This window comes from Lynx canadensis, chromosome D2 (assembly GCF_007474595.2).
Source record: "Lynx canadensis isolate LIC74 chromosome D2, mLynCan4.pri.v2, whole genome shotgun sequence".
Lineage (NCBI taxonomy): Eukaryota > Metazoa > Chordata > Mammalia > Carnivora > Felidae > Lynx > Lynx canadensis.
The window spans coordinates 71569455-72146170 of record NC_044313.2 but is presented as its reverse complement, the minus strand read 5'-3'; the positions used below and the strand labels follow the sequence as shown (position 1 = coordinate 72146170).

At 43.5% G+C, this 576716-nt stretch overlaps 3 protein-coding genes across 5 annotated transcripts; 1 reads left to right on the top strand and 2 right to left on the bottom strand.

The window, feature by feature from the left end:
- Positions 1-142158: 142158 nt before the first annotated feature.
- MAP3K21 (mitogen-activated protein kinase kinase kinase 21) lies at positions 142159-205813 on the bottom strand. 2 transcript variants are annotated; one of them, XM_030334896.1, is made up of 10 exons: positions 204988-205813; positions 187253-187433; positions 181126-181274; positions 180101-180276; positions 170446-170686; positions 161443-161565; positions 148681-148831; positions 148217-148314; positions 144031-144816; positions 142159-142725 (listed from the first exon to the last, which is right to left on the bottom strand). In XM_030334896.1, exons 1-10 carry the CDS (start codon positions 205811-205813, stop codon positions 142325-142327), a joined length of 3132 nt encoding a protein of 1043 aa, XP_030190756.1. In that variant the 3' UTR covers positions 142159-142324. The 2 variants fall into 2 exon arrangements, with proteins under 2 accessions (XP_030190756.1, XP_030190757.1); XM_030334897.1 differs by having other exon boundaries at positions 142159-142722.
- A 26513-nt stretch (positions 205814-232326) lies between these two features.
- On the top strand, positions 232327-534172 carry PCNX2 (pecanex 2). Of its 2 annotated transcripts, XM_030334389.1 has the most exons (34): positions 232327-232479; positions 259828-260033; positions 260865-260985; positions 261971-262007; positions 270869-272158; positions 276424-276571; positions 276709-276854; positions 279129-279222; positions 292718-292853; positions 305969-306114; positions 314225-314378; positions 314465-314497; positions 322594-322765; positions 331233-331343; positions 332127-332218; positions 366930-367039; positions 368389-368485; positions 382243-382335; positions 383149-383299; positions 405346-405487; positions 409904-410081; positions 441256-441364; positions 446860-446989; positions 470869-470927; positions 475376-475591; positions 496781-497034; positions 503661-503894; positions 505331-505443; positions 520184-520328; positions 520836-521066; positions 521597-521871; positions 522733-522917; positions 532093-532541; positions 533999-534172. In XM_030334389.1, the coding sequence occupies exons 1-34, from the start codon at positions 232327-232329 to the stop codon at positions 534170-534172; spliced, it is 6384 nt and encodes a 2127-aa protein (XP_030190249.1). The 2 variants fall into 2 exon arrangements, with proteins under 2 accessions (XP_030190249.1, XP_032451022.1); XM_032595131.1 differs by lacking the exon at positions 232327-232479 and having other exon boundaries at positions 259833-260033; positions 409904-409985.
- Positions 534173-539471: 5299 nt separating this feature from the next.
- Positions 539472-571085, bottom strand: NTPCR (nucleoside-triphosphatase, cancer-related). The gene is given in 7 exon segments (XM_030334390.1): positions 539472-540103; positions 548558-548767; positions 565926-565993; positions 565996-566027; positions 566591-566656; positions 566658-566751; positions 570955-571085. Coding segments are annotated over 7 exon segments (573 nt in total). The 5' UTR covers positions 570989-571085; the 3' UTR covers positions 539472-540034.
- Positions 571086-576716: the final 5631 nt, after the last annotated feature.

Genomic DNA, 576716 nt, shown 5'->3' with positions numbered 1-576716 from the left:
TAAATCAGATAGAGAAAGACAAATGCCTTATAATTTCACTTCTGTGTGGAATCTAAAAGCCAAATGTAGAAACAAAAAACAAAAACCACAAACAGACCTATAAATACAGAGAACAAACTGGTTGCCAGAGGGGAGGGGGGGGCCGGACAAAATAGGTAAAGAAGAGTGGGAGGCACGGCTTTCCAATTATGGAATGAATATGTCATGGGGATGGAAGCTACAACACAGGGAATACCGTTAATGATGACTTTTTTTTAAAGTTTATTTTTGAGAGAGAGAGAGACAGAGCACAAGCAGGGGAGGGACAGAGCGAGAGGGGTACACAGAATCTGAAGCAGGCTCCAGGCTCCAAGCTGTCATCATGTAGCCCGACGTGGGGCTCAAACCCACAACCTGCAAGCCAAAGTGAGACGCTCAACCGACTGAACCACCCAGGCAGCCCCAATTAGTGATACTGTAATACAGAGAACAAACGGGTGGTTGCTAGTGGGGAGGTGGGTGGAGGGATGGGCAAAATAGGTGACAGGGATTAAAAGGTATGAACTTACAGTTGTAAAATAAGTCACAGAGGTGAAAAGTACAGCATAGAGATTATAGTCAGTAATACTGTAAAAACATATGGTGACAGACGGTGACTACATTTACCATGAGTAGAATTGTCGAATCACTGTTTTGTACACCTGAAAGTATATATATGTCAACTATATTTTAATAATAACAATTTGAAATACGATAAAATATCACGGAAGACTAAGATGACTGAGAGCAGGTAGAAATATTTGCGTGTATAAAGCGTGTCAGCTGGGCAAAATTGCAATAATGAAGTTGAGCGGTGGCTAGAGGGATAATCATGGGAGGGGAAAAGAAAGAACTACTACGTTTTATAGACAGAAGTCTCGGATTTAAACACCAGCGTTACCCACTTGTAATTTGTACTACCTTGGATGAGTTTGCGAAATGTTTTGCATCTCTGGATTCCTCTCTTTTAAAAAAATGCATCGTTATTAACTGATATCAATATCATAAAATTTGCATTCTACCTTTCGTAATCTGGTAACAATTAAAAAAATTTTTTTTAATGTTGATTTATTTTTGAGAGAGACAAAGACAGAATGCGAGTGGGTTAGGGGCAGAGAAAGGGGGAGACGCAGAATCCAAAGCAGGCTCCAGGCTCTGAGCTCCGAGCTGTCAGTGCAGAGCCCAAGGCGGGGCTTGAACTCAGGAGCCGCGAGATCATGACCTGAGCCGAAGTCGGACGCTTAACGGACTGAGCCACCCAGGCGCCCCAAATATTTAAATCCTAGGACTGCTTTGAGGATTACACGGAGTAACCCTTAGCTTTCAAGTCACCCAACAGTCCCTGGCACAGACATAGAGCCATGATTACCTGGGTGTCCTTTGCTCTTCATAATGTAATTGTTTCCTTAGTTGACCACGAGGGGATCCTCTTTCACATAAATTAAAACATGCAGATGTGCAGATTGGTGAGGTCTGTCAATTATATATGACTCTGTAACCACTGTGTAAAACAAAATAATACTTCTATCACCCCCAACAAGCTCCCTGTGTCCCTCTTGGTATGTTTCCCACTCTCAGAACTGAACTGTTAGCATCAGTTACTCTCACCTGCCTTTTGAGTTGTATCAATGAGATTATATGACATCTGCTTCCTCTCCTTTCCATTTGCCTTCTTTCACTCAATGTGATGTTTTTGCAATATATTGTTGCCTATTTAGGAGATTGGTAGATTGTTTGATCGCTGAGTGTGAATAAAGTACAATATGTTTAGCTATTTTCTTATGGCCAAACATTGGGTTATTTCCAGTTTGAGGCTACCTTTCTTGCACAAGCTGTTTTGTGGCTATGTGTTTTCACTTATTTGAGGCAAATACCTAAGCATGGAATTTCTGTGTCATAGGGTAGATGTATGCTTAACTTTATCAATGCCAAACAGTTCTCTGGGGTGGTGGTATTATTTTGCACCCACAGCAACAGTGTGTGAGAGTTCGTTTGCTCTACACCTTTGCGGACATTTGATGTTACCAGTCTGTTTCTGTTTTTAGCCATCCTGGTGTATGCAAATAGGAGTTCGTTACAGTTTCATTTGAATCCCCCTGACAACTAATAATTTTCAGCACCTTCCTTGTGCTTATTGGCCATTGATCTAGCTTCTTTTATGTATGGTCTTTTAGAGACTTGACCTACTATTTTAAGAACTGGGCCTTGGGGCGCCTGGGTGGCTCAGTCCGTTAAGCGGCCGACTTCGGCTCAGGTGAGTTCGAGCCCCACGTCGGGCTCTGTGCTGACAGCTCAGAGCCTGGAGCCTGTTTCGGATTCTGTGTCTCCCTCTCTCTGACCCTCCCCTGTTCATGCTCTGTCTCTCCCTGTCTCAGAAATAAATAAAAAAACGTTTAAAAAAATTTTTTTAAGAACTGGGCCGTTTGTTCTTTTAATTACTGGTTTCGAGGGTTTTAACAACTATATTTTGAATAAAAGTGCTTTGCCAGATATATGTATTGTGAATAGTTTTGGAGTTGGTGGTTTGCCTTTTTACTGTCTTGATCATATCTTTTTGAGAGCAAAGAAATTAATTTTGTATAATCCAATTTCTAACTTTTTCTTTTACGATCAGGGCTTCTTGTTTTATAAGTCCTTGCCTAAACCACGTGTGCAAAGATATTTCTCTATGCTTCCTGATAGAAGCTTTGTTATTCAAGCTTTTACATGTATGGCTGTGATCCACCTTGAATGAATTTTTGATCGACTTAACGAGAGCTTTAATTTGGGCTCTTTATTTTTTATAGTTCTTAAGGAAAATATATTAAATGCTTAATATAACCCTTAGGTTTCACACAGGATCGGAGTACAGAACTACACACTGGGAATTGTGAATCACTTTCCGTATATTTCTATTTACATTTTGTTAGTTACTAGTCCAGGAACGTGGACAATATCAACAGGGGCATCTAGCAGGCTGAGAATTGATCTTCCTGGCCCTGAGAATGAATTAGTCTGTCTCTTGACAACCCATTTTCTCTCATCAGGGAGGAATTGTCATCCCAAGGACTTTCTCTTCCAAATGTTATCACAAGGACTTTGACAAAGTCATTTATAAGTGCAAAAAATAAACACCACACCCTCGATCCCTGATGGGTGGGAGGTCTCCATGTTTACAGGGGTTAGACTCCGTGACCATCTCATCTTTGCATAGATGTAAAAGAAAATTCTAATGATTTCTTGCTCCTCAATTCCATTTTACCATGATTTCTTTTTTGTGCTGAACCAAGGAATTACTTGCAATGAAATGTCTTCATCATTGTAGCAGAGATGTTTTCAGAGCAAAAGTTCTAAATTTTGATGGAGTCAAATGCATCAGATTTTCCTTTTTGGATCATATTTTGGGTGTCAATCTTTTGCCTGAACTCTTTGCCTGCCTTACGTCTCACAGATACTCTCCTCTTTTTCCCCTAAAAGTTATACAGTTTTGCATTTTACGTTTAAGTCCTTAACTCATCTTTGTAAAAAGATGTGAGACTTTAGGTTTTTATTTGTTTGCCTTTTGCCTGTAGATATCCAGTTACCGTGCAATCATTTGTTGGAAAGGTGATCTTTCCTTTATTCAGTTGCTTTTGAGTTGAGTCTATCCACTGAATTTTTATTTCGGTTGTCGTACTTTTCACTTCTCAAGTTTCCACTCAGCTCTTCTTATCTTCTGTTTCTTTGCTGAGACTTGCTTTGTTTTCATTTGTTTTTAAGCATGTCTGTAATGGCTTGTGAAACATTGGATGCTTTAAAATCTTTGTCAGATAATTCTAACAACTCTGGCATCTAGGTGTCTATTGATTATCTCCTTAATTCAGTTTAAGATCTTCCTGGTTTCTGCTATGACAGGTGATTTTTCAGCTGAAACCTGGACATTTTGGATATTATGCTCTATGACTGCATCTTATTTATGCCTTCTGACTCAGCTGGTTTTCTCACACACCTCTCTGGCAAGGGAAGGGGGTGGGGTACAGCCTCATTACTTTGAGATTGCAGTGAAAGTCCAGATTCCCAATCTTCTATTCTACCGCTACTTGAGAGGGTGGAGAAGGGGTGCTCCTTCTCCCTGTTGGGTCCAGGTTGGAGCCCAGGTTTCTCATATGGTCTTTACTAATGCTGCTGGGGTAGCCACTTCCTTCCCACTCGGTGGGGATGAAAATGTCCTCCTTTTCTGGCACTAGTCCTATGGAAACTTGCAGTGGTTTGTCATATGCTCTTGGGAGGGTGGAGGTCTAGACACCTCACTCAGCTTTTGCTGGCATATGTGGGATGAAGCCACAGATTTATGTGCGCAGTGTGTGCTTGGGGGTGGGGGTCAGTTGCAATGGAGCCATTACTTCTGAGAGTTTCGTCTTGGGACAGACTAGGCAGCATTTTAAAGGGCTTTTTTCTTTTCTTTTCTTTAAAAAAAAAAAAACAAACCAAAACCCTGTGCCTGTTGATGTTTGTATGTTGTTGGCTTCTTCAGCACTGACTTAGATTTGAAACAAAAACAAAACCCAGGGAACTCATCACCATGTTGCTCTTCAGCTGTTAGCCTGTCTTCCTCACTCCACCTTTCAAAGTCAACTTCTGCTTATTTATATAGAATATCCAAGGATTTTCATTGTAATTATTGGAAGGCATCTGGAAAAGTATGTCTACTCCATCTTCTTGGAAGCAGAACCTTGTTTTTGTTTTTAACGATCTTTCTCTTTCTAGTACTTTTTTTTTTTTTTGTTCCCGTCAAAATGTACTGATATAATGGCATGCCAAAATGTTCAATCCACCGAAAAGATTTTAACATACCTGGAGCCTACTTTTACTTTCATTGGTTGGAGCAGATGGGGGATGGGTGTTCACAAAATTGCATTGGGATCTCTAGAGTTGTTAAAATCAATTTGAGGTTGAAAGGAGGAGAAAGGAGAAGGAAATGAATCATGCCCCCTCCCCAATAATACTGGCATCCCATGTGGTACCGCAGCAGTTCTAAGCGCCCCAAATAGAAGTAGGGTGGGAGGTCTCCACCAGGCAGCCATCAAAAATAGCCATGTAGAAACTTCCCTGCATTATCATTCTTGTCTCCGGTGTGTCTTTTACTAAGTGGATTATACATAAACAAGACATTATTATTATTTTCTCCTTCTCTTAGGCATATCGCTCTGGAGATCTAGGCACCTGTAGTTGGAGTCACAGCCTTTCTGTCTCCTGTCTTGTAACTCTACCCTGGAAGAACCAGCCCTACACTAACCATGGATGCCTGCCCAGGCATTCTTTAAAAAAAAGAAAGAAAGAAAGAAAAAAAAAGCTTTTCTTGGCTTTCCCTTTTTTTTAAAGAAACATTTTTTAATATTTATTTTTGAGAGAGACACAGACCATGAGCGGGAGAGAGGGAGACACAGAATCCAAAGCAGTCTCCAGGCTCTGAGCTGTCAGCACAGAGCCAGATGCAGGGCTCAAACCCATAGACTGAGAGATCAAGTTTAGCCAAACTTGGCCACTTAACCAACTAAGCCACCCAGGTGCCCCTCTTGGTTTTCCCTCTTTAAAAAGACGCCATCCTTTACTTTTTCTTCTCTAATTCCTTTTGCATGGATTGTTCATCCTGCGGTTAGCATGTTGTTAACCCCTCCTTTTCGTTCTCATTGTGCAGTAGTGTGGTAACAGCAAAGGGTGCAGACTCAGGTTCCAGGCCATCAAGGTTAACGTTCCACCTGTGCCATTCTCAGGCTGGATCACTTTAGCCTGTTTACTCAACTTCTGTGTTTTGTCATCTGTGAAATGGGGATGAGAGTAGTAATCTCCTCAAGGGGTCATTGTGAAAATTAACTGAATTCACACCCACCAGCCAAAGACCACCGGGAACACATCTGTGGTCAGAACTGGTTTATTATTTGCCATCAGTGGTAATAATGGAGGCAATAAATGAATAATAAAGAATAATAGCTGAAGAGAGATACACCCTGGGGGGAACTCTGAGGCACCATGGCGGCATCTCAGGAAGAGGGTGGTACCATCTCAGGAGGGAGAGGATTTCAGTTTGTATAGAGTGGTTTTGGAGAGGGTTTGAGAAAGCAGGCAGTTGCTTTCGACTGGATGCTGTCAGAAAGCTGGGACAATTTCATGACTGGGTAGCTTGCATTTTTTTTTCTTTATCTAGAGGGTGGAGGACTGCAGCAGCAGTCACCCCCGTTGGTGGGAGAGAGAAAAGCTCAGTCATTTTAGTGATTTGCATCGTGTTCTTGTTTTTGTCTTTCCTCAAGCATGATTATGGAGGAGTCTTGGACACAGCGACCTCGTCTGACGTTAGTGGTCTGTGAAATTGTTTATGATTAGCAGGAGAACACTCTGGTCTAGCCTCGAGTGTCAGACCAGCTACCAGCTACTAGCTATCCGCCCCCCAGAGCTGCTATCCGCCCCCCAATTTTTTTAAAGTTTATTTATTTATTTATTTTGAGAGAGAGAGAGAGAGAGAGAGAGAGAGCGCATGCACACATGCACACGCACAAGTTAGGAAGGGACAGAGAGAGAGAGAGAGATGGAGAGAGAAAGAGAAAATCCCAAACAGGCTCCACACCACCGACACAGGGCTTGAACTCATGAACGGGCAGATCATGACCTGAGCTGAAACCAGGAGTTGGATGCTTAACCAACTGAGCCACTATTGTTTTCCTTCTTAAAGTGTAAGTTTTTAGGAGAAAAATGTGACACAGTATGGCTCGTCCTCTATCTCTCCGTATCGTTCGGGATGTATATGCTTGGTCTCCCCAGACACAACTTACGTGCCTGGTAGACGGTGACCCATCTCACACGCTCCAGCTCTGCCATTGCACTTGGCCTCATGAGCAGCACTTCATAGAAGCTCTTGTCCCTTCCGCAGGGTGCTGCACGATTCTCTGCTGCGGTCTATCCTCCACCTTCCGCATTACCATTTGAACGGACAATCCTTCCTGAAGTATCAAATGACACAGAATATAAGGTAGGCCTTGTGCAAAGATTACCAGACACCCCTCATCTTTGCACATCATGGCAAAAATGGGTGAGATATTTTCTACCTTAATAGAATATATCAATCTCTGTATTGCCCCTACTATATACACAGTATGTGGCACGTTGCTGTGTATAGGACAGAATAAAACATGTAAATAAAGGTGTTAACCTAAGTCTGTAAAAGCACAGGGTTTCCAAACAGCCTGGAAATCTCTGGCTAAGCTGCTCTCTTCTCCCACATTTTGTCTTTATGAAGGCATCAGCTGGCGGTGCTAGCATTCCCCTGCCGCCATTTTCCTTTGAAGGCCATTACTCTCTACCCTTAGAAGAAGTTCCCTCCTCAGAAGCTTATATCATGCAGCTAATTCAATTTAAGATTCAAGTTGAATCCTAAAGGAATATTTCAGTCACAGCTACACATTAGACTGCGTCTGGCATAAATTGTTACTAGGGAACAAACACATCTAGTTAGACTCTTGGGTTACTTTAAATGCGTTTTCCATCGAACTTCCAATGTCCATTTGTAAAAATGTGTGTGTTAACGCTCACGGGGAAAAAACAGAGTGTAAAATTGTACTTGCCCCTAATCATAACTTGCAAAAATGATATAACTACACAGATAAATTCCATGAAAGAACATGGAGAAATGGGAAATATTCACTGTGACGATACCTATCTATGCACAAAATAAGAGAAAAACATGCATAAGTGTAAACCTGTGGGACAGGCAGGTATCTAAATATTCTGTTACAATGAAATTTTCCCTGATGCCCACTCCTCTCAAATCGTCTCCTATGTTCCCACAACTCCTTATGCACACCATGTAAAAATAGCAGACATCTTGTGTATAATGTCTTATTTGTTTCATGCCAACCTGTGTACTCTTTGTCCTCAGGCCCCATCTCTTATTTATATTGAGGTCTGTAAGGTGCCCACATAGAACATAGCAGTTACTCAAGAATATTTCTGTGTGGGGGGTTGGTTAGTTATTTATTTTTGAGAGAGAAAGAAAGTGTGTGCACAAGTGGGGGAGGGGCAGAGAAACAGGGAGAGAGAGAGAATCCCAAGCAGGCTCCACAATGTCAACACAGAGCCCAACTCAGGACTTGATCTCACGATCCTGAGATGGAGACCTGATCTGAGATCAGGAGTCAGAGCCACTCAAGTCAAGAACAAGAACACTTGTTATTCAGTGATTTAACTAGTTACATTCCACCGGGTGGCTTTAGCCTTCAATTTCAGGAGCTTCTTTTAAGAGCCCCATAATACGGGATGCCTGGGTGGCTCAGTTAGTTAAGCATCTGACTCTTGATCTCAGCTCAGGTCTCGATCTCGGAGTTGTGAGTTCAAGCTCCATGTGGGGCATGGAGCCCACTCAAATAAAAAAGAGTCACATAACTTCACTTACCCAGATATACTCGAAAACATAGTCACACAGTGACAGCTTTGTGACAGTAGATCTGAGACAGGAAAAGCACCCATGACACTACCAATTGTCCTTATAATCCTCAAATATTTTTGCCCACATACCTCCTAAAAGAATTTCAAAAAACAATAGTTTTTTAAGTTGACATAGAAATTTTTTCATCTTAGGGCACTTGGGTGGCTCAGTTGGTTGAGCATTTGACTTTAGCTCAAGTCATGATCTCATGGTTTGTGGGTTTGAACCCCATGTTGGGCTCTGTGCTGACAGCTGGGTGCCTGGAGCCTGCTTCAGGCAGGCTCTCTCTCTGCTCCTCCCCTGCTTGTGCTTTCTCTCTCTCTCTCTCAAAAATTAATACATAAACATTAAAAATTTTTTTCATCTTAAATTTGAGTTGTTGCAAAGTATGCTAGCTTAGAGTTTTAAATATGTTTTGAAAATATATAAATAACAACTTTATTATGATATATTTGTATAGTGTTATTTTGGATTTATAGAAATTAAAATTGATAAAATAAAACAATTATTTTCATTATACTCAATGGAATATGGATATCATTTACTCATTGAATTCTAAATACCAGAGCAATTTGATATCCTCCAACATACATAAATATGTATCTACATGTTTTTTTTAAAAAGGTGGTGACCCCAGGGTTCACTGTTAAAAATATTTTCTTCCTGGGGGCGCCAACTCTCGATTTCAGCTTGGGTCGTGATCTCACAGTTTATGAGTTCGTGGGTTCTGTGTTGACAGTGTAGAGGCTGCTGGGAGTCTTTCTCTCCCTCTCTCTATGCCCCTCCCCCTGTCATGTGTGCATGCTCTGCCTCTCAAAATAAATAAATAAACATTAAAAACATTTTTCTTCTAGATTCAATTATACTTATAAATATCAATAGGATAATATCAATGAAAATAAAACAATTATTTATGTACTTTGATAACTGCTGTGGAAAATATAAACTTTTATTAGAAAGGTCTTTTTAATGAGTTGGGTAGGGCTTTTTTGGGATTAGTTCATGTTTCCGTGGGTGAATATTATATACTGCTAGCATGAAACAGTGTTCACCATCAGTTTCATTCCTATCTTTCATGTTTTATACGCAAACACTACGAAGCACACATATCAGTAAATGGGAATAGAAAGAATTTGTTAAACAGTGTCACTGTTTAAAAAATGTTCTTCTTTTGAGTTTGAATGCCAAAAGTAGCAAAGTGATCAATGTATTTATTCCCTTGCAATTGAAAGGGTCAGTTTTATTTTTTTAATTACAAAAATTTTTAATCTTTATTTATTTTTGAGAGAGAGCGAGAGACAGAGTGCAAGCAGAAGGGCAGAGAGAGAGGGAGACACAGCGTCCGAAGCAGGCTCCAGGCTCTGAGCCTGAGCACAGAGCCAGATGCTGGGCTTGAACCCACGAACCGTGAGATCATGACCCGAGACAAAGTCAGATGCCCCACCAACTGAGCCACCCAGGTGGCTCCCCAGGAAAAGATCAGTTTTAAAAGTCAGGGGTGGTTAGAGACAACTGGGACTGGTCTGATGCCTTGACCCCAGATGCTTGTTTCAGCAGCTCACTCTTAGAACAGACTGTGTACATGGAGGTTGAAAAACTGGAAAATGATCTCTGTGGCTTCCTTGGAAAGCCTTCATGTGCTCCCGCAATTACGCCTACCCGTGATTGGATAGTTTTGACCTCAGTATCCATTCTTCTCTTCATGGTCACTTGCAGAATCTTAATTATCTTCAGGGTGGCATTGTACACGGCGAAAATATTCACCTTGCCAGACCCGGTTCTTGCCAATGAAATCTAAGCTGAGTTGCTGGGGCTGGGGGCTGTCCTTGGAGCATTTGTTTTTCTGAGAAGATGGGACCAAGTCAGTGGGCACAACCGCTGCCCTTTCACTCTCCCTGCTTTCTTTTCTTGGAATGGCAGCAGAACGTCAGGAGGTGTGGCAGCCATCTTGCAAACAGCAGCCACATGTTCAGAACGGAAGGACCAGTTCATTGAAGAAGACTGGGTCTATGTGGACAAAGCTTGTGGGGGCTGCACCTGTCCTATCTGCCTACATCTAGATTGTCACTGCATGAGAAAAATAAACCCCAATTGTTTAAGCCTTTGTTGTCAGGTTTTCTTTCTTTATTTCTTCTTCTTCTTCATTTATTATTTTATTTTATTTTATTTTATTTTATTTTATTTTATTTTATTTATTTTATTGTGTTTCTTGGCTCCAAGTGCTAATGGCAACAAAAGATTATTCTTTTATTCACACCTTGGGGAATACATGAGTTATTTTTCTGGCCTCAAAGATCTTGCCAAATGCCGTAGGGAATGCTAATGAACTGTTATACAATCACATTTACATTTTATTACAGGCATTAGTTTTTCTGACCTAAATAAGATAAATTTATAAAATAAATGTTTTGAACACCAGCCAAAATATTAAAAGGTTTTTTACACAATCACATCTTTTAATTTTTGCTCTTAGAAATAGTAGGCAGTCAGTAAATATTTCTCCAGTAGAGGACCATGAAGAGTAAAAAGGCCAATTCTAACATTATTTTTTAACTTAATAAAAGGTATTGTAATAAATATTTGAGAGTGACTTATGAAGAACTATAAATTCAATTCCAGCTGTTTATGAAGTGGTTATAAATCACAATATCTGGGACATTGGAAATAAGATACAATGTCATATGGTATTTGAGTAACTAGGGAAACATCACCTGAAATGAGAATGGTGATTTGTGACTTGGGGATTTAATATATTTATGAAAATTTATCGGTGAATTTCATCTAGTGCTATCCTAGATGACAAATTGCCTGAAAATTTCAAATGAATCATAATAATTACTCACTGAGGAAATGACTAAATGTGTTGGTAGAATTCTCAGAAATGGCACAAAAATAACACTCTAAGATATAAAACAATAATAGTAATATTTCCGAGCACTTTAGATGTATTATATGCATCTATCCTTTCTGCAACTCTAGGCATGAACATGGATAACACTATTTTTCCATTGTACAAAGAAACTAAGATACTGGTAAATTTTAAAACGTGCCTAAGTTCACACAAGTAGTAAGTGACACGGTGGGAGTTAAACCAAAGGAGTCAGTTGCACTGATGGTGTGGCTGAGTCACCTTCTATTCCCAGTGATGAACGTTATCACCAACGGATGCAACGTAGAACAACTCCCCAGTGCTCTGGGGAGGAAACAAGAGCAGGCAGGGCCTGGAGGGAAGCCAACACCCAGAAGGAAGAAATCTCAGGGAGTTAGTCTCCCACGTTTTATGGCTTTTAGGCTGATAGACATCTTACATACCGGAAGTGAGAAGAAAATCCCAGAAAGCAAGGGGCACAGAGTGGGAGTGTCAAATGTATACAATGTGTGTACGTCTCTGTTTGACCTCAGGATATATATATGCAGAGGGCAGACCTCAAGTCCCTCAATGAGGGGACAAAAGAACCGAACTTGAGAGAGGGCCGCCGCTTAACTTCTGGCTGCAAGTCCAGCCAAATTAATTCCCTATTCAAATAACAACAACGGTCACTGGGGGAATATAACGGAACACAGCACCTGCAGGACATAACATTCATAACGTCAAGAATACAATTCAAAAGCACTCCACTTTTGAAGAATCAGGAGAATGTGTCCCACATTCAAAAGAAAAGACCTAACTCAAATTTGGGATATACTCCTGCATAATTATGTGACCCTGCCAAGTTATCCACCCGCTTACAAGACAAGACCCAGAAACTAGTGCACACCAAGAAAAGTTTCCCTCCGTGGCTGATAGCTCTATGGTCTTCCAGTTTCCATTCTTATTTTGCCCACGCTCTAGGTTCTGGTGTCCAGGTCAGCTGTTTCATGTGGAACATTGACTCTGCCCTTATATGATATATTTGAATATAATCCAGTATCAAGGACTTCCCAAACACTTTCTCTATTTGCCCGATAGTATCTCTTCTCCCTATTCCACTATTCACTTCATTGGGTTCCTTTTAAATGTTCATCAGTAGGTCTTCCCCAAAGAGACTGCTACTGATATATAGGTAACAAAGTGACCCATTTTATGGAGGTCAGTGTCACTTCCCCAGCCAGCCCCAAGCTTGAGCAATGGTCTCATGGAGAAAAAGGCAATGGTAGTAGACACTGAGGGCCTGCCTGGCCTCAGAAACAGGAATTTACCAGTAACGAATGGTCAATAGCTATCACTATTTCTGAATGTCTGCTTTGCCAGCAAGAACCTTAATCTGACTTCCTGACATAGCTTCAGGGACCAGGCAGTTTTCTGTTGGAAAGGAAGATAATTAGTCTGGAAACCTTCTATCGTTAAGGGGGCAAAGACAAATGTTGAATCTGCTATCTTGCCTTCAAAAACAGAGGAAAACAAGGGAATGAGGGAATTTTTAGAGCTGATGAAAATGTTCTATATTTGGATCATGGTGGTGATCACATGACATGATATACAGTTGATGCCTTAACAACATGGGTTTGAACTGCATGGGTCCACTTATACATGGATTTTTCCCAACAAATAACATATAATACTATAAGTGCATTTTGTCTTCCTTATGATTTTCTTTTCCTTTTTTCTAAAATTTTTAAAATGTTTATTTATTTTTGAGAGAGAGAGTGAGCGAGTGCAAGTGGGGCAGGGGCAGAGAGAGAGGGAGACACAGAATCCGAAGCAGGCTCTGGCTCTGAGCTATCAGCATAGAGCCCAACGTGGGGCTTGAACCCACGAACCATGAGATCATGACCTGAGCTGAAGTTGGCCACCTAACACACTGAGCCACTCAGGTGTCCCTTTTTTTTCCTTTCTTTTTTTTTTAAGGGAGTTTTCATATGTAATTAAGGTAATTTACTTAGAGAGAGCATGCAAGCAGGGGAGAGGGGTAGAGAGAGAGGAAGAGAATCTTAAATGCCCAGTGTGGAGCCTGAAATGGTGCTTGATTTCACAACCATGATATCATGACCTGAGATGAAATCAAGAGTCCGATGCTTAAATGACTGAGCCACCCAGATGCGCCCCACCCCCCCCCCCCATGATGATTTTCTTAATAACATTGTCTTTCCCCTGGCTTACTTTGTTGTAAGAATCTAGTATAGAATACATAGAACATACAAAATATGTGTGAATGACTCTTTGTTATTAGTAAGGCTCTGGTCAAGAGTGGGCTATTAGTACTTCGGGTTTTGAGGAACCAAAAGTTACACACGGATTTTTTGACTGTGCAGGGGTTCAGCGCCCCTAATCCCTGTGTTGTTCAACGGCCAGTGCAAATTGAGAAACAATGCCACAGTATGTTGTGTTACCTTTTACAAGATATGCTCTATGCTCTAGTCAGCCAGAAATACATGCTGCCATCTTACTAACTAACTGCTAGAAAATACAGATCTCAAGAACAAAAGACAGAGATGGAAATGGAGTCTATCACCATTTTGCCTGATGACTCACTCTCAAAGTTTTTGTTCTAAATTCCCATGTGACTGACTTATCCCGATCTGGAGATATTAGTACTAAAGAAGGAATACTCATGCCATGGGTCACAATAAAGGCTTTGCTGAGCCGAAAGCTTAGACTTATATCTCATCATTAACAGTGACTAATATGACTAAGGAAATTAAAGAAAAATAATAGTACCTGGGGAGGTTGGATGATGGCTTTTAGCCACCAGTCATTATAGTCAGTGTTGGTGATGCTGCTATGTCAAGGAAAGATAGTTGAAAAAACTGGAAGAAATCCTTGTATTTCCATGTCAGGTAATGGAAAACCACTTTACACTCACAGGCTGGATCATCAAAGCCTCAGGTCTCTCAGAAATCAAGGTGTATGTTAATTCAATGAGCAAAGAAAGCTGATGGGTGAGGTGTTGACTAAAGTCAAGATAGACTACGGCTAGAACTGTTTACAGAAAGCCCTGCCATGGACATTAGTGGAAAAACCCAGGCCTGTCCTCTGGAACAGATAAGGGGAGACAGTCCTCATGTTGTGCCCCTATATCACATAATGCATCATTTAATGTCAAACTAAAAGTCACTTCTGGTTGCTGATATATAACCATGAATATAAAGGAAGTTTATCATGTGATGCGGCCAACTCTCCTAGATTCAAAGTCTAGATTGCCAAATTTCAAGTATTCCTCCATGAGAAAATTAATGAGGTAAAGGAGAGCCTCGATTTTTTATGTGATTGCTTATTTCACATGTATCCTAGCTTTGCGCTGGTAGTAAGCCCAGAGAAAAGCAACTGTGAACCCTGTCTTGGTTACCGTTCTTGTCAACCTTGACTCTGGGTGAGGGGTAATGGCAACCTGGGCTGAACGAGAGAGGAGGGAAATCATCAACGCCTTCTATGACCTCTTGGCCAATTCAAGAAATGAATACTTGTGGCTCCCACCACTGTTCCTTTGCTTGCTAGTGAAGTCTCTGAGGAATGAATGATTGGTACCTCCTTTTCGTGGAATAGATGATGATTTTTTTTCTTTCCCATTTTCGTCTTTCTTCCCGTTCGTTACCATTATGTGGTAGTGGTTAAATGTACCCACGGTTTCTGGGGTTATAGCGATCTGACACAGAAGCGCAATGGAACTAGCAGAGGAGTTTATACCAAACTGATATGCTGGCCCCGGGAACACAGGATCTCAATGACATTATTGAATCTTGAGGCAATAGCTGAATGTGACTCTGAGTTGTCTCTGGTTGGGGAACTAATATGAAAACTTGTGATTGTATGTGTGATAGTTAGATTGTTAGGCAGAGACGTCTTTCCATATGTGTGAGTAAACACGTATGGGGGTGGGCAGCCAACACGTATAATTCAAGAGAAAAATCCTGGGATGACTCCCTGGCTTATAGGAATTCTCCCTGTTGGAATTTGCCCCTGACACCCATGGGCAGACCTGTAGCAGCATTGTCTTCTTAGGTTAACTTTGGGTCTCTGGCCCTAACTGAACAGAGTCAATCAGGTTCTATCTCCTAGAAATTTGGAGACCTATGGGAGGTGCACACAGATTGTGGTCTCCGGAGCTGAGTCATGCTCCAAGCAGTGCTAAAGAAGAAAAAGTCCACGAACTGACTGAGCTACTTGGAACATCTCTTACTGTTGCTTTTCTCATCAAGGCTCAGTTTTTCACTTCTTCCCTTGATTCGGGGATGCACACCGCTACCCTCGCCGAGATAGTTACTTTTGCCTCCGGAACTACTTAGAGTCAGTTTTCGTTATTTGTAGTCAAATGAACACCCTGGAGAACAGAATTATAAATCTATACAGGTGACAATGATGTTATTTTACAAAGGATTTTAAAGTCCTGGAAGTTCTCCTGAGCAGTTTATGTAGAGGTGACAGTAACTAAACTTCACTTCCGTCTCAAGCTCTGTGCTGGGGCCTTTCCCTGCGGTAACTCGGATCCGCGCAATGGCCCTCTGAGGAGAGTATTACCCGTTGTAAAAAAAGTTGAAGTATGCCCGACACACAGTGTTCCTTAGTCTCAAGTGTACAACACGGTGATCTGACAACTCTATACATTATGTTGTGCTCACCACAGGTGCGGCTACCATCTGTCACCTTACAGTGCTGTTACAATACCATTGACTGCACTCCCTACGCTGTGCTTTTTATTCCCAGGGCTCATTCATCCTGTAACTGGGAGTCTATACCTCCGACTCCCCTTCGCCCGTTTTGCCCTCTCCTCCGCCCCCTCCCTTCTGGCAACCACCACTCTGTTCTTTGTATTTACAGGTCTGTTGCTGCTTTTTGTTTGTTGTTTGTTTATTCATCCGCCAGGAGAGTATTGCTCTTACCCTATCTTACAGGTAATTGTGGCTCAGAGAAGTCAACTGATTTACCTGATACCACACCTCTCTATAAAAGGGAGAAAGGGGATTAAAAATCAGGAACTCACTTACATAGTGAGCCAGTGAGCCAAGATCCATTCCAGGACTGACTCTAAAACACATATGTTTAGCTATTAGTGTATTAATTCAATAAAGATCTACTGAGTTCCTAATACAAAAGGAGGCAGAATGATGTAGACATTAATAGTGTAGGTTCTAGGGCCAAAGTTTCTGTATTGGAATCCCAGCTTTGCCAATTTCAAGATGTGTAACCTTGTAGAAGTTACTCACCTTTCTGTGCCTCAGTTTTCTCATCGTAAGGTAGGAAAGTAACATAACTACTTAATTGAATTGTTACGAGAAATAACTCAGTTAATACATTTAAAGTTCTTTAGGCTGTGTTTGGCACATCAACAAGAGCTATTTCTATGCTATGAGCAATGGGTAAGTCAGGAAATGTCTCTGCTTTCTGTGGTGCTGTGGGTGAAGATAGCGGGGTGGTTTCCTATTTAGACAGGCTGGCCAGGGGGAGGTTCCTCTGAAGAGGTAGCAATGCACAAAGTCCTGACTCTCGTGAAGAAATAAGCCACGCAAAGATCCTGGAGATGAGTGCTTTGGGAAGAAGGAACAGCAAGTGCAGGTCTTGAGGTGGGGGGAATTTGGCATGTTCAAGGAGTGGCCAGAGTAGCTGCAGGAGAGTGAGCATGCGGGGTTGTAGTAGGACAGGAAGTCAGAGAAGGATCAGGGGCCAGATCCTGAAAGGCCTTGAGGACCTGGGCAAAGGGTCTGGATCTTTTCAAAGCATAAGGCGGGGCGGGGTGGGGGGGCGGTGATCAGAGGATTGAGAACAGAAGAGTGACATCATCTGCTTAAAGTTTTGAAGAGATCAGTCCGGCTGAAGTGAGACGTGCAGGGTCTGATACATAGTGGGTAAGGGTAGATTCACAAAATCAGCTGGGGCTAACAGTAATTCAGGCAAAAAATTATAGCATCTTAGATGAAGGTACTATAAATAGAGGTGATGAGAAGTGGTCAATTCAGGATATGTTTGAAGATACATCGTGAAGGATTCGCTAATGGATTTGCTTTGTAGTATGAGGGAGAGAGAAACCAATGACTTCTGGTATTTGGCCTCAGCCAACAGGTGGGTGTGATTCCTTTAAGCAAGACAGGAAGTATTTCAGTCATGATCCAGTTAGGAGGAAGAAATCAGACTGGTTATTTTAACAGAGATGATGCGAACATTTTGGTATTGTGAAAACCCTAGGTATTAAAGAACTCAAAAGGCAAAATGAGCACTAAAGTACCGCTGAGGTCATGCTCATGGGGAGACAGCTCCACTTGCCCAAGTTTGGGAGGACAAAGGGAAGAGTTGGGAATGATGATACTTAGCACCCTGGAAAGGGGGTCCCATAGAGCTGACACAAAGTGAGAACAGGGAACTGCATTTTGCTATCATCTCTCAGCTTATAGGAAGAACCCTGAAGAGTGAGGACCCAGACGTTTGAGAAGGGGGTGCCAGATAGATGGCACCCTTGGTTCCTCAACAGAGGTATGATGAGATCTGGAAAACCTCCAGGCTGGAGTCATTGCTAGTGTAGGAATGAACCGCAGCCAGGTGAAAGAGCATTGTCAGGGTCACACTGACAGAAACAGGAAGCCAGAACACGAAGAGAAAGCAAACAGGGAGAGTCCCCTTTTCCTCCTGCAGGGTTGAACTCTTCCATTAGCAACCCTTACAGGGCCTAGCAGGGAGTGGCTAGCAAAGCAGGAAGGGGGTGGGTTGAGTCCCAGCCTAAGCATCCCAAAAAGGAGCTAGAAGGGTAGGGTCCAAGCCGAGAGATATCTTCACAACAGACAGAGAAGACTTGATTTTGGGGGGCACATTCAGGTAGGAAGAATTAAGAATTCTCTTTGACGGATCTATTATGATAACAAATGTAGCTGCTGAGGAAACAACACCTTGTACAACCAGGACATCAAAGGAAGGTTGAAGCCAGACATAGAAATTTTAGAGTCAACAGCTACCTGCTTGAGTTGTATTCATAAACAAAGGAGACAAAAGTAAGGCCTTAGAAACTGATCCTCAACCTCTAATGCTTTCTTTACTGAGCTCTACAAAAGCACGCTATAATTGTATTTCCATAGGTTAATTCAGATCTTTTTTTTTTTTTTTTGCTTAAATTTTTGATAATGTAGGATTTAGAATATATGGAACAATCTAGATGCAAGTTTTCAATCTGGCAAGATAAGTTTAGGGCTTTGTGGAATGGCAGAACAATCTCTAAATGGCCTCTATTCCATGATGCTTCTTTTGGTAAGAGTTATATATAAATGATCCCATAAATCGAACTGTCTTGATTTAGAGAATGAAAGTTTCTGTCCGTGGCATTTTTGTAAAATATAGCATTACACAAAAAATGGAAAACACTCATAAATTTCTTTAACTGAACCAAAATCATATGGTGTGTATTAATTAGATGTTTTCTACTTACATCATTATCATTTGAAAAGACCTTAAGACACTTTCCAGAAGTTCCAAGTAATTAATCACTACAAGAACCCTAGGCGTTGATAGAAGCAGATACTGTAATTCCCCCTATAATTATGGAAAAGGCAAGATAATACCCATCTTCCAGAGTCCCAGGGATTACTCATTTTAGGATTTAAACACACTGCGTATGCTTGTAGGTCTGATGTTGGCATGGTCCGCCGTGAGTTTATGGCATGGAAGATCAAAGAGTCTGCTATGAAAGAACTCATCCAGGAAAAGAGGGTTGGCACACACGTATGCCCAGTACTAGAGCCCTCCCTGATCATGGTAGGAGATGGGAAGGTGAGGAGTATGTCTGCCCCTAAGCTGTTGCTCTGACCCACCTCCAGTAGATTCATCTCTGAGTTCTAGGTAGAAATATGTGGCCAAAAAATTTTAAGATTTTCTCAACAGAACTTTGTAAGACAATTATTTTTCAACCAAGCATTTTCTGCTTTTTTTTCTGCCCAGCATTCCTCACTCCCTTCTTCTGACAGCAGTGTTTTCCCTTCTTTGTGGAATTGCCTCACCTTATCTTTTATAAAGATTTAATGATGCTTTCAGTCCCACTATCTTATCCCCTCAGTGCGGTGATTGATTGGAGGATGAGTCCTGACTCAATGTGGGACAGATTTTGTCTTTGGTGAGATTTGTGTGTGGCTGTTGAAAAAGAGAAATGGTTTTTCTCCTCTGAGGTGGTGAAGTTGGAATGGTATAAACCTGGGTCAATCAGAGGCAATTTCTCATCAACTCATTGCCTCAAAGGCAATGTCTTTATAGTAAAAGGGAATGAGAGAGAGAGAGAGGGGGGGAGAGAGAGAGAGAGAGAGATGCAGGGCTTTGAAATGGTCAGAGATAAATAAGAACCAAGAGGGGGTGGTGGAGAGAATAAAGGGGGGGGGTGAAAGAGGGAGAGAGGGCATGGGGAGAGATTGATTCTAATACTATAGAGTCTCTGAAGACTCTACAACCATCTTGTAGATTTCCTGGCCACATGTGATCTACTATATTCCCATTGTCTAAAGTTCAGATAATTAACAGAGATTAGCATAAAAGTGGAGAAAAAGGATTTTGCTATGATACCAGAAGTATTTGGCCCAATCGGGCCTCTATAGAATGTTACCAAGCTCTAGTACCTCAAGTGCCCTGGCACGTTACCAGCACTCTCAGAGGGACACATCCAGAAGCACTCTAAAGGCAGAGACCAGTGCCTTCAGAATTGGCAACTGTAGAGCAAAAAGGTTTAGCAGCATCAAGATGTAACAGAAGTGGTTAGAAAGAACAAAGGAATCCTTGGTAGAAGTGAAGGAGAGATACAGTGCCTTTGGCATGCACGGCAGTACCCTTGACATTGACCAGACATGGCCATCATCACAAAGTTTATCATCACTGATGCGCCCAGCCGGTGGTAGGTATATTGCCAGAAGGAGGGTGAACAGAGTTCAGAAGAAGAGAGAAAAAATTAGCAGACCCCATGCGAAAGCCTAAGTGAGAACACTCTGAGGCCTCATAGAAACAGATGGAAAAGGGGAAGGTCTTTGAAGTGCAAGCAATATTGGTAGTGGTTATAACTGTAAGTGCAACCCTGCTTTCCCACAGACAGCAGAGATCTGAGAAAAAAATGGGTTACACAAAGCTTCGCTTCCTCAGCTGGCAAAAACACACAAAAAATAATGATGGCCACGCTAAACGTGAGAACAGCGTGCTCATCTCGGGTCATGTAGGGAGACAAGACTCACTGAGCTGCTGGAATTGACACGGGAACAATAAAGCCACAAACAGGCACTAGGACTGTATCCTTGGGAAGATTTGCAAAGGCTGAGCTGGCGCCAAGGTCAGGAACAGAGCCACACCTAGAGAGGCAGGGAAAACAGCCTGTGAGGAATGATCCAAGGACGGAGCTCACCGGGGTGGGCAGAAGAAGCCAAATCTCCACTGTCCAGACAAATTTACTGCGGCAGGGTTGCTTGCTTTAGATTCCTTGTCTGGGAGGCCGAATTCATGTGGTACAAGGGCAAGAGTCTCAGCCCAGAGTCTGGGAAACACGTTTTCCTTCAAGCTATGCATAGAGGAAAAACGTGTCCAACCAGAGAATTAGAAGACCACTTTGGAATCTCATCTTTCTCATTCTCTGCTGAAGCTATCAAGTCAGAGTGTTTGTTATTTTTAATTATGAAGATAAAATAAGATAGGGTCAGGCACCTTGAAAAGCTGAAAGCTTTTAAAAACTAAACGATATTTTAAAAATGTGTAAGTCACTGTAATCAGCGTGGTACACAGCACCCTGGAGCCTGTACAGCTCTACCCGTGGGTCAACACTATGTCTCTTACTTTTGTCCATCCCTTTCCCTTCTCCTCTTGGCCTCTGCTGCACTTTCATTGCTTTCTCACATTACAACACCAGCAACACACGTATAGTTGGCACATTCACACACACACACATATGTGTACATGTGTGCACACACATGTAGTGGTTGACGTTCATCCAATCTACAGAGGTCTGGGAGTGGCTGCTTGTTTGTGGCTGATTTCTGTTCTGATCGACAGTTTCTTTGAAGTATCACTGGTCGAAGACTTAACAATACCATCCAATTTATATGCATTGTGATTTCTTTATATGTACACACACAGACACACAGACACATACACACAAAGAGTTTGTTATAAACTCGGAAAAGGGATGGACTATTACCAAATTTAACACTATCCCCAACATATCTCCCACTGTCACCCTGAGACCTTCTGGTTTGGAGTTGAGGAGTAGTTTTCTGCTTAATTTGTTCTACAACATCCTAAACAGAACAAGTATTTAAATAAATCACGGAACCGCATATAGAAATGGTGTCATTGGCATTATTTTAGTTGCTAGTTGTTGACAGACACTTAGGCCATTGACAGGAGACCATTAAGAGAATCTTAATGTGGTTGGTGGGCAATATCCTCTCTTCTGGCTGCCCTTATCTCAAGTGGAAGTTGAAGATCCTTCCAAAATTTTATTATTTACTACTTACAGGAAATTTCTCTCTTTGCATTTCTATGAATTTTTGTGAGATATATGGATGAGAATATTGTATCTTTGCCCACATATAATGCTGATAAAGGATTTAATTTAAGGAATTTAGCTAATGAACTCATTAACTGATGTGGGAAAACTCTTAATGAGTCAAATATTTTGGATCAGGGAGTTCAACAACATTTTATGATGGTTTTAATTACAGCAGACACTGGGAAACATGTTTCAATTTACAACTACCACCATAGATAATACAATAAAATACATCCTGGTGGTTAGAGCGAGTATGCCCTTGTTGTCATGAAGAAGATAGTGGGGCCAAACAGCCAATTAGTTGTAGCAGTGCTCTTTAAATAACTACTGGTTGTTATTTTCCTTCTGAAAACTCATTGTTCTGAAATGTAAATGAGTAATGGATGACTCAGTGAAGGAGAGAGAGTCCTACCATTACAAGAATTCTGGGTATACATGAGTTGAGCTCCAGCTGCTAAAACCTACTGACAGGGAAAGCATTAACATTTCAACAAAAATGTAGAGAATTTCATTTTACCCTGAGGAGAAACTGAATGAATTCTGAATGCATGTTGACTTTGAAAAAATGATAATAATAGAAGAAATATATAATACATGATTACATTCTATCTGCCTAAAAGAAGAAAAGGATCTAATCATACAAATTATGTAAACTGACTCAATAAAAAATAGAAAATCTCTACAAAACTATACCAAGTACAGAGAGCTGATCAGTAATAAAACCTCCCAACAAAGAAAAAAACTAGAAACAGATGGCTTCGCTGGTGAATTCCACCAAACATTTGAAAAAGAATTAATGGCATAGCAATTCCTCTAAACTTTCAAAAAAATAGAAGAGGAGGCATCATTTCCTAACTCATTCAATGAGGCCAGAATTACTATAATACCAATACTAGATAAAGACATTGTAAGAAGAGAACATTACAGATGAATACAGGTGCAAAAATCCTCAACAAAATACTAGAAAACTGAATTCAATAGCATATTAAAAGGATTATGCACTATGACCAAGTTGGATTTCTCCCATGAATGCAATAATGGTTCAAAACAGAAAAGTCAATGTAATATACCACATTGATAACAAAGTAAGAAACCACATAATCATCTCAATTAGCACAGTAAAGGCATTTGAAAAAATCTAACACGCTCATGATAAAAACTCTCAGAAAACTAGGAACACAAGGGGAGTTCCATAACATGATAAAGAGCACATATGGTGAAACATCATAAGTAAACATCATACTGAATGATGAAAAACTGAAAGCTTTCCCCATAAAATTGAGAATGAGACAAGGATGCCTACACTGATCATTGCTATTTAACATTGCACTGGAAGTTCTAGCTAGAGCAATTAGACAAGAAAAAGAAATACCAAGCACCCAATTGGAAAGGGAGATAGAAAACTATCTCTATTCACAGATGATATGATCCTACATACAGAAAATCCCAAATAACCCACAAGGAAGCTACTAGAGCTAATAAATGAATTCAGTACAGTTGCAAAGTACAATATTAACATAGGAAAATCAGTTAAGTGTCTATATACCTATAATGAACAATCTACAAAGAAAATTAAGAAAATAATTCCAGTGGTAACATCTAAAGGAATAATATATCCAGGAATACATTTTAGAAAGAGGAGAAAGGCTTGTATACTGAAAACTCCAAAACATTGTTAAATGTAATTAAATAGAATGGAAAGACATCCCATGTTCATGAGTAAGAGGACATACTATTGTTAAAATGTCAATACTACCCAAAATGATGTACAGTTTCAATTCAGTCCCTATCAAAATTCCAACAGCCTTTTTAGAAGAAATAGAAAAGTCAATCCTCAAATTAGTGTGAAATTTCAATAGGCCCTGAATAGCCAAAAATATCTTGAAGAAGAGTAAAGATGGAGGACTTAGACTTTTTGATTTCAAAAGTTAAAACAAAGCTAGAGTAATCAAAGCAATGTGGCACTGGTGTAAGAATTGACATAGACCAGTGGAATAGAATGGAGAGTCCAGAAATAAACCCATACATCAGTGGCCAATTTTGGCAGCATGTTAAGTCCATTCAATGAGGAAAGAATAGTCTTTTCAACAAATGGTATTGGAACAACTTGATTTCCACATATAAAAGCATAAAGCCATACCCTTACCTCACACTATATATATACAAAAAATTAACTCCAAATGGATCAATGATCTAAATATAAAGGCTAAACTCACAAACCTCTTAGAAGAAAATATAAAGTCAATTCTTTGTACTTAAAAAATTTTTTTTAACGTTTATTTATTTTTGAGAGACAGAAAGAGACAGAGAAAGAATGGGGGAGGGGCAGAGAGAGAAGGAGACACAGACTCTAAAGCAGGCACCAGGTTCTGAGCAAGCTGTCAGCACAGAGCCCAACACAGGGCTTGAACCCACGAACAGTGAAATCATGACCTGAGCCGAAGTTGGATGCTTAACTGACTGAGCCACCCAAATGCCCACCCCCCTTTTTTAGAGAGAGACAGAGAGAGAGAGAGAGAGAGAGAATGCACGTGAGCTGGGGAGAGGACAGAGGGAGAGAGACGGAATCTTAAGCAGGCTCCACACTCAGTGGGAAGCCCAATGTAGGGCTCCATCCCATGACTCTGGGATCATGACCTGAGCCAAAATCAAGACTTGGATGCTCAACTGACTGAGCCACCCAGCACCCCAATTCTTTGTGCTTTTGGATTGGATTCTTAGATATGACAGCAAAACTATGGTCAACCAAAGAAAAAATAAAGTGGACTTCATCAGAATTAAAAACTTGTGCATTTAAAGACTTTATCAAGCAAATGAAAAGATTCTATAGAATGGGAGAAAAATTTGCAAATCATATATCTGATCAAAGGTTAATATCCAGAATATAAAGAATTATAATTCAACAACACAAAGATAAACAACCCAGTTTTAAAAAGGGCAAAGGGCTTGAATAGACATTTTTCCAGAGAATATATACAAATGGCCAATAAGTACATGAAAAGATTCTGACCATCTTTAGTCATTAAGGAAATGCAAATAAAAATCATGAGATGCCATTTCATACCTATCATTAACTATGATAATCAGTCTTTAAAAGTAGAAAATAACAAGAGTGAGTGAGAATTTGGAGAAATTGTAATTGTTGTATATCACTAGTAGAAATAAAAAAAGTTGTAGCCATTATGGAAAACAGTGTGGTGGTTCCATTAAACAGTATTACCACATGACCTGGCAATCTCACTTGAAGGTATGGACCCCAAAGCATTGAAAACGGGGGTTCAAATAGATACTTGTACACCAATGTGTACAATATTCATAAGAGGACAAATGTGGAATCAAATCAAGTGTCCATCAACAGATGAATACATGAAAAAAATGTGATATATACATACAAAGGATATCATTCCATAAAGAAGAATGAAGTTTTGATACATGCCAGAACTTGTCTGACCTTGCAAATATTATGCTATGTTAGATAAGCCACACAAAACACAAATATTGCATGATTCTACTTATATGAAATATCTAGAACAGGCAAATTCACGAAGACAGAAAGTAGATCAATGATTACCATGGGGTGGGGAGGGGGAATGAGGAGTTTTAGTTTAATGGTTAAAGGGTTTCTGTTTGGGGCGATGAAAGAATCTTGGAAATTGTAGTGTTGGTTGCAAGACATTTTAAATGCAATTAATGCCACTGAATTGTACACTTAAAAATGCTTAAAATGTAATATTTTATATTATACATATTTTACCACAATAAAAAATGTCTAAAGGATTGTGTACAAAACGGATCCTATCCCTAATGTAAAAACAGAAAGTCTGAAACTTCTAGAGGAAAACATAGGAGAAAAATCTCAACCACAAACATGTCTGGAATAGTTCACAAAGCATTAAAAAGAAAACAATGCTAAAATGGATGTCATTAAAATTTAAAACATCTGTTCTTCTAAAAACACCATTAAGAAAAAAGCAAGCCAGGGCGGGAGCCAAGATGGCGGAACAGCATGGAAGTTTCTTGTGTCTTGCATCCATGAAATACAGCCAGACCAACACTAAACCATCCTACACACCTAGAAAACTGATTGGAGGATTAACACAACAATCTGCACAACCTGAACCACAGAATTCAGCAGGTAAGTGGCACAGAGAGGTGAACTTGGGGAGAGAAGCCGGCGGCAGGCAGGGAGCCACTTTCACTCGTGGAGAGAGGATAGAGACTGGGGGGGGGGAAGAATACAGGAAAAGCACCCCTCCCCAAAAGCAGCTGGAAAGAAAGTGGAAAACTGGAAAACAGCCACAGGGATTAAACTAAAAAGGGAGAAAGGAGAAAGGAGAGGGTTTAAATTCCATTAAGACTGTAAACAAGGGGAGTGCAGAGGCTGCAACTCCGGAGCTGAATACCTGGTGGTGCTCTGGTGGGAGGGAAGAATCCCCAGAAACAGAGTGGGGTCCGGGAGGTTCTTGGGCCACACAGGGAAAAGCGGTTCCACTGCTGGAAGGACATTTGGTAGAGACTGTTGAAGCCACCTGGTCCCAGCAGACCCCAGAAAACGGCCACATTCGCTGGTCCTGGAACAAGGTCCTTAAGGCTGAAGCCTGGTGCCAGATGTGTGTTGTGATTTTCCATAATCCCTGAAAAGCTGCAGCTACACCATCTCACGAACTTTTTCTGGGGCGGGTGGCACCTGGCTGCAGTCTTGGGGCACCGGCAGCAGCAGGGTCCAGCAAGCATTCCTGGGTGCAGCCGACACTCGGCCATTGCTCATTTGGCTATTGCCCAGTGAGACCCTCCCACAGAGGGGCAGAACGGGTCAAAGCTGTGGTCCTTGAGAAGTAAGGGGCCAGGGAAAACAGCCGCATCTGAGACAAAACTCGGGAGAGAGGTACCGCCTGGGGCTTGGTCACAGAGAGTGAAAAAGCGGGGAGTGGACAAAAGCTGAAGACAGAAGATAAGTGTGCGACTGACGATCGGAGAGAACAGTTCCCATACTAGAGACTGCGTAGCTAGGTGACACCATTTTCACCGCTCCCCTGCATGTGCATATGCACCTATGAGCGCCGCAACAATCCACCCCAGTAGGCTAGCAGCGCCATCTAGTGGAGAGCGGAGCTGTTACACTGAGCCCCGCCCAACGGGGCCTATCTCGCTCTTTAGGAACACAAGTCTCACCGCCGGCTTGGTTTATGCACTATAAAGTGCTACATAGTCTCACTGCTAGGGGAAAACGAAGTAATTTCAGTCCTATTTCAATCTGTTAGCAGATCCATAAATTCAATTTTCTTTCTTTTTTTTTCTTTTCCCTTTACACTACTTTTCTTTTTCTTGAACACAGAAAGAGAAAAAATTCATTTTTATTTTCAATTTTTATTAAAAACATTTTTCTTTAAATTTTTCACTATATTTTTTACTTTTGTGTAATTTTTTTCCAATTCTATTTTACTTCCATCATTTTATTTTAGTCTACTTCAGTGTATTCACCTTTCAAACTTTCAAACGATTTCCTTTTTCTTTTTTTCTGTATCTGTTTTCTCTTTTTCATTTCTTTTCATTATCTTGAACGCAGAAAGAGAAAAACTTCATTTTTACTTTCAATTTCTATTAAAAATATTTTCTTTAATTTTTTACTATATTTTTTGCTTTTTTGTAAATGTTTTCAAATTTATTTTACTTCCATCATTTTATTTTACTCTACTACAGTGTATTCACTTTTCAAATTTTCAACCAATTTCTTTTTTTGTTCTCTTTTTTCAATACTTCATTTCTTTTCTTTTTCTTCAATACAGAAAGAGAAAAAAATCATTTTTATTTTTAATTCTTATTAAAAATATTTTTCTTTAATTTTTTCTACTATAGTCTTTACTATTGTGTAAATTTTTCAAATTCTATTTTACTCCCATCTTCTGATTTTAGTCTACTTCAGTGTATTCATTTTTTCAGATTCTCAAACGATTTCCTCCCCCCCTTTTTTTCTTCTAATCTATCAAACCACTTTCAACACCCAGACCAAAACACACCTAGGATCTAGCATCATTTATTCGATTTTGTGTGTGTGTGTTGATTTTTAAATTTGAATTTTTATGTTTTTAAATTTTAATATTTTTAATGTTAATTTTTTTCACCTCATTAATTCCTTTTCTCACTTCAAAATGACAAAAGGAAGGAATTCACCCCAAAAGAAAGAGCAGGAAGAAACAACAGCCGGGAATTAACCAACACAGATACAAGCAAGATGTCTGAACCAGAATTTAGAATCATGATAATAAGATTACCAGCTGGAGTCAAAAATAGATTAGAATCCCTTGCTGTGGAGATGAAAGAAGTAAAAGCTAGTCAGGATGAAATAAAAATTATGGAGAATAATGAAGCAGGAAAAAAAAAGAGGGAGATTAAGGCAAAAGAGCACAATTTAAGAATTAGAGAAATCAGTGACTCATTAAAAAGGAACAACATCAGAATCATAGGGGTCCCAGAAGAGAAAGAGAGAGAAATAGGGGTAGAAGGGTTATGTGAGCAAATCATAGCAGAAAACTTTCCTAACCTGGGGAAAGACACAGACATCAAAATCCAGGAAGCACAGGGGACTCCCATTAGATTCAACAAAAACCGACCATCAACAAGGCATATCATAGTCAAATTCACAAAATACTCAGGCCAGGAGAGAATCATGAAAGCACAAGGGAAAACAAAGTCCTTAACCTACAAGGGAAGACAGATCAGGTTTGCAGCAGACCTGTCCACAGAAACGTGGCAGGCCTGAAAGGAGTGGCAGGATATATTCAGTGTGATGACTCAGAAAAATATGCAGCCAAGAATTCTTTATCCAGTAAGGCTGTCATTCAAAATAGAAGGAGAGCTAAAAAGTTTCCCAGACAAACAAAAATTAAAGGAGTTTGTGACCACTAAACCAGCCCTGCAAGAAATTTAAAGGGGAACTCTCTGAGGGGAGAAAAGATGAAAAAAACCCAAAAACTAATAATAAAGACCAAAAGCAACAAAGACTAGAAAGGACCACAGAACACCAACAGAAACTCCACCTCTACAAACATCATAATGGCAATAAATTCATAGCTTTCAGTACTCACTCTAAAGGGCAATGGACTCAATGCTCCAATCAAAAGACACAGGGTAACAGAATGGATAAGAAAACAAGATCCATCTATATGCTGTTTACAAGAGACCCACTTTAGACCTAAAGACACCTTCAGATTAAAACTAAGGGGATGGAGAACCATCTAGCATGCTAATGGTCAACAAAAGAAAGCCAATGTAGCCATTCTTATATCAGACAATCTAGACTTTAAAATAAACATTGTATCAAGATGCAGAAGGGCATTATATCATAATCAAGGGGTCTATAGACCAAGAAGACCTGACAATTGTAAACATTTATGTGCCAAATGTGAGAGCACCCAAATATATAAATCAATCACAAACATAAAGAAACTCATTGATAGTAATACCATAATAGTAGGAGACTTCAGCACCCCACTCAGCTATGGACAGATCATCTAATCAAGAAATCAACAAGGAGACAATGGCTTTGAATGACACACTGGACCGGATGGACTGAACAGATATATTCAGAACACTTCATCCTAAGGCAGCAGAATATACATTCTTTTCCAGTGCACATGGAACGTTCTCCAGAATAGACCATATACTGGGACACAAATCAGCCCTCAGCAAGTACAAAAAGATCAAGATCATACCGTGCATATTTTCAGACCACAATGCTATGAACCTCGAAATCAACCACAAGAAAAAATCTGGAAAGGTAACAAATACTTGGAGACTGAAGAACATCCTACCAAAGGATGAATGGGCTAACCAAGAAGTGAAAGAGGAAATTAAAAAGTATATGGAAGTCAATGACAATGATAACACCACAACCCCAAACCTCAGGACGCAGCAAAGGTGGTCATAAGAGGAAAGTATATAGCAATCCAGGCCTTCCTAAACAAGGAAGAAAGATCTCAGATGCACAACCTAACCTTACGCCTTCAGGAGCTGGAAAAAGAACAGCACATAAAACCCAAAACCAGAAGAAGACAGGAAATAATAACAATTAGAGCAGAAATGAATGCTATCAAAAGTAAAACAAAACAAAACAAAAAACCACCACAACAAAAAAAAAAACATAGAACAGGTCAATGAAACCAGAAGCTGGTTCTTTGAAAGAATTAACAAATTGAGACACCACTAGCCAGTTGGATCAAAACGAAAAAGGAAAGGACCCAAACAAATAAAATCAAGAATGAAGGAGGAGAGATCACAACCAACACAGCAGAAATAAAAACAATAATAAGAGAATATTATGAGCAATTATGTGCCAATAAAATGGGCAATTGGGAAGAAGTGGACAAATTCCTAGAAACATATAACTAGTGAAACTGAAACAGGAAGAAATAGAAAATTTGAACAGACCCACAACCAGTAAGGAAATCGAATTAGTAATCAAAAATCTGCCAAAAAACAAGAGTCCAGGGCCAGATGGCTTTCCAGGGGAATTCTACCAAACATTTAAGGAAGAGTTAACACCTATTCTCTTGAAACTGTTCCAAAAAGTAGAAATGGAAGGACAACTTCCAAACTCTTTCTATGAAGCCAGCATTACCTTGATTCCAAAACCAGACAGAGACCCCACTAAAAAGGAGAACTATAGACCAATTTCCCTGATGAACATGGATGCAAAAATCCTCAACAAGATATTAGCCAACCGGATCCAACAATACATTAAACAAATTATTCACCACGACCAAGTGGGATTTATACCTGGTATGCAGGGCTGGTTCACTATCTGCAAAACAATTAAGGTGATTCATCACATCAATAAAAGAAAGGACAAGAACCATATGATCCTCTCAACTGATGCAGAGAAAGCATTTGACAAAATACAGCATCCTTTCTTGATAAAAACCCTCAAGAAGGTAGGGATAGAAGGAGCATACCTCGAGATCATAAAAGCCATATATGAAGGACCCAACACTAATATCATCCTCAATGGGGAAAAACTGAGAGCTTTCCCCCTAAGGTCAGGAACAAGACAGGGATGTCCACTCTTGCCACTGTTAGTCAGCATAGTATTGGAAGTCTTAGCCTCTGCAATCCCACAACACAAAGAAATAAAAGTCATCCAAATCGGCCAGGAGGAGGTCAAACTTTCACTCTTTGCAGATGACATGATACTCTATATGGAAAACCCAAAAGATTCCACCAAAAAACTGCTAGAATTGATTCATGAATTCAGCAAAGCGGCAGGATATAAAATCAACACATGCACAGAAATCGGTTGCATTCCTAAACACCAACAATGAAGTGACAGAAAGAGAAATCAAGGAATTGATCCATTTACAATTGTACCAAAACCCATAAAATACCTAGGAATAAATCTAACCAAAGAGGTGAAAAATCTATACGCTCAAAACTACAGAAAGCTTATGAAAGAAATTGGTGAAGACACAAAAAAAAAAAATGGAAAAAGATTGCATGCTCCTGGATAGGAAGAACAAATATTGTTAAAATGTCAATGTACCCAAAGAAATCTACATATTCAACGTAATCCCTATCAAAATAACGCCAGCATTCTTCACAGAGCTAGAGCAAATAATCCTAAGATTTGTATGGAATCAGAAAAGACCCTAAATGACAAGGCAATCTTGAAAAAGAAAACCAAGGCAGGAAGCATCACAATCCCAGACTTCAAGCTATACTACAAAGCTGTAATCTTCAAGACGTATGGTACTGGCATAAGAACAGACACTCAGGTTAATGGAATAAAATAGAGAACCCAGAAATGGACCCACAAACGTATGGCCAACTAATCTTTGACAAAGCAGGAAAGAATATCCAATGGAAAAAAGGCAGTCTCTTCAGCAAATGGTGCTAGGAAAACTGGACAGCGACATGCAGAAGAATGAACCTGGACCACTTTCTTACACCATACACAAAAATAAACTCAAAATGGATGAAAGACCTAAACATAAGACAGGAAACCACCAAAATCCTCGAGGAGAAAGCAGGCAAAACCTCTTTGATCTTGGCCGCAGCAACTTCTTACTCAACATGTCTCCAGAGGCAAGGGAAACAAAAGAAAAAATGAACTACTGGGACCTCATCAAAATAAAAGCTTCTGCACAGCAAAGGAAACAATCAATGAAACTAAAAGGCAACCAACAGAATGGGAGAAGATATTTGAAACGACATATCAGATAAAGGGTTAGTATCCAAAATCTATGAAGAACTTACCAAACTCAACACCAAAAAACAAATAATCCAGTGAAGGAATGAGCAAAAGACATGAATAGACACTTCTCTAAAGAAGACATCCAGATGGCCAACCAACACATGAAACAACATCACTCATCATCAGGGAAATACAAATCAAAACCACAATGAGATACCACCTGACCCCTGCCAGAATGACTAACATTAACAACTCAGGCAACAACAGATGTTGGTGAGGATGCGGAGAAAGAGGATCTCTTTTGCATTGTTGGTGAGAATGCAAGCTGGTGAAGCCACTCTGGAAAACAGTATGGAGGTTTCTCAAAAAACTAAAAATATAACTACCCTATGACCCAGAAATTGCACTACTAGGCATTTATCCAAGGGATACAGGTATGCTGTTTTGAAGGGTCACATGCACCCCCATGTTTATAGTAGCACTATCAACAATAGCCAAAGTATGGCAAGAGCCCAGATGTCCATCAATGGATGAATGGATAAAGAAGGTGTGGTATATATATACAATGGAGTATTACTCGGCAATCAAGACAAATGAAATCTTGCCATTTGTAACTACGTGGTTGGAACTGGAACTACGTGAATTTCACTTAGTGAAATTAGTCAGAGATAGACAAAAATCCTTTGACTTGACTCATATGAGGACTTTAAGAAACAAAACAGATGAACATAAGGGAAGGGAAACAAAAATAATATAAAAACAGGGAGGGGTCAAAACGGAAGAGACTCATAAATCTGGAGAACAAACTGAGGGTTACAGGAGGGGTTGTGGGAGGGGAGATGGGCTAAATGGGTAAGGGGCACTAAGGAATCTACTTCTGAAATCATTGTTGCACTATGTGCTAACTAATTTGGATGTAAATTTAAAAAAAATAAAAAATAAAACAAGTTAAAAAAAACAAAAAAAAACAAAAAATACCCAAAAACAAAATAAAAAGAATGATATGTAAAAAAAAGAAAAGAAAAGAAAAGAACAAAGGAAGCCGCATACTGGGAGAAATTGTTTTTGGAAAAGAATGATATGTAAAAAAAAAAAAAAGAAAGAAAGAAAAAAGCAAGCCACATACTGGGACAAATTGTTTTTAATGCATGTACTAACCAAAAATTTGGTTCCAGAAGATATAAAGACATGACACAACTCAATAATAAAGGGACAAACAATCCAGTTAACAATAGGCAAAATATTTAAAGACACTTCCCAGAAAGTTAAGCAATAAATACATGAAAATATGTTCAACAGCATTGGTCATCAGGGAAATACAAATAAAATCACAAGGATGGATATATATACATATATATACATATATATACATATATATATATATATACACACACACACATATATATACACATATGTATACACACACACACACACACACACACACACATATATAACATAACTGTTAGAATGATTACAATTTTGTTGGGGTGGGAGTTAAACTCCAGGATCTACCCTTTGAGATCATGAGACAGTAGTAGTCTTCTGTTTTAAGTTTATTTATTAATTTTGAGAGAGAGAGACAGAGACAGAGAATGAGCAGGGAAGGGGCAGAGAGAAGGAGCGAGAGAACCTTAAGTAGGCTCTGCGCTGTCAGCATGTAGCCCGACAGGGGGAATCAAACCCACGAACTGTGAGATCATGACCTGAACAGAAATCATGAGCCAAATGCTTAACCAACTGAGCCACCCAGGAACCCTGGAATGATTACAATTTAAAGCTTGAGAGGATCAATTGTTGGCATGGATGTGGCCTCTGGAAATCTCATAACCACAGCTGGGAATCCCTGCTGTAACATGTACAACCCCTTGGGAAAGCAATTTGGCAATTCCTTCAATGCACACTTACCATAAAGCCCAGAAATACCCTTTTTGGCCAAGTTTCACCCAGGAAAGATGAAAATGCATCCTCACAAAGAGCTGTGTACAATTGTTCACAGAAATTTCATTCCTCATAACCCCAAATAGGAAAATAACCCAAATGTCCACCAATAGGTGAATAAATACACAGTTGTGGAAGCTCTCATATATCTACATAATGGAACAATACATGGTAGTGAAAGGAACAAATTCTTGGTATCCCAACAATAACTTAATGTGGTGGGGGGGAAAAGTCAGGCATAGAAGAGTATACATACTGTATGATTTCATTTAATGGAAGTTCTAGAAAAGATAGTGAGAAGATCAGCGGTTGCATGGGGTTGGGAGTGGAGGTGGGGAGTTGACTGGAAATTATCACAGGAGAACATCTTTGGGTGATAGAAATATTCTGTATCTGGATTCTGGTAGTGGTTGTGTACGTGTATACATTTGTCGAAACTCACCACAACGTACACTTCAATTGAGTTATGCATAACATATAAATTAATAAAGATGATTAAAAAACGATGTCCTGAAACAGATGAAGACTCAGGAACATTCTAGATTTAAGGAGGCTGAGAGAGTTATTAAACAAATGTAACGCTTGAAACTTATTTTTAAATCCAGGTTAACAAAAAAGCCATAAATAATATCTTCAGACAAAAAGATTTTTAGAAACATGTTAAACATCTTTGACCTGAGACTGAGGGTAAATGGGCAACCCTTACACAATGCCATCAAGTTTTCTGTATTTTGAAAACTTTCATAATAAAACATTTGGAAAATAAATATGGTTTACAATAACGTGAAAAAAATCCCCAGCAAAAGGCCTGAAGCTTCCCCTAGTTGTAAACTTTTGTCATACTTTTGGGTAGTGGCACCAAAGACAATTTTTAATCTTTTGAAACTTCTCTAGATTTTCCAAATGTTATATATGACTTTCACGAAAGAAATGGTTTTCATTTGAAAACTTGAAAGTTTAAGTAGCCATTTTGTTTCATGATTGCAAACCAAGACCCAAAGCAAATTTAAAGTACATGTGTGCTTCTGGGTTCATATCAAACCAGGTATCTATCATGTTCTAGACAGTATTGTAGGCACTGAGAATTCACTGATCAAAAAGATATATGACCCTTCTCACACCATACACAAAAATGAGCTTGAAATGATTCATAGCCTAAATGTAAGAGCTACAACCATAAAACTCTTAGATGAAAATATAGGAAAAAATCTTCATGACCCTGGACTAAGCAAAGCCTTCTTATGTACAACACCAAAAGCACAAGTGACACAATAAAAAAATAGATAAATGTGACTTCATCAAAAGTAAAAACTTTTGCACTTCAAAGAACATCATCAGGAAAATGAAAAGACAGTTCACAGAATGGGAGAAAATATTTGTGAATCAAAAATATGATAAGGGACATATATCTACAATATATAAAGAGCTCATACAACTCAATAATAAATAGAAAAATAGCCCAATGTGCAAAGGATCTGAAAGACAGTTCTCCAAAGGAGATCTACAAATGGCCAATAATGACACAAATCATGGTTAACATCATTAACCATCAGACAAATGCAAGTCAAAACCACAGACCCACCGATCTCGCGGTCTGTGAGTTCGAGCCCCGCGTCGGGCTCTGGGCTGATGGCTCAGAGCCTGGAGCCTGTTTCCGATTCTGTGTCTCCCTCTCTCTCTGCCCCTCCCCGGTTCGTGCTCTGTCTCTCTCTGTCCCAAAAATAAATAAACGTTGAAAAAAAAAAAAAAAACCACAGACCCACTAGGATGGCTATAATCAAAACAGTCAATAACAACTGTTGGTGGGAGGAAAATTATAAGCCCCACACACTGATGGTATAGAGATGTATAGCTGCTTTCAAAGAAAGTTTCTCAAATGCTGACACATCGTAGAGTTAACCATATGACCCGGCAGTTCCACTCTTGGGTATATAGTAAAGAGAAACGCAAACATATGTCCATACAAAAACTAGTACGTGAAAGTTCATAGCAGCATTGTCCGTAATAGCCCCAAAGTAGAAACATCCCAAATATCCATCATCTGGTGAATAAATAAATTAAATATACATCCATACAGTGGAAGTTCCAACACGGATGAATCTTGAAAAAACTATACACTAAGTCACAAAAAAACCACAGTAGATGATTCCACTTGTGTGACATGTCCAGAAGAGGCCAATTTTAGAAGACAGAAAGTAGATGAATGGTCAGCAAAGAATGCCAGGAGTTAGGGGTGAAGGTGGGTGCGGAGCGGTTGGGCAGAAATGGAGAGTGACTGCTAATAGGTATGCATTTTCTTTAGCGATGATAAAAATGTCCTAACATTGTGGTGATGGTTGCACAGCTCTGTGAATACACGAAAAAACATTGAATTATCTACGGGTAAGTGGGTGAATTATATGATATGTGAATTGTATCTTAATAAAGTTGTTATCTTTTGAAAAGGGTACAGGAAGACTCTGTCTTCATAATAGAAATTCATAACTAAGATGTCTGAATGTCATGGTAGGGAAACAGCAAATAACAAACAAGCGAATAAATACACCATGTAATTTTTTATTTTGGTAAATACCAGGGAGATAACAGAACAGGGCAGTGGGAGAGGGCTAATTTAAAGTGGATGGCCAGGAAGAGCCTCTAAAAGGCGGGTGTGGGAGCCACAATAATTGGAAAGGTAAAACCTACAAATATATAGGCCAAGTAAGTACAGATTCTTAAACCCTGTTTCATTGCAACTCTTAGGAGAAATATGGCTTTCATTCTGATACAGTGAACACAACTGAAACTCTGTGGAAAACAGAAATAAAGATCTAAGACTTTCATTATTAATTCAGTTAATGGTTAATTCAGTACATATTCAGTTAATGGATGGGAGACGGTATAACTAATTCAAAATAGCAAATGATTTAACGGCTTTGGAAAGCAGTTAAAGTCCACACGTACAGAGCACCTGCCATTCTCACACCCAGGCACCTTCCCTTTGGCTCGGTCTCTGTGGGAAGCTGCCAAAGCCCCAGATGAACAGTGCTGGCAACGGGGATGTTATGAATATTGCACAAAATAAAATTTATCCAATGGTCGCCAGAGCGGTGCAAAATCTGGAGAGCCTGACAGTATGCTTAGTCACACGGCAGCTTTGCCAGTTGGGAGAGTAGGGTACCGACAGACATTCGTGATGTGAATATCAGGGTGATGAAATTCGTTCGGACATGCTTGGTCAAAATGTAATTAGGGAGAATTGATCCATTTCAGCAAAGACTAGTTCCCAATGGTACGTGCCCCCACTTGGACTCTGGGCACCGCGTACTGTTGAAACAGCCCTGATCTGAGGCGGCACCGAGTGTAGATTGCTCCAGAATGCAGATGCCAGGAAAGTCAGAGAAACAGCTCTAGGAAGCCCCAACCTGCAGGTAGAAAACTGGGTTTCCATAGCGGTGTCTTGCCCTGCCTCCACGGACCAGGACACCACGCTGCTGGGAACAGGACAATGTTTTGTGCTTTCTTTGGAGCTCAAATTATATATATATTTTTTAATATTTATTTTTGAGAGAGCGCAAGCAGGGGAGGGGCAGAGAGAGGGGGACAGAGGATCCAAAGCGGGCTGTGCACTGAGAGCCGCGAGCCCGATGCGGGGCTTGAACTCATGACCCTCAAGATCATGACCTGAGCTGAAATCGGATGGTCAACCAACTGAGCCACCTAGGTGTCCCTGGAGTTCAGTTTCTCTTTAAGGTGAATAAAATAGGGGCACCTGGGTGGCTCGGTCGATTAAGCATCTCACTTTCTCACTTTGGCTCAGGCCATGATCTCACGGTTTGTGAGTTCGAGCCCCGCGTCAGGCTCTGTGCTGACAGCTCGGAGCCTGGAGCCTGCTTCAGATTTTGTGTCTCCCTCTCCCTCTGCCCTCCCCCGCTCGTGCTCTGTCTCCCTCTCAGAAAATAAATAAACGTTAAAAAAACATTTAAAATGGGTAAAACAATGTATCCACTGACATTCTTTGGAGAAATTAGAAAGGAATCATTTACAAACAAAATTAAAAAAACTGAGGTTGTGTTAGAACAGAGAACAGTATTTTATGCTTAGTTCTGTAGGTTCCTCTGAGGAAAGGTATTTCATATGCTTTGCTTCCTTACCTTCAAATTACCCCTTGTCACAGGCGTGGAAAGCAATTCACACGCATGCCCCACTCCAGTCATGCAGGTAACAAAGTGCTGTCTAAAGAAATGTTTCCTTTTTTTTTTTTTTTTTTTTTTTTTAAATAGGCTCCATGCTCAGTATGGAGCCCAACACGGGGCTTGAACTCACCACCTGGAGATCAAGACCTGAGCTGAGATCGAATCGGACACTTAACTGACTGAGCTACCAGGTGCCCCTCAAAGAAATATTTAAAATGAGGACCTGCGTATACTATTTTTATTAAATGAAACGCTGCTTTCCACAGAATCCAATATAAATTTAAATTTTCAAAACATGTGACTTTAACCATAGGAGAGGGGAGGGGCCTACCGGGAGAGCAGAATTGAAGGTCTGCATATTGTATGCCAGAATAGTGGAAAGTTAGAAATGAAATTATTAAGCAACTAAGTAAAACGTGTTCTACCTTGGCATGTATGCCTTCACAGTGACCTGGTAGGCCAGGCTCAAATTCGGAATTCTTGGACTTGTGGAGCTTTGTTCTAGAATGTGGTGGCACAAGCAGAGCTGGCCCCTGGCTCTGCTCACCTCCCTTCTGAAGAGAAGGGAGCCATTCTGTCCAGAACCGGATGGGCCTTGTACCCCTGTGTCATTGCCCAGCTCTGACCTCACAAGGAGCGGCATTTCAGCTACCCTCAAGAGCTTGGACAGATGGCTTCAGAAGAGTCCCAGGCAGGTGTGAAAGTGGCTGGGGTCGTTGATCCAGGGAATTCTAGGGTCCTGGGACCTCAGAGTGTCCCAGGGGGACAGCAGGCTTGGAGCAGGTCCCCCTGACTTCACTGATTCCTTGACCCTAGGTGAGAGGTTTGGCTGGAGGAGAGCCAGAATGGCTTTTAAGCAGGTAGGCTGGGGTGAGAACCTCTCTTGGGTCTGAGAGCAGTCCTGTTCACTGACAAACAGTTTTTTAAGTAAATTTAACCAATATTTTCCTAAAATAAGATTTTCATTGAATTAACAAAAGAGAAAAAGGGCAGGTAAGCTGTGTCATCAATTCGCGCATTACATAAAGGCAAGTTCGTCTACTGTAGACACCAGTATCGGTGAGGCCCGCATTTGGACAATTTAGTCTAGAGCACTACTGTAGGTGCTCTGCAGGTGTTTGTTGAGCGTGACCCCAGATATCTAAAAGAGAAGTTGTTTCTGACTGTTATTCAGAAATATGCGCTGCCTGTGAGCTCAGTGATGTATGGTAGAGTCTTGTCCTCCTTAGTCCTGGAGAGGATGACAAGCATTTCCCAAGAAAGAATTCTTCATTGAAGTCATTCACTGACCTCCTTTAGGCTCTGAACTCTAGCGAACTCCCAAAACCTTATTCTTTTTTTATTAAAAAAGTTTGTTTTAACATGTATTTATTTTTGAGAGACAGCACGAGCGGGGAGGGACAGAGAGAGAGGGAGACACAGCGTCCGAAGCAGGCTCCAGGTTCTGAGCTGTCAGCACAGAGCCCGATGCGGGGCTCGAACTCACAAACCGTGAGATCATGACCTGAGCCGAAGTTGGGTGCCCAACTGACTGAGCCACCCAGGCGCCCCCCAAAAACCCTATTCTTAATTAAAGTGGTTCATTAAAATCACGGACCTTGATTTCTCAGACATCTAGCACCGAGCAGGGATGATTGCTAAGTGTTTTTATCACAGATTTTGCTTTAAGAATGCTGTGGCTTTCTCATGCGTTTGTACCTCTTCCAATCTAGATCAGTTTTGTCACAGAAGAGGACGGTCTATACAAAGAAGAACACTGTTTACAGTTGGCAAAAATGACTTACCCTCCAGCAAATTTACCGAGCTTGAAAATGTTGTATTGCACTTCACTTCACATCTGTTTCCTCTGGAGCCTCTGTACCTTCAGCTGGGAATTTGGCCTTGGGTGACGAGAACATGGTTATCCTGTGTGGCAGATATTCTGGTTAGATACTTGGTTTCGACTCCCCTTTCTCACTTTCTAAGAGAAAAGAGAAGCTAGTTTTATTTGGGGTGTCAATGTACTGAAATAAAAGCGTATTTTTAATTTTATTTACTTTTCAAAAAGTAATTATTGTCTTTTACTTTTTTTTTTTAATTTTTTTTCAACGTTTTTTTTTTGTTTTTTTTTGTTTTTTTTTTTTGGGGACAGAGAGAGACAGAGCATGAACGGGGGAGGGGCAGAGAGAGAGGGAGACACAGAATCGGAAACAGGCTCCAGGCTCCGAGCCATCAGCCCAGAGCCCGACGCGGGGCTCGAACTCACGGACCGCGAGATCGTGACCTGGCTGATGTCGGACGCTTAACCGACTGCGCCACCCAGGCGCCCCTATTGTCTTTTACTTTAAATGAAATATTTGTTTTTAATTTTGTTTACATTTATTTATTTTTGATAGAGAGAGACAGAGCACAAGTGGGGGAGGGGCAGAGAGAGAAGGAGACACAGAATCTGAAGCAGGCTCCAGGCTCCGAGCTCCGAGCTGTCAGTACAGAGCCCGACATGGGGCTCGAACTCACAAACCGCGAGATCATGACCTGACCTGAAGTCGGATGCTCAACCGACTGAGCCACCCAGGTACCCCTTAAATGAAATACTTAAAAAATACTTAAAAATTTTAACTTTAATATTTTGAATAATTTAAAAATTAAATAAAATAATTTTAAAATATTTATTTATTTATTTTGAGAGAAAGGAAGAGGGAGAGCACATGAGTGAGGGGGAGAGAGAGAGAGGAGAGAGAGAATCCCAAGCAGGTTCCACACTATCACTATCAGCACAGAGCCTGATGCAGGGCTTGAACTCATACACCGTGAGATCATGACCTGAGCCGAAACCAAGAGTTGGAGGCTTAATTGACTTAGCCACCCAGGCACCCTGATTTGATTTACTTATTATTTTTTTTATTAATTTTTTTTAAATTTAATGTCTTTTATTTTTGAGAGAGAGAGAGACAGAGTGCGAGCAGGGGAGGGGCTGACAGCAAGGGAGACAGAAACCTAAGCAGGCTCCAGGCTCTGAGCTGTAAGGACAGAGCCCTATGTGGGCTCAAACCCATGAGGCTTAACCGACTGAGCCACCCAGGCGCCCCTTGCTTTACTTTTTAAAAAGTAAAATTTACTTAAAATTTTGTAATTTCTATTTTTATGTAAAATATAAATGAAACATTCTATTTACATTTTATTAAAATATATTTATTAATGTCTGGTTGGGAGAAAGCACACTGACCTTGGACTTTCACATTTTTTTCTGCCTGGGCGCTGGACTGCCAGAGCCTGAACTTCCTGCTTCCCGACTTCTAACAGGAAATAAGCTAACCTGTTAGATTTTCTGTTAATCACTGCCAAAGGCATTCCTCATTTATACATTCTGTGAACCAAATGCCTGTTTGGCTTCAAATAAAACCACCGTGCTGCCAAATAAAATAAGACAGAAAACTCCGCAATAGATCTGGTGAATATTCAAGACTTCAATATTGAAGTCTAGTAAGTGTGGTTTTCATGGTCACTACATTTTAGTTTTTCTAAGGTTTTGAATGGCAACTCTTAGTTCAACATAATGCAGCCAGAACACGTCCCTCTTGTGCTATACAATGGAATTTATACGGAAGAGGAAGAGAATGTTTGGGGTAATAGGTACGTCTCTAAAAGAATTGTAGAAAGCATTTGGGCTTTTTCAAGGGATACAGGAGTGCTGATTCATAGGCACACACGTACCCCAATGTTTATAGCAGTGCTTGCAACAATAGCCAAATTATGGAAAGAGTCTAAATGTCCATCAACTGATGAATGGATAAAGAAGATGTGGTTTATATATACAATGGAATACTACTTGGCAGTGAGAAAGAATGAAATCATGCCATTTGCAGCAACGTGGATGGAACTGGAAGTTATTATGCTGAATGAAATAAGTCAGTCAGAGGACAGATATCATATGTTTTCACATATGTTTATGTGGATCTTGAGAAACATAACAGAAGACCATGGGGGAAGGGAAGGGGAAAAAAATAGTTACAAACAGAGGGAGGGAGGCAAACCATAAGAGACTCTTAAATACAGAGAACAAACTTAGGTTGGATGGGGGGTGGGCGAGAGGGGAAAATGGGTGATGGGCATTGAGGAAGGGCACTTGTTGGGATGAGCACTGGGTGTTGTATGTAAGCCAATTTGACAATAAAGTTTATATAAAAAAAAGAATTTGGGCTTTTAGAAGTGGACTGCTTTGTAATTTGATAGAATTTGGAAATTTTTAGCAAACTGCTTGGCTTATCAGGTTGTTTGCTCACCGTAATATGAGTATTTATATATAAAAACTTTATAGTTTATTAAAATATATTTAATAAGTATTATTAAATGGTAATAAAATATTATAAATAGAAATATAAATTATTGTAAAATAAAATTAAAATATTATTTTAAATATATTTATTATTTACTTATTAATTATAAAATCAATAAAATATTAAATATAAAAGATTGTTTTATAAAATGAAAAATTAATAAAATATTATTGATAAACATGTTTTTAATTTACTTCTTAGAATGGCCCTCCAATGCTAGGTGCAGACAATGGAGAAAAGCTGTAGAACAGCAGATGGCTGGAGTTCCTTCCACATACACAAGGCCAGAGAGAGGTAGTAGAGGGGGGTGTGGGGGCTCCAAGCTTCAGGGACTGAACAGCCTTCCATCCTCCCGCTCTGGACTTCTTAGCTGTCTTCCATTCTCACCATCCTTCTCGAAACTCAGGAGGGTGCTGGAGTTGCTGTCATGATGTCAGTATTCCATGTAGGAGGTAAGACGGTGTGGGGGCAGCACAAAAAATGGCTCAACTCACAGTCTGTCGCTCTTTTAAAGGTTTCACTTCAAAAAAGTTCCACCCAACAATTTTTATTTATATCTCTGGCCAGTCCTGGGCCCCATGCACATTCATTATAAAGGAGGTTGAAAATATAGCCCTTTGGCAGGATACCATTGCCACGAATACATTAGGGTTCCCTAAGGAAGAAGGAAAGGAGGCATATTGGATACGCTGGTAGTGGTGTCCTCACGGTCCTCTCCTTGGCCTCCACTTCCTTGGCCATTGCTCTCTGAGGCTTCCAGTTTGCCCTCTGTGGGGTCCTTCCTCAACCCAAACCCTCTTCTACCTTTCTTCCATGTCTGTAACCAAGGTGGGCCCCAGAGGCTACTCCTTCCCTGAGCTGCACAGTTTTGTAGCTCACTTCCTGCAGGTGCAGATTTGGGCTGGGAGTTCTTGGGGTTGATCATTAACAGGCTGTGAATGGATGAGCTTGGGTTTCTTTGGGCATCCAGTTCCCTCAAAAACATAATCAGCTTCCAGTCGTTTTCCTTCCAATTCACCTTTTGGCACCAGTAATCATATCAAAAGTCCTTGCCCAGACATGTTTTTAATGATGGATTTATTTTAATAAATATCAAGCTAACGAGATTTTCTATTTATTTTTCTTTTAGCTTTGCAAGGCTTGTCTTCCAAGCATTAGTCTACCCAGTGAAACATAATGATTTGTACCTCAGACTCCAAGCAGAATTTAAACTGCCTGCCAAAAAAAGGTTAAGTGATCCTCACCAAAGTAAGTAGGGAAGAGTGGCAGGGAGTAGACAGAGGGAAAAAAATCTGAAAGTACCCAGAAAAGAAATACATTTAGGTAAAAGTATTACAGACCACAGAAATATAAGCCTGGTTTCTTGAGAGCACGTTGGAAATTTGCAACACCTTCTAAAATTTTTTTTAATGTTTATTCATTTTCGAGAGACAGAGCATGAGTTGGGGAGGGGCAGAGAGTGGGAGACACAGAATCTGAAGGAAGCTCCAGGCTCCAAGCTGTCAGTCCAATGCGGGGCTCAAACCCATGAACCACAAGATAATGACCTGAGCCGAAGTCAGATGCTTAACCAACTGAGCCACCCAGTCACCCCAGAAGTATGCAAAACCTTCTAAAGAAATTGATGGTGGTAAACAGAATAATGCTCACACCCCCAAAGATGGCCAATGTTCGAATCCCGGAACCTGTGGATATGTCAAGTTACACCACAAGGGGCAATTAAAGAAGGTTGTAGATGGAATTAAGTTTGCTAATCAGCTTTTCTTGACATGGGGAGATAATCTTGTGTCATCCTGCTGGACCCAATGTATGCAGGGTCCTCAAATGGGGAAGGAGGCAGAAGGGCCAAAAAGGGAAAGATGACATTATAAGAAAGACCTGCCTGGCCATCTCTGGCTTTAAGAGAGAAGGGGGCATGAGCCAAGGAATGCAGACAGCTTCTAGAAACTGGAAAAGGCAAGAGAGTTGATTCTGCCCTGGTACCTCCAGGAGGCACCTCAGAGATCCCATACCTTATTTTAGCCCAGTGAGACCCATTTTGAACTTCTGACTTCCAGAGTCATAAGGTAGTAAATTTCTGTTGCTTTAAAGCCACTAAGTTTGTGGTAACTTGATACAGCAGCAAATGGAAACCAATACGTTGCTCTATACAAACTAAAATATTAGAACCATCTTTGAATGTTGGAAGATGCAAGGCAAGAAACAGACTTCCCAGCAGAGACAAAGTGGACTGAGGGCAGTGTAGGATGCATGGATGGGGCTAAGTATGAGACCAGAGCAGAGGCGAGCCTCACACGTGAGGGGTCGTTACTAGTTTCTTCGAGAAGATGGCTGGGTGACTTGTCTCAGTCAAGGTGTGCTACATGCATGCATGATGCTGATGGTTCTTTTCATTTAAATTTTACAGTTAATAAGGGTGCCCGGGTGGCTCAGTCGGTTGAGCATCCGACTTTGGCCCGGGTCATGATCTCGCAGTTCGTGAGTTTGAGCCCGGCGTCGGGCTCTGTGCTGACAGCTCAGAGCCTGGAACCTGCTTTGGATTCCGTGTCTCCCTCTCTCTCTGCCCCTCCCCTGCTCATGCTCTGTCTCTTTCTCCAAAAATAAATAAATATTACAAAATTTTGTTTCAATTTTATAATTAATAAGCCAATATTGATGTATTATATGAACTAAAGTCCATACTTTTTTCATATTTCCTTAGTATTTACCTAATGTCCTTTTTCTGTTCCAGGATCCTATCCAGGATACCACATTACATTTATCTGTCATGTCTCTTCAAGCTCCTCTTAGCTATGACAGTTTCTCAGACTTTCCTTGTATTTGGTGACCTTGACAGTGTTAAGGAGTACTATTCAGGTATATTACAGGATGCCCTTTTATTGGTATTTATCTGATGTTTTGGTCACGGTTAGACTGGGGTTATGGGCTTTGTGGGAGGAAGACCCCAGAGATAGAGGGCCATTTTCCTCACATCCCATCAGAAGTATATACTCCCAACATGACTCATCGCTGTGATGTTGCCTTGAATATCTACGAGCTGAGGGAGTATTTGTCAGTTTCCCCTCCTATAAAGTTACCCTTTACCCCCATTCCATGCTGTTCCCCTTAGAAAGATATCACTATGCACAGCTCCCTCTGAAGGGCTAGGAGTCATGTTCTACCCCCTTGAAGGCTGAATACATTATTAAAAAGTTTTCTGTACAAGAAATTTGTTCATTCTTCCCTATTTATGAATTTATTCAGTCATTGATTTATATTAGGATGGACTAATGGATATTTAACTTATATGTTGGGTTATAACCCAATACTCCTGTACTTATTTTTGTCACTCAGATTATCCCAGCTTTGGCTACTAGAAGCTCCTTCAGGTGGCTTCTGTGTCCCTTGACATTATCCCATCTTTATAGGTTTTTTTTTTTTATTTTTTAGCATAATACTGAGAGTTTTAATTACAGAGTATAGGTTCACTCATTAATAAATTCTTACATATAGGTGCTACTGTATGGGTCATGTCTAGGTTTTATAGTCAACATTGCAACGTTGAGAATGGATGAAATCAAGAACCAATAGCGTCCACCTTTGAGAATAACAAATAAAGTGCATTCTTCCAGAATTCTACACATTATCCTTGTATTCCACCAAGGTATAAGATAAAATAAATTGAAAGCCAATGTAAGTATTTTTGTGCAAGGAATAATATGATAAAGATCATATTTATGGTATTTAGGGACATGAAAAATATGGGTAGATGGTATGGGAACAGAACTACTTGAATATCCTTTTTGAATAGGGGGAGAAAATTAAAGTTGCAATTGTGCCTCAATTTAGGCAGGGAAGAAGCTTTAAGTAAAGAGAAATGGCGAAGCAAGCCCTTTGAACTGAAAAGTACCTACTTTTATTTATTTTCAGCTCTACGTTGTGAATCGATTTCTCTTTACCTACAAGAGAAGCCAAGGACACTGAATGTTTATGACCCGGAAAATGAAACAAAGAGCAAGGTTGAATTGAACAAGTAACTGAATTGAAACAGATTTCCAATAGGGCAAAAATTTGACTGTGTTTGATCATAAGAGGAAATTTTCTGGCTTTCTGGATTTTTGCTTTCAATGCAAAAAAAGGATCAGATCACTGTTACTATCAAATTGTTTTATTGTTCATTCAAAACATGAAAATGTTTAGATTACTGTAAGAGGTTGTAAAGTATGGCAGGGACAGAAGATAATGATAGTTCTTACTGTTCATTATTTTCAATGTAACTGAGCTTTGAATAAGCCTATTGGGATTTTAAGATTTTATTTTTAAGTCATCTCTACACCCAACATGGGGCTCGAACTTACAACCCAGAGATCGAGAGTTGCATGCTTTACTGGAGGAGCCAGCCAGGTGCCCCAACCTATTGGGAATTTTTAATTTTTTTAAATTATTTTTTTATTTGAGAGAGAGAAAGAGAGAGAGAGAGAGAGAGAGAGAGAGAGAGAATGGGCAGGGGAGAGGGGCAGAGGGAGAGAGAGAGAATCCTAAGCAGGCTCTACACTCAGCACAAAGCCCGACCTGAGACTCCATCTCATGACTTGAGCTGAAATCAAGAGTTGGACACTCAATCGACTGAGCCACCCAGGCGCCCCAACCTATTGGGATTTAAAAAAATTCTTTTCCACCCAAAATCTTACTTCATTACCTACCCCCTGCAGGGCACTATAAAAATCTCAGCGTGACTTTTAATACTCCATGCAGTGATTTGATACTTGTCTCCCCGGAGCAAAAATTAAAAGCACGCTTAAAGAAAGCTATTTTTCTGGCACAGTTACAACCAAAATTAATGCACGGTTTTGCTTATACAAACCAAGTTTATGGCAAATTCCATGCAAGATAATGAAAAAAAAGAACGATGATAAAGATAGTGCAAAAAAGGAAAAGAGATAGCTGTGAGAAAACCTTAAAAGCATCTGACAGACAAATGTAATTTTCTAAATGCTGAGGATGGCTAGATTAAGGAAGTTTTAGGCTTACATTAATCTTGAGGAAAATTTTAGAGTAAAATTTTAAATACACAGATTGTGACCCATTAGAAAAGAAGTGTTTTGGGGCGCCTGGGTGGCGCAGTCGGTTAAGCGTCCGACTTCAGCCAGGTCACAATCTCGCGGTCCGTGAGTTCGAGCCCCGCGTCAGGCTCTGGGCTGATGGCTCAGAGCCTGGAGCCTGCTTCCGATTCTGTGTCTCCCTCGCTCTCTGCCCCTCCCCCGTTCATGCTCTGTCTCTCTCTGTCCCAAAAATAAATAAACGTTGAAAAAAAAATTGTAGAAAAGAAGTGTTTTCCTGGACTCTGTTCTGGGTCCAGTGAACAAGATGTTCTAAAATAACTGTATCTAAAAAAAAATAATAAAATAGAATAATTGTATTTCATTTTTTTAAGATTTATTTCTTTATTTTGAGAGAGAGAGTGAGAGATCAGGGAAGGGGCAGAGAGAGAGGGAGAGAAAAGAATCCCAAGCACAGTTAGCACAGAGCCTGATACGGAGCTCAATCTCACAAACTATGAGATCACGACCTGAGCCACCCAGACGCCCCAACTGTATTTCTTTGCCATTAGGGTCAGGATAAATTAGAGGTGTATCAAGGCTATCATGACTCGATTTCAATAAACTATTTGACAAAAAGCCTTGGGTTATCCCTCTGGGTAAGAAGTTGATAGGCACATGGAGGTCCCTTAGGTAGGGACACAGGCAGCTGTGTCCCTTAGGTAAACCACAAGTTAAAGAAACCTACCATCAGAGATGTTGTTTCATGGCTCCTTATTAGCCTGTCAGAAGTCTCCAGCAAAGCTTCTCTAGACTCCTTTCTAGGTCCTGTGCTTTTTACTATTTTTTTTTTTGACCGAAGGCAAAGCAAAGTTAATAAATTTTCACATACATCAGTGTTTGATTGGGTATCTCCTAGGTTAAGTGCTACATTCAAAAGCCAAAATCAGGGCGCCTGGGTGGCTCAGTCGGTTAAGCATCTGACTTCAGCTCAGGTCATGAGCTCACCCCTTGTGGGATTGAGCCCTGCATTGGTCTCTGTGCTGACAGCTCGGAGCCTGGAGCCTGCTTTGGATTCTGTGTCTCCCTCTCTCTCTTCCCCTCCACTGCTCATGCTATGTCTTGCTCTGACTCTCAAAAATGAATAAATGTTAAAAAAATTTTTTTAAAGCCAAAATCATCACAAGAAGAAGACTGAGGCCAATAATGTATTGTATAGAGAAGGTGAATCACTATGTTGTATGTATATACGTATGTCACCTATACTCTGAAATACATACATACATACAGAAAATTAATACTTCGTACAAGGAGGTAAAGAACAAAATGAAAGCAATCAGTGTAGTCTACCATATCAAGAAACTGTGAATAAAAATTACATGATCAGATTAAAAAAAGAAGAAGACATATCCAAGGGACAGAAATTGAGACTATAGATCAATATCCTGGGCTCATAAACCCTAGCTATAGTATTTTCCATTTTAAAGCTGGGTTGTTTTTTTTTTTAAGAATTTATTTTTTTCCTTTCTTAAAATTAAATGTAGTTAGTTAACATACAGTGCAATATTGGTTTTAGAAGTAGAATTCAGTGATTGATCACTTACATACAAGACCCAGTACTCATCACAAGTACCCTCCTTATTACCCATCACCCATCTAGCCCATCCCCCACCCACCTTCCTCCACCAACCCTCAGTTTGTTCTCTATCCCTACGAGTTTCTTGTGGTTTGTTTCCCTTTCTTTTCTTCCACCCCCAACTCCCTATATGTTCATATGTTTTGTTTCTTCAATTCCACATATGAGTGAAATCATATGGTATTTGTCTTTCTCTGACTTATTTCACTTAGCATAATACATCCTATCTCCATTCATTTCATTGCAAATGGCAATATAAATATATTTCTTCTTCTTCTTTTTTTTTTTTTTTTTACTGTCATTGTGTCCTTAGAATTTCCAGAATTTCACTATGAGATGCTCTAATGCCGTTTACAGAGCATTATTTATAATGGCTGCTCTATCTCAGTCAATAAGATTTTGGTAAATCCACAATAAAATGCACTTAAAAGCTTGATTGCTAATGTAATCATATTTTAAAAACCCAAGAACTATGTAAGAGAGGGGTGAAAGGATAATTTGTATGAGAAGCCAAGATTAAGCATATTTTGCTTCATTCATTTTCTCTAGGTTTCTTAACAACTGTGGCAAGGGGAAAATCCATGGATTATATAGATGTTAATATCAATTTTTATGGGCACATTTATTTTTCAGGATAAGACAAACATTGTTATTTTTGGCACCAAACTCAGAGAGCAGCAATATATTGTATTAATTTCGTTTAAAAGTTTTTAAGCAATATAACAGACCATGTGCATTCTTCTATTGAGATAAAATTGACATATGACATATTAGTTTTAGGTGTACAACACAGTGATCCAATATTTGCCTATATTGCAAAGTGATCACCACAAGAAGTCTGGTTAGCATGCATCACCACACATAGTTACAAAATTTTTCTCTTGTTATGAGAACTTTTTTTTTTTTGTATCGTTTCTTTATTTTTGAGAGAGAGAGACAGACAGACAGAGCATGAGCAGGGGAGGGGCAGAGAGAGAGGAAGACATAGAATCCAAAGCAGGCTCCAGGCTCCGAGCTGTCAGCACAGACACCAATGTGCAGCTCCAACCCACAAACTATGAGATCATGACCTGAGCTGAAGTCAGACGCTTGACCGACTGAGCCACCCAGGTGCCCCTGTTATGAGAACTTTTAAGATCTACTCTCTTACAACCTTGAGATATACAACACAGTATTATAAACTATACTCACAATGCTGTCCATTACATCCCCAGGACTTATTTATTTTATAACTAGAAGTTTGTATGCTTGACCCCCTTCACCCATTTTGCCCCCTGACCCCTAGCCTCTGGCAACCAGCCACCCATCTGTTCGACGTATCTATTAGTTTGTTTTTTTTGTTTTTTTAGATTCCATCTATAAGTGAGATCAAACAGTACTTGCCTTTCTCTGACCTAGTTCCCCTAGCATAATACTCTTAAAGTCATCCATATTGGCACAAATGGCAAGGTCTCTTTCAAAGGGACTTGGTTCTCTGTAATCAGCCTGTGCTATGTAGAGTGGCTATCTAAATTTCGCTATGATAAATTCTGGATACACATTCTTTTCTCCCCTGTTCTTTTCTTCCCAAAGACCATTTATCTTCTTTACTGTTATTTTGATTCTTTTTTTTTTTTAATGTTTACTTATTTTGAGAGAGAGAGAGAGAGAGAGAGAGAGAGAGAGAGGACATGAGCGGGGAGGGGCAGAGAGAAAGAGAGAGAATCCCAAGCAGACTCCATGCTGTCTGTGCAGAGCCCAATGCCGAGCTAGAACCCACGAACCTGGAGATCATGACCCAAGCGAGATGGAGAGCTGGACCCCTCCTCCCTGCCCATTATTTTTATTCTTAACAATACACTTCAATTATGGCATCTTTTTGGGAATCATATTTTAAAAGGCCGAAGAGGTACTTTATTTAAAAGAGTTATTGTTTTTGTTGTGTGCAGGAAGCATGAGAACTTTATATCTGAAAAAGAAACCTCTCTTTTTTTGTTGTTCCCTTGCCTCTGGGCACTTTGGGGTTTACCGTGCACAGTGAGAGGGGCTTTGACTTTCCTGCCATGCCAATCGTCAGGTTAATGTTCAGTTCAGCGTTTCCCTCTCTGTCCAGAAAGGTATGTAGCCCGGGTATAAGAGCTTAATCTTTTTGGTTTTACTCTAAAGCCTTCTCTTTTTCATCCAAATTTATTTTCCTAACCAGCTGGGAAAAGCCGCAGGCTCTGTCCTTGAGAAGCGCATGGCCATATGCTGCTCATCTGCTCGTTGGAAGGGGGAGCGAGCTGCCACCATTGGGGGCTGGGATTCTGGCATCCTGCACGGGCTGAGAGAAAGCCACCTGGTATGAGCAGGAAAGGCCCTGTCCCCATGAGGGTTCACAGAAGGATCCCGGTCACTGCCTACTTGGGAGTCGTCCTTAGAACGGAGAACTTCTGAAATTCTTTTACTGACATCTGAACCTGATCCCCTTACTGTCTCTGCAGTGGCACTTCCCACTGTCAAATGAGGCCACTGTTCATGCACGCCCCTGATTTCTGAAACGACATCACCACTGATGTGTAAGCGATGCCTTTGTGACCACGAAAAGGAACGAAGAGATACACAGATGACGGCTTATTCGTTTCATATTCTTTTCTCACCCGAAATGTTGAAATCATGTTTATTGAATGCTTAGCATAGACTAGTTTCCTGCTAAATAGTTGTTTCCAGGGACACTTTATCCCCACAGCTGACACAACATGCCATGAACCTGAGGCGGGTCGACCATCTTTTCTCATTTCCCTCTCTGGAATAACAGAATCCTGGCTTTGGGAAGCAGCAGAAAGAAACTGAGCAGTTTTGAATACAAAATGCCTCCCAGGGATGTCTTTATTTCAATTTTCCCCTAATGAAGCCACTGGTAATGTTATAATATGTCACCCTTGAAAGAATCAATGAAGTTTCCTTTTCCTTCTGGAGCCTTAGGAATATGGAGATTTTTCAAAAGTCAGAGCACACTGTGGGATCTTAAAAGTAAGTCATTAGGCTTGCACCGGCTCACTTAATCAGACTGCCCCCTCCTGAATTATAGTCTGCGATTGACTAGAAAATGAAACTGGGCACTTTGAACAAGAAGGGCAGGATCAATACACTCATTTGTGTACCAAGCACTGAAATCAATATTTGCTTGCTCGAGTCTTTCAGTCCTGAAAATTATACCTATTTACCCTCTGCTTTCTTATTTCTCCTTCAATTGGATCTAGGCTTTACTAAGACTTGGACCCTACCATGTCGTCACTGAAGAGAAGTTGGACCATATGCCCACAGCAGAACCACGAGATGCACAATCCAAATGACATCTCGGTCTTCAGTCCCTGATAATGCAGTGTGCACTTGCTTTGGCTATAATATCATGTTTTTTCATTTACCGTTTGGGGACAGTTTTAATTAAGCAGTGGAAGAGTTATCTAGAATATCTACCGAACTGCCCAACATTTCAAGGGGATTGCTTGAAAATAAGAAAAGTAAGTCTTTGTCTCTTTAAACTGCCCACCTCCCAATTCCAAACATACAGTAATCTGAAAAGAAATATTTGTGCTTCTGCACACGTGCACTCACAAGCACATGTGCATGCGTGTTTCAAGGCATTATGGCTGTCTGGTTGCATGATCGACTCCCCTAGCATAAACAACCCACCCTGCTAAGCACCACATCTGTGGCATCTACTTTTGTTTGCAAGGGGAAAGAAGGAAGAGTTAGTGATGGGGACTCTCTGGGACAAGGAACAGGGACAATGGAGGAGATAAGACTCATGGCATCTGTTCCCTTCTGCCCTTGGACTAGTTTCAGTGACTACAATTAGAAGGCTTGAGCCCCTGGGGCACCAGGGTGGCTCAGTTGGGTAAGCATCTGACTCTTGATTTTGGCTCAGATCATGATCTCATGGTTCATGAGTTCGAGCCCCACATTGGTCTCTGGGCAGACAGCGTGGAACCTGCTTGGGATTTTCTCTCTCCCTCTCTCTCTGCCCCTCCCCTGCTTGTGCTCTTTGTGTGTGTGTCTCTCTCTCTCTCTCTGCCTGTCTCTCTCTCTCAAAATAAATAAATAAACATTAGGGGAAAAAAGAAGGCATGAGTCACTATGGTGAGCCAGCTGTTTTCATGGGAGATTCTTAGAAATTCTAGGGGCACCTGCGTGGCTCCAATTAAGGAGCTCTGGTTAAGCATCCGACTTTGGCATGGGTCACGATCTCATAGTTTGTGGGTTCAAGCCCCATGTCAGGCTCTGTGCTGACAGCTCAGAGCCTGGAGCCAACTTCAGATTCTGTGTCTCCCTCTCTGCTTTTCCCCCACTCATACTCTCTTTCTCTCTCTCAAAAATAAATAAGCATTAAAAACTTAAAAAAAAAAAAAGAAATTCTGGGCAAGTCAGAGACTGAAGGAGCCACTTTCTCATGTAGTGTATTTAAGACCAGGCATAAGCAGAGGTGGTTTGGGGCCTGTATGACATCAAGTATGGACATCAAGTATGGCAGGGAGATGGGAAGAGGGCGAACCTGGAAGTGGTCCAGCATCCCAAGGGGTGGCTGTTAGCAAGCCTCGTGATATCATTCTCTTGGACTCTCTTAATTGGAACTGTGAAAAAACAAAACTGAGTAAATGTGAAGATCTACTTGGCTTTATGAAATGACTCATGAATCCCATCCGCGAGTAGAGAGGGAGAGCTCCAATGAACTAAAGAACAGGTTTTTAAAGGCAAAGAGAGGGTGTTAAAATAAAGAGGAAAGGAATTTATTAGCGAGGAGTGCATTGTTTAGGCAAGGTTGCTCTCCTAAGGGGAACAAAAGGAGTCTATGAGTAAATTTTCTAGTATCCACCATGGAGAAAATTCCATGTTGCCTGGGGCAAGGGTACATTCCTGGGGGGTTGCAACTGCGGTTAGGTTAGGTGTTAAGTCTTGATTTGCTGGCACCATTTGGGGCCCATTGTTTTCTTTTTAACATCACCATGCACAGGAGCCCTGATGAGAAATTGTTAAGTGCATTCGTGGCCACTGACAGAGAAGAGAATCAACTTGCATACTTTATGTAGAGGCTGTAGGAGACCATCTAGTTTCCAGAACATATCCAATGTAACCCTGACATCCTGGAAACAGTTAACTAGGAGTCACTGTAAAAAATTTTTCATGTGTATTTATTTATTTTGAGAGAGAGACAGAGTGTGCACAGGGAAGGGCAGAGAGAGAGAGAGGATCCCAAGCAGACCCCACACTGTCAGCGCCGAGCCCAACCCAGGGCTCAGTCCCACGAACTGTGAGATCATGACCTGAGCCAAGATCAGCCTGACTGTCTCAGCCACCCAGGTGCCCCAGGAGTCTTATTTATTTATTTATTTATTTAAATTTTATTTTAAAAATCTATATCCAAATTAGTTAGCATATACTGCAACAATTATTTCAGGAGTAGATTTCTTACTGCCCCTTACACATTTAGCCCATCCCCCACCCACAATTCCTCCAGTAACCCTGTTTGTTCTCCATATTTAAGAGACTCTATGTTTTGTCCCCCTCCCTGTTTTTGTATTATTTTTACTTCCCTTCCTTTATGTTCATCTGTTCTGTGTCTTAAAGTCCTCATATGAATGAAGTCATATGATATTTGTCTTTCTCTGACTAATTTTGCTTAGCATAATACCTGATAGTTCTATCCACGTAGTTGCAAATGGCAAGATTTCATTCTTTTTGATAGCTGAGTAGTACTCCACTGTATATATAAATATACCACATTTCTCTTTATCTATTCATCCATCAATGGACATTTGGGCTCTTTCCATACTTTGGCTATTGTTGATAGTGCTGCTATAAACATGGGGGTGCATGGGCCCCTAGAAACAGCATACCTGTATCCCTTGGATACTTAGTAATGCAATTGCTGGGTTGTAGGGTAGTTCTGTTTTTAATTTTTTGAGGAAACTCCATACTGTTTTCCAGAGTGGCTGCACCAGTTTGCATTCCCACCAGCAAGCAAAAGAGATCCTCTTTCTCTGCATCCTTGTCAAAATCTGTTGTTGCCTGAGTTGTTAATGTTAGCCATTCTGACAGGTGTAAGGTGGTAACTCATTGTGGTTATGACTTGTATTTCCCGGATTATGAGTGATGTTGTTTCATGTGTCGGTTGGCCATCTGGATGTCTTCTTTGGAGAAGTGTCTATTCATGTCTTTTGCTCATTTCTTCACTGGATTATTTGTTTTTTGGGTGTTGAGTTTGATAAGTTCTTCATAGATTTTGGATACTAACCCTTTATCTGATATGCTGTTTGCAAATATCTTCTCCCATTCTGTTGGTTGCCTTTTAGTTTTGCTGATTGTTTCCTTTGCTGTGCAGAAGCTTTTTATTTTGATGAGGTCCCAGTAGTTCATTTTTTCTTTTGTTTTCCTTGCCTCTGGAGACATGTTGAATAAGAAGTTGCTGTGGCCAAAATCAAAGAGATTTTTGCCTGCTTTCTCCTCGAGGATTTTGATGGCTTCCTGTCTTACGTTTAGGTCTTTCATCCATTTTGAGTTTATTTTTGTGTATGGTATAAGAAAGTGGTCCAGGTTCATTCTTCTGCATGTCGCTGTCCAGTTTTCCCAGCACCATTTGCTGAAGAGAGTGTCTTTATTTCATTGGAGATTCTTTCCTGCTTTGTCAAAGATTAGCAGGTCCATTTCTGGGTTCTCTATTTTGTTCCATTAATCTGAGTGTCTGTTCTTATGCCAGTACCATACTGTCTTAATGATTACAGCTTTGTAGTATAGCTTGAAGTCTGGGATTGTGATGCTTCCTGCCTTGGTTTTCTTTTTCAACACTGTCTTGTCTATTTAGGGTCTTTTCTGGTTCCATACAAATCTTAGGATTATTTGTTCTAGCTCTGTGAAGAATGCTGGTGTTATTTTGATAGGGATTGCACTGAATATGTAGATTGCTTTGGGTAGTATCGACATTTTAACAATATTTGTTCTTCCTATCCAGGAGCATGCAATCTTTTTCCATTATTTTTGGGTCTTCACCAATTTCTTTCATAAGCTTTCTGTAGTTTTCAGCGTATAGATTTTTCACCTCTTTGGTTATATTTATTCCTAGGTATTTTATGGGTTTTGGTACAATTGTAAATGGATCAATTCCTTGATTTCTCCTTCTGTCCCTTCATTGTTGGTGTATAGGAATGCAATCGATTTCTGTGCATGCGTTGATTTTATATCCTGCCGCTTTGCTGAATTCATGAATCAATTCTAGCAGTTTTTTGGTGGAATCTTTTGGGTTTTCCATATAGAGTATCATGTCATCTGCGAAGAGTGAAAGTTTGACCTCCTCCTGGCCGATTTGGATGACTTTTATTTCTTTGTGTTGTGGGACTGCAGAGGCTAAGACTTCCAATACTATGCTGACTAACAGTGGCAAGAGTGGACATCCCTGTCTTGTTCCTGACCTTAGGGGGAAAGCTCTGAGTTTTTCCCCATTGAGGATGATATTAGTGTTGGGTCCTTCATATATGGCTTTTATGATCTCGAGGTATGCTCCTTCTATCCCTACCTTCTTGAGGGTTTTTATCAAGAAAGGATGCTGTATTTTGTCAAATGCTTTCTCTGCATCAGTTGAGAGGATCATATGGTTCTTGTCCTTTCTTTTATTGATGTGATGAATCACCTTAATTGTTTTGCAGATATTGAACCAGCTCTGCATCCCAGGTATAAATCCCACTTGGTCGTGGTGAATAATTCGTTTAATGTATTGTTGGATCCGGTTGGCTAATATCTTGTTGAGGATTTTTGCATCCATGTTCATCAGGGAAATTGGTCTATAGTTCTCCTTTTTAGTGGGGTCTCTGTCTGGTTTTGGAATCAAGGTAATGCTGGCTTCATAGAAAGAGTTTGGAAGTTGTCCTTCCATTTCTACTTTTTGGAACAGTTTCAAGAGAATAGGTGTTAACTCTTCCTTAAATGTTTGGTAGAATTCCCCTGGAAAGCCATCTGGCCCTGGACTCTTGTTTTTTGGCAGATTTTTGATTACTAATTCGATTTCCTTACTGGTTGTGGGTCTGTTCAAATTTTCTATTTCTTCCTGTTTCAGTTTCACTAGTTATATGTTTCTAGGAATTTGTCCACTTCTTCCCAATTGCCCATTTTATTGGCACATAATTGCTCATAATATTCTCTTATTATTGTTTTTATTTCTGCTGTGTTGGTTGTGATCTCTCCTCCTTCATTCTTGATTTTATTTGTTTGGGTCCTTTCCTTTTTCGTTTTGATCCAACTGGCTAGTGGTTTCTCAATTTTGTTAATTCTTTCAAAGAACCAGCTTCTGGTTTCATTGATCTGTTCTATGTTTTTTTTTGGTGTGGTGGTTTTTTGTTTTGTTTTGTTTTACTTTTGATAGCATTAATTTCTGCTCTAATTGTTATTATTTCCTGTCTTCTTCTGGTTTTGGGTTTTATGTGCTGTTCTTTTTCCAGCTCCTGAAGGCGTAAGGTTAGGTTGTGTATCTGAGATCTTTCTTCCTTGTTTAGGAAGGCCTGGATTGCTATATACTTTCCTCTTATGACCGCCTTTGCTGCGTCCCAGAGGTTTGGGGTTGTGGTGTTATCATTGTCATTGACTTCCATATACTTTTTAATTTCCTCTTTCACTTCTTGGTTAGCCCATTCATCCTTTGGTAGGATGTTCTTCAGTCTCCAAGTATTTGTTACCTTTCCAAATTTTTTCTTGTGGTTGATTTCGAGGTTCATAGAATTGTGGTCTGAAAATATGCACGGTATGATCTTGATCTTTTTGTACTTGCTGAGGGCTGATTTGTGTCCCAGTATATGGTCTATTCTGGAGAACGTTCCATGTGCCCTGGAGAAGAATGTATATTCTGCTGCTTTAGGATGAAATGTTCTGAATATATCTGTTCAGTCCATCCGGTCCAGTGTGTCATTCAAAGCCATTGTCTCCTTGTTGATTTCTTGATTAGATGATCTGTCCATAACTGAGTGGGGTGTTGAAGTCTCCTATTATTATGGTATTACTATCGATGAGTTTCTTTATGTTTGTGATTGATTTATATATTTGGGTGCTCTCACATTTGGCACATAAATGTTTACAATTGTTAGGTCTTCTTGGTGTATAGACCCCTTGATTATGATATAATGCCCTTCTGCATCTTGATACAATGTTTATTTTAAAGTCTAGATTGTCTGATATAAGAATGGCTACATTGGCTTTCTTTTGTTGACCATTAGCATGCTCGATGGTTCTCCATCCCCTTAGTTTCAATCTGAAGGTGTCTTTAGGTCTAAAGTGGGTCTCTTGTAAACAGCATATAGATGGATCTTGTTTTCTTATCCATTCTGTTACCCTGTGTCTTTTGATTGGAGCATTAAGTCCATTGCCCTTTAGAGTGAGTACTGAAAGCTATGAATTTATTGCCATTATGATGTTTGTAGAGGTGGAGTTTCTGTTGGTGTTCTGTGGTCCTTTCTAGTCTTTGTTGCTTTTGGTCTTTATTATTAGGTTTGTTTTTTTTTTTCATCTTTTCTCCCCTCAGAGAGTTCCCCTTTAAAATTTCTTGCAGGGCTGGTTTAGTGGTCACAAACTCCTTTAATTTTTGTTTGTCGGGAAACTTTTTAGCTCTCCTTCTATTTTGAATGACAGCCTTACTGGATAAAGAATTCTTGGCTGCATATTTTTCTGATTCATCACATTGAATATATCCTGCCACTCCTTTCTAGCCTGCCACGTTTCCATGGACAGGTCTGCTGCAAACTTGATCTGTCTTCCCTTGTAGGTTAAGGACTTTGTTTTCCCTTGTGCTTTCATGATTCTCTCCTTTCCTGTGTATTTTGTGAATTTGACTGTGATATGCCTTGTTGATGGTTGGTTTTTGTTGAATCTAATGGGAGTCCCCTGTGCTTCCTGGATCTTGATGTCTGGGTCTTTCCCCAGGTTAGGAAAGTTTTCTTCTATGATTTGCTCACATAACCCTTCTACCCCTATTTCTCTCTCTTTCTCTTCTGGGACCCCTATGATTCTGATGTTGTTCCTTTTTAATGAGTCACTGATTTCTCTAATTCTTAAATTGTGCTCTTTTGCCTTAATCTCCCTATTTTTTTTTCCTGCTTCATTATTCTCCATAAGTTTGTGTTCTATATCACTGATTCTCTGTTCTGCCTCACCCATCCTTGCTGCCGCAGAATGCATTTGAGATTGCAACTCTGTTATAGCAATTTTTATTTCATCCTGACTATCTTTGACTTCTTTTATCTCCACAGAAAGGGATTCTAATCTATTTATGACTCCAGCTAGTATTCTTATTATCATGATTCTAAATTCTGGTTCAGACATCTTGCTTGTATCTGTGTTGGTTAATTCCCGGCTATTGTTTCTTCCTGCTCTTTCTTTTGGGGTGAATTCCTTCCTTTCGTCATTTTGAAGTGAGAAAAGGAATTAATGAGGTGAAAAAACTAACATTAAAAATATTAAAATTTAAAAACATAAAAATTAAAATTTAAAAATCAACACACACACACAAAATCGAATAAATGATGCTAGATCCTAGGTGTGTTTTGGTCTGGGTTGATAGATTAGCGAAAAAAGGGGAAAGATAAAAAAGGAAATTGTTGGAAAATTTGAAAAAATGAATACACTGAAGTAGACCAAAATGAAATGATGGAAGTAAAACAGAGTTTGGAAAAATTTACCCAAAAGTAAAAAATATAGTAGAAAACAATTAAAGAAAAATATTTTTGAGAAAAATTGAAAATAAAGATGAATTTTTTCTTTCTGTATTCAAGAAAAAGAAAAGAAACAAAAAAGAGAAAAAGAAAAAAGAAAATTGAATAGATGGACCAGGGAACAGACTGAAAGGCGATTGAAATTACTTCTTTTTTTCTCCTAGACGTCAAACTATGAAGCGCTTTATCGTCCATAAACTAAGCAGGCGGTGAGATTTGTGTCCCTGAAGAGCAAGGTTGGCCCCGTTGGGCGGGGCTCAGTGTAAGGGCTCCGTTCTCCACTAGATGGCGTTGCTTAGCCTACTGGGGTGGGTGGTTGTGGTGCTTGTAGGCGCGCATGCGCCCCAGCGCCGAAAATGGCGTCACCCGGCGACCCAGCGTCCAGTGTCAGAGTTTGTTCTCCCCGATCAGCAATCGCGCACCTGTCCTTTGTCTTGTGCTTCCGTCCACTCCCCGTCTTTACGCTGTCCGTGACCAAGCCCCAGGCAGCACCTCCCTCCTGAGTTTTATCTCAGATGCGGCTCCTTTGCCCGACCTCTTACCTCTGAGGGACTGCGGCTTTGACCCGTTCTGCCCCTCTGCGGGAGGGTCTCCCCGAGCAATGGCCAGGTGCCGGCCACACCCAGGAACGTTTGCGGGTCCCTGCTGCCACCGACACCCAGAGACTGTGGCCGGGTGCCAGCCCGCCCCAGAAAAAGCTCGCGACTTAGTGTAGCAGCAGCATTTCAGGGATTATGGAAAATCACAACACACATCTGGCACCAGGCTTCACCCTCAGGGACCTTGTTCCAGCACCAGCGAATGTGCCTGTTCTCCCAGGTCCACTGGGGCCTTGCCTTCGGGGGACCCCCACAACCTCGACCAGGAGTCCTCCCAGCAGGGGAACCGCCTCTCCCCGTGTGGCCCGAAGACGCCAGGACTTCACTCGGCTCCTGGGGATTCGCCCTTCCCACCAGAGCACCGCCAGGTATGGAGCTGCGGAGTTTCTGACTCTGCGCTCCCCCCCTTTAGAGTCTTAATGGAATTTAAACCCTCTCTTTCTCCCTTTTTAGCTCAGTCCCTGTGGCTGTTTCCACTTTTCCACTTTCTCTCCAGCTGCTTTTGGAGAGGGGTGCTTTTCCCGTATTTCCCCCCCCCATCTCCGTCCTCTCTCCGCCCGCAAAAGCCCTGCCCTCAGCAGCTTCTCTCCCCCCCCCCCCAGTTCACCTCTCCGCGCCGCGTACCTGCTGAGTTCTGTGGTTCAGGTTGTGCAGATTGTTGCGTTCATCCTCAGATCGGTTTTCTAGGTGTGTAGGATGGTTTAGCGTCGGTCTGGCCGTCTTTCACGGACGCGAGACACACAAGAAACTTCCATGCTGTTCCGCCATCTTGGCTCCTCCTTCCCCTCGGAGTCACTTTAAAAATGAGTGCGTCAGGGGCACGCGGGTGGCTTAGTCGGTGGAGTGCGTGACGCTTGATGTCAGGGTTGCAAGTTCGAGCCCCGTGCTGGGGCAGAGATTATTGTTACAAAATTAAAAACCTTAAAGAAAAGAAGGGAAATGAGTGAGTTGCCTAAACAGAAGAAAGTTTGCAGTCATTGTGATTTTCCCATACATATGCATGGCCCGGGGAGACCAGGCAATACCTTCACGCAAACGTACATGCCCACTCACAGTTAAACACACAAAAATGCACGCATACCTGTGGGAATAGATTCCTTTTTTTCATGTCTGCATTCATGGGCAAGTTTATTCTGAGTGGTTATTTTTATGTACATCGTTGCACTAGGAATTTCAGAGAATATGTGGAAAGTTGAAAATTGACTTCTGGTTCAATATGGCAAACGGACCACAGATGTTTATCTCCTTTCTCTACCAAAGCCCTGCTAACATGAAGGGAGCCAAACTTCCCAGGGTTGTTATCCCAAAAGAGTACCAATAACAGGAGGGGTAACAAAAGCCGAGGAAAGACTTGAACTTGGCTTTGGAATCCAGAGGAAGCACGGATGACTGGAGGTAGAGGAGGTTATATGGCAGTCCTTTTGGAGGGTGGCCCACTGGGGGAGAGGAGGTGAGCCCCCCACAGTGCTCATCAACTGGAGGGTCGTGCAGGGAGCTTGGACTTACAGGGAGCTGTTGACTCTCACCAGGCCCTCACTGTAAGGAATCCTCTTTCCTCCCTGCACAGGATGAGTGCTGAATTTCTAGGAAAATTGCATTAGAGACACCAGGGACTCTGATGCCACGCAGAGAGGGATGCAGGTGAGACTACAGGCAGAACACAGAGGGGTCCAGTGAGAGTCTCCATGTGACTCTATAAGAGTCTCGCCGTCCTGCAAGAACCTCATGCCTTCCTCTCACTCTGCTCCCTAATGAGCAGCAGGCCAGAATATGCTGAGCGGCTCCTTGTGGGGAGAAAGTCTCCAGCCACTGTGACTTAACAGTCCCCCATGTGAGCTCCAGATCACCACCTGTCCTCCCCTAGGAAGCCCACCAGTCGAGAAGCGCCCCCAAACACCTGGGGCTCCCAGTCAGTTTTTCGGGTCTCGCGCTTGAATGGGAGTGCAAACTTAAGGACCACGAACATTTGGGGGGAAAAAAAGCCTCAAAGATAAAGGACAAAAAGCAAACCACCAGCATAAACAAAGAAACTTGGAGAAGGCAGAGGCAGGATTGGCACAAAGAAAACGGAAACAAATTCTTCTGAGCACCCAGAGAAAATCATCAAAAGATGTGGTACCCTAGAAGATAAAAACAGTCTGCTAGGAAAACTCAGAGAACAATGAAGGAGAAAGCCTGTAGAAATGAAAGTTCTAATGTCAAAAATGTCCTGCCAGCATGAGCCCGCAGGCCCCACAACTCCACATTAACTTGTTCTTGGTTACTGTCTCAGTTCCAAGTTTGACCTCTGGACCAAACACCATGCCACTGGGTGGGGGGCGGGGAGCCCACGCTGGGGCAGGGGAGCTTGGAAGGGGGTGCTTAATCTGGGGCCACTAGGGTTTCCGATTGGAGACTGATACTGCTGTACCTCTTCTTTTGCTGGTAATTCCAAAACACAGACATTCCAGATGCTTTATATAAGCTCCTGGGCCACTGTTTGAAAGTGTTAGATCTCTATAATGCTACCCCAGCTGAAATTAAAGCCACTCGTCAAAAAATCAATCAATCAATCAATCAATCAATAAAACTTTGATCTCAAACCCTTACTTGTATTATTTACCTATTGCCACAATAATGCAGCCTAACAAATTCCTCAAAATGTAGTGGCTTCAGGGTCACCTGGGTGGCTCAGTCGGTTAAGCATCTGACTTCGGCTCAGGTCATGATCTCACGGTCCGTGAGTTCAAGCCCCACGTCAGCTCTGTGCTGACAGCTCAGAGCCTGGAGCCTGCTTCAGATTCTGTTTCTCCCTCTCTCTCTGACCCTCCCCCATTCATGCTCTGTTTCTCTCTGTCTCAAAAATAAACAAACATTAAAAAAATTTTTTTTTTTTAGTGTAGTGGCTTCAAACAGCCATCGTTTGTTCTTGTGTTCAGCGGGCGGTGGTTGGGCTGGGCTGGGCTGGCTCGGGGCTCCAGGTTCCAAGCTCTTCTGGGCTCAGGTCTGTTCCCTTGGCGTCTGAAACTCCTTTGAGCAGCCGACATCCGGGACAGAGGATCTGCTCCCCACCCTGCATTCTTGGCCCCAGGCTGAGGACACGGCTGAAGAATCCACTTTGGGAGCACTCTTTATTGGAGCACCAGAGTGGAAATCCAATGGAGCAGGTACATTTCATGTGTCTGCTCACATCTTTCCAACTAACTAACCCCTCACTGGAAAAGCAAGTGACAGGGCAACATCCAAACGCAGAGCAAATCCACTCACCTAGAGGCCATGGCAATGGCAAACATGTGGATTTCAACGCTACTGCCACAAAGAATTGGGATCAAGGGTTTAATTTACTGCCATCGGCTCTATTGGCCCCAATTATTCACATACACCCCCCATGTGGAAAATACCCTCACCTGCGTCACGGAGACCCACAAACGTCTCATCCAATCTCAGCATCTGATGCCACATCATGGAGTCCACGTACATACATGGGTCCCTCACACATGCCATATACCAACCATGATAGGACAGAAAGACCCCTGCAGTCAACACATCCTTCTGAGGCAGGGGAGGGTGGGTGGGAGTGGGAAAAGCAGAGCAGTAACCAGCTTGCAGCCATTTAAATATCCGACGAGGGGGACACCGCCAGCGTCCGCAGCAGGGACTGCGCCTCCTTTGACCAGCTTCTGTCCTTCGGGAGCGGCCCTTCAGGCCACTGCTCCCCACGGCTCTTGGTTCTGTCTCTGAGCCTCCATTCGTTTCCACCGAGCACTTCGACCGCTGGAAAGACAGCTGGAGACTTTGCCTTTGTTTCTCCGTCTCAGTCACTTTCTGCCTGTGTGGAAGCTCTCCCGAGAAGCCGAATCAATGGTGCATATACATTATACTGCACGTAGTATAGTGTAGCATAAGATAGAGAGTATCTATATATACTAGAGTATACATAATAGTATATTATATATATTATATGCTACATGTGTGTGTGTAAGTATACATATATAGATGGAGATAGGTTTTGTATAAGGGATTGGCTCACATGATCATGGAGGCTGATAAGTCCTAAGATCTGCAGTCAGCAAGCCAGAGACCCAGCACAGTCCATGGTGCAGCTCCATTTCAAATGTTGGCAGGCTTGAGACCCAGGAAAAGCCAATGTTTCAGTTCCAATCTGAAGGCAGAAAAAGCCCCCATGTCTTGGAGGTCCCAGATTGAAGGCAGTGAGGCAGGAAGAATTTCCTTTTATTCATGGAGGACCAGTCGTTGGGTCCATTCAAGCCTTCAACTGATTGGATGAGGCCCACCCACATGGGGGTACGGGGTGGGAGGAGCAATCTGCTTTAGCGAGTCTACTCATTCAAATGTTGATCTCATCCAGAAAAAGATCACAGACATGCCCAGAATAATGTGTTCGACCAAATGTGTGAACACCTCTTGACCCAGTCAAATTGACGCATAAATTTAATCATCACACTGCCTAGGAAAGTTAGGGGTCATGAGGTTTTTTTGTATCTTTCCCAGTCTCAGTCTCTTTTTGTCCAGGCTGGCAGGATTTTTGCCAATGTGGCTCTTTCAAAATGTGGGTTTTCTGTGAAAGGGATTCCGGTCAACTGCGTGTGGCAAAAGGCACAACCATAATGCTTTTCAAGATATGCCTCTTTCCAGCCTTAATTACAGGTACTTTCAAGAAATCAGACTTCTGTGGAACCTTGTCTATAATCTTCCCACTCTTTCTAATCTTTCCTTTTGTCCAGTTGAAGGGACCTACTGGTGGCCATTTTATTTTTATTTTTATTTATTTTTTTTAATGTTTATTTATTTCGGAGACAGAGCATAATTGGGGGAGGGGCAGAGAGAGAGAGGGAGACACAGTATCAGAAGCAGGCTCCAGGCTCTGAGCTGTCAGCACAGAGCCCGACACGGGGCTCGAACTCACGGACCATGAGATCATGACCTGAGCTGAAGTTGGTCGCTCAACCGACTGAGCCACCCAGACGCCCCTACTAGTGGCCATTTTAAACCTCTCAGATGTCTTACCAAAGAGTCCCTCAGGCTGACTTTGAGTCACTCCAAAGCTGTGTCACATTAGTAGCACCCTAGATTTGGTCTTTGCCTTAAGGCTCTGTTATGATGGCCCCAGCCTTGACTTTGTGAGAAATTGTTTCATTTCATAACTCTGCCGCACGATTCTAGACTCCCTAACATGCCTTTCACTTCTATTTGCAACTGAGAAGCTATTTTCCAAACATGTCTTCTCTTTCCTGTAGCGCCTTCCCATGTGCGTCCAATAGCAACCAATTCCTGCTTCCAATTTTACTTCCTGCAAACTTTCTCACCCAAGACTAAAAGTTCTGTAGGGACATTTTCTACTTTCCAAATTAACCACAAAGTAGTTTTATCGAATGCTTTCCCACTACATAATGTGAGTTACTATTTGGTCAGCCTCCTGTATAGTTGTCTTGGTTTTTACCATTCATTACCATTTTAATTCCACAAATTTTAGGTTCTTGTCAGGGCAACACCCCCTTTTTGGTATTGGTCAGAAATTACTGCAATAGCAAAATGTGAAAAGATCTCAAAAGTCACTGCAAAAGCAGTAATTTGCTTTTCTGGTGTCAGCTCTGTGGATTGGCTGGACCCCGGGCTCTGAGGCGTTCAAGTCCACGCCACACGTGTCTTGCAGTGACTTGCAGCCACCAGACGTGTGGTCTGCTTCCTGTGTCACATTCTCAGATGCAGGCTGAGGGCAGGTGGGTACTTGAGGTGCAGTCTGCCCATGGCGGGCCACCCAAGTGCATGAATGCAAGTCCAAAGACACAAGCATATTTTATGCCTGTTTGAGCCACGTTCACTAGCATCTCCTTGGCCAAAGCAAGTCATGTGGCAAAATTCAGAGTTAGGGGCAGGGAAGTACACTCTGCCAACCTTGAAATGAGGGTGGATGTGACTGGATAATATTAACACGGGTGCCTGGAAAGGTGGGGCTAATAACTCAATCTACCTCAGTGCTGGAGAGATTTACTCTCTCTGTCTCTGTCTGTGTGTCTCTCTCTGACTCTTTCTCTTTGGTAAGATTGTGAACTTAGGAGGTCCCGGACCACTGAATTTCAGCCCCCGGGGTTCCTGAGACAACCTTGCTGTTTTGTTTTGTTTGAAGTGTGATTATGCCAGACCAACTGAAGTTTCATCCTCCTATCACCACGGCTTCTCTTCCACCACAAATGGACCTTCAGGGCATGTGAACAAAAAACCAAGGAGTTTAATTCTATAATATTAAAAAATAACTTTCTAATTGATGACATCCACCTGGTAAGCCCCTACTTTTCTTACATCAGCCAAGATTCTAAATAACTACTTATAAGTCACATTTTTAACCCTATTGATTGTTTCCAGGTGGTTCTGCCCTCATTCATGTTCATTCCATTGCATTCCACAGGCTTCTCTGATGGACCCACAAGTGTCCCTCCTAGAGCCTCGGGCCATCCCAGCTTCTGAGTCATCTGTGTCTCATCCCGTGGGATGTGCGAGTTTGGCATTCTCTCAGACTGGGAACACTGTGGTTCCAATCCATCTGCTAGGTTCCTGAAAACCAGGAATCTTGTGTCCACAGGAGTTGATGCTGGACAGTCATGTTGCCCCAAGTCACAGCTATCTGTTCTGCTTCTGTCTGTCCACAAAACAACCCAGGCTAGATAGAAGAGTGCTCACCTATCACATTCTACTCAGTTCCGTGCAGGTGCCCCTCGAGGCCAGCTGCTCTTCTTTGGTTGTTTTTGTGCCTCGCCTTTGATAGACAATTGTTCTGCTGGACGCCTGATGGCTAGGCCCGTCTCCCACCACTACCTGTAGTGGAGCCTTGATGTTGTCTCTGGATCCCAGGCCAGCTGCCTGGAATATTACTGTACACAGACAGATCTTAAAAAATCAAAACGGCTATCTAACTGAACCTCTAATATTTGACGCAACATATTTCGCAACTGTTCCTGAAATTCACCACACCCACTTTACCCCTGCCCTCTGGGTGGCCCACCTTCCAGCCCTGTCAGTTTCCCAATAAGCCACACCTAGATCTCATTTTTCAAGTCCAATAGGTCCACAGTTGTTGACTCACTGCTTAAGGAAAGTCACTATTTACCTAGTGAAGGTCATGGTTTGCTTTCAACACTTCATGTCAGTTTTCAGAAATTTATTGAATTTCTTCAGTTGTTCTAGCTAAGGATTTTGGATTTTCTAAAGAGAAAGAGTTTGAAGACCCCCTTTTCCTGGAAACTAGCTAATTATGGCCCTAGAGCATTCAAGAACAAGCTTATAAACACAGTGTGTGGATTGAGGCAAACAGTGATAAGATCGTTACAGGAATGAAGACAGGCAGCCATCTGTACATCCCCAGTGGGAATGGAATGGTGACCTGAGTGGAGAAGAACAGATATTGCTTAGATGGTATTCAAATATTGTTTTGTGTCCAGAAGGCAAGCGTAGCTGGTGTCAGGTTAATTAAGCTCTGGGCTTTCCTGATTAGTAGGATGAGAATCAACGCATCAGCCCATTCTATTTTCCCCATTGAGTTCAGCATAGCAATTGACTTAGGTATCGTGGAACCAGAAGCTAATGCCATTTGGGCCATCTTGTTAAGAAAACAATTACAAAATTAAGTACAAAAGTGAATTTTTTTTAAATGCACAAAATTCGTAACAAATTACTGAGCCTAGAAAATTCAGGCCTTTTTCTTCTGAGCTCTCTTTATGAGAAACTTTTATAGAGAAATGCTTTCTCATTGCAACCTGGCTTTTCCTTCCCACCTAGAACATTCTGGGGCTCCCATCAGCTCCCATGAGTCATCAGCCTGGGCAAGGACAATCTCTGAAGCTTAAGATTCGTAAATTTCACAGTAAATCTGCTTTTCGTCCAGAGCACAAACATGATCAAGATACATCCACCAGGGTCCATGCCTTAACATCAGGGCTGGCATTATGGGTGTACAACCTGCACAGCAACCCAGGGCTGGTGTTCAGAAGGATCCATGCTTTGGTTTAATGCTCTGCTGTCCGTTACCATCAAGAAACTCTTAATTTTTTTCTTTCCATCAGTATTTGTAGGAGAAGTCGATGGGACAATGGAGCCTGCATGTAAGCAGGAGATAGATGTGTCCACCTGCCTCATGATGCCCCATGAGCACATAATTCCAGTGGACCTGTGCTCCTTGGGGGTTTAATGAGTCCCAAAATGAGTACAAGGGAAGGATGTTATGTTTATACCCAATAGAGCAAGTAAGGACTCTGCCAGCCACAGAAGGCCATGTTTTCTGTTCAAATCAGAACCTCCTTTGAACATGGAGAAAATGCAATGGCGTTCTAAGAAACACAAGTGATCAAGAAACATAATCCTTCTTAACGGTGTCATAGCTCCCCTGTATTAGCCAACCACTCATGCCAAAAAATGACAGAGAAGGAAAGGGAGAGATGGGGTAGATATAGTCCTTTTTCCTTTCTGTCTTAACTTACTCATCCATAAGCAATGTAGCAAGTGTTGGTAGAAAGTATGCTTACCAAGAAGTGAAAGAGAAAGAGTTGGGTGAATTTTCTGCATTGTTTCCACTGTTCTGGTAAGAAAAAAATACATATGTATATATGAGCTACAAAATATAAACTGTGTAATTTTGGTGATCTGCATTTAAAGTTGGCATTGCACAATGGACAGATGAAGGGTAAAATTCATGCTAATAACTCAAACTGAATTTTTATTACCTAGAATACCCTTAAATAGCAAATAAAAAAATACTTTGAGAAAGACTAGAGGAGGAAGGAAAAAGCTTTATAATCTTACTACCTCTAGTGGCACTTTTTCCCTTTGGTTTTTGAACACAGGATCCCACATTTTTATTTTGCCCTACACCTTATAAATTTTATAGCCAGCCTGTTTCAAGTGGATGGGTACTGTTCATACAAAGACTTGTGAGTAAGATTCTGCATTTTTCCTTTTCAAATGCTTTGTCTATAGCAGTCAATAGGACAGCAGAAAGATTGCGATTTGCGATGAATTGGAAGAAATTGCCTTTTACTTTTAGATCAAAGATAGTAAGAAAAATATGAAGACATGTTGGCATGTAATGTAGGGCTAATATTTATTGACTGCCAAGCTGGTTTATTTCTACCTCAATTTTCTAATGTTTTTTTAAAGAGTTTATTTATTTATTTTGAGAGAGAGAGAGAGAGAGAGAGAGAGAGAGAGCAAGCAGGAGAGGGGCAGAGAAGGAGGGAGAGAACCCTAAGGAGGCTCCATGCTGTCAGCGCAGAACCTGACGTGGGGCTTGAACACATGAAGCGTGAGGTCATGACCTGAGCTGAAATCAAGAACTGGATGCTTAACCAACTGAGCCACCCAGGCGGCCCATTTTTACCTCAGTTTTCTAACTCCTACTTTCCACGGAGTATTAGAACATAAATCCCTAAATTCGAATTTAAGTAGGTTTTATTTCTTTTACTAAGCTCATGCTTACTAAATAAATTACAGTGCATCTATATGATGCATAATTATCTAGAAATTAAACTGACATTTCCAAAAATAGCTAATGACATGGAGGGCAAATTAGGATGGAAATTTCTAAATATAATGGGGGCAACTGGCTTGCTCAGTCAGAAGAGCATGTGACTCTTGATCTCAGGGTTGTAAGAGCCCCATGTTAGGTATAGAGATTAAATTAAAAAAAGAAATTTCTAAGTACAATGTCATCCTACCAAGAGAAAAATGTGTTTGCATAAAAAATATTGGAAGAAAAATATCAGAGTATTTTTCCTTCTGTAGCTTTCTATTTTTTTTTTTCTCAACGTTTTTATTTATTTTTGGGACAGAGAGAGACAGAGCATGAACGGGGGAGGGGCAGAGAGAGAGGGAGACACAGAATCGGAAACAGGCTCCAGGCTCCGAGCCATCAGCCCAGAGCCCGACGCGGGGCTCGAACTCACGGACCGCGAGATCGTGACCTGGCTGAAGTCGGACGCTTAACCGACTGCGCCACCCAGGCGCCCCTGTAGCTTTCTATTTTTTAATGTACTCGCTAACGATCACCCATTCATTTTAAAATCAGAAAGTATTTCAGCAGCTTCTTACACATTTCTGTGTTCTTGGTACTCAGCATACTACCTAAAACAAAGTGAGCATTCGATAATTAGCTGATGCACTTGAATCACCCTTAATTCACGAGTGAGAAGGCTCGAGCTCACCAAACTCTCGTAGATACTGGTAAAGTAGTGTCTTAATAGTGAGTCTTTATGTAAATATTCAAATACTCTCCCCATCTTTATAGAGTCTTTTGGTGGAAAATCTTGCCTTGATTTACATCTGAAAAAATGGATCCTATCAACTTTCCACTCTGTACCCCTAGAAAAAATTTCTGTCTATTGACCATCCCTCCTTCTTGCCCCTCTATCGCCAGCCTGCAGCCAGCTGGATTCATCTGGGATGTTATTCTATCAGGTGACCCCCTCTTTCCTGCACCGACTTCTCCACCATCTCCTCCTCAGGATATCCAACTTCTAGCACCTTTGCAAAATGGTACCTCTTCCCAGCCACTCCCTCACATTACTCCTTCCCACTAGGGGGAAACGTTCAGAAAGGAAGCATAGTCCGTATTTGGTGTCTCTACTTGCTCACCTCACTTTTCGCTCCTCGACTCGCTGCAATGTGACTTATGCTCCAACTTTCCATGGAAACAATTCTTGAAAAAGTCACAGCCCATGGCTGCCCAAACTGAGAACTATGGGGAGAACCACATATCTTCTCCTGTCTTGCTCTTAGCACCTGCTGGGATGTTCTTCAAGTTCTCTGTCAGCATTGCCTGCTCTTCAGCTATCTCTGGTCTCATCCCTCTCAGTCTCCTTCACAAGCTGCCTTTTCTCTACCCACATGTTACATTACCAACTACATTTAAATTATACCACTAATACAGGCTTATAAACATACATGTTAAACAATTCCGATCAAGCTGATGTTCCTTCTAACAGACCACTTCAGTATCCCAGCCCGAGCCACCATCACTTTCTATGCCTCCCAGCTAGGGGAGGGAAGAGAGTCCATGGTTTTGAGGGACTCCCCTAGAGCTATTTCCAGAAATGAAACAACTATGAAAACATAAAATTAAGGGGTTAATAAGCATTTTCTCTTGTCTGGTCCTTCATCTCAAAATCTAACTCATCACTCTCTTGATTGCTGGATCGAGCCACAGACGTATGGGTTATGGTTCCCACTCCATTTATGTCGCCTGGTTTTCAACAAGATGACTCTGTTCCTTTACAGTGGGTTTAAACACATCCATGCTAAGCCAAAAGATCTGTACCGGGTCTTTGGTGTTCAGGTTCTCTGTGAATTCATCATTCCTCTTAAAGCATTGTCCATTATCCATCCCTGGCCAACAGACAAATAACTACAATAATCAAAAAGGAAACAGGGAACAGGTTTCTCCCATAATTGGAAGAATGCTGTGAGCAAGATGAATGATCTGGAGGGCCCGCTGCTGAGATTTATAGGAGGGAGACTGCAATTATTTAGAGAGAGAAATTGCATGTTTATAAAATCTGGGCAGACAGAGGTACAGAAGGTAGATGGCCCCCGCCTTTCACCCTGCATGCCCCGTGCACCCCTGCACTTTCCCTGGGGGCCCTCCTGCTTCTAATTACCACTGTGATGCTCAGCCTGCAATGACAGAGAACCACACAGTGACCTGTGTGACCGTTAATACCATGGTCACAGTGCCTCTTCTTTAGTAGTCGATTGCCTGGGTGGCTCAGTCGGTTAAGGTTCCGACAGCGGCTTAGGTCATGATCTCACAATTCGTGGGTTCAAGCCCCGTGTTGGGCTCTGTGCTGACAGCTCAGAGCCTGGAGCCTGCTTCAGATTCTGTGTTTCTCTGCTCCCCACTCACGTTCTGTCTCTCTCTCTCTCTCTTTCTCAAAAAATGAATAAACATTAAAAAAAGGAAAAGATTGTTACAGTTCCCAAGAGGGGGGGCAGGCCATGCCATGGGGGGAGGAGTCACACAGGGAAGCACCAGAATCCCTCAGGAGGCAGAAGGCAAGGGAGGCCTGTGGGCAAGAGTCTTTACTCTGGTTCCCATGGGAAGGAACAGGTGCAGCAGGGGGTGGGCGGGCTGGTTTGCATACTTTCAGGGCTCTGGGGCACAGGGGGTGTCCCCACGTGTCTGGTACCTGGTCCTGGGTGATGGGGGCAGGGGGATAGCGGTCCCACCTGTAGTGTGAAAGCCCAAAAGGGAGGTAGTTGGTGGCGTGGGGTCCAGATTGGTTACTTTGTATTTGAAAGACACATTCTCCCTGATTTATTTACTATCTTTAGGAACTGGCTAATGCTGGGAGGGATGGTCTTTCCAGCATCGGCAAGTCCCCAGATGCCAAAGCATCAGAAAACAGAAAATTAAAGACATGGTTAATATACATCTCTTTCCTCAGGATGGTTTTACATCCGGCACCTTATTTTACTTCCCTGTCACTGGACATAGTTCAGGACTTTCCTGTACACTGTCCCCCTGACTCTGAAACTCAAAAATGAGCTTGAGCTCATCCCCACTCACAAAGGCCCCAGATTCCTTAATTTCTTAAAGGACCAGCTCTCATACCAAAGGGTGAGCTAGCTTTTTTTTTTTTTAATCTTTATTTATTTTTTTTTTTTTTGAGAGAGAGAGGGAGACAAAGTGCAGGCAGAGGAGGAACAGAGAGAGAAAGGGGGACACAGAATCCGAAGCAGGCTCCAGGCTCTGAGCTGTCAGCACAGAGCCTGACACGGGGCTCGAACTCATGAACCATGAGTTCATTACCTGAGCCAAAGTTGGACCCTCAACCGACTGAGCCACCCAAGTGCCCCATAGCTAACTTTTGCTAATACGCTCAAGAAATAAAATTCCTGGATATACCTTTACTATCGTCCAAATCAAGAAAAGATTTAATTCTTTGAGCTACTGTTTTGTTTTGTTTTGTTTTGAGCACCTACCAAGCTCTGCCCCAGGATATTTGTTTCTCTTTATAATACTGGACCAGATACAGATCTGAACTCTTTTGTTCCTTTTGTGCAGCTAAGCCAGGCAAACACTTAAAAGAAACTCTGCTAAATACGGAGGGAAAATATTTAGACACAGCTTAATCTTCCTTACACTTTAAAAAGCATCATTGTACACATTGTCTAATTTTATCTATCCTCACAAAACTTGGTGAAATAAACAGTTTCGTTATCTAAGCTTTACAGAAAAGGAAACCGCCCTTTAAGAGGTAAAGCGACTTGCCAAAGATCACCCTCCTTAGCTGGTCAATATCACGATATGGGCACAAACCCAAGTGTTCATGAAATCCAGCCTTCTTTTGCAAAGAGGGCAAAAACAGTTGTTTTGGAGAATATTTCTGATTGACTCTTGTGTATCTCTAAGGAGAAAAGAGCATAAGAATTGGAAAAAGGGTTTTGAATCCAGAGAGACAAGGGTTCCAGTCCCAACCCCACCACTTGCTAAATGGGTGACTTTGACTGAGTTGCTTGTTCTGAGCCTCAGTTTCTTCATCTATAAAATGGAGATGCTGATGTCGTATTATCTAGTAGCATTGCTTTGAAAGTAATGCGCCTACAAAGATGTCTGGTACAAAATGAACGTGTGGTGAGGCTATCAAGGAATATTATTATTATTATTATACACAGAGAGGGTATAATTTCACAGATGTTCATTTCAGTCTTCAACAGATATTTATTGAACTCCAACTATATGTGAGGAACAGAGAAAGGTTAAAAACAGACCATCTAGTAGATGGAGACTGACATTGAAACAAGCAAATACAATAAAGTGTCCTGGGTGTCCATGCCAGAGTGGTGATGGCCGTGGAGAGCCCACGGGACCTCAAGAGTGTCAGGAAAGCTTCTATAGAGGATGCGTACAGCTTTCAACCAGAGGACAAGGGCAATAACTACTTTATAAATTTCCTTCCCTTAGTTTGATACATCATTGCTTAAAAGATAATAAAGTTGAGGGGCGCTTGGGTGACTTAGTTGGTTGAGCGCCTGACTCTTGATCTCAGAGTCATGAGTTCAAGCCCTGCATTGGGCTCTGTGCTGAGCATGAAGCCTACTTAAAAAAAAAAAAAAAAAAAGATAAAGTTGAGGGCTGAAATGAATTTTTGAAAAGCAAAATTAATTTGAAAAGAGACAAATTCACTGAGTTGTCACAGAATTGCCAAGGGCCCACATGAGTTATCAGTGCTGGAACTAGTGGTTGGAAACATGCATTTTTCAACCAATTTATTTTTGTTCCAAAGATAAAAATTCATGAAGATTTTGCCAGAGGCACATCGAGGAACATCTGAAAGCAAAACAATGCCAAAGTGAAGAAAGCCGCTCTGTGGTGAATCTTCCCCAAATTAGCAACATCCCTTAGAAAATTCCAGAATTTGGACAAAAGCTACAAAAGCATAAGTTACTTGAGGAAAACTGCATAAAAGTTAGCAAGGAATAAAAAAAAATGAATGCCTGAAGATATTTATTTTACTGATTAATCCGTTTAGCCAATGGGTTTTTATTACTTATTGTTTTTTTTTTTTTTTAACTAAATTCTGTTCTCTGTCCGTTGTGTACTGAGGAGAAAGGCAAGAAATGGCAAAGGCAGGGCAGAGGGATGGGAGAGCCAGAGATTGAGGAGAAGGGGGAGGAGAGCAAGAAATTAGAAGAGGAACAGGAAAAAGCAGAAGGATGTATGCGATCCAGACAGTGAAGCAAAACTTAGGGGAAATCCCACGTGCACACACCAACATACACACACTGACTAGTTGTACAATAGAAGCCAGGTGTCCTGTGGCCTGCAGATGTATCTCTCTTTGCACGTTTCACCTGGCATCTAAGTGGACACAGCTGTCCTCCCTGCTGCCTGGGCCTCCTGGCAGCTCTCACATAAAGTCCTGGGCACCTGTTGTCCTCACATAGTGTGGCCTAAGGCAGTGGGAGGACCATGGGGGGGGGGCAGTGGGGGGGCAGCATGCTGTGTCCCTGGGCAGTAGGGGGCCATGGGGCCAATGGGGGGCAGTGTGCTGTGGCCTGGGGCAGTAGGAGGCCATGGGGGGCAGTGGGAGGCACTGAAGGGCAGTGGGGGACAGTGGAGGGCATCATGCTGACTCCCGCAGGCCAGGCCTCAGAACCAAATAACGAGCAGCTCACTACTGACTCAAGAGTGCCCCAAGGACTTAGTCTCAAAAATATCTTCTTGCCCCATTTTACACACAGCAATTCCTGCTGTCAGAAAAAGTATGCTAACAGAGCAAGCAAAACGCAGCAGGGTCGTATTTCTGCTTCCTTGCCTTTTGTGAACGGATGACAATCTGCAAACAAGGCCTCTGGCAAACGCGGGCATGGCTGTCCGGATCCCTCATAGCATGGCAGGCCCGGTGGTGAGAGCCAAGCTTAGCTTGTGCATGTGGCCATCAGGTCTGTGTTGAGCCCTCCCACAAGCCAGTCGCCAGAGCAAGCGCCGGAAGACTGGCCTCTTCGGCAAAAGTCAACGGGCCCATGGGGTGGACGTGCGCTGAGGGTCAGCGGGTACAGGCGGGGCGGTGAGGGGAGGCTTCTCCCAGGACTGGGGAGCGGGGAGGCTGGTTTGGAGCTGGAAGGTGTGTTGTGAGTGCTCCTTGTGGGAGACCACAAGGGACTCAGCCATGGCGGTGCCCCGGGGGAGAGACTGGAAACGCATTAACGGTGGGGAAAGGAGCAGAGCTGTGACCACAAACCGAAAAGAAAGTTCAGATACTTAGGGTATCAGGTACCTCTTGCTGCGTAACAAGCCACCCCAGAATTGAGCGGCTGAGAACAGCGGGCCCTGACGTGCTCCTGGTTTGAGCTGGGCCCCTGTGTTCACTTGGGCGCTCAGCTAGGATGGGTTTGCGTCTGCGCACTGTTTCTCTTCCCCGAGGAGGCCAGGCTGGTCTCGTTCCATTGGCGACGGCTTTGCAAGCACGGGGAGGGGAAGACCATCTTGGCGTCACTTCTGCTGTGTCCTAGCAGTTACAGTGAGTCACCGGGCCACCCAGACTGGACAGGTAGGCCAAGAGATTCATCAGTTCATGGTGGGAATGGCAAAGAATTTGGGATCGTTTCTAATCTACCACCAGGAGAAGGCTCACTTTCTCCCCTTGGGAGCAGCCTTCTTTCCTCAGGACGCAGCCTCACCCTTTTGAGAAGAGGAGAGGGGTCATGTCACATGCGAGGGGGGTTGCTGACCAGCCAGGACAGGCTCGACCACTGACCTTGGAGCCGCCAGCGTGCTCGAGAGCAGACACCCTGGCCAGAGACTCTTCTGTGCTCCCTGGACCTGTAGGTCCTAAGCCAACCACTCTGTGAGCTGTTCAGCCCTCAAGGCTCTGGTCTGCTCTGACCCTTACTGGACTAGGTTGCCTGACTTCCTCATTGCTGAGCCCAGCTCAAAACTCCCCCAGGCCTCAAAGTGACTGATCTCCAGCCACAGGTGACTCCAGCCCCATCCCTGGCAAGCTGACCAGGAGAACAGAACCTTGGCTTCTGTCTGTCTGCCCATCCAAGGCCCAACCTGCTTGATTTGCTTGTGGCCTCTTATCTATTCATGGATCCCCTCTGCTCCACACCAGTGTCCCCTACCCACACTCCTCCGCTATTTCCCGTGCCTGCTGGGAACCCCAACTTCCAGCCCCCCATGTACACCTAACTCTCGTCTGTGGATTCCTCTCAGTCTGTGAACACTTGTGATGCTTTTTGCCATAACAGAGAAGAGCTTGAAGATGAAGGGAATTTCTTGTACAGGTGCTATAAAGAGAGCCCGTTTTAAAACACCCCCCAGAGTAGAGGATGATCCATTTTCTAGAGCCAGAGTCCTTACATCATGCAAGATTTGATTGCCATTACTGATTTAAAAAAAAAAAAAAAAATTATTCAACTCTTTCTTCTGTGAGGATGAAGTTTAAAGGTGCATGGGGAGATTTTGAAAATTCTATTAAACTTAAAAGAGAAAACAAAAGAAAATTCAAAGTAGGATGAGTTCAAAGAGACATTTAGAGTCAAGGGATAAGGAGGGAGTTTTCTTCTGCTTTTTTTCAGCAACTCAGAAATAAGCTGTGTAATTTAAATGAATTTGGCAGTGAATGGAAATATAATCCTTTAAGTACTTATTTAAAACATTTCTAATCACTGGAGGCAAGTTAGTTTTTGAACCCAGCCTTTGAATAGGGAGATGAGGTGTAGTAATCATAGTGAATGTGTATTCTTCCTGAGTCAGGATCACGAGTGTGAGTGTCAACTCACACTTGTGGCTGTGATGTAATCTATGTGCCCCCAAACTAGTTCATGAAATTTCATTAAACATGTGTATTCAGTAAATGGGCAAAATCAGGACTCATTTCAGGGAGAACATGGAGCCTCTTCTGTTGAATCAAGTGCGTGGGTCCTTTCTCCCCCTTCTTGGGGATTGTTTTATTGCTCAAATGTCTCCCCTACCTCTTTCCTTTTATTTATGTATTTTGGTGTTTCTCCTGGGACTCAAAGAGGACAGGTTGGTGAAGACCGAGGCCTGGACATTACTCTATGTGGTGCCTCTCTAGCCTCTCTCTGAAATTAAATTACAAGTGTAAGCCAGTCCTCTTGTACCCTGCACTCTTGAGCCACAAGAAGGCACCAAATTATGCGTGTGTCTCATCCAGAGGTGGAGAGAATAAGGCATCACCATGGGTGTGGGTTTGCCACGAACGTGGGCCGACAAAAACAGGAACAGAATTCTGTCGTGTATTTGAAACATTTGCAAAAGAAGCTTATAGAAACAATGTCTCCCCCCCATCCCCGCAGCTATATCCCCTTGAGGCCAGCAATCGGGGTTTATATTCACTTTGGATCCCCAGATGAACAGGGCCTAAGTCACTGATTCCATTGGGTACAAGTCCGGTCTCCTGCAGGGGGCGCTGCTCAGAGGTGTTTTGGTCCCATCAGCGGCTGCTCCCAGCAGGAGGCCGATGCTCAGGCTGGCTCAGCGGGATGCCACGGGATCCTGGATTCATCAGAGCCCATCACCCTGACCTCACCCACCTCGTATCAGCCATCTCATCTTGAGACATCTCCACACTCAATGCTTGGAAAATTCACTGGTCATATAAATGGGGGGTGCGGCAGCTTCTTAATTATAATTTCTCAAATGAATTAATTGGCTTTCAGGTTTTCGATATCAGTTTTTTGGGCTTAGTCGGTACGTGTCTGCGTCTAGAAAGAAGAGTGGCAAAATGAACTTTCTAAGCCTGCAGGCTGAAGGCAGGGTTTGGCAAGATTGCCAAGGAATGGAGGGCCACCGTGTGGAGCGTCTGGGGAAAGGCCAGGCAGTCTTTCTTCTCCAGTGACAAGGCTCACCAACGACCCAGGCAGAAGGGCAGAGTACATTTTTCTCCATGCTTCTGCCTCCCGTTCACGCGTGTGTGTGTTTTCCTATCCACTGTGCAGATTCCCCAAAGGCTTCAGTCACTCCTGACGGACCTTGTTAAATCTTGCACAATGCTGAGTGCAAAACGTGGGCTTCCGTCCTCACGGAGGGAGAGCTCTTTTTCACCGGAAGCTAAATTTTTTATTTCTAGCTGTACTGATTTGAGAAATAAGGGGCGCCTGGGTGGCGCAGTCGGTTAAGCGTCCGACTTCAGCCAGGTCACGATCTCGCGGTCCGTGAGTTCGAGCCCCGCGTCAGGCTCTGGGCTGATGGCTCAGAGCCTGGAGCCTGTTTCCGATTCTGTGTCTCCCTCTCTCTCTGCCCCTCCCCCATTCATGCTCTGTCTCTCTCTGTCCCCCAAAAAATAAATAAACGTTGAGAAATAAAATGTTCATACGCCTGGTAAATACAGTTAACAACAAACAGGAGCTGCGGTCTGTTGACAGCCCCCACTTAGAGTGCACTTCCTGGGCGCACAGCTCAGAGTTAGGCACCAGCGGAGGCTAGGGGATGGGGTGCTGATGGTAGGCTCCTTGGTGGGAACTGGCTAGCAAGGTGGTACCCACTGCCCAGCTCCGCAGCAGCCAGACAGCCATCACACGGGTCAAGTGTGATACTGGAAGCAACACCCTCAGGGCCTTTTTTTCCCCTCTCAATTTGGGGAACTCCATGTATGTATGTATTTTTCATTTAAAAAGTTAAGTAATATGTGATTATTATGAACACATTAGTAATAGGAAACATCTTCGGGCACCTGGGTGGCTCAGCCAATTGATTGAGCCTCCGACTTCAGCTCAGGTCATGATCTCATGGTTCGTGGGTTTGAGCCCGGCGTCGGGCTCTGTGCTGACAGCTCAGAGTCTGGGGTCTGCGTTGGATTCTGTGTCTCCCTCTCTCGGTCCCTCCCCTGCTTGTGCTGTGTCTGTCTGTCTCTCAAAATAAATACACACCAAAAAAATTTTTTTAAAATAAAAAATAATAGGAAACATCTAAACAAGATGAACATGGTCACCTGTCTCTCATCAAGAAACTTCCAGGTTAGGACAGAGAGACCTGCTTGTTCTTTTTGACAGCTGCATGGCACTCCCCGGGGGATCCTTGTTGTCAGGCACTGTGGAATCTTCTATCCAGAGCTCTGTTCCCTTCCCTTCATCACTGATCATGCCCCGCCCACCGTGGGAAGATGTCAGGGTACAGACCCACATGTGTGGATGGGACTGTGTGGCTTTGCCTGCAGGTTATGGGTTCACAGAACCCCTGCTCAGGGGTTCCTGCTGCTTCTGGCTGAAGTGGCCAAAGTCCTGCCCACAGTGACAGCTGAATTCATGGTTGGGGGCCCCTAATTTTCCCCTTATCCTTCCCATTTTCCTTTCTTTCATTTTCACCTGTTTTTGTTTTGGCTTCTTATTCCTGCTTCCCACCGGCCCCATGGATCCTTACCAAGTCCTGAGGCCTCGAAGGCCGATGAAGGAGAGTCTTGTTTTTATCTCTACTGCCCTTTTAGGGGTCAGGTCTAGCCTCTGCCCAAAACTAATTTTGAAATCTTCCTAGGGTTGGGGTATGAGTAATTTAAACACAAAGGGAGACAAAAGATTTTATCTTGATCTGTTTTCAGTAAATGCATATAAAACACTCAGAATTTAGACATTTGGACACAGAGGAGGGCATAGCTTGGGCAAGTACAACGATAAGCAATTTTCAGATGTTAATTATAATTAAGTTTCCTCTTTACTGAAACCTTTACAAGCAACTTCTGTGAGATGAGATCAAATTTTCAGTAGACTTTTCAGGCCAAGTTTTTTTCATGTAAAAACATAATATTTTTCAGCTTACGTTATAGCTCCAGGGAAATAATTACCTTCAGCCAACAAGGTTAATGGACATCTCAAGATCTATTCATTTAATTCGAAGAAGATTTCAGCTGCTAATGCTGAGCTCTGTAGCCAATTATAACAAAGGGATATCGTTTATAATGGAAGTTCAGGTTTCTTTCAGTGTGATTAAATCTCCACTGCCATGACCTCCCTCCTTACCCCAACTGTTGAACTCGTCTCGTAGCCTAGAGGCAAATGACAGTTGGAAGAAGTTGTTTGTCACATTGCATTATCTTTGATGTTGGAGGAAAAGGAAGGCTCCTCAGATGGTGCCACTGTGGACTTGACCTTGCTCAGTGCAGGTGTTCAGACCTGCATCCAGAGAGCTGATTAGGCAGTGGAAGAAGCAGGCATGTCAGAGGCCACTAGGACCCTGCCCTTGCAGACTGAGGAAGTCACTTTCTCTGCACCCACCCTGACTGACTGGGGACGAGAAACAGGTTGTGATAATCTCTCAGGAGTGAATATAACATTCACTCCTTCTTTGGCTCAGGGGAGCTTTCGGAGGCCACAAACATGGGGGAAGATGCCAGAATATGGGGTCAGAATATGTGACGTGGAGTCCCAACTTGTCACTCACTGTCTGTGTGATTTGGGGGTGAAATATCTTTGAGTCTCATCTTCCTCATTCTTGAAACTGATGAAAATGTGTGTTGTTTTGAAAGGATCAAGAGAGATGAGCAAAATGAAAGTACTTGCTGCATTTTAAAAACACTTTGCAAATGTCAAATTTGTATAATTATTGCTAATGAAAACCTCCTCTGCCAGCCATTCAAAGGCTGCTGACAACCTAGTGATATTTTTGTTTTTAATCGGGGATCTTTCTGGCTGGAAGGCTGATTCCAAAGGGAAGCTAGTTTTCTCCCAGGAACAGGAGGTAGAAAATTAAGCTCATTGAATCTGTTGTGTCATGGGGAGTCAGATGCCATCCAGCTAGCACCTGTCTCATGAGGTACCCATCTCAAGGTTTCTTGTGGTGAATTTGATCTCAAGTATGTGTCTACCCATCAGGGTTAGGGATAAGGAGGCTTGACTTAAAAAAAGTTTCTAGCTGTTCCTAGAATGTTTACTTGAAACATTCAGACAGACACACACACACACACACACACACACACACACATGCCCTAAATGTAAGAGAAATATACACATCAGGGAGAAAGAAATGAGCAATCAGATTTGTGCCAAAAGGCAGGGGCTCAGGTGACTGATTTAACCATCTCTTTCTTATATCCATTACCCCCCCCCCCCGCAGGGGAGTTTTCTATTTCTCTCACACATTTTATTTTTGGTGGAAAGATACTGCGTTGCCTCGGTGGGTGGTGGGCACGTTACCATTCTCGAACTTGGGGCTCTCGGTAGCCTATTATTTAGCAGAGGGAAGTTTTATTATGAGCGAAAGATGCAAAGCATGGGGAAAAACAAACACACGACCTAAATGGCAGCTTCTGGCAAGTTGTAGCTACACCTCTGTGTCTCGTGGCCCCCCAGGACTTAGGTATTTGTTTAAGGAAACTTGGGCTTCAGTGAGAAAGAAGGAGCATTCTTGGATGCACTAGAGGGGGTAAGACCTCTGGGCACCCTCTGTCCCTCTGGGCACCCTCTGTCCCCCCACAGCACCCGGCAAGGGATCACGGTGTGGGGAGAAGTCATAAGTAAGATGGCCAGAAGATTCCAGAGTGGAAACAGGCAGAGAGATGGAGAACTTGGACGTGAGATCTGAACATCTTGAACGCCACAGTCTACCATATTTACAATTTATGATGATGGTAATAAATGGGTGGTTCACATTTGCATGAACACGATTGAACTTAGTTCCAGTTCCTGTGTGTGATATTTGTGAAAAGGGTAATTTATTTGAAAGACTAAACCTATTTATTCTATCTCTGAAAATCCTAGTGAAGGCTTAAAATAAGAGGAAGATAGGAAGTATGATATCCCAAACTGTATAAACCGGCAATTAAAAATTGTCACCCAAATGGATAACTATACAAAAGGAACGATGAGTATTGAAAATATCAAAATAGCATCCATTGGCTCCTTCAACGCATATTTCCCAAGCCCCCATTATGTGTCAAGGTCCACGTATTTAAAGATGCTTACAAACTAGTTGGGGAAGACAGACAATTACGAGAGAATTCACAGGGTGTTCTGAGACGGGCAGGTCAGGGTTGGGAGACGAGGTGGGCTTGCAGGAGCAGTAGAAGCTTTCCAGAGGGGGAGGTTATCAATCCCATACTAAGGCAGATCTATTCAAGAGCCAGATTGTGATGGAGAAAGGAGCTCGTGTCAGAAGGTAAGTCAACAACCATCCCCCTTCGGCAAGGAAGGCTTGCTAAGAAAGAGAAAGAACTGTGTGCTCAGTGAGTCAGCCAATTTACTTTCTGACTCAAGCTCCTATCTTGTCCCAAAGCCATAACAGACTGTCCTAGACCAGCAGCTGCTCTGTGGGGCGTACTTTGAGCACCAGGCTAAAGGACAATTAAGAGTTATTCAGGGAGAAGGGAAGGAGGGATGTCTTGGCAGAATGCAGCTCAGCAAGCGCCAAGCTCATTTTAAGGGAAGGAGGCATCAACAGAAAGAAATCTCATTCCCGCCTCCATTGCCAACTCACACCAACCTCCTGTGAAAATCTTCCCCGAGAAACATTGTGCAGAACTCTGAGAGAAAAGAAGGCTTCTTCCTTAGCCTCTGAGGCCAAAAGGCTCAGTTCCTTCCAGGGAAACCTTGAGATAAGGAAGCACAGGACACCTTGCGTTGGAAGAGAAACTTGACAAACCGAGCCCAACAGCGACACCTATGGGCGGCTCCCGGGTTTTGCACTTGGGAAAACTAGGTTCCTCTTATGTGTCCTCTGTTGAAGGAACAGAGAGGCAAGAAAGGTTTAGCTACTTTACAAAGAAAGAGTAAGAAAAGAGGAGGATTGGAGTCGCCTTTGTCCATAGCCTTTATCTCTGAGACTGGACAGCTGCCGGGGGTGGGGGGTGGGGGAGGGGTGGGGGTGAAGGAGGGGATTCCTGGAGGGGCTGCCCCACACCATCCTCACTGTGGCCGGAAATGCCCCCTGAGTGCTTTCCTTTGAATTAAGCAGGTTCTCTCTAATAATCACCTTTTAAAATCCAAATCTCCCTGCAAAAGGATAAAGCTAAGCTTGACTTAGTTTTCAATCAAAAGACTGAATGCACTCACTTTTGAGCTGTTTTCCTTGAGGAATAAAGAGATTTGCTCAAGGTGGGTTCACAGGCTCACTGAGACAAAAAGGGAAAGTCAGGAAGAAAAAACACAGCTAAAACAAACTTCACACACCCTGCATTGTGCCCAGAGCCAGTCCCAAGACTGTTGCCTGTGAACCCATCCTTATGAAGACTTAGCTATTTGCTTGTTTTTGCCTCTATAGAACCTGGGCATCCTTGGGATTCACAGAATACTTCTTCTCCAGATTTCAGTAGGACTCACTTATGCCTTTTCCAAGAACATGTAGCTTCCAGTAATCTTTCTATTGTTTAGAGTTGTAAGAAACAGGACAAGTTACTTCCCTTTTCACTCCCCTGTTGGGATCATGCTCAGGAGGGAAAGGCTGGGCTCTGTGATGTTTTTGGGGCATGTGAGTGGTTGGAAAAAGCTTCTGTCTCCCTGGGCGATGGGCACTTCCCACTTAGGTTTGGCAAGCAGTGGATGGAATAATCAACCATTTTAAAAAAGAAATGTCGGGGCGCCTGGGTGGCTCGGTCGGTTAAGCGGCCGACTTCGGCTCAGGTCATGATTTTGCGGTCCGTGAGTTCAAGCCCCGCGTCGGGCTCTGTGCTGACATCTCAGAGCCTGGAGCCTGTTTCAGATTCTGTGTCTCCCTCTCTCTGACCCTCCCCGGTTCATGCTTTGTGTCTCTCTCTCTCAAAAATAAATGAACGTTAAAAAAAATTAAAAAAAAAAAAAGAAAGGTCAACTAGAGTAGAATGAACTGAGCTTTAAAGATAGCCCTGCTTCCCAGCCAGGAGGGTGCTTGGAAAATGCAGATACAGATACAGAAATGCCAGAATTCCACAAGGGAGTGAGACCTTCTTATCCCAGTGGGGTGAAGGAGGGCTCCTGGCAGATCAGGTGTTTGTACACATTAAGCTCTACCCAGGCGATAAAGAGACTTGCCTGGATGGTCCAACTAAGGAGCTGGATTTGTCCTCCAGGCCACAGAAATGAATGGCAGAGTTTTGTGGAAGAAGAAACATGCAGCATTTGTCGTTGTCCTTGGGTCTCCTGCTCTGTGCTCAGCACTGGCTGAACAATCTAAATATAGGAGGTCAGAGCGTCCAAGACCCCTTCCTCTGCCTTCAGTCAGGCATGGTTCTGACAGTTAGTAGCTGCTGCATGGAGCTTGGCTTCACTGAGTTGATCTTTCCCTAGAAATTTCTATGCATATGGAATATTTTACAGCTAAGGGTTTTCAATAATTTATCCTCCCTAAGTGCTAGGGGCTGTGGCAAACGCCTCATATACATTAACAAGTTAGGAAATGAAAGCTTTTGAAAATTTTCCATGTTGCCCAAGATAAATGAAGAAGTGATGGAGCTAGAATTCAGACGCCAGTCTTTCCTTCCAGAAACCCCACTGCTTAATCACCCTGCTCTGCCTCCAAAAGGCATAATTTTGGACATGCTGCCTCCTCTGCCTTTGGCCTAGCTCTCCCCTACAGAGGCTTCTCCTGACCCTTTGAGGACCATTTCCCTTTCCTACCTGTAAATGAGGCTCTGTGCTCTCCTACAATTCTTGCACCTCTGACCCTCTTGTGGATCCGCAAAGAAAAGTAATGATTCTAGGGTCCCAGCAGACACCCAGCACGTCAGAACCTTCTGGAGTTAGGGCTTCAGTATCTCTAACTGTAAATACTGTAGTCTGTAAACACATGAGGAATTATAAAATTCAACATAGGTTGATCATACAGCTATCTTCTTCCTCAACTTTCCCTCACTGGAGAACTTTTTTTTCCTTTAATTTAGAAATAATGGCTTTTCTGGGGAAAAAAATCTCTAGATGAGAATCACGTACAGATGATAAGTTGGAAGTTCTAATATTTTTCTTCTAATGGATACAAGTTATTATTAGGCCAATCTGCTATAATGGAAAAGGCTCCAGATAAGGAGATGGGAGGGGTTCTGAATCTCACCCTCTGCCCAGCTACCAACACACCTTTGGGCTCATGGCCAACTGCTTAAATCTTGTGAGGCTCCATTTTCTCAGCTGTATAATTTGCGGGACGCGTAGATGATGTCTCAGGGTCTCTACCATTCTATTATCATAAACATCACAAATCAATAAGCATTTCAAAGCTTGGATAAGCACATTTCTATTAGGTACAGATTGTCCTATTTGCTCAATGGTAGCCATATTTCTTCTGAGAGTCTGTGGTATGCTAATAAGGGGGGAGTATTTTTTCTCCACCTGGACACCTCAGTGTGTTTTTTAAAGCCAACAAGAAGAAAAAGGCACACATCGTGAGTAGCTAATGGATACCAGGCACTGTGTTAGGCACATAGCATTGTGTTCTCACTTCTAAGGAGAGGGGTGGAGAGACCCATCTCTAATATAGTTGTTTACTGGGGGAGTAATTCCTGAGAGCCTGCAACATTATTTATGTTATTCGAGGTGCTAGAGATACAACAGTAAATGAGAGACACAAAACCATGACATTTTATAAATACTGAGTGACTCCACAAATATTTATTGAATACCTCTCATATTCCAAACACTGCACTAGTTGTTATAGATACCAGAGTGAACAGATTTCTTTTTTTTTTTAATGTTTATTTATTTTTGAGAGAGAGACAGAGCACGAGTGGGGGAGGGGCAGAGAGAGAGGGAGACACAGAATCTGAAGCAGGCTCCAGGCTCCGAGCTGCCAGCACTGAGCCGACAACATGGGGCTCGAACTCACGAATCACGAGACCATGACCTGAGCCGAAGTCAGACACCCAACCAACTGAGCCACGCAGGCATCCCCAGAATGAACAAATTTTTGACCTCATCACTTGCTTAGCTCAGCCAACTAAAACAATGAATGGGCACTGTTTATAACATAAAAGTGCTCTGGAAATATCAAAGGCATCTATACTAGAGGGACCTTTACCCTCACCTGGTAAAATGTGAGTTAACCAAGATGCTCAAATCTGAAGTGATAGCTTTGCTTATTTATGTACAGGATTCTGCTATTGACCTGGCTACTCTTTAAACATAAATTTAGGTAAGTAATAATATCTATAGCGTCCCTATCTGTATATCCTCATTTTCTCCCTCTTCTTCTGTTATACATGAATTTCTTTTTTAGATATCAATACACTTTGTCTTTTTTTGGTGAGAGATCACTGATACACTCAAGCCTAATTCTTTGAGATATAGGATTCCAAATAACTTTGGGTCATCACTAGCAAAGTGTATTATGAGTTACCTGTAGGTAGACAGGTCGAGAGAAGGCCATCATCCTACTTGATTCAGCTCAATTTGAAACTGTTGGAGAGTGATCGCACTTTATATTCTCCTCAATCTTTGCAAGAGTCTGGAAATGGACACAGTCCAGTCAGATGGTTGATACGCCTGGAAACTTCCCAACTCAGACAGGTCTAGATATAAGCAATTAATGTTAAAAAAAAGAATGTCTTAGTCAGTTGTGAGAAAGCCATAGGTTCAGAGTGTTTCAGTAAATCACAGGAGTCTTAGAATCCTGACTTTCCCCAATCAACAAAAGAAAACAGTTAAAGGGGTTTGGTGTGGAAAATTCAAATAAGTACTGAAAACATAACATTAAGTTATATTTATTTCATTGCTTTTTTTTTAAAGTTTATTTATTTTGAGAGAGAGGGAGAGGCAGAGAGAGGGAGAGAAAGAATCCCAAGCAGGCTCTGAACTGTCAGCACAGAGCCCAATGAGGGACTTGGTCTCACAAACTGCAAGATCATGACCTGAGCCTAAATCAGGAGTTCGATGGTCAACCAACTTAGCCACCCAGGCGTCCCTATTTATCTCATTACTTTTTATTGGAGGTTCTAAATTATAATTCATATTAAAATAACCAGTTATGAGAATTCTAAATTCAGGAGTAAGAGAGTTTGTACAGTTATCCTAATTAATCGGGTTGTGTCTCTTTTTACATTTGTCCAACAAACATTTACTGAGTGTCTGCTAAGAGACAGCCTCTCAGTCCCAGCTACAATGATGGATCAGATATGGGAAGAGAGTTAAAGCTTCACAGAGAAATGAATCCTTAAGCTGGATCTTAAGGGATGTGTAGGAGTTCATCAGAAGGGCAAGGTGTATTTGGGCAGCCGGAGAGTGGGGAGACAGAGGCAGGGGATGAAGGAGAGGTAGGGAAGGAGTCCAGGCAGAGGTAAGAGCCTGAACAGTGGCAACAACAATGAAACCACATTATGTATCAAGGGAGCCACAAATCCCAGAGTTCAGGAGGGAGAAACCAGCAGGAGGCAAGGCTCAAAACTCCTGGTGCCACCGGTAATGAAGGAGCCCCCACCAAATTCTGTACCTGAAGGGAGCCACTGACAAGTTTTAAACCAAAGGGATACAAGATAAGGTTATGTTTTAGGAAGGCTAATTGTATTACACTATCACTATGAGCACTTCATTGTACCTGTGTATTAGCAGTTCACCGTATTAGCATTTCAGACCTCTCGTATCTCATGTTGAGTAATTTTCCCGTGGCAATAACTTCTCTAACTCCCAACACCTGTGAGTGTAGGGCCTTATGCATTCCTTTCAAGTGGTTCACATCTTTAAGGTGCCCCAGAAAAAAACAAAACAAAACTGAACTTCACTATTTTAAACAACTCTGAGGCTAGGGGCACCTGGGTGGCTCAGTCGGTTGAGTGACTTCGACTCGGGTCATGATCTCACTTGTGGTGAGTTAGAGCCCTGCATCGGGCTCTGTGCTGACAGCTCAGAGCCTGGAGCCTGTTTTGGATTCTGTGTCTTCCTCTCTCTGCCCCTCTCCTGTTCGTGTGCTCTCTCTCTTCATATATATATATATATAATATATATGTATATAATATATACATAGTATAATAGTATAACATATAATATTATATATAGTATAGTATAATATATAATATATATAATATAATATATAATATAAATAATATATAATATATATTATAATATAATATATTATGTATATTATAATATATATAAATATATAATATAATATATATAGTATATATTGTATATATACTATATATATTATATATAGTATATATATAATATAAAACATTTTAAAAATGTAAATAACTCTGAGACTTAATGTTTTTTGTGAAGGCAGAAGAGTCACCCACTTGATTTTTATCCACCTTATGAATATTGATTTGTTGAATGTGAATTAAAAAACAGTGGAGTCATGTTTTCTGGTTTGAAAAGTTAATTACACACGTAAAATCTGTGCTAAACCATTGAGCAGACTTTACTCTAGCATGTGCTTTTAGCAAGTGAATTGATCTTTATTGTAAGTGGCATGGCCTGAGCTTGAAAAGTTTCTTTGGGGTAAGGGAATTAATTAGTCCAGACTGATAAATGAAATTGTTTAGGTCTGTCTCACTCTGGTGGATTTCGCTTCTGAGACACTGAAACTTGGGTTGGACCATGGCCATTTACTACATTTGTTTTTTGCTTTCAAAAGCCCAGTGATTCCCAAACGAGTGGATCTTGGCAACTAGTAAATGCCTTATCTATCTAGGGAAAATGCTGATAGCAAATTTCAGGCAATTTAAAATGATCTAATAAAAGGTTTTTCAGATGATCTGGCAAGGTGGTGCTCAGCATTGACAAACAAGGGCTTTCTTGTTCCACCAGGAGCCCGTGGGAACCTGGCCAACAAGAGATGCTCACTGGTGCCTGTTGGGTGAGCACAGATTGTCAGGAATCTGTATTTGGGCTCTGACAGTCTTTTGCTAACAGTGAAAGAATGTAGTATAATTCGGTAATTAAAGAAAGGAAATACTGTGAAATGAGACAAGAAAATACCGTGTTATCTTGGTTCTCAGCTAAAATTTGGGTTTTGATATTCTGTCAAACATGAGAACATTCCTGCTCTCAAATATTACTGGACAATGAAATTCCATGGATGGCCTTGATAACAAAAGATCTAACACTCGTGTCACTGGCATTTGGAAGACAAGAAAGAGGGGGAGGCTGAACAAGTACTCAAAGAAATAATGTCTGCAAACTTCCCAAATTTTGCAATAGATGTGAGCCTCTGGATGCAAGAAGCCGAGCAGACACCAACAGGATAAACCCAGAGAAATGTGAGTCCAGACGCATCATAAGAAAACTTCGAGAACAAAGATACAACATCTTGAAAGTGGTCAGAGAAAAAGCACACCTTCTCTAAAGAAGAAAACAATTCAAAAAGCCAATTTCTCACCAAATACCTGGAGGGCAGGAGGAAGTGATCCAGTCTTTGGCAAGTTCCAGAATCCTATATCCAGTGAAAACATCCTTTAGTAAGGAAGGGAAAATCAAGACATCCTCAAATGAAAGAATACTCAGAGAATGTGCCCAGTTGACCTCCCCTAGGAGAGGAGCTTCCCTAAGTAGAAAGGAAATGATAAAAGAAGGAAAGAAGGAGGCCAGCTAGCCACGGCATTTTAACCAATAACCAGACAAGCACAACACATAATACTGTGCCCCACATCAGGCACATCAAGAAGGAAGAAAGAACATGGTAAGCCAAAATATAGATAAGTACAGTACACCTTCCTTCTCCTCTTTAGTTTTCCAGATTATGTTCGATGGTGTAAGGAAAAATTATAACACTATCTGATGTGGTTCTAAATGTATATAGGGGCAATGTTTATAGCAATTATATCTAGGGGCACATAAGGAGATATAAATGGTGGTGAGATTTCTATACCATGCTGAAATTGGTAAAATGACCATGCCAGTAGACTGTGATATATTATACCTGGAGGAAAAACTTAAAAAGTTATGCAAAGAGATATACTCAAAACACCATAAATATATTAAAAAATGGAGTTATAAAAATATTTGATTAATACTCAAGAAGGCAGGAAAAAGAAAACTAGGGATACAAAAAACAGAGTACTGGGGTGCCTGGGTGGCTCAGTTGATTAAACGTTCGGCTCTTGATTTTGGCTCAGGTCATGATCTCAGGGTTCATGAGTTCAAGTCCTGCATTGGACTCTTTGCTGGCAGTGTGGAGCCTGCTTGGGATTCTCCTTATCTCTCCCTCTCTCTGCGCCTCTCCCACTCATGCTATCTCTTTCTCCCAAAATAAATAAACTTAAAAAAAAATAACAGCATACAAAGATAATTATTATCAAAAAATAGACAATAACAAGTGTTGGTGAGCATGAGGAAAAAAACTGGAACACTTTTGCTTTGCTGGTTGGAATATAAAATGGTGCAGCCACTGTGCCAATGGTATGGCAGTTCCTCAGAAAATTAAACATAGAATTCTCTTACTTCTTGGTACATACCCCAAATTATTGAAAATTATTGAAATCAGGGGCTTGAGCAGATACTCATACACCCAAGCATTAGTCACAGCAGTCAAGAGGAGGAAGCAACCCAAGTGTCCATTGATGGATGGCTGAACAGATAAACAACACGGGATCCACACATACAATGGGATATTAGCCCTAAGAAGGAAGGGAATTCTGACACAGGCTACAACATCAATGAGCCTTGAGGACATTACATGAAAAGAAATAAGTCAACCATGAAAAGAAAAATACTGTATGATTCCACTTATAAGAGCTATCTAGAGTAATCGAATTCATACAGATAGAGAGTAGAATAATGGTTTCCAGGGGCTAGAAGGAGAGGAGAAAGGGGGAGTTAGTCTTTAATGGATACAGAGTTTCAGTTGGGAAAGGTGAAGAATTTCTGGAGACAGATGGGGATGATGGTTGCACAATAATGTGAATGTACTTAAAGCCACAGAACTGTACGCTTAAACATACAACATTTGAAGACAGATTGGCAGTGTGGATGAAAAACCATGACCAACTGTGTGCTGAAGTGAAGAAACGCACTTCAAATACAGTGATATAGGCAGGTTGAAAGCAAAAGGATGCAAATATAAATCAAAAGAAAGCAGGAATGGCTACATAAATGTCAGATAAAGTAGACTTCCAAGCAAAGAAATTTATCGGAGACAGAGAGGGACATTTTATAATGATACAAGGATCGATGCACCAAGAAGACATAGCAGCCTTAAATGTATATGCACCAAATAACAGAACTATAAAATATGTGAAGCTAATGCTGGTAGAAATGAAAGGAGGGGCACTTGGGTGGCTCAGCTCAGGTCATGATCTCACGGTCCAGTCTGTTGGTTCAAGTCCTGCCTCAGGCTCTGTGCTGACAGCTCAGAGCCTGGAGGTGCTTCAAGTTCTGTCTCCCTCTCTGTCCTTTCCTCTTCACACTCTTTCTCTCTCAAAGATAAATAAACATTAAAAAAAATTTTTTTAAAGAAATGAAAGGAGAAATAGCCACATTTACAATCATAGTTACACACTTCAATGCCTTTCTCTCTACAATTTATAGGAGGACAACACAGTAGGTCAGCAGTAATGTAGCAGAGCTCAACAAAACCATCAGCAAACAGGAGCTATTTGGCATTTATAGAGCATTCCAATCAATAACAACAGAATACAAATTCTTTATAAGTGGCCATGACATGTATACCAGTATATATCAATCGCATCTGGGGCCATAAGACAGACTTCAAAAAATTTAAAAGAGTTTGAAATTTTACAGACTATATTGCCTGACCACAATGGAATCAAATTAGATATCTATTGACTTGTTTTTGATCAGCACATCAATTGATGTATTGATGTATTATTATACAGAAAGATGATGGGAAATTCCCAAAACTTGGCAACTAAATTTCATGCTTATATATAATTCATGGGTGATGAATTATTGGAAGTTTCAAAGGAAATTAAAAAAAAGCAAAAAGCAGTTGAGGGGCCCTGGGTGACTCAGTCAGTTAAGTGTCGGACTTTGGCTCAGGTCATGATCTCATGGTTCATGAGTTTGAGCCCTATATCAGGCTCTGTGCTGACAGCTCAGAGCCTGGAGCCTGCTTCAGATTCTGTGTCTCCCTCTCTCTGCCCCTCCTGTGCTCATGCTCTGTCTCTCTCTCTTTCTCTCTCTCTATCAAAAAGAAATAGGGGCGCCTGGGTGGCGCAGTCGGTTAAGCGTCCGACTTCAGCCAGGTCACGATCTCGCGGTCCGTGAGTTCGAGCCCCGCGTCGGGCTCTGGGCTGATGGCTCAGAGCCTGGAGCCTGTTTCCGATTCTGTGTCTCCCTCTCTCTGACCCTCCCCTGTTCATGCTCTGTCTCTCTCTGTCCCAAAAATAAATAAACGTTGAAAAAAAAATTAAAAAAAAAAAGAAATAAACATTAAAAAAAAAAAAGAAGTGGGAGAGTAGCCACAGACTACTCACCTGAGACACAGAGTGAAATAAATAAATAAAGATGATTGCTAGAGGCACCATCATGATCAAATAAAGTGATAAATTTATTTTATTTCTCTAAGAGGCAGGAAGTTTCACTCAAACATTTTTCTTTTATTTTTTCCCCTTAAGATAATGAAGGACCCTGTATAAGCATTCTTCAAAGAAACAGAACCAATATGATATATAGATATAAGTATAGATACAGATCTATAGAGAGAAATAGAGGAAGAGATTTATTATAGGGCATTTGAGGACACGATTATAGAAGCTGACAAGTCCCGAAGTCTGCAGCTGGTACATGAGAGACCCAGGAGGGCAGGTGTATAATTGCAGGTTGGGGCAGAAGGCCTGAGACCCAGCCGAGCTGATGTTACAAGCTTCAGGGCAAAGCAGGCTGGCCAGAGACCTAGGAAGAGCCCATGTTGCTGTTTGAATCCAAAGGCAGGAAAAACAATCTGTTCCAGCCTAAGGCAGGCGGGCAGGCAGGTGCGCCCTGTTACTTGGCATGAGGGTGAGCCTTTTTGTTCTATTCAGGCCTTAAGGGATTGGATGGGGACCACGCCCGTTAGTAGGGAGTTCACTTTACTCAGTTCACTGATTCCAATGGATTACATATAAAAACAGCCTCACAGCAACACTCAGGCAAATATCCTGGCATTCCGAGGTCCTGCCAGGGTGAGAAAAGTGAACCATCATAGACCTGATAGACGGAAACTGAATATGGAAAGAGGGCTTGGCTGATGGAGCAAAGTTCTGAGAGAGGGGAGTCACGGTTGGGGGGGGTCAGTCTGTGAGGAGCAGGGCTGGTATGTCACATGGGTGTGGGATGTGTGTAACATAGGGGTGGTGAGCCTAGCTTGAAGGACAATTAAAATCTCTTCATGTTTCAAAATGAGTAATGTTACTACTTTTTGGGACGAAAACTCACTACGTTCATTCCTTTCTAGTGAAAAAGAAATGAAACTTTTTACCACTCACTTGCAAAATGACTACCACAATCACAAGTGAACTGTTAAATTTCGTAATTTTGTTCAGTCTCTGACAACTAAAGAAGAATCAGCAAATTATCAGTCTCCCTGAGGCTGTGTCTTATATGCAGTCCTTTTCATTCAATGTGATTTAATTAAATTAAATGTATTTATTTAATGAAATATTAAAAAAAATTTTTAACGTTTATTTATTTTTGAGACAGAGAGAGACAGAGCATGAACAGGGGAGGGGCAGAGAGAGAGGGAGACACAGAATCTGAAACACGCTCCAGGCTCTGAGCTGTCAGCACAGAGCCCGCCGCGGGGCTCGAACTCACAGACTGTGAGATCATGACCTGAGCCAAAGTCGGACGCTTAACCGACCAAGCCACCCAGGTGCCCCTGTTTAATGAAATATTTAAAACTGAAGCCTGAGTGTTCTACTGAAATTCATCCCTGAAGCAGACCCAGAGTTCATTGCTACCTTGGAGAAAGTTACTCCCAAGAATTTGCAAAGTTCTTTACTTTTAAGTTTTTTTTTAAGTTTATTTATTTATTTTGAGAGAGAGCAAGAGAAAGTGGGGGAGGGGCAGATAGGGAGAGGGAGAGAGAGAATTCCAAGCAGGCTTTGCACTGTCAGCACAGAGCCTGACGTGGGGCTCAAACTCATGAACTCACTGAGCTGAGTCGGTCGCCGAACCAACTGAGCCACCCAGGTGCCCCAAAAGTTCTTTATTTTAAAGAAGCAACTCTGAAGCCTGCCTGTACAGGAGAGAAAGTTCATAAGAAAGATGACTTTATAAAATCCTCTCCAGGTATCCACATGGAATATGGCAGAACATTTTACTTTAAAATGGAGGACTCTTGGGGCGCCTGGGTGGCGCAGTCGGTTAAGCGTCCGACTTCAGCCAGGTCACGATCTCGCGGTCCGTGAGTTCGAGCCCCGCGTCAGGCTCTGGGCTGATGGCTCAGAGCCTGGAGCCTGTTTCCGATTCTGTGTCTCCCTCTCTCTCTGCCCCTCCCCCGTTCATGCTCTGTCTCTCTCTGTCCCAAAAATAAATAAAAGTTGAAAAAAAAAATTAAAATGGAGGACTGTTTCTAGCAATTAATCTTATGCTCTACTATCCTTTAAATATCTAGACTCACTTTTGAGCTCTATGCTGCAGTTAAGGGCATAATTATTCTGAGCATATTTTTTCTGAAGAGAATAATTTTAAGTTTGTCACATTTGAACACTTGACCTAGGTCATAAACATAAGCATCCAACACTCCTGTGTGTCTATTTGTTCTGTGTGGTTTGGTCTCCACTCATCCTATTTCATCAGATGCAGCAAGGGAATTTATTTGCAGGTGTCGGAATAACACACACTTGCTGGGTTAAGTGAAAGGGGAATGTATTGGATCACACAAACTGAAAATTCTGGAAGTAGTGCTACTTTTGGACATGGTTAGATTCAGAGCACCGATGATACACAATCAGGTCTCTGTTATGTTCATACCATGGCTCTGCCTTCCACTTTGGGCTTCAGTTTGCACACAGGAGTAGCAGATGGCTCAGAAGTTCCAGCCCTGACATTGACTTTATTTTCAAGGCCAACAGGAAAAGGAAGCATCTCTCTCCCTGGGACTTTAGCAAGTCTCATGTCCCTTGGCCAGATTAGGTCACATGGCCATCTAGAGGTCATCACTGTGCCAGGAAAACGTGATGACCTCAGCCTGGGGGCAGTTTTACAGAGTCATGCGGACAGAAATGCCAAAGGGATCAAGTACAGAAGGCAGCTAAGTGGAAGGTGGGAAATAAAAACAACAGATAAGTGCTTTGCCTGTGAACATCCCCATCCCCCACCCCACCCCCACCCCCACTCCCTGTGAGGCTGGACCAGTTCACTGAAACTAACTCATGGTATCATTTCCTTTTAGCCTTATTATTCCAGGATAGTAGAAATTGAGAAACACTTCTTAAATTCAAAATGATTTCATTTGTAAAGGGTGGTAGGTATGAGCCAGTGTCACCAAATCTTTAGTGGGGAATTTCAGAGAGCCTCCTTCCTTCCTCCTCTCACGGCCACCCTTCTGACTCAATGCCGGTGTCGCTGTGCCTTTGCCCTATTTTTTAAATAATATTATTTCATACCAGGGCACCTGGGTGGCTCAGTTGGTTAAGTGTCTGACTCTAGGTTTCAGCTCAGGTCATGATCTCGTGGTCAAGCCCTGTGTGGAGCTCTGCACAGGCAGTGAAAAGCCTGCTTGGGATTCTTTCTCTCTCTCCCCCTCTCTCTGCCCCTTCCCCACTCTCACTGTCTCTCTCAAAATAAATAAACTTAAAAAAAATTCACACCTTGCCTCTTTTATTCTGATCTTCTATTGTACTAGTTTTTCCTAAACTTGTTATTGTATGTGTTTGTATGTGAAACTTTCTGCCCTTTTCCTGGATTATATATCGCCCCTCCCTAGATCTGCTGAACCCTTCTCGAGGTCTGAATGGACAGTCAGGAGAAAATAAATCATTGTTCACCTATCTTAAGTCCTTCCAGCTTATCAAACAATAGCTCATCTGAGGGTTTTTGGTAAATGTCTACTAAAAGGTCTTACAGCACCTCGTGATGTAGGTAACATTCATGCCTGAAAGTCTGCCATGAAGCCATTATCCTGATTTTTACTTCCCTTCTCTATCTAGCTGTTCGGTATAAACAACAGTAACAAAGAGGTAATGAAGATCATTCAGGTCAATTTAGTAAATTAAAAACCTACAAGATTTGATTTTTTTAAAAAAATGTTTATTTGAGAGAGAGGGAGAGAGAGAGAGGAGAGGGGGACAGAGGATCTGAAGTGGGCTCTGCACTGATAGCAGAGAGCCCGATGTGAAGCTCGAACTCACATACTGCGAGATCATGATCAGAGCCAAAGTTGGACATTTAACAGACTGAGCCACCCAGGCACCTCAAGATTAAAATTAAAAAAAAAAAAAAAAAAAGGTAGTCAGGGTTTAGCTACTAATGCCCTAATGAAGAAATTTTAATTATTCTAAAAATCCTGAAATTGTCAGGATTTGTTCAGTCTTTCGACATCTCCCCACTCTCCACCACCCTTCCAAAATATGCCAAGGGATTTATTTACTTAATGCACTTAAAAATTTTTTAATTATCTTCTTCACATTCTTGTGGATTCTTACAATCCTTGAAATGAATGAGAATGTGTCAAGTTTTAAAAAAAAAACAAACAAGGACAGAAGGAATGCTAGATCAAACCTCCTTTTTATTCTTTTTTAGCATGTTGTTTTTTACCAATCCATTGTCCATTGTTTATCAAAGAAATTTTGAGTCATCAAATTTATTAAAGGTACGAATAGCTATGGACACAGTAGATAGCCATAACTGTAAGAGTGTGCCCATCAATATAATAGCAATAAGTAGACAATTTGAGAGAATCTTCTCATGAGTGTGTACTATTTACTTATTAGTTTCATTATTTATTACACCAGCTCTCTTTATATAGGAAGGCACAATGGAAATGTCCCCTTTTCTCTTAAAATTCCACTTGAGGGATAGAGGCAAGCCTTGCTCATGTTCTTCTGTCAGCAACACTTTTCAAAGACTTTTCATTTCATATGCTCTTCTTCTGTGCTTAATAGTTTTCCCTTTTCCACAACAACATTTTGAGTAGGGAAAAAATAGAGACAACCTCAACCTTAGAATCTAGCTTTGTTTTTCTAGAAGTGGTCAAAGAGCTGGAGGAAAATAGAGGGAATTGGTGTTTTAAAAACTAACCCCAAAGCTTGGTAATCACACTTTGCAGTGTGATGGAGATAGCCCCAGGGCTCATTTTTTTCCATTATCATTGCTTCTGGAAGGGACTTCTGTATCCTAAGTGTCTTCGGCCGCTGGGGACTCTCTGAAGCTTTGATAAAGGGAATACTTTGCATACTAATTTGCTCAAGAGGGAAATTTTTGCTGGAAGCTAAGAAGTCAGGACTGAAGTTTCAGGGATACAGGTTTGGTGTGGTTTTGTTTTCAATGGTGGCAAATTTCACATAACATAACATTTACCATCTTAACCATTCCAAAGTGTAGAATTCCGTGGTCTAAGTATACTGACAGCACTGTGCAATGATCGCCGTCATCCATTTTCAAAACTCATCACCCCAAACAGAAACTCTATACTCATTAAAAACTAACCCCCACTCCCTCACTCCCCCCAGCCCCTGCAGTCACCATTCTACTTTCTGTCTCTATGAGTTTGACTGTTCTAGGGACCTCATATAAGTGGAATTGTACAATCTTTGTCCTTCTGTGATGGGCTTATTTCCCTTAGCATCATGTCCTCCATGTTAATCCATGGTGTAGAATATATCAGAATTTCATTCCTTTTCAAAGCAAAATAATATTCCATCGTATGGATACACACATTTTGCTTATCCATTCACCTGTCAGTGCGTATTCAGGTTGCTTCTACCCATTGGCTATTGTGAATTATGTTGCTGTGAACATGAGTGTACAAATACCTCTTTCAGCCCCTGCTTTCATTCTTTTTCAATTCTTTTGGGCATCTGCCCAGAAGTGGGATTAACTGATGGATCATATCACAATTCCATTTGTAATTTTTGAGGCACCACCATACTGTTTTCTGTAACGGTTGCATCACATGCCCACTAGCAGTGCACAAGTGTGTCAATTTCTCCACATCAGTGCTCTTCTCATCAATGTTTATTATCTTCTGGGTTTGTTTGGTGGTGGTAGCTTTTTGTTGTTTTGTTTGTTTTTTTTAAGTTTATTTATTTATTTGGGGGGGAGGGGAGCACACACGTGTGTGCGCATGTGAGGGGAGGGACAGAGAAAGAGAGAGAGAGAGAGAGTCCCAAGCAGGGGATGTGGGGCTCAAACTCACATGAGATCATGACCCGAGCTGAAGTCTGGCTCTTAACCGACTGAGCCACCCAGGTGCCCTGTATTCTATACTATAAGTAGTAATCCTAATGGGTATGAGATGTCAGCATCACAGATTGTACTATCAAATTTTGTATTGGGATTTTATGTATCACTTTTGTTTAAATATCCTATATTGTGATTATGATAGTAAAAGCTTAAAAGTCCAAATATTCTTTATGAAGTCAAAAGTATTCTGGAATGGCTATCACATAAAGAATAGGATCTCCAGGGGCACCTGGGTGGCGCAGTCGGTTGGGCGTCCGACTTCAGCCAGGTCACGATCTCGCGGTCCGTGAGTTCGAGCCCCGCGTCAGGCTCTGGGCTGATGGCTCAGAGCCTGGAGCCTGTTTCCGATTCTGTGTCTCCCTCTCTCTCTGCCCCTCCCCCGTTCATGCTCTGTCCCCAAAATAAATAAACGTTAAAAAAAATTAAAAAAAAAAAGAATAGGGTCTCATAATCCATGCAAATTTGAATTATTCCATCACTGTCTGCATTGGGCCACATTTGAGTAAAAATTTCTCTTAAATAGCCTTACTTTTGAAAATTTCCTTAGAAATACAATAATCTATTTTTGTAACAAGTTCCAATTTTTAACAAGTATTTCCACCGGGAAAATTTGCAAAATGGCCATGTTAAATTTCAGTTCACTTGAAAATTATGCTCATCTAAAAATAAGATTATTAGTAATACCAGTATAAATTTATTTAATATTACCTATTTTTTCAAAGCACCCTCACAAATATTATCAGAGTAAACCTCACAGCATCTTGTGAGTAAATTAGTGAAAGAATCATAATTTCCTTTTGTGATAAGGAATTCAAGACCCTAGAATGGAAAGAGATTCATACAGATGGCCCTGCTAGTCAAGGTCAAAGCCTAAATTAGACCTAGAACTTACTTCTGTAATTATTTCATTCTTGGTTTTGTAATTTGTGAAATACAGTAAAACTGGTATATATGTCCAGTGGACTCAGCATAATGAGAAAATTTATATGAAGTTTTTAGAATGTGCATATTACTTGTGCTGTGTGCCTCACAAACAACGACTTAATAAATATAATTACAGTAATAATAATTATTATTACTTCAGCCTTATTTATACTACGTGTATAATGCTATCACACGTAATTCTCTATACTAGTGTTGAAAAACATTATTTGATAAACACCTCTAGAAGAAACGTATTTTACTTTATGATGCAATACACAATAAATTTACATACCCCCGAAACATCTACATGAGAAAATACTAACTTTACTACGTGAAATCACTCTGATACATTCTAGTCTATTCCATTCTTTTAAGGGCCAATGTAGACCCATAATGTAGGGGTTGCTGGAAAGCATTCTATACAGTGTCACACCATATGTTTTGGATTGGTAGTCTTCTAACAAATATCAGGTGTTATAGAGTGCTCCCTCCCAAAGGTCCCAACTCAGTACCTTTTTTGGTTCTTCTTGAAATCGTTTCCAATGTCTCAAGTTCCGACTGAGTCCGGCGCCTTTTCCTGGGATGGTTTACCAATGGTGATTTCAAATGGTAAAGAACAGAGCAGAAAAACTCCAGAGGCCCCTTCCAGATGTGATGCCATGTTAAGTTCCCACTTTTTCACAGTGAGGGAAAGCAGGAGGCTAAGTTTAGATTCAGACAAGGAAGGCTGGCTGGCATGCCTCGTGGTCTCGATTGAAATTTAGCCTGTGTCTGGGTTGCTGTATAGGGAAAATGAAATGCTACTTGGAATACATTCCATCTAAAAACCGTTAAAGCAAGGGGCGCCTGGGTGGCTCAGTTGGTTAAGTATCTGACTCTTGATATCAGCTCAGGTCATGATCTCATGGTTTGTGGGTTTGAGCCCCACAGTGAGCCCCACTCGGACTCCATGCTGGCAATGTGGAGACTGTTTGGGATTCTCCCTCTCTCACTCTCTCTCTGCCCCTCCCCTGATCGATCTCTCTCTCTCTCTCTCAAAATAAATAAACCTAAAAAACTTTTTTAAAAGTTATTAAATCAAGAGAACCTGAAAGAGCTCCTCCCTCAGTGATAAGTATTTTTTGGTTTTCTTTTTCTTACTTAGCCCCTACTCAACCTCCTAATGTTAGGATAGTACTTGTTCTTTGAGAAGTAACTGAGGGGCCAAGATGTCTATTTCAGATATAGGAAAGCTGATGTCTGAGAATCTGCAAGTCTCCAGTGGGGCAGGAAGTAAAACTCTTTGAATTTGCACACAATTGGATGAATTTTGCAGTATGTCCTATGCTAAGGCAACATGGTACTACCTGATATCACCAAAAATAGATTTTTTAATTAAAACATTTTTTAAGTTTATTTATTTTGAGATAGAGTGAGTGGGGGAGGGGCAGAAAGAGAGAGAGAGAGAGAGAGAGAGAGAGAGAGAGAGAGAGGGAGAGAGAGAATCTTAAGCAGGCACTGCGCCATCATCACAGAGCCCAATGCGGAGCTCAAACTCACTAACTGTGAGATCATGACCTGAGCCAAAACCAAGAGTCAGACGCTTAACTGACTGAGCCACCCAGGTAACCCCATCAAAAATAGATTTTTAGACCTTTTGGAATACTGACAATGTTGGTTTTGATGGGATTGTCTGAGAACCTAAAATAAACCCAAGTCCCGTTCTCTAACACCTGTGCCCCTCCCCTATATTTGCTCCTCTCATCTTGTGAGAAGAGAAGACATATTTTGTAAGAAAATAAATACTAAGCAACCACTAAGATAATTTCATACACTTAGATAAAATTGGGGCCCAAATGGTTGTATGCTATGTAGAATTTAAAAATGTTTTAAATCTACTACTTCTAACTTGACGCCGTCCAACAGGACATGGCTATGTGGTGATTTTATCTTCCAAAAACCATCTGGCATTTGTCCAAACTGTTTGTGTTCACAAGCAGAGTCTAACACTGAAAATTATGGCCAATTCTTTCTAGGAGATAGCTGTGATGCCAGTGGGCTTTTGAAGGAGAAAACATGATGCCTGATCTTAAGTGTCTGTGTTCAGAGAAGCAGTTAGGAATGATAGGGAAAAGAGGGAGCTTTGTTTCATTAGTGAAAATATAAATGGAATCCATATTTGCATGAATTCTCCCAAGTATAGATTGGGTGTGTGTGTGGTGTGTGTGTGTGTATGTGTGTGTGTGTGTGTGTGTGTGTGTGTGTGTGTGTGTAGCATTTACTGCCACCTAATTAGTATTGAAGGTTCAAAGCATGCTCCCTGAAGTCCACTTAAGTCTTTCCAGGACAAAATTTACCTGTGTGGGTTCACAAACAGGTTGCACGGGAATCACCAGGGGATGTGGTATTTACTTAAAAATGCAGATTCCCCATTGTACCTGTAATCTTACTGAATTAGACTCTTGTGGGTAAAGTTACTGAATTTGCTTTTTTCCTCAAGGTCCTAAATAATTCTTATGAACCTTGAACTTGGAAAAATCCTGCTCTGGACACAATGACAATAGTTTGGCCATCTGCCATCAGATACTGCTCTCATGAAGGTACCATAAGCTCATTTTCCACTACCTGGAGACACAACTCCCAGGTGTCTCACAACATGTAACACATACAGACACATTTGTACTTTTCCTAAAAATATATAACAGTTAAGGTGATAATATAAAAATGAGTTATTTTCTGAGATGGATACACTCAAGAGTTTTTACAACTTGTGATCCAGAAAGTCTAAGTTTTTCAGACTGAACCTTAACTTTTTTGAATTTATGTGCTTAAACAGACTTTTTTTTTTTTCAACGTTTATTTATTTTTGGGACAGAGAGAGACAGAGCATGAACGGGGGAGGGGCAGAGAGAGAGGGAGACACAGAATCGGAAACAGGCTCCAGGCTCTGAGCCATCAGCCCAGAGCCTGACGCGGGGCTCGAACTCACGGACCGCGAGATCGTGACCTGGCTGAAGTCGGACGCTTAACCGACTGCGCCACCCAGGCGCCCCTAAACAGACTTTCAAAAATATTTTAAACTGTTGGAGCTCAGTTGGTTGAGTGTTGGACTCTGGATTTTGACTTAGATCATGATCTCATGGTTGTGGAGCCTGCTAAAGATTCTCTCTTTCCCTTTATAAAAAGAAGGAGGAAGAGGAGGAGGAGGAGGAGGAGGAGGAGGAGGAGGAGGAGGAGGAGAAGAAAGAAAGGAAGGAAGGAAGGAAGGAAGGAAGGAAGGAAGGAAGGAAGGAAGAAAGAAAGAAAGAAAGAAAGAAAGAAAGAAAGAAAGAAAGAAAAAGAATCTTTCTTTCCCTTTCCCTCTGCCCCTCCCCTTTTCATGTGCATGCTGGCGTGCTCTCTCGCTCTCTCTCTCAAAAAATAAATAAATAAACAAGATCATTGTTATCCAGTACCGCTGTGATTTCTCCCTGTTGTGTAAAGATACATAAAGGCGTGTACGGCAGAGAAAGCTTTGTACATGGTGGCATTCAAAAGTTTTTAGTGCCTTCATTGCTGGTGACTAAGAAATACAGAGCGGTGGCTGCTTTGTATGAGCAAAATATTGTTGGTGCATAGTGTACTGAATGATTTTAGAGCAATAAGAAACTCTGTTCCACTTTTTCTAATGCATTAATAAGGAAGGCATATTAATAAATTATTTTGTGAGAAGCAGACAAAACAAAAAAGTCTGTCCTACCTCCCATTTTCCCCTTATGCATTAAAATGGCACATGAAGGAAATAAAACTCCAACCTTCTTCATTCTTCTAATTGGGAAAAGGGCCAAGAACAGTTTACATGGCCCTTGGTACTTTGGGTAAAGAGTTTTTAGGAAGCTAAATTTAAAAATAAAATTGGAAGCATTTTTTTCAAAAGAATACCTCTTTTTTTAATTTAAATCCGAGTTAGGGGTGCCTGGGTGGCTCAGTTGGTTAAGCATCCGACTTTGGATCAGGTCACTATCTCACAACTGGTGAGTTGGAGCTCTGCACTGGGCTCTGTGCTGACAGCTCAGAGCCTGGAGCCTGCTTCGAGTTCTATGTCTCCCTCTCTCTGCCCCTCCCCCACTCACACTCTGTCTCTCTCTCTCTCTCTCTCTCAAAAATAAATCAACATTAAAAAAAATTTTTTTTTAAATCCAAGTTAGTTAACATATAGTGTAATAATGACTTCAGGAATAGAATTTAGTGATTCATCACTTACATATAACACCCAGTGCTCATCCCAACAAGTGCCCTCCTTAATGCCCATCACCCACTTAGCCCATCCCCCAACACAACACCCACCAGCACCCCTCAGTTTGTTCTCGGTATTTAAGCGTCTCTTATGGTTTGTCTCCTCTGTTTTTATCTTATTTTTGCTTCACTTCCCCTATGTTCATCTATTTTGTTTCTTATTTAGAAAAAATTTTTTTTAATGTTTACTTATTTTTGAGACAGAGACAGATCGTGAGCAGGATAGGGGCAGAGACAGAGGGAGACACAGAATCTGAAACAAGCTCCAGGCTCCAAGCCGTCAGCACAGAGCCCGACTTGGGGCTCAGACTCACAAACCATGAGATTGTAACCTGAGCCGAAGCTGGACTCTTAACCAACTGAGCCACCCAGGCGCCCTTATTTTGTTTCTTAAATTTCACAGATGAGTGAAATCATATGATATTTGTCTTTCTCTGGCTGACTTATTTTGCTTAGCATAATACACTCTAGTTTCATCTATGTTGTTGCAAATGGCAAGATTTCATTCTTTTTGATCACCGAGTAATACTCCATTATATATATATATATATATATACATATATATATATATATATATATGCACACTACATCTTCTTTACCCATTCATTATTCAATGGACATTCGGGCTCTTTCCATACTGTGGCTATTATTGATAGTGCTGCTATAAACATCAGGGTGCATGTGCCCCTTTCAATGAGCATTCCTGTATCCTTTGGGTAAATATCTTGTAGTGCAATTGCTGGGTCATAGGGTAGTTCTATTTTTAATTTTTTGAGGGACCTCAATACTGTTTTCCAGAATGGCTGCCTCAGTTTGCATTCCCACCAGGAGTGCAAAAGAGATCCTGTTTCTCTGCATCCTTGCCAACATCTGTTGTTGCCTGAGTTGTTGATTTTAGCCATTCTGACAGGTGTGAGGTGGTATCGCATTGTTGTTTTGGTTTGTATTTCCCTGATGATGAGTGATGTTGAGTACCTTTTCACGTGTCAGTTAGCCATCTGGATGTCTTTGGAAAAGTGTCTATTCATGACTTTTGCCCTATTCATCCCTGGATTACTTGTTTTTTTTGGGGTGTTGAGTATGATAAGTTCTTTATAGATTTTGGATACTAACACTTTATCTGATATGTTATTTGCAAATATCCTCTCCCATTCTGTCAGTTGCCTTTTAGTTTTGATGATTGATTCCTTCACTGTGCAGAAGCTTTTTATCTTGATGAGGTCCCAATAGTTCATTTTTGCCTTTGTTTCCCTTGCCTCTGGAGATGTCAAGTAGGAAGTTGCTGTGGCTGAGGTCGAAGAGATTGTTGCCTATTTTCTCCTCTAGGATTTTGATGGCTTCCTGTCTTCTGTTTAAGTCTTTCATCCATTTTGAGTTTATTTTTGTGTAGGATGTAAGAAAGTGGTCCAGGTTCATTCTTCTGCAGGTGGCAGTCCAGTTTTCCCAACACTATTTGCTGAAGAGACTGTCTTTTTTCCATTGGATATTCTTTCCTTTTTTGTGAAAGATAGGGGTGCCTGAGTGGCTCAGTCAGTTAAGCATCCAACTTCAGCTCAGGTCATGATCTTGTGGTTCATGGGTTTGAGCCCCACATCAGGCTCTGTGCTGACAACTCAGAGCCTGGAGCCTGCTTCAAATTGGTGTGTCTCTCCCTCTGTCCCTCCCCTGTTCACACTCTGTCTCTCTCAGAAATAAATAAACATTAAAAAAATATTTAAAAAAAAGATAGTTGGCCATATGTTTGTGGGTCCATTTCTGGGTCCTCTATTCTGTTCCATTGATCTCTGTGTCTGTTTTTCTGCCAGTACCATATTGTCATGATGAGCACAGCTTTGCAATACAGCCTGGAAGTCTGGAAATATGATGCCTCTAGCTTTGGTTTTCTTTTTCAGGATTTCTTTGGCTATTCAGGGTCTTTTCTGGTTCCATACAAATTTTAGGATTGTTTGTTCTAGCTTTGTGAAGAATGCTGGTGTTATTTTAACAGGGATTGCGTTGAATATGTAGATTGCTTTGGGTAGTATCAATATTTTAATGATACTTGTTCTTCTAATCCACGAGCATGGAATATTTTTCCATTTTTTGGTATTTTCTTCTATTTCTTTCATAAGTTTTCTAAAATCTTCAGTATATATATTTTTCACTTCCTGGGTTAGGTTTATTCCTAGGTATTTTGTGTGTTTTGGTGCAATTATAAATGGGATCGATTCCTTGATTTCTCTTTCTGCTGCTTCATTATTGGTGTATAGAAATGCAACCGATTTCTGTACATTTATTTTATATCCTGGGACTTTGCTGAATTCATGGATCAGTTCTAGAAGGTTTTTTGTAGAGTCTTTTGGGTTTTCCATAAAGAGTATCATATCGTCTGTGAAGAGTGAAAGTTTGACTTCCTCCTTGTTGATTTGGATGACTTTTATTTCTTTGTGTTGTCTGATTGCTGAGGCTAGGACTTCCAACACTATGTTGAATAACAATGGTGAGAGTGGGAATCCCTGTCTTGTTCCTGAACTTAGGGGGAAAGCTCTCAGTTTTTCCCCACTGAGGATGACATTAGCAGTGGGACTTTCATTTATGGCCTTTATGATCTTGAGGTATGATCCTTCTATCTCTACTTTCTTGAGGGTTTTTATCAAGAAAGGATGCTGTATTTTGTCAAATGCTTTCTCTGCATCTCTTGAGAGGATGATGTGGTTCTTATTCTATCTTTTATTAATGTGATGTATCACATTGATTGATTAGTGGATATTGAACCAGACCTGCATCCCAGGAATAAATCCCACTTGATCATGGTGAATAATTTTTTAATGTATTGTTGGATCTGATTTGCTAGTATCTTGTTTAGAATTTTTGTATCCATGTTTATCAGGGAAATTGGTCTGTCATTCGCCTTTTTAGTCGGGTCTTTGTCTGGTTTTGGAATCAAGGTAATTCTGGCCTCGTAGAATGAGTTTGGAAGTTTTCCTTCCATTTCTATTTTTTGAAACAGCTTCAAAAGAATAGGTGTTAATTCTTCTTTAAATGTTTGGTAGAATTCCCCTGGAAAGTCATCTGGCCCTAGACTCTTGTTTGTTGGGAGATTTTTATTACTAATAATTTCTTTACTGGTTATGGGTCTGTTCAAATTTTCAATTTCTTCCTGTTTCAGTTTTGGCACTTTATATGTTTCTAGGAATATGTCCATTTCTTCCAGACTGTGCAATTTGTTGGCATATAATTGCTTATAATATTCTCTTACTGTTTGTGTTTCTGTGGTGTTGGTTGTGATCTTTCCTCTTTCATTCATGATTTTATCTATTTGGGCCCTTTCCTTTTCTTTTTGATCAATCTGGCAGGGGGTTATCAATTTTGTTAATTCTTTCAAAGAACCAGCTCCTGGTGTCATTAATCTGTTCTACTGTTTGTTTTTATTTTATTTTAATATCATTGATTTCTTCCCTAATCTTTATTATTTCCCATATTCTTCTGGCTTGGGGCTTTATTTGCTGTTCTTTTTCCAGCTCTTTTAGTTGTAAAGTTAGGTTGTGTAATTGAGACCTTTATTCCTTCTTTAGGAAGGCATGGATTGCTATTTACTTCCCTCTTATGACTGCCTTTGTTGCATCTCAGAGGTTTTTGGCTGTCGTGTTTTCATTTTCATTGGCTTTCATGTACTTTTATATTTCCTCTTTAATTTCTTGGGTAACCCATTAATTCTTCAGTAGGATGTTCTTGAATCTCCAAGTATTCATGGTCTTTCCAAATTTTTTCTTGTGGTTGATTTTGAGTTTCATAGCGTTGTGGTCTGGAAATATGCAAGGCATTATCTTGATCTTTTTGTATTTGTTGAGGGTTGATTTGTGTCTCAGTATGTGATCTATTCTGGATAACGTTCTATATGCACTAAGAGGAATGTGTATTTTGCTGCTTTAGGATGAAATTTTTGGAATATATCTGTTAAGTCCATCCAGTCCAGTGTGTCATTTAAAGTCATTGTTTCCTTGTTGATTTTCTGCTTACATGATCTGTCCATTGCTGTAAGGGGGTGTTCAAATCCCCTACTACTGTGGTATTATTATCGATGAGTTTCTTTCTGTTTGTGATTAATTGATTTATATATTGGATATTTCACATTGGAGGCATAAATATTTATAATTGTTAGATCTTCATGGTGGATAGACTCCTTAATTATGATATAATGTCTTTCATCTCTTCTTACAGTCTTTATTTTAAAATCTAGTTTATCTGATGTAAGTATGGCTATTCCTGCTCTCTTGAAGACCATTAACATGATAGATGGTTCTTTATCCTTTTACTTTCAGTCTGCAGTTGTCTTTAGGTCTAAAATGCATCTCTTGTAAGTAGTACATAGATGGGTCTTGTTTTCTTATCCATTCTAATACCCTATGTCTTATGATTGGAGCATTTAGTCCATTTACATTTACAGCGAGCACTGAAAGATAGGAATTTAATACCACTGGGTTGCCTGTAGAGTTGGGGTTTCTGGTGATGTTCTCTGGTCCTTTCTAGTCTTTGTTGCTTTTGCTCTGTTTTGTCTTTTCTCCACTAAAAGTGTCCCCCTTAAGATTTCTTGCAGGGCTGGTTTAGTTTTTGTTTGTCTAGGAAACTCTTTATCTTTCCTTCTTTTTTGAATAACAGTCTCTCTGATAAAGAATTCTTGGCTGCATATTTTTCCAATTCAGCATGTTGAATATATCCTGAAACTCCTTTCCAGCCTGCCATGTTTCTGTGGATTGGCCTGTTGCAAACCTGATCTGTCTTTCTTTATAGGTTAAGTGTTTTTTTCCCCTTGCTGCTTTCATAATTCTTTCCTTGTCTGTGTATTTTGTGAACTTGGCTATGATATGCCTTGGTGATGGTCAGTTTTTGTTGAATCTAATGGGAATTCTCTGTGCTTCTTGAATTTTGATGTCTGTGTCCTTCCCCAGATTAGGAAAGTTTTCTGCTATAATTTGCTCACATAAAACTTCTGCCCCTTTTTCTCTCTCTTCATCTTCTGGTACTCCTATGATTCAGATGTTATTCCTTTTTAATAAGTCACTGAGTTGTGTAAGTCTTATATCATGCTCTTTTGCCTTTGTTTCCCTTTTTTTCTCTGCTTCATTATTCTCCATAATTTTATCTTCTATATCGCTGGTGCACTGCTTCATCCATCCTTGCCATTGTGGCAACCATTTGAGATTGCATCTGTGTCATAGCATTTTAAATTTTGGCTTGACTACAGGCCACAGAAAGGGATTATCTCCACAGAAAGGGATTCTCTGGTGTCTTCTATGTTTTGTTCAACCTCAGTTAGTTATTTTTATTATCATGGTTCTAAATTCTAGTTCAGACATCTTATTTATATCTGTGTTGATTAAATCCCTGGTGTTATTTCTTTCCGTTCTTTCTTCTGGGGTGAATTCCTTCATTTTGTCATTTTGGAGGAAGAAAAGAAATTAATAAAATAAAAAATTAAAATTAAAAAATTATAAACCAAACAAAAAATCAAATAAAGAAAGTTAGATCCTCAGTGTGTTTCGGTCTGCTGGTTGAAAGAAGCTTGATAGACAAGAGAAAAAAGGGAAAGGAAAGAAAAAAAGGTAAGAAAAATTAAAATTAAAAAAATATATAGAATAGAATAAAGAAAATGAAATATAACAAAAATTTAAAAAAATAAAAAATAAACTAAGAAAAATAAAATTTTCTCTTTCTGTATCCAAGAGAAAGATAAGAAAGAAAGAGAAAATAATTTAAGCAAAAACAGAAGAAAAGAAAACAAATAAATGGACCAGAAAAGAGAATGAAACCCAAATGAAGTTACACCCAGTTTACCCTAGAAGTGAAACTATGAAAGCTTGTCTAGTCCGGACACTAAGCAGGTGGAGTGGTTCGTGCTGGTATTCTGGGAGATGTGCCTGGAGGGAGCGGTTGCGTGGAACTTGGTATAACAGCTCTACTCTCCACTAGGTGGCGCTGCTTAGCTTATCGGGGTGGTGCGCATGCTCATGTGGCGCACATGTGGGAGAGGTGAAAATGGCTTCACACTAGTCTCTGGCGCAGGAACTACCTTCTCCCATAGACCCGTGATCAAGCACACCTCCTTTGTCTGAAGCCTCCATCCACTCCCCACCTCTTCCCTGTCCATGTCCAAGCTGTCTGCCTGTCAGGTGTCACCTCCCTTCAGTTTTATCTCAGATGGGGTTATGTTTCAAAACCCCACACTTCAGAGACCCCCATGTCTTGGACCTGTGCCAACTCTCTGGTGGAGGCTCCTGCTGAGCGATGGCCCGGTGCTGGCTTGCCCCAGAAAATACTCATTTGATCACGCAGTGGCAGTGGTTTGAGATTATGGCAAATCACAACACACAGCCAGCACCATGTTTCATTGCACTCTGACACCTTTGTCCCAATACCAGCAAACATGGCTGCTCTCCAGGGTCCACTGGAACCTCTGCTTGTGGGGAGGATTATGGTCTCTACCAAATGCACTCCCAGCAGAGGAACTGCTTCTCCCCATGTGGCACATGGACCCCTCAGACCCTGCTGCCTGCTCCTGGGGATTCTCCCTATATCCTCACTGGAGCACCACCAGGCACTGAGCTCCAGAACTTCAAACTGTACTCCACTGTTTATAGAGTCCTGGTGGTATTGGAACCCTCTTCTTTCTCCCCATCAATAGTTTGGGGTAACAGATATTTTGTTCAGTCCCCTGCGAGTGTTTTCACTCTTGCTCTTTCTGTCCGCTACTTTCAGGGGGAATGCTTTTCTTGCATGATCCCAATGTGCCACAGTCTCCCCCCACCCCATCCTCTCTCTGCAAAAATGGCTCCCTACCCTCCGCATCTTTTCTCTCCCCCAGTCCACCTCTCTGCACCATGTACCTGCTGAGTTCTGTGGCTCAAGTTATGCAGATTGTTGTGTTAATCCTCAGATCAATTTCCTAGGTGTTCAAAATGGTTTGGTACTGATATAGCTGGATTTCAGGGATGAGACAAACTCAGGGTCTCTATGCGGCTCCACTATCTTAACTCCTCCCAATATTGACTCACTTTTGGGTTTTTAATTGCCTGATAAATCCCCCAAGAGTTTTAAACAAGCAGTAGTTGATAGTATGAAAAATACTAGAAAGGAAACACCCAGGAGTGAATTTTTCTTGGTAACTTTTCATTATAATACACACACACACCTGCACACACACGTTTTTATATGAGGGAAATGCCATTTAGAGCAGTTGTTGTGAATGGGTCTGTTCTAATCACTAGTTTCTCTCAAGCATTATTTCAGAATGGCTACATACTATCTGATAAAAACATGTGCTGTGTGCTTCTATATAGGAATATTATTATTAAAGGGTAAATAAGTGAGATTAAGTAGAAACTTTTTTAGTGAAAAGTCCTTTTGATTAGGTTAAGGATCCAAGCAGTATGTCATAGTAGTTAGAATGAAGTGTCTTCAACAAAGCAATTTGCTTTCACTTCAAATTAAATAACACAGTTAAACCTTGAACAATGTGTGGGTTAGGAATGCTGAACTGACCCCCTCCATACAGTGGAAAATCCATGTGTAACTTTTGGTCTCCCCAAAACTTAACTACTAATAGCCTACTGTTGACTGGAAGTCTTCCTGATAACCTAAACAGTTGCTTAACACATATTTTGTCTGTGGTATGTATTACATGCTGTATTCTTACAATAAAGTGAGCTAGAAAAAAGAAAATGTTATTAAGAAAACCATAAGGAAGAGAAAATACACTTACAGTATAGTACTGTATTCATATAAAAAAAATCCACGTGTAACTGAATCCAGTACAGTTCAAAACCGTCTTGTTCAAGGGTCAGCTGTATTTGTTTGGGATGCTATTGTTTGAAGATCCTTGTGGATCTTTTATTTCATTGACATTCATATGTACAATGAGTAATGACTGGGAAGATATTATTATTCTGTCCTCAATAATGTGTGTTGCTCAATAAATATTTGTTCAGTGAGTAAATAAAAAATACGTTGTTGGTACAACATGGGACGTATAGTGGATAAAGTTGGGAACTGGTAGTGAGCTAAATCGCTGAGACAGATTCTGAAATAATATTTTGTAAGTAAATTTAAAAATTAAAAACTTCTTGTATCTTGAGTTTTATTTCCTCCAAACCTCACCATATTAACAGGGTGGAAAATGGGACTTTCACTCTTTGGGTAAGTTTCTTATATATTTAAAGAGTAATTTCATAGGCAATTAGAGAATGACCCAGATCTTGTTACTCACAGTCTCGTTCCCAGAACAGCAGCATTGGCTTCACCTGGGAGCTAGTTAACATGCAGAATCCCAGAATCCACCACAGACCTACTGAATTGAAATTTGCATTTTAATAAGATCTCCGGTGATTTATCTGCCCATTAAAGCTGCATATAAAGAACGGCTAGCCTTAAAGTTTGGCAATGAAGAAGAAAGGAGATTAAAAACGGGGAGACCAATAATGAATATGTGAAAATAATACAGGTGCTATACATGTAGATTCAGAAGGCATAAGCCTAAAATGTCTTTGATTCAGCTTTTATTAAAATGAAGTTGAAGTCAAAGGCAGCAAGCTTCAAAAACAGGAATCTCAAAAGAATGAGATGCTTTGAAATATTAGAAAGTATTGTGAGACCACAAAAGAATGAGAAGACCTTTAATATCTAAAATATTTGGAAAATACAGTTATGTAGAAAAAAAATTACACACACACACACACACACACACACACACACTCACATTGCTGTGCTTCCAACCATGATGGGACAACAGGAACCTAATTTACCCTCCCGCCATGCACTTGAAATTTCCTCAAATATGAAACTCCTGTTTGTAGACATTGACCAATAAGTGGTATTGGTCTGTGATCCCTGACAGAAGGGAAACAAATTAAGGAAGCCTGTGATCCCTTGGGATTTTGTCTGGAGGTACACCCAAGACTGTAGAGCAGAAAGGTAGATCCCTATCATGACATAGTAATCTTGTTGAGTTTCAGAGGTGAAGAAAGGAGTTCATGGAGGCTGAGGTGGCAGGAAGTTGGAGGGCATGAAGCTAAAGAGGACGGGGCTGTGCAAAAAAATAATAAAAGAGCTCCCAAATCACTTGAATCTTTGCTGAATACTAAGATATGCATGTTTGGGATGAAAATTCACCAAATCAGGCCAAGAGCGACCAGAGAAATGTGAAGCAGACTGACTGGTGAGGAGTAGAAGAGATACAGAAATCAAGATGCTCCTCTCATGCCTCGTTCCCCAAGTTTCTTAAATGGGGCACTAGAGGGGTATGAGAGAATGACCAGATCTGCTCATCTCTAGGGTCTCAAACTACCTTGACTTCAAAATACATTCCTGAAAGTTAAATGGACTTTTCTTCTTGTCTCAGGCTCGGCTGGGGCCCAAAGGCAAATTACTGGCAGATTATTGGTCCATCAATTGCCAAAAGATGACCCCCTAAAAGAGCCTGTGAGTGGTGACCCCATTCCATACTTTAAGGGTATATAAGGAGAAGCCTGGAGATGGTTGAGGTGAAGAGTTTATAGGGTGAGGCTTCCTTGGAAAGAGTTGAGGGTATTCTCTTCATCTTTTTTGCCTGTCTTCTGTTGAGATCGGGATGGGGATGCTCCCCATTTTAAATGAGGGGGCGTTCAAAGATGTATGCAGCTTGACATGCATCCTTGAAGTTTGGGGACTGTGGGAAATAGTACTTATCTAAACACCAAATAATGGGAACCTGGCTGGAGCACTGCGCCTGGCTACAGGAGACAAAGTTTCATGTTCCATGAACCAGATATGAAACCTATAAATGAAACCTTCTGGAGCCATCTTGAAAGAGACTCTCCAAATGGATTCTTGGAGAGTTGGGAGTCCATAGCTGGAAGCCAGGGATAGGCAGCGGTGGTCAGTCAAAGGAAGCTTCTCTGGTGCCAGCTAAATGCCATCAAAGGTCCAGCAGGGCCATCTCAGAGGAAGCCACAAGAGACTCCTATGATGAGAAGGTCAGCTTTAAATACTGCTATTCTAACCAGACAACCAGCGCTACTTACAAATGTGCCTATGGAGGAAACTGTCTCCTCCCTCCCCACTTGCCAGTCCTGTGGGGCCAGCAGGGGAATAGAGTGGGAGAAGTAAGCAAGGTTGGGGCAAGAGGAGGAAGCCATGCAAATCTCCCGCCTGGCGCGGTGCTGATCCGGGGGAAGGGCAAAACAGGTAATTGGTGAGAAATTTCAGAAAGACATTTTAATACTTAAAAAATAACGCAACAAGCATATGATGGGCATGAGATCCCATTGAGGGCTTGAAAAATGAGTTGACAGAGGAGGCTGAAATGGTAAACTCTAAGAAAGAATGAAGTTGCTTCCTACTTACACTCCGGTTACTAATACACTAGAATTATCTTTATTTGAGTTTCAAGTGAGGAATATGCTAAGAATAAGGATATTCATAAGATTTCAACAAAAGTAATGGAAAGCATCCAAAAATGCATGATCTGTTGAAAATAACTTGCACACACACATACATATGTATGTGTGCATATATATACACATACATATATATATGTGTGTATATATATATATATCTATATATATCTATATCTATCTATATATATATACATACATTTTTTTCGCTGCATAAAGGTGATTTTATTAAAGCACAGGGACAGAACCCATGGGCAGAAAGAGCTGCCCCACATAGCTTATATTTTCCACTACATTGTGTATTATCAAATTCTGTCCCCTCGAAGAAATTTATCTTTTGCTTCTAAACAATTGAAAGAAACATTTTTAAGACAAAAGTTCACATATTATTTACTAAACTCTCTGAAACTACAGATTAGACATGATAATAAAAATTATTTTCGTATCAGCTTTGAAATGGAAATTGATACAGACTTTCAAATAAATTTTTTTCCTGAAACCTATTACCAATTACCATGTTTTCCCCCAGGGAAATGAACAAAATGTTCAAGACCCTGACTTCAATATAAAAAAATGTGGACAAGACTCTATCCATACATGACAATGGGAGGATTTTAAATATTTCATCTAAAGAATGAGAATTCTAGCAATTAGCCAAAATCAAAGTATTCGGAACCCAGTGTAGTGAAATTTCAAAGAACAACATCCCAGATATCTGCAGGCGCTTATATACACATTTAGCTATTCAGCAGGAAACTTATGGTTGCATGAACTCTCAAAGATTCCTTCTGTAAAAAGAATATAAATTGCATGCCAGATAACAATATTTTCCCTTACGGGTCTGAGAAATGAAATTAAATACATTTTTGGCCTTCAAAAACTTCCAGGAGTTATGTTACAGGCAAAAACTAGACAAAGGATGAATTACCCACAGTGTGTGCACAGTTATTATTATTATTTTTAATTTTTTAATGTTTATTTACTTTTGACAGAGAGAGAGAGAGAGAGACAGAGACAGAGCATGAGCGGGGGAGGGGCAGAGAGAGAGGGAGACACAGAATCTGAAGCAGGTTCCAGGTGTCGAGCTGTCGAACTCATAGACCGCGAGATCATGACCTGAGCTAAAGTCGGACGCTCAACCGACTGAGCCACCCAGGTGCCCCAATTTTATTATTTTAATGTTTATTTATTTTTGAGAGAGAGAGAGAGAGAGAAAGAGCACGAGTGGGGGAGAGACAGAGACTGAGAGGGAGACACAGAATCTGAAGCAGGCTCCAGCCTCTGAGCTGTCAGTACAGAGCCCGAAGCAGGGCTGGAACTCACCAGCTGTGAGATCATGACCTGAGCCGAAGTCAGACGCTCAACCTACTGAGCCACCAAGGTGCCCCTGTGTGTGTTTATGAAAGAAAAATACTCATCATAGCCAAGCAGTTTCAACCTGATAGTTGCTAAGTAGCATCAGGAACTCAGACTCCAATGTTAGAAATGATAATTGTGTGAGTCTGCACAGTGTATATAACCCAGTCAATAAAACAAGTGACAGAGGCTTAGCACATGGCTTCAGGTTGTAGTCTGAGGAAGCTTTGAGGGCTCTGCGTATTTTAGAGGGAGGAACCCCCGCTCCCGCCACCATCACCACCAACATGGGCCTGCCTGGTCCTCTGGCTCTGGTCTAGGACGTGTTGTCAGCTGGCTCACGCTCTAGGCTCCGTCTTGGTTAAACATGGACAACTTCCCAGAACAGCAACATCAGACAAGGCCAATCTGTGACCATGATGGATTGTGACTTAAAGAAGACTATTCCATAACCACACACAAACAGGCACATTGTTCAAGCCACAGAAATAGAACTCCTCCCGTGGCCTGTCAGCATGCACTCCAGAACAAAGCTCTGCTTCCTCAAACCCTCCCCATCACCAGGCCAGATGCCATCAAACCTTTCTAACCCCCCACAGTTCCTCCTGGGAGGCCTTCTCTCTCCCAGCCATGAGTCACAACCCCAGCTTGGTCAACTACAGGTGTGATCCTGGTCTTTGGCTGGAGGGCGGATCTGGACAGAGATGTCATTTACACTCGGTAAAACATGCCCACCTCAAGTACACCCACTTTCCATGAATTTGGCCAAATGGACACATCCATGTATCCACAACCAAAATAAAGATGCAGAACATTTTCTGTCACTTTGTGCTGCTTCTCAGTCCAACCCCATGCCAGCTTGAGGAACAGGGAACCTGACTTGCCACCTCTGGTCTAGAGTTTGGAGTCTATACCTTTCTCTGCCTGTTTTCTTCCTTTCAACATATGTTATTGCTAAAAAAAAGACATGTTATCTCTTCCTTTCCAGCAGGTAAGGTTCTTACCTTCTTTCTTTGTCATACTGCACAAACTGAGATCTCTTAGGTAATACCAAATAGAAGTGTCCAGAGTGAACGTATTTGCATTTTTGCTGATCTCAGGCTGTCACCATTAACTGCAATGTTAGCTGTGGATTTTGCATAGACAGCCACCATCAGGTGGAGGCATTCTCTTCCTCCTTTGCTTAGAGCTTTCACTATGAACAAGTGATGAACTTTGTCAAATGCTTTTTATATATCTATTGAGATGATCATATGGGATGTACAGACTGTAATTCTATTAATATGGTAAATTACAGTCGTCAATGTTTGAACGTTAAACCAACGTTTGAATTGGTTATTCAAAATAACCAATGTTTGCAATTCTAGGATAAATCCCTATTTGACATATTATCTTATTGTTATTTTGCTGCATTTGATTTGCTAATACAGTAAAAGCTTGGTTTGTGAGCATAATTCATTCTGGAAATTGTACATCAAATATTTCCCCATAAGAAATAGCAGAAATTCAGATGATTCATTCCACAACCCAAAAGTATTCCTATAAAAATGATTATAATACTGTAATATAATACAAAATAATAAAGAAAATATAAAATATAAAGAGAAATAAAGAAATTAACCTACACTTACCTTTGAAAACCTTTGTGGCTGGTGCGAGGGAGACAAAACAGAGGGGGGTTATTGTGTAGGATGATTTTCACTATCACTAACGGAATCACTGCTATCTATTGGCTCAATGGAATCTTTTTCTTTTTGCGCAGTTTTTTTTTTTTTTTTTCAACGTTTATTTATCTTTGGGACAGAGAGAGACAGAGCATGAACGGGGGAGGGGCAGAGAGAGAGAGAGACACAGAATCGGAAACAGGCTCCAGGCTCCGAGCCATCAGCCCAGAGCCTGACGCGGGGCTCGAACTCACAGACCGCGAGATCGTGACCCGGCTGAAGTCGGACGCTTAACCGACTGCGCCACCCAGGCGCCCCATCTTTTTGCGCAGTTTTAACAAGGAACCTCTCCAATGACACTTGCTTTTGCTTCCTTTTGAGGATTTTGTGAAAATATGACATTGCATTGTCATTAAATAGATTCATCGCTCACACTGCTACAGCCTTATTTGATGGTGTTTTTCTATAAAATTTTGCACTATTTCCCACATTGTCTACATCTCCCTAATCTCATTTGAAGTGAAGGATTCCTCTACCTTTTTCTCCTCCTCCTCTGTAGATGAGATGTAGATGTAGATGTAGACTTCTTACAAAATCGTGCAGTTTCAGTCATTTGTTCATACTTCTCAACGATTCCTTCTTAACTTCCACCGTAATCATCTCCTTCTTACCGCCTTTCTTTTCAACCTTTTTCCTGCACTGGGGCCATTGTATACTCACACGGATATTGACTACAGTACAGAATTAATAAACTCTTTTCATATACTGTATTTCACGTAACTGTCAATAAGGCAGCAGAGGAAAGGGTCTCTATCTGCAGGCAGCCTGACCTAGAAGGAAGCAAAGCATTCCTAAGCTTACTCTTGTCTGGAAAAGCAAAGGACTGTCCATAGGTGCTTTGAAGTGACAAAAAGTACACTAGTCTCAGTTGTGGGCACCTTCCAATGTTCTGAAAAGTCACTGATTTCTGCCAAATACCATGGCCTGAGACCAAGCATTCGAGCATGGGAGGTGATTACCCACAATCCTGCATTGAGAGAGAGACAGAGTTGGTTCTGTCTCTCAGAGCTGTTGTATTGGTTCAGTTGTGATCATGTGACATTCAGCATCATGTACTATTCGTATTACAAGACATTGCTTGTGTATCAAGTTAAAATTTATTAGGAATGTTTTCTTGTCTTGTGGAACACTTGTAGAACAAGTTACTCGCAATCCAAGGTTTTACTGTACTTTGTTAAAGATTTTTGTGCTGCTTTTAATGAGGAATATCACTGTGCAATTTTCTTGTAAAGTCTTTGATTTTTGAATGACAGAATGCACATCTTTTCTGTAAAATGAATTGAAAAATATTCTCTACTGCTCAGTGTTTTTAAAAAATATTTCCTAAAATATTTGATAAACTCACCAATAAAGACATCTGAATCTAGAGGTTATGTATGGGAAGATTTTAATCACGAATTAGATTTATTTAACTGATATAGGTCAGGTTTTCTATTTCTTCTTGAGTCAGTTTTGGTAATTGTGACTTTAAAAGAATTTGTCCATTTCATTTAGCCTGTTGAATTTATTCCCATACAGTAATTCATAATATTTTCCTATAATTGTTTTAATATCTCACATCTATAATCTCCTAGGTCACTCATGATATCGGTAATTTTCTTATCTCACTTTTTAAAAGATTCATTAATTTTATTTATTTTTTGTTTTCAAAAATTGGCTTTGGTTTTATCGATTTTCCATATGTTATCCTTTTCTATTTCATTGATTTCCACCCTTTAACTATTGTGAATAATGCTGTCATGAGTATGGATGTGCAATATCTGTTCCAGTCCCTGTCCACAATTCTTTTTTTTTAATTCTTATGTTTATTTATTTTTGAGAGAGAGAAAGACAGAGACAGAGCATGAGTGGGGGAGGGGCAGAGGGAGAGGGAAACAGAATCTGAAGCAGGCTCCAGGCTCTGAGCTGTCAGCATAGAGCCTGACACGGGGCTTGAACTCACAAGCTGTGAGATCATGACCTGATCTGAAGTCAGATGCTTAACCACCTGAGCCACCCCGGCGCCCCAGCTGCTCTCAGTTCTTTTGGATAATACCCAGAGGTGGAATTGGTGGATCATATGGTAATTCCACTTGTTATTTTTTTAGGAACCACCATATAGTTTTCCATAACAACTGCACCACATTACATTCCTCCCAGTCGTATGCAAGGCTTCCAGTTTCTTCACATTTGCACAAACGCTTCTTTTCTTCTTTTCTAGCCTCCCCCTCCTCCTCTTCTCCCTCCTTCTCCTTCTTCTCCTGCTGTTCCTCCCTCTCCTCCTCCTCCCTCCTGCTTCTTCTTCATACTAGTTATCCTAATTGATATAAAGTGAAATCTCACTCTGGTTTGGATTTATATTTCCCTAATGACATCTTTTCATGAACTTATTGGTCATTTGTTTATCTCCTTTGGAGAAACATCTCTTCAAGATTTGTATCCTTTTTTTAAACTTTTTTTCCTTTTTTTTTTTTTTTTTTTTTTTTTTTTTGCTGCTGTTGTGTTGTAGGAGTTCTTTATATATTCTGGATATTAACCCCTTATCAGATACATGATTTGCAAATATTTTCCCCTATTATATGGGTTGCTTTTTCACTCTGTTGATAGTGTCTATTATGTATTTTTTAAGTTTATTTATTTATTTTGAGAGAGAGAGAGAGCGAGAGAGCATGAGCAGTGGAGGGGTAGAGAGAGAGGGAGAGAGAAAATCCCAAGCAGGCTTCGTGCTCTCAGTGCAGAGCCTGATGTGAGATTATGACCTGAGCTGAAACCAAGAGTCAGATGCTTAACCGACTGAGCCACCCAGTCACCCCCATTATGTATTTTTTATACCTTTTATTTATAGTTTTATAATGCCCATGTTTTCCTTTAAGTCACTGAGCACATTTATATTTATAAAATCTTTTTAACATCCATATCTGCTAACTCAATCATCTCTGTCATTTATGCATCTGTTTCTATTGATTATTTTTTCTCCTGGTGATGGGCTGTGTTTTCCTGTTTCTTAGCATGTGTGTTAATTTGTTTCCTTTTGTTGGATTGTGGACATTGTGGATTTTATATTGCTAAACCCTGAATTTTGTTGTATTTCTAGAGTTTGGAGCTTTGTCCTGGCAGGTCTTCATGTGCAGATCACTTTGGTCCTTTGGAGACTTGTTTTTAAACATGGTTAGGGTGGCTCTACAGTAGCCTTTACCTTTAGCTAGTTCAGCTCCTTAATTAAAGGATGGCCCTTCCTCCATCTCTACTGAATGTCTTTGTTTTCTATAAGGTCTCTCCATTGTAGATGGTGGGAAAATAATTGATTCCTAGCCTTAGTTCTCTGTGTGCCCTGGGGATGATTAGGCTTACAGCTCCCCAGCAATTGCTGTTTTCCCAGAAGTTGTTTTTAGTCTGACCTCATAGAGCTTTATTCTATGAGTGTGCAAACTTTGAAATTTAACCAAAAACTCAAGAGGAGTTTGGAGTCTACATGTAAATTAGCTTATTTTGTGCTTGGGAATAAACTGCTGACATCAGTGCAACTATACTTGAATTTCTCTTAATTGTTATACTATTTGGGAGGATTATGATCATGTACTATATATTTTTAAAGTCAATTTTGGCATACCTTCTGATATAAAATTGCACAAGCGGGTTATTATTATGGCACATGTGCTTTATGCTTAAACCGTTGCTTGAGAAAAGTGAGTATCTACACAGCTCTTGTTCTCATTAAAGTGAAAAGTCAGCTGATCAATGTGAAAGTATATCCAAAGTATATCCAAAGTATAGCTTCAGCACTTCCTGTAAGTTTTGGAGTTTCTTTTCGGCCTATCTTTTTTATTTATCATATGAAATATGTGCAATTATTAGATATTAGTAAGCCAATTTAAAGTAAAATAATTTCTATTATTCCTTTCTTAGGTGGCTAGGTTAATTAAAATGTATTCTGAGGGGCACCTGGGTGGCTCAGTCGGTTAAGCGCCGACGTCAGCTTAGGTCATGATCTCATGGTTCGTGGGTTCAAGCCCCACATTGGGCTCTGTGCTGATAGCTCAGAGCCTGGAGCCTGCTTCTGATTCTGTGTCTCCCTCTCTCTTTGCCCCTTCCCTGCTTGCACTGTCTGTCTCTCTCAAAAATAAATAAATGTTGAAAAATTAAAAAGAATTAAAATAAAAAATGTATTCTGAGATTGCAAGGCTTACTTTTGGCGAAAAATTTCCATTTGCTGCCACCTATGTGTGAATGAAGATTTCTCAATTTCTGTTCAACCAAAATAAACTATTGAGATAAATTATATACTATTACTAATAAAAATAGTGACTGACATTAAAACTCTAGCTTAAAATTTTGTGTTCTTTAACGAGGAGTTACAGTTCTTGTCCATTGGTTTTATAACAAATAAATGTTTTAATTTTACCTATCTAATATTTTTACTGATAAAAAAATTTTTAATCTGTATTATCAAAGTTCTAAATAAGATTTCAATTAATAAAAGGTCTCATTGCTGAAACAAAAAAGTTACAAAATATGGAAACTTGGGACACCTGGGTGGCTCAGTCAGTTGAGTGCCCAACTCTTGATTTTAGCTCAGGGCATGATCCCAGGGTTGTGGGATCGAGCCCCACATCAGATTCTCTCTTAAGCATAGAGCCTGCTTAAGATTCTCTCTCTCTCTCTCTCTCTCTCTCTCTCTGTCCATCTCCCCTGTTGGCACATTTTCCCTCTTTCTAAAATAAAAGAAAGAAAGAAAAAAAAGAAAATATGGAACCTCAGTTTATTTTCTTAGAAATCTCTAATTTCAGAAATCTGCATTTAACTTTTGACTAGCTAAAAACTTAACTACTAATAGCCTACTGTTGACCAAAAGCCTTATCGATAACAGAGTCAATTGACACATATTGTGTATATTATAGGTACTGTATGCTGTATTCTTACAATAAATTAAGCCAGAGAAAAGGAAATATTAAGAAAACCATAAATGAGAGAAAATACATTTACAGTACTGTACTGTTAAAAATCTGCATCTAAGTGGACGCACGCAGTTCACATCCATGTTGCTCAATGATCAACTGTAATGTAACTCTACGGATCTCATATTTTGTTATCACAAAATGCTCAGCTGAAATTAGGAGAAAAATAGCATCGATGGTTCAGAGTTACTAAAAGCAACTGTGCTGATGTCACGTAAATGCCTTCAGACAATAAAGATAGATAATTCCATAGAAATATATTACAGGGGCGCTTGGATGGCTCAGTCAGTTAAGTGTCTGACTTCAGCTCAGGTCCTGATCTCATGGTTCATGAGTTGGAACCCCACGTAGCTCAATTGGTTAAACTTCCTACTTCGCCTCAGGTCATCATCTTGTGGTTTGTGAGTTCAAGCCCCATGTCGAGCTCTGTGCTGACCACTCAAAGCCTGGGGCCTGCTTCAGAATCTGTGTCTCCCTCTCTCTCTGCCCCTACCCTTCTAATGTTCTGTCTCTCTTTGTCTCTCAAAAAATAAATAAACATTAAAAATCTTTAAAAAATGAAATATGTTACAGATCAGAAAAGATACACTGATTATACATTATAATCAATATATCCTTATATGAGATCTAAGAAATAGCTGATGATCCATAAATGGACATCGGAGTTTCCCCAATTTTATCAAAATACTGTGTATATGTATACTTTTTCTGGGGGAAAGGGCCCATGGATTCCATCAGATACTCAGAGAAGGCAGTGCCCCTGAATGTTAGGTGTCATTCACTTTTTAACATTAAAGAGAAAGCTTTCAAATAGGTATCGAGAATTATAAACTGTGCATACCTATGACCCAGTAATTCCCATCCCTACCAATCTATCCAAAGGCAAGCATTCCATGTATGCAAAAGGATGTTTAATAATAATAACGGTTAACATTTATCGACAGTTCACTCTGTGCCAGCAACTGTGATACACGTTTGCATACGTTATCTCATTTAATCCTCACTGAACTGTATAAGCTAGGTACAGCTATTGTTAGATATCATTTTACAGACTAGGAAGACAAGGTTTTGGAGTTCATGAAACTCACCCAAGGGCACCCATTTAGTTAGTGTGTAGTATTATGAAGATGTGAAGCCAGGCAATTTGATTTTACAACTGGACTTTAAACAATCACACGATGCTAAAAAAGGATGCTCATCAGATTGTCTTATGTAATGATGATAATTGGCAAATTATGATACAGCCATAGTAGAGAATACTATACAGCTATTAAAACTCATGTGGGGGGCGCCTGGGTGGCTCAGTCGTTTGAGCCTCCAGCTCTTGATTTCGGTTCAGGTCATGATCTCACGACTCATGAGACTCTGCACTGACAGTGCGGAGCCTGCTTGGGATTCTCTCTCTCTCTCTCTCTCTCTCTCTCTCTCTCTCTCTCCTGCTCTTCCCCTGCTTGTACTCTCTCTTTCTCTCAAAATTAATGAGTTAAAAAAAATGAAACTCATGTTGTAGGAAACCATTTATTGACAATGGAAATGTTCTGTTGGAAGGCTGCCTGAAAAAGCAATTATAGTATGTTTTGTATTTATATACCTGTTTGTGTACCTATACATAAGTGGAAAGAAAACTGGAAAATTCAGACTTACTGGTAGATTATCTCTGGGTGACATGACTGTGAATTATTTTCTTTCTGTTTTACCATGAGTTCCATGTTTTCTCGGTTAAACATGTATTTCTTTTGTAATTATGAAGAGCTTATTAAGCACTTGGGCTTTAGATCGCCAGTCAAGTCATAGAACACACCAACAGTGTTACCTCACAAATTCCTCCATCTCGGTGGACAGTTGGGAGGAGTGTGCACAAAATGGCACATTTAAAGTGTGGTTTATGCAACTCTGCCACTACCCAAAACTTCTGGGTTTAGAGAAAGGGTATGGGCATAGACCTTTAATAAGTGATGTCCAACACAGGAAAGTATGATTAACACATATAAGCCAATATTTATCTTTAAAAGAAGAAATGTATTTGGGGTGCTTGGGTGACTCAGTTGGTTGAGTGTCCGACTTTGGCTCAGGTCATGATCTCACGGTTTGTGAGTTCGAGCCCCACATCAGGCTCTGTGCTGAAAGCTCAGCGCCTGGAGCCTGCTTTGGATGCTATGTCTCCTTCTCTCTCTCTCTCTCTACCCTTCCTCTGCTCACTCACTCTCTATCTCTCAAGAATAACTAAACATTACAACAAAAAAGAAATGTATTTGTTGACTTTACATTTAATAGTGATAAAATTCTGCAGAACACATAATGGGATTAAAAGAGTTTATATAAGGTCAGATTCAGATCCATAGGACATGAGATGTTGGCCTAAGAAAATGGTGATGCCACCAATTAAAACACCCTTGGACACCAACTCTAATAGGCTTTAACCCTGGACATGCTTCTAAAAAATTTAACTTCCACAGAGAAAGGAACTACCTCTGCCCAGAACGTTTCAGGATCATTTGCAATAATTTAATGCATTGAAGAGTATTTTTTTAAATTTTTTTTCAACGTTTATTTATTTTTGGGACAGAGAGAGACAGAGCATGAACGGGGGAGGGGCAGAGAGAGAGGGAGACACAGAATCGGAAACAGGCTCCAGGCTCTGAGCCATCAGCCCAGAGCCCGACGCAGGGCTCGAACCCACGGACCGTGAGATCGTGACCTGGCTGAAGTCGGACGCTTAACCGACTGCGCCACCCAGGCGCCCCTAAGAGTATTATAAACACAGTGCCATGACTGAAGCCAACTGAGAGAGATTTCTACCATGATCTCCTTTATATTTTTATGATGCTTAAAAGGGATTAGAGTCTTTAAACTGTATGAAGTATTAGGGTATTCTTTATTTTTACTATTACTCTGTTAGTGAGAAAAATGTTAAAATTAAAGGTTTTTCAAATCACCCTTTCTGTTTCATATAAGCACGAGACAATGAGCAGAGTCCAAGGCAAGTTGTTGTCTAGGGGGTCCCCTCTGTACCCTTCTTTTGTTTTGGGTGCTACCTTCCTTTGAAGGTGAATCATTTTGCTAAGCTAAATGACTGTGGTGTTGGGTGTATCAGTTTATGTGTGTGTGTGTGTGTATGTGTGTATTAGTGTATGTGTTTTGTGTGTGTGTGTGTGTATGTGTTGTGAGTGTGTCTATGAATGTGTGTTCTGTAAGTATAAGTGTGTGTTGTATTTATGTGTGAGCATGCATTATGTATTTAAGTGTGCGTTGTGTGTATATGTTGTATGAGTTTTGTATTTGTGTGTTGAGTTTGTATTTAAGTGTTATAAGTGTGTGTTGTGAATGCCAAGTGTGTTATATGTAGTATGTATTGTGTGTATGTTGTATGTTGTGTGTCCCAGGTGTGTAAGTGTGTACATGTTGTGTGTATAAGTATATTGTGTGTTGTATATACTTAAATGTGAGTGTGCGTGTGTGTGTGTGTGTGTGTGTTGTGTGCTCCTACAGTGCCCATTACAGAGGACACAGTATGTGGTTAGTTTGTATTAATTAAATGAGTATTAGGGTATTTTTTAATAATTGAAATATAATTAACATACAGTGTTATATTAGTTTCAGGTATCCAATAGGGAACATTTCTTAAATAGATATTTTTAGATGGGTTTTAAGAAGGTATTTTTGATGAGTTTTAGATGGGTTTGAGCAGAGGGGAATTCTGTTTTTAGCCAGTGTCTAATGATGGTGGGACACCTACTTGAGACATTTTGGTTCAATTCTGCCTGGGCCCCTTTAAAATTTGGAGATTTGATGTACTCTGCAGCTGTAAAACTTCCTTGTCTCCTTACATGGAAGAGACATATTTAAAAAGATCACTTTATGGGGCGCCTGGGTGGCTCAGTTGGTTAAGTGTCCGACTTTGGCTCAGGTCATGATCTCGTGGTCTGTGAGTTCAAGCCCCACGTTGGGCTCTGTGCTGACAGCTCAGAGCCTGGAACCTACTTTGGATTCTGTGTCGCCCTCTCTCTCTGCCCATCCCCATTCATGCTCTGTCTCTGTCTCAAAAATAAATAAACATTAAAAATTTTTTTTTAAAGATCACTTTATAAAGATCATCTTCTTGTTCTTGCTCAACCATCACTAAAAAATCAATTTCCTTAGATCCCTTAATCTTGCCAGTACTTTCCCAAATCACATCCGTTATTTTTCCTTTTTCTTCTCAGTGTATAAATTTGGTTACAATTTTTCAAAGAATCAAGCTATGTTGATTTTCCTTGTCTGTGAAATATTATGAATATAGTGCCATCTAGTGTGCAGAAAGCAGAAAATCCAATGCAAATAATTCAAACAGGATTCTTTAATTTTTGAAACAGGCTCTTTGACTTTGGGTGATACAGAGTTTGCAGGAAAAATTACCAAATTTGTTTGAATTTTGATTCATTTGAGTCACATCTCTTATAAACAACTACCTGTTTCAGAGAAAAAGACTTGGCTTATTGAAGATGTCAGTAAAGACAAACCATAAGACGTAGAGACTTTTCCAGTTTTTAGTTAGAGCTTACACTCAACCATGGGTCACTATAACTCACATAATCAAACACATTTAAAAAATATCTTTTGCTCTTGTAGCAGAATCTTTTTTTGAATAAATATTTTCCTATAGACTTATGAAATAAAATTAGATACTTATTTCCTGCAGAAACCATTCCTTAATAGACTTAAGATTTTTTAGAGAGATACAAGAATGTATTCTGACTTTTCAAAATTCAGAGTGAGAAAATTGTACCTCCTGGATCCTTGTCAGTAGCGTATTTTCGGCAATCTCTACAGATGTGTCCTAGTGGTATCTCCTGCTACTAAACAAACAATGCTAGGCTGGACCATCACCAGGAGGAAGACCACAATCCACAGAGATCCATCGGCTCTTTGTAGGGAGTGGCAAGAGGCAGGATGGCCATCGAGTAAAAATAGTATTAGTTTCCTATTCTACAGTTATCGGGAAAAAGAACTTTTATATGTAGTTTGTGCCATTATGCCATATCTTTGCATTCTAGGAAAGAACAGAAAGGAGAAAAGGTAATAGATGGCAGTAGGCTTTGGGTCATGGTACTGTATTTCTCTGTTGGAGCCCCTTTGGGATTTTGTACGTAGACAGAACCCAACAGGGCTGTTTCTTCCAGTACAATGGATGAGCGTCCTCTTCCAGTTAGGAGTGCTAACCGTGCTGATGGCTCCCAGGAATGGGCCTATTCTCAGATAATACTAACCTAGAAAGTTTTCTTATGGGTCAGGGAAGATATTTGAGAAGCTGTGATATGACCTTCCTCTGCTTTCTACTGTCCAGGTCTTTTTAACACATGAGTTGTTTGGCCTCTTTGCTCTCTTTCCAGAAAGCTTTCTCCAGCTTGCTTCTCTTCACATGCTTCATCAGAGCCACTTAGCACCTTCCACTATCACTAAAATTCAGATGACTCTGGAATTTCTCTCCATCTCCAGCCTCTGTGTCAAATTCCAGCTCCAGCTCCAGCTCCCATTTGGATGTCTCTAGAGTTTTCTGCCACTCAGAACCGCAAACTGTGCATGTCCAAAAATCACTGTCAATGTTTCTAAGTGCCAATTCTCCTCTCTGTGCCTCAGTTCTGTGGATGTCCTGCAACCTCCCATGTGGCTAACTGCTCTGCCTCACCTGACCGCTTGCTCTTTGTTGACCTCTGCAAATGGTAGTCTCCAATTTGGAGATTGGAAACTTGCTCTCACATGCTCCTTTTACTCTTTGCTCTTGCTGGTATATCTGATAAAATCTTCTCTGTGACTCTAGCTATGCCCTCTATTTTACACACAACTGTCTTATTCAATATTTCAAAATGTGTTCCAGTCCATTACAGAATGAATTGTGTCTGCACAAATTCTTATGTTGAAACCTTAACACCCAGTATCTCTGAATGTGACTGTATTCAGAGATAGGGTCTTTGCAGAGATTATCAGATCAAAAGGAGTCATTAGAGTGGGCCCTAATCCAATATGATTGGTCCTTACTAAAAGAGGAAATTGAGTCACACACATCTACAAAGGGAAGACCATATGAAGACACAGGAAGATCTACAAACCAAGTGGAAGCCTCAGAAGAAACCAACACTGCCGACAACTTGATCTCAGAATTCTGCCTCCATATAGACTTTATACTCAAGCTACAGCATCAACTCTTCCCTGGGTCTCTAGCCTGACAGCCTGTCTTGCAGAATTCAAACTCCCCAGCCCCAAATCATGTGAGTTAATTCCTTAAAATAAATCTCATGTGTGTGTTGTGTGTGTGTGTGTGTGTGTGTGTGTGTGTGTGTGTGTGTATTAGTTCTGGTTGTCTGGAGAACCCTAATACACATTCCAAATAAAAACTTATCATTGTGGTGATGATCAAGATGGTGGAGCAGCATGGGGACCCTCAGCTTGTCTTGTCCCCGAAATGCAGCTAGATCAGCACAAATCATGTTGCACACCTAGGAAATTGACCTGAGGATTAATACAGCATTCTGCATAACTTGATCCACAGAACTTGGATGTAATTTTTTCTTCCTCAAAAATGACAAAACAAAGGAATTCACTACAAAAGAAAGAGCAGGAAGAAATGACAGCCAGGGCCTTAATCAACACAGATATAAATAAAATGTCTGAACTAGAATTTAGAACTAGTAACAATAAGAATACTATTTGGGGTTGGAAAAAGCATGCAGCCCTTTTCTGTGGACATATAAAAGAAGTAAAATCTAGTTATGAAATTATGAAATTAAAAATAACAGAGATGCAATCTCAAATGGATGCCGCGCCAGCAAAATGGACAAAGCAGAGCAGTGAATCAGTGATATAGAAGACAAAATTGTGGAGAATAGTGAAGTAGGAAAAAAAAGAGGGAAACAAAGGCAAAAGAGCATGATACAAGGCTTAGAGAACTCAGTGACTTATTCAAAAGGAGTAATATCTGAATCATAGGCATCCCAGAAGATGAAAAGAGAGAAAAAGGGGTAGAAAGTTTATGTGAGCAAATTATAGCAGAAAGCTTTCCTAATCTGGGGAAGGACACAGATATCAAAATCCAAGAAGCATAGAGAACTCCCATTAGATTCAACAAAAACTGACCAACACCAAGGCGTATCATAGTCAAGTTCACAAAATACACAGACAAGGAAAGAATTATGAAAGCAGGCAGGGAAAAAAGTCCTTAACCTATAAGGAAAGACAGGTCAGGTTTACAGCAGACCTATCCCCAGAAACTTGTCAGGCCAGAAAGGAATGGCAGGTTATATTCAACATACTGAATTAGAAAAATATGCAGCCAAGAATTCTTTTTTTTTTTTTAATTTTTTTTTTCAACGTTTATTTATTTTTGGGACAGAGAGAGACAGAGCATGAACGGGGGAGGGGCAGAGAGAGAGGGAGACACAGAATCGGAAACAGGCTCCAGGCTCTGAGCCATCAGCCCAGAGCCCGACGTGGGGCTCGAACTCACGGACCGCGAGATCGTGACCTGGCTGAAGTCGGACGCTTAACCGACTGCGCCACCCAGGTGCCCCAAGAATTCTTTATCCAGCAAGGCTGTCATTCAAAACATGAGAGATAAAGACCTTCCTAGACAAACAAAAACTAAAGGAGTTTGTGACCATTAAATCAGCCCTGCAAGAAATCTTAAGGGGGTTCTTTGAATGGAGAAATGAGGAAACAAAACAAAAAATACCAAAAGTAACAAAGACTAGAAAGGACCAGAGAACAATACCAACTCTACAGGCAACACAATGGCACTAAATTCATATCTTATGGTACTCACTCTAAATGTAAATGGACTAAACTCTCCAATCAAAAGACATAGGGTATCAGGAATGGATGAGAAAACAAGATCCATCGAATATGCTGCTTATAAGAGACCCATTTTAGACCCAAAGATGTCTTCAGATTGAAACTAAGGGAATGGAGAACCATCTAGCATGCTAATGGTCCTCAAAAGAAAGCTGGAGTAGCCATACTTCTATCAGACGATCTAGATTTTAAAATAAAGACTGTAACAAGAGATGAAGAAGGACTTTATATCATAATTATGGGAACTATCCACCAGGAAGATCTAACAATTATAAATATTTATGTCTCCAATGTGGAACAACCAAATATATAAATCGATTAATCATAAATGTAAAGAAACTCATTGATAATAATACGACAATAGTAGGGGATTTCAAAACCACATTTACAACAATAGACAGAACATCTAAGCATAAAATCAAGAAGGAAACAATGGCTTTGAGTAATTCGCTGGACTGGATGGACTTAACAGATATATTCAGAAAATTTCACTCTAAAGCAGCAAAATACACATTCTTCTCGAATGCACATGTATATTCTCCAGAATAGATCACATACTGGGACACAAATCAACCCTCAACAAGTACAAAAAAATCGAGATCATACCATGAATATTTTCAGACCACAACGCTATGAAACTCGAAATCAACCACAAGAAAGAATTTGGAAAGACCATGAATATTTGGAGATTCAAGAACATCCTACTGAAGAATAAATGGGTTAGTCAAGAAATTAAAGAGGAAATTTAAAAGTACATGGAAGCCAATGAAAAGGAAAACACGACAGCCCCAAACCTTTGGGATGCAGCAAAGGAGGTCATAAGAGGGAAGTAAATAGCAATCCATGCCTTCCCAAAGAAGGAAGAAAGGTCTCAAATACACAACCTAACCTTAAACCTAAAAGAGCTGGAAAAAGAACAGCAAATAAAGCCCAAAACCAACAGAGAAGGGAAATAATAAAGATTAGAGCAGAAATTGATGGGATCGGGGAAAAAAAACCCAAAAAACAGTAGAACAGATTAATGAAACCAGGAGCTGGTTCTTTGGAAGAATTAACAAAACTGATAAACCCCTAGCCAGATTGAAAGAGGAGAGATCATAACCAACACCACAGAAACACAAACAATAATAGGAGAATATTGTGAGGAATTTTGTGCCAACAAATTGTGCAATCTGGAAGAAATGGACAAATTCCCAGAAACATATAACTAGCAAAACTGAAACAGGAGGAAATAGAAAATTTGAACAGACACATAACCAGGAAAGAAATTGAATTAATAATTAAAAATCTCCCAACAAATAAGAGTCCAGGGCTGGATAGCTTTCCAGGAGAATTCTGCCAAACATTTAAAGAAGAGTTAACACTATTCTTTTGAAGCTGTTTCAAAAAACAGAAATGGAAGGAAAACTTCCAAACTCATTCTATGAGGCCAGCATTACCTTGATTCCAAAACCAGAGAAAGACCCCACTAAAAAGAAGAACTACAGACCAATTTCCCTGATGCACAGGGATGCAAAAATTCTCAACAAGATACTAGCAAACCATATACAACAATACATTAAAAGAATTATTCACCATGATCAAGTGGGATTTGTTCCTGGGATGCAGGGTTGATTCAATATCCACAAATCAATTAAAGTGATACATCACATTAACAAAAGAAATGATAAGAACCACATGATCCTCTCAATAGATGCAGAGAAAGCATTTGACAAAATACAGCATCCTTTCTTGATAAAAACCCTCAAGAAAGTTGGATAGAAGGATCATACTTCAAGATCATAAAAGCCAAATATGAAAGACCTACCACTAATGTCATCCTCAATGGGGAAAAACTGAGAGCTTTTCCCCTAAGGTCAGGAACATGAAAACAATGTCCACTCTCACCATTGTTATTCAACATAGTGTTGGAAGTCTTAGCCTCAGCAATCAGACAACACAGAGAAATAAAAAGCATCCAAATTGGCAAGGAGGAAGTCAAATTTCATTCTTTGAAGATAACATGATGCTCTATGTGGAAAGCCCAAAAGACCCCACCAAAAAACTGCTAGAACTGATACATGAATTCAACAAAGTTGCAGGATATAAAGTCAATGTACAGAAATCAGTTGCATTTCTGTACACCAATAATTAAGGAGCAGAAAGAAAAATCAAGGAATTGCTCTCATTTACAATTTCACCAAAAAACACAAAATACCGAGGAATAAATATAACCAAAGAGGTGAAAAATCTATACACACCAAAAAATAGAAAAATATTCCATGCTCATGAATTGGAAGAACAAATATCATTAAAATGTTGATACAGTGGATGGAACTGGAGAGTGTGATGCTAAGTGAAATAAGCCATACAGAGAAAGACAGATACCATATGTTTTCACTCTTATGTGGATCCTGAGAAACTTAACAGAAACCCATGGGGGAGGGGAAGGAAAAAAAAAAAAAAAGAGGTTAGAGTGGGAGAGAGCCAAAGCATAAGAGACTGCTAAAAACTGAGAACAAACTGAGGGTTGATGGGGGGTGGGAGGGAGGGGAGGGTGGGTGTTGGGTATTGAGGAGGGCACCTTTTGGGATGAGCACTGGGTGTTGTATGGAAACCAATTTGACAATAAATTTCATATATTGAAAAAAATAAAAATAAAATGTTGATACTACCCAAAGAAATCTACATATTCAATGCAATCACAATCAAAATAACACCAGCATTCTTCACAGAGTTAGAAATCCTAACATTTTTTTTTTTTAAACGTTTTTTATTTATTTTTGGGACAGAGCGAGACAGAGCATGAACGGGGGAGGGGCAGAGAGAGAGGGAGACACAGAATCGGAAACAGGCTCCAGGCTCTGGGCCATCAGCCCAGAGCCCGACGCGGGGCTCGAACCCACGGACCGTGAGATCGTGACCTGGCTGAAGTCGGACGCTTAACCGACTGCACCACCCAGGCGCCCCAGAAATCCTAACATTTGTATGGAACCAGAAAAGATCCTGAATAGCCAAAGCAATCCTGAAAAAGAAAACCAAAGCTGGGGGAATCACAATTCTGAACTTCAAGCTGTATTACAAAGCTGTGATCAAGACAGTATGGTACTGACAGAAAAACAGACACAGAGCTCAATGGAACAGAATAGAGAACCTAGAAATGGATCCACAAACTATGTGGCCAACTAATCTTTGACAAAGCAGGAAAGAATATTCAGTGGGAAAATGACAGTCTCTTCAGTAAATGGTATTGGGAAAACTGGACAGTGACATATGGAAGAATGAACCTGGACCACTTTCTTGCAACATACACAAAAATAAACTCAAAATGTATGGAAGACCTAAACATAAGACAGGAAGCCATCAAAATCCTCGAGGAGAAAACAGGCAGCAGCCTCTTGGACCTTGGCCCCAGCAACTTGGCATGTCTCCGGAAGCAAGGGAAACAAAAGCAAAAATGAACTATTAGGACTTCATCAAGACAAAAACTTCTTCACAGTGAAGGAAACAATCAGCAAAACTAAAAGGCAACAGATGGAATGGGAGAAGATATTTGAAAATGACAGATAAAGTGTTAGTGTCCAAAATCTATCAAGAACTTATCAAACTTAACACCCAAGAAACAAATAATCCAGTGAAGAAAATGGGCAAAAGACATGAATGGTCACTTTTCAAAAGAAGACATACAGATGGCTAACAGACACATAAGATGCTCAACATCACTCATAATCAGGAAAATACATATCAAAACCACAATGAGATACCACTTCACACCTGTCAGAATGGCTAAACTTAACAAATCAGGCAACAACAGATGTTGGCAAGGATGTGTAGAAAGAGGGAATCTTTGCATTGCTGGTGGGAAGGCAAAGTGGCGCAACCACTCTGGAAAACAGTATGGAGGTTCCTCAAAAAGTTAAAAATAGAACTATCCTACGATCCAGCAATTGCACTACTAGGTATTTACCTAAAGGATACAAGAATACAGATTCAAAGGGGTACACGTATCCCAATGTCTATAACAGCATTATCAACAATAGCCAAACTATGGAGAGAGTCCAAATGTCTATCAACTCTTAAATGGTTAAAGATGTGGTATATGTATATACATTGTGTGTGTTTGTGTGTATGTATGTATATGTATATATATATATATATATATACACATATATATATATATGTATACACAATGGTAAACACAATCACCATTGTTATTCAACATGGTGTTGGAAGTGTGTGTGTGTGTACACACATATACATACAATGGAATATTACTCAGCTATCAAAAGAATGAAATCTTGCCATTTGCAATGACATGGATGGAGCTAGAATGTATTATGCCCAATGAAATAAGTCAGTTGGAAAAAGACAAATATCATATGACTTCACTTATATGTGGAAATTAAGATACAAAACAGATGCACATAAGGGAAGGGAAGCAAAAATAACATAAAAAAGGAGGGGGACAAACATAAGAGGCTCTTAAATATAGAGAACAAATTGAGGGTTGGTGGAGAGAGGTGGGGGGGATGAGCTAAATGAACAAGGGGTATTAAGGTAGACACTTGTTGGGATGAGCCCTGGCTGTTATAAGTAAGTGATGCATCACCAAATTCTATTCCTGAAATCATTATTACAGCATATGTTAACTTAGATTTAAATTAAGAAAAATAAATAAAACCTATCATTGTGCCTTTATAACGCAGAATACACTGCCAAATCCTTAGACTAGTAGTCAAAGTCCTCCACAATAATGCCCCAAAGTTGCATTCCAACTATAGTTTATACTACTTTCTTTCAACTATCCTTTCATCAACATGTTAACCATAACATTTATTGAAAACCAACTATTTAACAGATAACAAGCTTTTTTTCCTGTGGTTTAAGAGCACAGACTAGACTCAGACTGGATTCAAATCCAGCAATTTCCTTGATCTCCCTAAGCTTCAGTTTCTTCATCTATAAAATGGGAATCATACATCCAATTATTCTACAAAGAGTTATTGAACAACTGTAGGTGACATAGGTACATTCATGACATTACTATTGTAGAATGGCTGTTAAGGCGAGTTCTCTAACTCCTAGGTGCTGGTGCTGTTTACTGAGAAGAAGGTTGAGGGAAAAGCAGATTTAGGAAAGGCAGTAGATCAAGAATGTTATTTGGGCCACGTCCCGGTTGAGATGCCCCTGAGACATCCGAGAGGAGATGAGAAGTAAGCAGCAGAATATATATTAAATGGAGCTCTAAGATTAGGACAAGGCTGGAGACAGAAAATGGAGCGTGAAGTGCCTTGAAATGCATTTAGGGCCATAGGATAAAAAAACATAGCTTTAGATGTGTGGTGTTACATGAGCCAACAGGAGAAAATGCTTCCAGAAGAGTTAGTGACCTGCTTTGTGAAATATAACCAGAGGTTCCACTTATAGGATGGCTGTATACGGAGCATACTGGTGACAACTACCTTAAAAAAGACTTAAAGTCTCTGGAAATTGTCTTAAGGGCATACAACAAATAAAGAAGTATTTATTCAAGAAGAATATACTAAATCTTGGTAAGAACAGTGAGAGTCTGTGACATCTGCGCTATGGCCTACAACCTCTGCCTCACCTCACCCCCACCCAGCTCAGCTTGGCAGAAGCTCCATTCCCATCAGATTTGGCCCAAGAGACAGGACTCCCTCCCAGTCAGCTCCCGATCAAAGCAGCGTATATTTCAATCAGCAGCACAGGACATCAGCATTGCACATCTTCTCCAACTCTGCGTTTAAGAGGCTAAATTCCTACTGAGTGTAAGTGAGAGGTGAAGGCTTCCCTTCTTCCACCCAGTTCCCACTCACAGGATGAGGCTCTACCCCAGTGAAAACACTGGATTCCAAAATGCTTTCACCCCACAAGTTCACTCGGAGAGCAGTCATTCTCTCTGGGAGAACCAAGCAAAGAAGATTGCAAGTTACTACTCCACCCAGCGCCCAGAATATGGCTCAGATATTTTGCTCAGGTCGGGAGGTGTGACACAAGAACAGAACTGCAAATCTTTCACCAAAGGGACTAATTTTATTTAAAAGAGTGTGGGGGAAGTTCAAACATAAGAGCATTTTCAAAAACCATGGCTCCTCTTAATTAAGAGCAACAAGCTAAATCATAGGCCAGCTGTTTTACCAGAGAGAATCAGGCAAAAAGGCATCTAATAAGATCCCGCCTGGGATCAGAACACACTTTAAAGACTGGCCCACAAATTATCCCTGTCTGAAATTAATTGGAATAGACGGTGGAGAAATTTATGCCCCAGGCATAATAAAAAAATAATTGAGCAACCAGTCAGCAATCACTGGAGACTAACATCTGGGTGTAATACCAAATGAAGCACACAGCTTAACAGAGACCAGTGGAAGCGATGGTCAAAGGGAAGCATGCTAAAACTGTGTTATTGCAGGGTAGCTGTGTGCGCACTAAAGCTACACCTTCTGAGGAGTGACACCAAAGGCTTTGCACTGTAGGGGAAAAGAGACATTATTAAAATAGTCTATCCAAATCCTTAAACAAACACACAAACAAAAACAACAAAAAGACCTGGATAGGGGGTGAGGGAAATCATTTTCCACGTTTGCTACAATGTATTCCCTAAAATGTCATTTTTAACATAAACAACAACAACAACAACAACAACAAATATGAGACATACAAAGACACAGGAACGTGTGATCTATCTACTGGGGAGAAAGGAAGCAACAGAAATGGCCTCTGAAAGGTCCCAGATTTCAGACTGAACAAAGACTTCACAGCTGTCCTTTTAAATATGTACAATGGACTAAGGGGAAGCACGTTTTAAAATAAAGGAAGGTATGATGATTCTTATCAAAAAGAGTATCAATAAAGACATACGATTATAAAAAAAGGAATCAGATGGAAACTATGGAGTTGAAAATGCAGTAACTAAAACGAAAAATCACCAGAGGAGCTTGGTAGTAGATATGAACAGAAGAATGAGAAAATTTGAAGAGAGATCTATATAGATTATGTAATCTGGAAAAAAAGAGAGATAGAGAATAAAGATGGAATGGAAAACCTCAGAGAAATGTGGGACACCATTATGTATACCAACATGTGTGTAACGGGAGTACCAGAAGGAGAGAGGAAAAGGAGCCCCAAAATTACTTGAAGCAATTATAGCTGAAAACCCCAAATTTGCTGAACGCATTAACCTACACATCCAAGTAATTAAACAGACTCCTAGTTGGATACACGGTCTAGGAAAAGATCTACATGATGATAAAAATGCTGAAAGCCAATAACAAGGAGAAATCTGGAAAGCAGCAAGAGAAAAATGACTCATTGGCCTCCCATAAGCTAATGACTGTGGGGAGGCTTCCTTCCTCCTTCCCTGAATCCCTCAGATTGGCTCTTCCAGTGCTAACAAAGCACCAACTACTTCACCTTTTACAACTCATTTCACTTGTACTCAGGGTTGGCCACATAGTCTGTGGAGCCCAGTGCAAACATGAGGGATCCCTGTTTTAAACTTGTTAAGGAATTCAAGATGGTAACAGGGCATTACCGTGAAGCTCAGGAACTTCTGGGCACTGAGCCCTGAGTGGCACAATTCGCTCGCCCATGAAGCTGGTCCTAGTTAGTTTCTCATTGAACGTCTTTCTTGCTAGATCTGAAGAACCATGAAGGCAAGGTCCACACGTGGTGTCTCTCTTGTTCACCACTAAATCCTTTTAGTCTTTCCCAGAGCCTACCTCAGTAGCCGCTCAACGAGGCTGTCAGCCTAAGGAAGCTCAATTCATCTTAACCTGCTTTGTTTGGATGTAAAAACATAGCTAATGTTTCCTCTACTGTATGGTAACTATTAATTTTTTTTTCATTTATAAAAGCTTCATCTTTCACTGTTGTTTAGCATGTTGGCCTTTTCAAAAGAGTATAGACAGCTTATGCCTAATTACTATACATTTATATTGCAGTTAAGTAATTCTATATTTATAGGCCCACTGAACAGAATATGCCATTTTTTTCTGAGTTGACCTATTAGGTATGCATGTTTTGATACTTATGGTTCCCTTTTATATTTACTTAAAAAGTTTCCCATTGCATTAACCGTTGGCTTTTTAAAAAAATTTATTTAAATTCAAGTTAGTTAACATACAGTGTAGTATTGGTTTCAGTAAAACCCAGTAATTCATCTCTTACCTCTGACACCCAGTGTTCATCCCAGCAAGTGCCCTTCTTAATGCCCATCCCCCATTTAGTCCATCCCTCCACCCACTTTCCTTCCAGCAACCCTCAGTTTGTTCTTTGCATTTAAGAGTCTCTTATGGTTTGTCTCTTTGTTTTGATCTTACTTTGATTTTAGGTACACATACATTTCTAGGCTTCTGAACTTTTTGACGAAACATTACTATAGCTCTGGATTCCATTTACAAAGCTCACACTTCAGATGTCTACTCTGCACTATACGTATGGTTACAATAGGCGTGAACAGGGACTAGATACAGGTTGGGTCTTTGGAAATCTACTAAACTTCTCTGGGTCTATTTTTTTCCTAATAGGGATACTACAACTTGCCTTACCAATTGTATTAAAGGTAATTACAGGAGGTGTCTCACATAGGCACTTAGGAGGGTCCTCACCACTTACATAGGCCACGGATGCCAAGTTTCTGTCCCTCTGGTGTGGCAGGGCAATGCTTGGATCTATATGAGATGTTATCTGCTTCATACTCCACCCAAGCTCTCATTGCTTAGTGAGAATTACCAGATGCTTCATGGTTCTTCAAATTTTTCTGATTTAAGCATGTTAGTAATGAATATGCTTTATTAACCACAATCCTGCAGCATCAATGGAGATTCAGTTCATACACTAATTCCACATTGCAAAGGCATGCCTTCTGAAAAGCTGGAGTTGCAAGTTCTCACAATGAAACGCAACTCTTCAATGCATGTGTAAACCTAACATTTTAAGTAGAATATTTCATTATACTTTTTTTTTTTTTTTTTAATTTTTTTTTCAACATTTATTTATTTTTGGGACAGAGAGAGACAGAGCATGAACGGGGGAGGGGCAGAGAGAGAGGGAGACACAGAATCGGAAACAGGCTCCAGGCTCTGAGCCATCAGCCCAGAGCCCGACGCGGGGCTCGAACTCACGGACCGCGAGATCGTGACCTGGCTGAAGTCGGACGCTTAACCGACTGCGCCACCCAGGCGCCCCTCATTATACTTTTTAAAAAGTATTTAATCCCATGACTCAGTGATCTTCAGATCAGTGAATTTAGCAGGTTAATATCTGGCTTTATTAAACATTGATGAGCCTTATTAATGTACTTTTCCTTATTAAATACAAAATAAGCCATTACAAACTATAGTCAAAATTATCAGATCAAAGCCACTGAGCAAGTAGACTAGCTATAAAAAAAAAAGTTTATTAAAAAAATAGACAACATATGTAAACATCTTTTTCAGTCACAAGGCTTCATAATACAGCATTTCAGGCTCAGGCCTTAAATTTCTGCAGTGGGAGCACCTTAAATGTTGACTAATAGTAATCAGCTTAATTTCTCTTTCAATGAGCTATTAAGTCTATATGAAAATAAATAACCAGATTCTGCTAAGTATAACAAAGACACATATAGAAAATCGTAAATATACAACAGATCTCAGCAAAAACCAACTCTTTGCAGTAACGTGACATTAAATCCTCGTATCGCAATTATCTCTTTAACGTATCTTCACTTCTAAATTCATCGTGATGTAAAGTTGACTGCAATGAAGCTAGATGGGAGCAGGAACAGAGTAGAAGGAAAAGACAGGACACCTGCCACTGCCCTCCACCCCTTACTCACACACACACACACACACACACAAACGTGTGCACACACATAATGTTTTGGCAGAAGCAAAACTGAGAACAGAGTTTCTATGCTTTTTTTCATGTACTATTTCAGGCATGTATTTCCTTTACTTTTAGCTGGAAATTACATGCCCCCAAATGACTGACTACGAAGCAGCCAACCACAGTTTCAAATGTGATAAAGTCTTGAGGAAACCCGATTTTGATTACGTATTTCAACCACCTCCCAAAAGTGAAGCCAAATCATAGAATGGACCATAATACAACAAAATGTGGATAAACACCTGAGATTTTGCTGCAAGAATTTTAAACACAAGAATGTTTTCCTTGGGGTTAAATGCACTTAGATTATTATAATCCTTTCATGCTCTGTTGACCGTCTGCTGGGGCATACCTGCCAAGTGACTATGATGTTCCCAAATGGCCAAATACCATTTTCTTTTTTTCTGCTCTAGGTGGCTATTTTATCACAGCTGATTTAAACTGCTGTCATTACAGTTACCGGGTAAACCCTGACCCAGGTAAAATTTTAAATGAAATGTCAAGTGATGTTTGCAATTTAGTGTTTCATTGTATGCAAAATTTTAAGTATTTATTGTCATCCCAAATAGTCACATTCTAGTGATGGAAGGGAAGCATAATGAATGCACTAAAAGAAACCCAGACAAATATACAAGCTCCTGGATAGTCTTTTCTGTAGTTTAATAACTCAACAGTCTATTTGTATCACAGATGTAGTATTTTATAAAAGTGACTCCATTTAAAATCATTTAAAATCCTGATCTGCTACCCCAAATCCATTAAAAAACCCCTATCTGAAAATAATCTGTATTTGTCATTTGTACCATTATCAGCTTATCTTTTGATGTCTATCTACCATTTATCCACAACTACTGAAACGTGAGATAACTATGCAATACTTAAATTCTAACAATGCTGCTTGCTGCTTCTTGATTTGGTGGTTCTTCTGACTATACTGGGGGTTATCAGAATAATCACATATTTAAACAGAAAAATAAAATTAAGTGACATGACTGTTTCTGACACGTGATATACAAGTCACCACTTAATTTTTAAAAATCCTACTACAAAATGGAAAAGCTTTACACTCTGGACACCAACTACTTGGTGACTGATGGACGAAGAAACTTTTCTACCGTAAGAGCTACAGCTTGGCCTCGCTCAGGTGCACATCATGTGGTCCTAGCCAAATGCCAATGACTGACCTTTTAAAAATCTGTCTTGGGGTTCTAATGGATAAGACATTTTTTAAAGTTACATTCTGTACAACGTTTGCAAGTTACATTCAGTTAAGTTTCCTCAAAGAGAGAAATACTGCATAATTTATGTGAGATCTGGGCAGGTCTATACATTACAAGCCTATGTTGAGTTCAGGGGATTTCATTGGGACCCTCTGTCTATTCCAGTCTTCAATAGATCTCTTTAAATAGATACCTTTACTTACTAATATCACATTATCCCTGTTGTTTTGTTGCACAAATAACAAGAAAGAGATGAAAAAGAGCAAAAAGAGAAGGCAAACAGGAAGAAAATGAAGGAGAAGGGACAAAAAGGGTACACTTCATTACAATTTGGGTGTTATAGACAAGGATATACATGAGGACAGAGAAAGCATTAAAATTATGCTCAAGGTAACTCTGCCCAGCATAGTTTTACATTGTTGCACATTTCTTGTTTTATTTGTGTGTGTGTGTGTGTGTGTGTGTGTGTGTGTGTGTGTGTGTTTCAGGTTACTAGGTAAGAATCCAGTGGGGAAAAAATGATACAGGCCGCTAAGAGCAATCACATATATTTTTCTGCAAAGATTGACATCCATTACTACTTTTAGTAACATGGCCACAGCTTTTGAAAACACAGCAGCATGAAACAGTTCAAAGGTAGACACATTGTTTTAATTTGTTCACCTTAAAAAAAAAAAGGCTCAAACAAAGTAAGGCACTTAAGACAGAAATTCTTTCTCCAGTTGATATATGGATGGTCGGCTAGTTCTGCTCTTCATCCTGCACAAAGGCACCGTGCAGTCCCTGCTTTGGCCTTCGGCATCTGCGTCCAGTAGGGAAGGCACATGGGGTTTAGTTCTCTCCTGGGCAACGAGGGAACAGTTAGCAGTGGGTCCCGGACCACGCATGGCAGAGTCGGCCCCTGTGGGCTGAGACTCTGTTCGGCTCCTGGAGGAGGGAGGGCGAGGCAGAGGCATGATGCTGACCGCTCTTTGTTTTTCGGGCGGGGCCTCCTTTGGCAGGTTACCGTGAGGCCCATGTGAGAGGTGGGGGATCCCCAGAACCCACTCAGGTGGCAGGTAAGAGGCTCCGGGGGCTGGTAGGAGAGTTGTCCCAGCTGCTTGAGAAAGCAGAGACAGTGCACAATTAGAGGGACAGTGACTTCTGAAACAAGCAACATCCAGCCCAATAACCAGGAGGGCACATGGATTCGGTAATCACTTTCAAGTGAGCAGTAACAAAAAACCCTGGACGTAAACCTTTTAGAAGGACTGGGATACAATGCCGGTTTGTTTATGAAAAAGCCCTGCCAGATTGTAAAGAGTGTTTCTACCAAGGAAACTCGACCCATAAACACAGCCACATCACTGTCACAGCACTGTGGTCAATCATTGCAACTGTTTCATAAACAGGAGAGGCTTCAAGATGGATAAGACTAGAATAGAGGTTTGTTTTTGTGTGTGTGTGTTTTTTAAATTATGGTTAATATGATGAACTTTCACTTTCAGATTATGATCTGAAAAAATGGATGACAACTGGGAGGCAGTTAGGTCCTACATGCTGGCCCTTCTCTTTCTTGCTCTGCACAACTGACTCATTACCACTCCAGCAAATAATTATTGGCTTAGAATTAAAAGAAAAAGAATGCTTTCTCATGGGATTATTGTCCTAGGATTTCTCCTTGTGCAATTACAAACTGCTAATACTCTACTGCATTACAGAAGGTCAATAAATGTATCTAAAGACAATGGACAATAAGCTGAAAAAAAAATCATGTCGGGGGTATAGTCCTTAAAAGAGCAGAGGAAAAGAAAAAGAATGAAAACCATTTCAGTTTTAATATACTTTATAACTAACCATACCATAACTTTTTACAACCTAAAGGGCATTTTTCATACACACAACCTCGCTTAGTACTCAAGACATATGTTTGCAATTATCTTTACATACAAAAGAAGTAACAGCTACACAGCATGCTGTGCACCGTTTGACTCTTACCCTTGCTAAATTCAACCTGGTCGTCAACTGAGCAGTGAAGCCGGGGGACGCAGAAGAACACGTATCACAGGGGAGGCTGGGTGATCAGTTATGGGGTTCCAGCTCTCCCACTAATTACTGGTTCAGATCTGAGCAAATGACCTGTCCTCTATACTGTGAGGAGCTGGGGCAGTTATTCTCTACATGTTTGCTTGGTTTTAATTTGCTATTATATATATACGTTGCTGAAATCCAATCATGCTTTTCCTAGAATTCAAATGATAAAGTCAAACAAAAGAGGAGGGTAAAATTTAAAGATCTGTATTCACTGTGCAAACAAACTTGTAAGTGTAGCCACTTGGAAGATATACAATCAGATATCCAAGCGATTTGACATTCTAATCTCAACAGTGGTGTTCTGTACTTTGACCCAGCTAATGCAACCTACCTGGGGTCTGAGAAGCGTTTCCATCAGACAGGGTGCGTCTGTGATGCAATGCTTGTTCTTTCGAAGAAGGGTAATAAGGCACATTCCCACATGTCAGCTCTAAGAAAGGAGGAGGCAGGTTTTTCCACATCCTCTGATCAGTCTTGAGTCTTGGCATGGAGGGCGGTCTGTGACTCCCTCCCCCGACGGCAGGGCAGAAATCTGGAGCGGGCATCTCAGGGTCACAGGTGACGTGGGTGCTGCCCTCAGACGCATCTTCACCGTCGGTCTGGAGCAAGCACTTCGTGGAGAGAGAGGGCATGGACAGAAGGCTCAGGGCACTTGTTGGAGGGAAGACGGGTGGGTTGCCGGCCCCCTCGCCTGTAGACGGTGGCCTTGTAGGAGGACTTGCGCTGCCTCGGGACTTGGGAGCCCGCTGGAAGATTCCCTCGCGTTTCTTCCTTTCTTCTTTGGGCAACGGTTCCTCAGCAGCCTGTGTTTTACTGAGCTCTCTGATATCCAGCCCCAGAGCCACGGACGCCAGCAGCATGGTGCAGCCATACAGGGCAGACTCTGTCTTCTTTCTCTGGGGGGATCTGCTCAGGCTATTCGTAGGGGTCACCTGAGGAGTGACAGCAGCAGGGTTCGTGGAGAATCCCTCCTCCCAGCTTCCAGCTTCCACTGGATTCTCTCTCTGGCCATCTTTCCAAAGAGGTAGATCCACATAGGCTTGACTAGGTGATGTTATTTGCTTTGGTTTTCTGTGTTCTGATCCGTCCAGGGAAAGTTTTGGCTCTTCAGAAACACCTAAGTAAAGATACAAATAAATATACAGGGTAAGTACAATTTACAGTAAAAATTATTTAAACGATACTATAAAATAAAGCTAAAATCTAATAAATATTCTAAGTCCAAGCACATGGAGTCTTTTCCATTGAGCAAACAGTTCATCCAGAAGGACCCTAAGGAAAGGGAGCCGGGGACACAGAACTCAAGGTTCCCCAGCAAGCACATCACCTGCTGTTCCTTATCCTTCAGGAAATGGCTCTTTGTTGGCACGGAAAATAAAATTAGTATAGAAAAAAGTCATCAAGATACAGAAATGCACACACATATACGTGGGCACTGTAATGTATCAGACACAGCGTGCCCTTTGCCTCCTCTGAACGTGTCCGGCCCCGTCATCCATGGCTCGCCTGTGTGGACAAGAACCACTAGGCCACAGATCAGTGTGGAAACCGGAAACCTGCAGAAATGTGAACTCTGACCCACTCCAGACTCGGGAACCAGAAATTCTAAGGCTGACACCCAGGGGTCTGTGTTTTAACACGACTTTACTCAAGTTTGGGAGCCACTGGAACAGAGGAAGATTCTCCGAAGAGGTCCCACAGGGTAACAAATTGTTATCAGCTGAAGAGGAAGTGGTAATTGTTATTACTTGGGTGCTTAACAACGAATCAGCCAAGCGACAAACTCCTTAATCTCCTTAATCCACATTCAGAGCAATCCACAAAGAGGCTCCAGTGACTTTTCCAATATTATGTCCTATTATTCGTGCAACGTGCTCTATATAGTCCAGACAAGTCAAGAGGCTAGCTTCTCCCAGTGATCCGGTGGTGCTCTATCACTGCCTTGCCTTCAGACAGCCCTCTTCTTCCTCCGTCTGGCTTCCTTCCACATTCTACCACTGGCCCCAAGTTCCCACTCACCTCAGAAAGCCCTCTCTCAAAGTACCACCTGATGCTAATGCAGCCTGACACAGCCCATGCCCCCCCAACGTTCAGTCTCGGCTCCCTCCAAAGCTCCCCCACCCCACATCTTTCAGTTTCTGTACTTTTAGATCACAATCTGATGTGCATGCAAGCTGGTAAGCTTCTGACCACCTGTCTTTTTAAATTTGGAGGAGTCTTCCCTGAATAGTACCTTCATCAAGTAGGCACGAAATGCATTTGGGCGAAACGAATATGTATTACATATACGCACAGTACATGTAACGGATAGCAAATGATCAACCCACAGTTTACAAAACAAGAGTGGGGGATGATACTGACAAGTGAAATTCATTGATTTAAAACTATACTGAGCGGGGCGCCTGGGTGGCTCAGTTGGTTAAGCGTCTGCCTTCAGCTCAGGTCATGATCTTGCAGTTCATGGGTTCGAGAACCACATCGGGCTCTGTGCTGACAGCTCGGAGCCTGGAGCCTGCTTCAGATTCTGTGTCTTCCTCTCTCTCTGCCCCTCCTCTGCTCACACTCTGTCTGTCTGTCTCTCTCAAAATTAAATAAACATTAAAATTTTTTTAAAAAAAGGGGGCACCTGGGTGACCCGCTCAGGTCATGATCTCATAGCTTGTGGGTTCGAGCCCAGCATCAGGCTCCGTGCTGATGGCTCAGAGCCTGGAGCCTGCTTCAGATTCTGTGTCTCCCTCTCTCTCTGCCCCTCCCCCACTCACGCTTTGTCTCTTTCAAAAATAAATAAACATTGAAAAAATTTTTTAAAAAGTTTCAGAGGTAGGAAAATTGTTAGAGAGCCTTCAGGGATTGTTATCACTAAAGAAAAGAAAATTGGTCTTTCTACCTGACAATCTAAGGCAGCCCTTTGATGCTATAACCAAGTTAAAGCTGTTTCAGGAGAACACGGTGGTAAATTTCTTGAATTTATTATCCGTGCTGTGCTTAATTTTATAAGCAACTTATCACTCACCGCCCATGTTCAATCTTCCTCTTTTGCACTGTCATGAGGATGTGGTTTCAGCATAAATATCTGCACAAGTATATTTGGGTATATGCAGGACAGATGTTCTGTTATTCCTGCATAAATGTTTCCTAGTCAGGTTCATGATTGTATTCTGACTCTTGCTGTAAAGGCAACAGGTTCTCCTCTTATTACACATTATGACTTAATTGTCAAATACAGTTTGAGGACCAAGGAAGAACAATTAATTGTAATAAAACTATTATTCCTATAGTATATTTTTCATTATTTGTGACTAAATAGATTAGAGAAGTCTTCCCTTTTTTTCTTGATTCTTTTATTTACCTACTTACTTATTTATTTATTTATTTATTTATTTATTTATTTATGGAATGTTTTGGCCCTCTTTTTTTTTTTATTTAAAAAATTTTTTTTTTCAACGTTTATTTATTTTTGGGACAGAGAGAGACAGAGCATGAACGGACGAGGGGCAGAGAGAGAGGGAGACACAGAATCGGAAACAGGCTCCAGGCTCTGAGCCATCAGCCCAGAGCCTGACGCGGGGCTCGAACCCACGGACCGCGAGATCGTGACCTGGCTGAAGTCGGACGCTTAACCGACTGCGCCACCCAGGCGCCCCTGTTTTGACCCTCTTAATAAGTCCTCCAAAGGACTGGTGGAGAAAATACAAGGATATATTTGGCTGACTCCATTCAGTCTCTGTTAAGCTACCTCTTGAAGTTCACGTGAAGGGTTATTTTTTTTTTATTTAAAAAAAAAATTTTTTTACATTTATTTATTTTTGAGAGACAGAGCACAAATGGGGGAGGGGCAGAGAGAGAAGGAGACACAGAATCTGAAGCAGGCTCCAGGACCCGAGCTGTCAGCACAGAGCCTGATGTGGGGGCTCAAACCCATGAACCGCGAGATCATGCCCTGAGTCCAAGTCGGCACTTAACCAACTGAGCCACCCAGGCGCCCCTCTCTTAAACTTTTTAATATCTGAATTTTGAATAGGCATACTAAATACTGAAAATAATCATGATTCACTTCAGTTAAATAGAGATTGCAATGCAATTCTCTCTAAGCAGTACTTTTCCACAGATAACCTGCTTGGTAAGATTTCATCATGTCAAGAGGTGGAGATACAGGCAGGAGATCACCCCTTAATCTCAGCAGAATTTCAGGATATCTATATTTTCATATTTACCATATCCTATACGAAATTAATCTGAGTCTACAGAATTAATTAGGATACCACTTTTTTCTGGTAAACAGCAGGAGTTACAAATTCCCAATAAACAATGTGGAGCCTCATTACTTTTCACCAAAAAGACTTCCAGGACAGAAAATAAGTTATGAGTTTAAGTAAAGGTATACATAAGCAATGCTACTACTTGCTAACTTTCCCTATGCTACTTGAACGACCACATGAACTATTAAAGCAGAGCTTCTAGAACATTCAGATGGGAAGTCTACCTCAAACAAATTCCATTTCCTGAAGCACATTTACCTGGCTGGTCCACAAATAACGAAGCCAACGGCATGGTTTTCTGATTCTTTAGTAAGAGAGTTGACCAAGGACTGTTGCCGTCTGAGAGAGGTCTTATTCTAAAGGAGAATGTAACAGAAACAAAATTAGGTTTTGACAGATATATGCTGACAAAATTTTTAAGTAGGAAACAGCACATTTGTAGTGTTTTGCAGGGCTAACAACGTACGAATAAAACCTTGAAATGGGACACAAAGTACATCGGAAATTTTTTTTTAACTGCATAACTAAATAGTAACTAATTTAGTAGGATAAACTCATCCAGGAAATTAAATTAGTATTGGGTAGCTCTGTATTCTTCCAACTGCTTTTTGAAAGTGAAGTCTGGCCAAAGTGGTGTTACAAAAGGCACTGTATATCTGTCACGGTATATATACGCTGAAGTACTCCCTCCCCCCGCCCCCACCACGATATCACACACATACCTTTCTTTGCACTCAGTTCTTTCTTTCATTTGAATTGAATTTGGTCCCCAGGTACAACCTTTTTTCTTGAAACTCCTTTTCACATCTTCAAACTCTTCTTGTCGACAGACAGTGTTCCTTCCCCAAGTTTTGTTGCTTTCATCTGAAGTCACTAGGCAGAGAGCATCACTCGTTTACCAATTAAAAAAAATTAAGGCAATCAAACCAGTTGTACAGCTACCTTATGCAAAGCATGTTGGCAGTGGAGAAACATGAAAATGATAAAAATTATTTCTTTCAGCCCACTGACAGCAAACTTCCTTCTCTTAGCATAAAATTAGGGGGAAAAAAAAGTGAAATGAGTTAAAGAAAAGACAGGCTGAACTTAAGGAAAGAAAGTATATATTTTTAAATTGCAATTTAATCCCATTTTCATAAGTCATTGCTGCTTTACTCTGGCCATCACGACAGCTTGGCTACAGTTGCCTTTTAAACCTCAGACTGGTTTTTAAATTAAAAAAAAATTTTTTTTAATGTTTATTCATTTTTGAGGGAGAGACAGAGCATGAGCAGGGGAGGGGCAGAGAGAGGGAGAGAGAGAATTTGAAACAGGCTACAGGCTCTGAGCTGTCAGCACGGAGCCTGATGTGGGGCTGGAACTCCCGAACCACGAGATCATGACCTGAGCCGAAGTTGGACGCTTAACCGACTGAACCACACAGGCACCCCAAAATCTCAGATTGTTTAACAGTTGCCCCGTCTTGCTTTTTTTCATGGCCTCACAGGGAGGTTTGTAGCCACATTTAATATCCACATTTTGCTGACACACTTCCATGCTGTCCCTCTAGCCTTGAAGTGCACTTGCAACTGACTTGGAAACCACTGGGGGAAATGGTTGCTGTGACTGCACACTTGGGAAAACAATTCTGTAAGTAGATGTTTGAAAGCACAAAAGATGTTTTAAAGCATTATGACCTGTCTACAGAGTGGAATACTCTACGACCATAAAAAAAAAAATGAGGTTCAGGGGCACCTGGGTAGCTCAGTTGGTTGAGCTTTGAACTCTTGATTCTGGCTCAGGTCATGATCCCAGGTTCGTGGGGTCAAACCCCATGTTGGGCTCTGGGATGAGCTTGAAGCCTGCTTAAGATTCTCTCTCTCTCCTCTTCTGCTCCTCTCCCTTACTTGCACTCTCTCTGTGTAAAAAAATGAGGTTCAGATAAAATTAATTATAATGTCTGTATTAAATATATAGAACCTATTTTATTGTTTTATTGTTTTATTTTTTAAATTTTTTTTACATTTATTTATTTGTGAGAGACAGAGAGAGACAGCATGAGCAGGGGAGGGGCAGAGAGAGAGGGAGAGACAGAATCAGAAGCAGGGTCCAGGCTCCAAGCTGTCAGCACAGAGCCTGACGCATGGCTCGAACTCATGAACCATGAGATTGTGACCTGAGCCGAAGTCGGACGCTTAACTGACTGAGCCACCCAGGTGCCCCAGAACCGGTTTTATTAAAAAGTATTTATGCATATGTGCATATAAACACACATTATACAGAGAAGTTAATAAACATAGGTATCAAACTTTCATTTTATGCTCTCTATAAATATCTAGGTATATAAATATACAAATATATAGGTGTGTGTGTGTGTGTGTATATATATATATATATATATATATATATATATATATGATTTTTTTAAGTAGGCTTCATGGGCAGCATGGAACCCAACATGGGGCTTGAACTCACAACCCTGAGATGAAGACCTGAGCTGAGATCAAGAATCAGGCGCTTAACTGACTAAGTGCCTCTAGATATCAAACTTTTATTGAAGTGTTTACCTTTGAGGGAGATGACTGCTTATGGAAAGAGGGAAATTTAAGTTTTTGAGAATCATTTTTTTTAAATTGGAAGCATTATGGGAGATGTTTGATTTATTTTGTGTGTTTCAATATTTTCCACATTTAAAAATTTACGTATCTATGCGTACAGAGGTGTTTGTGTGTATGTGTGTATGTGACAATGTTGAACAAGTTGTTCACTCTTCTCATGAAGGGTCTTCCAGCAAAGTCTGAGGAGTGGGGGGGGCGCTCCGCCGGCAGTGGAGCAGGACTGTGGTTACCAGACTGCTACACAGGACTCGGTCTCACCTGTACAGTTCCCCAGCCTGTGGCCCCAGCATTAGCAACAACCTTAAGGCTTAAGTTCCCTCATCTTCCTCCTCCTTGTCTCGATTTGCTCTTCTGTTATCTCTTCTGTTTCGACATTAACTGAACATTTACTGTCCTAAGAGGCTGGAAAGGGTATGGTGAAGAGTCCATGCTCTTGGAGATTGAATTCAGTGGCACAGCTTCGTGGCCATTGAGTTAGGTCAAGTTTCATAAGCTCCCTGTGCCTCACTGGGGGAATCACAATAGTGTCTACTTAACGAGGCTGCTTTGAGAATTCAATGGGTTTACACACAGAAACAGCTCAGAATGGTGCTGGGCACAGCAAGTGCCCAGTGGAGGTTAACTGTTAATACAGTCGTGCTAGGTGCTGGGTCCCAGGGTCTCTGCCCGTACGGAGTTTATGGTATGCTATTTCTGCCTCAATAACCCCTCATAGACTAGCCAATCCTAGATTCAGCTAGCAGAACTTTCTTGGTTTTTGTTAAGCGGATTGGTAAGTAGGACATGGTGGAATGAGGGAGGGTTACTGACATTTTCCACTTGTATCAACCATCTCTTTGGAAAAATAGTGCACTAATCTTACTATCTATTATTATATTCAGTTACTAAAAAACATGCCAAGGATGTACAATGGCAGCAGATTACTGGGACACAGGAAGCTATGTGGTGGACTGTTCCACCATTTGATTCTATTTGACAACACGGAAAAGATGTGTTTTACTCTTGCTTTAAGATATACCCCGAAACTTACATTTGCAGAAGATTAGTGAATTTTCTTCCTTATTCCCAGAGAGAAGTGTGCCTGACATACTGGTATCGTAACAATACCAGTCGTTAGAGTAAGCCAGAGGAAGTTATAGTAAGAAAATATTTTCTGCAAATATTAGATGGTGTTCTCTTTAGCAGAAAGTGATTCAGTGCATGATGGTGACATACTCATGGTTTTATACAAAGTCAAATTTACATAGTATATTTTTATTTGGGTATTTACTTTGGTAGTCTTTAAACAATTTGGGGGTAATCTCTTTTATGTTCAGTTTCACTGAAATGATTCTCATCTCCCTCAATACCTATAATTACTCTTCCCTTCAGTTTCAGAAGTTTTGGGCTTTTCTTCTTACAATGCTTTCACAACACATTTTTCTCAGGTTTACTCACATTTCCCCATCTCTGGTCCAGAGGAAACGTGCCAGATGACATCTCTAACTCACAGTGAAAGGAAGCCCATTCCTCTGAATCAGGTGGGCAGATCGACATACTTGATCCACCCAAAGGGAAAATCCTCGCAATGAATAATTGCTAATGCTATAAAAGGCAGACCCCAGTGAGAGGCTCGAAGGCCACAAAGAGCTTCAGAGTAAGAATAATAATAAAAATAATGATCAAAACAACTGCCAGTACACACAGAGCTCTTACCACATGTATACACTTGACCCTTTTAAACAACTATCGTCCCCAGTCTACAGAAACAGAATCTGAAGCACAATGAGGTTAAGAAACTTGTCCAAAACCACAGTGGAGTAGAGCCAGAGTTGGGATTCAGTCCCAGGCTGTGTGGCTCCAGAATCCATGCTCTTAACTGCCATGCTCTGCTAAGCTGGAAAGACAGGACATCCACACAAGCTAGTGACCAGAGAGGACACACAAACGAAGATAAGAGAAACAGCTTGGGAACATCTGGGGTCAGAAACAAGAAGACGATGATTCAGGTCAAAGAATGTGAACAGAACACTTCTGCACATGGAGCTGGTCCTGTTTGGAATATCTTCACTCAAATGCTTTCATCTGTTACTTTAGAGAATGGATGTTGAGGACCTCGGTGTTTGGGGGAAAGTGGGGATGCTCCCTGAGCTGGCTGTACTGCAACCCCATAGGGTTAGAACTTATTTGAAATCCCAAAAGTATTCAGTTTAACCAGTACAAGTCTTGGGCCTTGCCAGGCTTATCCAGGTATGACTTCCCCTCTTCCACGAGGCTCGTAATCACAACCAAGGAGTGTGAAGACGGGGACTCTGATTTGCCCTGGGTGGGGATGTGAAATGGCACTGCCACTCAGGAAGGCGGTTTGGTGGGGTCTTCTGGAACTATGCACAGGCACCATGTGAACCAGCAATCACACTCAGTGGTATTTATCTGAAGCAGTTGAAAACATGTCCATGTAAAATCCTGCACATGACTTTACAGAACCAACTAAAACTTGGAAGCAACAGAGATGGCTTTCGGCAGATGAGTAGGTAAAAATAAACTGTGGTCTGACCAGATAATGGAACACCACTCTCTGAGCAGCACTAGGTGGAAATGAGCTGCTAAGCCAGGAAAAGCCAAGGGAGAAACTTGAATGCGCATTGCTAAATGAAAGAAGGCAATCTGGAAAGGCCACATACTGAAGGATTGCAACAGTAGGACATTCTGAGAAAGGCAAAGCTATGGAGACAGTAAAAGGACACTGCCAGGGATTGAGGGTGGAAGGGTGAATGGGTAGAGCACAGAGGACTTTTAAGGCAGTGAAAATACTATGATATCATAATGGTGGATACGTGTCATTGTGCATTTGTGCACACCCAGAACGCATAACACCAAGAGTGAACTCCAACGTACACTACAGGCTCTGGGTGATGATGGTGATGTGTCAGTTCAGGTTCACGGAGTAGAACAAAGGCTTCACTGTAGTCATAGTGGGGGAGGCTGTGCGTGTGTGTGTGTGTGTGTGAGGTGGGGGTTTAGAGGAAATCTCTGTACCTTCCTCGCAATTTGGCTGTGAACCTAAAATTGCTAAATGTAAGTCTAAAAAAAAAAAAAAACCAATATGAAAACATGGAAGAAGGCAGAGAAACAGCTGGGCAAAAACAGGGGTCATGACTTCTTGTTCCCTTGCCCTTTCAACATGGCTATGAGGTCAGCCTTGCTATCCTTTTATGTTCCTTTAATTAAGCCCTTACTCTGGGCAAAAGCAAGGTACAAATTATGGCTTTATGAAAAATGCTTTCTCAGAAAAATGGGTTAGTTATGACAAAATGATGGCACTTTAAACTCTAAGATTATGCATTTATTCAGATTACTATACATTTATTTAGATCATTTCTCTTTAACTGTGAAGAGGCTAGTATCCTGGGTTCCTGGGAGCTTTAACAGAAAACTCTTGTTGGTGCCAGGGTTTTCATTACAAAAAAACCAACCAATCAACCAACCAAACAAACAAAAAACACCAAAACAAAACAAAACAAAAACCCTAAAACAAAAAGAAATAAATTGATTGCAGACCTGATTAGGGAAAATATTCTTTCAGAATGTTTCTTCTCCAAAGAAGTATAGTAAGTAGCAAAGAATTAAGTTTGTTGGAGACAGCAGAAGATGCAAGTCAATTATTAAATAGGGTAACGTAGGCTGATTACCAGATTCCTCACATGTATACATATAAAACACATTCTTGTTTTGCTTAGTTTACTACTTGGACTCACTTTTGAAAAGAGTCAGTAGTTTTATTTAATTCCGCTAAACTTTGATTTAGGGTCTAACTGAAAGCCCTATTTGTGCAAAGGTGCCAGGCAAATTAGCTATATGTCTTCCCCCCACACCCCCAGGCTGAACCTTCTTTCTAAAACCAAAACACTACATGATATTTTGAAGCACTTGGTTTGGCTAACACAGACCAAATGAAAGTTAAATCTCAAAAAGCAAAAATTTTTTTCTTCACAAAACAAGGAAAGAAATGGAAGTAATCTTGAATTCCTGAATTTATTTTTCAAAATATCCATAAATATGCTACTGATATAATTAGGTTATGCAAATTTTACATACAGACATGTTTAGCAAAATGTCTCAAGGTATGGTATTCTACTCGGTGGCATGGGCAGATCACCAATTGCATAGAATCTAAAAACCTTTATTGTGAAAAGAAGAAAATAATTCTGCACAGCAAAGGAAACCATCAACAAAATGAAAAAGCAATCTATGGAATAGAAGAAAATATTTGCAAATCACATATCTGATAAAGGCTATTAATATCCACAATGTATAAATAACTCATTTACCTCGATAACAAGAAACCAAATAATCCAATTGAAAAATGGGCAGATCTGAATACACATTTTCCCAAAGAAGGCATACAGACAACAGACAAATGAGAAACTGTTCAACATCACTCATCATCAGGAAAATGCAAATCAAAACCACAGTGAGATGTCACCTCACACCCATTAGAATGGCTAGTATCAATAAGACAAGAAATAATAAGTGTTGACAAGGTGTAGAGTGAATGAACCCTGTGCACTGTCAGGTGGGCATGTCAATTCGTGCAGCCACTGTGGAAAACAGTATGGAAGTGCCTCAAAAAATTAAAAATAGAAACACCAGAGTGTGACCAAGATGGCGACACAGGGTATACCTGACTTTGTTCCCCCTCATAGGAAGATCAAACAGCTACAGTATGTGAGAATAAGACACCACCGAAAGAATACTAGAATACAGGGGTGAGGCTGAAGCACCTCAGAAACTAAGACAGACTGCATCATAAGGGTAAGGGAAGCAGCTACACATTGAGCACACTGCCCCTGCCCCCCAGGCCAGCGCGGCACCTCAAAGAGAGGTCTCCTCTGACCTTCCAGTTCTCCTGGCGGACAAGAAACCAGAGGGGATAACAGCACCCTCCCATCATTGTGGGTCACTTTTGCAGGTCATTTAATCTTATCTTGCACCAGGGGGATTAGTAGGGAATCTGTAGGGCTCAACCACTAGGAATCTGTGGAGATGGGGTGGGGGAGGGGCTTGCAACAACCAGCATATGATCTTGGCAGACTGAGTTCATACTAGCAGGGCCCAAATAGTCCCAACCGCCGGCTTCATTTATCTGCAGGACCGAGTTCTGTTGTGTGCACATGTGCCTGATTCACATTCTCGTTTCGTCAGCCCTAGGGCCCAGTTTGCCCCTGCCCAGGGAGGGAGCTGAATCATAGCTGCATTCACTGTAAAGAGGATCTTCCAAGCCCCTCTGACCAGAAGGACTGGAGACAACTCCTGGAAGCTGTGTGGCTGGCAGAACTTGAGCCAAGAGGCAGGTAGGTGGAACTGATACTTTGCGGAACAAAGCCAATGGCCTTGTTCAGTCAGGCAACTTGGGGTGTCTGTCCGCTTGAGTTAAGACAAAAAAGAGCTTTACCACTCTTAGGGCTACTTCTGTTGTACTCAGGCAGTGAATCTAATTCATTTACCTGCGCATCACTGAATACATCCTTCAGCCAGTCCAACCAGACCATGGGAAGCTTCATAGCCCATTCAACAGGCCTATGCATAGTGACCATATGTTAGGCCAGAAAACAAGTCTTAGCAATACAAGAAAATCCTACCAAGTATCTTCTCTGACCACAGGGCAGAACAGAATCAGTAACAAAAGAAAAACTAGAAAATTCATCAACACATGAAAATTAAACAACACTCTCCTGAACAACCAACAGATCAAAGAATAAATTAAAGAGGGGAAAAAAAATTTCTTGAGGCAAACAAAGATGAAATACAACACACCTGAACTTATGAGATACAGCTAAAGCAGTTCTAAGAGGGAAATTCATAGCAATAAATGCATACATTAAGAAGAAAGATCATAAATGGGGTGCCTGGGTGGCTCAGTCAGTTAAGCATCTGACTTTGTTAAGCTCAGGTCATGATCTCACGATTCGTGGGTTCGAGTCCCATGTTGGGCTCTGTGCTGACAGCTCAGAGCCTGGAGCCTGCTTCAGATTCTGTGTCTTCCTCTCTCTGTCCCCTACCCACTCACACTCTGTCTCACTCAAAAATAAATAAACATTAAAAAAAATTATGTGTGTATATATATATACATATATATATATATATGTGTGTATATATATGTGTGTGTGTGTGTGTGTGTGTGTGTATATATATATATATATATATATATATATATATAAAGAAGATCCTAAATAAACAACCTAACTCTACACCCTAAGGAACTAGAAAAACAAAACAAAACAAACAAAAAAACCAGTGAGCCAAAAGTTAGCAGAAGAAAGGAAATAATGAAGATTAGAGCAGAAATAAATGAAATAGAGAACAACAACAACAAAAACACAATGGAAAAGATGAACCACACTAAGAGTTGGTTCTTTGAAAAGATAAACAAAATGAACACAACCTTAGCTAAACTAACCAAGAGAAAAAGAGAAAGAACGCAAACCAACAAAGTTATAAGTGAAAAAGGAGACCTTAAAACTGATACCACAGTAATTCTAAGGATCATAAGAGGTACCAGGAACAACTATGTGTCAACAAAGTGGACAACCTAGAAGAAATGGAAAAATTCTTTAAAAATTTTTTTTTAATATATTTTTTTGTGTGTGTGAGAAAGAGACAGAGCATGAGCAGGGGAGGGGCAGAGAGTGAGGGAGACACAGAATCCAAAGCAGGTTCCAGGTTCTGAGCTGTCAGCACAGAGCCCGACGTGGGGCTCGAACTCACAGACTGCAAGATCATGACCTGAGCTGAAGTCGAACACTTAACCGACTGAGCCACCCAGGCGCCCAAGAGATGTAAAAATTCTTAAACTTACAACTTGCCAAGACTGAATCAGGAAGAAATAAAAAATCTGAATAGACCAATTATTAGTAAAAAGATTGAATTAGTCATCAAAAATATCCCAAAGAAGAAAAGTCCAGGACCAGATGGCTTCACTTGTGAATTTTACCAAACCATTAAGGAAAATTAACACCAGTCTTTCTCAAATTCTTCCAAAAAATCAAAGAGAATGGATCACTTCCAAACTCATTTTATTAGGCAATCTTTACTCTGATACCAAAACCAGAAAAGGACATTTCTAGAAAAGAAAATTATGTGCCAATATCCCTGATCAATATAGACACATAAGTTCTTAATAAAATACCAGCAAACAAAATTCAGCAGCACTTTAAAAGGGTCATTCACCACGATCAAGTGGGATTTATCCCTGGGATGCAAGGATAGTTCAACATACGCAAATCAATCAATGTGATACATCACATTAATAGAATGAAAGAAAAGAATCATATAATCATCTCAACAGACACTGAAAAAGCATTTGACAAAATTCAATATCCATTCATGCCAAAAAGTCTTAACAAATTAGGAACAGAAAGAATGTACCTCAACACAACAAAGACCATGTATGATGAGCCCACCCTTAACATTATACTATATGATGAAAGGTTTAAAGCTTTTCCTCTAAGATCAGGAACAAGGTGCCCACTATCACCACTCCTATTCAACATAGTGGTGGAGTCCTAGCTAGAGTAATAGGCAAGAAAAAGAAATAAAAGGTATAAAAATTCGAAAGGAAGAAGTAAAATTCTTTCTATTTGCAGATGAGATGAAATTATATATAGAAAACCCTACAGATTGAAAGAAAAAACCTGTTAGACCTGATTAATGGATTCAGTAAAGTTTCAAGATACAAAATTAACATACAAAAACCAGTAGAGTTTCTATACACTAACAACACGTTTTCTGAAAAGGAAATATAGAAATCCCATTTACAATGGCATCAAAAACTATAAAATACTTATGAATAAAACTAACAAAGGAGGTGAAAGATCTCTATTCTGAAAACTATAAGATATTGATGAAAGAAATCAGAGAAGACACAAATGAATGGAAATATCCTGTGTTCATGGATTTTAAGAACTAATATTGTTAAAATAGCAATACTACCAAAAGCCACCTATGGATTCAATGCAATCCTATCAAGATTCCGATGGCCTTTTTTACAGAAGTAGAAAAACCTCTCCTAAAATGTGTATGGAATCACAAAAGACCCTAAATAGCCAAAGAAATCCTGAGAAAGCAGGAGGTACCACACTCCCTGATTTCACGCTATGCTATTAAGTTATAGTCATGAAAACAATACGGTACTGGCATAAAAACAGACAAATAGACCAACAGAATAGAGCCCAGAAATAAACCAAACTACATATGGTCAACTAATACTTGAGAAGGGAGCCAAGAATACTCAATGGAGAAAAGACTCTTCAATAGATGGTTCTGGGATAATTGGATATTCACCTGCAAAAAAATAAAGCTGAAACCATATCTTATACCATTCATAAAAATTAACTCAAAGTAGATTAAAGAGCTAAATATGAGACCTGAAACCATGCAACCCCTAGAAGAAAATATAAGAATAAAGCTTCTTGACATGGGTCTTGGTAATGATTTTTCGGCTATGACACCATAGGCACAAGCAACAAAACATAATCAAATTAAAAAATGTCTGCACAGCAAAAGAAACCATAAACAACCTAGTGGAAAGACAACTTACGGAATGGGAAAACAAATTTGCACACCATACATCTGAGAAGGGGCTAGTCATCAAAGTATATTAACAAACCCATAAAACTCAATAGCAAAAAATCAAGTAACCAGATTTAAAACATTGGCAAATGTCTTAAACAGACATTTTCCAAAGAAGACATATGAATAGCCAACAGGCACATGAAATGATGCTCAATGTTACCAATCATTAGGGAAATGCAAATCAAAACCACAATGAGATATCGCCTCACACCTTTTAGAATGGCCACCCTTAAAAAGACATGAGAGAACAAAGACTGGCAGGGATGTGGACTGCTGGTAGGACTGCAAATTGGTGCAGCCACTGTGGAAAACAGTATGGAGGTTCCTCAAAATATTAAAAATAGAATCGCCATTTTATCCAGTAATTCCACTTATGGGAATTTACCCAAAGGAAATGAAAACACTGAAAAGATACCTGCACCCCGATGTTCATAGCAGCATTATTTACAACAACCTAAACATGGAAACAACCCAAGGGACCATCGACAGATGAATGGATAAAGAAGAGGCGGTATGTATATACAATGGAAGGTTACTCAGCCATAGAAAAGAAGGAGATCTTGCCATTTACAACAACACGGATGGACCTAGAAATACTATCTGATCTCACTTATATGTGGAATCTAAAAAAAGAAAAAACAAAAAAACATAGAAAAAGAGATCAGACTTGTAACCAGAGGTGGAGGGTGGAGGAAGGGGGAATTGGAGGCAGGTGGTCAAAAGGCATAAACTTTGAATTAAAAGATAAGTAAGTACTAAGGAGGTAATGTGCATGATGACTATAGCTACCATTGCCATATGATGTAAAGAAAAGCTGTTAGGAGAGTCAATCCTAATAGTTCTCATCACGAGGAGAAAAATTTTTTACCTTTTTTTGTCTTTCTTTTCTGTTTATTGTTACCTATTGGAGAAGAAAGATGTGCAATAAACCTATTGAGGTAATCAGTTCACAATATATGGAAGTCAAACCACCATGCTGTTTGCCTTAAACTTATACAGTGATGTGTGTCAATTATTCCTCAATAAAACTGGAAAAAAAATAGAACTATCATATGATCCAGCAATTGCACTTCTGAGTATTTAGCTGAAGAAAACAAAAATACTAACTTGAAAATACACATGTGCCCCTATGTTCATGGCAGCATTATTTACAATAGCCAGGACGTGAAAACAACCTAAGTGTCCATCAACAGACAAATGGATAAGGAAGACGAGGTATATCTATCCAGTGGGATATTATTCAGCCAGAAAAAAGAATGAAATCTTGCCATTTGCAATAACATGGATGGGTCATGAGGGCGTTGTGCTAAGGGAGATAAGTTAGACAGATAAATACTGTATGATCTTATTTATATGTGGAATCAAATTAAAAAAAGAAAAAAGAACTCATAAATACAAAGAACAGATTGGTGGTTGCCAGAGGCAGGGGGTGGATGAAATGGGTAAAGGGGGTCACAAGGCACAAACTTGCAGGTACAAAATAAGTAAGTCCCAAGGGTGTCACGTAAAGCATGGGGACTATAGTTAATAATAAGGTATCGCATATTTGAAAGTTGCCAAGAGAGTCGATCTTAAGAGTTCTCATCATACGAAAAATAAAAATAAATTTTGTAACTATGTATGGTGACCAATGTTAGCCAGACTTATCGTGGTGATCATTTTGCAAAACATGTGACCCTTCAACAACATGGGTTTGAAATGTGTAGGTCTACTCACATGCTGATTTTTTTTTTTTTAATAAATACAGTACAGTCTGGTATATGTATGATTTTCTTAATAATATTTTTCTCTAGCTTACTTTATTATAAGAATACCATATATGATACATGTAACATGCAAAATATTTGTTGATTGACTCTTGACGTGATCAGTAAGACTTGTAGTCAACAGTAGGCTATTATCCGTTAAGTTTCTGGGGAGCCAAAAGTTCTATGTGGATTTTCAACTGCACTGCGTGGTGGGTGGGTGTTCAGTGGCCCTAAACCTCATGTTGTTTAAGGATCAACTGTATATACAAATATTGAATACTTACGTCGTATACCTGGAACTAATATAATGTTACGTATCAGTCACATCTCAATTCAAAAAAGAAAAAGAAAATTAGACTAAGAAATGTCAGACCAAATTTCGTTTTCTGAATGGTTGTGACATCTATGAATGTCACGTGTTCGTTACAAGGACCTTTAATAATACACCTCAGGCTGGATGGAATCCAAGTCGGTTCACGACGGAAATCCCCCCCCAGGAGCCCCTGGGCTGGGGGAGAAAGCTTACGCTGTATCGCTCGAAGCCGAGGAATCACCGTGGGGCTACTAGGCGGACTGGAACCATTGCTGTTCAAGCTCCTCCGTTTGTCCAAGTTGGGAGAGGCCTGCACGGTGATTTTATGCTGGAAATCTGTGGGACATGGAAACAAGGAAGAATTAAGGTTTCGTGGTTTTTAAGTTCCATTCATGGCCACTTTCATCAGCACAAAGCAACAAAAGCAAAAACTGCCCAAGGGTAAGAAGGCAGGTATCTCTGGCTCTGTTGCTTGGTTTCCTTCTTCTCTTCCATTCAGGGTTCAAGTCAATAAATAATGACTCAGAGCCTACGATAGGTTAGGTACGGTCAGATACATACAGAACAATGAGACACTGAGTACTTGCAGAATCAAACCATCTTCTGGGAAGAAGAGTTACCTTTGTGTAGCCTGATATGGTTATAAACAAAATTAGAAGAGGAGACGCCTTGGACTTAAATGAGCCTTGGTTCTGTCACTAGCAAACTCTGGACCTCAGACGAGTCTGGACCTCAGACCTCTCTGAACTGGTCTCCTCAACTGTTAGACAGAAACAACCAACATTGCACAGATTGCTGTGGTGATTAAAACAGAAAATGCAGTTAACGCTAAAGTGGGGGGGGGTTCAGGACAAAACACTCCCCCCAATACTCCCCCTTAACCTATCACATTTCTTCACGACTGTCCACTCTTCATCAAATCTAGCATAAAAATACTCTACTCTGTTTTTACGGGGTCTTCATTTCCTTAGGGAGGCTCCCCTGTTGTATAAAATGCACGTTAAATAATTGCTTTGCTTTTTTTCCCCCTGTTAATCTGTCCTTGACAGTCTGATTTTCAGACCCAGACAGGGACCCTAAGAGGGTCAAGGAAAACTCCCCAACCCTGTCTCAGTTAAAAGCATTTTGTGGTCAACATACCCTACAAATCATAGTTAATCTGACCCAACCTTAATATGGGCAGCTGCCACGGAAGAGTATGTGGACAATATGGGAATATACAGAAGGGGTAATGTGACCAGAGGGAAGTGGAGGGTGTCTGGGAAAACTCTGTCAACTGTAAGAAAGTTATCAAAACCTTAGACCCAGGTAAAGGAAATTATTGGGTGTTCTTTCAGAGTGCACGGCTGAGCTTAACCTTTGACTTTCTCTTGACAGGGCTAATTTTTACAACTCCGTCGGGGCAGAGGTTAACTTGTAGATTCTATCTGGTGGCAATACCAACAATTTCTGTCTGGTGTGAAAGACAATCCCCAAGGTTCCGGTTACTGCCATCCTGGGCACTAACCAGATTTGTATTTAACCTAGCAATCTAACCCTAACGTCCCCTTATTAAATTGTCCGTACATACTTAGCTCTTCAAATTCTCAATGAAACCAATTGTAACTGGTTCTCTGGTTATTAACGAGTTGAATAAAAATCTTGGACACGTGTCCATTTCACATTTGAAAGAGAGCTATAATTTTCCTTTCTGAAAACTATACTTTATGCTTTATTTAAAAAAAAATTTTAATGTTTATTTTTGAGAGAGAGAGAGAGAGAGAGAGAGCAGGGGAGGGACAGAGAGAAAGGGAGATACAGAATCCAAAGTGGGCTCCAGGCTCTGAGCTGTCAGCACAGAGACGCATGCGGGGCTCGAACTCACGAGCCGTGAGATCATGACCCGAGCCCAAGTCGGATGCTTAACCAACTGAGCCATCCAGGCGCCCCTATACTTTATGCTTTAAAGAACTTTAAAGAACCACCCAGTGTTTGGAATGAGGGGAAGCTGGAATTTGGTAGCCCAGACATCTATCCAATCATTCATGTTAGACGCCTGCAAATTTTTAATACTGTCTCCTCCCCCACCCTCCATATCCAATTAAACACAAAATAGCTTGTAAATTTGGGGTTACAGATTCATGTCAGAGCTATCGTTGAGAAATTTATATTCTGGCTTCTGGAAGCAGCCAATTCCACATCAGAATCCCAGCTTACCACTTCCCAGCCACGTGGATTTTCGAGAGGTGACTTAACCTCCTGGGGTCTCGATGTCTCCATATACAAAACTGGATAATAAATAATGATTCCTACTTTGTAGGACAGCTATGAAAAATTAAATACAAAGAAGTACAGAAAATATTTAGCTCGGGGCTCCTGGCATAATACATGTTCAGTAGATACAGGTTAGTCATTCTTTTTGTTCTCTCCTTCTCTACGGCATCCATCATTCCACGCCGAACCTGCCACATTTTCTCTTGATCTTCCTGCACCTCTCCCCTGGGCCCCTCTCGTCTAGCTCACAGCAGTCAGATGCATTTTAAAAACGTATGCCAGACCATGCCATTCCTCTGCTGAAAACCCTTCAAAGGCTTTGCTTTTTTTTTTTTTTTTTTTTTTTTTGAGAGAGAGAGAGAGAGCATGAGCAGGAAGAAGGGCAGAGAGAGAGAGGGAGTCACAGAATCCAAAGCAGGCCCTGCACTGTCAGCACAGAGCCTGACGCCAGGTTCGAACTCATCAGCCATGAGATCATGACCTGAGATGGAGTCAGCGCTTAAGGGGCTGAGGCGCCCAGGCACCCTTAAGTTATTTAAGTTCTTAAGTTACAGAGATCAAAATGCTAACACACTCGGGGTTCTTCGTGCCTCTAGCCTCATCCTGCCCTGTTCTCCTGTCATTTGCTATGGTTTGAACCAGGGGTCGGCAAACTTTTTCTGTCAAGTGCCACATAGGACATGCATGGCCTCTGTCACAATTACTCACATCTGTTGATTTAGCAAGAAATCAATCATACAATAGACACAAATGTGTTCCAATACAACTTGCTTATGGAAATGGCAATTTAAATTTCATGTAATGTTCACGTACCCATGAAATATTGTTCTTCTTATTCAAGTATCTAAAAGTGCGTGAGCCACTCTTAGCTTGTGGGCTGCACAGAACAGGTGTGGTAGGGTAGATCTGGCCCACAGTGTGCAGTCTGCTGAGCCCAGGACAAACCACACGGGTCTTTCTCAGTTCCTGGCAGGAACCAAGCCTTCTTTGCATGTGCTCTCTTCCTTCTCCCTCTGTATTCAGTCAAGTCTTATTTCAAGTCTCGATTTAAAATTTTTGCCGGGGCGCCTGCGTGGCTCAGTCGGTTAAGCGTCTGACTTCAGCTCAGGTCATGATCTCGTGGTTGGTGAGTTCGAGCCCTGTGTCGGGCTCTGTGCTGACAGCTCAGAGCCTGGAGCCTGCTTCAGATTCTGCGTCTCCCTCTCTCTCTGCGCCTCCCCCACTCACGAAAGTGGAGAAGGAGAGCTGTCAGACACGCTCTGTCTCTCTTTCTCAAAAATAAACATTAGGGGCGCCTGGGTGGCGCAGTCGGTTAAGCGTCCGACTTCAGCCAGGTCACGATCTCGCGGTCCGTGAGTTCGAGCCCCGCGTCGGGCTCTGGGCTGACGGCTCGGAGCCCGGAGCCTGTTTCCGATTCTGTGTCTCCCTCTCTCTCTGCCCCTCCCCGTTCATGCTCTGTCTCTCAGAAAATAAACAAACATTAAAAATTAAAAAAAATAGGGGCGCCTGGGTGGCGCAGTCGGTTAAGCGTCCGACTTCAGCCAGGTCACGATCTCGCGGTCCGAGAGTTCGAGCCCCGCGTCGGGCTCTGGGCTGACGGCTCGGAGCCTGGAGCCTGTTTCCGATTCTGTGTCTCCCTCTCTCTCTGCCCCTCCCCCGTTCATGCTCTGTTTCTCTCTGTCCCAAAAATAAATAAACGTTGAAAAAAAAAAAAAAGTTTAAAAAAAAAATAAACATTAAAAAAAATAAAAATTTTTGTGAATCCTTTTATTTTATTTTCATTTTTTTTTAGAGAGAGAGAGAGAGAGAGAGAACACCTGGAGCAGAAGAGGGCCAGAGAGAGAGGAAGAGAGAGAACCTCAAGCAGGCTCCATACGAGGGGCCTGATCTCACAACCCTGAGATCGTGACCTGAGGCGAAGTCAAGAGCTGGACACTTAACCAACTAACCCACCCAGGTGCCCCCAAATCTCAACTTAAATGTTGCTTCTTTAGGACAACTCTCTTGATCTTCGTAAAGCAGGTGACATCTTTCCACTACTCACTGTCATATGACTTTTCCCTCATAGCAGTTAATAATTTTATCAAGTAAATAAGTATTTAATTATTAGCTTAAGGTTCGCTCCCCTCCCAATACAGTGTCAGCTCTACGCTGGCAGGGGCCATATAGACTCCATCACAGTACGACCCCAGCGCAGGCTGGCGAAATGCCTCGCCCATGAAAGATACTCAGTAAATCTCTGCTGAATCAATATTTTATCTGTTTACGTTTATAAGTAATGTAAGGGCAGAGATCATGTTTATTTTTTCGCAATCCCTATTACTTGATCACGGTAAATCCTCAAGTATTTGTTGAAGGCGAAAATGGTGTAAGGTTTTACCACAGAATCCGACTGGTGCTCACTTACAGTCAATTGCTGAAAAATACACAGCTGGGTGTAGGGTGGTTTTGAAGACAAAACAAGTGGAAACGAAGTAGCAGATGGGAGGCTTCCTCCATCTACCAAGTTCTGACCGGGCAGAGAGCAGTCTGAATAGAGCAGTCTGAATAAAGATCGGATGTGAGAGAACAGTTCAGCAGGTGATTGGACTGATTGGCGGGTGGGGGAAGGTTAAGAGAAACAGACTTACCCGTAGGTATGAAAGAGTTTATTTTAGATTGAAGTGCTTTATAAAGGTTCAGCTAGCCCCATGATACGTCAGAACACTGGAAGCAAATTCCCCATGAGTTTTGCAGAAGGAGGAGCCACCAGCCCAGAGCAGAACAGAAGGCGGCTGTGTTCCTGTAAGCCCTCAGAACTAGAACCCAGAACCAGACCACAGCATGGGAACGATAAACCACGTGGAACAAGGGATGGCCAGGTGACCAGCAGAGAACATCTGTAAGGCCAAGGAGGAGTAGCACAAGTACCAAACTGGATTTTAACAATACCTAAGATTCAGAGTGCTTCTGATCTCCTGGAAAAGTCTAAATAATTTCTCTCTCACAAAAAAAGAAGTCTAAGTTAAAAAAATTTTTTTTTAATGTTTATTCATTTTTGAAAGAGAGAGAGAGAGAGAGAGAGAGAGAGAGAGAGAGAAAGCAAGCGGGGAGGGGCAGAGAGAGAGGGAGACACAGAAGGCAAAGCAGGCTCCAGGCTCTGAGCTGTCAGCACAGCGCCTGACGCAGGGCTCGAACCCACGAACCAGGAGATCATGACCTGAGCCAAAGCCAGACACTTAACTGACTGAGCCACCCAGGCACCCCTGGACTCTTTATGTCTTAAACATAAAGAAAATATTCTTTTTGTTTGTTTGTTTGAGAGAGAGGAGTGGAGAGAGGAGAGAGAATGAGAGAGAGAGAGAGAGACCGCACGCATGGGGGAGGGGCAGAGGGTGGGAGAGAACCCAAGCAGGCTCCACATTCAGCATGGAGCCCCACTCTGGGCTCGATCTCACTACGGTGAGATCACGACCTGAGCCAAAATCAAAAGTCGGACATTCAACTGACTCAGCTACTCAGGGGCCCCCCAAATATTATTATAAATACCCTTGTCCCTGTGAGTTGGGGAAAGGTTGACTTTGTCCCAGTTCTACATTTAGGAAAACTGGCTGATGTTCAGTTTTTCATCCTACTTGAAAGAATAATTGTCTCATGGCAGGTTCTCATGAGGTCCCCAGACTTTTAGGTAAAACTATACTTGTGTTTTTATTGGCAATATTGATGTTTCATGACAGTATCCGTGGGAATAATCATTTGACCCTGCAAATAGTAGCATTTGCGCGCGCACACACACACACACACACACACACACACTCTCACATGTGCACACGTGAAGGAAGATGACTGTGGCCGGCTTTTGGCATTTCCGAAGTGGTTAAAATTAGGATCCCACTGCTTTTGAAAGATACCAAATTTGAAGGCTTCAAACCTTCTTTGCCTTATTTTATAGGTTCTAAACATACAACTTTGGCCTGAGATAAACATAAGGCAGAGCACGTGGTACAAAGTGGTCACCATAGAAATACATCTACCGTGATCACTCTAAGATTCCAACAAGTTCCAAGGATTCACAAAGTACAATTTATACTTTATGTAGATGATATCGTCTACACTTTTGTAGATTATATCGTCTCATTTTATAAGCATCCACCCTTGTTTGGGGAGTGCCCATAAAGGACTGCCAGTGGAAGGATTACGTTGGAGTTTTCTAGTGGTTAAGTCATCACAGCTATAAATAGTCATAAGATTAAAAGTTATCCTCAGTGATTCTGAAGGACAAAATTATGATGAGCTAATTTTTCACATTTAATAACAAGTTTTTGGAAGACGGAGAGGCACAAATATTAAAGGTCAGTTTGTAGGAGTCTCCAATATGCTTCTGAGAAAATTTTTAAGCTAGTTACACATAGGGAAAATTTCCTGCAAAAGGGGTTCAAGCAATTTGTACGCTGAAAAGAAACTACCACCGCCATTCGAGCTGCTGTCTAGCAGATGTTTCTTCCTTAATAGTGTACCGCTAAACAGTACTAACATTTGGTAACTCAAAGAATTTTCTAGAAGACAATAAGTTCCTTGGAGGTGCAAATAATTGCTTTCTCTTCTATACTAAGCAAAATTCCTGGAGGAAATAAGTAACTATCGTTACAGTTATCATTTTTCTGTTTGGATCTTTGGATATGTATCCTACTTTGGGACACTATGCAAGTAAATTGTGTGTGTGTGTGTGTGTATGTGTACGTGTGTGTATGTGTATATATGTACCTGTGTATATGTGTGTGTGGGGGGGGGGTGGTGTGTGAAAAGTTGGGGAAATCTAAAGGGAATCAGAGTTTCCAGAGCAGTAACAATCTGACAACAATGTAGCAACACCTTGTGGCCAGAAGAGGTAAACCCCATGCTAAATTAAAGAAACAATTTCATTCTTTGAAAATGGATTAGGACTATAGCAGATTTTGGGGGTATGTTTTAATGGGAAATCTTTTATTGAATGCCATAAGGCAAATAAATGTAGAACAAATTCTCAGAAAGAGAGAATGTAATCCAGGAACAATATAAATCTAGCAAAAATAGTCAAACATACTTGGTCTGCTACAAGTGAAGACAAGATATTGCGGAAACACGATTTGAGATGAAAAGCAGGAATGAAAGTGACCTCAGGAATCCTGAGACGTTTGCTTTAATCACCTTACCACTGAAGAGTAAAGAATCACGGGAATGATTTAATTTTTTTCTTCCAAGTTTATTTTCCATCAGTTTCTCATTAGCCATGCCCCTCCCAAGTCTCCCAGGGAATCGATGAATATTAATTAGCATAACCTAGTCGCAACACAGATAGAAGGCTGATAGAGCCAAGACCTGGAGAAATTCTGAATTTTTCTATCATCTACACTTGAAAGCAGAAGCCTCATCATAAATAAAACAGTTTCTTTTAAATTATGTGGGACCCACAAGACAGCACAGTCAGTGGTCCCCCAAGTTACACTTTGGCTAAAAAGCAAACATCCGAAGAGATCCTGAAAAAAGATCTTTTTTTCCTCCAGAGAGGTCAAAGGTACACTACATCAAACCAAATAATCAATAACGTATACTGTGTACTCACCATGGCCACACATCAGCGATTTTCTGACTAACTGAGGGCATTGGCAATAATCCAAAAAGTCACATTATGTTGGGAGGTTTCCAGTAGTTTGTGATAAGTAATTTTATGAGACAATGTATGCATAGTTTATATAAAAGAAAAGTGTTGTTGGGGTACCCGGTGGCGCAGTCGGTAAAGCGTCCGGCTTCAGCTCAGGTCACGATCTCGCGGCCCGTGAGTTCGAGCCCCGCGTCGGGCTCCGTGCCGACAGCTCAGAGCCTGGAGCCCGCTTCGGATTCTGTGTGTGTGTGTCTCTCTCTCTCTCTCTCTCTGCCCCTCCCCCGTTCATGCTCTGTCTCTCAGAAAATAAACAAACATTAAAAATTAAAAAAAATAGGGGCGCCTGGGTGGCGCAGTCGGTTAAGCGTCCGACTTCAGCCAGGTCGCGATCTCGCGGTCCGTGGGTTCGAGCCCCGCGTCGGGCTCTGGGCTGACGGCTCGGAGCCTGGAGCCTGCTTCCGATTCTGTGTCTCCCTCTCTCTCTGCCCCTCCCCCGTTCATGCTCTGTCTCTCTCTGTCCCAAAAATAAATAAAAACGTTGAAAAAAAAATTAAAAAAAAAAAAAAAAAGGAAATGAGGGGCGCCTGGGTGGCGCAGTCGGTTAAGCGTCCGACTTCGGCCAGGTCACGATCTCGCGGCCCGTGAGTTCGAGCCCCGCGTCGGGCTCCGTGCCGACAGCTCAGAGCCTGGAGCTGCTTCGGATTGTGTCTCCCTCTCTCTCTGCCCCTCCCCCGTTCATGCTCTGTCTCTCAGAAAATAAACAAACATTAAAAATTAAAAAAAATAGGGGCGCCTGGGTGGCGCAGTCGGTTAAGCGTCCGACTTCAGCCAGGTCGCGATCTCGCGGTCCGTGGGTTCGAGCCCCGCGTCGGGCTCTGGGCTGACGGCTCGGAGCCTGGAGCCTGCTTCCGATTCTGTGTCTCCCTCTCTCTCTGCCCCTCCCCCGTTCATGCTCTGTCTCTCTCTGTCCCAAAAATAAATAAAAACGTTGAAAAAAAAATTAAAAAAAAAAAAAAAAGGAAATGAGGGGCGCCTGGGTGGCGCAGTCGGTTAAGCGTCCGACTTCGGCCAGGTCACGATCTCGCGGCCCGTGAGTTCGAGCCCCGCGTCGGGCTCCGTGCCGACAGCTCAGAGCCTGGAGCTGCTTCGGACTGTGTCTCCCTCTCTCTCTGCCCCTCCCCCGTTCATGCTCTGTCTCTCCCTGTCTCAAAAATAAATAAACGTTGAAAAAAAAAAAAAAAAAAATCTCATCCTGCCGTCTCTTCCCGGGCTGGAGGCAACAAGGCAGCCCATCACACAGATGACATTCAAAACTCTTGCGACACACGCAGACGAGCGCATACCTGAAGGTAAGCTGATGCGATGTCCGTCTTTGAGCTTTAACCGGCTCCGCCTGAACTTTCCCTTCCTCTTCTTGACGTTGGGCTTCTCCTGGTTTAACTGGAAGATCAAAATGTTGAGCTCCCGCTCCAGCACGTCGATCTCCCGCTCGGCCAGCTGCTGCTCCCGCCGCTTGAGCAGCGCCTCCTGGGACTTCTGCTGGAGGGCGGCCCGGGTCAGCTCCTCCTCGCGGGACCGCAGCTCCTGGGGCACAGAGCACGCGTGTAAGCAAGAAGCGGGGGTGGCTCCTCTCCAGCTCAGCCCCCCCCCCCGCCGCCCCGGTCCTCCCGGGGCAGCAGCCTTGGCGATCAGGACAGCGGGAGCTAAGACCTCCCCGGCCCAGCACCGACTCAGACTACAAGCAATGCGCCTGCGCTCTGCGCCCTGAGTCTCATGGTCCCCAAAAGGCGTCACCAATTTTTCGAACCCGATTTCAACACTTCTCCCTCCTCATCGCCGGCCCTCGCGATCACCTGACACGGAAAGTGTTCAGTAACACAGAGCAACAGAGGACGGAGGTGATCAACCCATTTCCCAAATAAAGCCAAACGGTAAGACTTGACTGATTAAAGGAGAAATCATTCTGCTCATGAAAGACCACAGTTCAGATTTCTCTACCTGGGAAGAACTTCGTTGGGTTATTTAAGGATGTGCTTAGGGGTTAAAACATCGCGGTGGAGAGATTCCAGGAACAACAAAGCTAATGGGTCAGAAGGCAGCGGAAGGCCCGAGAGAAATGAAAATGAGCTTCCCTAAAATTGTAAGCCCCTGGAAAATGAATTTTTCAGGACCCCATGGATGAATGAGAAGTATCACTTCTGACACAGATCGCATGAATTAGCTCATGAAGGCCGCTCTGTCACAATTAAAGTCTAACTTCCAAAACTTGGCTTTGGTTTCAGAATTATTTAGCTTCATAGAAAGCCCATGGATTAAAGAATACGGTTAATCCTTGAAGAACACTGAGTTGGGAGCATTGACCCTCCCCACCCCCACCTTGCCATGGAAAATCCATATATAACTTTTGAGCCTCCAAAACATAACCACTAATAATAGCCTACTGTTGCTGAGAAGTCTTGCCAACCACACAGTCAATTAACACGTATTTTGTATGTTACATGTATTACAGAGTGTATTCTTACAATAAACGAAGCTATAGAAAAGAAAACGTTTAATAATAATGGAGAGAAGATATATTTACAGTCCTGTACTGTGTTTATTGAAAAAAGCCACATATAAGTGGACCCACATAGTTTAAACCTGTGTTGTTCAAAGACTGACTGTTCCTATTAGGAAAAAAGTACTCAATAGTAAAACCAAGAACTCTACCAAGTTTTAAAATCACACTTCCACTCTTATTTCATTTCTTTTTTTTTTTTTTTTTTTTTATTTTTAATTTTTTTTTTTTTTTTCAACGTTTATTTATTTTTGGGACAGAGAGAGACAGAGCATGAACGGGGGAGGGGCAGAGAGAGAGGGAGACACAGAATCGGAAACAGGCTCCAGGCTCTGAGCCATCAGCCCAGAGCCCGACGCGGGGCTCGAACTCACGGACCGCGAGATCGTGACCTGGCTGAAGTCGGACGCTTAACCGACTGCGCCACCCAGGCGCCCCGACTCTTATTTCATTTCTATAAAATGGTATGTGTGTCCTTTTTTTTTTTTTTTTAATGTTTACTTATTTTTGAGAGACAGAGCGTGAGCGGGAGAGGAGCAGAGAGAGAGGGAGACACAGAATCGGAAGCAGGCTCCAGGCTCTGAGCTGTCAGCACAGAGCCCGACGCGGGGCTCGAACTCACGAGCGATGAGATCACGACCGGAGCCGAAGTCGGATGCCTACCCATCGAGCCACCCAGGCGCCCCTAAAATGTTCTCTTCTTTACCAGAGACATAAATGTTCCTTTTAGTGCTGAACTTCTTTGTCTTCTTGATTGCCCTGCTACTCAATCAAGCAGTCATACTGAAATCAAGGCACTTGCAAACTTTTATTTACACTGCTCCAGAAAATTTAATCTTAGACTGTCCTAACACCAGAAGCTTTGTTAGAAACTATAGATGCCATCTCAGATGTAGCTTTGAGCTAGGAGCTGTGAGAGCTCCGAGGACTGGGCAAACATATCACACTTTATATAAGCAGCCACACTTGATACAGCCCATGTCAAGAATACTGATACAGAGAAAAACAAAACAAAACAAAAAAAACAAAACACTCTAAAATAGAGGTTCATGGAAGAAACCAGAGCTGAGGCATGGGATTAAAATGTCAACTCAAGTCTGCTAATCCCTTGGACTTTTTATAGAAGGGCTCAATGAATACATGGAGGCTGTCAGTACAATTATCACAGAGGAAAAACAGAAGACCCTCATTCCGTAAATAAATATAATAATATCAAGAAGAGACTGAGGAGTTCTAAAAAAAACCAAAAAAAAATTATTTATTCAGATCAAACGAATTCTGAATTTATTGTTAATTTACAAAGTGGGCTGAAATTCACCTTTGAAACATTCTTAAAATTTGCTTTTTCTAAACAAAGCTCACAAAATTGCAAAAGATTTACTTAACACCGCTTGATATTCAAGTCACTTCTGCTAATATGTACCAGCTGATTCTTACTTATAAGCAGATCAGTATTTCTTCGTTACATTACGCCGGTCGTAAATTACTATATACTACATGAAAGGAAAAGAAAATGAATAAAATGCTACATACTAGAAAAAATTCTGAAATCTGTTATATAACTGATGGCTTTTTTCCAACCAGTTTATCCAAACTGGAGATCTTACCGTCGTGTATTTGGGGACAGAAGATACTTTCCAGTCAACTTTCAATGTCTAACTCATTACTGTCTGCCCTTTTGTTAAGATCTTACTTTTCAGTGGTGTTGATATCAATCCAATTAGCTATTATGGAATGAAATGGCATAAGGTACAGATAAGGCCAGCAAATTCAATTAGGCTTTTTGTGTGTTACTACTACAATAATTGAAGAAGAAACCATTTTTAATTCCGGGTCCCGGGCGAAAACGTGGATCCCCTGGCCATGACTTTATAAATTAAAAACAAACAAACACTTGCCCGAGACTTAAGAGAAAAAAAATAAGATCAAAGAGAAAACAGCCAAAGTACTCTTCTTTCTGAATGCATTTTAAAACATTCAAAAGTAAAAGAAAAAAAAAAAGGCTGGAGTATTAGAACCCCTTCGAATACTTTGAAATTATGAAGCATACACAAAAATTCTTTCGGTTGCTGAGATTTCTAAGCAGTAATATCTGTTTAGTTGCTTGGCACAGGCCAGTCTAGTAATGGCAAATCCAGATTCCTGGCAGATGTTAATCATTAATGGCGGTATGTCTTCCAATAGTGGTTCAAAAACAGGTGCATGGACCCAGTGCACAAAGACAGACACACAAAGATAAGAAGCCAGGAATTTAGGGAGGAACCGATATCCGTGGAGGCTACAGTTTACTGAGTAACACAGAGCACAGCCAAGTTACTGACCATTAATTCCAAGTCTGACGCCTCCTACCTTAAGCAATCAGTGAACGAGAAAGGGAGATAGTGCACGTACACCCTGCTCTCGACTCTGTCGAGAAAGACGCAAGTAGAAGAAACCTTTGAGCAAAATCCAAGAACAAAAAACCCCCAAAAAGCATTATAGATTCTCTTCAATTTTGAGTCAAAGGCTCATACGATACCATAAATGTGGTATTTCAAGGAGCACTGCACAAATATCACATAAACAGAGAAAGTAAGGACGCCATGAGAGGACAGCTCAAAAATGATTCCAAAGAATAATAAAGAAACTACTGTAAACCCCCACATGGAGAAAGGGAAGACACGCATTCTTGAAGGATGCTTTTTGACTTTTATACAATGTAAAGTAAGAATTCATTCACTGGATATCCTTCTATCTGGCAGTGTCATGAATAATTATCAATAATTTAAAATAAGTAAATTAGATAAAAATCATCGTTATTAATAACATCACCTCTAAATTTTAAATCCTGTGACTTATTTTTCCTCTAAGTTCACTCCCATTCCCCAAAATCTTTTTTTTTTTTTTAATTTTTGCTATTAAACATCTAAGAATTCCTGAAAACAATTTGGGGAAGTGTGAAAACAAAACAAAACAAATCAGTATTTTTCTCTACCATGTTAAGTCAACGAAATGTATTAAAGTTTCCAAGAAACTATTAATAATATCGCGGAAAGTAATCCTTCGATGAAACACAAGATTTAAAAGCTAATCTGGCCGGTCATTTTCAAGCATTTTCCTGCTCAGAGGAGCCCAGTTTCCCGAACGACTGGGCCAGGGATTGGCAGCGGCTGTTAGAAGCTGCTCTGGTTCCAATCAAAGCCACCGCTTTCTTTGGCACTTGCCAAGTAATGGGCACTGCTCTGAGCCCTGTGCACACACCACCGGGTTAAGCCCCACACCACCCCAGGGAGCCGGCAGCGTGACTGTGACCTTTAATGGGGAGGGGGCGAGCAGGGAGGGAAGAGCCCCGGGTCCAGCCAGCTGTCTGGCTCCAGTCGTAACCGCTTCGCTAGACTGCTATGGATTTTGGCACTCTGCTAAAAACTTATATTAAAAAAAGGGAGGGGGAAGGAGTCTATCGTTGTTTTTAGAATCCCGTTTCGATATCCCCTTTCGTCTGTGTGGCTCCCTCGAGGGAAGGAAGCTGAATGCAGTCTACTGAGCCACCGTCTGCTCTAAGCGCCAGAAAGTTGTTGATTCCCAGACCACATTTTTTTATATTAAATATAATTTATTGTCAAATTGGTTTCCTTGTAAAACCCAGTGCTTATCCCAACAGGTGCCCTCTTCAGTGCCCATCACCCACTTTCTCCTCTCCCCCACCCCCCATCAACCCTCAGTTTGTTCTCAGTATCTAAGAGTCTCTTATGGTTTGCCTCTCTCCCTCTCTGTAATTTTTCCCCTTCCCCTCCCCCATGGTCTTCTGTTAAGTTTCTCAAGATCCACATATGAGTGAAAACATATAGTATCTGTCTTTCTCTGCCTGACTTATTTCACTTAGCATAATACCCTCCAGTTCCATCCACATTGCTGCAAATGGCCAGATTCCATTCTTTCAAATTTTCAATTTTCTCATTGCCAAGTAGTATTCCATTGTATATAGAAACCACATCTTCTTTATCCATTCATCAGTTGATGGACATTTAGGCTCTTTCCATAATTTGTCTATTATTGAAGGTACTGCTATAAACATTGGGGTACAAGTAAGTGCCCCTATACATTAGCATTCCTGTATCCCTTGGGTAAATTCCTAGTAGTGCTATTGCTGGGTCATAGGGTAGATGTATTTTTAATTTTTTGAGGAACCTCCACACTGTTTTCCAGAGCGGCTGCACCAGTTTGCATTCCCACCAACAGCGCAAGAGGGTTCCTGTTTCTCCAGACCACATTTTATTATTAAAAAAAATTCTTTTTAACATTTATTTATTATTGAGAGAGAGAGAAACACACACACAGAGCATGAGCAGGGGAGGGGCAGACAGAAGGGGAGATACAGAATCCAAAGCAGACTCCAGGGTCTGAGCTGTCAGCACAGAGCCTGATGCAGGGCTTGAACTCACAAACTGCGAGATCATGACCTGAGCCGAAGTTGGTCACTCAACCAACTGAGCCACCCAGGCGCCCCACCAGACCACATTTTAATCCCTGGAGCTTTGACCCAAGAGGCCCTACTTCCAAACTCTGCAACATGAACCCTCTGAGTTCTTCCAGTATTCCAGGGTAGCCCCTGCAATTACCATTCCCTTCTGTGCCCCTTCTGTTCTTTGTCCAGACTTGATTTCCAGGTCCTCCTTCTGCCTTCCAGGCCATCTTCCTTGGGAGGCTCTTTAAAACCTGATGCCAACAGTCAAACCCACTGTCTAAGGCTGCATCTGCCGGTTTTGTATTTTCCAACTTACAAAATACTGAAAAATCTAAGAAGGGGCTGAATTACCTATGTCTACTACTTGAAAAAAAAAAATGACTTCAGGAAAAAATAAGTGACTTCAGCAGTTTACATATTTCTCTCTAACCTTTATTTTAATCACTTAAAATTAGGAAATATTTAAAATATACTACAATCAGAGAGAACAGCAAATACCCATACACTCACTGTCAACATTTGACAGATGCTAAGGTTTTACCTCATCCGTTTCAGATCTGCTAAAGTCTCATGTGCAGCACGCTCTAAATTCTCTCCTCTCCCTCTTCTTGTCTGCGGTTCCTTGGTTGCCCCGTAACCCTCCCTCATCCAGACCTTCAGACTTTTGGTACATCTGAATGGCACTGGTTTATGTGTTTTACCAATTTCCATAAATGGTACCTAGCGTAACTATCCTTCTGCAACTCACTTTTTCCACTCAATTTTACATTTGAGATTTATCCTTGTTGCAACATGTAGCTAGAATTCATTCATTTTGACTGGTTTGAAGATTTCCAGTCCGAATCAATACTGAATATACTGAATCAATACACAGTAGTTTGGGCATCTGTTCCCTGTTCATGGATACTGAGGCCAATCCCAGGTTTTCACTATCACAAACCACGCTTCAGTGAACAACCAAAACTTCCCCGGGCACACATGTGGGCGTCCCTCAAGAATATGTAAGTAGAAGTTAAACAGCTGAGTTGTAAACCTCTTCGACGGCATAAGATTCAGAACAGATTTCCAATACATACATCTAAGTTCCCTGTTTCCCTTGAGTAATAATGGTGGTAATGACAATCGCTAGTATCACTCACCTACTAGAATACATTGCAGGTTAGAATACATTCAGGATATTAAGAAACTTTGCGTAGGTTAATATAACGTATTTATTTACTATCTACCATGTGCTGAGTACTCTGTTCAATGCCGTGGATGAAAATGACCAAGAATAAGATAGTGTAGCTGACTAATATATTATCTAGCAGAAATGGCAAACCAAGAAGTCAGACTCAGCGCCAGCTGAGTGTGGGATGCTGTGACACACAGCTTATCTGGTGCATCTGGGTGAGGGGAGGGAGCTACAAAGGACTCACAGCCAAGGAGCCAGCAACTGTGAGGTGGGGCGAGAAGCTAAGGAGGGGACAGTATTCTGGACCCACAAGAGCATGTATCTGGAGACCGAAGGTCAAGAGTGTGGTGGCATCAGAGGAACTGAATGGAATTCAGGACGGTTGGGACACAGTGAGGCTACATATGGAAGGACAAAGGAAATTAATAAGGCAAAGAAATTGGCCGCTGAAGAAGGATGCTCAGATTTGCATTGTAAAAGGGCCACTGGAGGTGAGGGGACCAACTGGGGGAGCAAGACTGGACGAAGGGCAACCAGGTGGGATGCTGTTGCAGTGACGCAGGTGGTAAAGCAAGGACAACAGGGATTAGGGGAGGGATTCCCACTGATGGTCTCTGTCACACAGGAGACCACCAGAAACATCTTCAAAGCCCTTGGAGGCCGGGTACCAATGAGAACAGTAATCTGTCCGTCACAGAAAGAAGAAAGCAGAATGAAAGAAGATCGGGTGGGGGTGAGGGGTGGGTTCTGACTTCGGTGTTTGGCTGGAAAATGGTGCCAAGATCCACGTCTAGCCCCTTTTAAAAACTTGTCCGCAAGATCCCAGACCCCTAGCCTGCCGTTCTAAGAAAAGAGACTGTCGTAATTATCTTTGTATCCCAGGACTCTAATACTGCTCCCAGCACACAGTACATAGTCAGTACATGTTTGCTGGGAAAACACAAAACAGAACATAACCTTGAAACTCACAACAGTTTCCCCATGGACACGGTTTTAAGTTGTATGTACTTTTTAGAAAACAATTTGCACGTTGGGGAGACCCTGTGACATGCCTGGGAGTGATTCCCAATTCAGTAAGACAACAGTAGACCTAAGCTTCTCAAAGACAGAATCTGGGCATGCGATGTCTTGGTGTCACGCACAGTATTATAAAAACCAGGTCAAGAAATGTTTATGCATGGGGCGCCTGGGTGGCTCAGTCGGTCAAGCGTCCGACTTCAGCTCAGGTCACGATCTCGCGGTCTGTGAGTTCGAGCCCCGCGTCGGGCTCTGCACTGACAGCTCAGAGCCTGGAGCCTGTTTCAGATTCTGTGTTTCCCTCTCTCTCTGCCCCTCCCCCGTTCATGCTCTGTCTCTCTCTGTCTCAAAAATAAATAAACGTTAAAAAAAAAAAAAAAAAAGAAATGTTTATGCACATATATTCAAACCACAGCTTGTTATTCCCTCTTTGCACTTGGGTTGACCATAGGCCTTTAGTATTACAGTCAATATAAAAGTCTAGACATGTAATACAGAGCCTCTCTGCCTAAGTCCAAGTTACTCTAGCATGAGGGAATGATTCTCAGCCATGTTTTAATGTTGTAAATTTGAATCAGCAAGTGGGCTCTTTATTTAGCAAAGCATTACTGCCCTCTTAAAAAAGAATTCTACTATTTTAGAATCACAAATGTATGAGGTATAAAAATTCCTTCCTGGACAACTGCATGGCTTTGTAAAGGTTATCAAAAACCTGCGATGTTGTACTTTAGCCCAGACATTTCTTGCACATACAAACAGAACTTAACCTCTCGGATAATTATACACTTTGGACGGGCAGAATAAGGCTTGATTCATCAAAATGCTCAAGTACTACAAAAGGGTCTTCAAAAAATTAGTGCTGAACCTATAGCACAGAACCGTGCTGTAAAGTTGGGGTTCTTAGGGGCCATGAAGTCACTGTGTCACCAAAGGAGACCATGCTAATTGCATTCACTTCCCAACCAGTCTGCCTTCCAATAGGGTATACCTTTACTTCTCCTAGTTCACTGTGTATGTGGTGGCATAAATGCAGCCTCAGGTATGTTTCACTTAGATGTTTATTTAGTGCTTCTTAAAATAAACAAACCAACCAGAACTTAACTCCTCATACTAAAATGTTCAAAAATTACACTTTCCCAGTTTCTCCAGGAAAGCACTGCTTTGGAGATAAAAGGGTGTGTGTGTGTGTGTGTGTGTGTGTGTGTGTGTGTGTATGTATGGGGGGGGTGTCTAGCCTAAGAAAGGCTTTAAAACATATAGTCAATAACTTTAAAAAGACACCTTTGTGGCAAACTGTGACATTTATAGAGTACTACATGCCATCAAGGAATTACTGTTACTTTTTGAGATAATAATGGCAAGAAAGTTATTTCTAAAATTCTTACCAGTTAGAGATGCCTGTTTTAAGATTTAAGGGTAAAAGGACATGAATTGAGGATTTAATTTGTTCCATTTTTTTTAAAAAAAGATGATAATGGGACTAAGAGATGTACAAAATGACAAAATACTGACAGTTACTAAAGCTGGTTAATTTATACCAAGGACTCAGTATGCTGTTCTCTCTTCTTTTAATTTTTTTTTTTTTTTTTTTTTACTTTTGAAAATTTCCCTAACAAAAGATTGTTTCTTTTCCAAAGATACATTTTGAGGACACTTCTGTTTTGCTTCGTTTTAGCCGGAAGGTAAGAATCAATAACTATTCACGTCTGAAAATCTTTTACAATAGTGCTAACCGTGTTCTTGACTCATGTTTTCCATAATCCTCGCAAATGCGGGTATCTTCTGCAATGACTGTATCTCTCTCACCTTTTCCTTTGTTCTCAGTTCATCAAACATTTGCTGAATTTCTAGCTTCCAATCATCTTGCATGGAATGAAAAGATTCCTGAGGCAGGTCAGTCATAACTGCCTTTTCAATAGCAGTCAGTTGTTCAAGGATTAAGGGAAATGATGGACGAATGTGAGGGTCTTGTTGCCAGCACTCTAAAATAAACAAGAACCACATTAATTCCGTTTCTTAGCACAGCCCAGATTTTCAGCCCATGCTGATGGTGTCTACTGAAGATCTGAAAAATCAACTGATGACGATTTTGAAAATTTTATTTTACACAGCATCCAGGTCAGTGGCACGTATATAATATTCGCTGTTAGGTAAGGCTCTTGTGGTTTCTCTTATACGACATGAATACTGGATGTGTGCGCTCCATGCTTCACCATGAACTGTGTGTATCAGGGGCCTAAGCTGCCCGGCCGGTGATTTACAGGTACGGAGTTCTAGAACTTGGCCGAAGAAACCCGAAATCTCTAAAATGTTATAATCACGTGAGAGGTTCTAAGAAATGGCCTCGTAATGAAGGAAGGTAACTAGCTGCCTACAAAAGGAGTCAGTTAATTTTTAAAAGCTAAACATCAAATAGATAAGGTCATGGCAAAACCACGCCGGTTAAGATCGTAAAACATTTTTGATCATTAGGTGGAATTTAAAATAGCAGAATGGAGCCAACTAAATTCTGTCTTTGAACTTTAGTGCTGTACTTGGTGAAAACTTTATTACCATTCGGTTGGATTTTGTACATAAATGAGTCACTGATAAAACCGGATTGTTTTTTAAAAAGTGACTTAATCCATCAATGCTTTACCTGATGTCTCAGATTGAAGACAAGGTTTCGGATTCATAAAATGGTACAGCTGCTTAAAAGCATCTGAAAATTAGAATCACTGCTGTACCCAAAGTATCCAAAAGTACCCTTTTGGATACAAAATGCACAGATGTTCTCCTGAGCGGTTCCCCTTGCCTCCACAGACCCACAGAAACAGGGGGGGCACAGATACCTTTCATGAGCTTGGCAAACGGCTCAGGGCAGGTGGAAGGAATGGGCAAAGTGAGCTTATTGACGGCTACTCCGTAAGCCACGGCAAGCCCATCGATGCCACGGTAGGGGACTTCTCCCGTGAGCAGCTCCCACAGCAGGACTCCATAGCTGGAAAGCAAAATTGCCATGGAGTTAAATGGGTCAAAGGGTGTCTTTTTCTTCCAAACACAAGGGGTGGGATAAATGCATCTGAGCCCTCATTCAGCCCCGACTAAAAATCTTCCCTTCTGGGACGCCTGGGTGGCTCAGTCAGTAGAGCGTTGGACTCCCTTAATTTTATTTATTTATTTTTTAACAACTGATCTCGCATTTTATTTAAGTTGTTATTTATTTTGAGAGAGAGAGAGAGAGAGAGAGAATCCCAAGCAGGCTCTGACCGTCAGCACACAGCTCAATGTGGGGCTCGAACCCACGAACTGTGAGTTTATGACCTGAGTGAAAATCAAGACTCAGATGCTTAACGGACTGAGCCACCCAGGTACCCCTAGCGTCAGACTCTTGATTTTGGTTCAGGTCATGATCTCATGGTTTGTGGGTTCGAGCCCCATGTGGAGCTCCATGCTGGCTATGGATCCTGCTTGAGATTCTCTCTCTCTGCCCCCACCCTCCCTCATGCACTCTCTCTCTAAAAAAAAAAAAAAAAAAAAAGAGACCCTTCTCTTCCAACAAACCCTTTAGTGGCACGTATTCCAAGGTGCGAGGTGGGGTCTTCCAGTGAACCCCCTGTTTAAACACACACAGGTACACACCTTCCCAGAAATCAGTTATGCATTAATTACAAGAATTAAAACTATATAATGAATAGGAAGCATAGAAGCAATACATAACTGAACTAAACGGATCCAGAACCAGGCCACACTTTGATGTGGCGTTTTGACGTTTCTCCTTCTATCTCATTTTTCCACATCGGGATTAAACCTCTTGAGGACTGTCAGGTCACTGAAGACATTAGCCCCACAGAAATCTCACGTTATGCACCATAGGACTTAGAACCATGTTGACTATTTTTAAATGGTTGTTTTGAAATTGTTCATCTTTCTGCCTCTCCCTTTATATCTTAAGAGTTGTGTTCCTAATATTTCTACCATATTGCTTAAAAGTAATGGACAAAAAAACAAAAAAAATCAGCATGGGCCTCCCTGTGCCCACTAGTGGGACAAAACATCTCTTTTTTGTAACTCTGTATCCATTGGTACCTTAGTTTCCCTTTATAGTCTGCAAAACATGAAGTACAAATTAGCTTTTGTTAATACATGAAATATCAGCCACTCCAGACATCCCATTTGATTTTAAATCGAAACACACAGGCAGGTAAGGGATGGTCATGTTTTTTTTGTTTTTTTTTTTTTTTAATTCTACTCACATAACAAGTACGGTCCTATTTACTTTTCTAATCTTTGAAAAAATCATTACCTTTACGTTTTAAAAAAACCATTTGAAATTTAGAGTGGTAACTTGATTCTCATTTCTTATGTTTGTTGCTTATATATAATGTGTAGACATAGTTTTAAAGACAGCAGACAGAAGGTAGAAAAATATGCCTAAAGAAAAGACCACACAGCTCAGAACAGCACCAAAAAAGCATTTAACTTTGGCTTTAGACTTGCTTTCTGAGTCTCATTAGATTATTTTCTGATCTAAAGAGATGCGGGGGACTCAGAGCATCACAAATATAATAGAAGAAGCCTTTCATGAAGGTGTGGTCTGCAAAAAGCTGGAAACTCTCTGGACTCCAGGCTCAGATCATCCCGGATACAATAACCTCTCATTTACAGACTTCTCCGTTAGTGTCTATTGGACTCTAGACACTATACCGAAAACGTTCAGAATAAGAATGTAGCCATGGCGGAACGTGCCCAATCAATGAGGCCTTAGGCATCCTCCAGCTGACGTTCTACCAGCTCTAAGTAAAGATGTTTGAGTCCCGAGGCCCCTGAGTCCAGGGCTCCCTGAGGCCGAGGAACAGGGCACCAGTGAAAGACAATTGGATCCTGACTCAGCAGACTGGAGTCTGAGTTTTGGGAGTATCACTGCTTACTAGCTGTGTCTCCACTCACAAAGCCCTTAACAGCTGATTGTGAATTAGCTGATCTATAAAATAATAGCGATATCTGTTCTGCCACCCCAAAGCTGTTTTATATATTGTATATATATACTGTTTTACATATATATATATATATATATACTGTATACATAAACTGTTTTATATTGAAAAAAGGGGAATATATAATGCAGTGCTTGTAAATTATATAATGCTGTAACTATTAGCAATTAAGTGGAAACCAGTATTTTCCAAAGGTAATGACCTGTTTGGTGCCTTAAAAATTATCTGCATTATGGTGCATTAGCAGAGATACTTTAATTCCAAGAAGAAGTAAATTTAATTTATAGACCAATCAACAAAAATCAAGTCAGAGCAGGAGACAAAAACAAAAACCTTAAAATAACTGGAAACTGTCTAAATTCAAAGCCACGTCTTGCTATTCTCATTAGCACATAAGAAAACTAAAACAAACAAGAACAACAATATAACTTTGCTTCTTGGGAGTTTCCGCAAAGGAGTAATTCAAGACAGGTCCTTTTTCTGGAGAGCAGAGGGCTTATGTTAAGAACTGATGTCAAGAAATGGAACTATTTCAATGGGACTATCTTTAGAATGTAATGCATATGCTTCTGTCCGCTGCAAATGGGTAGGATACAGTATAAATAAGGCTGTCTCCTGAGAGTTCAATGGCCTGATGAGCCAGAGTGATGGTAGCAGGAGTCTGGCTCCCAGGCCTGGGATGTGAGTATACTACTACTTACCAGCTTTACAACCTTGAGGAGATTTCTTAACATCTCAGTGTCCTGGTTACCTATTCTGTGGAAGTGCAGTGATCGCAGAAGATATTGTGAAAATTCAATGACAACGTCTGTCTAAGTTACTTTCCAGTGTAATAGCCAGTAAGGGGGAAGGACAGTGAGAGATGATCAATCCACTCACTAGTTAACGTACTCGTCAATATGCTAGAATGCTAGTCTACTGCACAGACTTAAGTCATGTCTCTTGAATAAAATCATTTAAAAAAATTTTTTTTAGTATTTATTTATTATTTTTTTTTTTAAATTTTTTTTTTTCAACGTTTTTATTTATTTTTGGGACAGAGAGAGACAGAGCATGAACGGGGGAGGGGCAGAGAGAGAGGGAGACACAGAATCGGAAACAGGCTCCAGGCTCTGAGCCATCAGCCCAGAGCCCGACGCAGGGCTCGAACTCACAGACCGCGAGATCGTGACCTGGCTGAAGTCGGACGCTCAACCGACTGCGCCACCCAGGCGCCCCAGTATTTATTTATTTTTGAGAGACAGAGAGAGAGACAAAGTACGAGTGGGGGAGGTGCAGAGAGAGAGAGGGAGACACAGAGTCTGAAGCAGGCTCCAGGCTCCGGGCCGTCAGCACAGAGCCGGACGTGGGGCTCAAACTCATGGACCGGACCATGAGATCATGACCTGAGCCGAAGTTGGACGCCTAACCGACAGAGCCACCCAGGCACCCCTGAATGAAATTATTTTTACGGGAATATTATAAAAGGAGATTCTAAGGCAAAGGAATGCGAAATTCAGAGAGGGGCCTTCCCACCCCTCTGCATCCTGACATCCAAGGACTCAGAGTATGCTTGATGTATTAATGCATTCTGCAGGTGTGTGGGGATGTTTGGTTCCACAACTAGGTGGCTCTAGAGGTCAGCAGTTTCTAGTCCTTTCCATAGCACTTCATGTTTTTCTTCTTATCACCCACTTTGTTTTCAGCTGCCAACTTTTACCAGCTTAGCATCCCTCTCCCCCTTCTAGCTAGCTGCTTTTATTGAAAATCAGATCATTGAACATGTAAAACAGAGTTAGAAATAAGCAGATTTTGAGAGAAGATGTGTCCAAGAAGTATATGGACTCAAGGAGCCCTATTTTGGCTAGCTTTAGATTTTTTTCCTTTTCTTTTTGCTTATCTCTTGATTGTTCTCTGTTTACAATAGGTGAAAAGTTGCCATAAAGCATTTATACAGAGAGTCCAGCATTTATACAGCTTGTAATCACACAGTTTGTAAAAGAAGCAAAGAAAATGGAAGGGTTATAGTCTTAAGTAATGTTACTTTGAATATAAAATTGGTCCTTGATGTATGTATCAGTTTCTAGAGTCTTGAAGTACAATCTCCCACAAGAATCACCTGTTTCTCTGAAGTATTTTGGTATTATCGTATGGCCAAAAAACTACCGTGGGTCAATCAAGAAAAGCACATTTAATGTTTTGTAGGGAAACGTCTGCTCAGACTCCACCAGCAGAGAGTCTAATTTATTAAGTAAGGGATGAGACTCAAACACTTGTGTTTTCCAAAAATGGTCCTAAGACACTCTGGAACCCCAATGCAGTTGATAAATTTCTGAAAGGCCAGAAGTAGAACAGTTAGGTCATACTGAAAATGCAGAGGATAAGCTTTAAAGAAATTTTCTTGGAACTTCTGCCAACAGACGCTCTGCCACTAACGGGATGTGTGAATCGGAGAGAGGAATTTCTGCAGCACCCAGTAATGATAGGGGGAAAACAATTTTTGTTGATCCCCAATTTGGAAGTCGGATCTGAGTTCTACTCGCGGTCTTGCTACCAAACAGATACAAACTCTTAGCAAGTGACCCTTGTCTCGGCCTGAGTTTTTTCTTGCGTAAAAAAACTGGAGTTTTAGTCACTTTGCAAACTACGAGGATGGCTGGAGTCAAAAAGTCCGAGAACAACAAGTGTTGGTGAGGATGTGGGGCCGTCGAGAGCCGGATACACTGATCGTGGGTGCAAATAGGTGGTTTGGGAAGTTGTCTGGGAGCTCCTCGAACGATGACCACACACGGAATCACCACATGGTGCAGCGGCTTCCTGCCTAGGTACAGACCCGAGAGAACTGAAAACCTACATCCTCACAACAACTTGTCCATGAATGTTCACAGCAGCCTTATTTGGAATCGCCAAAGAGCGGAAACAACTCAAGCCCATCAACTGATTAACGGACAAACGAAATGTGGCAATCTGCCCAATGGAATATTACTTGGCAATAAAGAAGGATATCCTGACTCATTCTCCAACTTGAACCTTGAAAACATGAGGTTAACCAAAAAAGCCAGTCACAAAGGACCACGGGTCGTATGACTGCACCTATAGGAAATGCCCAGAATACGCAAATCTGAAGCTACAAAATGTAGATTAGCAGTTGCCTGGGGCTGGGAGGGATGGGTGTGGGGAGTGATGGTTGAGCTGCGTAGGATTTCTTTTTTGGATTATGCAAATGTTCTCAAAATTGACTGTGGTGATAGATATACAATTCTATTAATATACTAAAAGCCACTGAACTGTACAGTTTAAATGGGCAGACTGTGTGACATGCAAATTATATCTAAAACAACTGCTACAAAACAGTAAAAAATCTAGAATTTTAATGCTAGCTACAGAAGATGCCCTTTAAATAAAGGCAAGTTAGCTCTTGGGCATCGTAGCTATTAAACATACTGATTTTTCTTTGTTGTTCTATTACTGATAGTGTCTTCATGCCCCAATGAGACATAGCTGAATGGAGAATCTAACTAACCTGGGATCCTATCTGGTCCAGCCCTCCATTCTCAAACTGGAAGCTTTAATCTTTAGATGATGCAATCTATAAAATGAAGGAGCAGATCTCGATTATTTTCTCAAACTCCTTCCATGCTACTCTTGTCTGTAAATCATGAGAAATCAAAATTTTACTTAAAAAAAAAAGTAACAATGTACTATTCTTTACTGACAAGCCTTACAAAATCTAGGCATTACTATTAGCTCAAGTTATAATCAGTTTTAATCAAACCTCGGATTTAACGAGAAGGTTCTCCTACCAAGTTATGAAGTCATGACGATAAAAAACCTCAAGTTACCTGTTCTGTTGTGATTACATCTTGACCCAAACCATGAAATCTTCAAAAAAGGCTTGTGTTCTCTGTTATGCTCAGGTGCTGAATACTTTGGGACTCATTTAAAGGAAGCATACCAACCAGTTTCTGCAGACGTCTGCGATCGCGCAAGACCTGGTGCTCACCTCCAGATGTCACTTCCCTTAGAAAACAAGGAGGACTTGATGACTTCCGGGGCCATCCAAGCGTAAGTGCCCGCGGCGCTCATTTTGGTAGTCCTGTACCATTCTCTCGCTAACCCAAAGTCTGTGATCTTCAACGTTTTATTGCAGATGTTGTCATGCTCTATCTTCTCGAGCAGCAAAACTTAAAAAAAAAAAGAAAAAAAAAAGAATCAAAGGAATTAAAGGTGTAGTATTTTCACATTCTTCTAATTTTCTGATCCCAATGTTTCTTTGGTATTGAAGATACAACCTTCACCGCAGTCGGAAGGTAAGTGAGAAATGGGCTTGTATTTTACCACCTTGCCTCACTTCCATCACCTATGTCATAGTTGCCTGCAGTGACAAGTTGTTTATTTTTTTAATCCACAGGCACAACACAGCTTAGCACTCTTTATGAATGTTTCCTTTTATGAGAAAGTAAATGATTTCTAGGGGCAAGAAACGTTTACTGAGGTATCACAGATAGGATCAGAAGTTTGTGAGAGTTCCGCCCCCCCAACCCCCCCCCTTAAGAAAAGAATACACTGTTTTCTTCCTAGAAGGTAGGTCCTGATCTAAAGGCAGAGCCTCTACTGAATGTTTTAAAAATTTTTTTAATGTTTTTATTTATTTTTGACACAGAGCATGGGGGGGGGGGGATGACAGAGAGAGAGGGAGACACAGAATTTGAAGCAGGCTCCAGGCTCCGAGCTGTCAGCACAGAGCCTGACCCGGGTCTCGAACTCACGGACCGCGAGATCATGACCTGAGCCGAAGTCGGACGCTCAACCGACTGAGCCACCCAGGTGCCCCATCTACTGAATGTATTAAAGAACACAGCAAACAGATGGACTGTCACCCTAAATCGTTACTAGCAAACACTATCTTATAGTAAATTTGCAAAATGCTTACAGGTTTTTAACTCCTAAAGATACTTGATGAACTGCGTTGCTTTACTAAAGCTCAAAATAGAGCAAAAAGTAAAAGCTTGAAATAAATATCATGCAGATGCTGCTTTTCCTAGCCCTCAGCCTCCTGTCAACATACAGAATGTACAGAGCAACTTCCAGGAGCTGAGGTCACTGCCAGAGTCGGCCCCTGGGCTCTCGTGTAACAGTAGCTAAAACAAACATGCTTCTCAGTCTCTCCCCACCTGCACCCCGAACACCCTGCCCTTTCAAGAACCTGGGGTTCTTCGCTCCCCCTGCTTGATTTCCCTCTGCCTATACCCATGCAGAAACGTTCCTGAGGTTTTCCATGTGACACTAATGTAGCTACTTACCCGGTTCCTCCTTCCCATCTGCTACAAGGGGAAGAGTTTAAACCTACTGTTTTTGCTAACTTATCTCATTCCTTAAAAACCTGCAATCTGCCTTGTAGCCCCAATGGTCTTTTTCCAAAGCACCCCCTCCACCACCCCCCCCCCTTCTCCAATTCCCCTGCCACCGAATTACAATCGTCCTAACTGGCCAGGATCATGCATCTACCAGCAGATTCCCCTTCCTAAAGTGTCACAGCATTCCTTTATTTTTAAACCTTCCACACACAAACTCCCAATATAGGCAACAACGTGGATGAATCTCAAAGCCATCACGCCAAGTGAAAGCAGTAGGACATGAAAGGTGGCATACTATGATTCCATTTGTATTCTGGAAAAGGGACAGAAATCAGATCCGTGCCTGCGGAGGCTGATGGCATAGGCTTCACTGCTAAGCTCCACGAGAGAACTTTTTGGGGTCATGCCAATTCTCTATCTTGGTGGTGGGGGTGGTCGTTGTTACGGGATGATACGTATTTGTCAACTCCTTCAGAGGGTGAGTTTTACTGTATGTAAGTTACAGGGTAGTAAACCTGCATTAAACAAAAAGCAAAAACCAAAAACCAACTCCCATGATTCCCAATGACTCAGAGGCAATGTCCACACTCCAACACATGGGCCCCCAGAGCTCTACCTCTGCACAGCAACCTACCTTTCAAACGACATCATCTTCCTCGGTATGTGTTTCCTCCACTTAAACTCCTCATCCAGCCCCCACAGGGTCCTCTTGGTGGAACCTTCCAAATACCTCTAAGCAAAGGAAAATTACTCCCCCACCCTTACTCACACGAACCTTGTGTTTCTATTACGGCCCTTATAAAACATAGGGTACTAGAAATATTTGTTTTCACCTCTGACTTCTCCACTTAGACTACTAGCTCTGAGAGAGCGAGTGTGTGAGTTAGAGAGTGAAAGAAAAGAGAGGGAGTGAGAGACAGAGAAAGTTGGTAGGGAGAAGAGGAAGAGGGGGACAGACACGCTCAATTCACATTCATGCTGTTATCTACACCGCGTCTGGTCTTCTTCAAGGCAGGTGCTTCACCGTTTACAGATGAACAAAACACGCACATTGTTACAGTTGCCCTTTGCAGGTGCCCTTCCTGCCGAACAGAAGTAACAACAAATAAGAGAGTCCCTAACAAGGGCTGAGTTTTCCCATACAGCTTGCACACATCCATTACTTCATTCAAGCCTCACAAAAATCCCAAGAGATGGGCCTTCATTATCAGAGGATAATTAGTGTTGAAAAAAAACCAAAGCAACAGAACGAATCCATTTAAACAGTAATCCAAATTTCAGAATAAACAGGGCATGGTGGGGGGGGGGACTGTTACTCAGGTTTTACCTTGAAAACCAAAATGAAAATAAGTCCATTTCATCTTTTTTTTAAAAAAAGGACATTTGTGTAACATTGTTGCAACCATGTGCTAGCTCTTAAAGGGATAAAAGTAAACAAGTATGTATGGAGGTCTTTTAGAATCAACTATCCAAACAACACTGGAGACCAGCATAAGACATTCTTCTTTTTTGATTTGTAGAACATGATCATAAAGAGGACCATTTTCCCAAACAGTTACAAGAACAATGAACGTCTGCCAAGTACCTTCTATTCGTCAGATTCATTTACGGGTATTTTAATCATAAAATCCACACCCGCAGTGCAATGGGTAGAATCTATTTATTATCCGTACTTTATAGATAAGGAGGCTGAGACACAGGTGTTGGGTAATCTGTCAGGTGGCTAAAGGAGCAGCAAAGCTCCAGCAGTCTGACCCAGAGAAACACACTCCTAACTACTAACCACATTGCTCAGATGACAGCTTTTATCAATTTTTCACAAGAGCTTCCTTTATCCTTTAGAATCTCTCTCCATTCAGGTGACCATTCTTTTCTTTCTGATTTCCTATCAGTGGCTAATGATCAACTGATCTCGGTGGAGGCGGTCTGGCGCAGTGAGGAAGAACGTGCACACTCCAGGACCAGACTGCTTGCTTTGGATTCTGCACTTTTGTTTCTTTGCCTGTCATGGGAATGGGGGCAGTAGGTACACCATAAGGTCGCAATAAGCAAGAGATGAGAACGTCAGATGCTAAGAACACTGGAACATAGCATTTTGTAAAGATCTCACACACACACACACACACATACACTTATCAATGGGTTTGAAAGTGTTTTTAGTAAGTTTTTCACAATCACCTTCATGGACTTCAGGGAACCTCGACTCTTTTTCAAGACTTGAAATTTCACTTTGCAGTGGATTTGCATTTTATCTGCATATCATCAAATGTTTACAAAATTAAACAGTCCTAAAAGTCAAAGAGTTCATGCAAATGGAGAGAGCCAACACTAGATTTATTTTTTTTTAAGGGCTTTTATTTTTGAGAGAGAGGAGGGGGGAGAGAGAGAGAGAGAGCAGGTGTGGGGGGGAGGGGTGGGGCGGGGCGAGGTTGGGGGCGGGGTAGACAGAGGATCCCAAGTGGGCTCCGCGCTGACAGCAGAGAGCCCGATGCGGGGCTCTAACTCATGAATCATGAGATCATGACCTGAAGGTGAGCAGCAAGACCAAAATTCTACCATTTTCCCTACTTTTAAATTCGATGTTGTACTATATAGTGAAGGATGGAAGGGTGGGGGAGAGACTCACTTCTGTTTGGAACGGCCTCTTATTCCTTCTGTCCATCTACACTGTACCTATTCTCAAGGTCCAGCTTCCAGAGGAAAATCTTCTAGAGCATCCTACAAGATAATGACCATTTCATCCTTCCAATCATCCATTATCCACATATCATGTTCTTCTGTCCATTATCTTTTCATCTGAGACTTATGGCCCTAACTTATGTGCAAAGCTACTGAATCCTAGGAAATGAATTTTATAGATTTCCCTTGTATCCCCCAATGTCACCTAACAAAGTACCCTCTACATTGAATGCTCAATGGACTAGCTGATATTAATGATAATTATCACCAGTGCTAATGCGAAGACAATTGCCTACCATTTACAGAGCCTCTCCTATGTAGAGTCAGTTCATCTCTACACTACTCTAGGGAGTGGGAATCATTATCCCGAGTGTACAGTCTAGAAATGTTATCCAAGAGCACGCGCCTACAACACAGAGCCAGATCTCAGGTTCTGTCTGTGGGCTACTTCCCCAGTGTTCTGTGAAAGCTTCTACTGAGAAAGCTACCGGTTGTAAGAAGGGGGAAAAACAACCAGAAATTTCATTTTGTAGACTGCTTAAGAGATGAGTTTTTTAATTTTCCTTCCTCCCACATCAGCTTAGGGTATATTTACTTCTCAGTCCTTATTCCCCACGAATATCAAGAAAAATAAATATCGGATCTCTTAAAACCCTAAATACTTCAACCACAGAAACAAACCAAAAACCAAGTTAGTCAGTTACTTTATCAGCAGTATTTCATTTTTCCGCTTCTAATACTACTAATTTCACTTTTAAACAATGGTTATTCTTAGCACCAAAAAGACCCCAAATTAATAATCAAAATGGCTTGCAGTTCTATAAAACATTGGCTTCTAAGACATTTTCACACATGTCTTCACTTTTACAAACATCCACATTGGAAGGCACAAGGGAGCACTGATGAAAACAGGCATAAAGATGATTGTACCTTCCCAGACCCCAGGAAGGCTTGGCAACCCTTGAGGATAACTGGAAACAGAAGAGTGAGAACCAAAACCAAAATATTTAGGGGCCACCGGGTGGCTCAGTCAGTTAAGCGTATGACTTCCACTCAGGTCAAGATCTCATAGTTTGTGGGTTCGAGCCCCCTATCGGGCTCTGTGCTGACAGCTCGGAGCCTGGAGCCTGCTTCGGATTCTCTGTCTCCCTTTCTCTCTGCCCCTCCCCAACTTGTTCTCTCTCTCTCTCTCTCTCTCTCTCAAAATTAAATAAAATGTCAAAAAAATTAAGTATTTAAAACTGATTGCGTTCTAAGTAAATCTCAGGGCTGAATGTGCCCTGAGCAGCCTCTGTAGTGAAGGTTTGAGGGCACCTCCCCCCACCCGGCCTCCAGTCCAAAATCTCCACGGGAGCTAAGTGCCTCCACACTTTGAACAGAAAACAAGTTAAAATAACATTCTGAATGTCAAACGTTTAGACTTCCATGAAAGGCCCATTGTTCTGGATTCTGTTTCAGAGGTGTGCAGCAGAATTCCTGAAATTCCTTATCTTTTGGGCAAAGTGACCGAAACCAAAAATAGCCAGTGTCCCGACAGGTGGACTCGGGCACCTGGCCAGGTTTCAGCCTAAGGCCTCAAGGTCGGCGGCCAGCTTCCGCTTCCTGCCATGCCCCGGGAAGGGTCTGGAGCACACCAGCCAGCCACCAGAAGAATGTACGGACCAGGCGGATAAATTTTGGCCCCAGAAATGGCAAATTCTTGTTAGTAACCTAGCGACGAGCGTTTGAGCCCCCTTTTGTGAGACTTGAGTGAAGATTTTTGACCCTTGTTAGCCCTGTTCGTGAACAATCAGCCTTTACAGCCTTGTACTTAGTCTACTTACTCGACCATGAGGCACTTGATTTTTTCCGGCTCCTTTGAAGTTTCACATTGCTATTTTCGGAATTATCGCATATAATGTATATTTTTTTAAAAGCAATTACACTGTATCCATTCCATTCTCTCACCACTTATGGGATTGCTGTGTCCAAATTCCATTTGAGCCAAATGGGGTAGTCTCAATTAATCTTTAACTAGAAATGCAGAATCAAAACAAAAGTCCTAAGAAAGAGAACAGGTTGACAAAAGCAAAGCGTGAAAGAATAGAGCATTAACACACATTGCTTCTGTCAGCCTAGGGAAGGGGACTGAGAATTTCAAGTCTGAAACCGACCATCTATGAGGGATTAAGTGATGACTTTCTAAGCTTACCACGTAGGACCACATCTGCACACATTTATTTCCATCTATTCCCCCACTGGCACCTTGTGGCCTCCCCCAACACACACACCACTCAGCCACTCCTAGATCTGCGGAGGCAAATCTAAAATTTCCCCCTGGCCTTCAAGCCCCCTCTGGACCTCATCTGAAATGACCTTTCCAGTTCTTCTGGTGCCCTCTAAAATGAACCCCGCATCCTAACAATTCTGGGCACTGGTGCCCACCTCTGGAAAACACAGCACAGCACCCTAGCACCTGCTGTACGGAATGCCCTCCCCTCCTCCCCTCCTCCCCTCCATAAAAACCACATGGGGCAGGCACCCCACTTTTTGCATAAGCATCAGGGCACCAGCACTGCCTTCCACTGGGAGACCACTTCCAAGTCTATAACCCTTTTGGAATCTCCAATTCCCTTCTCTAAAAAAAAAGAAAGAAAAAAAAAAGCACAACTCCCTCACTCTCCTCCTGCTCAGATCGCACAGGAGTCAGTAAGTAACCGCCTTTGGGTTCTTCCTGCAAGACCTCAGCTAGAAGTTTCTACTTTCTAGTGCCGCTCTCGTTACACTTAAGGTCTTCTCGTACTTGTCCCTCTCCTCTCTCTGATGATATTATAAGTGACTGGAGGGTAGAATTTACACCTGGTTTGCCTTATTTATTTATTTATTTACTTATGCTGCACAGCAACTGGCATTTTTATATGCTCAGTAGGTATTTGTTAAATGAACGGCTACCTAGTGTAAGGGGGGGGGGGAATGAATGTGAGGGAGATGAACTATTACAAGTTTTCTCACGTGAGGTCAGCTGCTACTGCAGAAAACCAAGTCAACCTCCACACTCCCAGAACAGTATTAGGAAAGGAAGACTGTTCTACAGAGAGTTACAACAGGACGGTTATTTGAATTCCTATCCGTCTGCAGCATTTGACACGGTTGATCGTCCTCCTCTGAAACGTGTTCTTCGCTGACCTCCGGCGCATCCCCCGCTCCCTGGGGCTCCCTTTCTTTGCCAGCCGCTCCTTTTTCTGGTTCCTGCTCATCTCCTCCCCGATCTCTAACTACTGCAGACCTCCAGGACTAGGGTCTTGGATCTGTGGTCCTTCTATCTACTCACTCCCCAGATAATTTCAGCCCACCTCAGGGCTTTAAATACCATTTCCATGCGGATGACTCCCAAGTATTTACCTCTGCCCTGGTTTCCCTTCGATCTGTTCTCAAAGCTGCAGCCAGTGAGGTCCTGTTACAAGGCGAGTCAGATCCCAGTTCTCAGTTGGAAACCCTCCAGGGTCATAGTAAAGTCGAAGGTCTTGGGAGACCTACACGACCCTGTCTCCACCCCCTCACGACCTACTGTTCTGCTCCAGTCCTCTCCTGCCACACTGGCCTCCTGCTTTAGGGATTTTGCAGGCTCTGTTCCCTCTGTGAGAGCATTCTTTTCCAGATGGCCCGTTTCCTCACTTTTTCAGGTTTTCCCGATAACCCACCTTTTCTGGAAGGCCTTCCCTACCCATCCAACCTAAAACTTCAACCTCTCACCTCAACAGATTCACCCTCTTCACACTGAGGTTTACCAACTCTCCAGCATGCTACATCCTTTATGATTTATTATTTAACATCGGCATTGTTTTACTGGAATGGAAGTTCCAGGAGTGGAGGAATGCGTTCCTGCTTTGCTCACTACTGAACACCAAGAGCCTCTCGGAGAGTTCCTGGCATAGAGTCCACAATCAATAAATAACTGCTGCATAAATGAGTGCGTTAGCTTACTGAATACAAGATGGACTTCTATGAAGAAGATGCAGATGTGGTCAGCAAAAATAGAGTTTCTCATTGCTCTGGTGCCCAATCCAAAAGCCACCGTACAACCCTTTTCCTGGACACATACGATACTCAGTTTGAATGAGAAAACTTCCTACATTTCATCGTGTGAAAATCTAGCTCAGTGTTTGTGTCACCGTGGTCTTTTCGCAAAGTAGGTGACAAAGCAAACGGAGGGAGGAATTCTTCCACCATATGCTACACTGACATATTAGTGAACAGAAAGTCACATATCTCATACTATTGGATGCAACATTTGCAGAAAAGCAGAAACCCAATGCGCTCCTTCAAATCACCTTACGCCAGGAAGAACTCAAACATTCCTACGTGCGGTCAAGACTCTCCCCCAGATGGCACGTGATTTGGTCTTTGGCCAATAGCTTAGAGAACTGGACTAGTGGTGAAACGGTTACAATAGCAACACAGTTCTTCGTGCCTCCTCCTTGACCCTCAACTTATCAACCCAAGTTACAAGCAGACCTGCCACAGCACGCAGATGGCAGCACCTGTACAGAGAACAAAGCTCCAGACTGTGTCCTCCTACTGCTGGCTCGTCCCAATCAAGCAAATTAGCCAAATCAAAAAGACCCTCCCCCCAACCAAGATGAATAAATACATGACTACACGATACTATATATCGCAGAATGACTAATAATGATGTTAAGGTTGTAGAAAACTTTTAGGCATCAAGGAGTTCACGCACAACAACTTTGGGAAGTATTTAAAGCACTCAAAGTGCTTCTAAGTAACATACAAAAACGAGTCTCCTCGCCAGCTTACACTTAGACTGTGTCTTACAGCTTACTTCCTCAATGCTTTGACATATGCCAGGAGTCAGCAAACTACACCCCATGGGCCAAGTCCAGCCCATGTAGACAGCCCAATGTCTACTTTGTAAATAAAGTTTTATTGGAACACAGCCACACTCATTTGTTTACATACTGTCTGTGGATGCTTTCAGCTACAACAGCAGAGTTGACCAACTACAACAGAGACCTTAAATATTTACTGTCTGGGGCTTCACAGGAAAAGTGTGCCGACCCCAGGAGTACACTATCTCGCTTTATCCTCACATCACCCTATTCAGGAAGTCAGTGCCCGTGAGCCCACAGTTGGTGAGCTGTGGAGTCAGGGTGCAGACCTCTGACACCACAGGGACACTATTTGTCACCCAACGTCAAAAGGCCAAATGCTTAAAGATATTCCTTTCCCCAGAGACACAAGCCCAGAAGAAGCCACCCAGACTCTCACCCGGTGTCCTCGATGACCAACCATCCAATTTCATCAGACAGTGAACTGGATTTCAGATGCAGTGTGTATTCATGGAAGAATTTATAGATCAACCCAGAAAACCACCAAGAAGGAACCCACAAATCTGGCCCTTTGAACAATTTCTGAACTTGGTGCCTCATTGAAATCATCCGGAAGCCTTTTAAAAAACATATTGCTGCATCAAAGGCCCAGATTGATTAATGAATGGACAGAGTTAAATTTGTGTTAAAGCAAGTTAGTAAAACATTAATGGCAGGAGAGTGTATGTGCTCGCTTAAAGTTCCTTCAATTGCGTATTTCAAGATGTTTGAAATAAAATGGTAGAAGAAAATTCATTGCTTGTTCCCGACTACGGTCAACTAAATCAGAACATCCAAACACGAGACAAGGGATTTTACTTTTTAAAAGCTCACGAGGAGCTTCTGATACCACATTTGGCGTACGAACAGCTGCTCCAGAGTGCCATTCGTTACCAACAGAACTGATCGTCTGGCCTAGAGGGTCTCAAAGTATGGTCCAGGGGCCCCTGGGCATCCTCACGGTGGCAAGAGATTGCAGAAGCCACAAAGTGGCTTCAAAAGCGTGAAACAATGCCGCTCTCCTTTCTCAATTTGTCTTGGAAAATAAGAGGTCCCTCCCCCGCATTAAAAATGCTTTATTAAAATGTAATGGGTCTGCTATTCTTCTATTATTAAATATTTTTTTAAAATTTAATGTTTATTTTTATTTTTTTTTTTTAATTTTTTTTTTCAACGTTTATTTATTTTTGGGACAGAGAGAGACAGAGCATGAACGGGGGAGGGGCAGAGAGAGAGGGAGACACAGAATCGGAAACAGGCTCCAGGCTCTGAGCCATCAGCCCAGAGCCTGACGCGGGGCTCGAACTCACAGACCGCGAGATCGTGACCTGGCTGAAGTCGGACGCTTAACCGACTGCGCCACCCAGGCGCCCCTAAAATTTAATGTTTATTTTTGAGAGACAGAGAGACAGAACACAAGCAGGGGAGAGGCAGAGGCAGAGGGAGACACAGAATCCAAAGCAGGCTGCAGGCTCCGAGCTGTCAGCACAGAACCCAACACGGGACCCGAACTTGCGAGTCATGAGATCATGACCTGAGCCGGAGTTGGACACCTAACCGACTGAGCCACCCAAGCGCCCCTATTATTAAATATTTTTAAGTTTATCATTTCAGGTTTCTAACTTGGTAAATATCAGTAGCTATAACCCACGTAAACAACAGCTCTTTGGGGTCCTGATGATAAACATTTGAGAACTGTTCATCCAGGCAGTAGATGGAGAAGATAAATGCTCAAGTTCTGGGATCAGAGGCTCTGGATTCAACAAGGGACCTTGACAAAGGCAAGTAAACCCTGGCTTCAGTTTCTTCACCTGTAAAATGGGGACAGTCAAAAGGTTGCTGTGAGGCATAAATGAGAAGCAGGTTTGGGCAGTGCCAGTACTTTGGATGCATTAGACAAATGTGAGCCATCGTTCCTATTACGGCCATTGCTTAGTTGGTTTTTTTGTTTTGTTTTTTAACGTTTATTCATTTTTGACAGAGAGAGAGAGAGAGAGAGAGAGAGAGAGAGAGAATGGAGAATGAGCGGGGGAGGGGCAGAGAGACAGGAAGACACAGAATCTGAAGCAGGCTCCAGGCTCTGAGCTGTCAGCACAGAGCCCGACGCAGGGCTCAAACTCACGAACTCTGAGATCACGACTTGAGCCGAAGTCGGACGCCTAACCAACTGAGCCACTGAGATGCCCCAGGGCCATTGCTTAGTTAAAGCACTTGAGACGAAGCAGCATTTGAGATGATTTTAAAATTTTTTAACATTTATTCATTTTTGAGAGACAGAGCATAAGTGGAGAAGGGCAGAGAGGAAGGAAGACACAGAATCTGAAGCAGGCTCCAGGCTGCAGCACAGAGCCTGATGTGGGGCTCGAACCCACGGATCAGGAGATCATGACCTAAGCTGAAGTCAGATGCTTAACTGACTAAGCCACCCAGGCGCCCCAAGAGAGATGAATTTAAAAAAAAATTTTTTTTTAACATTTATTCATTTTTGAGAGACAGAGAGAGACAGAGCACGAGTGGGGGAGGAGCAGAGAGACAGAGGGAGACACAGAATCCGAAGCAGGCTCCAGGCTCTGAGCTGTTAGCACAGTCTCACTGACCGCGAGATCATGACTTCAGCTGAAGTCAGACACCCAAATGACTGAGCCACCCAGGCACCCCGAGATGAATTTTTAAAAATAACTAAATTCATACTGATTGGAGGTCAACTGTAAAAATCTGCTTCAGGCTCCCAAATAAAACCAGCACAGTTCTGCCAGCCTGTGTAGGAACCCTTGCTCTGCCCCCTGACATTCCTTACTGAGGTGTTTCACCTTTTGGGAGCTCCTCAGGGCTGGGGAGGGTTTGGGGACAGTCACTGATACTTGGAATGAAAATCATCAGCCTGGCATGGTAAATCTGGTCACTATTTCCTAACTCTAGTGAATCAGAGAGACAAAATGCTCTCAACTAACTCACCAAATAAACAGCGATTATAAAAACTAGGCTCCGGTCATAAATGATAAACAATTTACGTCAAACCAGTGTCTAAGTATTTTAATTTTTACTGCCCTGCTGATAAGCTAGGATAGGACAGTCATAAAGCAAATTATCCCAGGCTCGTGTTTCTTTTTTCCGTACAAATGTTAACCTTTCAGCCGACCAGACCACGTTCTTCCTGAAAACCTTTAATGGCTGCCTCTTGTTAGTCTATACATGTTAGTATGGCATTCAAGGCCCTCACTCACTGCTGGCCACGTGCTGAATGCCTGTTTCCTTCCCACGAAACTCCTTGACTGCCCTTCATTCTAGCTGCACCTGACTACCCTTGGTTACCTAAAAATGTCCTTTGTTTTCATGCCAGTTTTTCCACAAACGCCTTTGATGAGTAAAAGAAACATCAAACAGATTTCCTCCCCAGGACTCTGTCTGCATCCAAGAGAGGAATTCAGCAGACCATATCAGAAATCTAGAAATTCAGCCTCAATGAGGTTGTACAACTTGCCCAAGGTCACACGGCTCCTAAATGACAACACTGATAATCGAACCCAGGTCTGACGGAGGTGGAAGGCAATGCTCCCGCCAGTAGCTACGCTGTCCTGGAGAAGTTCAACCCTTGCGTGCAAACAGGGCTTTCAGACACCTTCTGAAATGGATGGAGTGGTCTTCCCTTCTCTTCTTTCCTTCACTAGGCTTTGATCCACTTGACAACAACTACAAGCATGATCGGATCAGATGCGTAGAGTGGAGTCAGCCTGCATGATCCAGAACCAAATAACTGACACCCCCCCCCCAACCCTAACAGCTATAAAAAAATGAGTGCTGGCCTAGTTGTTTTTTTTTATTAAAAAAAATTTTTTTTTAACGTTTATTCATTTTTGAGAGACAAAGAAAGACAGCATGAGCGGGGAAGGGGCAGAGAGAGGGAGACACAGAATCCAAAAGCAGGCTCCAGGCTCGTTGCTGACAGCACAGAGCCCGACATGGGGCTTGAACTCACGAATTGTGAGATCATGATGTGAGCCGGAGTCGGATGCTCAACCGACTGAGCCACCCAGGCACCCCATGGCCTAGTTATTTTTAATATGCAAGTCTGAAAATGGTAGGGGAAGATGTGGGGACCCTTCATCATTGCTATTCTTCTAAAAATATATCCTTTACCTGTTTTTTTTTTGTTTGTTTCAGAATGAGATTAGCCCTTGCCACCATTGGGGTATCTGTACTCATCTTCCTGCGCCCCTTGGAGTAGAAGGAGGCTGTGGCATGAAGCTACACGTCTGGAATAAAAGAACAGACGAGAGAAGGAAGAAGATGTGTGTCTTTTAACTGATAATAGCGTAATTAATAGCTCCTCCAAATCACTCTGATGAGCTATTTAGGCACCTTATCTGGAGATGACAGTTCCTATAATTTTCTCAAATAGTTCCTTTATTTACACCGTACTACTAATAAGAAAAACTAAAAAAAAAAAAAAAGAAAGAAAAGAAAAAAATTCCTTTTGTAGTTCGTTTTAGGGAGAGCTCTAAATTGCATTTGGTAATAAATCTAAGTATGTCCACTTATTGATTGTAAATGCCACTGTAGATAATATATGTAATAATGACTCCCCAGAAGGCTAAAAAAAAAAAAATCAGGATAAAAAAAATCGCTGAAAAGTATAAAAGCAAGTAGCTACCAAAATTTGTGGCTCAGTTTCTCACGAGATATTTGTTTTCTGCTAAGAGCACCACCACCACAACTCGGTAAGCAGCATTAAAAAACGAACCGACAGACATAAATTATGCCACATAATCTTGTCTTCAATCCTGAATCACGCCAGAATAAACAAAACACAGACTCAATCCTAATAATTCAAACAATCCTCAGTAATTCGCATACTGTACTAGTTTGTCTCCACTCCTCCTTGGTAACTTCCCTGAAAACGACTTCCATTGGGTGAAACCAATGCCTTCTTTGGCAGAAGCAACCTCAACAGCCTCTGCGTAGGCCAATTTCAAGTCCATTCTCCACAGCAGCGAGAGTCATCCTGCAAACACACCATCGGATCCCACCACTCCTCGGCACAGAATGCTTCCAGGCTCCAGACAGTCAGCACTCAGAGCGGAACCCCCCGCAATGGGTCACGGCCACAAGCCCCACCATGCCTACCCCTGCTCCACCCTCGGCCTCAGCCTCCCGGTCTTCCCTCCTCTCCCTGGGAAGGGAGGCTCAGGGCTGCTTCAATCTCCCTTTGCCCGGATCTTTGCTTGACTCATGCTTCCTCCTCACCCACGTCTCTGTGTCACTCCTCAGAGTGGCTTCCCTGGACCACCTGTCTGACTGACACCCTCCCCCTCGGCCCCATCACTGTCTGCTATCACCATGCTTAATTCTCGTGACCGTACTCACTCACATTTGCCACTGCATGGCTACCGTCTTTCTTTCTTGCTAGGCTGCGTCCTATGCCAGCAGGGATATTGTCATCGGGTTTGCCACTGTGTCCCTAGGGCCCAGTAGTGACTGGGGAAGGGGAGGGGGAGGGCTCAAGGTTTATTGAATAAACGCTCAATGATTTTTCTCCCTTCTCTGCATGGGTGGAAAACTGGCCAAGTTCATAGAAACCCCATGTTGCCTCATACTGTTCTCTAGTTGTTGCATACAGACTTGGCAAGGCATTTTCTACACGCTTTGCACCCCAGGAGTGACAGGGCCTAGCATGTTTTAACAACATAAATGATGCTTAAAACGTGCTAAATTTGGCTCAACTTTAAATCTTTGGCTGTTAGAAAAGGAACAAAGCAGTTGATTCCAACACAACACAGCTATGATTTCAACATAAACTCCACCTCAAATATATGATAAAACTTAAAAAGACCAATGAGAAAAGAGGAAAGAAAAAATACCAAACAAAAGCCATATCTTCCTATGACAAATTTAAACATTTGTTTTAAACAATAATTTCAACTAACTTGGTTCCAGGTAGTTTTACACTGGCTCTTTGTAGGCTCCAGAATGAAGATAAAATTCAATATTGATTTTTAAAACCTTGTTTACATTATCATTAACTCACTACCACCATTAGCAAATAACCAATAAATTCAAACAAAACACACTGTAATAGAATTTCACGTTTGAGAACACTCAAACGTCTGGACAAGAAGTTATGGCTTCAGGGGTGCCTGGGTGGCTCAGTCAGTTAAACTCTTGGTTTTGGCTCAAGTCATGATCTCGTAATTTGTGAGTTCGAGCCCCGCACTGGGCTCCATGCTGATAGTACAGAACCTGCTTGGGATTCTCTCTCTCTCTCTCTCTCTCTCTCTCTCTCTCTCTCTCTCTCTCCCCCCCCCCCCTACCCTGCTTGTGCTCATGCTCTTTCTCTTTCAAAGTAAATAAACTTAAAAAAAAAAAAAAGTTATGGCTTCACAGATCACAAGAGAATTCCCAAAGTATCTGCATTTATTCATTGAATAAATAAGACCAGAAAGTGAGGATAAGGCAATGTGCTAGGCACTGTGATTTGCACATTTTGGGACCTATTAAAAATATCCACATTATAGTAATTTAAAAACTATAGCAATGGTCCTACTGTAACAAGTACTTGGCTAGGCTAACGACCAAGCCAATCACATCTTTTTCAAAGTACAACAATTTAAAGCAAAGACAGCCTTGCCTGACAGTTACAGAAATTAAAATGCTCCAGGAAGTTCGGCAATTTATTCTGAGAGTGAAAATGCTTTCAAAAACTAAGTTGCAGCATATAACCACGTCCAAATGATACATCCACTCCTGTGCGGGAGTCTAAGTGCCGCTGTCCAAGTTTCCTGCTGTCATTAAAAACCACTTAACCATGTTATTATTCCAGGGTCATGTTATTTCTTTTTACTACTTAATAGTATTAGCTCTATGAAAGATTTTAATTCATATAAAAAGGTTGGTGATTGGAACATGGATTATTCTCCCCATCTATGCTTTGACAAATACTAGCAAATGTACTCTACCTTTATGAACAGATTCATGAAGTCCTCAAGCATCATCACCATCCAACAAGACAAGACAAAGTAAGCATAATGCAAAGTAATAGTTACAGGCCCTTTACTTTTTTGATCTAAGGATCAACCTAACCCAAACTGTTTGCCTGCGTTGGTAACTGATGCCCTGCAACAGGGTACGTAAGCCTGTAGAATGGCAGGTTCCACGTGTATCACAGAACTGCAGCAAATGCCCAGGCAGAGCAAGCAATGATGTTCTTTTTTGCTGTCCTTAAAACACCAGGTTTTGCAGAAAATAACCAGCAGATAAGGACTTGCAGGACATCACCGAGGAGAGAACTTATGGAACCCACAGACTGTGCACACACACCTTGTTCTGTGGCAGCAGGTTAGACCTATCTATCCTTCAAGGAAAGCATATTCCAGGAAATAAGCACCAACTGGTAGTGAACGCTGTCAGGTTTGAAGCATTTACAAAAGTAAGTACATTGAAAATTGTGCTGTCTTTACTGTAACATGTAGTCCAAAAGTAAATAATCCTAGGTCCTCCATGTGACCTCTGTCCAAACTCAGAACACAAGACCACTGCCATTTTTCTATGCCATATCTTGTTTGAATTTGCTTCTGACACTTGAGTAGTTGCAAACTAGATTATAAGAGTATAATTTGTATCAGGGGTTGGCAGGAGTTCTAAAGAAAAAAAAAACAAAACAACTAAAACAAACTATCCAATGCTTGCCTGCAGGTACCAACACTTTAAATAGTCTGATTCCCATAATGAAAGTCGGATATTCGTCATTTTCAAGTAACTTTCAGTGCGGAAGAATTCTGAATAGGAAAAAGAATCCACACACACATGAAACAAATACATCATTTCTTCCTGTCACTCTTTTTTCTGCAGACTTGGGGAAGGACAATGTTTCCGTTGGGGTGAGCGCCTGTCCCAGCAGGTTTTACCAGGTTGAAAGGCAGGCGGCTGCGGTAGGCCAATGCCAGTTCTGGCTGTATCTTTAATCTTTCACAGGATTTCATCCCATCCTAAGAATACGAAAGGATCTTCAATGCTGAAGAACCAAGTTTCAACAGCGACCCCATTCCCAGCTTTATAAGGTGAAATTTCACAGGATTCGGGTGTAGCCCATTTGTCAGTTCTCTATGGACAGCTAGAAAAATCCATCTTGATTTATAAACAAAGTAAAGGACACAGGCCAGGTCTTCAAGATTTCAAGTACGTGTGCAAGGACAACGCGCTTGCTGGTAGCCTAAACGTGCATGATGGCACAAACCGGTGTTTATTTTCTGGAGACCTGTCATCAACACTCAAGCTACCAAACCAATGATAAAATCCCACTTCCTGTGCAGAGACGTCTGAACGAAAATCTTTGGAAATTGTCAAAGGACACGAAGCCATATTCAAAGTGGTACAGAGCAACTTCAATTCAGCACTCGTAAAGCGGAAGGAAAGGAGGAGTTTGATGAAGCCGACAAGGAGGGCCATGGGTTCCCCAGGTTATGAGGCCCCGGTTTGCAGTTCCATAAAATGAGCCACTTATTGTACCTCAAGGCCAAACGGCACCGTGGGGTTTCCAGGAGATCCAGCTATTTAACAACTGTTTAGTCATCAAGCAAGACAGAGCTGCCTTTTTAAAAAAGGCACCCAAAAGCAACAGAAGGAAGTCAAGGTGAGTGCGTCACCTGCCCCAAAGCAAGTAACCAAGGTCTAGCGGGATCTCTGGGCCCAGAAAGGCCTGCTCAGGAGGCGCTGCTGGAGCCTCCTTCCACCTGGTTCTACGCCCGGGGGCCCGCCCAGGGCTGGCACGCGCGGTGGGCTCCGCCGAGCAAGGCTGCGTCTCCCGCCCCCCTCCCCGCCCACCACCTCCCCGGCCCACTTACTGTTGCTGGACTTGAGGTCCCGGTGCAGGATGGACACGACGGCCTCCTCGTGCAGGTAGAGCATGCCCCGCGCGATCTGCACAGCCCAGTTGACCAGCACGTGCGGGGGGATGCGGCGCGCGCGGCGCGCACCGGGCGCGCGCGGGTCCGGGGCGGCGTTGGCTGCGGCCAGCGCGCGGTTGAGCGCTCCGCCGCGGGCGAACTCGAGCACCAGGCAGAGGTGCGGCTGCTGCAGGCACACGCCGCGCAGCTCGATGATGTTGGGGTGCCGCAGCATGGCGAAGAGCCTCGCCTCCCGCCGCACGCTCTCGGCCGCCGCCGCCGCGTCCTGCTCCGGGTCGCGCCGCGCCGCCTTCACCGCCACCTCCTGGCCCTGCCAGGTGGCGCGGTACACCTGCCCGAAGCCGCCGGCGCCGATGAGCTCCTTGAGCTCCAGCCGCTCGAAGTCGATGTGCACCGGCGAGCCGGGCCGCGGCGGCGGCGGCGGCGGCGGCGCGGGGCTGGCGGCCGGGCGGCACGGCGCCACGTAGTTGGCGGGGAAGATGCCCAGGCGCCGCTGCACCTGGCCGGCCCACCAGCCCTCGTCGCCCGACACGGAGGCGTCCTGGGACAGCACCTCCACCAGCTGGCCGCGCCGCAGGCTCAGCTCGTCCTCGCCGCGCGCCTCGTAGTCGTACAGAGCGGCCCACAGCCCCGCTCCCGCCGCGGCCGGGGCGGAGGCCGAGCCGCCGGAGGAGGCGGACGACGACGACGCGGAGCCGGCGGGGGCGCCCCAGGCCGGGGACACCGGCCTGTCAGCCGCGCCCTCGGAGCCCGGCAAGGCCATGGGGGGCGGCCGGGAGGGCGACGGCGGAGCGGGGCGACGGGCTCAGCCTCCGGGGCGGCTGGGGGCGCGCATGGTCCGGCAAGGAGGGGGGGTCGGGACGCGGGGGTTCACGGGCCCACCACCCGTAGGCCCCGGCGTCGGTCCCCGTCCCGCCTGGGTCGCCCGTGCTGCTGCAGCGGTCCCCGCGGTGGCGGGCGCTGTAGCACCATGGTGGCGCGCTGGGCCTGCGGCGGGCCTGTGGCAGGCTGGGCCTAGCCGCGGCCTGGGCCCGCCCCTCCGGGCCCGCCCCGCCCCGCCCCGCCCCGCCGGGCCCCGCCCACCGCGCTGGCCCGCCACGCCCCCTCGCGGCCCGCCCAGACCCCGGGTCCGGGGCCGCCCCCGCCGCTGACGCTCGGGGGCTTGGGTGCGCCGCGCCCACTTGGCCCGGGAGGCGGAGCCGGCAGTGGGTGCACGAGGTTTTCCAGAAAAGTCAAGCCAAGGGTAAGGCTTCGGGGAGGCCACAATTCTCCAAAAAGCAGTGCAGCGGCTGAGGAGGATCCGGGGCGCTGGGGCGTGACGCGAGGGACTAGGTCGCAGTTCTGGGAGAGTCACGGTGCATCTCAGAACAGGTCGCAGAACAAATCCGTATCAGCCTTGCCGTATCAGTTCCCGGGCTGCGAGCGTTGGAAATCCACCGCCCAGCCCAGAACTAACCAGATTACGGATCCCCCGCGCAGTGAGCTGCAGGTCGTAGAGGCCCCGAAGCTCGTTCTTCTTGACAGATAATCCCGCGTTTGCCTTTCTTTACTGGTCCCTCGAGTGGGAAAGAACCCCCTGTCCCCTGTGAACCCACAGGTTCGGGTTTAGGAAGCGTTGGCCAGACATATTCCCAGAAAAGGCGAATAGAGCGAGGGAGTCTGTGCCCAGAGCTCCAGCCTTCACTGCTGTGCTGACTGTTCATTCACAGGTGTTTACTGGCGCTTCGCTCGGGACGAACTCTGTACAGAAACGTTCTGGGAAGCAGGGCCTCTCCACCCTTACCCGTTCCCTCTGTGCAGGAAAGGGTAAGCTCATAAGAGATGGAAAGTGAAGCTTTTATGTCTGAGGGCAGGGAGCATGTCAAGGCTAGCGATAAGGAGGAACTTTGAGATTTTCCTGTATGAACATACTTTTTTCTCTGTCATTTTTTCATTATTTAAGAAAATCATCTTCGAGAGTTTACTGGGTCAGAAGGGCTGTGGAAAGGAATAAAATGACGAGTTCTCATGAAATGGTCTGCCACTGTGAGACATAGCCTGCCTTCTCTCCCTGCCCAGGCTCACAGAGACTCCCTTCTCTGCCCCATTACCCTTGCACCCCACCCCACCCCTGTTCTACCCCCCTTTTACAGTTTCTGTCCTGATGGTGACAGGCCTAGACAGATGTGGGTCTCCTGTCTCTATTGATGGAGATGTGGGAAGAAGTCTTCCAGGTGTCAATATTTATCATTTAATGATTAACGAGCACTTACTCTGTCTAAGGCCCTATGCTAAAGACTGGAAGTTACAAAGCCCCTTCGCTAGAGAATGATAAGGGAATAAAGAAAGTTCCACAAGAGAAGAATAAACCAGTTGTCCTGGGCTCAAGGTGAAGAAGCACTTCCTGTTGCCTGGAGTCACTGGGGAATGCCTTGTGGTGTGTTATTTGAGCTGACTATGGCTGGGATTAACAGCAAAGAGGAACAAGGACATCTCAGGCCATGTGCACATAAACAAGAGAGAACAAATAAATACTGCGCTCAGGGCGCTGCTAGAGGTCAAGAGGTTACTATGGCAAGCGACGAGACTAGAAAGAAGAAAGCCCAATTATAAAAATTCTAAAGGAACGAGAGGGTCCTGTAGTAGGCCAGCCTGAAGTCTGCGTCCTTTACCACCAGCAAATGAAGAGACGATTTGGGTTTTAGGAGGATAAGGCATAATAATATTGCTATATATATAATGAGAAAGTCATGGTCTTTTCAATTATACTGTTACTGGCTGTGTGACCTTGAACACAGTCACTTTACTTCTCTGCAGCTCAGTTTCCTTATCTGTAAAATGAGAATAATAACAAATAGTTCCTACCTCATAGGATGGTTGGGGAGACTGAAGGAGATAATGGATGTAAAGGTGTGGAAGGTGCTTAGCACATAGTAAGTGCCCAATAATAGTAATAGTCCTCTTATTATTAATATCCCTTTTTAAAAAAGAGAGCCAGCCAGTCTCTGGTCCCTTTGACAAACATAGTTTCTAATCGTTTTGGTTTTTGAGTACTTACATTTATGGTTGTCTTCTATGTACGACTAGCATCATGGGTTTTCCATTTGCAGCACTGAAATTAAGATTCTCACCCAAAAAAATTAAGCAAAAAAAAAAAAAAAGTCAACTCAAAAGGAAACATAATTAAAATAGTACAGTTGGCACATGGATATAGCAGATATCAAGAAAGTTATACTGGAATGACCGAGGTTGGGATACATGGCTGGGGGTGCTGGGGAGCCCTGATGTTTCAGGACAGAGCTGTGATGCAATTATATTGAAACTATGTAAAGATGAGATTAGCAAACATGGAAGCAATAGGTGTGACTAGGGCGAGGTGAGAAGCAAGAGAACAAAGAGAGAGACCACTGACACAGGAAAAGGGAGAATTGGCCGGGGGGGGGGGGGGGGGCTGGAACCCACGGCCCTGGCATCAGGAAAGAAACAGCCCAGTGCCAGACACAATATGCAGAGAAGAATCAAAAGTGCTTCATCACCAATTACAGGCCCCCAGGACCTCATCCCAAACTCAGGAGTCCAGATAAGTGCCAGGATTTAGAATTTGGGGATTTAGAATTTTAGTGCCAGGGTTTAGAATCTTAACAATATAGTACATATTTGAATACTAACTCTTTCAATTAGGGATGGGACAGCACTGCAAAATCAAACACATGGATATTTCTGCCCCAAAATGTAAAAAAAAACAAAAAACAAAAAACTCACCAAGTGAGATAAATAAAGCCCAAAAGAGCCTCATGTCATTTCATGTCAAGTTTTGTTGCCAAATGACTTCTAATGCCTCCTGACAAAGTTGGGTTTGGTTTTTCGGAGCTTCTCAGATTTTAGAATTGTGGATGAGGGCTTGTGGGAAGTGTTCAAGATAACTCCACCCAGGTTTCTAACTTAAGGAAGTAGGTGAAAGGTAATGATGTCAAATGACCTAGGAAATGGTTTTAGGGAGATGGTTATTCTTTGACGTGTTAAATTTGGGATGGTTTGGGGGTACTGAGTTTTACAGCTGGAATGTCAGAGAATGAGAAACTCAGAAAGGAGACCAGAGATGCAGGGAATTGAATTTTGGAAGTAATTCTCTAAGGTGATGTCTCACACTGTAGGGAACTATTCTAGGCCATGTAGGGAGCAGGGGGACCCCGTGTGTGCCTGTCTGAGCAGTGTGACAGTTTCATTTACCCTGGCAGGCTCCTCGTAAGCTTCAGGGACTCTGCTACCTGCCAGGACTCCCCCCTCCTCTCCAGTTCCAGACGGATCAGTCTGTGAAGCCTTCTAACTTGGCTAAACTGGAGATCTCTCTTGACTCACACACCTGATACTAACAGGAGTACTGAGTGATTATAAGTCTCAATACCACAATCCAAAGAGTCTCCCTGTAGACCTCCTTGAACCACCAGCTGTGTGATCCCCTGGGACCTTTTCCCCATCTCGGACCTCTGAGCAGCAAACTGTCCTGATGGTGTCTGCCTGGATTGGATGATCCTAAAATTCATCACTTGTTACTTTTGTGTCTTTTTTCTTACCGCCCCACCCCCCCACCAAATCTTTAGTTGGGGAAATAGCACTACCTAGAGATGTGTGCTATAACCATGCCCCCTCTGTCTAGCCCAGCACATTCTACCAGGAAGACCGTCATAACTCAAGAGCAGAGTGCTAAGACAGAACTTTGGTGACAAATACATGTAAATGAAAGCTGGTAAAAAGAAGAACCAAGGGAAAAAATTAAAAGGAATCAGACAAAGAGGGCAACACATTAGTGTTAGGGAAACCAGAGAATGGCTTTATGGAATTGTTCTCTTGAAAAGTTGTATCAGTCTGTGGTTGATTCGGGAAGGAGAATCAACCCTCAAGAATCATCTTCTCTTTGGAGAATCTTCCTCTAATTAATTATCACTACCCCTTTTACCTTAGGTCAGCTGTTCTCAAAGTGTGGTCTGTGGGCCCCAAGAGATCCCTGAGACTGTTTCAGGGGATCCACAAGGTCAAAATTATTTTCATAATTATACCAAAATATTTGCCTTTTTCGCTGCGTTGACATTTGCACTGATGGTTAGTGCAGCGAATCGAGGCAGTGACACCAAATTGCACAAGCAGTGACTGTGTTCTTCAATGTCACACACTTGCAGTAAAAGAAAAAAATGCCAGGTTCACTTTGAAATGCCCTTGATAAAACAGTAAAAACTAGTAATTGTATTAAATCTTCACTTTTGAGTATAGGTCTTTAACATTCTCTGTGACATAATGGGAAATATATATAAATAATTCTGCTGCATACCCAAATATGATGGCCGTTTAAGAAAAAGCACTTCAGTGATCCTTTGATCACGTTTTTTCATCGATACCGTTTTTATTTGAAAGAATGAGTGATAAACAAATTGTAGTTATTCAGATTTGAATATTTGGAAGACATTTTCTAGAAAAGGAACACAGCAGGACTATTATCTCATGGAAAAACCACTGAAGGGATGTGTTGCCAATGATAAAATTGGAGCTTGCAAGAAAAATCAGGATTTTGCAAAACTTGTAGCTGTTTTCCTTAGCTCCATAACTTCCCAGACACTTAAAGCGTTTTCTGATAGGGTTGGTAGTAACATTAAGAAATGTGATTTCTTGGTATTGTACAATGAAATAAGCCATCATTTGAAAGACCTGCTTAGCTCAGTGAGCCAGTATTTTCCCAAAGACCAATATCTTTTTGATATCACAAAACCATAAATGGAAAAAAGAGCATTCCATAATGATTTCAGATTCCACATTGTAACTTGTCTTTAAAAGACCACCACTTGTCCTGTTTGGGGATAGTATTAGAGAATGTCCATGATTTCCTTGTAAAGGCTATGAAAAATACTTCTGTCTCAGGAAAGATTAGCAGTGTTTAGGAGTTAGGGAGATGGAGAGAGAGATTAGTGTGGGAGACTTGTGTGATGGAACTATTCCGTACCTGAACTGGGATGCTGGTCACACAATTGTGCACATGTGAAAAAATGGCACAGAACTAAACACACACACACACACACACACACACACACACACACACAGATGAATGCATGTAAAACCTGAGACCCAAATAAGTTCGCTGGATTGTATCAATGTTGATGTCCTTGTTGTGATATAGTATAGTTATGCTAGGGAAATTGGGAGAGAGGCACACAGGCTTTCTCCATATTATTTCTTACAATTGTGTGCAAATCTATAATTATCTCAAAATCAAAAGTTAAAAAAATACTTCTGTTTCTTCCAATCACTCATCTGTATGAGACTGGAATTTCTCCGTATGTTTCAACCAGCACAATATTTTGCAACAAGCTGAATGAAGAAGCACATAAGAGAATTTGGCGATCTCCTATTTAGCCAGGTAGAAAAAAGATCTACAAAAATCTGAAACAATGCCAGTCAACCTATTTATACATTTTAGTTTGGGGAAAAACATTAATATTTTTTTTCATAAAAATATGTTACATGTTACCCTGTGATGGGTTTCATGTTGTTATTTTAAAACAAAGCTATAAATGCATATTTTACAATTTTCTTAGTTTTAATTCCACTATAGACATTACTGACAGAACACAAATACACCAAATATATACAGAAAGATACACAGAACCTCTTTGAGGTCTTCATAACTTGTAAGCATGTAAAGGGGTCCTGAGATTTGAAAAGTTTAGAACTGTCCTAGATTAATGGGAGGATTTTTTAAAAAAATCCGTTCTGCTGATTAGGCTTTTATTCAAATAGGGGCATAAGACCCTTTGCTCGATATCCTGGTATATTGCTGGCTGGTACAGACGAAGCTAGGACATTTCAGCAACATGGCAGTAAAGTCAATAAGTCTACAAAACGGAACAAACAAACAGAAAACCCTCACATTAAACCAGAAAATCTGACTTTTTCTCATGGGCTTTGACTTAGACTTGAAGACAAAAAGCAGAGAGAGTAATGTTGACTCTCCTACCTGCTTTGACTTCCAGTTTCCCATTTGAAGGAACTTCAGTAGCAAATAGCGGAAAATATCATCCCTTTCTTGGGAGGGGGGTGCCTAATCTACCCACTGGGTAGCCATGACCCAAGAGGAATCGATGTAGAGAAGGTTGCTGACATTTAAAATTCAGCTTCAGTAGATCTGAGATGTAGTCTGTGGTGAAAACCTTGAAGGCTGAAGAAGGATGGTGGTGAAAGTACATTTAGAGGCCCTTTTGCCATCGAGGATCTTAGAGTCAAGGCTAACAGATATGGGGAAACAGCCATATTGAGAGAGGGCCAAATCTGTGGAATGTATGGTGTGGCAGAACAGTTGAAAGATGGTGGGGATCAGTGAGAGGTGAGGTTGTTTGCAAGGTGACCAGCTCTCCCAGGTTTCCAGACACAGGAAAGGGTGTTTTCTTGGGAAGAGCGGAGAAAGGAAGACAGAAAAAACGTTAAAGATGGGCCATGGTGTCTGCACATGACCAGAGGTGAGACACCCTGGAGAGGTGGGAAGGAGGGGTTAGGAAAATATGTTCCCTCAAGAACTATGTGTGTGAATTCTTTTAAAAATGGAAAAGTATTTGGGATTAAAAAAAAAGTCTCCCAGCATTTTTGGTTCTCTTTTCTCAGAACTTTATACTTCTAGATGTGAAATAAACATTAGGAAGACGATTAACAGTGCAATTTAATTGCTCGTATCTGGTAGTGCGCCAGTCTTGTTAAGACAGAAAGCGTTTTGATTGATATCCTGGAATTTTGCCAATGCCAGCTGTTGTGACTTACTTGGATTACATTTCGGAGATCTTTTGTGTGGTGTTTCACCAGTGTGCATCTGGTTTATTTTCCTATGCCAAAAATCAATTTCATCTGCCAACAAAAGATAAACGTTTTGCACAAGGTGGTCGGAGTTAAAATTTGGAATGGTCATTGCCAAGGCTCTTGGGCCTGTCACATCTCAAAACATAGGGCTTTTTGAGCAAACCAAATTATGCATGTATGTGACAAATTATTGTAATTTTATTCTGGTATCGTCAGATTTCTTATTCATCTATGATGAATTATGCTACAGTTAAACCAAGTAACGGTACAAATAAGTTGCAGTTAAGACAGGAGAGAATACAGAGAGTGAATAGCCTCATCGTTCAATATCTGTTTTTGTTTTTGTTTTTGTTTTTTTGAGTGTCAGGAAGTAATCAAGGTACTTGGGATATAAAAATGAACAGGACAAAGTTCTCTGTCATGATGAAGCTTATATTTTAGCATCAGTAGATGGGAAATAGAATAAATAAATTACATAGTCTATCAGGATTTGATAACTCCAGTATAACATAAAAAAAGAACACAGGAAAATATGGATCGGGAATGGGGCAAAGCCACAATGAGTAGGTGCATGATGTATTCAGTAGGGAGGTCAGGGTGGCCTTGTTGTTGAGAAGGTGAGATCGAACAAAACTTGGAAGGGATCAAGGAATTGGACACCAATTATCTGAAGACAGATCAGTTGAGCATATACTACAAGGGAGTTCACAGTACACTTTGACTTTCACGCTCTCATGAAGGCCCAGTTCATGGCTTCAAAATTGTCGTTGAGCAACCACGAATGAATGTGGTGTGAGTGAAAAGGAGCATGAAGTACTTTGTGAATGTGCTGAGATGGTAAATTAGCATTTTTCTCTCGCATCTGGCTCTCTGGCTTCCTGTCCATGAGTTTAAAGATGCGGGGTTAAATGAGTAATAATAGCAATATGGTGATGATAATGACACAGCAAACCATAACGAGGTAACATTTATTGGCCTGTATGGTCAGTGTTGCAGCTTTGGACTGAAGCTTTCAGTCTGTGTGTCAGGTTCCTAAACATTCTCAGAGTTTCAGCAGGCTTTCAGCTTTAGAGTAATCGTAATGTCTTAGAATTTCTGGCACTTTAATCACTGGACAAGACTGGAGCCTTGCCTGTCCGTGCTTAAAGTTACAGATTACAGTCGGGGCTGCTCAAATGGACAATGAACGACTTCACTGAATAACACAACAATGTAAAAATCCGAGTCGTTTCACACAGCCAAGGTCTTTTTTAAACCCTCAAAGATATCTCTTCTGAGGTAAAGCTACAAAGCTCGTGACCTTGGGCCTGAGATAGGAAGGTTTCCATTCCAGCCTGAGTAACCATTTTTGTACATTTCATCCCACCAAAATTCGTTTTATTTGTGATTTACTGGACTCTTTTCAAATATAATGGCTGATTCTTCATAACTTGTTAGAAATATTAAACAGGGGACACAAAGAACAGAGATGATTTTTTTAAAAAAAGATCTTTCGCTAAGATCATAGTGAAAAATATTTGCTGTTTACTTTTTATTATGTGCCAGCAGTTTGTTATGTACATTACAAAACATACAGTTAAGTTCATGTTCTTGATCAGAATGTCTGATTCTTGGACTCATGGGTCTGCTTTTGTGAGTTGACTTTTCTACTCTGAACAAACTTAGCCTCTTTTATCTTACTCATTTTGAAGATGATGGTTTCCTGCTTATCAGATCTACTTTTGGTGTGTAAGCTTCCTAAACCAGCCTGGGATACACAACAAAAGCCTACAGACACTACTGATCCTGGTAGTGACCTTGAACTGCTTTTGCACTCGCCAATTTTTAAAATCTATATATAAAGTTAGAAGACTGTTAAGAGTTTGATGAATATAGGGGCGCCTGGGTGGGTCAGTCGGTTAAGCCTCCGACCCCGGCTCAGGTCATGATCTCACCCTTTGTGACTTCAAGCCCCACATGGGGCTCTGTGCTGACGGCTCAGAGCTTGGAGCCTGCTTTGGATTCTTTGTCTCCCCCTCTCTCTGCCACCCCAGCCGCCTCTCAAAAATAAATAAGCGTTAAAAAATTAGGAAAAAAAAAAAAAAAGACTTTGATGAATACCATGAGAATTAGTGGAGTAACTAAACTAAGCAACTCTTTTGAAATTCTTCGAAGAAAAACACTAAATAAATCCAAGCGTTTCTTTCTAATTAATGCTTAAGCATAGGCTAATTCAGTACTGAACTATGTAGTTTAGATTCCTCTCATGAAGTGAAGACTTACTCTCAGTCTTTTAAAACCTCTGCAGGGGCGCCTGGGTGGCTTAGTCGGTTAAGCGTCGGACTGCAGCTCAGGTCATGGTCTCAACGGTTCTTGAGTTCGAGCCCCGTGTCGGGCTCTGTGCTGACAGCTCAGAGCCTGGAGCCTGCTTCGGATTCTGTGTCTCCCTCTCTCTCTGCCCCTCCCTTGCTCATGCTCTGGCTCTCTCCGTCTCAAAAATAAATAAAAACATTAAAAAAAATCTCTGCAGAATTTCTTCAGAACTCTTAAATTAACCCAGCTGACCTTCCCTTGCTGTAAACACAAGTGTGGAACCTACCAGTTGTAACTACTCCAGTTTAATCCCTTCTTGTTGCTGCTCTTTCTCATGCCTCAATGTTAGTTTTATTGTCTGCAAAAATTTCCAGGGCCTAAAGCAACAGCATCTGCGTCATGATGTGGACTTCCTGATTTTAAGGGCGTTAGTGTTACCTTACTGGGTTGGTGCTGTTAGCCTGAAGGACCTGATGAATATAAAAGACTTTGAAGCCGGTCTTGTGCCAGATCAATGTAAAGTATTGTTTTGTGGTTGCTACTTAATCACAGGATTATTTGAAGTCTTTCTAATCTCTTCTAGTTGAGGGTTCAGTGAGGGAATACTTCCAGTAAGTATCTCTTTTAAGGGTGTTTTCTTATCTGATAATGCTCTTGGGCAAACTGGTTTTCTAGAATAACAGTAAGAATGCCCTTAAAAAAAAAAAAGAAAAGAAAAGAAAAGAAAAAAAAAGAAAAGAAACCTCAGCCTTTCAAACATTTGAAATTAAGCGTTTGAAAAAATACTGACAACTTACGTTATTATTCAACAGGTCAAATCTGAGTCTCAGCTTCTACTTGTCCTGGATACTGGTTCTCCCTAATATTAACCTTTGTATGAGAAACCTTGTTTTTTTGTTTTTTTCCCCTTCTTAGATGGATTCCAAGCCTGGTTTTTCAAGTGACATTAATATTCTTTTAGCAGTTTATTGTTCTTTTGATTAGACGCCTCTATCTTTTCACATTTTCCATATTTAGGATCCTAGAAATGTTCTGTGTGTGTTCTAATTATTTTTTGCATACATATTTTTTTATGTTTAATTTTTAAAAGTTTTTTAATGTTTACTTATTTTTGAGAGAGAGGGACATAACGTGAGCAGGGAGGGGCAGAGAGAGAGGGAGACACAGAATCCAAAGGAGGCTCCAAGCTGTCACCACAGAGCCCTAGGGGGCCTCAAACTCATGAACCCTGAGATCATGACCTGAGCTGATGTTGGACGCTTAACCAACTGAACCACCCAGGTGCTCTGCATATGTATTTTTTAAAAATCATGTACACGAAAGGATACTTTGAAAAGTAGAATTTCTCTCCTACGTGCCCTCCAACCCCTAGCCATCCATTTCTTTGCCTAAGGGTTAAATTTGTACCTCTCCAGGGATAGATTCATACACACATACATTTATTTATACACTATTTTATACCTATTTTCACTTAATATATCTTAAAAATTTTTTAATGTTTATTTATTTTTGAGAGAGAGAGAGAAGAGACAGCGTGAATGGGGGAGAGGCAGAGAGAGAGGGAGACACAGAATCTGAAACAGGCTCCAGGTTCTGAGCTGTCAACACAGAGCCAGATATGGAGCTTGAACTCACAAACCAGGAGATCGTGACCTGAGCCCAAGTCGGATGCTAAACTGGCTGAGACACCCAAGCACCCCTGCACTTAATATATCTTAGAGATCATGTCGTAGCAGAACTTTGAAAGTTGCTTCATTCTCCCTAACGGCTACATAGTCCTCTCTGTATACTGTACCTTAATGATGTCCTTTGATGGAAATTTAGGTTGCTTCCAATTTTCTATTGTCACGAAAAGTGCTGCAGGGACTATCCTTGTACATTTGCCATTCGCAGGAGTGCCAGCCTACAAATAAGATAAGTTTTTAGGAGTGGCTCACTGAACAAAAGGGTGTTCACTAGCTGTTTTGATAGATTTGGCTAAATGGTCCTTCCTAGAGATTGTACCCCTTTGCATTGCCACCAGCAATGGGGTTCCCCACACCCTCCTCAATGCAGTGCAAAATGGAACTTTGCTCTTTGCAAAAAGCAAGGGAAGCTGATGGGGACCATTTGTTTTCCATAGTTTTTAACTGTATTTCTTATTGTGATCGAGACTGAACATCTTTTCAGATGTTTGAGTCATTTGAATTACCCTTTCTGTGAACCAGCAGTTCTTTTTTCTTTACCCATTTCTGGTTGGCCTTTTGGTGTTGATTTTTAGGGGGTCTGTGTATGTTAAATGACTTATCTTTGTGTCTTAAATATGAAGTGAGAATTATAAATTAATTCAGTAAGAATTAATCTATGTGTAACATTGACTGTTTCAGAAGGAGGACAGTAGCCATTGATCATAGGCTACCAGTGGGGCTCCTGTAAACATTTTTAGTAGCATAATTATCTGGAGATGTAAAATTTTCTTTGAATAGTACTTTTTTTATTTTTTACTTTTTGAGAGAGGGAGAGAGAGAGTGCACATGCACGCGAGAGGGAGAGGGGGCAGAGGAAGAGACAGAGAATCTTAAGCAGGCTCTGTGCTCAGCACAGAGCCCGATGCGGGGCTCGATCCCACGACCCGGGGATCATGAGCTGAGCCAAAATCAAGAGTCAGACACTCAACTGACTGAGCCACCCAGGCGCCCCCAACCCTACCTGTTTTTGTAACTGTTGGTCCTCATAGGCCATGTTTTTAATATTTTCTAGGTATTCTATTGTGGTGACCTTTACTTCTTTTTTCGAACCAACAGAATTTTAAGAAATCACTTTTGGAATTTCTAGATGACAGGGGTTGTGTGTTTTGTTTTTTTTTTTTTGTTTTTGTTTTTTCTAGATGGGTTGTTAGTTTCTACTTTTATTAAATTCTGATCAGAAAATATTATTTGTATTGTTCCTCTTCTTATTGATATTTTCTTTTCTGAGTATATGACCAGATTTTGTAAATGCCCTGTGAATGTCTGAAATGATGATATATTCTATATAAATGGGGTACATGGTTGATAAGTATCAGTTATGCTATTTATGCTTATTTTCTCATTTATAAATTTTTTTTTTGAGACAGAGAGAGACAGAGCATGAGCAGGGGAGGGGCAGGGAGAGAGGGAGACACAGAATCTGAAACAGGCTCCAGGCTCCGACCTGTCAGCACAGAGCCTGACACGGGGCTTGAACTCACGGACTGTGAGATCATGACCTGAGCTGAAGTCGAATGCTTAACCTACTGAGCCACCCAGATGCCCCTATTTTCTCATTTATAAAAGGGGGCATAATTGTAGCTTCTACCTTGAAGAGTTGTTTTGTAGACTAAATGAGGTAATGCGTATAAAATGCTAATAATAGTGCCTGGCTCAAGGAGACTATTGGGTGGAAACCATTACTATCTGTTATAAAATTCTGAGCTCTACCATAATAGTAGCAAAAACTTACACTGATCTTTTCCAAAGAATTTTGTAACCATGATGTCATCAACTTTTCACATTATATGATTCTGAAGAAAATTCTGAGGCTAATCTAATATTTTCCCTTAATAGGTGACTTTTTTTGGGGGGGGGGGTTGGGTTTTTTTTGTTTTTGTTTTTGGCTAGGTTACCCAAAGATTCCTCGTCTTTGAAGTTTGATAACTTTACTAGAACCTATCTCTTTTTAAAGATTACTATTTTAAGATAGAGCACTCAGAGAGAGCAATTCATAAAACATATATACACAGCCTAATGAATTACTGTAAAGCAAACACCCTTGCAGTCATGACCCAGTTCAAGATACAGAACATTTCGACATCCCAGAAGCCCTCTGGGTGCCCTTTACCATCACAGCGTCCTCAGTGCAAGTTACGTTTGCCAGCATTGGTAAACACCCCAAAGGAAAATGAATCCTCAGAATCTAAACTAACCCTTCACTATAGTGTAAAGGTGGCATATATTTTGGTTTGGTTTTATGTGTTTCTTTTTATTCTGCTTTATTGAGTATAGGGGCACTTGGGTGGCTCAGTTGGTTAAGCGTCTGACTTCGGCCCAGGTCATCATCTCATGGTTTGTGGGTTCAAGCCCTGCGTCAGGCTCTATGCTGACTGCTCAGAGCCTGGAGCCTGCTTTGGATTCTGTGTCTTCCTCTCTCTCTGGCCCTCCCCTGCTCGTGTTCTCTCTGTCTCTCAAAAATAAATAAAAACATTAAAAAAATAAAAAATAAATAATCTGCTTGTTGAGTGTAACTCACATACCATACTGTTCACCCATTGAAAGTGCACAGTTCAGAGGTGTTTACTATGTTCACAAGTTGTGCAGCCAACACCACTATCTAATTTTAGAACATTTAGTCTCCCTGAAAAGAAACCCTGTACCTATTAACGTTCAGTTCCCATTACCTGATCTCATACCCACAGCCCCCAGCAACCACTAATTCACTGTCTCTATATAGATTTGCTCATTCAGCACATTTCGTATCATTGGATCTGTGCTCGTACAACATGCAGTGATCGGCTTCTTTCGCTTTGTATAGCAACACTGTGTCAAAGTTCATCAATGTTGTGACATGTGTCAGTACTTCATTCTTTTTTATTGCCAAATAATATTGTATGGACATATCACATTGAGTCTATCCATTCATCTGTTAGTCAGCATTTGGTTTGTTTCCATTTTGTTGGTTATTAGGAATAATCCTGCTATGAACATTCATGTACAAGTTTTTACGTGGATATATGTTTTCATTCATCTCCAGTATAAGCCTAGGAGTGGAAGAGATGGGTTGTATAGTATTTAATGTTTAATACTGAGGAATTGCTGTTTTCCAAAGCAGCTGCACCATTTTGAATTCCCGCCAGGAGTGTATGAGTGTTACAATTCCTCCACATCCTCACCAGCAGTTGTTACTGACTGCTCACAGCCTTTGGGCTTTACCTTCACTGTCTCTTTTTCCTACATTCGGGTAATCTGTAAAGAAAGGCTAGGCATCTTTTCTTTGGAACCAGTAGGAGATTCAAACCATACAATCCTGTGCCTATATGTGGGGCCTCTCACCCTGGTCCCACTCCTTCCTCACAAAAAACCCAAAAGCATTCTCCTTTCTCCAATCTCTCTTTTTAATTTATTTACTTAGAGAGAGAGAGAGAGAGAGAGAGAGAGAGCAAGCAGGGGAGGGGCAGAGAGAGAGAGAGAGAGAGAGAGAGAGAGAGAATCCCAAGTAGGCACCACACTGCCAGGGCAGAGCTTGATGTGGAGCTCGAACTTACAAACTGTGAGGTCATGACCGGAGCTGAAATCTAGAGTTGGACACTTAACCAACTTAGTCACCTAGGCACCCTTCCTTTCTCCACTCTCTTGAGCCCTTTACAGATTTGCTTGGGGAGACCTAAGGTTTTCTGCAGAAAACCTAATTAGAGAAGTAATAAAATTTTCATACCCTCTTGGTGTTTGTGAGGTATCATGAATCTGGACATCCAAGCAAATTATGGATGGAAGTCGCCACTGCCTAGACAGGATATCCACAACATATCCAGAAGTCAAGACTTATGTTTACTTGTTGATCTTCTGTGTAGTTACTCTTTCCATTACTGAAAGTACATTACTTAAGTCTCCAACTCATTGAATTGCCTATTTCTCTCTTTAATTCTGTCAGTCTTTATTTCCTATGTTATGCGGCTCTCTTGTTAGGTGCATATATGTTCATATTTGTTAAATCTTAATAAATTAATCCTTTATCATTATAAATGTTCTTTTTCTTAGTAACAGCTGTTGTCTCAAAGTCTATTTCATTTGATATTAGTATGGTCACTCAGACTCTCTTTGTTTGCATTTGTGTCTTTTTCAGTTCTTATTTTACACCTATTTGTACCTTAAAATATTTTTTTTTATGTTTATTTTTGAGAAAGAGAGACAGACAGACAGAGCGTGAGTGGGGGAGGGGTAAAGAGAGAGAGAGGCAGACACAGAATCTGAAGCAGGCTTCAGGCTCTGAGCTGTCAGTACAGAGCTCGATGCAGGGCTCAAACTCATGAACTGTGGGATCATGACCTGAGCTGAACTCAGATGCTTAACCAACTGAGCCACCCTGGTGCCCCTGTACCTTTTTTTAAAAGTTTATTTATTTGTTTTGAGAGAGAGAGAGAAAGAGAGAGTGCAAGCATGATGGGGAAGAGGCAGATAGAGAGGGACAGAGAAAATCCCAAGCAGGCTCTGCACTGTTAATGGGTCTCCATATCACGGGCTGTGAGATGATGACCTGAGCTGAAACCAAGAGTTGGACAATTAACCAACTGAGTCACTCAGGCGCCCCACCACCTATTTGTATCTTTGAATCAGGGTGTGTTCGGTAGCAACTTATCATTTGATTAATTCTTTTTAATCCATTCTGCCAATCTGCCTTTTGATTTCAGGCTTAATCGATTTGTGTTTAGTGTAATCACTGAGAAGGACTTATATCTGCCATTTTGTTATTTGTTTTTATGTGTCCTGTCTTTTTTGTGTCTCTATTCCTCCATTACTGCCTCCTTTATTGCTAAGAGGATATTTTCTAGTATGCCGTTTTAATTCCCTTATACTTTCTTTTACTGTAACTTTAAATTTTAGTTTGTTAGTGGTTATAGTAGAGATTAAAATCACCACTTAAAACAATTTAAGTCCGATGAATATTAATTTAATTACAGTATTATTTAAGACCTTGGCTCCCATATAACTCTGTTCCCTCCCACTTCTTTTATGCTGTTCTTTTCATACACATTTCATCTTTATAGTATCATAAGCTCTACATCACAGTTTTGTAATTCTTGCTTTATATAGTTGCCTTTGAAAATAGATGTGAGCGTGAAGAAATTATAAACAAAAGCATGTTTATAATGTTTTTATATTTACCTGTGTAGTTAGTTTTGCTGGTGTCCTTTATTTTTCTGTGTGTATTCGAGTTATTGTCTGGTGTCCTCTCACGTCAGCCTAAAAGACACTCTTGTCTATACCTGCAGGTCACTGGGCCTGGGATGCAGGAAGGATGGCAAGGGCCTCTGTTAAAATGTCACAGACCCCACTGTCTTACCTAAGTTAAATAGTTTCTCGTGGACAGAGGATTTGCTGTTCAGCCCATGGCTTTGGTTAATTTCCAGGGTTCTGAAATGATTGATGTTGCTTGTGCCTCTGTTGTCATCAGTTTTGTGGGAGAGTGAGTTGACCAAAGCCCTTACTCTGGGAATGCAGATGTTGACTGCCTTAGGATCCCTGTTAATGTCAGGTTTTTTGTTCTTGGTCATTTTGGGGTAGGGGCCTGATGTGTCATTTTAATGTCCAAGAAAAATCCTCCTTTATCTCTGAAAATGTCTTTAAGTTATTTAGAATACATCTTGAGTTTCAGTGTTTCTCTTCTGTTTGTCGGGGCCACTAATTTGCACAGAAGTTAAAGAGAAAATAATTTAATAAATATGTCATATTCACTCACAAAACACACGCACAGTACGCACTGACTTTCACAAGACATGAACAAACTAAACAGGTTGAAAAGTAGAACTGTCATTTTGGTGGATTTCTGGAGTATTGAATCCACGTTTTGTTTGAAGTCTTTGCCTCTTTAGGGGTGCCTGGGTGGCTCAGACGGTTAAGCATCTGACTTCAGCTCAGGTCATGATCCCATGGTTCCTGAGTTCAAGCCCCACCTTGGGCTCCGTGCTAATAGCATGGAGCCTGCTGGGGATTCTCTGTTTCCCTCTCTGTCTTCCCCTCCCAAGCTCATTCTCTCTCTCTCTCTCTCTCTCTCTCTCTCAAAATTAAAAAAAAAAAAAAAAAAAAAAAAAAAAGTCTTTGCCTCTTTAGAATAATGGCAGTGTACTGTATTTTACTGTATTGGCAGCAGTGTTCTAGCGCCACCTAGTGCTACAAAGAAGTAAGAGCTGCTCTGCTTTTTCTTTTCTTTTTTTTCCTTCTTATCCTTCTTTCCCCCAACTCCTTTTCCTCAACTTTCTTCACAATAGAATAAAACCTACTCCATGATTATCAGATTTAATCACTGGACATTTATAGAACACCGAATCTTAAATGTGCATATCAATCAATTATTTATTTATTTATTTATTTATTTATTTATTATTATTATTTTTTAACATTTATTTATTTTTGAGAGACAGAGAGAGGGACAGAGAGCAAGCAGGGGAGGGGGTCAGAGAGAGGAGACACAGAACCCGAAGCAGGCTCCAGGCTCTGAGCTGTCAGCACGGAGCCGGTCGCGGGGCTTGAACCCGTGAACCATGAGATCATGACCTGAGCCGACGCTGGACACTCAACAGACTGAGCCACCTAGGCACCCCTATAAATCATTCTTTTAAAGCACACACAATGATTTACCAAACTGACCATATACTTTGTCATAAATCGAGTCTCAACAAATAATTGAAATCATTTAGAGTATGTTCTCTGGAATTAAATGGGAAATCATGAATTATTATAAAATTTCTCATATATATGTATACCAACATATCTCTAAAGCAATATATTTCTAAATAACCCATGGGTTATGGGAGTCCCAATGGAAACTAGAAAATATTTTGAACTGAACAATAATATGTATATACAATATATATGTCCATATATATGCCCAAGAAAATATATATAACAAATATATATATATAACGAATATATATACAAAATATATATATTATATATACCACACACACACACTATATATATATAAAATTTGTAGAGTGCAACTAATACAATGGTTAGGGAAAAATTTATAGGTTTAACTGTATAGGTTTAGCTGTATGTAACTACATAGTTTCAACAATATATTAGGAACTGTGGCAAAAAAACAAATGAGCCAAGCATCTACCTCAAGACATTAGAAAAAGAACAAATTACGCTCAAATACAATAAAAGCCAGGAAAACAAATTGAGAACGTAAAATAACAAAATAGCAAAAATTTGATAGAGAAGATGAACACAGTCAAATGTTTGTTCTGGTTAATTTGATCAATCCCTGATGAGTGACCATGAAGGAGACAAGAGGTACAAATAATGGATTTTGGGAATGAAAAGGCACACATCATTGTGTATTTATGCCAGCTCTTAAAAATCACAAGAGCATGGTATTAACAACTTTACGCTGACAAAGTAGAAAATTTAGACGAGATGGACAAACTTTTTCAAAATTTGATTTACCAAAAAGTCAAAAGAAGTGAAATACTCAAATAGACCTAAAATTGTCACCGGCATTGTATTCAAAATACATCTTAATTCTTCGTCCGGATGGGTTATTCTCTAGGCATGCTGTTTTGTGAGCTTGTAGACAGTAATTCTTTTTTATTTTCCTTTTCTTTTTTCCATAGTTTGTTCCCATGTTCCATAACTTTCTCTGCCCTAGTATAGTCACTCATTTTAGTGAAGCACATTTTCTGGTAGCTCTGAGAATGCGTACCCAAGAGTGTGGTAGACATTTGTGGTGCCCTGCAACACACAGATTAAGGTCACCCTCAAATGCTTGATTTTGGGATGTTAAACCATCCTTGAATTCCTGGGAAGAATCCTACAGAATTATGGTATCTAATATTTTTTTAATATGTTACTGGATTTAGAATGCCAATATTTTGTTGAGGATTTTGTTTTTGTTATAGAGGAATAATGAATATTCTGAGGTTTTCTTTTCTTGTCATGTCTTCATCTGTTTTGGAATCAGGGAAATACTTGCCCCATAGAATGAGTTCATAAGCATTCTTCCTTCTCTCTTTTCTGAAAATGTTTTTATATGATAATCACAAGCTCTGTTAATAGCCAAAATTCTCTTCTCCTTTCCAATTTTTCCTCTTTCATAATGTCTTGTTATTTTGTTTTTAATCGATGCAATATTCCCTCGAATCTCATGGAGAATATGAATTCTAATGTTTAAGGACCTCTTATTATTTTCTTCAGGTGCCCTATTTTCATGGGGGCCATTTTCTTAGAGTGGTTAGCTTTTGAATCTTTAATTATTTTGGTAATTAAAAATTTTTTACTTTTTGCTCATAGTTATAAATGAGGCTCTTTAAATTAATGAGGATTAATCTCATAGGACTATGACAAATGCTATTAATCACTATTCCATTTCTCCGGCAGATACAACCTCTTCCCACTTGCCCACACTCAGAGCCTTCTCGGAGTCCAAAGAGTGTTCCATCCATAATAGTTAGTGAGTAAGAATGAGCCTCAACGGGGCGCATGAGCTGAAGGCAGACTGGCAGATGAAGAGCATGGACCGTTGAGCAGCATAAGGACCCCTTCACTAGGGTCAGTGGGCGGGCACACCAAGGTACAGGCTGCGTGGATGCCTCCATCAGCCTTTCTTTGCCCGGGGCTCTAGACTGCTCATGTTTGTTCACTGCTCTTTGGCGTAGCCATATTGTCATCCTCTCCTGGAGCAAATCCTCAGGGTGCTGATATCCATTTAGAGTTGCACTTGACAGGGGAAGCAGTGGGAAAGAGCCTCAGGAAGCCAAGGACGTTAGGAATTTTACTGCTCTGCAAAGCCATCTTGCTGCACCTAACTCCACTGTGTATGTTGTGGTGACTCAAACACAGCTGAGTCACTGCCCTCTCTCCAGCTCTATTGCCTACATTAGGGGCTAGACAAACACACTTCACTTCGAAGGCCATTCCTACACGATGAGGAGCCTGGATATGCCTCTGGCCACGGAAAAGTGGTGTTCCAGCTCCCATATAAACTTTAGTATTTCAATTCCAATTAATCTCAGTTCCCTAATATTTCAGTTTTTACATTGCTTCCCTCAGCCCTAGTCAATTGGATCGTGGCCCACACTGGGTGCCAATAAATAACGTACAAGAGTTCTACATGGAAAACTATAAAATATTAGTGAAAGGTCTTAATAAATGAAGGGCTACATCTTGTTCATCATCGGAAAAGTTGAATATTAAGAAGACGTCAAGGGGCACTGGGGTGGCTCAGTCAGTTAAGTGTCTGAATTTGGCTCAGTTATGATCTCACAGTTTGTGGGTTCGAGTCCCCGAGTTCTGTGCTGACAGCTCAGAGCCTGGAGCCTGCTTCGGATTCTGTGTCTCCTTCTCTCTGCCTCTCCCCAGCTTGTGCTTGCTCTCTCTTGCTCTCTCTCTCAAAAATAAATAATAAAAAAAAAAAATTAAGAAGATGTCAATTCTCTAGAAATTGACTAGTAGATTCAGTTATAATCCCAATAAAAATCCCATGCACAGGTGTGTGTGTGTGTGTGTGTGTGATAGGTATGTTGACATATGTTGACTTGCTGAGGAAACAGTATCAGCAAAAGCAGAAAGGCATGACGCAGCATGGTGTGTGCAAAGATATATAAGTAGTTTGGGTTTCCAGAGATGAGGTCGTGGGGATTTGGTGAGGACAAGGCTCGGGGGACCCTTAACTGCTTTTTGTTTGTTTGTTTGTTTTTGCGTGTGATGGAAAAACATTTAAGAAGGGGTAGAGAGGTTGGATTTACGTTTTATGTAAATCACTTTGGCTTCCCCTTCACCTGCTCTACTCTTTATGCAGGTAACCACGTTCCCCGGGCTTCCATGCACCATGAGTTCCAGGTAGGTTTGGTCAATGGAAGGCAGAGGTAGAGATTGGAAGTCTGGAGAAGAGAAGTCAGGGCATTCATGTATCCCTACCCCCACTGTTGCCTGTTGTGGGATTTGTTGAGGCAGCTGTACATCCTCCAGGCTCCAACTCTCTCCAACCTGCACTGCCACGGCTCTGTCTCCTGCTGCCAATCCTTGGCTTCTCAGTTCGGACAGTACCACCTCCGGTCCTAGGAGCCCTGCTTCTGCCTTTGCTCATCTCCAGGTTCTTCATCATCCATCATTTCCTGTCTCAGCTTTTCCCTTTGCCCTGTCAGATCATCTCTGCTTAAAAGCCAAGAGCTGGTCTTTTCTTTTCTTCCTGGATGGACATTAATTGACCTAGGGGGTTAAGTTGGAGAAACGAAAACCCATCAGGAAGCCACTGAGATAGTTCAAGTGAGAAATCCTCAGGACCTCACCCGAAGCAGTGGTTGTAGGGACAGAGCGAAACGTATCTAGTAATAGTCTCTTGGAGATAAAATTGATAAGACTTGATGATTGACTGGATGAGTTGCTAAGAGAAAGAGGGATGGGAGAGAAGGGGGATCTAGGGTAGATTCCTGGTTCTTTTTAAAAATTATGTATTTATTGGGGCGCCTGGGTGGCGAAGTCGGTTAAGCGTCCGACTTCAGCCAGGTCACGATCTCGCGGTCCGTGAGTTCGAGCCCCGCGTCGGGCTCTGGGCTGATGGCTCAGAGCCTGGAGCCTGTTTCCGATTCTGTGTCTCCCTCTCTCTCTGCCCCTCCCCCGTTCATGCTCTGTCTCTCTCTGTCCCAAAAAAAAAAAAAAAAAAAAAAAAAAAAAAAAAAACAACAAAAAAAAAAAAAAAAAAAAAAAATTATGTATTTATTTTGGCAGAGAGAGAGAGAGAGGGGCAGAGAGAGAGAGAGAGAGAGAGAATCCCAAGCAGGCTCCACAGCGTCAGCACAGAGCCTGATGCAAGGCTCCATCCCACAAACTGTGAGATCATGACCCGAGCCGAAATCAAGCGTCGGACACTCAACAGACTGAGCCACCCAGGTGCCTCCAAATCCCCACTTCTAAGTGATTACGATCCAAAATACAGAAGGCACACTTTTCTCTGCCATCATGGTATGTGCGGTTGATTGTTCCCAGTCGTGTCTTCTCACAGGACTTTCAGGATCAAGCAATTCCTGGCCAAGAAACAAAAGCAGAATGGTCCCATTTCCCAGGGGATTTGGATGAAAAGTGGTAATGAAATCAGGTGCAACTCCAGGAGGAAGCCCTGGATGGAGAAGAACCAAGCTGGGTCTGTGAGGGATCACACAGGAGATGGCACATATATTCATGCCGCAGGAGGGTCACATGCTCGTACCCTGTCACACTGTAAACAGCGCCACCACCTGAACAATAGACATGTTTTATTGGGGAAATGATTTTCCTCAATTGCTATGCTTCTGGACAAGTAGGTTGGTTCAGTAATAAATATGTAAGATCTTCTGTTTTTGTTTTGTTTTGTTTTGTTTTTAAAAAACAAACCAAAATACAGAAGGTGCAACAGGAGAATTGCCAATAAGGGAGAAGCCGGTGAGTGACACATGCTGAGTGTGAACAATGAGTGTGAACATGCTGAGGTTGGGGGGCCTCCAAGGGGATATAAATCTGAAGTTCAGGAAAGAAGTCACGGCTGAATATAAAGACTTCAGGTCTTTAACACATGCATAATAGTTAAAGCCAGGAGAGTAGATTTAGGCTACCCAAGAAAATCAGAGTGGTGGAGAAGAGACATGCTTATTTTTTTCCCCTGTGTTTTTTGTTTTTTTAATTTTTTAACTGTTTATATTTATTTTTGAGACAGAGGGAGACAGAGCATGAGCAGGGGAGGGGCAGAGAGAGAGAGGGAGACACCAAATCCGAAGCAGGCTCCAGGCTCTGAGCTGTCAGCACAGAGCCCAATGCAGGGCTCGAACCCATGAACCATGAGATCATGACCTGAGCCCGAGGTGGACGCTTAACTGACCGAGCCACCCAGACGCCCATTCCCCTGTATTAAAAGCCAATTCGTTAAAAGGAGCACTTTGCTGACACCTACCCCCAGGTCCTCTAGAGAGTTGCTTATTTTGGTCGCTTCTTCTTCAGAACATGCTCACTCTTATGAAAGAGAATGAGTCAGGTATCTGCCCATGTCACTACCTTCGATCCTGGAGCTGAAGAAAGCATGGATTACTCCTAACGACAATGTTCACTCTGTATTTGGCCTCTTCTGTGGCACTTGACACGATTAACCATTTCCTTCTGGAGTTGCTCTTTCCCTCTGTAGTTACTTGGTGATAACAGGCCCTCCTTGGTCTCCTCTTCTCTTTCCTTCTTTCCGCCTGCTTTAACCCTTGTGATCCACAGCCCCCACGCTTCCTACTCCACACTCTTTTCCAGGAGTCTGTCACTCCCTTTCCTGGAATTCCCCAAGTCTGTGTCCCCACTTGAGACACCTCTGCTAAGCCCCGAAGACCATCCTCACACTACCCCCCCCCCCCCCCCGCTAAGTCCCCAGGAAAATTCAGAGCCGTTGTTTTTTGCTTTTTGTTTTTCCCTGCTACACAGCCTAACATTCCCTAACTTGATTAATTTCACTGCATCATCACCCCACCCCCAAACAGAAAATTACTTTCTTTTAAAATAATTTTTAAAGGTTTATTTTATTTGGGAGACAGAGAAGGAGAGAGAGAGAGAGAGAGAGAGAGAGAGAATGGGGGAGGGGCAGACAGAGAATCCTCAACAGGCTCTGTGCCACCAGTGCAGAACCTGATGTGGGGCTCAAACTCATAAAATCATGAGATCATAACCTGAACCAAAGCCAAGAGTCAGATGCTGAACCGACTGAGTGTCCCAGGTGCCCCGGAAGTTACTTTATTCTTTTATCTCTACATTGAATTGGTTGCCAAGTCCTCAGTCACATTTAATCCCTCAATATCACATTCATTCTTGCTGTTCCAGGTATTCAACATTTCCCCCTGCACTGTTGTTTATGTCACATCCAGGCTTAAAGCTTTTCAATGCCTGTCTATTGCCAAGGATAAATTTTTTAATGTTTATTTATTTTTGAGAGAGAGAGAGAGAGAGAGAGACAGAGACAGGGCATGAGTGGGGGAGGATCAGAGAGAGAGGGAGACACAGAATCTGAAGCAAGCTCCAGGCTCTGAGCTGTCAGCACAGAGCCTGATGTGGGGCTTGAACCCTTGAATTGTGAGATCATGAGCTGAGCCAAAGTTGGACATTTAACCGACTGAGCCACCCAGGCGCCCCACCAAAGATAAATTCTGAAGAACTTCAAATGATCCATGAAACTGACCTTGCACCCTTGGGGGTTCTAGGGGGAAATCTGAAACTGGCCCCCATACACGGAGGGCAAGGAGAGACCAAAGAAAGAGGCAGACCGCTCTAGATTGGCAGGTGGCAATTTTAATAAGCAAGGGAACTTATACACATGGCTTGTCTTGGGTGGCTGCGAGATGGGTAGCTATCTGCACCTGCCCGCCAGAATCTTAAGTTTATCCACAGGCCTTAACCTGGTTCAGTTGTGTAAACGGTCCAGATGGTCTCAATAACACATTGCTCTCTCAAGTCTGCATTCTTGATGTGGGTCCTAGTGGGAAAATGGTGAATGAAACATATATTCCAAGTATGCGGGTGGGGTTGGGGTATGTGTGGGAGGGGTTAAGAGCCTCGGATAGCCCTGGCCCAGCCCTCAGGTCAATCAGGGATCATGTCCTTTTGGTGACCTCCCACAACAGGATACATGTATACAATTGTATATATTATAGCACACAGAACATTTTGTTGCAAGTCTGTGTTGGTTTGCCTGAGTCCTCTTGTAGTCTGTGAACTCCTTCATGGTAAGAATTATATTTTATTGATGTTCCCTTTCTCAGTCTTCTGCAAAATGCCTGGCACATAGAATGTGCTCAATAAATATTTGATGAACCAGGCAGACACAAATGAATAAGGGCACTCCCTTAGTGCAGGAACGGACCTGTTGCACTCCTCCCAGAGCCATGCACATGAAAGTGATCCTTTAGTGTGGGTCTTCCTGTGGAGTTGGTTGATTGATTCATTCATGAACTATTTATGGAGCACCTGGTAGGTGCCAAGCATTGAGCCATATAACAGGCATCCTCTTGGCTTTGAGAAAATTATCATTCCAATACAAAAAGCAGAATTATTACATTTTGGCTAGTCATTCCTGCAGATGGATGCAGAGTCGATTAAAAAGTGGTTAAGGCTGACGGCATACACACTAGTGAGACTTTGGCTGTAACCCCGTGGGCTTTCATGTTCCAGACTTGCTCCTTAGGACAGACCTCATATTATCTCATTTCAGCATAGGAAGGCTGGGATGCCTTTACTGGACCTGGCTAAGGCAGCCACGAGCAAATGCTGCCGCACACCAGAACATGGCCAGGGCGCACACAGGTGCCCATATCAGAGATGAAATGTGATGTGTTTGGGGCAGATGACACAGGAAAGGCATATCTGAGGACCATGGAACCTTCCAATCCCTGCTCTTTCCCAAAGGCCCTAACTAACACAGGGCTTCCTCTGCTTATTCCTAAGCAAGGCGAGTTCCCTTTTCTCTGTCTCTTGTCCAAAGCTTGCTTTCAGAAGACAATTTGAAATTTATCTACTATAAATTATAAAACAGTATAAAACCTTAAAGATCACTAGTTCACTTGAACCTTCTAGTGGGCCTTCCTGTCTAAACAGTATGGAAAGACTTAGACTAACGTTCTGAATAGTCGATTGATGACTGGGATTCTATTCTAGGCATAATACAAAAAGACAAGTCTAACCGAGGCTCCTGAAATGATTCCAGGAAGATGGTCATCTTCTTGATGCGCCAAGTTGGACAACAGAGGGGAGGAAGGGAAAAGGTCAGGGAGGGGAAAAGGTCAGTGCCAAAGGCACAGGCGGGGCTTAGGCTGACTACTAGAACGTCCGGGGGCCAGCAGTTAATTCAGGAGGATGAAACTGTGCCAGTGCTGGGGCGGGGCGGGGTGGGGGGCGGATTACAAGGAGTGATGTGTGACAGGATCTTGTGTTACATAAACCTTTTGGTGCAGGCAGCAAAAGGGGAAAAGGCAAAAGCGCGTGTTTTGGATGGTCTCTTCTACACGAGAACATCTTTGATTTTTCAGCCCTTCTCACCCGTGGTGAGACGATGGGGAGGAAAAGGAAGGGGCAGAGAGCAGAGCCAAGGCAGAGCGGCTGGAGGGGCTCAGGAATCCTTCCCCCCCCCGCAGGCGGGCCTGTGGAGGGACTCTGGGCGGGCGCTGGGCGGAGCCTCTGGAGCATCCTCTGAGCGGCCGCCTCTGAGCACCATGGGAAAATCCTTCCTCCCTCGGACATGGCGCCCACCTGCCCCGCGGCAGCAGCCGGCTCCGGCGCCGCGGTTCGCGGGTCCGGGCAGGAGAGCAGCTCGAGCTTCAGTCGCGGGGCGGAAGGGGGGGGAGGGGGCGGCGGCAGCGGTGGCGGCGGTGGCGCCGCCCGCGGGCCTGGGTGTTAGAGCCGAGGGCGCCCGGGGACCGGCGGGCGGAGCGCAGCGGGGCGCCGCCGGCCCCGGGGCGCAGCAGGCATGGTGTCCCAGGCGCTGCAGCTGCTCCGGCAGGGCGTGTGGGCCGCGCTCACCGGCGGCTGGTACCACGACCCGGAGCAGAGCAAGTTCACCAACAGCTGCCACCTCTACCTGTGGCTGTTCCTGCTGCTGCTGCCCCTGGCCTTGCACCTGGTGAGTGGGGAGGTTCGAGCCGGGGAGACGTGAGGGTGGAGGCAAGAGGGGAGAAAGCCACCCCAACCTGCGTGTCTGCCTCGTGATGGCAAGGGCTGGCAGCGATTCTTAAGGGATGGGATGAAGAAGTATAAACGTACCGTTAGAAGATAAATGAGTCACGGGGTGCAATGTACGGCGTGGGGAACACAGTCGGTAATATTGTATTAACTTTGTGAGGTGACAGACGGTAACTGGACTTGCCGCGGTGACGGTTTCGCAGTGTATACAGATGTCGAATCGCTCTGTTATACACCACGAACTAATATAGCATTGTACGTCAGTTATACCTCAATTGAAAAGAGAAAAGGTGGAATGAGGACGGCCCTCGGGATTTGGGGACAGAGGAAGTACAGGGAAAGGGGGACAGGGACTCGTTGGCAGGAAAAGAAGTCGAAAGGACTTTGGGGGCTCTGGGACTCATTAAGAATTGATGCTGACTGTCAGGATGAGTCAGACTCTGCTTGTGGCCGGGGGATGTTGAACCTGTTTTGTAGGTGGAAAACCCTAGGCCTTCTGGCTGGTTAGCTGGGCATGATGGCCAAAATGCAAAATGAAATGTTAAAAACAAACCTATTTCAGTTGTTGATCTTCTAATCCCCCTCCCCTCCTTTCCCGTTTTGCTTTGAGAAGGCAGGTTCAATGATCAAGTACTCAACTTTCGATTTCCACACCATTATGTAAAGAAATCTATAGGAAGATATATTACTGGGTAAATCTAATGTAGTTTACGCTAAGCATTACAGTACCTAGTTGGGGCTTGCCACTTTAATAGGTTACCGTAATTGAGCGCTTGCAGAATAACTACATCATGACCTTCTTGGGTAAATTAAATATACCTAATTGAAACAATGTTTCAATCTGAAGAGAAACTGTACAGATAAAGAGTTCCATGTCTTATTCAATGTTCTGTGCCAAGGATCTAATTTTGATAGCTCTGTTGAAAGACTTTATTCCTAAAATGAAATTTAATCATCTTCTCCCCTGCAAAAATTTTCAGTGAGTTTGCACAGCTGATGAATTCCAAGTTCAACATTAGAGGCTGTCCATGATCTGGTTCCTGTTTTCCTCTTTCTGGCGGTTTATCCAGAGGGTCAGAATTCTAACTCTGAAATCAGGCTCCCTGAGTTAAATTTTGGGTCCACCTCTTACCAGTACTATGACCTTGGGGAAGTCGCTTACATTATCTTATTTTTCATTTTCTTAGCTGTAAAATGAGAAAAACAATACTACCAGATGGACGGTGTTGTTCAGGGGCTTAAATGAGACACTGCACATACAGCCACCCATCTGTCTGGCTTGACCCAGGAATGGACACAGGCCTGTTTTAAATTTCTGTTTTGCTGCAGAGTAGCTGCTTGGCGTGATGTTTAACCTATCTAAACCTTAGTTTTCTCAGCCTTAAAACGGATGTGATAATGATCATGTCTCAGGAAAAGCAAGTAAATTTTTGTATAAAAGGCATTGAGATGCACGAGGCTGATCCATGGATGCCCTTCAGCAGGTTAAGGTTCCTTCTTCTTCTGTGACCTTGTTCATCGTTTTTCCCTGGCCCGTAGGTCTTGATGTTTTCTCTTTGCCTGGAGGGGCAGCGTAGCTGGGTGATGAGGAGCACAAACTTGGGTTCAATCTGGGTTCTTGTGCTTACCAGCTCTGTGAGCTTGAGCAAGCTCGAGCTTTCTGGTGTGTAAAGCAAGGATAATAGCACCCCCCTTATAGGGCAAATATGAGGGTTGATTGAATGAATGAATGAAAGTGCTTCTCAGTACCTGGCACATAGTGACTGTTCAATATGAGCTGGGCTTCCTCCCCCTCCCCCTGCCCTTTTCTCATCATTTACTTTCCATAATCTCTCCATCCTTCTCTGTCTCAGTTTCCCTGATTTCCATTCAGCTAGAATTAACTTCTCTTCTCTCTTGCCTTTACCCCATTCTGTATTTACTGTTGGTACAATAGCACAGTTTGAATTCTGCTTTGCACTTAGTTGCTGGAACATGTACCTCTGCTTCTAGATCATGGGTTTTGATTTTGTCGATTCATCTTGCTTTTTCACAGTGCATCTAGCAAAGTGTCCTGCATTTGGTTAACCGTGATCTCATGTATAATAAACTTGTGGCAATAAAATCAACCTGTATCTTTCTGTTCCATCCAACATTATATTGTCTACCTCACTGTATATTTTCAGTATTTCTGAAAATTAAAGCAATATATATTTCACCTCTAATCCCACTCCTCAGCAACAACCACATTTACATGTAATGCATATTTCTATAGATTTTTTTTTAGGTATGTGGGCTCATTTTTACATAACTCCTTATAAGATTTGATGTGTGCCTGTGATCAGAATCTTTAATTTCTATCTAATTATGCTTTCTTGAGTAGCTTGATTCTAACTGGTATTTGTAAATAGGAAATTGCCCTTAATTAAGTTCCTCTTTAATGCTATTTTAAAATAATTTTTTTTTGGCTAGATCTCAAGAGTTTAGGAAGTAAAAAACTGATACCTTAAATCATTTTACTCTTATATTGGATTTTTTGGATCAGACCAGTTATACCAAAATTTTTGTATCTTTTTGCCAGTGTGCTTTGACCTATTATAGAATAATTTTATGTGAATGCATTTGTTGTCCTGCTACTTTTTAAATGTATCCTATCTTTTAAAAAAATGCAGGTTATCCCTTTGTTTCTCTGGTCTTCTGGTCTCTGAATGTGACCTTAGCAATAAAAGACCCTCCTTCCTCAGCAGAGGGTTCTGTGCTACTAAGTCTTGAGGTTTAAATATATTCTTCTGAGCTTCAGGGCTGCCTGGGGTTGCTAACATCTTTTTCAGTTTTTTCCGCTTACGGGAACTTAGTCCAAAAAAACTACCTGACTGCTCACTGATAGCAGCGGCTTATTTGAAGTTCTGTTATTTAAGGGGCCCTGAACTTTCCTGATTTTTGCAGTTTGAGTTTAAACATGTTTAACCAAGATAGTTCTACCGTAGGGAGAATCCATACCTTTCAATTTGATAGGGGCTTTGAGTATGTAAATTAAAACTTTATTATTAATTATTGAGGCAAACTTATCTCTGAGCCCTAGAGTTTCCCAAGGCCTGGTTGATAATGTGGAAAGTAGATTATTTATTAGCATTTATAAGTTATTCACATCTTTTTGGGAAATGCTAAAAACTGCACAACTATAAACACGAAGCCACTTTGGATAATTTGGAAAGAGCTTTACTTTGATTTATTACCGATCTGATTTTCTTTCGGACCAACTGAAAGATGCATTTGTCATTAGAGATATTTAAACTGTCATTTACTACACGGGGGCTTGTGCTTATTCTTGTGAGGTAACAGACGGACATTCATGTGAAGCGTTAGAACAGGAATACCCTGGGCGTGATGCTGACCCTGTTCTGGCGACACTAGGCTAGTGTCCAAAGGCATCCCTGCTCTACCCCCTACGAATTGTGTGTGTGCAAGTCACTTCGCTTCTCCAAGCCTCAGTTTCAGCCTCTGTAATAGGGGGAGTATGGGTTTCATTTGATAGATTCAGCAACTGAAATCCAGAGGGGACTAGGTTACCTGCCTAAGGCCATATAGACTATAGGTGGTAAAATTCAGAATTTTCGCTGAGGTCCTGTTGTATCCCAGTCCTTGGCCTTTCCACAACACTGTGCGGCCACATCGGCTACACAGGAGAGCATCTGAACTCCCTGAAGCAGTAGGCCCTCAAAAAGTGGCCTTCTGATTATCCTGGTGGTGATAGGACCAACGTGAGTAGAACAAGAGTTGAAGAGTGGAAAAAATGGGTTGGAAACTTGATATTCTTTAAGATCCGTTGGAGGGCAACATTGTGTATGATTTTCACACCGAAAGCCTGTCTTTTATTTTAGGACTATAGCTTTATGTTCCCTTTCCTTTTCTTTTTGCCAGACTTGCTGTTTCCAGTTCTGCTTTTTAATTTAGTGTTAGAGACTTTCTTTGGTAGGAACCACTTCATTTCTAATTGCTATGATTATCCAGTGGGATTACTTACCTGGGAATGCAAGCTGGTGCAGCCACTCTGGAAAGCAGTATGGAGGTTCCTCAAAAAACTAAAAATAGAACGACCCTACGACCCAGCAATTGCACGACTAGGCATTTATCCACGTGATACAGGTGTGCTGTTTCGAAGGGACACATGCACCCCCATGTTTCTAGCAGCACTATCAACAATAGTCAAAGTATGGAAAGAGCCCAAATGTCCATCGATGGATGAATGGATAAAGAAGATGTGATGTATATATATATATACACACACACACACACACACACACACACACACACACACACACACACACAGTGGAGTATTACTCGGCAGTCAAAAAGAATGAAATCATGCCATTTGCAACCACGTGGATGGAACTGGAGGGTGTTAAGCTAAGTGAAATTAGTCAGAGAAAGACAAAAATCACATGACTTCACTCATATGAGGACTTTAAGAGACAAAACGGATGACCATAAGGGAAGGGAAACAAAAATAATATAAAAACAAGGAGGGGGACAAAACATAAGAGACTTATAAATATGGAGACCAAACAGAGGGTTACTGGAGGGGGTGTGGGAGGGGGGATGGGCTAAATGGGTAAGGGGCACTAATCTACTCCTGAAATCATTGTTGCCCTAGAGGCTAACTAATTTGGATGTAAATTTTAAAAAATAAAATTAAAATAAAAAAAATAATAAAATGATTTACCCAAGACCTCTAGGCTCATAGGTGGTAGAACTCCAAGTCTGATATTCTCCCTACCACCCACTTCCGTGGCTTCCTCTCAATAAGTAGCTATAGTCGAGATTCTTCTGTGACTGTGCTGCTCACTCATGGGAATCTGACCCAATGCAACCAGGAAAGGCAGAAGGAAAGACCTCTGCAAAGGTCAGACCATGCATTGCCTGAGGCTATTGTTCTCCATTCCAGCCCCAAGAACTCTTAAGAGATCAATGAAAACATACATTGGGAAATAAAAGAGGCAGGAGAAAAATTAAAAACAAAACAAAACGAAACAAATGGGATTACCTATCATGTGCTAGGATCGCACTAGGTAGCAAGTCAGCAAACCATGCCTGCTAGGGGGTCTTGTTACACCTGGTGGGGGACTCTCCTATTGTAGTCTGTAGCCACTTGCCCATTTGGATACATAATTAGTTTTCCCTGGGTTTTCTATTTCTTTGTATCCCTCCTTCCACTCCCACTTCTAGCGTATCAAACGCCTTTGCATGAATTATGGGAAGATGGTGTGTTCAAAAAGCCACCTCTTCCTGGCTCAGGACTTGGGGACTAGACTCCGGCCGCCATTGGATCCTGTCAGCTGGAGACCTTTGTGCAAGATGCAGCTTGCCCAGCCTGACACAGCAGGCCTGGCCGCGTTGGCTTGGTTGTTGTTACTTTGCTGGGCTACTTCACTGGCTGCTGTTCTCAAAGGTTCCCTCTCATGGTCAGTCCTAGCGTTCATATTAGATGTCTCTGAAAGAAAGGCTTTCTTTGCTGTTGGATCACATGGACCATACTTTCTGTTTTGGTGCTTTTACCTCCGGGGGCGTATTCATTCACACATTGAGATGCATGAACCTCTGTGCGTTCCCATAACTTACTGGCATGTCTGAACTTCCTTCCTTCTGCCCTCACCTGCCTCCTGCCCTCACCTGCTTCCTGCCCTCACCTGCCTGAAACAGATTGGGGTTCAAGGTGAGGCAGCCAAATCTTGCGGATGGATGCTTAAAGGCATTCTTTCCTGGCCCTGGGCCTCCACAGAAGTGCAGACCCAAGCCTTCTGGATTTGGGCTCAACGCCATCCCATGCAGTTGTCTTTAAAATCGTGCTGTTCCCAACGGCTGTTTGGACTATGTGTGCAAAGGTCTTGGCTTCCTGGCTCCATGAGGGCTTTGTTTTCCTGGCGTAAGCCCTTGGACTAGGGATGCCCCTCCATCCCTGGGGTAGCTCAGGGCAGTCATCTTCAGTCTCTCCTGAGTGATGATTGACACCTTCTGCAAAATTCCTCCTACTCATCCTGGCCTTCTGCCACTCAGACACATGGATGTTGTGGGCGGGTTGTGTTTTGTCTCTGTGGCAAAAGGACCAGCATCTGCCTGGTCCTGGGATGTCGGCCTCTGGAGCAGCCTCCAAAAATAGTGCTTTCCCCCCCTTTCTTTCTGTTCTAGTATTTCAAGTTCATGACTAATTTTCTGGTGGTTAAATTTATGTCTCCCAGCCCACCTCCACTTCCCTGAGAGCTTTTTGAGATTTCTCCCAATTAGTACCTAGTTATATTTGGATGCCACTGTCCTCAGATATTTTTTTTCCAATTGTAATGTCTAATACTTTAATGCCCTTGGTGTTATTTATTTATTTATGTGTAGGGAAGTTTATGCTTGTCAAGTGACTGCTGTTCTCCTGATTTTAACCTCTTGGTTCCTCAGATGGTTACTTTTAAGTATTGCCCAACCATATTCCCATTTGTCTTTCCCACATCTTATAGAAGAAAAAAAATGGGCTAGTTCTTAATGGTACTCAGATTTTCCCCTTATTTTCTTTTTTTTTTTGTTTTTTTAATGTTTATTTATTTATTTTTGAGAGAGAGAGAGAGAGAGAGAGAGAGAGAGAACACAAGCAGGGAAGGGGCAGGGAAAGAGGGAGACACAGAATCTGAAACAGGCTCCAGGCTCTGAGCTGTCAGCACAGAGCCTGATGCAGGGCTTGAATCTGCAAACCACAAGATCATGACCTGAGCCGAAGTCAGGTGCTTAACTGACTGAACCCCCCCTGTCTCCTCTCCCTTGTTTTCTTTTGAATCTTTCCCCTGTAACATTTATTATATTATTATTATATACTATCGGAATAGGCAGTAGCAACAGCCAACGCTCACCAACCACATCTAAGGTGGGCCCTCTTGTGAGAGCTTTGCCTGCCCTCCGCCATCTTGTCCTCACAACCCAGAGAGGTGCTGCCATGATTCCCCTGTTACAGTTGATGGCATTGGCACAGAGAAGGTGGTTAACATGCATGAGGATGTGTGGCCAGTTGTGACCTAACCAGAGTGAGAGTCCCAACAGTCTGTACTCTTACCTCCCAGCCGTTGTTTCACAACATGGACATGTATGTCCTGCACGTTGGCATGAAGAGACACAAACACTGAAAATGTGCAAAAGACCATCTCATGAAAAGTTAATTTCCCTGGACTCTTGTCTCTACTACGTCATTCGAGAGGCTACCATCACACACAGTCTCTCGTGTGTTGTTCGGAGGATATTTTATATGCAGGCGGGTGGAGATTTGGTGTGAGGGATACTGGTCTGAATCATAAAGCAGCCTTCTTTGTCCTCTGTTGCCCATTTGGTTTGTTCTCTAGAGAGTTTGTTCTCTACTCCTAGATAAAAGCAGTTGCAATCCCTGGGATTTCAGCTCGCAAGTAATAAAAGTCCAACAAATAAAAAATAAAAGTTTGGGGCACCTGGGTGGCGCAGTCAGTTAAGCGTCCGACTTCAGCCAGGTCACGATCTCGCGGTCCGTGAGTTCGAGCCCCACGTCAGGCTCTGGGCTGACGGCTCAGAGCCTGGAGCCTGTTTCCGATTCTGTGTCTCCCTCTCTCTCTGCCCCTCCCCCGTTCATGCTCTGTCTCTCTCTGTCCCAAAAATAAATAAACGTTGGAAAAAAAAATAAATAAATAAAAGTTTGACACAGACTTGACTGAGATTTCAGAATGTCCAGTTCTGTATGATAATCAAAGCTTCAACCACTCAGTCATTTCTACGGGCAGGAATGGGTACAAGGAAGGAGGGCTGTTTCCTACTACTCCTCCCTAACATGTTGGTCGATGTTTCTGATGTCTTTAGTCTCGATGAGCAGGAAAGCTCTTTGTTGACTGGCACAGTGGTAGGCCGGCTCTGGGACAAGGATGCACGTGTCCCCAGCTGAACCTCTCTGGCGAGGCCCTTCCCCATGTCCTTCACAGACCCTGTTCTCCGTGCCGGTATTTTGTCCCTTGCAGTTCCACGAGGAGAGCTGCCTCATCTCTGTCCCGCCTCCACAGTTTCTCAGAATGGGAAGTCCACCCCAGCGACTTCTGCAGGGCCTTTCTACGCTGGCAGCCCTTTTGGACGTTATCTAAAGCAAACTCTTGCAGGCTCGAAATCATAGCCTCCTATGATTTCTCCTAGGCCCTCTCCCAACAGACTCCGGGAGGGAAGGCCAACCTCAAGCGTAGGAACATCCCCCTCGTCCCTGATCAGAGCAGTGAGCCAACTGGTCTCTCATCTTTTAACTCTTCTGGGAAGGAGTCAGACACCAGTCTACTGTGCTTCCCACTCCCCCACCCAGATTGTGGGGGACCCTCACTAAGTCTCTGAGTGGTCCCACTGAAGCCTTTCTGTCTTGATTATGGCAGGCAGAGATACAGGACTCACGGAATACCAATGTTCCCTCCAAATATCTTCACAAATCCTCTCATTCCAGATTGTATTGCACCCTCATTTTGAGGGAGAGATTTTGGAGTCCTCTCATTCATTTTCACGACCCATTTAGAAGTTTCTAGATTGACCCAGAAATTGGTTGGAATCTAATTTCTCTTCTATCTTGGCTTTTTGGTCAACACTTCCAAATGAATATTTTGTTGTATACATAATGCAGTCATTTGTGTGTACGTATTCTTGTTTTCCCACTTCATGGAACATCTTGGAGATTGGTACATAAAAAGCTGCATCATTATTTTTAATGTTTACATAGTTTGAGTAAAGGGTAATTTGTTCAACCTGTCCCTTATGAAGAATACTTAGGTTTTCATATGATCTTTAACCTAATGCAAGTATTTGGCTATTTGTATTAAGTTTCATTGAGTATTTGAACACATGTGCACTCATCAGGATGTGCTAGTTTGTGCCGATGTAATAAATAACCTTAAAATCTCTTTGGCTTTATCGAGTTTGCTTTTTATTCACATTATATGTCCAACATGATCAGTAGGGGGTGGGGGACATGGTTAGCTGGGGGTCCTGCTCGTTGGAAGCATGTAGGCACCTAGGCTAATAGAACCTCCATTTTGGGTTGGCTGGGGGTCTGCTCACCCTGGCTGATCATTGCCAGTCACCGTGATGGAGGGAGAGAGAGTGAGGGTCAGGCGGTAGCTTTTGAAGCTCCTTCCTGGAAATGGCAAATACTTGCGCACTCAGATTTCTTGGTCAGGGCAAGTTGCATGGCCACACCCAACTCCAGAGGGAGAGGAAAGAGCAGTTGTATCATGTGTCCAGGAAGGAATTGGACATACTTGTTGGGCAGCACTTATGTCTATGATGGCAAACTAAGTGCCAGGGTTCTGATGGATTTGGGGAAAACAACAGGCAGAAGATAGATTGGTATTTCTCCTCATGAAGTTAGCAGATAAATGTTAATAGACTTAAATAGAACAATGACAATTGTTATTATATGGCAAGTACAAGATGTTATATATAGTAAAGATGGGAGACCCTATCCTGACTTTGGTATTTAGGGAGGGCTTCCCCGAGGAAATGACTTCTGATCTGAGATTTGACAAATGCCTAAAGAGTTAGCCAAGCAAAAATGGGTAGACCATGAGGAGTTTGAGTGTATAATTTTCAGTACAGTGAGACACATGGATGCTGGGTTTTTTGTTTTGTTTGTTTGGTTTGGGGTGTGTGGTGTGTGTGTGTGTGTGTGTGTGTGTGTGTGTGTGTGTGTGTTTTGGGTCAAATGGATATGATTTTTTTATTACCCAATTTTTATTTTTGAAAAATTTCTTGTGCATAAAAAAGTTGCAGAAATAGTGAATGAAAATATTTACCCTTCACTTAGATTCACCAGTTCTGAATATTTTCCGACATTGGCTTCATCGCTCTCTTTATATGTTTATATAGTTTTGATTCTGCTGTATCATTTCAGAATAAGTTGCAGGCATCGAGACCTTTTCTTCCTAAAAACATCAGCTGGTATGTCTTAAGGAAAAGGACATTCTCCCACACAGTTATCGCATGCAAAAGAAGTTTTATTGCTGTAATGCTGTTATCTAACGTATAATTCCGATCCAGTCTCCTGTGTTCCCAGTGGTGCCCTACATAACTAGGGATTTCTGTTTTGTTTTTCTGGAACCAAAATTTAATCAAGGATCATACATTGCTTCTAGTTTTCACGTCTCATAATTGCACTTTGTTCCAGAAGGAGTTCTTCCAGCCCTTTTGTTTTCTTTGGTGGCATTGAAAGTTGTTTTGCAGAATGTTCCTTAATTTAGATATTTTGGATCATTTCTCGAGATTAGATGTGTGATTATGCTTACTTTGGCATGAAATCTGCATAAGTAACGTATCCTTGTCCTGAATAACATTGTAGGCTCGCTTGTGATATCATCCCCCCCACTGTCGGGGCTGTTAAGTGTGGTCACTGGTTAGGGTGGTATCGCCTACATTTCTCTATTATAAAGGTACCTATTTTCCCCTTTGTATTTAGTAAGTTACCTGTGAGGGGAAACCTAGAGGCTGTATATGGTACTGTATTCCCCCAAAACTGTCACTTAATGATAGTAACATAAATTAATTCTTGCCTAAAACAATTATTGCAATGGTGGATGCAAAATAGTGATTTTCTATTTATTGGTATTCTTCTGTAAAGAAAACCTTTCCCTTTTTCCCCTGCCTCTGTAGTTTTGTGGTGCTGGTTAGTGCGCCTAGATTCATGTTTTTTAATTCAATGGGTTAGAATCTATTCCTATGATCATTCTTATTGATATTCAAACTACACAAAATTTGGCAAGTAAGACCCTCTTTGAGCAGTTCTTTAATCCTTTGGCTATGTCCCCAGCAGGTTTTGAGTACTTTCTTGCTCTCTGGACCACCACGGTAGTCAGGCTTAGCTTATACTTTCCCAACCCAGCCCTGAAAAAAGCAGCCATTTTTCTCAGGAGACTGGATCCTTTTAGTAGGGAATGGCTTCGGGAAGCAAGATTTAAGGCAACAGTAGTTGTGCTCATTACTCCTGGATTGTCTTTGCTCTGGGTCCTTCCAGTAGACAGAGCTGGGAGAGCTTAGTTATCTGTCTGTCTATCCATCCATCCATCCACCCATCTATTGAGAGTTTATTCTGAAAGTTTTAATCTGGTCCAAATCAAAGGATTCTAACTCTCCTTTACTCCTTCCATATTTGTATCTACTTTTTCCCACAAGGAGAGTTCTGGTTGCCAAACTATCATTTTTTCAGCCTTGAAATATACACAGGAAGTACTACTCCTATACCACCACCAAACAAAATCTTTTAGTAAAGTTCAAGATTGCTTTTAGTTATTATTATTTTTTTATTTTTTTAATTTATTATTATTTTTTTACATTTATTTATTTTTGAGAGACAGAGCACAAGCGGGGGAGGGGCAGAGAGAGAGGGAGACGCAGGATCCGAAGCAGGCTCCAGGCTCTGAGCTGTCAGCACAGAGCCCCACATGGGGCTCGAACTCACAAACCGTGAGATCATGACCTGAGCCGAAGTCGGACGCTTAACCTACTGAACCACCCAGGTGCCCCTATTATTATTATTTTTTAAAGAATACACCAATAATGTGCTGTGAGTGTATTGTGTTCTAAAGTTACTTGGATTAATTCTTTGAAAAGAATTTTTTTAATTGAGGTTTAAAATTATATTAGTTTTAGGTGTACAACATAATGATTCAATATTTATACAGGATTCCTTCTTTGTTTTTATTTTCTGATTTGTTTTTGTGGTTATTCCGTGAGTTCCATATACATTTCGGTCCATCTGTGGGTACGTAATTCTGTTTTTTTCCCCCTTCGTCCTTGTTGATTTAATAATTTTTGGAAGTACAAAACATTGACATGGTTCAGAAAACACATGTAAAAGATACATTGTTTTTCTTTATTAAAAATTTTCCCTGGCTATTGAGTGGGAAGTGGATTAGAGAAAGAGCAGGAACAGAGGGGAGGTTCAGAGGCTGTTTTAGTAGTCCAGCCAAGAGATGGTGGCAGCATTAAGATGGAGAAATGTGAATGTATTTTGATAAGATTTAGTGGTAAGTTGGCTTGGGGGGTGGAGGAGTGAGGATGAGGGACGAATCAAATGTGGCACCTGGTTATCTAGTTTGAGCCCAGGTGCATGAGGTACCATTGCCTAAGATGGGAAAGGTAGGAGAGTACAGGTGGTGGAAAGGGTTGGGAAACCACACATCTAGGTTTAGATGTGTTAATTTGGAGTTTCCTTTCAGATGTAAAAGTGGAGATGTTCAATTGATAGTTGGATATAGGTGTGGGGAGCTTAAGGGATCAAGAGTAGTTAGAGATAAGGATTTGAAAATCCTCCATGTAGAGATTATATTTACTGTCAAGGGACTGAGTGAGAACTCCAAGAGAGAATGTGTAGAAGGAGCAAAGATTTGATCTCCAACTCTTTACCTGACTATGCAGGCAATAAAAACATTTGCCCTGTTGTTTTTTGCTTCTTCTCAAAATACCATATCTGAATTTACTATTCCGCGGTATTGATGAATGATGCATAGAGGATGCTGATGGTGATGACAAGTGAAACTAACATTTGGGTGCTTATTACATATCGGAAGGTGAAGTCTAAGGAGCTCTACACACAGACATAGGGCAAAGAGGTAGTATGAGTGAGGCAAGGAAAAGGCTGGAGAGCGTCTTGCATTAAATGTTTACTTTTTGAGACACTGACGAGATCATTTTCAGTGGAGTGCTGGAGCGTCGAAGCCAGGTTGCTGTGGGTTTAAGAGGCAATGGGAGGTGAAAGAATGAAGACAGCTGGTAAAGATGGCTCTTCCATTCAGGAAGCAGAGAAATGGCACAGTATCTGGAGAGAGGTTTGGATTCAGGGAAAGCTTATCCTTCCACCAACTTTGCAAGAATCTTGAGGGTGGGGATGCGATTTGAATTCCCCTTGGTCCCTGGTGTGGTGCTTCGTGCACAGGGGATGATCAGACTGCTCTTTCCCCCGTTGCCATCTAACTTGGTAAGAAAAGACACAGTTGTGGTTGTGCTGATACAGTTTGAGGCCAGGCCCAGTTCAATGGACTCACCGCAATGTTGGGGCCAGGATCCAGGTCATTAAAAATGGAGTTTGAAAACTGAGGTGTTACTCTCTATATTGGATTTCCTTAAAGTTCGAATTGCTGTTGTTTCTAAGATGACATTTCTTTTATTATTTATGTGGCAATTATGTATTTTCGTGGCATTTGTGGAATAATTACAAACTTTTTTCTGCATCATGGGATACTTGCACTTTAAAAATACCATTGGATCAAATAAAGTGATTTTACCTCATTTATTGATACTGAGTGATCTTACATATAGAGAGCAAATATAGAAGTTTTGGATTGTGAGTGACCTTGTACTTTTTTATATTGGCTCATGTGTGTGTTTTAATTCCTTCCTCCGAATCTTTGCCATTTCAAAAGGAAATCAAGAGAACCGATGCTCATTTGCCACTGGCCTTCCTCACTCTTGAGAACATCTTCTTCCTTTCAAGACTACAACTAGATACTAAATAATTAGGGAAGAATAAAAATCCCTGAATATGAGAATTATCCCTGAGCCATCCCTGACACAAATAGTTTTCCAAGAAAACAACTGCCTTGGCTTATATCATAATTATTTTTTCCTTATTATGTATTATGATGAACACTCCTGATGCTCGATGCAGGCAATAAAAACATCTGCTCTGTTGCCGTTAGCTCCATCTCAAAACACCAAACCTGAAGTTTTTATTTCGTGGTAAAATATGAAATGATGTGTAGATGAGGTTGATGATAATAAGTGACACTAACATTTGAGTGCTTATTACATTTCAGAAAATGTACTAAATAAAACAATTAACAATCCTGTTAGGAACTATTATACCCATTTCACAGAAAAAACTGAGATTTACACAGGCTACATAACTTCCCCAAGTTGCAAATTGTGAAATTGAGAAAAATTTAAAGCATGTAAACATACATTACTATCCTAAGTATTCATTTATTCGCTGATAGTTTTGAGTGTTGGCTGGATAGCAGGCTGGGTGTTGGGAATATAATGGAGAACAAGTCAAGAGCTCAGACCTGGCTCCTGTCCTCATGGGACTTATCATCTTCACATGGCTCTTATGAATAAGTAAGAATAAATAAAAAAATATAAACACCTTGAAAAGTGACATAAATAGAAAGCTGACACAAAGAAATATACATCCATCCATACATATATCCAATAAACATGTGAATGGTTATTTTATTAAGAATCCAAGAAGTGCATATTAAAATAATGTGACTTTGGCATATCTAGGTAGCAGAGATGTAAAAGGTAACACCTAATGTACTTTAAATAAATAGCCCTTCTTAAAAATTTGGAGGCATGTATGGACTCCATACATGTGTCACTGAAGCACTGTTTGTTACAGCAAAAGACTAGAAACAGATCTTCATTGATAGGGAGCTGGTTGATGGAACTATGGGCATCCACATAGCAGAGTTCCATGGACTTATAAAAAAAGTGGATGAGGAAGTAGGCTACTATAAGAATAATCTTGAGGACCTACTATTGTCGAAAAAAAGCAGAATCTATGTATAGACTAAAAGGGAGGAAGGAAAAATAAAGCATATATCCAGTTGCTAATGTTTCAAGAAGACACAATGAAAGGATACATTTTTAAAAAGTAATATATGGGGAAAGAATGGTAAAGAATGGGGTAATATATAGGTAAAGAATGGGGTGAAGGCAACAGAGCTGGAAATAAGAAATGAACTTGTTTCATAGTTTGGTGGCATACTAAAAAAATATTTCAAATGACTTTAAACACAGAGCTTCTAGGCCTACTGGGGTATAGCCTAGAGATAAAGGAACCACAAAGAAATCTTAAATTGAATTCAGTTATCTTAATGCCCTCAATAAAATGTTATATTATTATTTTGAAATTTTATATTTATATGGGTAAATAAAATAAGAGATCCTGTTAATATTTTTAGGACTCAAGATTTTGACAATAAGAGAAAACATATAAATCAAATCACAAAAGTTACATAGAACCTTGTAATCTTTCATATGAATTGTAAATACCCATCTGAAGTCATGATTTATTTTTTTCTTAAAAAAATACATTTTTTTTTAGCTCTATTAAAACACCTAGAAGCAATGATAACCCAAGAAGAATGTGCGAATCTCATGTTCACATTCTGGTCTCTAAATGCCATTTCCTTCTAAAAGGAACAAGCACTCTTTGGAGAAATGACACATCCCCGGTCTGGGCCAGAAAATGTAGAAGAGGATTCTAAAGTCAAAGAAGCTATTGAGGAATACTAGAGTTATGTTAAAAGGATGTGGGGGCAAACTTGTAGGTGCTGGTCAAAGATGGGCCAATTTGAGCACCCATGAGATAGATCACAATATATTGATGTGCATTTAGGAGTGGGATGCATCCTATAGGAGGACCAGACATTAATGTCAGAATATGGGATCTATCCTGGATGCCGAAAGGGCTAGTCTCTATTCCCTGGAGCAGCTGTTGTGTTAGCAAGACTTGCTCCCAGACCTGTGAGTGGACTGTGGTTGGCTCCAGAATGGAAGAGAGTAGAGGGCGTCCACGTGCCCAAACTGCAAAGGATTGGAGAAGGAGAGCTGACTCTGAAAAAGAGATGAATGTCTACTCATATCTCTTGGTTGTCAGAAAACCTTCACTTCTTAGAAATCTCCACTTCCTCTTGCAGAAGTCACCCTGTATTCCCACCATCAGGCACAATTCTTGAAGACCTTTCCTCACTGACTCATGAGATTGGGGACCATGTCCCCCTTCCCATCATGATAGCAAACTGCCTGTCGAGGTGCTGGTTTCCTTGATGTGCCGTCTCTGCCATGGTATCCTTTCTCCCTCCACACCTCCCATACTTGTCATCTCAGGAATACCTTGTCAAGCAGCCCAGGGTGGAAACCCCAACCTTGCCATGAGTCAGCTACTTCTTGCGACTTCTCCCTGCACTTGGCTTTGTCAGCTCCTGAGGAAAGCACAGTTTGTCCTTGCCATTGTTTGGGAGCCTTGAAAATGAGGGAGACCAGGGTCTGACATAACTGCTGAAGCCAAGAAAGCGCACAGTGCTGACTGTGGGTCAGGCACTGCAGGATGTGCAAAGAGTGGACTCAGCCCTTGCATTCAAGGAGTTTACAATTACCGGAAAGGAGAGTCCATAAAAGTGAGATAACCTTCTATGAGTGGCACAAATAATAAGCTGATTTGGAAATCAGAGTGCTTAACACACGGTGTACCCTAAACCATTTACTCAGCAACTGATCAATAAAGAACGGTAAACATAACCAGTGATGTTGCAGAGAAAGGTGTATTCTGGCTTTCCTCATCCTGCATTTGTCATTCACTGCTTCTCAGTGTTCTGTGCTTGGCTTCATTTCCCCCTTTCTTCTGCAATGTGGGCCTTCTCAACAGTCTATCTCTGCATTTCATTGTCTTCTCTTTCCCTTGAGAGTCAAGCTACTCTGATGGCTTTGCCTGTTGTGTCTGTGCTAATGGCACATGCCCGGCACCCGCCATTCCCTAGATTCTCTAGATTCCTAGATTCCCTAGATTCTCTAGATTCCCTAGATTCCTAGATTCCCTAGATTCCCTAGATTCCCTAGATTCCCACTCCGGGTCCCATGTGATCTTTCTGGCATCATGCTCGAAGCCCAACTTCCCTGTGAGGCCTCCTAATGACAGCTCCCATTCTCTGTGATTTCTCCACCTTCTCTAACTGGACAACCTCATGCTCAGGTAGGACAGTTTATCTGAGTGAGACCTTCAGTTGTGCGCCATTCTGTATTATTTGTACACCACCCTGGTGTGATCATCTCATCTTACTGCCTTGACAGTTTACTCTTTGAGGCCAGGTTGGTTTGGGGTTTTGCCTTCAGTGGAGGGCCCCACAGCATACCCTTGTTATGCAATGATCAAGAAGCTGCAGGCTCAAGAGGGCCCCGATGTGAAAAGGTTCGGAACGAATCCACCAAGTGCTGGAGAGAGCTGCATAGGGCAGTGATGTGGTAAAAATGGGGCTTGGGAAAGGAAGCTGGGGAGTAGAGAGGGGAGATGAGCAAGCCAGCCCCCAGGGGCCTCCCAGCAGGGATGCGGCAGGTCTGAAAGGGCCCTGCAGCAGGCAGTGTCCTCCCGCTCTTTCTGTATTTCCATGTTCATCTCAATCCTTTCTCCACCAGCCCCTCCCCAGGGCAGCCAGCTGCACTGGCTTCTTCACATCTCTGAGGCCGCTTTATAGCTTTTGCACCTGTTCCCATGGCCTCACATCTCCCCGCTCGCCTCTCCAAGTTACCTCTAGTTCATTCTTCAGTGCTCAACTGAAATGCCAGTTTCATGCAGGATTATTCCCTGGCACTCCAGACTACGTTAGGTCCCCTTGTTGGGCAAAAATAAATAAGTTAATTAATTTTGTAACTAGTTGTCATTAGGCTGTGCTAGAACAAAAGCTCCTTGAAGACAGACAGACGTGTGCGTGTTTGGTTCTCGGCTCCCTCCCCGGTGCCAAGCACAGCACTGGCACCGTGTGTCTCCAGCACGTCCTTGTGAGGAGCTAAGTGAATAAGAGGTGGCAGCATGGTCGCTCTTCTGGCCCAGCTAACTCTGCGGGGCTTCGAGCTGTCGCTTACTCTGGGCAACAGACACTTGAGTGGATGTAATTTGACCTTGAGGAAATCTGGGAGAATCGGCGAGCGTTCTGAGGGACTGGTCCTGCTGAGCCTCTATTTTCAGGCAGAGGGACCTATGTGTTCATATTTCCCAGGTGGAAAATGCTGTGCTTAATCTCAAGTGCTATAAAATAATAATTACTTTTAAAAGTTGCGGTGAAACGCACATAACTTAAAACCTTTACCACCTTAATCATTTTTGAGAGTCGGGTTTCAGTAGTGTTGAGTATATTCATGTGGTTGTGCAACGAATCTCCAGAGCAGTTTTCGTCTTGCAAACCTGGAACTCTGTATTCGTTGAACAAAGTCTCCCCGGATCCCTCCTCTCCTGAGTGCCTGGTAAGCGCCATGTTACTTTCCCTTTCTGTGAATTTGATTCCTGTGTCATGTAAGCATAATCACACAGTACTTGTGTGTGTGTGTGTGTGTGTGTGTGTGTGTGTGTGTGTGATTGCTTATTTCCCTTAGCATAATGTCCCCTAGATTCATCTGGGTTGCAGCGTGTATCAAAATTTCCTACCATTTTAAAGGCCGAATACTATTTCACTGTATAAATGGGCCACATTTTGTTTATTCATCTTTCCACAGGCACTTGGGTTCCTTCCACGTCTCGTTATTGTGAATAATGCTGCTGCGAACATGGATGAGCAAATATCTCTTTGAGACCTTGCTTTCATTTTTTTCTTTTTTGGGTGGAAATAGAATTGCTGGATCATGTGGTTATTCTATTTTTAACTTTTGGAGGAACTGCCATACTGTTTTCTATAAATAATAACCTTTTAAGATAAAAAAAAATGTAGCAACTTACCATATGGTAGCTCCTTCGCAGTAGTCGTCCCCTTGCAGGATTATTCATTTATTCTGAGAATCCTGCCATCGATGCTGGTCGTCTCAGATGTTTCTTCGAGAGGCGTCTTTGGAGTTTCTCATGCTGACATAGGAGAGCAGGGGCCATAAGTTGTACTTTATGTCATACTTTACAGGTTTTTGAGGTGATTTTGTGGAAAAAATCACAGTTTATGCGGGACAGCAGGCATCCACATGGATGGTTTCATTAAGCTCCACAACAGCCCTGAAGTAGGTCAGCCCCTTTCCGGTCTCCTCACCGCTCCGTCCAGACTCCCGTGCACACTGGTGACCTTGTGGAGTGCAGACACCAGCTTTTCCCTTCCACACTTACACAGCCTTCTTCGCCCTTTCTTCATGGTGAAGATCGAATCCCTAAGCCTGTGGCGTGTGAGACCCTTCCTGTGGTACCGCTGTGCCCCCCCTGGAGTGTGCCATGTGTCTCTTCCTGGAAGGCTCTGTGGTTTCACGTGGGCTGCCTTGTACCTGTCCTTCCTCAGTATCCTTCCCAGTTCTCATAGAGAGCAGCTTGCCCTGGAATGTTCTCCCCAGCTTCTCACCCCCGCCTCTTGGGCCAGGTGCACTGCAGTGGGCCAGAGTTACAGCACTGGGCGCTCCACCTTGTACCTGTCTCCTCCTCTATCTCGACTTTGAACTCTGTGAGCATAGGGACTAGGTTTCTATCTCTGTGTTTGGTGCAAGGTAATCACATATATATTTATGGGGCTAAGTAGTGGTTTTCAGTGAGCAGACCAAGTCTGCAACCCCTCCTGGGACATTTGGCAATGTCTGGAGACAATTTTGGTTTTCACACTGGAGGATTTGCTACTGGAACCGGGGCCAGGGATGCCTCTACCTTCTGCGGTGCACAGGACAACTCCCACAACAGAGAAGTACTCAGCCCAAGATGTCAATAGCACTGGGGTTGAGAAACTCTAGGCTAAAAGAAGGAGGTTGATCATTATATAATATCAGTGGGTGATGTCCGTGACTCTAGTGGCCTTCACTGCAGTGTGATATTATCTACTCCTTATATTATTGTTAAGTAGGTCCACTTCTTCTAGACTGGGAGAGATAACTGCCACCAAGAAGCATTGGCAGTTTTTGTAAGGAGCATTTTGAGGTCCATCTCAATGACATTATCACAGTGGCATTTCAATTAAATGTCACAGTAGCATTTAAGGAGTGGGGGCCAGACATGCTGAACATATTGTGCAATGACTGATTGTAATCTTTTCATATAGTTGATTTTGAAGAATATTGCTTAAGAATGAAGAAATTTAGTGTTTTGATTCATTGCATTTAAATATTAACTGAAACACACTTGAAATTTCATGACACTAAACATTTTTCCTATCATTTGGGTCTTGAGGGTACTTAAAATTCCTTATGAACAATGAAGGTACAAGTTTAGATTTATGTATCAAATATAGAATTGATCAGTTATAGTTTACATTTTGTAAACTTTCACATTATTAAATTCTTATTTTAATTTTAAGTGTTTATTTATTTTGAGAGAGAGAGTGCATCTATCTATCTCTAGATAGAAGGAGGAGAAGAGAGGAAGGGAGAGAGAATCCCAGTCCACGGTGACATCACAGAGCCTGGGGTGGTGCCCAATCCCACAAACTGTGAGATCCGGACCTGAACCCAAATCAAGAGTCAGACGCTTAACGGACTGAGCCAGATGCCCCTAAATTCTCATTTTAAATTCAAAATCACACATTTCTTTCTGTTAGGAAACAATGACATTGATATTCAATGAGATCCACACTCAATATCGGTACGGATTCCCGGTTGAGATTATCATTGCGTCGAGATTGACATCACTTTGCCTTCAATGAGTTTACTGATTGGTTCATCCTGTTGAGGTCAGTGAACATTAAACATGTAAATGAAATGTTACTTCTTACTGTGACCATCTGAAATGGAAAAGACAACATGTATCTAGATTTCTTGACTGTACTAGGCATTCATTGATTAAGCGGTCCACCACGAATATTCTTTTTTTTAACGTTTATTTATTTTTGAGACAGAGACAGAGCATGAACGGGGGAGGGTCAGAGAGAGAGGGAGACACAGAATCTGGAGCAGGCTCCAGGCTCTGAGCTGTCAACACAGAGCCCGACGCGGGGCTCGAACTCACGGACTGTGAGATCATGACCTGAGCCGAAGTTGGACGCTTAATCAACTGAGCCAGCCAGGTGCCCCCACCATGAATATTCTTTATGAGAAGAGGAGAGAGAGAGAGACCGAGGATTAGGTAATTGCAGATACCAGCTTTCTAAGTGGTTTTCAGAGCATTCCAGCCTACACAGATTCCCATTTTCATGCCCCTGCCTCAAATCTACCTCTGCAACCTTTGGCTGTTTTTCCATCTTATCATTGCCTGTAGCACGGCCTTGACCATCCATACTTTTGCCACTTCTCTATCCAGTGTTTCCCCCAGGAAAGCCACACACAAAGGAAGAGGCCCAGGAGCTCAAAGAGCAGATCTGATAGACCGACAGCAGACCCCAAAGCAGTCAAGTCGTAGGCCTAAGAGAACATGTTCCATTCGTCTTCCTCCAAAGGATAGAGATAGGAGTAAGGCTGTCTTTGGAGAACCGGTCAGATTTCTCGATTCCACGCACCTCATCATTTAAAAATATTGGCAAGGCTGGCCTACTTCTGAGGGGACCGCAGGGAGGGCTCCCTCCATGTTCTGTCAGGAGTTTGACATGCTCGCTTGCCTTCTCACACGTCTCTGCCTCTGGCCTTCTCGACCGCATGCCCGGTACCCACAGGACTGCTGAGCTCATTCCCGTTTCTGTACAAAATCCGCAGTTCCAGGTTTTCTGAGAAAGTTTTAAATGGAGTTTTTGTTGTTTTCTCATAATGGAAATTCACGAAATAGGTAAAGGACTGTGATTCAGGAGGTGAAAACCTGTCAACTCCTTCGCGTATTTAAATGCAGAGAAATGATTGTACTTCTCCATCTTGTGGCCTGATTTTCCCCTCCAAGGGAGTTATAGTTTCCTTAGATAGGACCCAAAATCCTACCCAAACGAAGTCATTGGAACTAATGCCTCGGCCCAACACTCTGCATTTGTGTATCAAATGAATGAATGAATGAATGAATGAGGAATGGGCGGCCGGATGGACAAAGCTCTTCTGATTTGACAAAATGGATGAACAAGACGGGATCTCTCTTATCTCTGAAGCAGATAAGACACCTCAGTCTGCACCCTGTCTTTTGGGAATAACCTAAGGTCTTCTAATAGTCGAGCCCTGGTTAGGCTTCCGGAAACATGAAGTAGGAGCTTCTGAAGCCTGTGTCTGCCCCAGATGGCATGAATACCCACACTGGGCAGTTCCTTGCAGCCAGAGGGAATATACTGGCATACAACAGGACTGTCAAGCACTCCTTGATGGTATATAAATGGCAAAAACCAGTGCGAATGCTACGGTTGGGAGATTAATGCCTTATTTGTTAGGCCACAGATTCTGTGTAAAAACATTTTCTAAATTACTTGAAGCTTAACCTTAAAGCGGGAAAACTCAATTTACTTTAACTACATTCATAGTTTTACATTCCCCTGCCTTCTCTGATAGTATATTGAGTATCGTTGAACATTTTCTTTGTACTTCTGGATATCTTATTATGTTTTTGTAGTGATGTCCCCAGAGATGACTGAGTCGTGTTTGTGTCTCAAAAAATGACCATACAAGTGACATGCCTTTTCATAGTTTTTTTTTTTATACTTTTCCAACACTATGCTGTCATTTATTATGTTTTGCTACGTTATTGTGGTTACTTCTATTCCCTCCTCCTCCCCCTCCACTTCCTCTGTCCTCCCGCCTCCCCCCTCCCACTTCTCTTCCTTCTCCTTCTTTCTCTCCTTCTCCTTCTTCTTTCCTATCCTGCCTTCTAATTTCTGTTATGGGCCGGGATACCAAATTTGTTAGACTTATTAGATGCCACGCAAATATGCCTAGAGTAAGAGTACAAAGCTTCCAACCCATTCTCTGAGTGAGTTGCCTTCCAGTCAAGGTCATAACCTTTATGCGTAGACTTGATGGCCCAATAAATAGCACCTCCTTTTTTCTGAGCCACTGGAGGGAGACAGGGAGTCAAGCAGATGGAGTTCAGGGATCACCTTTATTACAAAGGAAGCTATTATTTGAACATGTGTTGTATCTGCAGGTAGGTAGACTTCCTAATTGTGAGCTGCGGCGTTATGGAGCCTCACCTAGCTGTCAGGAGTGGTTGGAAAGCATTGGGCCTCTCTGACTTGGGACTGATGCTGGAGACCTTGCAGTATGGAGAGAAGCCACCCCAACCCACACCTGCTTGGTCAGGGCTGGCCCCTGGGACAGAAGGGAAGGCATGTCCATTTCCCGTTCCCCCAAATACTGATCAGAAATCGCTGAGGAAGGAGTTAGAAGCACAGAGAGGTCAGCTGTGTTTCCTCTCCTGGAAACCATAGGAGTGGAGAGGAGTTTCTCTCTAACAGTTATGTGTTTTGACTGCCCAGAAGACATTTACACTTTTTGTTTTCCTTCTAAGTCCTTGGTTCTCTGTCAGGTCATGGAAGTAGCTAGGTAAGTACCGTTCAGATGACAGGAGATATATGTACTTGTCACCTTGGAAGTATAACCCACTCTATGCTTCAGCTTCTTCATTTTTAAGGTGAAAAAAAATTATTTCCAGAAACCTTCTTCAAAATTAGTTTGTGAAAGTACATCAATGAGGAATCTTTATAAGATATACATTAAAAAAGGCTGAACCCCCAAGAGTGCCCTTCTTTATGTCTGTACACTGAAACCCTCAAGAGTGGTTTGTTCTCACTGGACACCGGCATGATTTATAGGTAGTCCTCACTCAGCAGATTATTGATCTCTCCAGGCTACTCAAGAAATGGAAAACAATAACCCATTATCTTGAAGTTAAAAACCAGAGTGGTATAAAATGGCACAGCTACTATAAAAACAGCACGGAGTTTCCTCCAAAAATGAAACAGAGAATTGCTGTATAATCCAGCAATTTCACTTCTGGATATATGTCCAAAGGGATTGCAAGCAGGGTCTTGAAGAAATATTTGCACACTCACGTTTAGAGCAGCACTATTCACAACTGAAGGGTAAACAACCCAAGTGTCCGTCTACAGATGAATGGATAAACAAAATGTGTAATAAGAGATAATGCGATATTATTCAGCCTTATAAGGGAAAGAAATTCTGACCCATGGTACAACATGGCTGAACTGAGGACATTATGCTAGGGGAAATAATCCAGTCACAAAAGGATAAATACCGTATGATTCCAATGATGAGGTATCTAAAAGAGTCAAATTCATAGAGACAAAAATAGAAAGTTGGTTGCCAGGACTGGGGGAGGGAGAAATGGGGAATTACTATTTAATGGGTATAAACTTTCAGTTTGGGAAGACGAAGAAGTTCCAGAGATGGTGGTGATGGTTGTACAACAACGTAAATGTACTTAATGTCACTGAACTGTACGCTTAAAAATGGTTAAGATGGTAAATTTTATATTACACATATTTTACCACAATAAAAGAAAAGTGGGTACACCCTGTGAGAGAGGCTGAGCTATGAACCTGAAGGAACAGCAGTGGCTTCCATCTGGGGGAACTGCGAGTGGTCTGGGTGTTCACTCAGACACATCTAGATGGCACCAAATTCCAAGAAATCCAGTTTTGTGAGCCGTGCGAATGACTACACTTGTAATTGCTTAGCTGGTAACAGCATGTTGTTTTTCATGAAATTTTGTCAGAAAAAGTTTGGCCAAATGAGTTCTTATACTTCTAGTTATCTTAATAATGTGTCAGAGAACCACATACAGCTTTTCTTTGGCCAAGGATATAATTTTGAAAGAGCATTGCCTCCTATTGGTAATTAGAATGTGTTAAAATGATAAGTTCATGGAAACAAGGAAAAAATTATTCAAAATCTGAATATACCTAATATGGAGGGAGGTGGGGGAAGTCTGATATAAATTAAAAGCCAATTAAAACTGATCATCCATGACACATCTCTTCCTAAGCCCTCCTTCTCTCCTTGCGTTCTTACTTGTAAGGACAGAAAATCCTACCTAGGAGCTGGGGATCTTTTGTTGATTGAGCATAATGATGTCATCAGTAAAATGGCCTAGGAAGTGATTTTCAGTGACGTCCCTGGAAATGTAGAATTGGAGGAGCCCCCACAGAGCTTGATTATATGGCATTAAAAAGGGGATATTTGGGAGGATTCTAGGTTCTGTTTGCAGGGTCTACTGAAGGAAGAGATTTTAAAGGAGAGCAGGGTATTTTGGGAGGAAGAATGTGCCATCTGTAGCATATTGTAAAACCTTTTCTCTCTCCCTGGAAATTTTCAGTAAAATATCTGTCTTTCACTATGGCCTGGTGACGTCTATGGGCTTTTTGGGTTTGTGACTAAGTGTCAGTGGTCCTTCATAGAGGATGAGACAAGGGCCTTTTCTCACCTGGGATGCAAACTACATGCTAAACCTCATTGTAATTTCTTGCCTTCTCTTAACTTCAACACTGCCAAGCCAATGCTATAGTCCATATTTACGAAGGTAAACTAAAAAGTAATACCTCTTCTTATTGTGGCAAGTCACTTTTTTCCAAATGAATTTTCCCCAATATCCATATGTAGTCTTTTCTCTCTCACCTTTGCTAAGCATTCTCTTCTCAATGCCTGATGTTCCACCTCCCCCCATTTGTTTCTAATATAATTTGAATGGAAGCTTTCTCATGGAAATGGAACCCCCAGTATTAGGTTCCTAGTGTTAGCTGCCACAGCAGGCAGAACCCGTAATCTCAGTGGTCTAATGAATCACAGGGTTATTTCTCACTTCTAGTACATGTCTGTCTCGGGTCTGTTAGGGCCTTGTTCCAGAGTCACCCAGGTATCCAAGCAGAAGGAAGATCTGCCATCTTGCACATGGATCATCTGGAAAACACGGTCTCTGAGATTGCCTGCTAAAGAGAAGAGGGAGATGAGGAGGCACCTAGCTCAAAATTGTCTAGGCTTAGAAGTGACACCTGCCACTTCTCTTCATAGTCCAGTGGTCAAAAGTAGTCACATGGCTCTAGCCTGACTGCAAGGGAGGCTGGGAAATGCAGGAGACCACATGGGGTACTTGGTGAGCACGAATTCTTTCTGTGGCCCCTTACTAATCAGAGTGCTATGAAGCCCAAGTTACATTATAATTTAAACCACTTTTGAATATAATTTGTGTATGATAGTATGCTAATCTATTCTCAGGACATTTGTTGGGTTTTATTCTTCCTTTATCAGTTTCTTTAAACTCACTGTCTAGCTTCAGCCTAAATTTTTTAGGCCTGAAATACAGAGACATGTTACAAAAAAGTGCTGGGGACCATTAGTGGCCCCTTTCACTCTTTCTCTGTTTTTAAACTTCTATGTTGCTTGAGGTTCATACAGCTTCTCATCAGGAGGTATATGTGTAAATGTGAAACCTATCTGCTTCCAGGTGGGGAACCTGACTTTCCCTGTCTCCCTTATCTATCTATCTATCTATCTATCTATCTATCTATCTATCTATCATCTATATTTGTTTTACTTAATCTTTAATTCACTTATTTATTAATTTATATTTATTTACGGACTTTTTTTCCCACGGAGTAAAAGCAAGTCAGTGATGGTGAAAATTCTTCACTTTAGCTTTCCTTGTTGGTGATAGTTTTCCTCTTCCTTTATTCTTTTTGTTGGCTATGCTGTTTTGAAATGGCCTTACCTAGATGATGGACTATCATGGGACCATGGGGGGGTTATTCAGGGGCTACTTGGGAGCAGACTTGGGATGGGCCATGTTGTCTACAGGCTCAGCCAGTTCCAGGTCAAAGGAGAGACTATACTCATCACTGGATTTCTTGAGATCCTTCAGCAAGGTGCATTGATGAAAGGGTCTTGCTGTTTCTTGAGGCTGTCCTTGGTAGCATCTTGAGACACTCTAGGATCTATTTCAACCTCCAAAGATAAGAACGTAGTTTGGGAAGGACTAGAGAACCTGCAATTGTCCATGGTCCTGGGAGAGAACTAGAAAGGTATGTGGGGGATCCTCCAGGGTGGGACAATTGCATGGATCCCAGTGATTCCTTATGTTTCTTGAGGGGATTGGACAGAATTGAACTGACCTTCACCATGAACTCCATGCCCAGATCCTTTCACACTGATGTAAATACCCCTCTTACCCTTTTGTAGCTCCTTGCCTGCATCACACCGGCCTGATGGTGTTAACCCAACAAGAGAGCAGGGAAGGAAGGAAGGGGCCATGACGTTAATCTTTCTCCTTCTTTCTTTCTTCTGTTCTCAACAAGGCTTTCTGTGTTTTGCTGAAGGAAACAGCATCTCAAAGGCCTTTCTCTGGCCTTTGCTACAAGCAGATGCGTAGGAAGGTCAGTCAGATCGGGCTATGGAAAACAACTAGCTAGTAGAGCATGGAAAGTCTCACTGTAACACACCTTCTGTTCTGTGGGATTCCTGCCTGCAGATGAAATGTTGGTCATTAGTGCCACTAGTATAAGTACCTGAGAAACAAGAAAAACAAAATTTTTTAAGATAAAGAGATAGCAGCTCTTTTTCCTCACGTATTACAACCAGGAACAGTTGTAAAACTAATAAAATTTGAAATCTTGCCCAGTGTATGTTTCATAAGTAGTCCCACAGTGCTTTCAGATTTAAAACAAAAGATAACCCTCCAAACGGATACATTTTCTCTTTCTCTTCTCTTCTTTAGGCTTTTCCTCCAAATGCCATCACTGTATTTTTTTACTGCAGTTCAGTGACTATATTCTTCACCATAATCAAATTGGTCAGCTATCGCCTACACCTCATGTTTGATAAAGGAGAAGTAATTCAGCAGAGGCCCTCCAAAAAGAAAGAAAAGCCAAGTAAAGACAAAGAGGCCAACAAGGAACACATGACTAATCACAAAAATCAAAGGTAACATTTCTGTTGATGTGACAGTTCATAATTTAAATGTTTCAGCATTGGTGAAAATGTTTTCCATTTATTAGCTGTTCGTGAAAATACACCAGTATAGGCAGACACAAATCTGAACATTTTTCTTCTATTGAACCATACACTTAAGCCTAAAATTGATACTGATAATCAAGACGGTTTAACTATTAACATGACCTTATACAATGCTCCACAGTTCATTTGCATTAGGCGTAACAGAGCAAAGTATTTTACTTCAGCATTTTTATCTCGCCATTTAAATGCTTAGTGCATGACAGAGTATTTTCAAAAAGAACACTGGTGTTTATTAATATAGAAGTCATACGTTGCATGAAACTGAAATATTAAAAATGATTCTTGAGGGTCATTGTCACTTTTCTCGCCCTTATTTCTGATAGTTCCTTAGGAGAGCATGTCTTATTTTTTTCTAAATATTTTTTAATGTTTATTTATTTTTGAGAGACAGAGAGAGACAGAACATGAGCAGGGGAGGGGCAGAGAGAGGGGGAGACCCAGAATCCGAAGCGGGCTCCAGGCTCCGAGCTGTCAGCACAGAGCCTGACGTGGGGCTCGAACCCACAAACCTTGAGATCATGACCTGAGCCGAGTCGGACGCTTAACCGACTGAGCCACCCAGGCGCCCCGAGCATGTCTTATTTTAAAGTAATATTTATTATTCTCCCTTAAAAACAAAATTTGTACACAATGACGATTACACAATGGGATCTAGGAAAGGGAATTGTTTGGGGACTGCTACCCAGTCATAGTTCTGTTTGATAACATCACTGCTCTTGTGTTTCTCACATGGGTTAGCAGCACCAGGCAGATTAACAATGGCAAAAAGGAAGAGCCTCACCGGAACCTCTCCACGCCTCCCCTCCGCTGCAGCTCCAGAGGGCAGAGCATAAACTCTCAGCACTCATCTGGGCCACTGGTCAGTGTGTGTTTTTCTGTTTCACACTGTTCTTGTTGTGTAGTGTTGATCCTGCCTGGACGGGAACGTGCAGGGGTATTGCACGTTCAATACAGTTCAATACAATGCAGTCAGTACTGCCCCCGTGCTGTGGCCGACCGCATCTCAGGGTGTGGAGATGACCCCTGGGGAGCCCTTGGACCGCGAGATAAACATCCAGTCTCATGCTGGAAGCACAGCATTGGCCTCCTCTGCCGGCCGCCCCACCTGCCGGGCCTGCCACTCTGGCCAGAAGAACCTGTCAGCAGACCTTGACCTCCTTCTCCTCTGCTCCTGTCTGTCATTCACCTGAATCACCATATTTGCAGTGTCCTCCCCTGGAATCAACTGCACTACCCCACATGTCCACATTGAATCACGCCTGTCTCTTGGGCAGTCACTAAATCCCCTTCGCTCCAGACTAACTTTATTGGGCTCTACTCGCGGGTAGCATACCGTAGCCCCTTTCTCTCTCTCCTTTTCACTTTCTTAACTATCAAATGCCCTTTTATCACAGTACAGTGGTATTGCTTGGGCGTCTACACTTACCTAGATTTTGTATTCGTTTCTGCTCTCCATTTTATCAGACGCTTAAGCAGAGCAGACACTGTATAGTCTCGTCCCCACGTGCCATTTGCTTTTTTTTTTAATTTTTTTTAACGTTTATTTATTTTTAAGACAGAGAGACAGAGCATGAATGGGGAGGGTCAGAGAGAGGGAGACACAGAATCTGAAACAGGCTCCAGGCTCTGAGCGGTCAGCACAGAGCCCGACGCGGGGTTCGAACTCACGGACCGCGAGATCATGACCTGAGCCAAAGTCGGACGCTTAACCGACTGAGCCACCCAGGCGCCCCGCCACATGCCATTTGGGAAGACAGTAACGGCTGCTTCAGGGGTCCGCTGACTGCCCAGAGATGGGCACCAAGCTGAGTCATGGATTGATTTTTGTTCTTCTGTTTGTCTAGGAGTTGCCGGCACAGGAAACAGTGGAAGATCTCAAAGGTAGAGTGTTCATTACCGCCATTTAATATTTCATCACAGCATTAGCTTCAGGGAAGTGAAAAAGAATTCTTGTAAAACAGAATGCCAGTGAATTAATTCAAAGTAAGAACTGTACCTAAGAAGGCATAGTTCTAGTTCAACTTCATTTCTCTCACTCTTACTTTTCATTATTTCTCATCAGAATTTGTGCATCATTTCTACATCTAAATTGTAGTATGTCATCGATCGTATGTCATTGTGCTTTTTCCAGTCTGCATTTATTTCATGTGGCTCAGAACAGCAGATAGAAAACCGGATCAATTCCTCATTGATTTTCAAGCTTTTTATTGTAGTACTTCCATTGAAAAATGACAGAGGAAATTATAGAGTGTTCCATGGACTGCATTTCCTTCAAGTTATGAATTTTGTTTCTGGGAATTTTCTTTTAAGCCCCCAGATCTTTGTTTCACTTTTTTACAAAGATTTCATTTTCTTATCTTTTGATTGTTTTCAGAAAACTCAGAAAAGAGCTTTTGGAGGCCCGAATTAACTACTTCCTTTCTCTGCAATTCTATTTTTTTGTAGTACTACTACAAAGAGAAATTTATGCCCTATTTAAGTTTCGGAAGTAGCATAAAATTTTATCTTCGGTAAAACAGCTGAAATTAGCACTTGGGTCTGAAAACCTGAAATGAAGTTTATTTTTTCACCACTCAGCTAAATTCCATGAGAATATGTAAGGGATTTTTCGAATTCTTTTTACTATGTTACTACTACCGAAAAGAAGTGAGTGTTAACTTAGGTTTCAAATATTTTAGTTACAAAGTTTCATTTGTATAATAATAACAGTGTTATTTTTGTTATTTTATGTTATACCATATTTATATATTATGTTATATATATATTATATATATATAACATTATATATATAACATTATATATGTATATAACGTTATATATATATGTTATGTTATGTTATAACAATATGTTATACAAATATTTATTATTTGTATAATAATAACAGTGTTATTTTTGTTATTTTATGTCCATTTACACACACTCACACACACACACACACACACACACACACACACACTTTTTTGTCATTTTAGGCTACTTATTCCAGATCGAGCTTACTGTTGCTATTAATTCCATTACTTTATATTTTCAGTATTTGTTCTGGCCCTTTTTAACCTCACCATTCTAACTGAAACAATTACTTCCTTCCTTCCTTCCTTCCTGGTAGTAGGAATTGCAGTAGAGACTTTGCATGTATGATGAATGAAATTCTGAGTCATAACAAGTAAAACGTACAGGTTATGTGTTTTTTTTTTTAATTTTTTTTAATCTTTATTTTTGAGAGACAGAGAGACAGAGCACGAGCAGGGGAGGGGCAGAGAGAGAGGGAGACACAGAATCCGAAGCAGGCTCCAGGCTCTGAGCTGTCAGCACAGAGCCTGACACGAGGCTCGAACTCACAGACTGTGAGATCATGACCTGAGCTGAAGTCGGACACTCAACCTACTGAGCCACCCAGGCGCCCCCATACAGGTTATGTTTAGATCCACACCTGACTGCTAAATCCAATGTGTTTTCAACAAAACTGCACTAAAGCAATTTTTTTTTTTTCCTAGACCAATCTCATAATACACTATCCTAGTATTCAATTCTTTTTGTTGTTAAAAGGCACAGTAGTGTTGTTTATTTTTTTAACAGGTCTATTGAGATATAATTCAGATGCCGTGCAATCCACTCATTCTAAGTATATAATTTAATGGCTTTTAGTATATTCACAGAGTTGCATATCTGTCATCATAATCAATTTTAGAATATTTTCCTTACCTTGAAGTGAAACCACGCTTAGCCACACTCCTCAATCACCCCACGTTCTCCAGGCTCAGGCCACCACTAATCTTTCTGTCTCCATGAATTTGCCCATTCTGGACATTTCATACAGCGTGGTCTCTTGTGACTGGCTCCTTTCACTTAGCATAACGTTTCCAAGGTTTATCTATGTTGTAGCTTTGTATCATTGCTTCATTTCTTTTCATGGCCAAGTAATATTCCATTCAGTGGCTATACCACATTTTGTTTATCATTCATCAGTTGATGGACTTTGTGTTCTTTCCCCTTTTGGGCTGTTATAAATAATGCTTCAGTGAACATTCATTGGGCCAGTTTTTGTGTGGACATGTGTTTTCATTTTCTTGGATATGTACCTAAGAACAGCATTGCCGGGTCACGTAGTTACTCTGTTTCATCATTTGAGGATCTACCAGATTGTTTTAGAAACGAGGTGTATCAGTTTACATTCCCACCATCAATACATGAAGGTCACAATTTCTCCATGTCTTTCCTGACACTTGTGATTGTCTGTATGTTTGATTATAGCCATTCTAGTGAGTATGAATGGTGTCTCACTTTGGCTTTGATTTACATGAAATTAGTTATTTTTCTAATGCCTAATGATATTGATGTTGTCACCATCATTATCCTTAGAGAAATGTCTATTCAAGTCCTTTGCCCAGTTTTTAAAAACTTTTAAAATGTTTATTCATTTATTTTTGAGAAAGAGAGAGAGAGAGGGAGAGAGAGAGAGAGGGAGAGAGGGAAAATCCCAAGCAGGCTCCATGCTGTCAGCACAGAGCCTGATGCGGGGCTCAAACTCACAAACCGTGAGATCATGACCTGAGCCGAAACCAAGAGTCGGATGCTTAACTGACTGAGCCACCCAGGTGTCCCCTATTTGCCCAGTTTTTATTCAGATTGTCTTTCTATGGTAAGTTGTAAGAATTTTTTATATATTTTATTTTATTTTTTAACTTTTTTAACATTTATTTATTATTGAGAGACAGAGAGAGATAGAGTATGAGCATAGGAGGGGCAGAGAGAGGAGAAGACACAGAATCTGCAGGAGGCTCCAGGCTCCGAGCTGTCAGCACAGAGCCTGACATGGGGCTCGAACTCACAAACTGCGAGATCATGACCTGAGCTGAAGTCGGACGCTTAACCGACTAAGCCACCCAGACGCCCCCTTTTTTTAGATACGAGTCCCTGATCAGATATAGTTGCAAATATTTTCTCCCAGTCTGTCGGTTGTCTTGTCACTTTGTTACTGGGGTCCTTTAAAATGCTGAAGTTTTTAATTTTTATGAAGTCTACTTTATTGTTTTGTTGTTATTATTGTTGTTGCTTGGGCTTTTTGTGTCACATATAAGAAACCGTTGCTGAATCCAAGTTCATGAAGATTTATTCCTGTTTTATTCCAAGAGTTTTACGGTTTTAGCTCTTATAATCAGGTCTGTGATCTGTTTTGAATCAGTTTTTGTGTATGATGTGAGGTAGGGGTCCAACTTAATTCTTTTGCACATGTTTTTTGTTGTCCTAGGATCATTTATTGAACAGACTGTTTGCTCCCCATTAACTTGTGTTGGCACCGTGCTGAAAATCAGTTGACCATACATGTAAAAGTTTATGTGGACTTTCAGTTCTATTCTTTTGGTCTATATATCTATCATTATGCCATTATCAGACCATCTTGATTGTAGTAGCTGTGTAACAAGTTTTGAAACTGGGAACTGTGAGTCCTCTAACTTATTTTGGCTATCCTGGGTCTTCTACATTGCCATGTGAACCATCAATTTCTGCAAACAATACATCTGGGATATTGATAAGGATTTTATTAAATCTGTGGATAAATTGGAGAAGAATTGCCATCTTAACAACATTGCATTTTCCAGTCCATGAACTTGGGATGTCTTTCCATTTATTTAGTTCTTCTTTGAATTCTTTTGACAATGTTTTGTAGGTCTTCAGTGTATAAGTCTGGTACTCTTGTTAAATTTATTCCTAAGTATTTTATTTTTTAAATACTCTTATAACTGGGATTGTATTCTTAATTTAATTTTACCTTGTTTATTGGTAGTGTATGGAAATAGAATTGATTTTTGCACATTGATTTCATATTGTACAAACTTCCTAAATGTTTATTAGTTCTAATAGTTATTTAGTGGATTCCTTAGGATCTTCTATAAATAGAATGATATCATCTGTGAATAGAGATCCTTTGCTTTTCCTTTTCCAATCTGGTTGCCTTTTTTTTTTTTTTTTTATTGACTAATTGCTCTGTCTGCAATTTCCAGTACAATGTTTATTGGATGTTATGAGAGTAGATATCATTGCCTTGTTTCTGATCATATGGGGAAAGCATTCAGTCTTTCACCTTTTTATATGATGTTAGATTTGGGTGTTTCATAAATAGCCTGTGTCAGGTTGAGGAAATTCTCTTCTAATCTCAGTTTGTTGAATATTTTTTATCATGAGAGGGTACTGGATTTTTGTCAAATGCTTTTTCTGTATGTCTTGACATGATCATATAGCTTTGCCATAGTATCTTTCTTGATGAGTGTGTGTGTGTGTGTGTGTGTGTGTATTTAGTAATATAGTATGTTTTTTATAGTTAAAGTGTCAAGGATAGAAAACAAATGACTGTACTGGGTTAGATTTCATTGCTCAGCAATATCTTGGTAGAGTCATTTTAGGCCAACTATTTTTCTTAGTTTTCCAGGTAGGAAATTTATTATTGTCATTTTTACTCAGGATTAAGCAGGCACTGAGGTATGACGTGCTGATGTGTTCCCAAAGACCCATTTATAGGCCATGGTATGGCTTTATTTATTTATGTACAATAAGTTGTAGTTACCAACTTTCTTCCCTTGGCTTTCATAATAGCACACTTTCCTGACTGACTTCCTTCTCAATGTCCTTTGATTTATCCTCCTCTGTTGTTTGACATGTAAAGGTTGGAGTACCCTTGGTCTTGGGCCCCTTTCTCTTCTCTAGATACCAGGTCTTCCTTGGCGATCTCACATCTAGCTTTAAATACCATCTGTGAAATGATGGTGAGTAAATCTGTTTCTCCAATTTTGACCTCAATCTGGACTTCTGTCCCAGGCATCCAGTTGCCTACACCTATTTTCCTCCCGGATCAGGTGTCTAATAGTCATATTAAATGGATCACCACCAGATCTCTCAGTTGATGTCTCTAAATCTGTATCTCCTCTGGTTTTGTCCTTATCAGTAAACAGTCCCACCACCAGTCCTGTTACCAAAGCTTTAAAGTCAAGGAGTTTTCCCTTCCCGCACTGCCTTTAGCTTCAGTCCATCAGCAAGTCCTGTCAGTTCGACTCCAAAACATATTTCAAATTTATCTCTTTCTCTCCATGTCCACCACTACCGCCCTAGTCCAAAACACTGTCATTCATCAACTACAGCAGCCTCTTCCCTGGTCTCTCTTCCAATTTTATCGTACCTCACCACAGTCTATCCCTCATGCAGCAGGCAGGGTTATTTTTAAAATCCTCATTCAGATCATGTGCCCCTTGAAAAACTTCTGCTGGATTCACATTATTCTCAGCATAAAATCTACGTGCCACACTTTGGCTTATATTTTGGACCCTGCCAGCCTTGTGGATCTCTCTTCTTCTCATGTTCCCTTTGCTTTTCTACTCCAGCTTCATGGAGTTTCTTTCTCTTCCTCAAACATGCCAAGCAAGTTCCCATCACAGGGTCTTTGCACTAAATCCTTATTTGCTTTAAAACCTAGGGTGCTCTTTCCTCTCGTCTGGTACATCAGGAAATGGTCCTGTGGGCATACAAATCTGTGCAGTCACAATTGTGTGGTGTGGGAAGTAATGAAACAAAAATGCATTATGAATGTTTTTTATAGACCCAACCCAAGACCCCGTTCCTCAGGCCCTGCCTGGTGGTTTGGATTCCTCCTGCAATATTTTTATTCATTTTCAACAGTGCACTTGATATTGTGCAGTCATGGAAAGCGTCTCTGATGAGACCACATTCAAGTTTAGATCTGAATGGCAAAGTAAAGGAGCCATACATACAGATAGAGAGGCCATGTGAGGGAGTAGAAAAGCATCAGGTCAGGACTCAGGGGATCTGGGCTCTCGTCGTAGATCTGTCAGTAGTGTGGCAAACTTGGACATGTCTCTAGACACTTCCGTTCTTCTATTTCCATGACAAGGCATCTACTCTGTAGAATAGGATAACCTGCATAGCGTTGCTACAAAGTCAAATAATTTTCACTATCATCATCAACCAACATTCATGAGTGTGGATAAGATAATAGGTTGGTTTCTTTGGAGGACTCAGTGAGCATAAATTGTGGTTGTTTTTCTAGAACACCATGCAGCCCAGTTAGGAAGGTAATTTAAATGTACATTTAAAAAGAGCTACAGGGGCGCCTGGGTGGCGCAGTCGGTTAAGCGTCCGACTTCAGCCAGGTCACGATCTCGCGGTCCGTGAGTTCGAGCCCCGCGTCAGGCTCTGGGCTGATGGCTCAGAGCCTGGAGCCTGTTTCCGATTCTGTGTCTCCCTCTCTCTCTGCCCCTCCCCCGTTCATGCTCTGTCTCTCTCTGTCCCAAAAATAAATAAACGTTGAAAAAAAAAAAAAAAATTTAAAAAAAAAAAAAAAAAAAAAAAAAAAAAAAGAGCTACAGTTTAAAAAGCGTATGGTAAATAAAGTTTAGTCCTACAGACATTAATTGCTTAAGGATTTCAGAAGAGAGCTTATTTCTGGTTCAGCTGATCATGGAAAGTTACATGTTGGAGGAGGTTATGAAAAAAGCCTTGAATGGGGTCTCCAGTGGGAGAGGAGAAAGAACAGTCCAGATGGGAGAGATAGGCCCAGAGTTTGTACTAGAGTCAAAGAAAGTCTTCGACTACAACAGTGTAGTGACTCAATTCTTTCTACCAGAGTGTCCTTGGAGGGAGGGGAGGGGGTGTATATTCCACCTGCTCCAGAGGGTCATAGGCTGAATCAGCCTATGGCAAGGATTAAAAAAATACATGTTATGTCTTAAAATGTTTCATTCTTTTTCATCATATGCTCATTTGTTTACATAATAAGGTAATATTTTATATTACTTTAAGAGTTGTATTTATTTTTTTTTCCTCTAATATTTGAGTAAATGACAAGTTGCTTATCCTGGCTTTCCTGTGGCTTTGCAGACCTTCGCAATAGACCCCTTGAGCCCCTAGAGAACACTCTTCATGATAGAAGTGAAGGAAAACTGAGGTATTGATTGATTGAATGACCATAAGGCTGGGCAAGAAAGAGAAACCAAAGTATTACCCGAGGGTTTCAAGCTTAAGAGGCTTAGGGAATGGTAGGGTCGTTAACAGATATAGGAAGCTGGGAGGATAGAGCTCACTCAGTCACCATCATAAGTATTGCAGATACAATTTAGAAATGTTTTGGGGCACCTGGGTGGCTCAGTCGATTGGGCGTCTGGCTTCGGCTCAGGTCATGATCTCACGGTCTGTGAGTTCGAACTCCACGTCGGGCTCTGGCTGACAGCTCAGAGCCTGGAGCCTGTTTTGGATTCTTTGTCTCCCTCTCTCTCTGACCCTCCCCTGCTCATCCTCTGTCTCTCTCTGTCTCAAAAATAAACAAATGTTTAAAAAAAAATTAAAAAAAAAAAAGAAATGTTTTGAAAATTTATGAATCACATCAGAAGTGTGAGGTTATCATTGTCCTCAGAACAAGGCGCTAACAAGCCCAGTGCTAAGCCCTTGGCCTACTATTTTCTGCATCTATCCTTCTAGATCCTCATGGCAGCCTTAAGAGTTTGGTATAATTATTCCCATTTTACAGGTAAGAGGTTGAAGACAAGAGCAGTGTTTCTCCACTGGGGGGCTGTCCTCCCCAGGGAATGTTTGACAGTGTCTGGGGGCATTTTCCATTGTCATGATTGAGGTCACAGTTGCTCCTGACATCAAGTAGGCACAGGCCAGGGATGTTGCTAAACATCTCACAATGCAGAGGACAGCCCCCACCACAAAGATTTATCTGGTCCCAAGTGAGAACAGCGCCACAGTTGAGGATCTGGGTTTAAAAAAATGTTTTTTGATGTTTGTTTGTTTATTTTTGAGAGTGTGGGGGAGGGACACAGAGAGAGGGAGACACAGAATCCAAAGCAGGCTGCAGGCTCTGAGCTGTCAGCACAGAGCCTGACTCGGGGCCCGAACCCACAAACCGGGAGATCGTGACCTGAGTTGAAATCGGATGCTCAACCTTATTTTTAAACACCGAGATTTTAAAAACAATTTCAGAGTGGAAGTGATATTTTAAAAATAAGCATCCAGCAATAGCACTATTAGGAATTTATCCAAAGGATACAGGAATGCTGATTCATAGGGGCACACGGTCCCCTATGTTTATAGCAGCGCTTTCAACAATAGCCAAATTATGGAAAGAGCTTAAGTGTCCATTAACTGATGAATAGATAAAGAAGATGTGGTTTATATACGTAATGGAATACTACTTGGCAATGAGAAAGAATGAAATCTGGCCATTTGCAGCAACGTGGATGGAACTGGAGGGTATTATGCTAAGTGAAGTAAGTCAGCGCAAGACAGATATGTTTTCACTCATATGTGGAAGTTGAGAAACTTAACAGAAGACCATGGGAGAAGAGAAGGGGAAAAAATAGTTTCAAACAGAGAGAGAGACAGACCATGAGACTCTTAAACACAGAGAACAAACGGAGGTTGTTTGGGGGGGGAACAAGGGAGAGGGGAAAATGGGTGTTGGGCATTGAGGAGGGCACTTGTTGGGATGACGCTGGGTGTTGTACATAAGCGATGAATCATGGGAATCTACTCCCAAAGCCAAGAGTGCACTGTATACACTGTATGTGAGCTAACTTGACAATAAATTATATTACAAAAATAAAAGAACAAAAATAAGCATCCAACCGCATCGGTTGCTAGGGCTGCTTTTCTCGCTTTGCATTACGAGGTCTCGCCCCGGGACGGCTCTCACCTGTTTCGGGAGCTAAGAAAGTGCCTGTGGTTTATTTCAGGTGTCATTCTCTCAGAAGACCAACCTGTAGCACCTGTGTTATCTACCTCACCTGGTGTCAGAACAGGAAGTAAAGTGTGCGCGCCGGAAACCACGACCACGCCAGCGATCCCCAGGAAACCAGCTGCGGCAGGAAGTCCAGCCAGCGACGAAGGGAAAGAGAGGGGAGGCAGGCGGCAGCCCCCGCTCCGCCACAGGTCCGAGGGCGGCTTAGTGGAGAAAGAAGCCTCGAAGAAGTTGCCACACCTGTCTCTGTCTCAGTACGACTTACTAGAAACCGATGTCTCTTTCCAGCCTTGGGGGAGTGAGAACTCAGTCCTGAGTCCCGAACCGGCGAATTACGCCTCGGGCTCCTTAAGGGACCGGTGGCAAAGGGAGTCCCCTCCAGACAGCCTGAGCAGTAGCTGCCCTCAGTGCAACACTGTAATCGCCAGACCTGCACGTGCGTCACCGGGTGCCTCCCGGCAGGCGGACCCGCCCTTGAAGCAGGAAGTGGACTACTTGGACAGCGAGGTAGCTGTCACTCTCATTGATACTTCTCAACCTGGAGACCCACTGAGTCTGCATGAACCCATTAAAATTGTCATCACCATGAGCAGTACTCCGAACTCCATGACAGACTTGGAAAGTTCGCTCCACCTAAAGGTGATTGGCACTGAGAGAGCTGGCTTCACGTCTGACGCTGAGCCGGCTGCCCCCGGGGTGGCCAGTCCTCCCAACACGGAGCAGATAAGAATTCCTGTCATCACACTGGAGCTCTCTGAGGATGGGGCAGGAGGCGCCGTGTGTCCCGAAGGCAGTGGAGGTGACAGGAGTCCCGAGAGATTGATGGTGGAGGCATCATCCAATCAGTGTTCTGGCTACGAATCTGGGGAAGGAGGAAATGCCACAAAGGATGGCAGTCCTTCCCCCACAGGAGACCGCTGTGAAGCAACCCCCCCATTCACACCTCACGCGGCCCCTGAGACGGAGGGGGGAAAGGAAGGCCAGGCTAACCTTGACCCATCATCTTGTAAAACCAGCCATGAAAAGAGACACGCCCGGGTTCTCAGCGTGGACAGTGGTACAGATGTCTTCTTGAGCAAAAGTTCCGCAGAAATTATAAGCGATAAAGAAAAAACAATACCAACTTCCAAATCTGACCTGGAGGCTAAGGAAGGACAAATACCAAATGAATCCAACTTCCTCGAATTTGTCTCCCTATTAGAGTCAATCAACACTTCCAAGCTGGCAGCGTCCAACCAAAGGAACGGCTCAGTGGAGCAGAACAAAGACAGTGGGCTTCTCGGAGGTACGATTCCACATCATTTCTGTCGTGCTGATGCAAAGAAGGCAATACATGTGTGAATTACCTTCTGTGATTTGGTTTTGCGAATGGCAGGATATCGGACCATTGCTGCTTGGTGTTATTGATAATTGCCGAGTGTGCCAATACTAGTGTGCTGAGCACCTATCAACAAGGGCTTACTCCAGCAGGAAATTTAAGGTCTAGGAATGAATGTTCGGCTTCCCTAGAAGGCCGCGATGTTTATTTCCGAGGAAATAAGCAATTATATTTTATCACAGTGGCCAGAACTCAGTAGATTTCTGTCTCTTTAAGAATAGATGCATTCTGGGAAAGCTGATTGTAAACTACATTTCTGTGAAATGAATCCACTTTTCTGTTGAGTTCCATTATAAAATCCTACGTGCAGGGCTCCTTAATTATCCCAATTTGTAAACATAATTATAACAAACACACAGCTCTTAATTTATGTCAAGTACTGTCCTAAGCCCTTTACATGTATTAACAGGCATGACCGTACATTGTCATCTGCCCCAGACGGTCCTCGTTTATACTTTTTTTGCCACCATAATTAGTAATAGAACCGCTTTTCACTCTCAAAAGTGTTCCCAGTTTGAATAATAAATTATACAGTTACTCTCATCTTAACTCATTTACTCCTCATGTAACCTTATTTAAATAGCCACATATGGCTGGCTACTGTATCAGATAGCGTAGATCTGTACATGTGTGTCTTCCCAGGAAGCTGTGTGTATGGTGGACAGAGCCCTGGCTTTGGGACCTCAGAACCCAGGGGCAAATTTTGGTTTTGCAGTGCCAGCTGGGTGAGATTGGACAGTTTACTAAATCCATCGGAGTCACAGTTTCTTCAATAAAGCAGGAGTAACAATATGTTGCAGATTTACTGTGAGGATTCAATTAGGAAAATGGGTGAAAAGTCTTGCTGCGTGATCAATTTCAGCCTTTTATTCTGATTCCCCCCTCAGGCCACGTGTAAGGTTTATTTGATTTGTCTACTTAAGTTTCTGTTCTTAAATTTGTCAGCTAACCACATTCAATCTGAACCAATCTGAACAGTATTAAATTGGAAATCTAGGGGTGTGCAAAGAAATATGGATTCTACTTGGTTTTCTACGGAAAGGAAGGGGCTTGGTTTCAGGAATCTGCATGTGTGGCAGGGAGGGAGGAGTGGATTATTTACCTCTTTCAGGAAAGGACAGGGTTTATTTATTTATTTTTTTTAATGTATATTTATGTGTGTGAGAGAGAGGGAGAGACAGAGCATGAACAGGGGAGGGTCAGAGAGAGAGGGAGACACAGAATCTGAAACAGGCTCCAGGCTCTGAGCTGTCAGCACAGAGCCCAACGTGGGGCTCGAACTCAGGAACAGCGAGATCATGACTGGAGCTGAAGCTTGATGCTCAACTGACTGAGCCACCCAAGTGCCCGACAGAGGTTTTCAATTGAAGGATGAAAGAGCAGGACGTAAGTCTTTTAGTTCTTGGAAGGTGAGAACTCAAGGTGGCAAATTAGATGCTGTTTCACTTCTATCTTGGAGATCAGTGATATCTTCTTGCTCCTCTATCAATAATAATTTGTTATGTGCTGTTATCTAAAAACAGAAATAGAGTATATTTCTTACACAACATGACAGTGTTTAATGATACCAGCAGCCTAGGCAACGCGCCCTCATCTTTCTCCTGCTTGATAGCAAAACAGTGCTTGAGCTTTACGTGATTGTCAAAAGATACAAGATTTCCCAGTTCTCTCTATGATACTCTTCTTTCCAACCCAGGCCCTTTCTGCAAAGGGCTTTATGATTATCTTCAGGGCTTGGGGGTGTCCTAAGGTTCAAGGCTACGGAAAACCGCACATGTATCAAAAGCCTTTTAAAACCATGGTTTGGTTTTGTTTTGGGGCAGCTTAATTTAACTTTGTGGAAGTAAACAAAGACCACTCAAATGAGAAGAAGCAAAGGCTATTATTCAGAGCTTGCTACAGCAAGGGAGTCGGCCACCATCACCTGTGTTTTGGTAGAGACTCAAAGGCAGGCGGAGGAGTGGGAAAGCTTTGTAGTGGGGAAAAGGGAAGGCTTCAGGTGTGCTCCGACTGGAGGCTGGGGATACTGGAGGCAGGCTACTTAGAGCATCCTGTGTGATTGGTTAGGGGGGCATGTTTGGCTCTCTCTGGCTGGAAGCAGGGACAAAAATTAGGGAAGCTGTCAGTTATTAGTCGAGTCCTGGCCATTTGGGGCCGATTCTTACAGAGGTTATCGTTTGGCTTCCTGGACTGTTTGCTAGAAATAATCATCTGACTTCCTACAAGTCATAGGACTTGTCCATAGCATGTTGGCTTTCTGGACTGGTTGCTGTAGATTGTGGGTCAGAGTTCTATTTCTATATGTATCTTGTGCGGCCACCACCTGTGTCGTATTCAATCACTTCTAGGATTTCTAACAAGATAATTATGAATGTATGTAGAGATGCTTTTTGAAGAATGATCCAAAGTATGGAAAAATGGAAACAACCTAAATTTACAACAATAGGGCTCTAGTTCAATAAGTTATGCTGTATCGATGTAATATTATATAACTACCATTTCTAGATGGTCAAGAAGAATATCTGATGTCATTAAATATTTATAATACTTTAACGTAAATATAACAGTTATAAAATCATATCTGTATTACAACTTAATTTTTGTGAAAAAAAAAAGTGTATATGCCTAGAAGAAAAGACAGGTATGGTACGTATGTATCAAACTGACTCCTGTGGCAGCGTGGTAGGGTTAAGAGTGATTTAAAATTTTTTTTCTCTGGTTTTAATTATACACAATTATGTGCACTGTTTTTACAGACAGAAAATTCCTGTCAATATGTTATTTTAAAGGGAAAAAGGAAAACAGATAGTCTGTATGTTGACATATGTAATGTACCCATTTAAGAGAAGGAGAGACTAAACTATGAGAAAGAGACACGAATAAATAGAAGATACGTGCAGCATGAGGGGTAGAGCTGTCTACATTCGCCTTTCTGCAATTTTGTATGCGATATGATCACTGGCTAACGCTACTTGTTATGATAGCACTTTCTCACAAGCGTGTCTCTTGAAAACTGAAAGCTTCTATCTTGACGAGCTGTCAAATGAAAGGCAAACATTTTTGGATCCAAGAAATTCTAATGGCAGTTTCACAAATGTGCTGGGAATGTTTATCTTCAGGACTCACATAGAAGCCAGCAGTGTTTCTCTAATTGCTTGAAGTCCAGGGATGAAAATCTTTGTTGTATACATAATCGTGTGATTTATACTCCAAGGAAGCTAACATAATTTTACTTTTTGAGGGCCCAGGCAGATCTTAGTGGGCTTTTCAAATGGCATGTCTTGAAAGGACCTGTAGGTTCAAACCACTCACTTGTGTTCTTCTCTTAGACAACAGTTTACTCAGAAGAACATAACTCTTGACATCTTTGGTCTTGGGAATACAGTGGTTTTTATAACCCTAAAACTGGCCATTGGGGTATATCCTCAGAAAAGGAGGGGCTGACCCTTAGGGGTGGATTCCATTGTGCATCATGGTATAAGCTAAGGCCCTTATTTTGGTCAATTATTTAAAGAGGATTGCAAAAACTCACAGAATCTTTTCGTACCTATTGATTTCAGCATTCTTATTCACCTGAAATTATTCTCAGGGCAAGGAGCAGGTGTAGTATATCTCACTGTGTCTTCCACGGTGCCAAGTACAGAGTGCAAAGTCGACTATTTAATGAATATCCACTTTATGAAGGGACTAAGTCTACCTTTACCTTGAAAATCTAGAGGTGGAGAATGAATGAGAAGGAATGACTGATAAGATTTTAAAGCGGTAAATGGGACGTTGCTCCAAAGTAGTCAGGTTTGTTTACGTAATTATTTTTCCATCTGATGCTGTCCATTTATGAGTTATGAACCTTTCAGGCCCGAGTAATCGAAATGGGTGATTTTCAATCAGCTGAGCCAGTGGTCACTGGGGTTATTTCAAGGGATTCCCTGAACCTAGAGTAGGTGATGTCCATAGATAGCTCAGTAACCTGCCTCTAACATATAAACTGTTTTTCAAATATACCTAGGTACTGTCATAATTGGTAAAAATAAAATTGATCAAAACACATTCTGAATTCATAGGAGCTGTGTAGATTTTCTGTCTATTCTTGTTTCAGTTTTGGTAACTTATTTCCAAGGGCTTTCACATTAATTTCTTATTTAACATTATGTTAACACATCGATGTTTTTCAGATACCTGCTCCCAGGAGAAAAGGGAGGAAATCCAGGAACGTGAAAAGCCTAATGGACACAGTTCCAAACAAGGAAAACCAGACGTGCAAAGTCAAGACCACACTAGCACCAGCCCTGTGTTCACCGAGCCTGCCAAGATCACGACCCTGTGAGTCTAACTTACTTACTTAGCTTCATGTTGGGGCAAAGTGTGAAGAAGCCTCAGTTAGTGGCTGCTTCTTTTAATGGTTTGTTAAGGATAAGGAGGAGTTCCTAATAGTTCTTGAAACTTTTATATATGTTAAGTTTCCAGGGCAATAGACAAAGACAGATAATCTACAGGGTAACTTCCCAGCAAGACAGCTCCGTCTTGCAAGTTATCAGTGGGCCTGAAACATCTGTGCAAGATGAGATGTCTGTGGACGCTATGCATGTCTTCATCGATGAACACGGTAAGTCCTTAGAGCTTTTTAGTAACGAGGAAGAAGGGATAAGGCTAGTGGCTTTCTCATGCCCGTGTGGTCTCTTAGCCTCAGTACTAGACTTTGGAACAGGAAGACTTACTTAGTCCTGCGATTTTCTCACATAGAATGTTCTTGACTTAGTCCTACGATTTGCTCACATAGAATGTTCTTAGAGCAGAGTGTGCTCCTTCCTGCCTCAGGGCCTTTGCACATAGCATGTCCCTGTACATAGCCCACAATGTGCTATTTATCCTTCATATCTTAATTCTAAAGAAAGTTCTTCAGGGAAACCTTTTCTAGGCTCCCCAGACTTAGTCAGATTCCTCTGCTTTTTGCTCTTAACCCCCTGTCCTTTTCCTTCTTTGATACTATTATAACTTCTAATTATTTATTGACCTATAATAATTTGATTAATGGTATTTTCCCCCTCACAACTGTGAACTTTAGGAAAGCAGTGCCTAGTACCTAGTAAATATTTATTGGATGTATGTTGAAAATCTGACCTTGATATATATTTTTAGTGCCTTGTCATAAAAAGGATTTAAAATAGCAAAAGAAAGAAAAAAACAAAGAGAAGGAAGGAAGGAAGGAGGAGAGGAAGAGAGGGAAGAAAGAAAGGGAAGGAAAGGGAAGGAGGAAGGAAGTAATGTTAAGTGGCAAGTTCAAAGTTCTATAGATAAGTGATATAGGCCCTTGTTTTTTGAGGATGGGTATTTGGCTTAAGACATCAATTAATGTTTTTTACACATCAATTAATGTTTGTTATTTTACTCTCAAAAGAATCCTGGTTTGGATAATGAATAATATGGTTACCCTATCTACAGATCAATCCTTTGTGGTCTGAAGTGCTTTTGCATCAACAGACAAAGAAGTCTTTTACACTTTAAAGAACAACATTAACACTTATATCAAAGCCTCCAGGGGGGCTGCGGTCTTCCTTATAAATGTATCTCTTGGTGGGAGGAACCTTCAAGTTGAGGTCCTGTCCTTCAGTCTACCTTCCAGCTGCTTATAACACAGTTAATTATGCTCCCGTGTTACCTGAAGAAGGTACACCTCAAACCTGTTCTGCGGAGAGACCATTTCCATTTACAAAGTGAACTGATTTTCACACCTCAATACCCGGAACCTCTTTAGCAGACTAATTTAACTCTGCAAATTAATTCCATCTCTTGCCATCTCATTACTAGGCTGACACACTAGGCAGTGCTCTGTGCCCCTGCTCATCTGCGAATTCTGAGGTGGGGATGGTCTCATGACCTCCATGAAACAAAACCACATGCTTGATAAGCCTCTTTTAGCACATGATACAAAGACACATGGGCCTGGTATGTTTCATCATACTGACACATGATGAAAATAGACAAAACGATGAACTGAAAACAGTTGACCCTTGCCCAACAGAGTTTTGAACTGCACAGGTCTCCTTATACATGGTTTTGTTTGACTGTTTCTTTTGGTTTTTTGGGATGAATACGGTGCAGTACCGGAAATGTATTTTCTCTTCCTTTTGACTTTCTTAATAGCATTTTCTTTTCTCAGGCTTACTTTATTATATGAATACAGTATATAAAACATATCACATTCAAAATGTGTGTTAGTTGACTTTGTGTTATGGGTAAGGCTTTCCCCGTTAATTAGTGGTTGAGGTTTTTTTTTTGTTTTTTTTTTTTCAACGTTTATTTATTTTTGGGACAGAGAGAGACAGAGCATGAACGGGGAAGGGGCAGAGAGAGAGGGAGACACAGAATCGGAAACAGGCTCCAGGCTCTGAGCCATCAGCCCAGAGCCTGACATGGGGCTCGAACTCCCGGACCGCGAGATCGTGGCCTGGCTGAAGTCGGACGCTTAACCGACTGCGCCACCCAGGCGCCCCAGTGGTTGAGTTTTTAAGTAGGGAGTTAGAGTCATATGTGGATGTCCAACTGTGTGGGTGGTCGGTGCCCCGAACACCTAAGTTGTCCAAGGGTCAAATGTATATAAAAGTGAATTAAAAGATGGTGCAAATTAATTGATCAAAAGCAATTAAGTAATAGGTAACCGAGGCAAACTTGTCTCAGCATATTATTAGAGAGGTATGTCAAGAAGATTTTTTTAGTTACACATTCTGTGGGAAAATATAAAGAATGGACCTAGATTACCAACAATTATTATTAAAACAGTCCAAAATGAGTTCCTTCTGACTTGAAAAATGTATAAGCTGGAATGATCATATACGAATACTTGTCTAATATTCTTTGCTGAAATTTCATGATTTTCTAGGGGAAATTAGATCCTGTTATTTAAAGTCTGGAAATCAGAAAGAAGGCCCTTTACAGCATCAGCCATCAAATTATGACAGTTTCTCTCGTGCTCGGTAAGTGGAGGTCTGGTTTCTGGTTTGGGAGCTGTCGTGTTGCTGGGGGACATGTAAATTAGCCTGACTGCAAATGAAGTGAGGATCCTGGTGTAGAATGAATGTGTTAATCCGTTTGTAGGTGTCAAAGCATGTGGGTTTTGTGTGCGAGAAAAAGAAAATCTGATATCGCAGAAAAATAAAAAATAAACTGAGCCATTTTTGCAGTAGCCACGTCCAAAAATGAATGTAACATGTAAATATCAATAGAGAGGAATCGTGTGCAAACAATAGTGCTGCCTTCTGGTAGGATGACGGTGCAACACAAGAACTTGTTCTTAAATTTGTCCCGAGGAATGGACCAGAAATGTAGTTAGTTCTCACCTGCAGTAATAATGGAAGCAAGCTCTTTTGTAGATTGATAATCTAAACATCTTCCTTATTTTCCTCCCTTCAGTATGTATTGAATAACTTCCTAAATTATATTCTAAATGATGTTAATTAAGTTCAATATTGAATTAGCTTGTGCATCTGGAACATACCCAGATTCATGGGCAAGCCGTAAATCTTACTAATGGCAGACGGAATTCATTGTTCATTCTGGACTTCAAGATTCTTTGAGGATAATTCACGTGGACACACCTCAGTTGTCTGCTCTTAGTGGGGAAGTACATTTATCATGTACGTTCCTTTAGAATTGCATGTATATAAGATTTATGGGAGTCCTTTGTGGTGTGATTAGAATGCCTTAGGCGTCACGCCTGGAGAGTTCAAAGGGAGTTACAGGAACCTTAATTCCAGATCCTGCGGTTCAGTGCTCCTTCCCAGGGTCAAAGTTTCCTGCACAGGTGTGCATGGGAAATCCAAGGAGGAACCCCACGTGGGCCTAGAAGGAAGACTGTCTGTGTCCTTGCGGTCTGGTCTCCAGGTGGAATTTTGTTGTGTACCAGCCTTTTAGGCTATTTCCTCATTGCTGCCACTGCTGCTTAAGAATGCTGGTGTTGGGGTGCCTGGGTGGCGCAGTCGGTTAAGCGTCCGACTTCAGCCAGGTCACGATCTCGCGGTCCGTGGGTTCGAGCCCCGCGTCGGGCTCTGGGCTGATGGCTCAGAGCCCGGAGCCTGTTTCCGATTCTGTGTCTCCCTCTCTCTCTGCCCCTCCCCCGTTCATGCTCTGTCTCTCTCTGTCCCAAAAATAAATAAACGTTGAAAAAAAAAAAAATTAAAAAAAAAAAAAAAGATTGCTGGTGTCAGCCATTCCGGCAGAGTTGATGGGTACTGTAGGTGGTGACTCTCCCAGGCCACGACCCTGAAGCAGCCTGCTGTATCCAGAGTCACTCCTGCAGGGAAACACGCATATTCTCCATCGCTGGCAGGCCTTCCACTCTTCCTCTGTCTCCCTCAGGTGCCCACGTTCTGGTCAAAATAGACAGAAGGGTGCCTGGGTGGCTCAACCGGTTGGACTTGATTTCGGCTCAGGTCATGATCTCAGAGTCTTGGATCGAGCCCCACATCAGGCTCTGCACTAAGTGTGGAGTCTGCTGAAGATTCTCTCTCCCTCTCCCTCTCTCCCCCCAGTTTGTGTGCTCTCTCTTTTTCTCTCTAAAATACAAAACAACAACAACAACAACAACAACAAAAAACCAAAAAGCCTGGAAAACAAAATTCTTCTCTAGCCAAAAGACACACAAAGTCCCGTGCAAATGGAGGCCCAGGAGAAGAGGGAGGTTTGATGCACTCACCTCAGCCCTCGCCTCCAGGACATTCGTTACAGTGGCTTGATGGACCTAGGCATCTAAGATGGCAGGTCCCTCAGACCAAATACTCAATTCTGCGAGCACACAGCGTGGAAAGCTGTCACATTATTCTGCAGTCCTCCGTTGCAAGCTGTAGTGTTTTTAAACTAAATTTAAAACAATTACAAGCCCCTTATTTTATCCCAAAATAAAGCTACCAGACTTTCTTATTTTTCTTTTCCTGGGCAAATGTGCTTTACTTTCCCGCTCCGTAAAGGCTTTGATTGCCTTTGCCGTTAATGCCCGTTAGAATAAGGTCGCGTATCCAGAGCCTGAAAAAGTTAAAAATGTACAGTGTGCAAATAAGAACCAGAGAGAATGCCTGCAAGGGTTCCAGTAGGCTCCTCCTCCGTAGGTTTTGCCTCATGCAGAGCCACCCGCGAACTCGAGTTTTCCCCATTCATTGCCCTCTCTTTATTAAATTTCCCACAAGTCTTGCTTTCTTTCATCTCCCCTGCGTTTCCCCTCCAGACTAGAGCTCTTTATTGTATAACCTGCCCTCTATTTCCAGAGCTGTCAAGGCTTCGGTGTGCCACAGGGCACTGACTCGGAGCGAGAGAGCTTCCGGCCAGGTGTGGTTGCTAGGGCTGTTGAATGTGTGTGTGCTGAGCGCCCCCGAGAAGCCCTTGGACAGTCTCAGGTCAGTCCTTCCCGAGCACTGCCGTTTTGGCTACATACAACAGTTAGACCCCCTTCCTACTACACCTGAGAGAATCCGAGTCAAAAGGCCTCCTCACCGTGGGAATTTGGGGTCATGTAACTGAGACATCTTGCAGACGTCTTCAGGGGTGTGGTTTCTCCTTCTCCATCTCTCTCCTGTTCCTGCGTTTTGACACCCCTCTCAAATACTGAACTCTGATGGTCAGAAGATGCCTGTAGTAGCCCCGGGCCTTATGTCTTCTCTCAATCGAGTCCAGCAAGGACAACATGCTTCTCTCCCATAAACCCCAATATAAGAGTCTCATTGAGTCGGATTTGGTCCTGACTGGGCCACGTTCCCTGAGCCCAGTCACCAAGGCAAGTACTTGGCTTAGCTCTACGATCATGTATAGAGGTGCAGTCATAGGTTCCCTCTGAGAAAGGTTGGGGGTGGCTCTTTAGAGGTAAATTTGGAGCAGGGTGGATGGAGGCGGGGCAACAAAAATCAACAGATGACCCCCGAGGATTCTCTGTTTCTGGTAAAAGTCATTCGATTAAACTAATTACTGAGCTTCTCTAAGGAGAATAATGATCAAGTTTTGTAAAAAAAAGCGTTCCCCTTCAAGAAAAGCTTTATATTATTTCCCTGGTCATCACTAACATTTCTTGTGTGCAAACATGCCAATGGAGAGCTCTTGGCTCACCACCTCCCATGTTAAGTTCTAAGTCTTTGACCACCTGCCCTATCCCCAAGGTAATTTGGCAGCGAATTGGTTTTAAGAGCTGTACGAAAGAATGGCACATAGCCATGCATATCTTCTTGTGCTTCACAGATAAAATGGAATAGGATACATGTTTGCTCTCACATGTACAGACCATTGCTTGAGAATATCCATGTTCTCTACACTGCCTGTGCTTTGAAGTAAGTTAGTTGTTCAGAAGGGACTTTGTTATGGGGTGTTATGGCAATTCAATGGCCCGTTTGGGCATAAGGGATGTACAGTGCTTCCTGTTTAATGCATGAGAACAAAACTCAAGTCGCTTCACTTAGCAAAATTATAGCGTTGAAGCGGCTCCCTCGGCTGTTCTAGAAAAGTGGAGAAGGGGCTGCCATCTGTTCAACTCATGCTCAGGAAAAACGGCTGAGTGCTATGCAGTGTCCCGTGATCTTCTGGACTTAAACTGCTCTCTGACGGGCTTATGCTGGATATTCAAACAGTCTCACAGTCCTCCCCAGACTTGGGGACAGTGGAAGCTATGCCATCCATCACGGGAGACTCATTTCTTTGGGTTCGTAATAAGCCTTGGCTTTCGTGGACGTTCGTGATGTAGTGATGACGTTCGTGATGTAGTGATGATTCGGGTATCTTTGAATTGATGGTATGAAGGGAAAACTTCTGTAAATAGGATAAAAGCAAGCAGGTTCAACTGAAATATTTTAGTCCCTACGTTAACGGACTACTGTGTGTTGGGGTGTGCACGAGGGCGAGTGTCCTCTGTCTCTAATGTAAAGAATGATACCAGAGCAGGGGCGCCTGGGTGGCTCAGTCGGTTGAGCATCCAACTTTGGCTCAGGTCGTGATCTTACAGATGGTTTGTGGGGTTGAGCCCCACATCAGGCTTCGTGCTGACAGCTCAGAGCCTGGAGCCTGCTTCGGATTCTGTGTCCTCTCTTTCTCTGTCCCTCCCCTGCTCTCACCACCTCCCCCCCCCCCGCCGTCTGTCTCAAAAATAAGTTACAAAAACATTAAAAAAAAAAATTAAAAAAAAAAAAAAAGAATGATACCAGAGCAAAGGCAGCTGATCAAGTACAAGCCCAGCAGGTCAGGATTTTGCAAACTTGGAAGGGCCGGTAATGCCTTGCACCTGTGTTCCAACACACCTGCAGGCTTTCTGTGGGAAGCAACATGATGGCAGTTCCAGGCCCCAAAGGGATCACTTCCCTGTAATAATTCTGGTCATGGCTGCCACCACTTGTTAAATATGTATTGTGTGCGAAGCACTCTGCTAAGTCATCAGTTGTCCAGTTGTCAACATGACATGTGAGATTTGCTCCATTTCACAGAAAAGGAAATAAGACTGAGAAACATGCTCAACCTTCAGTGGCTAGCAAGCGGGCTCAGGACACTTGGGTCTTCGTCCCTGGTCCTCTGCCTCAACAGGGGCCACAGACTCCGAGCCCCGTGGCTCCCAGGCAGGTAGTGTAGATGGGAGAAGCAGGCCAGTGTCATATGTTAGGAGTGGCGGCTCCCACAGGCCACTGGAGGGCATTTATCTACTTAGGCCGACTCAGGAAGCCCGGCCCGACTGGATTTTCCAGTACTTTCCACAAGGAGCTAAAAATCCACATTTATTTGTAAAGTTCTCTTTTGTCTAATGTCGCCAGTTTGAATTGGTTTGAAATACCACAGGCTACAGATGACACGTGCGTGGTTACTGTGGCATGTGGACTACTGGTTGTCCAGTCCTGCTCTGAAGCCCGGGCCTTCACCCCACGCCCCGAGACCTCCTGTGGACCAGCCCTGCCTGCAAACACACGCCTTACAGAGATGCCCTTACGTGGTCCCCACCGCCCGGGGCAGGTGTGCACTGAGCCTGCCTCTCTGCACCCCTGCGCAGCCCTGCCCGTCATCCCTCCTCTCTGCGAAGCCCACGTTGGCCAACCTTCAGCCCTTCCTCTCTAAGTGTCTGTCCTTCTTTACCTCAGTTGCCCTCCTCCATTCAGTCCTACCCTTTGGAATAATCACCTCTCAAAGCACAAATTGCGATCTGCCTCTCTGTACTTCTCTATCTTATCAATCCCTTCTGTGCAAACGCATCTGCTGCCCCATGTCAGAGGGGGGCTTATCACATTCTCCCTGGTACCTCATTTACTTGTGTAGGACTCCTGTCCCCCCTAGACTGTACTTGTCTAGAGAAAAGTGCCTCCGACCAGTGCCTTTAGAGCCCTCACTTAGCCCTCTGTAGATAGATGTTAAGTAAATTCTGAATTGAATCAAGTCGGATCATTGGAAGTGACACAGAGAGCCCAGCTGGAGTTCGGACAGTGCTCAGACCAGCTGGGCATTCAGCGAGAGGAGGTGACAAGCTGAATAGGAGAAGCGGAGTCAGGTCACGGGGGCCGTGAAGCCTCGTTGAGGAGTTCGTGCTGTGTTCTACCTGTAGCAGCAGGAGCCATTCGACCTATTTGTAGACAGAAGCAATCCGGTGAACATGGGATCATCAAGACAACATCAGCACAAACTCCCTCACCCTGTGGCGCTTGGAGTGAAAGAGCTGGAAACCCTAGCAGTTTGCCTGGTCATTTGATTACAGACTTGATTACCTTTTCCTTCTCGTAAGTGGGGAAATGGACCCAAAAAAGCCCCCAAACTGAAACTAAAAATAAACAAACAAACAAACAAATAAATAAATAAAATGCAACCCTGCAGAATGACTATTCAAACCGCTGGACACAGAAATCAGAGATTGCAGCTGACATTAGATTTTCCTGTCTTGTGTTCTACTCATTCACGACTACATAGTTCTCTGTGTCCGCATGGATGGGGCCGTAATGGGGCATCGGGTTTCGTACTGAGTAGCCTGCGCACGAGCTTCAGTCTTAGGCTGATCCAGGCTTCAGTTCCAACACTCACATGGACTTTTTGGTTGACATTGAACAACTTGCTTAACCATCTTAAGTGTCCATTTACTAATTCATAAATAGAAACGATATGGTAATTAATTCACCAGGTGGCTTTAAAAGTTCAACATAACAGGCATATATAGCACTTAGGACAGTACCTGCCACAAGGGTATTGTTATTATCTGCAGACAGAAGCAGTGGGGCCAGGGGCTAAACTTCGCTGTGGCCTGATAGGGCAAAGCATCCTGACTTTACCTGGGTGGAGGCCTTCCCTCCAGTGCTTTTATGAGTTACTTTATGAGATTTTTAAGGCGGCTAAGTACTTTGTATGCTCTCTGTCAACCTGTTGAGTTCCAACATTTTGGCCTCTGTGGTAATTTTAGAATAGGTAGTTTAATATTGTATCCTTGGCTTTTAATGCCGTTAAATGTTGAGTTCTCACTACAGTAAGTATAAACTTTGGTTTTGAACTTGGAAGGATTCCTAGTTAGGACTGTTGCTAAGCCATTCAGCCATGGAAGAGATTGGAAAAGCAGCTTTTTCCCTGTAAGGCAACTTCAGTGGCTGGGATTGCCTCCAACTAGGCCATTAAACCATGGATCCTTATTATTCGCAAGAAGGCCTTTCGTCTCTGCCATTGTTAAGTCCAGTTGCCACGTGACAGTTTTATATCCCGACTCCCAAGCATGAATAGGGAATTGTTTGGGGTGTAATTTCCATGTCTCTTTGGGGGATTCCTGGAGGAAACCAGGAGAGGAAACAAATTTCCCTCCGTGGCCCCACTGTCATTGTGGGAACCAGCGCATTTCTCATTAACTGCCAAAGGAAATGTAAGCAGCATTTTCCGGTTGTACAATAGCTGTCCGTAAAGCAGGTACCTTTGGTAACACTCTCTAACATAGCCCTGCTCTCCCCAGACACTAGGATGAGGGAACTCTGGCTTGAATTGCAGCATTTAGAATTGCTATTTAAAAAACTTTCAGAGGACAAACTCATTACCCAGCACCTAGGATTGATTCAGTAGCTCAGAGCCTAACATGAGCTGATCTACCTAGAAAGATGCAGTCACGAGTCTGCCCAGACAATCAAAGTTGATGTAGGCTCTCTGCTTAGGAAGTTGAAGTGTGTCTTGTGTCTAAAAGGTTCATTGCAAACTGAACTTTTTAAATTTCCTCTGTAGATCTTGCAAGTAAAGCTTGATAGGTTCTTTTCTTTGTTCAGCAAAGATTTACATTTCTTTTGTCTATAAATTCTTCCAAGTAACATAGCAGAGCTTTCTTCTGTGAAAGATCTACCACCGTGTTTCAGTATTAATCTAGCTTTTCCAGTGTCAGAAGCAGTCGGATGAAAATGCATGCAAAATGCGTATTGTCCGGTGTCCAGTGAAATCTGACGGAAAGACATTTTGAGTCTTTCATTTTGAGTCTCTGTTACTCAAAAAGTAGGCATAGTAGTCCACTGAATGGAAGACTCATTCTACAGCATACTAGTTTATAGGATTATTATTGGGGGATTTTTTTTTTATTTAAGAAAAATTTTTTTTAATGTTTATTTTTGAGACAGACTGAGCATGAGTGGGGGAGGGGCAGAGAGAGAGGGAGACACAGAATCCGAAACAGGCTCCAGGCCCAGGGCTGGAGCACAGAGCCCGACGCGGGGCTCGAACTCACAAACCATGAGATCATGACCTAAGCCGAAGTCAGACACTTAACGCACTGAGCCACCCAGGTGTCCCCGGGGGCCTTTTTGTACTTCAACTTGTTTTTAATTGAAAGAGTAGAGTAGTTTGGGTAATAGTGTGCTGATTTATCTGGATTCACTTATATCTGGCTTTTATTTGCTTATGAATCATTGTAGTGCATATCAAAGCAGATATTGTTCTGTTTATAAACTAGGTGTATTTTTGGATGCTGCTGAATCTCTAAACCCAGTGAGTACTTTGCTTCAAACGTGGATCAAAGCCCTGTGCTTAGTCTTTCTTGCTTCTTCAGAACTCTTTTCTGTTGATATTACCAGCCCTTCTGACCCTTACCTCAGTAAAACTTCCCTTACTCATTGGGATCAGTTCTGAGGAAAGCCCTTTCAAGCCACAAGGAATGTACCTGGTTCCCAAAGAAGGCAAGGAGCAGAAAGTTGCACAAAAGAATTATCTCTTTTAGAACCCTCTGTTTTACGTTAGTCAGAAGAAATATTGATCCCTGGTTTGGAAAAGCTGAGCTGGAGTATTAGGCATTGAAGTTAGTCAGTTAGGTCTTCAAAACGTGGAGAAAAATGTGAATTCCCCCAATGTTGGATATGCTCAGTGCTATGTTCCATTCAAGCACAAGTTGAAAATGTCAATTCTAACTATAAATCTTTGAGAGTTTGCATATAGCTGCATTACTATGTTGACTTGTATAGTGGAGAGTTATGTGTGTACTGCTTTATTTTTAAATTTTAAAAAAAAATTTTTTTATTCAACATTTATTTATTTTTGGGACAGAGAGAAACAGAGCATGAACGGGGGAGGGGCAGAGAGAGAGGGAGACACAGAATCGGAAACAGGCTCCAGGCTCCGAGCCATCAGCCCAGAGCCCGACGCGGGGCTCGAACTCACGGACCGCGAGATCGTGACCTGGCTGAAGTCGGACGCTTAACCGACTGCGCCACCCAGGCGCCCCTGTACTGCTTTAAATAAAACAAACAAACTTTGGGGGATCTAGGTGCCTTTGATCACATTGAGGTGGAAGTGATCTGGAGGAAACACAGAAGCATCCAGAGTTTCAAACTCTTTGAAAAGTTTCTGCCATTTCCAAATTTCTGTCCCTCCGTCTTTTGTTTTTTTTAGTTCTTATCTCTGATCCTTCCACTCTGGTCCTTGTTTCGCTTTTCTGGACACTCGAGAGAGAGAAGAAGTTTTCATCCAGGCACAGAGTCATAAAGATGGAAGGGTTAGGAGGTTGATTCTAGAGACTTCTGTTCCGAGGCACCTTCTCTGACTCCTTGGGAAGGCCTGCCACACTGTTTTGGTGGCCATAGCCCCAACTGCCACACGGTGGCAGTAGACGCCGTGCCTGAGGCCCTGTCTCCCTCCTTTTGCTCACGTGCACAGATGGATTTTACTGTCCTGTGAGAGCTGTTTGCAGACTCTCAATCTAGAATCCCCATCAAAGTTCCAAATAAAGGTTATCGTTTTTAAAACAAGGCTGCTTTATTTAATTATCCTACATACCAAGCACGTTGCTTGGCTGTGAGTTCCATTTTCAGGCTGCCCCTCTGGGTGACTTGTTCCCATGTGTCCCCCGGGGGGGGAGGTCTGAAGAACAAGAAGGACCGGCAGAGAGAAGGGTCCTCTTTCTCTAGATGGTGGGCCATAATTTTGAGATCCCGGGAAGACGAAGAATTTCAGGAATTCTTTTTTTCCACGGTGATGGGAAAATGTAGAAGAAGCACATGTATTTTCATTATTTGTTGCTTGCAGAGTCTAAATGAATGAAAGCCGGGGAGTACAATATGGTGGAATGTTGTCCCCATCAATCTGAGACTCAGCTCTGCCCATACAAGAGTCACCATTCTGGCCCAGACTAGCACCTAGCCCCTGGTCCACCTTTATATCCTCCTAGAGGCTGCTTCTTTGGTAGTTTCTGTCACCAGCCACTCTTTCTGTTATTGTCCTGAGCCCAATCTAAGTCAATTCAGCGACTCCATCACCCTGAACCAAACTAATGTGCCAGCGATTAACCAGAGAGAAGGTGATCAAGACCAGACCTGCAGGTATTGTCCTCTGATAGTTCAGAGTGTAGTTTTATTACAGGTTTTGAATATTCCTGTTTCAGGGAAGGAAATATCTCTTAAAACTCAGCCTTTTTTTTTTCACATTATGTTTATTCACGTGAGGGGAAATTTCCGGCCTTCAGTTAGGAAAACAGAGACGTTTTAGATGATTGCAGAGCCCACAGTGCACAGTTAAACAAGGACCAAAAAGCAGTGGATTGTCTGAGAAGAGTAGAAGAATAAGTCTGAGAAGAAGCAGAAGGTAAGCAGGCGTTCTTTAAAGACTGGTAGGAAGACTTCTGTCCACTCCGTGATTTTTGTGACATCACAGCCTCTTTGGTTCTTGATTGGGAAGCTGGTGCACATCCATCATGACTACAACATCAGGACCCCAGAGAACAACATTTAAGCAAGGGGAGAAATCTCTTCCAGTTGAACAGTGCCGACTGTAACATTTAATCATCTCTTCCTGGCCAGATCGGAAGCCCATATACACGTGTGATACAGGTTTTCTGGTGAGGCCACACTGGTCATAAAGCTAGGACAAGGATCTTTTTTAATATCATCATGCTTTGTTTAGAACACTCAACTTTTATGAAAGAAGTTAATGAAGAGGGAACTTAATAAGCTGTTGGAGTCTGTTTTTTTTTTTTATAAAATAAAGAGGATTGAGTGTGAGTTGAGAGCAAGACACTCTTCCCCCATTCATGCTAACAGAAACAATTGGAGGTAATGTTATTTGTATGAAATGCATTGGGGTCATGTTGCTGTTTCATATGAGAATAAACAAAGTCGGGTCCCATATCCAGAAGGAAATAAATAAGGTATGGTTAAGTGTCTAATACGTGGGAGATACCATTTAGTGGTTTACATATCTAGTCTGATTTGATTCTCACAACCCCTGTGCAGGAGATATCTTCCCTATTTTCTAGGTGAGGATTGGAGATAGGACGACAAAGGCTTGTAGTCACAGATAGTAATTAGTAGAGCAATAATCCAAGCCTCGTTCCGCTTAATTCTAGAACTTATCCAAAAGATTTTTGAAAAGAAAACCAAACCCTAGATTTTAACATGAGATTTTCAAATGGCTTCAATAAAAAAAAAATAATGTTATTTGTTGTTATTATTACTTTACTGCCGGAAACATGCTAAGTAATCTGCAGATATGAAGCTGAGGTGTGTTGACCCTTCCTTTGTATCATGTTTCCTGGCACGAAGCAGCAGCAACGGGAGGCTGGCTCTAACAGCCAGTCCTTAGTTCATTTCAGTTGGCAACAGAGGGCGCTATTCACTTTCTAAGATTTTCTCAAAGAAGCACACGTGTCCATCTGGCTCCTGCCTGTTTACAGTCATCACTTACATTATTGACAGCGCAATCAGATGAATCTTTTGATTTTTGTGAAGTTCTGGCACTTGCCAGAGTCTGCTGGCGTTTGCTGAGATTTAGATTTCCCCAAATTTGTACGAGCGAGGCACTCTCGATCCTGTTGTGTTCGGCGATGCAACAACACGATTACAGGACGCGGTGGTTTCTGTACGAAGCAAGAAAGTCTGAGTGCACGTTGCCTTTATAAATCTAACTGCTTTTTTTCTTTTTTCTGTTAGTTAAAAGATGTTACACCTCTACCCCAGACAGGAAGCACAAGCACAGTGTGTGCAACAGACATCCAAATAACGGAAGGATAGGATTTTTAAGTTTGAAGCTCCATGTACTTCGCGCTTTGCTCCTTCACTCCTGACTTTAACATACGGCGTTTCCTGAATGGTTCTTTATCAGAGTGCTTCTACTGAATGCACCATCAAGTAGTCATAAATGATGTCTGAAAATGTAGAGAGATGTGCGTGTATGTAGGTACAGTGGAACTATTTTATTTATTTTTAAAATATGTTTAAGGTTCTTTATTCTGAGAGAGAGAGAGAGCACGAACAGGAGAGAAGCAGAGAGAGAGGGAGAGAATCCCAAGCAGGCTCCACACTGTCAGCTGTCTCGAACTCACGAACCATGAGATCATGACCTGAGCTGAAATCAAGAGTCAGACACTTAACCGACTGAGCCACCCAGGCGCCCTTGGTGGAACTCTTTTAAATGCTGTTCCAATAGAATAAGTATTTTTGTGTTTATGAATGCAGTAGTAGGGACTACTAAGGGAAAAGAAGGGCCCACAAACTCGCCAGAGAGTTTATAATGAAATGTGAGGCTAGAAATCTGAAAGGCATCACGTTAGTGCAGCGTCTGCGCTCTTGAGGCAGTTTGGACTGCAAGTTCCATAAGACCCCAAATCACAGCGGATTAGACAGGAAGTCCAAAGTCCTGATCAGTGCAGGTTTGGTCAGTGCAGTGATTCGAGGTCATCATCGAGAAACGAGTTTCTTTCCGTCTCTCAGCTTTGCTGTCCTCAGGCTCATCCCCCGTGATGACGCTTTGGCTGCTGCAGCCCCGAAGTTTTCTTGTTACCTTTTAAGAAGTAGAGAAACTTGTGCCGAGTTCCCTGATACCCTCAGCAGTGTCCCTTTTGCTCCACGGTAGCCTCTGAGAATATGTTCTTGGGGCGCCTGGGTGGCCCAGTCGGTTAAGCGTCTGTCTTGTGATTTCGGCTCAGGTCACAATCTCACAGTTTATGAGTTTGCCCCACATCGCCCCCCTGTCAGGGCAGAGCCTACTTGGGGATTCTCTCTCTCTCTCTCCCTGTCTCTGCCCTTCCTGTGTACTTTCACCTTATCTCTCTCTCAAAATAATTAATAAATTTAAAAACTTAAAAAGTATATGTATAAAAATAGAATGTGTTCTTCCTTCTTCCTTCCCAAAACAAGGCACTGACTGGGGTGAATGGGGTTTCAGTGATCGGCGTATTACCCCTGGGGCTAGGGAGGGACCCGGTCTCTCTTCTGAAGCCATGGTCTTGGATGAGTGAATAAATGGAGCTCTGTTAGCAGGAATTCCGTCAGAAATGACTGTGGGGTGGGCAGTCAGCATTGTCCTCTCAGTTTTCGGCACCCTGCTAGAAAAGCAGATGGAAAAATACGTCCCAGTTTGTGCTTTCTGAGCCAAAGGAAAGATGCCAGGCTTGAGATTTACGAAAGACTTCTTTAAATTTATGTCTTGTCAACCCATACGTGATTAAAGACGCTAAGACTCTTTAATGTAGATTATAGCTATTCTAGTAGTGTCCTCTTTTCCAATTATGGAGGCATTTCTTGCACCTGACGCACACTTTCTTTGCTCTGGGTGGGGGTGGGAGGCGAGGGGATGCAGAGCGTGTTAGGGGTTGGAGGAGGTAGCAGAGACGGCAGGTTGTCCGTGTTCCTTCCTGATTGCTGTCTTTGGAATTATCCAGACCGCCACTTACTGTTTTCACAAAATATGAAGGCAGAAACTATTGCTACCCCCTGCCCATCCATCGGATACGTAGAAAATTAAGGTTGGCATCTCTTAGAACACCAGGCATCCACCTACCTACCCCATGGCATGCGGCAGATCTGGACAGCCTGAGTAATTTGCATGTGTGCAAGATGATTGCCCTTCTGCCCAAAGAGAGCATTGCATATACAAAATCCCAGCCCTGAACTGCGTATGCAAATCTGTAAAGGTTGTAAAGGCTTATCGGCTACCTGCCCTGGGGACCCCTGGTGTCCTCGTGTTCGGGTATAATAACAGATGACTTCCACACTTCCAGGTGACCAGAGCTTTTCTTTTGCCCCTCCTCAGAGACATACAGATCAGCTCCTCCAGTACCACGACTTCTGAGAGTCAGGATCCTTCTTCTGGGGACCCTGCGGTCAGTGCGCTTCAACAACAGCTGTTGCTAATGGTGGCTCGGAGGACCCAATCGGAAACCCCTCGGGTACGTTCCAGCCTCCCTGTTTGCGAATGTTCCAGAAGCAGGGATCTTGAAACCTGTTTCGTGGTCAGATTACCTAATGGAATTAGTCGGGTCTTGTCCTGAATTTTACATTGCTAGGTTGTGGGTATATCGCTGCATGGTAGTCTCTTGAGTGAACGTGGAAAAAAAGCCATTTAAATAACAGGTATCCTTCGCTGACACTAACAGAATTGCCATTGCCTTAATGCTCTTCCAAGTACATTAGAAATTCATGTGCCTTGATCTTTGGCTGCCAGGATGCACAGACCCCACAAGGGCTTACTTGGTTAGGATGCCTTTTTCTCACCATAGTTGGAAAATACCTGGATTTTTATTAATTTATGACGGCCTCTTATTAAACATTCAGACATCCTTAAAGAGAAACTTGACTTGAAGAGAGACTTTATTCTTAGAGCAAATGGCATTATCATCCAGGGGCTGAAAAGATGAAGCCTTCAGTTATCTTACCAAGGGACAACTTACTAATGTTCATTCGCTTATCTGGTGCACCTTGAGTATGACTCTGGGAGAGGCAGAGCAAAGACTTCACAGCAAAAATCACATGGGAGGTAAGACGTACCACTGGACGTAAACTGAGAGCTACAGATTCAAGCAGGGCATTTCAGACAGAGAGGTTGGCGAAGGCTCCTCAGGAAGAAGGGACACCCGGGCCAGACCTTGAAGGAGAGTGACTTTCCATTGGTACAGGCTGCTGGCAAGTTAGTGGGCCTTCCTGGCAATGTTTTGATGTCTCGTAGACAACCTCACCCATGAAAAATAATACCATTTTATATTTGTTTTCCTGATTGCTTAACTAAAGTTTTCCAAAAAGATGCTTGATAACACAGCGGGTTGAAATCGGTCAGGCGTGTGGGGAACAAAAGGTCACGTTATGTTGTCACTGACCGCATACTGCTCTGGAGTCCTTATTCCTGCTGCCTGGGTAGGGAGGACTGAGAGGTGCCAAGCAAGCAGAATGAGCCCTTGCAGGCGCCGGGGTGGCTGAATCAGTTAAACACCGACTCTCGATTTTGGCTCAGGTTGTGATCGCACGGTTCGGGAGTTCAAGCCCCACATCAGGCTCTGTGCTGACAGCAAGGATACTGCTTGGGATTCTCTCTCTCTCCCTCTCTCTTTGCCCATCCCCTGTTCACTCTCTCCCTCTCTCTCAAAATAAGTAAATAAAATTAAAAAAAAAAAAAAAAAAGAATCAGCCCTTCCAGGCTTGAAGGAGTTTCTGTGGGAACAAGCATTCAGCTAATTCAAAACCTCAGTCTTCAGGGATTTCTTCCCTTCTGTGTATTCAGTCTCACCTCCATCTCCTCGTTTCCATGGCTTCTGGGTACAGGAAGGAGTTTTCCTGGCCCCCAGGAGGCCGGTGGAGGTGAGAGTCACGTCTGGTCATGGCTCAGATGCCTGGCCCCGTCCTGGTCACCGGGTGTGCTGGTGGTACCTATGGGGAATGGCGGCTCCTGCCCAGTTAGGGTGAGGTACTGGGGTCTGCGGACCCTGCCGTGAGCCCCCAGCTCTGGGCCCGGGCTTCAGTTGCATTCTCTCTGCTCTGTGCTCAGCCCCCACAGTTACCAGTACTAGTTTCCATCACAAGCTAAAGTACGTCGGGGGGCCCCGCAGAATGTGTGTTTTCTCTGAGAAACTTCCGCTTTCCCTGACACAGACCTGGGGACGCTCCAGCGCCCTGCCTCTAGAATGACAGTGTTGTATCTCCTAGGAGAGGGAGTTATAGTTATATGAAAACATCCACATGGGGGCGCCTGGGTGGCTCAATTGGTTAAGCATCTGACTCTTGGTTTCAGCGCAGGTCACGATCTCAGGGTTCATAGGTTTGAGCCCCACATCGAGCTCCACACTGGCAGTGCGGAGCCTGCTTGGGATTCTCTCTCTCCCTCTCTCTCTGCCTGTCCCCCACCCAGTGATCTTGCTCTCAAAGTAAATAAACTTAAAAAAAAATCCACATAGTTTGGGAGAAGTGAATGTCATTTGTTGCATGGATAGTGGAGCCCCAGGGAAACTAGGAACTTTGGATTATCAGAAATGCAAACCCACTGATTTGATATCTCAAAAACAGCGCAGGAAGAGCAGAAACTGGGAAATAACTATTACATAGATAAATCAGAAAGAGTCACACTGTTCTTTACATTTAAAATTCTCTAAGTGGCATGATTATGTATATGAGTGTATAAAAAGCTGAATTATATTTAGTGTTCCATTGTTAATTACTTAACCAAATTCAGTGGCAAACTTCAGTCATTTTAACTTTTAACATTTTAAGTAAAATGTAAAAACTTTAAAGTTTTACTATATGGAGGTAGAGAAGTGGAAAAATGGAGATTGCTATCCAGGCTCATATTTAGATGCGGAGGAAATATTTACAAAGGTCTCCTATCAGAAACGATTTTTCACTTCTACTGCTTAGTTTTCTAAATTTAATTGATGTCACCAATTAGGTTTTGGCCACAAATGAAAAATTAAGTCCGTTCCCTGCTCATTCTCCCAAACACATGTAGTGAAGGGTTACGCTCTATCAGCTGTGTGCCAGGGGCAGGTGCACAGGGTCGAAAAGACTCAGCCCCTGCCTTCGAGGAGTTTAGACACCGGTCAACCGGTTCAGCTATGCATGGTAGAGGTTATGGTCAGGACGGGCTCAGGGGCTGCGGACACAGGTCGGGACGCAGGAGACTAGGGAGGCTTCCTTGGTGAGGTCACAGCTCAGCTGCGATGCAGAGGAAAAGCTGAAGCGGGGCAGACACGGCCGGGACAAAGGCTCGGCTGGAAAGCAGGTGTGCTCGTGGTCCTGGCTCAGAGGCATCGGGGCAACGACATGAGGAGTTGTGCTTAGACAAGTGCGGCAAGAATAAGCAGGAAACAGGGCTCTGAAGACGAGACTATTTAGTGACTTCCCCTGCCCCATCTGCCCTCCCTCTGTCCTTCTCGCTTGGCTGCTCGGTGCTCAAGAGCAACTTGTGTACTGGGAGCCCCCTCCCCCGCAACCTTATGCAAATTCCTCTCATTCCAATAAGGGACCTTTTCTACAGGCTCCAGGGGTGGCCAGGAGCTGGGCCCACACCAGAGAAAAGACTCGGGAGTTCTTCCCTGGCACAAATAGAATGAATGAGGTAGCCCTGCAAGGGGAGTTCTCAGGACTGGCCAGCTTCTTTCTGTATGAGGCAGGCCAGGGGAACGGGTTCTGTTCCATCACTCTGGCTGCAGGGCTTAGCTCCTGAGCACAAAGAGAAGGACCAAGCTTGGGGCACGTGGGGAGCTGGTGAAGTCTCCTCTGTGCTCTAGACTAGCACTGAGGGGCTGTGAGTGTTCTCAGTCACAGCCTCTCAAGCATCCACGGTGTAAATTGGTACTTCTCTGTGCTTCAGTTTATCCATCATGTATTTCTAAGCACATCGGGAACAGTCTATAGATGCGTTACCATGACTTGAAAAGTTTGCATTGTTCCGTAACGTTATATAAGTATTTGAGGCATCAGCGTGTAAACATCTTTATTACACTGCTGGTTGAGAGCAAGCCCAGGCCACTGGTAGACAGTGTTAGATCCTTGGGAGTATAGCATTTTCTGCTTCTTTTTATCTTTACTTGGATCTGGCTTCAAACCCGTTCACCCTGCCCCATGTTAATAAAGGAGCTAGTATCGGGGCGCCTGGGTGGCTCAGTCGGTTGAGCGTCCGACTTCGGCTCAGGTCATGATCTCACGGTCCGTGAGTTTGAGCCCCGCGTCGGGCTCTGTGCTGACAGCTCAGAGCCTGGAGCCCATTTCAGATTCTGTGTCTCCCTCTCTCTCTGACCCTCCCCCGTTCATGCTCTCTCTCTCTCTGTCTCAAAAGTGAATAAAACGTTAAAAAAAATTTTAAAAAAATGAGCTAGTATTGTATATGAGAGTACTCTGTAAACTGAGGCTTTGTGGAAGTCTATAGGATTGGCATCATCATCATTATTATTACTAGCGGTAGCATGAGAGCCGTATTTCATTGGTCCTAAACTGATCAGTGAGCATTGCAAAGATGCTTGCAACACTGGATCTGGGGGACGGGCGCTCGAGGTTAACATAAGTGTAGCATTGCCATCACAGTTTGCTATCATTAAAGGATTAATGAAAATGGAATCTTTCACCTTTTACCCTATATACCACTTGTATTTTTTCCCCACAATGATGTGCTCTTGAATTGCTATTTTTTAAAATTTAAAACATCTCCAAAAGGTAAAAACATATTCCTAGATGTCTAATTTGCATGAAGTGCTATATATAATATTTTATAAACAATCCTGTCTACAAGAATATTGACATTTCCTAGCAGATGAGACGGATGAGACACCAATTATAATACCTTAACATAGTCACCGATCAGCTTACATATTCATTTATTTGAAAGTGTATTTTGACTTAAGAGATGAATATTTGCATACTCCTCATGTATCATGTTCAGAAGTTTATTTTTTTTTTTCAAATGTAAGAATATACATGATTCGTTACGATTCCTGGAATTTTGGCTGCTAAATAGAGCCACTGTTATAATAGTATCCCGTGTGTGTTTTATACTTTTTTGTCCCTCGAAGTGTTGTTCATATCTAGATTTAACCAGCATTCCATCAGCAGATTAGGAACACTAGGTATGTGCAGGGCACACGTTTGGTACCTCAGTACATCTCACATTTGGGATCACATTATCTTTGTAGGACACCTTGGAGGTTAGGTAATATTTAACCTTGGATTTGCCATAGGTGGAAACCAGTGCAGAAGGTCCTGGTATTTGGGGGTTGGCTGCACCCCTCCCAGACCAGCACTCCTTTCCCTTGTCCCTTGGTCACTACTGGAATTTCGAGTTCTGCCCACCCCCTCCCCAGCAGCCTCTGCCATGATTTCTGGTAAGCCCACCTGTGCCACCAGAGTCCCTTTCCGATTCCCAGCGCTGGGTGTGACGGCTCTTAGGAAGGGCACTTGGTGTCGCACAGGACTAACTTCCTGTAGATCTTCTTCGTTCCTCCACCACCTTCAGGAGCTGTCACGACACTTCCGCCCTTCAGAGGAGGCCTCCGGTTTAAATCCACCCGTGTCTGTTCTGACGTCGACATGTAGACCCGGTCATTTACTCTCCTCCACATAACACGCCCTCATTTTATATTTTAGCCTTTATTAAGCACAGTTCATGCTCGAGGTCATAAATCTGACTCTAAAAGTCCTTTAAATAACAAATTATTTGACATCCGTTATTACCCATCTGAATTATTTTTGTCAGTGTCCCTTTTCCGATGGCTTCCTCTTCAAATTGGTGTTTTTAATTCATTTCTTCACGATTGGACTCAGACGTGTCGTCTCTTGAAGTGTTTTGCTGTGCAGATGGCTTTCACCTTACCAAGTGAGCTCTGCCTGAGCTATGGATTCACCTGGGTTCCCCTAAGTGAGATTGCAGAAAGAAACAAGGCTTTCGCCTCTCACGGTCCTCTTCCTAGAGTACGATGTTGGGGGAAGTGATCTGATCTCTCAGAGCCTTGGTTTCTCACATTTTAAATAGGGATAATAACACCTATGTGGAGAATTTCTTATAAGGTTTTGACGATTAGAGATAATATATGGCAAAATTATGCCATATAATCAGTGGCAATGATTAACATCATCAAAATTCTTTATTTATTTATTTATTTATTTATTTATTTTAAAAAAAAAATTTTTTTTTCAACGTTTATTTATTTTTGGGACAGAGAGAGACAGAGCATGAATGGGGGAGGGGCAGAGAGAGAGGGAGACACAGAATCGGAAACAGGCTCCAGGCTCTGAGCCATCAGCCCAGAGCCCGACGCGGGGCTCGAACTCCCGGACCGCGAGATCGTGACCTGGCTGAAGTCGGACGCTTAACCGACTGCGCCACCCAGGCGCCCCAACATCATCAAAATTCTTAATAATTATATGGAACTCTTGAAGGTGCCATTATTTTAAGTTATTTATTTATTTATTTTGAGAAAGAGAGAGAGAGAGAGAGACTGGGAGAGGGGCAGAGAGAAGGGGAGAGAGAGAATCCCAAGCAGGTTCTGTATTGTTGGCACAGGGCCCAAGGTGGGGCCCAGTCCCACAAACCATGAAATCATGACCTGAGCTGAAATTAAGTGTCAGATGCTTAACCAAGCTGAGCCACTCAGGTGCCCCAGAAGATGAAATTATTTGAACGGTAGAACTTTTCAGGTGTCTTGGGGGAGAGGGGTAGACCTTTACATTCTTAAATATTTTAATATTACCAAAAATTATTTCTGGAATGTATCATATACATACTTGCCTACCTTCTTAAGCTGAATATGCTAATCATCACTTAAGTTGCTCTTGATAATTCAGACTCATGAAGGGAGCCTTGACTTAAATACAGACCCATATGGGGAGGGTGAGCAGTGCACTTACCTTGCTTCTTCAAAAGGGCTTGTGTTCAACTTACGCCCCGCCCTCCCTATTTTTGATAATTTCTTTTTTGAAATAGTAGAATAAATCTTGCTTGCCTGATCTCCCGGGAAATGTGACATGGTGGTTCTTTGGCAAGGCTTAATTAATGAATCAGAGCCAGAAATAGCGTTTTGGCCAGTGCGTCTGTGCCTTCACATAAATCAGAGACATGGAACGCCTTCTCCATCTCCATTGTGAGTCCTACCCCAGCCAGTCCCGTCATTGCTGATGCTGTCCGGGAGCTCTGCCCTAGACCCCCTCACTCCATACTCTCTCCAGCGTTATCCATCTTACACCCTCCCATGCCTCACTTGTCGCTCTTTTTCTAAATATCTAGACATAGAGACGTTTCTACTTGCGTGTGTCACCATGTTCTCATGGCTGGTTTGCTTGTCTGCTCCCTGGGGAGTTGTTTAACCCCTTTAAGCTAGCCACTCTGTCTTGTTATCCTTTGAATTCTCAGCATGTATTACATATAGGATCCAGCCTCTGTAATCCGTACAATAAGTATTTGTTGGATGAGAGAATTAATGAATGATTGAAATGATGAGAGAAATTTGAATTTGAAATTTGTACCAGAAAACAGGCTGAGAATAATTGCTATAATCCACTGAAGTGTTTAGCTCTGAGGTTCCTTGGTATCTAAGGCAAAAAATGAAATTCCACGAAGCTTAGTTTCTCATAAAGGAAGTTGTTATGGGCTGATTTGTACCTCAGAACATGACTGTTTGGGGAGATAGGCTATTTAAAGAAGTAATTAAGTTAAAAAGAGGTCATTAGGGTCAAGCCCTAATCCAATATGGCTGGTATCCATTTTTTTTTTTAAGTTTATTTATTTATTTTGAGAGAGAGAGAGCACACAAGTTGACGAGGGAGGGGGTGCAGAGAGAGAGCGAGAGAATCCCAAGCAGGCTGCGTACTGCCAGCCCAGAGTCCAACGTGGGACTCAAACCCACGAACCCTGAGATCATGACCTGAGGCACAGTCAAGAGCCAGCCGCTTAACTGCCTGAGCCACCCAGGTGCCCCAGGCAGTATCCTTCTAAGCAGAGAGGATCAGGATGCAGCTACACTTGGAGGAAAGACCATGTAAAGACACAGAGAGAAGACGGCCATTACTAAGCAAAGGAGAAAGGCCTCAGGAGAAACCAACCCTCGATCACAGACTTCCAGCCTTCAGAACGTCTCCGTTGTTTCAGCCACCCAGTCTGTGGCACTTTGTTATAACCACCCTAGCGAACTGACATAGAAGCCAAACCATTTTTTCTTTGCATTAAATTCTGAGATTCTTGGGGCGCCTGGGTGGCGCAGTCGGTGAGGCGTCCGACTTCAGCCAGGTCACGATCTCGCGGTCCGCGAGTTCGAGCCCCGCGTCGGGCTCTGGGCTGATGGCTCGGAGCCTGGAGCCTGTTTCCGGTTCTGTGTCTCCCTCTCTCTCTGCCCCTCCCCCGTTCATGCTCTGTCTCTCTCTGTCCCAAAAATAAAATAAACGTTGAAAAAAAAAAAAATTCTGAGATTCTTTTAAACAAGGATTTTTATTTAAGCAATGAATAGCACAATATGCCAGAATCTTTAATAACTTCTGCAAAAGGTAGACATAATCGTCATGGGATTTCTTTTATACTCACCTTCCCTAACAGCAAAGCGTATATAATATTAAACCCCAACTTAAGGACAGTATTTTTCTTATAATTCAGAAAAATGCTATCCTCTGTGCTGCTGCTTGCCCTTGACCTGTTTCCCCATTGTATGTGAATTCCCAGACCACAAAACAGTAAACTGTGGTAACCCTGTGCACATATTTCTTACTGGAATTTTTTGTCCATGGAGCATAAAGGAAAAGGATGCCCTTTGTTGGGGGAGGTTTACTGTAAAGCACAAATCCATTGTCATCAACAGAAGAAGCTCTTTCTGCTGACATGACACCAGGCAATTTCCACTAAGCTCTCTCTCATGTTGGAATAGAATCCCAGACACAAGCAGCACCTACAGTCTCCACTTTCCTGTAATAGTACAGCCAGTCCGTCTTGTATGCGGCCACCCTGTATACTGCCTTCATGATGGACCAGCTGTCCCTGGCAGGGCCTTTTGAATTAATATTTTATGATCTGAATAACTTGATGTTCCATAGCTGAGTCAGTGAATTAGCATCTGGGAACAAAGAGGTGGTAAAATTGGCCTCCTCGGAGAGCTCTGCTGTGGGCTCCAGTGAAGCAGGTGCACTGCCCATATGCGTGCCAGGCACTTTGACACCAGTGACTTTCACTGAATTAGGAAAAAAAATCGGCCCAAGTATAACCTTCTGCTTTATAACTCAAGGAGAAATGTGTGCGACCTTTCAATAGCAGCTCCCCCTCCAAGGCTGTCTTCTTGACTGTCCTCATCCCTTTCCTGGTCTCGGCCCTTCTTACCAGTCTCCTGTGTCTTATGGGAGTCAGCCTACAGGAAATTACAGCCTATCTTAAATCCTGTTTGGAAGAATACAGAGCCAAAGCAAACAAATAAAAGTACAGATTAGAATGAGCTAGCACTTTCACTTCTGGGTATATATCCAAAAGAATTAAAGCAGGGACTCAAACAGATATTTCCACGCCCATGCTCATAGCAGCATTCTTACCAATAGCCAGGGGGTGGAAGCGACCCAAGTGTCCATCGACAGATGAACGCATAAACAAAATGTGGTACATCGTTACAATGGAATATTCAACCTTAAAGAGGGAGGAAGTCTGACACAGGCTACAACATAGATGAACCTTGAGGACATTATACTAAATGAAATAAGCCAGTCACAAAAGGACAAATACTGTATGATTCCACTTACTGGCAGTACCTACAGTAGTCAAAAACATAGACAGAAAGCAGGAAGGTGGTTATCGGGCTGGGCACAGAATGGGGAGTCAGTATTTAATGGAGATGGAGTTTCAGTTTGGGAAGATGGAAGAGTTCTAGAGATCTGTTGTATAACAATATGGATATCGTTAATAGTACTGAATGGTACGCTTACAAATGGTTAAGATGGTAAATTCTGTGTTGTTGCTTTTTTTTTTTTTTTAAGCACAATTGCAAAAAAACAAAAACAAAAACAGGCTAGAAATAGAAGATCTACAGGGAACTGGGGCGTCCAGAAAAGGCTTCCTGAAAAGCAATGGCCAACAGCAAAGGAGATCGATGGGGGCTTTGTCTTTAATGGCCTCTGCACAGAGAATGGCAAACAGCACGATGTGGCAAGTCTAACAGGAGCCTCTCCACTTAATCTGGGACTCCCAGAAGCCACATCCTACTCTTAGGACTAACTAAACACACTCTGTCAACACCATCCCCACTAAGGGGACTGCCTAGAAAACTGCCTGCCTCAAACTTTGGTGTGGGTTTGCAGCCCTTATTCATCCTGGATCACATGGCTGATCCAAACACCTCACACAAAGAGTTTATGTTAAGATGGTGCCAGCTTGGTATTGCATTCTCGTGCCTAGCAGAAACAAAGGCGAATTTTAATCCTGAAGAACACAGCTTTAATATTGCTGTCAAGGAATTCATTCAAATAAAGATCCAAGGAAAATACGATTAAGTGAAAAGTTATAAAATATATTAGAAAACACGAGACCATGAATAAGAGCCAGCAAAGTCAACAGAAAGCAGAAACAGACTCTCAGTGGATTTAGAAGTTGTAATGATCAGATTCAGAATATGGATTAAGAATGTTTCACGTGTATAAAAGAAATAAAAGAAGGGATTGCAAATGTCAGAAGCAAAAGGCCACATAATGACCAAACAGATCTGAAAAAGCACCAGATACTAGAAATGACCCATATATAATAAAAATAAAACTTTAAGGGATTTAATGGGAGATTTGACATGTAAGATTTGAAACAATTATATACTTGTAGCACCGAGAGATGAAGAGGTAAATAGGAAAGAAGGTTAAGAAGCGTGGAGGTCAGGGGCATCTGGGTGTCTCAGTTGGTTAAGCATCTGACTCTTGATTTCAACTCAGGTCACGATCTTACCATTCGTGGGTTCGAGCTCCATGTCTGGCTCTGCACTGACTGTGCAGAGCCTGCTTGGGATTCCTTCCCTCTCTCCCTTTCTCTCTGCCTCTCCCCTGTTCTCTCCTTCTCTCTCTCTCTCTCTCTCTAAATAAATAAACATTAAAAAAAAAGAAATTTATTAAAAAAAAAAAAAAAGGAAAGAAGCATGAAGGTCAGGACAAGAAGGTTTACTGTTCTCCTTGTCAGAGTTCCAGAGGAGATGAAGGGAAGAGCAACAAAGCAAATATAATTTAAAATTTAAAGTTTAAGATAACCCACAGATACAGGCATTAGTGCCTTGGCAAACTGGTGAGGAAGGGGCAAACATTTTAGTAAATGGCGCTGTGACAATAGTGTTCTTTATGGGAAAGAAAACAGACCCTTATCTCATATTATGTACAGAAACCCCTGGTAGATGCATAACTTAAATGTGAAAGGCAAAAGTATATAATTTTAAGTACAATTATATAATCAAATACCCTTACGACTCTGGGTAGAAAGGGATTTGATAAACAAGGTACCAAAAGTGCAAAACTTTTGTACTTTACAGGAAAAAAATGGATAAATGAGATTTCACTTAAATTAAGAACACCTGTTTATCAGTAACACCATAAGGAAAGTGAAAAGACAAGCCATAAACTGGGAAAATATCTGTAACACGCATGATTAATAAAGGTCTTGACCGTATGGGTACATATATACACACACATGCACACATAGACACATATAAGCTACTGAAAGACAAACAAGCAGCCAAAAACTAAAAGTGGACAAAGATGCTCAACTTCATTAATAATGAGGGAAATGCAAATTAGAATAAATTTGAAATATTTTATATGCCATATTAGCAACAACTAAAAAGTACCTGATGCTATCAAAATGTTGGTGCGGATGGGGAGCGACACGATGTTTGTCTGCTGTTAGTGGGAGTACAGACTGATAGAATCACTTTAGAAATCTTATTTTTCCAAGGTGTTTTCTAGTAAATTGAACATTTCCATATCCAGTAATTGCATTTGTGCGCTTTCTGGAAGAGTCCATTTGCTTCCTAGTAAAGCTGAACGTGTGGTACAGCTGAACATTTGCATTTTTAGCAATTCCATTCCTAAGTGTAGGTTAGGTGTCTGTTCTAAAGAAATCCTTGCACATATGTACCAGGAGACATTTCCAAAAATGTTCATAGCAGTGTAATAGTAAAAAAAAATTTTTTTTGAAAAAAAAAAAGACCCTAAATATCCAACAGTAAAGCAGATAAGTAAATTATGGCATGTCCGTATAATGCAATATTATTCAACTGTGAAAATAGATGCCACAGCTGTAAAACGGCATGGGTCAGGCTCAGGAACATAATGTGGAACGGAGGGGAACAAAGGCAAGTTGCAGAAGCATACATAGGCTGTGGTTTCATATCCACGAGGTTCAAAAACATAAACAGTATAGAAGTTGTGGATGTAATAAGCAGAGTAAAACAGAAGAAAACAAAAGGAATGATAAACACAAAACTCAGGACAGTGATGATCCCTGAAGGAATAGGGAAGGAGAGATGTCCGCGGTGTGGCCCCCAGGGAACTTCTATGCTAGCGGTAATGCCCTTTTTGTTATACTGGGTGATAGCCACACAGCTATTCACTGAATTGGGGTTCGTGGGTTTTTTTAATACTCTACATACATTTAAAAGATATGTATTTGCATTGATTCAATATTGAATGAAACTATTCATTTTTAAAAAGCATGGTACCCTAGGGGCCCCTGGGTGGCTCAGCTGGTTAAGCATCTGACTCTTGATTTTGTGTCAGGTCATGATCTCACGGTTTCTGGGATTTAGTCCCATGTCGGGCCCTGGCATGCATTCAGCATCTGGTTTTGAGTCTGTGAGACAGTTGAATGTCTAAGAGGTGTTTTCTTACAGGCAATAGGATGCCACAGACTGAGTCCACCATATTCTTTTTTATTTTCCTATTCCCAACCTTGTGCCGGGCTCAGAAGAGTTACTCATTAAGTATGTCAGACGAATCAATGAAGAGGAATTTTCTTTTCAAAATTAAATTCTTCTCCACAAGATTAGAGCCAACCAGAAATGAATCTGGGCTTAAAACGTTTTGAATCTGGAATTAAATTTTTCTCTGTTTCTATTTTATTGGTTTAGATTTTTTCTATAGATATTTCCGTTTTTTCTTATATCAGGCCTCACCAATGACCTACAAAATCGGCAATGAAAATTTTTTTACTCTTAGCAAAATTTAAATATTTATTCCGATGTTGCATTAAATAACATATCTTTAAAAAATTAAGCCATTTAAGATCTTTAGTTGAATTCTGATCTTTTATGAGAACTATTTTCATGGCAGTTTCTTCTCCTTAATTAACATCAGTGTTTTGATGGGAGTAGCATCAATTTAATGGTACGTTATAATGGAATGGAAGTGTGTCGGTAAGAAAGACCCTTTTTGTTGATCATTATCTTTCTCTTAGAGTACCCTTTTTAATGAAATATGTTGGTTTACATTTCAGAATTTGAACATCTGCTTTCTATACTGTTTTATTATGAGGTACGTTTATGACAATAACATGTCAGTATGAAACCCTTTCTCTGTTGTTTCTTTTGGTATGTAAAAGCATCTGAGTCAGGATCTGGAAGACTCGTCATGTTCTTCAACACAAGGAAAATTTAACCGAGAGCAGTTTTACAAGTTTATCATTTTCCCTGGCAAGTGGATTAAAGTCTGGTATGATCGACTTACCTTGTTGGCGTTACTTGATCGGTAAGCCACCGAGCATGCAAACGTACGGAGAAAAGACACAATGGGGGCATAACAGGGCACTCACATGCTTATAAAAAAGAAATTGCCACTTGCTAAGGTTCTCTGGAACATTTTCAAGATGGATGCCTTTTGTGCTGCAAACCCAAAGGCGAAGCCGTGAGATCTTGACCACTGGAGAAATTGTAATTTAGCAATTACAGTAGGAGATTAGAGAATTGGGGGAACACGGTCTAGATTTAAGGTTGGCTCTGGGGACAGTATTATGTGTTGGTCTATTCACAGTTTGCCACATTTTTGTAGGAGGGCTTGGGGTTCACGGGTAGTATGGGGCCTGGCTGAGTGGATGCGGGCAGGGGGAGAGGATGGCAGATGGAGCCCTGTGATTTCTAGCTTTTCTCCTCAACAGCTGAGGCTACTTCTCACTCTTGTCTGAGATACACTAATTGGAACATTAATCTCTCCTTTAAACCCTTTACTCTTTCTCGTCTCTTCTTTCTGTTGTTTGTCAAGATGAAACACAGGGTTGGAGATGCAGTCGCTGGGCGGGGAGGGAGAAGAGGGAGGGAGAAGGTCCAGTTAGTTAAAGCACGGTGGAGACGGGGCCAGGTTGGGAACTTCCCATGTCCATCCCTGCCCCCGACCTCACGATATACAAAGGACGGGATTTTCATCTTCAGGGGCTGTGCAGTTCTGATGGGAGTGTTGGTTTGAAAATTGAAGATGGCTTGAGGAACCTGGGAGGCTCAGTCAGTTAAGCGTCTGACTTTGGCTCAGGTCACCATCTCACGGTTTGTGAGTTCGAGCCCTGCATCGGGCTCTCTGCTGTCAGTGCAGAACCTGCCTCGGATCCTCTGTCCCCTTCTCTCTGCTGCTCCTTTACTCTCTCTTTCTCTCTCAAAAATAAATAAACATTTAAAAAAGAAAAGAAGATTCAAGATGCCTTTACTGACACTGTCATCAGCAAATGTGGAGTTTCACAGTTAAATGCCAGCCAGTGGGGGCAGCGGGAAAGCTGATTGCCTGCCATCCTATGGTTGGTCCCTCAGTGACTGATTGTTATAGTAATGTCTTACTAAAAAACTATAGTCATGCAAAATTACAACAGTAAATTTCAGGACCCACAAGTCAGGGAATGGAGTTATAATGGTTTTTCTAACAACACTACGTCACCCCAGAGGCACACACTTAAGATGAACGTTTCAAACGTAACTGGAATCATCCAAAATAACACATCCTGTTAGATGAGTTAGTTTTAGGGTTTTTTTTTGAAATGTTAATTTTTTTTTCTGTTTAAAAGGAATTGCTGAAAGTTGGACTACCTCGTGTTAGCCCTTCATATTAAAAACAAATGTTTCTGTACATTTCTAGGTGTACATTATTTAAATGCACTCAGTGGCAACAGATTAACTGAAAATCTAATTAAGGTCTAGAAAAGGATGATGAGGATTATTACAGTTTTAAAAAGTTTACAATTTTATAGTTTTAATCGCTTCTGTTGCAGTGGGTTTGAATTCAGTGTTAAGGGATTTGTAGAGACAGCATTACGTCCTTAGGCATGGGTCGCTCAGCTGGTACAGGGAGCCCCTGGGGATCAGGCCCCGTGCCACCACTTACTAGTGCTGTGATCTAAGGATGACTGTGAAACCTCCCTGTTGCTCAGCTTCCTGTCTGCTAAATGGGGATCATCTATATACAGGGAGATTATGAGGTTTAAATAAAATTAGCTATGGAAAGTGTCCTTTAAATATTAGCTGCTGTTGCTGTTATTATGACCTGAAATGTGGCCCAGAACCCAGAAAGAAGAAAAATAAATAAAAATAAAATAAAATTAGGGTAGCCAAAGTAGATGCTGTCAAGTCCAGACACATTTAGGCCCTTAATTCGTAGGGGAAATCGTCCTGTTTTCAGAGCCCGTATCAGCCTATTTTCAGGCATCTCCCAGCACACGTGGGGATCTGGTTTTCCAGTTCACGGTCAATTAAGAGGGGAGATCAGACGACGTGAGGCCTGAACTGACAGCAAGGACAGAGGAAGAAAAGCCCAAACACTAACCTAGAAAAACCAAGCAGCTTGGGACCTTTGCAGGGAGAGTGTATTCCCCAAACAGGACCGTGGACCAGAATCACCTGGGAGCTTTGTGACAATACAGATTCTAGGAGTGAGAAGTCACCACTTCAGCATGGCCTTGAGTACAGTGTAGGGCTGCATTATGGCATCCCTCGCCAGCTCACCTTCTTTGTGAGGACAGTTGTGATCTGAAAGGCCTGTTTAAGAAAGCAGCAACTTACACAATACATTTTTTATGATGATTGTAAAGTTCCAAAAGGCACCAATAAATTACCTTTTGACATTCATTGGGGGACATTATATTTAAAATCCCCCATGGATTAATGAACTTGAGTTGCCAAATTAAAGTTTATAAGGAAGTTATGCATAATAAAAAACAAACCGTAAGGGTTGAGCAGGAAGTCGAAGAAATTGGTGAATTAAAAGCACTGAAATTGAGCTAATCATTGCTATAAACTCTCATAGCTTAAGGCTTTCTGCTTCATAATTTTCAACTTTACTCTGGAACTCAGGCTGATTTTCCTTGAAAATACTTCCTTATTCTCTGATTGTACCTTCACAGTTCCTGTGATTGCAACATCTCCTATTTGCTTTTGGTTTGGCATTCATTCTACTCAGGTGTTTTTGGACTTGTCCTTAATCTCCTTTATTTTCTCTTATACATTTTTTATTCTGCTATTACCCCATCTTGCAAAACACATAGGTTTTATTTTCATTTCTCTAGTTACGATCTAAAATAAAATAAAAAGCTAAAATAAAAAGCTGCCCATCTGGGCATCGTTTTATTCATTTTTTCATTAATTCAACAAATTTAGTAAAAGGAAAAACCACCCAAACCCCAGGCACCTGCTCCATGCGAGGCTCTGCACTGGGCACTGGGAACAGAACAGTGAGTGGAACAGGTGTGGTCCCTACCCTCACGGGGCTTGTATTCTGCATGAGACAGGCTGAAATAGCAGAGTGGAATAGGGGCCTTGAAGGACACACAGAAAAGCCTGGGGTAGAGGAAAGTGGGGGACAAGGGACACCATGTCAGAACAGGTGGTTGCAGAAGTGTTTCCTGAGGGGGAAACATGCAAACTGAGATAGATATAAGGCAAGGAGGCAGCCCCGTAACAAGTAGGGGGAGAATCGTTCATGCTCTTCAAACAATCTCATTGTCAGTGTTGCCATCTTGAGAACACGCTCTCATCTCTCCCATCCTTGAAAGTCCTTTTGGCCCACTTTCCCGCCAACCACTGTCCGGTATCTCTGTGCTCTTTTGCAGCAAAACTCCGTGAAGAGCTGCCTGTGCTTGTTTGTCTTCTCTCTTCTCTCATTTTCTTATAAACCCATATGTTTGCTCCCCGACTCCAACACTGCACTTGTCAAGGTCACTGTTGACTTCACTGGTCAGTCATCATTTTACTAGACCCATTTACCACCTTTGACAGTCGATCCTCCTCCTTGGTATGCTTCCTCTCTTGGCTTCCAGGATCCAGCCCTCTCTTGGTTTTCCTTCTGCCTAGCTGGTTACTGCTTCACAGGACAGTCACCCGTGCAGGTAGCCTCTGCCTCCTGACCCCCTTGATGTTGGGTGCTTCACGGCCCTTGGTCTCGGTCTCCTTTCTTTCTCTGTCTACCCTCTTTTCTTTAGTGATTGCATTTAGTCTCATGGCTTTAAATACCGCCGAGGTGCCAACAACTAAGATTTGGACCTACCTCCTGAATTGCAGACTTGTCTCTCCATCTACCAGCCTGACATCTCATGACCACAGTCCAAAACTGAGTTCTTTACCACTGCCTCGTCTCCCATCTGCTCCACCAGCTGTCTTTCCCACCTCAGCTGACGACAACCCCATCCTTCTAATTTCTCAGGTTAAACATCTTGGAGTCGACCTTGTATCTTCTTTTCGGTCAGCCTCTCATAGGGAATCGTGTTCACTGTTTCTCCAGATGTATCTGCTACATCTTCCCTCCTTTCATGTGACCACCCTTGTCTGAGCTACCTTCGTCTCTCATCAGGGCCATTGCAATAGCATCTCCTGCCTCTACCTGTTCTCCCTGTGCACTGGTTTTTTTTTAAGTTTATTTATTTATTTGGAGAGAGATGGGGCGGGGAGGGGCAGAGAGGGAGAGAGAGAATCCCAAGCAGGCTCTGCACTGTCAGCACAGAGCCTGATGTGGGGCTCGATCCCACGAACCATGAGATCACGACCTGAGTAGAAATCAAGAGTCAGACGCTTAACCAATGGAGCCACCTAGGTGCCCCCCTCCCTGTACAATATTGTAACATGCTGTTCTGCTGACCACCCTGCAGTGCCCCCCATTTCACCCATGAATGAAAGCCAAAGTGCTCAGAATGCCTCAGAGTCCCCATGATCTAGCCACTGCTTTGCTCTCTGACCTCACTTCCTGCTACCGCCATGGACTCCTTCCCACCCACACTGGCCTTCCTGCCATTCTTCACCAAGCCAGGCATTCCTCCAGCCTTGAGGCCTTTGCATTGTCTGTTCCCTCTCCTCTCCTCTCCTCTCCTCTCCTCTCCTCTCAGATATCTGCGTGGCCAACCCCCTCGCCTTTCAAGTAGCACTTCTCTGTGGGGCTTAGCCTGACCTTCCTGCTTAAAATTACAGCAGTTCCCCACCCCCACCCCACAGTTCTTCTCACCTTGTTCTGATCATTTTTTGATTGCGTGAATCATCCTCAAATGCTGTATAATATCCTTATGCTGTGTGCGTATTACTTATTTCATGCCATGGCCCTCTGGAAGGAAAGCTCCAGAAGTTCTGCTCACTGATGTATTCCAAGCCTCTGGAGCAGTGCTGAGCCCTCTTGAGTGACCAAACAAATCAACCTCCCTTCGCAAACCAGCTCCCCTTCCCAACTTCTGCCGTTGATGTTGCCATGATCCTTTCTTCCCCACATTGAAATCTTGAGACCTTCTTTGTTCTTTCAGCCAACCTTCACTGTGCACAATCCATTCCTTTCTGCCCTGCTCTGTGCTGTGTCTTGACATCACATTGCCTCTCCAGTTTTCCACTGCCCTCTCAGGCCCTCGTTCCTTCTCCCCTGGAGTGTTGTTTATCCCACTCTGCTCTATTTCCTCTCCAGTGCATCTTGTCAGCCTCTGCCAGATAAATCTTTCTGACTTATCTGTACTGCCTCAATCACAGAACTCCTTGCCCAGTGAGTAAACTTTTTAACCCAATATTGAAATATAGATGCATAAGGAGCTGTGAGAGTGGAGTCATGGGGTGCTGGGGCAGAGGAATGGAGTCGTGCTGGGGGAGAAACCGGTGGTGGGGGGGAATATTTTTCAGGAACGTTATTTTCCCCCCCTAAATAGGAAAAATGTCTGTTCATTTAACTGAAATTTTTTATTTAAAAAAATTTTCCTAAGCTTTAGATATCTTTAAGTATACATTGAAATGTTATGAGCACACTAAAAAATACATAACGGATTTTATGGACCTGAACTAACAAAATATATTCAGCTCTATAAAAAGCACATAGTGGAAAACAAAACAAAAAAAAATCCCATAAATTTTCCTTTCCACCAAAGGAGGAATCTTGGTCCCCCCAGGAGTTGTTGTTTTTCTTTTAACTTTCAACTTGAGCATGATAATATCTGAGTTCTTCACATTTCTATGCGTCTTGATTCTATACATCTCAAGTGCCTGATTAAAAAATAAGCAAAAGGTGTGAACAGACACCTCACCAAAGGAGATATACAGGTAGCAAATAAACATATGCAGTGACATTCCACATCGTATCATTGGGGAATTGCAAAGGTAAACAATAGTGATATGCACTGCACCCCTATTAGCATGGCCAAATCCAAAGCACCAACCACACCAAGTGTAGCCGAGGATGTGGAACAGTAGGAACTCCCTTCATAGTTAGAGGGAATCCAAGATGGCAAGTCCATTTTGGAAGATAGCTTGGTGGCTTCTTGCAAAACTGAACATGTTCTTACCATGGGACCCAGCAGTCATGCTCCTTGGTGCAAATGAGTTGAAAGCTTAGGCTAACACAAAAACCAACATATGGATGTTTATAGAAGCTTTATTCATAGTTGCCAAAACTTAGAAACAACCAAGATGTTCTTCAATAGGTGAATGGGTAAACCATGGTACATCCATACACCATATGGATGCATTCCATATACTAAAATAGTATTCAGTGATAAAAAGAAATGAGCTATCAAGCCATATAAAGATATGAAGGAAGCTTGAATGCATCTTACTAAGTGAGAGAAACTGACCTGAAAAGGCTACCTGCTGTATGATTCCAACTATATGACGTTCTGGAAAGGAAAATCTGTGGAGACATAAAAAGATCAGTGGTTGCCAGAGGTTGGGGGAAAGCAGGGTAAGTAGGCAGAAAAGGATTTTTAGGGCAGTAAAAATAGTCTACATGATACTGTAATGGTGGATACATTTCACTACACATTTGTCCAAACCCATAGAATGTACAACACCAAGAATGAACCATAGTGTAGACTCCTGACTTTGGTTGATAACAATGTGTCGACGTTGGTTGGTCAATAGTAACAAATGTACCACTCTGGTGGGGGATGTCGATGGGGGGGGGGGGGGGGGGGGTGTGTGTGTGTGTGTGTGTGTGTGTGTGTGTGTGTGCGCGTGTTTGCGGGGTGGGCTATGTGAGAACTCTTTGTACTTTCCCTCACTTTTGCTGTGAATCTGAAACTGCTCTTACAAAATAAAGTATATTAATTTGGAAAAACACAGGAGTGCCTGCTTGCCAGGAGTACAGTAGATGCCTGTCCCGTTCTGAAAATCATTTAATGGGACAGATCGGTATGTTCCTGAGCGACAGTTGGCGAGGTAAAAAAATATGCGTATCATTCTTGGGCTTCCTGGATGACTCGGCTGAGCATCCGACTCTTGATTTCGGTTTAGGTCATGATCTCACGGTTCATGAGTTCAAGCCCCGTGTTGGGCTCTGTGCTGAGCGTGGAGCCTGCCTCTCTCTCTCTCTCTCTCTCTCTCTCTCTCTCTCTCTCTCTCTCTTTCCATCTGCCCCTCTCCCCCACTCATGCTCTCTCTCTCTTTCAAAATAAATAAATAAATAAACATTAAAAAAACCAATATGCTCAGCTTTCTTGGGAATGACCCATCTGAACTCCTGACGTTGTGGCCACACCATTCTCCCTTGCTCCATTTCAGCCTCTTCCACCCATCGCTATGCCCTCCCATGTAAAGCCTCCTCCCATAGAAGGCTTTTACCTCTAAAGTCATAGTCCCAGCCACTGACCATCCTCAAACGTTGCTAGTGCCAAGCTATACCAAGCACTTGGGCCCGTCCGCTTTCTCCTGTCTAGCAGCCTCCTCTGCCCTTGTTGCCTCCCCCATTCTACTTAGCCTCCAAGATCCAGCCTTCATCCCCTTGTCTCGGCACCTTAAAGCTCCCTTACCCTGTCCACCTTCACACCCAGAGACAGCATGCCCACCTCCGGATGAGCCCATCTCTGCATCTCGCACCTCTTATGCAAAGGTCCCTCACGGTCCCAGTGAGACTGTGGTCACAACACACCTCAGTCAGACCCTCTTACACGTCAGCTCTCCAGCTCCTGAAACTGGGAAGCGGATTCTGGCTGAGGAGATTGTATCTAGGAGGGATTTCCTGCTTCAGCCAGGTGATAATGCACCTCCTCTGCCTCCCCCACCTCCCGCCTGCCACACTTAAAGGAACCAGCACAGCTCTTTGTCTGAAAGACATTTCACTATCATAGGTGGAATAGTTAATTGTTCTCCCCCCAGGAAACCCAGTTTAGTGATCAAAGAGACTCATGGAGTTATATTTCATTTCTTCCAATAACAGAAGTTTGGGATTAAAATAGAGATTTCGCTTATAAAATACAAGAATAATGAAAGAAAGAAAGAAGCCTTAAAATGCTGTTACCACATATAAAGGCATGCTTCAAAAGCTTAAAAAGCCAAACTATTCTGTTGATGTCGGTCTTTTTAGAAGCATTCAGGTATTATCTTTAGGAGCAGACTCACTTTTTACTTCCTTGGTTCTTATTTATTTTCCCCAGAACTGAAGATGTCAAGGAAAATGTGCTGGCAGTTTTACTCATTGTCCTGGTTTCCCTACTCGGATTTCTGACCTTGAACCAAGGCTTTTGCAAAGACATGTGGGTGCTCCTCTTCTGCCTTGTCATGGCCAGCTGCCAGTATTCCCTGTTAAAGGCAAGACCACATCTAATTCTTACCATCACTAATGTATCCTTGAAATCATGAGATGATGACACAGACACTTCTGATTTGTGTTCTAGAGCGTTCAGCCTGACCCCGCCTCGCCAATACACGTAAGTTTCGAATAACAGGCAAGTAGCTTGTCTCGTCTGCTTGTGTTGAAGAGAGGGGAACAAAATCTGTCCAAGAGGCAAACTATATATCAATGTGCATCTATTGAATATATACATAGAAATATGAATGCATGGTTGCCGATTTCAGGCTAGACCTGAGAGCGTGGTGTGAGTGGCAGTGGTGGGAGGGTGTACAGGGTGGCGAGGGTCTTTTCTATCCCGCTGGACTCATGTCAGAGTAGACCATGCAGCCCAGTGTGGGAAGGCCGGGCTCTGCAGTCAGACTGCCTGCTTTTGTTTCCTGGTTCCTCCGCTTGAACGTTGAACTCGGAAGAAGATACATGTACTTGCCATGTCTCTGTTTCTGTTTCTCTGCATGCAAATAAGGATGATAAAAATGCCTGTCGGGATTAAATAATCTATTTAAATTCCTTAAAACGGTGCCTGGAACATAGACATTGCTTAGTAAGTGGGAGCTATCGTTATTGGTAATATCAGTTGTGTAAGCATGAACCATTATTCTCTTTACATGAAGCTGATCTCCTCCTAGTCCACATTTTCGAGAGTATTGTTACTTTTCTCCCACGTGATTTTGGGCTCATTTAGAACTGAGACGCTGGGTTCACCGATACTGACCTGTTGGTGCTCCGGCATCCTTCCGTGAGCTCTGAATCACACATAGCTTCCTCTGACCCAGCTGCCCTTCCCTTGCAGGATGCTAAGTGACAGGGTCCGGCACTGTCCCTGCAGGTACCCTGGCTACCACATGCCTTTGGTCTAATCCCCTGCCCGGTGGACCTCTCAGCTCTTAGAGGGCTTTCTCTTCTTTGTTAGGGTGAGCTGTGGGCCCCCAAGAAAACCGGAGAAAGGAAGCTTGATCTTAGCTCCATTGTGCTTTTAAAAAATTCATATCCAGGATTTAGGACTGCTTTTAAATCTGTGATAGCTCATGTTTAGCTCATAGTAATTAAGAAAAGCTTATAATTGGACGATCACATGGCATACGTTGCTATCTTGTTAAATTCCTCTGTTCCCCGTAATTGGTTTACATATAATACATCTTCTTTTTATTCCAGAGTCTGAATGTCAAGATGAGTAGAAGCAGCATAATTAGGGTATTAAGATGTATTGTTGTGATTATCGTCAGAAATCTGGGTTAGCTGGAGTGAGCAGAGATGTGGAACTCTGAAATTTTTTGTTCGAGCCCACCCTAGATGCCACGTCCTCCCCTTCTGCTTCAGTAAATAAACCCTCCTTTCGAGTGATGACACCTCAGTGTCACCGTTTTTCTGGGTGACTTGGGGGAGGGGTGTTACGTGCTGTTAAACATTCATTTCCCGCATGTACCTTCAGCAATAATGCAGAACATGCTAGTAAAGGTGGATGGTGAATACAGCTGCATAATCCCTGTGGATTTGTCGAGTCTGTTAGCAACAACCCTATGTCATCGCTCCAAGTTGGAGTTATATTGTCTATGTTGGTCTAGCTCCTCGAGGACTCAGTCAAGTAGCTATTCCTTTCCCCAAGCAAGCGTGTCATAGTGAGGGAGTTAAGAAATGACTTCTCTTGCTGTCATAGTAAGACATAGCCAGACACCTGTTTATTCATTCTTGTACACCGATTTCTAAGTAGATTAGTCCCTGATTTGATTTGGCTTTTTTTTTTTTTTTTAACAGTTCTGGTGGGGAGAGAAAATACGGTAGCTGCAAAATGTTTCCTCTTGCAATCTGACTGAACCATGTGGGCATTTAGAAGCCAAATTTATTGTCTCCAGTTTATAAATGTGGAGACCTCAGAAAGGAGATGGTCAGGGGAGCTGACCAAGGCTGGGCGCAGAGATGGCTCTCAAGCCTGCTGCCGACGCCAGCCCTGGTCATCAGATGGACCAAAGGGCTTTCCAGAAATGACATTGTTTTGTACATTGTAGGGGGAGGGGTCATTAATACATTCAGACACATCTTGCTCTGAGAGTGATTGACCGACTTTTCTTTTTTTTTTGTTTCCTTCTGGAGAACACAGGTGGCAGATTTTGAGCAAGTTGTTAAAACCAGAAGATAGCAAAGTAGAAGTCACAGTTTTGCATAACACTGTATATTTCAGATGTAAATGCAGAATTAATGACGTGCTAATAGATACGGTACAGTAGACCCTGGGCCTGAAAGAGATGTGTCTGGTTATAAAAGAAAACAGGTCTAGCAGAGCTTAAAAAGTGATGGTTCAGGTGGATACTGGCAGCATCTGAGGATCAGACTGTCAATAAAGCAGTGGATGGACGAGGAAGCTTTTAACTGGCGTACCCAGATCTGTGCACAGGTCTAACCAACAGTAACCACTGATGATCACCCGGGAAGCAAAATTCAGTAGGATATGTTAAGGGACAGCAGAAAACTGGCATCTCCTGCACAGAGCCAGACTCAGGTGTCTTTCCCAGCAGCAGCAGGGATTCTGAGTTGGGGTGGCTGAGGCAGCGCCTGGGAATCTGCATTCACCGCCCTCCCTCCCCCCGACGGGGGATGACAGTGGTGGTGATCTCACATGATACATGACAAACGCTGGGGTGGCATGCAGATTTAGGGATTTGAATCCAGCCTGACCATGTACAAAGTATGAGATCTTGGGCAAGTTAGTTCTCTGCATCTCAGGTTTTTCGTCTGTGAGAGAGGAAATCATGACAGAGGAGCCTAAGGGGATTGGACAAGATAAGGTGCTCAGGTGCTCAGCACAGTATCTGGTAGTACGGTGGAAGCACTTGACGAATCTTAGCAACTTTTTTACGGCTAAACTGTGAACGAGAGCAGCCTCAGTTGGATTTGGTGAAGAGCGGATTGGACAATACGTGTAATGAGCCCGGCTCAGGGCCTCGAGTGACTCAGTCCTCTTTAAACGTTTCTTTCCTTGTCTCCTTCCACTCGGCGTAGTTATCGTGTCATTGCTTACAGTACCAACTCCAAAGAGCAAGGGCTGTATCTTGTTATGTGTTCTCCTCGGTGAACTACGGCAACTATACAGTGAGAACATTTGGTACCACTTCCTGTTATATACAAAATCATCGGGAATGATTTTTGTGAATACGTTTCCGATCTTGGAACAGCTTTAGAGGTACAGAGCGCTTGGGAAGATAGTACAGAGAGTTCCCACATACCCCACACCCAGTTCCCCTACTTGTTATTTACCTCTTCCATCAAATTGTGACATTTCTCACAATTAGTGAGCCAATATTGATACATTGTTAGTAACCAAAGTCCATATTTTACTCAGAGTTCCTTAGTTTTAACCTGATGTGCCTTTTCTGTTTGAGGACCTCATCGAGAATAGCACATTATGTTTAGTTATCATGACAGCTTCTCAGACTTTCCTTATTTTTTGATGAGCTGGACAGTTTTGAGGAGTATTGGTCAGGGATTTTGTAGACTGCCCCTCAGTCGGGATTTATCTGATGTCTATTTTATGATTAGACCGGGGTTATAGAATTTTGGGAGCAAGACCATTGAGGGAAAAAGCCATTTTCATCACATCACGTTGAGGCTATGTACCGTCTACGTGACTTAACCGCTGTTGGTGTTGACCTTGATCACCTAGGTGGGGGTAGTGTCTGTCAGAGGAATGATATTAAATGACCTATGAAAATTTTTCTCAGTCCTCAATCTTAGAAATAAGAAGGTCAACTGAGTCTTAGTGGTTCTCGACTGAAAATTAAATTAGGTTTATCTCTTCAGTTGTGTATTTCCTTTGCTCAAAAAAATAGTATTCTTTAAAGCATGAGCCACTCCAAGTTGCCTTCTCTGAATTCTTTTATGCTTAATTTCTGCCATGAAATCAGGGCAGAACTTAAGTGATCACCTTTCCCTCTGTCGGTCACTGTCATTGAGGGAAATGCTGAGGTAGTGAGAAACCGTAAAATAGAAGGGTGGCAGAGTGGATGGCACGTTGGGCACCATTTGATGTCCATTTCACTGCCTCCTTGGTTGGACAACTGCATTGACCCATTTGTCAAGATTCACAGACGGGAAAGCTTAGAAGTTGGCCCCGAAATATATCATTCTGTGAAATTAAGTTATAAACTAAATTAAATTATAAACTAAGCTTACAGAAACTCTTTTGCCTAGGTCTTTTTAATTTTTAAAGTAACTTGTCAAATTTCTACCATATTTAGACTCCAGTAGCATTTTATTATTTGTTTCATTTTTAGAGAGAGAGAGAAGGAGCAGGGGAGGGGCAGAGTGACAGAGAGATTCCTAAGCAGGCCCCACGCTCAGCATGGACTTTGAAGCTGGGGTCGATCCTACGACCCTGGGATCATGACCTTAGCTGAAGCCAAGAGTTGGACACTCAACCGACTGAGGCACCCAGGGGCCCCTGAAGTAGCATTTTAATAGTCATCTGTTAGGAATTATTTGACCTTTTGGTTGCTGCTTATCGCCTCTACCGCCTTCTCTAAAATGTTTTGGATCCTTATATATACCCCAGTATGAGTCACGGAATACTTACTGGCTCTGGTTTTACTGGGGCTCTTCTCTCTGTAGGGCAGTGGCTGCCTGGTCCCCAGCTTTCCCCCTTTTGCTCCACATCCAATGGGGACTGAAGTGTATAGTTAAAAATGCTCAGGCATTTGCTAATGCTGATTTGCTAATGCTAAAGTGAGAAAAAACCCATCACCAGGCACAAACAGATATCTGAGTAAACAGATTGGTACCATCGTAATGAACTATGAAACAGCCAACTCCTATTTTAACGATGGGGGTTCACGTCAGTGAACAGTGCCCCAGAGCAGTGGACAGAGTATGCCGTTAACGTTCTATACCCTCTCCACCGTCTAGAGTTCAAAGTCTTTTTTTTTTTTTTTTGATACAATTTGTTGTCAAGTTGACTAACATAGAGTGTGTGCAGTGTGCTCTTGGCTTCGGGAGTAGATTCCTGTGATTCATCACTACATAGAACACCCAGTGCTCATCCCAACAAGTGCCCTCCTCGATGCACATCACCCATTTTCCCCTCTTCTCCATCAACCTCAGTTTGTTCTCAGTGTTTATGGTTTGCCTCCCTCTCTGTTTGTAACTATTTTTTCCCCTTCCCTTCCCCCATGGTCTTCTGTTAAGTTTCTCAAGATCCACGTATAAGTGAAAACCTGTGACATCTGTCTTTCTCCGACTGACTTATTTCACTTAGCATAATACCCTCCAGTTCCATCCACATTGTTGCAAATGGCACGATTTCATTCTTTCTCATTGCCAAGTAGTGTTCCATTGTGTATATAAACCACATCTTCTTTATCCATTCCTCAGCTGATGGACATTTGGGCTGAACACCCCAAAACTATTACTAATGCTTCTCCTCATGCTCTCTGTATATCTGCTTCACACGAGTGACGTTCACATTATGTGTTTCAAGAATGACGATTATGAATGAACGTTAGTGAAGTCAGGCTGAGTCCTGGGGCCTGGACCCAGTGCCCAATGGGCTCCTCTGCCCGGTTGTTGTCGGGAGTCAGCGCGCAGTGGCCAGGCGGCCGGGAGGCCAGTGCCCACCCAGCCTCCGAATCCTTGCTCCGCCACACCGCTTTCTGTGTGGGAAGCCGGGGGTAAATTTCGTAATTTCGCAAAAAATTATTATTAAAACTTATGCCGCAGATTACCCTTGGCAAAATGAGAATAGTAAGTACTTCTTGGTGCGTTCCGGGGACTGGCCACGTGGGTAGAATGGTGCCTGGGGCACAGGAAAGGCGGGACAAATTGTTAGCTCTTGGTGCCCTGGCCATTCACACCGGCCCAAAATAATACCAGGTCCTGAATGTGGCCAGACGGGAATGTGTGCAGACTCTGCAGGTATGAGGTGCTCTCTCTCCTGCCCTGCGGACTGAGGGCACACAGAGCCCAGGGCTGGCACCTGCGGCCAGCTGAGATGGGGGGGTTGCAGCGTGACCTGGTTAACAGGGTTAACAGCCCAGATTTACTCACCACCGAGGCCCAGCTGCACCCCAGGTTCTCTGACACCCCGTCTTCCCTTATAATAAACACCTTTTATATTTGTCTTAATAACTTTGAAGCCTTTGACTAGCCCCCTGTCTTGCTATGGGGATGATTCGAATGGCCTTGTCCCCTTAGCCACGTGCACCACGACTCTCCAGAGGTGGGGTCCCCGGAGGTGTTGATTCTCTGGCTTCGCCCTTCCAGAAGCTGCCCTGGCCCAGACCTCGTACATGTGGGTGGGGCTGGTGGGAAATCAGAGGCATGCGCAGACAGCCTCCAGGATGCCCCACAGCTGATGTCAGGGGAGCTTCCCCAGGGCATTTTCAAGTTGAAACCACATGGCTGGGGTGGGGTGGGGGGAGGGCGGGGAGGGATAGTTGGAGAAGTTGCAAAAAAGACTGATCAGACTTGACCTGGTGGAACTAGTGGGATTTTTTTCTCTTGAAAAAAAGAAAAAGCAATCCTTGGGGGGTCTGATGATTGACTTGCATGGGAAAGAAGGAATTGGAGAGCAAAGGAATTTTATTAGGGGACTTTCTTAGGAATGAAGGAAAATAAAAGTCATGTCTGTGCCACCTGTTAGGGTCACGCTTAGAACGGTTTGGGGACCCAGAACATGCAGTGAGGTGAGGCATTGGTGGATGATGAGGGCAGGCTGTTTGTGAGGGAGCCAGCCTTACGTTTTGTTTCATAAATTACCATTACAAGGAAGCATTCCCCTGCCCATTAACAAAGTTTGACTTGCCAGATTTAAGATGGGATCACAGACTTGTTCCAGGCCAGACTTTCCATTCCTAGAAAATGTATTTTTAAACCTTTTAGGAAAAGGAAGAATCGGGACAAGTGGGAGGTCGCTCTTTAATTATATCTCCTGTATGGTGTCACTTTGAGGAAGGTCTTGTGTGTTTGTATACCAAGTATCTATCTGTAGCAACCAGAGTTATTTTGCTTTTCACTTGATAAGAAATGCATTACAATCTCACTTAGGCTTTAGTTTTGACTTTTTTTTTTTTTTAATGCAGAAAAAGTATTTCCATACCCATTAATCTATGACCCAGTTGGATTCAAAAGGAAATTTCATAAGAGTGCAAATGTTCCTTCAAGACTGAGGCTGGATTCAGGGCCAAACATAGCCAGCCCCCACGGACAGCCTGTGTTTTCTTTCCTATTAAAAGATGGTCTCAGAATAGGACCATCTCTAGTATAGAAGCAGTGGCAATTTAAATTGCATTTCTAAATATAACACGTTCAAGGCAGTGACTTTAAAAATTCACATCCAAAGCCGTATCACTTTCGTCTTTACTTTTTCCTCCAAAAGTAGTTCATGAATTGCAAAGAATATTCTCCCCCTAATTCATTTTTGGTGGTGTTTTGAGCCTTATGAATTGTGCACTGATTTGTGACATGTAAATTCTTCATTGGCTTTGCCCTGGAAAGTTTGGTGTTCTATCTTTCCCATAATTTTTCTATCCATTCAAGGAGAAGAATAAACATGTTTCTACTTCTCCTCATAACAACATTTTGAGGGCCAAGATGAGATCTGTTAAGCTTTTGGTCCTCCTCAAAGGAAAATGTATATAAATGGTGAGTTTTTAAAAATTGGATTATTCCCCTGCTCTACACTAAGACATTTTCTGCAATCTCTGTGGGTATAACTTTGTATCTGTATTGCCTTGCTTTTTAAGACAGAGAAATCAAAGCCCACAACTTATAATTCTATTTCTTAATAGTAGTGGGGCTCAAGTTAGACCACATAGGGCAAATAATGGCTTATATTAGTTTTGCATTTGAAATGAACAATACAAATGGAAGTTTCACTGTTAGGGGATCACTGATTAGATCTAGATTGTATCTAAGGATGGTAATTAAATTTTCAGCTAAATCTTGTTGAGTCTGAGAGGCATAACATTCTTTTTGATATTCTTCTCCTTAATTGTCAGAACAAGCATCAGAGTTTTTTTTTTTTTTTTTCTCTTTTCCTGGTGATTTGTGTATATGAATTATGCTGGGAGCGGGGGGAGAATGTTGTATGGTATAAGTTGTATGATATGATATAAATTTCTGACTATGAGATTTTTGTCATTTAATCCAAATAATAGGTACCATTCAGATATTGTGTTTGTTTTCTAGGGACACAACCAAATCATAACATATAGCAGACCAATCTATTTTTGTGTGCTGTGTGGCCTTATTTTGCTTCTTGACACAGGGGCCAAAGCCTGGCACCCTCCCACTTACGTTGTCTATGGCCTGAAGCTCTTCTCTCCAAGGTCCCTCCAATCAGCTAGGGACCTGTTAATAGGTGAGTGAATTTGGGGGTTGTGGGGAAGGATATAGAGGTGGGAGGATATGTCTCCCCTTTGTATTCTGAATCGCTAGTTGGAGAAACCTCCGTATTTGATTACTGGATGAAGAGAGATGCATCTCTCTTTTGGCTTGTATACCTTTAGAAGCTGGAGCCCCAGAGCATTCAATGGCAGAATCATTCTAAAGCATTGTGGTATCAATGACACAGAAGTTGTAACACTGTAATACCTTTTTTTTTTTTTAATGTCTATTTTTGAGAGAGAGAGAGAGAGAGAGAGAGAGAGACAGAGAGACAGAGTGTGAGCTGGAGAGAGGCAAAGAGAGAGGGAGACACAGAATCTGAAGCAGGCTCCAAGGCTCTGAGCTGTCAGCAGAGTTGGATGCGGGGTTTGAACTCATGAACCGTGAGCTCATGAGCTGAGCAAAAGTCGGACCCTTAAGGGACTGAGCCGCCCTGGCGCCCTGCAACACTGTAATATCTGAAGGCTGGTTGCTGTGGTGCCTGGTGTGAGGCATCGGTGGGGCTCCCCAGGGTGAGGGGGTTTTGCCACCTGGGTGGCCGTCCCAGGTGGGACAGACATTGTCACATGGCACATGGCACAGACATTCTAGTAACGCTTGAGTGTGTATGGTTCTCCGTCGAGGTAGAGTCCTGGGCATGCTGGTCACCCAGTCTGTCCCTGGTACTCTGTGCACACCTTTAGGTCCAGACGGAGTTTCGCGTGATGTGCCCTATTTACACGGGAAGCCTGCACAGTGTGATGGTTTCGAGCCCAACCTCTGGAGCTGGGTGCCTGGCCGTTTGAATTCTAGCTCTGCCACGTTACTAGTTATGTGACCTGGAGAAAAATTCTTTTGTGCTGTGGGGACAAAAATGGTAGTCACCTCAGGGGTTGGTTCAAGTTTGAAATGTGTCCGTGTATTTAAACATACAGAACAGGGCCGGGCACCGGGTATTAGCGATTATCATCATCCTTCTGTGAAGAGGCTGCCCCAGTGTCGCCTGCAGCTCTGAGGGCTTGCCTCGTAATGCCCTGAGAATTCTTGCGATGACCTCCAGGGGTTGACACACACACCAGCCTGTGACTGGCTGTGATCACGTTGCCCAAATGGATTGGTAAAGGGCAACTATCGGAGATATCAGCCCCTGGATCTATTGCTTTCCAGTTGGATATCTTACTCAGGAGGAGCTTTTCAAAGCCATAGGTCCCATATCATTCTTTCTCTGGCCCCCATGACAGCTTCCTGAGTCTCTCTAGTGGACTGGAAAGGGCCCTCCACTATGGCATATCTTCGTGTTCCTTGTAGGTGACACCGAGGTAGACATTGCACCCTCTGACTCACCTTCTCAGTCACCATCTCCCCACTCCTCTTCCTGCCGTGTTGGTAGCAAACTATTCACTCCCCCATACCCAGCCCCAGATAAGCCCACCTTTGTGCCCACAACATCTCTCTTCCTGTTACATACACACACGCATGCATACACTCTGAAAAAGACTTCAGTTACTTTTATCTTCTTATAAATGTGCTCTCCCATCTCCCTCCTGAGATTAGCTGCAATGGAAAGTGCAGCGTTTGAGTGGATGCAGATGCCCAGTCACGGTTGTGCATGCTGGAGACCGTCCTTTCCTGTTTCCTCTTAGCCAATGGCAGCGCTGGGGTCCAGAGCTCAACGGCACAGGAGGGCCTGGGGATTAGAGGTGGAGAGGGCATGACAGCATTTTGGAAGATGTTCAAGAAACAGGTGTCTGTGTCAAAATGTTGCCTTCCCTCTCTGCACCGCACACTCAATCTTGGGCACCTCATGACCATCTTTTCCTAGGGTCTCGAGCACGGGTTAGTGCTGATAGAGTTCCACCTCTTACAAATCCTTGTGACCTGATCTGGAACCCTAACTACCCTGGCACACCCCTTCATCTCATGCTCATGTCTTGTGTTCCTCTTCTGTGGCGCCCCAACCCCCTTGACCATGCTAGTTGATGGTCCATTCCCCTAAGCATGGTCCTGTCTTCTGTCCCCTCAAACCGTACTTTTCAGAGCACCAAACCCATTGTGTGGTCATCAGCTGCACTTGTGATATTTGACTAATGTCTGCTCCCTCACTAGCTTGTATGCTGCTGGAGTCAATCCGGGCATGGCCGAGGCCACGCCTCCTTTCTCACCCTGAATCCCTGGCACCCTGCCCTGTGTCTGGTAAATACAGGCACTAAAGAAATGTTTGTTGAGTGGATGAACGAATGAACACAGGGAAAGCTTATATAGTCCTTTTTGGCCTGTTCAGCTCAGCCTTTCAGTAAGTAGGGACTTCATAAGCACCCCCTGAAGACGATCTGTAGAAAGAGGAAGAAAAGCATGGCATACATTCCATTTAGAAATTGTTTTTCTGTACATGGGCGTCTCCACCATTTCTCTCTATTTAATTTGCTACTATAAACAAGCCAATGGCATTGCAATAAATGTGGTTGTCCTGGCATAGCAAATTTGCCCTGGCATCAGAATGTGAAACGTTATCAGGGCCCCAAAAGTAAGACCTTAATGTACTTGGTGAGATTTTACTTTTAGCAGAAACCCTTGTTCTCAAATAAGCTACTGGCTATGTATATTCTCATGTTATTTTTCTTCAGACCAATTCCATTGAGGAGTGGAGATGGGGCAGGGAATGTGGCATTTCGCATCTTTCTATCTGGAATTCCCTTTCCCTCATTAGAGCTTTTCCTTAATACATGTTTTTTTGTCTGCTTGTCAACAGTGACAGGTAAAAATAGCGATAAATAATCCAGCAAGCCAACTAAATGACTTCTGGGATAAAGAAAAAGGGAAAACTAGAACAATAGCAATCCCTACGGAGTGAATGTGTTAAACACACTAATTTGCACCGAGCAGGAAAAGATTGTGGAACAGATTTAGAACAACTGGGAATGAGAGGAAGGGGATAGAGGTATATACTGTTTTTCTGACTCGATGGGGGAAAGCGAGGGCAATTCTTCTTTATGGAACCTCTCCACCTTCTGTCCCTCATTAGCAAGGGATCTGAGTGGATAATAACTGCTGCCATTGTTAAGTTCAGAAACCAACAGGGAGAGAAGAAAAAATCAGGAGGAAACAAAAGGTTATTGGGAGAAAAAGGAGTGTGTGTTTTCCGATAGCTGCCATTACAAAGTACCACTAATGGGTCCCTGAGAACATCAGGGATATCTTGTCTCATAGTTCTGGAGGCCAGGAGTCTAAAATCTCTGAAGGCACGAGGGAAGGGCCTGTCCCAGGCCTCCCTCCTTGGCTCATAGATGGCCTTGTCCCTGTGTCTGTCCACTTCATCTTCCCTCTGTGTGTGTCTGTCTCGGTGTCCAAATGTCCAAATTCCCCTTTTTTATAAGAATGTCAAGGTTTGGGGCGCCTGGGTGGCGCAGTCGGTTAAGCGTCCGACTTCAGCCAGGTCACGATCTCCCGGTCCGTGAGTTCGAGCCCCGCGTCAGGCTCTGGGCTGTTGGCTCGGAGCCTGGAGCCTGTTTCCGATTCTGTGTCTCCCTCTCTCTCTGCCCCTCCCCCGTTATGCTCTGTCTCTCTCTGTCCCAAAAAAAAATAAATAAAAAACGTTGGAAAAAAAAAATTAAAAAAAAAAAAAAAAAAAGAATGTCAAGGTTATTAGATCAGGGCCACCCAGATGCCCCTCACGGCTCATGGGATTGAGCCCCACATCGGGCTCTGCGCTGACAGCATAGCACGGATTCTGCTTGGGATTCTCTCTCTCTCCCTCTCTCTCTCTCTGCCCCTCCCTTGCCCCCTCTATCAAATTAAATAAATGCATTTAAAAAGAAAAAGGACAGGAAATAGGAACTTAGCCCACGTGACCTTGTTTTCCATCAGGTGGTCTAAAGGTGCTGTCTGCTTCTCGTGCTGTGATGCTCCTCTGGCTGGTGCTGGGAAAGGTGACATGGTTCTTAGAATCATGCCTTCTTGCTGATATTTCTGTTACCTGCTGCCACTCCTGCTTTCTGCTCAACACCATGAACCCATCAGAGGGAGGAGAGGCGGCCAGGGGAGGGGAGCTGGAAAGGGGCGGGGAGCTGACCCTGCCTCCTCTGCCTCCCAGGGCAGAAAGGGTTGAATGTGAGCCAGTGGTGGGAGACGAGTCAGGTGGAAATTGGGTGGGTAGGGAAGATGGAGAGGCTGCTTATCTTATTTAATGCAAAGAGAGGAGCATCTCAAAGGCAAGCCTCTCAATTACTTAATAGAACAATGCAAGAAGGTGGGATGTACGTTGCCAGGAGGCAGGGAACTTGGGGACATAAGAAAGACAGAGTCGGTGGCAGGGACTTGTTGCTTTTATAGGCTGGGGCTGGGGTTGGGGGATGGTGAGTTAAAGACATAGAAACACTGAGGGTAATATTCTTAGATAATTTTGCCCTCTAAGACCCCTCATAGATATTCAGCATATCCCTGTGGGCACTTCTCTTTCATTATAAGGGACAATTCTTTCTTTTTATTTTCGGGAGGGAGGTGAAGGGACCTCTGAGTATCCCTTGCCTGTGCTCAGTCAGACATGGAGACCTCTGGGCTGGAATTTTTAATACTTTCCATTTGGGTGACTTCAGCAAAAGCCGGCGAGGGAGGCTGTCTTTGTAATTATCCCCCTGATGAGGAAGCCAAAAGGTCTTCAGTGTCTTAGTATCGTACTTCAAAAGGAGCAGGAGCAAAGCTAGAGTGTGCCCTGAGATGGGGTGGGGGGGCAGGAGAACGAGAAGAAATGCTTGGGTGCTGGAGGTACAGGCGATGGTGATTCACCGTTGTTGTAGCTGTAATTAGTAGTCATGGCCAGGAATACGGCTCCCTGCAAGAAACACCTGTAAGATGGTTTGGCCTAGAGGGGTGCAGTGGTACTGCGGGGTTACCTGGTGAAGCGAGGAGTTCCGGACGCGGAAAGGGCTCAGGCAAGATGAGGTGGTTGTCGTTTGCAGCACGACCCCATGCACTGCGTGGATGCCTTTCAGATCTGAGTTTTCTGTTTTCCGTTAGTCCTTCCGACCACAACCCCCAGCCTACAACAATGCATCTCCAGTAATGCCACCCTTGGAAGTAGATGGAGGTTTTGTGACGAGTTACTGGAATGTACCCCTCTCCTCTGCCCGGTGACACCTCACGTTTGTCTTCTCTGTGTGTCTTCTATAAAGGCTGTTTTGGGGGCTCAGAGTATAGTCCATCCCCAGGACAATCAGTTAACACACAGATAAGGCATCTTGAAGACACGCAACCTATACATTCACATCAACTGTGTAGGTTTCAGGTTTATTTCCATGTTATTTTCATTCTGTGTGTTCTCTCTCTCAAAGTAAACCTAATAGTAGTAGGATAGAATAGTAACGAGTATCATTAGTCACATTAAAAAAAAAAAGAAGCTACAATGTTTTTATTTATAAATGTTGCTTGGCAAGAAATGGGACTGTACCAGAAGTTTCTGCATTTATGGTAATTATTAGGGAAAATGAGGAGTAGGGAAGAAGTGAGAGAAAATTATAGACCCTCTCAGTGGTATGCTAAGAAAAAAACATGTTCACAGGGAAAATTGCCAGTAGCCACAGGGACTTTTTCTTTTACTTTTGGAAAAAGGACAAAATAACCTCAGCAACTTCAGGCGTATTTTTTTTAATTGTTCTAATGCAAAAACCATTTAGCTCCTTTTTAAATATATATACATTTTTTATTTTAGAGAGAGAGAGTGAGTGGGAAAGGAGGCAGAGGGAGAGAGAGAGAGAGAGAGAGAGAGAGAGAGAGAGAGAATCCCAAGCAGGTTCCTCACTGACGTGGGGCTCAATCCCACAACCCTGGGATCATGACCTGAGTTGAAATCAAGGCGTCCTGGCTGCTTCTTTATTCTTTATTTCTAGGACATCGGGACACCTAGATGACGTTATTGGGTGCAATACTAGCTAAGTTAAAGCTAGGAACCTACACTGTCACTTTACTGAGATTTCCGAGTATACTTTTCATATTGCCTTAATGTAGCAGTAATGTGTTTATGCATTTGTTTCTTTGCACAGGCATTTTGTCAAATATTAAAACTCTACTTTTTTATGGCACATATTAGCATATAAGCCTTTATTCCAAGAGGTATTTATTTTTTCACTTGTAAAAAAAAATAATGTTTCCACATAAAGAACTCTGTTATATCCTCAAGGACAAGGTCTTTTGTATTCAGGATAATAAAGACTTTAAAGCAAACATGAAAAAAAAAAAAAGGCCATCTCATGTGGCCTGACACATGAGATATGTGGGCTCCCCACCTTGCTCTCCTTCCACCTTCCTGGCTTTGATCGTAAAGAGTAATGATTTCCTTCTCTCATACATCCTGGGAAGGATCTAGACGCTGGGCTCCATGTGGACTGCTGTCCTTCCACTGTGGCCAGGAAACTCGGGTTCTGCACGCACGGCCACAGCATCTCTGGCCAAGGCTCCCCCGTGTCTCCCACCATCGTAGCGCCCTCAGACCATGATTCACTGGCTCCAGTCCTTTTTGCTTCCATAGTTGTGGTTTCATTGCCTCATGTATTTCTAATAGAGAATACTTCTTTTTGAGAGAGAGAGTGTGAGCAGGGGAAGTGCAGAGAGAGGAGGGAAGACGGAGAGAATCCCAAGTAGGCTCCATGCTGTCAGCACAGAGCCTGACATGGGGATTGAACCCACAGACCCTGACATCTGACCTGAGCCAAAGTCAGATGCTTGACTGACTGAACCACTCAGGCACCCTACATGCTTTTTGAACATTTTCCAATATTCAGCTTCCTTAAATATTGTTTCACACCCGTACTTTTCCCTGGAAGTTCTTCATTCTTGGTGTGGTTTTTGCCACATGCACAGCGCTTGAGAAGGTGAACTAATGCAATCTCATCACACCTTCCCTCTGCCCCTATCCTGGCCATGGGGAGTGCAGCTTAGTGTGCAATCTTCAGTGGTGGGTTTGAGTCTCAGAGTTCAGAAAAATGGTAGTTCACTTGAAATTATGTGGATTTAAATTTTGATGCCTATAACTATGCTCTATAATTAAATTTCTCTTTATTTCTTATGTCTCCCCCATATCTTTGAGTTCCGTTCACAAGTGAAAAAAATGGTGTCTTATACAATTATGTTTAGTAGGTCACTATTTGTGTCTTATTGCATACTTTGGTTGAGAAGTGCATTACTCGCAGATGCTCTAGGTTTTTACAATATCGTTGAAATCTTGCCACAGAAAACATTACAGCAAAATCACCACATGTAGCAAAACATGGTTCCAACCGCAAAGAGTTGAAACAGTTCCCCGGTATTATTGTAGAGGGGATTGTCCCATACTTACTTTTAAGCCACTACTAGCAAGAGCATGGGACCGTACAGATACTCTCGTTTCTACAATTTCACAATGGAAAGTTTACATTTCTGATTTTTCAGAAATAGCTGAACCCCCCCCCCCCCCACCATCCCCACTCCCACTGTTGACTGTGGTTTATGCACGATGTTAGCACATAGTTCCAACGTTTGGGCATATGGGATTTCAAATCAAATTTCCTTAGTTTTATTAAGGCTTACCAGTATCGAACTACATTGACATGCTACTCAATAAACTGAGACAAAAGACAGATGTATTATAGCAGAAGGAATGGGAGATTCTGTGTTTCTATGAAAGCCAACTTACAAAGACTTGAGCAAGAGAGGATAATAGGGAAGTAGCTGTGAAACGCAGCTCTGGTACGTCTTATTTCCTGTAACAAATGATCTGGGGGACAGGTGGAGTCCTGGCATGTGGATGTTTTATCCAGCTGCACTGTTACAGTTTTGGGACGGAACACGGTCCTCTGGCCAGGCAGGGATACCTTCGTGTCCCAGATGCTCCAGTGTCCGGGGAGTCAGTCCCTTCAGTGCCCCACCATCACCTGTGGTGGCGTCTTACTCACCACCCTCCCTTGTTCCTCTGCGAACCTGGAGTTCCCACTGAACTCGAATCTGTGGTTGGCATTTAGATGTGGTGATGCTCAGCACGTCAAGTGCACCAGGGGACAGAGGCGCAAAGTGAGGAGCCCCCAGCTCCGATGTTGGCACCCCCCGCCCCCATGCAGGGAGAGACCCGCCCACCTGCCACCCTTTAGGTTTGCCTGTTTCTGGAGTTTCCCAGATTCTTCCTCCCATGCTCATGCCCCCCACATGCAAAGCTGCTCTTGCAAACTGTGGACTGTTCCACTGCCTCCCTCACCACCCGAGGTCTCTCCTGGGTCCTCGTCTAGGCCTCTTCCTCGGACACGGCCCCTTGTTACTTCTGCAGGCATGTTTCCACTCGGCCTGCAGACCTTCCTTCTGTGGGTGCGAGGAGTCCAGTCTTGCCTCCAGGACGCGGGCAGGGCGGGCCGGGTGCTGGAACGGGAGCAGGCGGGATTGCCTCGGGGACCTGGTGGCCATCGACCGCACACTTACCGTCAACTTTGTCTGTTCACTTCCAGTATTTTTATATTGCTTCCCTGCGATTTCCCTCCTTGGGCTCTTCCCGCAGATCGACACTTTCTGCGTTTACCTTCTGGAACAGATTGACATGCTGTTTTTTGGAGGTTCTGGTAGGTCATTGACATCCTACTCTTCCTGTAAAGGAGTCTGAAGTTCCGATAAGGGCTGAGTGGAGTGAGAGTCCGGACAGCTAGGTTTTCTTTGTCATGAGCACTAAACGGCTTCATTGCGTGCACCTGTACAGACAGGGGACCCGTGTCTCCACCTGTGTGGACCCTCCCTTGGCGTGGCACTTTAGATTCCCACTGAGGTGGATAAAACCTCGCCTAATCCTTACCTGGAGACTTTGTGCCGGTTGCTTAACTTTAAAGTTCATGCTTCTCTAAATGGAAATGAACATGTGGATCTCCTAGGGGTTCTGTAAAAACTAAATGAAATTGTACATGAAGCACTCGGGCGTTGCTGGTGATCAGTACTATGACCACCTCATTACACACACACACACACACACACACACACACATGCTAGCATTGCTTGTTCATTACACTCATCTCTCTCTGACCCCCTTCTGTGGAAACCTTCACCCGTGAGGTTTATCGTGGCCAGCGGCTTTCAACTGTAAACAAGGAGGTCTCCCTACATCCTCACAGGGCCTGTTCACGCAGTCTTCTACGAATGGTGCCCCCAGTTCTCTCTAAATGCTTTCCTCCTGCATGTTTAGTAAGTGGTCTGTCTTTCTCGTAGTAACAGTCATCCAGTGCTTTGGTCTGACCCCTCGGACTTCCTCTTTGCCCCCCTCCACCCCCGGCAGACATCTTGTATTCCAGACCCGCCACCCTCTCCTCGCGTCGTTACATTTATTGACCACGAGACCATTGGTGTTTGTGTTTCAGCCGTTTCCGGGATGACGTCGGCTGTTTACAGCGTGGCCCGGAGTGCCGCCTCCGCTGCCCTGCTCCACGTGCTCTGCTTCAGCGCCGTGAAGGTAGGCATGAGGACCCAGGGCCTCTGCCCTTCTCCTCCCATTCAGTAAACCAACTGGGGGTTCAGGCGGATCTGAGCACATCAGGAGAGGCAGGGCCCTGAGGGTGGTGCCTCGGTGGCGTTAGAAGACATCTTAAGATACCTGATTTGCTAGGGATCACAGAGCCACGTGGTCTCATCCCGCTCTGCACCTGCCCCTCTGGCCTCCTTACTGACCCTGGGCCTCTGCCTAGCATGGCGGTCAATGGACCTGTTGGGTTGACCCTCCCTGCTTTCTGAAGTATGGCTCAAAAGGCAGTAAAGAGATCCAATGGCGTAAAGCTATGTGGACGGAGAGCAGGAGAGGGTACGACAGCAACATGGTTTTAAAATCTAGAAAACAGAGGACCCGTAGACTTCTCCAGATGGAGAAAGTTGAAGCTCAGGAGGGCAGCAAGGGAGGCCCACGAGGATGAAAACACAAGATGAGCATTGACCTCAGGAAAACAGAAAGTTGTGTCTGAAAACCAGAGGTAATTACTATGCATGCAGTGGCTCAGCTGTGAATAATTCTTTGTATTTGTGGCGACTGGAATGACAGTCATATGGGGAAGGGAAGTGCGTGTGTGAGCGAGTTTGTGTGAGTGTGACCATCAGGGCTGCCTTTTTTTTTCTTTTTAATTTTTTTAATGTTTATTTATTTTTGATAGAGAGAGAGACAGAGCATGAGCGGGGGAGGGGCAGAGAGAGAGGGAGACACAGAATCCGAAGCAGGCTCCGGGCTCTGAGCTGTCAGCACAGAGCCCGACGTGGGGCTTGAACTCACGAACCGCGAGATCATGAGCTGAGCCGCAGTCAGACGCTTAACCGGCTGAGCCACCCAGGTGCCCCTGGGCTGTCTTAATCCTGTCTCCCACACTGGAAAGCCAGCAAATAAAATCTAAGATAGAAAAAGATCACGAAATAACAGGGGCGCCTGGGTGGTTCAGTCAGTTAAGTTCCCAACTTCGGCTCAGGTCATGATCTCACGGTTCGTGCATTCAAGTGCGCTGGGCTCTGTGCCGACAACTCTGAGCTGAAGCCTGCTTCAGTTTTGTCTCCCTCTTCCTACCCCTCCCCTGCTCATGCTCTGCCTCTATCTCTGAAAAATAAATAAAACATTAAAAAAAAAAAGAAATAACGAAACAATATGTCACCTGGAAATATGGAGAAACTCGGGCGAAGAAGCACAAGCTGCCTTCAGGCAGCAGGAATTTGGGCCATGAGGTGGTGTAGACAGGGAACACTCCTGCTCATTTTCAGTATTATAGAATTGTAGAGTGCCCATAAAGTCTGAAGACAGTAATACACGTAATGTTGGGGGCATCTTCGTTCAGGAAAATTTAATTAATATTACACACATTTGTTGACTTTATGGACATCCCACATTTAATGTTTTAAACAACAGGTACGTCTGATAAAATAGAAATTTAATGTGAAAGAGAAGGTAAAAATAATGCATGTTCCATAGGGTTTTTAAGATCTATCAAATGACACTTCTTAGCCAGCTCTTTCAAAAGAGTAACATACAGTCTTATTAAATGCATCATTGTGGGCGGCAGAAAGGTCATTGTTTATTCCCACTTGTGGAAGACGGGGAGTGCGACATGATCCTCTCCCAGGGCATTCCCATGAATTTGTCTGTGACCCTCAATGGCCTGATTTCCTCCCTCACTCCTTCCATCACTTTCGTATAGGTAGTTTCTTTCGCATAGAAAAAGGGGAGGAGGAAGATTCTTTCTTCTAATGCACAAAGGTAACTTACGTGCTGGTGGGGACACTGTCACCACGTTTACACCATCATGTAGAACAGTCATTACAGAAGGAATCAATGTTTCTGGCGTTCTTTCTTTTGAAATACATTCTTCTATTCTGTCACGGTTTTTTATTCAGGAAAAGTACATGGATTATTTTCTGAGTCCTTGTACTTCTGAGGATCTCTTCCTACTGCCTTTTGTAAAACATCTGTCTGTAAAACTCGGGGGTCACAAGCTCTTGCGCACAGGACCCTTTGTTTATTACTTTCTCTGTTGTGTTTCTGTGTCTGTTTACATATATATTTTTTGTGCATTTTAATTTTTTATTTTGTATTTTAATTTTTTAAGAGTGTTTTTAATTTTTTTGTTCTTGGTGTTTAGTTTTCAGCTTAATTCCAGTTAGTTAACGTACAGTGCTATGTTAGTTTCATGTATGCAATTTAGTAATTCAACATTTCCACACAACACTTGGTACTCATCACAGCAAGGGCACTCCTTAATCCACACACACACACACACACACACACACACACACCCCACATCTTTATCCATTCATTGGTCAGTGGACACTTGGGCTGATTCCATAGTTTGGCCATTGTAGATAATACTACTACAAACCTAGGGGTACATGCATCCCTTTGAATTAGTGTTTTTATATTCTTTGCATAAATACCCAGTAGTGTGATTGCTGGACTGTAGGGTTGTTCTATTTTTAATTTTTCGAGGAACCCCCATCCTGTTCTCCACAGTCACTACACCAGTTTGCATCCCAACCAACCATGTACAAGGTTTCCTTTCTCTCCACATCCTCGCCAACACCTGTTGTTTTTTGTTTCCATACATTTAAAAAATCTGATTTACTGGGATATAAATTCTATACTGTAAAATTTACCTTTTTAATATATACACTTAGGTAAGTTTTGATGGATGTATGCAGTCGTGTAACTAACACCACACTCAAGTTGAGCGATGTTTGCACCAACTCCAAGGTTCCCTGGTACCCCTTCATAAGCCACCGTCTTCTTCCTACTGTAACCTTCGGCTATGACTGAATTGATTTCTATGGTTATAACTTATAAAACACAACTTCATATGATAAAATTCATGGGTTTTAAATATATAATTATATGAGTTTTGATGACTGTATATAATCAAATATCATCAAAATATTATTTATTATGAATTCTTTAATAATATCACAATACACACATCACAATCATGATATAGAACAATTCCACCTCCCCCGAGTGTTCTCTATGCTCCTTTGTAGTCCTTTCTCTCCCATGCCCAGGTTTCTGCCACTGCTGATCTGCCTTCTGTCATTCCAGTCTTGCTTTTTCTCGAATCTCAAATAAATGGAATTATACAACATGTAGCTTTCTGAGAGTTTGACTTCTTTCACTTAGCAGAATGCTTTTGAGATCCTACCATGTTGTTACACATGTCAGTAGTTTTTCTTTTTTATCGCTGAGTAGTATTTCTGTGGTTATTTCCAGTTTTTGAAAATTATAGATAAAACTTTTTTTTAAGAATAATTTTTTTTAGGGGCGCCTGGGTGGCGCAGTCGGTTAAGCGTCCGACTTCAGCCAGGTCACGATCTTGCGGTCCGTGAGTTCGAGCCCCGCGTCAGGCTCTGGGCTGTTGGCTCGGAGCCTGGAGCCTGTTTCCGATTCTGTGTCTCCCTCTCTCTCTGCCCCTCGCCCATTCATGCTCTGTCTCTCTCTCTGTCCCAAAAATAAATAAACGTTGAAAAAAAAAAAGAATAATTTTTTTAATGTTTATTTACCTTTAAGAGAGAGAGAGAGAGAGTGCCATATGAGCGGGGTGGGGGGCATGGGGCACAGAGAGAAAGGGAGACAGAATCTGAAGCAGGCTCCAGGCTCCTAGCTGACAGCACAGAGCCTGATGCAGGGCTTGAACCCACGAACCCTTAGATCATGATCTGAGCCAAAGTCAGATGCTTAACTGACTGAGCTTCCCAGGCACCCCAAATTATAGATGAACCTTCTATAAACATTTGTGTACAGGTATTAGTGTGGATATGTGTTTTTATTATTCTTAGTAAATACTTAGGAGTGGTATTGCTGGGTCAAGTGGTTAATCAATGTTTAACTTCATAAGAAACTGCCAAGCTGTTCAAAGTGTGCACCATTTCTGATCCCTTCAGAGTCTTTGAGATTTCCAAGTGTTCCAGATTCTTTCTAGCACTTAAAATTTGTAATTGTTTTTAAAAATAGTACTCATTCCAGTATGAACTAGTATCTGATTGTGGCTATAATTTGCATTTGTCTAATAATGACTGTTGTCAAGTATGTGCCATACTTTAGCTTGCTACTTATGTATCTTTTATGGTGAAAAATCTGTTAAAGTCTTTTGCCCATTTAAAAAATTGCATTATATGTTCTTACTGAGATATAAGAGGTTTTTTTTTTTTTTTACATGTTATGAATACCAGTCCTTTATCAAATATATAGTGTACATATATTTTTTTCTAGTCCTTGGCTTGTCTTTTCATTTGATTAACAGCATTTATCAAAGAGTAGACATTTTAATTATAAGGAAATCCAATTTGTCAATTACTTATTTTATGGTTTGCACTTCTTATGTCCTATCTAAAAAATATTTGTCTAACACAAGGTCACAAACATTTTTTTCCTAGAAGTTTTATAGTTGCAGCTTTTACATTTAGATCTCTGACCCACTTTGAGTTGATTTTTGTGTATGAGATGAGGTAAAGATTGAGATTCACTGACACGATTGTTGAAAAGACTTAACATTTCCCCCATTGAATTACCTTGGAAGCTTTGTCAAAAGACAATTACTGGCTTCTGGTTTCTGGTCCAGTATGTGAAGGGTTGGAAAGTTGTTACTTTATCCTAACACTAAGTAAATAGTTGAACAAATTTAAAAAAATCAACAACTCTTTTTGGATCCATCAGAGAAGGCAAGAAGCAAGCAAATCACTGCTTCCTAAATTGGAGAGACGGACAGGTAGATACAGGGGATCACAAGCTCCTGCAGCAGGAACCTCCATGGGAATGAGTACAAAGGTGGGAAAACCTGAACCATAATCAAGGAATTGCCGAAGGCTCAGTCTGGGCAAGTCTGAGAGTTAATATCTCCCAGGGGGTCCACTTCTCCAGGAGGCTGCACAATTTTGTGAATTTTACCTCCAGGAGCTTGGAACAGGTTCTCACAGTGAATATTGGAGAAAAATCCCAAAATCCAACTCTTGCTTTTAGTAGGTGGAGGGGAAGAGTAAACATTCTCTTCTGAACAAGAAGAGCATTCTCTTCTTAACAAGGCCTGACCTCATGATTTCCCCACAGCCTAAACTACTGGGATTTTTAAGAGCCTAACTGACTTAGAGGAAGGGAAATGCCAGACTCCAGTTGGCTCTAGCCTTCCATGTGGGCGAAAGGAAATACCAACTCCATTCCAGCCCCACCATTCTGTCTTACCTAAGCGGCACTCAGAGACACTTATGAAGTTCATAGTCCAGAGGCACAGGCTCACTAAAAAGCTGAGCAGTAATCATAGGACTATAAAATACTTCTCCCCCATGCCTTAACATCACATCACTAAAGACCTGTTTACCACAGTTCCTTTTACCCAGTGTGTCATGTCTGGCTATCAAGAAAAAAAATTACAAGGCATACTAAAAGCCATAAAACACAGTTGGAATGGATAGAGCAAGCATCAGAATCAGGTTTAGATATAGCAGAGATGTGGGAATTATCAGATTGGGAATGTAAAACAATTATGATTAATATGCTAAAGGATGAAGTAGACAGTATGCAAGGACAGATGGACAGTATAAGCAGAGAGATGGAAAATTTCAAGAAGAATCAAAAGGAAATGCTGGTGAAAAAAAACAACACTGTAATAGAAACAAAGAATGCTTTTGATGGACATAGTTGAGGAAAGAATCTCTGAGCTTAAGGCTATGTCAGTGGAAACTTCCAGAATGAAAAAGCAAAGAGAAAAAGACTGAAGACAACAAAATATCCAAGGACTGTGGAACAACTACAAAAGATGAAACATACGTGTAATGAAAATGTCAGAAGGAGAAGAAAGAGAAAAAGGGAGTAGAAAAATATACTTTGAAGCATTAATGACTGAGAATTTCCCCAAATTAGTGTCAGACACCAAGCCACAAATTCAGGAAACTCAAAAAACACCAAGCAGATGAATTCAAAACATCAACAAAAACAACAAAAACTAAACCAGTGCATATCATTCAAAATGCTAAAAACCAAAGATCAAAGAAAAAATCTTGAAGGAAACTGGAGGAAGAATTATCTTACCTTTGGAGGAGCAAAGATAAGAATTGTATGTGGTTTCTGCTCAGGAGCTGTTACAGACTGAGTTGTTTTCCCCAAATTCAACTGTTGAAATCCTAATGGGCTTTGGGGAGATAATTCAGTTTAGATGAGGTCCAGAGGGTGGGGCCCTCATGATGGGACTAGTGCCCCTGTAAAAAGAGAAATCACTGCTGTGTGAAGACACAGAGAGCAAGTGGCCATCTGCAAACCCAGAAGGGAGCCTGTACCAGCATCTGACCATGCTGGCACCATAATCTGTGGCCTCCTGACTTCAGAACTGTGAGAAATAAATTTATGGTGTTTAAGACATCGTGCTTAGTAATACACACACTGTATTTTGCTATGGCAGCCTAAGCTGACTCATGACAGGAAACAACTCAAGCAAAACAAGAGTGGAGGGAAATAGTTAAGGTATTGAGATAAAAAAAAAAAACCCACCAAGCTATAATTCTGTACCCTGAAAAATGATCCTTCAGAAGTGATTTGTTGAAGGAGATTGGTTGCCAGTAGACCTGCCTTGCAAGACATGTTAAAAGAAGTTCTTCAGAGAAAAGAAGAATAATGTAGGACTGACACTCAGAACTACATAAAGGAGGGAAGATTATCAGGGAAGGAATAAGTGAGGGTGAAATAAATATTTCCGTTTTTTCTATTTATTGCAATCACATAATCAAATAAATATAAGTGTATAGTTATTATGAGTACTTGCATTACCCATAAAGTGGCACAGTGTTATTTGAAAGTGGACTTGACTTAATTATAAATGGATATTGCACATTCTAGGGCAACGACTAAAAGAGTATTAAAAAAGAGGTATAACTGATATGTTAATAAAGGAGAGAAAATGAAATCATATGAAATCAATTAAAACTACAAAAGGCAGAAAAAGAGTGAAAGACAAAAACAGGAACAAAGACCAAGGGCAATGAATAAGGAACAGTAACAAATATAGCAAGTATTAATCCAACTATATCAATAATCACGGTACACACTAATGGTGCAAATGCACTGATTGAAAGGCAGAGATTGTCAGAGAGGATCAAAGAACGAGACCCACCTATATATCATCCAGAAGAAATCCACTTTAAATATACAGACACATACATCTTGGAGGTAAATGGATGGAGAAATATGTACCTTGCTAAAACTAATAAAAAGAAAGCAAAAATATAGGGTGCCTGGGGGCTCAGTCCGTTGAGTGTCTGATTCTTGTTCTCAGCTCAGGTCATGATCCCAGGGTTGTGGGATCGAGCCCTGTGTCAGGCTCTGTGCTGATTGTGGAGCCTGCTTAAGATTCTCTCTCTCTCTCTCTCTCTCTCTCTCTCTCTCTCCCCCTCCCTCCCTCCCTCCCTCTCTCTCCCTCTCTCTCCCTCTCTCTCCCTCTCCCCCTCCCCCTCTCCCTCTCCCTCTCCCTCTCTTTTTCTGTCTCCCCCTTCCTCTGCCCTTCTCCCCTGCTCTTGCTCTCCCTCTAAAAAAAATAAAGAAAGAAAAAAGAAGAGTGGCTGTATTGATTTCATACTGCAGAGCAATAGAGTGGACTTCAGAGCAAGAGAAGTTTTCAGAGATAAAGAGGAGCATTACATAATATTCAAAGGATCAGCTCTCCAAGAAGACATAACAATCCTGAGCGTGTATGTACCTAACAGCAGAATATCAAAATATTTGAAGGGGAAACTGATAAAATTATAAGGAGAAAAAGATGAATCCACTATTGTAATAGGAGATTTGAATACCTCTCTATCATAAATGGACAGATCCAGAAGGCAGAAAATCAGTAAGGGCGCAGATGAACTCTACAGAATCATTAATCAACGGAATATATTGACATGTGTAGACTTCTTCATCCAACAATAGCAGAATACACATTCTTCTCAAACTCACAGGAAATATTCCCTAAGGCAGACCACATCTTAGGCCATAAAACACATATTAACACATTTAAGAATAGAAAGCATACTGTGTCTGCTTTCAGACCACAATGGAATTAAAAATTCCAAAATATATGGAGATTAAACAACACACTTCTTTTTTTTTAATGTTTATTCATTTTTGAAAGACAGAGACAGAGGACAAGCAGGGGTGGGGTGGAGAGAGAGGGGGACACAGAATCCGAAGCAGGCTTCAGGCTCTGAGCTGTCAGCACAGAGCCTGATGCAGGGCTCAAACTCATGAACCGTGAGATCATGACCTGAGCCAAAGTCAGATGCTCAACTGACTGAGCCACTCAGATGCTCCTAAACAACACACTTCTAAGTAGCACATGGATCAAAGGAGAAATCTCAAGAAGAATTTAAATAATATTTTGAATGAAATGAAAATGAAAATGCAACTTATCAAATTGAGTAGGATTCAGCAAAAGCAATGCTTAGGGTGAAATGTAGCATGAAATGTATATATTAGAAAAGAAAAAAGATCTAAAATCAATAATCTAAACTTCCACCTTAGGAAACTAGAAGAAGAAGAGCAAATTAATTCTGAAGTAAACAAAAGAAAATAAATAATAAAAGAACAAAAAAATCAATGGCATTGAAAAATGGAAATTGATAGAGAAAATATATAAAACCAAGAGCTGGTTTTTAAAAAAAGATTGATAAAATTAATAAGCCTGTACCCTGGCCAATTAAGAAAAAAAGAGAGGAATGCAAATTACTAATTATAGAAATAAATGAGGGGATATCCACTATAGATTCCATGGACACTAAAAGGATGATAAAGTAGTATTGTGAATAACTCAGTGTAGATAACGTAGATGAAATGGGCCAATTCCTAGAAAGATGTAATCCACCAAAGACTCATACAAGGAAAATGATTATCTGATTAGGATTGCATTTATTAAAGAAATTGAATCAATAATTAACAAACTTTCGAAACAAGGCTCAAAGAGGTTCACTGTTGAATTCTACCAAACATTTAGTGAAGAAATTATACCAATTCTCCACCATCTATTTTAGAAGGTAGAGGCGAAAGGAATACTTCTTAATACATTCTATGAGATCAGAATTACTCTAACACTTAAACCAAAGACATTACATGAAAAGAAGACTACAGATTAATGTCATGAACAGATGCAAAAAATCCTCAACAGAGTATTACCCAGTCATATCCAACAATGTATTAAAAAAATTATATACCATGACCAAATGGAATTTATCTGAGGTATGCAAGGCTTGTTCAATATTCAAAAATCAAATAATGTAATCAATCACATCAACAGGCTAAAGAAGAAAAATCACATGATCATATCAACAGACGCAGAAAAAATCATTTGAAAACATCCAGCAACCATTCATGATAAAAACTCCCAGAAAACTAGAATTAGTGGAGAATTTCCTTAACTTGATCTAAGAACTTCTACAAAATACGTATGGCTCACATTGTAATGGTGAGAAACTAGTTTTCCCACTAATATCAGAAAGAAGGCAAGGATGTCCTCTCTTACTATTCCTTCTCAACATATATTGGATGCCCTGCCTAATGCAATAAGATAAGAAAAGGAAATAAAGGTATACTGCTTGGTAAGGAAAAAATAAAACTGTGTCTTCAGAGATGTCATGATTTTCTATGTGGAAAATTAAAAAATTGATGACAAAAAACTCCCTAGAACTAATAAGTGGTTTAGCAATATTGGAGGATACAAGGTTAATATATAAAAGTTATTCACTTCCCTATATATCAGCAATGAACAAGTGGAATTTGAAACTAAAAGCACATAGCAAGAAGATATTACTACACAGCTATCAGAATGGTCCGAATCCAGAACACTAACAACACCAAATGCTGGTAAGGATGTGCAGCAACAAGAACTCTGATTCATTCTAGCAGGGTTGGAAAATTGTGTAGCCATTTTAGAAAACAGTTTGGCAGTTTCTTTCAAAGTAAACATGTTTGTATTATACGTGTGTTTGACACTATCATTAAGTGGTATTGTATAATTTAAGTTTCTGATTGTTCATTGATAATATATACACTTATTGTTGTATATTTAGGGTAGTATCTTGGAACCTTGTTAAATACTTATTCTAGTAGCTTTTTTGTAGCTTCTTTTTTTTAATTTTATTGTTTTTTTTTTTTTTAATTTACATCCAAGTTAGCACATAGTGCAGTGATTTTAGGAGTAGAATCCAGTGTTTCATCCCCTATGTATACCACCCAGTGCTCATCCCAGCAAGTGTTCTCCTTAATGTCCCTTGCCCATTTAGCCCATCCCCTACCCACAAAACCCACAACAACCCTCAGTTTGTTCTCTGTATTTAAGCATCTCTTCTGTTATTTTCCCTCCCTGTTTTTATATTTTTGCTTCCCTTCCTTTATGTTTATCTGTTTTGTAGGTGTGAGGTGGTGTGTCATTGTGGTCTTGATTTGTATTTCCCTGGTGATGAGTACGCTGAGCATTTGTTCATGTGCCTGTTAGCCATCTAGATGTCTTCTCTGGAAAAGTGTCTGTTCATGTCCTGTGCCCATTTCTTCGCTGGATTGTTTTTTTGGGTGTTGAGTTTGGTAAGTTCTTGATAGATTTTGGGTACTAACCCTTTATCTGATATGTCATTTGCACATATATTCTCTCATTCCATCGGTTGCCTTTTAGTTTTGCTGATTGATTCCTTTGCTGTGTAGAAGCTTTTTATCTTGATGATCATTTTTGCTTTTATTTCCCTTGCCTCCAGAGACGTGTTGAGTAAGAAGTTGCTGTGGCCGAAGACAAGCAGGTTTTTGCTTGCTTTCTCCTCTAGGATTTTGATGGCTTTCTGTCTTTAGATCTTTCATCCATTTTGAGTTTATTTTTGTGTAGGGTGTAATAAAGTGTTCCAGGTTCATTCTTCTGCATGTCTCTGTCCAGTTTCCCCTAACACCATTTGCTGCTGTCTTTATTCCATTGCTTTGTCAAAGATTAGTTGGCCACATAGTTTGTGGATCCATTTCTGGGTTCTCTATTCTGTTCCATTGATCTATGTGTCTGTTTTTGTGTCAGTACCATAATGTCTTGATGATTACAGCTTTGTAATACAGCTTGAAGTTCAGAATTGTCGTTCCTCCAGCTTTGGTTTTCTTTTTCAGGATTGCTTTGTCTATTCAGGGTCTTTTCTAGTTCCATACAAATTTTAGGATTGTTTGTTCTAGCTCTATGAAGAATGCTTGTGTTATTTTAATAGGGATTGCATTGAGTATGTAGATTGCTTTGGGTAGTATGGACGTTTAAAAAATATTTGTTCTTCCAATCCATGAGCATGGGATGTATTTCTATTTGTTTGTGTCTTCTTCAGTTTCTTTCATAAGCTTCCTATAGTTTTCAGTGTATAGATTTTGTACCTCTTTGGTTAGGTTTATTCCTAGGTATTTTATGGGTTTTGGTGCTGTTGTAAATGGGATCGATTCTTTGGCGTCTCTTTCTGCTGTTTCATTATTGGTGTATAGAAATGCAACCGATTTCTGTGCATTGATTTTATATCCTGCAACTTTGCTGAATTTGTGGAGCAGTTCTAGCAGTTTTTTGGTGGAATCTTTTGGGTTTTTCCATACAGAGTATCATGTCGTCTGCGAAGAGTGAAAGTTTGACTTCCTCCTTTCCAATTAGGATGGCTTTTATTTCTTTGTGTTGTCTGATTACTGAGGCTAGGACTTCCAATACTATGTTGAAAAACAGTGCCGAGAGTTGACATCCCTGTTGTGTACCTGACCTTAGAGGAAAAGCTCTCAGTTTTTCCCCATTAAGAATGATATTAGTGGTGGGTCTTTCGTAGATGGCTTTTATGATCTTGAGGTATTATCCTTCTATCCATACTTTCTTGAGGGTTCTTATCAAGAAAGGATGCTGTATTTTGTCAAATGCTTTTTCTGTGTCTATTGAGAGGGTCGTGGGGTTCTTATTCTTTCTTTTATTAATGTGATTGATTTCACTTTGATTGATTTGCAGATATTGAACCAGCCCTGCATCCCAGGAATAAATCCCACTTGATCTCGGTGAATAATTCTTTTAATGTATTGTTGGATCTGGCTGGCTAGTATCTTGTTGAGAATTTTTCCATCCATGTTCATCAGGGAAATTGGTCTGTAGTTCTCCTTTTTAGTGAGGTCTTTGGTTTTGGACTCAAGGTAATACTGGCCTCATAGAATGAGTTTGGAAGTTTTCCTTCCATTTCTTTTCTTCTTTTTCTTTTCTTTCTTTTCTTTTTTCTTTCTTTCTTTTTTTTTTTTTTTTTTTTTTTTTTTTTTTTTTTTTTTTTAGAACAGCTTCAAAAGAGTAGGTATTAATTCTTCTTTAAGTGTTTGGTAGAATTACCCTGGAAAGCCATCTGGTCCTGGACTCTTGTTTTTTGGGAGATTTTTTGATTACTGATTTGATTTCTTAACTGGTTATGGGTCTGTTCAAGTTTTCTATTTCTTTCTGTTTCAGTTTTGGTAGTTTATATGTCTCTAGGGATTTGTCCATTTCTTCCAGGTTGCCCAATTTATTGACATATAATGGCTCGTAATATTGTGTTATTATTGTTTGTATTTCTGCAGTGTTGGTTGTGATCTCTCCTCTTTCATTCTTGATTTTATTTATTTGGGTCCTTTCCTATTTATTTTTGATCAAACTGGCTAGGGGCCTGTCAGTTTCATTAATTCTTTCAAAGAATCAGCTACTGATTTCATTGATCTCTTTTACTATTTTTTGTTTGTTTATTGGTTTGGTTTTGTTTTATTTCAATAGCATTGATTTCTGTTCTAATCTTCATTATTTGCAATCTTCTGCTGGTTTTGGGTTTTCTTTTCTGTTCTTTTTCCAGCTCATTAAGGTGTAAGGTTAGATTGTGTATCTGAGAACTTTTTTCCTTCTTTAGGAAGGCCTGAATTGCTATATATTTCCCTCTTATGACCACTTACAGCTGCATCCCAGAGGTTTTGGGCTGTCATGTTATCACTTTCATCGGCCTCCATGTACTTTTTAATTTCCTCTTTAAGTTTTTGGTTAGCCCATTCATTCTTTTTTCTTTAATGTTTATTTATTTTTGAGAGACAGAGAGAGAGACAGAGAGAGAGAGAGCATGAGTGAGGGAGGGGCAGGGAGAGAGGGAGACACAGGATCTGAAGCAGGCTCCAGGCTCTGAGCTGTCAGCACAGAGCCTGATGTGGAGCTCGAACCCATGAACTGTGAGATCATGACCTGAGCTGAAGTTGGACATTTAGCCAACTGAGCCACCCAGGCACCCCAACCCATTCATTTTTTAGTAGGATGTTCTTTAATCTCCAAGTATTCGTTTTCTTTCCAATTTTTATCTTGTGGTTGATTTTGAGTTTCATAGCATTGTGGTCTGAAAATATGCACAGTATGATCTAGATCTTTTTGGACTTGTTGAAGGCCAATTTGTGTCCCAGTATGTGATCTATTCTGGAGAATGTTCCATTTGCACTTGAGGACATGTATTCTGCTGCTTTAGGATGAAATGTTCTGAATATATCTGTTCATCCAGTCCAGTGTGTCATTTAAGGTTATTGTTTCCTTGTTGATCTTCTGCTTAGATGATCTGTCCATGCTGTAAGTAGGGTGTTGAAGTCCCCTAATATGGTATTACTATCAATGAGGTTCTTTGTTTTTGTGATAAATCGGTATCTATATTTGGGTTTCTCCACGTTGGAGGCATAAATGTTTACAATTGTTAGCTCTTCGTGGTGGATAGACTCCTTAATGCCCTTTAATGGTATAATGCCCTTTATTTCTTGTTACAGTCTTTATTTTAAAATCTAGATTGTCTGATATAATGGCTACTCCAGCTTTCTTTTGGTGACCATTACCATGATAGTTGGTTCTCCATCCCCTTACTTTCAATCTGAAGGTGTCTTTAGGTCTAAAGTGTGTCTCTTGTAAACAGCATATAGATGGATCTTGTTTTCTTATCCATTCTGATACCCTATGTCTTTTGAGTGGAACGTTTAGTCCATTGACATTTAGAGCGAGTACTGAAAGTTAGGAATTTAGTGCCATTGTGTTGCCTGTAGAGTTGGATTTTCTGGTGGTGTTCTCTAGTCCTTTCTAGTCTTTGTTGCTTTTGGTATTTTTTTTGTTTTGTTTTGTCTTTTGTCCCCTCGGAGAGTCCCCCTTAAAATTTCTTGCAGGGCTGGTTTAGTGGTCACTAACTCCTTTACTTTTTGTTAGTCTGGGAAACTCTTTATCTCACTTTCTATTTTGAATGACAGCCTTGCTGGATAAAGAATTCCTGGCTGTGTATTTTTCCAATTCAGCACGTTGAGTATATCCCACCACTCCTTTCTGTCCTGCCAAGTTTCTGTGGATAGGTCTGCTGCGAGCCTGATCTGTCTTCCCTTATAGGCTAAGGACTTTTTTTTCCCCCCTTTATGCTTTCATAATTCTTTCCTTGTCTGTGTATTCTGTGAATTTGACTATGATATGCCTTGTTGATGCTTGGTTTTTATTGACTCTAATGGGAGTTCTCTGTGCTTCTTGGATTTTGATGTCTGTGTCTTTCCCCAAGTTAGGAAACTTTCCCACTATGATTTGCTCACATAAACCTTCTACCCCTTTTTCTCCCTCTTTATCTTCTGGGACTCCTGATTCTGATGTTACTCCTTTTTAGAGTCACCATTTTCTCTAATTCTTATATCGTGCTCTTTTGCCTTCATTTCCCTCTTTTTTCCTGCTTCATAATTCTCCATAATTTTGTATTATATTGCTTGTATTGCTCTGCTTCACCCATCCTTGCTGCAGTGGGATCCATTCGAGATTGCATCTCAGTTATAGCATTTTTTACTTCATCCTGACTAGATTTTACTTCTTTTATCTCCACAGAAAGGGATTCTATGCTTTTTTTCAACCCCAGTTAGTATTCTTATTATCATGATTTTAAATTCTAGTTCAGACATCTTGCTTATATCTGTGTTGATTAAGCCCCTGGCTGTCATTTCTTCCTGTTCTTTCTTTTGGGGTGAATTGCTTCGTTTTGTCATTTTGGATGACAAAAAAGAATAAAATTAAATATTGAAAACAATACAAAAAATCACATAAAAGAAGCTAGATCCTAGGTATGTTTTGGTCTGGTTGTTGAAAGAAGCTTGACAGAAAAGAGAAAAAAGGGAAAGAAAATAAAGGGTAAAAAATAAGAAAACATTTAAAATTTTTTTTAAAAAGTATACAATAAAATAGAGTAAAATTAAATGATGAAAGTAAAATAGAATTTAAAAATTACAATAAAATAAAAAATATATAGTAAAAAAATTAAAAAGAATTTTTTAAATAATGTAAAGAAAAATAAATTTTTTATTTCTGTATCTAAGAATAAGAAAAGAAAAAGAAAAAAAAAGAATAGATGGACCTGTGAACAGAATGAAATCCGAAAAAAATTACATCCAGTTTCCTCTAGAGGTCTAACCTTGAAGCACTTTATAGTCCTGCACTAAGCAGGGGGAGAGACTTGTGGTGGTCCTCTAGGGCCTGAGCTTGGTTGGCACAATTGGACAGGGCTTGGTGTAACAGCTCCATTCTCCACTAGGTGGTGCTTCTTAGCTTAATGGGGTGGATCAGTGTGGTGCGTGCGTGTGCTTGTATGCGCATGTGCAGGAGAGGTGAAATGGCATCACCCAGATTCCCAGTCTCTGGCACTAGAACTCTGCACTCTCACCGACCAATGATCAAGAACCCCTCCTTTGTCTCTGGTTTCTGTCCACTCCTCACTTCTACATTGTCCGGGTCTAAGCCATCAGCCTGTTAGGCGATACCTGCCTCCTGAATTATGTCTCCTATGGGGCTGTGTTTCTAAACCCCTCGCTTCTGAGATCCCCGCGGCTTGGACCCGCTCCTACCCTCTGGGGGAGTGTCTTGCCAGGCATTTGCCAGGTGCCAGCTTGGCCCCGGAATGTTCCCGCTGTTGCGCTGTTGCAGAGGTTCAGAGATTGTGGCCGGGTGCACGCTTGCCCCAGAAAAGTTCCTGCAGTCGCACAGTGGCAGAAGTTTAGAAATTATGGCAAAACACAGCACACAGTCAGCACCAGGTTTCACTGCACCCTGGTGTGTTTGTTCCAATCCCAGCAAATGTGGCTGTTTTTCGGGGTCTGCTGGGACCTTTGCCTGTGGGGAGACTGTTAGGCCTCTACCAAATGCCCTCCTAGCAGAAGAACCCCTTCTCCCTGTGTGCCCCACAGAGCCCTCTGACCTTGCTGCCTGCCACTGGGGATTTGCCCTTCCCACCAGAGCACCTCCAGATATCAAGCTGTGGAATTTCCAACTGTGCTCTCCCCTATTTATAGAGTCCTAATGGTATTGAAACCCTCTCCTTTCTTCTTTCTCCCTTTCTTGTTCAGTCACTTGTGGGTGTTTCCACTCTCCCTTTTTCTCTAGCTACTTTTGGGGAAAGTGATTTTCCTTCACTCTCCCCTGTTTCTCTGTCCTCTCTCCCCCCAAAACAGCTCCCTCCACGGCTTCTCTCTTCCCCAGTTCACCTCTCTGTGCTGTGTACCTGCCAAGTTCTGTGACTCAAGTTATGCAGATGAATCCTCAGATTAATTTTCTAGGTGTGCAAAATGGTTTGGTGCTGATCTAGCTTCATTTCAGGGATAAGAGAAGCTGAGAACTTCCATGCTGCTCCGCCATCTCGGCCCCTCCCTTTTTGTGGCTTCTTTGAGATTTTATATATAGGTGGCCATGTTGTCCGTGAATAAAGACAGTTTTATTTCTTTCTCCAATCCATATACCTCTGATTTCTTTTTCTTGCTTTATTGCCCTGGCAAAAATCTCAGGAGGAATGTGATTAGAACTGCTGAAATCAGATATTCTTGCCTTGTTCCCAATCTTAGGGGAAAAACATTTAGTTTTTCTTTCAGTGTTAAGTGTAATGTTAGCTGTGGAATTCCTTTTTATCAGACTGAGTAATTTCCTTTAGATTCCTAGTTTGCTGGGAGTTTTTATCATTAATAGATATTAAATTTGTCATATGCTTTTCCTGCATCTACTGAGGAGATCGTATTAATTTTTCTTTTAATCTGTTGATAAGATGAATTGTACTGACTTTTGAATGTTGAATTGATCTTGCATTTGAAAAATGAACACCAGTTGGTCATGATATATTATACTTTTTATACATTGCTCAATTTTATTTACTAATATTTTGTTGAGAAATATTGTGTCTATAATCACGAAGTTTCTAGTTTTTGAGCATTCTTCTCTAGTGATGCTTTGTCTTGTTGTATTACAGGGTAACGACCTCATAAAATGAGTTGGAATGTATTTTCTTTCTTTTATATTAAAAGAGTTTGTATAGAATTGGTATTATTCATTTAAGAAGTGTTTGGTAGAACTCTTAGGTGAAGCCATGTGGGCCTGGAGTTTTCTTCATGGGAGGATTTTAAACTAAAAATCAATAAATAGAGTTATTCAAATTATCTATTATTGAAATAGTTGTGTTCTTCAAAGAATTTGTCCATTTTCTCTATGTTTTCTAATTATTCACATTAATTTATTCATAGTATTCTTTATTGTCTTTTTAATGCTTATAGTGTTTATAGTAATGTCTCCTCTTTTATACTTTAAAAAAAAATTTTTTTTAACGTTTATTTATTTTTTGAGACAGAGAGAGACAGACCCTGAATGGGGGAGGGTCAGAGAGAGAGGGAGACACAGAATCTGAAACAGGCTCCAGGCTGTGAGCTGTCAGCACAGAGCCCGATGTGGGGCTCGAACTCACAGACCATGAGATCATGACCTGAGCCACCCAGGCACCTCTCTTTTATTCTTTTTTTAAAAAATGTTTATTTACTTATTTTGAGAGAGAAAGAGAAAGAAAGAAAAAGAGGAAGAGGAAGAGGAAGAGAAAGAATGCTAGCTGGGGAGGGGCAGAGAGAGGGAGCTGGAGAATCCCAAGCAGACTCCATACGGTCAGTGCAGAGCCCACGAACCATGAGATTGTGACCTGGGCCAAAATCAAGAGTTGGATGCTTAACCAACTGAGCCACCCAGATGCCCCCATCATAGTTATTTCGTAGTTGAGATTTTTATAAATTCTCTGGTGTTTTCTCATTGTCAAGAGTATGAGCCATATTATTGTGGATTTATGCCTCTGAAGTGGAGGTATCACTCTTTCCTATTTCATTTTGAGAACAAGAATGAGACCAACTTGAATGTTTCCTGAATTCTTATAGAATTCTTTCTTATTTTCCAAAGTTTTGGAGAAAAGCAATAGACTGAGTAGACTTGGTTATCTTGGGTTAGGTTTTCTGGATGTCATGCCTAGTCTTACTTTTCATACTGAAGACTTACAAATGGGAAAAGTTTCCCTCTCTTCCTTTTTTGATTAATGACATTGATTTTATTTATGTGACCTGTTTTTTCCTTTAGTGTTTCATTGATTTTTTTTTTTGTTTGTCTTCCATTTTGCTCATTCTTTTGTTATGGATTTCCTCTCTATATTTTCCCTTTGTTATCTGGTTCAGTTTCTAGAGTTTGTCATGGCTAAAGCAACAACAACAACAAAGAGCTTACTTTGACCTAGAAACTACTAATTATTTTACATGCTTTCTATAATCTATACAGCATCCCTGTGAGCACAGTACTATTGACATCCTGATTTTACTGAAGCTTATAACATGGTGTTCATTATTCCTTCTTCATAATTGCTTATTTACTTTTAACCTGTTCATATACTTTTTAATCTTTTTGGGATCAGATCCTCTCTAAACAATGCCTTTCTTTCTTCCTTTCTTTCTTTGAAGTAAATACATTTCAGAAAGCATCCTTAAGTGGTTCCTTTAGAGAAATATCTCACTTTAAATGTGTTTTTTGTTTGCCTTATATTTTATCTTTTCTTCACAGTGTTTTCTTTGACAACCCACTATTGTCTCTATTCAACCCACAGACTTGTTTTGTTTGTGGCCTCTATCATGTTTAAGATTTGTTTAGAACCAACATTTAAAATTAGGTCACTTGATATAAAAGTATGATTCTCCTACTTTTCTTAACTAATTTGAAGCTCTGGCAATACTGGACCCACATTCCCACATGGTAACAACCTGCTGAAACCGAACAGGAAGTCACAACCACCCCAGACTCACAGATCTCATCACGCCCTGCTGTCATCTCTTACACCTGACCCCCCTATTGTATTTATTCACCTGTCTGCTCAGGTGGGCATTAGATTTTGTGATCTCTGTCTTTATAACCAGGTAGGAGTTGAGCTGATTTCTGTCAGAAAATTTTAAGGCTACCTGAGCAATATTTCCAGAGGTAACTCAGGTTGAAAATACAGAAAGAGAAGAAAACAAAATGAAATGTCTTCTAGTAACACAGTACCAGTTCAGGTATGATTTGCCCTGGTAAACTGTCCTGCTGATGGAGTTTTGGGTGGTTACATCAGGAGGTTTCATCACAAGCAGTAGACACCCAGGGCAGTGCTTATCTCCACTTCACACTCTTTAACGTCCTCATCAGTGAACTGGCCAAATAAAACCTGCTGCTTCCAAGATGGGGGCGGGGGTGGTGGTGGTCTTCAAATACTGCCCGTCCACCAATGTGCAAGTCCAAGTGTCAGGTAGCCTCTCAGCCCCATGGCTGACCTCAACTCAATCTCTCCCATCTCTGATTTAGGTGATGTCAGAGGGGGATTATCAAGATCTTTTCCTGTTTACTTCCCTCAATACCCTACTGACTCTATTTCTCTCAAGAGAAGAGTGGGAGTTGGGGTCATGTGTCAACCACCAAACCTTTTTTCCAGTGTAATCGCCTCTATAAGGGGGGATTTGGCATAATTCCTTAGAGCCTGTGGCTTATGCACAGGTACCTTCTCTTGTTCCTAGTGTGGATTTATGCTTTCCCCCTCCTTTTTTTCTTATTTGAGAGAGAGAGAGAGAGAGAGAGAGCATGAGTGACGGAGAAGGGAAGAGGGAGAGAGAATTTTCAGCAGGCTCCATACTCAGTGCAGAGCCCAACGTGGGGCTCAGTCCTACCACCCCGGGATCATGAGCTGAACAGAAATCAAGAGTTGGACGCTCAACCGACTGAGCCACTCAGGTGCCCCTTTTCCCTTTTTGAATATTTTATTAGACATCATGGGAGGGGGAAAGCTAGTCCTCTGTTTTTAATGCCATTTTGACCAGGACCCCACACTTTTATACCCTTCTTTGCAACCCTGATTAGCAAAAAACACCTGATGTACATATAATTTTGTTTGTTTGATGGAAATGGAAAATGCAAGTTTTCTGTAACTGGTGCAGGAGCTGGAAAGTTCACAGCCTGCTAGTCAACATGTATTTATTTCCTTAGAAATCACTCTGCCAGGTACTATAGAGATAGGAAAGAAGTTAGTTCAAAGATAGTGATAAGATCAAAGTTAGTTCAAAGGTGGATGATCAGAAAAGAGAAAGTTGGTCAGCACAGCCTTCAAACGTTTTGTCTGTGGCCTTAAGAACTTCGCCATATGCAGTTGAACACATGAACCATTTTCATCAGAGTTAGGCATGAATGACCATGGCAGATGGGCAAGGTGGTAAGGAGATTAACCTACTAATGGTAAATGAGAGAGAAGACTGGATATCTTGGCAGTAATCATAGTTATTGAAAACAGTAATCATAGTTACTGCATTTAACATAGTAATATTCAGTCAGTATATGTCATAGTAACTGAATATAACAGTAATCATAGTTATTGAATATAAGGCTGAGAATGCATGTTTTTGATACATTGGGCATGTTGTGCATCCTAAGAATAGTGGTTTCATGAAGGGAACTTACAGAAAAAAAAGTCATCCACCCCAAGATTTGAGTGCCATAGATGAGCTTATGGGCCCAGTGGTGATGGAAAAAAAGGCATTAAAACACTCCACCAGTTGACTTCCCAAATAACCTTATGAGTGGTCAGATCAAAATCATAAGTTCCTGAGTCTTCATCAGCTGAGTTATGCTAGCTATCTCTCTGTTAAACCACAGCAGCTTGCTCTAAATCTTTGACTTATGGCAAACCTTTGTCTTATGCCTCATGCTTTTGAGCACGGACGCCTCATTTGATACTGAAAAACAACTCATTGACAATAGAATTGTGGTTGAATCTATGGAAGACAGAATATTCTTCCAACATCAGGATGCTTTCTGCAAAGGAGCAGCTCATGGGACTTCTTAGATTAATTTCTAAAGGACAAGTTGTATGCTCTGAAAAACCCATTTCATTTGACAAGTGCTGAAGGCTCATTATTACCAGTTCAAATATTATCAAAAGTAATTTATACTCCTGGGATTGTTAAATGACTTTTCCTTGCAAAATTCTTAGAGGGTTTCAGAAACTGTTGAAGAATGTGGCATTCACAAAGATGGGATTTTTTTTTTTGGTTTTTACCTAGTTGTGATTCATTTGTTATCATTCCTTCACCTCCTCAAGTCTGACTCCTTCATATCAGACATTACTAACCAATCACAGCATTGTTCTTACTGAGGTCAGTAGAGCCACGGGCTGCCCAGACAGGGCTCAAGGCAGTCAGTGCCAAGTGATCAAAACTGGAGCAAGGGACAAAATCCATTTACAATCCTGGGCAGAGACTGTTGTTTATTTCCGTTTTCCTTTCTGTTTATGGCATGCTATAAGCATAAATAACCGTTGGATGAGAGTAAATAATTGCATTTCGAAAGCACACTGCTAACTGTGTAAGGGGAATGAACACTTCAAAGGCTCTGGGATTTACTTAGGTGTTGAAACGGGCTTTTTACCATTTGGAACTGGGGCTACTTTGGAAAGGTTTATTTCGTTTTAGAGGTATTGACTTCCCTTGCTCAGCGCAGAACAAGCATCTCTTGTGATAAATTGCGGCTATTGTTATAGAATCTTAATAGTCCGTCTATACGGTATTTTGAAAACAGCTTTTGGTAAAAACAGAGCAATTTGCGTTTCTCCCTTCTTGCTTGTAAGTCCTGAGTTTTCTAATGGTCACAGATCAACTCTCCACTTTAAAATGCAGCACCTATTAAGTGCTGTGAATTGAAAGGAGGTGGTTAGCAAATTTGCAAGGGAGTCCTTAGGAAAAAAGAAAAGTTCACCCATCTTCAGCCCAACACGCTTACCCAGAGCTGTGATTCCACTTCTTCTTTAACGATGCTTTTGTTTATGCCTTTTATGCTTACTCTTTGCATTGCTGGGATTGATTTTTTTTTTTTTCCTTTTATCTCTGTGATAGATTGATGAGCCCTTGTGAACAATTTCAACATGTCACTTGCCTTGCCAGGGATATATTTCTTTATGTGGATCTTGATATATACTTATGTCCTTAATTTTATATTATTTTATTTTGATAGCAGATTGAGGGACTTTGAGTTAATTTTGCTTTCTGGAATATGAATTAGGGGACAAATTTGATTCCTCCTTCAATTCCATATTCTCTTTGAATCAGCCAACCTGGTGGCAAGTAACATATAAATGGACTCTTCATTGACTTAAATATTTGAGAGTGATAGACAGAAACAACCAGAATATTTGCTCCCTGGAGAAATGGCTCAGTAGTTAATTAGCTGGGTTTTCTGTATGTCTGGGTAAACCATGATTTCTGTTTTTTATTATCCTTTACAAAGAGATTCTAGTTTATTGATGGCACGGGGATCCAGAGATTCAGAGGTTGAGGCACATTATTATAATTTAATGTTTCCTAGCACCATTAACAACTGCTTGTGGGAGAGGTTTTCCCATAGTTTTCTAGGGTTGCAACTAAAACAATGACATTTCCCCTGCATTCAGGATTGAAAATCTCATTGTAGATGTAAAACAAACTCATAGTTCTAAAATAGGTTTAGTTTTGAAATGGGCCTCAGATGTCCCCTAGTCCAACCCCTTCCTTTTATTATTTAATATGAGGAAATGTGGATCCTTAGAGAGATTAAATGACTTCCTCAACATCACACATCACAGATCCCAGGTCTTGCATCTTTAAAAAATTTTTTTTTAAATGTATGTTTATTTTATTTATTTTTGAGAGAGAGAGAGAGAGCGCGCGCGCATGAGCAGGGGAGGAGCAGGTAGAGAGGGAGACACAGAATCCGAAGCAGGCTTCAGCTATCAGTGCACAGTCCGACACAGGGCTTGAACCCATGAACCTGAGATCATGACCTGAGCCGAAGTCGGACGCTTAACCGACTGAGCCACCCAGGTGCCCCGATCTTGTATTCTCTTCTGTCTGTGCCATCCTCTTTAGCACATGTGAAGTGTAAATAGATTTCCTAGACAAAAGAACGATGCACAGGCTTATGAGATACCTTCAGGTCTATGGGACTTTAATTTTCAAAATCAATTCCTAAGTGTTTTCTCATTTGCCCTTTATTATAGCCCTGCGTGATACATGAGGAAGATAATAGCATTTCTATATTCTGGGTGGTAAATGTGAAGCAGAGAGTGCTGAAGTTATTTGCCCAAGGGCATGTGGCTAATTCACATTGTTGGGTTTTTTTTTTTTTTTTTTCAATCGTAAAGTGGATTAGAAATAACTGCCTCATATAAAAGTTGTCAGAAGTAAGTGAAATTAGATGGGTAATGTATATAAAGTGCCTAGCTCAAGGGTTCTCATTAAATGGTGTGGTGGGCAGAATTCTAAAGTTGCCCCAAGACCCCTGCCCCCTGGTGTGCCTAATCCCCTTTCCAGCCCTGTGAATAGGACAGGGTGTGATTAAGTTACATTAGCTGCAAAGTTGAAAGGGATTTTGCCTATGTAATTAAGTCCCCCTGATCAGCTAACTAAATCAAAAAGGAGGTAATCTGGATGAGTCTGATCTAATCAGACACTCAGCCAAGTCCCTTCAAAGAAGATCTCGAGGTCAGAGCCAGAAGAAGCCGGGAGACTCCCCCGTCCCGGCCCTGTGGCTTTGGAGAAGTAAACAGCCATGTTGTGAACTGCTAACAGAGAGAGCCCCAAGTCAAGGACCTGAGAATGGCCTCTCCCAAGCTAAAGTGGACCCCAGCAGAGAGCCAACAGGGAAATGAGGACATTGGTCATGTAGCTTCAAGGAACTGAATTCTGCCAACGCTAGTGAGCTTGGAAGGAGACCCCGAGTCTCAGGTAAGATCGCAGCCTGACCCACACCGTGATTACAGCCTGGGGAGACCCCAAACAGAGGATCTGGCCGTGCTGCCTGAAGACTTCTGACCCATGGGCCCCATGCAATCATAAGCTTATGTTTCAGGTACTGAGTTTGTGGCAGCCTGTTACACTGCAGTAGAAAACTAATACAAGGGAACTATTGTTAGCATAAGTAGTTGATGGTTAGGATGATGATTAACCTAATGGTGATAATGTTTAATAGTAAGTTTGAAAATGAAATCCAAGTTGTAATTTGCCTTTTATTACACTGGACTTTGGATTATGTTTTTGGTTAGAATCAAGTCACTTCTAGCTGCAAGGGAGGGGAAATCACAAGCCTTTTAGCCATCTGAACAACCAGTAAGGAGGTTATTGCTTGTGGGGAAGAAGGGAGAAATACGTGCTTATTGCTTAGGTAGTCAGCTAGTGCTTTTTGTCACACTGCCCTTCCTAGGAAGTTAAAAAAAAGTATAATTGGTCTGTAAACCCAGTTCCCACTGGATTGTCATGACCCTCAAACTTGGGTTGGACGACTTTGACAGTGGCCCTTTGACTCCGATTTGGGGAAAACTGGAGGAAGAATAATGATAGTTCAGTTGTTCAAAATGGAATTGCAATAGTCGAGTGGAGATCCGGCCTGAGGTTTCGGTCGTAGGCACAGAGTATGGAATGGTCAAGTCCAGGAAAGGCAGTGAAATGAGTATTGGTAGGATTCAGTGAGGGTCCAGTCTGGAGTGATAGGGAGAGGGGAGGGTGTGTAGGATTCAGTGAGGATCCAGCTTCGAGTGATGGGGAGACGGGAGGGTGTGTGGAAAAGAAAATATGAGGCCTGGAGTGTGGGTCCTAGGGATCCGAGTAGACATGGAAGACTGTGTTTGTCCCGGCCATGCCAGGAGGAGGATATTTTTCTCTCTTGTAACATTCTGTGGGCAATGTTGTGTTTTTGGTGTTCACATATTACTTATTGCTTCTGTATGTAATCACTTCTATGTGGAAAATACAGATACCATAACAGCTAGTAAAATGTAAGCCTCTGTTTTCTCTTATTTAAAATGAGCAACACTTAACTTTAAGGTGTGCTGAGAACTAAATGTGATAATACATGTGAAGTGTGCCATCAGGTCATTGCTCAGTACCTAAGAACTATTGCTGTGGCTTTGATTGTGTGCGTGTATGTTTCAGCATTTCTCGGTTTGACCATGAGCCCCTCAGAATCACAGACTGTCGTTTATATTCACTTCTTTTTATATCCGATGCAAAGTCACTATTACTTAAAAGGAATTCTGTAAACGTTTGGAATGAATAAATATAGGTAACAGAGAAGAAGGGTATGAGAAGGAAAGTAAATGTCAGTATTTTTCAGAAAACATACATATTTGTGTGTGTGTGTGTGTGTGTGTGTGTGTGTGTGTGTGTTATTTATATTTATCTATGTTGATATGGATAGGTTTGGATGAATGGCACCTGTCAGTCAGTCTGGCTAGCTCATGATCTCATGTTTCCTTATGCCTGTTCCTAAAACTGTAATATTTTCTCCCCCCCCCCCCCGCCCATTTTGTGTAAATTCAAGTTGGCTAACATATAGTATGGTATTGCTTTCATGAGTAGAATTTAGTGACTCATCACTTGCACAAAACACCCATGGCTCATCCCAACAAGTGTCCTCCTTAATGCCCATCCCCATCTAGCCCATCCCCCACCCACCTCCCTCTAGTAACCCTGTTTGTTCTCTGTTTGGCTCTTATGGTTTGTCTCCCTCTCGGTTTTTATCTTATCTTATTTTTCCTCCCCTTCGCCTATGTTCATCTGTTTTGTTTCTTAAATTCCAATATTTTCTTGAATCACAAACACATAATGTTTTTCACCAAAATGAAAAAGAATGTGAAATAAGAAAAATCTACGTTTAGTAGACAGTGAAGTCTGACTTGTCATATTTGTTAGTATGATCATTTATTTATTTACTCAGCACATAGTGACTGCCTACTAGGAATCAGACTCAGTGGGGGGCTCTGGGTGGGAGGGGACACCTAGTGTTCAAGATAGGAGAAGGATATCAACAGGGGATGCTGTGGGCTTAGCTCCAGTCTGGAGGGGTGGGGGGGGGGGGGGGGGGGAGCCCAGAGTATGTCCCGGGCAGGCTCACGAGTGCCTGTCACATGGTGGCCTGTGAGCCATATGAATAGAGCACACAGTGCCAGATAGCTGATCTTACCAAATTTCTGGAACGTTAGGGGCACAGAGTTCCTTTTATTTCAAGACGAGATTCTTGTCAAAAATAGACCTAGAAAAATAGGACTGATATCAGAGTCAAAGCGTTATGATCTAATTCTTATTTTAGGAAATATGAAAGCCTGGATCTTGCAACTGCCCTCATATTTAGTGAACTAAGAAAAATTCATTCATTTTTCCTTAAAAAAGAAAGCGTGTGAGCCTGAAATGAAGGGCTTAGCAGAATGAGAACCTGGCCTGTTTGCATTCATTTTATAACTAAGCCCTCCATCTTCTCTGTAAATTCCGTTGTAGAGATGTCTAACATTCCCGGGGAATAAAAAAAAGGCTGAAAGCCAAGACTCCCTTCAGAGAGAAGCTGAAGCTCCCTGTGCATTTCATCAAAAGAATTCCCAAATGCATGTGAAATCTACCACAGAACTGTAGGACTATTAGACAGTTTTATTTCTACCTCATAAAAATATTTCAAAACCTGTGGGAGTTTTAGGAAACCAGCACTCATCAATCCGTATCATTCCCAATTCAGGCGCCCTTGAGACACATCTCCAAGCAATTAGGGATGTTAATTTTGAAGCAAACTGTCACATGGTATATACTTCATTATCAGTGAGTGATAGATTGTTTAAAACCTTATCTCACTCAAAATCTTTATATGTGTGTATATATATATATATATATATGTATTGTGTGTCCATGTACATATGTGTGATTGTGTCTGTGAGTATAATAAAAGTAACATTTATAAAATAAAATTCAGGACTAATACCCATCTGTTTAAAATAGAGAAGTTTATGTAGAGAAGTCCATTAGCAATGTGAGTCTGTACTTCCTCTCTTCCCTTCTGCTTCTCTTCCTGGAAATGCAGCTGAGCTCATCTGCAGAAAAAAAACACAGTGCATTTGGTGGTTTTCTTTCAAAAGCCCTCTTCAGGTTAGTTGTGCTTTTCTCCCTCAAATGTCAATATTCCCGTCTCTATCCCCAATAAAGAGTAAAGTAAAAACTTCTTCAGACGCATTTCTTTTCTTACTGTATCTCTGACTCGACAAGCTCAGATCCTTCTAGAAATGTGGCTCCAAATGCTCCCGATGCTGAGGAAAGCCAGCATCTGTCTGGCCTTTGCTCGTCTGTAGGGCAGGGCAGGGCAGGATAAGGCCGGGTAGGGCAGGGCAGTCCTGCCTGCGAGACTAGGCAGGGAGAGAAGGGCGGGCCCCGGGGGGTGGACACAGGGGGTGTCATTAGCAAGGAGACAGGAGAAAGGAATAAAAATGGGACAAAGGTAGTTTATCTTGTTGACCCCCCATCTTAATTCTGTAAAATAATTCTGAAGAGTTTCTTCTTATGTTCAATTTGTTTATTTAGTTGTGTGTGTGTGTGTGTGTGTGTGTGTGTGTGCGCGCGCGCGCGTGTGTGTGTGGTAGATTGTGGAGCTGTTAAGCAGGACCATGTTCTGTGCAAGAAAAGCAAAAGGAAAGCTTTCAGTAAGCTTCTCTTCCTTCCTTCCCTTCCAGGCACGCTTACGCCTTCACTCTCCGAGGAGAATACCTGTGTTTTAAAGTAATGTGTGAAAAGGAAAGGCTGATGTTTCCCCAGTTGTAACTTGCTGTAATCATCAGTGTCAGGAAGTTCTTCCTTAAATCATATTCACGTTCCACCGCTGATGCCGAAACGCATTTCCTCTGGTTTGATCTTCAATCAATGGCACCCAGATGCCTCTCTTCCCAGTGTCGAGAATTATGGGATGATAGACCCATAAAGGTCATTTCCCTTCCATGCATTTCCTCTAAGCTTCACTATTTCCCCTTCTTTAATCCATCCCTGTAATCTTCTCTCTGTGTATCTTTACAGTGACACCCAGCCGTACCCATCCTGCAGCGTGACCAGGTCCCTGCCTGGGAGCCGGTCCGTGCAGCCTGGAAACATGGCACCCCTCCATGGCTTGGAGCCCCGTCCACTCACGTTCATTCCTTGTCGCCTTTTGCACCCCAGTTCCTTTCTCGGTCCTCCATGAGCTCCCCTGAGCTCCTCCCAGAGCACTTTTCTAGGCGCTTGTGGTATTGTGTGTTACAGCCAGCCCTGAACCAGGCAGTTACCTCAAGAGATGTCCAGCACTGTTGACTGGGGGATGAATAAATGAATAAAACAGACTGTAAAGCCAGGAACTTATGATCGATAGTGATTGTGCAAAGCATACTAACCATTTTTATGGGAGGTGTGAGATATGCTTGTATTTTGCACAGTTAACAGTATAAACGTTTAGGGTAGTGGAGCATACCGAGCCCTGAACTAGGGGCTTCCTCCTAGTCTTGCCGCCTTGGGTAAGTCTTTTCCCTTCTTCTTGTCTTCTTACTTGATCAATACCTTGAAGGGGTGAGTCTGGCTCAGCTGTGAGATCTCATCCAGATCTAAAATAATTTTTCCCGAAGATGGCATGGTTTTGCATATTTTGGCACTCTGCACATGAAAGAGAAACTCATGTTGATATCCAAGTTACTGAGTAGCTCTGTGTATATAGTGAGAGTGAGCGAGAGCAAGAGAGGAATCTGTATCTGTCTATTTTTTTTATCTATTACTGTTGCCAATACGAACAGGGTTAAGCCCTGGAGTAGAGAGCCAAGGGAGATCCAAGCAGTCTGCGTTTTGCAATCTGTCCAAGTGCAGGGACACCCAGGTTCTAAGACACAATTGTGTGAAGATATGAGGTTGAGGCAGAAAACATGCAAATCAGTGCCTGGAATATGAATACTTCTTGCCATCCCGCCCTTGTTCTGGGAAGAGCACTTGTGCCATTCCGGCATCTCTCCCCTTTTACTCTGTTGAGGGGAATATTCATTCCTTCCATCCCACCCCTGTGGCCACACTGCCATTTGTTTATGTCTGACAGTTTAGCCTGAAGTCATTAGTTATGCTTAAAAGAAATCACATGTATGGAGGAGTGAATACAGATGTTTACTGCCACAGGACCAGAAGGAACAGAATAGCTTCAAGTCATAGAGTGACCCGTCAGTTCAGACCGTGAAGCTTGGGATGCTAGTGTCGCATCTTGGCAAGGTCAGATTCATTTCTTGCAGAGGGGTTCCTCTTTTTCTTGTAGAAACAGAAGGATAAACGGGATCTACAAGATCTCATTGTTCTTTTTGCCTCCTGGAGAACGACCGAAGGACAATTTTAATTTTTTCAGAAAATACGATTTTACTGCTGTTCTCAGTCCTGTTATGTATCTGCTATGGTCTGAATGTCCGTGTTCCCCCCAATTTCATGTGTTGAAATCCTAGCCTTCAGGGTAATGGTATTAGGAGGTGGGGGCTTCGGGAGATGCTTAGGTCATGAGGCTGGAGCCCTCGTGAGCAGGCCTAATGCTCTTATAAGGGAAGCCCGAGAAACCCCCTCACCCCTTACAGCAAGAAGGAGCCAGCTCTGAAGGGAAAGTAGGTTTTCTCCAGATACCAAATATGTCGGCATCTCGATCTTGGACTTCCCAGCCTGCAGAACCGTGAGCAATACATTTCTGCTCTTTACGAGTCTATAATATTTTGTTAGAGCAGCGCGACTGGACCGTGAGTGACTTCGTAAAGCCTATAGTAAAAGCAGACTTTATTGAGCATTTTATGCGGGCCACTCCAAGTACTTCACACGTAGTATTTCATATACTATTTGCAACAACCCAAGGGGGCGTGCCCTGTGAAATTCTCTTAGATAAGGAGACCGAGGCTTAGGGGCTTGCCCAGTGTCTTCGTGTAAATAATCAGCACAGTTAGGACCAAAGTGGCAGCCTGATGCCAGAGTCCATGCTTTCAATGACTGTTGTGCCCTGCAGAAGAGGGACCTCCTGTGTACTTGTAGGTACCTGACAAGATCTGTGTCGTTCCCCTCCTTCGGTCAGCATTATATAGTAAGGAAGCAACAGTTGCTCAGATACAGTGCATTGGTTCTACACATATTTATTAAACGTCTTTCAGGGCCAGGGGCCTGCACAAGGTGCTCAGAATATGCTGGGCTAAAGCAGATGAGTTCCTGCTGTCAACGGGCCAGGCCCAGTGGGGGGATCAGAGGGCAATCAAACAGTCACTTACACAGATGCACAATCACAGACTGCGTCAAATGCTGGGACGTAGAAGGAATGGGGACATGGCTTACCTCCTACGCCACTGTTCCTGACTTGATATTTTAACCTTCCACTTGGTTTTGTACCAACTGCTGTTTCAGCGGGTGAAAAGGGAGGGTCCCTTATACTGACCTTTTATGTTTGCACTGGAGAGATTTAATTAAGTACAGAACAAATGAGATTAGGTAAGGGGTAGGGGGCAGATAAAGTAGGTAAACTTAATTGTTTAAATAGATTTCGTCCAGATTTAATTGTCTGTGAAGACCATCCGTCACGGGTGCTCCTTCTTTTCCAGTTACTTAGAGACTAACGTTGACATACCCCTTGGCAGTGAGCAAGGCTGTTTCAGATCAGGTCATTACAGGGGACATTGTCAAGAAAGGGGACATTGTCACCTTTCACAGAGGAGGAAGCTGAGCCGTGGAGAAGTGAGGGACCTTCCGCAGAATCACATCTTCCAGGAAGTGATGAGCTGGCATCATCCTGCCAGTGCTTGCTTGTCCCTTGACCTTTCCTCTGTTCCATGCAGTGACGATTATTTCCATGGTCATGGCTGCTAAATCCTTCTCAGAGTGTTTCTTTCCCCCAGCATTTTTTATGGGCTGCATGTAAAAGGAATGCCTGTACCGTCACAAAATTGTGAATGAAATAAATACATAGCATAGGCAAGTGCAGAGGAATCAATGGAAGGAAACGGAATTTAGCAGGTTTTTCCCTTTCGGAAAACTTTTTGTTGTTGGTTTTGGTGACAGCCGAATATAAAGCCCCAGGTGGGCGGCCAGAGCAGGGAGCCGAGGAGGACACGTGGAGTACACACACAGGTACCCAAAAAGCCGAGAGCTTGGCCTGTCCAGAAGGCTCTGCAGGGAGGGGACCACGTTCTCCTGTGTTTCTTCTGTGCAATTAAAAGCCCCTCCCTTGACTCCCGGGAGCCTCTGCTTCCTGCTCTGTGAGTACCTGGCCCCTCACTGTCAAGTTGCCTGTCCCACCTTGGGGCGCCTGGGTGGCGCAGTCGGTTAAGCGTCCGACTTCAGCCAGGTCACGATCTCGCGGTCCGTGAGTTCGAGCCCCGCGTCAGGCTCTGGGCTGATGGCTCAGAGCCTGGAGCCTGTTTCCGATTCTGTGTCTCCCTCTCTCTCTGCCCCTCCCCCGTTCATGCTCTGTCTCTCTCTGTCCCAAAAATAAAATAAAACGTTGAAAAAAAAAAATTTTTAAAAAGTTGCCTGTCCCACCTTACCGCAGGATCCTCCCTCCCCGGGGCCTCGTGTCTGCCCTCCTCACGAGTGTGCACCTCGATGCCTGGCACATACTCGGGGGGCGGGGGGGGAGCCGATGAATGTTTCATGGGTGGACTCTTAGGGAAGAAGAAAACTCTCCAACTTCAGAATAACTTTTCTGTCACTGGGGCCGCTGTTTGAAGGAAACATGAGCGATAAGGTCAAAGAATCCCCTTTTCTCCGCTAGTCCAATCATGCCGGTGGCACTTTACTGCCAGGTCCACATTTGATCTAAGCTACTTAATTTCTTCACCCTCTTTTCTTGCTGAAGATTCTTTCCCACACAGGTCATAGGAGAGGGGCCGATGTAATCATGAAAACTGAAACCTTGCAGTCCCTCACTCACAGATCCATTGTTGTGCTGACATTTGTGCCCAGAATGGGGGAACTAGAGATGAAAGGCCACCCCCCTCGGAGTCTGCTCTAAGCATAACTGTATTCAGTGGCTCTGAGATGAGGGAGCGAGTCCTACCCATGGCCACAAATAACAGAAGTGAGATATCTTAAGTGTTGACGTAGAAGTATTTAAAGGTGTTTTTGATACACGGAGGAGGGCTCCAGTCTGCCTGGGAAGCAGGGAGGCAGCACCAAGCAGGTGGGACTTGTTATACGGGGTGCTGAAGCATGAGTAGGAGTTTGCCAGGTAGAGGAGAGTGGAGTAGGGTCAGAGCACGAGAGCCCTTTGTACCGACGGAGCCGTGTGTGTGAAGGCAGTAGGAAGGAAGCAACATAGCTTTATGACTTCGCTGCTGTGCATATTCTAAATGGGAGGAACGAGGCTGCAGACATGGGCTAGGGTCAGATCCTAATTGGCTTATGTAGCCCCCTGTGGAGTAGATTTATCAGGCAATGAGGAATCATTGAAAAATACTGAGTGAAGGCCATAGTGCGATGTGCTCTTTTAGGTGAGGAGAATGATTCTCTTGTTATGTGGAAGACACATTGTGGGGTCTGGGGAGTGGGGGAGGGGGTCTGGGGAGTCGGGTGTTTGATCCCCCCATTATGAAGCTATCAGCAGTAGAGCTGGAAGGAGAGAGACAGCAGAGGCTTACTTACCCAGTGGGATGTCAGGAAAGGAAGGGAGGCCTGGGCAGGTGTTGGACGCCGTGAAAATCAGCTGACTGGGGACCGTGGAGAGGAAGCATCTCTCAGGATAGCCAGCTTTCTGGCTCAGGGCGCTGGGTGTCAGTCACCAAGTAGGGGCTGCGTTGAACCCTCTTGTGTCAAAAGCTTTAAAAAATGGCCCAGGGCGCAGACGCGTACCCTTTGCAGCCACCGTTGAGTTTGTATTCTTTTCCTTTTCTAAAGAAGAGGAAACGAACCCAGCGCTCAAAGATGTTGAGTAACTCAGCCAAGGCCTCACAGCTCACGTGTGGCAGCGCTGGGGTTCAAAGCTAGGTTCGCCCAGCTGGAATCCCACCCTGTGCAAAGCTGCTGCCCCCACGGGGAGGTGCCCCACGTGGAGGAAGCTAACGGGTCCCTTGCGAGGCCGGGGTGCGCTGAAGGAGGGGATAGAGATAGTGGGGGGGGGGCTTTTTTTATTTTTTAAGATGTCAGCAGAAGCATTTCTATAGGCAGGGCGGAAGGAGACAGCGGAAGGAGAGGATGCCTTTCCTCCATCTAGGGGATGCGGTGCAGTCAGGGGACTCTGGGTGCGAGGGCGGGGCTGGCGTTAGGACCCAGGCAGTGCCACCCTCCCTCGGACACAGGAATCAGGGCTTTGCGGAAAGGAAACTCCAAAGGGAGCGGTGAGGAACAGAGGCCCCGGGCTCCCGGGCAGGGCAAGTCGGTGGGGTGGGCATCTGCAGGGAATCAGGGAAGCTGCCTCGGTGCCTTCAGGACGCTGGGAAAGAAAGTCAGAGCCTCACGGAGGCGCTGGTCCTCGAGGCTTGCGGGGGAGGAACCGGTCAGCGTCGCCTCCGGCCTGTCCAGCTGCGGCTCAGCGGCTCCCCCAGGGTTGCTGTCTTCATTTCCCTTCCAGATGCTTCTAGACCCTCACTATGGGCGGAGACGAAGCAGTGCAGCTTAACTTCCAGGAAGGCGAGGCCTGTGGACTCGAAACCGCTCCCTCCACCAAGGGCCCGGCGATAGCTTGGCCTTCACATCTCAGCTGTCCCAGATAGGAAAGGAACACAGCTGAATCATTCGTTTGTGTATTTTATTTTACGCACAGTGATCAACTCAGCCTTGTTGAGTTAAAAAGGATCAGCGTCTTGAGAGAAAAGCATTGCAGTCTGGGTCTCGATTCAGCGTTTGGAAGGCACCGGTAGATTCTGTCGGTGGTCCCTGAAAGGCTGAAGGTTCCTTTGTGGATGTTTGTGTTGGAGAGGGTGCCAGGGATGGGCGGAAAGAGAGCTGGGTCCCGGGTCCCCACTCCGCTCACCATGGGAACACATAAGGCCTATGCTCTTTTCTTCCACCCTGAGGATAACGTATTGATTACTGGTGTCTGTGTTTCTATCACATCAAACCTGACTACCTGGCTCCTTTCGTTTAAAACCATTTTCTTCTCTTTCTCGAGGACTGTCTTTAATTTGTCATTCAGTCCACTAGTTGATCTCTTAAGCTGTGTTTCCATGTCTTGTACCTTTTACACCATCGATTACATAAACACTAGGAAATACAGTTCTTATCATTATCATTAGAAATGAATTCAGAAGAGGCAACACGTGATTAACGTTCATCTTCTAAGTCCTAAATTTCAGGAAAGATTGAGTAAAAAATATTCTCAGGAAAGATGAACGAAATATACTCTCATAAACATGTACACGTAGTCTGAGATGCCCCCACTCCTGCCCTGGCATGTGTCGGAATCGGAGTTGGTTTCCATGTTGGCCATCAGGTGCCGGTGACGATCCCGGGACACCGTGTCCGTCTGGCTGGACCGTGGGGACGCGTGCCTCCGTGTTCTATAGAGAGCGAGTTGATTTTTGCACCACTCCTTGGAATGACTTGGCATCTGATGTCTTTTCCTCAGGAACCGTGGAGCACTCAGCACATCCCAGCGCTGTTTTCAGCCTTCTGTGGCCTCCTGGTCGCGCTTTCCTACCATCTGAGCCGGCAGAGCAGTGACCCCTCTGTGCTCCTGTGAGTAACACGCACCGCTGTGCCTGGTTCCCGTGGCCCTCGCCTTGTCACAGGGGCGAGAGGGCCATGGCCCCCATGGCGGCTGGACTCCTGTGCTGTTCACGCAGCCAACCACCCGGCGAGGACGGGAGAGGTGCAGGACCGGCCAAACACTAATGGAAATCAAGCACCAACTTTTAGCGAACATTTAACCTCTGCTCTTGCTTTTGGAGTAAAACGCACAGCGCCAGGGACACAGGGCTGTTAGCTCCCAAGTGCTGCTTTTTGACTTGCCCTTGGGTGAATTGTGTGGGCAGCTCCCACCTCAACAAGGACCCTTTCCGGGCCCGTGAAGCAGACTCGCTAGGTGGTTACCCTGTGGAGACTTGATGGGCATCTCTGCAAGGTTTGCAGTTCGTTCTGTTGCTTTTTGTTCCAAACAGGGCCGTGCCCACATTTTAAAATATATTTAATAGTAATCTTTAGTCACTTGAAATATACTTTTCTACCTTCCCTTTAATTGTGCCTTTTATTATTTTTACTTGAAATGTACTATCTTCCCTTTAAATTGTGCCCTTTATTGTTATTTTTTTTTAAAATTTATTTGGGGGAGAGAGAGAGAGAGAGTATGCAGGGGAGGGGTGGAGAGAGAGAGAGGGACAGAGAATCCCAAGCAGGTTCCACACTGTCAGCACAGAGCCCGATGCGGGACCCAAACTCATGAATCGTGAGATCAATACCTGAGCTGAAATCAAGAGCCGGATGCTTCACTGACTGAGCCACCCAGGCGCCTCTAATTGTGTCTTTTAAATCTTTGATAAATTTGCACTTGGGAAGTAGAAACACTTCCTGGGATGCCAGAGTTTCAGATAGCAATCATCTCATGTCATTTTTCCAAATGTACAGATGTTGACCATAACTGTGTGGGGGCCAGAGAAACCATTGTTTGAGGCTGCCCCATGCAGCAAAATAAAAGACGCGGGAAATGGGCAAAAGTTACACGTGGTTTGTGCGGTTTTTCACGTCAAGTATTTTACTGAAGTGTTGAGTTTTGCTGCCGTTTTTATGTGCGGAGGAAGCCCCGATGGGCTGACACAGAGAAGCTCTGTGAGCTTCGCTGTTGGCAATCAGCTGCCCATTCCTCTTGAGGTCCTTGACTCCTTTAATTAGGAGGGAATCTGAGAATCAAAACATTAGATTTGCGATCACCTGAATACACGCCTCTTCCTCTTTATTATGAATTAATTAAAGGAGCGAGCCCTTGCTTTGGTCATCTGGGAGTGAGAGGTCTCAGGTGAGGCTGTTTACCTCGAACGTTGTGACAGGCACATACTTTAAAGAGTATAACCTGTGCGTTTGTTCGTTTCCAGGTCCTTCATTCATTGTAGATTGCTTCCTAAATTTCTACATCAGAACCTGGAAGAGTTGGCCGCCGACCCTCTTCCCAAGAAGATGAAAGGCTCGGTGGTGAGATATTTGTGTTGCATAATGTACATGAGGATCTTGCTTAACATGGCCTGGCACGTGCTGGCGAAGCTCAGGTTCTCAGCGGGGCCCTGGCTAGGCGGGAATGACAGTCACCGGTGCAGAGAGAGGTGCCTTGTCTTGGTCTACAGTTGGCACATGGACTGTTGAGCCGCCTGGCAGGTGTGGACCTTTGACAGCCCCTCGAAGGCAGATGCTATATATGCCACGGTCACTCCATTGGTCCTCAGCTGAGGGCAGTTTGCTCGGCTCTTTGAATGAAACGAATTCGGTCAATGCTGCCCCCTGCTGGCGCCAGGCAGCAGGCCAGCTGCATACAAATAAAAGCTCATCTGCCAAGCTGGTTTCTAATGGGCTCCACACAGTCCTCTCCACACCTTCTGGCCTCAGCCTCATGCTGAGCTCAGAGTGCGCTTCCCACGTTCAGGGTTGACACTTGCACAGCCCTTGTGAGGAGCCCTTGGGTTTTAAGACTTACATCTGGGATGTTGGAGAGGGGAGCGACTCTATGGGATGGAGCGTGTGAGGGGAGAAGGAAAGAGGTAAAGAAGGAAGAACAGAACACAGAGACTTTAGAAGAAGGATGCTCTTTTCTGTTCGCCGGGAAAATGGCTTGGGGTGGTTTCAAACATCATCTGAGGAGGGGTAGCGTCTTTGGTATCATCTTCCAAACGTTACCACTTTCAAAAGCAATGCTCATTTGTTGTGTAATCTCCCATTCGAGTGTTGAGCTTGGGGAGATCTGCTGGCTGGAAGTCATGCCTTTCCTATGTTTTTGAGGAAAGACGGATCAATGGAAAAGCGGCAAATGACCCATTGATTGCAGGCTCCTCCAGCCAGGAGATGCGTCTCATTTGTCTTGGCCTCCACGGTGCCGTGAATAACTGCCGTTGAATTTAGATGAGATTCAGTTGCAATCCGCAATTTCAAGACAATGTGCAGGACTCCGGCAACACGATAACATTTAAAAACTTCACACCTAGCCCCCTGTGCCTTTGAGTGTGGGTGCAGTTCAAGCCAACCCATTGAGGAACCAAAGCACAGTCACTGTGACTAAGGACGTGGTTCATGAATTTGACAAGCAGAGGTATGTTTACAAGCAGGGCAGGAGGTAAAGCAGCTGGGGCCGATAGGGTGGCAGCTAAAAAGGGAGGAACACATGCAACCTGATCTCTGACATCTACACCAGGAGATTTACAGGATCAAACTTGACATTCCTAGGTCAGTTGCCATAAAGTCCTGGAATGGCCCGATGTCTCCCCCAAAGGTTTCCTATAGGTATCTGAGAAAAACTGTTCTCCCCAAATGTTCCCTGATTTCATGGAATCATGAGGATGCTTTCTGATTTGTTGCCTTGAAAATAACGTATGGACAACGAAGAAATCCACCAAGAAGGTTGCTTGGCAGAGGCTGACAGCATTTCCTTAGATACGATGGGCTAGGACTTGCCTTCCCCAGTTTTCGTACACTTTGAAACGCTCTGTATAGTGAAGCGCACATAACCTGTAGGTGATTTAATGTGACCTGTGTTCTCTCTGAAAAGTCTTCTGGTCTAATGAGAATATTTTAATAGGACTACCACATTTGGATTTTAGAGTTTGGTACATAAAACCTTTTGTGCCCTAGTGCAAGTGCGAGATTTCTCTCTTTGTCTCTGATTTTACTTCTCTGTGTCTGTCTGGCTCTCTCTTTTTCGCTCCCTCTTTTCTTAAATTTCACTTTGTATGAGAAGTCCCTAAGGAGCCTCCTTAGATCAGGTTTCCAGCCCTTCCTCCTATTCCGATTCATTTGGCCTGTGCCAGGGCCTGGGGATCTGCATGTTTACAAGGCTGTCCCCACAGACGGGTCTTCCGGGGACCTTGATCGAGAACTAGAGATACCTAGAGCTCCATCAGTGGGCTTCCACATTTCCATATGATCATTGCCAGCTATGCACTCAGTTAGTAACAATGTGAACTTTCCACTCCTCGTTTAGTTTCTTCTTATCCGTCTGCCTCATGAGCTTGGTCTATTTCTTTCTTTCTTTTTACTTTAAGTTTTTTTTTTTTTATGTTTATTTGTTTTTGAGCGAGAGACAGAGCATGAGCAGGGGAGGGTCAGAGAGAAGGAGACACAGAATCTGAGGCAGGCTCCAGGCTCTGAGCTGTCAGCACAGAGCCCGATGTGGGGCTCGAACTCACGAACCACGAGATCATGACCTGAGCCGAAGTCAGACGCTCAACCGACTGAGCTGCGCCCAGGTGCCCCTTGGTCTTTCTGTTTCTATCCTCACTCATCCTCCTCAATCCCTATACTCTTCACCCATTCAGATATGCTACTTCCATTGTATCTATTTTTCTCAGTTCCTAGAAACAAAAAATAGACCACCAACAAAACAAACGAGGAGCTCATTCTTGTTTGTACAATTCAAACAACTTCTTTGTAACCACTGGTTGTATCATCTAGGTTTCTCTGGCACCACTCTGTCTATACCTGCTGTGTGTGTAGTTTGGAACCAGCGCTTTTTAAAAAATTTTTATTTATTATTTATTTTTGAGAGAGAGAGAGAGAGAGGAAGAACGAGTGGTGGAGGGGCAGAGGGCGAGGGAGAGATTAGAGCCTGACATGGGGTTCATGCTCATGAACTGTGAGATCGTGACCTGAGCCGAAATCAAGAGCCGGAAGCTTAACCAGCTGAGCCATCCAGTGCCCCGGGATGAGGCCTTCTTCAGCTTCTTTTTTAGGGTTGGAGCATGAAGTACTACATAAGATGTCACAATGGATTTTAAATATTCAATGTACTAAGCCCCAATATATTAATTAGTTAAATATGCATGGAATCAACATTAAAATAGGGAGCCAAAACCTTAATATTATTGAATATTGTTTTGGAAGTTCTGGCTTGTGTTAAGTCCTAAAAGAAAAAAAAAAAAGTAGATTGCATTACTGTATACATTTAGGTGCACAGCAAAGTTTTTAAATATCGATCATGATCAGTATAAGAATTCACAAATACCCCTAGAGACAAAGAAACTTAGAAAAACAAGAGCATTCTAACACATCAGAAATAACTTTAGAAAATATAATGAGACCATAATCCCACTCACAATGGCAACAAAATACATGAATTGATAATAGGAAAGATTTTACCAAGTAATGTCAGAAATAAAGAAAACCACAGCAGTCTATTAAAATGCAAATGGGCTTCTGAATAAGTGGTGATAAATAGACATAACCTGATTTTGGATAGGAAGGTCGAGATTTATTAAATGCCAATTCTTCCTAATAAATTTATAGGTTTAATATAGTTCAAAACAGTTCCAGAGGAATTATATTCACAACTTGGGGAAATGATTCTAAGATTCACTTAGAAGAATAGCCATTAATAATAGTTTTAAAAAATCTGAAAAAGAAGAATAAGAAAGAGGAACTTAGCACTTTGGGATTTAAGAGTATATTATAAAGATTGAGTAATCGGAAGAAAAAAAAATGAGACTGATCCAAGAGTGGAGAATGGGATTACTGAATCAGTAAAACACAGAAAGGAGACAAATTATTTATAGGAATGTATTATGTGAAAATTACATGTCACAATCAAGAATTGATTAATCAGTGTATGGTGCTGAGGTAATTGTTTAGCAGTGGGAGGGATAAAAAGGGATTTTATGTGCTGATCCCTCACCAGAAAGAAAAAGAAAGATCAAACGAGACTTTTCCATCTCTCACGTTATGGCAGGCTGACTTATTATAGCCAAACTCTCTGCTGATTAAAACTGAAAATTCTGAACAAAATACAAAAAAAAAAGTCCTTCTTGTATGTGAAAAAAAAGTGACAAAAGATAAGGAATTATCAAGTCAAAGTCTGAGTGAACAGGGAGACCTGGAGGAAGCAGGCAAAACTGCTTTTGCCTCAAGAGCACCTGCCCAACCAGGGGACCTTGAGCCTCAGTGTTCAGCCCTCAAACTGCGGGGAAGAGAAAAGAAAGCCCAAAACTGCCAAGATGGGTGTGCAGTGGGGACCCACACTGAGTCACCCAGCCTCAGTGGGAGGATGAACCGGAAGGAATCAGTTGCATCCTCCACAGTGCCTGGAGAATGCAAGGTACTGGCCTCGGTGCTGAACACAACGGCCCTGGATCCCTGGGATGTTGTAGTCCACTCCGCTGTGGGCTTTCAGTCCACATTCTGACACCCCTAACCCCTAAATTTATGTAGTGAATTTGAAGCGGCCCCCAACTAGGAACACCTCATGGCAAAATGAAACACATATCCTCTCTAGAGGATCCTTTCCTCCTAGGTCTCCACGTGTTCCCCAACCCATTTTTCTAAGGGAAATGAGCAGCTCTCGCTAAAAAAAAATGTAAAAACTACACAGGGAAACAAGGAACCAGCAGAAACAGGTCTTCAAGTACTTGAAGCACTTGAACTACCAGACACATTTTAAAACTACTTAATGTGTTTAAAGGAATAAGAGGTAAAACTTACAGACAATAGAAAATACTAAAATGATCCAGCATGTTTGAAAGAGAACCAAATAGACCTTTCTAAATGAACAAACAAAAAAAATGGCAAAAAATGAAGCAGTTGAAGTAAACACACACACACACACACACACACACACACACACACACGAGATTAGACACCTCTGGTGAGAGAATTAGTGAACTACAAGACAGAAGAAAGTACCCAGGATGCAACACTAATAGACAAAAAAATTAGGAAATACAACAGAAAGACAAAGACAGGTGACACAGACTAAGAAGATCTAAAATATATGTAATCAGAATTCCAGAAAAACGGGAGAGACTGGAGCCTAATCAATGTCTGATGAGATGATATCTGAAAATTTGTCGGAATTGATGGAAGACACTGATCTAGGGACTCAAGAACGCCAATGAATCACATGCAGGGTAAAATAAGGAAGAGAGAATCCACACAGGACAAACCTTAGTGAAAGTGCAGATATCAAAGACACAGACCATCTTAAGGCAGTTAAACAAAAGAATGGATTACATTCAAGTGAATGATGAATGGAAAGCTCCCTTATCAAAACCCATCATAGAAGCCAGAAGTTTGATGTATTCAATGTCCTGGAAAGAAAGTATCTGCCAGGGTAGAATTCTATGCCCAGTGAAAAGATCTTTAATTTTTTTTTTTTAATTTTTTTTTTCAACGTTTATTTATTTTTTGGGGGACAGAGAGAGACAGAGCATGAAAGGGGGAGGGTCAGAGAGAGAGGGAGACACAGAATCAGAAACAGGCTCCAGGCTCCGAGCCATCAGCCCAGAGCCTGACGCGGGGCTCGAACTTACGGACCGCGAGATCATGACCTGGCTGAAGTCGGACGCTTAACCGACTGCACCACCCAGGCGCCCCTAATTTTTTTTTAATGTTTGTTTATTTATTTAGAGAGAGTGAGACAACGTGAGCAAAGGTGGGGCAGAAAGAGAGGGAGAGAGAGAAAGAATCCCAAGCAGGCTCTGTGCTGGTGCCCCCAGTGAAAATATCGTTAAAGAACCAGGGACAAAATAAAAATATTTTACGTAAACAGAAGCCGAGAGACTTTCGCTAAATGTAGTTCTGAGTGATGTTCTTCAGATGGTCTCAGACAGAAAGTCTAATTCGCAAGAAAGAACAAGGAGAAAAAAAAAGTGGCAGATACATTGGTAAATTTAAGCAAACATTAGCTGTACAAAACCATACAAGGGTAACATAAAACTCTGGATGGAAGGAGAAATGGACTCCAAGACTTAAAAATTCTTCGTAATGTCCCGGAGGCAAATAAAGATCCTGATTAACTTAAGACTGGTAAGTGAAGTATGCTTGTTGGAATGTTCAGTGTAACTGAAGGAGTAGAAACACAGTGTGTAACTTCCTACTCACTACAGAGGGAGAAACAGAATGACGAAACAAAAAAATGGCTCTTCATAAGTAACAAAATAGAACAGGCCTCCTCTGTGATGCTCTGCTTAAAAGTCAGTTCCAGAAGGGTTATAAGCCTAAATAGGAGATCGCAAAACCTGAGAGTGCTTAGAATCATAATAGAGGAAATTATCTTTATGATACCTCCAGGGTAGGGGAGAATTTTTTGAACAAAAACAGCAAAAAATTGAAGTTCACTAAAATTATGACCTTTGACTTATCAAATAATGCCCAAAAAGAAGACTTAAAAAAACAAGCCACAGAATGGGAAATAATGTTTAAAATATGTATAGTAGATAAAGCACCAGTGTAGAGACGAATACACAATTACTATAAATCAACAAGAAAGCCAGATATGTCGATTAAAAATGGCCAAAAAGGCGGCACCTGGGTGGCTCAGTCGGTTAAGCGTCTGACTTCGGCTCGGGTCATGATCTCGCGGTTTGTGAGTTCGAGCCCCGCGTTGGGCTCTGTGCTGACAGCGCGGAGCCTGGAGTCTGCTTCAGATTCTTCGTCTCCCTCTGTCTCCACTCCACTCCTGCTTGTGCTCTGTCTCTCTCTGTCTTTCAAAAATGAATAAACATTAAAAAAAAAAATGGCCAAAAGGCTTGCACATGCACTTCACAAGAGAGGAAATAAAAATGGCCAAAAACATGAATATGTATGTAAGCTAATTAATAATCAGGAACCTCCACACTAAAACCACACTGTGTTACCATTTCACATTTGCCAGACTGACAAAAAATTAAAAGTTCCCACAGTGTTAAGTGTAGAGCAAGGGAACTCTTATGAACTGCTGGTGGTGGTGTGAATTACTGTGTATATTTTGGAAACAGTTTGGGATCATAAGGTCGAAGATGCATATATACTAAAGCCAGCAATTTTACTCTTAGATTTTTATCCCGGAGCAAATCTTGCACATTTATACCAGAACACACACGTAAGATTGTTCCTTTTAGCAATAATTCCTAAGAGCCCTAAACTGAAGCCGCTAGAAATTCTACCAACAGTGCAATGACTAGTGTGCAGCAGAACAGATCTTACTGGAGCCATATGCAATGGCACGGGTGAGTCTTGACCATGTGACTTGGAGCAAAGGAAGCCAGACACCAAAATGTCTCATATAGTGCCATCCGTTGGGTAAAAATAGACAAACAATTCCATATGGAAGTCGCAAAATCATTCTTGTTTAAAAAGCAAGAAACTTATTTTCACCGGAGTCAGGATAGTTAATGCGGAACCCCAAGAGGGGATAGAAAGGTTTGTGATCAGAGAGCCGCATAAAGGGATTTCTTGGGACTAGAAATGCTAGATTTCTTGAACCAGTTGGTAGTAACTGAGATGCTTACTTTATAATTATTTTTTATCTATCATCTATCTATCTATCTATCTATCTATCTATCTATCTATCTATCTATCTTTAAGTTTAATTACTTATTTTGAGAGAGAGAGAGCAAGGGAGAGGCAGAGAGAGAGAGGGAGAGAGAATCCCAAGCAGGCTCTGCACTTTTAGCAAAGAGCCTGACCCAGGGCTCGATCCCACGAACCATGAGATCATGACTTGAGCTGAAACCAAGAGTTGGACACTCAACCAACTGAGCCATCAAGGCTCCCTTTATAATTATTTTTTAAATTATATTTATCTATTTTATGCACTTTTTTGTATTCCTGGCTTACAATTTTAAAAATGTAAAAGAAATTTTCCCAAAAAGGTATGAAATAAAATCAAACATTTATTCAAATTCTAGAAAGGGGATGATTTTCCAGACTTGGAATCTATAAAATGAAAATAAATAAAACACACACACATACACACACACAGATGTGAGTCCATAAAACTTTTATACTTCTATATGTTTAATTAATTAATTTAATTAATTAATTTAAACATAATAAAATTAAATAATTTGGTAAAATATTCAATACAAATTTGATAAAAGTTAAATATCTTTCTTCTACCAACAACTCACACTTTAATTGTTAAAACTCTATAAGCAAATGATATCAGTATATGTATTTCACTTTAGGGACAAAATATTTCGAAGTAATTGTGAGGACCATATTTACCCTTCTTATAAAGAAAGAAATACAGATTAAAGTAAGAGAGTTGTTTTGTTTTGTTTTTTTTTGTTTTTTGCTTTTTTGTTTTTTTGTCCACTCAATCAGCACAGGATAAATTAATGATATTGCCAACTGGGACAAGATGAGATTTCGTAGACATTGTTTGTATTTGTGTAAATTTTTACAATCATCTGGAAAAGCATAATTTATCAAGAATTCTAAAATTCATCACCTATAATATAATAAGTCGATTTATCAGAGGTGGTCTAAAGGATGAATTCAAAATATGAAAAAAAGATTTAGGTACATCAAGATCATGACTGCAGCATAATTCATCATGGTAAAAAATGGAAGATAACCCAGAACCTAACAGTCGGGGAATGCTTGCACTAAATACAGCATGTTCCCTTTCAGTCATGAATTTAATGTTTTAAGTTTCCACTATGGCACTGTTTGTATGTGTACGTCTATGGGTCATCACAAGATGGAAAATTAGTTCGCTGGTAAGTGACTATTAGTAAGTCTATACAGTAATATACATATACGTAGTGCTTACAAAAGAAAGTACAGTTCAAAAAGATAAAGAATTATATGCACACTAAGATTAGACCTTCATAAGCTATGCATAGGTAATACGTATGATGTATATATGTATATGTATGATGTATGATCATAATATACATCATGATTACAGCTAGAACCGTGCCTCAGCACTCGCAGGCAAAAATACTGAACGAGAAAGCATAAAAATGCTAATATTGTTAGTGTCAGGATGCAATGATCATGAATGATCTATTCCCTTTCTTCTCTGTGTCCTAGAGTGCTGCAATATTATGTTATCCTATAATGGAAATGTTAATTCATACTAAAAATTTGCAGAGACCTTCTAAATTTGCATTTTTCTCAGATGTTTCATACTTTAATTTTTATTTGTTTATTTTAAAAATTAATGTTTATTTGTTTTTGAGAGAGAGAGAGAGAGAGAGAGAGAGAAACAGAGCACGAGTGGGGAAGGGCAAAAAGAGAGGAAGACACAGAATCTGAAGCAGGCTCCAGGCTCTGAGCTGTCAGCACAGAGCCTGACACAGAGCTCGAACCCCTGAACTCTGAGATCATGACCTTAGCCAAAGTCTGACACTTAACCAACTGATCTACCCAGGTGCCCTGTATAATGTGTATTTAAATGAGCAAAAATTATTTAGTAAGAAACCCAAAATTAAGAACTTTTTACAGTGTTTCAGGCTACTTTCATAGGAGACAACAACAATCTCTGATGACTAGGTGTTTTCAAGATTCCTTTTCAAAAATAATATTTTCACGTTTGCTGCACTGTACTGCATTTAAAGACACCCATGAAACAGTGGTGCTTGTAAGAATTATAGTTGTGTATCAGTAAGTAGCGTTGTGTCACTGAAAAAACATGTTTATAAAAATCTGCTGCATTTCGGGGTACCTGGGTGGCTCAGTCAGTTAAGTGTCTGACTTCACCTCAGGTCATGATCTTGCAGTTTGTGAGTTCAAGCCCCACATCGGGCTCTGTGCTGACAGCTCAGAGCCTGGAGCCCATTTCAGATTCTGTGTCTCCCTCTCTCTCTGCCCCTCCCCTGCTCACACTCTGTGTGTGTGTGTGTGTGTGTGTGTGTGTGTGTGTGTGTGTCTCCCTCTCAAAAATAAATAAACATAAAAAATTTTAAAAAAATCTGCATTTCATACTCTTTGTAAAGGCACATGTATAAAAATTTCTAAGGAAAAGTACATTTTCAGGAATACAATTTTTGGAGCAGCATAATATCTGGGTTTTGGTGGCTGTAGGGAAAGAGGGAACCTTTTCTTTTTCTTTTGCTAATGTTACTTTCACCAGTATTAACACAGTGGTCTGTGGTTTCATTAATTAGCACTAGCTTGAAGAGCTCAATAATCACCATTTGCCATTGCCTTTGCTGAAGAGTCTGCTCAAAACTTTGCTGGTTTGCAGCTGGGAGGGGGATGGGGGAATTGTTTGGCTTCTTGCTATTGGTTTGTGAAGCTTTTATGTATTACAGATGCAGTTTGTGTTTTGCAACTACTTTTCTCAGTCTTGGCTTGCCTTTTCATTTTATAACAATGTATTTTGAAGAACAGCTGGTTTAAATGTTCATGAACTCCAGTTAAATAACTGTTTTTTTCCCTTTAAAGTTCCACTTTTCAGTGTTTTGTTTGGGAAAGCTTTGCTAAACCCAAGGTCACTAAGATTTCCTCTTATGTCTTCTTTGAGAAATGTAACAGTTTGTTACGTTTATAATGCACGTTGACTTAGGTTTTATGTGTGATGTGAAGTAAATGTCAAGGTGTTTTTTTGTTTTGTTTTGTTTTCTGTTTTTTTCCCCATTCCATTTGTGGAAAGAATTATCCTTCCCCTCATTTAGAGGAAAGGTGTTTTTTCACATTGTCACTTTTGTTTAAAATCCATTGACTGTGTATGTTTTCGCCTATGTCTGGGCTCTTTGTTCTGTTCTCTTGATCAAGATGTATACTTTATGCCAATACCATCAAGGCCTGATTCCTGCAGCTTTGTGATAAGTCTTCAAATCAGATATTGTATATCCTCCAACTTTGTTCTTCCTTTTCAAAGTTGTTTTGCCTCTTCTAGATCTATTGCATTTCCAAGTAAATTTATATCACATTCTAGGGAAGGAAATAAACCACTGAGACGTTGCAGATCAGTGGTTGTCTCCAGACAGAGGAGAAAAGGGGTGTAGGTTAGAAAAGGCCGGGAGAGGAAACTTTAGGGCAGCATGGCTGTGCTACTTATTTTCACTGTGGTTGTGGTTTTCATGGGGATATCCACGTGTCAAAACTCATCAAATGGTACACTTTATGTATGTGCAGGGGTTTTGTATGTCAGTCACACCTCAAGAAAGTTGTTCAAAATAACAATAGAGGGGCATCTGGGTGGCTCAGTTGGTTAAGCCTCAGACTTTGGCTCAAGTCATGATCTAGTGGTTCGTGAGTTCAAGCCCCACGTCGGGCTCTGTGCTGACAGCTCAGAGCCTGGAGCCTGCTTCCGATTCTGTGTCTCCCTCTCTCTCTGCCCCTCCCCTGCTAATGTTCTATCTCTGTCTGTCTGTCTGTCTCTCTCTCTCTCAAAAATAAACATAAAACAAATGTTTTTAATTAAAAAAAAAAGAATAAAGCTAACAATACAGGGGCACCTGGGTGGCTCAGTCTTGATTTCAGCTCAGGTCGTGATTCCAGGGTTGTGGGATTGAGCCCCACATCAGGCTCCATGATGAGCATGGAACCTGCTTAACATTCTCTCTTTCTCTCTCTCTGCCCCTCCCCCGCTCCTGCACAGGTGCGCGCGCTCTCTCTCTCTCTCTCTCTCTCTCTCCCTCTCCCTCTCTCTCTCTCCCTCTCTTGCTCTCTCTCTCTCTAACTTAAAAAAATAAAAATAACAATACAGGAAAGAAATGGGCAGGAGGAACATTTTTGTAAATAAAGACTAAAATCAGTAGAATTCCTATATATCATCCAACTGTGAAAAAAATACCAATAATCAGAGCTCATTCTCTTGCTTTAAGAAACCTAGAAATGTAAGCCTCCTCCCCTCACCAGCTGCCCTCATGGCCCACTATTTTGCCTTTAGGCAAGAATGGTTGGTCATCTTACTTTTCAATTAGAATATTTGGGAAAATGTTTATCTTCCTTTCGGATAAGGATTCAGTAATTAGAATAAATTCTTTAATGTTTATTTTTGAGAGAGGAAGAGGGCACATGCATGCGTGTGCAAACACACACACACATGCACACACACACTCAAGTGGGGGAGGGGGAGAGAGGGAGACAGAAGATCCGAAGCAGGCTCCACACTGACAGCACAGAGCCCGATGTGGGGCTTGAACTCATGGAACCGGAAGATCATGACCTGAGCTGAAGTTGGATACGTAACCGACTGAGCCACCCAAGTGCCTAAGCATTCAGTTATTTATTTATTTATTTCTTCATTCATTCATTCATTCATTCATTTAAACATGAAATTTATTGGCAAATTGGTTTCCATACAAGCATTCAGTAATTTTTAAATGACATAAAACCATGTCAGTATAGAAGGGGAAGGAAAAATTCACTTATCTTCGTAGCCTGAAGAGTCAGTGAGTTATAGATCTTTCCTCTGGGAAGGCCTGGCCTTTTGTAAATCTTTGGAATGCAAGGAGATACCTGAATTTTGTCCATTTATTCATAGTAAAGTTTTGATGAAAATCCCGTGATCATAAAAGTTTTATGAGGATTCCGACTAAAAAATCATTGTGATTTGCCCTGCCCAAAAAATCAGGGGGATTCTTACCATTTTCTTTTACCATATTATTCTTACCATTACTAAGAATAAATCTAGAATTTAGTTTATCACTATACAATTGCTCCCATATTTAATACCTGCACATGAATTGTAAAACAACTTTAGCAGATAATTGATGAATTGATGCTGGGACTGTTATCTCTTCCCTGTATGATTAGTTGCTTTAACCAAGCCATGTTGACTTTTCCATCAGATGGTTCCAGGTCATTATTGCTCCATTTAAACTGCCTTTCTGACTCCTTCCTATCACTTTGGGTGTTAATTCAGTCAGAAAGCCAGTAGCATGATTTGCAAGAACTCCACATTTTCATCTTAAAAACCAGAAAAGAAAAAAAAAAAAAAAAAAAAGAAAAGGGTTGTAGGGAAACAGACATACAGAGATACAGGTTTCTGGTGGATAAACAATTATTTAAGAGGCATAATTCCTTTTCAGTATGAGATATTGATATATTTATAATGATGGTTTAGAGTTTTCAGGTAACTGTGTGACACCTCAAAATGTTCAATAATTGTGAACTGTAGCGAACTGGCCTCTGTAGACAGAAAAAAATGTGATGGTCCTTTATATCTCTAAGATGTATCTTAGTCCATTCTCCATATAGCTGCAGAATTAATGACATTCTTTGGCCTAACTTTGTTTTCCCGAGACCCTGCTCATGCCACAATTTTATGCGAAGGGAAGTTATCAGCAACTTACTAACATTTCATTTTCTGCATATGTGCCAATAGTATGTGTATATTTAAATTATTTGGAGGTGGCCTTAACCCAATCTGACTGGTGAATTAAAATGTGAAATCTGTTCTGGACCAAAGAAATAAGCAGGGACGCCCGGGTGGCTCGATTAAGCGTCTAACTTCGGCTCAGGTCATGATCTCGCGGTTTGTGGGCTGGAGCCCCGCGTCGGGCTCTGTGCTGACAGCTCGGAGCCTGGAGCCTGCTTTGGATTCTGTGGCTCCCTGTCTCTGTGTTCCTCACCCGCCTGTGCTCTGTCTCCCTCTCTCTCAAAAAATGAACAGTAAAAAAATGTTTTTTTTAAAAAGAAATAAGCAAATGTGTCAGAGGCTTCTGTTTGGCCAACAGCATGCATATAAGCATGCTAAAGCCGAGTAGAGATCATGAGCACTTCATCCTCCTTCATCAGACCATGACATCTTGTCTTTGGCCTGTGTTCTTATGCCTCCTATACACGCGGAACGCTTTTTTTCCTGCCGTGGTTAGCAGACGTAGGCTAACCTCACAGTGTGCATTCCCCATTCCCCACCCTTTGCCTTGTTCTTCCTGGTGGTCCACCCAGTGTGTGCCCCTGGGAACATACCAGGTAGGTGATGTGCTTGAAAGTGGGTTATCCAGAGTCGGTATCTGTCTCCTGACTTACCTGGTGACTACAGAGTTACGGAGAGAAACAAAGAGCAGACTTTACAGTTGGTTCTCTCTTTGCAGAAGGATATCTTAAAATCGGATCTCATTATCTGCTCAGTGGCTGCCGTTCTGTCATTTGCAATCAGTGCCAGCACTGTGTTCCTGTCCTTGCGAGTACGTATCCCTTCGGCTTTATACTCCCCTGCCTCCTTATTCTCCCTAATAACAGAGCCGGCTGTGGGACTCCAGGGCATCGTCAGGGTAGTAGAGCCAGGAGAGGAAAACACAACACCAGCTGAGAGGTTTAAGGAACGTGGCTATTGTGCTGTGAAGAATTACGTCCCAGATGAGATTTGGTTCACACTGCAGATTGGGTTCAAGTGTTTTATCCTTTGTCCTCCGGCATCTGGGGAGCCGTATTGTTTGCTAGAGTAACAGCGCATGTCCTAGAACCCCGCGGTGGTAAGACAGGCCCACAGCTCACTGCCAGGAGCAGGACTGAAGGCATTACCATATCAGGAGGGAGACCGAGGTCCCCAAGCCAGAAGGCATTTGGGAACATGGTTTTCAGGTAGAGAAACAAAAGTGGAGAGCTCTAGGTGGGGATTCTGGCTGGAGGTTCCAACAGACAGTTACTGTCTCCATATAAAAGTATTTCACACTTAGGAGCTCTCTTTCCAACAAGGAAAGTCTATTAGCTACGTTTGTTACTCTCCGCCTCTTCTTTTAAAAACAACAGTAACAAAATCTAAAGGGCAGAGTTCCCTTGGCCTCTGAACTTAGTAGGCCAGCTCTCCACCCCCCTTCCTAGGGGCTCCCAATACAGGGTGGTTTTGTATGGAAGAAATTTTCAGAAACAAGCCCGGGGTTGCCTCTCTGTTCCGTTAGAGGGAAGAGGGGAAGGCCGGCAGTGTTACGTGATATTCATGGACACCCCTCCCCTGTCCTGCGAGGCTAAACCGTGACATTTGTCCTCTTGTATCACAGCCATTTCTCAGTGTCGTGCTGTTTGCCCTGGCTGGCTCGGTGGGGTTTGTGACCCATTACATGCTTCCTCAGCTCCGCAAGCACCATCCGTGGATGTGGATTTCACACCCCGTTCTTAAAAACAAAGAATATCAGCAGCGGGAAGTGAGAGGTCAGTAATCTATCCCTCGTTAAAAAAAAAAAACAAAAAACGATGTAGTGGAAGGTATCTGTTACAGCAGAGAGCGTGTGCAACCAATGTGAATGTGCTGAATGCCACAGGACTGCACACTTAAGGACCGTTACAATGGCAGATGTTACATTATATCTATTTTACCACAATAAAAAAAAAAAAAAAAAGGAGAGCGTGTACCTTAGAGTATGCAGTATCGCCCCCAGAACGAGAAAGTTGAAGGGGAGTGAATTAGAACTGTGTTTTATAAAAATAGTAAGCGGTTCTTAGTAGTGGGGAAAATTAATTACCATTATTCAGACCTGAAGATTATGCTGTTCCAGCTTGAGTTGACCTGGGACCAGGAAGAACATCACTTTACTGCCTTCCCATCCTCCACAAAGTGTTTGGGGTGGGAGTGGGGCAGGGATGTAGCCCAAACCTCTGAATCTTTAGGACCTCTGACCCCTTGAATTTTGCTTCACTTGACCCACACCCATACTTGATGGACTCAGCTGTTCTCAGGGCTGTTTCCCGTCACAGTCATGCAACAGCCTGGTAATCCAGGCCGTGCCACTAGCTTCTAGATAAGAAGTCTCTCAGGAGTTTCTCTCGTAGCTCTTCCCTTGCTCTGTGATCCCACAGATGGCGGAAGGATTGGATTCATCCCCATTTTCAGACACATTGAAGTTACAGGTCACAGACCGTAGCTGTCGTTTATAACCAGCTAGTGCTGGTAATTCTGTGCAGAACGTTGTAGCCCGTTGTAACGCCTCTGTTGTAGAGGGAGATATCTCATTGTCACCCTGTCCAGGCGCAGGGGTATGTGAGCAGAGCCAAGACTGGCTGACCTGCAGGGATGCATTGGACTCCCCAGATCAGTTAGCAGTAACTTTGGTGGACTGGTATGACGAAGGGAAAGGGGGGCGAGATAATTTCAAAATGAAGAAGCGAAAGAATCACTTCAGGTGCTGTCGAGAGCATTTCTTCAAGGAACATCTCTGGGTGGGTATGTGGAGCTGCCTTAATCTGAAACAGCCAGATCAGGAAAATTGTAGATTGTTTAGTGGAAAAATATGGCATCGAGGGTCTGCTGTGCATATAGGGTTTAGGGGGTGGAGAAGGGTCACCTGACCGCTCTGCCCTCAGAGACTTGCTTTTCTCAACATGCAACAGGGGCAGCTAGCTTAAAGGTCAAGCTTAATATATTTGTGCTATACATACACACACACACACACACACACACATATTTTAAATGTTCTGTTACATTCTAGGTGCTACTTAAATGCATAGTATTTTAAACCTGCATGGGCCATTTTTTAAAATTTATTTATTTTGGTGGGGGGAGAGCATGTGCACAAGCGGAGGAAGGGCAGAGAGAGAGGGGAGACACAGAATCCAAAGCAGGCTTCAGGCTCTGAGCTGTCAGCACAGAGCCCGACACGGGGCTTGAACTCATGAGCTGTGAGATCATGACGTGAGCCGAAGTCGGATGCCCAACTGACTGAGCCACCCAGGAGCCCCTTCATGACCTTTTCAGCACATGATTCAAGCCCAGGTAACGTGAACGTGTTTGTATGTTGATGTCTCCTCTTTGAGGGATGAGTGAGCAGGCAGGCCTGGGCGTCTGTCCTGTAACGGGGGGCTGGGGGTTCACGTCTGTTAGCACAGGCTCAGGCAGAAGCTCTGTGGCTGTTTCTCCTTTGCCTGCATGAGCTGTTTATAAGCCACCTGAAATCTAGCCAAGAGTAATAGACTTGACAAATTAGGCATATAATGAAGAACAGATTGCATTTCAAAATTACGTGTGTTAGAAGGAAAATCCAAATATTTAAAATATGATGGTATGAACTCGTTGAAAAGCTATTACTCATTTTGGTATCATCCAGATCCCGACTTTCCTTGCCTCTTCTTCCTGGCCTTCTGCCTTTTAGGTCTTTTGCTCTTTATGTCTCCTACTAACAAGAAAAAACATGCCCAGGAAACTCAGACCAACTGTATACCTTTTTTTTTTTTTAATGTTTATTTATTCTTGAGACAGAGACAGAGCGTGAACGGGGGGTGGGGGGTGCAGAGAGAGAGAGGGAGACACAGAATCCGAAACAGGCTCCAGGCTCCGAGCTGTCAGCGCAGAGCCCGACGTGGGGCTCAAACCCACGAACTGTGAGATCATGACCTGAGCCGAAGTCAGACGCCCAACTGACTGAGCCACCCAGGCGCCCCAAACCGTATGCCTTTTAATGTGAAAACTGTGCTCAAATCTTCTCATTGGATCACAGAATACTATTACTGGAAGAGAAGGTCGAGCAGAGAAGGGCGGCAGGTCTGTGGCCTACCACTGGAGTCCCCTAATCCCACGGCAGACATCGCTGAGAACAAGCCTAAACCTGGGCCAGAGGCAGACACTGAGTCGGCATGGGAGATGAGATGTATGTACTCTCCCTGTCTCAGAGTTTGTAGAATCCCACCCCACCCTTTACCTAGGAGGAAGCTGAAGCCCACAGACCTCAAGGGTCCCAGCAAGTCTGTGGCCAGTGAGTGACCAGAAAGAACCCAGGACATCTTACTCGGGTGGGGTGCTCTTTCTGCTCCCCCGTCAGCTCTCGGTCTAGCAGGCTGATCGTGTGCAGTTCGTATGCGGCCCTTAGATCACATGTTGCTGCCGTCATTGTTGCCCAGCAGGGCCACGTCGCTGTGGTAGGTCCTGCAAAATCCGACAGGCCGTAGTCTAATGCCAGCTCTGTGAAGCTTGCTTTCATCCCGGGATTGAGACAGACTCACCACACTGAATTCTGGGCCTTCTCGTGGTTTCTCAAATACACCCCATTCTCTGACCGTCCCCCTTGCTGTTCCCTTTGCCTGTGATGCTTATTCAAGCATCACTGGACTCGCGCCACTAACTCATCTTTCAGGTCTCTGTTTAAAAGTCAGTCCCTCCAGGAGCACCCTGGTGGCTCAGTTGGTTGAGCATCCGACTCTTGATTTTGGCTCAGGTCACGAGCTCACCGTTCGTGGGCTGGAGCCCCACATCAGGCTCAGCAGGAATTTCTCTTTCCTTCCATCTCTCTCTGCCCATCCTGTTCTCTCTCTCTCTCAAAACAAACAAACAAACAAACAAACAAATAACAAACTCAAAAATCAAACCCTCCAGAAGTCTTTCCCTGACCACCTGGAGTAGGACTAACTTCCTGACTGTGCCCGTGAACCGCCCTTTCCATAACATTCTCTGCAGTGACTGTGGGCGACATATCCACTTGCTCATGCTGGTCCTTCACTGCTCCCCGTGGTGCTGGGCACAGAAGTGTCTCTCCTGAACTGCACTGCACTGAGATGTCATCAGCCCTCTGTTTGCTAGAACAGACTTCAACCCTGCTGGGTATACTTTCTCTCAGTTTACTTTCCTTTCTGCATACCTCTGATACATAATTTTACTTGCCATACAAAACTACTTGGAGATACAAAATAAATTTTGATACAAAATTCAGATTACGGCTCAAGTTGAGGCCTGTAAATTGAAATGTATTGTTTAGCCAATTCAGTTCTTTACTTTCGAGACTAATTTAAGTAAACTTTATCCCATACTAGTCCCAACAAGATGTTTCACCAATATTGGAGCTAAAAGAATAAAGTTTTATCACTCATAGTACAGTTGAGCCACAGTGGTGATGTCGTTGTGACCGACATATTAATGGGTATGTAAGGTGGTTTTTTTCCTTCTCTATCCCCCACTAGTCTAAGTGAATCATGCTGAAAATAACAAGATAACTAAGTAGACAGCACCACAGATGACATCATGTTAGTCAAGTATGGAGCTTCTAAGACCGAATGTTTAAGGAGCATTGTATTTTTAGAAAATAAAACAAATTATCCTGAATTATGATGGTAATTCCAGACAAATGACTTCATTGATAGGCCACTGTTGCAAAAGAGTCAGAAGTCGGATCTACTTGAAAACTTGATTTATTTAATGTCACTAAATACCTATCTTTCAATAACTAATTTGAACATAAAGAGACTAAATGCTGCAATCAAAAGACATAGGGTGACAGAATGGATAAAAACAACAACAACAAGACCCGTCTATCTGCTGCCTCCAGGAGACCCAGATGAAAGACACCAGCAGATTGAAAGTGAGGGGGTGAAGAAACATCTGTCTTGTAAATGGATGTCAAAAGAAAGCCAGAGTAGCAATACTTACATTGGGCAGAATAGGCTTTAAAACAAAGACTGTAACAAGAGACAAAGAAGGACATTATATCACAATAAAGGGGACAATCCAATGGGAAGATGTAACAATTATAAATATTTACACATCCAACCTAGGAGCATCCAACTGCATAAAAGAGTTAATAACAAACATAAAGGAACTAATCAGTAATAACACAATGATAGTAGGGGACTTCGACACCCTACTTACAGCAAGGGACAGATCATTTAAATAGAACATCAACAAGGAAACAATGGTTTTGAACAACACGTTGGAGCAGATGGATTTAACAGGTATTTTCAGAACATCCCATCCTAAACCAGCAGAATACACGTCCTTTTCAAGTGCACACAGAGCGTTCTCCAGAATAGATCATATATTGGCCCACAAAGCCAGCCTCAACAAATTAAGGAAGATTGAAGTCATACCATGCGTCTTTTCCGACACAGCACCATACAACTATGAGTCAACCGCAAGAAATAATTTGGAAAGACCACAAATACATAGGGGTTAAATAACATGCTACAAAATAATGAATGGGTCAAGCAAATCAAAGAAGAAATTAAAAAGTACCTGGAAACAAATGAAAATGGAAACACAATGGTCCAAAACCTCTGAGATATGGCAAAAGTGGTTCTAAGAGGGAACTTTATAGCAATACAGGCCTATCTCAAGAAGCAAGAAAACTCTCTAATAAACAACATAACCTTCCACCTGAAGGAGCTAGAAAAAGGACAACAAACAAAACTTAAAACAAGCAGAAGGAAGGAAATAATTAAGATAAGAGCAGAAATAAATGATATCAAACTAAACACACACACACACACACACACACACAATAGAGCAGGTCAGTGAAACTAGGAGCTGGTTCTCTGAAAACAAAAATCAATATAATTTACAATCTTCTAGCCAGACTTCTTATGAAAAAGAAGAAAGGACTCAAAGTCACAAATGAGGGAGGAAAAATAACAACCAATAATCACAGAAATACAAATAAAATAATAAGAGAATATTATGAAAAACTATGTACCAACAAATTGTACAACCTAGAAGAAATGGATACATTACTAGAAACATAAAAACTACCAAAATTGAAACAGGAAGATAGAAAATTTGAACAGACCTATAATCAGGAAATAAATGGAATCAGTAAGCAAAAAACTCCCACCCAACAAGCAAAAGTCTAGGACCAGATGGCTTCACAAGTGAGTTCTACCAAACATTTAAAGAGGAGTTAATAACCATTCTCAAACTATTCCAAAAAGAGAAAAAGAAGGAAACTTCCAAATTCATTCTATGAGGCCAGCATTACCCTGATACCAAAACTAGATTAAAAAAAGAGAACTATAAGCCAATATCCCTGATGCACATACATGCAGAAATCCTCAACAATATACTAGCAAACCAAATTCAACAATGCATTAAAGAAAACATTCACCATGGTTAAGTGGGATTTGTTCCAAAGTTGTTCAGTATTCGCAAATTGATAAATGTGTTACATGACATCAATAAGAGAAAGGATAAGAACCATGTGATCATTTCAATAGACACTAGAAAAAGCATTTGACAAAGTACAACATCCATTCATGATAAAACCCTCAACAAAGTAGGTTTAGAGGGAACATAGCTCACTGTAATAAAGGCCATTTATTAAAAAAAACACAGCTAATATCATCCTTAATGGATGGAACTGAGAGTTTTTTCCCCTAAGGTCAGGAACAAGACAAGGATGTCCACTCTTAACACTTTTATTCAGCATAGTACTGGAAGTCCTAGGCACAGCAATCAGATAACACAAAGAAATAAGAGGCATCCACGTCGGCAAGGAAGAAGTAAACTTTCACTATTTGCAGATGACATGATACTATATACAGAAAATCAGAAAGACCCACCCACCCCCCCCCAAAAAAAACCTGCTAGAACTGATGAACTAATTCAATAAAGTTGCAATTATACAAAATCGGTGTATGGAAATCTGCCATGTTCATATACACTAATGATGAAGCTGCAGAAAGAGAAATTAAGAAAAACAATCCCATTTACATCTGCACCAAAAATAATAAGATACCTGGGAATAAGTCTAACCAAAGAGGTGAAAGACCTGTACTCTGAAACTATAAAACACTGACGAAAGAAATTCAAGAGGACACAAAGAAATGGAAAGACATGCCATGCTCACGGATTGGGAGATCAAATATTGCTAAAATGTCTATACTACCCAAAGCAATCTACACATGTAATGCAATCCCTATCAAAATACCACCAGCATTTTCCACAGAACTTATAACAAATAAGTCTGAAACTTGTATGGAACCACAAAAGACCTCGAATAGCCAAAGCAACCTTGAAAAAGAAAAGCAAAGCTGGAGGCATCACAATTCTGGACTTCAAGTTATGTGACAAAGCTGTAATAATCAAAACAGTATGGTGCTGGCACAAAAACAGACACATAGATCACTAGAACAGAATAGAAAACCCAGAAATAAACCCATAATTATATGGTCAATTAATCTTTGACAAAGCAGGAGAGAATATCAAATGGGAAAAAAGACAGTCTCTTCAACAAATGGTGTTGAGAAAACTGGACAGCTACATGCAAAAGGAAGAAACTGGACCGCTTTCTTAACACCATACAGAAAAAATTAATTAAAAAGTGGATTAAGTACCTACCTACATGTGGGACCTGAAATCATTAAAATCCTGGAAGAGAGCACAGGCAGTAACCTCTTTGGCATCTGTCATAGGAACTTTTTCTCAGGCAAGAGAAACAAAAGCCAAACTAAACTATTGGGATCACATCAAAATAAAAAGCTTCTGCACAGTGAAAGAAACAATCAACAAAACTAAAAGGCAACCTACAGAATGGGAGAGGAGATTTGCAAATAACACATCTGATAAAGGGTTAGTATGCAAAATATGTATAGAACTTCTAAAACTCAACACCCCAAAACAGAATAATACAATTACAACATAGGCAAAAAACACGAACAGACATTTCTCCAAAGAAGACATCCAGATGGCCAACAGACACATGAAAAGGTGCTCAACATCACTTATCATCAAGAAAATGCAAATCAAAACCACAATGAGCTATCACTTCACACCTATCAGAATGGCTAAAATCAACAACTCAAGGGACAACTGGTGTTGGTAAGGATATGGAGAAAAAGAAACACTGGTGCACTGTTGGTGGGAATGCAGACTGGTACAGCCAATGTGGAAAACAGTGTGGAGTTCCCCCAAGTCACACTACTGGGTATTTATCCAAAGAATACAAAAACACGAATTCAAAGGGATACATGAACTCCTATGTTTATGTCAGCATTATTTACAGTAACCAAATTATGGAATCAGTCCAAGTATCTATCAATAGGTGAATGGAAATAGAAAGATGTTACATATATATATATATATATATATATATATATATATATGCACCTATATATATATGTATGTGTGTTATATATATAGATAGATAGATGCTATATCTATAGATATAGATATAGATAATGGAATTCAGTCATAAAAAGGAATGAGATCTTGCCATTTGCGATGACACGGATGGATCTAGAGAGTGTTTTGTTAAGTGAAATGCATCAGTCAGAGGAAGACAAATACCATGATTTCATTCATATGTGGAATTTAGGAAGCAAAACAAATGAGCAAACGGGGGAAAAAAGAGAGAGACAAATTAAGAAACAGACTCTTAATGATGGAGAACAAACTGATGGCTACCAGAGGGGAGATGGGGGGGGATGGGGGAAACAGGTGATGGGGATGAAGGAGGGCACTTGTTGTGATGAGCACAGGATGATGTATGGAAGTGTTGAATCACTATATTGTATATCTGAAACTAATATAGCACTGTATGTTAACCAACCTGAATTAAAATAAAAATTAAATATGACAAAAAAATCATTTTATCTAAGAACTTTCAAAAGGAATCGTGTCACTTAGGAAAGGAATAATTGAGTTGGGTCATAATTTCATATGGTCCTCCAAGAAGAAATTTCCCTAATATTATCATTCTTGGCTCTTAAGAGTTTAAGAAAAATTGAAGTACTCTGATTTGATGACCATACTCCTACTGTAAAAGTGGATTTTAATGGGGTTTAAAGCGATTGAGATAGAGAATAATTCCATTATTGACATTCACTTGTTTATTCATTCAGAAAATGCTTATGAATATACTGTTCATTAAAAATAGAATCACTGGGGCGCCTGCGTGGCTAAGTCAGTTAAGTGTCCGACTTCAGCTCAGGTCATGATCTCATAGTTTGTGAGTGCGAGCCCCGCGTCAGACTCTGTGCTGACAGCTCGGAGCCTGGAGCCTGCTTTGGACTCTGTGTCTTCCTCTCTCTCTGCCCTCCCTTTGCTCATGCTCTGTCTCTGTCTCTCTCTCTCTCTCAAAAAATGAATAAACATTAAAAAAATTTTTTTAAATAGAATTACTGAGTTCCTACCTGACACCAAGCCTGTGAACCAGTGAGACAGGATGACGAAGATGTGGTTTCTGTTATCAAAGAGTTTCTGACCTATTAAGCAAACCTACAGCTGTGCCAGAATGGAAGAGCCATGACTGCTACATACACACTGATGTGGGGTCAACACTATGTGCAGCCTTGCAGGAAATTCAAGGAAGTAGAAAGCCCAGAGCCTAAGTGAAGGGGCTACAATTATTCATGGCTTCCGTTTTTCCAACTGCTTGGACATAATATATAAAATGGAAAAATGTATGAATTTTAGAACTAAATGTTGAATTAATCTCTGGTGCATAGTAGGTGTTCAATAACATTGGTTGAACGAACAGATGAATGATCAGTGCTCTGTAAATTCATCGAAAGAAGACTTCCCTGTAGGCTGACAGGAAAAAGCCTTGTAAGGTAAAGGCTGGTTTGAAGGACTCGAGTGTACATGTGGATATGGTAAACTATATACAAACAGGCTCATCCCTCTGCAAAAAAAATGGTTTCCTAAAAAGCTTAAGCTATAATTTTTGGATGTACTAGAATAAATGGGCAAAAGATGATAGAAATTAGAAATTGTAAACAACACCAGTTGAGAACTTCACTGAAACTGTAAATTAAAAAAACATTCACTCTAATGAAACTAATTCATGAACCAGTCCCGATTTTGTCATTCTTAAGTGAGACTTACTTTGCATTTTAGCAAATCTTGCCTGTGATTTGCAGATAGACTGGTTTCAACATGTGGGAGACCTGGTTCTGAGAGATATTTCTTTTTCTAATGTATTTTGCATTTATAACAAGGTAATAACCTAGATTAAAAATCAAACAGTACAAGTTGTAATGAAAAGCAGCAGACTCTTGTCAACTTTTTGCCATGTCTGATCCTCCCTCTCCACGAAAAAGTCCTTTCTATCCTTTAGGTATTTCTTCTGGTCCTTACCATAATTCTTCGAAGTGAGGTGCATGTGTCTTGATATTTCAGATTTGCCTATCTACTGACTTCCTGTTCTGAATAAGGATTCCTCTCTTTTATCTTCCCTCGTACGTTAACATCTTCCCTTTCTCCTTCCTCGCGGTACGGTTTTAATATTCTCTGAACAAATACTCAGGGTTTTGTTTTTCTGCTAAGTCTATGGTTGTTCTATTGTTGTTCGCTTCTGGCCCAGTAGTGTACCATGATTATCTTTCCTTTCTTGTTCAGATTTCTGTTTTCGTACTTGCTAACCTTTCCAATAGCTATGGAAAACGTCTCTCAGTTCAGTTTTCCCTTCAGGCAAACCTGCCGGGTGATCTACTGGTTCCCATCTCCCCAGACTCCCTCCCGGAACCTGCTCCAATTATTCCTTGTTTACTCCCTCTTTGTGAATGAAGCAAATCCTTCAGTCACTTTAGGAGGCTTTGTATATCTCCAAGCATTTCCATTCTACTCTGTACTTCGTACTAATGGATAGTTTGTATTATGGAGCGACTAAGGAGGCAAACGCTTCTGTAAGAATTCCAAGGTAATGTCTCCTGTCGCCCAGCTTCTGCTGCTGCTGTTGGAAAGTCTGATGACTTTCTGACCCCTCCCCCCCCCACCCCGGTCCTTTATATGTGACTGGATTTTCCCCTGCGGGAAGCTCTTGGAACATTAAGGAGGGAATTAAAGTGTCATGGCCCAGAGAATGGGGTCAGATTTTGGCTCTGTCACGTATTAATTGTGCTTAACCATCATGATTCAATTTTGTCATTTATAATTGGGGGTTCCTACAAGAAAGATTTGTTGGGGGATGAAACGAATCAAGATAATAAGAATAGAATATTGGCATAGCCCTTAGCAGGCAGAATGCATTCAGTAAGTATATACATCTCCTCCTCCTGTTCCCCAGAGTTAAATTCAATCATTGCACACCTTGCTTTGTGCCTCATTTCATCCATTGTGCTAGATGGCTGGTGGCCCTTTATCATTTGGATGTATATGTTCAATGGTTTTGAAATTTTTGTCAATAGGTGATCGTACTGCCTGAATGACCTCGTTCACAGAATTTCCACGGTGATTAAATCAAACCCAATAATCTATGTAAAAGTCCTTTGTGGCATGACAGGCATTGTTTGATTTCAAAACATAAAGGCTGTGTTGGGGTCTTTGGGAAGGTCTCGTCTTTGTATGCGTGACGAGGAGACGCTATAGCTCTGGGAAGAAGAGCTTACCTCTTCTTCTTCTTACCTCTTACCTCTTCCTTTTTTGGCCCGCATAACAGGTTGCTAACATCAGGTGGTAGTGAGAGACCTGAAAAGCCCTTCAAAGCCTCTTTAGTTCAAAGTGACTAAAATAGTTTGGAGCATGAACTGAACTAGTGTCAGCTGAGTACCAGTCCCCTTTGCTATGATGCTTGCATAGGACAGTGCATTCCAGCGAAATGGCTTAGAGCTGATGTGTCAAAAAATAGCCTGTCAGCTGGAAGCCTGCCTTATTAATTATTCCCTCTGTTGTTATTCTCCTCATGTACCTTCTCTTCCCCTCCTTTTCTTCCCCCCTCTGCCAGGCACTGCTTCATTTCACTCTCCCGCTCTGTTCTCCCTCTAGTCAACTGGGGAACTTCTCTCTCTGTGTCAGTCTGGAGGTGGCTGGAGTGGAACCAGGTTCACACTGCGGCAGGAGAAAAAGGAAGGTGGGATTCAGTTGCCTCTGCTCAAAGGGGAGCAAGGCTACTGGAGGCCTGGAGAAGCACAGGCCAGTGCTGGCCAGCCTCAAGAAGGAGAGGGTCTGGGGACAGAGCTCAATGGTCAGCTGCCAACCTCAGCTTTCCAGCAAGCCACAGGGTGTTTACCCAAGTGCCCAGTGGGGTTCTTCTAGACTGCGGATACATCGAAAACAATGTGGAAATAAAACGAATGGCCAGTAATTGGAGAAGTGTAAAAAAAAAAACAAAACCTAACACTAGAAATCAAGAGGCCTAAATATGCATGTGATGTATGCAGGATGGAATGTGGCAGCTTTGGGCTCTTGCGGCCCAGTGTGCATAGAAGCGCAGAATCAGGCCATTGGGAGGAATGATGTTAGTTCTCAGCTGCAGTGGGTGAGGTCACTATGATGAGTGCTGACTTAGTCTCCCTGATGTGCATGCACTGGGGTCTTACCTGAAGCGCTTAACCCACAGAGTGCTCTATGATAGGAAAATATATGGAGATGCCCGTGGAACAACGGAAATGGTGTTTTAAAGCGATCTTGTAACTTACGCATTCCTTACAAGTGCCTACTCCTCGTAGGTTACTAATGGCTTTAAAACATACAAATCACACTTCCCTTGGGGGAGAAATTACGATTTTGCAGATTAGACATTCACTGAGTACCTGCATTGTACTAGGCACTGTGTTTGGTGTTGAGAATGCAAAAATTGGTAAGAGCATAATCCTTGCTTTTGACAAGACGGCTGTTCTAACAAGAAACATCTTCCCTCCTGTGCTCCTAGTGAGAACATTTGAAAGTTGCTCTTAATGCTTTTCACATGAAAATTTTTGACCTAACCTTCTTCATGTGAAAAATTAATAAATGATTTCAATAGCGTTTTAGTTTTAAATACTATGATTTTGTATTAGCAGAGGACCTTTCTATCAAGAGGAGAAAGCACATTATTGCATTGATTCTCCCGAGAGCCTCTCTATCCCTTTGAGGAGATGTGAAGGATGCATTTTTATTCCCACTGAATTAATGAAAAAAAAATCAGTGGGAAGTTTTGGGAAAATGAGCTAAACATTTTTAAAAATTGAGTTAGACTTTGTATCAAATTAAATTCCAGATGGATTAAAGATTTAAAAAAAATTTTTTTAAAGGAGGAAAAGAAGAAAGAAAGAACAAGAATAGCACTGCAAGCAAATATAGGTCAAGTTATATAATCTTGGTTGGGAAGAGAAAAATAATTTTCCTAGCAGGACCCCAAAGTCAAAAACCACTGAAGAAACCACGAAAAATTTTATTCTCCGAAAAATGTCAGTTTTAATATTCTGATTCCTGAATGTTGCTCTTTACTACCTTGTATTTCTTTGAGAGGTTTTACCAGGGTGTTGACCCTGGTAATAATTACTGAGTCATTCAAAAATAATGCTAGAACCTATCACAGGCCAGGGACTGTGCAGAATGTTGGGGGAAGCACTGGGTGGCAAGGCCTCACCCTGGGGTGAACCTTCTGAGAGAAGAAGTGCACTATGGCCAGGAGTGAAACTCGAACCCCTGCACGGCAGGCATTGCCACACCACGGAAACCCCGGCCTTTCCTCAGACTCTGTTGTTCTGGGTGTCTGCTTTAGTTAAATGAACTATGAATCAATTCATCGGTGATGTTGCCTGAATGTCCTGAGCGGCTCCTGTGGACAGCGTCCAGGGCTAAATGCCCAAGCATGCTGGAGAAAAACAGCCTCGCCCCCTGGCTGTAGTAGAGAGGTGGACCTTCATCCCACAGATTAATATACACGTACAGGGTTTGAAGTACAGTGAAGGGAAGGAGTATAAAGAGATCCTGAGCTAGATCTGAAAGACCAAGAAAGGCTTCTTTGAGGAGGCTGACATTTAATTGGAGGCTTGGAAGATAAAGAGGGGAGTTAACCCTTAAACTGGAGGAAGAGGGTTCCAAGCAGGAGAAGGGCCATGGGCACATGCTGTACTGACTAATGGGAACGGAAAAGTCATGAGGACCTTGGCTTTATCCTAAGCGGAATTACAGGGCTTTGAGCAACAGGGGAATGTGATTTGCTTTATGTTTAAGGATGATTACTTACCCTCTTCAAGCTACTGGCTTTGGAAGCGAAGCCTTTTCTAGAGAATAAACCATGGCGTGTACATGATAGTGCTAAGGACTTTGCGATGTGAGATTCGGCCCAGCAAGAAAGATGACAAGGAGAAGCCCTCGTAGGGAAAAGCGATTGCCTCTAATGAGGGGATGCCACCAGCCTGGACGTGGTGATTCCATTTTGCGGGGCGTCTCCGCCTTAGATGCCTCAGGGTGACGGGGCTGCTTGAACCGAGCGGCAGCCGTCTGGAAATGTTTGTGAACACGCCTGGCCCCTGTGAAGGCGAGAAGTCATGCATCCTTGCAGCCGAAGTGGCAATTCAAGGTTTGAACTGGAGGAAATTGTCTCCCTAAAGATAAAAACATCCCGAAGGTTTTTGATTCGCTTTTAATTATCGAGAAGGACTTCTTTTAGTAACGTAAGCTTCTAAATAAAACAACCTGAAAGGCCTTGGAGAAAATTTAAAGCACTCAATTGTAGTAAGTTGTATATAACTTGTAAATGGCATAGTTAGTTTGCATTCTTTTCCTCACGGGCCTAATATTCCAGGCAAGAGAGAAATACTAATGCTCAAGGAAGGTCTTTTATGGTCTCTGTGCATATTCAGGGCATTGCCAAAGGACAGTTATAAAATACCATTGCAAAGATTTTCTTTCTCACTTGACTTTCTATGAATACTGAGGCAGTTTGGGGCCCTAAGAAACATGTTTATCATGCTAGTGCATTTGTAAGCTTTGCCTTTCATTAGCTTTTCATGGCCACCCCATAAGAAAAGATTCAGTGTCGTCTTTTAGAATTCAGAATTCTGGAATTACATTGCTGTTTTAGTTTCCTCCCGTGTAATTATTCTTCTTCCTTTCTGCTTCCCCTCCACTCCCAAACATAAACATTCAGTATGAGTTCGACTTGTCTGTTAAGAGTTTTCTACCATCTAGAGATTGTAACGTTTCGTTGGAATAAATTCCCAAGCTTGCTAGGAGGATAGAGACATGGAACATTTATGGGGAAATTGATTTTCTTTCAACATAAAGGATTAGCAGAACCTGGAGTCAAAAGTTTGGAGTTGGTGATGCTGCTGTTATTCCTGTATGTTTATTGTAACCCCCTTTCCACATCCTTCTCCACCCCCGCTTTGGCTGGATGTCCTGACACCAGTCAGGGAAGCCGTGCCTTGGGACAAATCTTCACCTAGAATGTTTTCCCCTTAATGTACAGTACGTAAACCTGTGCTTGCCGGTGCGTGCCGGCGGTATAAAGCACATCCTCTGGCCTCTCATCCAGAGATTCAGAATCGGTGGGTTGCCCGTGGGAAGAGCCGGGATATCTAGTCACATGCCTCAAAGCTGTGCCTGTGCTGTAGTTTCCACACGCATCCCTCCCTTCCAGGTACCACGGAGGGTTAAATCTCACAGAATCAATACCTCTGCTCTCAAATATTTGGAAAGGCACGGATGGTAAATTCAGATCTTACTGGTGATTTCTGTATATGTTTTTTGAAATTCATTGCTTTGTGTGTTTCTGCAATGGAGATACTAAAATTCTTATGGAAAACCCATATTTATTATCACTATCTGCCATAAATCCTTGCAAGGACTGCAGTGAAATTGTGTCCCTGCCCTCCAATCAGCCCCACTCACTGGAAAACATCATGGGCTGATAGCAAATGTGACAAGCGTTTGAAAGCCTGGATCGCACTCCCCCATCCACATGGCACTAGCATTCTACAGTGACGAGCTGTAGATGTTTCTTTTAATTCAGATGTTTTTCTAACAGCCCTGCAGCATGAGGTTGGCTTATATTTCCTTAATTTACATATTTTTGCAGGAATCTAGCTAAGGTTGTCATGTTTCTCTGAATTGGTGACAATTGTTGATAGAACTCTGTAAATGTATTTTTATAAGCAGGCTGAATTGAATTGCATTTGGTGTGACGGCCCCAATCTGACACTGTTGACTTCATATAAATTGAGAAATCAGAAAAAATAATGTGCATAGAAGGAAACCTAAACGTACCCGATTGGACTTTAGGAGAGACTAAAATAGGAAATATTGCTTAATGTGTTATAGTTAGAAAGTTTTTTGTTTTGTATTCAAAGAGTAATTCCAAGAGGCTGCTTTTTGTTAGATTTAACGATCCAGAGTTCCCTTGAACACTAAAAATGATAAGATAATAGGTGAACGTTTACAGAACTCTAAGCCGACAGAGGCATAGCATCTACTCTTGACAAACCCACAGTCTAGTGGGGAGATTAATATTTAAATGAATGCTCCATGGTGTAACAGGTACTATAATTAGAGAATTCACAGTGCATAGTGATGGCACAAAGGAATGATGTATTCTGCTTGAAAACTAAAGCTAGTAATACAGAATGCTGGTTCAGTGTCTTGCAGAAGCTTCATGGGTCCTTGCTATATGGCAGCATGGTGGACCACCGGTGGTGAGGAGATGGCAGGGTCCACCCAGCACAGGCAGAAAGGGGGGCATGCGTTGTTTCTAAAGAATTTTAAAACAATAATAATGCCAATTACAATTTGGACTCCTTTTTTACTTTCACCTTGTGCCAACGGTTCTAAACACTGTCAGTGATTAGACCCTTCCCCTGGGATGGACACTCCCGAGTGCACAGCCCTGGAAAACGGCCAGTAGCAACTGTACTGGGAATGGTCAGGGACATGGGGGGCGGGCAAGACCAGGAGTTCCTCAAGCAGGAAATACAGAAGGACATTCCAGGAAGGCACCCAGCACATATAAAGGCATAGACAACAGTGAGGTTCAATGCCGTGTGGGAGGAAATAGACACTTTGAATATGGGGCGCCTGGGTGGCTCAGTCGGTGAAGCATCTGACTCTTGATCTTGGCTCAGGTTATGATCTCAAAGATCGAGCCCCGCGTTGGGCTCTGCGCTGACACTGTGGAGCCTGCTTGGGATTCTCTTTCTTTCTGCCCCTCCCAACTCATGCTCTCTCTCTCTGAAAATAAATAAATAAATAAATAAATAAATAAATAAACAAACAAACAAACAAACATTTAAAAAAAGAAATTATTTTCAATAAACTGTGATGGTCAGTTATCCACATGGGAAAAAAATCGGTTTCAATCCCTATCTCACACCATACAGAATCAATTCCAGATAGCTTGCAGATCTAAATGTGAAAGGTAAAACAATAACGTCTCAGGGGAAAACATGAGAATGTGCTCACGATCTTTGTCTTTTAAACACAGTACAAAGGGGCACCTGGGTGGCTCAGTAGGTCAAGCATCCGACTTTGGCTCAGGTCATGATCTCACGGTTCATGAGCGAGCTCCACATCAGGCTCTGTGCTGACAGCTCAGAGCCTGGAAGCTGCTTCGGATTCTGTGTCTCCCTGTCTCTCTGTTCTTCTCCTGTTCGTGCTCTGTCTCTCTCAAAAATAAATAAAGATTAAAAAAATAAAATGAGCAGAGCACCAAAGACTCCAAAAGGAAAAAAAAAAAATGAGAAATTGGAACGTATTAAAATTAAGTATTTCTTTTCTACAAAAGAGACTATTAAGAGAGTGATAAACAACCCATAAAATGGGAGATCTTTCTGATGCATATATCTGAGTAAAGACTCATACCTAAGGTATATAAAGAACTCCTAGAAGTCAGTAAAGAAAAGACATCTAATCCTAGAAATCAGTAAGGAAAAGACGTTACTCCAGGAGGAAAAAGAACCAGGCAATGCACATGGAGAGCCACACTTCACAAAAGTGTGTATCCAAATGGCCAAATGGTGTAAACACATGGAAAGGTACTTAACTGCATTAGTCATCAGAGAAATGCAAAATAAAACCATAACATGACACTGCTCTACACCCACAGCATAGTTAAAATGAAAGAGAGAGAAAATGTTTTGGCAAGGATGTGAACAAACAGAAGGAACTCTTTGCACTGTTTGTGGGAGTGTAAATTGGCTCCATAACTTTGGAAAATCTCCTAGAGCTTCCTACACACACTTAATAACCTAGCAATTCTGTAGCTAGATATATACCCCGGAAGCGTACCCATGTTTACCAAAAGGCCTGTCCAAGAATGTTCATGGCGGCACTCTACATGACAGCTCTAAACTGGAAACAACGTGAACGCTCATGTACAGCAGCTTTGAAAAACAACCTGTGTCTATTCATATAGTAGATTATTGTACAGCAGTGAGAATGGGCAGATGATGATTACACACAAAGATGTGGCTGAATCTCAAGGAGAGTGTTGGGAAAACGATACAAAAGGACAGTAGGCAGACGGAACAGTGGTGTTTGGGGTTAGGGCACTGGTTACCTTGGGGGCAGTTACTGGAAGAGACACGGGGGGCTTCAAAAGGGTTTCTTCTTCCTCTAGGTGCTAGGGACACGGCCGTACGTGTATGGTATGTGCAGGTTTCTGTATATGAAAAAGTTCAATGAAAACGTTTTTGAAAAATCCAGCATGGCTACTTCAGGTCGCCAGTTAAGTGAGTGTAGAACTGATGATCGTGACCAGAGAGTTACGAAGTGGCAGGTATAGAAGATCTGACGCCGTTCCAGACCCACTGGGTCTGATTCTGCATTTCCCCCAGGTGATTTATTTGCATGTCGACGTTTGAGAATCACAGATCTAGGACAGCGTCTTTCTGCCTTGTCCCCGGGTAGTTCCAACATGCAGCTGTGGTTAGGATGACTCCGAGGTATATTGCCTGCATGGCTAAGTGAACGCAGGTGTCATTAGATAAGATAAAGAATGTTCGAGGAAGAGCAGGTGTGTGGAGGCTGACAAGTTCAGTTTTGACATGTATTTGGGGATTCCTTGGGGACATCAGGTGAAGCCATCCATTGAGTATTTAGATCTGGAGGCCAGGAGACAGATAGAAGATTGAGAGTTACAGATGGGAGTGTCCTCAGCATGGATGGAATCATTAAAGTTAAGGGTGTTGAAAACGAGAAAAAATAATACAGAGGTCCAAGGAGAGCAAATGACCAAATAAGGGAAGAGGGGTTTGCAGGGAAAATGGGAAAAGTAGTATCAGAGGTTTGAGTGCAAGCAGGAGCAGGTGGCGTGGGGAAACTAAGGAAAGAGAGTTTTCTGCGGAAGGCAGGACCAGCGATGTTTTATGCCCAGAAAGGTCTAGTAAGGTAGACTGAGAAGGATCAATTATTTGTCCTTTGGGAGGTCACAGGTGGCTGCTCCATACACAGTTCTGGCCAGGGGTAGCTGCAAATATCCAGGCGCAGAAGTTTCAGCAGTAAGTAGGAGACAGGGGCCTGGGATGGTCAGACGTTCACAGCCTTTTCAAGAAGCCGTGCAAAAAAGGGCAGAGGGAGCGAGGGGTAGAGTGGAAAGCAAGTTTTCAATTTGGCAAAGACTGGAATACTGCCACTTGCCAACGGGAAAGAGCTACTCTGGGGAGTGACCCCTGAACCAGCCATCAGGAAAGAACGGGACTCAGAGCTTCAGTGGACGCTCAACGTGAGGAGGACCCAGCAGGTGGATGTAACTATGAATACATTCGTAGCTGACGGGTGGGAAGATGAGTTGTTGGAGTCTCATAGCCTCAGTTTTCTCTAGAAGTAGGGTTCCTGTCATTTGCCTAAAGGGATGGGGGAGACATCATAAGAATTTGTCTTTCCTAATTTTCATATACTTTCACAAAAGATGAGAACCCTGTTGTCGGCATGTAGAATATATAATAATATACCTAGATTTCATTAATTATATGTAAAAAAAAAAAACACCTTAATTCCCTATGAAACAGCCCATTTTCAAATCTATACCGGAAAACACTGCGCATTCACCATTAAGAATACCCGAAGTTAAATTCCTACCCAACATCCTTGCTGTTTTTTTAATTATTGAAGTAGAATTGACATACAGTGTTACATTAGTTTCAGGTATGTGACACAGACAGTGCCATATATTACGCTGCGCTCACCATGGGAAGTGTGGCTACCATCTGTCACCATACAAAGTTATTACAACATTACGGACTATATTCCCTATGCTGTACTTTTCATCCCCATGACTTACCTGTTTTACAGCTGAAAGTTTGTACGTCTTCACCTATTTTGCCCATGCCCCACCCACCTCCACTCTGTTTAGGTAGAGTTTTTTCTCTGTATTTAAGAGTCTGTCTGTTTTTGTTCATTTGTTATGTCTTCTAGATTCTACGTATAAGTGAAATCGTATGGTATTTGTCTTTCTCTGTCTGACTTTTCTCTAGGTCCATCCATGTTGTTGCAAATGGCAAAATCTCATTCTTCTTTAGGGCTGAGCAACATTCCATTGCATATATATACCTTTTAAATTGAAGTGTAACTAACATGCAGCATTATACTAGTTTCGGGTGTACAATACCGGGATTCAGCAGTTGTTTACATTACTCAGTGCTCATCATGATAAGTGTACTCTTAATCCCCATCACCTATCACCCATTCCCCCACCCACATCCCCTATGGTAACCATCAGTTTGTTCTCTGCATTTAAGAGTCTGATTTTGGGGGGCACCTACGTGGCTTGGTCAGTTAAGCATCCGACTCTGGATTTCGGCCCGGGTCATGATCTCTTGGTTCGTGAGTTTGAGCCCCGAATCTTGACTCTGCGCTGACAGCATGGAGCCTGCTTGGAATTCTCTCTCTGTGCCCCTCCCCTGCTTGTGGGCGTGCACACACACACGCACACACTCTCTCTCTCTCAAAATGAATAAACTAAAAAAAGAAGAGTCTAATTTTTTTGTTTCTTTGTTTTGTTTCTTAAATTCTACCTGTGAGTGAAGTCATGTGGTATTTGTCTTTCTTTGACTGACTTATTCTACTTAGTGTTAATACCCTCTAGCTCCATCCATGTTGTTGCAGATGGTAAGATCTCATTCTTTTTTTATGGCTGAGTAATATTCTGTTACACACACACACACACACACACACACACACACACACACACCCCACGTCTTCTTTATCCATTCATCAGTGGATGGACTCTTGAGCTGCTTCCATTTCTTGGCTACTGTAATTAATGCTGCAGTAAACACAAGGCTGCATATATCTTTTCAAATCAGTGTGTTCCTTTTCCTTGGGTCATTACCCAGTCTTCCTCCCTGTTTCATGTATCATTAACGTTTCTTCTTATTTTTATCTTGATGATTTCTCGTTGCGTCTCTCTTCTACTGATGAATCCCTGGGATATTTGTTCTTATTTCTTGTCCATGTCATGAGGTATTCCCACTGTGTCTGTCCTCACCATTCTTTGTGAATCAGATTCCTGAATGCTGACCTCTTCTCATATTTTTAATCAAATGATAAGTGTGAGTGCGACCTGTTCTTCATGAGTGGATTCTTGTGTAATCCAAATAATGTAACAACGACATGGCCCTCTTGTTTGTTTTGTTTTGTTTTTTACTATAGGTTATTGAGGTGTAAGTTTGATAATATAAATGGTTGAGGAATGTGATTCCAGAAGTTCGATGGAGTCAGCTTTGCCCTTTGGGGGTTTGGCCTCTGAGACTCGGTGGAGAGACTGAGTCCCCGGCATGTCTGATTCATTTTCCTGGCTGTTTGGCTGGTGGATTGGGGACCGTCTCAGCCTCACAGTTAGTAGCAGAGAGACTCAGGAGGGAATGAGATGGACCTACCTGTGGGCCCTGGGCTGAACCAGGAGTGCTCTCCTCATGGAAGCAGGGGAGAGCTTGGCTCCGTACTTCACTCCTGTGTCAGGGATGTGTGTTCTCCTCTCCGCCTGATGCTGTGGCCTAAGGGAGTTTGTGCTCTGACCACCGGACCAGCCAGCCACTCCTCCTCCTTCTCAGAAAGAAAAGTAGCCAGAGGGGGGTGACAGGCACTGCAAGTGTACATCCTACATGACCCCATCCCGAGGGGGAGCAGAGTCTTTTCCTGCCCTGAGTGGCGGGAAAGAGGGGCAACCACTTCCCCAGCAGCTGACTCAGAGGGTGGGCAGGGCTCACAAGCCGAGACTCAGAGAGATTGAGTTAACAGTTCACCGTCACGCACCAGTGGTTGGTAGAGTCTGAATGAAAACCCAGACTGGTCTGACTCAAAACCTTAGCCCTCGTGGGAAGAGACGTCACTCCCCGTGGTGCTCCTGTTGTCACAAGGGTTCTCAAGAATGTAATACATTCATAACGATGGGGCCTGGGGATCAGCTTTCTCTTATGTGTATGTATGTCCTGGGGATTTGATTGTTGATTTAAAGATTAAGAAGAAGGAGAAGAAAGCCCAGCCTTGGAAGTGTCCCCAGCTGAAGAGGAGATGGGCCCAGGAGATTGTTTTTCAACCCTTCATCCCTCACTGTCCACCCATACTTCCTCTGAGAGACCTTGATACAGGACCGCTTACTTCCTGGGTCCCAGGAATAATTCCATATGGAAAAATCACCTGACTTGAAGAATTGGGACCCTGGTCTATATTACCGTATGTTATTATTTATGAACTATGTAGAAACAAAGCTAAGGATTGCCTGGAAAGCAAATTGGTGTATCCTGTCTAGAATCTGGAGTTCTGAGTGAGCAGCTTTTGAATGAAAAGGGGGGACATTCCTTCTTATTACATGTACTTAAAGAAAAATAACTTGATCAGTTCTAAATGGTTTTTGTGTTTCTTTCAGATATCGCCCATCTAATGTGGTTTGAAAGACTCTATGTCTGGCTTCAGTGTTTTGAAAAATACATCCTGTACCCAGCAATAATTCTGAATGCCCTCACTATTGATGCATTTTCAATAAGCAATTACCGGAGACTCGGTACCCAGTAAGTGGATAACAGTTTATTCTCGTAATGATTTCGATCACAATGATTTCAAAATCGGGTGGATTTTCTCTAAACAGGCTACAGTAGTACAGCATCTACTAGTTTACTGGCCGCGTAAAAGTAAGCCACGGTGGTCTTTTACTCAAACTCGCTGGAGGAACTTGATGGTTATTACAGAGTGGGCTGAAAATGAAGTTAGATCTGCTTGAAGTGATGTTGCAAATAAACGACAGTCGGTTTGAAAAAGCTCCTGCAAGAACTTAGTGAGCTTTAATGAGATGACAGAAGCACAGTGTGGTTCCAGGGGTTCCTGAACCCCCTGGAAAGTTCTTACCATCATGCTCAGAGCTTTATGAACCGCCTCATGTCATTTCATTTAGCAAATACTCTATCGTTTTGTGCTTGAGGGAGGGGGGATTAATCACTGTCGGTGCTCTCTCTGCATTTATCGGGAGAAGCCTCACAATTAAAAAAAAAACACGGAGCACAGCGTCATCATGCCGTCAAGATGCCCATGTTTTTGCAAAGCATTAACAACACACAGTTGGGTTATTAGTTTCATACATAAAATTAACTCTGAATTTGCAAATGGAAATCCTTCTCGATAATCTGTGGATTTGCTGCTCTGACAGAAGGTTGACGTGCCTGGTCAAGTAAGTTCGAGTAGGAGAATGAGAAAGACATCCTTTCCCAGATTTGCTTATTAAGTCATGTTGCTTAAACATTATGTGCCCAAGTCAATTCTTGTGCATAATCCCAAGCATATTAATTTAAACCTGCTCTTCCTTTCGGGGGGTGATGGGGACAAATTAATTAACATTTGCCAAAGATTGAGCAAGCTGAGATAAAAAGACATTTGAACACTCTGTTGGACATTGAGTGGATTCATAGTCACACAAAGCAGACACTGAATGAAATGGTCATATAACCTTCCTGTCATTATCAGACTCTGCCTTCCTTCCAGTTCAGACCTGTCATGGCTAGGCCAGGCCAAGTCGTGCCCTTTGGTATTTAAAATCCTGGACTTCAGATCCAGGGATGAAAATCAGTCTCACTGGATAAAGAACACAGACAGTGAGACTGTAGTAGCCCTCTTGCCCAGTTTGGGGGGACCCAGTCCCGGAGATGACTCCTCATCCAGAACCTCAAGTGCTTTCTCTAATGGTAGGTGTTTCTGGTATGGCACAATGTTGGCTAACCCTGCCGCCCTCCCGGAACAAGGCCGCATCTCGGTTTCTAGAACGAGGGCTTACAATCAGAACGAAAGTAGCAAAGAGGGTACCAGTGCTGCCCCCCCGGGGTAACGAGCTGAAGGACTTAAAGTTTGCTCGCTTTCCAACCTCAGGACTGGGACCTTAAGCTAAGCCTGCAGGTTGAGGCCCTCCAGTTCTGGCTGTTGGCAGAGGCTGGACACAAGGGTTGGGAATCAGGCAGAGTCAAAGAGTTTGGAGAGAGTCCAGTTTCAAGTAATAATACTCTCTACCCCCTATAATGTTTTTTCCAGACACTAATATCAGAAAGTAGCACCTTAGCTATGTCCCTCCAAATAGTGTCAAATCCAAGATGACACCAACAGAACTATTCTACTTAGAACCAAAAGCTGACAATTCCTTCATATTCTTGAGGCATCCAAATGAAGCCTTGAAAGTAATTTTAGGGTGCCTGGGTGGCTCAGTCAGTTAAGTGTCCAACTCTTGGTTTTTGGGTGAGGTCATGATCTCACAGTTTCGTGAGTTCAAGCCCCGCATCGGGCTCTGTGCTGACAGCATGAAGCCTGCTCATTATTCTCTCTCTCTCTCTCTCTCTCTCTCTCTCTCTGCCCCTCCTCTGCCCACACTGTCTCTGTTTCTCTCAAAATAAATAAATAAGCTCAAAATTTTTTTAAATAATAATTTCAAGTACCCCCATTAGACCAGCTGTTCTAAAATAGGACAGCAGGAGTCTGTATGTCAGTATCGCCCAGAAACCTGTTTCTTTAAAAATTTTTTTTTTCAACGTTTATTTATTTTTGGGACAGAGAGAGACAGAGCATGAACGGGGGAGGGGCAGAGAGAGAGGGAGACACAGAATCGGAAACAGGCTCCAGGCTCTGAGCCGTCAGCACAGAGCCCGACGCGGGGCTCGAACTCACGGACCGCGAGATCGTGACCTGGCTGAAGTCGGACGCTTAACCGACTGCGCCACCCAGGCGCCCCCAGAAACCTGTTTCTAATTATAGAATCCCCCAGCCTACCTGCACTGAGAACCACTGTACCTGATAGTTAGGCAGTGAACCCCTCAGCAACAGGCATGACTTCTTATTCGACTTTTAATACTACCCCCCTAGTAAATGGTAGAAGGCTAGGTAGATGGGTGATCAAGCCAGGACTGGTAAATGGATGAATGGGTGAATTGTGATATCTTGTTAGGTATTTATATTTCCCAGCCTGATCTAAATGGATGCTTTGCAGCTGTCCCAGGCTGTGTTCACTGACTGCTACATAAGCCTTTATTAAACCTTCAGCTGAGCCTACAATAGTCTCTGAACTACTTTAACTGTGATCATTACTCTTGCAGTGTTATAAGGGCCATAAAATTCAGTCCTTAAGACCTCCCATAGTGTTAACCAGTCATCATTGATAAGCAAAAAATTAATGCTCTTCGTTTTAACCGTATCACAGAGAACACAAAGAGTTGACCCTCGCTTAGATTTGGCCTGAATAACCTCCAAAATCATCAGTCTCCTGTGAAAACCCAAATAAGAATACCCCCAACCTTAAGATGCCTTGTCATTGGGCATAGACATTCTTGTATACTGGGCTGTTGTCAAAGGCAGCTGGACCCAAAGTCATGTCTTTATACTGTATTTTCATCAGGAAATAGAAGGAAAAGAAAGGTGGGTTCTGGAGCAGTGCGCAACTTTGCTGCAGGAACCCTGAGGGTTTTATGTTGAAGTTACATGAAAACATTCCCACTCAGCCCAAATCTGTATGTAATCAAGGACTAGTTTTCCTCAGATGAGCCTTGAGCAAATCTCACTGGGTGCATCCTCAGGCAAAGTGAAAACAATTGTAACCCTCGGTCTGAAGGCATACGAAATATCACATCAAGGCAAATGGAATTGCCAACGTTATTAGATCTTTTTGACAACAGAAATGACAGTGTTGCACCTGATAGGTGCAAAGACTTTAAAAGCATTTTTCGAATGCCCTCATCCTGGGACAAGATAATAATAATGCTGAAAAGGGTCCAGAGCCCGGGGATCCCTCTAGGCTGAGGGAAATTGAGGCATAGCTCCAGTTTTCTGTATTTAGCCAGGGGGAGAAAACCTCTCTCTTTTAAGTGCAACCATTCACTGGAAAGTATTCCCATCTCTGCCTTTCTTTTGAGTTTGCAAGTAGAATTTTATTATAGTGGGACGGTGCAGGAATCTGCCCAAAATGCGCAAAGCCTTCCTTCAGAAAGACAGACCCCTCCAGGAAGTGGCTGTTTGCTCTGTCAGGATATTCTTAGCTGTTATCATTAACTTTCCAAGCTTAAGGTAGTTAGATTATTCATTGTTGGCTTCAGCATCTGCTGGAATTGTTCGTATAACACATGCTCCCTATACAGGTTAATAACCTGACTCCCCAGACAAGAGCATCCAGGAGCCCAGGCCTTGAAGCAAAGTCCTGGTTATCTCCTTGCTGGACTGCTTTGATGAGTTCCTTAACTAAAAAGTCCAATGCCATGGGGGAAAAAATGTCAATGGTATCATTTTCAGCAGGAAAAAAAAAGTGTGTGGGGTGGGGGGAGTCCAAAGAGCTTACATTTACCAGGGAGGTAAATATGCTGAAAAATATTAGAAATTAACATGTAAAGGCAAAAAGCTCTGTGATGAGATACCGGGGTTTTATTTCTTTTCCGAATTTAATATCACTGCTTCAGTAAGATTCTTTCATAATAAAAAAGCATACACTGAGCGGACGCAAAGAGGGACAGCATGCTCTGTTTCCTCACTCGCCACCAAACTTTCTGTGGAACCTGTCGCTGCAGGAGTCCTTCAGATAAGCTCCAAGGGAATTCTGTGTCCTTGCCGAGGGACAGGGGACCATGAAGATCATGTGGCAGGAAGGAGCTCTTCTCAAGGCCAAGGGTCTGTGCTTGAGAGTCCCTTGGGACTGAGTTTCAATCCTCACTCTGCCCTGCCCCCCCCATGAGATCTTAGACAAGGGACCCAAACTCTAAGACCCCGTTTTGCTCCTCTGACAAATGTGGATAATGACAGAGCCTCCCCCCACACCGTCCTCCGCCCCTGTGTCCCCCTTCCCCACCAGTCTTGGCTTTTCATGCCTGTAAAGTGCACCGTGCACGGTAAATGCTCAAGAAACATTAGCTATTGTGACTCACCTGGTACTTTGCCGTCCTTGACCGCTTCCTTTCTTTCCTTTCCAACAGCTGGGACATTTTCCTGATGATCGTTGCCGGCATGAAGCTGCTAAGGACCTCCTTCTGTAACCCTGCTCATCAGTTTATTCACGTGAGCTTCACTGCGATCTTTTTCCATTTTGACTACAAAGATCTGTCAGAGAGTTTCTTACTGGATTTCTTCATGGTGTCCATTGTGTTCAGCAAGGCAAGTTAGTTCTCCATTTTCTTCATTTTCAAATGTAAAAGGGGCGTTTCTCACCATAGGTTTCAAGAGCCGTAAACATTTTCCTTTAAAGAAAATCGTGGAGTGAAATTAAATTGAATTACATATGCGTGTCACGCTCCTGCTACCATTTGAGGGACATTTCCCCGTGGAATACAAATATGCCACGTAATTTGCCAAAAATCACTAATTACAATGAATTAGCCATTTACTGTTGCTTGAAATTTTGAAATTTTATGATCTTTGCGTCTGTTAGCAATCTCATTACAGAACTTCCCTAGACCTCAAAATGCTCTGAATTAAAGATTAGCAGCCAGACAGATTTTTTTTTTTTTAAATTAGCTAGCATTTGAGGTAAAACTTGTGACCTGGTATCCAAGAACCAGGTCTCTTGGATTATTTTCATTCTTCTTGGCGTGTGTTAGGTCAAGATACACAGGCAATGAGAAATCCTAATCATAGTTCAGGCAAAATAGGGGGATGGAATCGGATGTCGAACATGGCGGGGGGGGGGGGGGGGTAAAATCCTCTGGACAAAATCCTCACCTGTATTCTGAGCACCTCGCAAAGCCAGGGTTTGTAAACAGAAATGAAAAGGAATTTGGAACAACTCCTGGTAAATAAACTGAGCATCTCACTTCACATCGGGCTTCCTCACACGCTGTCTTTAATACGGTGGCCACTGGTGTCTGCCCTCAGCTTGACTTAACCAGCCCCTCCCCCGCTTTTGGTTAATAATTTTTTAATTTTAAGATCTTTAAGATCTTTTTTCCTGAACTTCATCTTTTACCTCTTTTTGAATCCATTCTGTTAAATGTTTCTCTTTCTTACTTACCGTTTTCTTCTACCTTTCTCTTTGCTTATTTTAGGTAACAAAATTTCAAAACTCTCATATTGTCCTAACGATGCCCTGTGAGTAATTGTCCTCACCCTATCAGACGTGCGCGTCTCCTCTTATAACTCACGCTGAACTCCGATTTTTCAGCTGCCCGAGTCCCTTCTTGTGTCGTTTGTCACATGCTCTGTGCTATTATTACTTTTGCAGCCTACATCTTATTCCAGAGCCCTGGTCTTGGTCCTTTTCCCACAAACATTTCTTCTGTGTTTGAGTTCTGTTTGGTGTTGATAAAGTTATCCCAATTTTCTCGCGGTTCAAATCACAGGCTTCCATATTCTGTTTTCCTTCACTATGTATAAATTGCCTTTATTTCACATAATAAATGTAAAACTATATCCTATGATCTGTAAAGCATTTTAGAAGTTATTATAAATAACTTTACCACTTGCAGGGGGTAAGAGCTTATAATCAGATGCAAAATGTGTCAGGATGTATTGAATTCCCGGCTCTGGCATTATTTCTGTTTTGACATGGTGTTATTTACATGCCTTTCTGACCCGCGGTTTCTGATAAAATTGAAAGTAAGGATAGCAGTCTCGCCCGGGCATTGAGAGGATTGAAAGAAGTCTTTAAGTAAGATGTACTTTCCAAATGCAAGGCAGAATTTGTAGAGCCATTGTAAGTAGAAAAACAGAAGTTATGCACTGTTTAGTGTGGGAAGGAGCGTGGCTGGTTTTCCACACTGAGCTCCACTTAAGAATCTCTCTGTAAAGTGAGACGCCCCAGGTGAACACAGGCATGACAGAGAGGAGTGAGGGTCTCGCTGTAAAAGTCTTAAGGGCCTGGCTTCTAAGTGATTGTACATCCACAGCAGGAACAGTGATTTTCATTTCCTGGAGCACAGGCAGCCTTCCCCCACTGACACTTGGTGCCATCCTGTGCATCGTGAGCAGCGTGGGACAGGACACAGTCTGAAACTAACTCCGTGCAAACTTAGTGGCTGCAAGCATTTGACTTTCACTTGCCATAATCTTTTTGAAGTCACAGTTCAAACACTAATAAAGTCAGACAGAACTATAGTAGCCGCATTCCTATTTTCTCTAATTGTGGGAACATTAGCACATGTAATTTCAATAGTTTGCTTTTAGGCTGGGGATAAGAACAAAAGCTAGAAAAATCAGCATACTGTATAGCGAGTCAGTCCTGAAACATCCCTAACTCCCTCTGATGCTTGCTCACGCTTGATCTTGAGAGAGCTGGGGAAGAGCCCATTGTCTGGAATGAGAAACAAAATAAAAATAGGTCGTTAAAGAGATAGCATTGGAGATCTTCCTGGGGTGGGGAGGGGGAAGCCAGCAGAAATTAGTGACAGAAGACAGTGGTGGCGATGAGCGGGACCCACAGTTAATGTTTCCGGTAAATATCCTGCCTGTAATTCCCATCTGATGCTTTCTCTTCTTTCTCATCATTTAAATATACCTTTAAAAAAAATTGTGCCCCAAGGTCTGGAAGGTGGATGTTGGCTAGTCTCTGCAGCCTGCCAGACCTAGTGAAAAATGAAAAACAGGACATGATGAGTTCCAGAGTCCAGTGGGAAAGAATTAGCACGGCCCAAGCATTGACAGGAGGGCGGGGCATTCACAGTTACGGCATCCTGGGCTTCTGGGGAATGGCCAGAGGGGGATATCCCATATCCCCTCTCGAGATGTGTGGTATTCCAAGCCTACACCCAGGTGGTGCATCACCTTTGAGATGTCAGGCCATCCTCCCCACCCCACCCCCCCCCCCGCTCCCGTGTATTCTCAGTCCCCTCCCTCTTTCAGTCCAGCCCCATCAGTCAGCGTTTCCTTTCAAGAATTAACCGCTGTAATTAATTTGTCGCATTTCTGGGGCATCTAGGTCCTTGGCGGGGCAAAAAGCATACTCCAGGTACGGGTACTCGGTTACGACAGGATCAAAGACAACAAAGCTGCTTTTGTGCTCTCTCACTGGTCTTGAGAAAGTTCCTAGAAACCACTCTGCCTTGACATTTCTAGTAATGCTTAGCTGTAGAAGTAGGACTTTACAGAATCCTGCCGGAGGATAATTCTGCCAGCATTTGCAGAATGCATTGACTACGAAATTCTACAGGCCATTGGCTCAGCATGGGAGGTAGCTCTCTTACCGTCTAGCAAATTAACACTAATGGGTGAAGTTGCTTTCACATGAAGCTACATGAATAATCGCACCGGGGCCATGAGTTGTGGCTCTGTTACAGACGACTGCAACTGCCATTCGAATGATTTGGAACCAGAGTTTCTAAATGACATTTCCCTTTTTGTTTTCTGTATGTAGGTAGAAAGTCTTGCATTAAAATGGAACCTCTTGTTTGGGAATGCATGCTTTTACGGAAGCCTTTGTTCAGAAAACTTTGTTCAACAAAGTAATTGTTCACTTATTTAACATCCCTTAAGCATTATTAAGCATTGTACTAAGGCATAAAGATTACGAATGATACGAAAGGTAGCACGTCTTTATTTGGTACTTTCCATGGGTCAGGTGCTGTTTTCAGCACTTTATACATATTGATGTGCTCGGTCCTTTATGGTAAGGTACTGTTCCTGGTACAGACGAGCAGAGGCACAGAATTTAAGTTAGTCGTCGAAACATCTCGTAGGTATAAAATGGTAGCGCAGGATTCTTCTCCGAGGCTGCGCTTTGTGACACGGCCTCCCCTGCTTGGGGACTCTGGAAAGAAGGCACAAAGGTAAGGAGATAATTACAGTAAATGTGATAAGGAAGGTGGCCATGGCGGAGAATTTCGAGAGGGCACATAAAGCGTACCCAGTCCCACCCAGGAGAATCAGAAACAGTGATGCTCACCTTGAGCTTTGAAAAAGGGGGAGTGAGTCAGGCAAGGAAGGCAGGGAAAAGTGAGCTGCATCAAGGGAACAGCATGTGCAAAGGCACAGAAGCAAGAGAGAGTTTGGCATGTTCCGGGATCCGCAAGACCCTTGGCAAGCGTGAACACGTGGCGGGGGCGAGTGGTGAGGGATGAAGCAGTGGGTGTCCCAGGTCAGATCGCAAAAGGTCCGGCAGGCTATGTGTCAGGGTTTGGACTTCACTCCTACTTTGGCTGAAGGTTGTTAAGTGAGGAGTAGCAGGATCAGAATTGCATGTTAGAAACATCTCTTTGTGGGAATGATAAAAGATGAGAAAGCATGGATTTTGGAAGTTGGGTAGGAGAGGATCGCAGTAATGCAGGCGACTCATAGTGACAGGTAGAACTGCAGTGGCAGAAGTGAGACAGAGAGAAGGGGACACGTTCCAGGAGGGTGTGGGAGGTGGACCTGGTAAATTTAGTGACCACTGGGATGCAGTGGACTTTGGGAGGAAGAGCCACCACTGGGAGCTCTCAGATCGCGACTCTAGTAACTAGTGCTGTCACTAACTAGATTAGCGGGGAAAATAATCTTGGTTCTAGATGTGCTGAATTGTGTAATGAGAAGCGATGAGGACCCAAACTAATTAACCCTGGGAACGGGATTTTTTTCCGTTTAAATATTTTAATTTGCATAACTAATGCATAAATGCATGCTCATTGTAATAAAATTAGAAAACCAATGGAAAAATACAAAGCAAGTCTGTCTTATACAACATTCATCACTTCTTAACCCCCCTCCTCTCCCTAATGATGGTAAACATTTCAGAATAATTCCTTCCATTCTGTTTTCCTAAAAATTCACACACACACACAGAGATACCCAGATTTAAAGAGGATCATTCTTTACACATTTTTTACTTTGTTACTTAAAAACATATCTCGGAGACTTCCATGACTATCCATCTAATGTGGCGTCTTCTGTTTGATGCCTTCATAGTATTCCATAGTGCATATCATAATTTGACTAGCCATTCCCCTATGATAAACATTTAGTTTGTTTATAGATTTTTTCTGTAGTAGTTGGGACTAATTTGTTCACAGATTCCATAAATCTACATGAAACTGGCTTCATGACAAAAGGGAATCAAACTGTTCACATAACCAGTTGGGTGATCCAGAGGCTTAAATGATGGCCTTGAAATTCTGTTGTTGTTGTTGTTATTTCTCCTTCTTGTCCTCATGCTGGCTGTCCATCTCTACTCTGCTGGCTTCATTCTTAGATTGTGTCTATCCATGTGTTGTAACTATGGTCGCCAGCAGTTCTAGGTTCACAGCATTCTTATACCTAAAAATCCCAGAAAGAAGAGAAAGCATCTTTCCTAATGATTTCAGCCAAAGTCTTAGGGAAGAGTCTCATTGACTCCTTTGGTGTCATGTGTTCATTCATGAACCAGGGGCAGTGGCCAGAGGGATGTTAGTTCCCTAGTTAATGAAGCCTAGACTTCTTGCCCATACCTCCCTTGAATCCTAACCAAACTGTAGGGACTAGGGGCCAGGGACAGAAGAAGACGAGGCTAGACAAGAAGTGTCTGATGCTACTGCATTTGACTACACGAGATCAAAACTAACTGCTGGTGTTAGGAAACACACAAGTGTCTGTGAAACAGATTCCCACGATGGGAATTGCCGGGTCAATAGCATATACATAAAAGAATCTCAATAGAGAATCCTTCCAAAAGATTTACATTCCTTCCAACAGGGGTGACCAGAGTTCAAGAAATAGGTATGAGAAGTGACACTCTCGAAACAAGATCAAGTACGGCATATAATGGTAAGCAGGAAAGGAAACGGGACTTGTCAGGTTTATTGATCTTTTTCATAACTCTGGAATCTTCAGTAAGGTCATCTCGCAATTTCCTCTGTACTAGACGAGACTAACTCCTGTAATAACATCAACCCATAGGGCCTGGAGCGTTCTTTATGGCCCGACAATGTCCTGTCTTCAAGGAAATGAAGTCTGCTGTGATAAAGCTTTCAAATCCTCTGCAACTTTCTGTAGGAAATCTATCTGGATCACATACTAGCAGCCTGGTTGTCATTTAAAAGGATAGATGAGTAAGAAATGGTAAGAGAGAAAAAGAGAATGGTGATGAGTGGGAAGAATGATCACAGCGCAGTAGAAACTCTATACTCAACTAAATTATAGTGGGTGGTTGGTTGGTTCACTGAAAAACGTAAGCAGGAAATTATAATAAATGATACCTGCCTACCTTATAATTTGATTAAAGTACAAAACTTGTATATGAACTCTTATTGCCAGTCTTTTGAAGCCTTATCTTTGAGTAGGAATCTACAGAATGAGGACTATTTGCTCTTACTGCATGAACCATGCCCAGAATGTGTTTTCTAGGATGTTCAGTGCCCATTTCTGTTTCTTAAATTCTACTTGAAGTGAGAAGTGAAAGTTACCTCTGAACGTCTGAGAGCAGTTCACATTTCTTTGTTCCCAAATCTCCTCTCATTCGCACCTAAGTCCACAACAGTATTTTTAGAGAGGTCTTCCTCAAGCTCTCGGCATTCAACTTTACTGTGATAGAAACACCCTGTTCTGTACCTACTCGTATTGTTTGTTCTCATATTGCATCAGTTTATGCAATATTTAATTGAGTAAAAAGATCATTATACTGACAAGTAAAACTGATACGGCCTGGGCAACCAGCATAAAGACCTGTTGTTGATCATTCAACTCCAGTGGGGGGATTGATCAGGAGTGTACTGGCCTTCAGTGGTCATTGGGTTGTGGGACTCACCAGTAAGTTTTACAGTGCAAATATAAATGTCAATCAGTCTGAAAGTCGACTAGGCAGGTTTTTGAAAGCAAGGGTCTCCTTTGGTAAGATACGTAGGGGAGAGCCATATTTGCTTGGCTATTGAGTCATCTGTGTTCTTCGAGGTGCTGTACCCAAACTGAAGTTAAGGAGACATGTAGGATCTCAGCATACGACATAGAGAATTTGATTCAGCAATTATTATTTAGTGCTGCCTGAGGAAGGGAGGTGTTTCCGCAGAAAGAAATGCCCTCACAGAGCTTAGCCTGTTGGGAGAGATGGAATAATTACAAACAACAGAGAGTTAAGTTTCCTCATCAGGCACCCTAAGATTCTGACTGCTTTCTCAGCTTCCTACTCAGACATGAACCTTTGAAAATATACACCCGGTGCCTCTGAGTTTTCGCCACCCGCTGCCACCACTTTGGTGCCAGCCACCCTCTCCCTCCCCTGCGTTATGGTAGCAGCCTTCTAACAGGCCTCTCTGCCTCCACCCCTGCTACTACAGCCCCTTCTCAACAGAGGGGCCAGAGGGTTTGTTTTATATAAACTTACTTTGGAATAATTTTAGATTCATAGAGAAGATGTAAAGGTAGTGGAGTTCCCACACACCCCATACTCAGTGTCCCCTGTTATTAACATGTGACATTAGTCTACCACATTTGTCCCAATTAAGGAGCCAAGGTTGATTTGTTTTCATCAACTAAAGTCCATACTCAGTTCACTCAGTCCATACTCAGTTTCTTTAGTTTTTCTGTAAGGTGTCCTTTTTCTTTTCCACCCGAGACTCCACCCACACTGCACTTAGTTGCCCCGCCTCCTCCTTAGGCTCCTCTTGGCAGTGATAGTTCTGATGTTTCGCTCGTGAAGTTAACGATTTTGAGGAGTATTGGTTGGGTATATTGTGACATGTCTTTCTGTTAGAATTTGGGTGATGCTTTTCTGCTTTTGAGACCTGAGTTATGGGTTTGCGGAAGGCAGATGACAGAGGTAAAGTGTCATTCTCATCACATCATATCAAGGATTCATGCTAGCAACATGACTTAACATTTGATGTTGGCCTTCACCTGGGCGAGGTAGTATTTGTCAGGCTTTTCCATGTAAAGTTATCCTTTTGTGAGTCTTTCTATATTCTTTGGAGGAAAATCACTATGTGTAGTTCACATTCAAGGAGTGGGAAGTTGTATTCTACTTCCTTGATGGGAATGGAAGAAATAATAAATTGTTTGATTTATTTTGAAAATTATTTTATTTTTCTGCATGAGAGATTTGTCTATCTCTCATCTACCTATCTACCTATTTTTATATCAGAATGGACTTGTAGATATTTATTTCATACTTTGGGTAATAATACAATATTGCTTTACTCATCTTGTTGCTCTTTGGTTATTTGGAGCTCTTTCGGTCGGCTTTTGTGTCACTTTGACATAATCCCACTGTGCGTGTGTGTGTGTGTGTGTGTGTGTGTGTGTGTGTGTGTGTGTTAGCACTTTCTTACTTTCCCCCACTGTAAGATGTAAGATGTTCTTGCATATGTCCCGCCCCAGTCCTAAAATTTGCCATTTCTCCAAGGGGGACCTGCTTTCTTTTATTAGGGAATGGCATTTAGAAACCAAAATCAGGAACCCAAGTGTGCTTGTTGATACTTGAGTGTCATTGATTTCAGGCACTCTCGGCCAAGAGAGCAAGGGAATATATGTGTGTATACCCATGTATAGACACATATCTAGAAATAATTCTGCATGTAACCACTTGTGTCTACATTAAGTGAGAGTTCTTACTGATATCTCCAAGTTGAATCCATTACCACAGGGATCATTCCGGCCAGTCGCCCTTGCTTACTGTTACTTCCCACTCCATCAGTGAGAAACCTGACTTCTACCATCTGTTGTACAGTTAGTTACTGTTAGTTAACTGTTAACAGTTAGTTAACTGTTTAGTTCTAGTGTGTGTGTATAGTCATTTCATAATTGCCAACCTGTGCCCCATGGGAAACAATCTTATCAACTAGAGCACAGTGCTCAAGTGCAGTGTAGTTCCTTTTTGCCTTTAGTCTTACAGATTCCACTCATTTTCAAAGTTACTTGAGTCAGCACCTTGTTCCTCCACCTCCCTTGGTGAGGTTATTTCGTACATTTATACCATAGTTACATTGTTTTGTCACTGTCTGCATTCCATTTGGAGATCTCCAACCTCCTAGATGAATGTTAAAAAATTTGCATACATTAAGTTTTCTCATGTGATAAATTTCTGTGGAATTTAACAAATCTATAATTGCATGCATACATTATTAGGGTATCTTACAAAATAATTTGCCCTAAAAAATCCTGTGTGCTTCATCGATTCATTCGTCTCTCCCCTTCTCAAAACTCTGGCAACCATTGATATGTTTACCACTGCTTTGGTTTTGTCTTTTTCAGCATATCATATAATTGGAATCATATGCCTTTTCACATGGGCTTCGTCCACTTAGCAGTATACATTAATGATTTATCTGTGGCTTTGCATGGCTTTGGCTTGAGAGCTCGTTCCTTTTTATTGTTGAATAGTATTCTGTTGTGTGGATGTTTATCCGCTCACCTGTTGGAAGAAATCTTGGTTTTTCTAGTTTTTGGTGATTATGAATAAAGCTGCTATGAACATTTGTCTACAGGTTTTGTGTAGACTTAATTTTCAATTAAGACGGATAAATACCTGATAGCCAAATTAATGGCAAAAGTATGTCTAGTTTTGTAAGAAACTGCCAAATTATCTTCCAAAGTGCTGTCTACTGTTCTGCATTTTTGCCACAGTGGATGAGAGTTCTTATTGTTCCTCTACCTCACATAATTTATGCTATCAGTTTTGGGGGTTTTAGCAATTCTAGTAGGTATTTATAGTGCCATCTCCTTTTCATTTTCATTTCCCTAAAGACAAGTGCTGTTGGTGTTGTCATATACTTATTTGCCAACTGTATATCTTCTTTGTTGGAGTGTCCAGATTTTTTTGCCCATTTTAAAATTGGTTTATTTTCTTATTGTCGAGTGTACGAGTTCTTTGCATACTGTGGCTACAAGTCCTTTGTTAGATATATGTTCTCTGGGCTTGTCTTTTCATAGCGTGGTTTTTAGATCTTCTGTGGTGTTCCTCTAGGGTAGAAGAGGTTATTTACTAAATTTTTCTTGCCCTGCTAGGCTGCCCTTTTCCTGGTCATCTGGCTAGAGAAAGCAGACTTTTTTTTTTTTTTTTTTTAATTTTGGGCTTTTTTGGTTTATGTCTCTTGACATTTCTGAGTTGCTGGCTTGCTTAGCTCTAAATTTGCAAAATGCGTGGTCAAAAGAAAATCCGGGGGCGGGGGGGGCGCCTGGGTGGCTCAGTCGGTTAAACGTCCGACTTCGACTCAGGTCACGATCTCGCGGTCCGTGAGTTCAAGCCCCGCATTGGGCTTTGGGCTGATGGCTCAGAGCCTAGAGCCTGGAGCCTGGAGCCTGCTTCCGATTCTGTGTCTCCCTCTCTCTCTGCCCCTCCCCCGTTCATGCTCTGTCTCTCTCTGTCTCAAAAATAAATAAATGTAAAGAAAAAAAAAGAAAATCCAGGGAACTCAATACCATTTATTTCCCCAGATCCCAGGGCCCTTAGCTGGTTTCCCCCTTTCTCTCCAACTTTCAGAGTCTTCTTAGGTTTATTTAGTAAGCCATTTTCAAGATTTTCAGTTGTATTTAACAGGAGCAATAGAGAAAGGTATGTACTTCCTGCTCCCCAAAGTGGAAGCCTATGATGTACACTTTAAACTAATCTAAATCCATCATCAAATGATGCTATAATGCTTCACTTTCTAACTCAGGTACCTTTTAACAGAATATTTTCAACTTCTCCTTCCTGTCCTTCCTACACAGTAGTTATTCATTTCTTTATTTTAAAATCACCCAATGCATTATTCCTATTATTTCTTTAAACAAAAAATTATATTTTATATCACTTGTAAAATAACAATAATAAAATATTTTACTTTACCTTCACTTCTTTCTTTATATAGATTTAAGTTTCTGACCTGTATCATTTTCCTTCAGCATGAAGAAATTTTAACATTTCTTGCAGGGAAGGTCAGCTGGTAATGGATTTCCTCGGGTTTTGTTTACTAAATCTTTATTTTTTCCCCTTCAATTTTGGAGAATAATTTTGTTGGATGTACAGTTCCAGGTTGGCAGGGTTTTTTCTATCAACACTTCAATAAATATTTCACTCCACTTTCTCCATGCTTGCATGAATTCTAATGAGAAATCTGTTCGAATTTCTTTGTTCTTCTATATGTAAGGTCTTTTTTCTTCTGGATTTCAAGATTTTTCTCCTTTTTAGCTTTCTGGCTTGACTATGACATGCCTAGGGATGTGTGTGTGTGTGTGTGTGTGTGTGTGTGTGTGTGTGTCCAATCTTGCTTGGTTCTTTGAGTTTTCTGGGTTTGTGTTTTGGTATCTGTCATTAATTTTGGAAGTTCTTGGCTATTATTCAAATATTTCTTCCACTCTTTCTTCTTCCTCTGGTATTACAATCACACATATGTTACACCTTTTCTTATTGTCCCGCAGTTCTTAGATATTTTCTTTTTGTTTCGTTTTGTTTTTCTGTTTCCATTTCAGTCAGGGAAATTTCTATCGACCTATCTTCAAACTCACTGATTCTTTCCTTGACCACGTCCTGTCTATTGATGAGTCTGATAAAGGCATTCCTTTTTGCTGTGATCGTGTTTTTAATTTCTAACGTTTCCTTTACCCTTTCTTAAAGTTTCCATTTCTTTGTTGATACTAGATACCTGTTCTTGCATGCTATCTACTTTTCCATTAGAGCTCCAAACGTATTAATCAGTTATTTTTTATTCCCTGTGTGATCATTCCAACATTTGTGTCCCATCTGAGTCTGGTTCTGGTTCTTGCTTTGCCTCTTCTGACTGTTTTTCCTTGCCTTTTGGCACACCCTTAATTTTTTGTTGAAAGCAGGACGTGTTGTATCACGCAATAGAAACTGAGGTGCATATGCCTTTAGTGTGAGGATTTCTGTTAATCCGATTGGGAGAGGGACTATGTTTCATGTTTGCTGTAACTGTAGCTCCCAGATGCTTCAACTTCTTCTAACGTCCTTGTTTTTGTCTCTTCTTGATTTTTGACTTCACTAAAATCTCAGAGAGAGTTGTGTCTTGTGTTATTTTAGCAGTAACCTAGTGTTACTATACTGGATCATCGTTGGTGTGTTGGTAAGGTATGGAGCGGGTGGGCGGGGGTGGGGAGAGTATTCTATTATCTTCCGATTAAATCTCAGTCTCTTATTGGACCTGTGTCTCTGGGCTGGGATCTTCATAAGTGTTTCCAGAATGGTGTAGCTTCTTTTCCTCCCAGTGCACTATACTCCCTTTGCTGGTAGTAGCATTCTTAATCTATTTCTTTAAAGCCCTGACTCTGTTGCTGTGTTTTTTCCTCTTTTAGGTGAGGTAAGCTGGAGAGGGAGGGATTCCCTCCCCCTAACTCGGATAAGGCTCAGGCAAAGCCCTTTGCCCTTCTGCTTGGGCCATTGTGTTTCACAGTGGTTAATCTCCTCCCCCTGCCAGATCCCTGAAGAGATTTTTCTTGGCTCTCCATCACGAGGACCTATTGGGATTTCTGGGGTAGAAAAGAGGGAGGGCCCCCTAAGACTGTGGCGCCCGGGGGTTTCTAACTCTCGTGCTGATCCACACTCAGCCTCTAGCAGTTTGCTAGAATCACCATGAAGTGTTCCTACCAGTTTCACGGCTCTAGAAGCTTCTGCCCCAGATGAGCAGGGCTCAATGAATCTTTCAGAGAGGCAGCTTTCCCTGTGACGTCAGTTGTCTGATGGGTCGAGAAGACATTGCGTTTCAGTTTGCTTAGCCTTCTCCTGTGGCAAAAGTGGGAATGACAACTCTTAATCTTTTTTCATTGTTGGAGCTGAAACTCGAAGTCTCTCAAGTTTTTCTTTTAAAGCACACCCCGGATCTTGTCCCTGCTCAGAACCGTGACGTGGCTCCCCATCTCTTGCACAGTGAAAGCCAAATCCCTGGCACTAGCCCGCAGACCAATGCCAGCTGGGTCCCCATCACTGCTCTGACCTCTTTTTCTCCTCTCCTCCTGTTTAACCCAGCTCGCCTTGCTTTTCCTCCACCGTGCGAAGCATGCTCTCGTGGGGACCCCTCGTTCTAGCTGTTTCTCTGGTCTAAAAATGTTCCTCCCCACGTGTCTGCTGGACTCACCCCACCAGATCTGTCCGGGCTTTGCTCAGATTTCACCTTCTCAGTCAGCCCCACCATCGTATTACAGCTCGGCCTGCTCTGTCTACCCTCTGCCAGCCCCCCCACCCCAGGCCTTTTACGTGGAACTTTTGGTGAGAGCGTCCACCACCTTCTAGCTGGCTCTGTCATTGGCTTGTTTATCATTTTATTACCCCTCCCACTGGAGTGTAAATTCCATGAAGGCAAAGATCTTTGCCTATTTTGTGTACTGATACGTCCCAATTTCCAGATCAGGGTCAGGCGTGCAGTGGTGTAGGATAAACGTCTGTGTAATGTTGAAAGTTGCCCTTGTGCACCAGCTGTCCAGTAATTCACCCACAGTCACTCTCTCTGAGAGTGACTTAGGAGTGCGGGTCACACTTGAACTTGGTCCCAGGCCCACTCTGCCCAAGGCCAGGAGTACAGAATGGTTTGCAGACAGTTGACAAAGCCACCGTCCAGGCTCTCGGGGACACATGTTCACTTGCAGTGGCCCCCCCCAGGATGGCTCAGGAGAAAATTGTCACAAGCTCTGCCCTGCATCTGGAAACAAAGAACGTGGTCCAATATGTTCGGGTTCCCAAAGAAATTGGAAATTCCTCAAGTGGTAGAGAACCATGGGGACATTTATTTGTTCCCTACTTCCCGCAACATCTAACAAAATGCAGGGTCGCCCTGATTACCCAAGCTGTATCCGTTGAAATCAGTTGAGAGGTGAGAAATGGAAAAGCTGGTTTTTGAAAAATGAAGTATAAGCTTGGACGTGGCGATCAGATGACATTTTATTGTTCTAGAGAGATGATGATTCACAGTGCAGGGGCAGAGGAGTGTGTGGGAGGAGAAAAGGTTATTTAGACTGAGCATATGGGTCACTCCGAGTTCCCTCCTCAGGCTTTTCCTGGTATATATTTTCATTTTCTTGGTTTCCTATAAATCCTGTTTAGCTGTGTCACTGTTGCCTGCCGCCCTGTTCACACTAGGGAGCTAACACATGGCCAGCATTGCTGTCTGCTCTGCTGTGAGTGAGTTGCTTTGTGCTCTATAGTCAGCAGAGCCCCTCTTGCAAAACCGAGGGGTAAATCACCCTGCATGTAGCTGTAGATCTTCCCCAGTGGTGAGAAACTGGTGTCATCCAACTGGCCAGCCCTTTACTGTGTCCAGTAACTTCCGGGAAGGGCCTGAGCAGCCCCAAACATCCTTTGCTTGAGATTTACAGCCTAACACATCAACTTTCTTGGCTTCCACTCCCCAGCACACCGCCCACACATCAAGGAGCAGAGTTTCCCTTAACTCAAACCATGCAAGTTACTGTAATTTATCTCCTGGGAAGAGATAGGGAGCTGAAATGTTCATCTCCTCTGAACCTCTGCCTTCAAAATAGGGATGAGTTTTGCCTCCCCATTTGGGACCTCCAGCCTGGTATGCAAGAGAGAGACCTTCCCCCCCCCCCCCTTCAGGCTTCCTACAATCTCATGTTAAAGAATGCTATAAAAAACACTTGGATTTAGTAATGTTCAGAGATCTACATAGTTAAGAGTGTCCCTGTTGATATGTTAAATAAGTATTTACAGGCTCTTTTTTGTTTGTTTGTTTGTTTGTTTATTTATTTATTTATTTATTTATTATTTTTGATTGAGTGAGCCAGGGGCAGAGGGAGGGAAGGAGAGAGAGAGAATGCCACCAGGGGCAGAGAGAAACAAAGAGAGGGAAAGAGGGAATGAGAGAGAGAATCCCCTGAAGGTTCCACACTGTCAGTGTAGAGCCCAAATTGGGGCTCAGACTCACAAACGGTGAGATCTTGACCTGAGCCAAAGTCAGATGCTGAACTGACTGAGCCACCCAGGCGCCCCCAGGCTCCCATTTATTTAAAGTCTGCAGCTTTCTCCCCCGAAGAAGGCTGTTCCCTGGCTCAGTGTTGCAGCCCCTCCCATCAGGGCAGTGGTGATGTGTCTTTGTGTAGACAGATTCTTGAAGAGCCACGGCTGATGAGTCTTCCCAGGAATAGGGAAGTGATGTGTGCTGAAGGCACGCAAAACCTACTTGAGTAGCTTCAGAGGATTCAGGAGATGTGGATGACTCTAGACTCCCTTCACTGACAGAATTCTGAAAACCTCCCTTACTTGGTGGGGAGCAGTGCCCTCCTTAAAGCCCTCCTTAAAATGCTTCCCAGAGGGAGAGCTTAATTTGGTTGAGTCAGGCAATATTTTCCTTACAAGGCTGACAATCCTTTACTGGCTGGGGGCTTCTGGTTCTACAGGATTACACATGAACTTGTGGATTCCAAATAGTGTCTTTTACCAGGTGCCCATACTGAGGACAAGAACTTCAAGGTCACAGACTTTCCTTCCTTCCTTCCTTCCTTCCTTCCTTCCTTCCTTCCTTCCTTCCTTCCTTCCTCTTTCTTTCTTCTTTTCTTTTCTTTTCTTTTCTTTTCTTTTCTTTTCTTTTCTTTTCTTTTCTTTTCTTTTCTTTTCTTTTCTTTTCTTTTCTTTTCTTTTCTTTTCTAACTGCCAGTTTTGGAAATACTTTGATGGACCAAACCACAATGCTTCTGCCTGAAGGAAGGGGCCTGATGATTCTGAGATGGTTGCCATGTAAGTTTAAAATCTCCAGAAAGAAAAGGAGAGTGAATTGCTCCTCTTATAAGGAAAATCCGTGGCTGTTGCAAAGATCTGGCATGTGAATGGAAGCAACAAGAAAATTTCCACTGAACGCATGCCAGCTATAGTCGCGGGTTATATATCACTTGATGAGTTGGGGAACCTCCTGAATCTTTCATTGACTCATTGTTTCACTTTCTGAAAAGCAGTTACTGCACATACATCCACTGTGTGCCTATATTGCTTACCTGCCGGAAGGTGAGTCTACAACATAAAGAATACTCAGTGCCTGCTGCCAATGTGTATACACTCCAGTGGGGGACAAAGGAGATAAAAACATATAAGAAGTACCTTTGAAACAATCTCGAAAGGGCAATAGACAAAGTAACATATTTGTTGAGCACTTAATACATGCTGAGTCCTACAATAAAAACTTACCTGGATTATCTCATTTAATCTGCGCAATACATTTCTGAGATACGTAGCATTATCGTATCCACTTTGCAGATGAGAAAACTAAGGCTCAGTGGAGCAAAACCTGCCAAAGATCACACAGCTAGTGAGAGGCAGAGCTGGGATGGGAACTCGGGTCTGTATGACCGCCAAGCCCACTGTTGAAACCAGGATGCTGTGCCTCTACTTTGCGTGTGATTTGAAGTTAGAAGCCACAGATAGAGGAGACCTCCAGAGGGAGCAACTAGTTAAGGCGATGGGGGGAAAGGTCACAGGAAGCACTTTGGAGAGATGTCACTGTGAACTACTTTTTAATTCCATTTTACTTCTGTTGACTTGTCATTTATGGCCCTCATTGTAACTCCTTGCTCTTACATTAAAAATGCAAACCTTTAATTCATCACAATGGACTTTCGAATAATAATATACCACTTCATGTGTAGTGTAAGGAATTTTAATAGTTTCCCTTCCCATTCTCTGTGCTCTTGTCGTGCATTAATTTTACATATGTGATAAATATGCAACATGCATTTAATTTTACATGTGTGTGGGGCGCCTGGGTGGCGCAGTCGGTTAAGCGTCCGACTTCAGCCAGGTCACGATCTCGCGGTCCGTGAGTTCGAGCCCCGCGTCGGGCTCTGGGCTGATGGCTCAGAGCCTGGAGCCTGTTTCCGATTCTGTGTCTCCCTCTCTCTCTGCCCCTCGCCCGTTCATGCTCTGTCTCTCTCTGTCCCAAAAATAAATAAACGTTGAAAAAAAAAAATTAAAAAAAAAAATTTTACATGTGTGATAAACACGTAAATAAATGGGAGCCAGTAATTTTGCTTTAGAGCCACATTGCTCCTTTAGAGCAACTGAAAATAAGAAAAAATTTATTTTATTGCCACTTATTCCATTTCTGATGCTCTATTTCTTTGCGTAGATCCAGGTTTCCAAACTATATCATATTTCTTGCGCCTGAACTTCCTTGAAGAGTTCTTGGAGTATTGGCCATGAACTTGGTCAGTTCTGTTTGTCTGAGAAAGTATTTCTCTTTCATTTTTGAAAGATATTCTCACTGGGTATAGGATTCTATCTTGACAGTCCTACCTGCCCCTCCCCCCACCGCCCTTAAAAATGTCATTCCTTTCAGCATTTAGTACTTAAAACATGTCACATCATTACCATCTACCTTACATGGTTTCTACTGTAAGTCTCCTGTAATTTTTACTGTGGTTTTTTTGTGTGTGTGTAATGTGTCTTTTTGTCGTTGTTGTTGCCTCCAAGATTTTCTCTTTGTTGTTTTCAGCAGATTCAATAGGTCATGCCTAGTTGTTGTGTGAGTGTTTGTCCTCCGTGTCATCTGAGCTTGGCGTCTGTCATTATTCTGAACATTTCTTGGCCGTTACTTCTTCAAATACTTCTTTTGTCCTCCTGTTCTCTTTCTGAGGTTCAAACTATGCATATGTTAGATAGTTTGATATTGTTATGCAGCTTTTAAATACTCAGTAATATTTCCTTTTAAGTTTTTATTTTAATTCCAGTTAGTTAACATACAGTGTTGCACTGGTTGCAGGGGTACAATATAGGGATTCCACAGTTCTGTACAACACCTGGTACTCATAATGCCAAGTGCATTCCTTAATCCCCATCTCCCACCCACCTCTGCTCAGGTGACCATCAGTTGGTTCTCTACGGTTAAGTCTGTTTCTTAATTTCTCTCTCTCTTTTGTTTCCCCTTTGCTCATTTGTTTTGTTTCTTAAATTCCACATAGGAGTGAAGTCATGTGGTATTTGTCTTTCTCTGACTGACTTATTTCATTTAGCATAATACCGTCTAGCTCCATCCATGTCATTGCAAATGGCAAGATTTCATGCTTTTTTATGGCTAAGTAATATTCCATTGTATTTATGTACCACATCTTTTTTTAAAGTTTATTTATCTTGAAACAGAGAGCAGGGGAGGGGCAGAGAGAGAGAAAGAGAGAGCGAGAGAGAATCTCAAGGAGGCTCCGCACTGTCAGTGCAGAGCCCAATGCAAGACTCGAACTCATGAGCTGTGAGATCATGACCTAAGCCAAAATCAAGACTCGGATGCTTAACTGACTGAGCCACCCAGGCCCCCATCACATCTTTTTTTATCCGTTCTTTGATTGATGGATACTCAGGCTGCTTCCATAAAGTGGCTATTGTAAATGATGCTGGTATAAACATAGGGGTGCATGTATCCTTTTGAATTAGTGTTTTTGTATTCTTTGGGTAAATATCCAGTAGTGCAATTACTGGATCATAGGGTAGTTCTATTTTTAACTTTTTGAGGAACCTCCATACTGTTTTCCACAGTCACTACACCAGTTTGCACTCCTACCAACAGTGCACTAGTGTTCCCTTCTCTCCACATCCTCTCCAACACCTGTTGTTTCTTTTGTTGTTGGTTTTAGCCATTCTGACAGGTGTGAGGTGGTATCTCATTGTGGTTTTGATTTGCATTTCCCTGATGATGAATGAGGGTGAGCATCTTTTCATGTGTCTGTTGGCCATCTGGATGTCTTCTTTGGAAAAGTGTCTATTCATGTCTTTTGCCTATTTCTTCATTGGGTTATTTGGTTTTTGGATGTTGAGTTTGATAAGTTCTTTTTAAATTTCCAATACTAACCCTTTTTCTGATATGTCATTTGCAAATATAGGTTTCCCATTCCTTAGGTTGCCTTTTAGTTTTGTTGATTGTTTCCTTTGTAGAGAAGCTTTTTATTTTGATGTAGTTCCAATAGTTTATCTTTGCTTTTGTTTCTTTTGCTTTGGGAGACCTATCTAGAAAAAGCTTGCTACAGCCAATGTCAATGAAGTTACTGCCTGTGGGATTTTTATGGCTTCAGGTCTCACATTTAGGTCTTTCATCCATTTTCAATTTACTTTTGGGTATAGTGTAAGAGTACTTTCTTTTTTGAATTCATTCAGTTTTATCTTTGTGTTTCAGTTTAGGTCATTTCTGTTGACCTGTCTTCAAGTTCATCGATTGTTCCTTTGACTCTGTTAGTGTGATGAGCTTGTTGAAAGCATTCAATGTCTCTGTTATGGTGTTTCCATTTCTCTCATTTCCATTTGAGTCTTTCTTTTATAGTTTCCATCCCTTTGCTGAAATTACCCATCTAATCCTTCTTATTGTACACTTTTGCTGTCAGAGCCCTTAACATATTCATCATAGTTCTTTCAACTTTCCTACCAGATAGTTCCAGCCTAAATGTCATATCTGACTCTTGCTCTGTTACTTTGTCTTTTAGGAGTGCATTTTTTTCTTCCCTTTTTGTATACGTCATAATTTTTTTGGTTGAAAGCTAGACATCTTGTGGAGGACCATAGAGAATAAAGTAAATAGTTTTTATGCCTGGAACTGAGCATGCCTTTCCTTCTGGTAGAGATTTAGTGCAGAGCTATGCCTGCTGTCTGTATCTCAGACCCTGTTTACTCTGCCCTCCGTTATCATGTGCAGAGGGCAGTGTCACAGTCTGCCATAGTCTGTCATAGTCTCACATCCCGCTCTGTATGTGGCTAGGGGCCCATTGCAGACCATATACCACCCCAGAGGTCAAAGTCCAGTGAGTGCAGTGGATTAACAGCCACTTCGCTGGCTTTGTATGATGTCTCAGATAAGTGGATGAAACTTTCTCCAGCTGTGTTTTTTTTAATAAAGTTTATTTTTTGAGAGAGAGAGAGAGAGAGAGACAGAGACAGAGCACAAGTGGGAGAGAGGCAGGGAGAGATGGAGAAACAGAATCCAAAGCAGGCTCTAGGCTCTGACCTGTCAGCCCAGAGCCGGATGCAGGGCTGGAACTCATGGACCACGAGATCATGACCTAAGCTGAAATCGGACACTTAACCAACTGAGCCACCCAGGTGCCCGTCCAGCTGTGGTTTTAAATTAACTTTTGCAACCTAGATGTCTATCAGTAGTGTAATGATTCAATAGATTGTCTGGCCAAGCAATGGAGTGTTAGGCAGCTAGTTAGGTGTTAGGTAGAGTAGTTTGTACTGATGTTGGACATATGAGGTAGAGGCATCAAGTTTCAGAGGAGTGGATATTGTTAATCCAATTTCTTTTTATTTTTATTTATTTTAAAGTTTATTTATTTATTTTGAGAGATTGAGTGCGTGTGTGTGCATGCAAGCAGGGGAAGGGGCAGAGAGAGAGAGGTAGAGCGAGAATCCCAAGCAGGCTCTGTGTTGTCAGCACGGAGCCCAACATGGGACTCAATCCCACAAACCATGAGACCATGATCTGAGCCAAAATTAAGAGTTGGACGCTTAACTGACTGAACTGCCCAGGCACCCCTTAATGCAATATAAATATAAATATAAATATAAATATAAATATAAATATAAATATAAATATAAATATATGTGTGTGTGTATATAAATATATATATATACACATATGCATTTGTACACATGCATGTGTAGAAAATGCCAAGAAGGATAACTCCTCAGCCATCATTAACTGGTAGTTAGATCAGAATGAGACGGGTAACCAAACTTTTTTGCTTCCACTTTATGTAATTCTGAACTACTTGGTATTTGAAAAAAAAATTTTTAATGTTTACTCATTTTTGAGAGAGAGAGAGACAGACAGACAGACAGACAGACAGACAGAGTCAGAGTGTGAGCAGAGGAGGGGCAGAGAAAGAGGGGGACGCAGAATCGGAAGCAGGCTCCAGGCTCTGAGCTGTCAGCACAGAGCCTGACATGGGGCTCAAACCCACAAACCATGAGATCATGACCCGAGCCGAAGTTGGACGCTTAACCGACTGAGCCACCCAGGTGCCCCTGAACTACTTGGTACTTTTAAAGTGAGACTGTATTATTACATTTTTATTAAAAGCAGCATAAATTTTGAAAGTCTAGGTGCTTAAAGCAGAAAGCTTTCATTATATGGAGCATCACTGTATGAATCACCTTGTTTCTTTGTGCACTAGACTGAGGGAATGTTCGTATGAGTATAAAATGTCAGGAGAGTACATTAGATGTACTGGAGGCACGCGGTGGATGGCTTGGGCAGGAGCGCATTCAAATTGCCAGAGCAAAGCTGCCTCACAGCTGCATGTAAGAGTATTTATTTGCTTCTCGTATTAAAATGCTACATGTGTCCAGGCAGCACCCTGTGTCCTGATAGAGGCTTTTGAACTTGTTCCTTGCACCCTCTTCCTAAAGGCAGTATTTGCCACCCAGGGAATTGTGGTGGACCTTCGAGAGGAAGGAAGCCCCCTTAAATCAAACAATCCAAGAAACTGCCTTTTCTGAAATAAAATCCAAAACAAAGACCAAAAAACTCTATCCTATATAGAATAATTGAATGAAGGCTCCCACAAGAAATGGAAAGGATTAAGGAATGGAAAAGGAAGGCGGGATGTCTGCATAAACTACCATATTTCTACTGCTTCACTCCAAGGTCAGTTTGCTTAAAGAACAAAGGTCACACTCTCAGTGGTTACTCTCATCATCTCCTGTTTCTTCCACCTTGAGTTGGTCCTTGTTTCCCTCTTCAGGGACGCACTGCCCCAGCTACCTGCACGCACCCTCACTCCTGCTGTCCACCAGAAGCAGAAACACACACAACCCGTAGATGCTGGGTTACAGTCAATTCCCGGTTCCCAGGGGTCTTGACAAGACCTTTTAGTTTTGTGCATTCATAGCTCTTGGTAGCTTATAAAATTTCAATGTGCCATGGTGACTTCGTTTGCATTTATGGATACCCTAATTAGCAGTTATGAAATATGACTAATACTTTCTTTCATGTTCTCCTAGGGGTCTGAATTTATCTGGCTGCATAAAGTTGGCTAATCAAAGCATCAGGGCATTTTCGTTTAGTAGCTGCACATTCATTTGCCTAAGTAGGCAACCCCTGCTGGGTACTCTCATCCTGCATCACTTGTATTTCTCTCCTCAGTTAAACAATTTTCCAAACTGCACTTAATAGATGATAAACTATAAACTAGTTTTAATCTCCCTTAATGGTTCTCTTTTCACTTTTCTGGTGGAGGCTAATCAAATTCATCTCGTTTGATACCTCTTGCCTGAGTAATTCTGATATTTTACGTTTTACTGTTAAGTGTGGTGTTGAATGTAATATGGCACTGATGTCCTTTATCAGGTTTAAGAAGAACTCTTTTATTACTAGATTAGAAGGGATTCGATTCAATAAGTGTTGAATTTATTTTTCAACATCCTTCCTGTACAAATTGAGCATCATATGGTCTTTTGGTTTTAACTTTCTTCATGTTGTGAATTATATTCACATTTTTCTAATCTTAAACTGTTAGAAGATGAAATTTGATCGGGATTACTTTTTAAACATTTATAGATTCATTTTGTAAATATCTTATTAAGGAGTTCTATATGTATATTAATAGATAAGAACATCTATATTTTCCTTTCTTGTGATATTCTTATTCTTTTTTTTGTATTAAAAATGTCCTCCCAATATAACCTTTGTGATTTTTCTAAGATGCACATTGTAAGGCTATATCTTTTCCTCTACAGAGCGCTTTAGCTGAGCCCCACAAGTTATGATTGGTCTTACTGCTTTTAATTGTCATTCATTTTTAATTTTTTTTATGTTTTATTTTTTATATTTGAGAGAGAGACAGAGCATGAGCAGGGGAGGGGTAGAGAGAGAGGGAGACACAGAATCCAAAGCAGGCTCCAGGCTCCGAGCTGTCTGCACAGAGCCCCACGCGGGGCTCAAACTCACAAACCGTGAGATCATGACCTGAGCTGAAGTCGGACGCTTAACCGACTGAGCCATCCAGGCGCCCGTTGTCAATCATTTTTAAGTATTTTCTATGTGTTACCGTTTATTTTTAATTCATCGGTATTGGTTTTTTTGATGTTATGTCTGAATGCAAAATTGGTGATGATTGCTGCTATTATTTTGCCATCATTTTATTACTGACTCAATGTAATTGCAATGCATTTTGCATATTAACTCTTAGCATTGTTTAAGACTTCTTTTGAAGTAAGTCATCAACTCTTTTAAGTGTACGTATGCTTGAACATTATATTCGTCTCTTTTGGTCGATGCAGGATTCTAATACACATATCTCTTAGACAAAGCTTATGAATTCTGTTGGTCAAATGTTTTATATGCTTTTTTACTTGTCTACTTAAACTATCATTTTCTGAGATGCATGTCCTAAAAGTCTCCCCTTCTGATTGTAGATTTGTAATCTTGTAATTCTGTTCATTTTGATTTTAGATATTTTGAAACTATTTGGCTAAGTGAATTCATTCCAATTATGTCATCTTCCTGAGAACTGTTCTCTTTTATCATGATGTACTGATCTTTTTCCTTTTTTGAGTGAAAGCCAATTTTGTCTAATATTAATATAGTGAAGCAAGTTTTCTTTTGATTGGGATTTACCTGGTATCTTTATTTTTTCCCACCCTTTTACCTAAAAGGTTCTAAGTCATTTTAATATTTCTTATAAAAGCAAAACTTTTCTTTTTAATACAGATGGAGAATCCCTATATTTGAATATTTAATCAGTGATTACTGATATGTTTGTACTATTTTCTGTCCTATTTTTTGTTTCATATATATGCTTCTTCTTTGTCCCCTCGCCCCTTCTTTCTGGTCTTCCATTGAATGGAATAGACTTTTTTTTTAAATTCCTTTTCTCCTCTAGTGTTTTGGAAGTTGAATATTGTGTTTCTGGTCCTTCAATGCAATGAATTTCAATGTGTGGTTCCTAAGTAAGCAGCGTCCCCATCACCTGGGAAGTTATTCTTGAGCTCCACCCTAACCCTACTGAGTCAGAACCTCTGCCCGTGGGAACCAGAATCTTTGTTTTACAGGCTCTCTGGGTGATTCTGACACACAGCAAAGATCGAAAACTTAAGTGGTTTAGTGGTTACTCTTAAATTACTAATAAGCACATGTGATTAGCATATAAAATTAATTAAAATCTCTTCCCTGCTCTTAAACAATCCAAAGATTCAACACTTTAACTCCAGATTCTCCTCTCATATCTTAAATATTTATGATATCAGTACTTGACTACACCTTCAAGTGAGTTACTATCTTTATGACTAATTTTACAATTAATTCCAACATTGACATTCTAACATTTTAGCAGTTTCTTTTCTCACCATTATTCTTGTATGTTCTATCTTCCTTCAGGGTTGAATTTTCTTCTTACTGAAGCACATTCTTTACTTGTTTTTTTTTGTTGTTGTTGTTTGTTTGTTTGTTTTTGCAAAGCTCTATGAGTAATCAATTCTCTCAGTCTTTGTGTGAAAAGGTCTTTGTTTCCACCTCACACTTAAATGACACTGAAGTTCTGTAAAAATTCTAACCCGATAGTTACTCTTAACACCTAAAAACATTATTTTATTTCTTTTGGCATGTATTTTTGCTAATGAGCAGTCTGCTGTTATCCAGAAGTTTTTTGCAGGTAATCTGTAAAAAAGATTTTTCTTTTTGATTTTGATGTTATGCATTTTCCCTATCATATGCAATAAGGAGTGGGTAAAGATTTTTCTTTTTGATTTTGATGTTATGCATTTTCACTATCATATGCAATAAGGAGTGGGTTCTCTTCATTTATTCTGTATGGGACTTGATCGGCTTCTTCAATCAAGGACTCATGTTTTCCTCAGTTCTGGAAAATTCTGAGCCATTTGCCCTTCAGATATTTTTCTTGCCCCTTTCTTTCTGCACTGTCTTTCTGAAACTCCAGTTGGACGTGTGTTGTCTTCTTATTCTGTCATGTATGTTTCTTACCTTTCCAATTAAAAAAAAAATCTTTCAATCTCTCTGTGCTTTGTCTAGGAAACTTACTCAGGTCTTCCATTTCTCTACTTTCTGTTTTGATGTAACTAATCTGCTTTTAAACCACCTCCCGGGGCTCTTTATTTTAATGACTTCACTTTCTGCTCCTACAACTGATACTTCTTTCTTTTTCAATTCCACTTGTGTATTATTCATATTATGTAACTCTTTTATTATTGTTTACTTTTATGTTGGCTCTTTGCTCATTCATTTAGATTGTTTTACATCAGTGCATTGCATAAAATTCTTGGGGTGCTAATAATTTGGTAGTTTATAATTTTCAGTGTGGACTGATCTTCAGGGACTGATCTTTGTTGTTTTGTCTGTGGGGGGCCCATATCTTCTGGTTGTGGAAGTGTCCCTGAAGACTGTGGGTGCATTTACTTTTGCAAGAAAGTGTTGTCATCCTCCCCTACTTTTTATGTTATAACCACTTGGTTTGGTATTCCCATGCTTCTGGAATAGTTTAAACTTCAATTCCACTCCCCTGCATTGTGACGGCTAAGGTTTTGGTGTATTGTGGACATTGTGGATGGCAGATTTTTATCTACTGTACACGAGGTAGAAGGCAAGCTTTTTTTGCTATTTCCAAGCACTGATAGGTTGGGTTTTTCCAATTCACTTTTTTTGTGTGTGCATGGCAGCCCTTCAAGTCCATTATAATCCAAGCTCTCAACTCCCAAGGCCCACAGCATCTACCTTTGTGTCGTCTTGGGGTCATTCCAGGGTCAGTTCAGACTTATTATTCTCATTTTTAAACTCCCCTTTTGGTTCTGACTGTTGGAGGCTTTCCCTTCTTTTGACTTCAATTATTAATTACATTTTTCCATACAATCTCTTAGATTATTTATATTATTTTTACAGTGGGCTGGTAAGCTTTGTGCATTGCCATGCTCCCTGAAGCACTGTAATATTTTGCTAAACTGTGTGCTATTTAATAAGCTCCCAACACACATTGTAGACAGAGGTACAACTAGTTTCTGACCTTCTGAAATTCAGTTTTGGAATCAGTTATAATGCTGCCTGAATATGTTTATTTGACTTACAAAATTCTAACTCCTATAGTCAGCCTTTGTTTGAGACTATTTATGTTTCAAAGGCAATGAACCTGTATTTAAGTATCATATTTGCTGTTATCAATCCGTTACTCTGTAAAATGGTGTTCCATCTCCCCCCAAAATGTGGTATCCCACATTTGAGGTGTCACTGGCTTTACTTTTTCCATTCCTTCTTGAATACTTTTCTACTCCTCACATCACCACCTGTGCCTCAAAATGTCTGATCGTTTTCCCCAATTCTTTTGTTCCCGTACTTTTAATTCCTCAGCTGGGCTGCTACCTGAATTCATCAACTTGCTTGCCTTAAACCTCCAGATGTCTTCCCATTTCTCTACCTCCTTCCCAAGCACTCAAGAGCCGCTGCTCCCTCTGTTTTCTCTCATTCTTTTAAAAAAAATTTTTTTTAATGTTTATTTATTTTTGAGAGAAAGAAAGACAGAGACAGAGTGCTAGCTGGGGAGGAGCAGAGGAGAGGGAGGCACAGCATCCAAAGTAAGCTCCAGGCTCCAAGCTGTCAGCACAGAGCCCGACATGGGGCTTGAACTTATGAACCATGAGATCATTACCTGAGCTGAAGTTGAACACTTAACCGTCACCCAGGTGCCCCTGTTTTCTCTCATTCTGACCTCAGGACACCTTTAACTCAGCAGCTGGTTTCTGGCACTCCGTTCAGCTTTGCATGTCTGCTCAGAGTCAGGCATTAATAATCACAAGTTGCATATCTTTCTAAGAATGAAACTAGCTGAATCTGACAACAAAATGCAAAAAGAAAAAAGAAAAGAAAAAAAAAGAAAAGAAAAAAAGGAGGAAGGAAGGAAGAAAAGAAAGAAAGAGAAAGAAAGAAAGAAAGAAAGAAAGAAAGAAAGAAAGAAAGAAGAAAGAAAAAGAAAAGAAAAGAGGTAAGTGATAGAACTAATCTGGGGGATTGAAAGGCTAAGGTTAGGATTAGCAATGGGAGAAAAAATGGTGGCTGGGATTGGGAAGAAAAATTCCACTTCATTCAAATGGAATAGCATATGTGTAGCTCCTGAAGATAATGCTCAATATCAAAATGTTCAAAAAGTGTGAGTTATTTTGTTGGCAGGGAAGGAGTCCCCTGAAGAAAGATGGCATACATCTTATTTCCGAATGTAGCAGCAAGGAAATGGGTTGGGCCATCTTTCTTTAGTGACTGTTTTAGGAGAGCTTGTGAATTTATGCAGTTTGGGTTTCCTGTCTATACTGGAGGTAAACCAGCATTGTCTACACCTAATTGAAAGATATTTCCAAAAAGGGTCATTGGAAGTGAGACTATTTATGGTGTCTTCCTTTGGCAAACAACCAGAATCATGCCGGTGTGATTTGTATTTGCTCTTTACCTAGTGTTTTCGGTGGAAAAGACCCAAATGATTTTGTTTTCTCTTCTAGTCCTACTTGGGTAACTTGTGAAGTTTATTGTGCTTTAATAGGGCTGAGATTTAAGATCGTGGAAGCAGAACATTAGAAGTGGGATAAGCTTCATAAAAACAGAGGCCTTGAGCTGCCCGTGGAGATGTGCTTTCGTAGCTAATCTAAACGGGATTTCTATCTAAAGCTCTTTGGGGCAGTGGTAGGCTGTATGTGGCAGTGCTTACTAGAAAGGTGTTAGTGTTGCTCTTTCCCTTGAATCAGTCGTGTCTTGATTGTTTCATGATTTTATACACAATGGCCTAATAGGGTGTAAACTGCCTCTTCATACATGCTTGTCATTAAGGAGCGATATGTAGGCTTCCTTTTGCACTTAGACACCATCAGCTTCTGAATACCCACAGATTTTCTCATTCTTTCCCTTGATGTCACTCTTGAAGAGGAGGACAAAGTGTAAAGGGAAAATATGAGGTTGGGTCTTTCTAACCTGGACGTACCTCTCCACACGTCTGGAAAGAAAATACAGAAGCCGTGTCCATCCTCTCAGATCTGTGCATTCCAGAAGTGCAGGGAACCCCCAAGCCTGCCTTTGTGTGATCTACTTGCTGCCAGGCTTGTTGGGGACTATCCTATTTTATTCATTGGGCATGTATACTGAAAGGAACATTCCAGGATGGATCAGAGATCTTTGTCACCATGCACACGGGGAAGAGGTCCCTGATAGGGGCCGTAGCCACATTTGTTGTGTCCACGCTTGTGACCCTGCCCCTTGCCTGTCGGCGGGAAAGCCAGGGTAGAGAAGCCGTTCTCCGCTCCTTCACATCAGCCAGGTTTTCCCTCTGCTGTATTTAAGAAGGGCTCCCAGCCTCCAGGAAACGTCTTTAGGTTCTCAGGCAGAGAACCGGGCAGGAACTTTGACCTCCTGATTTCACATGGGCCAGTGACTGAGCACCCATGTGGCCTCTCGGAGTCTGGTTTCCTCCTCTGGAAACTAGGAGGACCTAGACTTGAGAAATCTCAAGAAGCTTAGTGAGGAAGGGGGGTCCTAGAATTTCCTGATTGTGAGCTAAGTACATCCTCAAGACAAAACATCTGCTTGTCCTAACATTTATTTGTCAGATTCTTATATTGCACTTATAATTGCCAGGTAGTGTTCTAAGCCCTGAACAAAAATGAAGTCATTTAATCGTCAGATGACATTGTAAAGATGCCCACAGCAGATGCCAGCTAGGATTCAAACTCAGGCAGCCTGTCCTCAAGCCTGTGCTCTTAAACATTACACTGTGTTGACGGCTGACCCTTCTACATCGTGTGCTTTTTCTGTTGGGCTTTGCAGAGGAGATGAAATTACTGTGTCGGGGAGGAATCATAGGTATACAAAGAACTGGCATTCAGGGATTCTTGCTTCTTCAATGAGAACAGCAATGTCTATTTTATGAGCTGCATATTGAAAATCTTTCACAGAACTTGTATTTTATTCTTCATGATGTTAATGAAAAACACCGAGGCATAGACACAGGAAAGGAGCAAAGATACCTGGGGCCTCAGCGGCAATTAGAGCATGAACGTGCATGTGCCTGATTACTGGTTTTGCTTATATGTAAATACAAGTCGCTGTGCTAAGCAAAAAATAATTGTAATAGATTCATTGAATCATAATGCAGCAAAGTTTCACTCAGAGCTTTAAACTTGCAGATGAGCCTTTCCCTGGGGCTGCCTGTGTGATTGTAGTTGCCATGCCTGACCTACTTATCAGCTTTTCACAAGGTGGCTTAAAAGCCTCCCAGGATATAGTCATGCACCGAAAACCCTACAGGAGTAACTTTCTATAACCCCTGATTCATTGTTAGGGTATCTGGGGGGTCACACATCACATGAGATCATCTTGTCCGTGCTTGTAGTTTTCACCTAGGCGTGAGTCACTAGGTTAATTCTGAATAACCAGACTAAGAATCCTTGACAACGGAGTAACGAGAGGGTTTCAAATCCAGCGGCATTTTGCCTGATAGAATTTGGTTAGGCATATAGGAGCAAGTTAAGACAAGACGGCCCTGCACCACTCCTCAGGACTTTGGCTTTTGATGTAATCTAGTGTCGGGTGTCCCGTGCTGAGTGTCTGCCTCTTGGTAATTAGCACGTTCCTCCTCCGGTTGGGTTCATGGCGGGGATGAAAGGAAATGATAGCGGCCTTTAAAGAAAACACTCTCTTTTGAAACAGAAATGAGTCAAGGGTTTGAGTCTGTGTTAGAACCTTCTGTCTCACTGTGTACCAGGCATCTATTGACTGGTGGCAAATCAGGTGGTGGGTAGAAGACTACTCTGTGCACCTAAGAGATGCTACCTCAAGCAGACAGCGGAATAAACCGCTGTCCTCCCAACTGTCAGAATGTCTAAGTCACGGTGCCGTCCCATCCAGAGTGGATTCAGGAAGCTTCCACCAACCCCAGGGTCAAAACTAAAGTGGGCTTTGTGGACTTGGAAGCCAGCTGCAATCAGCCCTCTGCAGTCGACGCGTGTGAGCAAGCGTAAAGAAAGTGAAAAGTTATCAGCAAAAACCAGACGTCCGAGTTTCTTCCCCAGATTCATATTCCTTAACAGGTATTCATGTGCAAGCCCATCAGCTTTCTCCTCCATTTGTCCTTCTCTCTTTTGCCCTCCCCACTTTCTCTGTTTCGTTCCTGCCCCTCTCGCTCTCCCCGCCCCCGCACGGTGGCCCTCCCCCATCTTTTTCTGCACCTCCGCTGCGTCATTGCTGGGTCTGTGGACACACCGAGACCAGGGTTTCGGCTCCTCACCGGGTGCCTCTCACCCCTTCAGGACTCCGTGTTTGCTGTGCCTTCGACAGGACTTTCACCCTTGGTTCATCTTCCACAGAGTGTCCGACAGTACTTAAGTCTGCCCGGGAGTTAGTCTCCAGCACCAGGGGGTTTGTGAGAGAACAGGGAGACAAGAGAGGCGGCAGGAAGATTTGGAGAGGACTGTCATGAGCCTCATCTGTCTTATTCCACTTTCATGGAACAATTCCGAGCAACCTCATCTTTTGGTTCCAAAATCACAAGGTTGGCCTTTTGCTGGAATGCCAAATTATCTTGGTTCTTTGAATCTTTCCTTAATGGCCCTACTTCCCAACCTTGGCCTTCCTTTCATTGTAGTCTTCTGCTGTCCTACGTAACACCTGTTGAGCCTAATAAAGAATTCTGGCTTTTTCTTCTCTTTTCACATCCCGGCCTTGGTGAATGTATTTTATTATCTCATGTGCTAGCCAGTCTGGGAACAAACGCCATCGTGCCATTTGAAGCCTCCATTGTGGACAAAGAGTGTATAGAAGTGGAGTTTGGGGCGACATGCTGGTAGGATACTTCCTGCATGTGGAAGCAACAGAAGTAGAATTCTGCATCTGGGATTCATCAGTTACTTCTTAACACGAAGCAGAGGTTCCCTAGCCAGGCCCCTCCATTCCTGTCCATCCTCGGCACAGCTTCTGAATCTCTAGTCGAAACCTCTGAGCATGTTTCTCCTTTGTGTTCATTCCCAGTCCGCATACGGCAACTTCCCAGTACTCAGTTTGGCTTGTGCTGGCTTGTCAAGTGAATGCAACAGCTTCCATATCCTTTCCCGGCTTTCTAAAGCCCTTTGTACCGGGCAGTTCAGTGGCACGGAACTATTTTCTCCAGCAAGAGCCACTGAAGAGTTTTAAGTCGAACTTAATACCCAAAAGCTCCAATGGTGTCCATGATGATAGGTTTTTGTATGACTCTCCTCCACAAGACCCAATAGAAAGGATGGAACACCAAACTGAGTGAGTGTTCCTCCGGGAAAGGCAGAGGCACACACATACACCACACCTGTCGGCTGGAGTAATTACCCTGGAGACGTGAACCACTCGGATCATCTTGTTGCTGTTTTAGAATTTCCTGAAACAGCTGCCTTGCGTTAAGGACAAAGGAAGGTCAGAGCAAGACAAGGAACAGCAGCCTCGCTGCCCCCTCCTCGCTGTAGGTGACCTTGACTTGGCTCCCACCCTGGTTGTCAACGCTGATGAATTGATGAATCTTTTTCTTCTTCTGCTTACAGCTCGAGGACCTGCTTCACAAGCTACAGTTCGTCATGACATACGTGGCTCCTTGGCAGATGGCTTGGGGTTCTTCATTTCACGTGTTTGCTCAGCTCTTTGCAGTCCCTCGTATCCTTTCTGCTTCTATTTTCACCCGCGAGCTGAGATTCACATTTTACGGATGCAAGCTTTTCATTGAACCCTGGCAATAAAAAGATTTGAAAGTCTTTAAGATTACATTTTAATGGGGACATGGGGAGGCACTTTGGATTCCCCTCAGGCCACTTAGCCTTAAAAGATGTTTCTTAATTTTGAACTCTTCCTGCTTCTTAATGCATTTCCAGGATTACTTTATTTTTTTTATTTTGATTCTTTCATTTCCCACACCCAGATCTGCATTAAGATATCCTGTCTTTTAAATGGAAAGTCACTGCTTAAATAGTTCAGTTAACTTGTGCAAAATTGTGCAAATCGATTTGCTATTATTAAACACTGGATAGAGCTGATGTATCTGATATACTGTTATAGGTTATATAACATTATGTTGTGATAGAGTTTGGTAATCACATACCTGAATAATACTCAAAAACTCAGAATTAGATATAAGTAGCAATACCCAAAGTCTCCTAAAGACTAAAAAAATAATTTATGATTTTGTTTTGTAGCTGCCCTTAGCCAAGAAGCATAGTTTTATTGTTCGTAGCTTCATTTGGTTTCCTTGTATGTTTTTAATTGTTTCCATAATGATAATTAGTTTTAATTTACTTCAAAATGAATTTGAGATGCTCCTTCTAAAGATTACTTTGACACGGGGCACCTGGGTGGCTCAGTCGGTTGAGCGTCCCACTTTGGCTCAGGTCATGATCTTGCGGTTCACGAGTTCGAGCCCCGCATAGGCCTCTGTGCTGACCTGCTCTGAGCCTGCTTTGGATGCTGTGTCTCCCTTTCTCTCCACTCCTCTCCCACTCGCTTTCTGCTTTGCTCTCTCTCTCTCTCTCAAAAAAAATGAATAAACATTAAAAAAATTTTTTAAATTAAAAAAAAAGATCACTTTGACACAGATAGCTAAATTGTGTGTGGATCTGGAGAGAGAGAGAGAGATTAATGAAAAATATTCTTGAAGAGAGACATTAAACAAGAATATCCTTGACTTGGGCCTAAAATCTGCCCTCAAATGTTTTCCTTTCCACCTAGTTTATACTTCCTAGCCTTGTACTTTGCACGATGTGTTTCAGGGATTACTTGTATCAGAATCCAGGAGGGGCTTATTAAATAATGAAATCCCTGAGCCCAGCACATACTTTTCAAATCACATTTCAGGGGGTGGATCCTGGAATGTCCATCTTCACAAGCCTGACCAGGATTCTTATCCCACTGGCCTGTGTCACCTGCATTTCCGGAGCTTCCTCTCAGACGACATTCACACAAGGCTCATTAAGACGATTCATAAACAGTCTCTGGGACCTGACCTTCGTGTGCAGGGATGGAAACATAGTTGGGATAATCATTAAGTGATAATATATTCTAGATTTTTAAAAATGCCCTTCTCCAGACTCCCTTGTTCAAAAGCATCTTTTTAAGCATGCCAAGAGCTGGCCTTACAAGGCACATTGTTCTGTGTTCCTATTCTTAGACCTGCATTGATATTTCTGGAGTGTTTCAAGGTTATTTGGTAGAACAAGCTAAGGAAAAAAAAATGCAAAAGTGGGAGCTTTTACACCACTTTTTTTCCCCTTTAACTCCAATCATTTTCTGTAATACCAGTAATTTTAGTTTTTCTAAAGAGTCCTTTGAAACAAAGACAGTGAAATGAAAGAGTGAGGTGATTTGATTTCTGAAGCATGCCTACGGCATCCTATCTAGAGTTTAAAGCCTATTTATTAAATAAAAATTGTCAGGCGATGCAAATTTGCGGTTAAGGAGTTGCACTAGGAATTTGAAACTTGAAGTTATGATTCCCAATTTTATCCTAACTCTGGTCTCATGTAGATCTGTAGCATTTCTTGTGCCTATTTATGCCTTGTTAAGGGCATTCTGTGATGCTAATTACTCCTTGTGGTTTCGTGGCTGAATTAAGACCCTTCTGGGAACCATAACTTTCAATTACCTGACCTGTTTGTGTGTTGAGGGTTCACACACAAGCACTTCATATCTGGCACTTAATATCTCCTGGAAGAATAAAAGTAGTGTGAGCATCTACCTCAGATTGCACAGGGTGCGTCTTAAATCTAAGTGCTTTCTTGATGGGCGAACTTGTTCTCAAAGAAGTAGAACGTGTTTGAGATGTAGGTTTCATTGGGCATTTGGTAGCTCTGTTTTAGAACGTTCGATTGATCCCCATGCTGAGTTCCTAAAAGTGTCCCAGAGAGTGACATCCGCTTCCTCCCTTTTCCTGAGATACAGACCTTTCAAGTGATGGCGGAGCCTGACCGCTGCAGTTGTGTGACAGCTTCAGGACTTTTAGCTCCCCCCCCCCCCCTTATCCAAGGGCACCTTCCCATCCCTGACTACTTGTAAAGGTGGATATTTGTTGTTGGGAAGCCAACGTCATACTGTTCCAAATACAATGAGATAAATAGCTCAGAAAAGCATATATATATATATATATATATATATATATATATATATATATATATGCATGCCTTCAAGACAAGGCTATGAGCAGGGCATCTGACTCTTGATTTGGGCTCAGGTCATGATCTCACTGTTTGTGAGTTCAAGCCCCTCCTCGGGCTCCACTCTGACAGTGTGGAGTCTGCTTGGGATTCTGTCTCCCTCTCTCTCTCTGCCCCCTCCCCCGCTGGCGCTCTCTCTCTCTCTCTCTCTCTCTCTCTCTCTCTCTCTTAAAAATAAACATAAAAAATTAAAAAAGACAAGGCTCTGAGGTTCCTAAACAGCAGCCCTGGCTCTTGACTAATTTTGAATTGTTAATTGTTTTATCACCCTATTAAGAAGCTGTGGGTTCAATCCTGGCTCCAAGAAGGGACTAATTTGCTCCATTTTGGAACGGAATTAGCGTTCAGGCCAGCAGGGCACTGTTTAGTAAATTACTTTTTCCAGTACTAGCATGCTTTCTCCCTTGGTAGCCTCTCTTAGTTTCTGAGCTTGTAACCTCCAGAGACAGAGAAGAATGCTCACCCTTTTCCTATGTATAGAGACTATGCAAGACCATTGTCTTCTAGTAATTAGACCCATCCAGGCTATTTCTGTTAAATGTGTGTATTGGGAAGGCTGCTTTCTGTTTGGTATATCCTTTTGAGCTTCAAATGATTTGTTTTTAACTTTAAGGATTGACATAGATGTTTTCTTTTTAATTTTTTTAAGTTTATTTCAAGAGAGAGACAGCACAAGTCGGGGAGGGGCAGAGAGAGAGGGAGAGAGAGAGAGAATCCCAAGCAGACTCTGCACTGTCAGTGGGGGGTTCGGACCCACAAACCGTGAGATCATGACCTGAGCTGAAGTCAGACGCTTAACCCACTGAGCCATCCAGGTGCCCAGGTATTAAATGTCCACAAATATAAGCTTTTGATGGAATCACCACCTCTCCCTTGGTAAGAAACAAAGAAAGTTCCACGTGCCTGCTCTCGAAGTCACTGTTTCTTGGCATTGCCTTACCACCTATGGTCACAGGCTTTCATATTTGCCCCGACTGTGCTGTATTTCTTTATTGATCTTCCCTAAATAAAATAACATATTCACTGCTGCCCTACCTCTGGCCTGTTCAACTTTATTTCCTTCCCCACCACAGTGAACTTGATTTACAGTCTCACACTGCTTTCCTTGCTTCATTTCTGGATAATTGTTTCTGGCATTTAAAAAAAATGGACAACATAATCTTGGGGGAAACTCGTAGAGTCGAAAAGAACAGTGCCAGCCTGGCTAGTGTTCTACCCAGCCCCAGCTCCACTGGTCTTTGTCCCGGCTTTTCTTAAAACCGCCCCCCCCCCCATGCCCTCTGTCGCCTAAGGGTGTAAACTTAACCCCTTCTGCACTCCTGTCTTCCTTACCTCAGAGAAATCTCCCCGTGACTTTGCCTTCTCACATTTTTTCAGGACCTCTACACCAGGACCTCCGCCATGCAGTTCCCTTTTCTTCCTGTGACAAGGGGCATGGTTAATTTGGTGTGTTTTGTGACCGAGGTGTTTAGTTATTTTCAGCTCTCCAGTGAAGAGGAAGCTGATGGGTGTTAATGGCTATCGAGGTAGCTCCATTGTTCAGTAGCTCTCCAGGGGAACCTAGGTCAACATAAAAGGAATTGCATTTAATTTGAAGCACAATAGAGACCTTTTGGATACCAAAACAACTCAGCACCAGAATGGATTATTAATGGGGGATATGTCATTTCACTCCCAGAGATGTTTGGAAGTAAATAGCGAGTTGAAAAAAATAAAAGGAAGACACACTCCTTCCTGAAGCAAAACTCGGATGCTTAAGTCTATGAAAATGCGTGGGGAAGGAGGCCATCCTTTTCTGGATTTACTTGTCAGTGGGTGGTAAGGTCCCCTACGGCCCCCGCTCCCCCATCACATGGCTGATGGCACATGAAGGCATTTAGATGCCTGGGTCACTTCTACGTTCTGGCTGGCGATGACATAGCGACTTTCTGTCTGTGCGAGGCGTTTCTTTCTTTGTGCCAGAACCTTTTGAACACAGGTTAAAGAAATAAGACCTTCATTTGTGTAGCAGTGAGAAAACCCCCTTCCAGGTGGGGAGATCAGCCCTGTAGTGGGATGCTCCAAGCCCCCAGCCACAGGGACAAGGGACAAGGAACAGTGTGCCTATGTAAGGCACCACGCTGGCTTCTGCCACCCCCCACCACGGGTCCCCTCTGTTGCCCTGCACCGCAGGGACATGTGATTGGCAGCTGGGAGCAGGCTTCCAATGATGGGGAGAGACTGGGGAGGGACCAGCCCTTGTGGCACCTTCCTCAGATTTCTAGGGATCAGTGAATTGGTCTTACTCCAAAAAAGACAGCAGTACTAATTTTCATATTAAACAATTATACTTCTGATCACCCAGGATGTGTAAAAGTTGAGTCCCTCCAGTAAATGAGAAACCCATACTAGGTGCAAAATGCTGTGACTTCATGGGCACACAGTTTTAGCTACAAACCAGATGTGACTTGAATTGAGCCATTGGTATTCACTATATCATAAAGGATATGTATATTTTTTTGGATAGTGGGGAAAGATTCCTGGAGAAACGGAGATGCTACCTTCTCTAACAACGCTATTTATTTCTTTTAAAAAGTGGAATTTAATTTTAATTATTTACGAAGCCCCTTAATACCTTAGTAAATGTAGCACAGTGTGTTTCGTGCAGCTAATGATATCCTGGTAAAAAGAAAGCGTTCTCTTCAAACCTTCGATATTAAATCACAGTGAGACCGCTGGGGGTTTTACGAGAATCATTTGGTTTTCATGCTGGTGAAATCAGACCTAGCGGGATACTATTGAAAGTTTTATATCTCCAACTATGTACATAAGAGAGATCCAGTATATGGCCTCCTTCCTTTCCTTGGCGAGAAAACAGCTTTAGTATAAACGAGTCGAAATCTGAAATAATATTTAGACATAGAACACTGAAAAACTTTTTTTTCTTTTGCCTTAACTCAGAACGCTCAGATTCTGCCATGCTTCTCTTCCAGACGATGGCCACCTCAATCTTTTCTACCCCTCTGAGTCCATTCCTCGGGAGTGTCATTTTCATCACCTCGTACGTTAGGCCGGTGAGATTCTGGGAGAAAAACTACAAGTAAGACCCTGAAGCCGATGCTAACTTGCTTTGCTAGACTGTGTGCTTCGGGCCGCTCCCGGGCCTTCCTCCTTGTCAGGGCTCAGGCCTCACGCTTCGCAGGCTGGGGGCTGCACGGGTCCCCCGGGGGCTCCCTGAGTTCATCACTCAGCACGGGGGCCTTCCGGGCTCTGGACCAAACATGCCCGACGGCAGATTTGCAGCCGGGCACTAGTCCAGGATCCACGAGTTGTGAGGGCAAAATGGGTTCTCACGGCCGGGTATTTAGCAGTTGCCCCTCGGGAAGGTTGTTGGGGGTGCTGACGTCATCCCCTTTGCCTGGCAGAGGTGGTCCCTGGCTGGCACGTGTGAGTATCCTTCATACGCCCGTCCTGTGCAAGTGTGCACGTGTCACAGCTCAACATTAAGGAGAACAGCAATTTTCTGAGCGCCGTTAAACTCGTAGAAGATGATTTATGTACTTTTTCTTGACTCTTTGGACAGGCCGGTCATAAATTTCCTCCAGCGAACAATGATGGAGTGGGGCGGCGGAGTTATTTCTTAAGTGAAGGGGAGTGCTTTTCAAGAGCTCCTGAGGATTTGGGGGCGGGTCAGGGGGGAGTTGGGGGGGGGAAGGAACCTAGAACGGGTGGCAGAGGAGAAAGGTGGCAAGCCAGCCCATCCCTGCCCTCAGCTGGGGCAGAGGAGGCCGACTTCCGTTTCAGAACGCCTTCCCCTAACTTAGAGCAGCACCTCCGCTGATCCCTACAAACCCCAATCCACCCTCCATAGTATGTCTCCATTTTGCACGACTCTGGCATTTTACACTGTGCTCTTTGTACCTTAGACAAGACACCAGTGACTTAGGAGGTCTGTGGTTTCCCTTTCTCCCCTTAGACAGTTTCCGCGACCGTAAAATGCACCCCCTTGTGGGACAGGCAGTAGGGTCTGGTGAATAAAACTCAGCCTGGGGCACCGGCCCGCCTGGGCACACACCTCACCTCCACCACTTAACGCTGGCCCCCTCAGGCCCCTCTCTCCTCTTCTGTCAAATGGGGGCAAAATGATAGGATCTACTTCACAGACTTGCCGTGAGGAGAAAATACACATAAAGCACCTAGAACAGGGCCCGGTGGAAAGCAAGTCCCGTGTGAGCCTGTGTTGCTGGGATTCCTCTCTGACGGCTCTGCGTGGACGTCCCTGTCCCCGCCTGGCCCACGCTAACAGGTGTTTACTGTGACTGAGTACAGCACATCCAGCAAGCTCATGTTTGGGGTACCCTGGGGGAAAGCTAATCGGACCCGAGCCCTCCATGTGGGGCCACGGAGAGGTAGGGAGACCCCTTGGGTGCCCGGCAGGCTCCTCGTAGTCTAAGAGAGATGGGCTGTTCTCAGTACAACAAATGCCTGTGTGAAATTTTGCACATAAGCAAGAGTCCTCTTTCGTGTGTGTTTCAGGAGATCGTGCCTATTGACAGAGCCAGAGGGTAGAAGAAAACGGCCATCACTGGCTTGTCTCTTTTTTTTTAATTTTTTTAATGTTTCTTTATTTTTGAGAGAGAGACAGACACAGAACACGAGCATGGGAGGGGAGAGAGATAGAGGGAGACACAGAATTCGAAGCAGGTTCCAGGCTCTGAGCTGTCAGCACAGAGCCGGACGCGGGGCTCAAACCCGTGAACCGAGAGATCAATGCCCTGAGACCAAGTCGGACGCTCAACTGACTGAGCCACCCAGGTGCCCCACTTTAAGTTTCTTTAGGGGAAAACAATTCGGCGTATCTTTTTAGAGCTCTGGAAACCACATTTCTGGAAAGTGGAGACACCTGTAAACAAGAGGGCTGGCAATGTCTGTGCCGTTAACCGCGCAGGAGAGTGCAAGATACTTTCAACCTGATCGTCGGTACAAAAGATCCCTTTTTGTCTCCTATGCTCAGATCAGTTAGGAGCCAGTCTTTCCGGCCTGGAATCTGACGTGAGCAAGAAGCATCCTGGTTGAGCTGGGAAGGGTTTTAAGCTCCCGAGGTAGGGAACGGAGAGTCTTTGTGGGAGTGGTTTTATTGCAGGGAAAAGTCCTAACAACTGTGCAGAGCAAGGCTTGTGTTTTCTCACCTGCAGGATTCATGATACTCGAATTGTCTGCCTATGTAGGTTACTTAACTGGAGGGGCTTCAGGAGCAGGGTTAACATGTCCTTACTCACTGTCACAAATAATTGATTCTGCTGTGATCCATTCTGTTAGCACTGTTACGGGGGACGGGTCTATCTTTGGTCGGCCTGGTCTTTGGGTGGGGAGGGGTCGTCAGGGTCTGCGAGGTATGTCTAAGGATATCCAGCCTTTACTAGGTCTCTCGGGAGGAGCCAAGTTGGAGACAATGTTCAGACCCGCTGGGGGGAAAAGATCCTGATGCAAAATCCAGTCTTGTCCCCTGTGTTAAGCATCAGGCTACAGAGTCCCGGGCTCGGTTGCTTTGAAGATTAGTGATGGAATTCAGGACAGTAAGAGGTGGGTATCAGGAAAGGAAGTGCCAGGAAATCTCATCTGGATCCCTGCAAACGCTCTGGAAAGCTCATTCTGACTATCTTAAACTGTAGGTTTTCATTTCAAATGCTAATGCCTGCTTGTGTTCTTGTTTGAGAGCTTCTACACAGCTGCTTCCTTGCCTTCTTTTCAGTCTGGTACAGAGGGGCGCTTGGTGACAGGGTCATGGATTATGTTGAATTGTTCACCACATGTCCCCTCACTTTCAAAGGCCGATGACAGACACTCTCCTCTGGAGATTGGGCGGGTCATGCTGCCAGTGGGCACGCACGCACACACGCACGCTGCCCCCAGCCCGGGGTGTGGCGAGGACAGTCCCCTCTCCTGGCCTTCCTCTCCCTTGCCCCCCACCCTGCTGGCTTTGGTCTCTGCCAGTCTGCAGTGAGCCCAGCACTGCAATGAAACCATTCTAATACCCTAAGGAACCGGTAAGTCTATCACCAGCCACCTGGTAACTAGGGCCAGTCTGGTTTCCCCGGCCTGGGCTGTCCTGAAATCCACAGGCTTCCCGTTCCCTGACACGCTCCTCCCTGGGGGCACATGACAAATGTGCCCTCTGCCCTCCTGCCTCCTGCCTCCCCAGCTCTCTAGGGGATTCTGCAACCATCGCACCAGGTTCCGTGCTGTCTCAAAAGCCTGTGGTGGCTCTCAGGTGCCAGGTGGACCAGTCAGGTCCGGCAAGAAGCCGTGCACCTGCACGGGCCCATACGTCAGCCCTGGCGGCCACGCGCGGCCAATGAGCCTTGGAGACGGGGCTAACGTGGCTGAGGAACTGAATTTTTACTTCTGTTTAATTTCAATTAATTTAAATTTCAGAGGCTACCGCACTGGACGGCACAGATACAGACCCTCCCCGAGTCTGAATCTCAGTTTCGAGTTTATTTCCCAACACGTTCTGTCATACCTCACATATCGTGGACTCTTCATCGCTCGCCTTGCCGCGGGCTGCGTCCTTCGCGGACTGTCCTCCCCTCCCCCTACTTCTCCACTTCCCATCCACAAGCACCCAGATTCACAGAGGGGTATCATGTTCCAGCTCTTGATGAGTATGCAGTAAGGTTCAGGATGGCCTTTAGGATGAGAGGTATCGTAGCAGCCGTCTGTGCAAGATGCATTTGCTCTGTGGCCATCAGCGAATTCTACCCAGGATTGACAGAGGCTGTATTTGTCTCCAAGTCTGGACTTGTTCGTTTTTCATCTTTGTGCCCCTACGGAGCCATGCACGTAGTAGGTGTTCTCTATTTCTTAAATGAATTGAGTCCCACGCTATTGTGTGAGAGAGAAAGGAAATCTTAACCTGGGTTTTTTTATCTGCCGTTGTTAGAAAGTTCTCTGTTAAACTGATGTTCCCTTGACTAATAAGGGCTTTAAAATCTGTCTTGATGAGCTCTGCCTGGTGTCTCCACTTGAATTACAGGCAATGACAATAAATGCACTATAATAGTGCCTTGTGTGTATAAATCCCCTATGTCAGAGTATTTTAAAAGCTTTAGAAACACATTCTGATATTATGATAGATCACCCTTCTCTTTATATATAAACAATCCCTAAATAACCAATCTTTGTCATTAATGTGAAACAAATGTTTAGGCTAGAAAGTATTGACTCATGTTTTTGCTTATCTCAGCAAATGTCTTGGACCTAAAGGAGTTGACTGTTTTCAGTCCCAAAGAATGAAAGGTTGCATTAACAATGATTTTGTTTGGATATATCAAAAGTCTTGTATAAAATGTAAAATGCCATAGCCACGAGGAGACACATATAATAGCTACCTGAAAGGCAAGTATGGCTTTCACGGTTGTTACATTTCTATCATATTCTCCAGATTGGTTTTATTTTTTTTAATGTCTTATTTATTTATTTTTGAGAGAGAGAGCACAAGTGGGGGAGAGGGGGCAGAGAGAGGGAGACAGAGAATCCAAAGCAGGCTCCAGGCTCTGAGCTGTCAGCAAAGAGCCCGACATGGGGCTGGAACTCACGAACTGCGAGATCATGACCAGAGCCAAAGTTGGATGCTTAACTGACTGAGCCACCCAGGCGCCCCATATCATATTCTCCAGATTGATTTTAAAATATTAAATCATTCTGGGCATTATCCTTCTCAACAAATAAGCATTAAGCATCTATGTGAGGGCACCATGCTAGGCTTTAACTAATAGTAGTCACCATGTGATTGGTCCGCAAAAACATCAACTCTGTATTCTGTGCCCTTGGTCCCACCCTCGTTAGCAAGATGATCAGCATTACTTAATTCTCAGCCCTTCCTAAGACGGTGTTAATACATCTGAAAGTGTGAGCTTTGTAGTCAGACTTCCATTAAAACCCCAGCCCATATGTTTGGTTAGGTGTTTGACTCTGGGAAATTATTTGGTCTGTGAGCCTCAGTTAACTCATCTGTAAAATGGGTTGACTGTCTCTCTGTGCCTCCCAGAAGTCATATATACCAAATGAGACATGGTTCACTGTGGTAAATGGATAGGTTATTTCTGTGTACAGCAGTTTTATCCTTAATCCTGTCCTCATTTTGTTGTCCTTCCCTGTATTTCCGTCTTCTCTCATTCACCTTTTAATTCAGTCATGTCTAGACGTATTCTTTATGTCCTTGCAACCTATGGGAAATCCTTTCTGAAATGGCACAACACAATTAGACCAACCAGTGTAAGGACACAGGTCTAGACCATGTAACATCAAATCCACAACGTGCTGTGAGATGCCCCTTAAATACGAGTCTTCACCCTTAATGCTGTGTTTATTTTGATGCCTTAGCCGTGTCAGAGCCTGGTTCTGTTCTTTGAGCAACATAGCTGCCTTAGTGGATAAACAGCATCTCTAAAGCATCCCCATTTTGTGGTTTATCAAATGACAGTCTGTATGACCCAGATATTTGAGCTGGTCTCCGTGGGCTCCCGGGCATCTTACTGTGTTATGTCCCAGGCCCTTCGTGAGTCTGTAATACAAGTGAGGCTGGCATGGACCCTTCGAATTACACAGTCACCTCTGTGCTACCCACAGAAGGGAGTCCTCCAGCCTCTTCCGCTCTGGGAGGAGAACCCCTTGTGCCTTTGTAGGCAGCCCTTGTGAGCTTTGTCGGCCGCAGCTGTGGGCTCCTCACTGTGCTGCGTCTGTTCCTCCTGTCCTCACCTGGACACCGCGATCACCCGGGTGCACCTGCTGCTGCTGGAGCCGTCGGCATTCTCCTGCCTCCCGCATGTCCCGTCCTTCACCACCTTGAAGACGGTTCTCTCCCTGCACCGCCCTCTTTATCGAGCTGAACAGCTCTATTTTTTTTTGAAATGGTCTGTACCTCGGGCATCCTGGCCTCCCTCATCCAGATGTTTCCTGGGTTGTCTCCAACCCTCCCTTCTAGGCCGTTCCAGATGTCCTCTCCTCGGCCCTCAGTAGATGTCACTTCCTGCGAGCCAGATGTTCGGTTCTCAGTTACGCCTTCTCAAATTTGAGACCTCTCAATGTCGGGGCGCCTGGGTGGCTCATTCGGTTGTGTCTGACTCTTGGTTTTGGCTCAGGTCATGATCTCATAAAAATAAAACCTCTCAAAAATTTTTAATGTTTATTTTTGAGAGAGAGAGAAAGAGAGGGAGAGAGAGAGAACTTGAGTTGGGGAGGGGCAGAGAGAGGGAGAGAGAGAATCTCAAGCAGGCTCCGTGCTGTCAGCACAGAGCCTGACACCGGGCTTGAACTCACAAACTACGAGATCATGACCAGAGACGGAAATCAAGAGTCGGACGCTTAACTGACTGAGCCACCCAGGCGCCCAAAAGCCTGTCAATGACTTTACTAAAGTATTGCCGAGCCAGGCCTTCATCATGCCGATCGCATGTGTGCATTTTAATGAAAATCAGAAGTTTGCATTTCCCCTACCAGCTCTTGACCCATTGGCTTTAACATTCTAGTCCGTAAAGGTCCATTTCAGTCATGCCGCCCAGCATCTCCCCAGCCCCTTCGCCTGTGCTCTCCGCAGACCCGCCTCCATGTGTGTCTTCAGTCATGATTTCTTAATGACGATGAGCAGGACAGAGCCGCGCGTGCCTGACTTGGGTAAGGCAGTCCGAAAAAGAAGTTCCCGACATCACCCTTTATTGTTTACCTTCCCACAATGGAGAGTCTTTTTCCGGATGTTCCCTGCCCACCGGGGTATTTTAAGCATGGTTTGTGAGATCCTTGGGCAAAGCACGGAGCTTCTCCAACGGCAATCTTTTTCTCAGATGCTAAGCAGAAAGCTTATTTGGCTTATGGGGTTAATGGCAAAAGGCAGCACTATAATTAAAAGTTGCAGGTCTGCAGGGGAGGGAGTTACATCTCTCAGCTTGCAATTAAGCTGTTCCACGGTTTATGTGGGTATGTTTACAAAGTGCCCGGACAAATTGAGATAAAAGTCTTGACGCTCCGTTATCAGATGTCTTAGGGCTACTAGAACTCTCATAGCCATACCTAGGCATGTGTTGGGCTCGAGTATAGTATGATGAATGGTAACGATAGAGATAGTACAGTAGGGTGGTACTGGGGGGTAACAGTGGTATTCCTCATTTTTGTAGTTACCGAACACCTGCTCACCTTCCCGAATGCATTCGTTCTAGCCCCTGCCTACCCGTTCTGGAAGGAGAATTTCATTTTCCTCGTTTCACAGACCAGAGAAAAGAGACCCAGAGAGTTAAAGAACTTGCCCCAGGTCACAGAGCAAGTCAGTGGCTGAGCCAAGACACTAAACCAGTCCTGGTCGCGTGCCAGGCCCTGAGCACTTTCCGTGATGTTCCAAAGCCTCTCAAATGCCTCCCACGTGAAAAAAAAAAAAAAAAAAAATTAGTGAATGCCAGTTAAAACGTTTGCTGGCGACGGGAGAGAGGTGCTGTCACAAGAGCCATGTTCTGTGGAGGAGGAAGGAAGGGCAGTGGTAGTCCAGGCACCGAGGCCGCTTTACTGTGCGTGTCCTGCTCCAGAAATGGCTTCTTTCGGTCCTGGAGCCACAGCATGGCGTTTCTCAGCAGGGCCGCCTCCTTCACGGCCCTGGCCGTGTGCTGTCACCTGGCTGGCTCTCGGCAGCTCCAGAGCCCGACCAGGGAGGCATGGGGGTCCCTCTCAGACTGAGAAATCTGTGATCACCAACAATGTTGGTGGGGGCGGGGCGGTGGGTGCATTGGGGTCAGAGCAGAAATGGGGCTTCGATGACCTTTGTGGGCCATGAGCGACCACCTGCAGTCCTGAATGAAACCTCAGGCCCAGAAAGGGAGTCAGACTAATTAATTCAGATGCAGTTTGCTGTGAAAGGATCAAAAAGTGCCCTCACTTTTCCTCGGAGCTAGTGGTAGGTCTTTGGGGATCTTTCTCCACAGAAGGGACGACACAAGGTTGTCGGGGTGCATATAGAAATGTGAGAATTTTTAGTAGTTTAAAAACGCTTAGGGGTCACTTGGAGATGGATGGATAAAAGAGATGTGCTTAGGGATTAACACGGCTCAGCCACCACAGAGACTGTGGGTGCCGGGACTTACAGATACAGCCAGGATAAGAATATGGGCCAAGTCCCAAGCTTTCCAAAAGGAATAGAAGCAAGGAGACACCAGCAAGAGCCATTCTTAATTATGGATGGATGAAATGAAGGGGTCAAGGCAGACTGAGAAGGCAAAAGGAGTTCAAGAGTTTAGTGTCAGTAGAACTCAGGCAATTGGCTGGGAACTGAGAACCCACAAGAGGCAGTGCCTGCCTCAGATTTCGTTTCCCTCTGGTAAAACTCAGCTCTGCATATGACGTTTCTCTGGACTTTAGGCCTCAGGTAAGAAACAGATAAGCAAGGAGACTGTGGCCAAAGGGCCCAGGCGGTAGAAAGGTAAGGCGTGACACCCAGAGTCCTAGAGATCTGTTGTTTCTGCCTGGCCTCAGTTCTGGGGCTCCAGGGCAGGGACACATGCAGGGAAGGCTGACCCCTCTCTCCCCCCAGCCTTGGTGGTGTGGGACATAAGCCTCATGCCGCTGGCAGCCTTCTCGTCCCCACAAAGCGAGACGGGCCTGAGAATTCAGCAAACGCAAGAAGAATGCGGGGCCGAGGGACTCCGAGAATGTTCCCGGTGACAACCCTAGCCCCTGAGTCCAGCTGGGCCCGATCGAGTGTTCAGTGATGTGAGCCAGTGAATTCCATATTTTGCTTAAGCCATTTCCAGTTAGGTTTTCTGTCACTGGAAATCAAAAGTCTCCTCATAAAAGCAAGGGATGGCTTTTATCAAAGGAATCCTTCCCCTCTACCTTTTATTTTGGGGCTGTGTGACAGCATGAAGGTGAGGCCTTTATGGCCATAATTCTGTGGTTCTAACTAGCCTAGAAACCAGAGAAGGTACCAGGCATCCCTTATTGTGCCTCCAGGATGGGGCGGCAGACCAGGAGTCTCGGCTTTCTCTGGCTTCGTGGCTGACATGCCCCGTGTTTTAGGCCAGGTCTCCCACGTCCCTTCTCTGCCTCAGATTTTCTCCACTGGAATTTCTGGTCTGTGTCTGAGTGCTGTTATGTCTGAGAAACTAAATGATGAACTTGGCCCCATCCCGCTGTTTTGCTGACAGATGAGAAAGCTCTCACACACATACCCAGGGGTAAGGGTTGACACTTCAGGTGTGGTGATGAGCTATTATGCAAATATATTCCAGAAGGATGACGCTTTTGAGGAACTCCAGGGCGGCGAATTTCTCAAATAGCCCTGGTTCGAACTTATTATTCATTATGCCGTGGTGCGTAATTTTACTCCGGGTCCTGTTACATTTTGCTGAGCAGTTAAAGAATTTGAGAAGTGCAGAGGAGTGCAGGGTAGTGAAGTTGACCATGTGCCTGCAGGAAGGCGTCCAACATGCCCACCTGCTTCCCGGCCGTCTGGGGCTGCTGACTCTACACTTCAAGGTCACCCAGGAGCGAGGCTTTGTGACTGAGTCAGGTTGATGGATGGTTGCAGGGGGGTGTAAGTCTATTACAGCATGAGGGCAGAGCCCTTTTCTCTGCACCGCAGCAAGTGAGGGCAGGGGGGTCCTGTCTCAGCTCTTAGGGAGGTGCTGGAGACTGGACTGATTTCTTCCAAACAAAGGAAGGCAGGAAATATCCAGCTCTTAAATCCACGTTAAATTGCAAACTCTTTTACCACCTTGGATCAAATATACGTAGTGCAGGAGATTTATAGTGCATATATCCAAGGCATCTGCACAGAGCAGGCCCACCCTCCAACGCCAAGAGCCCTGAGCACGTTGGAAGGTCTGTCCTGTGATCGGCCAGTGCTCAAAGTGGACGTCATTGGCCGTGGCCAGTGTGTTCTCATTCCTGCCGTGACTGATGGAGTCAGCTGCGGGCAGGCCGGTTTGGGTCCCGGAGAATGTGTGCATTTGAGGCTCTAGGTGAAAACTCATTCATTGGCATTCTAGTGATCCGGTGGGGCGCCTTTAATCTTATTACTCTGAGCATATTTCCAGGACTGACTTTAATCCTGCTTTACTGAGAGCCGAGAGACCTGGCCCAGGCTTCGCATATGGCTGCTGCTTCTTGATACACAGGGTTCCAACTGATTAATGAACTTAGTACACAACGTGGACATAGAAGCTATATTCTTTTATTCCTGTCACTTTGGGAACATTCCACCGTCATCCCCACTCGTAGGGTTTATAGTACTTTCTCATGGCTGGATTGCTGTGTTTACTTCTCTCTGTAAACAGTTCAGGAGATTGATGCTTCCCTTCAAGATTTTGAAAAATGGCCAGTAATGGAAAAATAATCACATACATGAGAATAAGAAAAAAAAAATCTATTATCTGATAAAAAAAATAAGGGTATTTTAATGTATTATATTCCTTTTCCATTCATGATACCTTCCTATATTACATGAAAGGAAGTATTTGTTTTAGAAATCGTATAGTTGGACCTTATTTTCCTAGTGCCGGGGAAGGCTTTGGAGAGACGATACCTTGAAGTTTGGGGGAAGGAAGGAGAGGAAGTTCTTAATGGGTTTTAAAGAAAATTGGGTAGGAAATGAAGTTTTTAAAAAGCAGTTTTGAAGAGCAGTCCAGAATGACTTTTTCTGTGTGAAGTTAGCATGGGTAAAGAACAGCCACGAGGGAGGAGGTTTTCTTAGCATTGTCAAAGAACTTGTTTTGGTTTGAAAAGACTTGTGCACCCCTAGGTTTATGGCGACATTTACAATAACTAAGATATGAAAGCAACCCAAGTGTCCATTGGTAGATGAATGGATAAAGAAGATGTGGCCTGTGTGTGTGTGTGTGTGTGTACATAAGTACAATGGAATATTACTTGACCATAAAAAAGAATGATGTCTTGCCATTTACAACAACATGGATGGACCCAGAGGGTATTATGCTAAGTGAGATAAGTCAGACAGGGAAAGACAAATATCATGTGAGTTCTCTTATATGTGGACTCTAAGAAACAAAAGAGAGGAACAAGCAAAAAAAAAAAAAAATTGTCTCGTAAATACAGAGAACAAACTGGTGGTCGCCAGAGAAGAGGCGGAGTGGGGGCAATGGGTGAAATAGGTGAAGGAGATTAAAAGGTACGAATTTCCAGTTATAAAATAAATAGGTTGCAAGGATATAAAGTGCAGCGTAGGGAATACAGTCAATAATATTGTAATAATGTCATAGAGTGACCATACCTCATTGTGGGGAGCATTGTACAACGTATAGCATTGTCGGATCACTGCATGGTACACCTGAAGCTAATATAACGTATGTCAACTATGCTTGAATAAATAATAATAAAAATAATTTGGGGAAAGGCTGGGGCCAAGGCGGGACAGCTGGGAGAGTTGAATGAGCTGATGATCTGTTGCCTATTGTTCCTGTGCTCCTTGAGCCAGAATTCTACACAATCTACTTTAGTATTTGAAAAATCAATTTGGAAAACATTTTCAGGGTAAACTTTACCATTCCTTTTTTCTCCATGACAGAAAAATCTATACCCAAATGTCTTGATGCAGTGATATCAGAACCATTTTCTATTTACCCATCGTCACTCATTGTTCCCTTGGGTAACTGGCCTGTTACAAGGTAAAAGCGATTCTTTGTTTAGTTCTGCGGAGGTTGGCAGGCAGAGATGCAGCTCTGTATTTCAGTGTTCTACCCAGAGTCCTGTGCAATGTTTAGTTGCCATCTTACGCCTTGAGAAAATGGGGGATCAGAAGAATTAAGCGATTCTCTCCTTTACGCCCCTCAAATAGTTTAATCAGTCTTAACCCAAGTAGGAAACAGAAATCAGGCTCGTTGACTTCAAATTGCAGTTTTATTCTCGCGTTTTTTTTTTTTTTTAATTTTTTTTTTTTTTTCAACGTTTATTTATTTTTGGGACAGAGAGAGACAGAGCATGAATGGGGGAGGGGCAGAGAGAGGGAGACACAGAATCAGAAACAGGCTCCAGGCTCCGAACCATCAGCCCCGAGCCCGACGCGGGGCTCGAACTCACGGACCGCGAGATCGTGACCCGGCTGAAGTCGGACGCTTAACCGACTGCGCCACCCAGGCGCCCCAATTCTCGCGTTTTTAAGATGGAGTTGTGAGCCACGCACAGTGTCATGGTCCGGAAGTGAATAAAACCACAAAGGAAAGGTGAGGTCCATCCCAGCGGGAAACGTGCTGGTGTGCTTTTACTAAGCGCCGCCTCCCTTGGTGACAAAACGGCACCGTGTGTCAGTGGCTTCCCATCCAGAGAATGTGTCTTCCCAAGATGCTGCTGCTCCTGAGGCAAGTGGCCATGTAAACAGGGGACCTGAGTTAATTCATCGGGGCTGTGTGTGTCCCTGAGCTGTCGACTCTTGCTGAGGATTACGGTGTCTTTTTTGCTGTGTGGGGAGCTTGTCTTAATCCCAGATCTGTGCATACCACTGGTCACCAATGGAAAAAAAGTACACGGGTCTTCATCCCAGGAGAAATTTCACCCACCACTCTAAAACGCTGTCCCATGGATGACGTTGGGCCTCTCGCTACTAGAAGGATACAAAAGAAGTCCAAATCTTAAATCGAGCATGTTAAACTTGGGGAAAAACCAGCACCTTCTTGCTAATTTAATCCTTATGAGTCAGTTATAATCCTCTGCATCTCAATTTATTCAAGCCTCCCTTTGGCTGACTCTTTGCCCAACTGCATGCAACCTGAATTTTTTTTCATTGCTGTTTTTATTAGTTGCATTTGCAGAATGAGAAGAAACACTTTTCACCCCCTAAATATTTATGACCTTCCAGTGAGTGAACAGTTGGACTTCATATCCTGTATTTGAAATGCTGGATAATCTTGGATTCTTCTGGCTGAAATGGGAGAAGCAGTCCTAATTGGAAATGTAAGCGAGTTAAGATCAGAAATACAATTTCACCTGAATGCGTGATTATAGTAACGAAATTCAGGCCTGCTGTCATCTATGGAGATTTTTTTATTTAGACGTTTTTTCTGTTTTTGTTTTTTTAGCTAGTTACAGATTCATGTACAGTTGAGAGAAGTAACACAGAGGGATCTCCTATATATCCTTTACCCAGTGTGCAGATGCTAACATCTTGCAAAACTATCACAAACCAGGTTATCGATGTTGATACAGTCAAGATATCGAGCTTTTCCGCCGCCACAGAGATTTCTCCTGTTGGCCTTTCTTTTATAAGTACACACTCTTTTATAAGCACCCCTACCCCTTCTTAATTCCTGTCAACTACTAATCCATCCTCCAGCTCCATAATTTTGTCGTTTCAAGAATGTTCTATGACTGGAATCATATGGTATTTGGCCTTGTGGGATCAGCTGTTTTCACTCACCATAATCCAGTGGAGATTCATTCAGGTCATTGTATGTGTCCGTAGTTTGCCCCTTTTGAATGCCGAGTGTATGGATATGCCACAGTCTCTAACAACTCACTCATCGAAGGACGTCTGTGTTGTTTTCGGTTTGGTGCCATTATGAACAAAGCTGCTATGGACATTCGTCTGCAGGTTTTTGTGTGTGAACATAAGTCTTCATTTCTCTGGGATAATTGCCCAGGAATCCAATTGCTGGGTCATATGGTAGTTTTTTAGGAAACTGCCAAAATGTTTTTTCAGAGGAGCTATACCATTTTACATCCCGACCGGCAATGTATGAGAGATCCAGTTTTCTGTAGCTTTGGCAGGTATCTTCACTATTTTTTATTTTAGCCATCCTGATGGCTGATATCATATAGTGATATCTCATACTGGTTTTAATGTACATTTCCCTAATGACTTAATGGTGTTGAACGTCTTTTCCTGAGCTTATTTTCCATTGGTATAACTTCATCAGGGAAATGTTTGTTCATGTCTTGTTCACATTTTCTAACTGGATTTTTTTTTTAATTTTGGGGTTGTGAGAGTTCTTTATATTTTCTGGATACTATTACTTTGTTAGGTATGTGGTTTGAAAATATTTTCTCCCTGCATTGTGGCTTTTTATCCTCTTAACAGAGTATTTCGTAAGCAAAAGTTTTGAAAAAGCTGTTCTTATCGAGTGCACATGGACTGTTCTTCAGGAAAGACCATATGCCAGGCCATAAAACAAATCTCAGTAAATGTAAAAGGAATGAAATTCTACAGTATATGTTCTCCAACCACAATGGAATGAAAACTCTAAATCAACAGCAAGAGGAAACCTGGAAAATCGCCAAATATGTATCAAATAAAACACTCTTAAACAACCAATGGGTCAAAGAAGAAATCACAAGAGAAACATAAAATATATTTTGTGATGGATGAAAAAGAAAACATAACACATCAAAAATTTATGGGGTGTAGCAAAAGCAGTACTCAGAGGGAAATTCATACCTGTAAATGCTTACATTAAAAAAAATAAGAAAAATCTCAAATCAAGATGCTAATCTTCCACCTTAAGCAACTAGAAAAAGAAAAGCAAACTAGACCCAGAGCAAGCAGACAGCAGGAAATAATGTGGAAACAAATGAAATGGAGACTAGAAAAACAATAGAGAGAATAGATGACACCCAAAATTGGTTCTTTGTAAAGATCCACAAAGTTAAATAAACCTTTACCTGGAATGACCAAGAAAAAAAAGGCAGAAGACAAATTACCATAGTCACAAATCAAAGTAATGGCACTACTACGAACCTTACATAAATGAAAAGGTTAAAGAGTGTTCTATAAAACATTGTACACAAACAGATTCACCTAGATGAACTGCGGGAATTTGTAGAAACACACAAACTACCAAAATTGACTGAAAAAAAAAATAGAACATCTGAATAGATCTCTAAGGAGAATGGATTAGTAAAAACAAAGAGACAAAACAAAAATACTCCTACCAAAGAGAAGCCTAGAACCAGTTGGGTTCAATGGTTAATTCCATAAAATGTTTTTAGAAGAATTAACATCAGTCCTTCTCAAATCTCCCAAAATATAGTGGGGGAAGGAATGGTTTCTAAATCATTCTAAGGAGCCAATATTACTCCGACACCAAAGCCAAACAAAGTCATCACAAGAAGAGAAAACCTTAGATTAATAGCCCTTATGAATAGAGATGCAAAATCCTCAAAGAGTACTAACAAACCACATTCTGCAGCCCATTAAAAGGATTTTATACCATGAGTGAGATTTATCTCAGGAATGCAAGAGTGGTTCAATATATAAAAATCAATGAAATATACTTTATCAGTAGAATGAAGAAAAAACTGCATCTCAATTGATGCAGAAAAATTACTTGACAAAATACAACATCATTTTTATGATAAAAACACTCAACAATTAGGTTTAAAAGGGAAGGTCTGATAAAGGGTATTAATGAAACAAATCACATTAACATTGTACTTTATGAAATACTAAAATCTTCCTCACTAAGATAAAGAACGAGGCAAGAATGTCCCCCTCACAATTTCTTTTTTTTTTTTTTTTTAATTTTTTTTTTCAACGTTTATTTATTTTTGGGACAGAGAGAGACAGAGCATGAACGGGGGAGGGGCAGAGAGAGAGGGAGACACAGAATCGGAAACAGGCTCCAGGCTCTGAGCCATCAGCCCAGAGCCCGACGCGGGGCTCGAACTCACGGACCGCGAGATCGTGACCTGGCTGAAGTCGGACGCTTAACCGACTGCGCCACCCAGGCGCCCCTCCCCCTCACAATTTCTATTCAACATTGGACTGGAAGTTCTAGACAGAGCAATTAGGCAAAACAAAACAAAACAAAAAAAAAAGCACCCAAATTGGAAAGAAGTAAAATTAGTTCTATTCACAGAGGACATGATCTTATGTACTGGAAATCCTAAAGAATTATATACACACACAAAAACTATTAGAGCTAATGGCTGAATTTAGCAAATCTGGAAGAAACAAGTTAAACATACAAAAATCAGTTGTTTTTCTATACACTAGCAATGAGAAATCTGAAAGTAAAATTAAGAAAACAATTCAATTTACATTAGTGTACCAGGAACAAAATATTTAGGAGTCAATTTAGTGGAAAACTAAAGTGGGAGTGGAAAACATGAACACTTGAAAACCAGAAACATCGCTGAAAGAAATTAAAGAAGACAAATAAATGGAAAGACATCCCATGTTCATCAATTTGAAGACTCAAGAAGGCAGTAAACCTGAAATTGGCCTACAGATTCAATTAATTCCTGTCAAAATTACAACTGCCCTTTTTTGTGTAAAAAGGCAGTTTATCCTAAAATTCCTGTGGAATTGTTAGAGCTCGTTTTATTACTTTCATTAGCGTACAAGCCCTGTATATGTATTATTATATTTAACAAAACCTATGTATTTCCTCTTCTTTTGAATGGTTATAAATGTATTTTTTAAAATTTGGTATCTATCGTTTGTACATAGAAATAAATTTCTTTTTTTTTTTAAGTTTATTTATTTTGAGAGAGACAGAGACAGTGCAAGTGGGGGAAGGGCAGAGAGAGAGAGAGAGAGAGAGAGAGAGAGAGAGAATCCCAAGCAGGCTCCACACTGCCAGTGCAGAGCCCAACACGGGACTCAAATTTTCACAAAACCACGAGATCATGACCTGAGCCGAAACCAAGAGTCAGACGCTTAACTGACTGAGCCACCCAGCTGCCCGGTAAATTTCATTTTTGTATCTTTATCTTCTACCCTGAAACCCAACTGAGCTCACTTACTAGGTCTAGGTTTTTGTTTTGTTTGTGTTATTTTTGTAGATTCTTTGGAAATATCTGTGTCCATAATCATGTCATCAGCAAATATGTAATGTTTAATTTCTTTCTTTCCCAACTGTATGCCTTTTATTTGCTTTTCTTGTCTCAGTGCAGTGGCTAGAGCTTCCAGCACTCTATTGAATAAGAGTTATTACAGTGGAAATCCTTGCATTGTTCCCCATCATATGGGGAGAGCATTCAGTCTTTCACCGTTGAGTACAATGTTAGCTGTAGCTCTTTAGTAGATGGTCTTTATCAAGTGAAGAAGTTCCTGTCTATTCCTATTTTCCTGAGTTTGTTTTCCCTTAATCATGAATTGGTATTGGGTTTTGTCAACTGTTTCTTCTGCATCAATTGTGATTTTCCGTCTTTAGCCTGTGAGTATGATGGTTTACATTGACTGATTCTCATATTGTAAACCTGACTTACATTCCTGGAATTGGTGTGTAATTTTATTGTTTTTGCATTCTGTCTTTTTCAGGCTTTGGTATCAGGGTAATACTAGCTTCATAAAGTAAATTGAGAACTATCTCTTCCTCTTGCAATTTCTGGAGGAGATTGTATATAACACAGATGTTAGGTCTTTTTTCAACCTGTGTTAGAATTCTCCAGTAAAACCATCAGTGCTTGTTCTTGAGGAGTTTTTAGATTACCAAATAAATTTCCTTAATAGTTAGAGAGCTATTCAAATTATCTATTTCCTAATGGGTGAGTTGAAGCAATTAGTATTTCCTGAGGAACTAAGTTATAAAATTTGTGCATATAAAGTTGTTTGTAATATTTCCCACTATCCTTTTGATATATGCAGGTTTGGCAGTATATTATATCAGTAACTTGTGTTTTTTCTCTCTCTCTCTCTCTTTTTGAGGGTTGTGGTCAAGCTTCCTAGAGATTTGTTAATGTAATTGATATTTTCAAAGAACCAGCTCTTTATTCTTTGTTTTTCTCAATTATTTGTTTTCAATATCACTGTTTTTTTTCCTTATGCTTTTTATGGGTTTATTTTGCTTCTTTTCCTAGATTCTTTTTTTAAAGTTTATTTATTTTGAGGGAGATAGAGTGCAAGCAGGGGAGGGGCAGAGAAAGGGAGATAGAGAGAGAGAGAGAGAGAGAGAGAGAGAGAGAGAGAGAGAGAGAGAGAATCCCAAGCAGGCTCCATGCTGTCAGTATGGAACCTGATGCAGGGCTCAATCCCACAAACTGTGAGATCATGACCTCAGCCAAATCAAGAGTCAGACACTTAACCGACTGAGCCACCCAGGCACCCCATTTCTTCTAGATTCTTGAGGTAGAAATTAGATTATTAATTTGAACTTTTCTTCTTTTGTTATGTATATATTTAGTGATATAAATGTCCCTTTCACTACTGTTTAGCTATTTCCCACCAATTTTGATATGTTATGTTTTCATTTTCTTTCAATTTAATTTGTTTTCATTTCCATTAAAACTTTACCATTGACACAGATTATTTGGAATTGTGTTGTTTAGTTTCCAAGTGTCTGAATATTTTCTTGTTACCTTTCAGTTATTGATTTCTAGCTTGAGTAATTTGGAACTCAAAATAACAGTTGGAAAATACACTTGGTATAATTTCAGTTTTAAAAAATTTGTTGAGATAGGCTTATGTCCCAGATTATGTTCTGTCTTGGTATGTGCTCACTGGGCACTTGAAAAGAATATGTATTCTATTGTTATTGGGTTGAGTGTGCAATAAATGTTGGTCAGATACTGTTGGCTCACAGTATTATTGAGTTCTATATGCTTGCTTATTTTATGTCTAGTTTTTCTATCAAATTTTAAGAGATGGGTGTGGAAGTTTCCAACTCGAATTGCGGATTTGTCTTCTCTTCCATCAGTCTTTGGCAACTCCATTATTCGCTGAATGCATATTTAGGATTAATGTATTTTCTTTGTGGGATAAATGTTTTTATCATTTTGTCTCTGGTAAATTTCCTTGGTATTGAGTCTACTTTATACTTTATCTGATATTAACATAACCATTTCTGCTTTCCTTTGATTAATGTTTGCAAAATATCTTTTTCCATTCTCTTACTTTTAACTGACCTATGTCACTATATTTAAAGTATGTTTCTTGTGGACAGCATATAGCTGGGTAGTGTTTTTAAATCTCCTTTGCCAGTCTCTGTCTTGCTGTATTTAGGTCATTTACGTTTAATGTAGTTATAACTTAATTTGCCATTCAATTTTTTGGTTTCTGTTTGCTGTGTAATTTCTGTTTGTTTTCTCCCTGACTTCTTGTGTGTTTGCTCAGCACCTTTAGAATTCTATACGATTTATTTATCAAATAAGTTTTGATTGTATTAATTAGTGATTGCTCTAGGCATTATATTATATAAAATGACTTATCAAAGTCTACTAGTGTTGTCATTTTACCAGTTCAAGTGAAATTCAGAAACCTTACCTCCCTCTCAGGCTCTCTTACTCTCCCTTATTTCTAACATAATGTTATATTTTCTTTACATACATTTAGAACCACAGACGGTTTTGTAATTTTTGCTTGAACCATAAAATATAATTTAGAAGACACATAATGAGAAAGGATGTCCATTGCATTTGCTCATTGTTCTGCTTACCGCGTTGTTTCCTTTCTTCTGATGTTCCAAGTTTCATTCTTTTAATGTCTTTTCTTTTTAGAGAACTTCCCTTGACTTACTATTTTAGGGTAGATCTCCTGTTGATACATTATCTTAGTTTTCCTTCATCTGAGAATGTCTCAGATTATTCTTCCTTGTAGAAGGATATTTTCACTGGATATAGGATACCGAGTTGTCAGTTCATTTCTTTCAGCACCTGAAAAATGCTGTGTCATTTCCTTCTGACCTCCATGCTTCCTAATAAGAAATCCTCTGTCATTCACATTGTTTTCCCCCCATTGGTGAGTTCTTTTCACTCTCACTGCTTCCAAGACTTTGTCTTTGGTTTTAGGAGCTTGACTGTGATGTATCTTGGTGTGAACTTCTTTGAATGTATCTGCAATTTCTCCTCTTCTTATGGGACTCGGATGACTAGGATGTTAAATCTTTTGTGATAATTCCACAGGTCTCTGAGACTTCTTGTTCTGTTTCAGTCTGTTTTCTCTCAGTTGTTCCGATTACGTAATATCTATTGTTCCATCTCCCAGTTCATTGATTCTTTTTTCTCTGTCTCTTGCATTCTGCTATTGAATCCTTCCATTGGGTTTTTTATTTTGTATATGTATTTTGTATTATTTTGTATATACTTCTATTGTATATTTTTACTTAGAAAATTTCTATTTGGTTCTTCTTTGTATCTTCTATTTCTTTGCGGACTTTCTATTTTTGTGCTGAGATTCTCTTTTTCCATTTGTTTCAAAAGTATTCTTAATTGCTCATTGAAGAATTTTATGAAGACTAATTCTAAATCTTTGTCAGATAATTCTTTCATTTCTGTTATCTCAGTGTTGGCATCTATGAATTGTCTTTTTTCACTCTTTTTGAGATCTTCCTGTTATTATGACAAGTAATTTCCTATTGAAATCTGGACATTCTGGGTATTATGTTATTTGATTCGGGATATTATTTAAACCTTCTGTCTCAGCTGGCTGTCTCTGACACCATTCTTGCAGGAGAAAGGGAGCAAGGCTTTGTCACTTCTGGGTGGAGTTACAAGGCAAAGCCCAGGCCCATCAAAGGTGGCTGTATTGACAAGACCCCCTACCTTTAATTTGGGATCTCCAACAGCTACTCCCTAAGGGCCTAGGAACCAGAACTAAACCAGACCTCCCAGCTGGTAGCAAAGTTGGAAGCCACCTGGATGTCTGTCCTCAGTCAGAGCCCACTCTGCCAGCTGTACAACCCTGTGTCCTCAGGAAATTTCTTTCATGCCCAGTCATTCTGAAGCACGCAGTGACAGACAGGCAGACAGAAGAGCAGTGGCTGGCTTTGAGAGAACTAATATGATTGCCAGTGGCAGCAAAAATGAAAGATGCAAAACAGACCCGAATAAACCTTGTATATCTATCCAACTTGAAAGGTGACCGTGTCCTTCTATTTAAGCTCTGGCTACCTTCACATTGTCTAGATTTCTGTAAAGCCTTCCTGTCCCATGAACAGAACTACAGTCCATCCACAACTCCATTCTGGGTTTGCTGTGTGAACAGACACCCGTCAAACTTCTTCCAGCCGGTCACACTTCCCCATCAAAAAACAGGAACAGTTCTCCCATAAATAGTCTGTGTGTGCTGACAAATGGGAATTTGAAGCAATATAATTAAATTGCTGTTAAATTATTTAAGTGCCTCGGGTGAAACCGTATAGGAGAGAAGGTGCTTGACTCACACATCGGTAGGTGAGAAAGCAAAATTTGAAGGGAGGAAACTAGCTTTGTTATCTGCATTCCGTATTAACAGAAGGGAAGAGGCTTCAGAGTAAGTCACCCTATCTGGAAAGGCCGGTTACTAGACTCTTGGCCTGTGGCCCTTAGGACGATGTTGCCTAGCAATGAACAGGGACTCGCCAGGCAGTTGCTAGAAAGAGTATGTGCAGATGCACACATAACATGTACCAGCATACTGTACTCCCCTTGAGATTGGGGCGTGAGATACAAGCCCCCGTTTTCTCTTTAAGCAACAGAATTGATGTTTATGCAATTGGACAGTTAAGGCAGAAATCCAATTACTGAGCTAATTAGCACCTTTGAGTGGTAAGCACCAAATGTGCAGGAGGAAAGCACTGGAGAAAAGCTCAAATTACCCACTATGGCTGACAGTTCACCTTCTGAGAGAGTCTGGTGGAGAGTCAGAGGCCCTGGGGTCCACAGGCAGCTTAGCGTAGTTATTGCAGATCGGAATTTAGCACTCTGCGTTCTATAGCCTTTTGAAAAGACAGCTTTCCAGTTAACATAGTTTTAGAAGGTGTTTTAATTCCCTAAGGAGTTTGGTAAATGACTTTCTTTTGGCTCAGTCCCACTTTAAAAATTGTTTATTCTGCTGCTGAAAATTCCATTTGTCCTAGGTCTTCAGGTGAAATTAAAATTCCATTTAGGGACTAACTCTGCCGACATGGGATTTGGGCCTTCATTAGAGAGAATTTGGTTGTTTGCTTTATTTTTTCGCCACCCTGGGCTCTTTTACTTTCAATGCTGATCTAAGGGTATTTGGAAGGAAAACCAAAGCAGTAGTAGAACAGGGTGGTGGGGTTAACAGCCTTTTTGAGATGCAGCAGAATATTTTTTTTCTCCCCAACCCATGTGTAGAATCTATCCCACAAAGCTCGAGCAGGATCTTGCCTAGATGGTTCTCGGATATCTGAGACATATGAGGAAAAGTTTTTCTGAGTTCCGTCTAAGTATTTTGTAGCTGTTCTGATTCCCAAGAGACACGTTCACAGCCGAAGTCTGTATTCTGAGGTTTCTTCTTAAGCACGATTACCTAACAAGTGTTTGTCCTGTATTAAACCATACTCGGGATGTCAGCAATCATGTTCAAATATAATCTACTGGCAGCCAGTCTCCTTTCTTAGCAGGAGTCATGAGAGGAAAACATAACTTTAAAAACAGCATTAGTTTGGACTCTTCATTCATTCGTGCCAGTGGTAAGCAAACGTGTGTCCTCGTGCTACTTAGGGTCTGGCCGTAAGAGGCCACTATTATCAAATCATCACACAAAGAAATATATGATGTGGTAGAGCCAGCCCACCTGGGTTCACATCCAGGTTCTATCGCATATTAGCTCTGTGACCTTGGGCACTGAGTCTCGGGTTCCTCCTCAGAGGGAACGGATATAATCACGGTACCTACCTACGAGGGTAGTCGTAAGCATATGAGTTACTGCATGTAAAGTACTTACACAAGGAAGCGTTACGGAAATGTTAGCTGTCATCATTGTTAGTAACATTAACCATGACAGGTGCCCCGAAGGAGAGGTACGATGTGTGAAGGAGCATATGACACACGAGTCTCACCTAGAGCAGGGGTCGAGAAGACTTCTCAGAGAGCAATACTTGGGCCGGACTTGCAGCACCAGAGGAGTCTGGGAGGAGAGTGGGCGGGTCAGAAAAGACTCCCAGGTGGGGGACACAACAGCTGCAGAGGATCCAAGGGAGGGCAGGGTGACAGGAATAGGAAGTCAGGGCATGCTGAAGACGTAGAAAAAGGTTAGCATGGTTGCAACAGACAAAGCAAAGGGCAGAGCGACAGCAAAAGCAGGGGCCAGCCACGCTAAAGATCAGTTTTTTCACACACGTTAGCAGAACCCTCGTTACGTTCAAACTTGTCCGTAAGCCTGTGTTCAGTGATGTATTTCTAGTGAAAGCCCTTCTTAATGGCTCAGGTTTAACCATATGAAATTGTCATTTTTGTACATCATGAACAGTTAAATATCCAAGTTCACGTGGCTGATGTCAATCTCTTGTTTCATCTTTCAGAGGATGGTGAGACCACCAGTGAATACCTAGAATAAAAAGACAAAGCAGGTCAGACACAGTCTCTCTGAGCACGGCAGACTGGGCTTTTAGAGTCAGAAGTGGGTTGGTACCATCCGCACAGGAGTTACGTGGGGACAGTTGTTGATCAGTGAAAAGTCTGCAGTGAGTCCATCCCTCGCTGGCTGGCTTTCAGGAGCAAGGGGTCACATGGGTTGGCTGGCTTACAAAAGCTGTGAACGGAGGAGCTGTCATAACGGAAGAGATTTAAATCTGGTTCTGATGGCCATTAGTTGCCATAGCTACCGGCAATATGTCTTCTTCCAAGCTTGTAAGAGCTGAGTTTATTCTTGTGGTTGGACCTGAGAAAGGCCCATAAGAATGCGCCCAGCTCTTGCAAGTAGGTGGTGGAGACACTGACTACCTCCCACAATTTTCTGGGACCAACTTGGAAAGAAAGATGCCTGTGTGTGCGCTGCTTTCAAATTCAGAAAGCGAGTGACACTCCGTTGGCAGTCCAAGGGCTTGCTTCTGTTTTATGGATCTGGTGCTCAACACTGAGAAGGCGCAAGGCCAGTCTCCCAGTCCTGAGATGTAATCGTCTCTCCCCTCCGCGTGTTTCTTGTACTTTTCCCTTCTTTATCACGAGAGCCCGCTCCCTCCCTGCAGCACTGTCACATTCAAGCAATCACCCTAACAGGTGAGTTCCACGACCCCTACATTCCCCACCACACAGCCAGTTCTGTAGACCAACTCCCATTTGTAGTGACCTCACCATGACTTTTGGCCCTTCTGTGGTCCCTTCTAGCACACGGCGTGTGGATAACTCCAACACGAGACTGGTGGTCCAAATTGAAAAGGATCCAGGTAAGAAGATACCTTCTTTCTCTCTTTTTAAATGATGTATTTATTCTGTTATATAGATGGATTCCTTCAGTCCAAACAGGGGGGATGACTCCTCATTCTTTGTAATCATTGTGGAGGTAAGGTAGGTCTTGGTAAATATGCTGCCTGGAAAGATAAAACTATACAAGTAGACAGACCAAGCATCCTGATTTGGTTGGGAAATGTTCCTCTCCATCATTTAGAACCGATTTGGTACCTGTCTGGTATTGAGTGACTCTGTAAATTAAGACACTTTAGTTCGTGTGTGACAAAAGTCAAATACAGACTCTAAACCTTCCTATTGGTCTTGTAGCCAAAAATTCTCAGGAAAACCGTCAGCATTGTGATATCCTCCAAGGCAAACCATTCCAGGACCTAAGATTCCGAAGTTTTCAGAAACTTTGTTCAACACGAAGCTACTGAAGGATTTACCTGCTAGGAAATTGTGTTGCTTTTTCCTTTCTGTAATCTATTTCTTTTTGAACCATTCTGCCTTTCTCCTCACCTCAGAACTCTCTCCCCTCTGCCAGACATTTTGTCCAGGAAGAATTGTATGATGCCATGATCTATATTTGAACTGCATGTACACGATTCATTTGAAATTATAATTTGAAATTTGAAAATACCTGGAGAGAGAAGTTCATGTTTTGTTGACCTAAAGTTCAACTTGTCAGTACGGCTTGGTGGGGGCGGGTGGGCTACAAATATCTCTGATGCGCATCTGTGGGACTCTATGACCTGGCAGGGCCATTGCTATTAGGCCTATGGATGGTTTCACAAGGGCATCATGCCTCTAGTTATTCACAATGGCTGTCTCATTTTAATCAAATTATGCAGATGTGTGGTCAAGGTGTTCTAAAAAGATCTCCACTTTAGTGGTTTAAATTGTTTTGTTTTGTTTCAATATCAAACAGTTTGAACAATTAAGCAAAAGTTAATTCTCTCATTCAGGCCTTTCCTTTAAAAGTGGCAGAGACTCAAAAAAAAATCTCTAATTAGTGTCTCGGGTTGCATGCTGATTCATCACTGAAAATGAATAGACTCTCGGGTCAGGCAGGCTTAATCTGCATAGAAGATTAAGCATACTGATACCTCATTAGATTACATGACATGACTCAGCCCACAGAATAGTTTATTCCTCTCCATTAATCATAATTAGGTTATAAATGCACTACTTTCAATTCGGCCTTTAACAGTCATGAATGGCCAGCAAGGATAGTCATAATTTGATGGTGTTACCTTATAGATTTCTTACAGGTGGATCACCTCTTCCTTGTAGGGGTACACCTGGGGCCAATCTTCATCTTCCTGTGCCCCCAATCACATTTCCTTTCCCCTGGGTATGGAGCTGGGAGCTCTGTTCAGCTCTGCAGTGTGTATCTTGAACTTCTCTAACTCTGCCTCCACTCTAGTAGACGATCTAGAAGGGAGCCTTAAGTTTTGCTTTTAGGCATTTCCTCTGTGGGGCAACTCTGCTTTCCTGACTCTCCAGAGCCAGAATCTACTCCCAAACATGAGATACTCCTAAATCTTGAACAAGTTTCTGTCCTTCATCATGAGAGATCTGATAGAGGGAGTGAACGGGAGATGAAAGGAAATACACCATGAACCCCCAATTCCACATGCCCCCCCCACCAACATTCCATCATTCCTTCTTTCCTGTAGCCTTCCTTCACTCCTCTCTGGGAGTCTTCATCCACCCAATTAGAATGACTAAAATTAAACAAGCCACACGCTACAGCTGACAATGGCGAGTCATGGCAAGGGTGCAGAACAATTAGAACGCCAATCACTGCGGGGGTGGGGGCGGATACAAACATGGTGCAGCCGCTCTGAGAACCGCGGCCCCGCTCCTGGGTATTTTACCCAAGAGAAACCAAAACTTGTGTTCACATAAACTTCCACTCATAAATATTTTGGGGGATTTGCTCATAATCCCCCCAAACTGGAAATAAGCCAAGGGTCCTCCAACTGATGAATGGATGCACAAGCCTTAGTAGATGCATACCACGGAATACTACTCAACACTGAACCAGAACAGATGGCTGCTCTGAACGACAACGTGGAGGAATCCCAAATGCATGATTCTCCTTGGTGGTTCCGTGCCTGTGCATTTATTAAGTCTCATAGGATTACACACTAAAAAAGATAAATTTTACTCTATAGAAGTTATTCCTCAATAAAGCTGAGTTTTATATATATGTATATAATTGAAGAATAATAAATTGTGTTAATATATCTATGTGTATATAATGTGTAAAAATATATCAGTATATAAGATATAATACTAGCAGTAATCGTTTATATTATAGAATATATATGTGTATGTATATATATGTGTGTGTGTGTGTGTATGTGTGTGCATGTAAACTGATGGTGTTTATTGTCTGTAAATGATTCCTCAGTGACTTTGATTTCCAAAAGCCCTTGGAGTCACTTGACAGGTGTGTTCTTAAAAACAAAAATTTTTTAAAGGAGCTGTCCATCATTCAACAGATGATTTAGCTGATCCCTATTGCACGATAGCACTTCGCCAATATTGGGACACAAAAATAAGCAAATTCAGACATGGATCTGTCTTCCTTCACTTCATGTCTTCTTCTTTTTTTAAGTGTATTTATTTACTTAGAGAGAGACAGACAGACAGAGAGAAAGAATCCTAAGCAGGCTCCACGCTGTCAGCCTGATGTGTGGCTCGAACTCACAAACGATGAGATCATGACCTGAGCCGAAATCTAGAGCTCATGTCTTCTTCACTTCGCTTTCTCCACCTCACTGGAGAGATCAGATGTGAATCAAGTGACCGTATCCACATACACACACAAACACCAGAAGTCAGATTCCATTGGTGACAAGTGCTTCCGAGCAGAATACCATAGTGCTGAAAGCCCGTCATAGGGGGTTTGGCCCAGCAAAGTGGTCGGTGGGGGCTTCCAGGAGGTGGTGATTGAGAGGAGGTCTGAAGAATAGTAAGTGTTAAAAAGCCAGAGAGCAAAGAAAGACACACCCAGGCAGAGAGATTGGAATCTACAAAGGCCCAGGCTGGAAAGGGACAAGGGACTCTACTGAAAGAAGTTCAGTGCTGAGCATAAGGGAGAAGGGAGGAGGAAGTTTGTGTGAAGTGAAGAAGGAGATTGAAGTAGGAAGCAGATCCCATGTGCCTCTCATGTGCCCATATGTCCTAGGTTTGCTCCTGGCTTATAGCAGTGACTGTCCTCACTTTAAAGATACCTGGGGGGGCGCCTGGGTGGCGCAGTCGGTTAAGCGTCCGACTTCAGCCAGGTCACGATCTCGCGGTCCGTGAGTTCAAGCCCCGCGTCAGGCTCTGGGCTGATGGCTCAGAGCCTGGAGCCTGTTTCCGATTCTGTGTCTCCCTCTCTCTCTGCCCCTCCCCCGTTCATGCTCTGTCTCTCCCTGTCCCAAAAATAAATAAACGTTGAAAAAAAAAATTAAAAAAAAAAAAGATACCTGGGAATGCTAAATTATATGGGAGTCCGTTATAGGCAGTGAGAAGAAGCCTTGTTTCCATCTTAAGGGCATTGGGGAACCACTGAGGTCCTTAAGTTATGGGGTGGAGGGGTCCTAAGTAGCACATCAGCTTCTCAACTTGAAGAGCTCATTCTGGCTGTGGTGTAGAGAATAGACTGGGTGGCAGGTCCCAGTGAAGATACACTGGCGAGTCATATGACTAGTGTGGCTGTCCGCTTGAGAAATAATGTAGCTTGCAATAGGGTAGGGGTAATGCAAATGGAGAGAGGTGGAAAGATGCAAAAACTATTTGCAGTGAGGTGCTTGGGTGGCGCAGTTGGTTGAGCATCCGACTCTTGATCTTAGCTCGGGTCAGGAGCTCACGGTTTGTGGGTTTGAGCCCTGCTTTGGGCTCCGTGGCGACGGCTCAGAGCCTGCTTGGGATTCTGTCTCTCCCTCTCTCTGCACCTCCCTCAAAATGAAGAAATAAACTTAGGGGAAAAAAAACTATTTGAAGAAAGTAAGATTGAGAGGCTGAGGTGTGAAGGAGTGGGAACGGAGATCCCTGGGGTGATGGCTGACCGGGTGGTGGTCTCGTTTACTGAGACGGGCAACAGAAGGGGGCCTGACTTGGGCCCGTGCAAGGTGAGGAGCATTGGAGACACACGGAAACCGATGTCCAGTAAGCACGTGGGACAGGTCTAGTGCATAGACAAGAGACCTCAGCTGGAGGTGTGAATCTGTCAATCATCTGCATTCAGACAGTGACTTTAATGCACTTGTGTAGGTGAGATTGCCCGGAAGGAAAATAAAGGGAAAAAATAAGAGCGTCTCGCAAAATGGACAAAAACGGGCAAAGTGTCTAAAAAGCCTGATTTACCCTTAATCAAATGACAGCTCACTGATTCCTAGGTCTGATAGAAGTAAGTACCCACTGATCATATTTCTTGTTCTCCCTTTAGGGAATGATGACAATAATCTTAATTCCATCTTTTATGAGCACCTGACAAGGGCCCTGCAGGAGTCCCTCTGTGGAGACTTAGTTCTCGGTCGATGGGGTAACTACAGCTCTGGCGATTGCTTTATTTTGGCTTCAGACTACCTCAACGCTTTTGTTCACCTGATTGAAATCGGAAATGGTCTTGTCACCTTTCAACTTCGAGGACTGGAATTTCGAGGTAAGAATCTCCTCATTGTGGAAGCTGTTGGAAGCCGGTTGCCTAAACTTATTATTGTGCAAAGCTTTAATAAGAGGTCACCATGGGGGTGCCAGGTGGCTCAGTCGCTTGAGCAGCCGACTCTTGATTTTGGCTCAAGTCACGATCTCACGGTTACCTGGGTTCGAGCCCCACGTCAGGCTCTGTGCTTACCATGTGTGGAGACTGCTTGGAATTCTCCCTCTCTCTCGGCCCCTCTCCTGCTTGCATTCTCTCTGTCTCTCTCTAAATAAACAAATAAACAAACAAACTTAAAACAAAAAGTCACCATGAAAGAGGAAGAAGTTAGTGCCTGTCTTACAGGTTGAGAATTAGGGAACTGGTTCCAACTGCCTTTATTTATGTATTCTGATATAAATAAATCCCAGTCATCTGAGAGAATAATGAAGTGAAACATGTCATCTGGTGTGTAAACCTTTGGAGTGGCAAGTTAGATCTTTGGTTTAAATTTTTCTGGAAAGAAACTCACAAGTGACGGGAGGCCACAGAACATGCATGGGCTCCGTGTGGAGTCAGCCAGAAACAGAACCTGGTTCTGTGGGTTTCCGGTGTTGTGATCTGTAGTGGACCATCTTTCGGTGCCTGAACTTTCCTTTTCCACTGTCAAACGATAAGAAGAAGGATGGCTGCCTCTATTAAGTTGTGTGACTTCAATGAGATCATGTATATGAGGGCTCTATGTGGATGCTTACTGCTTTGTGGTTAATGAGCTGACCTGATCTGGAAAGTGCAACCCCAGTTTGTCCATTAATCTGACACTGGAGCTGTGCGGTGGAGTGTGCAGCAATTAGCATAACCCCTGTGTTCATGTTTCTGCCTCCTGTGTCCTTTGTTCACCCCCCTCATCCAATGCATGTCCTTCTGACGCCTCCTCCGTGTCAGGCCAAGTTCTAATGCTGGAGATGCAACGGGTCCGTGACCTGAAGGACTCTTGCCCTTGCGATGTTTACCTTCAGTGGGAGATGCAGAAAGCAAACAAGGAAACAGATGAGCAGACTAATCACAACTAGTGGAAGCACGACGAAGGAAGGAAATGGGACCGCCGACCTAATTCACGCTTTAGGAGATTGTTCTGGTAGCTGTGTGCAGACTGTCCTCCGGGGGGGGGGGGGGGGCAAAAGCAGAAACAGGAAGGCCATTGAAGAGTGTCTTGTCACCCAGCCAGGAGAAGAAGTTGGAGACAGAGAAGCTCAGGGCGATTTGGAGGTGGAAAGGGCTGGACTCAGTGTTGGGGGGTCCGGGAAAAGGAGGCTCAGCCCGCTCCCCGGGTTCCAGCTTGAGTGCCTGGGTGGACAGAGGCGCATTTACGGAGACTGGGAAACCTAAATGAAGAACAGGACTTTTGGGTTTGGGAGTGTAATCGAGAGCTCCATTTTGGATATTTATTTTTTAAATGCTCATGATTCACCTAAGTCAATTTCTCAAGTAGCTAATGGGACACGCGAGCCTTCTGTTCATTCAGGAGACATTTACCAAGGGCCAGGCTAGGTGCCATGACTACAGAAGTGAAGGGCCCCACCTTAAACAGCTCGGAGCCTTACTGACTAGAGACTCATCCTGAGCGACCACCGTCCAGGGATTTGAGTGTCGTGGCAGCTCTGTGCATGGGGCGCCGTGAGGACCAGAGCAGGGCACTGGGATCAGACTGGAGTCTGGGTCAGCAGAGGAGAGGCTGTCGTTGGAGGGGAGAGGCAGGCAGAGGTGCGGTGATAAAGAGGCACAAAATAGCCAGATGCGGTTTCCAGATGGTTTGAGAGAAAGGGGTCCCAGATAATGCTGGCAAGGTGAGTAGGAGCCAGGTTACCACCATCCAGAACTTCCGAGTGACGAAAAGATACCTTATAGCCAAGAACAAGGTGCCGTTATTTTACATCTTTAACACAATTACCTAATCCTTTAACCAAGCCTTTTGGTTCTAAGCATTAGTTTTCCTATACAAATTTGTACAAAAGACTTTTTTTTTTTTTTTTTAGAGTGGTGGGTTCTGTGGTTGAGGCACGTTTTCTGTGCATCCTTAAAAACTTGAGGAATCTAATTCAGGGAGCTTATTTTGGAAAAGGTTATGGGGCCGAGGGAGCAGTGATCAGATTCTGCAGAACAAACAGAGAAGCAGTGTGTCCCTGAAATTTTACACAAATGCCAGAAAATGCCACAGGAGGTGGTGGAAATTGTCTCTGTACAGTCATGCAACAGACTTGTCTCTAGTGAGAGCTTTTGGGTTTTCCTGGACTTCAAAGGAAGGATTTTTCAAGTTCACCTAGTTGAACCTGAGTTAATAGTCTCTATTCCAAGTTCCATGCAGCTTGCAGCTTCTTTTGGCAAACTGACCTGATGTTTGAGTTTAAGGGCTTCAAAGTCAACTGGACTTTAGAAGCATGTAGCACTTTGTCTGCTCCCCCCACGTATCGCAAATGGGCGTGCTTCTTGATCCACCACCCTGAATGTTTGGGCTTCACCTCATGTCATTTCTGAGGCTGTAACCAACTGCCGCAAGACTTAATGGTTTCAGACGACAAGGATGTCTTCTTTCCCACGGTTGTGAGGGTGGCTGGTAGTTCTGCCACTCTCACCCTGGGTTACTCGTACGGCTGCATTCAGCCAGAAGATGAACCAGGCTGGAAGGTCCAAGGTGCCACATCCAGATCAGGCTACCAGCTCTGGCCCCCTGGCTGTCCTCCAGGTGCTGCTCAGTGACGGGTGGGCTGGACCAAGTGTGGTCTGGGTGCCTGCGAGGCCCCTTATGGCCCAGTCTTTGGGACAGGCAGCACGTCACTGCCATCATGTTCTATTGGCCAAAGCCATCCCCAAGGACAGCTCCAATACATGTGGCCCTAACACGTTGGATGAGTCACTGGGGGCCAATCTCATAACAACACACCAGACTCCTGAAACTACCTCAGAGGAAATACAGAAGGAGGCTCAGAGCCGCCATATGTGGTCGAGCACGAGACAGAGGCCATTGTGTTAGGTGAGGCTGCCCAAGAGTGTCTCCCTAGGTGATTTGTCTTCTTGCCAACCACAGATGAAATGTAACCTGCCTATAAGAATGGCCTAAGTATAATAGTGTCTTGAGAACAAATTACCAGTTAATCTGCCCCAATACCACTCACTGCTGTACAATACATTTTCTTTGACCTAGTTATACTGTAGTCTGGAACACAGCACTATTAAGAGAGCATGACAGAATCAAAGTTATGCTTTAGTTGCAGGAGGAATCCAGTTGACCTAAAATGACTCTTCTCTTTTGTATCTCTTTGCAATGTATGCTACAGTATTCCCAGGGAAGATCTTGTTTTCTTTCTCCTCCTTGAGTATTTTTCTAAGACATCCCTTCAGTATTTCCTTTTTTTTCTTCCAATTCCCTATTTTCCCAAGTAGCAGGCTTTATTTGGGTCAAATTTGACCTACTTCAGTACAACCCGGGCAGTCCGAATACAGCTGTACTGGTTCTCCTTTCGGAAGCACACTGCAGCTCTTAGTGGAGACGTGAGCCGCTCATGTCACGGACTGACTCTCAGGAAATGAATAATGCACCCCGGAGGAAGAGGAAGATAACCTCCCACATCCAGGGAGCAAGAGATCCACCTGTCTGTTTCTCACTGCAGAGGATGCATTTGTATCACTAGGAGTTTTTAGTTGCAAGCAACAGAAATCAACTCCCGCTAACTCAACCGGGAGGAGGGTTTATTGAAAGATATTACACAGGGCGCAGACTTTCTGAGAAGCCTGGAGAAGCAGGCTTGGTGGCTGTAGGTCAGGAGCCATGTCTAAAATCACACCACAGTGCTGATCCCACGAAGCAGTCACATCTTGGCTGGGGGATCCGGGCACTCCCCTTATTTTATCGACACCATGACCCCAGATGCTGGATGCTACTGTAGCTATGGCTTCTGTCCCCCAAATGTGGATGAATATGTCCCATGTCCCCTGAGCCAGCTTCTTTGTGTCACCAGCTCATTAGTCAAAATCTGGGGTACATCTGATGGGTGAAGCTGGGACCATATGCCCCCCCCCTCTAGATGCAAGGGAGACTGGGAAAGAGAGTGTCTAAGTTCTCAGTTCTTAGAGGGGAGATGGTCACTGCCTCTCACCAAGACTCATCATATGAGTACATTGGTTGAAGTCATGCTAGCAGCTGTCATGGTTAAGCCCCGCATCTCTGGCTGACACAGTAGATGCCTCTGTTGCACTCACATAGGGTCCGATCAGTGAGCGGAGCTGGTAGGGGTAGGGGGTGCTTCCCTTCTGCACCATCAAGGGTCCTGGCTAATAGAAGCTCTGCCTGTTCCCCAACGCATCACTTTTGAGGTCGCTCTGGGCTTCAATATCAAACTGGCAGACAGTGGAGGATTGCCTGGAAGACTGCTGTGGGACAGGTCTAAATCTGGAATATATCATTTGCTCCTACATCCTATTGCTTAGAAGTGACATAGCTGTAAGAGAAGTCAGGATATGTCTAGCTGAGTACTCAGGAGAAAAAGTAAAAACACTTGGTGAACAGTGAGCCAGTCTGGTGTATTGGGTAATTTTCCAAACATAAGACAGAGGTTTAGATCCTGGGTAGCCCAAGAGAATAATTAAGGTCCATGGCACATTCTATTTCTGTTGGCTGGTACCATAGGGAATGATTGAAATCGATTCAAATCAAGAATACAAATAAGGAAGCCACATTTTTCTATCCAACTCTTTTTGGCTCATGCATCCGAGAATAGAAGTAAATTCTTTTCTTGTTCTTACAGAAACAAGGTAGTGGTGCCTCTGCTGCTCTCAGGTTTATGAGTATTATTTGCATCTACCCAACCAGGGAACCTCTCAGGAAACCATTCAAGACTTGACAGATTAATCATTGGCTTTAAATCAAAGTCAAGGTAACAGGTAATGCTCTTTAGAAAGCCAACAGCGTGAGGGGCATCATGTTCAAGATTTTTCAAAAGAAATGGAATCTATCAGACTTTAAGTCCCATTTAACCATCATTCAAGTAGGTGGACACAGAAAAAGGGAAAAGTGAGGGTTGATAATCTATTCAATCTGTTTCTGTTCTCCTTTAGCCATCCAGGTGACCCAGGCTGACGGGTTCACCCATTTCTGTTAGAAGGGGAGAAAAATGAAGGAGGAGTCACAGTGTTCCAAATAAAATAAGTCAGGTGACGTAAAGATACTGTCTGATGAGGGGAAGAACCAGGAGGAGGAGCCAAAAGAAAAAGGCACTGGAGGGAGTCTTTTAGGAGATGCATGTGAGCTCTGAGCTAGGGAGAGAGCACTGGCCTGTGAAGGTGACATCCACCCTCAGAATGGCCACAGTCCCATTGTTTCCTCCCACTTAATAGTGGGAAAGCCAGGCTCCAGAAGATGAATGCTATCTGCAGGCTCACAGCTAGTTAGTGCTGGAACTAGGCAAACCCCGTGGCTCTCTATCTCTTAACCAGAACGTCTCTTTCTGCCTGACCCTTTTACCTTCTTCTTTCCTTTTTCCTTTGGGATATTTGTTTGGATTTGCACTGTAATGCTTATTTAGTTTGTAAAACACTCAGTAAAGTGGGGTAGAATGCCTTCAATCGCTGGCACATCCTTTCAGAAGCTCCACATTATTTTTCTGGTTGCAAAAAAAAAAAAAGCAACTTAAAAACCCCACTTTATCTCAGGATATTTAACAGAGCATCACAAATGACTTGGCCTCTCCAATTTTTGACTCCATTATCAGAGCCTCCGTGTGATTTCTAAGTTCCTAGTGTCTTTCCAGCTCTGACAGCCCATCAGGTCAGGAGATGCAAAATACTTATACCATATGGTACACTCGGGGGAAATTTGAACCTCTCCTCTCTGCTGGAGTCAGAGTATAAGTCTCTCCCAGGGAGCAGGTGCTGTTGGCGGGCATCCCAGGCTTGAGACCATGGCTGGTGTCAAGAGGGAGGATGAGCAGTTGTTGACTTCTTGCTAACACGGTGCCTCACAGGGGAGTTTGACACGCCTGAGCATTCATGCACCGGCTAGCGATAGGATTGGGCGTCAGAAACACCACCACAACAGTGAAGCAGAGTGGAGGGATTTCAGGCTAAGGGAAGAGGGGAGCTTGCTCTGATGGCAAGTGATAGAATCCCCAGGGCTGAGAGGATGGAACCCATGCTAGCACATCTAGAGTAACAGGAGAGGAGAGAGAACATATGGCCCAGATGCACGTAAGAGATGGGTCGACAGATGGAAGGATGGATGGAGTGGGGAAATACAGTTGGCCTGTATGAAGAGCCCACTTGAGGTGAGGGGTCATGATTTTCAAGAAAGACCTGTTGTAGTTGCTCGTGTTTTTTTTTTTTTTTTTCTAAGCCACATTCAGCTTCATGGGTACAGGTATAGAGCAGTAGAGTTGGCCTTCATCAGGACTGAGACTGAGTTGACTGAGTGCCAGAAAGTAAAACGAAGACAAGGAAACTGACAGTGTATGAAAGGGTGTGACAATGTCTGCAGTGCCTGGCCATGTAATGCAGGCTAAGAGATAAACAGGCAAGGGTGGGAGAGGGGTGGGAAACAGGACCTGGTGAAGGGCTTTCTGGATCTCAGAAAGGTGTCAGAGTTGTAGAAGTTGTGATATTAGAGGAAAATAAGCTGGAGAGATAGGAGGTGGTTGCGGAAGAGTAGGATGTTTGAAACGAACATTCATCGAAGGCAAACAGTCTTTGGTGACTATAGTCTAAGATCACGGCCATGGAAGTGAGTGGCTGAGGTTGAGTGAATGCGATCATTAGAGGAGTGGGAGTCAGGGGCCAGGATACTGCAGTCTCAAGAGTGATTGGTCAGACGTGTGCTGGAGAGTGACAGTGACCCCGAGCCAGAATCCCCACTCAAGGACTCGGAGTGACCTAGAGGGCCATGGAAGAAGGCAACGAAGGAGAATGGTGTGGGGTAAACAGAGACAGCACCACTGAGAAGCAAGAGGACATCCTCCACCTGCTCAGACCCAGGAGCGAGAGGAGTGCAGGAGAACAGTCATCCCCACTAGAGGGCAGGGAGAGCTAGCTTTCCAATAGGGCATGAAGGAGAAGAGAACATTCAGAGAAGTTGAGGAATAGATAGTGAGTTCCCGAGGGCACAGCGAAAAGATATCAAGAGTTTGTGGCCTGGGTGGGAGTTGGGTGGTAGTTAAGATCAGGTCAGAAAATGTGATTTACACAGTACTATGGAAATCAGGCTACGGGGGGTCCTGGGTTCCCCATGGCAAATGACACAAACTGTCGTAAAGGCACATTCTCTCAAGGGTGATGAAGCGGATCCTATCATCTAAGACTGGGTCACATGCATGGGAAGTTTTGAGGCTGCTGAGATGAAATTTAGTTATGCGTGCAGCTTTCATTATCCTCATTAGTATAGGATTGCTACATTTTTATCACAGCAAGAGCCAGATTTTTCCAGAAATCTTCTTACGGGGTGTCTTAGGAAATATTTAAGTGTCATTTGATAAAGTGGGTTTTTGGGAAGCCCTAGAAAAATGGTATTAGAAATACATGATGTTATGTGGACACTTACCTTTTCTATTAGTTGCCTAACTACAGTTTTCTGTCAAATTACTATTTTTTCAGTATTTCTTTATAATGAATGATATGGCATTTGAATATATTTTATATTTTGTATGCACATTCCCATGGTATCACATCCTTCTGGTGTTTGCTCATACAGTAGCTCATGCAAAACACAACCAATAGTATAGATTACTCTGTCCTCTTATCTGGAGCAAAGTCGTGATGAAAATTATGTTTGTTTTGAGGTGTTTGTATGTATAGATCACGAATCTTGGGGATCAGGACGTTACCATGATGTGTAGACATGTGGCCACATGTGGTAGATGGTCAATAAATGTCTCCTGGTAATTAAAATCATAAGTGGTAATTGAAAAACCAAAGCTTATTTTCAGTATTCTTGCAAAATTGATATATGCAGCTCTTTATTCATGCAGGCTGTGAACTATTGTTTGAACCAATTTCTGTTAGATGGTGAGACTCTCAAAGGCTGAAACTCCTTGCCTTATTCATGGCCCTCCCCCTGTGTGTTGACTGGCTCACGTAGGATGCCCAATAAATATTGGTTGAGTGAGAAAGTAGAGGCAGTCTAAGTGTTCCTGAGCACGAGTTCTTTGCCAGATACCATACTAAGCACTTCAACTCTCAAGCTCAGTATATTCCAGAATATTTCTTATAATAACTCTATAAAGTGAGCAAGTGTTATCATCCCTATTTGAGACATTAAAAGATATTGGGAGAATGAGGCTCCAGGCTTCACGGTCACCAGTGGTAGAGGAGGGTAAGCATCCCTGGATGGGGATGTCCCCTAAGTAGGCCACACTGCCTTGGAGGGAATGGAGGGAGGGAGGCAAGAAGGAAGGAAGGAAAGAATTTTCTAAAAATTCTCTCTGGTTGTTGAAACTTAAAAGTTTTACCTGAAAGGGTCTTAAATATTAATATGGCATCACCACTGTTAGCAGCTCAGTTTCTGGAATGATCTACTGCCTTAGCAACTGTGAAACCCAGATGGCTCTTGCCGAATGAATGTAGAAAGCAAAGGCATAGTGATCAGGATGTAGCCACACATTATCATCAGATCTGGAAAACATCAGAAAATGGGATTTATGTTCCTGTTTGTGTGAGATGTTATCAGCCATCTCATAGTCTGGCTAACACCCCATAATCACTGGCCTGTGGGGACATTTTTAAAATATCTGTGTAACCTAATCTTATCTAAAGTTAATGCAACCCAAACCTTTCTCCTTAGTGGCGACGCCACAGAGAGCGATAGCTGTCCCACTAATCTTGAAACTCTCTAGAATTCTTTCTTCTCTATGGCAACATTCGGGTCATTAGCGAGTCCTTAGTTCTAACATCTACATGGCTCAAGTAATCTATTAAATCCCTTGGTTCCAAACTTTACCCCTAAAATAATAGGTTCTCCATTCAGAATTCCTAAACACATATTTTTCTTCATTGCAAATTATGTGACATGTGAGTGAGAGAGACAAAGCCATGCTTGTCTAGATAGCAAGTCTGGGAAGAAAAGAGGCTTTGCTGTTGAACATGAAAAGAGTCTGCATATTTAGAAAAAAAAATGTAATGTTTATTATATTTTTGAGAGAGAGACAGAGACAGAGCGTGAGCAGGGGTGGGGGTGGGGGGGCAGAGAGAGAGGGAGACACAGAACCCAAAGCAGATTCCAGGCTCTGAGCTGTCAGCACAGAGCCCAACGCAGGGCTCAAACCCACCAACCATGAGATCATGACATGAGTGAGAAGTCAGAGGCTCAACCGACTGAGCCACCCAGGGGCCCCCTGCATATTTTTTTTAAGTTTATTTATTTTGAGAGAGACAGAAGCAGTGCCAGCGGAGGAGGGGCAGAGAGAGAGGGAAACAGAATCTGAAGCAGGTTCCGCACTGTCAGCGTGGAGCCCGACGTGGGGCTCAAACCCACAACTGCGAGATCATGACCTGAGTGGAAATCAAGAGTCGGACACTTAAGTGACTGAGCCACCTAGGCGCACCGCGTTGTTTTAACAACGCTCAAAAATAAGTTTGTGGAAGAAAAGTACGATAATACAACTCAGAATGAAATATGAATGAGAGAATGACTCTTACCTGTGTAAGGTCAAGTGCACTGGTGTCCTGTAAATGGGGCAAGAATGGAAGAAAAGCTATATCATTCACAGAGATCATGATTATGTATGTCAAGTTTTCTTGTACCTGTGCTTCAAACCTGCCCAATATAAGTTACCATGTACACGAAGTGCTTTTGGGTGCATTTCATTTTCTCCTATAGGCCGGTAGGAAAAAGGTAAATTCAGAGAAACTTTTGCTCATAATCTGTTAAACCTTATTAGACAGTGTATGCTAAGGGGAAAATACGGATTTTAAATTCAAAAGGCCAGACCCTTCCACTGGAGAGGCTGCTTTGGAGACCCAGTGTTCTTATTTATATAAAAAAGGAGAAATTACACCTGCATAGCCAGGTTAATGTGTGCCGTAAGTGAGATGCTATCACTTTTCAATGTGATTAACATTACATAAGCAGATGATGTTTTGAAATCAGAATTCTCTGAGAGAAAACAATGCTGCTTCATTGAAAGGTATTCCACTGCTTTTAAAATCCAGCTGGCCAGACAGGTCATAAGAAAAATTTTATCGGTATGGATCTGTCTTAAAACAAATTGAGTCTCCTTGGAATATAAAATGGTTACAGTAAAAACCTCTGTTGTGCCCACAAAATCAAACATGTATAAATTATTCTAACACGTTTTCCCCCTACTGTACCTGGGCCAATACACTTCTTCTAGATTCTCTGTGTGATCCTTGAAAGGTGGTCGACTGCAGTGCTGTTGAAGGCCTGGAATTGGGGACTAGGAGAGAAATTGTCCTGTAAAATAATACAGAGCTAAAACCCCTCAGTGTCTCAGGAGACCAATTCTACTCCTTGATTTCCTTCTGCTGTGTGACCTTGGTCATGTCTCATATTCTATTTCTCCATCTTAAGTTTGGATTAATTTCAAGGGGGTGATTATCAAATGGATGTGTGGCCATCATCAGGAAATGGGATGTATAATAAGTCAGCTTTATAAATAAACATGTTAATCATTGTAATGATTATTTCTTCCCAGACATTTAATCTGGTGAAGTCTAGCAGATATAAAAGCCTCCTCCTAGGGCAAATAGCTGGGGACAGATGTACCTTTAAGCTCCTGTTCCAGAATTCTGTCTGGGAGAATTAGCGTGGGGTGGAGGAGGGGCTGGAGGGGCATCTCCATGCCTTTCCCGAAAAAACAAACAAACCCCACTCTACGACTTACATGAAAATGACAATAATTCACAAACTTTAAAATGCCTTCTCTTGTATTATTTCTTTGGGTCACATCACGGCCCTTGATATAACCCACTGGCGAGAGGCAATGATCGTTTAGATTTCCAGCCTTCATGTTGTGGATGCTCTCTCCCCCGTCGGCATCTCTGTCACCGTGTGTGTGACCCACTAACAGAAGCACGCCGAGGAGGGTGCTTTTCCAAAGCTCAAGGACAGCTGGCTGGGGCCGAGCCCTGCCTCACACATCTTGCGTCTCCAACACACGACATGCATGCGTGAGGTCCAAACGTCCGTGGAAGGGATCTGCTCTGAGCTCAGCTTTTTTTTTTTTCTTTAATTTTTTTTTAATGTTTATTTATTTTTGAGACAGAGAGAGACAGAGCATGAACGGGGGAGGGTCAGAGAGAGGGAGACACAGAATCCGAAACAGGCTCCAGGCTCTGAGCTGTCAGCACAGAGCCCGACGCGGGGCTCGAAACCACGAACCGCGAGATCATGACCTGAGCCGAAGTCGGACGCTTAACCGACTGAGCCACCCAGGCGCCCCTCTGAGCTCAGCTTTAACCATTTTCTGGTGTTCTCCTCCTTCTGTGGCCCTGGGCAATTCGGTAACGATCATAACTACAACCTCTGAAGGGAATACAATTTATAAAATCCACACACACATCCCAGAGTGTGTGTCTGAACGCCCACCTGCAGCTTGAATCAAAAGCCCTGGCTGAAACCTATGTCTGCCTAATTGTAGTCCACTCCATGGCCAGGGACTGATTCTCTCCTGTCAGTCCCCTCCTGGTGGCCTCATTGCACACATACGTAAAACGCCGGCCCAGTGTCTGGCACGCAGGTCCAATGAAGGCAGTGGCCATATGAAAACACAGCACAAAGAAATGTCCAGCAAAGTTATTTTAAAACACTGTCACTGGATAGCCCTAAACATAATAATGATAATACACGCGGTTTTCTGGGGAATCCAGTTAGTCGGATTCTTTGGGACGGCTGAGTGGTGTTTCTCAAAATACTCCTATCAGATAAAGGAGGAAAACTGGAGGGCCAGGAGGCCCAATCTTTACAATATGTTGTGCATTTAGACTTTGCTGTGCATGTTGTAAAGCAAGCTGACATTTTCTTTCAGTGCAGCTTTCCCACTGCAGGGAACCGTTTTTTTGTTAATTTATTTATTTTAGAGAGACAGAGCACAAATGGGTATGAGGAGAGGGAGAGAGAGAGATAGAGAGAGAGAAGGAGAATCCCAAGCAGGCTCTGCCCTGTCAGCATAGAGCCTGATGCAGGGATCAAACTCACAAACCGTGAGATCACGACCTGAGCTGAAGTCAGACACTTAACCCACTGAGCCACCCAGGCGCCCCTGCAGGGGACTGTTTTTAATGTGTCCCCTTCACATAGTAGCCGGGCCTCTCCTTCATTTCCTCCGACCTCCTGGTAAACAGCCTCTTCCTTAGCTCCTGTCCCCATCACTTTTCACCTGAATGGGACTGTGGGTAGCTGACTTACCGGCCCCAGCCCCTTCTTTGCTCCCCCAAAGCTGCAGGGGAATCTTCCTTAACTGCAACTTTACTCGTGTTTTCCTGAGGCTCAAAAGTCCCCACTGCCTGCCCGTTACCTACAAGATTAAGTTCATGCGTCTCCGTGAGAGTCAGGTTTCCACTCGAGCCGGCCTGCCCTGAGTCCCCTCTCCTCTGGCCCAGGCTTCCGGGCCTGGATGGCACCTTCCCCACAGGGTTCTCTGGAATGGAAGCGGGGACACTTTGGGTGGATTTTGGTTATCGGACCTGCTGTTTCAGCCAGCCATTCTCTTTGGCTTCCCGACCATTCCAAGAGGATGTCAGCTCTACCTCTAGCCTGGCTGGACCACGAAAGAGGGGGCCTGTGCAGACCGACCACACAGACTATCTCCATTCCTGGGCTTAAGTCACTACTGCTCAGTCCACAATAATTTTCAGAACTGGGTGGAGAAAAACGATCCATAGCAGGGATTTCCTCAAAGGGATAAAGTTCTCCTGCCCTCAAGACTCTCTAAACTCTGCCCTTGGGAGACACGAGACCTCTAGAGAACCACATTCCTAAGGTCGAATTGGTTCAGCCCCCTACGGAAATGCTTTCTCTTTATTGTGCTTTGGCCATATTAGAACAGCTCGTACTTTCTGGGCAATTCTCTTAAGGATAGTGTTCACCATGTTGCACCATGTACCTTTTATTAGGGTCCTGGGAACATTCTCTCTCTGGTGTCTTCGCTTGAAATAGCCAAGATCCTGCCAAGCAATTATTTTGTTGTTGTCTTAAGGACACAAGAAACTATTCAAGGTTTCTTTCTACATTGTCTTCTAGAAAGCCCCAGGGAAGTCTGTGGCCTACCTTTAGTAAATATATAGGGTATCACAGAATGCAGCTAGGGTCTCTTGGCATTATTCTTTCTGGCTTCATCATATTTTTTCTTGTCCCCAATTTTACTTAAATTTTATCATTTGCCATTGTACTGTGCACGCCTTTTTAAATTAACTTCATTCCTTTCGGGAATTAAGTGTGAATAAATAAGCCAGGCCTGGCCTGTCGCTGGTACGTGTGGCAAACAGCACTGAAAGGGGAGCAGCGCTTGCTCACTGGGGGAACCAGCAAAGGGAGGAAGGAAGGGTCAGTGGTCAGGAGAGCTGCCTGGTACGGCAGCAAGGGCTGCCCCACATTGTGGCCACATGCAGGAAATTGCTACATACCCTCTGTGGCGAGACATCTGGGACCTTCTAGATACATTTTCAGTTCAAAAAATTAATTTCCACTGCTTTAATTAGGCATTCTCATCTATCAGCACTCAGGCTCTAAGACACTCTAATAATTTAAATTTAAAAATTATTTAACGAAGGCGTTACTGTGTCCCACTGACTTAGACCATGAGAACATCACAACATAAAAGATGCCAAGGGTCTGGGGCGCCTGGGTGGCGCAGTCGGTTAAGCGTCCGACTTCAGCCAGGTCACCATCTCGCGGTCCGTGAGTTCGAGCCCCGCGTCGGGCTCTGGGCTGATGGCTCAGAGCCTGGAGCCTGCTTCCGATTCTGTGTCTCCCTCTCTCTCTGCCCCTCCCCCGTTCATGCTCTGTCTCTCTCTGTCCCAAAAATAAATTAAAAAAAAGTTGAAAAAAAAAAAAAAAAGATGCCAAGGGTCAGTCTCAGTGGAAACACCGGACAGAAACGGCCAGCCAGGTCCTCCCTCACTGACACCAATGGTGTAGGTCACGGCGTAGGGGCAGTTGACTCTTGGTGTTCCCTTTGGAGGAAATGTGCTCCAAACCCGGCGAGCCTCTTGGAGGAGAATATATGGTCTTGCTTTGCATTTGAGCAGCAGAGTGGTGCATGAGCAGGATGACTGGGTTTTTTTATTTTTGTATTCTTTTGCAATGTGATCCTGACCATGAATCTTTTGTTCCTAAAAGGAGGTGCAGAGGCCTACCTTAACTGAGTGTTTATCAAAAACCTTTGGCAATTAGGGTGTCCCTGTCGAGCAGCCGTCCCTCATGGAACACTGTTTCCTCAACTGTCTTTGTCAGTGCCGAGATGCACCCGTGTTCCTCATGGTGTGGGACTTTACTACTCACATGATAGAAATCGAAACTCCTCATTTTATTGTGTGTGTATACACACACACACACACACACACACACACACACACACTGAAACACACACACCTTCCAGTTTGTTTGATGTAAGGAGAAAAACCCCTTACATTCAGCCCAATGTAAAGGGGGAAAAAAACCCTTACATTCAGCTCAACATGGTAAATGCCAGACCTGGATGGAGAAGTATGGAGAAAGAAATTGTAAAGAAATGCAGATTTTTGAAGCATGTCATTTGACCAGTTTTGCTAACCTATTGGAGGTGAAAATCCTCCTTTATGCTTCTTCCTTGTGGAGTCTAAGCAATCTCACTTTGTTCACTGAAAGAGGGTTTCTTCCCGAATTACATTATTACTTGCAGAAAACCAGTGTTGTCCCTGTGTAAGGGGGATGAGACATCTCCCACCCCCGGAGTCTAGTGCCTGCACGTCCAAGGGTCCCAGTGGGCGGATCAGTTAGGACACTGTGGCCATTACTCACTCTGGAGGCCCCAGAGCATGCAGTGTGAATTACTCATTGCTGATAATTCATGTATGTATTTCTATACATCTGTACCAGAGGGAATAAAAGCTTTTTATTGCAGCATGAGCTAAGAGACCCTTGAAAGGTTTTAAAAAGGAGTGCTTTCAGCTAAAACGCAAAGCAGTGAGGTCTTGGGGAAAGACAAATGGAATCAAAGATGTGGGATCAGCCCTTCACTGTTACACTTCATGTAACACTGCCTGCTTGCTTTCCCCATCCTGATCTTGAGTTCTGTTTCATTGACTGTTATCCTAACAATTCTGTGTGTACATTATTACTTGAAGGTTGTAGTTTCCCATTTCTGACTTGTTATGACCATCTCATTTATGGGTTCTGTGGAGAGGCTTAGTACAAACATTGATTTTCTTTGTCTGCCAAACACGCAATATAATCTGCCGTGCATTTTCTCAATAGAGTTTCCATTGCCTGTGCATGCAGTGACCTGGATAAAAATCTTCCCTTCATTTACCCATTCAGGCATTGCACCAACTACTCTGTCGGCACCTACTAAGTAGCAGGCACTGTAAATAATGATAAGGGATGTTGGAAAAAATGAATGGTATGGGAATGGATGTCAGGAAAGTGTTTATGTCTGAATTCAGTCTCAAAAGATGTGTAAAAGAATTCGGAGACTTACCCTTTTGGCCATGACTGAGTAACCAGTACTGGACTATACTTCTTGCCATAAACAATTATGAAACTAGGAAAAATATCTTAATCAACCGCTTTCAGATTTTGAACAGACAGTGCAAGCCTCTGATCAACAAGAGAAAGGAGAGACACAAGTAAGCTCCATAATTACCCTTGCTTTCTTCCTGGAGACCCTTTCTTATCTGTAGTATGGAGGTTGGGGGCAACACCCAAATAGAGTACAGTTGTCTTGCTGAGCTACGGAGGCAGAATCAGAGTTCTCAGCTGCTAAGGTAGCTGGGTTTTGTGGGTCAGAGTATCAGAAAGAAATGAATTTCACAAGGAAGGCACTGTAAAAATCTGTACAGGGATCCTCTTTAGTAATTGGATGAATATTAATCTGCTGACTGTTAGAGGCAAGTCCTGACAGAGAATAGTAACTGTGGAGGTCTGAACTAAATAGAAAATATGGAGGCTGTAAGGTGCCGAGATGTAGAAATTCCAATCATCCAGCAGAGACACCTTATTGAACATCCCAGGAGTTGAACCAAGACCCCAGAAAGACCAAGCTTTAGGAGTAGAGATATTATCACCCCACAGGTCTACTCTAGACACTCTAAAAGCAAGTTAAGAGACTCTTAAATACAGATAACAAACTGAGGGTTGCTGGTGGGGTGTTGGGTGGGGGGATGCACTGAAGGGGTGAGGGGCAATAAGGAGGACACTTGTTGGGATGGGCACTGGGTGTTACATGTAAGTGATGAATCGCTGAATTCTATTCCTGAAATCGCTATTACACTATATGTTAACTAACTTGGATTTAAATTTTTTAAAAAGTTTCAAAAGGATCAAGCTGGCAGGCTGATGTGCAAATAAATTAACTACTTAACAGAACAAAACTCTTTGAAAAGACGAAAAAACAAACAAACAAACAAACAAACAAACAAAAGAAGTCCAGACTGTCAACACTACAGCATCAACGATATCCAGCATATAATAAAAGTTTCTAGATATAAAAATAAGCAGAAAAAGTGGTCCATAACCAGGAAAAGAAAACAATAAATAGAAACACACCCAAAGATGTTGGAGGTAACAGAAGAGAAGTTTCAAACAGATATTAATATGCTTAGGAATTCAGAGGAAAAATTATCATAATGAGTGAACTGATGGAGACTATCATAGGAAAGAGCCAGAAAGTCTAAAAATAAAATCCAATGTCTGAAATGAAAAATTCAGAGGATGGAAGAAAAGATCAGTGAACTTGAAGACAAGGCAATAGAAGCTGTCCAAACTGAGGCAAATAATAAAAGGTTAAAGAAAATAGAAACTCAGTGATCTATGGGGACAATATCAAGCATTCTAATATATGTGTAAAATTGGAATCCAAAAGGAAAAGTGATAAATAGGGGCAGAAAAAATTGAAAAAATATTCTTCAGAAACTTTCAAAATTTGATGGAAAATATCAATCCATAAATCCCAGGAGCTCAGCACACCCCAAGCCAGATAAACACAAAGAAAACCAAACCTAAGCACATAATCCTCAGACTGGTGAAAATTAAAGAAAGAAAAATCAAAGAGCATCTGAGATTTTTCTATAATCATTTTGTCAAGATCATGAGAAAGTTTAAAAAACACTTTACAGACAGGGAAAAAGCATGTGAATTATTAAAATATCATAAGAAATAATGCAAGTCAGAAAACAGTGCAATGATATTTTTTAAGGGCCGAAAGGAAACTATCAACCCAGGATTCTACAGCTAAGGAAAATATCCTTCAAAATTGAAGGCAAAATTTACATATTTCCAGAAAAACAAAAGTTGACATAATTACCAGCTAACCTCCACTGTTGTAACAAATGTTAAAGGTAATCCTTCAGTTTGAAAGCAAATGATAACATGGAAAATCGATTCTACATAAAACAATGAAGATTGCCAGAAATGGCAAATATGTTAGCAAAGATGTTCTTTTCTTTTTAAAAAACTTTACTGTTTAGAGCAGAATAATGACGGTCTATTATGGGGGTTAAATATACGTTAAAGTAAAATGTTTGACAACAATAATGGCAAGGACATGAAGGAGTCAATATACCATTTTAATAATCTCACAACATTACAGGAAGAGTGGTATGAAATCCATCTATTGCAGATTGCAAGAAGATGAAAATGCACATTGTAATCCCTAGCCAAAATAAAGATATTTTATAATGATTGAAGAGTCAATTGATCATGAAGATAAAACAGTCTCAAATGGCACACACCTAATAACAGAGGTTTAAGGAATAAAAACTAGGTGAGTTAAAAAATAGTTGAACTGAATGAAAATTAAAAACACCAGTATAAAAAATGTATGGGATACAACCAAAGCAATGTGTAGAGAAAAACTTACAGCTCTAAAGGTTTATAATAGCAAAGAAGAAAGGTTTAAATCAATGACCTAAGTAAGGAGTTGGCAAACTATGGCTATGAGCTTAGAATGGCTTTTATATTAAAGGGAGGGAGATGGAGAAGGAGGGAAAGAAGAGAAAGAGAGGGGACGAGGAGGCAGCAGTAATATAGACCATATGTGACCCCAAAATCTTAAAATATTTACTCTCTGACCTTTTACAAAATACAAATTGGCAACTCCTAACCTACACTTTCACCTGAAGAAACTAGAAAAAGGAGATGAAATAAAACCCGAAGCAAATAAAAGAAGAAAATTAAAAAAAAAAATGAGAGCAGGAAATCTATGCATCATAAAATAAAGAAACAATGGAGGAAAATAATCATGAAATCAAATATTGATTCTGAGGAAATACCTATAAAATTGAAGAAAAAAAAACTACCCAGACTGATCCAGAAAAAAAAAAAAAAGATAAAACACAGATTATCAAGATCAGGAATTAAGGAGGGGACATTACTACAGATCTTAAAGCATTATAATAATAAGGACATTTTATAAATTTGACAAGTTAGGTGAAATTAAAAACTCATTGAAAAATATAACCCCAAATTTGACACCAGAAGAAACAGAAAATCTGAATAGACCTATATGTGCTAAAGCAATTGAATTCATAAGGAAAAACAAAACGAAACAAAAACAAAACATCTTGGCCACAGAGAGAACTCTAGAATCCCTGTCACCATTAATCATGTAAACTGTATTAAACTCTATTACACATGTAAGCAAGGATTATGACCAATATTGCCTTAACTCTTTCGGAAAATAGAAGAGAAAACACTTTCCAATTCATTTCATAAATTCAACATGTATACCAGACAAGGACATCACAGGGAAATAAACCTATAGGCCAATATACCTTGTGAATGTATATATGCAAAAATTCCCAACAAAATACTAGAAAACCACGTCCAGAAATATATAAACCTGTCACGTTTCTCTCTGTAATGAAAGATTGGTTTAATATGTGGAAGTTCATCAATAGGGTTTACCATATCAACAGAATAAATGGGAAAAACAGTAAAAGCGTTTGCTAGAATTAAATACCTATTTCTGATTTTAATATAAATTCTTAGATAACTGGAAATAGAAGACGACTTTCTCCTTCTGACAAAGAGCGGTTATGAAAAACCTACAGCTAGTGTCCTTACATAATGCTAAAAGACTGAATACTTTCCCCCTAAACTCACATTTATTTAACATTGTACAGGAGGTTCCAGCCTATGCAATAAATGGCCAAAAATAGAATAAAGTCGTAAATATTTTTAAACTCCCCAAAAGTGTTACCTACACTAACTGTCCCTGCTTTTTTCTCTCCCCTACTGTTGGCTCCAAGCAGGCATCCCCTCCCCCACTCATCATTACACCTACACCTCTCTTGCAGAGATAATCATTCACTTCTGTATGGCCAAATCTCACAGTTAATTCCCCAGGTAATTTGACCTATAAGCATCGTTTAACATAGCTGATGTTCCCTCTTCCTTGAAACTCTGTTTTTCTTTTTTAACTTGCCTTTTGCTTCTTTCTGGTTTTCTTCTGACCTCAGAGGCCACTTCTAGCCAATCATTTTTTTGGGAGAACCTCACCTCCCCAGCCTCTGAATGGAACGCTCAGAGCTCAGCTCTCAGACCTGTCCTTTCTCCCCAGATTACTTTAAATCGCCCCTATATCCTGATAATTCTCTCAGATGTTATGAATTTCTGCCAGAACCCTTCCCCTGAACTCCAGATTTCTTAATCCAACTGTCTACTTGACATCTCTATTTTGATTAATAGCGAACAGCTAAAACTTCACATATGGAAGAAAAACTTCCTGATCTTCCCCTCAGCCCACCCAAAGCCTGCTCGCCCTGCAATCTTCTCCATCTCCGTGGACAGTCTTCTCACTTTTCACCTTGCTCAGGTCAGAAAACTTCACACCATTCTTCATGCATCTTTTCAACATCTCCCATCCAAATTGGTTCCCAAATCCTAACAGACTACCTTCAGAGAGATCCAGATGTGATCATTTCTCCATACTTTCCCCAGTGGCCTTTATCCAAATCACCACTGTGTCATGTGTGTTAACTAACAGCCTCCTAACTGATGTCCTGGCTCCCACCCCTGCTTCTCCTATAGTCCGTTCTCTGGACAGCAGCCAGCATGATCTCCTCCAACAGAAGTCAAACCACATTTCTCCTAAGCTAAAAACATCCAAGGGTTCTGAGGGACCACTCCGAGTAGGATCTTTCGCTTTTCTTGTTTCTGGTTCCTATGATCCGTGCAACTACCAGAGTACTTGTAAAATACGCTAGCATGTATTCACAAAGTGTGCAGCTGGTTTTTTGAAGCTAGATGCAGGATATTCCATTTATTCCTGTTAGTTTTTCAGCATGTTAGTTTCAGTCCACCATCCTGTCTGCTGAGATCGTTTTAGGTCACAACTCTGCACTCCAGACAATGCCAGTAACTTATGTCGTTGGCACACTGTGTATGTTCCCCTCTAAATCATTGACAAAAACGTTGAGCGCCCCCCCCCCCAACATCCCTGCTCTCAGTCATGTGAGGTGAGGCGGCATGCGTGGTCTGCCCTAATGGTTAGGCAATGGAGCTCTTCCAGAAAAGAAGCAGGGAGCTTTCCATCCTGAAAAACACATCAGCACGCACCTACTTGCTCTCAGACATCTCCACCTGCCACCTTTGTTTAGCCTCCTCTCTGCTCAGCTGTGACCTGCAGGTTTCTGGTAAAGGTAGCTCAAGAGTATAACTGTACTGCCTTTCAACTTGGTGTCCATGAGCACCGTGCAAGTCTGTCTCCTCTCTCTCTCTCTCTCTCTCTCTCTCTCTCTCTCTCACACACACACACACACACACACACACACGAATGGGGAGGAGCTGAGAATCAGAATGGATACGAATGAAGAAAAGAGTTAATGACGATGAGAACGGTGACTTATTTGGGAATTTTAAGAATTAAACAAGCCTCCTGATTCCCAGACTTCCTTCGGTGTCTTCCCAGACTTTCTTTGGTGTCTTCCCCTCCAGGGAAGGCCGGGGAAAATCCATTGTGAACAAAGGTTAACCCAGTGACTCCTTGTATAACTTCCATCTTGTTTGTGCTCTGCCAGGAACCTACTGCCAGCAGAGAGAGGTCGAGGCCATCATGGAAGGTGATGAGGACGACAGAGGCTGTTGCTGCTGTAAACCGGGCCACCTGCCGCACCTGTTGTCCTGCAATGCCGCCTTCAACCTCCGCTGGCTCACCTGGGAGATCACACGAACACAGTACATCCTGGAGGGCTACAGCATCATAGACAACAACGCAGCCACCATGCTACAGGTTTTTGACCTGCGTAGGATCCTCATCCGATACTACATCAAGGTATCGCTGCTCTGGGCCCCGGGACACTTGTCTGAGTAATCATTCGGGGCTGGCTCAAGAGGCTCCCAGAGAGATTTGCAAAAGGCTAGATGCTGCAGCTTCTCCTCATCTTCTGAATCTGAGACCCAGCTAGGTTTGGGAACCACTGGTTTTGCGAAAAATCCTCAAGGGCTTTGAGGTAACCTGGAGCTCACGCTTTGAGTCACAGCCTAAGCGTGGCCACTAATAGACAGTTCCTTTCCTTCCCTAAACCTGTGTCTTCCTTTCTAACACAGCACAGCTATGGTGATGATGGTGACAATAAATTGAAACGTCCTGGAAATATCACCAAACCTCAGCATTTACGTGCGACAAGTTACCGATTTAGATGCTCTGCAATTTCCACCCTAGAACCAGAATTATTTTTTGAGCCTAAAATAAAAACTCAAAAGTATAGTGAAATGATCCAGTTAGGATTAGTTATGACGGCCTTTCTTCCTCACTCGTTTGGGACTAATGACATAGTTTTCCTGTTGCTCAGGGGCCACGTCTGCCTAACCCATATTCAACCTCAGAAAATGTGCCGGTTTGGAGTGAAGTGTCCTGGGAAACAAATATGAACCTTGAGCGAGGGTGCAGAGGGACAGTCGGGTCTAATGCGGGGGGGGGGGGGGGGGGGCGGGGACAGTCTTTGCACGGGCTTCTGTTCAGAGGGAGCACTTTGCATGGTGGGAACCCCGGGTCCTGGTCCTCACAAGGGTCCACATTTTAATGGCGTTTAAAACGAGGATGCTCATTCGTCTGAGATCCCGGACTCCCTTCCAGCTGAGGCTGTGAGAGGTGGCCCAGCAGAAATGAGGAAGTACAAAGTAGGCAGGTAACACAGGTGCCTGAAGCCTCAGGAGTCTCAACCAACTAAAAGAAAGACGTTTGGAAATTTGGAATAGCTACCGAGGAGAGCCCCACGTGTGCGTCAATACTGCTCAAGTTTACAGGAAATAGAAGACAGACTGTAAAGAGTCAGAAGGTTAAATAATTCTCGAGCATCACACCCCAAGGCAGGTGTAATGAGAAATGTTCGTGAGACCCTTTCCTGTGCGGAATATTCAAAACAGATTTAGTGGTTCGTATTCACCACCTTCATGTGTGCCGAAGGGGTGCAGGAATTTACAGCCCCGCCTCACGCAAAACTGTGGCTGTTTTGCCCAGCCTTGAATACATCGGGGAAGATTGGGGAAAGCACATCAGGGAGTGGTGACCTCCTGCCTCGTGATTCCACGGTCTGCTCCCTTGGCCATTATAAACCGCGCTGCAAGACGTCTTTCATACAGAGTCAGCCCTGGGCAGACTCGGCGTCCCAACTGGGGGTAGAGTTGGGGGGTCACGAGATAACCGTGGCACGCTGGCGCGAGAAGTGTGTTTCTGTCCCACGTGAATGAAGAACGGAGGGGTTCTGTTCTGTGGCTCTGTTCCAGGAAGTCCTGGGGACCCAGGTTCCTTCCAGCTGCCAGTCCTACCATTTTAAGTGACTCCCCCCCTTCATGTTCCAAGAGGTAAGCCCTAGGCTCCAGTGGCTGGAGGAGAGGACACAGGAAACGAAGACCAAGGGCATGCACCAGCGGTCCCCTCGAAATGCTCCTGGAAGCTGCCACATTACATTCCTGGTGTCTCCCAGGGGCCGGAAGGTTGTCCTGTGCCAGCAGTGAGGGGCTAGGAAAGTGCATTCTGAGCCGCCTTGAACCCAGAGAGAAACCATCTGGAACTTTCCACCGTTGTTTCCGGTAGAGTTTCCACACTGCCACCCATCTCCCCCTTTGCACACGCATTCCGGTACCCCCCGCCCCCACCCCTGCCAGACTTCCTCCTCCTGCCCTTCTCTCCTCATGCTCCCTGTGCTCACAAACTCCCTTGGGGCCCTTGCCCGGCGTTCAGCTCACCTGCATCTTCCGGCAACTCCCTCGGCACGGGAGCCACGCACGCCTGACTCCTCTTTGGGTCCCCAGCGTTCGGTGTGGCGACCTGTGTGTTGAGGTATCCGGGGAATTTTTTGGACTGAGTGAACAAAGGTCCCAGGTAATGTGGATCTGGGGTCCGGGCCATAGAGTCCGGGCGGATGAGATCCAGATGTGTTCAACACTGAGCCACATCTCTGTGCACTGAGCCACATCTCTGTGAATCGGCAGCTCCCCATAAACAGCCTTCCTGTGAGCGAGACTTGTAGGCAGACCCAGCCGCACGTGATGGAGCCAGCAGGCTGCCATGAGTGAGAGAAGAGAGAGGGAAAGGATGAGGTGCCCTTTCAGGGTCTCCCCTCTCGGCTTTTCCAGAGGCCTTGGGGGCACCACTCCGGTACCTGCTTTTCGAGGCCCCCCTCCCTTGAGCTGGTAATTGGATGGATACTCACTTTCCTCTTCTCCTGCCTCCCAATCCCCCGTATGTTTTCTAAAATGACAGTTTACCAGTTTCCTGATAAACAAGTCCAGGATAATGTGCAAGCAGCCGAGGCTGAAGGAGCTCCCCCCGCCCCACCCCCGCCCAGAACCTGCCAGATAATATTTAGTTTGTGGGAAAACAATGCCCTTAACTCTGTTTTCCAAGAGTGGGGGGAGTGTCAGGTGGGGTAGGAGAGGCACCCGGCGCAATGCTTCGTTACCTGGCGGGGCGCTGCTCGCGAGCTGGGGGGCAGACCCCTGGCACCAGGCTCCCCGAGTAAGCTGGCTAATCAGAGACTTGCATGTCTTACCCAGAAATTCTGACTCCGTGGGCCTGGGGAGGGGCCCTAGCCCCCGTATTTTTAAACTCATTTCCCAAGTGATTTGATATACAACTAAGCTTGGGCACCACTACGGACATATTTGTGCTCAACAGAAACAGAATTCTCTTAAATTCCAAAATAGTGCTCAGGAGGGGCCCAGGTCGGGTGGCAGGTGGATTAGTTTTCAGTAGCATCAACGGGCCTGTTCATGCGGGGCTCTCTCTGCCTGCGGCACTCAGTGCTTGCCCGCCCTGTGCTGTGAGGTGGCTCAGAACTTGCCCCCGTCCCCCCGTGGAGCTAGTTAAAGAAAATCTCAGGGGTACCCAGTGGCTATCAGAACAGAAGAAACAGCATTTGAGGGTAAAAAACCTTGGTTACTCGGGGAACAAGGCTGCCTTTGTTATTCTGAATTGCTCAAAGTTTCAAGAGTTGGGTTTCATTCTTTTTGTCGTCATTATTGTTATTTTTATTGGGCAGGCAAATCAGAAAGGAAGAAAGGCATGGAGTATTTCCATTACACAAAAGGATTTCTTTTTTTTTTTTAATCTCCTAATAAACTGGGTCAGTTCCCCCACCCTGTAGGAATATACTTGAAATCATTTCCTTCCTGACGACTGGAGGGTTTTCTCTGGTGCCTCCTCCAGCTCCCCTCCACTTATTTGTGTTGAAAACCCTCGGAGCAGTCAAGGAATCCGCTTTCTGCCAGGGCCTGGTTTTCCTGCTGCCGTCTTTCCTGTCCAAGCCTTTCAGAAAGGAGATGCGCTTATCGCTGGCCTTGCAGAATGAGAAGCGGAAGACCGCATGTGTGGGTCTGCCTGCCAGGGCCCCCTTCCTAGAACGAGCTGTCTGATAGAATATGCTGATCTACAATGAAAATGAGAAACCAGGAGAATCCCTGCTGGAGGGGCCAGATAGGGTGGATGAATTCAGAAGAGGTCTCGCTTTCCACATGGTTCTATGCCGTCCATTCATTCTCCCTGTCCTCACTTACCGGGTCGACTTAGTGTCGTATCCGTTTCATCCTGACGGATTCGGAAGGATTTCACACTGTTAGTTGACTCTGTCTCCCCGACAGGATTTCTGCCTACGCGAAATGGAAATGGAGTATGGTTTGCCACCGTTGGGTGTGTTGTGTTTTCTCCGGGGCGAGGGGAGCGGGTTCCCCTCGTGCACTGGGGAGCCGAGCCGGGGCAGCACTGGGAAGTCAACACTGCAAGGTTCTGCCAGACCTAGAGGAGGAAGTTTCAACCTCTGGGATTCAAACTCCTCATTAACTATGCTGACTTCATCGGTCGAGGGGGTTATTTTCATTCCTCCCTAGAAATGAACGAAAAAGTAAACGCCCTCCAAGTTTTGTTTGTTGTTCCTATCTGGTACATGTGATTGGAACATATTGGGGAAAGACCAGACCAGATGTTTGCTAGAGCCAGATGTTCAGACAGACCCAATTTCTTCGTACCCTTTGTAATCGTCAGCTGAGACACCTTGCCTCTGGCCAGTCACAGATCCTCCTGTGCTTGTAACTTTGGGTCAGCTGTTTAAACCCCCCACGTTCATAAAAGCTTTAAATTATCCTGCCAGCAAGTCGGCCGTAGAAAACCCTCCAGATCCAGGGGCCTCTGGGTGGCTGTTGGTTAAGCGTCCAACTTCTGCTCGGGTCGTGATCTCAGGGTTCGTGAGTTCAAGCGCTGTTTGTGCTGACAGCCCAGAGCCTGGAGCCTGCTTCAGATTCTGTGTCTCCCTTTCTCTCTGTCCCTCGCCAGCTTGAACTCTGTCTCTCTGTCTCTCTCAAAAATAAACATTAAAAAAAAAAAAAAAACAACCCTCCAGATTCAGAACCGACATTTTTGAATATTGGAAGGCACTCTGGTGGCCGCCACAGACTCAGCGGTCTCCCGGCCCCACAAGCCTTCTGTTCCCTCACCCCTACCCCTCACCCCTCACCTGGGCTGCTAGCACGGACTCCCTGAGCCTCAAGCCCCTGGATGGGTAAGTCCTAGATCCAAGGACTTATATGCCAAATAGAAGTTGTGTGCCAGGCCGCGTGCTGAGTTCTTTATACTCATTGTCTTGTTTGAAATCTCCGAAAGATGAAGAGAAGCGGACTTTACTCGCGCCTCTGTCCTTTCTGCCTCCCACTCAGCCTCCTGTGGCCTCCTCCTTCTTCCTTCCCGCTCTGTCCCCTCCCTCCTTATACTGAAGGGACTTCTCAAGGCTGACGGGGCTGTCCTGGGTGCAGTGCCGCAGGAACGATAGAGCGTGTGAACCGCGGACTTCCTTGTCCCCGCTCCACCACTTTGGGGTCGGGTGGGGGAGGCTTACAGAGAATATGCCCCAAAGAAGGCAGGCCACACACCGTGAGCTGCACGCAGATTAGCCTTCCCGAAGTCCAGGCTGCCGTCGGTCCTAACAGCCGAGAACGGCTGGGTCCGGCCTTTGCCGTCATTTGGCCCGAATCCACGGACCCCGTGCGTCCACCCATCCACCTGCTCAAACTCCTCAGATAACCTGGAACCGGACACTCGTCAGCAAGCTCCAACCTTGGTGCTCCGGATCTCGTGTCCCAGCCAAAGGGAGGGAAGAGCAGGAGAGAGGGCAGGAGCCTGCCTGGAAAAGTGTGTCTCTGCCCGCTCAGTCACAGGGGTCAAGCCACCTACGCCCTGGCCAGGTCCGGGCCGCGTGGTTTCCTTTCTGCCTTCTCTCTTGGGAAGAATGTCTTTTTATAATCAGAGAGGGCCACGGGGCTTGGGGTCACGGGAGCGTGCATCGCTGCCTCTTTTGCACCAGACGCCGCCCTTCCCTGTTGCGGCGATTCCCAGGTGACATACAAGCCACGTTCCCGGGGCCGCCCCAGCCTCAGTGGCACTGAGTACCCCTTCCAGTTGCCTGCGATAATGAAGGCTACAGAAGGCTATAATGAAGGTATACTACCACTGCTGCCGATGCACCCACATCCGAGTTGGATTTTCGTTTTCTCTGCGACAGTTTGACTTCTCCAGGCCGGGCGCTAGCCTTTCTGAAGGACGCATTCATTCGCAAACTGCAAGATGGCTTTCAGTAAAGCTGTGACTTACAAGAAGAAAGCCCGAGGGTGGCATTTTCCCCAGTTGGGATGTTCCTCAGTGGAGTGTCTGATGGAGGGGAAAACACGGGTTATTTTGAAGGCATCACGGATGTCCACTGTCTGGGCACCCCGGATTACGTGTGCATGTGTGTTTCAACAATCCTACATCATAAGTACTTTCCATAAGAGTTTTGTTGTTTTTGGGGGCGCCTGGGTGGCTCAGTTGGTTGAACGTCTGATTTCGGTTCAGGTCATGATCTCGAGGTCTGTGAGTTCGAGGCCCACATCGGGCTCTCTGCTGACAGCTCTGAGCCTGGAGCCCGTTTCAGATTCTGTGTCTCCCTTTCTCTCTGCCCCTCCCCACCCTCAAAAATCAATAAACATTAAAAAAACGTTTTTTGAGAATTTTGTTGTTTTTGTTCATTAAACAGTCTTTGGCTGGGGTCTCGGGAGAAGGTCTGCCCCAGTGTCTTTCAGCCACCGTGGCCTCCACAGGAGCCTATGGTAACCCAAGGGTGTTCTCGTGTGTCTCTCTCTGAAGGGGTAGGGCCGGCTGTCATTCTTCCTCACCATGGAAATTCTGTTCTGGTACATTCTGTTAGCGTCCTGTTCTTCCCACTTCCCTCATCCCTGTGGTGACCCTTAAGACAGGACACTTTAGAATGTCTCAAGTAAGTCCTAAGCATTAAACCTGGCAGGAAATGCCATGAAACCAAGTATGTCTCATACTTCCCTGTCATTGATTTACTTTATGAAATACAATAAATAAGGAGTCTTTGCGTCTTTCAAATGGCTCTAAGGGCTCAAAATCTTGCTTTTTGTCTGCAGAGCATCATATACTATATGGTAACGTCCCCCAAACTTCTCTTGTGGATCAAAAACGAATCACTTCTGAAGTCCCTGCAGCCTTTTGCGAAGTGGCATTACATTGAGCGTGACCTCGCAATGTTCAACATTAACACCGATGATGACTACGTCCCGTGTCTCCAGGGGATAACACGAGCCAGCTACTGTAACGTTTATCTAGAATGGATTCAGTACTGTGCGCGGAAAAGACAAGAGGTAGGTCAGGGAGGTGGGGGCTGGAGGTACTGAATTAAATTTAAAAAACAAGGAGCATTTATCAAGTCCGTCTCTTATACTGTATGGTAGACAGAACATTAGCATCTGGATGAATGTTTATTTAACACTTACACAAAATTAAAAGGAAGAATTCACATACCACGTTCTCCAATAGAGGAGCCTTGAAAGTATATTTCTCTCTATACTGTGCTCAGGGTTAGCACCATTTTAAGCGTCTGTCATAGCTTTAAAAGTCTGGAAACTTCTTTGTTTAGAGCTGCTTGTGGAGATTTCCATACAAAGGATATCTCTGCTGAAATCCGGAGGATTTGCTGAACGTATTGAATTGTGCCCCTGCAACCGATCCGTTTAGCCATCAAGATGGCCCATCTCACTCCGCAGTCGTGTCTCTTGGGCATTATCGCCCACATGCCGAGGACACTTCCGGAGATGAATGCAGCGTCTCAGAAATGAAACCAAGGACAACAACAGCTTCTAGAAAGAAGAGGAGGAGGGTCGGCCAGGAAGAGGAGCTGGGGGAGGAGCAAGGGAGGGAGTCAGTTGACTTTGCTTCCTGGGATTTGAAAAGCCGATTCTATATGCTGTTGATAGAGACAGTAGATCCAAAATGAATACACCCTCCTTAGTAGTGATGAAGTATGCCAGCGGACATGAGGGGACAAACCAAGTTACAACACTAACCCAGGTCCTCCACCTTTCCGCAAGTGATTAAAAACAGGGCACAGAAGGAGCAGGTGGTAGACTCTGCCTTCCCAGGTGCAGCAGAGAGAATGTGTGCTGATATCTTAACCTTTGCTTCAGGTGGCTGAGGTGTGCAAAGAATCTACGGGTATTCCGAGCTATCACCGCGGTGTTCCTCTTTCCTCATGTGGTTCCTGAAATTGTTTCATTTGCCCTGCAAAAAGATATTTCGGCTCTTTCTTCTGCCTCTTCCCCGCCTCTCTTTTTAAGCTGACTTTGGATGACCCCTTAAATCTAGTTGTTGATTGTGGACTTAATGGTCAGTTCAGTGGGCTCCTTGTTATAGGGAGAACAGAAAACCCTCACCTGCACGTGATAGACACGTCTTGCCCCTGCATTGGACGGCGCTAAGGTGGGCATTCATTTGAACGTAAGCCCTGACCCTCTTCTCCTGAAGCGCCATATTCAAAACTCCAGAGAATTAGGTCAACAAGCACATGTTAGCCCCATCTCTCCTCTAGAGTAGCTTCCTCATTTCAATTTTTTTTTTTCCACGTCCAAGCACGAGAGAAACTCTGCAGGAAGCAGAGAGTCCCCCAACCCTAGGGTATTCTAGTCAACTCGGTGACCACAATGGCTGACGGACAACACCCCTGACACTCTACCTTTATGATTCTGTGTCCTTGCCTATTGGAACCCGTGTGAGAGTTGAATTAACATCCTTGCTCTTTCAGCCTTCCAAGAACCTGGACAGCGATGAGGACTCTCCTCTAGTGACCCTGTCCTTTGCCCTGTGCATCCTGGGGAGGCGAGCTCTGGGAACTGCAGCTCACAACATGGCCCTCAGGTACCTGCAGAAACAGTACCCGCACCAATGGTGTTTCTGAGTGATTTTTGTCAATCATTTTCTTTATTTTAAAGTTACAGATAGTTCCTTCTGTAATAAATTCTGCTGGGTCCAAAAGAAGGCTTTCTTGGGCACTGTGACCTTTTGGAGTTCTGCATTTGGAAATGCCACTAATACAGAACAGCCAAAACCCCAGGATTATGGGTACAGGGCCTTCTGTGTTACAAGCCATGGATTTGCTGAAAAGATGAAATGAAACCATTTATAGGAACTTCCTAGCCTGGTCTCTAGCAAAATTAATGCTTAATAAAAACGTTCGTTCCCTTTCCCCGTTTTTCCTGCAAAAGGAAATCATCACATCTGTGCTCCAGTGTAGACCGCACCCTGCCCTGTCTCTGCGGGGCTTTGATTAACTGGATGTCCCCTCAGCTGTGTTTTCAAACTCTGTTTCTACCAGATCTTCCTGCTCTGTTTGTAAATAGCTCAAGGTTCTCTCCTTTTTTAAAAAAATTGACCTAGGGGCACCTGGGTGGCTCAGTCAGTTGAGTGTCCGACTTCAGCCCAGGTCGTGATCTCACAGTTCGTGGGTTCGAGCCCCGCATCAGGCTCTGTGCTAACCGTTTGCTCAGAGTCTGGAGACTGCTTCAGATTCTGTGTCTCCTTCTCTCTCTGCCCCTCCCCTGCTCACGCTTTGTCTCACTCTGTTTCTCAAAAATAAATGTGAAAAAATTTTTGAAAATTGACCTATAATTGACATACATTATATTAGTTATACACACACACACACACACACACACACACACATATATAATATATATATATATATATATATATATATATATATATATATATATAAAATTGGAACCCAAAAGGGTTCTTTTGGTATTCAGCTGGAGCGAGTGTAGACTGGATCACAAGCTTCTGAATGGCAAAAGCCACTCATGTATTGGTTTAACAACCTTCACAGCCTCTGCACTAAGTAAGTCGAGGGGGACTTGCTGACGGTTCCCGAATGCCCTTCTGCAGGGGACGGCTGTGAGCCCTTACCAGTGGAAAGTTCTGGAAGGGTGTCATCAGTTTCGGTGTGTGACTTGGTGAGGGGTGAAGTGGTATGGTGGGCACGTCTCCTCATTTCTCTCTGGACGCAGTAGCCTTGAGTCACGCACAGGAAAAGGTAAACACCGAGGTAGAGCTATTCTCACAACTCCCACATCTCTGAATTTTACGATGTTCTTCACAGGTGAGAAATGCTAACTGACCATTTTGATGTGGAGTTAGAACTTGTTATAGGGAATACCCTGGGGAGGAGCTTACTGGCTTCTCCTGCCTGACTCAGCCTCATGCTGTAGACCCCAACAGTTTCCTCTGGGGTCGTCTGGGGCCAAATTTGATGACTGAAAGCCTAGCAGAAAGCTTGTGTGGGGGCTTCGTAAAACAGGATGATGTGGCTGCTGCAAGGGGCTCTTCGCTAAATAGAGAGTGCGGTTGGGGAAAGGCTTCAGAAGATTCTGGAATCACAAAATGCGTCTTCAGATAGTCATAGCCTCCAGGCAGCTGATCTTCTGTTTGACCCATTTGAAGTCGGTTTAAAAAAATAATAATAATAAATTCCGAATTTTCTTTGCAAACTGCAAATAAAATGCCTCAAGGATTTATTCTTTTAGTTCCTCCCTAAGCTACTTTCAAAGACTTCTTCCATCTTGCTCTTTGTGTGACTTGTTCAGATATTCCCCATCCAGGTGTTTCTTGCTTGGTCTGCTTTATTTATTTCTTCCTTGATTAAAGCACCAGGCTCACCAGCTGCTTGTTTTAAACCCGGTTTTGATGGGATTTTCTTTGTTTCAAACAATTTCTCCTACTCGCGCATCAGCTCTGCTTATAGTGATGAGATAAATCTGGGAACCATATTCTCGGTACTCTGGGGGAAGATTGGATTATCTGGGACCAGTTCCTTTTACTCAGAGGTCCCCTACCACAGCCAAATCCTGCAGCATACTTCCAATGCCATCTCTGATGACTAAAGGCAACTGACACTCGGCCCTGGGCCAACGGCTTTGGGGGCCTGATGGCATTGAAGTTCTGACTTCATCGGGTGTGTCATGGGGAGTGGGGAGGGACACAGTATGAGGGGAGGCTGGACCGTGGCAGGGCCCCCACCTCTACCTCAGCCGAACAGCTGTGCTCTACACTGTATATGCTAGAATCCAGTAAATGGTTTTTCTTGCAAAAAAAAAAAAAAAAAAAAAAAAAAAAAAAAGATTCCACAGCTCAAGAAAAATGTTTAAGTGTAATTTTTTATAGATAGAGTCAAATTGCTGTCCAGTAATGCTGCCCCAGTTTGTAATCCAGCCAAGAGCGTTTGGCCATATCCTTACTAATGCCAGATATTCAATCTTTAATTTTTCTGGTCTCCTGGGTGAAAAATTATCTCATTCTCATTTTAATTTGCATTTCCATTATTCATAGTGAGGGTAAGGATCATTTTACATATTTATTGGTGACGTATTTTTTTTTTGTCAATTTCCCACTGCCCATGTATATGCTTTACCCATTTTTATTAAGCTCTTAATGATATTTAGAAGGTATTCTCATATTAAGTTATTAATATTTATTGGGGCACCTGGGTAGCTCAGTCGGTTAAGCATCCAACTCTTGGCTTCAGCTCAGGTCATGATCTCATGGTTCATGAGATCGAGCCCTAGCATCGGGCACATAGAGCCTGCTTGGGATTCTCTCTCTCTCCCTCCCTCCCTCTCTCTCTCTCTCTCTCTCTCTCTCTCTCTCTCTGCCTCTCCTTCTGCTCACATACATGTGCACACTCTCTGAAAACAAATAAATAAATAAACATTAAAAAAAAACTTTAAGGGGTGCCTGGGTGGCTCAGTCGGTTAAGCATCTGACTCTTGATTTCAGCTCAGGTCATGATCTCACAGTTCATGGGATCAAACCCTGCATCAGGCTCCATGCTGACAGTGCAGGGCCTGCTTGAGATTCTCTCTCTCTCCCTCTCTCTCTCTCAAAATAAATAAACTTTTAAAAAAACTTTAAAAAGATATTTATATATGTTAAAAATATTTTCTATCAAGGCGCACTTGACTTATTTTTACCTACGGCACGCTTTTTAAAAAGTGTAATTTATAATTTCTGGATTTTGTGTCTTTCTTAAAATTGTTTTGTTTTTTTTTACTTCCAGGATATAAAAATAGTATCCTCCATTTTCCTCTGATACTTGTATATTTTTACTTCTTTCCATTGAGTTTTTGCATCCTGTCAAGTCTTAGGATTTGATTTTACTCTTCCTACCTTGTTACATTTTTATGGATTCTGTCAGAGGACACAAGACTCCTGGGTCAGAGACAAAGGACTTTGCTTCTCGTAGCACAGCAGCAGCATGAGCATTAGTGTGTTACTTTCAGTTCCCCTTGCCCCCAAGGCCCACAGGGGTGATGCAGATCCTGTTTTCCCTGACCAGAGATGTTCATTGAGCTTAGGGAACCAGCCTTTTCTTAGCAGAAAAAGTTGTCATTTCATCCCTCAAGGATGCTCGCTGAAAACACAGCCCTGGGGAATGGCCTGGGCCAACAAGTAGTAGTATGTGTTGGAGAATGAGCCCCCTCGACTACTGGCTCACAACAAATTCACATATATTTTCATACATGATGAGAGATAGGGATCCATTTTCTTCCCCCAAATGGATAGCTGATAGTCCAATGCCATTTGCTAAGTAGTTTCTCATTAGTGGTTTGGTCACTTAGTTAAAAACAGCACTAACTTGGGGCGCCTGGGTGGCGCAGTCGGTTAAGCGTCCGACTTCAGCCAGGTCACGATCTCGCGGTCCGGGAGTTCGAGCCCCGCGTCAGGCTCTGGGCTGATGGCTCAGAGCCTGGAGCCTGTTTCCGATTCTGTGTCTCCCTCTCTCTCTGCCCCTCCCCCGTTCATGCTCTGTCTCTCTCTGTCCCAAAAATAAATAAACGTTGAAAAAAAAAAATTAAAAAAAAAAACAAAAAAAAAAAACAGCACTAACTTAAAATACCACTTTTGCCGTATGCTACGTTCTCCGTTCCCAGTCATAGGTGGTATGCTTCTGGATTTACACTTCTGTTTAAAGTGATCAATCTCTCTAATAACAAAACCGTTTGGTTTACTAGAGTGATACGAAGTTCTGTTATCTGATAAGCCTAGTCCTCCTGTTTTTACTTTTTTCTTGCTGTTTTGTGGTGGATGCTATTCTCGCTCAAGTTCTCCTCAGGTGAAATTCAGAATTACATTTTATAATAACCTCTGCTGGAATTTTGATGGATATTGTCTGGAATTTACAGATTGAGAAAGAAAATAAACAGCAGTCAGTAACATGGTGTATCTTTGTGATCATTCAGTTTTTTAAATGTCTTTTGGTAAAATTTTCTTTTTCTTTGAGATTTGTAATCTCTGGATGGATTATTTCTGGATATTTTATAGGTTTATTGTGATTAGGAATAGAATCTTTCCTGTCACATTTTTAATTGGTCACTGCTGATATACAGGAAAGTGATTTATCTTTTTTGTTTAAAAAAATTTTTTAATGTTTATTTTTTAAGAAAGACAGTGTGAGCGAGGGAGGGCCAGAGAGAGAGGGAGACACAGAATCCGAAGCAGGCTCCAGGTTCTGAGCTGACAGCACAGAGCCTGATGCAGGGCTCGAACTCACGAACCGTGAGATCATGACCTGAGCTGAAGTCGGGTGCTTAACCGACTGAGCCATCCAGGCGCCCCAGTGATTTTTTTAAATTTGATCTTATTTTGGGTGCCTTTACTGAACTCTATTATAAACATAATATTCCAATTAATTCTCTTTGATTTTCTGGTGGAAAGACATATCTGCAAATAATGACAATTCTGGCACTCCCCCACCCCCCAATATTTATCCTCAATCCTTTTTCTTATTACATTGGCTGTGACCCCCCAGTGCAGTGTTCAAGTGGGCATCTGTGTTAGTTTCCTATTACTGCTATAACGAATTACCACCAACTTGGTGGGTTAAAGCAACAGAAGTTAATAATTACCCTACGGTTTTGGAGATCAAAAGTCCAAAATGGCGTTCGCTCGGCTACAGTCAGGATGTCTGCAGGGCTGTGTTCCTTCCGGAGGCTCTGAGGGGAGAATCCATTGCCTATTCTAGAGGCTGCCCTTCCTCCATCTTTCCAGCTGGGAGTGCAGCATCTTTCAATCTCTCTCTGACTCCAACTCTACTTCTCCTGCTTCCTCCTTTCACTCACAAGGATCCCTCTGAGTACATTGGGCTCACCCAGATAGTCCAGGGTAATCTCCCCTTCTCAAAATTCGTAATTTAATCACATCTGCAAAATTTCCTTCCAGTGTTTAAGGTAACATATTCACATGTTGCAGGTGGTAGGATATGGACATCTTTGGGGGCCCGTTATTCTGCCCACAACAGCATCCTTGCCTTAATCCAGATGTTTCAGGGAACGAGAGTAATATTTTAGCAGTAAAAAGTAAGGTTTGTTGCAGGCTTCCAGCCGACCATTTTATCAAGCCAGGGAGTTTCCTCTTCTTCCTAGATTGCTAGATAAAGCTTTTATCAGGAAACGATGCTGAATTATTTTAAAATGTGGGGTCAGGCATCAGATGATCTTTTTCTCCTTGAAACTATTAACGTAATGACTTACATTCATAGAGGTCTTCATGCTGAAATAGCCTGCAAATTCTAGGATAACCTCTATTTGGTCATGATATATTATTCTTCTTATACAATTATGGGTTCGACTTGCTAATATTTTATTTACTATATAGTTACATGTACGTTCAAAGTGTGAGTGGCCCATGACCTTCATGTGTGCATCTGAGCATGCACACAATATACTCTTGCATAATTTTTTAAAAATATTTTTAAAATGTATTTGTTTTGAGAGAGACAGAGAACATGAGTGGAGGAGGGACAGAGAGAGAGGGAGACGCAGAATCCGAAGCAGGCTCCAGGCCCCAGGCTGTCAGCACAGAGCCTGACGCGGGGCTTGAACCCACAAGCCGCAAGATCATGACCTGAGCCGAAGTCGGACACTTAACCCACGGAGCCACCCAGGGGCCCCTCTTGCATAATTTTAAAATCAGGAATATTCCCTTAGGTGTACTTTATGCACAGGTCATTCTCACATATTTAATGTTAAAGAGCTAACAGATGATTTTTGAACCCTGACGCCCCAGATGGGTCTTTTTTTTTTTTTTAATTTTTTTTTTTAACGTTTATTTTACTTTTGAGACAGAGACAGAGCATGAACGGGGGAGGGTCAGAGAGAGGGAGACACAGAATCGGAAACAGGCTCCAGGCTCTGAGCCATCAGCCCAGAGCCCGACGTGGGGCTCGAACTCACGGACCGTGAGATCGTGACCTGGGCTGAAGTCGGACGCTTAACCGACTGAGCCACCCAGGCGCCCCCCAGATGGGTCTTATACAGCAGCCTAGCATAAGTCACAAGCTCTACTTTATTTGATAGATTTAGTGGGGACATATTTTTGACTTTACAACAGTGACACATCTCTGATGGACAGTCCTCGAGAAATAAAAATATATACATGCAAAGTTAGGGAGAATGACTAAATTGAGAATGATGCCTGGGAGAAGAGAAGCTCCATGGAGCGGGGCTGTCTGGAGGCCAGGCCCAGCCATCCGGGGTGGGTGTGGGGATCCTAGAAGTGGGAGCCAGCATCTGGGTCTCGGCTGTGCCCTGAGTGACTTTGGACAAAACCCTTGCCCCCTCTCTGGTCTCCCTTCTGCCTGTGTCAGGTTTAACGTGGAGTCTGAGACCCCCTCCCCCTTTCCCCATTCACCTTCTTGGATCTGTCCTCCCTGAGACTGGACCCCTCCAATCACCACCCTTTACTGGGGGGCTCAGATCCCTGGGGGACTGAAGTTCCCTTCCTCACCTCCTTCTGGAAACTTAAGGGTATTTTTGCGCAAACTCCCACAGAGTTTGGGGGAAATCTAACAGGAAAGGGATAAACCTTCAGCTGTTTTCTTAGTGCCTCCACTCAGCTGCCATTAGTTTGGCTCTTAAAGAGCCAGGCCCCCTTTTCTCACTGCCATCCAGCAGTGAGGCTTTCTACCTATTGGAGGAGACTTTGGGGCTGAGAAGGGGGAGTCCCAGCCAAACTGGGGTTTCATGTAGCCCCTTTGCAGCTGTTGGAGTCATCCAAGGGCCTCCCCTCAGCTGGGTCTGGGAGGGCTCTAGGGGGCTAGGAGCTGTGTTGCCTGGGTTCTGTCCCCTCACTCTACATCAGACACTTTATTGCTGGACCTTAGTGGGGTAGGCTTGCCCCTGCTCTTCCAGAGCCTAGAAGGGAAGACTGGAGGGCTTCCTGGAGGAGGCTGTGGAATGGGAGGGGTCGGGGGAGGAGAAAGAGGCCAGCAGCAAGCCTCTGCACATTGGGGTGGGGGCTGGGGCCTGGCAACACCTTAAATGAGGAGCTGAATACAAGCGAGCAAAGACCACAAAAAATACAATGTCTTAAAATGTTGATGTGTTTTGGAGATAGAATGGGTTAGTGTGGAGGTTCCAAGTAAACCCTGGTAATTTTTTGAGATTTGGTGTTTGAGACCTATCTTCTTTGAAGAACTGGGTCTCCCACTGCAGAAAGGCACACATACATCAAAGGATGCCTTCACAGGAAGTCAAAATAGTTTCCCTGGCCCCAAGCTACGAGATAGCTTGACGATGGTCTTCAAGTACATGGAAGGCGGCAAGTGGAGCCTGGCAGGTGCTCCGTTTATAGAGATAAAGGCAAAAAGATGGTGGCATTTTATAGCAGCACCATGTCTGCCTGAGGAAGAAATTGTACTGGCTCTTGGGAGCAGACTAGGGTTCCAAGAGGATAGAGAAGCCCAAGATCAGTGTAGTCATGAAAAACAGTAGGCAAATAAGACAGCCGTAGGTGCGCTATGTCAAGCCCTGTGCGGGAGGCCATTAAAATCGGGTCATCCAGCTGAAATCAGAATCTTGGAGCCTGTAGAAAACATGTAAGTTTGAAGCAGAGGAAAGAATTTATAGCCCAGAAAAAGAAGCAAGCATTCCTGGGACCTTAAACTGTAATACTGCTCGGGGAGGTCTTCTGCCCTGGCCTGGTGTATGGGTTCCACTCTGTGATCAGCTTCGTAGCTTCTCTGATGGCTGGACTTCTTTAGGAGACACCCAGATTCTCTGGTCCCCTGAGCCCCAAATCTCAAGATTACTTGGGCAGATCGATCAGAACATAGAACATAGACCCCAGGTCCCATCACAAACCACCCACTGAGGATCTCCAGGAACTGGGTCAGGACATCTCTGGTTGATTTTGAACAGCTGCCCTGTGGCTGACTCCTCGGGTCCTCGGGGCCAGGCTTGGGAAACAGTGGCACGGGACAATGACAGTTGACCCCATCGATAGGGAGGCTGGAGGGAGCACAGAACTATTGGGTGTTCAAACGTCATGAAGTCAAATGTGGTTTTGAAAAGCTTCTCATCAAAGCTTGCCTTTGAATTATTTCTCGCTTGGGAATTACTATTCCACAATTTGTTTGGAATTTATTTAAAAATTTTTTTTTTTCAACGTTTATTTATTTTTGGGACAGAGAGAGAGAGAGAGCATGAACGGGGGAGGGGCAGAGAGAGAGGGAGACACAGAATCAGAAACAGGCTCCAGGCTCTGAGCCATCAGCCCAGAGCCTGACGCGGGGCTCGAACTCACGGACCGCGAGATCGTGACCTGGCTGAAGTCGGACGTTTAACCGACTGCGCCACCCAGGCGCCCCTGGAATTTATTTGAAACAGCAACACTGGGGGCGCCTGGGTGGCGCAGTCGGTTAAGCGTCCGACTTCAGCCAGGTCACGATCTTGCGGTCCGTGAGTTCGAGCCCTGCGTCAGGCTCTGGGCTGATGGCTCAGAGCCTGGAGCCTGTTTCCGATTCTGTGTCTCCCTCTCTCTCTGCCCCTCCCCCGTTCATGCTCTGTCTCTCTGTCCCAAAAAAATAAATAAACGTTGAAACAGCAACACTGGAGGCCGCACACTTGCTCTCCAGTTATTAAGCGGGATTCTGCGGTGTGAACATCCTTCTGTTTATATCTGAAGCTTCTGCTGAAATGAGGATAATGGCAGCAGTGAACATTTACAGTGTGCTTGCTCTGTGTGTACTGGGGGCAGTGCTCAGCACTTGACGCGAGTTTATGTCAAGTAGAAAGGCTTGACGGAGGATGAGGCAGTACGGTTATTGGCCCCATTTTACAGCTGGAAAAACCAACGCGCGGAGAAGTGACCGGCGTGATGATTCACCACGGTGGAGTCTTGCCCAGTCTCCAGACTCCTGCTGCTGACACTGCTCTCTGCCACCGCTAATTCTGTCCCCTCTGCAGAAATTCCTCAGGTCGCCCCCATCCGTGTGGATGTTTCCCTGGGGCAGCTGGGCTACCCCATGGCACCCACCTTTCCCTCCTCACACCCCTAACCTCCCTTTGTTGACGGCTTTTCCTCCGCAGGCCTGTGTTGTGGAGAGCTGCCGATGGGACTCACGGCCCCCGAAGGTCACTGTGGTCGGTGCTCAGGGTTGCGCCTCCCTCTGCGCCACCCCCTGCCCCGTCCTGCTGGCCCAGGGCCCTTTCCTGTGGGATTTGCCGCCACCTTGTGCTCAGTGCGCCCCCACCCCCACCCCCATCCCCCGCTCTTGGACATGTCCTCTGTTTCGTTCAGGACTCAGGCATGGGTCCCAGAGGACAGATGAATGCGGGGCACTGGGGTGTATTTGTCCCCTCCCCCCACTGACACATGTCCACTGTCCTCAAACCACACTTGTGCACCCAGTCCCCCATGTGAAGAGATCCTAGCAAGCCCCCACCTGGCCCCCACATATACCTGGACAAGCTTGATCCTAAGGATAAACACAGAACGGAAGAGACGATAATGAGGACAAGGGACTTGCCAATAACAACAAGTATCAGAGCCAAAATTGAAGCTTAGGCATCCCTCCAGCCCTTCTGGGCCATATGCTGCCCCTCTGTGCAGTACCTGAACTCTAACTTTTTTTTTGATTAAGTATTTATTTATTTCTTGGGAGACAGAGAGACGAGGGGAAGAGAGAGAGAGGGAGACACAGAATCTGAAGCAGGTTCCAGGCTCTGAGCTGTCAGCACAGAGCCTGACACGGGGCTCGAACTCTCAACCAGGAGATCAATGACCTGGGTCGAAGTCGGACACCCAACCGACTGAGCCACCCAGGCACCCCTGTGCGGTACCTGAACTCTAAAACCAAGTAAAGCACGTTGGCCCTACCTGAGGGACACCACTGCTTTCTTTCAGAGTGCCCTTTACCAGGTGGGAGGTAGCTGGGATCCAAACCACGGGTTGGTTTGATTCCAGAGCCGGTAGACTAGCTTCCTGGGTAAAGAATCCATGAAGGAATTATAAATACGCCATCAATGCGGGGCGTGTGCTGAATGTATACACTAATTTAAACTTTTGAAAATGGCTGGTGACTGACCTCAGGATGGTGAGGTGTGGGGGGAGTACAGAGTTTAGTTCATTCGAACACACATCTTCCAGTTACACACTCTCAAAGCAAGTCTGGGTTTCTGGCCAGGTGGGTAGCTGGAGGGGAGCCGTGGCTTTGCTGCCACACGTCCTCAGCGCTATGAGATGTTGAACATTTGTTCCCGCCTGCCTCTTTCTCATCCTTGCTGGCCTGTTTCCTCTTACAGAAGAGGGTTATAATAATCGAAATTGTGCAGGCATCCACGAAAATGAGACGAGATGATGGGATGAAAAGCGCTTAGTAATCCACAAACCAGCAGAAAAATGGAAATCGTCCCCATCTTTCTGTCTCACTGGGCAACTGGACCATGTTTGTTTGTTCTTGTCGGCGGGGGGGGGGGGGGGGGAATCTTTAGCAGGAGAACGTGGCCAGGGGTGATGGAATCAGCCGTGATGCCAGCGCGTGTGGCCAAATAGCACGGAGGGAAGAAAGCGCCCGTAAGGTGTGCTTTGCTCTCCGTGTGGACGTGCTCTCTGGGTCTGGAATACCGACCGAGGCAAACAGGCGGGGCTCCTTCCGCAGCCCCGTGACTAATCAGCAAGCATCGGAAGCCCAGCCTGCAAATCACACTTAATTGTTCGCATATGTTCTCCAAGCTCTCCGTTTATGGCGAAGGTACCAGAAGGCTCTTCGCCGTGCTGATCTGTAAACACATAGTGCAGGGGCCTGTTTGGAAATGGGCTCAAGTGAACAAATCAGTCGTTGTTCTGGGGAGCCCACTGTGAGTCCTGCAGAAACGACCCCAGCCTTAAAGCCGTCTCCCTCCGAGTGCTAAAACGCATCAAGGCTGGATCCCAGATAATGACCCCATTGTCCAAAACTGAAAATCCACGAACTCCAGCGGTTCGGTTTCCCCGAAAGAGCAGCCTTCTCAGCTCAGCAGAGGTACTGTGAGCGTCTGGGCCACGTGGTTCCTTCTTGTGGGGACCAGCCTGTGCCTCACGGCCGTGAACCTGCCTGACTTCTTCCCACGAGACACCACAGCACGCCAGCAACCCCGACCTGGTTGTAACACACGAGGACGTCTCCAGATGTCCCCCAGGGGCCCAGATTGCCTGCAGTTGAGAACCAGTGAGCGAGGGTGCAGGTGAGAGCTGGGCTGGTCCAGTCAGTGTGAGCAAAAGTGGGGCTTAGAGGGGAGGATAAAGGAACTTCGGGCTAGAGCAGAGCCAAGAGGATGCCTCTGTGAATAAAGAAAGCCGAGTTCCGAGACGGTGCAAACAGCCTTTGCTTCAACTGGCCATCCTCAAATTGTCCTTGTAAGGCGATGGCGGAGGATGCTGAAATGGGCCGGACCACTTAAAGCGTAAGCCTTGGGCCCGGCGTGAGGTAGAGTATCAGCAGCGAGGACAACAGGAGTTTGGACGAGCGGAAGATCACTGAGACCCAGCCTTGCGGTCGCTGGCGTCTGCTGGGATGGCAGAGTCCCCGTGAGGCAGAGGCTGGGACATCTGCGCACGTTGGCACACACACGTGCATGAATGCACACGTAGTGAAAACGGCAAACTCGTTACTCTAGTCCCCGCCCTGCGGAGCGGGGATCGAGCCCTGCCGGAGAGTGGCTCAGGGCCAAGCGGGAAGCAGTGCAGACCCGGCCCCTCTGATGGAGTCAGGTGCAGGGGCAGGACCAGACATTTGCTCTCGGGTCGAGAGGTATGGTGTTACAACCTCAGCCACATATACAGGTCTTTTCCATTAAAAAGAAGATGCGCTCAGGTACCAGCTACTCGCCGTCGTGAGAAGGAATAATATTTTTCTACTGGGGTTTCTATTGAGATTTTAGCATGTCTTTAGGGCCACGGAAGCTGGTGCTTTATGTTGGCACCACGGCCTTGGTTGTGTGCGTGTGGGTGCGCGTCTTTAACACACGGCCATACACGTGTCAGGTTTCTTCTGGAACATGTTCTGACCTGTCTCCGGCCTCACCCCACACAGCTGGACACAGCAACCCCCGCGCTGGCGATTGCCCGGCCAACAGATTCTGTGACAGGACAGGATGATCCCAGGTGGGGTGGGGGGGGGGGGTGGCTGTTTATCCCCATGAAGGTCAACCTTGACTGACTGTCTACTCCAGCTGTTGGCCTGGCGGCGGGGCGGGGGCTCGTCATCTCTCAGCGGAATCTGAAAAAGACAAAGCCCTATGACGGTCCAAATCAGAAACATGCTGCAGGCCTCCTGGAGACCTCGCGCTCTCTGCCCCCTCCCCCGAAAGCCCTCCCCCCGCTCGTTACATCCCTCTGCCTCCCTCTCCTTCATTCTCTGGAGGATAAAAGGCAGGTAATGAAACGCCTTTCTTTTAGGATGCCTTTACCTTTAAGGTGCGAGGGATAAGACCCCCCAATCCGGGGAAATGCCGGTTCAGGCTTTGCCTTCTGCATTGAGATTCACTGGAAAAGAACAGCCTTACGTGCCACAGTGTCATTTTTCTCCAAAAAGAGAAATGACGAGTAAAGCATCTGTTGTTGGGGGCCTTCCCGCTTTCCGTCCTGATAAGTAAGCAGCCTGTGGCTGTCATGGACATGCTCCGGGAAACAAGATGCTGGCGCCTTGAACTCCTGGCTCTGCTCTTTTCTCTGCAGACGCTGCTCTGGGTGTCTGGGCGAGCCCCGTAATCTTCCTTTGCCGCCACCCCCATCCCTGCGTCTGGAGGAGTGTTTTCTCTTCCTGGGTGTGTAGGCAGCCTTTCCGGGATAAAACCCACCGGTGTTCTGCCATCTAGCTGTTCCTTTGCAGGGCTTAGCTCTCATCTGGTGACGGGGGCATTTTCGGCGGTTTTCAGCTGAGAGCAGATGGTACTCGTCACTGTAAAACTTGTGCTCGGCCCTGCTGTCCTGTGCCTCCCCCATTGGTGCCTCCCAGGTGGCCACTGAGCCCACAGCCCCGGGAAGTCTTTGTTCTGTGAAGGGAGAGCCTTTCGGGAAGGCTTTCCTCCTGGAACCCTTTCTGGAAGGTTCTGGGCTCCTCCAAGCCACAGCACCCCAAGCCCCCCCCGCCTAGACCCTGGCTGCTTCCGTTTCCCACAGTCTGCTCTGACTCGAAGCCACGGCGTCCCTCTCAAGAGGGTTCCAGAAGGAAATTAATGCGAGTGGTACATTTTGCAACGAAATGCTAAAATAGCAATCAGTGGAACTATTTCCCTGACGTGCAGGTCTAATGTGCTGCGTTGAATCAAAAGTCTTGCTCAGTGAGCCAACTCATTAAATCCTTATGAGCGGCCATCCTCAGAGATTTTCCTTCTCACACATTCTCCTGCTCATTCTGTCCCAGTTCAGCCCTATCAGGACTGCTGTTTCTCGTACTCGCCTCGTAACTACCTCTCAGGGATGTGAGAGGCCAGGGTCGTTCGCGGTGGCTGTGATGGAGGATGTGGGTGGAAATAAAGGAGAGAGGAAGAACACCTCTTCCTGTCCCCATTACGTGGGATCCATCGCCTTTCCCAAACCCGGGTTCCTGATGCTCATCCAAGACGGAAAGGACCCAGGCCATGAAAGATTTCCCTTGGGCAAGCCATGTGTTCTGGGTCCAGGCAAGGCTCAGTTATGTGCAGGAAATGGAAGCAGAGCAGGAAAAGCTCAGAAACGTGAAAACCTGGATAATCCTGAAAAACCCTTTGGCCGTTCATTCTAACCCTCCCCCGTATTCCATTTCCAGCAGCCATTCACAAAAGGGCGTGCCTGGGGAACGGAAGGGCTCAGACAATCCAGATGACCGATTCGGGATTCTGACGGGTGTCGTTGCTTTCTCTGCATCCTGTGGTAGAATCCAGTTCTTATTATGAGTGACCTAACCTGGAGGAGACCTTGAGAAACGCAAAGGAGAATGGTCCCCAGGTGGCCCTGTCAGTCACCCCCCGAGGAGGTCACCGCTGAGCCTCCTGGAATGGAGCGCCTGCATGTGGGGGCTCGCGGTGACCACGGCCTGCACCGTCACACTCAGACATCAAGCACGAGTGGCTTGGGTGGCTCCCACAGCTACTGAGGCTGACCACGACCCCGGCTGTCGGGGTGGGGGTGCGGGTCTGGGCGCAGGCTCTGGCCGGGCAGTGGTACACTCTGGGCTGCTCAGGCTTTTAAAGGCTGGAAGGTCCTTCTTGGCGTGACAGATGGGGGGCTCGGACCTTGCTCAAAGCGACAGGTTTCTGAACACTGTTCAGTGGGAACAAACAGTAATTTGGACTTTGCTTTTCAGCCTGGACTCTTTCCTGTATGGCCTTCACACCCTCTTCAAAGGTGACTTTAGAATAACAGCACGAGACGAGTGGGTATTTGCCGACATGGACCTTCTGCATAAAGTTGTCGCCCCGGCCATCAGGATGTCCCTGAAGCTTCACCAGGTAAAAACCAAAATAACAATCCATTTTTTATAAAAGGATAAGCCTGAAACATGATGGGGGACAAAGCCTTTTTCAAAAACATAGTCCTTTTCTTGGCATGACGTTTGTGAGCGGGCGTGTAACTAAGCATCGAGGCCGTCCAGGTATTCTTGACCTCAGCGGTGGTGATTGGTCTGCAAGAGCTGCTTGGGGGTGGTGATGTCCTGCTAGGACAGAGAAGGGGAGCTGGCCACCGAAAATGACATCTCAGAAGTACCCAAACTGTATTGCAAAGGCAGAGAAACCTAAGGCTGAAAGCCATTTCCCTAGGCACGTTCCAGCGGTTAGGACAATGGGACGAGGACGTGTCCTCTACCCCGTCGGGATTCGGAAGGAGTGTGGGAAGAGAGTCCACGCGGAGTAGACTTGGCCCTTCGGGTCACCGGCCGAGTCGCCATGTGGTCACTCACCCACGGATCAGCTCGCTGGTCTTCCCCAAGCCCGCACATGGACCTCTTTCCCCCCCAGGACCAGTTCACTTGCCCCGATGAATATGAAGACCCAGGAGTCCTCTATGAGGCCATCCAGTCCTTCGAGAAGAAAGTCGTGATCTGCCACGAGGGCGACCCGGCCTGGAGGGGCGCCGTGCTGTCCAACAAGGAGGAGCTGCTCACCCTGCGTCACGTGGTGGACGAGGGCACTGACGAGTACAAGGTCATCATGCTCCACAGGACCTTCCTGAGCTTCAAGGTGATCAAGGTACAGTGGCCCTACCTCCCGGCTGGCACCAGCGGTCACGTCTCAGGGACACAGTCTCGGAGGAGCGGAGGTGGGCAAAGGGGCCAGGGTCCCTCGAGCCTGTGAAAACCAGTGTGTCCACAAGGGCTTTGGCGAGGAGTCCTGGTAGACATGCGTGTAGATGAGGGTCAGGATCTGCCTTGTTTTTAAACACTTTTCTAGTTCACCAAAGTTCCAGAACTTTCTGTAATAACCTATCCCTGGACCTGGGGGCTTTCTTACCAGTGTTTCTTTTCTTCGTATAGCTTCGAACCACTGGACCAAAGCAACAGCTTTCTTATTCGCCCTGTTTCCCCATGAAAGTGGCATCATACCCATCTTACAGGACTGCCCGCGGCTCCGGCTTGACTGCGAAAACAGCTTTAGGCCAAAGTCCTGTGGTCACAGATACTCAGACCCATAGCCCCGGTCGCTCTCCGTAGGTTAAAATCAACAGACTGAAAACACATGCCACCATCTGCTTTTCTCTCCGTTCCTTCCCCCGCCTGCAGGTTAACAAAGAATGTGTCCGCGGCCTCTGGGCCGGGCAGCAGCAAGAGCTCATATTCCTTCGCAACCGCAACCCGGAGCGCGGAAGCATCCAGAACAACAAGCAGGTCCTCCGAAACTTGATTAACTCCTCCTGTGACCAGCCTCTGGGGTACCCCATGTACGTCTCCCCACTAACCACGTCCTATCTAGGGACCCACAGGCAGCTGCGGAGCGTCTGGAGCGGCCCCGTCACTTTGGACGGCATCAGGACGTGGTTCCGAACCAAGTGGTTAAGGTAGGTCTTTACCACCAAGGCCTTCATCCAGACTTTGGGGGGGGGGGGGCGGGGAGAGCTCCCCCACTTCTGGTTAGAATTTCACTGTTGTGTGATTAAAACCGCTATTCCCGTGTGGCCTAACAGATCATTTGTTTCCCTGAGCAGTCTCGGACGACGAATCAGGGAAACCTCACGCAGATGAGAATCTGTGTCCCTCGCACTTGCTGAGGCTGAGGTCTGGCTGGCGTTCATGCACGGCGTTCACGCACAGCGTTTGTGCAGGGCATTCGTCACAGCGTTCATAAACCGCGTTCGTGCACAGGGTTCGCGCACGGCGTTCGCGCGCAGCGTTCGTGCACGGCAATCACGCAGAGCATTTGTACGCAGCGTTCGTAAACAACGTTCGGGCACAGCACTCGTGCACGGAGTTCGTGCACAGTACTCGCGCAGAGTGGCACGGGTTATGGGTCTGCAGGAGTAGCTGTTGTACATCTATTACGGGGCCGGGGCCTGAACTCCCCCAGCACAGGGCTTCCAACCAATAAGCCTTTCTGCTTGGGATAATGTCCCTGGTTAGCTGGGATGAATTCTAGGCGGTTTGGCCCAAGTATGGCAGAGCTCCAGATCTCAGGCCTCGAAGCCCAGGGTTCTTTCAGAAGGTCAAGGCTGCAGCATGTGGATCCCGATGTGTCATTCATTTCTCAGGCACTGGCATCTGGGGAGCAGACCCCTCCCCCGCTCCCCTGCATCCCAAGTGTGGTGCTCACCTGTAGAGTGTGGTCTTTTTTAATCCTGATTTCCACAGGGGTGTGGTGGGGCTTTGGGGGGGGCGGGTAGAAATGTCTGGTGAGAGCCCTTGAAGTCCCTCTCCCCCGACAGGATGCGGAAGGGCTGTAACGCCGGCCAGCACGGTACAGGCAACATCGAAGACGTGGATGGGAGGGCTGCCCCGTCCGCAGGAGGCGGCCGCGCTCCGGGCGGCGAGAGCCAGGAGAGCAGCACCGAGCAGCCCAGAAAAGATGGGACCCACCACTGGTCACCGCACGAAGGGACACAGAGGACAGGTGGGTGCAGCGGGCCTCACGGTTACTGATCGAGGCTCCTCTGGTCCCCGTGACCGACACCACGGGTTATGCTGTCATTCTAGCCTCGGAGAACTCCTTCTTACAAAAAGAAAAAATCAGGATCGGGCCACAGGATGCCCTAAATTTACTGACTCTTGAAGGTTCTACCCAGGAAAACCTCTGGTAGACTCAGCTTTTTTTTTTTTTTAAGTTTATTTATTTTGAGAGAGCACACAAGTTGGGGAGGGGCAGAGAGAGAGGGAGGGAGGGAATCCCAAACAGGTTTCGCACTGTCAGCAAGAGCCCAACAAGGGGCTCGAACTCACAAACCGTGAGATCATGACCTGAGCCGAAATCAAGAGTTGGATGCTTAACCGACAGAGGCACCCAGACGCCCCTATTAGAACTCAACTTTTATCCTTTATCCATATCCTATCACCTTAGCCAGCCATCTGTCTGTCTGTCCATCTGTCCCCCCTCTTACTTGGTGGCCATCGGATCGTGTGCCTACTGTGTGTGGCTGTGCTGTAGCTACCGATCCAGGCTGGCATGTGCCTCCTTCCGGGAGTGGACCCTCATTCCTCTCTGCATCTGTGGGGTGCACAGACAGGCCTCCTGCCCCCCCTTTCCTGCTTCTCTCTGGTTCCTGCCTCCACCCCCCCGCCACATACACCTGCCATTTCAGAGGAAAAGAAACGAGGCAGAAAAGGGTGCCGGCAGACCTGATGGATGAGGTGCACTGGTCCATGCCTGGGGAGAGTTTAAAGTTTAGAATCGCTTTGCAACTGATGCCCACCTAGTGAGGCTCACCCAGGTGGATGAGGTTCTGAAGCCCGCTCCCCTGGGGAGAGGGTAGGAGAGGCGGCACCGAGGGCTCGAGAGGACACGCCAGGTGGCTTCAGGACGGGCAGCTGCTGCGTCCTAGCTCCTGCCCACACATCGGTGCTCGGCTTTGCCCTTCACAACCTGTTAAGCTGTTTCACCTTTTGGCCTTGGCGCTTCCTTACCATCCAGAAGCCTTCGCTAAACACCTCTCTGTGCACGTCCCACGGGCCAGCTCTGTACGGAGGGAGTTAGCAAGGGATGGTCCCTGCCTCCTGGAAGTGCCCCAAGCAAGGCTGAGGATTTGACTGAAACAGTGAGGGTTTACATAAACACAGGCAAGGTGGTAGGTAGATAGATGATAGGAAGGAATGAAGGAGGAAGAAGAAAGAAAGAAAGAAAAAGAAAGAAAGAAGAAAGAAAGAAAGAGAAAAAGAAGGAAAGAAAGAAAGAAAGAAAGAAAGAAAGAAAGAAAGAAAGAAAGAAAATAGTATAATACATATAGGGAGGGACACCTGAGTGTCTTAGTTAAGTGTCCAGCTCTTGATTTCAGCTCAGATCATGATCTCAGGGTTCATGAGTTCAAGCCCCGCTTTGGGCTCTGCACTGATGGTTAGGCACCTGCTTGGGATTCTCTCTCACCCTCTCTCTCTCTGCCCCTCCCCTGCTTGTGCGCTCTCTCTCTTTCTCAAAATAAATAAACTTAAAAAAAAAAAATACACATACATAGGGAGGGGCGGGGGGAGAGACGACTGATAGATGACAGATGGATAAGCCCGAGAGACGGAAAGGTAGAAGATGGGAAGGAAGAAGATGGGGAGAGAGAGGGAGATGGGTGGATAGGCAGAGTGGCTGGCGTTAGCTGCTCAGAGGGGACGGAACCCCCTGCCCCTTGACTGAAGCCATCCTCCCTGAACGCTGAGTGGGCGGTGCCCCTGCCCGGCCCGAGGCCTCAGTGTGTGGCTCGCTCTCAGGCTGGGACTTTCTTACTGCTTGGTTGACCCTTGTTGTTACTGAATGAGGAGTGTTAAGGTTCAAGATCACCGAAGTGATTTTCCAGATGGGAACGTGCAAGGTGGCTTCCACATGGAGAAGAGGCTGCGTGTTTGTCCAGGTGGCTCGTCTGCAGCGGAGAAAGTCTGGGGCCGGGGGATCTGGCGGGAGGAAGGCCGGGTGTGCTGGACGAGTCTCGGACCCAGTGAGACTCCTCCTCTTCGTAAGGAGTAAAAGGGTGCCTGCTGTGCTGGGCCCGGCAGAGAGGCTAGAGTTCCTCCCTCTCCTCACAGCCCAGATGCCGTGGGTCGTGAGTGTTCGTCCGGTTTACAGCCAGAGGCCAGCACCTGGGAGCAAATACAGACTTTGGGGGCAGATATTACAGCAGGATCTTCCAGAGGCCAAACCAGCTGTTAAGTTTTCCTTATTGCTTCTCAAAACTGCTCCTGCCAAGGTCACTCCTGGCTTTCCATGCTCTCCAAGGTGCCTGGGCTCCCAGCCCTCATGACTGTCAGCCCCCCACCCCGCCCCGCGCCCCCCCAGGCTGCCTCAGGCTCCCAGACCAGCGGTCGTCCTGTTCAGGGGCCTGAGGGGGCCCATCGCCAGGCCCCGGTGGCTTTGAAGCCACCCGCCCCGGGTGTATCAGGACATCCCTGCTGCGGTGACAGATCTTAATGAGTAACAATCGTTGTGCCCGACCCTCACCTGTGTGCTTTCCAAGTGCAAATTCACTAGTCTCACCGTGACCCAAAGAGAGAGCCCCTCCCCATACTCACCTTGCAGCTGAGGGGACGGGGCATGAAGTCACATCACTGCCCAGAGTCACGCGGCTGGGACTCAGACCCAGAAGCTGCCATCCTAACCACCGGGCACGGTCCCTGCACTCTGGCCCTGGGGTGCTGTGTCACCTCATCAAGTGCCGCCCTCGTCCTCAAGCCCGGGCACGAGCCAATGGGGCCGCCGGCCTGCACCTGCCCCAGCCCTCCATCTGTGCTGCTGGCCGCGTCCCTGCCCTGAGTTTGTCCTGTCCCCTGGCTGGCGAGTCTCCTCTCACACCTGGTCTCCCTTGTGACCCACGAGCAGGCAAAGCTGACACTCCGTTCCTCCCCAAGCAGCCAGCCGGGCTTCCTTTATGTCCCCACTTGGGGGTGGGGACACAGGGGGAACCCGTGCTGACATGCCTGCAGAGGAGGAGTCACTGCCTCGCTGCAGGGGGTCAGAGGACCCAGAGCGGGGAGGATGGGCCAGCCCGCCCCTCCCCTCCCCTCCCCACCTCACACACAGGAGGCACTTCTCTCTTGCTCTCTTTGGCCCTTCCCGCAGCCCTGATGACTCCTGGCAGCCAGAGCGGTGTCCTTTGAACTTAAGGCAGGTCAAGGCATTCTTCAGCTGAATCTCGGTGTCACGGCCTCCCTTCCCACCAGCGGCAAAGCTGGAGCCCTTTGCCAGGGCAGCTATCACAAAGTACCATGCACGAAATGGCTTGCCCCACAGAAACGGTTGTGTCCCAGTTAGGGATGCTGGAAGCCGGTGATCAAGGCGATCAAGGTGCCGGGAGGTCTGCTTCCTCCCGAGGGCTGCGGGAGGATGTACACCAGGCCTCTCCCAGCTTCTGGGGTCTGCTGGCCGGCTTTGGCATTCCTTACCTTGTAGACACATCACCCCCTCTCTCTGCCTCTGTCTGCACGTGGTGCTCTCCCTGGGACACCTCCCGGGTCTGCGTCCGAATCCCCCCTCTCTTTGAGGACGCCAGTCCCGCGGGAGGAAGGCCCCCCGGTATGACCTCATGGGACAAATTACACCTGTAACCGCCCTATTCCCAAGTAAGGTCACATTCTGAGGTGCTAGGCGTTAGGACTTGAGTGTGTGGATCTGGGGGGCACGCTTCTGCCCTCGCCTGGCCTGCATGGCTCCCCGTGACGGACCATCTCCCCGATACCTACTTTCCGCCCTCTGGCCGGCTCACGTTGCCCTGGTCCCTGGGCCTCCTCGCTGACCCTCGTCACGCAGGCTCCCCCTCAGGGCCTCTGCGCTCCTGCTTCTTCCTCCGGCTCCAACACGCTTCTCCCCACGTCGCGGGTCCCCCGCTCACTCGCCCAGCCTCTCATCGAATGCCGCCTGCTAGAGAGGCGCCAGCAGGCCGGTCACACAGCACCGCCCCCACTCTGCCCTGCCACCACCGCGTCAGGGACCGGGAGCTGTCCACTGTCCCCGGCCTGCGACAGCACAGTGCAGTGGGTGCTGGGTGTGGCCGGCCCTAACTTCCGCAGGGGACGGACAGATGGCCCCCGCCCCATCTCCCCCAGCGAGGGGCCCTCGTGCATGTGTGTAGGCCTCCTAGTCTGCGCGTCTGTACCCCATCTGTACCCTGGCGACAGGGGCAGGAAGGCCCGCCGTCCACCCCGGGAGGCGGGGGTGCCTGGGGCTGTGGTCTGGGCTCTGGGTCTGGGCAGAGATTCCCGAGTGCCAAGTGCCCAGCACAGGGCCCCCCGCAGGAGCGTGTGGGAGCTCGGCCTGTCCCTGGTTTCCTGGCCCTGTGGGGGGAGGTGTGGCCGCAGGAGCGCCTGGGTGAGGCCCCTCTAAAGTGCCAGGCTAGGTGGCCGCTCAGGTCTGTGGTGGCCCTGTGCTCAGCGGTCACTGGTTGAATGAACGAGCAGATGGTTGCCCCCAAGCTCTGAAAGCTGAGTTCAGCCATTCGCACCGAGGCTTCCCTTTAGGGCCAGATGCTGGGTCATATTCCCAAGTGGGACCTCAGCGGTAGCCGGCGTCTGTCCGTCACGGCCGCAAGCACTGGCGCCAAGAGCCGCTCACCCTGCTGGCTTGTCCCGGGTGCCCCAAGCCCCCTGCCAGAATCCCACCAGGGCCCGGCTCTGCACCTTCAGAAAGTTCTCCGGGAAACCTCTCCTGGTGGACACTCTCCTGGTAATGCCTTGGGGACAGGGCCCTGCCCACACCAAACTGGCACGGTCCTGGGAAGAAGGGGGACCCTGGAGGGCAGCCGAGGACCACCCCCTGGGTCCCCTGCGGGCTACCGCCCACCCCTAGAGCATCCGGGGTGTCTCTTGGGAGGCAGTAGGAGCCTCACCTGGTTCACCGAAGAGCTCGAGTTCTGCAGAGAGGTTACCTCCTCCAACCATTCAGGTTAGTGCCCCCAAGGGGGCCCGGGAGCTGAGGGAAGCTGGGGGTCGTGAGTCCCAGACAGGAGATGGCAGGGGCCACCCCTCTGGCCCTCGCCCCCATCCAAGCTCTGGCTGATGCAGAAACTGCCCAGCGTCCCCACCCTCCCCTTGGCAGCTGCCCAGGGTTCTGCCTCGTGTGAGGGCTCCCGGGGTGAGTCCTCCCTTCCTAATGCTCACCTGGGAGCTTCACAGGCGGTGGCATGAGCAAAGCGTCCATTCCGGGGGGGGGGGGGGGTCACAGGGTGGGGATGGAAGCCACAACTGCACTCAAAGGGATGCGGCGTGTGAGACGGTGTCCTTGAAAGTAGCATCTGGGACCCCCAGGAGCTCCTCAGCACAGCAGGGGAATAATCTGGAGGCAGGCTGGCGTGCAGGTCCCCTGAGAGAAATCTAGAGAGGCCCAAAGTGGGTACGCGAGAGGGACAGGTTGCCTCCCCCACATTCGGGACACAGACGCCTCTCCCTCCTGCCCCTGGAAAAGGTAAACGTCACCTTGTTTTTACTACTACTGTGGTTGAAGCCATACAGGGACATCTGCCATCTTGTGTTGACATTCTCTGCACCTGCTCACCCTCTGTGTGAAGTACAAGGACAGGACCGTCGTCTGATCTCCCCATCCCTCGGCAGGTAGAAACATGCCCCACCTCGTAAGCGGCGTGCTGGAGCCCCAGGCCTCGGAGGACCAGGGAGGTGAGGGCTTCCTGAGGCTCCGTGCCGCGGACCCTTGGCACCCGATGAACAGCAGTGCCCACAGGTGTCCGCGGGGTGACAGGACAGCCACACCCAGCTGGCCCTCCAAAGACCGGTACCCCTTACGCCCACCCGCTCCTTGGCGGATGCAGACGGCACGGGCACTCGGGGAGGGTTTCTGACTCGGGCAGGGTCAGGGGACGTTCTCCATTCCCGAGGCCCCGTGTATACCGGCCCCTGGGGTCCCAGGGACAGAAGGCCCCGAAAAGGAGCCCCTGGTGGGAAGGGGCAGCCCCAGCTGGCCGGCCGGCCCTGCCCTGGGGAGCCCAGACCTGCTGCAGCTGGTGGTGCCCTGACGAAGCCACCTGCCCGCCCTTCCGGCAGGCCGGCGCCCCCCACCCCGCCCCCACGGTGCTGCCGCGGAGACCCTGGGTTTCATCTCAGCCACAGCCCTCTCTGGCCTCGCCGTCTCCCCCCAGGCGAATCAAACTCCTGTGCCCACACGAGTGGAGACCAGGGCTCCCAGAAAGGGAGCCTGCCCAGCCAGCGGACGTTAAAGGCTGTCCGCCGGTCAAGGGGAGGGGATTCCCACGCCCAGATCTCTGTCCTCGGCTCGGAAAGTCCCTGCCCCAGCGCCCCGCCCCAGAGGCCACCCTCCAGTGCACGGTGAGGGCCCGGCCTGCCTGCAGGGGCACACCCGGGGGTCTCAGCCTCTAGGGCAAAGTACTGTCTAAGCTTCTCCAGTGGTTCTAATGGCCGAGGTCAAGAAGCCGTGTCCCCACTCGAAACTTTCCGGGGCCAACTCTGTTCCTCATCAGGGATTTATGATGCTCTAGGGTCTCGGTGTGAGGTCAGTCCTATGGGAGGGTCCCTGCCGTCCCTTACTGCCAGTCAGCGTGCTGTGTGCTGAGCCTTTGGGAACAGCGCAGCCGTCGTCCCTTCAGAGGGGCGGGGAGGATGGCGGCCAGTGCCGTGCACACCGTAGAGCAAACAGTTACCACCCATGGGCTGAGCACCGTGCGGGAGGGAGGCCCCAGGGGTCGAGGTGGAGGGCCTGACTCCCTGGAAGGGCACGACAGAGCAGCTTAGCCAAGTGGCAGTGATGGAACGGTCGGAAGGGTGAGTGTGAACCAAATTCTAAGGACAGGGATCTTGTTTTACGGTGCCCAAGGCTCGATTCCCGTAACTGGGGACCCAGCCGCTCCTTCCCCTGGGCTCTACCTCTCGGTTCTCAGCCGAGTATCCCAATCCCGGTCCTTGCCAGACTCCCGGAGGACTGACCCCTGTCCCCAGCCCGCCACACTGCGTCTGCTGCCCCCCTGCCCCCCATGTGCCCTGCACTCACTATACGGTCTCGATCACGGCCCGACGGCCTGCAGTCTTCTTGCCACACCAAGAAGTAGACGTCCCAGCTGGAAGGGGACTGGTCGCTGTGGTGGAGGCTGGTGGCCGACTTGTGGGACGGCAGTTAGGAATTCATAACTAATCTGAATCCCAGACTGGACAGGAAGGCTATGCTAATAGGAGGCGTCCCAGAACCTGTCAGATAACCATCAAGGATGGAGGAATGGTGCCAACATGATGAACCGAGGAGGGTAATTTCTATGGTATTTCAACCCGGGTTCTAAGGAGGTTTGCCCTACAAACGCTCCTCATTTGATAATGGAGAACTGGCAAAGTAAGTAAAATTGGAAAATAATTACCCTGAGCAGCACAGATGAATTTAGCACAATTTGCTTACTTGTTCCACTTGCAGAATTAATTAAAAAAAAAATTAAGAGCAGCAATAACAACCACAAAAGGCAACAAGAGTGAAGCGATGAGATGCGGGGAGGCACGTTATCTTGCACAGAACACAGACCATTCCTCTTGGACGGACAGATGGGTCTTCGTCCCTTTGTTTCTGGGGCCCGCTGATGAGTTCCCCCACCGAGCACGGGTGGTCTGCTACCCAGCCATCAAAATCACTGACTTGCGGATGAATGTAGGGTATTTTTGGACAGCAATCAGCATTACGGTATAAATCACAAACAGATGTTTGGCCTTGTCAGACTGAACAGACTACCAAATCACCGTCTCTGCTAATTCGCATTCGTCAGGGTCCCTTTTCTCCCCGTTTTTCCCTCCAAGAGGGTAACTTAGCTCTTGGGTGTGGGTGGATCAGATGGGCGCCGGCCCTGGGTTGAGAGTGCCAGGCCAGGGGCTGCCCACGCTCCTCCCAGTCCTGTGGGACTCTGAGCGGCACCGTGGGTGGGTCCCTCCAGCAGGTGGGCAGGAGCGACCAGGTGGGGACACCTGTGGAGACGGGCACCCCCCCCCCCATCCTGCTGTCTACACTGCACTGGATCCACATGAGGCAGAGGGCCCTTGCAGCCAAAAAGAGGCAGAGTGGAGGCGGGGCTGGAGGGGACCCCTGGAATCTGTATTAATATGGTCCCTAAGGCACTCTCTCTCAAGGACAGGTCTCTTCTCGGGGCCTCCTATACACATACGTAAGGATTTTAGAATCGCCAGATGCACAATTACTAACTTGGACATTTGGGGTGAGGTGGAACATGAGAAAATGCACGGGACAGTCCTCAGGGGGCCACCCCTTCAGCCCCTCTGTTTTTACCGACTGAATGCCTACATTGTCGCGGCTTCGGGAGACATGTCGATAAGGCAGTTGGTAGAACCGTGTGTGAGGTCACTATCTGCTCCCTTCAAAATGAGAGTTCAGAATTAGAGCCTAGAAATTGTTGCTTAAGCGACTCAGCATCCTGGCGAACACACGCCTTCCTCCCCCCGCTTCCCTATAAAACTGCCAGCGGTCGCTTCCTTCTCCCAGAGACGTGGGCAGGACCAAGCCTTTGGGGCAGTCGGAACCCTTCTGTCGAGAATGGCCTTGTGTCCTCAAGCCTCAGCAGGAGCCCTGAGCCCAGGCGTGGCCGGCACGAGGGAGTTGGGGGCCACGCGCATGTCAATGTGGGCCTGGGCCTGGCCAGTCACACCTGTGAGGGCTTCTTCTTAATGACCTTGATTTTAGGGGAAAACTTTTGTAGAAAACGAAGGCTGGGGCAGGTGGCTCAACCATTCCCCCCGCACCTTTTGAGGCAACTAAAAATGACACAAGCCTGCATGTTTCTTCCCTTCATCGCTGCTTATCAGATGAGCATAAGAACCAAGGTCCTGACGCAGGAACCGAATTGGATTTGCTTGCTAGGGTCAAATTACACTGTCAAGTGACACATCCCAGGGTGCCTGGGTCTGGAGCTTCCGGAAACGCAGGACTCTCGTCGATCACCCTGACCCCTGCTCCCCGTGGCAACACTTCCACTCGCCCGGGGGCTGCCGGGGGCTCTTGGCTCAAGCCACGTCCTCAGGGTCCCGGGAGGGGCCGTCCTGACCTTGGCCACAGTGGACCAACCCGGGGCCCAGCTGCCTGTCTCGCCGCACAGACCTTGACGTTGGTAAGCACCTGCTGTGGCAGCCGGTTCCACTTTCTTTTACAGGCGGGAGGAAAGGCCGGAGCCAGTCTGTCCAAGCACACGAGGCGTTGAGCCAAAGGCCGCCCGGGCTGAGCTCATCGGGCCCCATCCTAGAGAGCCACCCGGCCTTCCTGCAGACGTCCACGTCGGTCCACGAGCTGGCCCAGAGGCTCTCGGGCAGCCGGCTGTCCCTGCACACCTCGGCCGCGTCCCTGCACTCGCAGCCCCCACCGGTCACCACCACGGGCCACCTGAGCGTCCGCGAGCGGGCCGAGGCGCTGATCAGGTCCAGTCTGGGCTCGTCCACCAGCTCCACCCTGAGCTTCCTCTTTGGCAAGAGGAGCTTCTCGAGCGCTCTGGTCATTTCTGGACTCTCTGCCGCGGAGGGGGGCAACACCAGCGACACCCAGTCGTCCAGCAGCGTCAACATCGTCATGGGCCCCTCGGCCCGGGCCGCCAGCCAGGCCACACGGGTAAGGGGCTCGGCCGGCGGGCCAGGGTGGGGGTGTGGGCCCCCGCGTCTGCCATCGCCTCGTCCACGGGGCCCCAGACAGGAGGTGTTCTGGCCGTGCGCGGAGGCAGACGAGACGCACGGCACACGTCCCGCAGGTGATGACACACGGCAGGCAGTATGGAGGCTGCGAGACACCAGAGCTGGGCTGAACTGCTCTCCTTAGCCCCGAACCCGGGATGCGAGCGGGTCCACTTCCCCCCCAGAGCAGGAACGCGTTCTCCTTCATTCCCTTTTCACGCCAGTCTGGCCCGAGGGAGGGGGAAGAACACACATCAACACCGGCGTCAGACTACGGTCCGTTCCTTCCGCCAGATTCAATCTGAAAGCCGCCGTGGTGTGGCCTTCTACGCATGTATTTAAATGCTAGGAAACAAGAGGTTGAGGGACTCCCCCTAAGCAAACGGCTCCTTACCCAGAGCTCCAGGTGAGTGGACGTGAGGCGAACACTCGCGCTTCGTAAGAGAGAAAGTGAGTGAACGGACACTCCCCACCCAGCAGTCGGGAGGCGAGGACGGGAGGCACAGGGCGCACTTGGGTGTCACAGTGCAGGTCTCCCGAACTCCTTCTGGGTGTTCACACATTCTCCTGCTCTAAAAAGCACGGGAGTCACGGCCTGCCCCTCTCTGGTTGGGGGACTTGTCTGCAGCGGGCTGATGGGGACCACGCCATGGGAAGGTGCCCTTCCCACCCCTGGGTCCACGGTCAGCAGGAACCCCCTCCGCGGGGCCGTGGGGCTGCAGCAGTGGTGGGGTTGTGGGCCTCCTGAAGCCCCAGGCCACACCGCCAAGGGCAAGGAGGCTGGCTCCTTCAGGAGCTGTAACTAGGTTTAGTTAGGTCACTAAGGTCTAATCAAGCTTCCCTTATAAAAATGCACAGTAACAGACTTTTCTCCCACCGCTCAATCTAAGATGCCGTCTGTGGGTGTGGTTCTGGGATTCTGGCAAATTCAGTTTCCCTCTTTCCAACAGGACAGCTGGGCCCTTGGCACTCTGTGCACCCAGGGTAAATAACCATCCGTATGACAGTTCAGGGGCAAACCTGCCGTACTGAGCGTTCCTACCAGGCAGGAAGTGTGTGTGTGTGTGTGTGTGTGTGTGTGTGGGAACGCTGGCCAGAACCCAGGAAATCCAGGCACACAGTGACCTCTCCCCCGAGGGCCCGTGTTCCCAGCATGGCCACATGACCTGGGGAAAGGTCCCCGTGTGCAGAGCCCCTAGCCGCCCCCCCCCACCCCCAGCACATTGGACCCCTGGTTTCCTTCCTTCCCCACCGAAGCCAGAACCCCGGGGCCCCCACATCTGACCTGGGACCTGCCGCGTTGGCGGGTTAGGTCGGCCCCTGCGGCGGCAGGTGGGGATTCGAAGCGGTGGTAGGTAACATTTGCTGAGACCCCTGCCTCTCCTTTCTCTCTGGAAGCACCTCTCTGAGCCGTGTGAACCCACCGAGGCCACCGAGCAGGGGCAGCTTCGCGACCGCCGTCTGGCCGAGGCCATGGCAGAGAACGGGGGGCTGATGTGCAGGAGAGCAAGCCAGGAGGACATGGGCCTGGACGACACGGCTTCCCAGCAAAGTGCGTCCGATGAGCAGTAGGGGGGCAGGGCTGGCCAGGAGCCCCTCCTGTGGAAAAACGAGAGCTGCTGTAGCCAACAGTGACTTTACCTCGGGTTCTGGAAGAGTCTCATGTGAGGATAAAACACGGGGCAGCACACCCCCTTCCCCCGACACTGCTCCAAGCCACCCCCGGAGCCCCCCAGATGTGGGACGCACAACACACTTTCCAGAATTTGAAAATTCTAACAAAAAGCCATGTAATATCTTAAATAGAGTAGAGCGCATAAATAACTCTTTCCTGCCCTGAAGGAACTAAGACAAGTGCATGTTAATAATTGGCATTTTATACATTACCGTTACCACGTTAAAGGGACAGCAGCACCCATCGTACCACCCGCTGGTCAAACGCAGTAGGGTTCAATCTACGCATAAAGAAAACCTCACTTCTTTATAGTATTTATGCAGACGTCAAGTATAAGCCAGCGGCGGCTTTTCTGCAAGAAACGTGGTAGTGCATGAAGTCGGGTCTAAAGTATCCCGTGAGAGATCCAGCGACGCTAGCGACCCACGTGTAGAAATCTAGGCCTGTGGGGGGGAGCACGGAAAGCCATTTGGAATCCCATGACGCTCAACTGTAGTCCCCGGCTTCCCACAACCAGGCCTGTCTCGCCCGGCGCTCCCATATGCTCACAGGAATGTTCGCTGGTTTTCCGAGCCGAGCGATCCTTCCCGGGTCACAGAACACTTGCACACACCTTCGTTTTTGGAATTAAAATGTTTACAGTTACTGTTGTGTCCGGTTGCTTGAATTCCGCTGTAGCCTTTATTGTGAGAATGACATTTGGGCAAATTCTGGGACTTTGCCCACCTGAAGACCCCCTACCGGGTAAAGCAGAAACCCGGTTCCTTGTGGATGTAAGGGGTAGGGGTGGGGGGGCAAGGGGGTCCATGAAGAGTATCATCACCGGCCTGTGGTTCATCCCTTCTGGAAAGAAAAGAGTTAGAAATACTCATTTTGGAAACAGTTCTGCAAGTTTCTTCAAGGAATCTAGGATTTGGAAGTGTGGGGAGTAGGGGAGGGCATGGTGGAGAATTTCCTGCCCCCCCCCCCCCCCCGTAAGTAGATGGTAATACTGTTTCTTTTTTCAAAATAAGAATTGTCAATTAATAAGTAGGCTCTGTAAGCAGAGGCACAGTACATTGTTCTCACATCAGTGATCCCTGGAGATGCAAAGTTGGCTACTGATTTAAACGCAGGTGATCGTCTAATGAGAGGCTGATAGAACCCTACTGTAGTTCTCCCAATTGGCCAAACCAAACTTGGCTGGCAGTCCCTGAAATCCTCTTGGGCCACTTTACAGCCAAGCCCTCAGGACTGAATGCCCGGCCCTGAGCTGTGAGCGTGGCCTCCCCACAAGGGCATCTCCATGAATTCCGTAAGAAAAACGACAGATGCCCAGTAGCAGCCTGATGTGAGCTGACCACCCAGTGGGCATCCAGAAGCAAGCGACGCAGAAAGCCATTGTGTTCCACAGAAAATGAATCTCCTGGGGCACCTGGGTGGCTCGGTCGGTTAAGCGTCCGGCTTTGGCTCTCAGGTCACGATCTCACGGTTGGTGGGTTCGAGCCCCGCGTCGGGCTCTGCGCGGACAGCTCAGAGCCCGGAGCCTGCTTCGGATTCTGGGTCTCCCCCTCTCTGCCCCTCCCCCGCTCACATTCTGTCTCTCAAAAATAAATAAACGTTAAGAAAAAAAAATAAGGAAATAATGCATCTCCTGACGGTGGAGAGACACGTCAATGTAAACGAGAAGCCAAGAGCTCCCGCTGCTCCTGTGCGCTGTTCTGGTGCTTCGGGAGCGGCTTCCCTAACTGCGGACTCGGCCGCTTATCCCGCTTCTCAGCGCAGAGGGAGCAGAGCAGCTTGGTTATGGCTCGTCAACAACAGCAAAGGCCAAAGTCCTCGGATCCGAACGCAAGCGTGCGTTGTCTGCGGGAGCAGAATCCTCTTGGGCGTGCATGGCGGGAGTGCGTACACGCACACACGCTTACGTGCGCGGGCACGCGTGCCCACAAAGGGAGAGATAGGGTCGGACCCCTTCCTGGACCCTGCAGGCCGGTGGGCAATGCAGCCACGCTTTTCCTCTACATTGTGGTGAACCACCTTTCCGTCTTCCGCGCGCATCAGAGAATTCCTTGCAAGACACCGGATTAGCCCCCATTTAAAGGCGATATTCCTAAAGTGACATCTCCTGCAGGAGTCGTTTAAATGCGCTGCCAGCATACAACCAAAGGGTTATGTTTTTGGACACTGAACGAAACGGTTTGTCCTCTAAAGAGGTTTGATATAAATCATGTGGCTGACCGGGCATTACTGATTCTAAATCAATGGGTTTGCACTGCGTGCTGAAACCATCTTGTCTGGCAGGTAGTTTTCTAAAATCACTCGATGCTCCGGCGTCTCCTTGCCCGTAAAGTGTGCAGCGCAGCCCTTGTGTCCTCAGCCCCTGTCAGGCCTCCTCCACCGTCCAGTGGTTTGGTCCAAGTCATTACGTTCTGGGGACACAGCACCCGCCATCAGCACACACACACACACACCCCCACGTGTGCAATCTTCCCAGATGCAACCTTCGTGAATTCCAAGACGGGAAGAGAGAGAGGGGAAAGGGCCATTCCACTTTTTCTGGGCCACCATCGCCCCCTACCCCGCCATGGATGACCTGGGGGCTGGGAACGGAGGGGGCCTCTGGACTTGCAATTGTGCTGGGAGCTCTGACAGATGAGGGCCCATGAATTTGAGAGACTCGTCCATCCCTGCACATGTGCATATTCAGAGGTAGGGGGGAAAAAAAGGTTTTTTGTAAAACGCTGTGCCGTAAGTGGCTGGTGGTGAGGTCAACTCATTCTCCACATCCGTTCTGCTCTGTCCCGTCCAACCATGTTATTCCAGCTGAAACTCTTCACACAAGCAGTACACCTGTCCATTTTGTGTTTTCAAAGTGAATTCTTCCTTCAAGTCTGGCCCCCGACCCAACTATCTGTTAGGTGTCTGGATTTGAAGAGTAGGCATTTCAAACTCAGATATAAACGGGAGCTCCCGACGTCAGCCCGTCCCTGCCACCGCACCCCTTCCTCTCCCAGAGCGCCTCGTCTCGGGTAGTGGCACCGGTACGGGTGGACCCGCGCCCTCGGCTTCCCCTCCGGTCCTGGCCTGTGCTCGGTACGTGGGCCTCCAGTGGTGTTCTGCCTCAGCATCTCTTGAACGCTCAGAATGCGCCTCCTATGGGCTGTGCGCGGTCAGTCGTGGGTTAGAGTCATTTGTGAAATCATCTGATCTGATACCACAGACTGGGGGGGGGGGGGGACAGCAAATGCTGATTTCTCACGGTCCTGGAGGCTGGGAGGCCCAAGATCGAGGCACCAGCAGATTCAGTGCCTGGTGAGGGCCTGCCTCCCGGTTCACAGATGGCCATCTCGCGGTGTCCCCGCGAGGCAGAGGGGAGAGCCCTCCCCGATCTCTTATAAGCGCCCTAATTTCATTCACGAGGGCTCCACCCTCACGACCGGATCCCCTCCCCAAGGCCTCCCGCCTAACACCATCGCACTGGGACTTAGATTTCAACATAAGAATCTGGGGGGGGAGGGGGGGACGCAGACATTCAGACCACAGCATTATCCTTTATTAAACTTCTTAAAACACAGGGATAGCTTCTGATATCTTCATATGTGCCCCTGATCATCCTGACAAATTATTCAAGGTCCCTGCCGGAGCCACCACGGAATGCTCTTCCAGTTTATAGCTGCCAGTTTATCCCAGCAAAATGTCAGCTCCGAGATCTGGGGGCACACGATGCACAGAAAAGGACAGAAAGCTTCAACAGGGACAGAGTGGGAGGAGTGGAAAGACATTGGGCTTTGGAGCCACACAGACTTGGTTCAAACTCTGTATCTGCCACTAAAGGCAGGTTTCTTTACCATTAAAGAGGAAGCACGCAGAGCTCGCATCCCCTCTACGTGTTGGGGGCCGTCCCGAATCTTCTGCACAGTGGGTACCTCCGAGGACCCTGCTTCACTCACCCTCCACAGCCCATCTGGTTTCAGCTCTCAGTGCCCGCAAACTAGCGATTTTACCTTCTTGCGAGAAATTTCACTAGCTTTCCTGCTCAGACACAATCAGTGTACTATATAGTCATGACTGAAAACACAGAGCTCAGGACAAGCAGCAGAGAGGAGAACGTCCCTTCGCACTTTGACAGACAGGCCCCTCCTGCAGGGCCAGTAAAGGCTCCATGTGATGGGCTCCCTCTGGCCGGGGCGGACCGGCTGCACCAGGCCTGTGCGGGGTCCGTCTTCAGGGGCACGTAGGTGACGCTTCCCCAGCCTGTTCCCTTTCTCAGTTTACCTGAGGCCGTGCGGGGATCCTCAGGACTGTGGGCATTGGCGAGTAGGTCTGAGGCAGCGGCCAGGCTCCTGGGGATTGAGGAAGCCTCTGCTGCTTGAGTCAGCGGCGTGGCCATCCGGACACACCCGCGTGTGGCCCTCCTTCGGGCCTGGCGAGCCTGGCGCAGGTCACGCACAGCCTGTCAGACGCCCTGAACAGCCTAACCGGGCATGGGCAGCGGGACAGAGATGCCCTCGTCCCCACTCTGGATCTGTAATAAGAGATCAGTTCATAAGCTGGTAGGCCTTTCAGCTGTGACCCCTCAAAGGCTCAGCACATCCAGACCAAGCTTCGGGAGGCTCCCCTGGGGAAACACCAAAGAAAGGATCCTGACCAAAGAGCCCGTCACGGGCCACCGACCACTGTCCCGGCTCAGAGACGCAAGTGCTTCCCTTACTGTCTAGCGCGCCCAGTGCCCAGGACCCCTCGCTCCGCACGCCCAGACCGGGCCACCGTTCCAGACAGGGGCACGCCTGGCATCCGTGCCAGCTGGGTCTGGAGCTAAGGCTGGCTGCTCAAGTATCCTGGAGATTCGCGGATCTGCACCAGAAAGGACCCAAGAGCACCGTGCGGTCTCCGCGGTACCGTCAACCACCTGCCACCTTTTCCACAGCCGCCCCGCGACAGGCTGAACCTGATCTTTCCACACCATTCTCAACAGCCCCAGCTCCCGGCACCGGGCCCTCCCCAGGGGATCACACGGACGGCTGCTGCCGGCTTCCTTCCACGCTGTGGCATCGCCTGCCTTGGACGACACTCGTTTCCCCCTTATTCTGGAAGGGAAACGGGGCACGGAACGGTTTAAGGCCATGTCTAAGTTGATGTGGCCAGAGTGGGGGCTCCGACCTGAACCCACAGGCCCGAGTACAGAATGAAGACCTGCCTCCCACACAGGCCTCACGCGTTTGCACCAACACATTTATTTTTATTTTATTAAGCAATAAGCAAACAGATGATGAGATGGGCGGGGAGGACCGAAACTGGCCTTTCCCTGAACTATTTTTACAAACCAAGTAACTAGTGTCCCTTGACACCACAGCTCCAACTGGAGCGGGGTCTGAGTTCGGGACGTGCAAAATCGATTAGGTAGCGGCCGCTCCTCTCCCCCTTCCCTGGAACACGCTTATGAACTTCAGTGGGGGCGAGTTCCATCTAATACCCCGAAAGCCATTTCTCATTCCATAATTTACCAGAATCATACGCATAACTGCAAGGGGAAATAAACAGACCCCCTCGGCATAAATAAGCCACGGCGGACTGCTCATCGTGGAGCGCAGGTCGGGCATTAAGGCTAACTGATCTTTTAAACATTTTTTGGAGAACAGCTGTCAGGCTTTCTCCGGAAAAACCCACAAGGCTTCCGAAGCCGGAAGGCCTAAGTCCTTGCCAGGCAGGGCCCCGAGGAGGCTCCGCGTGAACCAGCACACCTCTTCAAGTGCACGAAGCAGGGACACGAGCCGTCTTCACTGCCTGCCGCTCTGCACACACGTCACGATATCTGGCAGAAGGCGGTTCCTGTTCTCCTTGGTGACCTGTGGGGGAAGTAAGACAAGGCTTCAGAGTCCCCTCCTTTTCCTCAATCCTCTGACAGGCAGTGCTCTATGGGGAGAGCCTGGGAAGGGGAGGCAGGTTTCATAAGCCCCGGCCGAGAGCACTGTGAGGACAGGACACGCGAGGTCGAATGCCACCCCCGCTTCTGCAAAGCGACAGCTCAGACAGTGGAAGTGGTTCTAACCACGAGGAGCTGGGAGCTGACCCCCTCGAGGGGCTCTGGGTAGATGTCAATGCGGGTGGGACGCAGCCCCCGTGCGACCTGACCTGAACCAGGAGAACCGCCTACGAGGAGCCCACCGAGAGCGGCCGAACCTCAATTCTGGGAAGTCCCAGAGGTCAGTAATCTACTCGTCTCTCCACATGGAAAAGCTGAGCCTGGCAAGGAGCCTCTGACGTCAGTCAACTCCCCATCTGCAGGATGGGGAAGCTAAGTCCGGGGGGGTGCCGGGACCACACTGAGCCCTCGGAGGTAGCTGGGGACACGGCAGAGGCTAGACCTGGATCCCCCACTCCGGCTGCATCCTCTGTAATTCGCATCCTTCCACAAAGGAACCGGGAGTTCATTCACACTTTACCCGGTGATCTGTTTTCATTTTCCTTTCCTTTACTGCTGTGGTCCCAATGAGTCCAAGAAAAGCATTTAGACACCCCTTCCTGGGTGGGGGGTTGGACGGTGGGCGGTCCAACCAGGACAGTGGTAGGGGCAGGGCCACCTCCTCAGCCGTCACCTGTGTGTGCCTTCTGCTCGGCCCCCACACGCACCCACTCAACATCGATGGGGTGGCGACCAGAAACTGAGCAAGGTACCGGGGCCACAGAGAGGACTCCGATAGGGACTTGACCTCATGGAGCTGGCAGAGCAGAACAGAGGGACAGACGCGGACAGTGAGCGAGCGCACTGGTGGTAAAGGGTCCGGGAGAGAAACTCTGGAGAGGCGCACGGGAGCTGCGGCTGGGCGAGAAAAGACTTCCGTGGACTGGACTGGACTGAATTTTGACCGGTGGACACGGGAGAAGGTCCCCCAGACAAAGACGCAAGCAAAGAATCGCAGAAAGAGGAAGTGAGTGCATCTGGAGAGCCAGCAGGCTCAGTGCCGGCGGACCCGGAGACCGGACTGCCCACTGCACGAGTCCACACCCGCCCACGTCTAGCGGACCACCTGGCACAGAGCAGGCGCTAAATGAACGTGTGATGGAGACGCACGGCGGGCTTCATCCCCGTGGCTCCCCAGCACCCACTCACCGTTCTCGAAGAGCGCTGTGACCTTCCTCTGGGAGACGACGTCATCTAGGAAACTGGCTCTCGGCCAACGAGTTCCAGCTGGGCCTGAAGAGCCTCCCGAGAGCCCGAGTCCTGAAAGGACTGAGCCAAGCAGCAAACGGCGAGGCCACCACCTCTAACACTAAGTCCAAGGACGCGCGGTGCACTGGTCCTTGCCCTGTTGCTCTGGTCTGTGGTCCCAGGAGGACCATCAGCTCTGCTCCGGCTTGAGGAGAAACTGCCACACAGCCTTACAAGGCTTTCTGTTGCTGTTTTTGCTTAAATTAGCCAAGTCCCTCTCTGCTGTTTGCATTCAAGGAAGTCTGCTGATGTGAACGGAGGAAAGGGGGAGACAGTGGTGGGAACTGGCAGGCTCATCAGGGGGCTTCGTAACCCCACTGTGCTAGTGGAGAGGGGCCGTTAGATCCCTTCGTCCCCGCTGACTTCACCAGGAACTACCCTAGGCTCTGCCCTCAGAGTGTTTGAGAGTTTACCGTGTGCCTCAGAGGGCAGAATACAAGATGAGGGGCATTTGGGGCTACTTCCCCTAGAAATGTAAGATTTATAACACAGGAGATGTGGAGCTGGGAGAGGAGGGACGGAAAGGAAAGACAGAGGAAAGGAGAGTACAGGAGACGTGGGGGGGGGGGGGAGGAGGAGAGGGAGGGGGAGGAAAGGAAGAGACCACTTGGACCAGAGGGAAAGAATTAATGCCAGCTTTGCACGGGTGAGAAAGAAGGGGCAACTAGGGCACTGCTCGCTCCAGGCACCCCTGCCTCAACTATCCCCTGGGTTCTCTAGCCAGTCACCGAAAGGAGTGCACGGTCATGGGCATTTGATCCTCTACTTGTACAGGGGACAGTCCCACTGCTGCTCGGTTGTAAATGCGAGCTGCAGTGAGGAGAGCATGGAGGGTGGGTGGGGGCAGAATCCACATCTGCAGGGAGGCTGGGGCAGGAGCGGAGGCTCCATCCCTACTCTGTAAATCCCCAGGCTTTCGAGAGGGCGCTTGGGGCGGGGGGGGGGGGGGGGGCTGGGAAGGAAGGCTGAGAAGGTGGGAAGCCCCATGACCCCAGGTGCCGGGTCTGCGTGGAAGCTGGTTAGGCGGCACAGCCAGGGCGGGCAGAGCATGGGGATCTAACAGGCGTGGGGCTTCAGAGGGAATAAAAAGGAGCGCTTACAGGCCACGCAGGCACAGTTCTGTATGTCTGGGCAATGCCTCACCATCTACTTCGTACGGTCATGATCACGTGGCCACCCTGGTCTCAGGACCCAGCTCGCAAGGCCCCATCTGGTCTCGGTTCAACTTCACGCCGGGCCTCCGGTCAGCAAGCACGCCCCAGCTCCATCGCCCAGGTGTGAGTGAGCCCCCGCCCCACCCGGGCCCTCCGCGGGAGCTGTCGGGGGTAAGGGTGTCACAGCAGGGGCGGAGGCGGTGTGTCCCACACGCTGAGGGCACGCTCCAAGCCCTAGTTCCATAGAAAAAAATAAACACTGGAAAAGATTCATTTTGAGAATGTTTTTGTGTTAAAAATGTAACGAATGCAAAAAACGACGTTAATATTTTGCTACCCCCCTTTGATTGCCCTAAGATTGTTTCTGAAAATTTCACAGTAAGAGGTGAAACTGTCTACAGTGTTATTACTGTTACGTTCTTTGTGCACTGAAGACGGGCTCTCAAATGCGAGAACAAGTAAAAATCATCTGTCAGCCTCAGGGTCCCTCCCCTGCACGCACAATCCTTGTCTTGTATTCAACCACCAGAAGGCTGGCCGCAGAAGGCCCTTACCGAGGAGACAGCACTGGGCGCAGACGAGAACGAGCTGAGGAAGAACAAAGGAAGGAAGCCCCTGCACTCTCCACCCCACTGCACTGCAGCCTCAAGAGAAAGGAAGCCAAGTGAGACCTGAGCCCTCTGCCCTGTCCGGTGGCCCTTGATGAAGATCAGACCCTAAGTTCCCTGGGGACAGGGGCATCTCATTCATCCTGTGTCTGGCACATGGTGGGGGTGGGGGGTGCCCAGTAAATGTTTACTGCATTCTGAGCTGAGCAGGGTCTTTGAAACACAGCTGAGCGATAACATAAAGATTGTGAAGACTCTGACCGTCTTAAGCATCCACGTTGCTCTGTGTGTGCTGCCTCCAGGGGCCACGGAAGGGCCTGAGAGCGACCAGTCAACAACCTGGGCACCCAGACATCAGCGAAGCTGTGAATATTCAGATACAGGAAAAGGCAGCAGGGAAAATGCCCCTCACTGCACATACGTTATTTTCCTTGAACCTGTGGGAAAGACCCTGACAAGTTCCTAGTAAGCAACGGATTACAGAAAGAAATTTGACAATGCTTGTTATCATAAGTTAACACACATCCAAAGTTATTACTAGCCTGTTTCATGTTGTGTCTTTATGTTACTGAACCTAAAATTAGGATTATTCCTGAATCCAATCCCTTTCGCTCTACTTTTTTCATGAAGGTTAAAGTTTCCAAGCCAAGAATTATTTTCACGTTGTATCAAGTAAGACTTTGCCTGCCTTGAGTTTACGAGACTTCCTTCTGTATTTTCTTCCGAGAACTATAGTTTAGTTCTTAAATTTAGGCCTAGGATCCTACTCTGAGTTAATTCTGGTAGATGATGTAAGGGTCCAACTGCCTTCTGTGCATGAGGATGTCCAGTTTTCCAGCACTGGATGCAGTTTGCTGAAAAACAATTCTTTCCTCATTACGTTGTCTCAGCATGCTTGCTGAAAATGAACTGATCCTCGACGTAAGGATTGATTTCTGGACTTTTAGTTCTATTCTACTGATCTATGTGTCCAGCCTTCGGCCAGGACCGTACTGTCTCGATCACTGAAGGTTGTAGTAAGTTTCAAAATCAGGAAGTAGGAGTCCTCCAACATAGTTCTTTCTCAAGACTGTTTCAGTGGGGTCCTTCCCATTTCCACGTGAATTTCAGGACTGGCTCGTCAACTTCTACAAACACTCTGCCTGACTTTCCACCCAGAGGTTAACAGATATTCTCTCACTCCTGTATCTGCAGGAGTCCACAGGCCAGGAGGGCAGCAGCAAATTCCAAGTGAGACTAACATGCTTTATGCCCTGCTTGGTGAAAACACCCACCAAGGAACAAGAAGAGGTCTAAGAATTTCCAAAATGGAAGGAAGTCGGGACCTACTTCCTGTTATTCTTGTGATCTTACAATCCACAAATAAAAATTAAAAGCATAAAAACTGCTTTATGGGAAAAAAGACAAGTGTAAAAGGCTCTGAATTCAGGATAGTGGAATAGATTTTAGTTATAGTAACACTTTATAAAGTAGAAAACCAAATAATTTCTAGGAACCTGAGATTTTTTTTTTTTTTTTTTTTTTAGCAAATCATCTGAACCACCCCATCAAAAAGTAAACAGTACGACATTATGCTAACACTCAGGCTTGGAAGTGTGACAGACAGAGCCTTGAACCCTAGCTCTGCAGCCTACTGAGACTTTGGACATGCTATGCAGCCTCGATAAAATAAAGGTTACGTGACACACCCACCGGGGTACTGTGAAGTCTGCACTGGTGGGTCTACAGTACTGGGCACAGCACCCAAGTCCAGTGCTCAGTGACTGGTGGCCACGTCGGCATCTAAATGAACGTTCCAGGCTCCAGCTGCCTCTTCTGTCCCGTCAGCAAATAACATTCCCAGTGTTTCCATCAAGCAGATATTTCAAAGGAAATCAAAAGAAATATGCTTTCTAAATGCCTCTAAGACAACCAAACTCGGGCGTGCACACGCGCGTGTGTATATGTGTGTGTGTACATGTGCATGTGTGCGGCACTTCCACTGGAAGTGACGAGCAGGGATAAAATCTTTTCTTCACGTTACTAGAGAACTAGGAAAACAGTGCACACAGCTCTTTCTAGTAATCTTGATCCATGGAGATCTTCCTCTCCTGCCTCTGCAGCATTAATGTAATTACACTCAAATAAGCAACTATGAAATAAATTAAAAACATTTTTCAGTGGCCACACTTAGAGACCAGTAAACTCTACAAGACATGAAAAAAAAAAAAATTTAACCAAACTTCCTAAAGAGAAACATAACAGGAAGGCGACCGTCAATACCCACACCACGACAGAAGTTTCTAAATTACCAAGACCATCCTCCAATGACAGGGGTGTTAGATCTTTTATTATAGTACCGCAAGTCCCTGAGGCTCTGTTCTTCCTCGCCACCCCTCCTCCTCAAGCCTGCTCTGTTGGGCCATTTCTATTGTTCTACCTCCAGGTTTACCGTTTCTTTCCTCTGTTGTCTCCATTCTGCTGGGAGTCCCGCCAGAGACTTACCTCATTCAGTTATTGTAGTTCCACAATTTTTATTTGACTCTTCTTTATGTCTCCCATAGCTCTGCTAGACCTTTCCATTTCTTCATCGAGACTTTCTATTTTTCTTGTATTTCAAATGTGTTGGCAATTGATCACGGAAGCGTTTTTGTGACGGCTGCTTTCAAACCTCGGCCCTGTGATTCTAACGTTCACGTCACCTTGCTGTTGGCACGTGTTGATGTTTTCACTCAAGTTGCTTTTCCCGGTTCCTGGCAGCACAAGCGATTTTCAGTTGTGTCTGTGGTGGTGTCCCCTGGCTGAGCTTCCTAGCCGGCGTGCCACCTTCTTTCCACCATTCAGGTCTCCCTACGTTTGTTTTATGTGTAACGTCCAACAGTTTTAGCTACAGCTCACAGGAGGAACAGGGAGAAGTGTGTCTATTCCACCGTATCTAGAACTGGAAGTTTCCAGGTGTTTTTCTGAAAGGCAGTGCTGTTTACCTGACGCTACTAAGAATAAGTCTAGATGGGGTGCCGGCATGGCTCAGCTCGTTAAGCGTCCGACTCTTGATTTCATCTCCGGTCACAACCTCATGGTTGGTGGGTTTGAGCCCTGTGTTGGGCTCTGCACCGACAGTGTGGAGCCTGAGTGGGATTCTCTCTCCCTCCCTCTCTCTCTGCCCTGCCCCCGCTCATGTGTTCTCTCTCCCTCTCTCTCTCAAAATAAATGAATAAATTTAAAAAAAGAAAAGAAAAGAACAAGTCCCTATGACAGGAGTAACGTCAAGGGGCGTACTTTCCCCCATGAGTTCAGTCCCGTCTCCACGGTCCTGACACGCGCAGCTGTTCGCAAGGAGAGGCTGCCCTCCCTACCTTACACAACCTACTGCCTTACCCAGAATGTTCTTCCTTCTTGTCCTTCTTTTCTCCACTTCCTCCCTCAAAACCCCACAAGAACCACTTCCTTCAGGACACCTCTCCCCACCCTCCTCCTGCTCACAGAATTCTCTCCCTTCTCTGCTTCCAGATCTTGACTGTCACATCATCTATCTTTCTTGAGGGAAGGGGACATGCTTCACGTGTGCTGTCGGACTAAGTGCTGGACACAGAGGCTGCTCTCAAACACGGATTCAGAGAACTCTACTGCGTGTCAGAAACAGAAAGGATGCCAGAAATATCTAATCCAAGCCCTAAGTTTGCACATACGGAAAATGAGATTCTTCATATAAAACGGGAACACAAAGATCACACAAGCCCCAAAGGAACACAAGAAAGAGAAGAATAACGGGGTACGTAAGCCCCTATGTCTCGCATAATTAACCAAAAGCTAATCATTTTATTTACACATCATTAGGAGCAATGATTACCTTGCCCAGAGAATAATTTCCAGTTTTAGAGGAGAAGATGTGGTATTATTTTAAGATACGATGTTCTCCTCTGGACATCAGGGCCAACTCCCCTGATCCCACTCACGGCTCGTAGACCCTGCTGGTCTGCAGACGGCCAGTCTCTGGACCAGCCACTCCCCACCTTCCCGCCTGGAAGCCGCCTGGCCTGAGAACCGCTCGTCTTTCATCATCTCTATTTCCACAGGAACTTTAGAAACACAACCACGAACTCACTTGGAGGCCACGTAAAGTAAGAGACAGAGAGAAAGAACAGCACGAAACTGAAGACGAGGGCCCCAACTTCACAGATGTCGTGGAGCACGTCCGCTCACCCGTGAGCTCCTCCGAGAGGCTCCCTGGCTGGACCCGTCTCCCCAGCCACCTCCAGCCCAACGACCGCGCCGCCCTGCCTTATCTTCTCCACACTTAGCAACATCCGCGTGGCCGAGCTGTGCGCCCGCGCTGCTGCGGTCCGGCCCCCGCCTCAGCAAGTCCACTCCGGGGGGCGGGGACGTGGTCTCGCCCAGCATCGCAACCTCGCTCACGGTGGAACCCGGTCGATACTTACTAAATGAAGGAAAGGAGCAAGGACTGCACCAAGTTTTCCAAGCTGGCTGCTCTGACCCTGACGTGTGTCTCCTGCCCCCACAGTACCCCTGGAGACTGTGGTGACGGCACGCGGGCGGCCCGCTAGGACCGGCGGGCCACGGCGGAGGCACGGCAGCCAGCGACATCCGGCGCTCGTGGTACCTGGCAGCCGGAGCTCGCCTCCCGCTCTGGCTGGTGGGGCGGCCCTGCCAGCCTCCTTGTTCCGGGGCCCTCGCGGGGCCTGGGTTGAAACGGGGGGTGGGGGTGGGGAGAGCAGGTACGGGCAGAGCCCGGCGGAGACGCGACTCTCGCCGACACAAAGGTGGCACGGCGCAAGACAGCATCTAAGGACACAGACAAAGGGCTGTCAGAGGCCCGTACGTCGGCTCCGACATCGCCACGGGATAGCGTGACAGCACCGGTCCTCCCTCCCACGTGCCGCACCGCAGAACCCCGACAGCCCCCCGGTAGCCCCCCGGGAGCCTGTCAGGGCAGACTCTGCAGGCGTGCTGTCCGTGTGGCCAAAGGGACTGAAGAAACGAATCTTTCATTTGACTGAAACATAAACAGTGACAGGCGGCTGATGGCCAGCGCACTGGCCAGCGCACAGAGCGCACTTCCGTCATCGCGGAAACTCCTGGTGGACAGTGCTGCTCTGTGGCAGACGGAGGCCACGGGGACATGTGTCCTTTCATCCGTGACACATATGACTTAAGTTCTGTAAGTTCCTAGAAAATCAGACTCACCTGGATCTAGCCTAAGGCGGGGGGGGGGGGGGGGGGGGGGGGGGGCGGGGAGAGATGGTCTTTCAGAGCAAAGGCACACCTCAGCGCCACCCCGCTGAGGTCACCCGCTCCACTGTCACAGACGCAGGGACCGGTTGTACTCACACTGAACACCTGAACGTCGTTCCTGTTTCTTATCTCTTCCACGAGGGCCAGCGGCTTCCCTTTAGGCACCGGGATTGTGCCCAGGACTACGGTCCCCGGCGTGGACAGCGTCTGGCGGACAGCCTGGATGAAAGGCTGACTGAAGAGCTCCATTTTCCCAATCTCATCGATGACACACACTCTCTGCCCCGGGCCGCTGCCGGGACCTGCCTGAAGACAACAAAGACGCCAGGGTCACCTGAGGCAAAGGGCCCAGGGGTCCCGCTCCCCAGCCACTCACCCCCTAAGCCATCCCAGGGGGAGTCAGTTAAGCTCCGGAAGGCAGAAGATCGTCTCCACGGGACACTTAACCGGCAAACGGATCTGGAAGAGCTCCCTTGGAAACCGCAGCAACCAGAAAATTCAGTTCCCTAAGCCACCCAGGTTCCGGGCAATTTTCTCTCTTCTAGAATGGTTCCAATAATAACCAAGCTCTGTATTTATATCCACCCAGGAAAGAAGCAGCACCCACATGCCTCAGGTTTAAACGAAACGAGACAGCAAGTCTGGGAGCCCTTATTAATAATACTGGCCTCTTTTTTTCGGTTTTGAGCTGTGTGAGATTCCCCGTCTACTGGGAGGAGGAAACCGCTGCAGGCAGAGGCCGGTGTGTATCATAATCTGCACTATAAGGGGTGGTGGAAAGAAGGGAAAGTTAAAAGAAAAGGAGTCTTGGTTAAAAGAAAAAAGTGAGCAGGGCTGTGCCCTTTAAACCTCAGATTCCCTTCCTAATGACTTCACTGCGTTCCTTCCTTGAAAGCCCCTCTCGGAACAGGTGTGGCGGCCAGCCTCCACGGGCCCTACTGCCTCCCAGCTCCTGGGACTCCCGTGTCCAGTCCCCCGCCACAGGGTTCCAGCGTTCGTCCCCGCGACCATCCCTGAGACGAGGCAGAACGCACTGCTTCTACCGTGGTCTCAATCTCTCTCTCTCTGGGATGGCTCGCTGCCGTCTTGTGAGCACACTCAGGCAGCTGATGGCCAAGTCCACGTGGGAAGGAACCGAGGTCTCGCTGCAACCCTGAGAGTGAGCTGGGAGGCGAATCCTCCCCAGTCAAGCGGCAGATGACTGCAACCTCATGACAGACTGGAGCCCGGACCTCCCAGCTGAGCCATTCCTGGATTCCTGACCCAGAAAAACTGTGTGAGGTAATGTCCGTGGTGTTAAACCCCAAAATTCTGGGGTAACGTGTTACACAGCAACACTAATGATCACTGATAATGATCACTCATAAACATGTCCTCTCTGGAAAGCCTTCCCAGAGAAAGCTATGAACAGTCCTTCCATAGCGGGGACACAACACAGATTAGCACTTGAGTGAATGCTGAGTGACAAATACGTTTTATGTATCCTGGTATAAATGATTATTTTCCTCCATGCAAAGCTGATTTACAAAGTACTTTTCACTATAGTTCTTAGACACCTTAAATAATGACGTCAATACGTTATCAGAATGCGGGGCTGAGTTAAACTAGATTTAGCTCAACTGCCAACCCTGAAGCCAGAGTACAGTGCGGTCGGTCGGGGGGCGGGGGGGGGGGGCAGTGGTCCCCACGAGAGACGGGACTGGGGGAAGATCCCGAAGCCTGCATGGTACACAGAGGATGGTGGAACCTATCCAATAGATGAGAGATTCCAGCAGGGAGGACCACAGGTTGTGCCCAAAAGGCCGCTAACTGTGTGGAACCTGGAAGACAAGTTAGGCATCTTCTGGAATAGATGACATGAGATTGGGGTCTAATCCTAGGCAGTTATTGAAGGCAAGCATTAGGGAAGTGGTTTTCAAACTTTTATGTAAGTGGTACTTTTATTCTTTTCTCACTTAATATCACATACGTATTTTCCCACTCAGTTTATTAGCAGGAAGACCAGGAAGGGGTACATCCAAGAGAGGGTCTGTATCCTTAAACTCCTGTGTTTTTAAGGCATTTCATTTTTACCTCTCAATTGCAACCCACTTGTGTGTGCGTGCATGTGTGTTTGCGCGCGGTGCCGCTGTTTCCTGCTCTTAGAGGCAGGGACGAGGCCCCATGCAATCTTTTCTTTCCCATGGAATTGAGTGATGCAAAGTTGAGCTGAGGCAGCTAATGTTGCCCTCCAGCGACGGGGTGAGGGCGTCTGTGGAATCAATCGCTAATTTCCAAATTTCTCCTTCAAAAACGAATGCCCAGTTTGGGAGACATTTTAAAAGCTGGCAGCTACCTTCTCATTAGCATAAAAACAGACACCCCCACGAGGGCAAGCCGTCCCAATGGCCTGACTCTTACCAAGGAGTATTTGGGGCATTCTGCTGCCTCCAGAGACCAGGAATAATTGCAAAGGTCATCCTTCCACAGGCATCTAGAAGCCAAACAGGGTGCTATCTGGCCCATCAAAATGAGAGTTTGAAAGCAGTCAATTCAGAGAAAGAGAAACAATAAGATGTGTGTGCCCGTGTACATGTACATGTGCAGGCAGCACGTACATATACATGTGGGCACGTATGGGAATATATGAGTAGGTATAAACATAAAGCACGAGGCTCTCCAACCACCTTTCCTCAGATTCCCTACAACGTTCACCAATGGGAGCTCGACGGCATTATTTAAGCTTCCGCACAAAGATATCTGGACACACATGCATACGCTATGTTGTACCAACCGGAAATGTTCGTTTTCAAACCTCAGTTTACAGGAAATCCTTATTCTGTCTAGAATTAGGGACTTTTATCATCCAGAAACTGTAAGAATCTCGAAAAGAAGTCTGGGATTTTTGACGAAAAATGTTAAGTTATTCATGCTCAATGAGATATATTAGAAACTCAGAAGCCCGTAAACACCGTTTTTTCTAAATAACGTGAACATTTAGTCAAGCCTGTGATAAAGGAAGCACTATCATATTCACGATTGTTTTTTATATAAACTCAAGCAACTTCAGAGGAAACAAGAACAAACAGTGAGCACACATAAAACCCTGCTGGCACCAGGGCCCGGGTCTGAAAACTACCAGGACCTCCCCAGCCCTCCCCAGTGCGGCTGTGAAGTAATAATGGGCCCCTGGAGCATCACCTCTTGAAGGTGTGCAGTAAGGAGCTCATGAAGAACTTCCGGCGGCTTCGCACCTGGCGTTCTTTTTTTCTTCCCACACCTTCTCTCCACACAGGACGTAAGAGGCGGCAGGACTGTGGACGCTACCCAGCAGCCCCTGCACCACTCACTACTCCCTCCCCCCCAACTCACCACCCCTCTCACCCCACCTCCCGGCTCCCCACCCCCCTCCCCTGGGCCACATTACCACCCCTGTCTCCACACTCACCACCCCTATCTTGGGCCTACGTTTCAGATGACTGTATACTTTCACCTGTCACAAAGAGGTAGAAACACTTGTTTGTGCAAGGCATATTTCAGTTCTTGGGGTGCTCTGAGAGAAAGGATACTTCCTTGGGACAGAGTCGTAATATTGACCAGCCAGTGGTAAGGGAAGCCATGAAAACTTTTATAACTGGCTTACACTCAGCTAGTTTGCTTTCTGGAAAGATTAAATCAGTTTGGAGCAACAAGATATCTGTGTACCAGCTCACCAGAGACCTAAAATTGTGTGTGACATTTTTCAGTTTCTTGTTTAATCTTTAAAAGCACTTTTAAGAACACAAATGAAAACGTAAAGCTAAATAAAATAGGCAATTTCATTTAACCAGAGTACTATATTGAAAAAAAGTGGATTTGTCTTACTGTGAATGATTTACTTCGTAAGTATTTCTGGGGGTATGAACTTATTATTTCCTTTACTATCAGACCCCCAGCCTGGCCTCTGAGCTGGCCTGTCTGGGACCACGAGTATCAAAGTCGCGGGAGGGAACTGGGGAGCGTGTGGCAGTCGTCAGGGGCAGAATGACGACCCTGAGCCCCCAAACAGCCACGGTCCCGGGAAGCCAGAGAGGCAAATGGTGGGAACAGTGGCCACAGACAAGCCAGCCCACGGCTCAAGTTATCAGCTAAGAGTGAAGGGCTCCGACTAGACTTATGTGGGCTTATTCCACGCCTAAAGTTTCAAAATCCCTTAGCAGTCTCGTGGCACTCGGACCGTGTGTCCCCAGGGAGGAAACTCACAGGCTGGCGGCCAGGACAGATGTCTAGACTGCCTGACGCGCCCTGCAGCCCAGCCCTTCTCTACTGGGGCGTGCCCCGGGCGGGAGCTGTCCCTGCCCTGATGCCAGACGTTCCCACCCCAGGGCCCAGGGCTCCAGGCTCCTCCGGGGTGTCCTAACTGGCCTCTCTGGGGCTCGCCCACTCGAGCGCCTGTCTGCAGAGCACCAGACCGGCGCCCTCAGGATCTTCCACCATCCTGGGCCAGAAACAGCATCCGCGGCTGACAGTCAGCCCAGTGGATCGGGAAACCCGCTACGCTCGTGACCCAGCGCCTCGGGACCAGCCTGGGCATCTGAGCTGGTGGGTGTCCGTGACAGATTTTCCAGCTGGCTCCGGCCCTGGGGCCCTGGAACGCACAAATCAGACTGCCGAGGTGAGGCCCTTCCCCAGGTTTCTGCCTCCCATCACCCCACTCGCCTTCTCACCAGAAACAATCAGAACTATCCCTACGTCTGCCCCTCCTAGCGGCCCGGGACTAAACACACTTTACAGGGAACTCCGCGTTCAGTCCTAGAAACTTCGTGTAGCAGGTCTCTGCAGCCCTGTTTTAGGATGAGGAACAGTGAGACAAAGTCACTGAGCTCCCAAGTGAGAGCCGGGTGTCAACCCCAAGACCACCTGATGCCAAAGCTCCCCTCCATACCCCACGTGCAATACCACCCACACATCTTCTCAGTGTGAATAAGGAAAGAAATCGAAGAAAGGAACCAAAGGAAATGGAAGGAAAGAACGGAAGGAATCCATCTAACTGTAAGGAAAATACTTTTGCCTCCAATGAGAACCAAGGGCACTGTACTTTCTAGGGGCTACAGAGGCAGAGCCACAGACCCCGTTTTGGGAGTAATCATTACTCTCAATTGCTCCAAAAGAACGACACACTCAGGGTCTCAGAACAAGTAACGCCACCAACAGCCTTTTATCCAGGATACAGAGTGGCCTGCTTTGGCAGGCGGTTAAGATGTGACCTGCAGGGGAAGGGCCCTCCGCCTTCCACCTCTCTCCCCTCGCACTCAGCAAGAGAGGACCAGGTCCCCCCACGTGCTAACTCCTGCCGCTTCCTTATCAGCTGTGTTTCTACTAACTACGTTTTTAAAAACTCCTCTGCTTAGTAAAATCCTCAGTCAACATTTAAATTTTATTCAAGCTTAGGATCTTTTTTTTTTTTTAAGATTTATTTATTTAAGAGAAAGAGAGCATGAGCAGGGGTGAGGCAGAGAAAGGGAGAGAGAGAATCCCAAGCAGGTTCTGCACTGTTAGCAAGGGGCTTCTACTCTTGAGCTAGGAGATCATGACCTGAGCTGAAATCAAAAAGTCAGACGCTCAACCGCCTGAGCCACCCGGGTGCCCCATCAGGTTAGTATCTTTGCGGTCTGACATCCTTTTATTAGAAATTACCTAGGAGAGAGAAAGCTGAATGACTTGGCTACAGTGGAACAGTGATGACTTCTTTTGTAACTCATGAGGAGACTGGACAGAAGTAAAGAAGGGCAGAGGTGATGAGGAAAAATCAACCATTACGGCTTTTGTAATTCAGCTTTCGAATGAACAATGATTGTATGCTTAATTACTGCTCACCTTGGTACAGAAAATATTTCAAAAGGCAGCAGTTAATTGGCTTCCCAGTCAAAGTCTAGAGTGAAAATTATTATTTTCAGATAATCCAATAAAGTTAAAAGAAATCAGAATTAACTAGGAGAAATTTGATGAGGAGGATGTGCACGGCCTTAACATATCTCCCACTCGACACGAATTAATTTCAAAGGAAAAAAGAGTAAATACACATTGGGAGTTTGGACAATTCTTTGCTCAGGTAACCAAAACCAACATCATCAAACAGGCGCGCCTCGAGAGCAGACGCCCGAGAAAGGCACGGCACCAGTCATGCGTCTTCCGACTGAAGCTGTCACAAAGAAACACCAGAAAAGCTCCAAAGAGGAAATGTCCTGTGAAAGTAGGACCTTTTCTCTGAAATGCAATGTCATACATGACGAAGGATGACCTGAGAAGACGTTCCAGATTAAGGAGCTCTTGAGATATGACAACTAAATGTAATACTGGACCCTGGCCCAGAAGGAAAAAGGTTACAAAGGACAGCCCTAAGGCACTGACGAAACGGCAGAGGAATGTAGATAATTAGTATTTTCTTGGTGTAAAATTTACTTAGGTTGAGGAACTATACTGATTATACAAGACTATGTCCTTATTCTCAGGAAAACTGTACTGAACATTTAGAGCGAAGCCCCCTGATGACTGCAACATACTCTCAAATGGTTCCCCCCACAAGTTTATGTGTTTGTACGAACACACATGGGCGCACACGTGGGGAGAGAGGGTGAGTGCACACAGGGCAAATGTTAACGACAGGTGATTCTGGATAACAAGTATATAGGTGGTCCTGCATTATTCTCATCCTGGTCATCTTCTCTAAGAGGGAACAATTACATCCCAATACAATTGACAAAAATTAGAATCAATACAAAAAAAAGAGAACACTCACACTCAGATTTTCTCAGTGTAAGCGTCAGCAAGGCACAACCACCACGGGTGAGCTTCCTTCCGAAGGAGGCAGGGCCTCGGACTGACGCGTGCCAGACGACACGGCCAGTGGCGAGTGCTGCAAACGGGGCAAGGCGGATGGGTGAAGGCAGAAAGGCAACAGTCTACCAACTTCTGCCCCAGGCCCGCTCAGGGAGCACTCTGCCGTGCCTCTTGGGAGCGGGTGGCAGGAAGGAACCTGCACGGAGGCAGAGAAGCCCAAGGCAGCCCAAGGTGCCCGCTCGGCACCTACGTCACAGAGGCTCACCAAGACCGGCAGTGACAAGTAACGAGTGTCAGACCCTGCCCGGGGGATCAGGGAGGCTGCCGGGGAAGGTCACAGAGAAGACGCGACCACCAGTTGACCCGTGAGCTGGACCCAAGTGGTGGGAGGCTCCTCACCCCATCCCGTCCTTGGGGTGAGCCCTCCACTTGCCTTTCTCGCTCCCAGAGGCCGCTCCAAGGACGCAGCCTTGAGACACTGACGTGGTGTCCACAACACCTGCACGATATACCTGCCTGAACCCAGTTAAGGCGTCTCTCTCTCGCTCTCTAAACTCTTAAGATCTGGCAGGTGGGAGCAGGGACCCTTTCATGTTGCTGGTCCAGGGCAGGCCTTGCACAGAAGTTCCCTCTGCCGATTACAACTGCCCACCTACCAGCCTCGGATGAGCGCCTGCCTCTTTTGGGGTCTCCCTCTGCCCTGCCAACGAAGGGGGCCGGTTTCACATTTCCCCGGGGGCCCCTGACAGGGATGCGGCCCCACAGAGATTACCAGGAAGGGCTGCCATGACAAATCCTACAAGGTAAACCGCAGAGCCGACCTCACACTGAACCTCCAGCTCCTTTTCTGATTTTGACTCACTGCAGCCATGTTTTCACTGACGATTTTAAAATTAATTTTTATGTTGGCGCCAGACAGCTTTTTATTTCTCTGGTGATCTTGCAGTGCATATGTATGATCATGAGGTACAGAAATAGAAAGTGAGGAGGAACAAAGAAAAAATGTCACATTTGCTAACAATGAAGGAAATTCAAAAGCAAGGCTTGGGCTCCTGTCAACCTTTCAGGAACGGATCTTGACTAGAAATGGATTCTTCTAAATTCTCTCTAAAGCCTACTGGCCTGAAACACTAAGTGGCAATTCCAGGTCAAGTGGTAACAAAATAACCTTTCCCCAGACAGGAATCCTCTGACCTTCAAAGGAAGTTTCAAAGATCTGAAGCAGAATCTCATTTCAGAATCAAAAGCAGATCCTGCTTTTGAAAACAAATCTACACCAAAAGCCTCACTTTGATCAAAACGGGTTCGACTATGATTTTCATTGGGTGTTCTGGTTCTAGCTTCTTAGACCTTTCATGGATCTTAATTACAAAGAACATGGTGCAGCCTAGAAAACCAGGCTTTGAGTAGATGTTGTTTGTTATTTAAAACCTTAGAATCTACTACCTTTTTGTGTGAGTAGGAGATATATTGGGAGCCAATAAAATGCTAAATCCTACATTGCAACAAATTCTAATAAAGCATTCAGTGTGGCTGTCAAAGAGACCATTATGGAAAAGGCCAGCATTAGCCTGTTAGCTGTGATCAATAAAAAACTGGCAAAAAAATCCTAACTACAGAAGCATCGGAAAATAGAAGAAACCTCTAAATAACCTTACCAAAAAACAGAGTTTTTTTTTTTAAACTAAGAAATGGAAAGCCAGAGATACCAGGTTTTCAGCTCTGGGGAGTAAACGTTGTCTGAAAACTTAAGATATCCTTTTCTATCCAAATGACTCATTTTATATAGTACTAATCACTCCATATGAGACTTCAAAAAAATTTTTTTTTTAATATTTATTTTTGAGAGAGAGAGAAAGAGACAGAGTGCGAGTGGGGGAGGGGCAGAGACAGCAGGAAACAAAGAATCCGAAACACGCTCCAGGCTTGGAGCTGTCAGCACAGAGCCTGAGGCGGGACTTGAACTCCTGGACCGCGAGACTGTGACCTGAGCCGAAGTCGGCCGCTCAACCGCTCAACCGACGCAGCCACCCAGGTGCCCCCACATGAGACTTTTTGCGATGGACAATAGTCTTATTTCCACCATTCATGCTAGCTCTACCACTAATAAGCTGTGTGCCTTGGGGGAATTTAAATTTCTGTCCTGTCTTAGTTTCCTCGTCTGTAAAACAGGACCAGAGTATTACTCTGGGGAGTAAATGAGTTAGCAGCTGGTGCAGAGTTTGTGCCCAATAACTGTTAACCACTTCCTCCACCACCACCACCATTACCATCAACACTACTAGGATTCAGAAAAATGGACAGACAAGAATGGATAAGACAACTTTTTAAACGATAAGACAGCGTGGCAACTAAAACAGTGTGCTACTGATGTAAGGCTCAAACAGGCAAAAGAACAGATAACTGTAAAACATTATACACACACACACACACACACACACACACATTTCTTAATATCATTAACAAGGCATAATAAATGAATGACAACTGGGTTATTTAACAAATGGCTTTGGTAAACCGGCTAAGCATTTGGAAGAAAAGCAATTGAGAGTCTCATTGTATTTTACACTCAAAGTAAATCCAGACGGATTAAAAACATAAATGTTTAAAAAAAAAAAAAGGTACTACAGAAGAAACAAATTCCAAACTTACTTGGAAAACGGACAGACTTTCTCAATATGAAAAGAATGAAAGAAAGATAGATCACCAAAGTGAAAAACTGAGAAAAACGCAATCGATAAATATAAAAAGGTCATCTGCCTTATGAAAGATATTTTTAAAGCAAAAGGAAAAAAATGGTTAGAGGAATAAACAAAAACAATGATTAAAAAAGTACACAATAAACTAACAAACATTTGACCTCATTAGCAACTTAACAACATGAATTCAAGCAAAGGAGTGCTGGAAAGAAGGATGGAAAACTGAAGACCAGCAGAGTGCCAGGTGTTGGCGAAGGAGCAAGGAGACCAACACACCACATGCTGGGGTGTGTGTGTATGTGTGTGTGTGTGCGTGTGTGTGTGCGCACATGCACAAAGGGCCGCAAGTGTCACGGGAACACCCCAGCAGCACCCAGAGAGCCTCAGAAGTTCACAACCCCCCAATCCAGGATCTCCACCCTCAGATCCTCCCCCAGGGAAACAACCAGGGCTGGAGAGAAGGCTGGTGTACAAAGGGTTAACATCTGACACTTGAGGGGATAATGCTGAAGTCAAAGGTGAAAATCCACACTATGAAATACTGCGCAATCATTAAATGATCACAGTTGTGAAGGTGATCCTGTTGGAAGGCCATTCCCATGTCACTCATTCATAATAAGGGGAAAAACCCAATCGTACAAAACGATACGAAGTATTTTCCCCCATTATGGAATGATGGAACAAATCAAGTAGAAAGAAGGAAGAAACGAAATACACTAACAGTGGCTAACCCAGTGAGAAGATTAGGAGTTATTCCTATTTTCTTCTTTATTTTTTTTAGGTTTATTTTTACTTATTTTTTGAGAGAGAGCGAGAGAGCGCAACCGTGCGGGCAGGGGAGGGGCAGAGAGACAGGGAGAGAAAGAATCCCAAGTGGGCACTGTGCTGTAGGCCCCCAGCCCAATGCGGAGTTCGAACTAACCAACCATGAGATCAATACCTGAGCTGAACTAAAGAGACGCTTAACTGACTGAGCCAACCAGGTGCCCCTTCTTCATTTCTGTTTCATATTTTTTACGAATCTGCTACCTTGAGTAGGGAGAACGTTAAAACTCGGGAAAACAATAAACATGGTCAAATAAGGGAAAGAAGTCACCAGTGGAATGACAAAAAGAATCAACGATATTCAGCCCTACGTAGGACTTTCTAAAACCCTTACTGAGTCTACAGTGTTTCCCCGCCTTACTGTATTCTCCTTCATTAACCACGTGTGCCCATGAGAGTCCATCAGTCTCCACTCCGGCCTAAGGAAACGAAGCAAGCTGGGGCCGGGGTCACATCTGTGCCTCCCCCTCCAGCCCTGCCCCGGCCTCCAGCAGCTCCTAGATTCCAGCTCGGTTCTTACCTCCCCGCTCAGAGCAGGCACACCCCTACCAGCCCCGAGGATTATTTCCCTTATGTTTTTCATTAGACACAACTCAAAAATATTTGTCATCCACAGTGAAATTTCTTACACGTAGGAGGCACTTCATAGATAATTCTTAATGTACAGTGAGAGTTAGTGTTTTCTGACATCCTGGGCACTATAAACTAACGGGCTGTCTGCATCAAGGTTTCCACCTGCCTAAATGTGCTTTCTAAAGCTTTCAGGTTATGTTAGTTGCCCATACTATCTCTTTATATTCTTATTTCTGTCATGTAATTACCTTTGTACTTTTTTCTTTTGTTTTTTGTTTTTTTTTTTTTTTTTTTGAGACAGAGAGAGACAGAGCATGAATGGGGGAGGGGTCAGAGAGAGAGGGAGACACAGAATCCGAAGCAGGCTCCGGGCTCCGAGCCGTCAGCACAGAGCCCGACGCGGGGCTCGAACTTACAGACCGTGAGATCATGACCTGAGCCGAAGCTGGAAGCTCAACCAACTGAGCCACCCAGGTGCCCCATCTTTCATTCTTTTTTTTAAGTCTGAAGGCAAAACACTAATTCCTTTTTCTTTCTTCATCCCAACAAAACATATATATGAGATGGGAGAAAAATGTGTACTTCAGAAAAAAAAATCTGTGACCTCGACTAGATAAGAACCTGCAGCCTGGGAAGTTTTCCCAAAACAAAGATGTCTGGGTTTGGTAATCAAAGTATAAAAAATTGGGAGATGTCTGCTTTCCTTTGTTTTTTAATTAAAAAAGAGACTCAAGCTCTTACTGCAGTCAGCGTATGACTTCTTATATAATCTTGCAGACAGACGCCAAGCACGTATGTGCGCACCGCTCTCCCAGGATCCAGTCTGTTCTAAGCAAGGTTAAGTAAAAACCAATTCTCTGTATTGACCCAGTGCCCAAAGCCAGAGTCTTCAACAGGAATTTCATCTGAAGTGCGTCACTTGCCCTTTGATCATTTAAGTAGAGGGTATGCATCTGGTGGGAAAAGAACTGGAGAGAAAAGTATCCTGTTCTCTGACTGCTCCCACCAATACAGTGGCCACAGCAGACCCAGGACGGGACCAAGGGAAGGTTCCAAAAGGCAGGAGGTGGGGGAGCCAGCGAGGGGGAGGAAGCCCAGGAGAAGGCGGGCCCTGAGGAGCAGCAGCCCCCTAGCAAACCAGAGCGCAAGACCCCGCCAGCCCTCTGAAATCAGAACTACCCTCCACAGGCTAGAGTTAAAATTTTCAGCAGCCTCGGCCAACTACCAAAGCCCCCAACCGCACATTTTAGCCAAGCCCCAGATGTCAAAACAGAGCAGACAGGCAAAGAGAAGAGTGCACCAACCAAAGAAAACGGCCAGGGCTGAGAGCCAAAGGCTGGCGTGGCACCGGCCCCAGCACGTGTGGGGGACACGTGGCCGGGGAACGGTGACAGGAGGTCGGAGGTTAGCGGGCCAGATGGCAAAAAGCCCACCAGGCCAAGCGAAAGACCCTGGATTCTACTGCTGGCATAACAGATGCCTCTGGAAGGTTCAGACCTGCCTCGGGAGCCCAAGTCTGCACCATCCAATTTCCGTAAAAGTACACCAAAGCAGCAAGTCTATCACAAATTAAATGAAACTCACAGTCTACTAGGCCCTGATCGTGTGGTCCCACCCCCCTTACCAACCACACCTTCTTCTTTACCTACTCCCGCCCCACGGCAGTGGGGCCTCAGTTTATCTCTTTCCATCATCTGTAGTATTCTCCATAGAACCTCCCACCCCGCCCCCCCAACAGGCCCGTAGTCTCCCTCTGAAGTGACGGTGCCTCCCCATCTTCCATTTCAGTTACACGTCACCTCCCCAGAGCTCCACCCTGGTCACCTGATCTAGTCAGCTCCTGGCACCTCTCACAGCACCCCACTTGTCACCTTCACGGTGTTTATGACAACTGTCCACTTGCTTGTTCCATGTCTACACTTCCCACTCGACTGAGTCTGGAGAAAGGAGAAAACATGTCTGTTTTGCTCACAAGTGTATAGCTAGGATTTGATAAATATTTGATGAATGAATTTAAAAAGTAATATATACTCCAAAGGCAAAAACTGGTTTGACTAAATTGACACATCTTTTCCTGGCCAAAAAAAAAAAAGGAGGGGGGTGGCGCGAGGGAACTTAAATAACTAACATAAGGGCGTGAAAAGAAGGGAAAACACACTGATCTCACAAAATAAATAAGATTATAAGGGAATATACGAACAACTGTACGCCCACAAATTAGGTAAGTAAAACAAGTTACTAAATGACACAGATTACCACAACTGACTCAACAAGAAATAAAAACTCAGGACCTCTATACAAGTAGAGACTGAATTCGTAATTAAAGAGCTTCCCCTGAAGAAAAGCCCAGGTCACAGGGCTTCACTGGTAAAGTATATCAAACATCCAAAGAAAAAATTAATACCAATATTTCACAAACTCTTCTAAAACTCAGAAGAGGAAGGAACACGTCCCAACTTATTCTGAGGTCAGTATTTTCTGATACCAAACTCAGACAAAGATATCACAAGAAAGCTACAGACCACACCCCTAATGAATACAGACATGGAAACCGTCAACAAAATATTTGCAAACATATAAAAACCCAGCAACATATAAAAGGATTTGCATACAATCCTTTTGAATCCATCAACATATAAAAACAATCACACATCATGACCGAGAGGGATTTATTTCAAGAACCAAGGCTGGTTTAACATTCAAAAATCAATTAACATAATACACTCTATTAATACGATAAAGGATAAAAACCACATCATCACCTCTGTAGATGCAGAAAAAGGATCTGACAAAACCCAACACTTCTTCGTTGTAAAACACTCGACAAACTAGGAATAAAAAGGGACTTCCTCAACCCGGTAATGGCCATCTGCAAGTAACCCAAAGACAACATCATGCTTTATGATAAAAGATTAAATGCTTTCTCCCTGCAATCAGGAACAAGATGAGTATGTCCCATTCAACAGTGAACTGAAGGTTCTAACCAGGGCAATTAGGCAAGAAAATGAAATAAAAGACATCCAAAGTAGAAATGAACAAGTAAAACCATCTCTATTTGTAGATGACATGATTTTCCACAAAGAAAATTCTAAGGAATTCACTGGAAAACTCAGAACCAATAAACAAATTCAGCAAGGTGACAGGATACAAAACCGATCAATAAACGAAAATCACTTGTACTTCTATACATTAGTAATAATTCCAAAAATGAAATTAAGAAAACGGTTCCATTTACAATAGCACCCCAAAATGTAAAATACTAAGATATAAAATTTTTTAAAAAGAAGTATAAGACATGTAGGCTAGAAACTACAAAACAATATAGGTAAATGGAAAGAGATCTCATGTGGATGGATCAAAAGACTTAATATTATTAAGGTGGCAATACTCCCCAAATTCATCTACAGATTCAATACAACCCGATCAAAATCCAAACTTCACTAAGACAGAGTACTACTGACCTAAGAATAGACTGAACTGACATAAGGATAAACGGAATCGAATTTGGAGTCCAAGGTTAATCCCTACCTTCATGGTCAACTGACTTCAACAAGAGTGTCAAGACAATTAAATGGAAAGAGAACAGTCTTCAACAAATGGTACTGAAATGACTGGATATTTATATGCAAAAGGAGGAATTTGGATAACACCATACACAAAAATTACTTTGGACTACACGCCTGTATGTAACAGTAAAACTACAGAACTCCTAGAAGAACACACAGGAGTTAAACTTTACGAAATTATGTCAGGCAAAGTCTTCTTTGCTACAACACCAAAAGCACATACAACGTAAGAAAAACAGATAAACTGGACTTCTCAAAAACATTCATATTTCAAATGACACCATAAAGAAAGGGAAGGTATCTACAGAATGAAAGAATATACTTGCAAATCATATAACTGATAACAGACTGGTATCCAGAACTTATAAAAAAATCTTAGGGGCGCCTGGGTGGCTCAGCTGGTTGAGTGGACGTCCGACTTCAGCTCAGGTCATGGTCTCGCTGCTCGTGAGTTCAAGCACCATGTCGGGCTCTGTGCTAGCCCGGAGCCTGCTTCAGATTCTGTGTCTCCCCTTCTCTCTGCCCCTCCCCCACTTGTCCTCTGTCTCTCTCTCTCTCTCAAAAATAAATAAACACTTAAAAAAATTTTTTTAAAAATCTTAGGGGCGCCTGGGTGGCTCCGTCGGCTCAGGTCATGATCTAATGGTTTGTGAGTTTGAGCCCTGAGTCAGGCTCTGTGCTGACAGTGTGGAGCCTGCTTGGGATTCTCTCTCTGCTTCTCCCTAACATGCGTGCATGCTCTCTCTCTCAAAATAAACTTAAAAAAAAAAAAAAATCGCCCAACTCAGTAGTAAAAAGAGAACTGAGCCAATTTACAAATGGGCAAAGTAAATGAATAAACATATCTCAAAAAAAAGATACACAGATGGCCAATAAGGACATGAAAAGATGCTCATCATCACCAGTCATCAGGGAAATACAAATCAAAATCACAATATGACAATGCTTCACACCTACTAGAATGGATGAAATTAAAAAGACCATAACTGGTGTTGACAAAGATGTGAAGAAACTGGAATCCTCACCCACTGCTGGTGGAAATGTGAAGCTGGCCAGGAAAAGTCTGCTAATCCTCAAAACGATTTATACAGAATTACCACCTGACCTGGCATCTCCAGTCCTAAGTGTGCCCAAGAGAAGTGAAAACAGACATCTGCCCAAACACTTGTACACAAATGTTCAGAGCAGCATTATTCACAATAACCAAAAAGTGGAAGCATCAACAGATGGGTAGATCAACCAAATGTGGTATACCCACATAATGGACTATTATTTGACCATGAAAAGGAATGATATGTGCTACAGTGTGGATAAACCTTGAAAACATTATGCTAAGTTAAATAAACTAGTTACAAAACACCACATATTATATGATTCCCTTCTCACAAAATGCCCAGAACAGGCAAACTGACAGGCAAAGAAAGGTAGGGCAGGGGTTGCCAGGGGCTGGGAGAGACACAGGAATGAAGAATGACTGTTTAATGGGTGTGGGGTTTCCTTCTGAAACGATGGAAATGTTCTAAAATTAGATCGTGATGACTGGCTGCACGATCGTATGAATATACTAGAAAAAGATGAATTGTGTATTTTATTTTCTTTCTTTTTTTTATTTTAATGTTTATTTTTGAGAGAGAGAGAGAGACAGAGCACAAGCAGAGGAGAGGCAGAGAAAGAGGGAGACACAGAATCCGAAGCAGGCTCCAGGCTCTGAGCTGTCAGCACAGACCCCAACACGGGGCACGAACCCATGGACCACAAGATCATGACCTGAACCGAAGTCGGATGTTTAACTGACTGAGCCACCCAGGTGCCCCGTGAATTGTATATTTTAAATGAGTGAAGTGTATGGTATATGAATTATATCTCAATACGCTGTTTAAAAAACAAAAACAAAAAAACAAAACAAAACAAAATAAAAAACAGGTAATACAGTGATATACGGTATATCACAGATGGTCCCGGACTTATGATGGTTCAACTTATGATTTTCCAACTTTATGGTGGTGTGAAAGCAATATGGATGCACCAGAAACCATAGGTCAAAAAATGGTTTTTTTTTTGAGAGATAGCGAGCACCTGTGTGCCAAGCTGGGGAGGGGCAGAGGGAGAAGGAGAGAGAATCCCGAGCAGGGTCCATGCCTAGCAGAGCCCAATGCGGGGCCTGATCTCACAACTGTGAAATAATGACCTGAGCTGAAATCCAAAGTAAGCTGCTTTAACTGGCTGAGCCACCCAGGCGCCCCCAGAGGTCAACTTTTAAATTCTGACTTTTTCCTGGGCCAGCGGTGGCATGCAGGATCCTCTCTCCCGATGCTGGGCAGGAGAAGCAAGTCCCACCCCCCAGGCAACCACAGGCTCATGAAGGTAAACAACCAATACAGTGACAACCATTCTGCACCCACACAGCCATTATGTATTTCCCTTTCTGTACAATATTCAACATATTACATGAGATATTCAACATTTTATTACAAAATAGGCTTTGTGTTACATGATCTTGCCAACCGTAGGCTGAGGTGAAGAGTTCTGAACATGTTTAAGGTCAGCTGGTTAGTAGGTTAGATGTATTACATGTGTTTTCCACTTACCATACTTTCAACTTATGATGGGTTTATCAGGAGGTAACCCCATCATAAGCCGAGGAAGACGTGTAATATGGTAATATTTCTATAATGACAACTTCCCTTCCTAAATGTTTTGTTGTGCTGTGAAAACAGGGTTAAGATATAAATAGGAGGAAGCAAAGGAAAAACTTAACCTTGGGAGCCTTGGGAGCTGGGCACCAGAGTTCCCCAGTATAAAATATTCCATGGGCTAAATTTGGGTGAGGAGGAATTTATCTGTAGTTCATAGTGACATCAAATTACGGTGCATACCTTCTTTACAGCTCAGTCACTTGAAAACTTTTAAATTGTAAAATGCAAAACTGGCCGCTCCTTAGGAGCAAACCACTCTGTTTCCCAGAGCACGAAGAGATGGGCTCAAGAAGCAGAAATCACACACTTACGTTCCTCTCAAGACCGGAAGTGCCAACTGCTCGAAGGAAGTCAGATCCACCACATACTGCCCACTCGGCACTCGCGTTTTCCAGGTGGAGGCTCTGAGCTGAATAAAAACAGTGCATTTGTTGAAAAGACCCCTGTATTGATTTCTGGTTTGCAGCTACGCCACTGAGCCTCTGGCCCTTCGACAATGCTAAATCACCCTGAGACATCACCTACACAAAACGCGGTAGTATGCAAAGCTAACCTGATGCCGTGCCGTCTCCTGAGAACAGGGTTTCCAACAAGTATGGCCCACCAGCGTCTCCTGAAAACAGGGTTTCCAACAAGTATGCCCACCACGCCACCGCCACCAGCCCTGGAAGTCACCTGCGGGTGCCGATCCCCAAGCTACAGGGAGGCAGCGCCCCAACTATCTTGGAAAAGTAGCACAAGAAACAGGATGACGAATTACAAAATGATAAAAATTTAGTACTCAGTGGAGTAAGTTTTAAGTGAAATATGCTATCTTTGTACTTTGTTTTTCATATTGTGGTTTCAAAGTCTGTTTTCTTTCTTTGAGAAATCCGCAAAGGCCCAAGATTCTTCAAGACAGGGATCAGAGATTATTTGGCTCGATCCTGTGCCCAGGGAGAATAAAACATCATAGAAATGAAATGTCAGTACCCAATTCTAGACAAAACTCCCCGCGTGCCGGATAAGGTGACAACGTCGAATCCTATTCTTCTCCCTGCGTCTGACTTCTTCTGTGTAAAATCCATCAATAGGCACACCAGAGGATTTTAAAACCTCACTGGCTTTCTGGATCAATGTTGTTTTCCCAACTCCTGAAAGAAAAACAAAAAAACAACAAAAAATCCATTAGGAACCACCCCCTTGCTGGAGGGAACAGCACTCAGGGCCTGAGAGCAATCACAGTGGGGGAGAGAAATGGGCTGCAAAGGAATTTTATGAATATTAATTCACTTTCATTTTGATTGTTTCAGGTGTTAAAACTTTTCAATTTCAAGCATACTAAAAATATGAATGGGATCTTAAAGTTTTATTTTGAAGTTCTGAAACATTAATAATTTTGTCACACATACCATCCCAGAACCAACTGAGCGGCTTACTGGTGACAGCCGAGTGCCATCCGCACCCTCTGAGACAAGCTTCTGGAACCAAGTTTACTCTCTTCCTTGGGTGGCCACGCTCTCACCAGGACGCAAAACTGGTCATGCTTGGGTCGAAGGCTGGGCACTTTAAACTAGGATTTCAACCTTCCCAACACTCTGGACCTACGCTTACCCGCGAAAATCCCGTCACTCCTCCATGGACTTAACATTGCTGTGTCTCCCAGAAAAGCGTCCCTTAAATACCACTAACACCACCAGAAATGGCAATCTTTAAACTTTCTCACAAGAGCGATCCGATCAGGTCGGCAGCCCCTTCTATGACCTCCTCCGCTGTTCTCACGGTTCCTCTGGCTTGCCCCCCAACGCCTTCCCCACTTACAACCCATCACCTCCACCCCATCCACCTGGCCTGTTAACTACTCGGGTGTGTTTACAGGTACCAACAGGCAATCACCGACACCGTGGAGCTAGGCATGTTATCTAGCAGGCTTCACAAGCATTTCCTGGGTTCCATCCTGACAACGAGCCTCTCAGGCAGTTACCGTTCTTGTCCCTATTTTACAGATGAGGCCCAGAGGGGATGGGTGAGTTACCCGAGGTTACACAATTAGTAAGGACCATGTAATTTAACAGGGGCCTTTGTGTATCCATGACTTGCTCCATAGACATTTAAGTCAATGGCATCACGGTTATCAAAAGTGGGAAAAATGGGAATCCTCCGGCAAGCCTGCAATAGACTATTCTGAGATACCACAGGGTTGTAAAGTCATATTATTTCTATGGCTGCCTCCTCAGAGTCATCAGTGTTCCCCAAGAAACCTTTTAAGCTCGTATGAGATAAACCATGAACTGTTACTCAATAAACCTCTCCTCTAATTCACACTAACAAACTTTGGCGGCTGGCCTTCTCGCCCAGGAACACCAACCCAAGGGGATCCCAGCCACGTGCTCACTGGGGCCGGAAGAGAACCGTGTAGGGTTTTCATCCCAGCTCTGTGCCCCAGTACCTGCTGTTTAGCAAAGTCCCGGCAGAACCTGTTTAATACGGGCCAGTGGCATTGGTGGATATGTAAGTTGGTACTTTTCTGAAGGGCGACTTCAACGTGCCTTCCGCAGCACACAGCAATTCTGTGTCTAGGAAATCACCTTCAGCAAGAGTCTGACGACAGTACAAAGATACGTGGAATAGGGGTTTTACGTCAGTTTTCATGATAATAGCAAAATATAGAGAGCAACCTATATGGTGACCAGTAAGGGAGTGGTGAATTACGGTATCATGTATATAACGACATATAAATATGCAGGAATGCCATACGGGCCTTACAGAGAATACTGTTTACCTATCTTTATTAGCACAGAAAACAGACCGCAATATGGCAATGATAAACGGAGAAAAGCAGGTTAAGACACAGCAGGCATATATATATAGCATTATCCTATTATGCTTTTTTAAAAAAAAAAAGTGAAGTGTATGTATCTACAGGAAATGTTGAGATGGAAATGGAAAAGTTTACAGCACTTATTTCTGTGTGTTGTAATTCCATGTGATTGTCACTTTCTTCTCTAAAACTTTGATTTTTTTTCTGGTCTAATAGTCAGTGGGTATTACTCTTAATGTAAGAAAAAAAAATACTGCATTTTGAAGAAGATAACGTGCGGCAGCTGTGACAAAAGGGGACGCTTTGTGTCCTGCATGTTGGGCAGAACACCGGTGCTGGCTCAAGCGCCTTCCTGATCAGCTCTAAAAAATCATCTTTCAGTAATTTTTCATCTCCATCAATTAAGCTACTACCCTAGAGCTGTCTACACGAAGAGGTAACCTATGCTGAAGGAGACCCCAAAATGACGGCTCCATACCACACACAGGCAAGAAGGGCAGGTCAGAAAGCTCCAGAAACCTTTTGGTTCTACTTCTCTCATAAAGCTGACCCTGAGATAAAGATTCAAGGGCAGGAAGTTTAATTTGGAAAGTGACCCCCAAGACTCCAAGGGAAGTAACTGCATTATCACGCAAGTTACGTCCATGGATAGCTAATCCCACTGGGGAACTCTGGGAGACAGTTTTGGGCACGTGACTCAGTTTTCCTGCCTGAGGGCTGAGGAAGTAGAGAGTTTATCCACCGACTCCCGTCTCTCATGGGTTGGAGGCTGCTCCTGGGGGACAGGAATTCCCTGGCCCGTCAGGCCTCTGCACACAGGTACAGAATCTAGAGAAATCAGAGAATCAGAGAATCAGAGAAAGCCCTCTAAGATGGGTCACAGGTTGGACAGCTGGGAAAAAATGTTTAAGTGTCAAGGAGACGCAAGCAGAGCACTGAGCATATACAACAAAACGTGACCTCTTTGAGAAGACACATTACCTGATGATATGAATATGTAGACTAGATTTAGATAGCAGGCAGAGTTTGAGACTAAGTTGATGAGAGAAAGAAACTATGAAAAAAAAAAAAGACAGTAACTCCAAAGGGGGGGGGGGAGAGGACTTGTCTGTAAAAGGAAAAGAAAATTATAGATTACTAACTACATGGCTCTTCTGTGATTAGTGTTTACCTGTACTGGGCTAATCAAAATTACACTATAACATTAGGAAGATGGAGAGAAAGAAGGTGAGCGGTTTTTAGGACAGGCTTAGGCAAGCTATCTTGTAGAATCATTTGTCTTTCAACTGTGTATACATGGAACTTTTATAAAAAAAAAAAGGGGACAGGAAGAAGAACCAGCATTGATCTGGCCCACCTCTCTGTCCCCAGCCACCTCCAGGAGCCAGGCAGATCCTATCACAACAACAACAGATCACTTCTGTTATGAAACACATAGATGTCTTGAGGCCAGCCTGCTGAGGAACAGCATTCCCAGGTTCAAATAAAGGACTGACGAATCAATTTTCAGAAGACAGTCTTTTGCAGTATTAGGGAGTACTCTGGATGTTAGAAATCTCTCAAACCGGTCTCCTCGCAGCGCCTCCATTGCCTGGTAAAAAGAACATTCCGGAGTCCACAATACTAAGTATGCCCTTTGCTACTTGGGCAACACATAACCACTAAAATAAAGCGAAAGAGGGTTCTAGGCCCAGAATGACAATCTGTGATACCGGAGCTCTCAGTTCACTTAAACATTAGGCACACCTTGCAAAGGAGCTGACGAAATAAGTCACTTTCTCTGCTCCAATCAACCCATCTTTCTGCCTTGGCCCATCTGATGCCGCCACCACCTTCCTGAGTGACGCCGGATACACGTGCGGGGCCTTGGGTTTAAAAAGCGTCTCCTCCAGCTTCACGTGAACGCACACTCTCCCATCAGGATCCCGTAGGGTTGAGGGATGTGCCCAAAGCCACAGACACAGGATCTGGGAGGGGCTTCCTGGAGGCACCGAGTCCCCCGGCCTCACCCTTGCAGGCAACTGGGGAGTGGGAAGTCTCATCTTCAGTTTCACTACGGTTCAGGAGAAAACCCCGCGCTTCCTCTCATTACAGATGGTAGGCCAGAGCCACCGTAGCGGCGGCACGTGTGACCATCCACAGAAACAGGGCAGCTTCCCGTCAATCACGGCCGCGGCGGGCATCCTGCAATACCGTGTGCGCGCATCACTGAGCTCAACACTGCGCCCTTACGCTTGCTGCCGTGGGACCCCCGCCCCCCTTTAATGCCTTCGTGAAGAAGCCCACATACTACCAAACCACAGCTCTTTTTCTTACCAGCCTTGGCCTCATTTCTAGCCCTGTCTTTTGTACTTAAAATCACGTTCTCTGGGAAGGGGTCACGGAGCCCGTAACATTCACTGGGGGCTTTAGGGACCAGCTGCCAGAACCCTGGAGCCTGCCGCCCCTTCCCAAGTACACGGGAACGCCCCCCACCTCCCGCCTACCCCGGCTGCCCCCCCCCCCCCCCCAAAAGCGGAGACCCGGGCGGGGTTACCTGGGGGCCCCGTGAGGAACACGTGCCGGGCCATTCCGGGGGGCCCGGGGGGGGGTCGCGGCCCGGGTCGGGGTCGGGGTCGCGGTCCAGGTTCCGCCCCCAGCGTGCGCCGGGCCCCACCTCCGCCGACCGGAAGCACCGCCCCCGCGGCCGCGCAGGCGCCTCAGCGCCGCCCCCAACCCTCAGCCCTCGGCCTGGCTCGCGCATGCGCCTTGGGCCCTTGATCTCCGTACGCAGTGGAGACGTCCGCGGTCGGGAGTGGGGTGGTTAGCAGTTTTTCGGCCGCTTGTCCTTGATCGTAGATTTCCGGCTCACGGGGCGGGGGGTGGGTCTCCAAGGGAGACGTGCGTGAGAATGCCTATTACTAAACTGGTGCTGTGCTAGGTGAGCGCCGTGGTCCAAGTCCTGCCGCTGACGTCCGGACCTGCAAGCTGAAATTACCCCAACCCTCCTGAAGTTTGCTCTCGGAAACCTTCCGCAGAGGAAGGAGGCTTTGCTACCGATTCGAACTCTTTGCCCAGCGTCGTCTACCATAGCTGCGCGTAGAATTACCTGATAAAACGTGCTTGATGCCTGGGCTCCACTTCCAGAAAATTCGGAGTGTTTGGTCTTGGGTGTGTCCTGAGGATCTGGATCTTTTTTTGTTTTTGTTTTTTTTTTTTTTGAACCCTCCCTGGGGTTGAGAACCACTTGTTTATAGACAGACCTCCCAGCCCCCGTCATTGCATATGAAGACCAGAAATTGGTCTTACCTCCATACCGTAATGGAAACCAACGCAAGACCCCGCCGGAGGATCTCATTGCGCAAAGAATTAAGTGGCTTTCCCCCCACTCACTTGACCACTTGAAGTGTTTCAGCCAGCGAAATGAAGTGGCAATGGCCTTGGGCCAAATTTACCTGTAAACTCTTTCAGCCTGACATGTGTACAGTTTGACTTGTGATCAATCATTCTCCATCCTGGCTGAGAAAGCAATTTCACTGAGTGCTCAACTTAATTGGTCTGTGCCCACACAGGACCTCCAGGGCTCCCCTTAGCCTGCTATATACATCAGTCAGATGGCCTCAGTATTTTAGCTATTTAAAAAGTAATCATCTAAAAAGTAAGATTTGCACAGTGTAGCTGCTACCATCATTTTGGCAACATTTACAAAGCCGCATGGCTGGTAATGTAGGGCTTTCCACCTACATTTATCTTTAACCTCATGCAAATTGGAATCAAGACCAGCTTTTGCAGCCAAGGAAACCCACAGTAGTAGTTTCCAAAAGAAGGAAACATGTACACAGTCATAAATACACTCTTGTTTTTTTACCAAAATATTTCATGCTACCAAAACACTTGTAAACATTAATTGCTAATTAATGTAAAAATCCCCATCACTGAAAAACAGTTTATAATTTGCAAGGATCCCCAGGAGTTGGATTATTTTCTTTTGATGGTATACGTGGCATTCTGGTAGCTATTCGCGGGCGTCAGTTTAGGTAGCTCAAGGAACATACAGACTCCAGATGTAGGGAACTTCTGTCTCAGAGAACAAAAAGAAAATTCTTCTGTAGTTGGATGTGGGCTTTTTTACATTAAAAGCCATTTATTTGGGTGGCAATTACATGGTGTCTTAACCTCATGAGAATTCATTGATCGGAGTCTTTGGTAAAGTTTCCTCTATGTGTTATACATCAATAACAGATGAAATACCTTATATTAGAGAATAATTAGGAACACATTTTAGAATAAATATGTTATTCAAGTATTGTGCTGAGATTAACTTTTGCTTACGATTGAACCATGGTATAATTGTATATGTTTAAATTTTCTATGATTTCAAAATCCTAAAAGTCCTTAACACAGGTTTTTTGGTTGGTTTTTATACCTCTGCTTTGCCAGGACTGTCTTAGTTTCAAAACTGTCCTTGGAACCCCTTCTGTTCTGGAAAACCAGGATGGCTGGTCATTCTACAGTTAAAGGACAGAGGAGCATTTTAAAGCAAAACAAAGAGCTTTGTCAGAGTAAGTGCTGTAGGTTGAATCCTTGTGTCCTCCCCACATCCAAATGTTGAAAACTAATGTCCAAAGCGATGGCCTCAGTGGAGCACCTAGGTGGTTGTTAGATGAGCATCCAACTCTTGATTTCAGCTCAGGTCATGATGCCCAGGGTTGTGGGATTGAGCCCCGCGTCGGGCTCTATGCCTTAAAAGTCTCTCTCTTTCTCCCTCGGCCCCTCTCTCCAGCTCTTGCTGTCTCTCTCTCCAATTAAAAAACAACAAAGTGATGGTGTTAGGAGGTGAGGCCTTTGGGAAGTGATGAAGCCACGAAGGTGGGGCCCTCATGGATGGGACCAGTGCCCTCATCAGAGGCCCCAGAGAGATCCTTAGCCCCTGCCACCGTGTGAGGATACCAGAGTCTACAACCCAGAAAAGGCCGCATCCCCCGCCCCCCATCCGTGGCACTCAGATCTCAGACTTCTAACCTCCAGAACTGTGAGAAATAAATTTGTTATTTAGAAGTCATCCAGTCTGTGTTTTGTTATAGCAGCCGGCACAGACTAAACTACTACACGAGTTGCTTTCTCCTTTAATAGTTCGGTTGTTCTGAATATAGGATCTTCTTCCTGAAGAAATGATCTTGTCAGTAAATAACTAGAAAGCCTACTTAACGGTTTGTATGTGAAGCGTGATCTGTTGGTACTGGGGGCCTAGTCACTATGTGGAAGCCAGGACGACTTTATACCCTCAGCACGTCCAGATGCTCCCCCCATCACACACACACACACACACACACACACACACAATCTCCCTTCATCTCTCTTGCGTGCACAGCACCCCCCCCCCCATTGTCTGGTATGGCCCTGGCCTGGACACAGAACAAAGTCCCGAGTACAGGAAAACTGAGACCAGAACAGAGATTATGGCCATGGGGGATGTGAAAAGAGGGAAGTAGGAAAAACAAAAGTGATAACAGTGGTTTGCCTCCCAGCATTTGTTTCCCCACGTGGAAACAGCCCCCAAACCATCCTCTGCTGTCCTCCTGTGATTAAAAAGAGTGGATGTCCTCCCCAACCCGGGTTCCTGGGGAGCACGTGATCCAGGCCTGGCCAATGACAGCGGTCCCTCTTCCTGGCTCAGTGATTGGTTCCAGGAAGCGCATGGGCCGCAAGCACCTGAACCGGAGACTTTAGGTGACTTCTTCCTCTTCCTTTTAAGCGCCTCTTTCCTTGCTCCTCGGGATTGAGGACAGCCATCAGCCAGTGTGACTGAGGCAGAGGGACAAGGGGAGGGGTGAGAACCCCTCCTTCTCTCCCCAGTCGCTTCCTATGCAACAACACAGGCTCAAACGTCACTGCTCTGGGAATGCTTTTCTGATTGTCCTGGCCCCTCCCCACGGCGCCCTCAGCATCCCACAATGTGACACCACAAAGATCTGTTCATATCCACCTTTTCTCCTGCCACCCAGCTATGAATTCCTCCAAAGGCAAGACCCTAATGGATCTTTTCTCATCCACCTCTTTGTTCACCGAATGTACCCACAGCACGTTCGTTCATCCACCCGCTGCGTGCCAGGGACCGTTCTAGGGGCTGGGGGACACGGCAGTGAAAAAAACAGAGTCTGCCCTGGTATAGGTCATGGTGTAGTGGGGAAGACACACAAATACACAAGAAAACGTAGAGATACAATGCCACATGTTGGTAAGCCCATGGAAGAAAAACAAAAAGACGGGGAATGCAAAGCGTGTGCAATGTTATGGAGGGTGACTGAGGGAGATGTCCCTGAGAAGATACCACCTGAGCAGAGCTCTCTGAAGGAAGTGAGCCTTGTGGAAGTCTGGGAGACGGCAGTGTAGAAAGACAGATCAGTGTGTACAAAGGTCCTGAGGCAGGAGTGCTTGGCTGAAGGAGGAACATCAAGCAAGCCTGTGTGGCTGGAGAAGATGGCTACTGTAACAATCCAGATGAGAGATGATCCTGTGTTGGTAAACGCCACACAGCACAGCACCAGCCTGTCGGGGGGAAGTGGAGCAATGGCAGACGGGGCAGGAGAGTCGCACAGGCTTTCCCAGTCTTCAACAGTCATGCTCGGGTCTTTGCAGCCACAGGACTTTGCTTGACCAACAGATTGGGCAGGGTACTCACCCACGAGGATTCCCTTTCCAATGCAGACAATGGAGGTTGGTTCGTGTGACGTACTAAGTACTGGGACAGCAAAACCCCACTAGACATTCCCGGTCACAGCCCTGCGGTTCCCCATCAGCGTCACACACACTGTCCCTTCCACCTCTCTTTGCCAAGGTCACCTGAAGTTACAGCGGGTGGCTGGGAAAATTGGCTCTGAGGAGCCTCTAGGTGAAGCAGCTGTCCTACCTGTTGTGGACAGAATTGTCAAATAACTCCCCAGATTCCCTGCCCCCCAAACCGCATTCACCGTGCAGACGCGTTATGTTAAATCGCCTTCAATTGACCCTATGCCAGCAAGGAAATGGGGCCTCACTCCTACAACCTCAAAGACCTGGACTCTGCTGAGAGCAAGGATGAGCTCTGGAATTTCCCCCGGAGTCCCCAGATGAGAACTCAGCCCGGCTGAGCAGAAAACCCAGTTATGTCTGTGGCTGGCCTTTTGACCTCCAGAACTGTCAGCTTATAAAGGGGTGGGATTGTAAGTTGTTAAGTTTGTGGTAATTTGTGACAACAGCGATAGAAACTGATAGACCAGTCACACATTTGCACGTGCGCAAGTAACCCGCATCCCCATCCCAGAACTTTCCAGGTCAGCTTCAGTCCCGGGCTCTGGTACTCTGCTACTTATATTTGGAGCGATACTGGGGACATAGACTGTACCTTTGACTGGATAGTTGTTAAAGGATTTGTGAACATATTTTAAAACTACCTTAAAATAGACCTCTCGCGAGCTAAGCACTTGACATATATTAACCCCCTGAATTTTTATACTCCCTGTGGTGCAGAGATTCTCACACCCACCCCACCCTCACTTTATAGATACATCAAGCCTCAGAGGAACTGAGTAACCAGCCCAACCAAAGTCAGAAAACTGTTCAGTACGAAGAGTGAGACCAGAACCAGATTTGATACATTGATTCCTTTTCCATCATCCCCTCTCAACACCATGCTAGGTCTGAAAGCTAGTGAATGGGACTGGATATATGAAGTGCTAACTTGTGACAAGCAAGTAATGGGGGGCATTTTCAGGCAGATTCTGTTCTTACTCCCCCTCAGAAACAACCCCCACTGGCTAGTGAAACAAAGATCCTGGATTCTTGATTTTGGTCACCCCAGTGTGAGATGGGGCATATTTTCATAGAGATGAGGATAGACAGAACTTCTTTTTTTTTTAATTAAAAAAAATTTTTAATGTTTATTAGTTTTGAGAAAGACAGAGAGCAATCGGGGGAGGGGCAGAGACAAAGAGAAAGGGAGATACAGAAACGGAAGCAGGCTCCGGGCTCCGAGCTGTCAGCACAGAGCCCGACGCGGGGCTCGAACTCAGGAACCATGAGATCATGACCTGAACCGAAGTCGAATGCTTAACAGACTGAGCCACCCAGGCACCCAGACAGAACTTGTTCTACCTGAAGACCCCTACCTCTTGGTCCTTATTTCATGATGATGCAGCAAACTGAGTCAATCAAGAGCAGAGTAGAGTTATCAGAAGAAACTCAATACCTGACCCTGTTCACTGCTCCACAGACACTGACATTTGAAGAGCTGAGAATAGTTAGCTTCTAGGCTTCCCAGCAAGATACTAAGAATGCCTT

Excerpts from the sequence above, each read along its gene's own strand:
- PCNX2 (XM_030334389.1), top strand. The coding sequence starts at position 232,327 with ATGGTGTCCCAGGCGCTGCAGCTGCTCCGGCAGGGCGTGTGGGCCGCG. Across the intron at positions 260,986-261,970 it reads AGCACTCATCTGGGCCACTG|GAGTTGCCGGCACAGGAAAC; the intron begins GTCAGTGTGTGT and ends CTGTTTGTCTAG. Across the intron at positions 322,766-331,232 it reads AGCTAGGGACCTGTTAATAG|TATTTTTATATTGCTTCCCT; the intron begins GTGAGTGAATTT and ends GTTCACTTCCAG.
- MAP3K21 (XM_030334896.1), bottom strand. The coding sequence starts at position 205,813 with ATGGCCTTGCCGGGCTCCGAGGGCGCGGCTGACAGGCCGGTGTCCCCG. Across the intron at positions 181,275-187,252 it reads AAGGGAAGTGACATCTGGAG|CTATGGAGTCCTGCTGTGGG; the intron begins GTGAGCACCAGG and ends TTTGCTTTCCAG. Across the intron at positions 148,315-148,680 it reads AGAACTGAGTGCAAAGAAAG|AATAAGACCTCTCTCAGACG; the intron begins GTATGTGTGTGA and ends ATTCTCCTTTAG.